Here is a 576,716-nt window from a genome sequence, read left to right on the forward strand (position 1 = left end):
GCTTAGGGCCAGGGTCTGCAAACCTGTCTGGGTGTGGTACCTGTGCTCAGTATGGCAGGCCAATCTAAATACCCAGTCCTTTTTTACCAAATCCAGTGAGAAAGTATTGAGCAAGCTAATTACTGCAGGTCTCATCAGCACTGGTAAGCCAATTAAAGCCCTTTTCCATTAGATCTCATTCCTCTTTTCATTCTGTAAAGTAACTAAAAGAGCTCAAGAAGAAGTTGTCTTTTCTTTTATCAGAAGTAAGCAGTCCTTTATAGACACCCCTGGTTCTAGAGCTCTCAGAATATTTGATACTGGCTACCAGCTGAGCTTAGGTAAGTCTCACGATTGACTGTGTTATCTTAAACCACCAAGGTACCTCTTGCACACTCACCTCTCAGCTTATAGCCAAGACTTGAACCAGAGGAAAGCTAAAATGTTAGGATATTTCTACTTTTGGAAATGCAGGGAACAGAATGCAACTTCAGGCAGTCAAAACAGTGTGGAAGATAAGAATTGTGTAACTGTGTTGTCATGGACAACCCTGCGTTGTGAAGGAATAAAACTGCTATACTTAACTTTTACCTTATGTAGAGCCAAAAGGAGTTAAGGTCCAGGCAGTGCTTTTTGTTGTGACTTGCTGCCTATTATTTTTGGAATGGCTGCCTGAACCTCAAGAAGACAGTATTGTAAACAAGGCTCTGCTTTTCCCTTCTCACTCTTCTTGTCCACATTTAGACATGGAGTGAACTATGGTGATAGTATGGGTTTGGTTTCTTTGTGCCTATGAAATTGTCATTTGCAATAAGGTGCTATTGTATTTTTGCTGTTATAAAATTAAAATTTTTGAGAGGTCACATTTCATTTGGGGTTTTCTACTGAGGCTTATTCTGGCTTAGGTATTTCTCAGACATCTATTACTGCTGTCATGGCTATAAAATAGAGACAAGGATAAGCAGGCTACAGGAGATATTTTTTTAACTCGATGGAATTAATATTTTTCCCCTATCAGGCTGGATCTCCTCTCTTGGTAACATACCCATAGTAATAAATCTGGTTCTATATATAGCCACAGACAGCAAGAGCTAACTAAATTGCATATAGACAGCACAGGCACCAGAATCCAGGATCCACTGTCTGAAAAGCCCCAGCTCTTGACCACTGTTCAAGAGGAGCAGCTGATGCTATTTTATCGACTCACAGTCCGTGCAGGGGAGACTGTGACAGGCACAGGGAGAGGCACAGCTCTGACTGAGCTATGCCACCCAGCAGATGTGCACATAAGCAGACATTTACATAACAGAAGGTGGTGGAACTTATGTAAACTTGGTGTCTTATCTCCAATACGCTCAAACATACTCTTGGGTGCCGCTCGCCGAAATTCAGATTTTCTGCTTCTAATTAAAAGAGCATCTGTTTTGAATATCCTAGAAAAATGATTCCAGGCTAAGAGACACATCCAAAAAATAGATGCTCCTCTAATTAGTACACTGAATGCTTATCTGTTTTTCTTCTTTCTTGTATTAAATGGTTTTATTGAATTTGATATTCACTTCCCTTGCAAGCTATCCAATAAATCAGAAGGAAGATATACCACATTAAAAAAAAAGAGTTTATGAATTAAAAATAAAACAATGCACTGTTTCATGGCATATAATGACATTTACATAAATGGCATAATGAGCGTAATGTGGGGTATGGCATTCCATACTGTGCTGTGACTTGCCATTTTGAAGTGTTCAAGATCTAGCAGATATATTCAATAAAGAAGATAATTTCTTTTACAGAGAAATGTTGGAACTAACCCACTGCAGTAGGATTTTATTTAATTTTAATGACCTTTGAAGGTCAACATGATTCCACAGCCATGTAAAGGAAGTAATTTTTAAAAATTTCAACACTCAGTCTTTCCAAGTAAAGATTGTTACCATGCAAGCAACAATGAATATTGCTAGTTAAAGCTAAAACTGGAGTATTCTTCTAGACATATGAAAACATATAAAAATCTGGTTTTATCACATCTGAACTTAGGAATGTTTTAAGAGAATTGTTTGGAGAAGACTGTTGATCCAGGGTATAAAAGGAGCAGTCAGGGAAGATAAAAGCCATTGCTGAAAAGCTAAATATACTGGCTGCATCACTATTCAGGGAAAAGGTGATCAAAGAAGTTCTTTCAGCTGTACTTTTTTTTTTTTTTTTAAACTAGGCGTTAATTGGAGAAATATTGAAGATACCATAAAAGAGGTGTTATTTACAGAAATCTTCCACTCTCTTAGTAAAGAGTGCCAGGATTTAAGATTATTTACCTTCATGTTCAAAAATAGGTTAAATAGAAATGATTCATGTAGGAATGTAGTATGTTACCTGTTCCTCAAAATGTTACCAGAGGCAGAGCCTGGGATGTCTCCCCCTTGGGACCAGGGATGACTGCAGGTTGACTGTAAGTCTGATTTGGATGCTAGGCAAATTAGTAGAATTGTGAAAAAGAATACAGTTAGTAGACACACAGGTAGCTGTAATATACTGGAGAAGAGGTGAGAGAAACTTTGTAAAAGGGGTGGTACAACCTCACACCTCTGTGTTTATTAACACTGTCAAAGGCTTCATGAGATACAAATGCAAAATCATTAGGGTTTTAGGAAAGCAGTAAAGAAGATTTTTCATGAGGTCTGTAAGGGCAGCTTGGTAACCCTGGCATGAGACGAATAGTCCAGTTCAGAATTAAGAATAAATTAACAGAAAACAAAGGAGTCAACTAGGTGCTTAGTTTTCCATCAGAAGGAGGCTACCAGTAGTCTATTCCTATGTTATCTGTAAAAGAGAGAAAAAGTGGCTTGACCAAAGTTCCTTTAAGATGGTCAAGATCAGGTCAAAAGCCAGCTACAGGGAGTTGTAAGAAGGCAAATGCAAAGCAATTTACAAAAAAAGAGAAATAGATGTGTGTGTAGCTGATGTGATTCATGGCTAGCCATTGAATTGTGCGTGTGTGTTCATGCACGTGTTGGTGTCTGCTCCCATCTCTGCTGTCCTGCAGACCCAGCAGCTCAAGTGGCCTTCCTGTCTCATGGATCCCCAGGGCTTCTTGCTCTTGTTTCAATGAGGAGCAGGTAACTGAGAACACTTTTCTAGGCCCTGCAGAAACACCTAATGGAAGACAGCAAGGCAGGTAAATGTGAATTTATACAGAATATATCCTGTAATGGTAACAAAACACTGAGCCCTTTGCAAAGTGAATCCAGCGAGCTTATGTATTGCTCTGTGTAATTAAAAGTGGCCAAGAAGATCCAACATGGGCAGCAAAATAAAAGAGCAGCTATCAAGCTAAATCCCCTGGGTGAGAAATATAATCATCAGTGTACAAAAATAATTGTTTGCATGCTTTATGTCAGCAGCCTTTTCAATTTGATAATGGCTTCAATTCTTTATCTGGTTACAACCTAAAAAAAAATAAATCTTTGTACAAGGCACATTGTCATTACACACTGCAGTGGTAATGCTGTGATTGTCTTTTTGATGATAGATTCTTTCCAAGGTAGCTGAAGTTTGGCCATAGTATTTTTTCTGGCTCAGCTCATTGAAAACATATCTTATTAAAAGAGACTGAGAAATAATAACAGGTTCTGCAGTTTTGTTGAGTTTTTCCTGTCTTTGGTTAATGGTACCTTTGGCATCTCCAGTTGACATCATTATAAATGATGCTCCATAGCTGCAAATAACCTGGGCTGAAGAACTGTACATTTTATCACTTCATTGTAATAACAAGCTTGCTGTCATCTTCATAGAAATAGAAGAAGCTGGATTTCCAGGGAAAAAAAAAAAAAAAAAAAAAAAAAGTTAAAATATTTCTCTCAGGATAACAAATGAAAAGTGTACAGAAAATTTAGCACAGAACTGGAGAAAATAACTAGCATGAAGACAGGAGGAATTTGCCACAGTCAGTGCTTTTCTCTGGCAGGGCTAAGTGAGAAATAATTCATGGTCAAGGGTTTGTCAGAGCAAGGAATAAAATTTACGTTAGGGGCATTTTTTTCTTCAACAGATCCCATACAGGTAGATTGCTCCTTGCATCTTCAAGACCCAGCCCACTGTCTGAAACAGGTGTGTTTACATCTACAGCCCTCAGATGGGAGTTTGGATGAGATCTCAAATGGAAATTTCCCTGTGAGTTTGTATAAATCTTTATTGCATGTTTTTAAAGAGGCTTTGCATTTCAGGAACCCCTTGTGGGGAGTGATTTTTAAGAATATTTTACCTTTTTTTTTACTCCAGGGTCTGCTACAAATCTTAAAAAATCATGCTCTTTTGTGTATAGCATTTGGTTACATGTAATATTTTGGGTATTCTTCCAGAGTAAGTGACCATAAAAAGAGGAGAAATTGCACTTTTGAAAAGCAAGTGGTGCTGAGAGGTAGGAAATTTTGGAATTCAGTGTCTTCATGTGAACAAACTCAAATTCCCAATCTTCATGTTCATAGAAAGCAAAAATAATGAGCCAAAACTTAAGCATCTTTACTTAAAACATATGACATTATTTATATACATGTGGAAAAGAGTCATCTGCTTCCCTTCCATACATGATACCAAATCAAAACAGATTTGAATCAAATTAACAGAAAACATATTTTTAAACATTGTGTAGGTTCAACTGGTGACTATATTATTACTTAGCATTTCAGTGATTAATCTTGATTTAGCTAAAACAGGCTTGTCACTGACCTTTACTAAATTGATTCACTATCCCAAAAGTGAGTGTGTGCAGAGATTTGCACTCAAATAATCATGTTCTGCACAGCTTTCATTAGATTGGTATAAATGCTTGCTGAGATTAGTTATTAGATGGGAGGGAAATGTCAATTCAAGCAGCAGAATGTGTGCATTTCAGATGTGACCCCATGGAACAAGCTGGCTGGGGACATCAGCAGAGACTCAGGCACTTGAATAAGGCTGAGCACTTGCTAGCAGCTGTTGATGTGGCAATGGAAAATACTGAGGGTTCCAGAGATTGCAGAGGTATAATTTGGCCTGCAGTGAAAGTAAGCAGAAATGCTCTCTGAAAAGAACTCCTGTTGTAATCAATGAGGTTTTGCCATTAGCTATAATGAGAAAAGCTAATAGGTATTTTTCTCTGTGTACATTTTTACTCAGTAAGTATTTTAACAAGAGATTTTTATGCATAGTAGTGTATGAGTTTTATATCATGACAGAATCGTATTTGGTAAGCTGCACTTCCCATTATGAGCTGTAGTTATATCCTCATTGTATTTAAAATGCATCAGAATATAATATCTATTAGAAACATAAAGAATAAATGTTCCAGAGTTTACAGTGTATTACAAATCTATTAGAATTTTGGAATGCTGCTAGGATTTTAAAATGTTGTTTTTCATTTTGAATTCATTTCACATTCAAAGATGCCATTGTTTTAGGGACCATTAACAAATCCTCTAATTCATTTCGTGCTATGCAGGAAAACATTATTCCCAGAAGGTGTGATCCTGCATTCTTTTGAAATCAAGAGAGGGCATTTTGTTGTGGTATTAGATACTACTACTGAAGGATCCAGAGAAATGGTAGTTAAGGTTTTTAAACTTTTCATCATAATTTTGAAGCTCTCTGCCAGGTCTACTGTCTATATGAGCACTATATAAACTTCATGGAGCAACACTAATTCTGCTTGGGTTTGTGGAGAAGGAGGGAGGGAGGAGGAGAGGGGTATTCCACCATTCAATAAAAGTTCATGTCTTTGCAGCCAAAATGACTTAGGGCAAAAAGTTAGATTCCTCCCATCCCTTGTTAATTAGCTACACTGTGAAGTAATACCTTTAATAAGTTTGCAGAACTTAGTCTGATGTGACCCAAACAGAACACTTCTTAAAATCCCCTCTCAGAAATGTGTAGCAGACTTGTAACAGCATAGCCTATGGTAACAATATGCTTGACAGGCAGGGAAACAAGTTCTATGCTAAATTTATGATGGTGTGTTCTTGCTTTACTCATTCTAGGTATTCTCCACAGGAGTTCATTCCTCCTTTGGCCCTTTTGAGTAAAATGTCAGTGTGACTTCCCTATGCCTACAAGTTTGCAAATGGTGTGGGTTTTCAGAAAAAAAAGAAGCCAGGAAGAACTTGTACTTTGGGGTCTTATTGTTTGTTTGAGGCAGATCAGCCAAAAGACCTGTCCAAAATCAAATAGAAATTGCTTATTTTGTGGTGACCTTTCCCAACAGACAAGCAATAATGAAAAACTATTTAGAATATATTTTTTCCTTATAAGATTTACTGCATCTTTAGTAATGGCAAAATAGCAATATATCCCCTACCCTCATGATCTTTTCTATGGGCTCATCTTTAAAGTATCTCAACTATGTATAATATTAATTTTCATTATTGCTGTCACTATGAGATAAAATGAATGTTATCATTCCTAACTTACAGATGAAGATCTGAGAAAAGCAGTTATTTATTCTAAAGCTGTTCCCTGGTTTTGAAAATCTATTGTCATACATACAGGAATAGGTTTTTTTCAGAGCACTTAATGCTGTGTAGCTTTTCATGGGTTAACAGAATAAATAAAATCTGAACTTTACACCACAATCTGTTAAATTCTAGATGAAAATAGCCCATATTTTTAAAGCAGTCCCTTGGACAGAAGGTCAATCAGCAGATGTAAAGGATTTAAAAAAGTCACTTAATGGAAATGCTCTAAGTGAGCTTTACAGAATTTCTAAGATCTAAAGGGAAAGAGTTTTATAGAGAAAAATCAGAAAAAGATGCAATGGAGAAATCATTTAAATGCCTATTTCCCCAGCTGGAGTGTAGCATCTTACTTTTGCATTTTCATCCCAGGATTATAACTGTCACACCACATTATGCTTTGCAAATGCCTTCAAGAACAGTTGCCACTTTGTAAAAGCACAAAATATTTAGAAAATACTAAACACAAAACTGGTTTTCTTCCCCTAACCCCAAGCAGTAACTGATTTAGTCCTTATTCTGCTTCTGACAATAAGAAGCATTTTGAAAACAGACCTTGCAATGACATTTTTACTGTGACACCCAAGTTATATCCTCTATTATAGAATGATGTTGAAATGGGTTCTTAGAGAAATAAAAAAAAAAAAATTAATATATATATAGTGATATTTAAGGTTTCTGAGGGATAATCATTGGAGAGAGACCCCAGCCAGTCCAAGAGAGTGTTTCCTTCTTGTTACAGTAACTATTTTCTTCTGCCTCTTCTTGCTAGGTATTTTCCTGCTGGTTTATGCTTAGCTCACAACCTTAATGCCACTATAGGATTTGGTCTCCTATGCCTGCAGCTGTTTTGATGCTCCACAATATATACACATTCTGCCCACCTTAACAGCTAAAGTTTGGAGTAAAGAAAGTTAAATTTTTTTGATAGTTACCATATCTTCCCATGCCAGGTAATTCCTCCAACCAGCTTGCATTGGATTCCATTAGTGAAGCAGAAGTATCTCTTGACAATCACAAAATATAGTGAACAACATAGCTTATTTTTTTCCTTAAAACTACCAGCTCTGAGTCTCCAGATAGAGGTTCTGCACCAGAAATATAATGATTTCACCTGCAGTGGCATCAGCAGCAAGCATCAAATGAAAAGAGATTGAAATAGAGAGCGAGTGCTTCTATTTCTCATTCTCTTCTGTGCTTGTCATCATGCTGCCATTTCAGATATTGAGATCACTCAACCTTGACATGAGCAAAACCTGCCTCTGAGGACAAGATGGCAAGTGAAAGAGCAGCTTTTAGACTAGAGTCTTTTGAAAACACATTATTGCAGGCAGTTGTGGGAATTCAGCATTTGGCTTCCCCAATTTCAACATTTTCCTTCTTACTTCTATCACATAAGTGTTACATTCTTCCACCTTGGAAAGGAGAAAGAAAAAAAATTGCCAAATTTTGCAGCTTTAATTCAGAATATTTGAATGATCCAGCCATCACAGTAGATAAGGTACTGAAGGTGGTAAAAGCACCTCAAACACAGTTTGATTTGTTTTAACATAACCAAACTTTATTGGCACTGAAAACCATCTTCATACAAATAAGGAGCTACATTCTTGTATATCAAGAAACTCTAAATGCATCTTAGGTTTTATTTCCCCTGCACTTTCACTGTTTCTATCAAGAATCACTCACAGCTGTTAAAAGGCATAGGAAAAAAGAAGAGGAAAGTGAGAAAAAACATTAAATGGAGTGAGGTTTCACATGTCAGATGAGAATTTGGGAGAGTGGAGCTCTTTTCTTCATTCAGACAGTTTTCCTGGAATCCTTGGTACAATGTTAAATCTCTCAGCTCTGCTACCCATCAATAAAATAGGGGAAATTGTACTTTCTTTGTTTCTCTGCAATGCATGGAGACAAGTACATATCAAATTTTAAGTTTCATGGATACTTCAGTAATAGGCAACACAGCAGTATGAAAGACAGCAGTTTCCTCAAGAAATATTAAATTTAATGAGTTTAGCAAGGCAAACTCTTAAGCAGTGAGTAGACAACAGTCTGACCTGTGTTGGTGGATAAACTCAAAGTGTACCAGCTTCCTAAATGATACTTTCAAGCAGGAGAACCCTTTAATTCCTTTAAGAGCTTCAGTAGGTGCCCTTCTGTCCTTTAAATCTTTATACTTTGACTGTTCTGCCATGAGGATCGTGCTCAAGGGCAGTTTTGCTCTTTCCCTCATCAGGACTGTGTGATGTGTAGCACCAGCAAAAACTCTAAACATTTCCTGTAGCTGCTGTTACCATCCTTCCCTACATCTGAGATGAGACAAGAGCAAGTTTTGAGATCACAGGTGTGCATTGCATGTCTGCCCTACTGCATAGAGATGATTCATTACATCTTAGGCTAACAGGTGGTAAAGGAGAAAGATCAAGCAAGGAAAGTGCAGGGAGACTCAGAGGATTTTTGTTTTGGTTTTTTTTTTTTAAACTCTACAGAAATGAGCTAGACCTTCTGAAGATCAGAAGGTTTTGAACATTTCTTTGAGACAGAACAGAAATGCCTTACTGGGACATTGAGTGATTTCTATCCAGACATGCTGCTTCTGTGTTAAGTTTCATCTATCAAGGTCCTTAACAGTGTTTTGAGGACATTAGCTATAATGAGATGAGTTGATGAGATCAAGGAAGGACAAAAGTTCTGAAAAAAAGTGCTACTGAAATTCTCACTGAGTTAGAGTAACTTTAGCCATTGACTACCCCTTTTTGTTCCTTTTAGATCACAGTTTTAAATGGAACAGCACCAGTAGGATTAAAAAAAATAGCAATTTTCCTGTCAAATTTGTTTGATTTCTTTTTGGTGTAATATGAGTTTTAATTGATTGTTTCCTTTGTCATTTTACTAGTAATTGCTGACTGAAGAAGGAACTGTATTTGTCCTTGTTAGGCTGGTGCCAAGCTGTCCAGAAAGTTGAACAAGAAATAAGATCTTTGTATGACATGGCAGGGCTGGGGTCTTGGGAAAACGCAATCAACGTTCTCTTGACATTTGTGTCCAGACTGAAATCACTGGTTGGTGAATTTGTCTTTTATCTATTTCAGTACCTTCTGTCTCCTGTTGAAATTAGGTTTGCATGCTGTGTTGCTAGAAATGTTTCAGCTACCTCTTTGAAATTTCATATATATATTCTTTGTGGTATTGGACAAAAACTACTGGTGGGATTAGGGAGCTGGGGCAGCTCTTAAAGGCTCAGCTCCCTCAGGGTCACACATATCTCTGCTCTCCCTTTCACTAGCTGCTAGATGAGCCTTGTGGTTAAAATAACAGGAGAAGAAAGGTTCTCAGACTTTGATTCCCAGTTTGAAGTTCATGGTTCTCAGTAAAGGTAAATGTGAGGCACTGATAGCAGCAGCAGCTCTCGAGGACAGGCTGTGTTCTGTGTTTCTGTTACTCAGATGGCAGCACTGTGAACACCCTGCTTCATGCCAGGCTCACCCTGCATAGAGAAGGCAGGGATTGCTGGTCTTCCAGTAAAAACAAAATGTGATGGGATGGAGTGTTTTCAAACTCTGTCAGCCTTTGAAGCAACTTATGGCTGCACAAGGACAAATAATCAAAATCTCTTGTTCAGTCTCTACTTAAAAATTACTAATGATTGCAAGGTTTTTGAGGTAGCTTCTTAGCCTGTCTAAAGACATTAATTACCAACATAAAATTTCACCCCATTTCAGCTGAATTTTTTTCGACTTCCCCTGCATTGCTTCTCAAGGCTGGGATCCTGATGGCCATGTGGAACTGTTCTTTTTATAACCATTTTATAACCATTCTTTTTATAACAACATTTAAGTTTTGAAAAATCACAATCATAAGTCCCTTCAGTCTCCTCCATTCTGCTCTGAATTCCTTCAGACTTTGTTAAGGGTCCACTTCCTCTAAGCTTATTATCCTGTTAGCTCTTTTAATGTGAGCTCACTGTAGCTTGTTACAGCTTTTTCTGTGCATTGCTTCTCGCTCCTGTTTAAGACTTTACCTCAGTCAGGGCTTCAACAGCACAAAGCAAGATGGAATACTTTAACATATAATGGATCTGGTCATTTCATGCATTTAAGATCATAAAATTCTGCTCACCTAGTCGCCTTATTTTTCTTCTGTTTTATTTTGGAGTTTGAAAATAAAACCTTTCTAAGCTCTGATTTATATTTCCACAGAGCTCGTGTTGCCAAGACAACTATTATAAATGTTCTCTTCTGGAAAAACCCTTGTAGACATAAGAAGCTTTCCCAGATATACTATTCAAGCTGAAATATAAAATAAATAGTGAATTCACTAACGTTTTTCCTTACACTGTCCATTTAATTGACATGATGGGGCTATTCCCCATTCTGTATTTGGAGTTTGTTGTTTTTCATCCTCATTTGAGTAGCATAAAGGAGAAAAATTGCAGTTTTGTCTTGATGTTTATTGAGTTAAAAAGGAGCAGGAAGTGTTTCTGGACAAATATTTTAGGTGAAGCATGTTCTCTGTGTTTCTCTGACATCAATTATCAGTATCTTCATGGAGAAAAAGCGGGGGAGGCTTAATTTCTGGCAGAAATATGCTAGCTGCTAAAGCAACTAAAGAAATTAGCAAGATTGTTGTTGGGGTTTTTTACTGATTTCTGGATTTTTTTTCATGATTTCATATTAACTTTCTCACTGCTGCATAGCCCAAGATGTCTAGGGGCAACAGTACTGACCCTGGACTGATTGTACAAATTTGGAAGCTGTATAAAAGAGAGATATAAGCTACTACCCTAATTTTACCAATGGAATCCATCAGAACTGTGCTTCAGTTCATTATTATTGTCATTGGTCTTTAGTGTTCCTACTTGTTTACAAAAGAACCAAAACCATATCACATGAATCCATGGCTGCATGTCACAGCATCCATACTGAACAATTTAACACTGCTTCTCAACTGTTATATGAACAATCATCAATTTACATTGTGGGTATTAATGAAAACCACAGGAAATAATCCATATAACATTGTGAATGAAAATAGTTCTGCTTCCATCTTGAGATGGTGCAGTGTGGTTATTGTACAGGTGGTTTTGGATAAATTAAATCTGCCTTTGCACAGCACAGTCTCCTCTTGAGAGGGAGCCTTGGACATTGCATAGGCATATATTGAGGAGTCACAGCTCATGGGGGAGGAAAGAAGTTGAAGAACACTGCAGGCAGTATGAAGCACTAGAGCAAGACTTTAGAAAGAAATAAAAATTAATAATAAAAGATATTGCATTTTCATACAAACCCAAACCAATCTGCATAAACTTAGCACTCTTGAAAAAATCCTGACCAGTTATGGACTAGTTACCATCTCCTGAGCAAAGTTGTTTGAAGTGAGATATTTTGGCTATTACTCTGTTTTCAATCAAGGTAGGGAACACAGGAACTATCTACAAAAGCAGATTCCAAAACATTCTATTTTTGCAAACGGGTTAAGATGCGACTGATAAATGCTCAAAGGGCTTTAGTTCTGCATTTATTTTTTCTTTTTCACAGCAGCTAGTTTCACAAAGCCATAAAGGAACTTTCAGAAGCAGAATGAGGAACAGCCATGAACACATGTAATCCCTCCCTCCCACCAGCCCTCCAGAGGATACAGAGTACTGAGAAGCTCATTTTGAAAAACTATCATTAGCCATGACTTTTCAGAAAGGCACAAGTCTTTACAGATATAGCTGTTCTTGTTCTAAACATGTTTCAGTCATCAGAATTTGGAAGATAAAGAGACATCAGAAAAGCTGTATAGCATAATGGCTGATTAAAGATTCTGCATCCCCAAGAGCATGTGAACGCAGCTAAGAGAGAATTTTCTTTCTTTTGTAAAAACACACACCAGCTCTGCATTTATATGAAGTAATCCTTTAAGGTGGGTAAAAAGAGGTTCTTGGCAACAGAGAGGTCTTTGTGGAGGAATATGTTACTTTCTGTAGAGTTCCACCAACATATTCAAATTTCCTTCCAAGAATCTTCCAAGAATTAGCATATTTTTTTATAACTCCTTCTCAGATACACTGTGTCACTTGCTCTCACAGTTCCCATTTATAACTGATATCACATGAGCGTCATTTAGACACGGAGCAGAGCCTGAGTTGTTATGACACAGAATCACATATATGGGCACAAACTTTCTTTGGCAAGTAGTTTAGAGATTTTTTTATTATTATTTTTAAGATAGTGTATCTATGCTAAATATAACTGCAGTCAAAACTGAAATAAATGGGGGTCCTGGGTCTCATCAAGGTTTAGCTCCATTCCAGATCATCTTGGCAGAGTGCTGTGGATGCAATTTCCCAGAAAATTATCAAACGCTTTCAAGAACAGGAACTGAGAAGCTAGACATCAAACTCGAATTTCTTTCACAGTAACCTGTACTCTCACTTGTAGGTAAGAACCTACTCTTTATTTCAAGCAATTTTCTTCAATCATGGTGGGGAGGGCCCAGATCAGGCTGCTAAGCTTTGTGGTAGGTTCCCACCTCCATCTCTGCACTATCACTAACTAGGGTCGTGCACAAATTTTCTTTATTAAGTTCTAGGTGTGGTTTCTCTTGAGCCCTCCTGCTCCCTTCCTGAGACACATTATGGTGAAGATATTCTCACTGTGGTGCTGTCCTGTGACCTGTGCCATAGCCAAGGGATAGATGTTGTGTGACTCTTCCTGCAGTAGATATCTCCTGCATGGTTACCTGAAACTGGGAGTGCTGGGGTGAGTCACACCCTCTTCCTCCTTCCTGTCCTGTCCTGTCTCCTGAGTGCATCACCAGCACTGCCATCACTGCATCACACACACAGAAGCAGCAGCCAGCTTTAAACTCCACCAGTGAAACACAGCCATCAGCAGAGCTGTGGCAGACTGGAGCTCACTCTGGGCTCACTGCCTGAATATTTATTTAGCTTCCTGGGCAAGTTTTCCAGCTGAATCTGTCTGCAGCAGCTACATGGCTAGAACTCAGCTGGGTGAATGTGTGCATTAACCTGCAGTACAAGATTAATGCTTGAAAATGAGCTGCAAGAAAGGTAGAACAAGATGACTAGCATGAGCACAAGAATATTGGGTGCTTTTAGCTAATCCCTTCCTTAAGGTGTTCTCTAGTAAGTGACTGTGTACCAGACTTACAAGTCAAAAGTTAAAGAATAACTTTCAACCAAAGTAAAGGGACAAAAGCAATATGATAGATTGGGGAATGATGCAACTTTGAATTTACTCTGATGATTCTATGGCTCAGCAAATCTGTATTTCTGTCATGTACAGGATAAAATTCACAGTTTATATCCCCAACAAAATGCTGAGAACATGAATCATACTAAATCTTTCAACTTCAGGCAAAGAAAGAACTCCCAAAGAGGCCATATTGCAAGAAATAAAGAAATATATAGCTGTTTACTACTATCACAAGTATTAAAATATATCATCTCTAATGAAAAAAGCCCTGTGCATCCAAACAAAAAGGGATAATCAACTTGTAGATGGTGGCAGACTCCATAAATCTTATGGTGTGGCAGCAGTACAGGGCTGAGTGGCTATTAAATATAGCGTGTTACAAATTACAGAATGCAAGACCTGATCCATGCAGCCATCTGAATACCAATGTCATGGGGAGGGGACAAGCAGCCCTTAGGGCCACTAGGATCTCCCAATGGGCTGCTAATGCAGTTGGAATCTTCCTCTTTCCTCCTCTGTGCTCTTATTTCTTCTCATTTTCCTTGAGCTCAGGTAATTAAAAAGTTCATGTAAGATGAGAGAGATTCCTTAGACATACCACACAATGTGTAACAAAGTTAGGGATTACAAAGTTCTGTATGGCTGTGACATATTACTGTCTTGCTGGAGACTTTTCTTCCAGATATTCCAATAGCAAATGTTTGCACAGTGCAAGAGATCAGAATGATTAAATAAATATACATTGTCCAACTGAATCTGGAAAATCTCAGCTGCTTTGCTAATGTGTGCATGTATATACATATACACACACACACATACATCAGCAGGAAGAGTGTGAAATGGAAGCCAGGGAGGTCAGTGTGAAACCAGCTGTACTGCTGTTCTTTAGCTGACTTCACTGAGTAAACTGCCTTTCTACAATCTTAGCAGTTTGCCATCTCCTTCTTGATCAATTAGAATTTTGAAAGGTGCTTTTGGTTCATGTAAATCTGTACCTGGTTGAATTTACCACCTTGTGTTCCCTGTAAGCAAATTGTGAATTCTTGAAAACTTAGGTAGAGTGCAAAATACTTCCCAGAAAAATGTAAAACAGCACTGTCTGTACAGTGAGTATGGATTCCAAGGAGCTTCAGGGAGTAGTAGGTTATGATTTGGACTGCAGGGTAAAGAAGGCCTTTTGGAACAGCATGTACATCTAGATGTCTTCTTATCAACTCTGCAGAGACCCAAGAGCTGCATGTATTGCACTAAGGGCATGGTTGAAAACCTTGTTAGGAGATGGCAGAGTGTGAAGAGCTGTAATGTGGTCTCTTTAGCTGGCAGAGCTACAGGATCTATCAGCAGGAACATTTGTCATACAGATTCTGCCACAGTATAGAAAATTGAAACTTTTATTTCAGTCTGAATAAGTATTATTCTCACAGTAAAGAACCAGAGTTAAAGAGTGTGTGACCTTTGGGCAAAGAGTGATTCCCTAGTCCAAAGAAGCTAAAGAAAAATATATTTCTAAAGAAGAAGAAAAAAGACATTTTGTTCAATAACAAATTTTGCATTTTCTTTTTCATCTGCACAGAAGTTTCTGAAGGACTGAAACAGTTGTTACACATGTGTAACAAGTATAAAGTGCTATCCAGATTTTGCTGGGCATTGCTGGCTTCCTGCCTGCCTTGGCCTCAGTATGAAAGGAAGAACAGAGGAAGCTGGTAACCAGGAACCATGTCAAGGTGGGGATTTTGAGTCTGGATACCCTTGTGTCCACTCATGGCTCCCTTACCTTGCTGCATTCAGAGCTGTGGAGGGGTAAGCTCACAGCTCTACCATTATGTTTCTTCTACTTCACTATTATGTGAGCCTTGGCTTCATCTCCAAACCACCCTCAGCTGCAAGGGTTGTGTGAAAGGGAAAGCTTTGCTAGACTCATGCCAGGCAGCAAAGAGCCCTCAAAGACAAAGAGAGAACTTCAGCTTTTCTGTGTTTGTTCCGAATAAGCTGATGCAGCACAATCTGCCGGCAGGTCTCCAGAGCTTTTTCCAGCAGAGTGAGCAAAGTGGAGCTCAGGCCAGGGCAAGGCTAATAGCCAGCAGTGCAGGAAGCTGTTTGGGCTGCTGCCTTACTTGTGTCTGCCTTTGAAGCAGCTTTCAGCCTTGCTACATATTCAGTTATATGTGTATGACTGGAACATACTGGTGTGACTGGGAAGGAAGTGGCAGAAGAAAGTTTCTTGAAAGTTTGTTTAACTTTTCACACATCAGAGACTTCTGGCAGCACTGAGGACTAATTATCCATCAGTCCCCTATGAATTAAATAGATTTGTACTACATGGTCTTAGAACTGCACGAGCAGACAGCTCATTTCTCATGCTAATAGCCCTTAATATTCTTCTGTCATGTTTCACAATCCAATTATTCATTTATTTAGCAAATAAAGCTGAAAGGGAGAGAAAAGGTGCTGTGTTATAGAGTATCTTAGCCACAGAAGTGGCCTTTATTTTAAATTGCTCCTTTCTTTTTTTCTTCTTCAACAGCTGGTGACAAGACTGGTATAAAGCTTAGGAGGGAAGGGTCTTACCCCAGTATGGCATCCTGCCATGAATTCCTGTGACCAGGCTGCTCAATCACATGCTTCCATAGCTTCTATTTGCAGACTCCCTCCTCTCTTTTTTCCACCATGCTGGCAACATTTGTGCAGGTATTTGAGCACTTTATTTCCTTAAGCCAGATTTGATTAAAGGGGCACATCAGAGACACTTCCTGCTGTAGTCCTGTCCTATATATTCACCTGTTTTAGGGCACTCCATCCTTTAGCTGGTCTTTTGTTATATGCATGAAGTCCCAAGAGTGAGTTTCTTATTACCAATGAAGTATTCCTCATTACCTTTCAGCTCATGTCTCCCCTTTAAAGAACACCATAGCTTTTTTTTTTTATTCAGCTTCACCACACTGATGTGTAAGCTTGGTCCTCTTTGATAACTGTTCCAGAATAAATCAGCATCTTTTCCTCTCTCTGGGAAAAGGGAAAGGGCAAAAATAGAAGAAAATTTTCTACACCGGAAAAAAGCATAGCAGATAAAATTTGAGGAACACCTTACAATGAAAACCTGAAGAAAAAGAACAAGGCAATCCTGTTATTTCCTTAAGGTGCAGCCTGCAAGCAAAAGGCCAGAGAAATATATCCCCAAAGTAAATAAAATCCCTTTTCTTCTCCCTGTTTTGTCTTAATTTTGTCACTAAAGAGAAAAAATTCTGAATAAGAAGACTTCTATTTCTTTGTTATATAATGATGCATGTGAAAAACAAAGGAGTAGAATGCAGAGAATAGGAAATAAAATATGAATTTTAGCTTTATAGGACTGAAGGCGAAAAACCTTACAGGCATTTTCAAAGCTTCTTGCTAATTACTGTTATTTCTAGCAGTTACTGAGTGCATCCAGAGTATGACCATTGCTTGAATTCTGCTTTTGAATTATTCATCACTTTTACTTTCATGTAAAATAACTATTTGCAGTCTTTAGGCCTTTTAATTTTTTTCCACTAAAACATGGAAATTCAGGGAGGATCTTGAGATTTACAGAGATGTTACTGTTAAAAATCTTGCCTAATCATAATGGAGTATGAGAGACAGCAAACAGGACTATGTCTGTATCTGAAGCATCATCATACTTCACAGGCAAAATGGTTGAGAAGGTTAAGGGGACAGAGAGCCAGAAAAAGTCCTGTTTGCTGAAGATCTTGCTACAGGAGAATGCCAAGGCCAGGAAGAGAACACAAGCCTATGGCCCTTGTAGCTCCATCCCTTACAGGTGTGTCCTCTTTCCTTCTGGCCACTGGATAGTTGTTCAACAATGAAATTACTTTTTCCCCCATATATTCAATTTAAAGCTGCTGCTGACAAGATGGAATGTCAGAACAATGAGAACTCATAAAACTCTTTACATGTATTTCAGGAAATGTTTCATTAGCCTTCAAAATTTCTTTCTTTCTTTTCATTTTCAGGCTCTACATGGAAGAGGTTGTTGGTGTCTCACAGCTTTCTGGTTTGAGTGAGGAGATTCTACTAATGCTCTGGCTGTAGGAGGGATTGCAGGATAAAGCTTTCCCACTCCTGGTACCCAAGGAGTATCCTATCTCCACCCTCCTCCTGTTATTCCCAGTAACTGCATTTGGATGGCTTACTAGGGACAAAGAAAAAACAAATGGTGGAAGTGCTTTTCACATGAGCTGTCACCATAAGGACTAGAAAACATTGCTGGATTCCATATATGTAGAAGTATGGAGGGGACAAAATTTTTCTCAAACCTTATTTTTTTTATTTGCATTAAACTTTTTTCAGTTATTTAGAACTGAAAATTTTTTGGCAGTTTTAAAGCTATTTTATTTATTTTTATTCATGCTTCTTTTCTATGAGGAGAAAGATTTAAATATATTTATTTATAAAATAAATGGTGAAAAGAAACAGGAAAAAACCCCAAAGTCAATGTTGTAGTTTCTGCCATTTCCATTGAAACATTCCCCTCAAAAAGTGTTCCAGCTATTCACAGAAAAACCTGTAGTCACATTATGGTCTGTTTCCTCTCATGGTTCAACCCATTTAATTTCAGGAGACTTGCTTGGTCAACCAGCTTCTTCCTGAAAAATTACTCTTATAAGGAAAGGCTAAAAATTTTTACTTTTCTTCCGAGAAATGAATTGGCAAACTCTCAGATAATTTGTCTTGGCTATAATGGTTTGTATTTCCAGTTTTTGGTTAAAATATTTGCCTTGTTTCAAATGGGATATATGGTAAAAGTCAGGATATTTTATTTTCTGCTCTGTAGCTAATGATCCAGCATCCCTAACATCTGAATTTTTTCTAGCAGAAATGAAATCTAAATCTGTCAGTTAATAATAGCTCTCTCAGGGATTTGAGGCTTTTCAATCCCTTTACAATTCTTCCCTCGTATTATTTTGTTCTCTTCTCTTGGCAGGTGTTCTGAGGCTGGGATTTCACTTTTAAGGTACTGAGAATAGTGTCTGTAGAATCTGAATGACTTTGCTTTGCTCATCTAAAAGGAAAGCTAAAGACAGTGAGGCATTCTGTTGTATTTGTTTACTATAAGAGATGTTTTTTAAGATGGATAAGATGTGACAGGGTGTCCATTAGGGCTACCCCTTTTTAGCCTTCTTTATTGAATGAAAATGTCTAATGATGTTAACTGCTGTTTCTGACAGGGGCCTAGAAATCAAATATTACATCTTGGACTACGCACAGAACCCTTTTCAAACATGTAAAATGAATAATCAAATGTGCTCAGGAAAGGGAGAATCATTTACTTTTATTTTCTAGAGGAAGAATGCACTCATACGTCCTTGTAAAGATTAAAGGAGAAACTTGTGGTTTTAAATTAGATCCATTACTTGAGGAGCAGATATCTCTGAGTTGGAAATTGCATTGTGCAAAGAGCCCAAACACACCACACAGAATACAACCCAAATGTACAAAATGACTGCGGGTGATGTTTGCAGCTCTATTTTTTGTGACACAAGAAACCCCATGAGAGAAAGTTTTTGTTTTGCCTTAGGGAGAGTGTGCAGGCTCAGGGGAGGAGGAGATTGCTAATCACATCTAACACTGTAATGACTCTTGCCACAAAGTAGCTGGCTCCACAGGGAAGTAGGATTACAGTTTTCCCTTCTGGAAGAGCAGGCAGTGCACCAGAGCTGAACTTCCCCTGCAAGCACACAGTAACAACTCAAAGCTGGGCACAGCCCCAGCACCCTGCTCCTGCTGCTGCAGCTGCAGAGGCAGCTTTATTGGCCCATCTCCTTCTCTGTGAAAATCAGGTTTTGTAGCTTTTTCAGAAAAGTGCAGTGCTGGCTGTTAAGACCCATCATCAGCTGTCCCCTTGCCTCTTGGACAGGGGGAAGAGTGAGGTGTGTAAGTGAGCAGGCTTTGTTTCTGCAGCAGATGGTCCAGGAGGTAAGCTCACATCCTTGACCTGAAGGGATTTGGTGATGGGATATAGAAATTGTCACTCTCAGTCATTGCCTCAACTCAGATCTAACTGCTATTTCTTAAGATTTGATATCACTGACTCAGTAATTTAAAGTCTGATGTCCTCTCTGGGATGATGTAGTGTTTAAAATTTATTCCCTAATGAAAGAAAAAAAACAAAACCTAGCCAACCAACAAACCAAAAACCATCCAACAAAAAGCCTCCAAACCAACATAAAAAATAAAACGCAAAACAAGAATCTTTGTTGCCTATCTCAAATAAGACTTTGGGTGGAAGGGTCTTAGAAGAGGACTCTTGCTTTTGTGGGGTATAGCCCACCAGGGCTTTCAGTACTGCATATTTTCAGTAGTTAAACAAAAGAGTTTAAGTACTACAGATATCAGAAAGTATGTTTAAATTTGTTGCAAGTCACTTGAGAAATTTCCTTGGAAACCTCTTTTCAGAAGGTTTTTTCTATACTGCAGTGATATTTAAAATAATAAGGAAGGCAGAAATCAAAATATTTATACCAGTAATAGTAGTAACTTCCACATTTTTCTTAAAAATCTGTATGGCTGGACAACATTACAACTACTGACATCAGATTACTTCAAGCTTGCAAGTTTGGGGTTTTGGTCTGTTAATGGAAAGTGTCCATCTGACTCTATGCACATTTTGCTTTGGTAACAACTGGTCCCTGATTGAAAATCTTATAATAGAATGGAGTTAACTGAGTCAGCCAATATGCTCCAGACTTCCTACAGCACATGGATTTGCTTTTCAATTCAGCACCATACTTTATCCTTTGCTGTTATATTTTATGCTGTGGTATGTCAAGTAACAGGAACCACACAGGCCAGACGTCACCACATTACTGAGATGTTTAAAGTGTGGAACTGTTGACATGTCTTTTGAGGAACAGGCCCCTTTGAAAAGCAGTACTTTCTATCTGCTATCTGGTCATATTGTGTCTTCTAGATACAGTAATGTTTTCCTTACACCAACTGAGAACATCTTTTTGGGATAATCAGTCAAGAAAATTAAGGAAACCAATACCACTTGTCTGCTTTGGATGCTAACATCGATTACAGAAGGAATGGAGGTAAGAGAGGACCAATTCCCAAATTCCTTTGAAGGAAGAGGGAAATGCTTTATATTTCCAATGGGGAACCATTCCTTGTAGGCAGCAATTAAGATAAATACTCTAATATTGTCTATATAGGCTGTCAGATAAAGTCCTTGGGAGCATATATTGAGCAATTGCTCTAAGTGGAGCATTTATCACTAAGCTGAGATGTGCTCTCTGGTTGGTGTGGCTTCTGTTGCAAACAGAAGACTGAGCCTAAACTGGGGACATTAATTTTCTGACACTCTCCTGTTTTGAAGCTATTGGGGTCGATAGCTGGGAGAAAGCCATGTGGCTGAAAGCTGTAATTGCCTGCCTGGCACAGAAATATTGTCTCTCCTTTGGTTAGAGGCAGGGAGGGGGAAGCACACTGCAAAGAGTCAGAGATAAAGTGGCCAGGGGCAAGATCTTTACCTGAGAGTTTGGGATGACTCTGGCCAGCTGGGACTGCCTTTATCTCATGTGGTTGAACCATTCACTGGTGCTACAGCTACAGTTTTTCCTAAATGTGACAGGTGAAGAGAGATTAAAGATGCCTGTGTGTGAGGAGGTCTGCTGTTCCCACCTGCTCATGAGGCAGAGGGATGCAAAAGTGGAGAGGGAAAGTCTGAGATTCTGTCTTGCAAACAGACCTTATGCCTTGTGTTACAGCCCATTGACCACCTACTGCTTAACACACAAGGATTAGCAGGGAAATCCCAAAACCTACATGGATTCATAAAAAAGCTGGTGTTCTCTTGACTGTGAAACTCCATGGGTTGGGTCAACAGTGAAGCCCACCTTATACCAAGTGGAGCAGTAGGCTGGCAAAATTTGAAAGCCAGGAAAATTCAGAATGGGATTTCCCATGCTATTAACCAATTAAACTAATCAATGTCTAAAGAACATTAAATCAATGGATCAAAGTCTGTCTAAAATAAGCAAAAGCATTTTTACATGTAAGCTGGTAAGACTGTCTTTATGCTTATTAGTACCAAATATAATTCAGTATGGCTGAAGCAGAGAGAGGATCTTGCCTGGAGGGAACATGCTGATGGCCCAATGCTTCAGGATATTCTTTCTAGTAGAAATGTATTGGCTGTTCTTTACTTGTATAGAAAATGCACAAATTAGTAATGAAAAAAGTCCAGAAATCTATCAATGAACAACAAATTGGGCTCCTTCTTATTTTGGGCATCTAGTATGAGACGCCTTGAACTGATTTCAGAGTTTACAGGAGTTGTCTATGACAGTGTCACAGGTTTTGCATCCTGAAGTGAAGGCATCACAAGTCACTCTGGGAAACCTTATGCTAATCAATAATGTTAGACCTCTGTCTCCATTTCAGATGGTATCCAAACCCAGCATGTGGTTTACCTTCAGAAACTGATATTTTTGGTGGCACATCTTACCTTCACTAAAAACATGGGTTGTGCAGGCTTTCCATCCAAGCAGGCACTTTCCCCCAGCTGTGTCTTGTTGAGTTAGTGTGCACTGTGTGCCCAATGCAGACCTGGAGAGACCAGAGGAACCCCACCCTGCAGCCATGTGTCATGCAAACCTCTTGGCATTTCTAAAAGAGCAGTTCCACATATCAAAGCATGCTTGTCTCAATTTGTGTTCAGATTTTCTCATCTGCTGTAACAGCTGTCCCTTAAGTAGCACAGCTCTGCTCTGCAGACAAATCCCACCATGGGAATTCTCCTCCAAGGGAAACCTTGCACTGTGGTAATTAACAGCTCACATGCTCAGAGTGATGCATGCCAGGCATATCAAGCTGGGGAGATGTTAAAGGAGCCCTGATAGGGAAACATGACTTGCTTCAGACTGGGATGTAGGACAGCACACTAACTCTTCTACATAACTCTTCTACATATGACAGTGCACAGGAGATACAAGGAAGATGTACAAACTGGGTATCTGAATGGAGCTGAGAATTGGTATTCTTAACTGCTTGGCTTCAATTTGTTCTGCTCCTTTGTGTAGGTTACCTGGCTGTCTCATTATTTTCCAACTGTGAGTAAGAGAATATTTCTCATACTTTTACTTTTCTACAGATGTTGGGGGTCACAGCAAGGCTTGGATTCATGAAATCTCTGTTAGAGCTTTACTGAAAGCTGTAGGACAGGGGGTCTAATTTCAGGATGACCTCAACTCCTGTGTCATACTTTTCTTCTGATAAGCAAGTGGTGAGGGCTTTTTTTTTTTTCTTTTTCTATTTTTGACTCTGTTCTGAAGCCATTGTCATAGCAACTTCCCCTTGAGTCATCTTTAGGTGGTTACTATTCAACCTCAGGGCTATCTATGTAACTGCTCTGATTTTACCTGAAAAATTAAATTACTCTTAACTTTAGGGAATAAACAAACATAATTTTAAAAAGTGTATTTTTATGCTCACACACTGCAAAAGACACTATTGCTTCTACTGTGGTATGATAAGTAACCAAGTAGGACAATCTCATTTAGAAAGATTAAATGGTACAAAGTTAATAATTTTCATTTTTGAATTTAAGCTTTTCAAGAAAGGGAGTATAATTGAAATATAGTTATATCTCAATAATAAAGTGCATAATACAAAAATCTAATAAAGGCCAAAAGCCTGAGCAATTCTCAAAATGGAACGAGCACTATCACCCTAAAACAGTTCAATGTCTCAGAGAACTTAAAACAGCTTTTAAAATTTAAGGGTTCTCCTCCTGTCTCTTCATCTATTGCTACTGCAGCTGCAGCTGTTCCTGCAAAAGTTTCCTTTTGCCGAAGTTAGTTTTAATACCACTTGGAAAAGGAGACTAAAATATTTTTGCTATGATCAGTCTAGATGAATTTCACACCTCTCTAACAGAACCAGCTAGGCCAACAGCAGCGAAGTCACACTTAATCCTTGTTTTGAGGGTTTAAGGGAAACATAAACCCTGTGCTGGTTCTCAGCTGAAGAATAAACGCAGGGCAAAATCTGACCCTTTCCTTTAGCTGCTGGGAAGACTTCCAGTAAATGGGAGGTAACAAAGGGGAATGCAGCACACAGCAATGCCCAGATCCTTGGGGCTGGCTCAGCAGGGGCTGTCAGTGCTGGCAGGAGTGTCCCTGCTGTGTGCTGAGCCCCCTCCTCTCTGCACAAGCGGTGCCTGGTCCTGCTGTGGGAGGAGGGGACAGGGACCAGCAGCACCCACAGCTCCCAGCCCAGCCCTGGGCTCGCCTCCTTGAGCTGGGCTCACAGCAAGGGCTTTGGCATGCCTCTTTAGGCTAATTGGCTTGACAGCTAATTAGAGCTCACGAGCCCAAAGCACAAAATAAACATGACATCTCTGCTCTGCCTTTTATAACTGCGGCATTTCGCTCGTTTTGGCGAAGCCTCTTCATGTCACATAGATTGGAATACCTCGTTGATCCTGTTACCCATCTGACTGCCCTGAGAACATGGTAATGCCTCCTCTAATGCCAGAAGCAGATGAATTACACAATTTAAGTCACTGCAGTGTTAACACGGGTCATCCCAATGGGAGCTCTCCCGTTTATTCAGAGATGTGGTTAAAGGATTGAACTAAAACAATTATTATTATTATTATTAAGTGGAAGGATACACATAGGAAAGATTGTTTGCTGAGCAACTGTTCTAGTGAAGTTTGGAACTGGATGCAATAAGTACTGAAAAGGGAATAGCTGCTAAAAATGATGACTTAAATGATGATGTTTTAATTCATAGAAAAATGAAAACACGAGTGGCTGATTCATGAGTTGTGGAAAGAATAACCCTAATACAGCTGAGCTGATTCTGCTGCACATTATAAAAAGAACTGCCAAGTTTTATTCTATATAGCTGAAAGATAACCATTGTCTTCACTGTTATTAGAAAACAAAATTACCAAAATTAAAATTAAAAACAAACTAAATCAACCCCCCACCCCCCAGAATTATCCATCAATTTATTAATAATTGAGCTGTACTTTTCCAGGTCTAAAGAGGATGCCTGAAAAAGAAAAGGCTGACCTGAGGTCTCCACATCCAGTTTTCATGCCAAAACACAGAAGATGCACTGCAGTGCTACAGTACATATTTGTTAGTTTGAACTGAGTGCCAGAAAGTTTTTGGGCAAGTGTGGCAGTCTGTTTCTTCTGTGGCTGATCTCCAGACTCTGAACACAATTACACAGGCATTGCAGACATTTTGTTTTGTTCCTGGGTTCAGTTTTGCCTTACAGGGAGGCTTCAGACGTGTAACATCTTCTCTTGTGCTGAGTCTGTGCAATAAGTATGGTTATTTTTTCTTATCCAATTAATTATTTAGAAGAATAGATGAAGAAAAACCAGCTTTTTAGGTGCAATTTTATTTCCACCAGTGAAAATGCTACCATGTCAGGTTCATTGCAAACTCACTGTTGGTGTATAAAAGCCCACAGACACTGTAGCCTGTACCTTAGCTGTTTATGAAAGATTCAGATACCACAATGAGAAACATCACAGAAAACATTACAGTTACAAACTCATAGGAGTTTTCTATGGCTAGAGAAAACAATACCATGAACTATTGTTTTTCAAAGTATCCAATTTCTTAGGTAAGCTTGTGAAAAGAAAAGGAGATACAGAATAGAGTTTTTTGGATGGATAATAGTTACACAGCACTTCAGTATCTGGTCCAATGAGATTGATCTTATTAGGACATCCAAGTCCTGTTACAGTACAAACAGATAACACATCTAGATACACTTTCTGTGTAGGTATCTTTAGTGCATCACTCCAATCAGGATCCTAGGAAGAAATACTTACCAAAGTCCTTATTTATCAGGGATGTAAAACTCAGGCAATAAAGGAAGAATTAAATCACTTTTTATGGAAAAAGGAAACCCCAAACTTCTTGTTTCAAAGGCAATTGCTACAATTAAGTATGAAACAGCACCTTTCATGCCAGCAATTCACTCTGCATGAGTTTTCTTGGCCGGAAAAGTGCAATTTGTTCTTAAAACTAGAGCTAGAAGAATGCAATGTTCAACCTGGGAAGATTTCAGCTATGTGTTGATAGGGTAAAGGATTGCTAAGGTTAATAGGAGCTTTTGACAGAAAGGGAAGAGAGGAGAGAAGTATCATTTTCTTGGGTAATTGTTTCATTCACAAAACCAGATAAGAAGCATGTGTAAGAACCCTGGGGATGAAGTGATCCAGAAAGCATTTAAAGTATTTTACAGGGAAAAAAATAACCCTAGCTTCCCTTGAATTAGTAAGCAGGGGTCCCCATGACCCTGGTTCATTCCACCACTGCAAGAAGTGGGGTAGATGATATTCAAAAGCCACTTCTTTCATATTGCATGACTCTTCCTCTTGGGGTGTTTCAACAGGATTTTCAGTTCACAGAGATAGGATCATCACAGAGACTGTTTGCCCCACATCCTTTTATACAGGATTCCATGGTTTTTAATGACATATCAGCTGCTATGCATTTAACCAGATCCTAAGGAAATGTTTTGTGTGTCTTTTTCTCATGTAATATAGTATATTATTGATTTTTACCTACTAAACCAAAACCATGATGTCTTTGGATTATATATGTAAAGAATGAGCAGGCCTGAAATTTAGGTTTTTAGTGAACATCTCTTACTAACAGTAGTAGATGTATATATCAATATTTTAGATGGCATTCTTAAATTACATTTTTTTTTAGACTGCTTTTCACAGTCTGTATGATTTTCCCATTATAATTTCATTGTCATGGAAAATGGTAAAATACTCATGATACAGACTCTTTTGAGCCTTTAAGTGGCTTTGTCTCTAGTTGAGGGAAAACAAAAATATGTTTTATATGTACAGGAGAATTCTGGGGATCTATTTCAGGGCCTGTCATCAACCTAGTAGCAATTATTATTATTATTATTATTATTGTTACTACTATTATTATTCCTCCAATGATTCTGCAGTGCTCAGTTCATAAGCAGAACCCTCAAAAGTTCATGCCAGAGACATTAAAGGAAGCAATCTCTACACATGCCTCATTAGGAGCTGCTCAGGAACATGTTGTTCTTCTCTACAGATTGCCCCTGTAAAGCTGCCAATGTCAGCAAGACCTTGGGTGCATCTGTCATGCTTGTGGCTGTAGACTTGATACATTTTCTTGTGTGCATTTGTTCATGAGTACAAAAAATGCTAACTTCTCTTCGTGAGTTCACTCCCTTTGCTTCTTGCATCACATAAAAACAAGCAGCTGGAATCAGAAGACAAAGTCTCTTTTCTCTCACCTACAGGATTTTTTCTGATAATTGAGTTAATATTGAAAGTAATTTTTTTGTTGTTGTTGTTGTCTGAGAATACAGATCTTAAATGTGTTGGATAAGCCAACAAATTAATTTCTTTGAATATATTAGCTAAACAAAATAAGGATTTTGGATCAGTACTTGGATGGATTTTCAGGACCTGTTATTTTACTATCTCAGTGTACAAATGTCTTTCAGGTACTTTTCTTGAAAGTTTCTTCATGGTAACAGTGCCTGTGGTACTGGTAGTTGCTTGCACTGAATCATTTCCTAGTTCACAAGGTGCTCAGTGACAGATTTCTTCTTACTGCTGCTCTGAATATCACTGCAGCAGGCTCAAATGCTCAATTTTGTGCAAGAGTGATTCCCTATTAAGAGTGTTGACTCTGTCCAACAGATCTTGTGATCCTTCCTTTACTGGCTGGTATTGTCTTTTGCCACCTCCTATTTGTTTTTAATCTGCTTAATGTATGCCTCATCCTGCAGTACTCCCAAAGCTAATAGTTTATGAGACATCTTAATGTAGTAGGGCTACATGACTTGCATAAATCTACTGAAATGGTGACCTATTGCATATGGCCTTCAAAATCTAATAAGCATTCAGCTTTTTTTTCTCAGCCAGCTGGCTGACCTTTGTGATATCATTCTGATTTTATGACGAAACACTGATGCAAAGCAGTGCTAACTAAAGCTGGCTAAACTGAGATAACAGAACTGAACCTAAGAATCAAAGGTGAAGCTAAGGTTTGTATAGAGGGATCCAAAAATCATAAAGAAAATTAGTGTGATGGAAGCCACAGCAATGCCACTTTGGGATCCCAACCTATTCTGCTGCCTTTGTGCTCAGGTTTGTTCTGGTATGTCCCAGAAAAAGACTGAGCATTGACATTGCTGAGCATTGAGCAATGTCAGTGTCCATGGGGGTAACTGGAGTTTGCATGAAAATGTTTCTAGTCAAGACATGGAAGTTGAAATCATGATCCCTGACTCCAAGGCCTCTGTTGGAGCTCTAGATGTAATCCTCCAAATGGAACACATTCCTCCCATGGAGGAGGGAAACAATCAAAATAGGCATGATCTGCAGAGCTTCAATTTTAAAATGTGTGAAAGGGAGGACTAGTTGACCTAACAGATATTTTTCCCTTCTGGCTTTTGGATTTAATGAAAAAATGATGAATAATATTTCCTAGCAATCCTATTTTTCAAATAGACATGCTACTGCAGGAAAGAACCACAGATTCTCTTCAAAAATAGAGAAGATGAGAGCTTTGTGACCAATGACATCCAGTAAGCAATGCCTGGAACATTAAGTCCTGTTTTCTCAAAAGGTAAGGGAAGAAAGCATAACAAAAATTTTTTTTAAAAAAGCCAAAAAAAAAAAAAAAAAAAAAAAAAGCCATGCCTTGCTCACAAACGTTAATTTGTCCAAAGGGGATATTTCAAACAGGCACACATGCATTTTAATCAGAGTTGAACAGTTAATCACAGAACTGGTTCTCAGATGTGAAAGGGTTCAACCCTGCACTCATCTCCTGCTGGGTGTGGAGGCTATGGCTTCTGAATCTGTCAACCATAAGACTTTCAGCCAGCCTAGTTCCCAGCCCCAGACTGCTCCAGCCAGGACTACAGTTAGGCTCAACCTTGCAGGTTTCACAGAGCAAGGTCTGCTACAGAATGTTGTCATTCACAGTGACATTTCCCTGACTCAGTAAAGGCAGGGAGGTAAGGTACTGTAATTTTGAATTTAGGTTTTCTGTGTTGTAAAAGTCATCAAACAACTCTTATTGGGCTAATAGCCTTTGTTGAGGAAATCGATGGAATTCATGTCAGACAGTATGATTGTGTTTTGTTGTGTAATGGGAAGGTGATTTTGGATTTGAGATTTGGTGAATGCAGTCTAAGTTTGGTTTACCAAACTGAATACTTCTACAGGCACCATCTTTTTGGACAGTGATACTATCTGCTTTGAGATGGAAAGTAGAGCATTCCAGATTTGCAATTTTTTAAAACATTGATCTGCAAGGTAATGTGGTCTAGAGCTGGGAAAAAGGAATTACAGTGATATTAAGGAGATAACAGCTCTTAATAAGATTGATTTAGTTCAACCCTTCTTAAAAACTCCTGGCAGTCAGACATACTCAAGGACAAGTCAATTTGTTTTAATGCACATGGAGTAGGGAGGAAACCAGTGTCTCTTTGGGAAGGAGCAAGTTATCTGAGAAAAAAGTGATATAATTAATTTTCAAATCCCCCTAAAAGACTGAACTGTTATACACCTGCTGAATTTTGTGCACCTCTCAGACTTAGCACTTTTCTTTCCTCTTTCCCCCTCACTCCATCTGTTCGTATAGCACCTGTACTCCTATGCCTCACTGACTCTCCATCTGTTTCCATAATTTGTATCTTTCTCCTCTGCTCATGGCCCTTGAAATTTATAATAGAAGTAGGGAGACATTAGGAATGAATGCCTCAACATGTTCATCTGACAAAGTCTTTACACTAATGCTTTCAGTTCCTGCCTGCTGCAGGAACTCAAGCCTGTTCCTGCCACTCCAGGGCAGCTTTAGACGATTTCTAATAGCCCACCATCTGGTTCCTATAAGAAGTTAAACCTCATTTTCACCCAGCTGCTGCTGCTGATGCAATTTGTACCTTTGTCCATGTTCATTCTTCATTAGACACTACGATCCAGCAGCAGGATTGCTGTAGACTACTGTGACCTGGTTTCTTGCTGCCAATGACTGACTGGCTTAGCTCATGCTATACTGACAAAGTAGGTTTCATTCCCAGCTGGATGGTACTAGCCTGGAGAAAAAAAGTATTTCTCTTTCTATGTTGATATTGGCCACTTATGAAGTTTACTCTCACCCCTCATTTTCTTTCACAACAGACAAATTAAAAAGGAATTAAAAGTGTGCCATTCAGTGTGAAACAGAATGTCAGAAATTGATCCTGTAGTATATTAAAGCTACAACACATTAAGTGAAGATATATTTGCATTCATGTCTTTAGTTACAAAACTCAAAAACTACACACACATAGGCATATTTCTGACAATGCCATTAAAGCAACCCACACAGTCATGCTCAACATTACAATACTTCAGAAGGAAAGAGAAGCTGCAGAAATGGATGGTGTTAAGCTCTTCAGAACTTCAGAACTCCAGCTGTATTTTAATCCATGTGATCTTAAACAAAGTCCAGCAATGGTTAATTGTAGGGTGGCACTGTAAGTTTGCTGTCCACATGAGAGTTAGTTTGTGTTCCTGTATCATGTATGATCTGGTATGATGAGTGTTTGGTTACAGCTGTTGAGGTACTGCTGGAAAATTGAGGGTTTGGCACTTTGAAAAAAAAATGATCATGGAAACTGACAGAGGTGCAGATTGTAACACCATTGGTGTTGGGGTGAAACCAAGTTGGATCACAAAGCAGCTGTTTTCCAAACTAAAAGTCATAGTCATTTCTCATTGTAACTCTGTCAATCAACTGATTATCAAAATGGAAAATCTTCAAGAGTTATTATTCCAAAGGTCTGAGCCTCTCTGCCATTTTTAGTTTATCATAATGCAATTCAATCTGTCAGTGAATGTCACTTTGCTCATGTACACTTTGCTTGTAATGCTTTCAGTGTAACAAAATATAGTCACTCCCACCATTTCTTAATCTTCTGCTGGTATTCAGGCCATTTTAAGAAGGTGACCTAGTATCATTCTCTCAGGCATTCAGTTAATCTGGTGCAAAAGAACTTTAAATAAGTAGCTGCTCTAGACTGTTTTATTGGAGAAGACATGCAGCTTTGCACAAATCCCTGTGCTGGATACCTGAGACATAACCTGGAAAGATTTGTGCTTATATATTATTAATAAGTCATACTTTGAGATTTTAAAGGACCTTTCACCTAATGCTCTGGAAGTGCTGCAGAGATATTAAACCTCCACAATCCCCTTTGCACAGAGGTAAACACAGGACTCATGGAATACAAGAAACTTGCTCAAGGTCACAGAGCTAAGGCTGCATGTGCATCTTGGCCTAGTGATTCTGCTCCAATAACTAAGTTACAATCCCAAACCCTCAGAAAACAAACAAAAAACACACATAGTCTTTTTCTGTGGTGTGGTAGGACTGGCTGGAAGTGAGGTATACTTCAGGCGACTGCAAAATAACCTCACTCAGGTGTGTAAGTTCAAAACTCATCTATTTTTATATGGAATTATAACAGTAATGAAATGAGATTGAACTCAAATGAATAATGAGTTCTAAATTGAGAAATGGTGTGTTAATGCTTTCCATGGTTCAATTAGTCAGCCATCTGTAGTACTTTCTACTAATAGTTACATTGCCTGGTTTAGAAGAGATTTAAACGCCTCTGTCTAGTTCTCGAGAACACGTATCCATGATACAAGAGATATTAGGCACCATGGGGAAAATATAACAGGAAATGGTGTGTGCATTGACCCACATCCAATGGATCTAAGTTTAATATGAAGACAGTCTCAATATTTAAAATTTTAACTGGAAAAATAATCTGACTGCATCTGAAACGACCATGCATTTCCTCTGTTACTTCAAAACCCTATCTCAGACTTGAATATCTTTTGCCTTCAGTGGCCATTTTCATCATGAAGCCCCTGTCTGGATGTTGGTAGTGTGCTCCCACTCAGTAGGGCTAAGGGTAGGACTGTCTTCTGTCACACTGTAGCAGCATTTTAAAACACTGATTCCTCACATACAGCTTTATCTCAGTAAGGAATATTTTTTATCGAATCATGAGCTTATAAGGATCTCATTCTTCATCAAGGAGAGTTTAAAAAGCTACAGGACTGGGATCTTTTTATTATTCTTAGACTAGGATGACAAGATAAGATGTTTCTGTGCTGCCGAATTATTGGTCCAAGGTGAGAACTGTTTAACAGGGTAGTTTTGAAGAAGCTGGAGCAAGTTGAAGAAGGTAAAGCAAATCTGTTCTGATTGTCCAGAGAAGAAACAGGTTCACCTTTAGTATTTCCTGAAACCTGGAATAAAATATTATTCCAGAAAACACTGGAGAGATGACATTCCATGTTTAAAGATGGCAAATACTGATTTTATTAGAGTTTGGGAGGCAGGAATTTTTTCTCAAAAGAGAAGGTGAAACACTGAGGAAGCTTGGCTGTATGTTTTAGTTTGTGTTAGAAAGCACTTACTGTACCATCCAGGAGAAAAGGAAGTAGAAACCCTCCTTTCAAGAAGAAACGTTGACATAATCTATGTCTTTACTGATAATGATAAACCCTGGGTAAATCTTCCTTTGTGATTCATGCAATGCAAACAGAAGTGTGTTGCATTGACACATCAATCAGGATTTAAACACAACCCAATTAGTTGCCAGTGCCTGTCACTGCCACTGAAAGGGCACTAACCTGATGCATAATGAACAAAGTACATTGTCTAAATATTGTCTATGAAAATATTATTTATTTATATTAATGTTACCCTGCCCTTGAAAAACTTTTCTTGTCCTATGGCTCTGTTGCAGTTAGTTAATAATTTACTCAAAATTACTTGCCTATAAGAAGCTGAATCTTTTATCAAACAGAATTTTATGAATGCTTTCTTTTTATATAAGCAGGGTGCATTTCCTTCTAGGAAATCAGTTTAGTAGTAAGCTGGTTTTGTCCATGGGACAAAAGTACCCCTGAAATTCTAACTTATTTTTTCTTGTTTTAACATGGAATGAATACTGTACTGCTAGAGCTCCTCCATGATCACACTTATATCACTGAAGCAGGGTTTATTCCATGTTATATAATTTTAATATGGCTGCAGGGTTCTCTAGTACTTAAAACAATGGGTTTTTTAAATTGCAAGAGATAAACACATTACACAGCTTTGCATTTCACCTGCCTTGATCCTAAGAGACAAAGAATGACTATAAAACTTCATCTCTTCACAGACCTTAAAAAGTTCTAGGCTACCCATTTCTTGATACAAAAGGGAAACACTAGAAATTTGACATTGTGGAAACTCAGAGAAAAAAAAAGTGTAAATTGAAAGTTTAGTAAAGTTGGTAATACCAAGTAACACTGTATAATACACATTTATACATATAATGCACATTATATATACTTTTAACAATAGGCAAAATTTATGAAAAAAAAACCAGATCAAGTTCAAGTACCATAAATCTGTGTAAACATTAGAAATATTCTAATCATTGCAGTTGTCAATGCATATATCAGTTTCCCACACACACTGAGGATAGGTGAGCAATAATGCATTCTCACATGTACAGCAGTGAACTTCCTTTTAGTAGAGGACATGCTGGGAAGACCTGTTGTGTGAGATAAAGTCATATAACATATAGGAGAGTATTATCAGAGACTTTGAAAGGGGCTTGAAAGACAGTGAATAGGTGGAAGGTTTGTGATTAATGTGCCTCACAGTTCAATACAATTCAGTATTCCATTGCTTAAACCTGCAGGTTAATTAATAATTTAAAATTTTCTGCAGAATATCCACCTGTGAACATTTATGAAAATACTTCATCATGCTTTTCTCCAAAGATATTGCTCCACTGATTGCAAATTACCCTCTATCTAACTATTGTTAGATATGCACATGGGAATTACTATTAGATATCCACATGTATTCTTCATTGATGCAGCAAAACTGCCCCCACTACATAAGACACAAACAACACATGCCTCTTCCCAAATAGCTTATCTTAGTTCTGACCATAAATTGAATAACAATTATCTTATGAGAGGAAACAGAAATTAACATCTGCCCATAGATCAAATTAAATTAAAGCTGTGGACATGAGTAGATGCAGCATATGACACTACTCAGTTAATAAAGCTCCATTCTACCATTATTATATTGCTCAGAGGCTGCAACCCAAGGTCAGAACCACACTTCCTTTATGTCAGTTGCCATCATACATCCCAACATTCCACTGAATTTAGCATAGGAAAAAAAGATATTTTTGCTGCTGGAAAATACTTGCTTTTCAAGGCAGCTTTCATTTCATCCTTGAATTCAACTATTTTGAATTCAGCCTGAGGGTATTTTGTTTGATAGCTTGCTGCAGGCTTAGTATTGCATGTAAGATTGCTGCATTAGCAGAGCTCTGACATTTGACACTTATCTGTGACTACTGGTACATATTTGATCCTTAGCAGCACCATTGACTTGTGAGAGGACATATCTGAATCTATCCATGAGAAAACAGAACATTATGTCTTTAGAATATTATTTCAGAGATTCATCTTTTATCAAAAAATAATGTCAGTTAATCACTGATCCTTCAAAAATTTTAGTTGGGTATTTTTTCATTATTTTGTTAATTGAAGAATATAGTTCCAAACAGAAAAGAAAATGTGAAGGCTGTATTAATTTTGGAATTAAAGGTCACCTTTTGCATGGTAGCAAATACAGCCCCAGTAAGATATACATGCTGATGAAGTCAGCAAGCAATTAAGGACATGACTCCTACACAACCTCTTCAGCTTACTAGTCACTTAATCATACAAGGTGCCGAGCCTTGTCACCCTGGACCTACAACACATGCTTAATTTTAAACATGTGACTCGCTCACAGAATTCTGTGAGATTACTTGTGCATAACATTAGACACCTGTTTGAATGCTTTGCTGGATCAAAGCAGGAATGCTCAGCATTTTGCAGGATTGCGTGTTAAATGTGTTTTATCTCATCCTCCTATTGGAAAAACTCTTTGGTGGGTATATGTTTATGTAGTGGGAAGAGAAAAAGTGTCTTTAGGTCTTCTGATTATGGTGAGATTCAGCTTTTCAAACCTTACTGTATGGGCTGATGGTTGATGATAAAAGATTTATTTTGTTTCTATTTATTTTCAGTTGCAAAATTGCCAGTTCTCAGCTATTTACCTCCAGACAAGTGTGAGAGACAAGAAAGCAAAGCAGGTCATTGCAAACACTGCTCTTCCTGAATTATGTTGAGGCTATTGTCAAAAATAAACACCAAGTTCCTAAATGTGAATATATCCGGGAGAGCAAAGTGTGAGTGTCATAATGAGTTGCAAAAAAATGGAGTGGCTGCTTGTAAACATATGGTCTGCCCTATATGGTTTTAGTATGATGTCTGATGTCTGATTTTTCAGTGTTAAGCAGATTTACACCTTGTGGACATGAAATTAGCTGGTGCTCAGAGGTGTTCTTCTCAGGGGCTGGTTTCAGAACACACACGCATCTTCACATTTTTCTTGGCTTTTACATTTAGCTGACTTTTATGAAAATTTCCCTTGGTTTAATTGGAGCAGAGCAGCAGTACTGTCCTGCTATTGCTTTGCTCCCCAGACAATTTAAATTGCACACAGCAGATTTTGGAGCCCTACAGTATGTTAAGGCTGGTGGCTGCTTTTGGGCATGGCTGGCAGAGTTTCCATTGTAGGGGCTCTGACGCTGACAGCAGTGACTCACTGCGGGTGCCACGTGGCAAAGTTGGCTGATGGACTTCAAAAAGAATCATCCAATGCAAAAAGGCATCTGTAGGTTTATATTTTACAGTGAAACTTATTTTTCCCCTCCACAGCCTTTTAGTTGTGCCTTGGAAGGATCTAGAGTCAAAGCCAAATGGCTCCTAGAAGCAAGCAAATAAAGCTACACAATGCCAGTATGCAAGATACCAAGTAAAATGAATGGAAAATACTAAAATACGAGGAAATGAATATTTAGTTCTCCAAATTAAATCCATTAGAAAAAATAGTATTAGTCTTTGTGATCATTATGGCAATACATGAGCAGTTCTGGAATGCTGTGTTTGCAGATAGTAGCTATGGCCACAGCATGAGCACTGCTGCTGGAAACTGGGGGACACTGACTGCTTTGTGTTTTCATAGTTACCTCACACACAGGAGATAGATTAGATATTGATATAGATAAAGATACATAGAGATCTAGAGATCTAGATATATAGATATAGATAGGTATAGATATAGATAGATATAGATAGATATACACACACACACACACATATATATACATTTGCTGTGTTATAACGGTTGCTATATTGGAAGATTAGAAGTTTCTGGACCTGTCTGGAATGACCAACGAGTGCCAATATTTATGCAAAGAGCTGGAGTGCTTCCACAAAAGCAGAACTGTACAGAAAGAAGTCCTGGCATTGCCCTGATACGTTTGCAGAGTGGTGTTGCTGGCCTGATTTGATACAACACAAAGTTCTACCCTGCTTCTTCTTCCTGCTCCCCTGCAGTAGTTCTTTGCACACCACTGCACTTCTCTGTTGTTCTGTCATCATCATTCAGTAGAGGGTTTCCTTCTTCCCTCTGGTCTGGCCATCAGGGCCCACTCAGAAAAAGTGGAACTAATGGTTTAAGAGAGTTATTTTAAAGTTCTTTTTATTTATGTGATTTGTTTTCCATTTTGTTGACTGCTATTTCTGTAGCTCCTTTGTTAGTCTATGTTTTAACAGTGACTGCTACTATTCTGATTTCAGAATATCCATATATCTTCCTACTTTCTTCTCTTCTGCCTGGAAGGAGACCTCGTTAGTACAAGTAGTAATAAACAGGCTCTGGCTTGCAGGAGTCAAGAGTGCTTTTAAGGGTGTAGATTCCTATTTATTAAATGCACTTGCAGACCTCAGACCTTCCAACATGGTTTAATTAATATTGCTTTTGAGGTCATCATTTTGCTGTCACATTTTTTCAGATTCAGATTTTTTTTAGATTCAGCCATGAATCTATGTTAATGCATAAACTACACTAATTTTCCAATAAGAAGTGATCCTATTGGCAAGAAATCTAATCAAAAGCTATGTGATTTGGGAAACCTGGTAAGAATGAGGAAGTGTGTATGGGTCTAAGTCTTAAACAAAATACGTGGATATGCAACAATTGCTTTATTAAAATGATTTTTTAAAAAAACCCAAAGAAAATACTCTATGTTTGCAATATTAATTTGTATTAAATTTCTATTCATACCATATGGATTAGCGTGAACAAGGGATTTTCTTTAATATTTTATTTGGCTGGATTGAGTGCAAGAGTTCCAGTACTCTGGAGATGATCACTCTGAATGACTGGGTGACCCATTAAAGCCTTCTGCTGAGGTATGTCTTTGTCCTGCCAGCTGGAGGATTTTGCCAGGGTTCAGTGCCAAAATAGATCTCAATACAAAAGTTTTAACTAATTCAAGGAAATTGTTACGTAACCTCACTGCCAAGAATAGTGTTCACGTATACTGTTACAGAGAGATGTGATGAGCTCCAATGTATTTGTATTTGCAAAGTACTTTGATAAGAAGCTGTTACAGTGTGCAATATATTATCATGCTAAATATGTACTTCAGTCTTTGAACAGGGATTGGGCAGATAGAAGGTAAGCTAAACAGAAATTTCAATTAATATGCGCAAAAATAGGTTGTCTAAATTCTACGAAAAAAAGAAATGCTAAAAATAATTTGCCATTTGCAAATATATAGTTATGTGCATATTAGTATAATCTCCTGCTAAAATTTCCTCTTTGAGTCTTTAAGACAAGGACAGTAGATCCAATCGTGTATGTTTTACATCAGCATCTCAGAGAGCAAACATTTTGCATTGCAACAAAAATCCCAGAATTATTTCATGATATGATTTTCTCCCAGTACCCATCTAATCACTACAAATACATTATTTTTCACTCTGTTCTTGGGACAAAGTAGGAATAGTAAGGAATAGTATTAAAGTGAAGATCAGAATTAATTATGCAAGACATCTGTGCTAATATTTGAAGTCTGGTTGATCCTGGGTCTCCACCATTTGAAGTCAAGACCAAGTGCCCCACTGACCTCAGAAACACAAACCTAGCCTCTTGACTTGAAGTACTTTTTATTATTATTTTATGCTATTTCTGTGTGTAAGTGCTTGCCCTGTTACAGCTACTGATGTTATTTAAAAGCCAACAGTGCATTCTATTGAAACAATAAAAACGTGAAGGAAGCTGTTGGACACAAACCATTGGAACTTTGGGGGTGCTTTTAACCTTGGAAAGTATTTGCCTTTACTAACCCTTAAGCTGCTACTTTACCATTTACTCTGTACCTTAAATCAAAGTTTAGGAAGGTTTTATATATTACCATTTAACAAAAACGTGGTAAACAAGTTTAGGGTATATGGGTACATAAAGGCTTTCAGTCTTTTAAAACATAATTTTCCTCAAGATAATAACATGCAGTTGTTTTCTATCATTTCCCTGAATTCAGTTAGACCATATATGCCTTTAGGATAAACTGGGGAGTAGACATTTATTCTCTCACATTTCCCTTCTTAAGGAAAAAAAAAAAAAAGTTCTCTGTATAATGTAGTAATCATTTAGAGAACATATAAATCTTAACACTGTTACTCCAGTCATATGTTTTTTTATTTCCAAACTGCCTTGCCAAATTAATCCCTGGTGCAATATTGTGTCACCAGTGAAGCTGTGCCACTTGCTTGGACTCTAACTTTAATTGAAAGATTTGTCATTCCAGAGTTTCTTTGTCTTCTGTACTTAGTACATGGATCCTTGGAAACCCTGACTGCTTTGCCATTACTGTCTCTTTTCTTTATATACTGTATCTCTTTCTTGGTTTTTTTAAATCCTGATTTTTCTTAACGGAACTTGTGGAAAGTTTTCTCATATAAGCAAAATAAACCCAATGCGATTTGTACTTGACTCATATAGGTACAGTTATGCAACTTTATTTAGCTTATTGTGTGTATTGCACTTAATTAAATAATTTGTTATTGATAATGTGTAATTAGGCAAGTGGTATTATGATAACATGCAATAGCTTGTTCTTCCTCACATATTTAATTGCTGAAACAAAGAATGCCAAGGGGTTTGGATAATTGATGAACAGAATTGGGAGTTTTAATTGCAAAGATCCAGGATCAATGAATATTTTAAATACTTCTGTGATACTGTACACAAAATATCCACAAGAGGGAACTGTTTTACATAAAGAGAAATCATTTCCTTGCTGCTAAAACATTGCTTTCTGGAACCAAATCCTCTAGAATTATGTTCAGTAGACATGATTGTGTCCTGGACTATGCTACATGGTGAGAACAGGAAAAACAAAGGTCAGCACAGGGTTTGTTAAGTTTGGTAAATAGTATTGTTAACCAAGTAAATTTTGAACTCTTGCATTGACATATTAAATAGACAATTAATCTGAAAACTAATCCATTGAAGTTTTCTGTTTGTTTGGAACAGATCTCTCCAGGATGCAGAGTTGGAAAATCTTGTTTAGTCTGAAGGCAACATGAAACGGAGTTGTTTTCTTAGTAAATGAAGCATACAGCCCCAGGAGGCTTTCTCAAACTCTGCTTTATAGAGCCTGCACTGGAAAGCAGGCCTTTCTTTATTCATAAAGGAGTAAGCTCAAATGGGACTTAATGGAAGGATATTCATTCAAGTATCACTTTTACCTCTGTGTATGAACAGGTGAACAAAGTTGCCTACTTTGCTTTGTCTTTTGCAGATATTTCCTAGTAAGGAAACCTTTAACTGGTAAGATAAGACTCACCAATTGGTATCAATATTTACTCTTCAGTGCGAGTTTGATGGTAAATATTTGTAGAACTGAGCCATATTTATGTAAATATAAGTTTTATTTACACAGATAAAACAAAAGGGTTTCCCCTGGATATATAATGTGACATTTATAAACTAGGAGTCCTACTGTATGTGTTGGTTGGTTAATAAACAGTTTTTGAAGATCAGAACTTAAAAGCAGCCTTTTACAAGTGATCACAATAAATCTCCTACCCCTGTCCAAATCTGGATGTAGAGTTTGGGTGAGCATGTTTGAATCAAATTATTTGAACATACAGACTGTATTTTGTGGTCACTTGCTTTGCTTTAGTCTTGAGTTTTTCTTTAGGATCATCTTTGGTATGTGTGGTTACAGTATTATGGGGATGATATTTTAGAGGTGCCTAATGATCCTGTTTGCATCTGAAGTGCTCTTGAAACCAGTGTCTGCACTGCTCAGCTGCAGCAGTATGGAGTAAAATAAGTACTTTTTAAGTTGTACCTTCTGAATATATAAAGCAAGAAAATGTATTTTCAGACTACAGTCTCTGTGTCAAATCTTCTGGGCCCTCCCAAACAAGAGCAAGAGAGGATGTATGTGACAGCCTTACCTTCAGAGACTCATTTCTCGTTATCTGCCAGACTAGAATAAGGAATAAATTCCACCATGCAAAAGCCTTCCCTGGGATGTGCTGTGCAGCTGCTCTTCATTGCCCTCGTCTTTCAAGGTGCACAGGGCTTGTAGCTTCCATTAGCTGTAAGAGTGCCTGTAAGTACCTGGCACTTGTGAAGATCACACATCAAATGCCTGTGTTACGATGCTCCTGCCCTTGTTCCACTCCTGGTGTTTGCTGATGGATAAAAGGATCCCCAGGTATGTGTGCAGCTGTGAAAAGGGTGTTCCTCAAACACCAACACAGGAATGCAGAGCAAATGACCACGAGGACCAGGCTCTGAGCCCAGGACCCAAGGTTGTGTGATCCTGTCATGGCAACACTTTGCAGTCCAGGTGGCTTTCTAGCTGTGGGAAATGAAAACACATGGGAGGGGGCAGCAGCTGTGGTAGTGCAGTCTGGGCTTGCATGTGGCAGCTGTGACACGCAGTTTCTTTTCAATCTGACTAGTTTTCTGCATCTAGAAATCCTCAGCTAAATTCCATTACAACAGCCTCCTGGGAATGGCCTTTTCAGGTCTGCTTTGTAACTGACTGCTTTTCTCCGGGGAGAAAGTAATGTAGCATTTTTCTTGCCTGTATACACTTCCATAACATTATCTAGTGCCTTCTGTGTTCAGAGACCCCTATTAAACCCTTCTTGAAAAAGCAAGCCTTCTCCCGAAGGAACAGACTGGAAAGAGACATCATGATAAACTCACAGAGTCAGACAAACAGTGGTGTTATTGAATGAAAAAAGTGGGGGTGAGAGAGCCCCATAAAAACCTCTGGGAACTCATAAAATCTCATTACCTTAAGTAGAAAACAAAAACAAACAAGCCTCTGGCAGATGCATAAACAGCAACTACTACTAGTAAAGGTTAAGAGATTACTATTTCATAATGGTGGTTCTCTGCTGGTATAGCAACTAGATAAGATGGGGGAATGTCACGCACACAAAGGCTGCTGTATTTTACCCTTGGAAAGATGTCAAGAGGATCTGCATAATACTTTGCACAGACAACCCAGCGAGCAGACCATGTGCCAAATGGAGATTTTTATTTATATATAAATGAATACACATATAGACATACAAATTTCTCTGCTTTTCAATGTGAATCTGGAAAAAAAGTAGACGACTAGCCAGATTTTCTTGCTGGCTTCCCTTTTCACCCCCATCCTCCCCAAGTGTGTCATTTTAAATTGTCATTTATATTCCTAAGGGTTAATTTCAGGAATGTTCTTGGGATGTGCGGCAATTTACGGTGCGTTTGCGGAGCGTTCGCAGCACTTCCCCGTGTCAATTAAAGACAAGCCACGAACGCCTTCAGCGGAAAAACCCACGCCGCGGTCGCGGCTGTTTATTTCACGCTCCCTTAGCGCGTTTCCATGCCAGCTCCCCCCTCCCGCGCCGAGCGCATCCCCGGGCACCTGCTGCTGCAGCTCAACCTCCTCCTGCGAGCCCCGAGCGCGCCCCGCTCCCTCCTCCCCCGCCGTGCCCCGGCCGCAGCCCCGGGCCCGCGGCGGCGGAGGGGCGCTCAGGCCGCGGGGCGGCTCTGCCCGCGGGCCGCGCTGCTCCGCGCCGGGCGAGGGCTGCGGGGGCCGGCGGGCCGCGGGGCCGGGGCCGTGGCGGCGCCGCGCGTTGGCCGCTGCGTCATGACATCCTCGAACCGGCCCCGCGCACGGCCGGCGCGGGGGGGCCGCTGCCGCTGCCCCCGCCCCACCGCGGCTGCGGAGAGCGCGGCGCGGCGGCGATGGACGCGCCAGGGCCGGCGGGACTTGTTGGACCGGCAGCTCCCCGGCGCGGCCGGGCACCGCCTCGCCGCCACCTGTGAAGCGCCCGCCCCGGCACACAGCCCCCCGCTCCCGCCTCGCCGTCCTGCGGAGCGGGCGCTCGGCGCTTGGGCGGCGCGGCGAGCGGGACCGAGCGGCCGCGGGGCGGGGAGCGCTGCCCATGGGGCGCCGGGAGCCCGCCTGAGCCGGCGCCCCCACCCCTGGCGGCAGCGGCAGCGCGGATCCCCGGCCCGGCCGGCACCCCCGCCCCGCGGGGCCTTGGATGCGCCCCCGGCTGCGGGGCCGTCGCGTCCCCCGGCGGCTCAGAGGGAGGGGCGGGAGCCGGCGGCGCCGCTGCGCGTGTGGGAGCAACAGCCTGAGCGACAGCCGGGCCCTGGAGGGAGCTCCCGAAGGATGGGCGAGGAGGCGGCGGCAGCGGCAGCGCACGCACAGATGGGCCAGCGGAGGATGAATTAGGAGCCACAGGAGGCTGCTGCCGGCACCGAGGGGGGAAGAAGAGAGGAAGGGGCTGGACTTGGAAGAGGAGGAGGAGGAGGAGGGTGCACGGGGAGGGTGACTGAGTATCGCTAATAACAAGTTAAAGACTAATAACAATAATAACAGACCACCTCCGGGAGGATCCGCGGCGGAGGCTGAGTGAGGGATCCCCGCTGAGGCCAGCGGGGTCGCAGCGCTGGGTATCTTGGAGAGACGCTCAGAGGCATCAGTTTGTGGTGGTGGTGGATGATTTTTCTTTGGGGTGGGCGGGGTAGGGGCTGTGTATGCGGGAGAAGGAAGGGGTGGGAATCTGAGGAGGAGACTATATTTTTATTATTATTTTTAATTTTTTAAAATACTATTTTCGCCGTACAAAGAGGACGCTCGGAATTCACCGGCCTGTCGGCTCCCGAGAGGGACCCGGGAATTGTGCGGTCGCTTTTCTTCACCTGCTCTTTTTTTTTTCGGTTGATCGGTTTGGTTTTTTTTTGTTTGTTTGTTTTGACTGGGGGCTTTTAAATTTTTCTTACTCTCCTTCTCCCTCCCCGCTGAGCAGCGGCGGCAGCAGCAATATGGCTGGTGATGGGTTTTTTGGGGGGCGCTGGCGGCGGGAGGAGCTCTCGGAAGCCCCTGCGCGCCCGGCTCGCTGTTAGCTATGGCAAATGGCAGCGGCGGCGGCTCCTACCCGGGCGGCAGCGGCAGCGGCATTAGAATGAGTAACAATATCAACGCCAACAATCTCAACACAGACTCGTCCTCCTCCCCCGTCAATGTGCCCAAGATGGATGCGCTCATCATCCCGGTGACCATGGAGGTGCCCTGCGATAGCCGCGGACAGCGCATGTGGTGGGCTTTCCTCGCCTCATCCATGGTTACTTTCTTTGGGGGACTGTTTATCATCCTGCTGTGGAGGACCCTCAAGTACCTGTGGACTGTCTGCTGCCACTGCGGGGTCAAAAACAAGGTAACTCCCGCTTCCCATCCCTTCCCTTCCCTCCTGCTGCCGGTGATGGTTTGGTGCGGTGGTGCTGTGATGAGGAGCAGTAGAGCCCAGCCTTGCAGAGCAGCACACCTGGGCTAGGTGAGGAGCAGTAGAGCCCAGCCTTGCAGAGCAGCACACCTGGGCTAGGTGAGAAGCAGTAGAGCCCAGCCTTGCAGAGCAGCACACCTGGGCTAGGTGAGGAGCAGTAGAGCCCAGCCTTGCAGAGCAGCACACCTGGTGAGGTGAGGAGCAGTAGAGCCCAGCCTTGCAGAGCAGCACACCTGGTGAGGTGAGGAGCAGTAGAGCCCAGCCTTGCAGAGCAGCACACCTGGTGAGGTGAGGAGCAGTAGAGCCCAGCCTTGCAGAGCAGCACACCTGGTGAGGTGAGGAGCAGTAGAGCCCAGCCTTGCAGAGAGCACACCTGGGCGAGGAGGTGGTGGAGCTGCTGGTGGCAGGTGCTGGCTGCCCTGGGCTCAGGGTTGCCGCGGGCTGGTGGGAGCTGCAGGTGGGCAGGGTAGAGGGCTGGGTGAGGTGTGGGAGCAGTCCCGAGGCGCCTCCACACTCCCGCTCTCTGTTCCACCCCACGCAGGGACTCACTCCGTCGTTCTGGTCGGGTGGCATGCAGGTGACACCCGGTGTGCGATGCTCACCCTGTCACACAGGCACATGCTGGTGTAGTGGGACAGCGCAGATCAGAAGTTTATACTCACCCTTGGGCCCGCACATGATGGGGTGGGAGCTTGCATGCGCTGACCTAAACTCTCAGTTGCCTTGTGGAATGAGAAACGTAGGCAAAATTGGAAGGGTCAATTTCTCACTCAAGTGAATCTTTATAAAGCTAGTTCCACTCCCTCAGAATCTTTGACATTTGTGTGCGTGTTAAATGTAGCTATCTAAAAGTATTCTGTACATTTGTAAGTATTCTCTTAACCTAAGTGTGAAGTCTTTGAGGCAGCCTTTCTGCCCCTTTGATTTTTGCCAGCTGGAGGAAAGCATAGTATGTGAAGTAAGTTCAGTTTCTGCTTTGAAGGATCTATTTTCAAACCAAAACTGAGAACTTGCTCAAGTCCAGACTTTCATTCTTGATTACGGAAAATGAGATAGAAAGCATTATGACTCTGTATTGTGAAAGTGGATTTTGACAGACCCCAAAATAGACCAGCAACTGGAGTTTCTCCCCTTGCCTTTTCACATTTTTTGAATTACAAATGGAATAATATCTGCTTCAGTTATTCCTGGCATACAGACACCCACAAAAACACACACACCTTTTAATATATGGTTGCTAGGTTGCTGGTTTGCTTTGACGTACAGTGAGCTGTCTTCCCCTTTCTCTGGTCCCTTCCCCCTGAACACACAGCACATACACCATACAAAGGGCCCAGACTGAGGGGAAAAAGAAACAAAGTTAGAGCTTGGAAAGTTATGGTACTTGTTTGTTGTGCAGTTTGGGTTGTCTAAATGAACCCCCACATTCCAGTTGGGAGTTAAACTATTACAGTGAATTTGGCCTGTCTATGGAATGAGTGATTGCTAAAGTTAAGGAATAAGAGCTTTTAAGTCAGCCTTAAGCATCAAGAATCCTATCAGGCAGCACTGCTTTTCTCTATGCTTTTTTTTTTTTTTTTTTAATTCAAAACCAAACTTGAACTTTCATAGAGAGGTGTTAGCCAGGTATAATGACGCAGCTCTAATGAATTTGTGATAAGATACTATTTCCTACAGCAGTAAAAGGCAATTTTCAAGGAAGGATGAGTAGTGAAGACTTAACCTATGATTTTGCTGTGTATTTAGCATTTCTGCCTCCACAGAATGAGACGGATCTACAAAGGCTGCCAGGGATCTTGACAAAAAAGAAGAATCTGAGTGTTATTTCCTCATGCTTCTTGCCTTGAGAAATTAAAAAGTTAGAGACTTGTAAACAGACTTCTTATGTGTGGCTTCTTGGTGGGTATTCTTGGTCAGATAGTCCATTACTGGGACACAGCCAGTCATTTCTTAACCAGTTTAGAAAGATATATACAAATTATCTTTAAAGCCTCTTGGGCTAAATGTGGCAATTTAGTAACAGGTTTTGTTGAGGGTTTCAAACACTTCCAGTCCGAACAGTTTGATGTACTGTGGCTGTGGCAGGTTCTAAGATGTCAGTTTGTTTCATCTTTGAGACTGTAGTAGTTCTGTGAGTGTCATTCCCTGGGGCAGGAGGATAAAGGGATCTGCAGGTAGGGGGAGATATATGTTTCCTTTTAGATCCTATTTGTTCCACTTGTGAGGATTTTCAAGACTCTGGCAAAGAAGAACTTTCAAGGGATGATCCTGCATTCCATTTGTGATAAAATGGGGAATTGAAGGGAATTCTGTGTATGCAAAGATGTTAGTTATAACTAGGTATTGAAAACCACTTTTCTAGTGTTTAGGACATAAAGGCTAACTGAAGTAACAACTGGAATTATCTGAGACTTTGCTGTTATCAAGCACATACTTTGCTGCTTGGTGAGTTGGGAAAAGCTGCTGAGGCTGCTGTGAGAAATGAGAATGTGTATATACGCTGTGTTGACTCTATTGGGCCTGCTACAAAAGCAGTTTTAGAAGAAGTAGCTCCTCCTACTGCAGGATTGAAGAAGTTTTCTGAGTGTAAGGAGCTTTCCTTTCCTGTGCTGCCTCTTCTGCTGCTCCACAGGTTGCAGGGGCATTGGGCTATCCAGCATCATCTCTCTGTCTACATGAAGAGCAGTCCCAGTGTGAGAGCTAAAAGAAATCTTCCTCATGTCTACTTTCTGTGGCCTCTTACTGAATAATTCACATATATAGGTGAATAATTCAGAGTCACTGTGCTAACACTCATGTCTATATCTGTTATTGCAAAGAACTGCAAAGTATTTCATTTTTTTCTCCCTGCTATATTTTAAGCGTGACATTGTATTCCATGGATTTGTTAATGACTGTCAACTTGGCTTCAGGATGTAAAACTTTTTAATGACTACGTGGAAGGATTTAGAGTGTGGTTTGTTTGGAGTGTCCCCCTCTTCATTCAATTTAAAGCTGGAATTGAAAACCATGATATAAACAGTTTAACACTTTGTGGTATGAAACATTTTTTTTTTCTCTTGGAGATAAGAAAGTCAAGATACTGTAAGTCAAGAATATGAAAACTGCTAACAGAATCATCAACATTGTCCCTTAAAATCCAATATCTAATTTATGTAATTGTATATGAATAGAACATCGCTCTTAATCACGTATTAAAAATGCATGTTAAAGTTTTAGAATTTTTTGTGGTTCATATTTGCTTTGTGAGTTGACATTTAAAAACAATCTTTAACTTTTTGTCAGTTTCATGTAGTGTGACAGTTATTACTATCAGAGCCCTTGTATTCCTTTATTCAATATGGTATATAATTTTAGATGCAATTTTTCAAAATTAGTTACAGTCTGTTTGCAACTAGCCTTGAAAAATGCTGATTTTCCTTTCAGTGTTTACATCTACATTTTTTGTGGTGCATAGGTATTGCTAAAGAACTTGCCTGGTCATTGCTTGTTCTTTCTCCTTTGACCAACTAATTTCTGTTTGTGTATGCAAAGTAGAATGTGAGATTAAACTTCATTGGGTTGGACTCTGGAATTAGTTGTTCTTGTTTGTGCTAACAACAGAAAAAGAAAATAAATATGTATGGTGATGTACACATAGGACCTAAATGCATATTATACAATCTATATTATATGGATCTGCCTCTGCATTTTCTATGCTCCTGGAGGGCATTTTCTGCTGACATTATCTGGTATCATATTTTGGCTTTGAACAAACTCTAAAACCATGAAGAAGGAGCAGTGGAATGAGAGGCTTGGGGCACATTCAGCTCCTGGAGCTGGTCAGTGCAGAATCAAATGGAATTTGTTTCCTTTTGAAGAATATGATACAAGACCCTTTATTGCTCTCCTTGGTTCCCCAGTGAAGGGTACCTCTACCTTATGTCAGGTGGAATACATCCTTATTGTGATGCTTTCAATGTTTTGGAAGAGCTTTTTCTCCCCACAACCCAGGAATTGTACACATATAAAATGAAATTATGACTATAGGTAGCAGTTATTAGCCTGAAATTATGAGCCCTAATAGTCTTCTTTGACCTTGGTCTACATATTTTTGAAATGTAGTAAGTTATGCAGTGCTAGATTTGGTCAATTGAAACCAAGCAACATTCCCATTTGTTTTGAATAGAAAAAAAAAACTGGTGTTGCTGGAAATACAAGATTTGTAGAAGTTGTCTTTGAAAAGTTAAGAATTTAAACCCAGAATTCTAAAGCTTGAGAAAATTTGTCAGTGGAAAAATTTGTCAGTAAAACAAACAGTGTTCATTCCAAGCTGGCTCTTGTGTGGGCGAGGTTTGTTGGTTTCTGAGCAATACCTGCAGAAACGTCCTCTCCAAATAAAGAAACAAATTTGAGGCACGATCTGTTGGGAAAAGTTTGAGTGTGCCTTGGAAGACACGTGTGGACACATAATGCAGGGGATCCCTCCATTTAAACCTGTACATGGAATCACCTTGAGTCTCTTGAAGATGTTCTGGGCAGCAGCGTACGATGAACAACTGGGGGCTCAAGGGATTAGCGGGAGCTGCAGTGCGTTCTGCCGCTCAGTCACATGCACAGCCTGGCTCAGGCAGGCCTGTCCCATGGCTGTCAGGTGGTCTGCACACATTGCTCCTCACCAGACAGGTTGCCAGTTGAGAGTGGCCATGGTGGAGGGGTCAAGGTCTGAAGGAAAAGGTGCTCGCAGCCCTCTGCAGGTGGTGTTCCTACCGGCAGGGAAAGGCGCTGGTGTGGAGAGGTGTGTGCTGCTGTTTCCCATGCTCTGGAAAGGAAGATACTCTGGAGCTTGTAAAAGATTTCACATTTTATAAAAACATGCTAAAATAGGTTATGCATGTAGAAAAGACAATGCATAGACAAGGATTTAACCTGTAAACCAAACATTCTCAACCAAAATGTTATTTTGGTACAGTATCATACTTATTCTCAGCTTTGCGACACATACACATTTTAGAAGAACATCTGCATTCAAAAAGAACTTAAAACTCTCACATTTGGAAATCTGTAAGTGCTGGTTGAAAGCCATTAGATTTCACCTTTTTTCCAGTTCAGCTCAATAGAAGAAATGCCTGTAATAGCAAACAAAAAGCTTTTAAGTAACAGTGATCCGTGTACTCAGTTTTGATGCGTTGGGAATTCTGAATGCGGAATGAGGGCAGTTTACAGCCCTAGAGACAGAAACACTGAACATTTAGAGAGCACTAGCCCTAAATATAATCTCTGCAGGGACAGGATCTAATGATGATAATTAAGACCAGCAATTATGATACTCGTATGTCCTGCAAAGTGGATTGTGAACCTTAGTCATTGAGTGTCCTTCCTGGGACAAATCCTGAAAAGAAGCTGTGATCTCTAGTCAAGCACAACACAGAGCAGCAGTCAAGTGTTCTTTCTGAGATTGGCTCTGCTATTCTGTGGAATCCAACTCAGAGTGACAAAAGTTCATATGAATTTCAGGGCTGGTGATAATTCCTCAGCAGGATCAGGCTGTAGTTCAGCAGCAGCAAGGCATCCTGGAGTGTGAAGTTGGGAGGGCAGCAGTCGCTGGGGAGGTGTAAACATGAAAATAACACCAGATGAAATTGGGGGACAGGGCGTCCCTTTGGTTCTGTTAAACATTCCTGGCCACATTGCATAAAACTGTATTTTACATGTGTGAAAATTACTGAATTATCAGTAGTCTGAGGAGGGCATAGTGAATGCAGCTTGTGGAGGTTTTCTAAGGGAAAGATTCCTGAAACATCATGTGTGGGTGTTAATGGTTAAAAAATATTTTTCTCCCGCACATATGAATTTAGTGGCAAAAGGAAAGGAACTATACTTTAAAGATGTATTTCTGTAATGAGTTTATATGCTGCTACAGGGCTGAAGGTTTAGAATCATAGAATAGCTTGAGTGGGGAGGAAGCTGTAAGGGTCCACTCCCTACTCCTTGCAGGAATACAGTGTCTGACTGGGGAGTGAGTGCAAAACTCTGCTAGATCACAAGACTACGCTGGCATTTATGTGAAATTACCCAGGGCTAAATACACTAGTTCCAAATTAGACCTCATGGTTTGTCAGTGTGGGCACTTTGTCCAGGACACACAGGTCACCTTGTGTGGAGAAAGCAGCAGAGTCTGAGTAGATGAGAAGGAATGATACCTATCTTCCATGCCTGTCAGAGTCATACTGGTCAGGCAGGGCCCATTTTGATTCCTGATGGTATTTATAGCCTGAGAATACATTGGGTTTGCATCTTTGAGAGGAACACTTCATTTCCATATATAGTATACATGGTTCTGTTTAAATGAATGTGCTGCCACTGAAATGTGTTGAGTTTGAGATGATCTATTGCATGTATTTGTCTGTTTGAGAGTTACAGAAATGAGAAAGTTATCCAAGGTCTGGTGAAATAGAGGGAAGCAGTCCTAATAACTTCAATGGCCTTGGACCCAGGCCTGGATGTTCACAGTGTCCTAGATGAAACTGATTTTTTTTTTAGAAATAATATTCTAATGTTAACATTTTAAGCTTTTAAAAGCTTTTTTCTTTTATTGCAGCGAGTTGTATTTACATGCTTTGTGGCCATTATGTCTGGGATTTCAACATCAGAAACATAATATTTAAAAGTCATACTGGGTGTGTTTCCATTCCAGTCAAGAATTATACCTTCTGCCAGGCTCCCCTTGGAAATCAAAACCTGACTGCTTGAATGGTTGATAATATCCTTTAAGGGCATCTCTCCTGCAAGCTGATGTGCAATGGTAAATATTGGCTCTTTTTCTAGAACTGCAGTAAGTGCACATTTAGTGGAACTGGTAGAGGTCCCTTGCCCCATGGATCACCTGCAAAACAGACACATGTGCAGCTGCAGCCCTGAGTCCTGGAAACCTTTTTGCATGTCCTGAGCTCCAGTACCAAAGTTAAGTATCAGAACTGTTAACACAGAGTGGAGAAAATACACTAATTTCATGATCACCAGGACACCAAAATGGGGAGGAGTACTGTAACCTTGTCAACAATTGCAGCATCACACAACAACTGACTAGTTTATCACTGTAGCTCTGAAATGCAGGTCTACTCTGTTGCTTTTTTATTGCTCTTCATATAAAAAAATTTATAATGCAGTTTTGCTTCCCCTTTGTCCAAGTAAATAATGACTAAATATTTTGGCATACTTGGTTATATTTAATTCATTTTTCATGGTATCTTACAGTTTTATCTAATGGCTTAGCTGTTCTTTTTTTTTTTTTTTTTTAACTAGTAAAATGGTGACTCACTTTTAATATGATCTTACTGTTATTATTAGTAGTAGTGATATTAACTTTAGCATTTCTGGTGGTGAATTAATTTTCTATTTTAAGTATAGGGAAAACATTGATACAGATATGTCTAAAAAACCCTCTTTGAAAATGATGACTTTAATATTGCAAAAATAAAGAGAAATGTATTAGAATGATTCTTTGTTTAAGCATCTTGTAAGTTTTCTAGTTTAAACTCTGTTCAACTTAGTTGTAATTATACACAGTTACTCTTCAGGACAGAAATTACTTGGAATGGGGTACTGGCCTCTGTGACCTATAGTGGTCCTAGTTGGTGTAGAGCACTTCAGGTGTTTCAGATATGATGAGTCCTTTGGCTAGAAGTGCTTTGACATCACTTTTTTTTGAAAGTGAGTTTGAAGATCAACAGGCAGAAGGTTTGTGATGTTCTTACATTTTCTAGGTTATCATACTAAAAGTATTGTTTCACAAAGAAGCTGACAAACTCCACTTGGGTTTTGAAGACTGAAGGCAGAAATCTTACTCCTTTTAGTCACAAGAATAGCTTAGGTAGGAAAAAAATATTGCAAAGTCTGTCTATATGTGGTGCAAACCTTTTTCCCCACGAGGGATTTTTAAAAATGCTTTGATTATACATTTTGATAGATTGGTTTTGTTATATGGGAAGTTTTTTTCACCATTTGGTGTTAGTTTTCTTATACAACACACACCTAAAGGCTTCTGATTCCTTCAGGATCAGAAACAGGGGACTACTGACTTTATGTTTGCATTATTTTCATATCACTTAAGAAGATTCTCAGCTATAAGGTTACTTCTTTTCTTTCACCCTTTATGGGTCTGGCTTCTGGTTTAAGGCCATACAAAATTTTACCTGACTAGATGCTGGTTTTCCTCCTTTGACACTGCCTTAGATGTGTAATTTCTGGTGTCTTTCTGTGAGTCAGAAGAGCTGAATTCACATTACAGATCTCTTGTTCTTGAAAGAAAACAACACAAAAAACTTCACAGTTTTGATATCTGCAAAAATAATTTTGGTTGCTTCGCTGGAATGTGTCCCTAGGATATAATAAAATTTTCATTTATGAAAGTGGAAAATGCTGTCCAACATGTGGAGCTTTGATTCTGCCTGTATGATGAAAGTGATAAAGTTTTAATGCTGACTTGGATGATGTGGATGATAGAAGACTATGATATCTTTGTGTTGCCAACTGAATGATTTTCTGTGATTCTAGGAATGAAAGAAAAAAGCATTTGCTTTTTCTTATTTCCAATTTGTGGCTTTATGTCTGTTATTAAGTTATGCATAATTTTAAAAGAAAATTTACATAGCAGTTATTTAGGTAAATTTGTGGAACTTGCATCACTTGCACAAAATAGCTCTTTAGATATCAAAATTTATATTTAAGATCTTAATAAGGTCTTAATCTGATTTTTTCCAGTCAATTTCAGTTCATTTCAGAAAGAGGTATTGTTCTTGAGAACTTTTTTAATTATTTAGATGTTTGTTCATGAACGTAACAGCTAAAACCCAGGTATCTTTTTTTATTTTTTTATTTAATATTGACCTTACATATCACATTCTGGACTCGAGTTGGGTTTACTTAATTCCCTGGCTCCTCTGTATATATAAATATATATACATATCTATATTTGTCTGTATATATATACACAGGGGAAGGTAGTCAAGTGTTTGTGAAGTTATGCACTGTTTTAAAGCTCTATAAAGCAATACTGTCTCTTGCATTAGCATCTGATAGTCTTAGTTTTAATTTTCTTTTAGCTAAGAGGTTGATACATGCCCAGCAGTAAAAATATATATATTTTGAGCTGATTGCACTTGGAAATAATGCAATAAAAATTTGGTAAAAATAATTTTTCATGCTCCCATTTTGAATATGTTATAATTTCTGTGGCTAAGTTGCTTTAATAAACCTGTGTACAAGCTTTTGTCTTTATTGGCTGTTCATGCAATGCTTTGGGTTTTGTGTTCTTTAAGCTTTTCTTTTTCCTTTTTTAAACAAAAAAAGCAGACACAGAATGTTATAGGCCCAGTCTGTTTGCTTTTTATACATAAAGAAATAGAATAACTACTTTTGAATTTCTGTCTGCAGCAGTTGAAAGGTGCTGCAGAAGGGACTCCAGACTTGCATCAGGTGCAGGAAGAAAGTAAAAAAGTTACTAATTGTTAAAATCCTTCATTAATGATCAGCCAGGGTGTGGCTGGGTCCTGCTGAGAGGAGGGTCACATCACAAAGTGAGTTGATTTAAGGAGTCTGGTGGGTGTGTTGGGGGTGACTGAGTGATGGACAGAGCTCCAGGCTGGCATCCAGCATTTAACTGTGCTGCTCTTAAATGTAGGGGAGTACCAGCTTGTTTTAGAGTATAGCTGCTTGCATGATTATTTCTATGAAGGTGTCCAAGATGCATTTTGCAGGGTTTGCAGCTACTTTATGATTTGGTATGAAGGTGATGTGAACCATACCTCATTTGATCTAATGCTTACTGAAATTAAGTTGCATCACTTGCAACTTTTTAAGCACAAATTGAATCATTTAGAGCAAGGGAAGTGACCTGTGCCAGCAGAATTTTTTATTTAGTCTTCTAAGACTGGGCTTATTATCTTGAGGTGCTGGTTTGACAGTGCTAATAAATCCAAACTTTAATAGTGTGAGACTTGCTATGAGGTACCTGAGCTGGGTTGACTGGTAGTAGTGGTGGCTTCAGATTCTAAACTTTTCTGTGGGTTTTAAGGCCTTTTTACTGGTTTAATAAGTAAAAATTGAACACTGAAAGCTTGAAAAAGAAAGTTTGTTCCATTATTGCCATGCTAAATGTTGATTTCATGGTGTCCTTTGGAGGATAGGGTTTTGTTGACTGGAGGATGTAGACTGCAACAACTTTTGAAAGCAAGCTCCAGGTTTCCCAGTGTTAGGTGGATTTCCTTCAGGTGTGTAGGAAGATGAGCTCCATCAGCACACCTGATCTGCTCCACCTGCTCATGGGCCTGAAGTCCCTGCAGCTGGGTTGAATTAGTCTTGAGGGTATTAATGCTAAAGTGCAGCAGTTGTGGAACTCCTTTGTTCTCTTATTTGTGTCTTGAGCCTCCTAAAGAGTCTCCTAGCTGTGCCTGTAAGGGAGAAGTCTGGACAAACTTTTTAAGTATGTGGCTTTATTTATTTATTTTAACCAAGGGTACAATGGCTGTACAGCTGCTCACAGTAGGTCTTTCAGAGAGCTGTTTTGTGTATTATGCCATAACTCTGACTTGAGGATGAGCCTTATGCACATGGACTTTGTGCTGGCCCTGGAAGGCTCCTGGGGATGGGCTGGTGAACTGGCTGGCAGAGGGGATGGGAAGGCTGGGACACTGCATGGCATCTTACTGCTCTAAAGTGCCACAGGTGCTGGGTGTGTCAGAACTGTTGATTAATTTCAGTATAACAATTCCAGAAGGACCTTTATTTTTTATTGATCTCCTGAGAACTTTGGCAAGTGTATCTGTATGGATAAACCTATTATTATTTGCTGTGGCAGAAGGGTGAAGAAAATGGTTTGGGACAGGTCAGTTAAAGCAGCTGCTGCCTCTTTTATCTGATCTAACAGGTGGTAGAGCTTAGTGCCCAGGCTGTTTTCAGGGTGTTTTTGCTATAGCTGAGAGTTTGAGTTTTATTTTCAAAATGTTTATTAGAAGAAGAGAGAAAGGTAACAACAGCTCAAGTGAAAGGTAGAAGTTCTAGAAAAGCTTCTGGCAATATAAACAGACTTCTTGGGGTTATGTCTCATGTGTATTTGTGTTCTCCCAGCTCAGTGAAAAATGCTTATGAACAAAAAGTAAAGGAATCATTTAAAGTTAAGACTGATTTTATAACGGTTTTTCAGGTTGAATTTTCTTTTCCTTGGGACAAATAATTTTGGTCCTAGCTATGGGTTTTTTTCACCATTAAGCACAAGGGTGTAATTTCCATTGATTTGTAAAATGATCTTTGGATTTTAAATAGTATGTAAGTGTAGATTATTGCTACAACTTCTATAGAAAATGCATACTGCCATGGGTTAAAGTTGATGGTTCTACAGGGTATAGATAAATGAGGATGTTCTCTGAGAGGTGATGAAAATGGTAGTTCAAATTCTGTGCCTTATGACCATAACAGTGTTTTGGTTCTTAACACCAGTGAAAGTATATGGGATTTTTCACCCCTATATTTATATTTATGTTGGATCCTGGATGCCTGGTTTTACATTGTCAGCTTATTTGGGTTGCTTTCTGATAATTTATAAGACTATCAAGTTAAAGTATTAACACACCAAGCTTGTGGGTTCAATCCCTATATGGGTCATTCACTAGAGAGTTGGACTTTATGATCCTTGTGGGTCCTTCCCAACTCAGAATATCTATGATTCATTATTTTCTTAGACAAGCCCAAACCTTTATAAATCAGTTATTTTAAATTAAAACAAACAAACATTTGGTGCAGATCTTGTGGCAAATGCTGCATTTATAGAAAAAAAAATATTGTAGTCTGCTGAATTTAATTATAGGTTGTTTCTGTTTGTCCTCTGGCATTTGATTAGGTTTTATAGTCTGGAGTTAATGCTCTGCATCTCACCAGACTTCTGAAGGTGAAAACCTAGGATTGTTGTTTAGTTGTGTGACATTTGGAGCTAAAACTTTGTGCAAATTCTTTAATATCAGGAGAGATGCAGTGGATCTGTTATGGAGACAGACCTTGGAGAATTGGCATCGCTTACCAGTGATGCAAGCTGGTTTGTGTTTTGTGGTGATACAATTTAAGTAAAACTAATTCCTGTGCTGTGTTTCAATGCTTCTGCATCTTTTAAGCTCTGTTCAGAGGGCTGAAAGGCTTATGTTTTTTGTAACATTTTTTTGCAAGTGGGAAGATTCATTACTGGAACTCTAGGATGTTGTTGTGAAATGTTCCACCCTACACAAGGAGCCTTGTGCCTTTAAAATTTAACTTAGCAATTTAGAAGATCTGAATGTTTTTCTATTGTAGTGTTCTGAGGCCACCTGGTTTTGCTGGCTTAGTTGTGCCAGATCCTCTTACCAGCTTTGCCAAAGGGACAAGCCTCTGCCCCATTCATCTTATGATGCAAAAGCAGATAATAAGGAGGAGGACAGTCAAAGAACTGATTTGTCCCAGTCCATGTAAAGCAACCTAGTGATTAAGATTATCAGATGATTTAATTAACATGCATCCACTCTCCCCTTTTGTTAAATTTATGAAGGGAGTGTAACTTATAAGTTCTTTAGAGCAGTTAGTATTTTAAAGAGCTACAAGCAGTAACAAGTTGCTGTGCCATTCCAAGTTCCTGTGAAGCCTTATTTTTTACATGAAGAGAGAATAAAAAGGAATTGTATAAAATTTTAATTTGGATAGGATGAAATTTCACCTGTAGTATGTGAAGGAATTTTTAAGTAGAGAAAAATAACTTGGTAGAGGGAATGAAGGCTGATGACAAGGAGGAGGGATTCTGTCTAGTTCAATGTGCAATGCATGGCATTCACTTTATATGCAGACACTTGGAATATGCTTCTTTCAATGCCATTAAAAAACCAAACAATTTCTGAGTTCTCATATCCACATTGGATTTAAAGAATAATCTTTTAGGATCTAGGAAGGTTCTCAGTTAAACATATGCTTGTTGGTTTACTATTTTTAGCTTCTTTGAGCAGCACGTGTTCTCCTGAGATATTTATTTATGAATGTTGTATTCTGTTCTTAAAAGGAAAATCTCTCTCTGTCTAGATTCTTTTTCTGTATCCAAGAAAGGAAAGGACCAGGGTTCTTCTCAGTGCTTTACTTCTTGGAAATCCTAGGAGACAGGGTAAATTAATTAAATCTAAAATGGATCCATCTGGTAGTGCTAGCAATGCCAGGAGAGAACAGGTGAAAGAATCTGAGCCAAACAAAACATATAGTGCATTATATAACATGTCAGGTTCTTTGTGACATATTGCTATCAGAAGGCTAAACTTGGTGTTGGGCTTTTTACTTTTTGTTTAATCTTGTTTTTAAATCAGAGGGTTAAGGGGGGTAGTTTGAAATGCTTGCTTCTGTTGCATTGCTAAAGGAAATACTTTTTGAAAAAATTATTAATAAAAGGCAAATGAATTTGGTCCAGTGTGTGAGAAACACAGCATTTCTGTTATGGGTTTGTTTGAAAATAGACGGGTTGACATAGTTTGAAACAAAAATGAAATGAAGTCAGTTTTGGAAAAATCATTCATCATTTAAATTTAGAAAGCTGTTAGGCAAAACAAAAATTGTGAAAGGTATGGTGCCAACTGAGTTCTGACCCCAAATTTGTATCAGAAGAATACAGAATCTCTACACAGGATTTTTGTTGCCAAAATTACCTTGTTTAAATTCTCAGCAAGATTTTCAAGGTAGTGATTGCATCAGTGGGAATAGGAATGTCAAAATGACTGTAAAAATTGAATTGTATTACCTGTTTTGGGAGGCATGAAAAGAAACAGTATAAATGCTGGGAGGAAGTGAATTAGGTTAGAGAAGATATGGCAATGAGGAGATGAAGATGTCTGTTTGCAGCACAGGGTTTGTTTGGCAGGGCTCCTCAGCACACATTCCCATTTTACTGTGGCTCCAGTTTGCCATGGTTTGTACCATGGGTGTGTCTGAGAGGAGGCTGCTCATGTGCAACCTCTGGGGAAATCTGTTCCATCAGGGCAGGTGCCTGGGCCTTTTGGCATGACTTTGAAACAAGTAGAGAAAGTAGGCCATAGAGCTTTTTGGGAACTTAGGAGCTTAGTAGCTAGATCTTTATCCAGCTTAAAAAAAAAAAATCCATCTCATTATCTACCTTTAAGTCAAATTCCATCCTTGTCTGTCATTTTTTTTCAGCATCCTCTGTTCTTTTATTTCATGCTGCTTAAGTTTCACTCTTTTTTTAATTAAAAAATCCCAACAAATCTGAGCAAGAACATTTCACATGGTCGTGGTTGGAAGGTTGGAAGGAGTAGGCCTACTTTGTCCCATTTGAATTTGTAACTTTGAAGTGGGATATTTTAGGTGATTTGTAAGATTAACATAAATGTTGGAAAGAACTGAATTCCATTTTTGATAAATAATTTTCAGGAAAATATATTTTTCCCCAAGTTGGAGTACTTTCAAAACACTAATACAGTTTCAATAACTAGGGAAAGGGCAAACATGATGCAGAAACTATTGTTTTTGTTTTGTTTTGTTTTTTGGTCAAGTAAGAAATATTTCATTTTTTAGTCTTATATTTTATGTTTTGTAATGTCCAAACCAAAGGCAGTTAGCAGCTTGATTAATGCTGCTTTGTCAGGAATCTTATTTTGACAAGTGTTTATAGCTTTCAGGAGTTGCTTCCATATTAGAAGTTAATTTGTTGATCTTAAAATTCTATGCAGTACTTCAGTTCTACTCTCTGCTGAGCTAGAGTGTCTGAATGTTTCCATTTCTAGGGTATGGCTATATAAATATTTGTGTAAAAAATATATATATTTATATATATGACCAAATCTGTTATGAAAAATTGCATCTAAGTTTAGCTGTTTTTATAATGTGCTGTTCTATTAGAGTGTATTATGTTCATTTTAATCCCTGTAATGTATTGTGGAAAGCATGCAAAAATAGGGGATTAAATTTGTTTCTCATTTGTAGAAATGTGATGAATTCTGCAAGCTCCCCTAAATTTGATTGCATGAGAAATGCTGTTGCTGCTAAATTACTGTAGAAGCTGTGGTTGGGTGTTGAATATGTTTCATTGGTTTTAGTAATTCTTCTGTTCTCCTGTGATTGTAGATTTGTTAGGAATGTTGTGTGGTTTATTTGTGGAAGCAGCTATTACAGCAGACACACGAGCACACTGGAACAGGCTCGTGTACTGAGTGATGAGCCCCTGGGAAATTTAGCACAGCTTTTGAGCATTGCAATCAAAGAAAGAAGTGGCAAGCTGAGAGCAATACAGATCACAACTGGTCTGTAAGAAGACAGTGAAAAGAAAATGTTGAGTATTATGTAATATTTTTAAAGTGCCTGGTGCATTCATGCCTTTCTAGGCCATTGCTGTGCTCTTCTTTTTCTATGTGTGCCTGTTGTGTTCTGGAGTTCCCTTAATCTTCAGTGCAGGGGTTTTGGACTTAGAATTTTAATGCAGTTTTCTTTTATTTCATCCAAAATATATCCTCTCAATGTGGAGTGGGGTATACATGGCCATAAATTACTTAGAGACTCTCATTCCATGTTTGAATTCTTTCTCTCTTCTGAAATGAACATTATGATTTGGAGGCCTGTTGCTATATTGACTGTAACTCATAGTTCCTGGTTAGTGGCCAGATTTTGACAAAACTGTTTAGCAGAAGGGAGAGAAGGTTTGATACAAGTTTCTGTATGTTTACATAAGAAATAGATTGATGATATCTCAGGTTATTCTGCTTGGCAGAGAGAGGTCTGAAATAGTCATTTGCAATGCAGCAGGCTGATGTTTTATATTACTGCTCCTCTGCAATGATGGCCAATTGAGTTGTAAAACATTACATCACAATATAAATTTGCAGTCTTATTTTGAAGATATGTGCCCCCAGGTTTTTTTCTCCACAAGAAGATTAGGTGTCTCACTTTCTTCCTGTGCTACCCTCCTTATAAGCCTAATGAGTACTTCCACAGCTGAGTCTAAATGAGACCAGGATTAGCCTTAGTCCAAAAGGAGGTTTCTAGGTGGGATCTGTTGATCAGTGTGGCAGAAATAACCAGTGCCCTGTGGATTACAGGAGCTCTGAAGTTGTGGGCTTCTGTGGATGATGAGCTGTCTGAAGTCTGGCTTCACTGGAGCTGCCAGTGCTCAGCCTTAGTGAGAAATTACATAGTAATTGCTGTTTAATTTATCCAGATGGCTTTCTGAGCACCTGGGTTCTGTAACAACGGAGCTCTTTTAACCTGTTTGGAGAAAGCTTATTTTACTACAGAACTTCAGTAGTAAACATTCATGGTATACATAATTAAAATACAGCTCACTGATGGGGTAATGTTCTAAACCAGAAGTTTTCTACTTTGTACTTTCCTAGTAAGAAATCAAGGTTGAACAAATTCCTGTAGACAGTGCTATTTAAAAACTAAACTTCTGGTAGGAATATCTGGAGTGGCTTTTATTTTTCAATAATTTTTTAGATATTAATCCACAAATCCTGGTGTTATCATAGCTGGGATCTTTCTGTGTGGCATTTATGCAATTGTACAGCCAAAACCATTTGGAGGACTTTATTTAGCACAGATTTAGTGTTTATTTTATTTTAAATTTGTTTTTATTCTTAATTACAGTACTGGGTTACATTGCATTAAGAGATGCCATGTACAAAGCTTTGCTGTATTGCTTTTGTTCACGACTTCATAGCAGGTTTTTGTTTTCTGTCTTAGTGGCTAAATGCTTCTAGGAGTGATTATCCAATGAAATACTTTATCATCATAGACTTAAAATACTTATTTTTGTGCAGCCAAACATGAGTTTGTTTACCCACAGCTTTCTTCACCCAGTGCTCTGTTTCTTTTGCAAAGAGCAGCTATTCCACAACTTTGTATAAATAGCTTATTTTAGTGTGTCGTGTCTCTAATTCTGGGTTCATGTCATGCAGGGTTGGTGCATTCTTCAAGTAGTTAATTATGATATGCAACTTAGTGTGCAAATCCCTGTGGTGTTCTAATGGTGTTTGGATGCTGGGGTAACTGATAAATTCCAGGTAATGTATGCATCATATGGAAAAAGTGAGATCTGCTTGCAGGACTGTGGGATGGTGGTTGTGGGGATCCATCTAATCTTGGGTGCATCTTCTTGGCAGTCTGTACATTACTTTGTCTGAGGAACTGTAGAGATTCTAATTTTTTATTCCTTTAATTAATATTCAGTAGGGAACCTTCCTGACACTTTGGTGTGAAATTTTATTATCATGCAGACTTATTTCAAGTCTCAATATTGCAGCAATTTCCCCAACAGCACCCAAGTGGAACTCTGTGGAGTCTCTTGATATTGGGCTCACCAGCTGTAGGTCTTTCCTGGAATTGGAAGTGAAGGAGTGTAATAGAGATATTTTCTCATTTCTGAAAAGAAGTAATGTTCTGTAGATTTACCAGGGTTCTCACTTTTTTTTTTTTTTTTTTTTCAAATGCATCTAGCAAGTATTCTCAGTCAAATCAAATCTGAGCTTGTACTTAAGTAAATTTTATCTGATCAGGACTGAAGCGCTTGTTCCATGATGTTCTGAGAACTCTCAGTTTGTATTGAGGGCACTGTCAGCTGAGGTTCTTAAAATGGTATGAAATTCTTAACTGCATATTTTATTACTGCTAGGGATACAAATGGGCCAGTGCCAAAGGCTGAATTTAGAACCCAGCCCAAGAATTCAATGTAAATGTAGCAAATGCTTGGCCAGAGCTGGTGGCTTTCCAGCACTCCAGGTCTGAGGCCATTCATTGTCATTGGTGACATCTCAGCATTTGAGAGGGTTTGCTGCTTGTTCTGTGAGTACTGAAAGCCTCCCTATAGCAGTCTAAGGAGCTTAATGATTTTAAAAAACTAAGATTGGAAGGGGTTTGTGATCTCCTGAGTAGACTTTTTCCAGAGATGAAAATTTTCTCTTCAGTTTAAAGAAAATCATGAACTAAGAGAAGTTTTCCACATATATTAAGAATTAATGAAGAAAAAAAACAATCCTCAAAGAATTCACAGCTAAAACTACTTTTATGCCTTACTGGGCTGCTATTCTCTAGTACCAGAAATATTATTTTATTTTTAGCTACATACAGATCCTGGAGGGTAAGGGAAAATTATGTGATGCTTATATGTTTATATTTTTTTAAAATTGTATATTGAGCTCTGATAATTTCCTGGGTTTGTGTACTTTCCTTTAAGGAATGTTTTTTGTTGAAACAAAAAATGTGTCCCACAAGTTTAGGATAGATGTCTCAGATTTTGAGTAGCTATACTTTAGCTCTTTTTTTTTTTTTTCTTTTTTTTTTTTTTCTCTTTTTCTTTTGGGGAGTCCCTGCTAAGAAACAGAACAACTAATTAAGTATTTACTAGGATCATTGTAAAATATAGGTCTAAACCAGCCACATGTAATGCAACCACAGTTGCTAGAATTTCAGTATGCTGCATAGTAAGTTAGAGCTGGGCACAGTGCATCTCAGAAAAAATGTATATGGGTGTGCAAAACATCAGTCATTAGTTAAGTGGAGTGTAGCAGTTGTGTATGAGCACATGGAAGCACTCCAGGAAAGAAAGAGGAACAAGAAATATTACTTAACCTAAATTTGGCTTCAGGTACTTAAAGGTGTTTACCCACCAGTGAAATTTGGCAGGAAGCTCAGAATTTAAAATAATCTCAAACATAAGTGCACACGTGTCATTACTGAGGGCTGTGAATGAACCTAGAAAATAAGCAAATTCTGCCTTTCATTGGAAAGTTGAGTTTTGAAGAGTATGAGGATGAAAAATGTCAGACCACGTCAGAGCCTACAGAACCCATTCATTTCTCCACCCCCATCTGTTCCTCATTCTTTTTGTATCCCTTAAGCTCTGCCTGTTCAGCTTCAGTGAAGGCCTCCTTTGTCTGTATTACTCAAGATGACATTTCTTCTTCACTCTTGTGTGCTCTTCTGAATATGTGTATTGTGCAACTTTGTTCAGGAGGAGAGGGAATGACAAAAACCTGCCTGCAAAAAACTGAGGTCCAGGAGTTGCATGTTAGCATCAGCTTATGAAAGTCACACAGGCAAGGATGTGCATATCCCACATCCCACTAGATGGAGGGATTCAGCAGCTGTGTGGAAGGCTGGAGAATGCTCTAGCCTTGGAAAGGGAAAGTAGAGTCCTGAATGGACACAAAGAATGGCCTGAAAATATTCTTCAGGCTTCAGTTAACTCAACAATATCAGAAATGATGCTAATCACAAGTCTGATTTATGGAAAGGTAAATTGCTATAGGCAGAGAAATTTGGCAGCTTTTGTTTTTGCTGCCTGCATAATGAAGAGATTGAAACTTCATCAGAAAAGGAGTGAAGAGTGGCAGCTATGAACCTTCATGGGGTTGAATGCTTTCATTCAAGGAGTTTGTTTTAAAAGATGAGGAGCAGAGAGGGGAAAATAAACCCAACATGTACCACATTGTTCAGGATGATTAATTGCAGTAAGGAGGGTGGGAGACTTGGACAGAACCTGAAAGTTGGAATTGAGAAGTTACTTGAAAAAAAGAACTCTTTTTACATTTGCTTGGTCAGTGTCCAGTGTCCCTCTTTTTATCCAGTGTAAATAGGAAAATGTTGTGGCACGTCACTATTGGTTTTCATTTGTTGTGCAAAAACTTATTTTGCTGACTTGAGTAGCAATTTTACATTCTATCCAAAGTTAAAATATTTCTCTCGGGTTTTAGAAAAACAGTTCCTTAAATAGATTGCCACTTAGGTTTCTTTGGAGCTTTTGAAGGCTAGTGGACTGCTGTGAAAGTTCCCCTTTTTTAAGACAGGCCTCAGATACTAAAGGAAACAAATATTTGTAGTAAAATGGGCATAATTCAAGTCCACAACAGGAACCAGAAGTTTACTTGGTAAAAATGGAAGCTGAAGTTACATAATTGTTGTATTTTTCTTGGAAACAGAGCTTTTTAAATGACAACTTTGAAAGGGCAGCATTACAAGGAGGATATTATTTTAGTTTGAGTTTGATGGAAGGGCTTCCTAAATACAAATGGTCTGTGTAAATTTCAAGCTAAAAGCATGAACAGAATTTCTTAGGTTTATTCAAGCTTTATGATAGAATGTAAGAATCCAGTATATCACAGAAAGAAGAGAAAGCTGTATGATGCCAGAGTGTGCTGATGGTCCTACTTGCAGCTCTCAGCTTTACTAGGTGGAGTTTTAATAGAAGCAGGTAAGCTTGGCACAGCTGTGATCCCACACTGTAATGCAAGCATCACAGTGTCTTCTTTCCTGTTAATCATAAATGTCAATGCCTTGCTTGCTTTTACTTCGAAGTAAGGTAATTGAGAAGTCTGGTATGTCTTTTGATTCAAATATCACATTTTCTGGCAACTGCTGAGTTGGAGAGCTATATAGCTGAAAGACTTTTCCATGTGAGATTTTCATCTACTTCTGTGATCTACAATCCATATCATTTACAAAAAATAAGCTCAAGATGAATGAAAATTGAGGTGACCCTTAGTTAGGTACAGGCTTTAAGTGTTTAAAATCCATAGTCCAAGAAGTGAAAGGTAGACTATATATTTAAAAAGAAAAATTATGCTGTCATGGACAAGAAGTAAAAAAGTATGGCAGTCATGAAACCTGCCTTGTAGCCTTACTGTGTGGAAATTCTTGGGCCACAGTGTGGAAGTAGACACCCAGGCTGTAGAGGGATGGGATTTACACCTGAAGGGTCTGAAGTGTGTTTGAGTGCATCCCAGATGGCAGAAGCTCTCCTGGCTCCAGATAAGGCTCTGAGCATGGGGTGAGCTTTAACTGTAGATCTGCAAATGTCTGAGCCTCCAGAAACCCATCCCCTCAGCATGCCTGTGCACCCAAAACAGCTGGCTAATATCAGCCTGTCCCCATTTCTCATTATATTTCTGGTGTGGTGGCATCTGGTGCTCTTCAGAGTCCAAAGATGAAATACTGGCATCTCTATCTGTAGCCCCATGTGACACAGTATTTGCTTCTATTGGAGAACATGAAAATGGGTGCTTTTATTTAGATCCTTCACAGCACAGTGTGCCTTCATGGATGAGTAGTTTTAGCTAGATATTTGGTTTAAGTGGGATTGGGGAATGTCGTATTTCATTTTATATTAATGTGTGAGATAGTAGCAACTACTAAATTCATAGTTATATCTAATTATGGGTTTATTTGTTGAGATATGCAAAAACCATACTCCATCTGAGGCAGGAACTGAGTTGTGGCACTCTGTAATTTCAGCTGTCTCTCCTCAGAAACTTCAAATGGGCATTTTTTCTTTCAGTCAGGCTGATGTCAGGATGGTAGTGCAGTGGGAAGCTGGAGCTGCTAGAGTGAGTGAGGATAAAATGCACCTCTTAGAAGAGATGGTAGTATTAAGTAGCTGGAAATCATGAAATTGAAAACTTGAGACATTTGGATAATACCTTTCCCTCTTCTGCCTTAATAAGAAGAGGCTCATCTAAATTAGAGTGAAGCCTTGAGACCACACACAGTTATATTGAGAAAATAAGAAATCTGAGTGTCTGGACTGGTGTTTATTTTGTTTAAAACACAACTACCTCAAACATGTATCAGATCCAAGGCTGTGTAAGCATCTTTTGACCACAGTCTACTGGTAAGCAACATTCATAGTTGCCAGGAACTTCCACTCCAGCAGGAATGTACTAACTGTAGAAAGACTGAAGGTAGAGGTAGGGTGTTTACTGTTCACCTCCTCTGGGAATGCAGTGCAGTGGGTTCTGCTGTAGGTTGTGTAGCTCAGGATTTGTCCTCTTGACACAACCTGGAGGAAGTGTGCTGTCCTCTACTGTCATGGTCCAGCTTGGACAAGAGGGAAACAGGCTGGACCTGTACCTGGGAAAATAGAGTCTCAGTGCTGAAGACTTCTCAGAATGTAGGTGCAGCTCTAATGAAGAAACTCCTGGATTATGTGATTTATTGCTCTGAAGGCTCTTAGGCAATATAAGACCTGGTCAAGGAATTTGATCACTTTGGGTCCACGTTTGATGATCACATTTTGAATTCTTTCTGGTTTTGAAACAGAATCCAAATACCTCTGACAATATCCTTGCTCTTATGTTTATTTGGTCTCCTGTCAGCTTTTAATTTAACTATTTTTCTAACTTCCTTAGAGTTTTTACTTTAAAATTTTTGGTGAAGTTCTACAAAATGAATTGAACGTTGTCATTATACTCTGGTAAATTTGTCTATGAAGGATAGCTTCTTTCTGACTTTCAAGGGACCAAGGTCTGTGGGATCTGCTCTCTTATTGGCATTGTTCAGTATTTATTTCTGTATTTTTAATGGCATCTTAACTGGGCTTTTTGCCAGCTTTATGTAGGAAGGTAACAATTTATGGCAGACTGAAGGCATTGTAGTAAATGAATTGTAATGTTATTCATATTACTTACCTTTTTATGGTACTGGAAACTCAGACTTAAGAGTTTACTGCAAAAATGTAGAAGGATTTTCCTTGGCTCTGTATCATGTGCACCTTGTGTATTCATCATAATTAACAGCAGGGATAAAGTCCAAGCCCTGAACGTGGAGAGGACACGTGGAAGGATGCAAGGCTGGCTTCTTTGTGATTTGCCATTTTGATGCAGTTAATACTTAGACTGTATTTTAAGTTCATGCCAATTCCATCATCAAACACTTTCAGCCTGAAGGCTCAAAAATCTCACTCTGCATGGAAGTCTTCTGAATGTCTAAATTCTGTATGAATATTCAACTTGTCTACCAAGTTTTCCTTCTTGAATATGATTTATTTAGGAGAAAGTGAAAACTTTCCAACTCTGCTTTACAGATTTTGTTGGCTATATTTTTCAAGTCTTAAAGCTGCCACTGTTAGCATGTAGTGAATTAACTGTACTTGGAAATCTATCCAGCATTGGAAGATGCCTTACAAAGTGTGTGTAAATAAGAAAGAAGAATGTAAACCATACAATTTTAGACAAATATTCAAGTAGACATAATTCTGTATGTTTTTCTTCAGGTTCTTAAAATTCTTGCAGGCAAAAGCATCGAGTGTGAATCTTTGTGTTTTGGAAGAGAATTCTTCATCTGTTTTTGCACTGGTAATGATCTTGTATATACCTACATCTAGGTGAAGATCTTAATACTGTAGGCACCAAAGCATGTCAGGCCATCCTTGAAAACTCTTGGGTGGGATGAAGCCCTGGTTTTGTTGGAGGTAGATTTTCTTGACTTCAGGGATGGAAATTTAATGATTTTTATCTTTGGTTTGGCTCCTCACTGCCCTGTTCCTGAGGCAGCTGTTGAAACTGCCAAAAAGCACTGAGTCAGAGGTTTGCACTGACTAGTCTGCTGTCGATACAATATCACATTTGCTTTGCAGAAGTGCCAGCTTACAGAGTGGCATTTCCTGTTGGAGTGATCAGAAGAATGGCAGGAGACAGAATTTACACAGCTGTCTAATGAATATGCTAAAACGTTTTGAGTTATTTTAAAATGTGGCTCTGAAATTCCTCATTTAGCTTATGCAGTTGTGAGGAAATAAATGTGACTGCCTCCAACGTGGTGAAACACTTCTGAAAGTTGCTTTTCCCAGCTGTGCTACTACAAGGTCACTTGCTGAGCTTCTGCCTAAGGGGAAGGAGTAATTGGTGTCTGTGCAAATGTTCATCTCACCCTCTTCTCTCTTTTAGTTATTCTGAGTTTCCTACTCTAAAATCCTTCCACCTTTATGAGTGGAATCCTTCCACCTTTTGCAAAATCCCATACTTGTAAAAGATGGCACCTTTGGTTCTATGTCTTGCCAGGTTATGTTGGATGCTTTTGCCAGTCCTTTGGTGACTCTGAGCTCTCCAGTAGCCAGGGGCAAATTCAGGGGAGAAGACCAATATGGAGACAGTATGTGGATATATAAATAAGGAGGGGTGTGGTCAAACTCAGGGTTCTGCAAGAGAAGACAGTTTTTAGGGGCCAGATTTGATGATGAAAGGCAGCTCAGGGGAAAGTGCAGCAGCTGGAACAAATAATATTAAGGGTGCAGATTCTAGTGCTGGTATTACTGTAGGGGAAAGTGCTGTAAGCCTGATTGTGAGGGAGCAAAAAAGTAAATGCTAGGTCCACGTCTAATATGGACCTTCAGTTTTGCCAGTGTAGCAGGACATGTATGAATGGATGTGGGCAAAAGGCAAACAGGGGTGTAATGCTCAGCAGGGAGGAGAGGGCTGAGTAATGGGGTGATTTTGCAGCTGTCATAACAGAAGATACACTGGGTAAAGCTAGGAAAACAAAGTTATTGGGTGATAGTGCTGCTTTTTGCAGTGTCTGTGTAGCCTAATTCTGCATGTACTGAGTGATAAATGCTTGTATGCTTCATGGACGTTCTTGTGTAATCCAGGCTGAGGAATTCTGACCCAAAAGTTTCTCCAGGCATAAAATGTGACTAGAAAGAAATGGAATAAAGCCAATTTGAGTATACTGGTTGTTTTATTCAGTGCAAGGGGCATTTAAAAAGTATATGAATACATTTTATGCTTTAGAATTAATTGTTCAAGCTTTTGCTACCATGTATTCCAGAAAAATTGTGTAGACCTTTGATTTATAAACAATAAAACACTAGTAAAACTATTTATCTGCATTTGCTTAATGCATGAAAATAGTGCTAGTTTATATTTTTTAAGTTTGTCGTTATTTGTGTCTCAAACTTTTATGAAATAAAATAAACAGAAATTTTATTTTAAAATGGTGGTTAAAATTTATCAGGCTTCATGCAGAAGTGTGGAAGTTGAGTTAATTGGATGGCAGGGAAGAAGTCCAAGTGGTCTTGGACTCTGCTTTGTGGGATATGCTTCTGTTACAATAGGTACTTGTCTGCTCTAAGGTTTTTTTTTTGTATGTTTTAATTCTGTAAAATATACCAGTATAACAGGCTGAGTTTTTTTCCTTTGTTTTCTGCATATAGAATATATACAGATATATACATATAGAATATATACATATATCTGTGTATATACATTATATGTAATACATACGTATGTGATACACATATATATATACACATACACACACAGAGAATATATGCTAGAATATATGCAGATGAAGCAAAGCAGTCCTTGTGCCAGCTAAAGAGAAATTTATAGTGTTCTGGAGATGTTCCTGTTTTTGTGCTGTGGTTTTGCATTTGATCACGTGCATGCTGCACACACCTAGGGCTCTCAGTGTAAGGTGGTTTGATGGGGCAGGGTTGCATTGTGGAGAGGATAACCTGCAGCATGGGAAGAGGCAGTGGCAGCAGGATTGAGGTGAGCTCTCAGTTTCCCATGGGTTATCAGTGCTCTGCTGTGTCAGGGGATTCCACTCACTTTCTCTGCCTCTGGACTGTTGCTGTGCCTGATGACTGCAGGAGGGGGAAAGGAGGCATCCCCACAGGCTTGGAGCTAAAGCCATGCTGCCTGCATCTCCATCTGCATTCAACTGTCACAAATATTTCCTGTATGAATGCAGCCTCTTTTTGGTCCTATTCCTTGAATCTAAATGTAAACAAAATATATTTTTATGGGATGGACTAACAGCATTGAGGATTTCCTTGTCTGCAGAGCTGGAAAACCATATCCATTCTGGCATGAGTTGGAGGAAGCCATGGGCTCATATCCTGATGAGGTTTGAGTAATTGGTTGGGAATTTATAGCCTCCTTCCTTATTACGCTTGAGGTGGGTGCTTGTTTTATTCATCCTCTTCCATTACATCCCAGCTTAGTCAGAGGGTATGCACAGAAATTCTGGCTGTGATTTGTTTTTTGGAGACAGTGGATTGTTGCAAGCTCTTGCTCAGTTTCCTATGGGATTATTTTTTTTGCATATTTTTCCAGTTGCAACCTATTATAGCTAGAGGGGCGTGTGAGGTGTGGGTTTTGATTTATTTAACTGTGGTCATAGTTCTGACAACTCTTCTGCTGCCTGCAGTCACTGACACACTGACTCTCCAAGGTGTAAGGGTTACTTCTAGTGGTTTGGACAGCCATAAAAGTGCTCTTTTGGCATATGCCTGTGCATTCTCCTGTTTCAAAGGGATAATGCAATGTGCAGCATAGAGCATGACCATGGTGCTATTCCTGTGCCTCTTTTTAATTTGTAGATCAGTAATTTTGAGTATGTAGGTGCAAACATAACGAGAAAATAAATTAACAGTAATAGGAAAGATGTGAGTTACTTAAAAATAAGTCATCTTTCCAAATGTCATGGAAGTAACAGATATGGGAATTTTTGCACAGAGCATGAGGTTTCTATCTGCTTTTGCAGGGTGGCCTACTTCTTGGAAAGAAATGTTTCTAAGAGTTTTGGCATTTCAGAGCAGTAGGGATCTTTTTATATATGTGTGTAGAAGTAATTGCTAATCTAAACTGTGAATGATTGGCAGATGATGGAAAAGAAACAGTGTTCTTAAGTTTAAATAGCATCAATTTCTCACTACAGTGCATAAGGAGGACCACAACCAAAGTAATGACATACGTTTTTTTCTTTTTTATTTTTATTAAGTCCATGCCTGGGCTGTAACTCTTCACCATTGACAGCAGCACAAAATGTGCTACCTGTTTAAATTTCTTGTCATGGCATAGATGAGCAAGGAATGAGGAGAGTGCTGATGGCTGTAAACTCAAGTGGAACAGGGTAATAGAGATTTGATCTATAGTCTCATTTCTATAGCTGAGAAGAAACATCATGTCGTAGATAATGTGTCATAAAAAATAAATAAAAAGTAGTTTTTTAAATTACTTAAATAGCTAATATCTGGATTTGACATTATTCTATATGAAAGCCATTTGGAAACACAAGGCAAATGCACAGCATGTGACAGGATACCACAGAGAAAAGTAACCTCTAATAATAATTTAGAGTTCTAAAAGTCATCTGAAACATCTTCTCTGTACATACTGCTAACTGTGACTGCAGGCCTATTTTTTTACTCCTTCCTGGAGCTTTCAGCACCTTTTATCTCTTCAACTGACTAGCTAAGATGTGAACAATCACAAGACTTGGATCTTGGGGGTGGAGAGTGGGGTAGTGAGGAACACCCCCCTTAACAGCATCAGTGTTGGTTACAAACTGTATAATTCTTGTCATATGGAAATGTGAATTTTGGATTTTAGTATTTTCAAGTCTTCTGCATGTGTGCTATATTTTGGCCTCTTCAGAGTTATTTTTGGGTTTCTTCCAGGCCAGAACATTTTAGGAGTTTGCTGTCTGTGGGGTATGTGTTTGGGATTTTTTTGTGCTTTTCTTTGGTGGATTGATTGCTTTTGTTTTTGTGGGTTTTTTGTCTATTTATTTTTAAATTCCTGACTTCTGCCTCAAGATTCCTTTCTGATTTTTTAATAATAGAGTTATTCCCTAATAGAAAGATCTGTTAGGGATAACTCTGTAACAAGCACAAAGTGTGCTACTGGACTTTTGGTTAGCATCTTAGCCATAGCTAAGAGATTCTTTTCCTGATGCTGGGGTTCAGCCTGAGGGGCTTTTTGCAAGTGGCTTCACAGTACTGTTAGTGTTCTGAAGTTCATTTTGTTACTTTTCTGTAGTTAATTCACCACAGTGTTCCAGTGAAACAATAGGGCAAGGCAAAGTGAGACTAGCAGTGGAAGTGCTCTGTTTTCACAGCTCACATGCTGTACAGTGGTGAGTACTATACACTCATACAAAAGTGGTGTGGAAGAACACTGAATTCCCTCAGGAAGCAGAAGTCACTGTGTAGTCATCTGGCAAACTGCTCAAGTTCAGATGACAGGCTGCTGGTTAATAAATCACCAACACCCCACCAAGGGACCAGGATGATGGGGAAGAAAGTGCCGTGGAGGTGAGTCACAGGGGCCCCACCACAAACACTCTTAGGTGGAAAATATGTATGTGGTGGTGAATCACCAACTCCACCAAAAGTCTGTGTGTGCCTGTGCTAATGTTTGTGGGATGACGAGTGCTGGTAATGAAAAACCTCAATAAGTAAAAATCAACACCTCTGTAGAGACACTGTAGGGTTTTGGGCCAGTATTTTCAACCTGAATTTGTTCTGTCTAGCTATAAGAAAAAACTACTTTTAAGAGACTGAGTTTTTTGCTCTTCAGTTGTTAAGAACCTTTTTTTTTTTTTTTTTTTAGGTATAATTTTTATCTGCCCAGGTTCTTGCCTGTAGAGGGCTTTTCTACAAGATGGATGACACTTGAAGTGTGTAAACTAATTTGGGATTTTTGGTGTCTAAGGTGCTGCAGATGATCTTGAAGAGGGTAGGATAAAACCCCTCAAGTTCTATGTTTTATCTCTTCATTCAGTGGAGTAAATACAATATCTTACCTGATTTCTTGCTTTATGAAATTTTAGCCTAAGATTGACAAAAACATTAAGCGTGGTGATAAATACAAAGGCTGATGTAATTCTCACATTAATCTGTATCAAAGTAAAACAGACTTGGTGCAAGAATTTCCTAAGTAATGTTGGAGCTGGCCAGCTAATAGTGTGCCTCCAACTTTCTCATTTCTCCTCTGTGCTTCATAGGGCACCTGTGTTCCTTCCACAGTATTGCTGCTTCACCTGTCCCTTTCGGTGGCCTCCTTCTAGTCCTAATACGGTGTGATCCATAAGAGGATTGCTTTGTGTCTGCAATCCTTCATGGTGCTTTGAAAATTTTTAATTTGCAATTGTATTGAACTTTTGATGGCAATACTGATGTTTGTTTCAGTTTTTAAGAGATCTTTCCTATAGTTAAATGGGGTGCTAATGGAAGTTAGATAAAAGAAACTAGGACTTAGTAAGGTACAAGGTCTTGGGCATGTGAAACATTAAATATTGTGTATTAATGATTGCTAAAATTGAGTAGACCTTACTAAGTAAAATTATATGATTAGAAATTACTAGGAAATGTGCAGTCTAGACAGCATTTGTCTTGGAGACAGTACTTGGAGAGTCTTGGAGCATTTGTATGAGGAGAAAGTGGAATTGCCCTTAAAATAAGGGATTTTGATAAGTAACAACTTTTCCAGTAAGAAATGAGTGCAGAGAAAGAAAGTGAAGTCTATATACCATACATGTCTATATACTGTTTACTAATGGAAAAGAAAACCAAGCAAAGAATAAAAGAGGAAAGGAACAGCTCAACCTGACTGGAATGAATCTTCTTTCAAGAGTAATGTGCTCATTATGAGAGGTGATTCCCCCCCCCCCCGATCTTAGGGACTGTTCTCACAGTACAGTGGAGAATGCAAGGACTTGAGGAATATCCAGAAATTTGTGATGGGAGGATGATGAAGACTTTGCAAAATGCTTTTTAAAACCAGTGACTCTGGTGGAGGACTCTGGTGCAGCGATAATTGCTTGTATGCTTTGTGGACATGAAGGGTTATCAGAAATCCTTACAGAAGGGGTTCTGATAATCTTAGGGACACTGTTAACATGGTGTTTGGGCTGTTAAAGGCCTGCCCTGTCCCAGGGGGAGTTCAGTGATGACCTTTGGGCTTGATCTTCTCAGTGGAGGCCGTCCTGTGTGCAGGCTGAGAAGATGCTCTCCTGAGGCGTGCTGTGCTTTGGCCAGACGTGTGGCATATGTTCCAAGCAATGTGAACTTAATATCTACATGACACTGGTGGTGACTGTCTTGTATGTGTGCAATGTGCCAGGAATGGCTTGGCATCACTGGGGTGGAAGCCTCTTTCATCTTGAGAATCACCTGTTTTGGGGACAGCTGGGGAGTGATTCCAGCTCTTTCAGCACCGGTGAGCTTGTGTAAGCTGATTCCTGTATGAAACACTCAGCCAAAATGATTAGTAGACAGTTCTGGCTTGTCTCATGTCTGGCAAGTGGGTTACACTTTAGAGCAAGTGGCAAAATGAGGATATGGGAGAGGAACAGAATTTCTTTACTATGCACTTCCTTGAAGTGGTGCTGCAATGCAGAACTTTGTTTCAGTTCCTCTTAATATTTGAGTAGTGACCTTTAAGTAGCTGCTTCTTTCAGGGAGGTGACATGAGCATAGCTCACACACACAGATATGCTTGCTTTATCTATGCTCCTGCTTACATGCTGATTTTATAACTTGCTCATATGCATCATATATCTATATCTGCTTTAATTACATAAAAAAGTAGTGTGTAGTGTATTCCTTTTTGTAATGGCAAGAGCTAATCCTATTTAGTGTGCTTAGCTTCTTCTGAAGTGAGGTTTTCTGATACCATGCTTACACATCTTTTAAATGCTTTTGAGGAGAGAAAAACATTATTTATATTTGCTTTTTAAAACACAGCTGTACAGCTGTGGATTTTTCTTTTTTTAAATGCCCCCAAAGTCACAGTTGCATCTTTCCCTCACATCCTGTTTTTCCATGATCACAACTCAACCTTTTTTTTAATTTTAAAGAAGTTGCTTAAAATGCCTGCTACCTGTTTGAATGACTGTGCAATGGATCTCCAGATCGATATATCAGAAGAAAATCATTGATTTTCTTTAAATGGAAATAAAAAAAGAAAATCTGTGTGAGATTTGACTTTATATCTCTATATACCTGTGTATATACAGTTGGAAAAGAAGTATTATTTCTAATAAAACCTTGTATGAAGCCTTTTTTTTCTTTGATTCTTTACCTTTTTAATGACAAAGTTAATTGTCATTTAGTGATTTGCCCCCACCTAGTCACTTAGCAGTGAGTTGGGATTGCAGCATAAAAGCCTTCAGCTGTGTTTCTGTGCACAGGTTAGCTGATAGGAAAGCCTTTTCTTAAGTTAGTGCAGGTGAAAACTCATAATGAATAACTGGTGAGTTCATGTTTACATTCTTTTTGCGTAAACTGTAGTTAAAGAAACCCAAACAAACTGTGACACACATTTTTAATATGTAGAGACATGTACATGCAGGTCAAAGGGAGAAATGAGCTTTTAAATAGCCTGACGTGTTGACATTTTATTAACATTTACAACTCTGAAATTAGTATCTATTTCTTTTGAAGAGAAGTGCTAGGGGTTGTTTGCTTCAGGAAAGAGGATTTTGCAATTCCGTGTTCTCATTTGTGCTCTAACACAGGTAAAAGTTGTGGAAGTACTGGAAGGCAAGAAGTATTGCCATTTAGGTGAAGCTTTTTTTTTTTTGTTTGTTTGGCATATTTCAATCTAGGATCACAGTAAAACTATCAATATATATAACAGGTTACTAAGTGACAGATGCCAGATAATGTTTCTCACTTATTGCTGCTGATTTGAACTGATAATTTAATTCTGTTCATATTTAAAAAGGGTCAGATCATGGTTTTCTAAAACATGTAGTGCATCTAGTACTTTTCCATTAGTGTTGTAGATCTAAGAGAATGAGTGGTGCAAGAGATGTGAAGGATTTTATGAATTCAAAAGAATGATTTTTATATAGCAGTTTCAGGTAAAATGTAGGATCCAATTCATTTGAATCTCATCTCAATTAGCAGTGTTCAGTTTTGTGCTTTTAACTCTAATGATTTAATTTAGTTTTATTCAAAAAGTTACTCCCCAATATCCTAATTCAGGATACTATAAATAGGATAGCTGCCAGTACAAGTGCCATCCCTGACTTCTCACTCTTATTTCACTGAGTATGCTGTTTTTCTCTGTACATCTTGGCACTGGAATTCATCATTCATTTACTGGAGCTTGAAATGCCTTTTTCTTTCTTGGCTGTAATGTAACCATAGTTACTAAAACTACCTTTAGCATGCTTTTGGAGATATCTGCAGGTTATTGGTGTTAGTCCAGCTAGCATTTCATCCTGAATGTAATGAAAACAGTGAAACAATAATGAAATCATGATTCAGAATGAGTAAACCCCTCATTGACCCAACAAAGAAAATGCAATATGAAGTTCATGGCCACACTGGCATGTGACTCTAGTTAAGGAGATGAAAATGACACAGTGTAATGGTGTCTCATGCTTATAATGTGTCCTTCTAACATTTAAAAAAATGATGAAGGTAAGATTGTTGGATTAAATGTATTCAAAGCAATATAAGCAGTTTGATGCAACAGTCTATATTCCTTTTGCCAAGAACACACTTTGTAGTAGACTCACGACACATTGAAGTACAAAAGGCATGGAAGATTTGTACTTGTGAGAGGCTTTGAAAAAACAGGTGTGAATGTGAGTAACCTGCGAAATGTAAGAAAAGAAAATGCATTCTTGTTTAAAAAAAAAAAAAAAAAAAAATTTATTAGGATTTCCTCACCTCAAAGTGGGTTGCCTGGACATTAATCAGAGAAAAGCAGGTTTCTGTTTTATGAAAAGTGAAGGGCTGTTCATTTGCTGGCTGTGCTGCCCAGGACTTGGTCTGGCTGTGGGTTTTGCTGTATGCTTGCAGCACTGGGCACTGTCAGCCTTGGAAGAGTGGTCTGTAACATGCTGGTTAATTTATTTAAAGCTTTGGAACAGATTCTGTTAATACTACTTGGCTGACTTTCTGCAGGTTGCCTTGTGAAGCAGAGTAGGGAAATGACTGACAGTTCCTCTAAAATGCCAAGTTCCAAAATACATTTTAGTTTTTTTGGCTCATGTTTTATGTGCTTAAGCCCTGCAGTTTTTTTGTGGGTTTTTTTTTTTCCCTGGAAGTAATAAAAGTTTTTTTGTTGCTGTTGTTAATTAAATCAGAAATTTCCATGTTGTCATGCCTTTAAAGATACTCAAGACTATTACCTGGATGTCACCAGTGCAGAAGGTGAGATGGTCAGACTGGATGGTCTGGATCATCAAGCTCCTTTAGGTTATAACATGCAACTTCAAAAAACAATTGAAGTGACAGTCTCTTCATTTATAGCTTTCTCCTATTATTGCAAAGATGTGTCAGGTCCACTGTCACTGATGGAGTGACTATGGAAGTGAAGTTTGTCTAGCGTGACTGAAGGAAAACATTTGTGCTGCCCTGGTTGCCTTCAGCTTGCTCTTGAGAACCCTTCATTAGATTGTGTGACTGATTGCCATGGAAGTGGATTACCTCTGGTCAGAAGACTGTACCTGAGCACTGACATGAGACATGCACTGAGCTCCTGAATTGTCACTCTGGGACATTTATACAGTGGTTGGTTTTATTGAGAATAGGACAGGTTATTTGTTTGAAGCTGGTCTCTTCCCTATAACTGTTGATAGCAAGCATATTTTGATGATGGATTTGGCCTAGTTCCTGCATTGAGTGGAAGATCAGGGTTCATTAAAGAGCAGGATTCCTAATTGTCTGTCAAGCACATCCCGTTTCATTGTGTTTTGAGAGTTAAAGTCTCCATCGCAGTAATTGCTGCTTGCTCAGAGCTCAGTTCCCTTGCATAGTTGTCTGCCAGTCAAAAACTGCCCTGACAGCTTTTGCTTTTTCCTGATCAGGCATGGTGGAGGGATTCAGCTGGCATTATCAGTCCCATATATAATGTATGCAGGACAGAAATTACAGGTAGTTGAAATTATATTTTTACAAAAATCTACTTTGTGAAGTATATTTGTGTTAGAATGCTATTCTGGTCTTGGTTTTATATACTAAAACATATACTAATACACTATTCTAATACACTGTAATGGGAGTGCTTGAAATAATAGCAACTTATCAAAAAATGTATCTACCTTTAGCAAAACTCTATCATAGCAGCAGTGGCAACCTTCCCAAGAGCCAACAACTAGCAGCAGCCTGTAGCATTAGAACACTTAAAGAAATGCTAATGCCTGAATAGCAGGAGACTATTAATGGAGTCAGAGGTGGCATTCTTTGAGATCACTTCCAGGGGCTGCTTACCATCTTACTGGGGGAAAAGGGAAAGGCTGATCTGGATCAAAAAAGGGAGATAATCTAGAAAACCAAAACTGCTGCTATTAAGAACATAGATTTAAAAACATCTCTACTAATATTGTCATTACATTTAAGCATAAATAAATATACACTTATGTGTGTGTGTATATATATATATATACTTGCATGTAATCTAATTGTAGCAGCATTTTTGTTTGATTTGTGAAATCATAGTCTAATTAGTACACAAAAACTTAATATTTAGTGTCTTCTCTGGGTGGTTTGCATGTCAATTGGAGTAGGCACATACCAAAAATGAAAAGATCAGCAGGAAGGACAGTGGGATGGCAGACAACTGGTGTGTTGTGGCCACTTTGAGTTTTGGAGTGGGCTTCTCTGAGAAAGAATAAGCTAAGGGGTAAACAAAAAAAAGGGGATAAAAATAAAATACCTGAGAGACCAGGCTGGGGAGATGAGACAGTACCTGCCACTGGTGCTGCGACTTGGGGCTTTTCTTGCTGTGCTGGGATGAAACACCAGAGCGCTGGACCAGCACTGGGTAGTTTGTGCTGGGGTGAAGATAGGAGAGGTGGAAAGGACAGATGAGAGTGGGCAGGGCTGGCAGAGAACAGGATGAAGCTGTGGCTCCTGCTCCGTGGCTCTAGGAATTGCTGCTGCCCTCTGTGTCCCAGCATGGTGGGCAGAGCCTGGCTCTGCAGGGCCCAGCAGTCAGTCATGGCTGTTTTCCTGCTCCCATGTCTTTGCTGTCCAGTGCAATTTGCCTGCTTTATGCCTGTCTAGAATTGACTCTGCTGCAGGAGGTTGCTGTCCAAATTAACTTAGAGTTGCCAGAGGCCTACTGGTAATAAAAGGTTGAGGTGTGTATTGAAAGAGAGCTTTGTTAGATTGTAAAAACAGTGAAAATTCTGTTTGCAAAAAATGACTGGAGCATGCAGTGTGGCAAATGTGTAGCTTCTGCTGCTGGAATTCAAGCATAGAGTGCTGATGATAGTGTGACTAAAAATACATGAATATTTTAAAAGTATTGAAAAGTGTTAGGAATGAGATTTGTAAGTGCAAATGTCTTGAAGTCAAAGTAGGAAGGCTTTTAAAAGGCAGAAATGGGATTGCTTAGATATCAAACTGGTTTTGATTGTATGCTACTTTGATACTTACAACAAACTAGAAAATTCTCTTGGGGCAAAGCTGGAACCTCCAGGCTTAGTGAATGAAAAGTAGTAATTTGGTTCTTGCCATCTTCAGACCTGCCTTGTGATATTGACTGTGACATAGTGAAGCTCAGCTGAGAACGTGGTGACTGTACCTCCTTCCACTTCAGTTTCTGGGAGATTCTGGATAAGAGGTTGTGTTACATTTTCTGTGCCTGGTTTCATTGGCTGCATGGTGCTCACCAGTGGAGGAAGAGATGTCCTTGACTAGCAAGGGAAGCACCCACATAGTATCAGCTAATCACTGCAGTTGGTTTGCTGCACATTCTAGTGCACATCCACCCCTAAATCTTTGGTGCCTTTTGCACAGGTCACCTGAAACAGGAATATTACCAGTCTGGCAGGAGCCCAGCAGAGGCAATAACATGCATCATCAAATACTTACATAATGCTGTCACTGGAATAGCTAATGTTTTTTTCTTGTTATCTGGACTAGCTCCTTGCATGACATATAGATTAGTTTTATCTGCACTGTGTGAAATTAGAAGTAACAAAACCTGAAATAAAAAGTAGCTTATCAGCTCCTGTTCTGCAGAAGCAGGAATAAAAACTGTGTAAATATTGGCTGTGTTTCAGCATCCTGTATTACAAAGCATGTCATGCAAATGTGTATGGGGAAAATGAATAGGGGATTGTACTTTTTAAACACAAAAAGGCTAAGGGAAGAGGCATGGCTCTGCATGAGTTCTGCTGAGAGATACATCCGTCTCTGCTAGGGCAGCACAGGGCACACTGTTCAACCTGTACTGTTTGTGCTGCACAGATTAAGTTTGGAGGTTCTCAACCCTGTAATGATCAGCAGGTCCAGCTCTATTTTCAGACAGAATTCCCCACTCACTTACTTTTTAAAAATATTAGCATCCCCCAGCGGTATTCTTTAGAGGGTGTGGCTGTTTGCCATAGTGGAGCTTGCTGGGAGGATTTGGGCTTATGCACTGCTGTTGGATCAAAGATAAAATTACCAGTCAATGAAATGGGAAGCCAGTGTTTTGGTGTCCTAGCCACTTATTTGGTTCTCCTAATAGATTTGGATTTTTTTAGTGTTGGGAATCGTGTTTGTGAGCAATACTAGTCACTGTCTGAATCTCTCTGGTTTATGCATTGCAATGGTACAGGAAGAGGTGCCTTTGAGCACATAGTTCTAATAGATTCCATTTGTGTCACTACATAATGGCCTGTAAAGTGTGTGCTAGTAATCTTTATCCTCAAGATTCTGTGTAAATATAGGGTGTTTCAAAATAAGGAAACCCTTTAAACCCTTTAATATCATGAACACCTCCAGAAAAGTGCCTTTTCTTTTTTCCCTTTAAGAATTTAAATAAAGTTTTTGAAGATGGGTAAAGTTGATCAATAACAGTAAAAGGGACCTAGAATTATGGGCCAGATAATAACCTGAAATGGATATTGCAGGTTACAAAAATAATTCTGGGCCTGATCAAGTAGTTTTCCTTAATGGAAGACAGGCAGCTAACATCTTCTGACCCTTGGGAATGAGCTGCCTTGCTCATTTCTGCTTTTGCAGAAAATGTCTCACAATTTCTAATTATTTTGTAAGTTAGTAAGATACTCAAGGATGAGTATGTCCTCCATTGTTTGGAAGCAATTTTGAGCTCAGATCTATGATCTAAAGTTAGACTGCTGCTCTTCAGTGTTGCAAATTGAAGTGAGGCAGTTTTGCTCCCTGCGATCTCATCATGCCAGACCACTTCTATTTATACATGCACACCATCTTTAGAAATTCAGTAGGGCGTTTGTAAGGAAATGCCTGCTGCTTTGGCAACTGGGTGGGGAGGAAAGGAGGTTACTGAACTGTGTTTTTCTGTAGACCCTGTGAGAATTGCTCCTCCTGGGAGATCTGTGTGTTCCGAATCATCGGCCTGCCTGCCTTTGCAGCAGTTCCAGGTGGGCCTGGAGCTAACAGGTGGGGACAGCCTTGCTAACTTTAGACAACCTGAGTAATTACAGCCATGTAGCTATGGCAGCATCGAGCTCTGCTTGGCCTAGGCACTTCTTTTAGGCAGGTTTTGGAGCCCAGGTGGACTCCAGGCTGTCATAGTTATTCTCCCATCAGTACTTCCTATAGATGATTATAAATTAGTGAGATACATATGCTCCAAAGGGAGAATATGGGACATCAACACCATTTGGGATCAGTCAGGCTTGCTGAAGGAGAGCTGTTCATGCTGGGGTCTTCAGTCAAGTCCTCAAGGTAGTAGAAATACTGATATGTCTATTTAGTGTTTACCATGTGTTTGTTAGGAGTTGTTGGGAAGGGTGTGTCTGACAAGAAGTCAGGCAATCTTTTTGTGCAGTGCAGTCTGGGTCAGATCAAACAGCCTCTTTGAGGGAAGGGAAGTCTCTTCTTCCTTAGAGCAATGAACTTGTTCAGGTGAATAAGCTTCAGGAGTACAAGGGGTAAGCAGGGACACAGCTGGAGAGATAGGAATTAGGGATGCTCACAGCAGGAAGACCAATCAAGATAAATTGTGGTGAAGAGGGACCCTGCCTTCCCTAAAGAAGCAGACTTAGAGAGCCAATTATAACACTTTAGTCAGAATGTGGAGGTTTGTTTCAACTTGAGAAACAACCAGGAGTGGATCAATTAGAAAATGAGGCTGGCAAATGGGTCGTGTCCTTTTCTTTTTCCCATCTGCTGCAGCAGATGTCGATCTTTTGCTTGTTTGTTTAGTTATATTGAAACATTGCTATAGTAGTTTTCATCCTTTTAGCAACTTCCAGCAAGTTCACTTTTGTAAATATAGCCCTGAAGTCGAATCCATGGAAGCAGCCCAATCTCAGTTCAGTTATATTTGCCTCAGCTGTCAAGGACTGTTGAAAGAAAGGACGAGAGTACTTAGATCCATGTTGGAAAGCTACTTGAAATTATTGGGAGCAGTGATGGGAAGCACAACTGCTTTGGTGCTGGTGAGGAATAGACCACTTGGTTGATCTTGTTTTGCTTTCAAAAAAGGGTGGTTGAGTTCTGTGTCAGAGGCTGGATTGATCCTGGATCTTGTCCTAATGATCTTCACTTAAATGCTTTCTTGTAGCAGTAATGTCATCTGCACATTTGTTCTGGTGTCACATGAGAAATACAAAGGTGCAGTAGTAGAGAAAATTACTTTCCACTATATGCACAAAAATAAGAAGTCCCCAGTTTATAACTATTTTCATTTTATTGCATCTTCTCAAGGGATACTTGCATATTTTGTTTTAGTTTTCCTACCCAACTGGGAAAAGAAACTCATTGCTTATTCAATTAAATTAGTTTCTATAAATTAATCAGGAATAATTGTGTTTATATGGGCCAAGACTTCCTCAAGGGGGCATTAAATGGGGAGTGATTTAAAATATATTTATTTAGAAATCAATTGCATGATTTGAAGCTACCAATTGAGTGTGGATAGCAGTTGTGCAGCAGCTTGTCAGATTTATTCGGACAGTTGCAATAAATCAAAGAAATGTTGTCAATTTACTTTAACACAGAATAAGCAAATAACAAGCACAGCAGGTTTGCTAAGCCACAATATTGAGTCTTGTTGAAACTGTTTAATGAACTACAGATCTGGTATTAGAACTAAGGGATATAGGTGGGTTTCATCCTTGTGCAATCCTGTATCCCAGGAGTCCAATTCCATGCTTTGAACTGGCTTCTGAGGCAGCTTCTAGCAGGGCGGCTGTCCTGTTAGGTGAGTGTGTGTGTGTGCAAATATAAAATATCTAAAGCATGCTTATGGAAGTCAAGCTGTGATACAGCAACAATTTGAGAAATTCAGCCTCCTGTCCTTTGTTCAGAGTCGAGTTGCATCTGGTACCTGCTGTTTTGCCTCTCCCTTGCACTGGACATGTAGCTCTTTTTCCATCTGGTCCTCATTCTTCTTTTCTACTCTTCCTACTATTTTTACTGTCTTTCAAATCCTCTCATTCTTCTGCCCTGATTCTTTTGGCTGATGGGATACTCCTCTAATAGTTGTTTTTTTTCTGGGTTTTTTTTTTTTCCTTTCTTTTGCTGTGTAGTAAGTAAAGCTAAAGTCAAATGAAGCAAATTTAATTGGTTTGTATTAGCTTCTATGCAATAAATGTACGGTTTAAATTATATCCAGCACAAACCAGAAAATATAAAAGAAAAAAAAAGTCAAAAGCCTGATTTCTGGGGTGGATACATTTTTTTATCCAAAATTTGTCTAGTCATTTGACTTTACCAGAGATAGTAAAAATTAATGAGTAGCTTTTCTTGTGTTGCATTTCTTTTGCCTAATCTTGTTTTACTATGTCTTATTACATATATGAGACAAAAATGGAGCAAATAATTTGATTATTACCAGTTCATTAGGCTTAAAACATGAATTGGAGCCAACTTCAGCTTAGAGATTCATTCACGTGGCTCTCACTGAGGTTGGTGAGAGGCACATGCATATTCACAAATCCAGAGTTTGGATCTGTGCCTGAGTTTTTAGCAGACCAGTGTTCAGTGAAAGCTCTGAGGTAGTAGATCATTTGTTATTTACAGCAGATAATGAAACATTACTCTGATTTTATTCAAAGCTTTGTTACACAAAGTCCTTAATTTGGTAGAGGAAAAGATACTCTTCCAATACATTAAAATATAAATAAGAAGAGTTGCTGTCTTATTTTGTAAATGAGTTAAGATCTTGTTTAGAGGTGTTTTTTTAAATGATAAAATGCTTTCTTGGACTTCAGATTTCCTGAGGGGTGTTGGTCTCCCTCCTGCCAGATGTTTTGAGTAACCATGAATAGGAGGCACAGTGCTTCACCATCCAGTACTGTGTCTGTGTTACCTACACTGGTGCTGCATCATGTATAATTACAGCCCAGATATCATTACCACAGCAACCACAGCAGCAAAATTGCACCATGATTTCACCATGTAAAATACAGCAAACTTGAGTGGGGTGTGATGGGCAGGTTTGTAAAGCAGCTGATTACCTTGAGCTCTTGTGCAGGCGACGGATTTAATTCTCAGGAAAATGCTACAGCCAGAGATGGATTCAATGCTGAATGGCTTTAGTCTTCTGTAGGGCTTCGTTTAAGGAATTTCCCCCTCCTTGTCTGCACACTGGATAGAACAATGCCCTAGAAATCAAAAATAGAAGTTAGTGTCCCAAAGGCAATGTCTGTCTGCCAGCAGTATGTATGACTTGTTTGGTGGCAAGTGTTTTAGAATTATGAGCATGAACTCATTTGGAAAAATGTAAAACCTGATCTCTTCTCCTAGATTTAATGCTGTCCCTCTTCCTTTATTTTTATACTTGTACTATGCCACATGAATTTTAATTATTTTAATTTACATCCTGTGGCAAGTGCATCTGTAGAGCTTCTTACCCAACAGTCAGGTTCTCTGCAGCAGATGTTTACAGGCTTAGCTGTTTGCCTCGTGGAGATGTGCATCCTGCTATGCATTTATATTACAATCCAAATCATCCCTTTAGGATACTATTCCCAGTGCAGCTTTAAATATCTGCAGGGTGTCTTGAGATCTGACAAGATTGGGAGATGCCTAATTCCCACGACCCCACCAGGATTTCCATTTAAAATGGAAACGTTCTTTCATAGGTTGAGTTTGAGAGAGACACTAGAGGTGACAGGGAAAGTGTGATTTTCTTCTAAGATACTTCTTTGGTGGGGGGGGAAAAAAACCCTTGTATGGATTGCTCCCTGAAGCCTATTTTAATTGAAAGTTTCCCCCATTTTTTTTTGTGTAAACACAGATGGTTTTTTTCACCATTAGTACAGGAATTGGCCTTTTTAAAAAAACCCACAGATTACTACTTTAATACAATCTGACACAACCTGGAGGAGAGGCTGTCATGCTGCCCTCCAAATATATGACATGCTCTGTGTCCCTCCTTAGATGAATGGCTGAGTGCACACCTCTGTAGGAAGTACAAAGAGAAGCAGTGTGAGAAGCAGTGCCAGGAGTTGGGAATGCTGGATCTTCAGTGTTCTTGCAGGGTACCAGGGTTCAGGTCTTAGCTGGAGTGGGAACTAAACCCAAGGAGCACCCATGGCAGAACTTGCACAGAAACAGCTGGTAATCTGTACCCATTTATATTTCCAAAGTCACAAACTGAGTAATGACAGGCTAGAATTATTTTTCGTGTAGGAGTGCTAGACCAGGGGGCAGATTTAGTTACATGAGAAGTCAGTTTTGTAAATCTAACAGGTATCTCACAGGCCATAAATCTCATGTAAACTTGTGTTCTGCCCTTTCATATTCTTTCTGTATTTTCTTTTAAAATTAAATTTGGTCATAGTACTATGATACAATTAAAAGTTGGAAATTATACCATGTTTCTACTCAGCTGGTTGCTTGAAATGTATTAAAATAGGTAAAAAATCTGCAAGCCAACTTTGTTTTCTTACCTAGCGAGCATAGCTAAAACAGAAAGCAAGAATCTCTCAAAAAAACCTGCTCTTCAATGGAAATGATTCACTGAAATTCTGAGTGAGTTTAAAATCCTGAAATGAACCTGTTTTTCAGATATTAAATTTACCATAGCACAGGATCTAACAAATAATTTAAATTCATAGGTTGATTTAATTTTGTCACTGCAGCTGAAACTTGTTTTTTTTTAATTAAAAATTTAAGATGAAGGCTTGTAAGACTGCTTCCCACCCCATCTCCTTTTCTTATCTCAAGGTAAACTGGAAAGATCAAGTGTCCATTACAATTCAGGCTATTACTATGTAACGCCTTGTGTGTACACACACATTCCATCTCCCAATGAAATCTTGTGTGGAAGAGATTTGTTGGTATGGGAGCTATAGGTGTACATCTTCATAGTCTTTGTTTTTAATAGTATACTTTTATGGATTCTTTCATCATTTTAATCATAAATAGAATACTGTCCTACTCCTTGTTATGTTTTCCTATAGACTCTATTAAAAAAAAAAAAATACGGTTCCTGCATGCCTGTCTGTAAATTCTGAGGTAATTGGAAAATGTTTCACTAGCCTGAATAGTTAATTAAAGCCAAGTATAATAGCTTCAGGGATGCCAGAGTTTAAAAACTAAGTATGCTGAAATGGTGCTTTAAAAGGAAACTTTCCAAATTTGCCTATGCAGTGGTAAATTAAATTTTCATGTAAATTTGAAGGCATAGAATTTTGCATACAGAAATCTTTTGTGTGTGAATTGTGTGTTTAATGAATATCTGTAAAGTTGAAAGGTTGTAAATAGATAACCTCCAGAGATTTAATAGTTTTGAGAATAAAACCTAAACTTTCTCACAAGATGCTATGTGTGGTTCTACATTTCATGGTGAACCTGCACGTTTCAAATGGAAGGCTGACCAAAATCTATTTTACACAGGATTTTTTCCAGGATTAATTGAAATCTGGGTTCACTACATGTGAAAAATGTTGGTTTGCAGGGGAATAAATGACAAACTGGAGTTTTGTTTTATTCATCTGAAATGTTTCCTTTGGGCAGAGCTGATTGAAAGAAAAGGAATGGCTTAGGCAAGAGATCTCAGCTACAGCTGACTGGCAAGCAGCCTGCACATTCAACCCCAGTTTATGGATTATTGATTGGAGAGGAGATGAAGTGCAGCTCCTATTCTCAAGGCAAGCAGACTGCCTTACACAGAGTGCAGCTTAACTTTCTTTCTTAATTAGTGTGGAATACATAATGTGTGTGGAAAAAAGGAGGTCTTGTTAACAGGTCAGAAGTTGCATTAGCCTGTATAATGCCTGTCCTGCTGAAAGCAAAGTCAGGAACATTAACCTGGATTTTTTTCCTCACTTAGTTTATGAACATAAGTTTTCCTTTGTATGTGTGTATGTTGTGTATATACACATTTTTCAGTTGAGTACCTCATCAGGTTTAAAAAATGAGGGGTTTATCACAGAAGTCTAAATTAATTTCAACAGAGAAATTGAAAGTGCTGAAATATTCTAAACAGAGGTGGCCCTACAAGGAGTGGATAGTGAAGCCTGATTAAACACTCCCCCTTCCCCCAAGAATTACCAACAAAGCAAAACACAAATTACTCTCACCTGCCCTGTTAGCAACAACTAACCAAGGTCTAAAAATTATGTTTTTGAATTTAATGTAAAACAGATTGTGAAAATGGCATCTTGGGCAATGTTTTGAAATCATAAACATTTAGGCTGTCTATGAACATAAATAGTTTTTACTAATAAAGGGAAAAAAAATGGTATCCCCTGAACACTCTAAACTTACTCTGTTATGCAGCAAGTGCTTTTCTGTAGTTATGACCTGAATATGCAATACTCTACATGCATTTTTCTTTTCTCCACAGTGGCCCATGGGATTTTGAGTTAAATTCAATTTTCATATCTAGTTGGCAGAGACTTTGTGCAGAAATCAAATTGGAGGGCTCTGCTGGCTTCTGCTGTGTCTGCTGTAGAACAAGGAGGTAGATGTAAGATGGATGATATGAAAAAGCAGGGTAGCCCTGATCTGGTAATGCCATCATAGTGAGGTGATCCTTAGAGGAAACTTTGGGTGGATTTTTAGTCATCTTGGGCAAGGATTTCGCAATCCTCCATTTTTGAAATTATTCAGCGTTGTTAAAAGGCCGATTTATTTGTGTCATTATGATTTCAGAACCCAGCAAGTATTAGCTTGTACAAATTAGTGATCTGTTATTTGTGCTGCTGTAAGGGAAATCCTTGAACATGAGAAATAAAACAGATGACTGAAGTGCCATGTGGTAGAGCAAGGTACATAGTACTTTGTAGTTCAGGGTTGAAAAATGTGAGAGCTTGTTTAGTCAAAGTGGGTATCAAAAAAAGAAAACCAGAAATCAGTATGAAACCTTATTTTTTGTCATATATGTTCATCAGGAGGGGAAGGATGAAGTCAACATAGTGCTGCAATGTAATCAGAATGGGAGATACTGCACAATAAAAAACATGTTTGAAGTTGTCTGTCCTAGGATAAAACCCTAGCTGACAAAGAAAAGACAGACTTGGTTGGAAATGTAAGAAAAGGTCACGGAGTCATCTGAAATGTATAGAAATCTTTAGAAAATGCAGTTGCATTATTTTGCAACAGCCTTTTAAAATTTGATTAATAATAATGATATGATTTCTGCAGGGCACTGCTGTGGGGGAGATTTTGTGGAGAGAAAAGCCTGGCAGGGAGGTTTATTTGGTCTTTGACAGACTTGACAAGGGCAGATACTGGGCTCTGGTATGAATCTAATTTTAGTGTAAAGTCAGGAATAATTTGTTTAAGTTTACTGACCTACAGGAACGGGGAAGTATGGTGATTTGTTATGTATGTTATATTAATTCTTTCCCTCAAAACAATTTCAGCTAAGCCTCAACAGAAAGAAACCCTGATTTTTGTGCTTGCAGTGTTCTCCTGGCAGCCTGAGTCCCCACAGGGGTTGTCTATGTGATGAGCAGCAAATGGAGCTCATGGGCTCCTCACAGGGCTGGTGACACCCTGGTCACCTCACAGGGGTGTGGGGGTGACTCCAGGAGGATGCTGCTGGTCCTCCTGTGCTGCAGTGTTTCTGTCAAGAGACTGGTGAGCATGGGGCTTTTCAGACCTCACTGCTTGCTAAGAGCAAGTTCTCTGAAGGGTTGGTATTTTAGTTTGAATGTTTTCCTTTCAGGAGCAATTTGAACGAATGGTGGCATAATGTGACAGTCACCCCAAGACATGGGAAGGCAATACTACATAGGAATATTGCATCAGGGCAGCTCTTTGCTCTGGTTTAGGGCAGAGGCCTTTTATTAGGATGTTACATGTACAAATATTTACTCAGTTGCCATCTTTTTAAATGGAGGGTTTCTTTTCCAGAGCAACCTTCTGATGTTTCTGTGTTGCACTGATTATATGGGCAGTGCTCGTACATATGCATGAAAAAACCCCAAATCCTTCTGTGAGCACCTTGTAGCATAATGAAACTCATGGATGCAATTCAGAGTAAGAGATCCTATGATACAATAATGAAAAAAAAATGCTGTTTTCCACACTGTGTGAGATACTTGTTGTTCATATTTAGAACACTGACACATTAAAAAAAAAATTGCAACCCATGATAACTGAGGATAGCAGTTCATAATAAGAGCAAGTATAAAATTATATACTAATGCAGATAGCACTTCCTAAATATACTTGGAGAAAAGTTCTAATGATAGTGCTAAGTGATAGAAGTATTGATTTGTTAATTAATATCATAATCTTTATGGATGATATGTGACCTGGAATGATTTAATTCGAGGTTCAGAGGTGAGTTTTGCCTATCCATTCTGTCTTGTTTTGGGTTTACCAACTGTCCCTCTGATCACAATATGTATATCTAGAGCTGTACTGCCTTTGCTTGATGAATGATGTGATAGTCAGCAGAATACATTGTTTTGAAATCTCTTTTTTAAGGTTAAACTTTATCACTGACAAAGATTGACAGCTGTTGAAACTACTATAATGAGGATTTTACTCTCACTGTCTGTGCAAATTTATCATTGAAGTTTTCTCATTTACCTGTGGAAGCATTTACCTCTGATGTTGTTCCCCTTGTTATCTACAGCTGTGTGCCTTTCCTTATCAAACAACGTTGGCTTGTGTACTTTGTGTTAATATAAAAAAATCAAGTTGGTGCAACAAAGAATGGTAGAAAGGTCAATGAGGTACTCCTTAAAAATAATCAAGATCCTGTTATTTGTTATGCAGTGTTTTCCATGGTTGCCCACGGCCTATGGAATGCAATTTGAAAAGAACTGGAGAGCTTTTTTTCCAGCATGTTATTCATGATTCAGCAGACCTTTTTCTTCTCACTGCCATACATGCGTAGGGAGCATCTCTAACTGGTATTGATGCATGGAGAGTTGTTCAGGTCTAAATCATTTGGTTGCTGCATGAACAGACCAACTTGCAGTACTTTGCTAGGAAACATTCCAGATGCTCTTGTCTGTGCTTCCAGCAGTATGAACATGAATTTACTCATTTGGAAGTAGTTTAGCATTATAAACTTCATGGAGCCTTTCAGAGACTGAGAGTACTGCCAAGGTGCAATTAACCACTTGAAGCACCTTGAAGGTCAGTGGTGGTTTTCTTGAGGTGGGAGGCTGTCATCCTGCATTTTGTCAGGTCCTGTTTGTTTCTGCTACCACATCCCCCTGACTACACAACAATATGCAAAGCCAGGATTCTTTTTCTCTTCATAGGGTTTGAGCTGTTTATTTTAATAAAGCAGTGACTACAACTGGTTTTTTTCCATGTATACTGCATATAAAGGTGTGACTTTATAGGACACAGAGCAGAAACCATAATGATGTATGCTGGATTCCAGAAAGGAGCAGATGAACACATTCACACAGTAGCAAAGCCTTATTTGGCACGTAGACTCATCCAGGTAAATGAGTCATAAGCAGGAAAGAAAAATAGGAATCATAATCAAAGGAAATTAGTTGTGGAAAGGGACACCCTAACCCACTTGCTGATTGGACTTGTCTTTGTTTTTTTAGCCTTGGCAACTTCTTAGTTTGTTTTACGTTGTACTTATGTCGTGAAGGAAATCTTATTTTTAGTTCCAGTTCTGAACCCCAGATAAAAAGGAAAAATACAGACAACTCACCCCTGCCCCCAAACAGTTAAGTGTGAAAGCTTGTTAATGGAAAACTATACAAGAAATGAACTTATAAAGAAAAGAGGATAATTTTTCTGAATCTCATAGCTCACTTCAAAAGCCCAGGGAGCTTTTATTTTATTATCCTGAGGTATAATAGTACACATGCTGTTTATATGTATTTTTTTTTCCCTCCTATGTATTCTTTAGTCTTTTTGGCCTACTGATAGAAAATTCCCTCAAACTGCTTATCATGCTTTCCTGTTCTGTTTCCAGTAGTGTGACAGCTTAGCTTTACTTATGTCAATTTAAGCTAGTTTACATTAATATATTTGCTATAAAGTATTCAAATGCCTACTGAAAATCCTTTAAGCTCTACCAAAATGGAGATGACCTGATCTGGAACATCTTTGATAAACCAGTGTGACTCATCCCTGCTATGACAGCTTCCCTCAGAAAAGCAGTGAGAGGAGATTTTTTTTTTCTCTTTTTTTTTTTTTTTTTTTTTTTTTTTTTTTTGATTAAATTATATGCTTTAGAGGTCTGTCTGTAGTGATATTTGGTGATTCTTTCAAGGCTTTTGGGTTTAGACTCGATTGATATTTGAATGGCAGACTGGTTGGAATGGAGATGCTGCTAGAAAAAAACATTCTGGCTTTTCAGGAGAAGATATTTTGTCTTAGGGGAATACTAAAACTTGAACATGATCTTGAATATGAATTACCTTTTTTTTTTATTGATAGGATGCATAATAGTTAGGGAATTAAGAATGTTAAACCATGTTTGTGTTAGGCACTAACATATTCCACTTCTGTAAGAATCCACAGCTGCTCCTTGGAAGAAGAATGGTTTTTTAAATGTGGTTAGTAACAGAAGTGATGCCTATAAACTAGTTGAAATAAAAAGGTCAACTGAATCAATAAAACTAAAATTGCAACTAAATGTACAGAATTTTATGTGTTTAGGGATTGATAAAATTACTTTGAGGTTTTGAATGGACAGTTTTGTGGATGTACTGTTTTTCACTTTGTGTATTTACTGTGTAAACGCCTGTATTGTCCATGTGTGAGCACAGAGACTTTTCTCTGACTATTCCAGTTAAATCCATGGTTGGATTTTTGCAGCCTGTGTGTAACTCTACCTTGTCCATATTTTCTTACCAGTTTGCAGAATACCAACAAACAACTTGTCAGGTCTGTAGTGAATAACAGGAATGGGTTATCGTGTGGTGGAGGTTTCTAGTGCACCTTCCATTTCATTCTTACAGTGGTCATTACTTTTTTCCTCTTGAAGTTGCACCACTTCCTAATAGCCAGTTTTACTGGAGCTCTTGCTTTCCTTGAGAAGAATAAAGCAACTTTTAGGACACTTGGAGCAGATTTGCAAATGTCACACAAAAATGCCTCAACTAAGAATCAGGAGTTTGTTTCATACTTTTCATGTCATTGAATGGTTCTTAAACTCTAGTTTAAGCACTCATTAAGTAAATCATAGTAAATGACACTGTTCAGGGATAAGATATTACTTAGTGTGGCTTAGTGTGGCCAGAGGTGATATAACCTAGTCCAAATGCCATCTTCCAGTTTGTGTCAGCTGAACAGTAATAAAAATGAAGTAGCTTAATTGGTACTTCTGGGATTTATTGAAAATATGCTACAGAGGCATGCATTGAGCTGTCTTCAAAACAGCAACAGAAATAGCTGTGCTGTCATATTTAAAATTTCCTATGGCTGAGGAACTTAGTTTTCCTTCCTTTTTCTCCCCCCTCTTCTTTCTGGCTTCTCCCTCTGAAGGAGTATTCGGGTTTCACTGGGAAGCATGTACTAATAATGGTAAATACTGTTCAGTGTGACTTTTTTTCAGGGAGATAATGTGCTTGGGAGTGTCTCCTTCCAGGCCCAATGACTCAGAAAGCTCTGAAAATACACCATGGTGTGGAAAACTTCAGAAGCATTGCAGGAGGAATTGCTGGTGACTAATTTAGTGACAGAACAGTGGGCATCAGGTGCATTTTGTGCTTGTGGCTGATTTATGCTTTAACTTATTACATCCTCACACTGTATCTGATGGACACCAGTGTCATTTGGAATAGCTGCTGTCCTTCTTACTATTGTTACCTCAAAGTATATATCTGATATGCTTACAATATTAATAATCAATCTTTAATAATCTCTTTTAATATCCTGTCTGCTGTATGCTTGCACAAATGACACTGAGAGTAGCTTTTGTCTTCTGTAAAATCTCTCTATTGTTCAAGATTAGAGATTATTTATGTTAATTTAAAAGTCAATAAAGAACCTGCTGATAAAAGTTCAAGATCTGATACTTAAAACAGAAGAGCAATATATCCTTATGCAGCACATCCCAGTTGAATATGAAAGAATATGAAGACCTGCAATTAATCATTTTATGTGATTTAAAAACCAGAGGAAAGTGGACAATCTGGTCCAGATAATGATACACTGATACAGTGTTGAGATAAGATCTTCTTGTCTAGTAAAGAAGGACCCTGCTCTTTTGAAATATAAAAGTTAAGCATCCATCTGTCTGGCCAAGTTAACCTTTTGGGGATTTGTGTGTATTGTAGGTACATTAACAAAGATGGTGATTCTAGCCTGTATGTCCTGATGGGGAAAAAAAAAAAATCTTGTGTAGTTGGGAGATGGCATTAGGGTGGGTTTCAGTTTATTTCAATGTTTCTGAGAAACTTAGATTTGAGTTGAATTTTCTTTGGTTACAGCTGTTTAACAGACTCTGGGAAATAAACATCCTGCAAACAATTGTAAGATAGAATAACTTGTGAAGAAAGGGGAATAATCATAATAATAGTGAATTTATTTATTGCAGTAAAGTCAGGGATGCAATTCTCGTAAGCACCAGTGAAATAATTTTGAGTTAGGTTTTGCAAATCTGTGTGCTAAGAAAAGGTCTAGAAACTATGAAATGAGTGTCCTTTATCATGGAATGAGAAACACTATGCTGAGACTATACCTGCCTTGAGTGGTTTTCAAGAAAACAGAATCTTGGCCTTAAGCAGTACCTCTTAACTTGTAGAGGTGGTAGGTGGAGGGTTACCAGAAATGCTGGAGTTTGGCAGAATCAAAGAAGAGCAAGGTTCTGAAAAAATATCCAAATAGATGGCTAACTGTTGACTACAATAATAGTAAAAAATTACTTCAGATACATAAAAGCACAGTGGGATTTACTTCACTCTTCCTGGGCTGTTTTAAGGGTTTTGACCAAGGTAGTCTGTGTAAGAACTGAATAATAAGACATATATTTTGTAGTGAGAACATCTGTCTTGGATAAATAAAGTTGTACAGATTCATGTCTGGAACAGGGAGTGATTTTTAAAATTTGATTGCAAAGCTTACGTATGTTGAGGTTTTAAAATCTGCTAGAACAATCTCCTGACCTTGGATAATACTTTCTCTGTTAGCTCTGTTAGCAGCAGTTATTAGTCATTTCTGCAAGAGGCCTGTGAGTCTGGAGAAGTTGCTATTTATTTTGTTTGACCAAGATAGTAATAAATTAAAAATTAAAAAAAAAAAAAATTCAGTGTTAGTCTAGTAGGTGATTTTAAAAGGACAGCACTCCCTTCACAATTCTGAATTTCACTGAGAGGAGCAACACTAGAACCTGTACAGTGAGTTAGCTCAGACATAGAGCTGCTCTTTGACTCTTGAATTGGCAACTAGTATGGTGTCCTGGTGTTGGCTGGGATGGAGTAAATTTTCTTCCTGATAGCTGCTATAGTGCTGTGTGTTGGACTTAGTATGATAATAATGTTGATACCACACTGATGTTTTAGTTCTTGCTCAGTGCTGCTTAATTTAAGTCAAGGACTTTCCAGTTTGCCCTGCTGTGCCAGCAAGGAGGTGCACAGGAGTTTGGGAGGGAACACAGCCAGGACAGCTGACCCAAAGTGACCAAAGGAGCATGCCTGCAGCATGGTGCTCAGTGAATAACTGAGGGGGTTGGCTGGGAGGTGTCAGTTCTGCTGGGGGCCAGGCTGGGCATTGGTCAGCATGTGCTGAGCAATGGTCAATTCATTACTCATCCTTGTTATTCTGTCTCATGTATCTCCCTTCTCTTTGTTACTGCCCCTCTCACTGCTATTATTATTATTATTATCATCATTATCTTTCACTGTAGTTCTTTGTTTTTCCAATTCTCCTCCCCAACCCACCATAGGGGAGAGCTATGTGAGCAAGTGTCTGCATGGTGCTTAGCTGCTGACTGGGGTTAAACCATAACATATGAAAATAAAATGGAAATTGAGGTTAAAAAAAATTAAGGACTGTTGTTACTACTAGTTCCTTTTTTTCAACTGCCCATCAGCAGTGGTGCCAGACAGACCAAACATTTAAGTATCTAATTAAAAATGAGTAAATGTCATCGAGGAAAAAAACTTGCAGGAGGCAAATAATGTCAACCGGAATAAAAATTTCTCATTCAGTTATAATTAAGGTGTTAGAACTGAAAATATGCACATAGTGGGAGCTAAAGAAAGAACATGCAGAAGATGATACCTTGGAGGTGCCCTGATATTAGTGTAGGTCTCACTGCTGCTGCAGTTAGAGGCCAAACCCTGCTGTAAATGTCCTTGGCCAGTCCTAGGAGCCCCCCTAGTGCTGGGGGGGTTCAGCCTCAGCTCATGGTGACTTTACATAACCCACTGCAAAACAATGAGGGTGCATGGCATATTCTTTGGTTTTCACTTCTAAGCTGCTTAGAAGATACTGGTGTATTGGGAAATGAGAAAGCCAGTGTAATAGAGGAGACTGAAAGTTACTGCCCTTCACAGTGTTCCCAGAACTGAAGCCAAGGGTTTTGGTAACTGCATGTCAGTACTTTTGGTGAAAAGAATCTGGCCTGCCTTGGTATTTGATCATGTGAGATTCTCATTTGGAAGTGTGTTGCAACTCCCAAACACTTGCTCTGTCATTACCAGAATTTCAGTAACCTCCTGAAAGAAGGAAGAAGCAGCAACATGTTGGGAGTATAGAGAACATTTTAAATACAAGATTAATTAGAAAAGAAAGGAAATTTAGTAAAAGAAATTTCCATGTTGACAATTCAATTCTATGGAATTGACCTAGTTTGGATTTTCTTGAATATAGAATACTGGTGAATAATACATACTGCTCTAGTAATACAGAGTGTTCATTAAGATATACCACACCTTTAAAGTATACCATACCTTTGTATTGGTGGGGTTTTTACCCCTGTTTAGAACTGTAATGGTAGTTTGCTTCTCTGTAAGAAGAGAATCAATTTCTGTAGTGAAGCAGGTTGGTTGTTCCCAGGAGTTGGTGCAGATGATGTTTTGATTCAGCAGAAGCATTTTGCATATTTATTGGCCTCAAAATATTTGACTGGTGGTTTAAATGCCATTTAAGGGCTTAGGAAAGGCTCCTAGGATGTATTAAAAAAAGCCTCATAAAACAGTATGAAGTTCATAGTGATGACAGCTGTTATTCAGCCTGTTGCATGTCATATTTGAGTTTTGGCTAGTGCCCATTAACCATATCTGTTTATTCCTGTGCATGCACACAAGTAAATGAGCCATAGGTTGCCTGAATAACAGAAGATAATTGAATTTCTAAATACATAGACTCATTAGCATAAAGCCATGTATGTCAGAATTTTGTTTTCTGTGCTAAAAGGTACAAGAAAATGTGTTAGTACATTTATTTTTAGATTTAATGAACCTTCGTTTCTCTTGCTATTATTCATGGAGTATTTCATTTTCGGTGTAGTGTAACTACAGTAGTAACTTTTGGTAGTTCAGGTTATATTAAATGCTGATAGAATTAGTTTATTTAAATCTCTTGAAGGTGAATTTATTACTTTGGCTGGGGATCAGTGCTGGCAGTCTTGGAGGCCTGACTCTCCAGGTCTGTTCAGATGTCACCTCCCCTCACACCTATACACGTCTTTATTATTTTTAAACTTCATACTCCAACATTTTGGACAATTCCTGTGGGTTTTTTGAGTTTATCTGAACATGGCATTAATAAAAATTTCCATCTGTGATTCCAGTTTCAATGCTATTTTCCTTATTCATTTAGGAAAAAAGTTAAAACTGATTTTAGACTGCTCTTTTATAGCTTGGTCTAGATTGTGCTGGTCAGTTTGATAGAGTGGACACTGAACTGTTTCTAAATCCCTGGGGTAAATTCCCTCCTTAGTGGTCAACCCTACCTGATGCTTCTCTTGGAACCCACAAGCCTGGGAGTTTTGAAATTTCTGTACTTTCTGACACTAACCCCCAAGAGAACACTGCTTTTGACTTAAGGCCTTGGAGAAAGCCTCCAAATTTGAATAATAAAGTTAAAGTCATAGGTAGGTAGTTAGAATAGAAGTCTGTAATTTCCCATGGTGAAGAGTTTTAAATTTTTAGAATATAGTAATAAGCATGGAACAAAATGGAGATTCTTAAGTATTGTCTCTTTCTGTCTTCTTGTTCCTTTTTCTTCATAATTTCAAGCAGTAGTTTTTAGTTAAATAGTTAGTACTGTACTGCAGGTCACAAAGGTTAAGTTATTGGTCAAAAAGATAAGTAATATAGATATTACCTCTTGATTAAACTGTTTAAAAGACCTTGTAACTAACTAGATTCGTCTCCATTTTGCTTGCTTTTTTGCAACACAAAAAGTGTTGCAGAGCTCTCTGTACTTTAAATACAATTTAATAAGCAACCAAATCTGAACACAAGAAGTTAGTCTCCTTCGTATATTTAGTCCCAATTCTAAGTAAAAACAAACAAAGCAAAATCAAAACAAACAAACCACTAATTAAGTAGTGCAACTAATCCATTACATTTCTCATTGATATCTTGTTTTCTGCGTGTCAGTTTTCACTTCTGATCTTGTTTTCCACTGTTGTCTTACAGCATTAGTGAAACTAGTGAGTACTAGCTAGCTGGAAAGTTACTAAGAAAGGTTTTGTGGACTTGGCAAACAGAGAGAACACAGCTGACCAGTAATGCCATCTGGGGAATAAAAAAGGTTTAGTCCTTTCAAATCTCCTGGTGACTTAGCACATCTCTTTATTAAATTGCAGGTTTGGCACAGAGAAATAAACTTTATGCCAGTCTGTCTGTTTCAGAAGTCTCTGTATGGCAACGGACTTCATTGGAATAAATGTTGAGGTACAGAAAAGATCTTTAAAATTTAGGTAATAAAGGAATTGTTGGGATCTCAGTAAACAGCACTTGAAGTGCCTGAGAGTCGGTGCCACAGAGAGTTCTGAATTTATCCTCTGCTGTATCTATCTCATGTAACACACACAAAAAATAACTAAATGCTGTTGGACTGAGTTGTAATTTTTGTAGCTTGTTGGTTGATATATCCAGGTGGTAGAGTTTGACCTAATTTTGTGTGCTAGATAAACACTGTAAAAAACTGGAAAAATAATTGTTTTGCACTGTAGGTCAATTCTGATGTCTTACATAAAGCTTGTTTGTCACAACTTGAATTTTGATTTTTTTTTTTTTTTTTTAAACAGCATCTCATTTATTTTTGGGTGCGTAGATTACCAGGGAAATAAGTCTTCTGCCACAATTTTATATGTTGTGTACTTTAAGTTATTTTGCAAATGCATGCATGAAATAGCATTTTATAGTCTCTTGCACTCCCTCTTTTTCTTTGTCCATACAGCTGCTAGACCAGCTATGAGTGGCAAGTTATGCAACTCTAGAAGTAAATTCTAAGTTATAGACTCAAATGTATTTTAGCTGAAAAGTGAAATACAGTGAAATTACAGTTAAGTTTCAAAAAATTATGCCATAATAGTTCAGACATTAAATTATAATAGTAAAGTGTACTCTTGCAGTTGGTAAGATGAGAAGGGGGAAGGGAAGAGAGTAAAAGTGAAGCTGCTGCAGTGGCCCATCAGAAGGTAAATTCCTGGAAGGGATGGGGGATGATGCAGAAAAGGAAAGAACAGGGTGTGGTAACAAGTGGGATGGAAGAAAAATTCTCAGCAAGCCAGAATACAGTGAATTAGGGGAATTTTTGCAGGACAGTCTTTTTTAATTGATGGGAAACCCCCAGAAAATGCAGTTCTTTGGCTTCCTGTGTGTATATAAAAGGCTGGGTAAAACACAGGGGAGGAACATTTCAGTGCAATATAATAACTCAAGCCTTTGTTCCTTCAGACCTCTTTTCTTCACCTTGGGCAGTATGACCGTTTGGAGAATTTTCTGCTCCTCTGAGTTGTGAAGAGCACAGTGAAGAGAAATCTATTCATAGCAAAGTTATTATTCATAGTTAAAAAAACTGTGTTTACAGAACTGCAGGATTGTTGGCTGAAAGAGGAAGTTTGACTTTTTAAGTTAATATGTGTATGATAGACCTGATCAGTTTTCAACAGTAGAAACAAGCATTGCACACTTTATCTGTGTGTATTCATAAAAGTTCAGAGTTTAATAATGAAAATAAAACTGATGAGAAGAAGGATGAAATCCTCATTAGCTTTGGAATTTGAAGAGTATTTATTTCTCTTTTAACCATGTATTATGTATCATTACCACACCATGGAGTTGCTTACGTTGTCCTGCCTATAGGCAGCAGCTCCATACTTTTTGTTTGCTGCTTTTTCTAAAGGAAGCCTCTTGCTTAGGCTGTACATGAGTTATATGCCTCACTTGTCAGTGTCTTGGTGAAAGAAAAGGCTTCTTAATGTAGTAAGCATCTGTTTTTAATGGCTTTTAGTTCATAATAAGTAAAATCCAAACTGGATTTGTACTGTGTGGTCACAGCTTTAGCTGATGGTTGATATTTTTTCTCCCTCTCCTATTCCTTTGAGAAAAGGAGATAGCCATGAAAGGTACTGCTGACAAGATGTGACATGTGTTTAATGTGTAAGAAAAGTGCCCTGTGAAAAGAAAAGGATTTAGGAAATGTTTAAAGATATTGAGGGACATGCCTGAGGGACAGCCCTCAGCATGGCAGGATACAGTATGTTGGTAGCTGGAAATCCAGCGTATAACCAGGCAGGCAGAGATTAGCTCAAAGTGAAAAAGGGAACAAGCCATAATTTTCCCTCTCCAAACTGAAATCTCTACTGAGTGTTCAGAACACTATGGAGAAATATTGTTTATAGATTTCAGAAGGGAGATAAAGCCAGTGTGATCTGGCAGAGCTGCCTGTGCAGAGGAGCTGCAGGGTCTGTGGCCAAAGGAGAACCAGTTCCTTGGTTTGGCTCTTCACTCCCTCTTTTCTTTCTCCCACCTCCTCCACTTACATGAACCATGAGAGAACAGTGCAGTTAACCTGGGCATCAAAAACAGTTGTGGTGTATTTAGGAAAGGAATCTTTTTAGCAATGTTTTTTATTAAGAAAAGGAGTCTTTAGCAAAGACAAACTATACAAACTATATCCTGATATCTGCTCTAATCTAGAGCTTTCCAAAGTGCTGATTCCACAGAAATCCTTGGTAACTTAAAGACTGTTTTCAGTCAGCACCAGATTTCACCTTAAATCTGTGAAAGGGACGGTGATTTTAGAGGGAGGCTCTACATCCCAAAAGTCAGATGTTGGCTTTTTGCTGGCTCTTGTGTTGAGTGAGTATAGTAATTTGCTGAAACGTTCAGTTCCTTGCTAATGCTTATTCTTTTGTTATTGTTATCGTTATCAACAGGAACTATTTGTCCAAACCCTAATAATTGACCAAGCCATCAGTCTTCTCTTGGATGATTCCATTGAATTGAATTGAAACAGGAAACTTCATGTCAAAATGTATATACAGCAAAGGCCAATTATGTATAAGTTACCATACAGTGGCTTATTCACATAAGTGAAAAACCAGGCTTTGGACTATAAAAGAAAAAAAAAAATCTTAGGTTAGGTTCATGTTAAACTTAAAATGCATTTCATTCCCTTCAGTGTAGGTGTGAGAATATTTTATTTTTCTTTATTATAGAGTGTACTGAAATCCCTTTAGAAAAAAATGGTAATACCTTTCCCCTTGGGGCAATTAAGAACGCCAATTATATCAGTTTTTCCTGTTGGCCCTTCTATTTCTCCTGTAAATACTATTGTGATTTTCTCTCCTGTGTAGTTAGTTGCCAGCAGTTGCAAAGAATCTTTCCCTGTCCCTTTGCATTAATACATTCCTTAAAGATTGTAAATAGGCTTTTCAGACGAGTTTCTTCCAGCTTAGAGACAAAGCATATCAGACATAACTATTTTTCTTCTGCAGTTCCTTGAGAGGGCTGCTTACTTCCAGTTAGAATAGCTGTAAAAGGATTCCTGGCAAGTTGGTTTATCATGCACTATTTCATCCATTTCTTTGAGAGAACTACTTTAAGATTCAAACCTCTCCACAGGGTATTTCACACGTCCAAATGAATGATGTGGACTGTTGGGCTGCATAACTGCCATCCTGCTCAGAGATGCAAATTGTACTCTGAATTTTTCCTTACTTGTTTAATCTTGTTCTGTCTTCACCAGTAACTTGAAGATTGAACTTGTATGAACCACTTATTTTTCTTAACACTCTGTCAGTTACAAATTGAGTGAACTGAGGCTGACAGGTTTTTTTGATGGTATCTTCTATTTTTCTGTTTTGTGTTTGTATTCCTTTTTGTGGCGCAACAAAATTCTTGTTAAGACACTGGTTAAGAATGTGCAAGACCCAGGATAGAAAGGCTGATTTGGATTTAAGAAGAGTGAAAAGTTCCTTTCCTCTTCTCTTGAAGAAGGGATTTTGCCCAGCCTTGTGCTATGAACAGTCACTAGTGACTGAGATACTTAATTTTTCATCCCTTTCCTTATTTAAAATAAATAAGAAGAACCTCAAATGCAAATATTTAGAAGTTTTATATCCCTAGTAAATACCATATTCTCTCCAAAGCCATTTGGTAGAGATTTTTCCAAGCATTTGTGCTGCTCAGGGAAGATCATGTGTAGAGCTGCTGTACACATCAGTTCCCACAGCTGATGGACTATTTCTGCCTCCAGCAGTGCTTTTGCTCTAAGGACAGCAGCATAATAGGTATTTCTCCCTCTAGGCCACAGAGCAGCAAAGAGCACAAAGAATAGCCAGCATGTCTAGTAATTTAGTAGGCACAGACCTTGCTTGAGGAGTTAGTAAAATATTTAGTAGAGGGAGAGAAATAAACAGGGAAAGAAATTTTATAAATGGTTTTGTTTTCCCAGCTCATATTGGAAAAAAACTAAATGGTGGAAGTTTTTTAGTTGCTGGCTTTTTGTTTTAACTGTCTCAAAATAACTTGGTATTTGCTCTGTGTGGCTGAGAATAGATGCAAATTACAAGCTGTCTGTGAGTTCTGCAGACAGTGGTCACGGACAGTAGCTTATGTTGTGAGCCTGCTTCAGCCATAAATAAATATCATTGTCTGGTTTGTATGGCACCATGGCAGAGATCTCTTGGTGTTGAGTTGCTGCCTCCCTATTCTCTCTTCCTCTTCTCACCCTTCTTTTTCCTGTATCAATTTGAGTCCTGGAGAACCAGCTGCTCAGGAGATACAGAAGGTGGGATACTCTGTGCTGGTGACTTCACCTTATTCAGGTTGTGGTTAAAGAGCCTGGGGAAAAAAAAAACAAACAAAAAACCCCCAAAAATGCATTTTTAGCTCACTTTTAAATTTCAGGCTTTATGATATGCATGAGCCATTTTTTGTGGTACACACTAGTTGGGAAAAAAGTTGGAGTTGCTCCCATTTTGATCCCACAATTTATCCTCTGTGTGTGGATAAATTGTCCCAAAGAGAAACTGTAGGATGAGGGAACATAGATAAAAATAATTGGTTTTTTATAACTTTGCTTTTAAAGTTTATTTTGTCTGTGGTTGCTGGCTTTCAAGAGAAAAGCAAGCATGGTACCCTGTTACTCCTTTAGGCTGTAGTAGCTGGTGTGCTGAGCTGCTGTTTGCATGTAGGAGGCAATATATTCTTTTACAAAATTGCAGTTGCCTGTGGTGCTTAGGTGGGTGCACACAGGCCAATCTGAATTAGGTTCAGATAATTAATTTATAATTTAAATGCTGTAATGTTGCCAATTCTGACATAAATACCATCTAATATTTGTCTGGTTTATAACATTTACAAAGTGGTAAATGTGAACACCCCTAATAAAGACCTTTTTTCAAAGATGGTTTTGTGCAAAGTCCTTTTGAATGTGCTTGTGTAGTTTTGTGCTGCTATATTTTTTTAGCTAAGAATATAGTGCTTAGTAACAGTGGCCAGTATTTCAGTTCATGCATTAATAAAAAGCTATTGAAGTGTAAAGTCAGGAAGTCTAGGAATATCCTGTTTTACCTTACTACTCAGTGTCAAACTTTTCAGAAAAGGGTAAATGGAAGAAAACTGTTAAGGTTTTTTTTAGCTGATCTGTGAGTATTTTTGTCTTTAATTTATACAATACAGTTTTAGTTGCATTGTTCTCAGATCATAAACTTTCAATAGATAATGACTGCTAGTGTCATAGGGTTGGGTTTTTTCCACTCTTTCTGATGTTGCCAAGATAATAAAAATATTTCCTCCTTGATATGTCTGTTTGCAGAGATGGTCCTTAAGCTGTTTAATTCTTATAAATACAAAAATGTTAGCATGTTTCATGATAATGAGCTGTTAAGTAGCTAGTACAAGATGTTAATTAAGACTAGCCTCAAGTCTGCTATGATTTTTTTTCTCTGAAGCTTAAAATATTTCATGATGAGGTAGAAAGAAGGTAAGGGTGAAGTAAGCTTTTCAGGTCTTTATATTTGTTATAAATGCTAAGATTTCTGAGAGTTCTAGAACTTTTCACATAAGCTTGGATTGCTGTTTCCACTCATCAAGCAACTGTTCAGAGCAAATTAGTGTTTCTTCTGTTCCATATTTGTGTGTGTATACATAGACATGCTATATTGTGTGTGTATGTGAATGTATCTACTCTATGTATGAAGTGAAATTCAGAATTCAGTCTCAGCTGATCATACTGAGTTCTGCAAACCAGCGCCCATTCCTGCTGAAGATCCCAGCCAGTGCCAGTCTGGGGAGGGAGACAGGTATGGTTGGAGGCTGATTTGTCCCTCTTGGAAGGAAAGCAAGAGGAAATACCTTTTCTCCTTGGAGGAACAGGTGTTATTTTTGTATTGTAGTGTAGCAGAACTGGCTTTACACTTCTACTAAATTTAACTTTTCCTGTGTGAATGTACCAGCCCTTTGATAGCTTTCAACATGGGTAAACATCTGTTCTACACACATGAAGGGAGGAGGAGGCACATAGCCATAGCAAAGTTTATCCTGAATTTTCTGAGAACATGAGGAAATTTGGCTGTGCTCTGAATAATGTATATTGGTATTGCAGAGAAGACTTGCAGGATGAGGTTTCTGTATGTAGGTCACATCTAGAGCAGAAATGCTGTAGCCTTCTCGGGTATTGGTGTGCTGCCCTGGCAAGGCAGCTGCAGTTGTGCTGCACAGCTGTGTTCTGTACTCACCACTGGCTGTGCTGCCCAGGCTCCTTTGCTGCTGCACAGCACATCCTTCCCTAGTTGTCTTAGGGACTCTGCTTTTTCATGGTTTTTAGTGGCTAGAGGTCTGTCATAAAGATATTGCTGTTGTCTCAGGACTGTGTTCTAGCCCCTTTTAACACTAAGCTAGTTAAGTACTTTGGAGGGTTTTTTTCTTGTTTCTGCCCTGTTTTGCCATTGTGTTAACAAAGTGCTTTGCACTGTGCTGTGCCATGGGAATATTTGTCCTGATTTCTGGTAAAGTAATTTCTAGCTGGCTAGGCTAGAGCTTCTGACTTCCTTTGGATGTGTAGGGCGTTAATCAGGAAAAGGAAGGAAGAACAGGATGTTTCCTATAATGGTGCTTGCCAAGAGACCAATAAATTGTTTCTTCAGCATAATATAAAAGTAACATCAGACTTCCAGGGGATTAAGCTTTTCAAAAGATGGAACTGTGTGCTAATGGTATCAAATACTTTCTGCTTCCATATTGTCAAATGGCTATTTTAAAGTGTTGAGTGTTAGGTATGCTGGAATATTTTATCCTGCCACTTTTAGAAAGCGAAACTTTTGATTCTATTTTTTCTGTAGTTATTTCCACGTTCCATTACAATACCACCTGCAGAAATAGTTACAAGGCTGAAAACCTCAAGTGTTACCAGGTGTGGCACATTATTAATTCACACTGTGCCCTTGATGTGTGCATAGAGTTCACCTGTCAATGAGAGCTGCTTTGCAGACTGAGGCAGGGGATAAGTGGCTTAATCTGCAGGTTTTTAGAAGTGCTGCAGTGTCAGCAGTGCACGGGGGATTTGGTGTGCAGAGGGCACAGAGCAGGTCTCCAGGCTGGGCAGAGGCAGGTGAGATGATGGTCTGTGGCAAGGCAGAGCTGGGCTGCTGAGGCTGCAGAAGGTGGGGGCTCTGCAGCCAGTGCATTTCCCTGCCTGCAGAATGACTAAAGATGAGCATGGAGAGATCTCTGCTGGCACCATCTGTGATTCACAGCCACTTCATGGCGTGCTCATTGCTCTGTGGGAGTAGACTCAAGCTGGCGATTCTGTGTAAGAGGGGCTGCAATGGGAGGGCAATGCAGAGCTTTGAGTCAGTTCAGCTGCATAACAACAAGTGGCAAACATAATTACTTGTATCAGCAGAGGGGGGCTTCTGCCTTATTCTCTGACTACATTCTATTAGATTATGCATCTTAAATATTTTTAATTGTTTAGAACAGAATAAATTAATTGCAGAATTTTCTTATTTTGGACTGTTGGTAAAGGATTTTTAACTGGATTTAACCCAGTTTCTTTCTGTATACTTTCTCTTCCAATTTATGAACATATGCTTTTGGCATTATGACAGACTTTAAGTGAGAAGCTCTTTGCAATCTTGTAGAACACTGTACTAGTGGTGGCCAGTCTGTGTCTGTGGTGTCATTTACCATCTTAAGTTTCCAGTGCTTGCCAAAATACCTGATCAGCAGATAGGTGATTCACTATTAGTAAGTCCTCTTTCAGCCTTATAAGTAAATTCCTCTTTTCAGAACATTGCTAATAATGTAGGTTCATGCCACAAAAATGGGCCAGCATAATTCAGAAAAGGCACATGTTTACTTTTTCCATTTCACATGGACATGAAATGAATCATAAGATGCAATATAGGTGGAATATTCCTGCTGCCGTTCTGTTAGTGTTTGTTAGTTTTATTTCTACATTTTCACTTTGATTTTTAATTTTAATTTTACCCTTGTATATTTGGTACTGACTTCTCTCTCAACATGTCCCCATTTGTGGGATGGTCTGGGAGATACTGGAAACTGTGAATGCTCTGCACTGCTGAGATCTTGTCAGTCTCTTTCCAGAAACCATCACACAACCTCTGACTTGCTTGTGCAGTTAGGCAGGACATGTTTGCCTTCTGAATTCTTAAAACCCTGCTTGGGTTGTTGATGCCCCAAGGTACTGCCCAACAAAACCCAACTTCCACTGTTTCATTGTCCCTGGGAAACACTGGTACTGTGCTTTGTATGCTCACTTCACTTAACCACTACTTCATCTTAGACATGCTAAAAGCTAAGTCTGCTGTAATAAATTTATTTGCAAAGTTCCATGCAAGATGTAGAAACTTTAAAATTTGGATTGCAATAAAGTGCAGCCTCATGCTGTGTTTCATCTCAGGGTTGTTTTCATAATTGCCTGTTAGAGTTCTTGGAAACTGGTAGAATGACAGCAAAATGCTACTTTGTGAAATAAATCTTAAAATCAGATCAGAAACATGTTTTCTTTTTCTTTAAAAATTTTAAAAGATGGTTAAAGTGGTTGAAGTAATATTTCTTTCATGTAGCTATAAATTGTACTTGCTATTCAACGTACAGTTACTGCATTATCTTGAATTATGCACAGACTGCATGAAATCTAAGCATTTAATTGAAAAAATTTGATTAAATCTAGCATTTGATTGAAAGTCCCAAGTTATTGCCATATGACATCACAGAATCCCCGCTGGACCATAACTCAACTCTCCAACAAACAAATACTGGGCTTAAGCCATGAGTGGGAGATCAGCAAAGGACTTCTGTGTTTCTGAGGTATGAGTAATGTACATGTGGTACAATATATGAAGGAGAATGGCTTATAACTTCTCTGTTGAATAGCTTAATGCCTGATAACAGCTATCAAAACTTACCAAGTAATATTTTTAAAACTACTATTTACAATTTTGGAGACTTCTACGGGATATATGCTTAAAATGAATATGAAAGGATTGAACTGATAAGCTACGAAATGTTTTTATCATTTTGTGTTGAGTATTTAAGAATAATTTCCTTTTTACTCAATATGAGATATGCTAGTACAAAAAAAAGTGATGAAGCTATACAACCCACATTGAAGCTGGATGATTTTGAATAAAGTATCTAGCAGAGATAATGGTCTTAACTTTAGTGGAGGGCTGCTTCCCCTAGATAGTAATTCAGACAGTTATTTTTGTCACAGCTAGCTGAATGGCAACATAATTTTCAGTGAAACTATTGTAATTCAAACAAGTCTGTGTATTGAAGGAGTCAAGATGAAAAATGCAGATCTTTTTTTGACTTAAGGTCAAATAAAAGTTGACAAAAGCATGAGGATAGAGGAATACTTCAGAAGATGTTAGATGTTATAGAAAATGTAATGAGCTGAGACGGGTTTAGTTTTTCCAGTTAATGTAAGCACCAACTACTGCATTAAAGAAAGTATTTAGTGCATTTTCCTAAAATCTGTAGCACATGTCTTTTCCAAGAATGTGTAGATCCATTTCTTTGCGATGAAAGTTCTATTCAAAAACTACTTTGAAAGTATTTTTCAGTCTTTTTTACTAAGAAGTAATTTGGTAAGAAGCTGTTAGTGTCCCTCTTTGGTACATTCCAATCAATTTAAACTCATTGTCTTCCTTAAAGAAGTATTTTGAGAAAATGGACTGAATTTAATGAAGGTATTGCTTGCCTTGTTGCTGTTTTTTCCATGGCATTTCTCTTCCTCAACACAGCACCTTTGGCTTTTGTGTTTTTTATTACCTTATTCAGGAGCAGTTCTCTCTTGTGAAGTTAATTCTCTTAGTGTGGTCTGTGTATTCCACAGAGAGTCAGGTCAGATTTTATTTCTATCCATCTTTCTGAACTAGTTCACTTATCCTTTATTGAATCAGTTTTATTGGCAGTGTTCTCTTCCCATCTACCCCAAATAAATTTGTGAACCCTTAATTGCCTGTTATCTAAGGTGTAGCAGCCCTTTGAGAAGTATGCTACATTAAATTATGCATGTTGTAAGCATATAGTGAAATTAAGAAGTGTTGGGGTTTTTGTTACCCCTGACTAAATCTCAGGGTCATGAGGAGCTGAGCCTTCTGGTTGATATAAATACCAGAAAACTAAGTGTGTGCATGAAATAACTCATGCAGTTCACCTGTGGGAATGTGAATATGACCTGACATTTTAGAGGTTCACCTTCCTCGAAGCAATGAACATTATGATGGTAAAGGAGAGGAGTTACCTGTAAGTATTGCTCTGTTTACCCATGAAGGCCTTGTAGGGCAGAGAAGAGGAGAGACTGGGCTTAGTAGGAGATCAGATTTTTAATTTAACTTAATGGCACCCTCCATTCAATTGGAGGAGCAGGTGTAGTTGGCATGAATAAAAACCCTTCAATATCACTATGATATTGCTATTACATATGCAATATCAAGGCCACTGACATCAGGCTTGTTTGTGTTTTTCAGACCTTGTAGAGCCCAGTTGGTAAGCCTGATATTTGTTGCTGTAGTGATTGGCACCTGTATTAGACTGGCAAAATAATTTTCCGTGTGGTTGAGTAACACAGAACATTGCTAATATTTTGCTTTATTTCTCTGGTGGTGGTAATGTAGGCACATTCTGTGCATAGTGAATTTTAAGCAGTGCCTGAATGTGAATTTTGGAGCTGAAGCAGTTGGGGACAGAAGCACACATTGCTGTTCCCTTGCAAGTGTTCTTGGAATAGATGTCAAGGACGAAGCACAGCTCCTTCTGGTGTCTGGCTTGTGGGGAAGATTTAATTCCAAGCGTTGGGTAGAATGCTGCTTTAGTGAACAGTTTGGATTTTTACTGATGGCATTATCATTTGCTATGCATAAGTAGGATGTTTTAAGTGGGATCACTGTTAAGTTCCCTTGCTGGCTCATGACCGGTTGTTGCTAAGAGATGTTCACACGTATTTGCTGTGTGAGGGAGTTCATCTCTGTTATGTAGATTTTGATAGCACGATCCAGAAAGTATGAATATGCTAATGATTGAGCAGTACAGAGTGGGGGAAGAGTATGAAGCTAAAAGCTCTAGATTTTTTTTTTTTTTCCAAAAATAGATTCTGTAATAATTTTGTGTTGTTATTACAGCCATTTTCTGAAATATTTCTCTGGTCTTCTGAAGCAGAGCTTTCTGAAGTGTGGCAAGGTCATGCAGCACAAACCAGGAATCATTACTGCATGGGAAGGTGGCATCCAGAAGGGCTGGTGGTGTGGACTGAGCCCTCACAGCAAATACTAGCTCCAGGAATGGTTGATATATTTGTGCTGTGGTAGAGATTCTTGAGGAGCTGCAGTGAGGGTGGGATATCAGGTAGAGTTTCTCTTACCTAGAGCACAATGTTTTTCCACTGTGAAGTGCATCTGAACCTGCCCTATTTCAGGAGTGTTGCCTATTGATTTCCATGTCTCTGTGCTTCTGATCAGTGGGTGGCATCAGATGGTGAAAAATGAAGCATTGCTGGAAGCATTTCTAAGCAGAGCTGACAAAGCGTGGCATTTTAATGGCGTTTGAAATTGGAAGTGAGCAAATAAGATGATGTCCTTCTTTCCACATTTTTTTTTCTCCTGAAAAAATAAAACCACAAAATTGTCATGTTGATGCTGTTTTTAGAAAGTAGAATTTGTTTACTTTTCTGCCTTTAGACCTCTAAATCATGCTGCTGACATCCATTTCCGTGGCCTTAAAATCAGGTATTTTCCTATGTTCCTCAATTTAAAGATGAGCTGAAATGGTTTATTTGAATTGGAACTACCCTTTTAAAGAAAATGTTTATTATGGCAATAATGATGATTTTTCATAGTAATAATTTTATCATAATGAATAATGATTTAGCTTCTGATTGTTTAGGTAGGTAAATATTGGTGTCCAGAGAAATAAAAATCAAGTCTCCCTGCACTGACCTTGTGTAATTTATGCATACCCTTTTTTAAAGCTTTTTTTTTTTCCTGAGTCATCAAAATACCATTTCACTGCTCCTTTTCACTTTGAAAAAGCTTTCTTGCTGTTTTTATAGATATAAATGTATTCAGTTCCAGCAGTCCAGCAAAGTAATAGATTTGGTTGGTGAGTTTCTGGTACAGGAAACAACTTTTCCATTGAAGAAGCAGATTTCAGTTTCAAGTTTGGAAGGAGTCACCTCAGACTGTACAGATACTGTTCTAATTAGGAAAAATTACTTTGGCTGTGTGTCCTTAATTGTTCTCCAAATGTCAGATAGTAATGACCAACTCAATACAGGCATAAAAATAACTGCATTTCACTGATTTGACTTTGAAATAATCCTGAAGTGCTTTGACTCTGGAAATACTAAAAGTAAAAAAAAAAAGATCACGGAAGGGCTAGTCAATGAACAGTATGCAATAACTGCAGAAGTAACAGGTAAAAGAAGATGATTTATTGAGCTGGGAAAACACTCCAGCATAATTGAGAAGTTGGGCAGTGTTTTTAAAAAGCAAATTAAACCATCTCATTCTGGGCTAATTGTTCTAAAATTTCCCAAAGTTTTAAACAAATTGTCTTCTTGTGAAATTATTTAGAACAGAATAGATTTTGGGTCACCACCACCACCTTTTGGGCTGAGTAGACTCATCAGCCCTGCATCCCTTTGAAGCTGCCTCCTAATGGGAATTGTCCAGTACCGTTTTGACTGTTCAGCTTAACTGTAACAGTGATACAGGAAAACACCTGAAGTGCTGATTTGGTTCTGTTGGTCTGGGAGACTTGAACGTGTTTTAGGTTTTACTGTGAAAGGTGAGTGTCCCCTGCAGCTGAGCTGTGTGGTGGGCAGTATACAGCTGCCATGGTCTTATGTCTGGCCTGGTACAGGTCATTTGGCTTTTACATGGTTATGGAATAACAAGCAAGCAAATCCTCACGAGCAGAGTTGGACCAGGGGAAGTGTGGAATTCAGCCCTGCAGTCCTTTGGAAAAATAACCACAGTATTATCTTTTAGTGATTGCAAGGTAAAAGTGCACTGGAAATAAAGGGAGAGTTTTATCCACTTTAGTCAACCACATTGTTTCTAATCTTGTGGAGGGTCTGCAGAGTGTCTTCTTTAGTTCTGGCTTAACATGAATTTCAAGGCATTTAAGAGCTCAGCACAACCTGAAGAGTTGTCTTTGTTCTTCCCCTGGTGTTTCAAGCTCCTGTTTTGTCCTGTGCTGGGTCATTTGTGTTTGTAAGTGCTTATATCAGCAAGTGTCCATCAGTTATTCAATTACAGTTACCAGAAATACTGGTTGCTTCAAATTTCATACCTGAGACATCATGTGATTTATTTGATACACAAAGTACAGAGAACTGGGATGGTTAAGCTCCGAAACCTTGTCAGTAGTGCAGGATAGGTGCTGAGTGGTAAACAGAGATCTGAGAGCAGTTAAATCTGATTTCAGAAGCTGTCAAAAGCCCTTCCATCTGGATTCCTAATAGAAAATTCTCAGCATTCATCTTGCTTAGTTAGTAAGTTTTGAATGATTGCTGGCACAGAATGCAGAGTCACGTTCTTATTTGGTAATGAAGCTCTGCTCAGGTCTAACAGTGCAATAGAATCTACCTGTAAAATAGTTAAAGATGGTATTTAAAAAGAGTAGGGGTGGTTGTTTCTTTTTCCGGGGACCAAGGAAAGACCTGTTTTGTAAAACCTTAACAGTATTTGGGCAGTATTTTAATTTTCAGTGTTTTCATAAGAGGGGAGAAATAAAATAGAGGCTATCAGTGCTTTTCTAATACACAGACTGTTCAATGCTAGCTGCTTTCCAGTAAATTCCTAAGGCCAGATCTTTTTATTGCTTTGAAGATTATAACTACAAGGTGTATTCCTAGTATTACGTCACCTCTTCAATATGCTAATATTATCTGACATTTTTTTTGCCAAGATTAACCATGTATATCTAGACATAAGATAAAACCACAACTGAGAATGTTACTGGTGGCAGGTAAAGATAATAATTCAAGGAAATGCCTGTGCTTGATGCCAAATGTATAGGCTCAGTGACATGGTAGAAGATCAGGTTTTGTCAGTGTGGAAAGGTCTTGCCCTGGAAGGTCCATGGGCAGACTTGTCCTTGTGTTTGTGCCTTGGGGTGCCTTGTTGCATGTACTTGTGCTTGCAGCCATTCTATTATTGTATTTGGCTTCCCATTCTGCTTCCCCTCACCTCTCTCTTTCCAGCTACACTGTTAGAAACATCTGTCCAAAGCTAGTCCAGAGCTGTAACCATTCATCCCCAAGAGGAAATGATGCACTTGATAATATCAGCTCCACCATCATATCTTCCTGAAAGCTAATCTTGAGTCTTCACATCTTTGCCCCCAAATATTACAAATGTCCTCCTTGAAAGTTTGTCATATTTGTATATGCCTCCTGAACTACTATTCCACCTTCTGTTTTCATTCAGAAATACTTTCTGTGTGTTTTTTTGATCCCCCTCTCCCTTTAAACAGATCGAAGGCATTGGATGGCATTAGATGCTTTTAAGCCACTTTAACACCTTAGATAATTTTGCATTTCCCTTACATCCCATAAAATAAAATGCTCCCTTGACCCCAAACCAAAAGCACCTTTCTGAAGTGAAAAACAAGGATGTCTGATAGTGGACAGATACACTAAGGCAAAACCCTTGCAGTGCTTTTTCAGTCTAGTATCCCTTCCCTGAAATGCATTTACTGTTGTCCTGTATTTAATTGGTCTGTGTTTTGTTGCTAACTTCAGATCTTCTGGAAATGTTCTGAGTTTCCTCATATTAGCAAATAAGTACCTTACTTAATTTAAGAAAAAGCTTAAGGCATTTTAAAGTAGCCTTCTCTTGCACAAAGTTGGTTTTAAAAGTAAAACAATTATTGCAATTGCAGTTCTGTGAAGGAGATCAACAATTATGCACACAGGAAAAATATTTTGTATTTGCTTGATATGTTATTAAGTGTACTCTGTCTTGTTTCTAAGGTAAAAAGGGCAACTTAAATTGAGGGAAATTTTGGCTTCAGGTCTTGGAGAATAATCATCGATTTGAATTTTGGCCAAATTTTACTTGTTTAACAGAGAACTGAATTATGTGGAGAGGACAGAATAAGGAAGGGCCCAAGGTACTGCTGAAATGACAGAAAAAGTTGAAATCATCTGAGATTTTAGGGAACAAGGGGAAGCTGTGCTAGAGAAGATTATTTAAAACTTCAGACTGTCCTAAGCTTTGCTACTTGAACAGTTATTACTGTGAGGCTGAATTTCAGCTGGGTGAGAAATGACTTTCCATTGAGGGCTGTACAAAACCTCTGAGAGTCTTCCATAGTTTTTGATGGCAGGTAAGAAATAGCAGGAATTATTTATAGTGTTCAGAGATCTGGAGATAATATTTAGGTCCTGCTGAGCTAAAGATAGAAATTCTACTAGGTCAAAATTGTGGCAGCAATTAATTTCATAGTATTGCACAAGGAGGAAGAAAGTAAAGGTATGTGAGGGAGCAAAGTAGAAACAGCTTTAATTTGCTTTTCATATCCTTGAGGCTATCCCAGAATAAAAACCTCATTGTGCATTGTGACTCTGAGTTTTACATTGTGTGAATATCCTTACCATGTTATTTCCCTGTTGTGTCATCTTGAGGACACATTATCCAGCCATTCTTGTCTTCAAAGCATTGTATAAATGGGAAATTTTTGTTTGCTCACCAATGATTTATTGTCTTCTAGTATAACAGGATTAATATGTTTTTTAAAAAAGCCTATAAAATTAGCAGGTAAACAAATAATGTCTTGACTACAAATATGCAGAATATTGTTAAAGAACATCATGCCAGGCTGAAGTGAAATTCAACAATTCTTGATGTGTAGTCATGTGTTTCTGTCTTTCCCTTCAACTGAGAAAATGATGTAAAAAAAAGTATTATTTATATTTTATTCTCCATGAATGAGAGGCTTTCCACATCTTTTTATAAATCTATCTTTAATAGAACCTAAACTGATCTGGAAAGTCATTAGGATTTAAATTATGTTCTTCCACGTGTGTCTTTCAGTCTAATTAAAAATTCCAAAACTAAGGTGAATTGCACATAGAATTTGTAATGAATTATCACTAGAATGTAATAGAAGAAGTATTTAAGTGCTGAAAAAGTAAAGTAGATTGCTTGAAACAAAATATAGTTCTAATTTTGTCTTGAATGCTAGTCAGCATTGCCAAGCCTTCAATTTTAGTGTTCTATTTTAGTGTTCATGCAAGATTTTGTTGTGTATCAATGAAGTCTATACAGGCTGCCACCTTCAAGTTTTTTATATTAATCCGGACAAAACTGCTTTCTTACAATACTGTACACAGTTGCAAAAACTTAGTGCTTTTAATCCCTGAGAAATCACTAAACTCTCAATAAGGGCTTGCATTTCTAGTAATTTCTAGCCTGTCTAGCAGTCACTTGAAGGCTCAGTAAGCTCCTCCTTCCATTATTCTTGATATGGGCAGTGCTATGGTTTCTGACCTTTTAAGTTCCAAATGTATAAATACCTTGATTTTGCACCCTGTCTTATGTCAGTCAACTGAGTCAAAGTGATCCACAGGAAAATGGCATTGAATTAGTTGTCTGATCCAAGCTGATACTAGACCAATTTCTAAGGAAGTGCTTACCAATTCATGTTTATGTTGATAGTAAGTCTCTGATCTTTTTACTATATTTGGATCCAAGAGAAATTTGGAGCTTTTGTCCGTCTTGTCTTTCCCTTAATATGGTTTTCTGTGCAATATCTATAGGGAAAACAGCTGTAATAATGCCTAATTTGTCTATTTCAAATGGTCTAAAAATGGATACCAGGCAACTAAGCAGTGGTATTAGAAACCTTTGCCTTTTATTTCTAATTGGGACAAGAACAGAACTGCTACCATAAATTACTAGATTCCTTGGCTGGTAGTTTACTTCATTTTTTACAGTAATTTTGGACCTGAGATTGTCTGCAGCTACATTTTCCAGTTCTGTGTGTTTTTGGCACTTCCAAGGAGTGCAGATGGATTTCTCTGGCACCTGTTGTTGTACATTCTGCCTCAGTAGCATCCAGAAGGACTGATGTAACCTACTTGAAAAAAAGTAATGATGGACTGTGTTTTTCATCACATCTTAGCTATCCTTTCATTGTGACCCAAATGTGACTTTAGGGAGCAGTGTGGTGGTGTCAGTGCAGGGAGTCAGTGCAGTATTTTCAGAGGAGGAGGAACTTCCACATGGTTATGCCAACACACTTCTTAGTATGTAATGGAAGATTTCAAGTTCATGCCAGGCCCAAATGTTGACTCGGTGAAAGGAGTGTTCTGTCACAACCCCACAAGGCTGCCTGTTACTTCTCTTTTAAGTATTTCAGGAAAGAATCTACTATTTAGTTGAGAGTGGTCTGAAGTTTTTTTCAGTTTTTTTCTGGATCAGAGGTAGGCTGCATTGTTGATGTCTGGTCACATCTTTTCAGGGCTGAATTTATCTGGTATCTTCAGAAATGTGTACCTCTTGCAGACCCAGTTTGATGCTGCATTATTGAAGAATTTTTAATTCTTACAATGGCTCAGACTGTAATGAATGACTCATTTAGTACTGTTTTAAGGATACCAACTACTACAGAGACTTTTCTGGTTTTCTCCCTTTTCCTCACTTTTTCCATAGCAATTACTTGGTGTCTGGCAACCTGCTCAGGAAACTGCTGACTTGAGAGCCTGTATGGTGGTCCTTCTTATCATTTTAACAACACTAGAACCAAAAGCAATTACAGATTTCTCTGTAAGATACCCTTTGGCTCCAGTTTCCTTACTCCCTGTCTCAATTCCAACTCAGATCCCACTCCTAGTGCATTTCCAGCCTGGTTAGATGTGTTTCATTCTCTGAGGCTAAATGTCCTGCAAATGTGGGCTTGCTTTAGGAAGAAAAAGAACAGTGGCTGTAAATAATTCTTTATATGTAAGTTGTTAGTGCGACTTCTGAGTTTATTCGAGCATTTTTGGGGTTGATCCTGACAGTAGCACTGGACAAAAAACCCATCCTAGAGAAGGAGTTTGTTGTCCTTCAACTGCCTTTTCTTCCAGAGACATCTGTCACATGCAGGACATTAAAAATAACCTAGCGGTTAATAGCCAGCTCAAAATAACAGCCCAGAAAGTATTTAGGAAAAAAAAAGGAAATGAGAACTAAAATTATATTTCTGAAAAGTGTCACTTAATTACTGATTTATTTTAACTTCTGGACTGATTTCTATTTGGCTGCTAATAGCTGTTTTAGCCCAAACCAGCATGTGTAAGCCTGTGGGTTTTTAGAGCTACATTGAGCTGTCGGCACAGAACCACAATCAAATCCTGCAATAGCTTGATCATGCTTTAATGTGCCACCAGGCACAATTTTTTTCTGTACATACCAAGATTTTAAATGCTATTTCAGATATTTTTATATACTACTGTCACATTTTCGTGATGATTGTGTTTCTGCCAATCATGGTAAACTTGAGTATTTAATATGAGGCAGCATTGTTCTCTGTAATTACAGACCTGCAAAAAACCAAAGTCTGGTTGAAAAATCCAATATCCAGATTTTGAACAATGTTGAGTTATGGCATGCATTTCTATTCAATGCAATTTTGCTTAAAAATGCTAGTAGAAAACCCACTATTTTAGAAATAATAAGGAAAGGTAGTTTGCCTGCATTTGAACAACCTTCCATAGAAAAAAAACCTGGTAAGGTTCAGTACCAATTTATTGCAGCACCTACACAAGCTGCAGTTCCTGGTGTATCTAAAGAGGTAACCATAGCTGTATTTTCATTTGTGACTTTTTTGGAGTGTTTCCTCTGCCTAGGGTGAGAGAGGTTAAACTGTATTTTGAGACAATACAGTGATCTGTTTATTCAGTCTGTAGCTAATTCTCTAGGGCTGTAGCATCTTGAGAAAACACATTGCATGAATTTCATTGAGAAGCAGAGGCAGAAAATGGATTTTGCATCTGCTTTTTTTCTTTTTCTTTTTCTAGTGGATTTAATGTAAGTGCTACTGGTACTTGTGTGTGAGAATATCCCATGTGTCAGTCACAGAGGACCAATGTGATAAGGTGCTAACTGGAAAATCCAGTCTTCCTGTACTTCTGCTCATAGGTGATGGTTTTCCAGTGTACTAAAGCTCAGGTAATGGTCATTTTTAAAGACTTTATTGGAGTCTGAAATTTAATCTGGTTTGGGGTCTTTTGTTTTTTTTTTTTTTTTAATATGCTCATTTAGGGACCATTATTCTATTATGGCAAACACAGAAGGATAGAAATTACCGGTCAGAAAAGTCATGTGGTGGTCACTATTGATGAACTTTGGTAACAGATCCTTTTGTTATTGCTGTGAGGGTTGAGGAGCTTTTTTTCTGAATCAAAAAGCTGAAGTTTTCAACAGTGTGATACTGTGATACTGTGATCCTTCTCTCACTTCTTTCACTTTGAGTAATTTCTGATATCCCAGTTACTTAGAGTGATTAAGAGGAAGGATGTTGATTGATGGTATCCATTTCTTGCTAAGTGCAAAGCACACAGCCTGCCTTGCTCCGTGTCCTGCCTTGTCTCTAGAAAATTAAACTGTGTTAGCAAAGGCTACTTACACCTAATGGATTAATGTCTGCTTGTTATCACATCCAAAGAAATAGATGTTAAATAGTGTTCCAAATGATAGAAAAGTTCCACTTTCATGGGAAGTATTTGAAAGTAAGATTTATTGTGATGGCATCTTATGAATACTCTATACCAGCCATTTACTTTGGAGCCTAATGGAATGTGGATATGGGAATTACAGTATTGCTTTCTGGTCTCATGATGGGTAATTTAGATGCTGAATGGGCAAGGTAAGACCAACAAGCCTCCCTAACAGGAAACCAAAGTTATGCATCATGTCCTACACTTCAGTCTTCAAATGTGCAGTTCTCATTTCAATGATCTATTTGCTGTGATTTAAATGTGCCTGACTTGGCATTAGTAGGAACAGCTTATGGTGAGCTACAAAATGGATATTGAAAAGGAAAGCACAACTTAACTTGTCCTTTGTGAGAAGAAGAAGCTGTACTGTGAAGGTACCTCCTGAGGCTCTGTGAAGATCCTACATTTCCTCATTCCTCTGCTTCTTGGGTTTTCCACAGAGGTTTTCATAAGTGCCTGTTGTTCTCTGGCCTGGAGTGATTAGATGCAGAGATTTATTAACTACCTCAAGCTACTGAATAGCTCAAAGTAATCATTAATGCTGATGACTGAAAGGTTAAAGTCTCCATCAGTTTATAGCATGTCCCCTCCAAATTACTCTTGTGCTCAGGAAGATACAGAAAAAATATGCTCTAAGCCTAAAACTAGTTAAATGCAGAGGTTTTCCTTTTCTCTTTACCTTCATTTATAATTCTAACCATTCTCTAAATCGGCTGTCTTTTTATGAGGCTCCTTGTGTATGCCCTGTCTTCCTATATTTGCAATGCATATTTATAATTTATAGATAAATATGCATATCTCAAGGATGCACACTGAGATTTTGGTCAAGTCACCTACTGGCTTTGAAAAATTCATCTTTTCCACTGTACAGGGAGTTTGCTCAGAGGAGAGGTTATAGTTCTTGTAAAACTAGAGCTATTTTCAAGAAGTAAAGGGTAGGTGACACCAGCTGAGACCTTCAAAATATATATTTACCTCAGTTGGATTTCCTGGTTTTTAATGCACTAGATTTCAGTATGCTTTAGTTTTAAGACCTGAGGATTAGTGTTGAGGTTCGGGAGTTTTGCCATATGGTAAGATTTCTGCTTTCTGAATTTACTTTATCTCAAGAAATAAAATTGATCTGTTTGTGTCTGTATAAACTAAAGGTTTAAGTTTAGTATTGATATGTGCAGACTAGTTAGGAAGTTTGTTCAATATCCCTAATACTTGTTTGATGTTTCTGTCTGTGGATTAAATAGAGGTAACTTAAGGAAAATTTCTTAAAGTTATATTGTCTGTTCAAAGCTGTCTGGGGTTTTTTGGGTTTTTTTGTTTCTTTTTTTGTTTTGTTTTGGTGTTCTGTTTTTATTTTATTAGTATTGTTTTGATGTTATTCAAAGCAACTTCTTCACTTTTAAACTAGATAATCTGCATGGGGAAAGTAATAGGTGACTTCCCTCTGCCTTGAAAATAAATCTTTTCAAAAGTTCATCATGGTATCAGTGACCATTAATACATGCTCTGATTTAAACAATTTAATCTGAAACAGAGTTATAGTAGGTTCACAAAGGCTGTGATGCTTCCTCTGCAAGCTTTTAATCTTCCATTGCTTTTGGGAAAAGTGAATTGAGAATTTTTATTGACTGTACATGTCGAGAACAGCACAGTGCATGACTTGGATGCAGTTCTTTCCCAGCAATATATCTGTTACTTATTTGTTGGTCAAAATACCCTGGCAGTGTTCAGAGCTTTCAGAACAGGGATAGCATGGTGTGGCCCAGATTCTCCCAGCCTAAATGCCATCTAATTCCACCTAAGTCCTTTTGTCTGATGTTTCCTACTGGCTGCATGCCTTTGGAAGCCTGGAGCCAACCAATGAGAACCAGCAGGCATGGGGCCTGTTGTGGAATTATATGGGATTAAAACTGTGTCAATCTGAGCCATTGCTATGCTCTTCTGTTTTTTTCCTGAGTGTGCAAACCACAGACTGTGCTGTCCCAGTGAAAATGCTGCTGAGTCTTAGAGAGTCATTGCAGCCACTGTTCCAAGCCTTAACTTCTCCATCAGCACCTGAGCATGTTTGTTAGTTCCTGCTCTGGGAGTGTGGAGAAAGATCTGCTGGACACTTCTAAGGAATGCAGGCAGTGTTAGGAAGGACATTGTTTACACATACACCTAGCTGTTGAAGTGGAAAATGTTCTGCATATAACAGATTGTGAGATTTTTTACCAGATATATTTAAAAAAAAAATTAGTAAAATCTATTTTACTTTATTTTGTGGTTCTGTTCTTGAGCCTCAGAAAAAAGCAGGTTGTATGTACTTTGAGATGCAAGATGTTTCCAGGAGTAGCTGAATTGTGGGTGGAGTCTTTTGTTTTCTTTTCCTTCTCTTGCTGCTTTTGGAATTGTTTTCAGTGTGGAAGTTGTTGTCTTTTGGGCTTTGTTATTTTTTAGGGACCTTGAGTTTGTGGTTTTTTGAGAAGACTATACAGAGACTACACTTTGAATCCCATTAACAGGATAAACCAGTGAAATACTATTTCTCTTACTATTAATTTTTGAAATGAGTACAGAAGTGCACAAACTAGAGACATAAGTGGATCCCCTTATCTCTGTGATAAACTGAGTCAGCATGAAAAAAACCAAGACTGTGTTAACTTCTTACTTCATAAAGCAGTTAAAATCTGCATATACCTCTGTATATTCTGATGAGAATATCTCAAGAGGCAGAGATGGAGAACCACTCAGGGCAGGAAGCAGTGTTTGAAGACCTGCTTGATCAAAGTCCAAAGCAGCCTGAATTTGAAACTTTGAATTCAGTGTTTTCTCTATTTTGAGCAGGAGTTTGGACAAGATGATACTTTGAGGTGCCTGCCAGCCTGGATGATTCTGTGAAAGATTTTGTGGGAGCTGGGATTTAAAAGTTGTTTCTGCTATATCATTAATACAATGGAAAATTTAAAAGAGAATAAAATGTAAATCTCTGCTGACTATGTGAATTAAAAAAACCACCCCAAAGTGCCTTTTGAGCACTTGGGCAAATTAATTAGATAAAAGCTGAATGGAGACTAGTTCTGGAAACTCATCAGAAAAAATCAGATACTTACCTCTGCTGCTTCTTCCTGATGCCAAATAAAACATCTCTTTTGGGAGTAGCTGCAACAAATACCTCATGCAAAAAAAAGTAATTTGAGTCAGAGGACTGTTTGGTTTTTATTTACTTTTGGTTGCCATCTCTCAATTCAGTTTTTTTCATACCATATTAAATTACCTGTAACAAATGGAAGCTGAGCTGGCTTTGTAGTAGAGATTTGGTTGATACCAGGGGGCAGGAACTCTAAGTTTGAGGGTAGTTGGTGTGATCATGGGTGTCTCAGGAGTAAAGACTGAGAATTTTTCATAAAATGTTCAGCTGAAACAGTCGAAAACAAAGGGTAGAAGCTCTTTTTGATGAAGAGAGTTCAGAAAAACCAAGATAGTTTTCCTAAATGCTCAGTCTTGATGGAATAAACCTTTCATACAAACATGTCTGTAGAAGTGGATTCTCATGATCTTCTGGTGCTATCTTTGGTGGCATTCTAGCTAAGAGAATAATTTTTTAATATCTGGAGTGATAGACTTTGAGGGATAGACTTGCATAATTAAATATGGATATACTCTCATGAAATTTTGTTCTCTGGTTACAATGTTTTGGTTCTAATAAGGATATAATGTGCTTGTTTACCACTTTGTGAGTATTCATGCTTCATTTCTGAAGCTTTGTGACTGTTCTGATATTCTCTGTTTTAAAGAAGCTCATGCTTGTCTTCTCCAGTTCCTAGGCTCTTCACTGTGTCTCACAGCATGGAAGTTTGGAAGACAAAGGAGAAGCAAGTGAAAGGCCTATTAGTTGAGATCGTTATGTTATGAAAATTTAACAATGGGTTATCAAAAATTTAATTCAGTCTGATGAATGAGCTGCACAAATCTCGAATGAATTCTTTGCTTTGATTAAATAAAATGGAGAGACTTAAGAATTCATTCCAATGCTGTAGGATAAAGTGCTTTTGGACTGTCATAATAAATGCAGAGCTCTGTCTTTCTAATGTAAGTTATTGAGGAAGTGCATGTTCTTCCTCTCTTTCTTGAATCAGATTGGTTTAAATTAGAGCTGGAATCTCTCAGTGGAAGTCATTGATACTATTCCTGTTTTCACTAGTAGTATTTGAAAAGCAATGTGGAAAAAAATGCATTGCATGGGGAGGGGCTATTACCTACAATTTTAAAATACATTCATTTTAAAATACTTTCGTTTTAGAATATGTGCCATCAAATTATTGAATGCTTTAAAATTCCAGAATTGATGCAATTATTTTGTATGCTGCTGTGTGTGTATTTATATTAGGTTAGCAGTCTGCTAATTGAGGTGGAGATAATTTCATTACAGTGGTGCACTAATAGCTGTATCAAGTGCATCGTGAATCCTTTAAAGTGTAACAGTTGCTGTGGAACAATAAAGCTGAGGATATGTAACCACCTTAACAGGGTTATTGCATTATAATATATTTAGACAGTTAAATATGGATATTTAGAAATATATTAATCTAATTATTTCATCATTAATTTAAATCTAATGCCTTCAAAAAATATATAATCAAACATGCGTTTCGGAATGACCTGTGTGGAATGGCTTGTTGCTGTTCCTTGAGTTCCATCTTAAAGCTGTCTGAGCCATAACTGTGGCTAGTGGAAATAACTTTCTCGGTCCTTCTATATGTATTTTTATAGGATAAGGTACGTTTGAAAACTGCTGAGAGTTACATCTAGTTCACCCACAGGCTAATTAGAAACCAGTTCTGTAAATAATGTGATAAAAGTGACTAAAAGTTAATGCCAGCTTTTTTGATACTGGCTTACATGGGACATGGTACTATCTTGTGTGACATGTTTCATCACTGTGAAAGTTGGTTACATCACAGAAGGGGAAAGCAGGGAGTGCCTGAGAGGCCAAGCTAAGGTAAAATGCCCAATTGCTTCAGGAGGAGATAATGGATGGTATTCAGATGCTCATGTTTTCAGAACAGGTTCTAGAGACTATTGGAAGTTTGGGCTTTTGAAGCAGCTTGGCTGCAGATTTTACTGTTGCCTGATCCAGTGGTGAATTTGTCACGTATGTCTAGTTAGCAATCCCATCCATTTAGAAGTTAGCTGAAAAAATGTTGTGGGATGTTTTCTTTGGACTTGCTTCATTTTTCATGAAGATCACAAAGAAACATAAAATAAAACCTTTTCAGCTCTATGGATGTTGTCATCTCTGTCTGGTTTGTTCTTCTTCAATAAAAATGAGGGTTTCTGAATGCCCACTGCTTCTAGTGAATAAAAAAGAAGGGAAAGAGTCTTGTAGCAGCACTATGTGGTCTTTCCATTCTGAACTTCAAAGCAGACTTTTGAATTTTTAGTGGCTTATGGCACTGGTCTCTGTTGGAGGATGATGTCTATTAATTGCCAATTAATTAAACAGTATGTTGCACTCCAGGTGATTCAACAGGTTCAGGATTCTAGATTATCTCATTTAGTCTTGCTCTCACCAGAACCCTATTTTGTTGTCTGTGGCAGCAAATGAGTTTCTCTCATTGCTGAAGGGAACTTTTCATAATAAAGTAACCATTGGATTATTAATAATATGCCAGATAAAAAATTAAGTTCATCAGTAAATCCCTGTAGATAACAATAGGGTAGAATTAAAATGTGTATCAGCACTTGGAGTGAGATTATGGTCAGGGCTTACAGAGGAAAAGATTGCTCCTTGGAAATAGCATCATCTGTGGAATGAAATGGGATCAGAAAGGTGAGTCAAGTGGCCTTCAGTATCTGGAAGCAAGGGTTTGGGATTAGGGAGCAGACAAGCATTGGAAATCTGATGAGAAAAAGCTCTTGCTGGATAAGAAATACTGACGACAATAGCTGAGTTTAAAATTGCCAGTGAAATTACTTCTCCTTGAGTTCATAATATACATTATTTTTTTAGCATATTGCTGAATCTCTTAAAGTGTAATTAAAGTAATTAATAAAAAAAATTAACTTCTACTTGTATGGGTTGCAGTAATTGGAGTATGTCTATAGCCTGCCAGCTCTGAGTGTCATAAATGAGCTTTTCTGCTGAGTGTTGTTGGCACTAAGCTCTTAGTGTACCTTCAGTACCTCTGATCTAGTTCCAAGAGATTTTTCTGTACAATACAAAGGGTACTTTTTCTTTAGGACTAACTTGATGAGCAATGTGCATGGCAGGAGAAGTGTTTTGTGTTTCCAACAGAAAATTTGCATTTAGAAAAAGCAAGTCCAAGCTATTGATTTCACAGTCTGACTTTGGGATGCCCATTGTTTGATCTTGATCTGCCACTCTAGAGAGCAGTTCTGCCACATTTGATGATGAAAATTGATAACACAGAAATTTTTGCATAGATTTTTTGTGGTTTTATGATTTTTTTTTCCTTCCTTCCTTGCCCCTCTCTAAAATTCTGTGAATTGTAGAGGTAGATCGCTGTGGAAGTTTCAGTCTTAATATGCTGGTTCTGGTTTTTTTGACATGTCATAGGATCTGCATAGGGAAATCAGAGTTGAGAGGCTCAAAATGTCTTCAGCAATATTTAAATATAGGAAAATTACAACCATGAGAACCTTGTAGATTTTACTATGTACTGGATTGCAATTATTTTTTAAAAGGACAGAAACAATAAGGATTTTATAAGTGCTATTTGTATGAGAAAACATATGAGAGAATTCCTACAAATCAAGTGTTATTTGACAACTCTTTCAGAAGTTTTTTGACTGACTTTGCAATCTACATGTGTCCACAGTTCTTTGAATTCTGATCTTAGCAGAATAATTCCCGTTATGTCCCTTGCAGGAGACAAATTACTCTGAGATGAGTTATTTTGCTTGACAGCAGCTCACTTCTACCCCATACCTAAAGACATAATTTGAGACTTCTGATCTAAATTGAATCCTTAATAGCTTGTCACACTTACTATAAATAAATCTCCTTAAAGGCCAGCTAATGTAATTATTTTAATTAGGAAATAGTTTTAGTATGATTGCACTCCCTTGTTCTATTAATTGCTCATCACTGGCAAAACTGACTCCATTTTTCCATAGTTCTTAATATTGTCACTGTTCCCCTTTTCTCTTTTTGTTCTGTCTATATCAGCTACCTTCTCAAAGTTACAGATATTGGAACTTCTGAACTTGTTGCTGTGTTGACTGCATAGAATTTAAAAACAATTCTTTTAGTCCTCAGGTCTTAGCAGTGGGTTTTCAGCTGCTGGTATCTTTCTTAACAGCTTCTTACTCTTTTATCATTCTCTTGTGTTGACAATTTTGGTTAGAAAAATAGACAAAAAAACCCCTTTTTCTCTGTGCCTCAGACACTTGTTACTGCTCCTCAGGTGCCTCTCGTGCTTCCCCTTTGTGATTCTTGGGCTGCTGTTCATCCTCTACTTCAAGAGCTGTGCCTAAACTCTAATGGATTATTATCTAAGGGATTAATATCTTTTGTTGTATTATATATATATATATATATATATATATATAACATGTAATATCATGATGTGCTGCTGCCTTGTGTACTGGCTAGCTTGGTCAAAGTTTATTAGTAAGGCAACTGGCAAGGAAGTAGTGAGTGTAGAGAGTAGTCAGCAATGTGGTTCCTGTCCTCAAAGTCCATAGAGGTTTGTTTGATATTTAAGAAGAAAGGGTTTAGTTTGTTTCCTGCTTGCTTCTGATCTCCTTGATCTTTCTAGAGGCAGTCCTCATATTGCTGGAATACTTTTCCTTAAGCTCTGCTTATTTGAATTTATTTTAAATTAAGGTAATTAATGCTAGTAAATTATGTATTGGGGAGGAGGAGGTGGGGGGCAGGGCATGAAGGTGACCCAATTCTGGGAAGGCAGAATCTGAAAATAACCTTAAGGCTTTAAGAAGGAAAAGTTTAATCAGTTTTTATAATTAATGAATGTTCATGCTCCAGCAATATTTCCCACAGGGTACTTAGAATTCAGATTTTAAAGCTCTGTTTGCATCTTGTATAAGAGTGATATGCTTGCTAAGTTTTTTGTTTAATGCCTATGGAAAAGAAATTTCAGCATCTAAGAAGATGTGAAAATCTTTGGAGTGTATATAAAAACAGGAGCACACACTAAAGGATGAAGGATGGAAAGCAGTTGGGTTCTGGGGTGTATTTGTGTATTATTGTTACTATTCCTCTTGTGCTGTGTAGGCTCTGCAGAGAAATGCTGAAGGAGCTCACTGCCTGACCTCTGTGCTCCAGAGATTTTCCCTCTAAGTGGAACATTGAATGAAATTAGTGCAGGAGAATGAAAGCTTGTTTTCTTGTTCTGGTACTAGGAAAAAACCCAAACAGCTAAAGATATGTGCATAGGGATTTTAAAGAGTGAAGACGGAAGGCTTACCTGTTCTATGAGAAGAAAACTAAATTTTCAGAACAGCTAACTCTTGGTTTAACTCAAAGTGGTGTTAGTAGTAAAGCAGACCATAAAGTCTGTAGTTACTGACTTTTAATTTTTAGTTGTACAAGACTCATTGAGAGCTACTTAAAAATCTTTGAAGGTCTGTACCAAAGGGGTAAAACTGAATGGAAGTCCAGGATGAGGAAGATAGATCATACTGAACAGCACTTTACTCACTGGGTCAGACTCACCAGTGCTTTTTCTGTGAACTTCCATGTCAAAATTTTCTTGAACTATGCAACTCAAATATTATTTGACTGAAATTTGATTACAATACTTTCTGCTTGTTTCATTTTCCAACTTATAGCACTTGAGAGAGAATTGTGTTTGAAATAGTCCCTGCTGTTTAATATCTCAGAAGAAATTATTTTTCCCTAATCATGCATCTCTTTTACTTACATAGTTTAAGTGGTTTTTCAGCTTTTAGTATTATTTAATTTTATTCTTGTAGAAAGCTAAACATGAGAGATGAGTAAGTGTAGTTGTTACAGTGTGGTATTGGACATGAGATGGTGGCTCCTTTGCAATTGAGGGATTCTGTGATCTTGCAGTTCTGTAAGGAAAAAGTGGTGAAGAGCTCTAGAGTCACATTGTAGCAGAGGCCTTCCTGATGGTCTCCAGAAATAGAATTTATCTGATATTTGGACAAGTAATTGATAATGGAAACACTGCTTCCAATTTGCTCCTGCAAATAGTTATCTGATAACAACTCCTTAGAACAAGTTAATTTGCATCTACAGTAGACTGCATGAATGGCATTTGTACAGGAGGGTTTTTATATCCCTGATATGAAATGTAAACTTGAATAAAGCCCTTCATCTCCTTTTAATAGTAGGCTGTCCTTTGGAAGTCTTTATGGAATGATTTTGCTAAGTTTGAAAGATGATGTCAGTTAACTACCAAGAGGCCTCTTGAGGAAGTTTTTATCTCCCTGGGTGTTTTTTTTTCTTTCTTTGGTGTAATTTAAATCACTGATAAGTTTTATCTGGGTTACTACATCATGATGCTTTATATTCCCATTCTCTGCTTGACTGGCAGCTAAAGATAAGATTGATGACCAAGATACTGAGTGGCTGGCAGTAGGGGTGCTGTGACTGCTGTGCTGGCAGAAGCCAGAACTAAAGAAGGAGCCCAATTCACTCACTCCTTCACTGTGGTCAAGTCTGGACACAGATAAACTCACTTAAAAGGAAGGGCGAGGATGTGAATTTTCTTTCTAATGAGCCTGAAAATAATGAAAACGTTGTTAATGATGCTCAGATCAAGGTTTGATATTTTTCTTGCATTTTTAAATTAATATGCTGTAATCAAGGAAAAGTATGATGGGTGGTTCAGAAATCCTCAAATGTAGAGAAGTTTCTGAAAGCTAGATCTATGCCAAGAGGGGATAAATATTGATCAGACTATATATGTTATTTTGTGGTTACTTGAATTTCATATACTACAGAAAGGAAAAAAAAATTCTAAGGCTTGGCCTAATTCTTGTTTATTGCCAGTAACCATTTCTTGCCTTTACTGAAATATGCAGTCTATGCTTCTGGCTTTTTATATTTCATAATCTGATTTTTCTGGTGGGGGGAGGGATGGTTTTCTGGGTTTTTTTTTTAACTGTTAGTGAATGATTTTAATGAAGTACTCCACAAAAGGACAAGTCCCATTTAAAAAATGACCTAATACCTGAATGGTTTCATAACAAACTGTTTTTTCTATCTCCCCTATGTGATTTGGGAAAACATTGCTTCACTAATGTGGTGTGAGGCTGGGCAGGAGCTGTGTTCCTGACAGTGGTGCTGGAGGCTGGCAGCAGCTGGCAGGGTGCCAGTGCCATTCCTGGACAGGGATTTCCAGGTGTTAGCAGGATGCAGCTGCTCCCCCCAGTCCTTCTGGGGACACTGCCAGGATATTTCTATTGCTCCTCTCTTTTTTCCTTATTTCATTTCCCTTTCTGATGTTTTTTTTTTTTTGTTTTTTTTTTTTTTTTTTCTGCCTGCCTCTGTTCTGTAATAATGACAGTGTGATAACCTTTGGGAAATGTGGGAAAATACTTGAGTCATGGCTATTTTTTTAAGTACTCCATATGAAGTAAAATAAAGCTTTGATTAAGTGGTTTGATTTTTTTTTCTTTTTTTTTCTGGTGGGAAGTTAAAGAAACTTCTGAAAAATGAGTCTAAAACAACTTCACTAAAAATCTTCTATGAAGTAAAAGCAAAGAATTATGATGCCTAAAGAATTGGTGTACTAAACTGAATTGTGGTTTGTGGTGATATTAGGAGACTAGAACTGATAATGAGAAGAAAGGAAGGCTGGGAAAATAAAGCTGATTCTTTGGGAGGGTTCTATCTCATTTTTGTCAGTACCCACATTAAAGTTACCAATAGCTCCCTCTTTCATACTGTGTTTAGCAAAGCTTGCTTCATCTGTGCTATCCCTTAGTTTCTAATCCAGTCACTCCATGGAGGGTGAGAGAAGAAAGCAAGAGACACAAAATTTATGGACACTGTACTTTGATTTGCTTAGACTGTCATGTCTTCTGTGAGGAGCAGCTTGTGTCCCACCCCAGGCTGGTCAGAACCCTTCCTGCTAGCTGGAGTTTCACAGCCTCCTTCACTGTAGCAACAGCTGGGTGCTTGGGCAAAAATAATGGGTTATGTTGCCTTTTTGTAAGTTTAATTGCAAAACTCCAAGTCAGTTTTGTCCTTGAGCTCAGTCTCCAGACATGGTTTTCACATAAAAATGTGTCTAATGGGACACTGGTGAGTAGGCAAGAGAAGCTGAACTTGGTGGTTTTAAGGTTGTCACTGTAAGGAATTCTCAATACTAACCTATCATCTTGGCATCTTTGATATACTAAGCTTTTGAAACATTATTTTCATATGGTTTTCACTTTGGCATACTGACAGTGATTTCTTAACTCTGAGAGTAGAGTTGGTCAGTGCCTTGTTTCCAATTTACTTTGTGTTAACTGATCTCCTGCAAGTCAAAATTGCTGTTTACTTGGACATGTTAAGCATCAGCAGTCTTTTAAGTGTTATTTCCTGAAAATGTTGACTATTGCTCGAGAACTCTTTAACCTTTTGCTGGCCCAGTATTAGGAAAAGATCTGAACATAGACATCAATAGAGGGACTTGGCCATTATGAAGTTACATAGCATTTCAATTCCTGCATGGAGATGTAATAAAATCAGTCTGATTTATATGCAAAATGACAGTTCTGTAGCAATGCAAATGACAATTTTGATTATAACAGTCCTTATTTACAGCAGAATTAATTTCAAGTATTGTTTCATTTGGCCTCTGAAGAGAGCTCATCCCATTTCTCTGGATAGTTTATTTTGTCATTCTAGTTTATAACTTCCATTGCTTCCCTTAATCCTCATAAAATCTAGACTGTTGTGTACATCCTCTGTGCTCAGTGACTTGAAAAGTAATTTTGAAAATCAATGTACAATTATTAATTTTTAAATTAGATGCAGCTAATCTGTGTAAGTAAATGATGCATATCATGCTAACACTGATAGGACATGACATAAAACCTGTTAAACCTACCAATGCTGAGAACTTAATGCCTGAATTTACTCCTTTCTGTAGTAATAAATTATCTCTACTACTGGTTGACCTGAGATTAGTGAATTGTTCTTAGTTCCATGTGAATTTTAATTGGAGTTAAGAAATCAAAATACCTCTTTCTTTGAACATAATCAGTTATCCCTATGTATAAAAAAAAAAAAACAAAAACAACAAAACAAACCTATAATGTAAAAGAAAAAATGCAAGGCTTTTATGATTCTGCAGGCAGCCATGGCACAGGCGAGTAGGTTTGACATTCCTGTGGGGTTATTTCACACATCACAAAGTGAGCAGTGATTCCCAGAATTCTGTATTGACCTACATGTGCTGGTAACACACACAAAAAAAATAAAGCAAGGGATAGCTCAAAGACATGTGATCCTGACCACTTTTCTAAGGCAACAGAAAGGTTTGGTCCTCACAACGAGCTTGACCATCTGTGTTTCTGTGGCTGGAGGCAAATTATTTTTCCTTTTTATTCTTCTTTAAAAAATAATTTTCTCATAATCTTATTATTTTCTATCATGTTGGCTCAACTAAATCAAACTTGTCCTAATGCTTCAATGGGGAACTTGCTGTTTTAACTGAAATTGAATGAATAAGATGCATTAAATGAAAAAGTCTGTGTATTTATTCAGTTGTATTATTGCTTCTCAATTTTCTGAAAAACATCTTTTACTAGAGCTCTGATTTGCAAGTGAAGCTACTTCTGTCTAGCAGACAGGTAGCATGTCACAGAAGCAATCCATCTGTGACTAAGAGTTACATAAAAATAGAATACAAGAGTTGCTGATGAACTGAGGAATACAAAAAACGTGGATAAATTTGTGGTATGTGTACATGGGTTGCTCAATGCAAAGGCAATATTCACATCTTGTTCCTGTGCAAGAATAATTTTGCAGGAATCTGTTTTCATGAAATTTCTTGATGAATTTAGGCTGAGGGGGCTTAGAGGAAGAGAACAGAGAAATAGTGAGTACTTGCCATTTGAGGTCTTACTTGAATATCTTAGTCTCTAAAAAGGCACATTTCTCTATTGTGAATCTTAATTTGTCTCTGCTGGATGTTTGCTGCTTTGGATGGCACTCTGGAGAGTGCCAGTCACATCACCTGGTGCCTCTAATTGGATTAGACTGTTCCACTCCTGGCCCTTTGCTAAGCAGGATTTATCCTGGCTGCCATTTCAGAATATAATTTCTAACTGTTTTTTAATTTAGATTGGATGAAAGCTGTGAGATACCTGCAAAATGGAAGGGGCTTTGATCCTGTCTGCCTTGAAATATTTATATGGAAGAAAAAATGTTTTTTAGAGCTTCTGAATCACAGGAGCCAAGAGCTCAGTTGGATGCCAATTAAATCTCTCCTGACTTGCTTTCCTGTTTGCCATTTGCCCTTGTTTATGTGGACAATGCTGATCCACATGCTGCTTGCTGAATGAGCACTGTTATTTCATTTATTGTGGCACGTACTGAAATTACTCTGTAGTTGGAAGTATTAGAGCAAGGTGAACAGAAATTAAGTTCCATGAAATTTGTATTGGTATTTTCTAACGTGAATATGTTTTTAATGCTGCTAATAATATTTTTTCCCTGTCTTTTAATATGTGAAACTAACCTATAATTCTGGGTTGATACCATTGCTTAGAAATTCAGCAGTGTTTCATTTATCACTTCATAAGCTTGTGTACTACTTCAAGATTTCAGAAATCTCAATTGCATTTCTAGCTATTTAGCTGCTATGGTGCACATTTATTCTGCATAAGTGTTTTAGAATTTTTCCTTTGGGCATAGCCTAGAATAATTTTTTTCATCTACATCATCCTTCAAAATGGTAGGAAGGGTTATTTCTGTGTTCTGTTTTGTAACAGAATTGCTAGGCTGGTTTTCAAAGACTAATTCTGCCTCAGTCATTAAGAGAACTGTTTCATCTTAGATCCCTCTATCACACTGTCATAGCATCTTAATTTTGCCTTGTGACTTTAGGAAATCTTTAGGTACTTGAGGCAAATAAACTGCAAACGTAGAGTTGTGATCTTTTCTTCTTACTAAGTAATTCTTTCAGCCAAGGGATGGTTTTGAACTTTTTTTTTCTGAAGGTCTTTTCTCTTTTACCCTAGACGGTGAAATAAATACTTGTAATTTAAAAATACAAAAGTGAAACAAATTAACTCTTTTTTTTTCTCTCCCAGAAGGTATATGCTTAGGTATTTCCATTTCTGGGAAAAAAATATCTAGACTACTTAAACCATTGCCAATTAAAACCTTGTAGCTTTAATATGTAACATTAATGATAATTGTTTCCATAACTTTAACTAATATTGTTTCTGTGGCAATAAAATAGTAGAACTCTGTGACTGGCCAAGTCTGTAATCTTGTAAACTTTCTGAAGTTCAGTTTTGTTATCTTCAAATTTTATCTGATAACAAGCTAAAAAACCCCAAAGTTTTTCATTCCTTTGGACAGACAAAGCAGTAATGATGGTGTCACACACTTGAGTGTGCTTCATCCAGCATTAATTCTGAGCTACTTTTGACTTAGATGCAGTCTCTGTGCTGTGTCAGTTTTACTTGGCAATAAAAGAACTCCACCTCTGAAGAAGGGTCTTCTAATTCTGCTACAAACAGCTGGGAAATGCCCTAGAGCTTGGAAACAAGGTCATTGTGTTACATCCATGAATGGTGACAGTTTTGAAACTGGAAAACTCCCTCAACACAGTTCTCTTGCGAGACAGTCATGACTTGTGTAAAATGATGTATTAACACACATGGAGTAAAATTCTAGTGAAGCTGGGGCAGTTGATAGGATTTATTTGTGTTAAAGGCTAAGATTATGTTTTATTTTTTCCTAGAAATTATTTCAAAAATTTAAAAAAAACCCAAATTTTTTGAGCGTCTTATGTTGATCACTAGAACTCCTGAAATAAGAATTTATTTTTCTTCCAGTGGAGAGCAAGCTTATGTTAGAAAAATAAGCAGGGGGAAAAATCCCCCTGAGCTCCCTAGGGTGATGAATGTCATGAATCTCATGAAAGGATTTTTACAATATTCCATTTCTATAATATTCTCCATTTTGTTCAAGACTTTTGATCCAAATTATAAAGCTTTTTTGTTAATTTGTTTGTGAAACAATAAGAAAAATATGCCATCTTGATCGTTTTGGGGAGGGCAATTGCCTAAAGCAAACTGTGTTCTAAATTGATTTAGTCTGTAAGAACACATGGTGGAAGCTGGGTGTGTGAAGTTAGGTGTGAGTGGGTTTTTTGGTAGGTTTTTATTTCTGGCCTGTCTGGCAGCAGCTCTGAACCATCCTTCAGAGAGCTTTGTTTAGAAATAATGGCAAAAGGTATTTCGTAAGCTACTAAATTTGAAAAGCCCTTAAGTTCTAGATGGAGTTTTTGTTTTGTGATGGATGGCCCATGTTACATTGTGTGGTTTGTCTTTAATCATGTTATTTATTTAAATATGAGCTAAATGTTTCTTAATGAAGTCTCATCAAAAAGTCTTATATGTTGCATTTCTGAATTGTGTGGTAATTTACATGTTTGAAGTATGAAAAACAATAATGAAAGTTTTAGTTTCTGCTGTGCTCTATAACTTAAGGTGCATTTACAGTGAAAGGGACAAAATAGTTTACATTGTTTTCATATCTAGGCATGTTTTTTGTCTACTTGAAATAAATGAGGATAATGGCATGAGCATGGGCAAAGCTAACTGTAGAGGATGATGCAATGCTCTAATTTCTCATCACAATAAAGTGGCTTTGAACTCTTTTTTTTTTTTTTATTTTTTAAATTTCCCTTAAATACTTAGGAAACAAATCCTAAACCACCAATAGACAGGTATTACTCATTATCAGCTTTCCTGGGGAAAGCTGTGGCTGAAGATGTGGCAGTTTACCCCTGCTGCTGCAATGTAGCTGCATGATTCTGAGAAAGGTACTCTAACCATCCTTTCCTTTTCTATTTTATTTTTATTAGGATATTTCTAGCAAGTAGAACTGTATATTTTTTATTGTTATCCAGAAACCTGCCTATTCTGTGAACCTCATCTTGCATCTCTTGGGCTTAAGTTGGCTTTTTCTTAAGCCAGTCATACAGAATAAAAAAAAAAAACAAAAACAAACTGCAGTTCCTGTTTATTCCTTGAAATAATATTTCTTTGGGTTGAAGCCACAAAAGAAAGAAAACTGAATGGATAGACAAAACCAGAATTACATGAATGAGATTACATGCCTGACCTAGTTTTCACAGACTGCACAGGCTCAAACACAGGCTTGAATGACTGCAGTAGCAGCTTTAGAAAAAGAATTTAAAATGTGTAGATACTATTTGTTTTTTTTAATTATGGTGGTTTTTAGATATTTCAACTGCAATAATAGTATGATGTTGTTTTGTTTATTCATTTTATGTTGAAGCTAATGATTTTTAATATAAATTTATAAAATATTCTTCTTGCTTAATTGAAACACACTGAGAGCCAGGTTTAAGAATTAGCCATGGCTACATCTACTGGTAAATTCTACAAGCAAGGACTGTACTCCTTAATGTTACCTTGAAGAATGAATTAGCATTTCATTGCCCAGCTAGACTGGGGTGGACAGTATCTCAAAGGGAAACACATGAGGAGTACTAAAAAGAAAAACCCAAACATCAAAAAAAATAATGCAGTTATTCCTTTTTACTGGTGGTGGTATTTTTTTTAAATTAAGCTAACTGAGACCAGGTTTATAGACCTGTTCAAACTTATTTTACCCACTTGACTTGTAAAGACTGCTTTCTATGCAAAACCAGAGCTACTGCTATATGTAGTTATTTTTTATTTATTTTAAAATTTTATTGTCATTACTCCTCATTTACACTGCTATTACCACTCACACAATAATGTTCTAGAAAATATATGTCATGACAGAAATCTAAGCTTGAATAAACTGAAAACTGGGACATATCTTTGGCAAATAATGATATGGTTTGAGGACATTTTATCTTTTTTGGATGATTGTTGGAAGAGCAGAGCTAATATAGGAGATAATAATTTGCAGTTATAATTCCCAGAGCTGCTGAAGTAAACCTTTATGTTAGGAGGTATTCCATAACCACATAACATCTGAGCAGGAAAAGAAGTTTTTTATATCATTAGACTTCTATGCCTCTGTGGGAAATGAAATTTCAAATGTTTTCAATACACATGTATATGCATCATATAAGTGGCACCTTTTAAAGATCTGAATTCTTTGGCTAAAAAAAGAGGGAAGTAAGTAGTGTAACTTAGTGGACTAATCAATAAGAAGTTCCAGCTTTCTATGATAATTTTGCTAATGTAGAGTACAGGAACAAAAGCTGGAGGAAGTAACATGCTAGTGAATGGAGAATGTTTGGGTGTGAATTACTTGTTAGTTGGGATAATTTTCTTCCTGGAAGGGATTTGCACTTTCTGAGGCTGTAGTTTCTTTGTGTGTTTTGTGTTTTTAAAACTCCTAAGTTTGTGAAGGAAAGGTATTATGTATAATTAGAATTTTAAATTGTGTCAGTTTTCAAAGCCCTCATTTTGCTTGGAGATCCCAAAAACAGTTGGTTCACATTACATTTGACAGTTTTGCAGTTTAGGAAAGAAACCAAATACTGCCCCCTGTGTAGTATGGGATATTTGTTTTGCCCATGCCAACTGAAATTTTACTTGGAATTTATTTGTCTATGTGTTCTTTGGCTTCTTGTTGTCATCTTTGAATTCTATTTCTCTGGTGTTTTTTTAATGGGTGATTTTTATAAGCATGAGGAATACATTATTTTAGGCCATCTACTAATTTTAGAGAATGTATTGTTCATATTTAGTTAAAAGCTTTGAGACTAGGACCAACCCGTCCTACTGGATGACAGAAAGAAATTTCTTAAGGATCATACTATACTCTTGTTTTTTGTTTTTCTATAGATCCATAGACTTTTTCTAAGGAATTATAACTTATTTGTTGAAATGCAACTGAAGGTGGTTTGTAGGCTTCAGCTGTGTTTTCCATCAAACTGCACTTTCCTGGAAAGGCCATAGAAAGAATTAGAATTCCAAAAAGAACAGCTGAGAAAAGCTACCTTACCTAAACATATTTCTGGGAAAACCTCTACAGAGAAAAGCAGCTTCCATAGTATTTAAATAAGCAAAGATTTGGAGTTGGTTAGTTGTTTCTTCGTTATGGTTACTTGGTGCATTAGACAACTCAGAAACTACTGCAGTTGCCTTTTGAATTATTTCCAAGCATACTGAAAGACAAGACAAGAATTAAGTCAAAATCTCTTGATTCTATTCTGTGCAATCTTCTAACCACTCCTATTTTTGAAATGTAGCATATCTTAGTGCAACTTAGGTATTTTCCCCTTTCCCCTCAGCACTGGAATTCACAGTTGCCCTAAAGTCATTGTCTTTGGGAAATGTTTGAACTCCCTTGTGTTCCTGTTTTCTTGTTCCTAAAACAGGAATAATATATGAGAGGAATCTCTGGCTTTTTATTTAGTTAGTTTTCACATCCTTACCTGAGGACTGTACAGAAGGCAGTGGGACACTGTGATTAAAGCACATTATTTGGTGGGAAGTAGTAAACTTCCCAGGAGATTGAATGCAAGTTTCTGTAGATTTCTTGATTCCATGTATTATTTGAATTGTAGGTAAAGACTGTATTTTTGGTTCATCTTTCTCTCAGGGATTTCCATCTTGTGCATTTTCAGATTATGTAATGTTAAGAGCTCTTGTTATTTTTCATCAGAGAATTGCCATAGAGACATCATTTTACCTTCCAGGGCTATGTAGATGCATCAGAATTTTGTCTTTGAATTAAAATTGATTCTGATTTTTCAGAAAGTAAACCATATAACATGATAAAAAGATATAAAAATTTAATGTGCAAGAAGGGAAGAGTGTTATCTTCATGATAGCCCAGACAGTTTGAATGTGCAAGATCAAGTCTTTTAATACCTCATCTTTCTTTATCTTCCTTATGTATATACAAGGATGGTATTTTCACACTGTATATCTAGCTTTTGTTTATTTGTAGACAGAAACAGGCTTTGAATTTGGGAAAGGAATATACCTGTTTTTTGCTAAACTCCCATCTCCTCCTCTATCATGTGTGTGTTACAATTCTTGTTGAGGAATTTCAGTTTTGGTTAACTTCATGGACAGAATCCCAGGATAATAGTATTCATTCATTTCTTCTGGTGAATTCTGTAATTAAAATGCAATACAGCAGTTTATAGTGTGCAGTAAAAGGCTTTTTTATGCTGAAGACTATACTGTTACGACTTAGCCCTTAAAATAGGAAGCAATTATGCTATGTATTATTAGGCAGTATTAACTGTATAGACCTCTTATGAGTGCATCATAACCTATAGAGAGTTCTGAAAATAAGAAATAAAAATTACAGAAAACCTTATTGATCTATGGAATGGGAAGAGTGTTTGCTGAAGTGTCCTTTTCTGTCACTCAGAATTTTCCTCCAGCTTGTGCTTTATGTAGTGAAATTGTCCTAACTTGACTTCTGTGCAGGAGCGATTTTTGGGTTTGGAAAGTTCAAATGGCAGAGTATTGGAGGGACGAATGGGAAGAGATGGGATTTAAGTGATTTCCCTCCCCCCCAAATCTCCATAAAGACAGCTGAAATGTTGAATTATTACAATTTGACATAAAAATAGCTCTGGTTGCTAGGCAATGATGATTTGTTCTATAGGAAACCAGATTTGTGTTGCCCAGGATCTAAAATTGTATTCCTGTCGTGTGTGTGTTTGTTTCTATATATATGAATGCATGTGTGTATATGTGTATATACATATAGATATGCTTGCTAGATTCACAAATTAGTATGAACTTGTAAGTTTGCATACACTAGTGGTTTTCTTAGTTTTTTTTTTTTACTTCTTGATTTCATATGTTGGTATAGCAAAGACGTATTTGTTTCAAGCCTTCTTGGAGTGCCTCAGTTCTCCTAATTTTTGTTTCTCATTTTGTATCTCCTGTTTACTCTAGCTATTAGATATGCTCCTTAATTATGCAGAAAGCTCTCCTCCTTAAAAATAAAACAATCTGAAAAAAACCCAAGGGAAAAAAGAATGGGAGGCATTTTCATTTAAAAAACACTGGAATGCAGAAGTTATGGATTCTTAGACAGCAAAAATGTTACAGGTAGTTCCTTGTATACAGGTGATGTAAGAACATAGAATCATCTTATAATAGAAATATTGTGGAGATATTTTAGCCAAGATAAATATGTATTTGAATTAAACCAGTAGGTTTTGTCTCCTTAGACTTGCTTTTTGGTTTAGTTTCATTTTTTCTTGATTTCACAACCGTTCATTTTTTTAATTATAATTTTTTCTGGTCCATTATTATGTAATTATCATGAATTTGATAGATTTCAATATATTTTGTCTCCTTCGACTTCCTTTAAAGGTAACAGTAGAAACATTGCTTTGACTTCCCTGTGTTCTAATAATAGGGGGACCAGCCAAAGCTTTAGTTTTCTCAGCCACCCTCTTACACTGTCCTGTAGAGCTGTGTCTTCATCTCAGGCAGTCCCTAGAGCCTGGAAGGTCTAAATTAATTGCAATAGCAATATTGCTATCCTAGAAGGAATCTGAACCTCAGCCTTAATTGGCAACTTCAGTCATGCACATGGAGCACTATGATTTCTCCAGTGCTTATTTCTCCAGCTGCAGAGAAATGTGCTGCTGTTCTTCCCTTGTGAGCCCCCACCTCAAGCTTAAATACAGACACAACAAATTATAAGAGGATTTCTGTAAACAGGAAAATTCAAATTCCTTTCGACATAATAATTAAGCCAAGAGCATACATAAATTGGGTTTGACAGTGGTGAGAAGAGCTAAAAGAGGGGCCTGTTTTGCATGTCATAAAAGGGAAGCATAACAATGGGTGAGGAGTGTGTCAAACATTGCAAAGGGGCGGGATACATATTTATCAGCCTCTTTGAACAGAGCACTTGAGCTTCAGTTTCATCTGCTGCTATAAAGAAGCAGTATCAGAGCGTGAAATTGGCAATCAAGTAATACATATGCCATAGCCAAAAGCAAAACAATTAGCTGCACGAATCCACAGTTTATCTACTGATTCTATTGCATTTTCAGCTCCAAACTTGATGGTTTTTAACTCACTGAGCAGCAGAGGCAGTAAACAAAACTCATTTGCTGAAAAAGTATTATTCTAGCCTGCAGCAGCAATTCAGCCTTGTAACTTTGGTGGGCAATATGGTGCATGTAGCATCTGTGGTGACGGGTGAACATGCTTCTGTATTGCAGACTGAAATGGATTAACTCCTGTTAAAATCAACTGGGACTTTGAACTCCAATATAGATCTTCATTTGTGGGTGTATTAGAGAGAACCATTGAGAAATTTAGTTCTGAGTTTAAGATCAAAGCTCATGAGCAGTACATATAGGTTAGGATTGGATTTTAGTGCCTTTAAGAGGTGGGAGCATGGTTTATGATAATTTACACTGTGAACTACAAATATGCTCTTATTTACATAGTGTTGCATTTTACAAAGTATCAATATATATTAAAAACTCCAGTTTGAGTCCATTATTATTTCTATGCCTCCTGATAAAGTTAAATCAACAGAAAATTGCAGTATGGGTAAAGAAAATGCCTTTTTAAAAAAATTGAAGAACCATTTATGGATGTGACATCTATAAATTATGGTGTGTGGCATAGAAATTGTCTAAGAAATCATTGTATTGCTCAGATGTTATATATCAAGTAAGGAAATCTTAAGGCTTTCAGCATGTTTCCAGGCAGTCATTTTGCTAGACTGTAATAAGGTGCACAGCATGCACTGGATCTCAAGTTAATAGCATTTATTTATAGTTTAAGGATGTTCCCTGTGGCCATGTTTTTGTGCTGTTTGTTTGCTCTTGTGGGCAGTTACCAAGTAGCATCCACTGTTCTGTGAGAACAGGCACATATGGAAGGCAAGTCTTAAGCTCTGCCTTCCAAATCCTTATGAATGGGGTTTTAATTCTGGGAGTTTAACCTATAATCAGTGGTAGCCACAAATTCCAGTGGAAAGGACCTCATTTGGCATATCATGGTATCAGCCAGCTGAATTAGAGAATTGCACTTTCTATTTCAGCCTTTTAAAACCAGAGCTAGAGAATGTTTCCCCTGATGTTTGTCTAAAGGCAATTTAAAAAAGGAACATGGGAAGCAAAAAAAAAAAAAAAAAAAAAAGGACCATCAGATTTAATGCACTTGTCATGTGGCTTTTTAAAGGAATCAGGTATAGGTATTTCCATTCTCTATCTTTTTCCCCAAGATGTTACAGTGAAGCAAATGTTGCAACAATCAAAACACAAAACTGTATGGGCTAGTTTTTTATTCATAGGCTTTAAGTTACCAGCTTCTGGTTTTTCTTCTTTCTTTAGCTCCTTTTCTCCTACCTTGTCATAGCCATGTGGGTAACTTGCAATTTCTGACACAAAGCTCTTATTTGTGTGTTGTGACAAGTGACTATAACCCTTTCAGCTCTACTGATTCGAAGTGTTGACTTTCTTTATGAGGGCTTATTTGCCCTGCTTCTTCTTTTGGAGTAGTTACACCAAGGCCAGACATTATTATCAATAATCTTAAGTAAATAATTCCCTTTTATGAATTAAGGATATAATAAACAGCTTTGTATCAAGGATATTTATAGCCAAGCGTTCTTTTGCAAATGGGTGCCTATAGAAGAATATTTAAGCAAGGCTGTCATATATAATTGTCCCTCCTTTTCCTTTCCAGACCTTTAGCTGTTTGCAGTGATTTTATGAGACCTGTATAGTTGCTCATGGCTGATTTCTCTTCCATAGCTTGTTCAGTGTCTTGCTGAACCCAAAGATATCCAGAGCACCAAATTCCAGTTTTTCTGAGTGAATGTAGTACAGTGACCAAAACCACTTAATTTTCATGACTAATGTAGTTTTAAAGGTTGATACAAGTCAGAAAATTATCCAAGATGAAGTTCAGGTCAAAGATAAGTGATATTAACATTTTTGAAAACAAAATTTAAACTTTCTGAATTTTAAGGGGCTTTTCAGAAAATTGTATTTTATGGGTGATTCATAGACACTTGCATTTCCATGTGTGAGAGGCAAAATTTTTGTTTTTCCGTTGTTCAGGCTAAAGGAATGCAGGAACTTTATCAGTGATATGCAACTGCTTGTGACTTTCAGATCAAAATTTTCTTTACTACACAAACCAAATCCTCAAGGGTTGCAATCAGACTGAGTAGGAAATTGCTTCTTTCCTGCACGTCTGCATTCAGTTATCATAGGAAATCTGTTATCTAAGGAAAGTAAAAGTGGATGGAAGACATGGTGTTGCTTAATCAATAAAATCCAGCTGTTCTAATCTTGAGTTTTTTGCTCATCCTACATGAAGGTCTTTAATAGTTTCCTTATGTAAGACTAAATAAGAATTATTTTTCTGATAGATGAGTATTTATGAATTTTCATATAACTGTACTGTAGGTTCACTATGCCATACTTCATTTTCACTTTTTTTTCCAGGTGAAGCTTCCTGTAACCTTTAATTTATGTTCCTATTGAAATAATTCTGATTACACTTTGTTAAGAGAGATTAGAATTGTTCTGGTAGATTTTTAAGCACTTAGTCAAATGATAGTTTAACAACTATAACTACACTGTACAATACAGTAATTTGTCACCGTTGTTGGGACAATTTGAAATGGTAACAAAAAATTTATATATACATATTTTGCCACAGAAATTTTCCTTGGTGTGGAAATATATTCAGAAAGAATTCAAGGTACAGCTAATTATACAAGAGGGAACTTTCAGGAATAGGTGCACTTGGCTGGGTTATTTTTGTTTGTTTGTTTCACAGTAGGTTGCTATATTCTCACCTGAGGGAAAATTAAGTAGAATAACTATCACTGTTGTATTTATTCAATAAGTCCCAAAATAGCATAATTTCTCTTTCCAGTATATGTAGATAAAAAAGGAATAAAGAAGGCTGAAGAATTAATACTCCTTCATTTTTATGATCTCTGAGATGTATGTTGTTGACTTTATGGTTAAAAAATACAGATGTAAAGTATAATTCCGAAGTGTATTTTGAAAAGGCCAGAAGAATATAAAACTAATCTGGGAGAGAATTCTGTATGTTGTGGAAATCCCTTGCGTCATTTTAAATAATGAAATTCAAACAATTTGTTTGAATGTCTAAAAAACCCATGTATTGAAATGTCTCCTCAGTGTTTTTATATATTATTTATCTTACAACAGAGTAGCTGTCATTATGTGGAACAGCAATGCAAGCTGCAAAGGAAAAGGAAATCAACAAAAACAACAGAAACCTCTCCCCCCAAATCCTTTTATTCATTAATTTTTAAAGTATTGAATGAGTATTATTTGAGTTCAGTGAACCAAATCTCAGCATCTGAATTCAGTCTGATATAGATATATTGTATTCTTAATTTAATCAGAAGCAAAACCTTCCCCCCCAAGAGGAAAAAAAACAAAACAACCAAACCCCCAAATAAGCAAAAAGCCAATCAAAAATCCCTGAAGCCCAAAAAAAATAAGCGAAATAAAAATAATAATAATAATAATGTTTGAATATAGTTTAAAAAAATGTAATGAGTCTTAACTGGCACAATAAGAATTAAAGACATATGTAGTTTGGTGTTCACAGAGCTGTTTCCCATGGTGTATTTATTAAAGAAATGTGAAAGTGCTCAGTAGAAGAGCTTCCAGGAACAGCCTTCTCATTTTTAGAAACATGCATTTCAAAAGTGATGCTGCTAAATATTAAATTAATTTCTATCAAAAGACTTGTAAAATTTCCATATAGCTTTTTATTTGTTGCTTTCAACTACGTATCTATTAAAGAACTTTTGAGTCTCTGAAGCATTGCAGTACTCTGTATTTAATTCTGAATTATTAGATTCTGCTTCCTAAACCTCTATATGCAAAACTAAAATTATGTTTGGAATGTAAAGTTTTCTTTCCATTATCCATAAGGCTGAATTTGTTTGCCTTACAGGCTGTAATATCAATTATTTGGATAGAAAAAGAATAAAGTGTAGTCCTTGGTATGGCAGGCAGGAATCCAGATTGATTTCAACTGCTATATGCACGAGTTTCTTAAACATCAGCTGTAGTAGCAGTTCCTTTTTTGACTGAGAATATTTCAGATACAGTAATGCTAAAAATGTTATTCAGGTGAAAATGGATCTTCTCAGAACAAGAACAGTGCTTTGTTGGGCTTAGAAGGCTGGGATGAGGGGATAAAACTACCTTCCTGGTTTATGCACTTCTGTATTTAGGAGCTGCCCATCTGCTCTTATTCTGTTAGATTCCAAGATTGAGTTGCTGGTAGCAGACCCAAGGAGTTAATCAAAGAATTAAATTGACAGTGTGCCTTCTAAATGGCAACTTTATTGCAAGAGATCTTATGATGAGACACAGTCTTAAAAAAGCACTGCCAAAACCTGGTTAGGAACTAGCTTGCATTTTAGGATGACCCTTTCCATTTAGTGAAAGGGACAAAAATGAGGACGTGCTAAATTTACCATCCTGAGAAGTACTATGTGTTTAGCCCAATGGAAACTAATTAGAATAAGAAATTGTCAAAGGATCCAGACTATAAGTAAGGAATTTTATGTATACACCAAGTAACATGAGGTAATTTTGAAAAATGACCTAAAGGACATGCAAAAGATTTCTCAGAATTAAGTTTAAGTTTGTGGAATAAAGTTTAAGTTTGTGCATGGTTTATTTAGCAAGGCAAAGGATTCTGCTTATATACACCACATGAGAGAGGAAGGCTATTCCTTGTTAGTGCTATAGCTTAAAACATATAATCTGGTTTCAAATAAATAATGATCACAGTATGAAAACTTTTCATTTTGAGGCCATGTAACTAATCAGTCTCAAGTGTGCAAATGAGTTAAGTTTGTCAGGCTGTCATCTTAAGCTCTAAAATTCTACTTCACTTTTAAGGAAGGAACTTTGTCCCTTGGCTTTTTACCTTTCTGGTTTCCAAATGTTCCTTGGTTGTAGAGTGGAATAGAGCTCCCAAATTGTGGTATTAATTGCTGTGTCAAAAACGAATTCCAATTTTACAGTTTTGAGAGAAGCAACTGAGTGAAAATGAGGGATTTTTGGTGTTCGGTTATTAGTAATTAGGTTAATGTAGGTTTTGTTTATTCACAAGATTAGTACAGTAATTTCAGTTTGAGGGGGAATGTTATAATACGTAGACACTTGTATGTTTATTACTTGTCTGATTGTCAGCATCCAGATCTGATTCTAGGACTGAACTCTTGTTAGTTTCAAGGTGTTTGCTACAGAGCAGCAAAAGTAAAAAACTTATTTTTTGAAATAGAGCTCATATATTACTATATTTTTGTTTTTCCTTTGCTCAATGTATACGAGGAAAAAAATCAATTTTATTTCTATTTATGCTATATTTTCAGTAGTGTGTTTTCCTTTACAATGTGATGTCATAATTTGGATTTTTGTGCAAGTCAGAGAAATATTTGTAGTATTATTTGTTCCTTGCTAAATACATATTTATTGACAAAGAAAATGAAATCAGGCTTCAGTGTATTTGTTTGTTGTATGTTTTGTTGGTTGTATTGTTATTTATACAAAAAATGTTGAAATTGTACTCTTATTTATCTTCAACAACCTATGATGAATTAGCAAATGACTATTTTAATTAGGTCTGAATGCAGCTTCCCAAATACAGAAAGCAGAACTTTAATTAAACATAATAGTATGTCTTTTAACTTGTTTTTCCTACAGATCACTGTTTTCTGTGTTCAGAAAAGTTAAATGAAATTAGCACATTTAAGGTTAGGCTGCTCAGATGAGAGCAACCTGTCCTAAGATGTTTGGCAAAGTATTCTGCATTGATTAGCACGTGTGTTTCTGGTTCCCAAGGCTGCTGTTCCTCCTGTTAATTCCTGTTAATAATGTTACAGAATCCTGGTTTTTCTCATCCATCTTGCTCAAAAGATTGCATTACTTGCTTAGGCAGATTGTAGTTAGTTTTTCTCTTTTCCAAGTGTCAGCTTTGTGGTGGCTGCTTACCCTGAGCATCAAATCCCAGTGCCCAAAGTGGTGCAGCATGGGCAGGGTGGTGTGGATGGTGACCCTTGGGCAGCACTTTCAGTGTCCATTGGTGCTGCCAGGGAAATGTGTCCTTATGCAGGCATGTTCTCAAAAAATGACTGCTTTCACTTATTCTAAAATCAAACAGAAGATCAGATTTATCACAGAAAACTCTCCAGTTGTTTGATTACCTGTCTAGCAGGGAAGGAAGTTATGTAAAGTACAGGGCTAACTTGGAAGACTGCTAAAAACAATGAAAAATCTTGATGATACATAGTAAAATTGGTTTTGAGTAGGAAAGAACATTTATTTCATTGCATCAATCATGCTAAAGTATTCTTTAATATAAATTCTCAAATATTTTCCTTTGTGTTTTGAACAACTAAATCCAAACCTCACTCAACTGACCGAATCAAAGTAATGTAACAGATTCTATTGATGCTAGATCACAATTAGTTGTTTTCTTAATTGGTTTCAATTAAGAAAGAAATAAAGCATCTCTAATTTAAAAATAAAAATTGTTTCTGAGCTATATTTGAGTATTTTTATGCATGTTAATTGGCTGTATGTAATTTAGCAGGTTTGTGCTTGTGTGTGTATTGCAATAGTATGTCTTACCAGTTCTGGGAGAATATTCAGCAAGAAGGAAATGAATAATGCTTTTAATTACAAATTGATGAACTTCTTCTTGATGGATAACTGTATTTTCTCCCTTTGACTCAGACATTAAAGTGTTAAGAATATGCTAATTCTTTTGCTTTGGTGCTGACTAGTTTAATGTAACAGAAGTCTTAAATTTTTAGCTATGTTGACTGTTGTATCATTTCACTTATGAAATAATTTTTTCAACAAATCATGGAGTGGTTTGAATTGGAAGAGACCTTAACCCAAAACCAATGTATATTCATGCTAGAAACAAATATAACTAGGCAAACCTACTTTTATTTTCTTAGTATTGCCATAAAAGAGAGAAAGTGATATTAAAACTAGTTTTCCTATTTGCAGCCTTGCTATAGTAAGCATAAACTTTTCAGTGAAACAAGTAAATCTTGTTAGTAGTAGAGAATTACTAATTAGAAGCCTATGGAATATGTTTTGGTTTTTAATTTTGAAGTTAAAATGCATGTGTCTATGTGGCTAAATCAGGTTTAAACCTTTGTATATGACATAATCATAAAGGCTGTCATGTGTAAGATTTTTCTTACTTAATTGAACACTTAACATTAATATTACATGTAAAAGATTTCTATAAGATCCTGGAGTGTGAATCAATACAGGTGATGCAATACATGAACCACAGCTTGTAGTTTTAGACTACCAGAAAATGGAGAAGGAGTCATGGCACAATAGTCAAGATAAGGGGAATTATTGAATTGACAGGGTAACAGACCCAAGCTAAAAAGAAAAAGTTTACCTTTATTTCTGCTAGAGAAAACCCTTAACTTTTTCCTTTAACCCCTAATCATGCAGATATTAATTAGTCAGTTCATTTGTGTCCAGAAAGCAGACTGTGCATCTTTTATTGCTGTCCATTGCTGGAAGGAAAAAACCCAAGCAACCAAAAATGGTAATAGAAAAAAGCAAAATCAAACACCAAAAAACCCTCCTCTAAGCCAACACTTCAGCAGAAAACCCCCACCACATGGAGTAATTTTTACAGCCATATGTTTTTACTGTCCCAGTGGCAATGTGTGCTTATAGTTTCTGGCCCAGATCCTTATTGATTCTTATGAATCAATACAACTTTATTGTTTTGGTCACTGACTTGGCATTTCTTTAAGTTAAAAAAACCCAAAAAACCCCCAAGCTAACCAGACAAAATCCTCCTGGTTTTGTTCTGCCAATACCTAGGTTGGTACCCTGTATATTCTAGTTATCAGGACTATAACTTTGATTAGACCGTCTGGGCCATTTGTTGATAATGCTCTACAAGCTATGTTTTGGTTGAAAAGACACATAGGAAGAAGAAGTAGTATTGGCTCTGTGTTCTAGAGATAAGTCTGCATGTGTTCATAGAAGTGAAAGCCCTTGTTTTTTCATCTTCAAGGATCTCTGCAGAGGTCCCTGAATTTATAGATTCAGAGGAGTTTGTGAAAGATTCAACGTTACCAGAGGTGAAATTTTTTTGGCTGTCTGAGCACATTTGGGTAAAATTACTGATAGCATGAACAAAATTGTTTTTGGGGATAGTTTTGTCACAACATGAATATTAATGTATGCTGGTAAGTGGAGAGGCCTTCAGCTCTTTTGTCTCTCAGGCAGCTCAGTTCTAGTATCAAGTGTGTCTACACTAGAATCTTGTCCTAAGCCTAGAGAGTATCCTGGAGGGAGAGTGTGTGTATGTAAGAGAGTGAGTTAATTGTAAAACAAATAAGAACCAAAAAAACCCCAACAAAACAAAACCCCAAACTCACACTGAGGGAATGAGGGAAGAATTTTATTACAGTGAGTTGGGATTTGCATTCAAGTATGTAATTCTATCATTACTTTTTCTCTGTTAAGTATTAAATTTGTTTTTATACTTTTCTACTGTTTTGCTGCAGCCATCTCATAAACAGCCTACCTAACAACAGTTTGAATCTGGCATCCAGCAGGGCTGACATTCTCATAATTGATTTGCCTGTGTTGATGAAAAATTTCCCCCACTTAGATTCCAGCAGAACACTCTGATTACAGGGAGTGCAGAGCACAGCAGAAAATCATACATTTTTAAAAATGTATTTTTTTAGATGATTGATGATCACTTTATTAAATATCACTGTTGCTAGGTCTCTGAGTAATGAAATAAAACACTCTTCTGAGCTCTGGGGTCTGGAGCACAGCAAGGCAGCAATGCCACCATCATTGGGATGCTGGGTGGCATGGGACAGGAGGAAACAAACTCTCAAAGCTGTATTCTAATAAACTAGAATTAATTGTCAACAACTCTGTATAATCTTGGCAAGACATTGGCCCTTTTCTTGATACAAGCCAATTGTCAGTGTGGCCTTTGCACTAATTTGGTTGCCAAGAACAAGATTTGTATTCATACCTCTTTTCCTCCAAGATGAAGTGACTCATGTAATGCAGTTAAGAATCCCACTTATGGTGAGAAACTTGCCCTACTTCAAGCCTGAATTTGTGGGGCTTGATTAATTCTGTTTTCCTCCAGTCTTCCTGCCATATTTGAGACTGTCTTTTGTTCCAGCAATTCCCATATGCTTGCTTTTACAGTTAAATGCTCAAAACAATGCACTTGTATCCATCCTCCTTCTGGAGCTTGACTACTCTATCTGGTAGCTTTTACTATTCCATTGTCCCAGTTACACTACAGCCACACACTACTGGATTTAGACCCAAACTAATGGTATTTTTTCATTGGAATAATGCTTTTATTTTATTGTAGCAAAAAATAACCTTTCTGGCACAGGGAAAGGCCTTGCAACCATTTTGGTGGTTTGTTGTGTTTACTCCTATGATGAATCATTTGGTTAAATAGTGCCTCAGTGGCCAGTGGACCATAGAATTATTTTGGCTGTTAGTACTGGGTTAGTATTGGCTCCTATGAGACATGAGAACTAACAAAAACATCTTGTGTCACCCTAGGAGGTTGGCAGGGTTTCACCCAGCGTGTACAGATGTTGATAATATTTTTGGTACTCGGTACCACCACTATTGATGATAATAGCAGAATGTGCTCTGAAAGAATTGGAGACTTTAAGCTGAACTTGCAGACATGAAATGACAAAGTGTCTGAAGGGAGTGGAAGGGAAGGAGATCTCAAGACCCTCATTCCTGAATCAAGCAAAAAGAAAGTAAAAAAAAAAATAAGAAGGCTGATACCTCCCAATCTCCTGAAAAAATAGCTTAGATGATAAATCTTTTCTCTCAACATATTCTTCTTTGTCACCAGACCCCTTCTAATGGACTAATTGTAAGCTCAGAAGCTCTTTACTCAATCCCTGCTGTGTTAGGATAAACATCCCTTTGACTGCCAGGACACACTGCTGTTCATATTCAACTTGTCTGCAACTCACACCCTGGCAGAGGAGGTGCTGCTTTATACTGCACTTACATAACTCTGGACAGAGTGCTGTCATTGTGAACTTAGTTTTATATGATGCTCCACAATCTTAACAATCCCTTTTTCTAGGTTATAATGCCTGTGAGATGGTACTATCCTGAGAAGTGGATAGTAAAATCGTAGAATCATGGTTTGGGTTGGAAGGGGCTTTAAAGATCATCTTATTCCAATTTCCCTGCAATGACAGGGACACTTTCCAATAGACCAGATTGTTCAAAGCTCTATCCAGCCTGGTCTTGAACACTTCCAAAGATGGGACAACCAGAATGTTTCTGGGCAACCTGTGCCAGTGCCTGACAGCCCTTGTAGTAAAATCCAAGCTCACTTTTTTTTCCTTTTCTGTCTGGTACTATGCTTTAAAAAAGTCCTTAGGGACTTTCACAAGGTTTGCTTTCTTATGCTGATGGCTACTGTGGCTGATTGTGATAGAAAACACACAGAACCTTTCTGGTGAGAGTAAGAGTATGAGGGCTCAGTGATTGTCTTTGTTTCAGTTATATCTTTTTTCATAAATTGGTTGAGAGATAAGGAGACTGCATTTACCACTACACCTGCAAAGGTGTTGCTGGAGATCCTAGAGCAGGAGAATTCATAAGGTGGTGTGTACTTAAATAGTAGCTCACAAAAATCACTTTGTGACCTGTAGAAGCAGTAGAGTTGTGTAGATATGTTGGTATGTGTGATGGATGAAGCAAATAGCTATATATAGGGGTTTTTTCCCCCCACCAGCCTTTGTTGTGTGTAAGTGCTTAGAACTTTGTGGAAACCATGCTTTACTTTATGAAATATTAGTAGAGATTGGTGTTTGCTTATAGTTTTCTATTACTCCTGTGGTTATCTGTATGAGAAGAAATCTGTGTAGGAAAATATTTCTGTGGATCTGAGGGATTCCAACTTAATTTTTTAAGTAATAGTGGTTGGTTTTTAGAGGAAGTTGAATGGTTTCATAATTTTTGAATCCCGTGAAAAGTGAATGAAGATAACAGTTTTCCATTTGAATTTTCACAGCTTTTTCTGTTGACCCAATCAATAACAAGGAGATTTTGTTTCCATGCAGAGCCCTTAAAAAATATTTGAAGTCAAGTTCTCCTTAAACACCGCAGTACAGAAATCTGAAATATGACATTCTTAAAGAAGCTTCCTTCACAGGAAGTTTGTTTTATTCAGCAGAAATGTTTTGCAAGCTGGGGTGAGGGCCAATAGATGCTTCTAGGCAATGGTGGTTGCCAGTGTGGCACATCACTTTTAGTTTATTTGGCACTTTGCAGGTGTTAATAATTGAAGCATTTGAATTATGCATGGTGCATCCCATGATACTGGTGAGGACTTAAAAAGTGACCAGGAAGAAAAACATCTACAACTCTAAGAAAAGCATCCTTGAATCCTTTTCTTAGAGTTGTACATCTGCAGGATGTACAGGATACACTAGACTTCTGCTTTTACAACCTGCAGATCCCATTTTCCTTGTTAAACTACTTTTAAACTACTGTTAAACATAGTTTTAAAGTCAAAGAAAGAGCTGATCCTACAGTTCATGTCTTCCCCCCCCCCCCCCCCCAATTTCCTTCAGCTGAATCTGAAATGCAGAGATATTATTTATTTCTCAAATGCATCCCCTAGTTACATGTATTACTTCAATGTCTTGTTGCTGAATAAACTAGAATCAGATATTTGGAAGATGTGAATTACTGATGTATGAAATGTATGAATCATTACTTTTTTTTTACTGGGGCTTAATTAAGCCCTTTCTTCTTTTAAGAAGTAGTTAAGGTGAAATTTTTAATGTCATGTGATACTTGCATAGGATTGTCAATGAATCTCATTCACAGACAAATTGAGGAGGGGGGGCACCTGCATCTTGAAAAGCTGTGTGAGGTAATTATGCAGCATGGTAAATGGAGAAAGTTTCTTAAGTTTCAAGCTGATGAGTAGGTTCAGTAAAACACATCTTGTGAGTGATATAAAGTGCTTTGATGAACTGTTCAGTCCTTATGCTGCTCCAAACTCTTCATCAAAATGATTAATATAATATTTAAAAGACAGAATTGGAATTCTAGGCCCTGTAATAACATTATCACATTACCACAGAATTGCAAGATATAAAGAAACAGCATTCAAGATTGAAATTTCTATAGTAGCCTTAATTTTATTACCTGTCATTGTCAACTTCTGTTCCAACAAAGGTTGAGCAAATTAAAGCTCAGTACTTTTGGATGATTTAACAATAGTTATACTTGTATTTCTCCTTATTCTTATTTAATCTTGCAAAAAGAGCTAGAAATTTAACTTGACCTATCATCTCACCTCTGTTCATTACCTTTTCTGCTCAGGTGACAATAACTGTCTGCTGTGTCATGCATAATTTAGAGGCAGAGCCAGTGTTCAGAGGTAACATATTTTTGTAACATATGCTGGATCTGCTGGTTCAATAAATTTTGAAACCAAAACTGCAAACTCATGAGACAGGACAATGACTGCCTTTAAGCACCTCACTGGCCTCTGCTGTTAATGCACCTCTGCCAGGGCTGCTTCTGAGCACTCAGGCCTCTGAGGAGCTTCAAAGATTTGCTGTTTTCATTTAGAAAATGACCTGTCAGAGTAGAAGCTTCACCTACAGGTTTTGGTACAGGCAGATTCAATCCTGCCTTTAACAGGATGCATTATGAGAGCCAAGAATGGACACCATGTATCTTCATTTTCCACTAGTGCAACTCCTGATTGCTTAAAAGGCAGTGTTCAATGTCAAAGTCATGCATCAGTTTCTAGCAGTGCACAGGAGCAGGGGATGATCTCTGTGCTGCTTTAAGTTGTTCCTGTTATTTAAGGTGATGAAGTTAAGAAAGTGAAAGAGAATTTACTGAGCTTGTTCTCATTCTATATAACATAAGTAACAATAAATGGAGATGTAATAAGCAAGTCAGACAGAAATTTATCAGTCCTCTTCTCTCCCTTACATTTCATCCGTATCTGTAAATTTGGAACAACTGTGTGTGTTTCCTGGTACCATAAATATATCAGGTATTTGTAGTCTTAGTGTTGATATTGGATAATTTGGATGCTGATAGTGTCTAGGAAGTGAACCAAAGTAATAGAAGCTACCTAAAAGAAAGTAGCTAAAAGAAATTTAACCCGAAGGCATAAAAATTCCTTGTAGATTAAAAACTTTTGTCTGCCGTTTATGCAAGGGAGTCATGAGATTCACATTACACAAAATTGTTTCCATAGCTGTGGGTAATAAACTCATATCTACTTGATTAAATAATAGCACTCACACATTTCTTACAATGTGATGTAAATGGTCTTTTAGAGGGAAATGCCAAGTCTAATTATTTCAAAGTAATCATTAAAACATTTGACAAATAAACTTGCATTTTCAGTATTTTGAGAAGTGCAGCTGTATAACTTTGCTTCAGATTCCTGCACATTTGTGTGCTCTCTGACTCCCCCCTGCACCAAGTCCTTGCAGTTTGAAAGATGCATGGCATTCTGTAATCTCTGAGTGAGAAGTGTTGTGTGCCAGTAAATAATTTTAATTACTTATTGGCTGACCTTCTGCTCTTCAAATTTTAATGTCCTGCATATTGAAACTTATTTTCCTGCATCAGGATTGGCTTAGATATGGCTTTATATCCTACAGAGAGCTGTCTTTAATTCATTGTGCTTTCCTTTATGATTTTGATACAATGAAAATAAATGTTATATACTACCCCTGAATCAAAAACACCTTAGAGATACTCTTCTATTGAATTTGGCAGATGACAGAATGCTTCTCTGGCATTCTTCAAATTATTGTTATACGTGTCTTTTATGTTATTACTAACCTGTTATATTTGTGAGTCTCTCAGTTTGATCCCACTGCCTTTCTCCTTCATCTTTATTCTGTAATCTTTAAAACCTTCTGAAAACCATAGATCTGTTTATAAAAATGCATATGCAAATAAACTCTACTTGAGGCTCAGCATTGAAGATTGCCAATAGTCCCCTAAAATATTGATAACTTGCTGTTTTACATATAAAGAAAACACAAATGTTTAAGTCCATTCCTTTCATGTGAAAAATTATTTGAGTCAAATGAAGTTCTCAAATTCCTGTCAACAAGTTTTTGAGGTGAAAACCTGTTCTTTCAGCTAAGAAAATGAGTGATTAATTCCTTTTATGTAAGGACCAAAATTCCTGTTAGGGAATAGCTATAGTGCCTTGTGCTTTGTCCTTTAAAATGGGCACTGCATTTCCTAATCCATGGATTCTTTGAGATTTTTGGGCAGTAGGAATGTGATTTTGAGCATAAATTTCAGTCACAGGTGCTAGCTGCCTTGCTATTCTATATTTCACAGAAGAGAGGAAGAATTTGCTTCTGCAATTCAGTCCAGATCTCCTCTTGGGTACCTCTGATAGCACATGCAAGAGAGGATTATGAAGTTAATGCAATTTGCTGTTTGCTAATAGGTACAAACCTCCCTTCTGTGATTGAGCAGGATGGAGAGAAGCACACAACTGAAAAGATACTGTGAAGCTTGACTGCACTGGCAAAGCAGTTTGATACTTATTTTGTAAATAGTGCTTAAGTTTATCTTTTAGTGAAATAAGTTTTCTGCATTTGAAACATTTTAATGACTAATTTAATTGACTATTCCTGCCAGTGAATAGTTATTTCATTAGTTTTCTTACTGCTGAATCTATCACTTAGTTCTTAGAAAACTACTCTTGTAATCTAGATCCTGTAGATCAGAAAAGATTTACTAGCAATACTTTTCATAAAATTGCAAAAAATTAAATGTGTTATTTTTCTATTTCATCCTTTCATGGTAGTAGGAAAAAAGTGCCAAGAGGTAATCATAGAAAATCTTGGAACTGTGTATTGCTTAATGTTAACAACAACAGTAAAATTACAAGCAATCAACTAGAGTACTTCCTGTAATCAAGATAAACAAGTTTGGTAATTTCCCCAATGTTTCTTACTTCTTTCTCATTTTTGAGACTGTTTTCTCCCATTTATGAAGCACTTTGAGACTTTTGGATAAATGTTGAAAGTGTTTTGTCATCTATGACAGATATTCCTCACTCAATAGGGTATAGGTAATTTGGCAGTTTTCATTTCATGAAAACTGTATCAATTTTATTCTCAATTGTATGCTTACTTTGATTTGCCTTCTGTTAAGTGGGAAGAAACAAAACAGGAGGACAACAAAACATGCATGCATCTCTCTGTCCTTCTCTGTGTTTTTCTATTAAGGAACCCTTTTGTATGCTTTCAGTATCTCAGTCCCATCTAAAATTGCTTCATATGTTTTCGCAAGTTTAGTTTCTGTTATATTTAAGGCTAATCTACTTAAAAGACTTTTAAAAATTTATTTTGAAAGGATGATCTCAATATAGGCTTAAACCACAGAAAATAAAGACTAATTAATGCCTTACAAGGTAATTGTCTGATTTGCTTAAAATACAAATTTCTGTAGTGCATAGGGACCAAAGAATAATGAAATGTGTCATTTCGTTTAAATGTAGTGCCCCCATTAATAAAGTGAAATGCTTATTTGCCCTCATCTGCTACTTTATAATTGAAAAGGCCTTCAGAGACTATTTTAATGTGATAATAATTTGGTCTTAGTAGAGGAAACTAATAAGAAATGCTCTGTTAACTGTAAAAAAGGAAAATAAATTTATGGGCTAGGTATTAGTTTGACATTTTGTGAAATATTTTCAATGAATGTTTTTAACCTGTACATCACTGACTTGTCCTAATTTTTTGTTTATTATATATTGCAGACAGTAAGTTCACTTGTTACATAATCTTATGAATAGTTCAGAAGTTATTTATTTCTAACAATGTAGTCTGATACACCATCAGAAGCTAGAAAACTTAATCTTATTTTCATCAATAAATTTACATGAAATTATTCACCCAAACTTGTTAACTTATACTGAAAGCTTACATAACTATTGATATAAACTCCTGCTAAATTGGACCAATCATGTTTTTGAAAAGTGCCATTTGTCTATTTGAACGTGTGTAAGATTGCAGTGACTTCAAGTTCTTTTTCATTTCCCTATGTTGGCTGGAGTTCTTCATTGCTTCTCTTTTGCAGATCTGTCTTAATGTCTTTAGTTGTCTTACATAACTAGTCTAACAATCTTTACCAGTAGGTTTTTAGTGTGTCTTACTTTATGATTTCACTTAGACTAGGCAAGTGTTTTCTATCTTTGTGTAATACAGAGATACTTAAATCCTACTTACATTTATCTTTATAAGATCCCTATGCAACAGAAACTGTTGTTGCTCTTGTTTTATAGCTGCAGGGTGAAGACATTAAGTGATTAGGCAAGGTGGATGAGGACTTTCAAAATTTGATGACAGAAGAGGGATGTCCAGCATGCCTCTCAATTCTTGGGCTGCTTTAGAAACTGCCAGATACTTTTTCAGTTATTTGGAAATGCTGTTTCACATAAATGAAAGTGTTACATTGTAACACTTCCATTAATGTATAGACATTTAAATCTTTGAAATTAATCCTTTGTACTTTCTTCAGATTTCAGATAACATAGGTGTCTGCTGTTTGATATTCTTAAGTGAGAACCATACCCAGGAACCCTTCATTTGGCAGACTGCTGTACTATTTGTGGAATCATGGGTGGAACACTATATTTTACTAGTCTAGTTTGTCTTGTCTCTCAGGTCAAGGTTTTAGAATTAATTCCTCTACTGCAGCAATTTTTGTCAGTCAAAAGCAGTGATGTGAAAAGGGAATTTTTTGCAAGTAACCTATATCAGTAATATGAAGGGCACAGAACATAAAGTCTGTGAGGGTTACTGAAGGTTTGCAAATGAAAAAGAGAAGTTGGTCACTGCAATAAGTGGAAAAAAGGTTTTCCTCTGGTCAGTACAGAAAGTAAGGCTCTGGTAGCAAGAACTGGTAAGATGCTTCTCAGAAATCCCTTGGGAATGAAGAAAGCAGAGTATAACATCTGTCTTAAACTAATGAGAAAACCTTTGTATTCTATTTTGGACTTCCTTTTCTTAATCTTTCAAATTTGCAAGCACCAAATTTATATGGCTTGTAAATATTTTATGAGAGCAAAATGCTGGGTTATCTCATCAGCCATGTTTTCCTTAGATCATTCTAGTTCTTTTATTCAGTGTAAGGAATAATGTTTGTCTGGGTATCAATAATTAATCATTTGAAACAAGTCAAACCATAGCTACAGTATCATAACTGACGTCAGGGTAACCTAATATGCAAAGAAGTGCTCTAGATAGGCCAGTTTAGAAGTACCTCTTACCTCACATTAAATTAATTTAGCCTTGGCTTTCACTTTCCTACAAGTCTGACTCTTACAGGAGGTTTGAAAGTCTCCATAAAGCTGTTTCTCACATTGCCATTTGTTTTGTTTATTAATATTTCAGAGAAAACTTGTGTTTTCTAAACTGCACTAGGACAGGTGAAGAGCTACAGGGTTTGTTTTGTTTTGTTTTGGTTTTTTTTTTTTTTTTTTGATTGTTTTTAGCACTGGATGAACTGGTATTTAGTAACTATGGATGGTAACTATATCTGACAGAAGGCATCTGTCATGGCAATGTATTCAGTAGGTACCTGAAGTTTTAACATTCACTGTACATTGCCTAATTTCAGAGAATGCAGCATACTATTGTGGTTTTATAAAAGTTTAAGGCCTCTATTTGGAGATGTCAGAGTGGTGAGTGAATGTATTGAAGGACATGGAATTAAATTATTGATAGAAGTCTAATAATTTTAAACAGTGTTTTAGACATTTGCCCAAGAGAAAAAAGAAATAGTCTCATATGCAAAATTACTCCTTTTCACAAAGCACCTTCTTTGGTGAATGCAAAGGAAAGGAACATAAATATATATTTATTTGTTAGTTACAGATATATTCCTAATTTCTAAGAATGGCCATTATCATAGTGTTGTTGATGAAACATTTCATAAAATGCCAGGCCCTAGAAATGCAATGCTGTTAATTGAAGGGCAGTTAATAGAGATAAAATTGCTATTTGCTGGCATCATTATCTAAAGCAGCCCTTTCCTAACTGCTCTAAACTATATTTTCTTACTGTATTACAACTGCATGCTTTAAACTAGGAGCAGCTGCTATTCTGACAGGCTCTTTATCATCTCATGTTATCTAGGGTGGAATTCAAAGGCCAGTACTGTGTTTGCCTCATTGCTGTTACTGTTTTTAAACATCTCCTGAAATTGAGCATACTATTTTCTCGAGTGATGTTGGCATGACTCAATGCTCTGTGTCTCATTATAGGTGATACTTTTGTGTGATATTCATCTAGTTACATGTTAGATACATGGGTCTATCAAATACTTTTCTTTGTTTCACCATTTTTTGACTCAGGTATTTTCCTTCACATTGACTGCCTCTTTCATATGTTTTATAACTTATTTTAACAAGATACCAAGTTTTTTCAGTACCATACATCAGCAAGTGCTTTCCAGGTTGTTGTTCATGGGGTTTTTAGGGCTTATAAGAAGACAAATTGTTCTTAGATGATGTTTTAAGTTTTCATAATATTTTTCTGATTTTGTGTTGTCCTCAGTTGGATGAGGTGTCCATGCAGTGGCTCTATGTTTGTACAGATATTTTAGAGGTGAAATGGAACAGGCATGACTACATTTTGAAAACCTGTAACTGTTCTTAAAATTTTGCTTTTTTGAGTTCTTCTTCCTTAAGGTGACTGTCTTCAAGATTCCCAGAACTTATATAATCTAAATCAATATTTACTGCTGAAATAGAAGACAAACCATTGAAGATTTTGGTCCAGGTCTGTGTCAAACCATTGGTAGAATACTGAGTACTGGTTACTGTACATGCCTTCTCATCATGCTCTTTTCCATTTTCCATTCATTAAGTTCAGGAAATATATATTTCACAATATTCTGCTTCTCACTTAATCTACCTCATGTTCCTGTCATCAAGTAATTAAAATAATGAAAACCAGTAAGCAGAGTGTGTAAAGATCCTTTACTTGTAGTACTGAACTTGTAAATAATTAAGCAACTATTGTCACTGTCAGGTTATTATTTTAAGCACCTTTTTCAGGTGTTGGTGTTGGTTACTCAGTGCTTTGAGATGAGGAAATAGCAATGAAATGAGACTATACACTTAATGACAGGACTGACTTTTGTGTTTAGTATAAAAAAAGAGCATCCTTTATAAACCCCCTTTAGTTATCTCTGCACAATTGCATAATGCCTTGGGGATCAACTTTTCCTAATACTTAACTGCCAATTAAGAAAGATAAAAAGCTAGCCATGTAGATGAAAAATATAAAATATCCCAACTGAATACAAATATTACATAACAGCAACTATTCTGCATATTAATTATAGCTACAATAATGGCAAGAGCTAGGCTGATCATGAGAATCTGTTCCAAATCATACTTGGCAGGGGATGATTGTTTTACTTAAATTTTAATTAAGAAATAACAGGGGTGGGAGATTTTAATGAAGGTGAAATAAGTAGCATAAATACAGAAACGTAGCCATTCAAATGTATTACAGACTTTAATGCCTTTAGAGAATCAAATACTGAATGGCTTTGTCATGTTTTACTGCTCTATTCTGTTGGCAACCAAAAGTCAATAGAGCAAAAGAACTGTAGGTTATGATAACCTTTTCAAAATATAAAAGCTACCTTTCTCCTTCAATTAAGTAAATTGCCTACTGTTTCATTGAGTGCTAGGAAATTTTAAATTATTTTTATATCTTACGAGCAATCACATCTATTGGCAAAAAGATTGGGGGTAAGGAACCATGTACACAATGAAAGAATTTTCTAGCCTTAATACTTAGGAGTTCACTAACATAAATTGACTTTTTCCTTCCGTTCTTTGCTTAGTGACCTGTAGTTCTGTGACTTTCTATAGCAAGATGTGCATCTGTGCACTTCTAAACAAGAGTTGCTGGGTGAAAAGATCAAAGAAGATGGTGGTTTCACTCTGACAGTGACTTCTCTAGTGGCTGAGATGGGCACCAAATCACCACCTCAGTTTCTTTCCTGAGAGGAAGAGATACTTATACCTCCTTTACTATGGAAACCACATTAATTCATTCAGTCTAAACTTGTACAGAGTATGAAAGCTCTCTGTGCAATGCAGAGGAGGACCATGGAGCAAAATCTGGTGTGTGAAGCTTACGGTTTTGAAAGACAAGCTCTTGCAGTTACAAAAGGCAGAGAAACTGGTGGGAAGAGGGAAAGAAATGGCATGTGTGGTGTTTTAAGCAGTCTGTATCTGCAAGGACTGTTGGGCTTCTGTGGGCCAGGGGCTGGGGAATGTGACCAGGCCCTGGCCCGGAGCTGCCTTGGGGCCATGGCCTGTGGGCTGGGCAGGGGAGCTGGCTGTGGGCTCACCAGGGCTGGGGGGACAGGGCTGTGGGAGCCCTGCATGGGGCTGCAATGGTGTCCTGGGCCACAGAGCGTGTCAGAGTCAGGGGACACCCTGGGCACAGCGACGAGGGACAGTGAGGCCTTGGAGGTGTGTCTAGGTTGCCGAAGGTTCAGCTGGAGTATAGAGCGTAGCTTTCTCTGCTGGTTGAACCCTGGTGGTGGTGAAGGTGTTTCTTTGGGGCTGATGCCCATGCCTGTGCGATGCTTTGGGTCACAGCTGGCTCCAGCCATGTGCTGCTGTGCTGGAAGTGCCTCGTTCCATGCTGTGCATGGCTGTCCTGGCACTGAGCTCATTCCTGTGGGTTGTGCTCTGTGCGTGTGCAGCGCAGGATGTGTTCAACGCCGAGCGCAAAACATCTGATTCACTGTGTCCAAATCTGTCCGTGAATGAGGTCCAGTTATGCAAATACAAAGTAATTTTAAACTTCTGTTGCGTTATTTGCTTGGGAAGTGTACTGAATTACTGTTGTAACGCTGAATAATTTGTTATTATCAATATAGTAACATCACACTGTGCTGTAATCACTAGTAAGAACACAGCCTGCTTTCTGGGAGGGAAACTAACAGAGAAAAAAGAATCTGATTAGCTAATTAAGTTGCAATGTTGAGCTTCTCTAAAAACAACCGTTGGTCTGTATACTGCGTTTTTAGCATTGTTCTACTGTTCTTTGCTGACAGATTCAATGAAATTGCTTTATTAGGTCAGTGCTCCTCTCAGGAAGTGCCTGTACCCTTATGTCCGGCTGTGTCCTCAAGGCCATCTCACAGCTATGGATTTTGACCATCACAGGATAGTATTTCTACTGTAGTAATAACCACATAACCAGCATCAGGCATCTTTGCTTGTGTAAAAGATATCCCAAAGGGGATTGATTAATGCCAATAGATTTCCTGCTTAGTGGCCTACAGGCTATGAACAAGTTCTGTGCAGAGTGCTCAGGACTCCCTTCAGCACTGAATTTTGCTGCCTCTCCTATTTTCGTTTAGCATCACTTGTCAGGTATTCAGGAAGTCGTTAGTATTTCACTGTCATCAAAGGCATGCTCATGGCACAGTCTGGTACTGTGCATGTGATATGATTTAAACACATACAATCCACACTGGCTTTTCCTGTCGTTCCCCTTGATGTTTGTGCAGCACCCATGACTGTAGCACACCACAGGCACTTAGCACAACTTCCTTGCTGCAGCATCCATGAGAGACTGATCTGAATTCCAGTGCATGTGACTCATCAGTGAGCTTGGTACAGCTGAGGCTCCTCTAATTTCTAGCTCTTCATTCTGTGAGAGCCACTTAGTGACAGAATAATTCCTGTGATATATTAAACACTTTCATTGAAACAGAGGTTCACTGATAGTGTGGCAGCTCCCTGCAGATTCTTTATGATGAATTTTGTTCCCCTCACACTTGATAATTGCTGTCTTGTTACATCATGCTTCTCAGTGGAGGTTTACTCAGATAATTAATTCTAGTGATAGGAAATTAAAATTGTACATAAATTATGTTCACACCTAGTATACATTATTTTAAACTGATACCTCAAAAGGTCTTTCAGTGTATGTTTGACAAATTCATTTGTATGTAGGTCTGTAATTGCATACAGAGCTGTTGTCAATTATGTTGCTTGTTATGAAGGAACATATTGTGTATTTGGTGCTAAGTATGTGTTTTGAAGATGCAATGTCAAGGAGAGTATTATTATCTTGTTAGTCTGGTACCTTATAGAACATTTCAATTTCTCTTATTTCTAAAGAGATGTGGGCAAGTAGGTTCTTAATTTTACCTAGCAGGGATCCAGGAAGACAGATTTTCTTTTTTATGGTAGTTCTTGGTCCTACCTGTGTGCTGGCTTTCACTGTCAAATTGCTAAACATTAACTAACCCAAATACTTACTTTGCAGGAGGCCCAGAAGATCAATGGTGGTGGAGATACACAGGCAGATGGAGCCTGCAAACCAACAGATGAAAAAGAGGAGAATGTGGCAGCAGAAGTGGGATGGATGACGTCTGTGAAGGATTGGGCAGGAGTCATGATATCTGCCCAGACATTAACTGGCAGAGTACTTGTAAGTTTCCCATTATTTTCTGTTTTTTCTATTTTAAAGAACATTTTTAAGAAGCACTGTGTCCCAGCATTAGGGGAGGATTTTTGGTTTGTTGCATCAGCACTGAGTCAATCCCAATTTTCTCTGTGAAACAGCAGACTGATTCCCACTGCAAGACAGAGGCAGAGACAGCAAGTAAGAAAAACTGACTGCCAGTCCACTCCCCAATGTATTTCACTCTGGCTCCATGATTTTGAACTACAAACAGTGAATTTATTAATTTCGTATTAAGTGTTAAAATTATAGACCTATTTTATCTGAAAGTAAAATTGTGCTTGGAAGAACGGAAGCAAACATGGACAATAAGTCCAGTGTTACAAATGTAGGGAGTGGTCAGAACTGTAAAGCAAATATTGAATTGGCTGTGCAATGAGATTTGTGATATATTCAATAGACTAATGATGATTTTATATTCTTTTCATGTTTTTGTTAATTATCATAGAAATCCTTCAAACCTGTGAACAGTTACGTGTCAAATGGAGACAGATGATATGTGGTTTAAAGGGAAAAAAACTTTAGTTTTTCACTTTATTTAAGCATAATTGCTTTAGAGCATTGTCAAATATTAAAATGTAAGTGTTTTTTTTGTGGAGTTCACTGCAGTAAAAAGTGTCTCCTATGTAATTTTGATTAGCTTGCTTTTTAGAATGCACTTACTTATTAACTAGAAGCTGAAGTGATTTAATTTCCATTCAGTGAAACCTTCTAACTAGTTTGGGTTAAGCTGGAAAAGGATTTGTATCTTTGACTCTTTGCTTTGGTTAGAAGATATTTTATGGTGAGACAGTTTTGGGCTATAGATAATTATTTAGATGGGGGAGGGAATGGAGGAAAAGAAAAGAGATTGCACTTCTTAATCAAGTCTTCTACAGCAAAAGATGGAGGTGACTTAATTGCCACTGTATTGTTTGGTGCTGCAAGAAGAGTATTTTGATTATTTTTCCTAAAAAATGCCATTCTTCACTTTTGTTTTTGTTAGTTGCTGGCTTTTATCAATAGCTGGAAAGCATATTCCCTTGCTGAACGTGTCTTCTGTGTGCTGCCGTATTGACAGTCTTTTAGTGATTGTCTTCTAAAAAATGGTATTTTGTATGTTCCCTGACATCTTTGGTGTTAAAAATGAAAAACCTTAAAGTCATGCTTCTAGTTCCAATTGAAGGATCAAGGCTAAAAACCCCCCAAACCCAGAGTCCTCTGCTCCCAACCCTGCAGTCAGAAATTACCCTGTGTTGATTTTACTGGGCTATATGAACACAGAAACCAATAATATCTAATATACATAATATAAAATACATTTTACTTCAGTATAGTGAGAGAACTTACTCAGCACTGTTTGATGACTTCATTTATTTAGTTGGGGTATTTTTTAGAGTTTACCATTGCATTTTATAAGGGACTGGCTGGCCAATGTCATTGGGTCAGGTTATTTCTGAGAGTATATTTATAGTCTTGTCAAGGTATAACTGCACATATTGTGCTCATTTGGGTTTATCAATATGCCTAACCATGTGAGAAATAAGTAGCCATGTCTGGAACCTTGTAGTTAATTTTGGTCAGTTTAGAAAATAAGATGCATTTATTTTAATATAGCACTTAGCAAATTCAGTATTTGAATTGACAGGATATAATTTATGGAGGATCATTTCCAGAATGGACCCTTTAGCTGTTCATTTAAATTTTACTTTCTGAGAATATTTACTAAAGGTTAACTGATTCAGTCAAAAATTTGTGTTAGAGGGTATTATGCTTGTTGTTTTTAGATACAAAATGTAGCAAAATCAAATAAATATTTATGTTGAAGTATATTGTTTCAAAATATTAGGACTTAATCATGGATTGCTACTAATTTAATGCAGCCTGTTCCTGCCAGGTACGATATTTCTGAATTGAAGTGCAGAATTTGTTTTTTTCCCTAAAAAAGAAAGAATTGGTCATGTCACAGTTCTCTGAAATCAAAATTGTATGAGATATCTGCAGCTAAAGAAATTATAATACACTTCTACACTGTGAGAGTTTAAATTAAAAATAATTATACATCCAAAGTTTACAAAAAAGGTTTAAAAAGCAATCCGATGAAGATGGACTTGGGAAAAGAGTTACAATTGAACTTCAGTTCAGTGTGATCACCTGAAGGTATTGTGGAACTGCTGCCTGGGTTTATTTGGGAGACAAGTTAGCACAGTGTGGAACACACATCAGTGTGAAGTAGAAGTTAATTTGTATTTTCTGCTCATGGGAAAAGTTCCCCTCATTATTCTTACCTGGACAGGCATTTTCTTCACAGTGAATCTTAGTGTGCTGTTTGTGAAATGTCAGATGCTGTCTGTGGAATCTAAAAGGGCTGTTTGTTGGAGCTCTCTCTTCTGGGTTCTCTCACTATATCTTTGACATGTCTGATCTAGCTTTTATTCCTTCTCTAGTAACTGTACAAAATAGCATTCTAATTTATCATTAATTTGTCCAGGTGCCTTGTGAATATTGAACCAAATACTTAAATACTGGGTTCTTCCATAATTACCTTATAAATTTTTAAACTTTTAGGCTGCCCATTGGTGAAGAAAATAAAGACCAACAGTATGGACAATAAAACATACATGTTTTAATGTTATAGCTTCATAGTGTGGTACAAGATTGGACTTTTACATTGACATTGGACCATTTGTACAATTCTCTAGTGAAATAAAATATCTCTATTTATACAACAGATACTGAGTTCAAGGCCTTAGGCAACAATGTAGCCATAGAACTACTTGAAAACTTTTAAGTCACAAAATACTTTTTTCCAACATAATTTACAAAATCATGTATTTTCATGCATCTGCTGGAAATTAAAGGATGTTACTTGTTGTTTATGGTTTGGGTCATTAGAGACAATTAATGAAATTATTTAATAATTTAATAATTTAATAATTAATAAACACTGAAGTCTTTGGTAGAGATGATTTCCCTCCATGTTACTTTTGTTAAAAATGTTTAATTCATTGATGGTTGAGAGGGAAGGAAGGGTTCTGTATCTCAAATGAATGTTGAAAAACCCAACCATATTTGTCATCTCCTCTCCTGCCATTCCATTCATTGAAGGGAAAGTTACATCTAAGGACTAAACAAAGAGGAGAAGTTAGAGCCCTGTCGTTGTTATAGGGAGAATCATGAGAAACAGGAACGGGAGACTTTAAATACTTAAACTATTGAATTTTCAAAGCATTTCACTGTCACTTGCTTATCATTATGTCAACTGAGTGTTTCCTAGCCTGTAATTCTTGTCTGTAGGAGATGTAAAAGTGTGCATGGGATTGTACTAATATTGAATTGTTTCAGTAGTTTATGTGAATATAATAAAGTACTGCAATAGAAATAGACATTCTTACTGCTTTAGCAGCTAAATTCTATTCCTGACATTTCATAAGTGGTTTAGGCACAAAGAAGTGCTCACACTACCCAGTTTCATTTACAGGGCAAGCCTTGTAGGAAGAAATTTGTATAAGGAGATGCAGAATGTCCTTCAGTTAGAAACTGTTTTTGTTTTCTGAAGTAGTGCATCTGGCTAAGCATGGTGCCTACAGCTGTGTGGCCCGAATATTCTTTTTTCCCCTCATACTTTGGCTTTGAGAAGCACAACTGGAGGATAATGTTTTTGGTGCCACAACCTTTGAAAATGTGACTTTTGCTCTTAAACAATGTAGATTGGAATTTGACATGTGATTTCAGAATGTGTCCACGTTAAATTGAATAAACAAATGATTTAAGAACACTCTAATTGAATCCATGCAGTTCTGTCTGCATTTGATGTTGAGTGGTATAAATATAAATAACAGTAAAAGGTAACAGTTTACTTAAAATCTGTTCAGGGAAATACTGATTTACTTTGAAGTGCTGTAAAATGCTGTAGATGATGGAAGGTGTGTTTCTCAAAGAAGAATCAAACACATTCGTAATTAATCTCAAGTTGCAGGAAATTAAACGTGTTTATGAACTGATTTTGCTTCCTGAAATTATATAATTTGAGTAAGAAGAAAAAGATTTTCTTAATTAGATGGAATGCTTGATATACAGAAGAAAGTCATACATATATTGTTGCATTTGACCCAGTTCAATCTATGGAAAGCTGCAGACCCTTGACTGGACTTCTGAAGAACTATTTAAAAATGGTAGAGAGCCTTACTACTCATTTGGGGAAAACCAGTGTATCTTTAATTATAGAGGTGTTTATATTAAATGATCCTGGGAAATACATGCAGGTATTTTATAAGCTTTTTTTGGTTTTGTTTGCTTGTATTTTACTTTTTTTCAGTATTTTTCACAACTAGATTTATTCTTCTGCTTTTTATTTACTTCTAATTTTTTTTCAGAACAAGAGAACCCCAATACTTTTAATGTTGGGTGGATAAAATCCCCACTACCTCTTGTGCTAAATAATAGTTATCCAGCTGCCAGAGTGAAATTTAACAGTATAGAAATTGTGGGGTTTCTCCCTGTTTCCAAAAACAATGACTCTTGTCTCATAACTTCAATGAGAATAGGAGCACAAAGGATAATTTAGTATTTGACTGATAAGAAATTGGAGAAGCAGGTGTGGTTGGTATACACATACATTTTTTTGACAGTGTTCTTGACAGTATCAGCTATTTCACTAAATTGTCAAAACAGGAAGAGAAACCTTGAGCAAACATGAGTATGCAACATCTCAGCATTTAAATATCAAGTTTATTAAGTTTTCTCAAGGATAAGCAAAGCTCTCATAAATGTTTACTTTCTTTTTCTTTCAATTTGGATGTCTCATACTGGAAATGTCCTGTAATCCATCTCCTTGTGAAATTAACATACTTTTTTTTTTCCTCCCCCGAGTGTGTGTAATATTCTTAGGATGCAGTTAATCTGAATAGGACTTAATTTAGAATAAAATATATTAATTGACTAGAGAATAGAAATTGAATGCATGCTTCAGTGATTTAGTCTTTCATACTTATAATATTCCAAGCCTTTTACAAGTCCAAATATAACATTAGTTTTTCAGCAGTGAAGCACATGCATTCTTTGATAAAAGAATTTGTTTTGCAGTCTGTTGGCTCTGACATTACAATTTTTCATAGGTAGTTAAGCAAAGTTTGGTGGGACTTAAAGAATCCCCTAGTCAAGCAAAAATAAATAGTGCCATATCTTCTCTGTAGCTGTGTTCTAGAATTCTGAACTTGGAAGAGGAAGGCAAAGTCTTTCTTAGCCTCTAGATCTGACTGTGCACAGGCAGGAAGCACAAAATATTCAAAATATTCCATGCCCCGAGTGGAATGGTTTGATGTTGCCCACCCCTCTTTTAGGTTCTTGAAGATTGTAAGAATTACATATGTATTTTAGATTATATACTATTATTACATTTGTATAAAGATTCCCTTTTCCTCATTGTGGTGAACAAGTAAGAGAAACGACACAAGGATGAAAGGGCAGAGTTAGGACATTTGTAACAAGACAGTGCCCAAGAGACATCTGCTGACAATGTACCTTTCAGTGTGTCAGTGTAACTGCACAGATCTGATCACTGCAGATGTTCAGAGATGTTAACCTGCTTGTCAGTGTTTGGTTCTTCACATACCTACTATTCATAGGGAATGGCTTAGATTCTGCTCATCTCTATTGAGAAATGAGCTTTGTTTATTTATTTTTAATCTTACATAGGCCTTGGTAGCATGTAAGTGAATCCAAGAGATGAGTTCTAGATTGCCTTAATCTGTGACAATGGTGTGGGCTATTTCCAGGGTTTCCATAGGAATAGGAACAATGTTCTCCATGGAAGTTCATGAGGTAATGATAATGGAATAGAGTAGGAAGTGTTGAGTAAGTCTTGTTCGTTTCTATGGTAACTGCAGCTAGTTTAAGTTCCATTTATGCATTTTCTGAATATTTATTTATTATTGACAGTAGCAAGGGGCTTTTTGCAGGCTTTTTTGTTCTGGATCAAAGGATGGGCTTCTGCCCAGAGTCTTGTGAGAAAGTTCTTCTATTGCACATAGGTCTTTAAAACTGCATTATTAAATTGTGTGTGCAGGTGCTACATGTAGCATTTCTGACTGTGTCTGTACTTTGTATTTTTGGGAAACTGCTGTAATTTCAGTGGTTCTTGTACTTAAAGAAATATTGTAGTGGTTAAATTAAAACAATAAAAATAAGAGCATACTAACTTCCACATATGCAGTGATATCTAGGACCCAGAAGGCAAATTTTTATCAGCTATGACATTGTAATATGGGAATAAAGGTGGCTGATGAAAATTCACCACAGCTTGCTTTTAGTATTCTTTTTCTTACTGTATTTTGGGCAATGCTTTTAGGTGCATGGTGATTCTTAATTAAAATTCATAGTTTTTATAGGCCTCCTTTTTGTAAGCCAGATCTCACTAGTTTACCCTATTTTTCAGTCAGGTTATATCTACTGCTATGGAAGTTACCCACTCTACAGTTACCTTCAGACTTTGGGCTCTGCTGCAGTGACTTTGGTGACCTCTAGATTGTTGACCATGCTTACAGAACCCATTCTAACATTATTTAAAAGCATGAAGCTTTTCCTGCAGTGGGAATAAATATCTTCTGCTAACATTTTTTGCAAATACCACTTCCTTTCTTGTCTAAATTAAGGTATCTGTGGCATTCTGTCATTAAAATCAAGAAAAGCAAACACATTTTAAAATAATGTGTCAAGTTTTGAATGGTGTGATTATTTGGAGATAGTCAAGAACATGGTTGCTATTCAGATGGCAAAGCTGGTTTAGGTAAACTTCTGTTACACAAATTTTCACTGTTGGAAAACTGTTGTAAGGCTTGATCACTATTAAAAACCTGTATTGTTGAGTGTGCATGTCAAACATAAATAAGGGAAGGTCTTTGCTACTTGTTTCTTGCATAAATCTAGAATGAAAGTGTGTAAATACAGAAGTGTGCTTTCTGGTAATTCTGTGCTGTTTCTCATGATAAGTGTGTGATACAGGGGCAATTTACCATCCACTTAAGGGCCACATAGCCAGGTATTGAATAAAAAATACAACAAACAAAATTTTGCATATTTACAAAGCTCACTAGAGGAGACAGATGGCTTCCCCTAAGGCATTTGTGTTGTTCCTATGTGAAGGGCTGCTCTGATGATGCAGTTGATAATATTGGGGTTTTAGTGGTTTTTTTTCTTCCCTTTGTGTTTAGTATATTTGGAAAAAATTTGCTTGTAATCAAAACACTGCTGTGATAATGAATATTTTTGAGGAAAATTCTGTATATGTTTTTGTGCAGATCTATCCCATCAGTGATTTGTTCTGAGGCGTGGGGTAAATGGAACAAATGGCTAAGTTTGTCGTAAAAAGAAAAGTCTCCATTTTGATGCTATGTAAAATATTGTCTATCAAAATCAGTTTCCCTTTCCTTCTTACATACTTTTTTTTTTCTTTTTGAAACTGTTTTTAGGTATTTAATTGAATATTCACAGGTTTCTTGTGGAATGTTCTCAGCATATCCCTCCTGGTGTCAGTAGTTATATGTGGCTCCTTAAATTTGTGTTGCTTTGGCACAGGAGATTCCTCTCTACTTTAATTAATGCTTTGTTTCAGCTTCAAATGCTGCAGCAGAGACAACTTCAAAGCTTACTACTAAAGCTGCAGAAAGTCCCACTTTTCCTGTGAAGTCTGATGTATATATTGGTAAGATTTGGAAGGCTTGGCTCAATTGAAGTAGTATTTGTCTTTCTGAAAAGGGAGTAGGTAATCTAATGGTGGAAACCAAAATGGAGAAGTTGTCAATTAGAGGTAAAAACCAGGGAATATTAACTGCCTGTTCCGTGTGTTTCACCTAGAAGCTGGAAGCTCTCAGAACCTTCCTTAAATCCAGAGCAAAATACCATGAGTTTAAGGGAGAAACCTCCTTGTCTGCTTCAATGATCCTGCCCCTCCTTCCTAGTTAGAGCCTTCATCTTGAAAATGCTTTCCTTTATCTTGGGAATAAAACTAGGAGAAATGTTTTGAATAGGAAAGATGGGTACAAAAGGGAAAGAGACTGAACTTTTCAGAAGTTTGAAACAGTCCTGGTGGCCCTTTCAGTCTCGTGAAGACTGCTTCTATTCATCAGAGCTATCTAGGATAGGTGGGTGAAAAGGCAATTTCTGCAATGTAATGCCATGCCTTCTTATGAGCTGTGAAATTGATAACTGTGACTGTGAAGAGGGGGGGTCACAAAACTGACTTTATTGAGGCAGGGTAAAAATAGAATGGAAAAGGAAATATATCTGATTTTTTGTCTATTTCTGGTCCAAACTTAAAAAAAAAAAATAATAATTTCAAACACAGTGTACATGTTACTGCTTAGAATGGGGATACTACTTGGGAGTTAGAAGTGAAGTGTGGAACCCAGTCCTGCCTGGTGTCAACTGCATGCAAACTAAGCCATCCAGTTCTGTCAGATGCCCACAGTCCCCTCATTGAAAAACATCTAACTCCTACAGACTGGTAAAAAAATCAGTTTGTGCCTGTCAGGGGTAAAATCTTGCAAAAATTACTTCAGTAGAGATGAGTAGATTTTAGTGAGCCATCTGATTGTTATGATATACAAAATGTGATACTGTCATGAGCCTGCTGCAGAATATGAAGCTCTTGGTTCTTGTCAGCCCTTATATTTAATCCTGTAATGTGTATTCTGAGGGTGCTGAATGTCCCTTGAGAAAGTATAGCTATGTATCTTGGTAACAATTACAAATATATTGTCAGCAGTTTAGTGACACTACAAAATGTTTGTAATTTCCCTGTCAGCAGCTTAATTTTATATATTTTTCCTTATTTTTTAATCTGTTCATTATGACAAGGGAGAAAGTCTAATCTTGAGATTTTGAATGCTTTGTTTTAGAATTTTAAATCTAGCCAACTCAAATGCTGTGAGGTTGAATTCAGCCTTAGACAGTGTGGCATTAGAGCAGTTGGTGCTTGGTTGTTGTGGGCTGGGAGTGTCATTGGATTGTCTGGACAGTGTTCCATGCTACCATTTCATTTCTGTGCTCTAGTTTAGCACCAATGGACCACTCAGTTCTATTGTTTCAGCTAAATCAGAGAATTCTGCATTCTACTCTAAGAAATTCAGCAGGATATTTCTTGAAAATTACAGTAGTTTGCTCAGATTTATTTTTTCAAGGCTGCAAGTTTGTGTTTTTAGTTCTCAGCCATGGCCAGAGCAAATTTTGTTATTGATGAATGAATGCGATCAAACTGCACTTTGTCAGACAAGGTTTGAAAGATGTTTTGGGCTATACTTAAGTGATTTTAAAAGAATATAAAAAATAATGGACTAGATGTGAATCCAAAGTTTTTCCCTATTCCAAAACAGGAACATAAATCAGCATGTAGAACATAAGAGGTTTGCATATCATGCTAACAGAAGAGTATTGGAGAAACCTGTAGGTATTTTTATATCAATCTGCAAAAAGTTGTTGTAAAAATTTCCCTACAGATTACATTTTTTGATTTTCCTTGTTTTCTCTCATGGTAATTATTACAAACTTATTTTGTGTAGGTTGGTGATTTTCAATTTGCTGTTATAGATGGCCATGAAAAGTAACTGAGAAAGTCAAGTCAACAGATGATAGGTTTACAGTTGACGTTCGCTTTTAGAAATGCAATAGAAAATTTTAAGTGTCTCAAGGCTGGAAAAGGTTATCAGCCACTGGCTTAAAGCTTTTGAAAGAGTTATTTGGGCAGAAAGCTCTTCTCTTATTGAAGTATCATCTATAGGATTTATGATAAATAGTATGGTCCATAACAGAAACTTTTAATTTCCTAAGCATTTCTTTGGAAATAAGAGGGGCAGTGTGAATTCAGTATATGACCTGAAGTTTGACATGTTTTCTGTTCTCAGGTATAACAGTAACTTGCATGACTTTCATCATGCAACTAAGCTTCATATTCCTCCTATCTTTCTGTGCAATCTAGGATTCAGATTAATTACCCATGCTTATAAAAAGCCTTGGAATCAGCTTTGAAAAAGTAATGAAGCAGGAATTTAATAGTTTAGTTTTGCCTTTTTTCTCTCCCAATACACATTTTCTCTGTATGTATTTGAAATGCATTTGTGTCCTATAAAGTTAAATCAATCTAGTATTATGAAATGCATATATCCTCTTTATATAATTTTTGTATACATATAATGAATGTTTTTTACTTCCACATTATGCATTTGAAGATTGTATACGCATGCATCAAAATATTTTTTACTATACAGTCTCTTAATGTTTTTGTTCTGTATTTCTGTTTTTTAAAAAATCTCTTTTGGGTCTGATAGGTGCAGATGGATAAACAATCCACATTTTTCCTTGCCATTCAGTCCATTAGACATATTACATATTCTCTTTTGGAAAAAGCCTTGGGCATCAACAGTAGTTGCTCATGGCTGATGGCTCTTGATATGAAAGACCAATTTTTTAGTGATGCAGTTCCATTGCATATCCAAACCCACTGTTTTATTTCTACAAATAAAAGCTTGCCTGTGTGTGATGTTTTTCACTGAAAGAATGCATCTTCTAGTGTAAAAAAACCCCCAAACTTAAATCTGGTTTTATGAAATTGAAATTATATAATTAGTTGAGTTATCATGAGTTAATTTGGTAATATGGAGTTACAGCATAAGATGAAGCCTGAAAACTTTTAGTTTGCCACAAAGTAAGCATTGGATTGACAGAGACTTGAGCCTTGTCTTACCCCTCCTGTAGCTAAAAATATTAACATCAGATGCTTGCACTTGTAATGAAATCTCTACTTATCTTGTTGATTATTCAAGGAATATGAATAGATGAAAAAGCTTGAAAACTATTAATTTTTGTTACACTTTTCACAAGAATGCTAATTGAAAATAGCTTTATTATCTGCTCTTAAGTCTCATTTACAGGTACAGTGATGAGTATGTACAAACTCTCCTGTTTTATTTTAAATAAGTTTTAATATTGCAAAAACTTCTGACTTGGCATGAGTATTGGGATTTTAGTGTTATTTAGGTGTTTATATACTAAGGTCCATTGTTTTTGTCAGTAATACAGAAAGTGTAAAAGAAACAGTTTTAAGTTTGGTTTGGTGCAGCTGGGTTTGTTCTTTTTTGTTTTGGATTTTGGTTTGTTTTTTTGTTATTAAGTGTTCTCTCTGCATTAAATTAGGCATCCCCATTTGATATGGTTGGATTCAATTTTCAGGACTCCCAACCTTCTGTCAGCAAATCATGGCAGCATGAGCTGTACAGGGAAATAATATGTAGTTGCCAGTAAAATACTCTAGAGAGAGAATTTTGCTCAGCATTCACTGAGCCCTGTGTTTACCTGATGGAAATTCAGGAGGGTGGAACTAATGATACCATATTTCTCTAGGTTTTGTACATTATTCTTAATGACTATTTCAACCAGTTCACTTGATACTAAGTTAAGGCATGCTCTTTTGTTCTTTTTGATGTGATAGTACCTGATGCAACTTGAGTACTGTAAGATGAACTACTAATTATCTTCTGGTTCATAATATCATTTATTGCAAGTGAGGAAATTAATGTTTTTTGTTATCAGCTGATTTATTCATAAATTTTTAAAATGCTCAGTCTTTGATCTTGGCCATATTTTCTTTTTGTACAAAATGCATCAGACTCTATCACATTGGGAGGTTTCCATGGTTGTTTGAAGGACTCTGCTTCAGATCAGGGATTGTTAGTCTGAAATTCAGTGTAGTCTCTCATGCTTTACCCTTAAGTTGAAACAAACAATTCAAAGTGTATTTTGAGAAACTGTGCCTTGCTCTCATCTCTCAGGCTAAAAGAAACCAGTGCACCTTTGCTTCTCACAGTTCCAGAGAGCTGTGTACATTCCTGTTATTTCCTAACATAATGCATTTTCTACACATTTATTCTTGTGAATGATGCAAAGTCCTTCAGTTTCTATGACAGAATATAGCATTATTTCAAGAATTCTGATTTTGACATTAAATGAATACAGTAAGTGCCTCCTGTATCTGTTTTCTGGTCTTTTATTCTGGTCGTTTTGGCATGGGAGATATAAAAAGGTGGCTTAATGTTATAAGAATGAATAGCTGACTATAAAGAATTTAGCTTCACCTGGGCAGCACTCATTAAATATGAATGCATAGAGTTAGTACTTCTACCTCTTGTACTAGCTACAAATATTATTGACTATTTGGTCTGTCTTTGGATGTTTTCCATTTTTTAGACTAGAGAAATGGTAAACCAGTTGAATTTTTAAGTCTCTATGCAGAAAAAGTTGACAGGAGTATGTCTGCTGTGATAAGCAGTTACACTTTTAAGAACTGTAAGAACAAAATACATGCCTTTATTTGCTAGCAATGCCAAAAATGTCTAAAAACCATAAATTAGCTGACAGAAGTGTCGACAAGTGTGTTATTTGAGTTACCTTCTCCTGCTTGCTGGTTTGTTTCAAAAATACTTAGTATGATTCTTCGTGAAAATGCTGAAAAGGAGTTCAGAGGAAAATGTAAGGAGCTGTAAGACTGAAAGCATATTGAAACACAAAGTTAAATTCATTTCTAGCTTCTGGGTCAAGTTTTGGTCTCATACTTAACTGTGTAGTTTAATTGAAGTTAACTCTGTCAATCCATATTTACACTGGTTTAATTGAGGACAGATGTAGATGGCTATATTCGAGGATGAAAATAACGTATTTGGAAGAGCATGTTCCTGTCAGAGAGCCAAATGAAACCTTATCAGAACTGCAGACACCTGTCTTCCTACAAGAAATTTAAAGAGAATACATGTGCAGGCCTATTGGTAATGTAAAGCTTTTTTTTTTTTTTTTTTTCTTAAAGGAAGATGAATAGGCTTTAGAATTAAAGCAGAAAAACTCTCCTGCCACAATCCTCTAGGGAATTTCTAGGGTCGAGGTCAGATGCTGTTGAATAGAAATTAAATTCTGTCAAAACTTCCTCTGTCAGGCCTTTCGGTTGGCAGGACCCAATATGAACATAAAATAAATATTTAATGATAGTGACAGTTAAAGTTTGAGGAAAAAAATGGGCTGAAGCAGATTCTTTTCAGTGTTGGGATACTGTGCTCTTACTTACAGTCTGAGTCTGTGAGCTTCAAGATGGAAAAAGGATGCTGGAAATTTTATTACAACTTTTAAACTTGTCAGTTAGGTCTTTTCTCATGTGTTTGACTTGAAAATTACATTTTCATTCCTAAGCCTGAATTGTATCCCCCTATTGAAGCCTTGCCATTTTTTCCTTAGTAAAATTCTATGAATTTAGCAATCTGGGGTTTTTTTCCCACATTTTTGCAGGAAGAGAATGTGAACCAATAAAGTTTCAGCAAAATATAATTTCTGATGCAGTCATGTAATAGTGCAGTTGCTGCTGAACTGAAGGTCTGTTAAGTTTACATCCCTGCTTACATGGAGATGCATCCATGTGATGGTTATTCCTGAGGAGTCAAGTATCTATACACATTGTACTTCAGTAAGGATGTTCTCTGAAGACAGCAAAGGAAACACAAGCTCCTGATTGTGTGTATCTTCTGCTGATTCCAGTGGGAGCAGGGATTAGCCATAATAAGTTGCTTAAAATGTGTGCATAGGTTTTAAAGTGTAAGGATTAGATTTAGTTAGTGGTTTTGTTAGTCTTTTGAAGCAGTACTTGCTCGTTTGCATTACAGTGAGGTAAAGATACCTGCTTTAAATGGAGAACTGGATAACTTGATTTATTTTTTGACTTTGTCCTAAGGAAATTTCTCTTTACTATCATCCTGATTTCCTTTAATGTGGCATAGATGTTTGAAATAAATAAAGGAGAATTTTATTGCAATTTAAATGACAAAAAAATTAGTAGATTTGACAGATTCACTGTTGTATGACAACTGGTAAAAAACATGAGTTTTATAAGAAATCATGCCTACTTTCCTACTACTGCATGACATTATCTATTGGTCTATAGATAAGATTTTTCCATAAAGTATTTTAATGTAGCTAAGTAAAGATCTTCACACTACTCTCTAATAAAGCAAGGTCAAGGGAAGTTATAATGCAAAGCTTAATGATTGGCTTTTTGTTTTTTTTTTCCTCAAAATATTTTTTTGTAGTTACAGAAAACCATGTTTTTAATGAGACCATTTCAGTAATAAAGTCTCATAGTATTTCACTGAATAGAGACTGCAGTTAGAAGTAAAAAGACTTTATTGCATGGGAGGCACATTTCAGCTTGGTTTATGGTAATTAGAAAAGGAAAGTTACAGAGTTTTTTCTTGTCCTACTGTGCTAGAGCCCCCCTTATTTAGCCAGGTTAAGGAAGTCTTGTGGAAAAGGTAATACATTTTATAAGGAAAGCATTGTACTAGTGTCAACATTTTCCTTTAAAATCAATAGATCTGGTAGTGTTTTAATTAACATAGTAAATTGCAAAGCATTTCTTTTGAAAAGTACTTTGTAGTAGCTACATGAAAAGACTATCAATCTAATGTTAATATTATGAAATGTCTTGACAACATAATGATTTCAATTAACTCTGGTTGGAAATTTAACTTGTACTCATTTAAAATGCCAGAAAAGAGAAGTTGCTTAACATAAATTCTGACAGGTATGTAGTAATGCTCATCTGAGTTATGTGGATGTAAGACATAACCTGGAAACTGCTTCTAGACCAGGCCAGTGGCCTTGGGCTTTTCCCAGTAACAAAATGGTTATATGTGTGGTTATATGCTACCATCTATGGAAGACAGTAATTCACTGTATTTTGTTCAGCTAAATGATGAGCACAGGATACTGAGGCTCCTCTTGAGAATCACTGACTTTACCTTTTTTTATATCAATTTTATTATTTTTTTTAATGTATTTTATTGTTTGAGTTCCTCAATCCCCTGTTACAGTACTCAAGATTATGATGGGTAAGATGTCTGTACTCACAGATGTCCTGCTACAGGTGCAGTTATTTTGACAGAAGTTGTCTTTCCAGAAGACTCTGTTTGTAAGAGTAAATCAGTTATCTAGCACCAATTTTTTTTAACCTGCAAGATATTCTGAGGTATGACTCATTCATTATGATAAGAATGTTTCATTACTTAACTTTTGAATGCTAACATGGAAAAAGTGATCCATTTCTCATGCTTCTTTCGGTTTTCACACAAACACTGGGGTTGGATTTTCATTTGAAGGAGTGTACTGTGTTCAACACTAGCAATAAAATCCTTTTTCTTTTTCCTGAAAGACAGAGGTAGTGTCAGAACCATGATATACAGGCTGAAATTTCATGTGAGGCAGAAATATCTGCCACCTGAAGAAAGAAAGGAGAAGCCCAAGAATAAAGATTTTCAATAAATTCATTTCTTCCCCTGTAAATCTTTCTTCTCATTTGTGCTTGGAATGTAGAGGCTATGCTTATTATTTATGTTTTTATATGTATTTATTTATTTTGTGACTGCTCATTTGTCATATCAGTCTTTCTTACAAAATGTTGAATGAGTTTGCTGTGCTAATATAACAGAAAGCTGTATTAGTAGCTCTTACTGTTTTACTAAGGCCCTGTGGGCAAAAAAAATCAATAAAAGAAACCTTGTCTAGGTTTTGGAAACAAATGCATAAAAACTGTAACATTTTCATCATGTCTCGTAAATCAGAGCTAACCTTTGCTAAGCACTGCACAGACACAAGAACATGAGCAAATGCTTTCTAGAGAGTTTTTAGTAGGATTAAGATGGCAAAGAGGGTATGAGAGCCAAACTCGAATTCTGTAATGAAGGTTTACCCAGGAAGTCGATATCCAAAATCTGAAGTAAGTATTGATTCAATACTCTGCCTGATTATGGAACAGTTTATTTCAGTCTTTTTATGATCTCACACTATGCCAGTTTCAGAAACTCATGATTGCAGTTAGTTATTTAATTGCTAAGACTATTTAGCCAAGTTACCCTATTTGCAAGAAATATCCCATTCTTTTGTGATTCTGGCTGTTTGTCTTGTAGTAATAAGGAGGAAGGATTTCTGAGAAGACCTAGCACTGAGAAATAATATCTGTGATACCCCTTTCCAGCCTTTCAAGGCAGAAGGATAACTGGGGCACATTTAGTATTGGCTTACTTTGCATCTCAGATGGCTTCTTTATGATTGTCTTTGCATGAAGTTGACTTGGATGAGGGGAATCCCCTGGCATCTGTTGCTCAGACAGGTTACTATAAAGGGCTTTTCCCTGACCTTTTCAGATGAGGTAACCTGTTTTCAAATAGTATTACCTTTAAATAGCATGCCTGACCAGTTCTATCAGATTGTATTAGGTAACTCTTGTTTTACCTCTGTTTGGAAAAGAAGAGTAATATTATTACATAACAGTTGCAGTAGTTGTGTGAGTGTGGGGGGAAAAAAGAAACAATAAGTTTAGCAAAAGATATTGTTAGTCTTACTGTGATTAATTTCTTAGGATTTGAAATGTTAAAAATATGTGTATCCTAAAATGTAAAAAGAAAAAAGTCCACCAAAAAAAAAAAAAAAAAAAACAAAACCAAAAAGCAGCTCCAAAATCTTGAACACCAAACCATAAAATTTTGGAACATGAGCCAGTACAAAAAACAATATAAATGTAGACTCTTTAACTTTCTCCATCATCCTGCTGAACACTTGAAGGAGAAAACTTGAAGTGAATTTTGTGCTGCTTGTAAATAACGTAGTAGTTAAGTAAGAGTTTTAAGCAATAGTCATTATGACCTTAAAGTGTAGAAATTCCAAGATTACCTGTCAGATTTTCAGACCTACCATTGCACAATTAGTTTTGTGCTGTGTTGTGGAAAGCCTGCTATAGGATGGATAGAGGCTCTGTACAGTGAGCGTGCAATGGTGGAAGACTGGATTTTTAAAATGCTTTGCATTTCTCTTGGATGTGTTCCCCTAGTTTTTATTTATCATGAAAGATCCCCTTTTTATCCTTCTATACAGTTTTTTTTAGCAGATTTTATTTTAATGCTGAATTTAGTATAGTGGAAGTAGAAATAGCTGTCACCTTCTCTGTACAATTTATGGGGATATGGAGACTGTGGACTTGACTCTGCACTTGCCTAGAATTCCAGAACACAAAACTTCTGTTTCTGGACTGGAGATTGCAATCTAGTTTTAATATGAAAACAATGTTGTTTTGTAGCATTATTCATCACCTGAAAAATACTTTACTCAATTACAATGCCTCTTTACTAGAAAGACTTACTGCAAGGTGTGTTTTGAAGGAGGTTGAAAACAATACCATTTGACTTCTGCTGACTAATTAAAAAGGAAAACTGAATCAAGGCTGATAAGTGATGGTTCTTCTCCTGACCCAGTAAAGAGAAGAGAGACTTTGAGACTTGATGCCTACTGTTTCCATTGCTGTTTAGCTGACATACTGGAATTGAAGATACTGACAGAAATGATAGTGGTCTAGTCCCCCTATTGAGTCACGTACCAACTTCAGTAAGAACTTGTAAATGTTCTCTGAAAACAAGAGTTTTTCAGATTAACTCTACATCTGAATTGAGATACTAATTAGCTTCTTATTTTTCAATATATAAAGTTTCACATGTATTTGTTTAGTCATCTGTAAATTAACAGTAATGGTGAAGCACTGGAACAGGTTTCTCAGTGGATGTCCAATCCCTGGATATTCAAGGCCAGGCTGGATGGGGCTCTGTGCAACCTGGTCTAGTGAAACATGTCCCTGCCCATAGCAGGGAAATTAGAATTTGATGATCTTTAAGGACCCTTCTAACCCAGGCCATTTCATGGAATATTTATTGTAGTGACCTGAAAGCTGCAGTTATAACATAATCATTCTCTTGGAAGAAATTCTGGCCTTCTCGGAAAAAGTTTTATGATAATTAAATTTTTTCGATCACTTTCTTACTTCTACAGAACAAGTCTTTTTCTACTGATAGCATCATTGAACAAAGCTATCTAGTTCTGCAGTCTAATGGTTACCATTGTGGCAGAGCTCTGGTATTCAGATGTTTAATTCTTCATTTGTCCCTTGAAAGGGTTTTGTCCTCATTCATGTTTCCCATTTGCTGGCATTTATTGCAAGAGAATTGTGTGAGGGTTTTTCCCTTCACAGGTAAAGATTTAAGATGAAGAGCTGCTAAATGATGGTTTTCTTCATAAAAAGGGATTGTAATGTCTGTCTTACTTTTGACACCCTCTGTTCAGATGGTACACCAGATTAGATATTAATATTGGACACATTTTGAATAGTACACCATGTAAAACAGCACAAAAACCAATCCTCACAAAGCAGAGATTGTTTAGGGCACTTAATTCACTCATTTGCCTCTTTGATTTAGACATATGGATAGCAATAATAGCATCACTCTGTGCTGTCTTACCTGCTTGTATGCTCTAGACTGATTAGACACTGTCTTATCTAATCCAGTTCAAGTCACCCAGATGATCAAACTTCTGTACTTCTTTAGGGAAATAATTCCGTGATTTAATAGCTGGCAGTAGAATCTGTAATCCTCAGACTCTGAATTTTATCTGCTGGCTAAGGAATTTATATATTACCTATACCTTGTTGCTAAGCAGATTCAGAGGTTTTACATCTTTTTATCTTTACGTTTTTTTCTGTCTTATTTAATACTGACATTGTGATTGCATCACAAATGGTATGTGTGCAAAAATATCCTAAAAGTCTTAAGGTTTTTGCAACTTTTTGAAATGCAGGTCACTTTCAATTTGTTCAAACTGTCAGCATAAGCAGATTTTAAAGGGAGTTTTTCTGTGGAGGACTTCTGTGGTGTTCATTACCTAACTTTAAAGTTTATTAACAGATGAAGCATGAATGCAGTGTTTAGAATGGTTTTTATTGTGTAGTCTGTGTGCACCACACTATCTATCTCCTGAACTCAGAGTCAATCTGGAAAAGATAATATGTGATTTTTAATCAAGTGGAACATTTTAATGCATAAGTGCAAAAGAAAAGTTAAGGATGCTAAAGCAATAATAGAATAGTAAATTTATGGAAGACTAGATTTGTGTGTTTGGTTTCAGTTTTCACCATGCTTAATGTTGAATTATTGTTTCAACAGTGGTTTTGTTCTCGTTCTGTGTGGCAGAATGATAATTTGAGCAATTGCAGAAATCTGTGACAGGGCAAGTAACAGGAATTAAGAAACCCCAAACTTGGCAACTTGACAGTTTTTCAGCAGCCTAATAAAATCTCTAAAGGATATCCCATATGTTCAGTTTCAGATATTTTACAAGGAGGGACCAGGACAAGGAGTTTTTTTAAATTTCCATGGCTAAAAATTGCAATGAAATATATTTCCAACTTATCCTTTTCTTGCAAATACTAAATGTCTTTAGCAACAAGGAATTTGAAAGAATAAATTTTACCTATGTCATTTGGATTGCAGTAATTAAATAATTTTAACAGTGCACTTAGTACAATGCATAATTAGAAAACCTGTCTGCCTACACTAAGATTTATTTTATTTGTATTCTGTTATTTTCAATTGTACAGAATTAATTTTGATTTGAAAAGCATTGAAATTTTAAAATTATTTTTCTAATAGGGCCTAGGTGTTTAAAAACTCATGTCCTTATATCTTTTCTCAGCATTTAATTTGGTCGTCTGTCTGTTCACCTGACCAAAAGTGGAAGAATCCCTTTTTTTATAAATGCTATGCTTTATATAAATGCTAGCTGGTACTATGGCAGTATTATTTGCTTATTTAGCCACATATGCAGTTATTTAATTGGAGGCAGAGAGTTAGGTTAGAATCTCTAAAATCAAAATTATCTTTTATTTTTTTGCTTTTATCAATTTGTGCTCTTTTTTTTTCCCTTTTTTTTTTTTTTTTTAACTGTCAGGTGAGTCCCTATCTTTTTCTGCTTTGGTCTTTAAGCTACATTATACAGTTTTGGTTCTGTTCCTCTTTTGTTCTTTATATTAAAAAAACCCAAAAAAACAAAAACAAGCCAACACTTTCTCTTTTTTAACTGCATATAGAAGCCTCTGGAATGAAATGCCTTAAAAAGTGCTGTGTGTGAAGCTGGATAACTTTCCTAGGCTGAAAAGGAAATTTGAAGGCTTTTAGACATTTGAAATACTGTTCTTTGCATCCAGTAGATATGAACATGGGGAGGATGTCAAGAGCAAAGGTGATTGATTGAACTTGATAGAGTGGCAATATTGGATGGCTTGGTAAAGACCAAGAAGTGATAGTTATGGGAGGAAAGTCTAAGTTTATTTCTCTAGGCTTGTTCATTCATTGTGCTCTGTTGGCAGGGCCACCACCCAGATCACTGAGCCCCATTGAGCCTCAGACCTTTGCAAGATTTGTGGCATTGCACACGAAAATTTGTGATATTTGACCCCTTTTGCTTTTTTAATCAGTCACATTCTTGGGTAGAGGAAAAGGGAATGATCCTTCTTACTGAAAAGAGTTTATTAAAAACTGCAAATGAAATTTCTTTCCTAATTCCATGGTGATTTTCCTGGACTGAATGGTAGATGATACTGTAAGCATGTAAAACCCTCATGCATTTCTTCCTGTTTGAACTAATTTACAGAATCCTGTGTAATTCTAGGGTTTGCTGCTTTATATCCTTTCCAGTTTGATTTCACATCTTCAGTGCAACTATTTAAACAGTGCAGCTTATTTATTTTCCAGTTTGTAAACAGCTTGAGCATCATATTGGTTCCAGCTCCTATGTTCCACCTTTTTCTAGCTTGAAAAATTAGTAAATATTATCAGCCTGGCATCCTTAATATTAGAGGAGGAAGGCAGAATTACAAGTAAGCTTGTATGAAGATTTTTTTAAATTAAAAGCTTATACTGTCACATTGTTTTCAATTCCTGATTAGCATTAAAATTTTATTATGTTTCTGAGTTGGTAGAAAGTGTTCCCATTATGCTGATTTCATTTGGGAACAAGTTAATCTTACTTTTTGCTGTGATGGAGTGGAATTTGGCTCTATTCTTTTGATTATCAATGCTGAAGTAATTGTTTTAAGGTGCAAATGCAAATAATAGGTACTGTACTGTGTGTGCATATGTACCTTTTTCTGTATATAAACATCTTAGAAGGATATCTGTATCTATATATTGCATATATAAAAACTACATCTGTGGCTTAAGACTGCAAACTGGGATGAACTCTGTCCTTTATGTGCTGTGCAACATCAAACACTGATCTTGCTTGTCCTCAGTTTTCCTTTGGTAAGTGGAAATTATGGCTGACATCCATGGCATTAGGCAGAAGTTGATATTTCATCATAGTCCCTTTGTTGGCTGGCAGAAATTTCTTGGATAGGAATAAAAAGTATCTCCGATGTGAAAGAAGATTTTAATGGCTGAAAGTCTATATTACTTAAAATCTCCTTGTTTGCACATTGAAACCAGACATTTCCCCCCTCCTTTTAAATAAGTTCAAATGAGAAGAATTTATTCTTGTCATCACGAACATAAAAATATGTCTAAAAGCTTTGGAGATATTGTCCCCTGAAGTGTAGACTCTTGTCAAAATCCATTTGCACCTTACTTTGTAGTCACGTCTAAACATATCCAGATATTCAGAAGAATCTCAAATTGTCTAAATTATAAATTATTTTAGATTTTTTTCCTGTGAATCAGGAGCATTGCCTAATTTCACTCCAAGCAAAATGTGAGATTCAATGATAAGAAGAGGATAGACATTAATATGTTATGATGTGCTAATAGCCCTCATTTTCTGTCTTCAATACATTATGTTCATGTTAAGCATTTTTACCAAGTTGAAGTGACTCCAACTAAGCTTTAGTTTAATTCAGTTAAACTATTTCAGAGGTGGTTGGCAAATGAAGAACCCCAAGAAATTTTCCTGTGCAATAAAAATCCTATTTTTGTCTAGTGTTTTTGAAAAGAATGTTATAAGGAAACTGCTATCCTTATATCCTTATAACTTTGTGAGACAAAACAAAGATGCATGGAGACGTATAACCAGCCATACAATTTATGTGGGATTTATACAAGAGTCCTACTAAATGCATTTTGACTGTAGTCTGATTAGCCTTGTTTATATCTCTAATGCTCACACCCCTCCTTTCCTTTTCACAAAATATTATGGATTATAATAAATGGAAATAAGTCTTAATTGTGTATATCTCTGAATCCAAGGAATTGATGTTGATTTAACTTACTTGCCATTTAGATTAATTTAATTATGGGAAGTCTCTGTTAACTAGCAGAGAGTGTACATGGTTGCCTCATTATCTTGCTGTGATAGTGTGTGGCTGTTGTGTTTGCTCTTTGTCTTGATGCTTGTTTTCTCAGGGCCCTCAGGAAAACCATATTAAATAATTCTGCAATAATTTTTCCAGAAACAACAACAAAATAATCTTAGTGTTTTCCTCTTTTCAAAACTGACAAAAACGAGTGAAATTTAGCTACTTTATAGTGTGGCTTCAACACAAATGGAATATATTAGTTTGGATTTGGAACCCCACCATAAGTTCTTATGAAACAAGGATTTCTAGAAATAACATATAGCTGAAAGTTGATATTTTCATATAATATCTAAACCAGCATTAGAACTTTTTTTGGCAGTCACTGAATCACAGTGCTTTAGTGGTCTGTGGGGAAGCTGCAGCAGTTTGCAGCAGCCACATGTGGGTGGCATGATGTGGGAACAGAAAGCTGTGGCTAATGAAGAAGTTGCTGCTGCATTAGTTCCTGCATGAGAAATGTGTGCCAGTGTATCTGCTAAGATGCTGTCAGCCCACTGCAAACGTTGTCAGTCTTGCAATTTCTGTTAGGTTGCAACACAAGGCAGAAACTTTCAACAATTGCTATGTGGTTGCTTGGTACTCCAAGGTGACTCATGAAATGATTAAACAGAGACATGGAGAGGGCTGTTCTACTGTTACAATACTTTGTGTTCCCAGTTATTGCACTTAAAATTTGTATCAATCTGTCATGAATTGAATGACATGAGTTACTTAATCTTCTGGTTTTCAAGCGAGTAGTATGACATGATTCTGGAGCAGTTAGAGGCACACAAAGATCAGCATTTGCTGCACACACATCTGTAACACATGGAGTATGTTTACTTAAGATGGATTTTTTAATTTCAAGAGCCATAAAGAGCCATAAATATAAATAGTAAAGCTCAATCTATACAACATATCTGAATAATAAGCTTGTGGCTTGAACTTGGTTATGAAATTTAGAAAGCCAAGCATGTTTAATAATTTGCTTCAGAGGAACTAAAACTTCTTACTGTCCTCATCAGAATGTCACCTGTGTTTCATTTGCTATTAGCCCCTTCTTGAATATATTCAAGTAGTCTTGATCTTTGGTAGGTGTCTTATACTGGGATGTGATTTAAAGGCAGACCAAGAAATTTCTATCAGAAATTAATTTTTAAATTCTAAGATATGTAACCCTAATTGCACTTGGTCAATAAAGGAGGGAATTGGAAGTGGGAGATAAAGCAATAAACATTGCAAATTAGTGTGAGAGATGGGAGCAGCCTTTCAAGCTGGTCACATCAAATCAGGATGTGGTTGTGGACTGTAGCACCGAATTAGTATTGCTCCTAATGATTTTTTGCTGTGGTTTATGGGGATTTTTTTGTTCTGAGCTGTAAAAGTAAGTATGCATTTGTCCTGCTATGGTTTACTGTGATTTTTCTGAGAAAACAGGGCAGGTTTTTTCATGTACATTCCCTGAGCATGAATTTCCATTTAGTATGGCACTGTTTTGCACACCCCCCCAAAAATGCCCCAAAACCCACACCCAAACTTTGAATCCAAACAAGTTCTCATTTTATGTTAGTGTTAGACATTAAAGTTTAAAATGACAGGAAATCCCAGATTTTGCCTGGATTCCTTCATGATTGCCTAAAATGTACACATGGACTCCATTCTAGATGAATACAGGTCAGCCTGATGATCACAGGATGCAGCTTTGTGGCTTTTTGTGGTCATTTAAGGCAATATATCCTGTCTGTTTCTGACAGCTGTGAGGTCAGAAAAAGAGTTTTGTAGTTATTTTGCTTTCAGCACCCTTGAATGATGTTTTCTCACACATCACTGTGCTATCACTTCCTATGGCAGGCGCAAAAATGCCTTTTGATAAGCAGTTTTCCTGATTTTTTTCAAATTAAACTTTATCACTGGCATAATGCATCATGCCAGTTAATGCTGTTTATTCTTAGACTGAGGACTCATTGAATCCACCCTTGGCTACCCCTTAAAGGACTACAAAGTAAAGTTCAGGGCAAGCAGCGCTCTGTTTCTCTTGGGCATGGTTTTTGTAGACCTTTATTCTCGTTGTATAACTTTTGTCTTGACATATCCAAGACCAGAATAACAAGAGAGAGCCTCCAACTGCAAGGGGTATTGTGGCAAATGTCTTATCTAAAATGGTGCTTTTTAAAAATCATGTTAGCTTTTCTATTGGGGTAAAAAGTAAAGATACTGTTAGGCTAAGAGGGAATTCGTCCCATATAGTTTAAACTATGACAACTTGACTAGATTTCATGAGGTGTGTCTTTCAGTAACTATAAAGAAAAGAAAGCCCACTAATTAAACTTTTAAAGCAACTGAAAACCACAATTAGCAATGTAAATCACTCCTGTTGTAGTGCCTCATGTTTTTGTTGCTGAAAGATTAAGTCAGTGTAAAACTTGTTTAGAGTGAGATAAAGCAGGAATAAAAGGGCATATGAAAGAAATCAACAAAAAAACATAGGCTGGGAGAACTAATCCAGATTACTTCTTGCTTGCAAACTATCTGAATAATAGGTATGATAATTTCTTACTGATTTTGTGATTAGTTGGCAGCTGAAATTACTACTGAAAAGAAGGATCTCCAAGGAGGGGAGGGTTTAAAGAGATCTTGCCATTTTCAAAAAGAATAGAAAGCATTTTTTGGGAACTGGCCAACAGTCTTCCAACTCTGTATTTTACCATGTTTTGTTTTTTAAACCAGGAAGTGCTTTATCCAGACAGTATCTAAATCCTAGGGTTAAGTATTAGGAATTGCTTGTTTGCAACTGATGCAAGTGTTCCTAACAGAATAGGAGCCATTTTGTTCTCACTTTCAGATTGCTTACAAAAGAAACAATTCCCTGTTTCTATGATTTCAGGGTTTTGTTTGGCTTATATAATAGACTGTTGACTACTCATTTTGATTTTATGATTTAAACCACCAGCTCTTTGCAGATCACTAAAATAAATCAATTGCTTCTATATGATCTAGAAACATCCCTCATTACTTTTTCATGTGAGATTGTCTTTTAACATTATCCTACCAGGAGCATGTTAGACATCTTATATTAGATACTGTAGAATGTGCTAAATAATGCATTAAAATGACAGCACAAACAGTAGCTGGAAGCAGTATTCACTATTTTAGAGCAAGTTCAGTTGGTATTGCTGTTTGTCATTGAGTGAGTGCCACAATTTGATCCCTTGGTTATTTGACCCCATCATTGGCTCTGCTGACCATGGTTTGGCTCAATGCAAAGAGGTTCAGCAGAACATTAGAGCATGTGGAAGTTCAGGAGGTACAATTTTATGAAATCTACATTCATGCTCTCTGAAAGTTAGCCACTTTTTCAGTATGTTACTCTCTGAATGTTTGTCTTCTTATTGTGATATTAAAAAGTAATTGTATTTCATCTAGCTTTATAACTGTATTAGGTCTGAGGGAGGAGTGTTCCACTCTTGACACACTGGTATACATGTGTAAATCATCAGATATCACTAGTTAACTTGGTCAAAGTTTGGCAATCTAATATTGCTGCTCTGTCTGAAGATCTCATGCAGGGAATGAAAGTTTTAATTGCTGGAAAGTCTTGTTAGGAGAGGATGCTTTAGGACTATGCTGAACAAGATGGAACGTACTTGTAAGACAAGATGCACCAACAACTCTGAGAATAAAGCAAGCTTCATCAAATATTCAATCTTCCACCTTTATTTCATCATTAGTTTGAAGCAAGAGTGTTCTTGCAGACAGCCAGATAAGTGAAATATCTTTGTTAAACTGCACACTAACAAATATCTTAGTACATGGAACATAGTAATGAATTATTATCTGCCTGCAGAACAGCATTTCCTTACCCCTGATATTAATTTTGGAGTCAATCAGGGCAATGTTCTAAGAGCTGGGAAGTGTAGATAATACCTCTTATGAAGTGTAAAAAAAAAGGTCAAAACCAGAAAATGAATAGTGACGCATTTTAGAACCACCCTTGATAAGAAAGCTTTTGTGTATAAAAGTTCTCAGAAACTGGGCTGGGTTTTGAACTCCTATCTCTAATCACAAAGATTAGGGCCTGTGGAGTGAGCAAACCTGCTTTGATTGATGTAACCTCTTCTGTACTGATTTCAATGTTGAAAGCATGAAACAGGTTTAAAATACCACTAAGAAAGGCCACCAAGAGGCCTTCAAACAAGCTTCTCTGTGTATAACATGAGAGCTTCTTCCAAAACTTGATTCAACTGTGCCAGACTGGATACTATAAATACTGGTGGTGTGCTCTCAGTATGCTATGAATAGTACTGATCACATCACCTATAAAAAAGATTTAGCAGTAATGTAAAGCATGTGGAAGCAAAATAAAAAAAAAAAAAAAAAACCAACACAGAAAACAACTGCCAGCTGCCTGAGGTAAAAAAGAAATATTCTTAATTATTCGGTATTCTTCTGTTATTTTAAAAATTCCTCCTGAAGGCATTGATATTCTCAGGCATGCGATAACTGGAGGAGATATGAAAGTGACCACTAAGCCAATCTGATTAATTACATGGTCCTTTCTTTCTTTAATAGAACTCTGTTTTTATGTGCTGGTTAAACTGATGTTACTGTGTATGTGGATTGAGTAATGCAAATGTAAAGTTACTGTAATTAAGTAACACTGAAACTGTCAGCAAAGAGTTAACTGTGGCAGTTCTCTATTGTAAATTGAAATGGACAAAATATTTCACTGAGTAGGAAGACAGACATTTTGATCAGAAGGTCATTGTCCTATTAATAAGGAACTAATAGGTTTTCCAAATGAATGACTTGTATTTTCAATTTGAGAAGAGGTGAGAGTACAAGGTGATAGAACTGAGGTTCAATTGAGAGTTTAATCTATGTATCAAGAACCTTTGTCACTGAAACGATGGTGAATAGATGAATTAATTTACAAAGTGTAATGAGTTCCTATTGAGAATTAATTATCTTGGAACTTAGTTCTGAAACTGGAAACATATTTGACCCTTGAAATCAATCTTTCTTTTTCTTCCCTCATAGCACCAGAAACTAGATAAAACTTCATCATGAAAGTTAGTATTTATATTTTAAAATCTTTTTTTTAACACATTGTAGTGCAAGCATGGACAATGTTCTTATTCTCTTGTTTAGTTTTAGAACATGTCTGAATTCTGACTGGAGTTCTTCCTGAATGTTCTTGATCTTTAATTAAGTAAATATTCTTGGTGGTTTGTACTTTGGAAGGATGGAAGGCATTGTTACACCCTAATGTGCATGAGCACCTGGAGACATAAAGAGAAAAGCCATGGATGGTCTTGGAATTTAAGGCAGAGAGTAACATTGAGAGGATAAAAGAAAATCATGGGAGGAACAGTGTCTGTCACAGAGTGAGACATTCAGAATAACATACTAAGTGGCAAGGGAGATGATTTTGTTATGTAAATTCTGAGGCTAACAACCTGAGCTGTTGCATCAAATTAGTATATTACTAGAAAGTAGTAGTATTTATAAAGTAGGAATTTTTGGGTTTGAGTGTTAATTTATTTTCTGTCAGTTCATGTCCTTGCTTCCTCTTTTTTCTCTTATGGCAGTACTGTATTGAAGGGGAGTTATAGCTGCAATTGCTGTAAATTCTTTATAATCTGTTAAGTGCTTTAAAATCGGTTAAATTTAAAATGACAACCATCTAAAATACAGATTTTCTCATTATTAAAGTAGTTTTCTAAATCTGCTGCATAGACTTTTTCAATATCTTCAGTTTTCCCTATAAATTGTGGCTGTGGTCACAGGAATTCAATCTAGATGACAGGAGAGACTGATTTTCAGTTTTGATTGCAGGCATTGTTTCTAATTGTAGGATAGAATACTCTTCAGTTCTTCAGTTTTTCTAAGATTCTGTAAAAAGTTGAATGACATTTTTATATTTTGCACGTGGCAACTTATGCAGTTTATTCTTGTTGATTTTTAAAGATTTAATATTGCAGAAATTATTAATTTTACTTTCTATGTAAGCATCCCAACTTCAGGGCCCTTCCAGAATATTCTCTGAAGGGATACCTTAGACTTCACAAGTGGTAAAAATGTCATTAATCCTATCTTTGCCAAATGCATGAGATGCATTTCCAGACATGTAGTAGATTTAGGAAACACGATTTTTTGATTTTTTCAAAGCAGGTTAAATTGCATGAATGAATAGTGAGCCAGCATAACCTAGGAAACTCACTGTGCCAGTCCTTCAGGTCCTGTTTGAGTCACCACCTCGTTATCACATCCTCTGTCCTGATAGCTCTGAAGTCCATATAGACTAAATCCAGTAGTTTCATTTCTTTCAGAGTTTGCATGTACATGTGAACAGCTTTGATCTAACTGGGAAGGAATAGGAAACTATGTGGTTGCCTGATGATGCTTTGTGCTAAGTGAGGCTGGTGATAATCTACTAAATTGCCCTACTAAAGCTTTCCCAGTTAAAAATGTATGTAAACACTATAGCTGCTTTCAAAGAGGAAGAAAAACCAAGCAAACAACCAATGTACAAAACCCCCCAACCCAAAAATCAAAAACCACAGCAAAAAAGGCCCTGATTACAGCTGGTAGTTCAAGAATAGAATAAAGATATCCTTTCACCCATTATGTCCGTGATTATTGATTAATTTCAGTTGGATTAATTTATGAGAAGTGTTCCAAAATAAGTCTGCTTTTCCTTGGTGATTGACATGACAGCTAAGCAACTGGCATGAAGTTGGTGTTTGAAGCAATAGATTCCAGCTGCCCTGGGGATTGTGTCCATTAAGGTGACCATGCCTTTCACTACTTTATCCTCATTGCTACTCCCTCAGTGCTCTGCCTAACCCTGCTGCACAGTATTTTGAAATCTGTCTTTGTCAGCCTAATAGAAAGTTTCCATTGGGAGGAGCAGAACCTGAAATCTAAGAGGATGAGCATTGGAGCAGTAAATCCTGTGCTGTTGTGTGCAGTTTTATAAGCATCTCTGGCACAGATCACCTTATTAAAGCAACATCTGCTACAGGCACAGTACTTGGATTAGGGATGACAGCCATTTGCAGCCAAATGAACTCTTAAAAATAGAAGATATTTAAATTTGACAAAGATTAATGCTTTATTAGCTTGCTAAATTCTTAAGGTTTACAGTAGCACTTTCTGTGGATGTTTTATATGGATGCTCTTTATATTTAGTCTAATGTAAGTGTGATCTGCATCACCAGTTTTCTCAGCTTGCCTTAAGAGATTGATTGGTCTTATATCTGTCTGTTCTCTGTCACGAAAAATCATGAGGGTTAGGGTATGACGGCAGTGTTTTTCCCATTAGGGAAGCACTTAAAAAATTCTGTCTGGGAGGTCTGGTCTCTTCAGACACTTGTAGCAGATCTACTGCCATTGGAACATCTATATCCAAACACAACAAGCATTTATTCAAGCCTTATCAGCGTCATTGCTATTTTTTTCCTGCTGCAGGATCCTTACAAACTTGCAATATGGATGGTTTGGTCATTTCCATACTTACTTCAATTAGCTTCTCATTCACACCATTTCAAGCTGTTAGGACATAGCAGCTGATTCCACTGGCAACATCTACCCATTGACTGGAGAAAGTTATTCATGGTTTTGTCTGGTTCAGCATCTACTCCTTTAGCTTTTTAAAATTTCCTTTGCCTAGTCAGAAAGTGTTGAGATTTGTTTCTCAAAGCTTCACTCATATAAGAAGACTTTTTAAGTGCTAGGGGAAACCTTTACCTAAGTGAAGGAAAAAAAATCACTGATAAGTGCATGTTAGGAAATACGAGCTGCCATGCATCCAGTACAGAACCTTATGGTTCATATTGCCCATTCATACTGATTCACATGCTGAAAAAAGATGTAATTTGAAGATCATGCCAAATTACTGGCATGTTTAAATGTGATGTGTTGCAGTTAACTCCTGCTTTGACAGTATGTTGCTGCTTAAAAGCCCCTGCTGAGACATGTTCTAGGTATAAAGGCCAGAAAATTGTAATAATAAGGAGCAATCTCTGCTTTGAAAAGCTTATATTTAAACAGACAATACAGTTGAAAATTTTCAAAGAAATCTTAATGCAGAAAGCTGAAGTGCCTTGCTGTTAAGCGAGTCTCACAGCAAGTACAGACAGAACAATAATTCAGTATTTTCTGACATTTTTCCTGAACCTATTGCAAGATATCCATGCTGAACTAGTAGGAGAGGCTTCCTCTTTTCACTGCTCCTCCATTTGCAACCAGCAAGGCACAGATCTTTCCTTTCTGATCCAATATCCATTCTTGCTCAAGGCACGTCTGACAAATACAATAAAAAAAAAAAAAAAAAATTGGTGGTCTTCTGAGTTAATGTATTATTAGCATGGGGCTTTGGACATATTTTTTCCTAATTCACTGCTTTTATGTCCTCATCTATTAAATGGCTGAACTTCAACCAAAGCCTCAGTTTCCTGAGAGTTTTTCTCCTTTTAATAATATTTTCTCACATATTTTGGTACCTGGAGTCAAAACTTTTTTTTGATTTTATTTTAATTGAAAGACAACTCTTAATGAAAAGATTGAGCGAAAGTTGTTTCTATCCTCAGTATTTGTTTACTGATCTTCCCTTTCCACTCAAAATACATACAATAGTATGAAATTTGTGAGACACACTTATTTTCTTCCTTTAGAGTGGGTTTTGTAAGTGATCTTGGGCAAGAAATTTAACCACTCTGTGTGTCTTCCCACCTCTCAATGTGTGTTATGGCATCTCTACCTTGTGGAACCTGCTATTTCACATAACTAGTGGTTAGATACTATGGTAACAGGGGCTATATAAAGTAAGTAGGATACTTAAATTTAATATGGAATGGCTCGTGCTAAGGCAAAGCTGTAGGACTGAAAGAAACATGTCAGGACTGTAGATGATTCCTTGGGTGCTCTCTCTCTCCCTTACCCAACAAATTTTTTCTACCTTGACAAATTTCTGTGGATTACTTACAATGTTCTCAAAGACTTAATTATTATTTCCCCATTAATCCAAGTCTAGAGTGCAATTTAGTATCTGTTCAGATGTACATATATTTTCCTGCTCTTTGAACTTTATGTTCTATTTTTTGTTTTTTGTACTTCCAGGTTGTTCAAATGCTGTCTATAAAATAATAATCTTAACAGTAGAAGAATCTTAAAAAACTAAAAACACTCATTTGTTTAAATTCCTGCTTAAATATGGACACTTCTTAGTCCCACCCCCCAGCATCACTGTGATACAGTGTTGTGTAAATGATGGTTTTCTCGTGTTTAGGTTTATAGTATTAATATTATAATTAATAATATTAATATTATCATATTATGCATCTAAAATAGTAAATATCCAGGCTACACAAAAATGAAGATGTTTCCTTAAGAGCTTTTGCCACCTCAGACCCCAGAGGAGTGATTCCTTCATAGCATATATGTTTTTGCATGATGACCTGATGCAATTTGGTTAATTGCTCTTACAGAGTAGAAGTGCTGCAGATGCTGTAGAGTCAAGGATATATTAGACCTCAGAATCTTTGAAACCAAGAAACACAAATGTTGTAACATTTTAGATTAATTTTACTTAAGTGTTTAAGGCATTCATTGTAGATGTGTCTCAATCCTGTAGTCTATAGTCACACTTTATAACTTAGCTATCTGTTCTTGAACAATGTACTGGAATGTGTAGTGGATGAAATTGGCATGGATTATCCTGATACTTTGGGATTCAGAGCATAAATACTTGCATAAAAGCTTTTGAATTAGGTACAAAAACTCTGCTTTAAATCTTTTGCAAACACAGTTCTATGGTAGTGTATAGACAAGGGCAATGAGAAGAGTGTATTTTCATTTTGAATATTTGCCTTTTGCAGTGGTTGAGACCTAGCCATTGGCTCCAGTTCTCTGGAAATTTCTCTATAAGGAATGTCTCAATTACCAAGATAATTTGATCAAATGCCTGCTGTGTGATTAAAGAACAAAAATAGTTTTCTCTCCTCATTTCAGAAAGAGAGAGTTAAATGCTATAGATCTGTAGAACTTCAATCCATCACATCTATTTTGTATCAATTTATTTTGGGGAAATTGTAATTTAGGACAACATTTATCATATCTCCCCCTCTTCCTGCCAGGTATGCTATGCTAACATATTGATACTTGATATAATAGTGAATGGCTCATGCATGAAATTATTGCATCAGTCATTATGTCAAGCAAGGCATTAATACTAAAACATTCCCAGTAATTTATCAGTTAAATAATGAAAAATGTCTAAGTCAACCTGCAGAATTTTTTTCAAATAAATTTACTTGTGTTAATAGACCTACCCTTATCTGGTGCCTCAAAGTATCAAAATATGTATATCTTACAGTAATACTTTATAAAATGTTACAGAATTCCCTGGATTCCTTGTTTATTGAGAACAGTCGTTTCTCAAGGCAAGTGTTATGCCTCACGCTTATGTAAGGCACAGGATTTTGGCTGTGAAAAGTTGATTAATAATGTATAGTTTTATGAGCAATATACATAAATGTTAATTCTGTCAAATGTCATAGGAACAACTGTCATACCTGGGGGAAGGATCATGCTTCCTGGATTTCTTCATTTGCCTTCACAAAATTTAGATGCCATACTGGGTTTACCTTAGCTTGTGAAATGTAACAGAGTTCTTTATAGATGTCAAATGGCAATGATGGGAAAACAAAAATGATAGACTTCTCTGACTTGCGGAATTTTGCTTCATTATGTACTTCAGTGATTGCCATTATTGAAAACCCTTGGGCAAATACATACTCGTGAAGAAATAGCTTGTGAGCTGTTCCACTGTTTGCAGATTTCAGTCCATTTAGTCTTCTATGTTGCATTCATAGCTCCTCTTTTAAATGAGTAGCTATTTCTGGAACATACACAACCATACATTTATTAAATAGTATGACTCTTATTATCTGAAAACAAATTTAGTTCACAATAATAACTTTTTCATGTGGCAAACATAAGCATGAAAAGCATGAAAACTACAAAAAAAATCAATTTTTTATACAGGTTGTTCTGGTGATCAGCCATAACAGGGAAAATTAATGAATGGCTTGTTATGGTGTGGTGTTGACAAAGGTACCAGCATTATTTATTTTAATCTGTATTAAGCCTTTCTTTATTTCATAAATTCTTTTCTGTTTCAAGGAGAACTAAGTCAGAGTCCCAAAATACTTTAGAAAACCAGAATGAAGCCTCAATAAGCATTGGATGTGCCGTTGAAGAATTAAATTAGCTGGCCTGTGAGCTACTGAGCCTCAGCCCTGCAATCCATGGAAGCACAAGTTAAGAGCTTCATGGCATCAGGACAAACTCTTGGTTGTCTAGTCAGACATTGAAATATTAATGAGGATTAACTTCAGAAGCTTCTATAGGATTCTGTTTTCTGAACCAGCTTCTTCTTTGAAGTACACTACTCAAAATGACAGATGAAATCAGATCTTAATTATTGTCATTGATGTAATGAGAATTCATTAGTAGTTAAATATATATAAATAATGTAATAGTTAGTAGTATCTAATTTTTTATGAAAACCTTAAGGCTTTTTTTTCAGAATTTAGTAACACACATGTTTATATATTTTTATTGTCTCTGAATTGGAGTCTCTGTTACCATTTTAGAATACTTTTTTCCTCTGGTTAATGTTTACTTCAGCTGTGCAGGAGTACAAGATTGTCTATGAAGTCAACACCATTATAGGTGACTAGAATTAGATAACGTGTAAGCTCATTGTGAATTATTTTGTTCCTTGGCTCTGAGATAACTTCTCTCAGCAATTTCTGGTAGTTTCATATTGCATTAACTCTGATTTGGAGCCTGCAGAGTGTGATTGAGTTATGTGATTACTTCAGCACATTGTTAGAACTGCAGAGGGCATGCAGCATTCTAAGAATCTGTTTTGAACTGGTGCTAGGAGACCTTGGGATACTGGAGTGCTGACCTTCAGTTGAATTGTTAAAAAATCATGCAATTAAATTGAAATTTAAGGATAGACAATCAAGTGAGGTTAAAAGTTCCAAAAAGAGCTTAGTAAAATTGTGTAGTCTTGGTTTTATCACCACAGATTAGTCTACCATATTTCTGAATGAAAGAAAAAAAAAATAAAGGAGGAAGATTAAGGAAACCTAAAAGAAATGTGGGGAAGAAGCCTGAAACAGAGGGCAGTTTGGCATTAGATTGAATGTTGTAACCTTGTAATTAGCCTTGTCCTCAACCTCAGAGGACCTTTCTGAAGAAGCACAGCCAGAATCTGTGACTTGCAGTGTAGGTTGGAGTAGTAGAAGGATGATTGGAAACAGAGATCAATGAGCCCTTTTGATGAATTGTTTCTCCCTGATAGTTTAGACCCAGTCCCTTGGTGTCTTATGCTTGCTAATAGCAAAATAATGGCTTGAATAATGAGTTGATCTAAATTACATGGAAGGGAAGCCCCAGAAGAGAATTTGGCTTAGCACCTTCCAAAATTGACAAGGGAACAGTATAGAATAAATAGCTTATGTAACAATAAGTCTTGTAATTATACACTTTTTTCAGCAGATGGATGTGCTATTTTGGGACTGAATAACAACTGAACATTAACTCTAGTAACTTGCTTTTTCAGTGATGGCAATCTGGACAAATGTGCTGCAACTCCAAGAAGCTGATGCAGCTGGTGGAGGCAGATCTCAGCGGGCTGGCAGCCTGCTGTGCTCCAAGCCTACACCTTTAGGGATGACTCATTTTTTGTTCCTGCTCATGTTGCAAACCCAAGGCAAAGCATTGATCTGATCATGTTGTAGGAGTGGACAGAGTAGGTTCTTTCTGTTTTATCTGTACATCTAAAATACCAGACCAATGATCAAATGTTAGAAAATCCACCCATGTGTAAGTGTTGGGTGGAAAACCCACACACTTAGGAATTTTTTATTGTATGATAAACCTAGCAGGAATGACTTTATCCAGTTCCACTCACATCATCACCCTATATATCTCTTAGTACGTCTCTGTAAGAGATCAAGTTTTTTTTTCCCTTAGTAGAGCTCAGTATGGGGAAATGATTGCAGATACTTAATCACTCACAATTTATCTTTCCTCAATTTTATACTGTAATTTCTTTCTTTGTGTAAACCCTATAAGAGTATGAGTATTTTCTCTGGTGGGTTTTTCTATGTTCTGTAATATTAGAAAGATTGTATCTCTTCATGTAAATTAAGGAATTTAGAATTGTACTGCTTTTTCTAGGTAACACAGTTAAATATAAACCTGGTTTAAATTTATGCTTCCCTTTCTGTTTAGGTTTTCAGAGACATTAAGCAAGCAGTCCTAAAAGATTTTTCTTTATTATAATCATCCTCTTCCTCATCATCATCTTCATGTCTGAATTTTAATTCTGGGATATATTTCAGATTTTTAAAAATACCTTATGGTCTCTCTTTTGTATTTAAAAATTTTTTAATTATATGCAACTCTTAAAAATGAGAATCCATTTATCATTATAAAATAATTTGTAAGTGTTACACAAGCAGATGCTTGAAATGTAGGCCTGTCTTCTGTAAAGTTACTTTTGTTCCTCCTTGATTTTCTTGATTTTTTTTTTTTATTTGTACACAAATTACTTATCTTTTGTTTCTTGGTTTGTTTGCATTGAAAAGTAGAGTTGATCTACAGAAACACAAAAAGGCTACACAAAAAGAAAACACATTTCACCCTTCTGTTTATTGAATATTATATGAGAAGAGCATTCAATATTTAATGTGTTAAATTGCTTTGACAGTATCTGCTTCTAGGATCTCCTTGCAGGTGTATTTTGCTTGTGTGCTTAACTGGCTCTGTAATTAGAGCGGTTTGAAGCTTGTTCCATATTCAGAGCTGCTTTTATTTGGGTAGGGAAGCCAAAACTGTCATAACATGTGGTTCATGATTACTTTCCATGTACCATCATAAAAGCACTTTGGAAAAAAGCCCTCAGAGTTCCTCAAGAGGCCATATTCTGTTCTTGGTACTCTCTTGGGAGAATAATGGCATAGCTTGAGATGTGGAAGAAGTGTGCAGGTGATTTTAGCTATTGAAATTGATTTTTTGGATTTTGGCAAAAACTTTTGTTATATTCTCTCTTCTGGGAAAAATGTCCAGCATATAGCTATCCAAGCCTGTAACACATTGAGTGGACAACTGGCTGGTGGGTTGGTCTGAGTGCTGCATAGGGCTGATAGCCAGTCACCAATGGGGCTCAATTGTTGTTTATAGATGATCTGGACACAAGAATTGAATTTGCATTGAGTTTGCCAATAGTACTGAAGTAGGAGGAGCTGTGGACTGCCTTGAAGGTGGAGAAGCCTTGCAGAGATCTGGATAGACTAAGAGCTGTAAGTTAAGCAGCTCTATAAACTCTCAGTTTAACAAGAGCAAGTGAGGGATTCTACCCCTGGGTTGGGGTAGTCCTTGTTTTACACAAAAGGCTGAGAGCCTGAAGAGCCACTCAGTGGAAGGAGATCTGGGAGTTTGGGTGTATAGAAAGTTGAATATGAGTCAAAACAGAGTGCCCTGGCAGCCATAGGGCCGACTGTCCTGGGGTACATCAGACACAGCATCACTGGCTGATTGAGGGAGGTGATTGTTCTGCTCCTCTGTGCTTGTGTGGCCTCACCTTCAGTGCAGTTTTGGGTGCCTCAGTATTAGAAGGGAATCTACAAGCACTGCAGCCAGAGGAAGAGTGGGACAAAGGTGGTGGAACGTCTTAAGGGTCAGATACACAAAGAGCAGCTGAAGTCACTTGGTTTCTTCAGCTTGGAGGAGAAAAGGCTGAGGGGTGACTTAATCCCACTCTATAACTTCCTCATTGGGGTGACAGAGGAGGGGTAAGTGCTGATCTTTTTTGTTTATCAGTGATAGGTCACAAGGAAATGGGATAAATCTGTGTCAGGGTAAGTTCAGACAGGACATTAGTTTTTGTTCCTCTGGTGAGAGGGTGGTCAGTCACTGGAGAATGCTGCACAGGGAAGTGGTCTTGCTCTTAGTCATATGATTTAGTTCTAAGTATTCCCATGAGGAGCAGTGTGTTGAACTCAATGATCCTTATGGGTCCCTCCCAACATGAGATATTCTGTGATTCTGTGATATCCTGGTAATTGCATATTTCCTATATTAGCATATTAAATGTACTAAAGATTTTTCTGAATAATGTATTCTGACAATGTCCATTTACAAAATGCAATTGTCAGAATCAAGCTGTATTCTTTGTCTTCAATATGTGGTTTTGGTACGAGAAAAATATTCTCACAGTCTTCCCAGAGAAATAAAGCATCTTTCTTTTCTGTAATAGGCTATTGGGTGATTTTCCAGTACTTAGGATGGTTTGGGACTTCAAATGCTTTTATACTCACTTTTCTTTCCCCAAACCTTTTAGCTCTTCAGTGGGCTTTAGTGAGGCTTCTATTCTACTGAATCCTAGTATCGGCTTAGTCTTTTCGTAATCTCAAAGTATGAAATTGTGCCTGTAATTGAAAATATACTTGGATGCATTAGCAAGCTCTGTCTATGGGTATTGATTAATATGAAGCCTCATCTTTGAACTAGCAACTAGTGTTGCTTAAGAAATTAAGCATAACTAAACTATCTGTAGTGAAGATTTCTAGGATTAATGACTCTAGGTGAGGTGCAGGATGAATATGTTTATCTTTATTTTTCAGCTTGGGAGTTTTATATTGACAGTTGTTTTCTTCAGACAAGAATAAGTTATTTGAGTATTAATTTCTAAATTCACTTATGGGTATTGGGATTGTGTTACATTTGTTGCATTGTGTTACATTTTGTGCCTCTGTTTCCATGATTGAACTACAGTACAGCTAATATGTAAGGAAATAAGAGATCTGACTGTAAGAGACCAATGACTACAGAATAGTAATTGTCCTTCTTAATGTGTCTAGGCCTGAAATTATTTTTCAGAAAACAACTCCCTTAATTTAATTAGTTTATTGGTCTGTAAAAACTAATAAGGCCTGGGATTCTAATACATTCAGCAAATGTTGCATACCACAAATAGGTATGACAAAAATATATGTTCATCAGAAAATTTCAAAACTTGTTTTAAGATAGCAAAGTACTAAAAATTTGTACAGCATTCTTTATTGTAAATTAATAACATGATATTCAATGAGATTGAGGATACAATTAAGTTGCTAACTCTTCTGGATCATTTTTTTTGTCTTTATTTTTTTCATGTGGCTGTGGAGCAGAGCCTTTATTTCCTTCCATTTCTTCTGGGTTTAGCTAAGGTAGCTTCAGGAATGGTTGTAAAATCATTTGTCAATACCAGTTTCACAGAAATCTTGATTTCCATACTGATTTCCCTTCCCTCTCAGATTAATTGAGCCAAAGTAAGCTGGCAAGTGAATTTTGAGAAGTCTAGAGATACACCACAAGCAACTTTCTGTGGTCAGAATGGGTTTGTTTCCTGTACTGTATATGTAGCATCTCTGGTGTAATGCATTTTATTCTGAGTGGCATGAGATCATCAAGCTTTTGATAAGAAGAAGAGTATGATATATATATAAATCTGCAGCTACATGTGAGGAGGACTAGTCAGTTGCTTGCTGATGTTGAGGTGGCAGAGACTCAGCCTTTTGGGTTTTAGTTTTTTTCCAATAAATAGGAATTAGTTCGTCTCAGTGCTGATTCTAATCATGAAACATACCACTGAGGCAATTGCAATGCTGTTCAGCTTCACTTTGATTTGATGGAAAGAAATTGTAGAGGAAATTTGTTTCGAATGACTGACAAATATTTGGTTTTGAAGCTGTAGTAAGCACATGGATTCTCCAAGTATGAACAACATGGAGAAAAATTTTCTGTGGAAGATGCAAATGAATTTGACAGGGCTCCCTTCACAGGGCAATCTTTGCTGCTGGGTTTGACAGCAATGTCCCCCAAAAGTCCCCAGGCTCCCACTGAGACTGCAAAACCTCCCAATATAGTAGGCCATGTCAATTTAAATATGGCATCAGGATGTTTTGCATCCTGTCACAGCATCCAGACACAGCAGCTGACATCATGCATTTCCATTATATAGGTCTGATGTTCATTGCATGATGTGCAAAGAGACACTTGGCATTCAAAACTCATGAATAAGTCTTGGCTGCTTGTTCTGTTCTGTGCATGGTTAGTATGGACATTTTGTTTCAATTTGTGACTAAGAGGAAATCTTTGCAGATGTTTACTTTGACTCAGTGTTGTATTGATAAAGATCTTTAGTGATGTATATAACTATGTACATACCTAATGAGTGGAAGCTAGATGCAGGCACCACACTACTTTGCATTCATGTTCTTCCTTGTTTAGTTAATGTAATTTTAGAGGAATGAAATGGACAACAAAGAAGACTGAAGGCCTTGTATCACAATACAGCATCATGAGCACTCTTAGTGGCTGCTTCCAACCATCTCTGGCTAATTTTCATGATTTGTGAGGATGCTTGCAAAAAGGTAGAACACAAATATTTATTCCAAGATTAGCTGCAGATGGGTACTATGCTCCACCAGAAAAGCTTCCTTTGACATCATTCATTTACTTCATTCCTTAAAACCAAGTGAAAATTTTGCAGCTGAAATACTAGGTGGCAATTTTCCAAATTCTGGGTTTTTTTTAACAAAAGTATTGAATTAACAATAGGGGCCAAAAACCTGTAACAGTATCCAGTGAATAAAATTATCAATTTAAACTTGTTATTTATGTCACCTAGCTTCCATAACTGGTCATTTGAAATAGTCATTAAAAATGACCAATCTCTTTAAACATTGGATCTATTCACTTTTTGGATTGATTGCGAGTTTCAAATCCTTGAATGCTTATTTTTCATTGTTTGCTTTGTCTTCCTCTCTCTCAGCTGCTCTGTCTTCCATTGTTTCTTGGATTTCTTTACACATGAGGATTGAGCCTGTCATGTTCTAGGAGTCTTTTAATTGCATCCCAGTCATTGATACTGGAAAAAACATATTACTATGACAGGAAACCTAAAACATCCAATTACCTGTATGGCACAGTGGCAGGCAGATGAATGGAGCAAGCTATGAAATGAACTATACTGGCTGGTATGAAGAGGCAAAAAGTTGGTGAAAATAAACTTTGTAGTTGGATATGTGGATTAATGACAAATTAGAAAATTAAGAGGTCTTGCATCCATTTAATGCAAGTAATTAGATTTAGCCATGGATAGCTCTTAAAGCCCCCACTAAGCCATTATTTGCATGTTGTAGTTTGTGATGCATGGAATCATGAGATGATTGAGCCAGCAACATAAAGTAAATTCCCCTTGATGCTTTAAAATAATGAAAGTGAAGGAACATTTCTGTTTGTGGTTCTTCCATTTTTTTCTCCTTCATTCCATTTATGTTGAGAAACTGGCAATAGATTTCTGGAATTCTTGCATCCCAATTATAGAAAAAAGACATGTCCAATGTAATAGTAATATTTGTACTCTGTTCCAAGGAGTAACACATTTCCTCAAGTGAAGGCAGTAATATGAGTTAGTGGATGAGATTGAGTGGATTCACTTTCTGGCCATGCTGTTTAAAAATCAAAGATTGCTTTCATCTATGAATAATGATTAGTGAAGAAGGTAGGGCTTGTACTAAATTTTTACTTACCACATACGGGTAGAGCAGGTGGTTGCTAGAGGCAATGAAGATTTTTTTTGGACATTTTATTGTGTGAATGATTTTTAGGCTGTGCTAGACAGACAGATTTTGGCTTGCCCTGAGCTTTAAAAATCCTTGAGCTGGCAACAGTGGCATTACCACTGTTGTCAAGACCAGCCTCATAAATATTAGAAGAACCAAGAAAACTTCCAAGTCTTTAAACATGAAAATACTAATTAGGGTGCCATTGCTTCTTGTATTATTTTTGTTTCAAACTTATCTAACTTATGTAAATAATGAAATTTTTTCCTGTCCAAGTATGTATGTGATTAGTATTTGCAACTCTAACTCAGTTTCTCTTTGGATTCTGCTAATGCTGTTTTCATGAAGAGATCACTTCATTAAGCTCTTTCTGTAGAACTTCTCTGGAAGTCAGTCTTGTTCCTTGTTTTTCCTGTAAATTTTTTCTGTGATGCACAGTATATGGTGGGAACAATATAATTATAAAAGCAATTTTCCTTTGCCTTAAAAAAGTCTACCAGCACACTGAATAACAATCTTCTATGCAACTTTTGGCACATCTGTTGAAAATAGATTGTCTTTAAATATTTATAGATTTATTGGTGGCAAAGTTGTTTATAAGCTAGTAGATGAATTTTTTTTGTTTATTTTTAGAAGTATCTCTCTTAGTTGTTAAATACTTCTGAAAAACTTAGTCCTTTTTTTACTGAAGTCAAATTTCATATGTACAGATGTATGTTTGTATGCTTTTTGTGTGTATAAATTTTTGTTTACCAAATTATCAGAATTAGATTTATAATTTCTACCCTTTACAGTTCAATAAATCTGTGCATTATCTAGTACTCTTGAAATGAAGGGATTTTTCAATCCTTTTTATAGCCTTAAAATTCAGGACAGCCTTTAAAAAGTTCCATTTTGAAACGTTCCCTGGTTTTCATTCAGGAAGTTAGCTATTTCTTTTGGATTCATTCTTCTGTATAACATGATGTGAAAACAGAAAGTAATGGTCTGAAGTATTCCCTCTTGCCACTGTGCTCCCACCTCACCTCATGATGTTATCCTTCAAATCAGACTCTTCAGGAGAACAGTGGAGATAATTTTTACTACTAAACCCACAAATTGTTAGCCTAACCTGTGGAGTGGAACATAACACAGGCACTGAGGAAGATACAGCATGTATCATTCAAGGTACTACATCTTCAGTACCATTAAGAGGAGGGTTTTAAATAGAAGCTGCTGGCAACTTGTTAGAATAAATTTAATTGCTTGGACTGAATTTGCTAACTGCATATTCAGTGTAGTAATTAGTAATGGAAAGGTTTGATTTAAAAGTGATTTTCCTGCATTGGTCACTATAGCAGCATTGCTCCACTGCATGGAGTCTGGCAGACAAAATTAAGTTGGAACTTACTAGTGCTAAATATAAAATGGAATCTAGACAAAATGATTTGTTTGCTTAGTTTAGAGAGGCCACAGGTCTGTGATCAGAATTCTTAGTAACTCTATATGTGCTTTCTAAAGATGCACATTGTTTAGTATAATAGTTTCCCAAAAATAAAACTCATTGTTACTGTGCTTACAAGATAAACCCCAGGCCAGTGTCATATGTGCAGGCACATGGGGTAATCTTTTCATTGTTTTCTGACTAAATTCTTTGCTGACTGATTTACTTTGCAGTGATGTCCAAGTATTCCTAAAAAAATTAAATATATTTTATTCCTTTTGTTTTAAAATAGCTTCCCTACTTCATTAACATACTGAATGCCCTGTGTAATTGCCATGCATTCACTCAAAAGAAGTATACAACAGGTTATGGCTGTTTTCTCTACTTTGTTGAGAAATCACAAGCTCCTCTTGTGTTGAATCACATACTTAATTCTATGAAATGCTGAAAGTATTGTAATAAGCAATAACTACCTTCAGTACTTGTCACCCCTAAGGGAAATAGAAACAAAATCTAAACCCCTTGGTATTATAGGATATTTTTGAAAGAACCAGTGAGCTCTCCTCTACCTCCTTACTCTTTTTTAGCTGGTAATATTTCCCACTCAGCACTAGCTTAGATAAGTGGATATAACGAACTTCCTAACACATTTCATGGTAGATAGTGAACCAGACAGAGGCACTGAGGGCACAAATGGTAAGTTAGTTGAATAGCATCTGCAGGAGACCAGATTTATTAGTTTTTTAAAGCCTGGAGCTGTTCTGTGCATCGCTTTCCCACAAAGCAGTGTTTCTCTGTGCACTCTCATGTTTCACTCTAACCTATATAGCAGGATTTATTTCTGGATCATGAAAAGAGCCTGGAAAGGCACAGTGCTGAGCTTACAGGGTTCCGAATGAAGGCAGATCCATCGTCTGTCTCACACGCAGTTTTAATTGCTTGTGATTTATTTAAACTTCCAGGATCACCAAGTTACTTTTTTTGTGGATTAGATTTTAGAAACTGTCATTTAAAGGCATTATATAATTTCTGTTTCCAGATAAAACATGTTTTAAAGGTACCTTTTTCCCTTAGGGTTGCATTCAATGTTCCCGAATTCTCTGAAGTACTTTGTTGCTATTACTTTGTTCTTGAGCACCCAGATAAATGGGGTGTGATAGGCGAAAAGAAAACATAAAGATAACATAAAGGATTTCCTTCTTTTATGCTTTACAGGAAAATACATCAAATTCAATAGAATTCATCCTTTTCTAAGCCATAATTTTCATATGAATTTAACTGTGTATTATAAAATTTGATAGTTATTAACTAGGATTTGAGAGATACTTGAAGTGGGTAAGGGATGTTTCAAACTGACCTGTTCTGTATTTGACATTCTTAATGGAGTTCAAAGCTGTTAATTTCCAAAACTAAGTTTCACATAAGGAGCCAAAAATGATCTCATTGGTGCTAGCTGAACTGAGATGTGGCACTCACTGGAATATACTGAAAAGTGAGTTTCTGTACTCTTGAATATTGTTGTTGGCTATCAGGTCTTGTTAATGTGACTATATAAAAAGTCAGTCCATTTTCCATGAATGCTTGAATGGCATCATAGTGAAATTGAAGTGACTGACAGAGAAAAAGCAAGAACAAGAAAACAATTTAATGACCTTTGTCAATTTAGGACCTGATCCAAAGCCAAATGACCTCAGTAGAAAGGTTTCTATTGAGCTAATTGGGTTTTTTAAAATTCAGATCTTGAAGTCTTGAATGTAAACAGTGTGTTAGCTAATTCAGGTGTGCAGGGTGCAAGGAAAAGCTTATGGAAAGTGTCCTTTGTGCTGTAATTTCAGGATTTTTAAAGTTTTTGCTGTCTTTTGAACACATTGCCTGACTACGTCAGAACTTCCAAGGCAGATCAGGAAGACGTAAAAGAAGGTGGTATATAGGCTGCATCAGTGAAAGAATTTTCAGTGCAAGTAAGACTTTCATGGAGCTGAGGTTATTTTGGTAAACATGGTGAGACAAATGAGAACTATTAAAAAAGGAAAGTATGATTCTGGCAACCACTTTCAGTAGTGCAAATTCTGGTTGTGTGGCAAACAAATGTGGACAGAGAAGGATTGTATGTCACTAGAGATTTTACCTTGCTTTTCCCTTTTGAAAATGAATAGGCACATATAGGGGTTGGTTGTAAAAAGGAGTGATAATTGCTGCTAACCATTAAGGAAAATCAAAATACTTCAAGCAATTTGTTTAAAATGGTATGTTTAAATAGTATGCTTATCATAAAGGACCCCTTTTAAAATATATTTTGGTTGAAGACTGTACTCTTAATTCTGTGTGGTTTTATATTGTTGGTGTATATGCAAAGTTACTCTATAATGGGGAATAGCTATATGCCTGAAGTAACTGCAACCCAACAGAGTTGCATTTTTAATAAATCCAGGCACATGTACCTGTTCACTGGAGCTTGCATGTAATGGATGTTCAGTTTAGTGCAAGAGATAGGGTATTTGAATTTTCTGCTGCTGTTTAATTTATAAGAATTCCCTTCTGAGGGAATGGTTTAAACCTTCTCCATTATGTTTTGCTCCTAAAATTTTTCCTCCATTGATTTTTCTCAAGTAAGAAAATATATCCTTGCACGCATATATCTCCATATGGATGGAACGATGTAACTTTTTAAAATATTTTGATTTATTTTTTTTTGCAATACAGTGTTGTCATTTAAAAGCAGCAATGGCTTTTACTTCCAGAAGCACAAAAAAATAACATATGATAATGCTCTCCAAGCCAATTTATAATAGCAGGTATGATTCAAAAGATGCCTGAGTCATAGTAGGCAACCTGTTCTTGTTTGCCTTGAGGAATCTCATTGAAATGTGACGGTAGGCACAATATCAAGACAGATTTCTGCAGCTATCCAAATTTTTTTTTTCAGTAAGATGACAAGCTAAAAAGTCCACAACTGTGTTATTCAATAATAATAAAGCTAAAAAAAAATACAGCTGACTGATGGCATACTCATTGTGGAGATTTCCATCATCATTTAAAAACACAGGCATAATTTCCAGGTTACTAGTGCCACTCAGGATCAACTGTTTGTTTTTTCTGCCACTGACACGATGGCCCCAGCTTCTTTTTTGTTTGCTTTGTTCATCTTTAAGGAGATGTAGTCTGAAATACCATTCATATATCTCTATACTTATAGTTTGTGAATAGCAAAGTTACATTTTCGTCATCTTAGGTTTCCCCTCAAAAAACGTAGTCATTAGCACTTATTTTTCTTTAGAAACAATTCTTAACTCTGTTCATCCATCCAATTGACCAACAGCTTTGAGACCTCAGTGTGTGACAGAATTACCAGCTTTTCAGAGTTGAGATGGCTCACAACATGGTGTGCGTATGTGCATCACTATCCCTCTAATAGATGCAGAATGCTTGGATGGCATTTTTGAAGGAAAGAGATAATGCAGCAATTGCCTCCAATTCTAAGAGAAATGTTTGTTGGGCAGATAAACTGTTCCTTGTAATACCATGATACTGGGGAGAGGATGAGAAAAACAGAAAAGTCACTAGCTCACATCAGTGGCCATTTAAGACCCTGATTTACATGTTCTGATTTTCCACCTGAGACATCTTAAGAGTATGAGTCTTAAAGAAATGGAAGTTTTTTAAAAATATTTTTAAAAAATTATTAGCTTTAACAAATGAGGTTCCAAATGAGGTCAAAGTTTTGATCATTTTAGTTAAAAGTGAGAACAGGATCAAACACCTTTTGGCCACAATCAATGTAGGGATATACTATCTTAGCAAAAGATAGAAATGTTTATCTTTGGTCTGTATATGATTTTGTAATTGTTTTTCCCCTCAGTTCAGAGCATTGAACTGAGCCAGTAACTTGAACATTGATTTTAGCCAGTAAGTCAGGTGATAAAAGAAAAAAAAATACTTGAATAAAATTAGTCCATGTTACAGATCATTGCCTCTTTTCATCAAAGTAGTGAGCAAGCCAGATGCTGCACTTTTCAGGAAAAATATAGCCTTTTGTGTAGAAGCAATCTGAAGGTCAATCTCTTGACAGTTCAGTAGCTCACTTAGCATAGGTTACTCCTATCAGATTATCGGTGACCTCTGCTAAGTATTAAAGTATGGCTTGTAAATTCTACTGTTGAATGACTTGCCTTCGTACCCTAATTTTTCCTTCACTTCTGCTTTTTTCCTGCATAATTCAGTGACTACATATACAGAGGGCAAATTTCCAAAAATAGTTGGCTTTCAGAGTTTAGTTAATTCCAGGAAATGCTAGAATGTAGGTGAGTAAAACTTGTTTTACTACTGTGGTATGCATGGTAAGGGCTGGTAGTCTGACAGGAGGAGAAACAACCTAGGAGAGAAGCAGTGAATTTGTTTGGTGAGTGTCTTATTTCATGGCAACATTTGAGCATGCTTCATTCCCTCTTGTATGCTTTTTTTTTTTTTGGTCTGAGTGAGTTTCTACTGAGAGGGACAAGCCAAATTTTGCCAATAAACCCCCTGAGCAGCTGTGTGAATTCTGGGTGGACACTTAAAAATGTTCTAGGCCAGTTCAAAGTATATGCTTGTTTACTTTGTTTTCATTTTGCTAAAGTTTGGCATGGTTTAGAACTATTTTTCTTTTACGAGTTCACAGATTTAGATAAATAGTACCATATTTCATACAGTTCTAATATGGTGTATTCTGTACCAGAAGAGTCTTCAGTGTTTTTTGTTTTTTTGTTGGTTTTTTTTGGTTGTTTTTTTTTCTTCTTTCTTGCTGTGACATTAGCCACTAGAAATTCTCATTACACTTTGCTCTCATTAATCAAGTTGGTGTCAGGGACCTTGCATCTGTTTTTTATACAGACATGTCACTGTGTTGACAAATCACCTTATGAATGTTATAGCAGAAGTGCTGAATGGATTGTAATGAGAAGAGATTCACTGGAGGGAGGCAAGTGTTAGCAATAGGAAAAATGAGTAGGATTTCATCACAAGTATGCAGTGCAGTGGAAGATACTTTGCCAGATGCCCAAACACCTTTTGAGGCTGGGAAGTTACAGGGAAAACATGCTCACTTCACTGAGAAATCTGACTGCCATTGTTTTTATGATGTAAAATACAGTAATACTTTACACTTCGCACATTTTGCAAATGACAATGTATAAACATACCATAAAAAATTGTCCTTTTTTTGCAGAGCTTATGATTTCTGATTGCAGCTGTCAGAACAGATTAGATGAATTAATCTTTTTCAGTCTAGATAGAGAAATTTTTAGAAGTCTTCTGGATACTTGTGAAATAATTGCATAGCTTTCAAGTACTTAGAATGACGTACTAAAAAAAATAAATTGGTTTTGTCCACACTTCATTTGTTTTTCCATAAACAAATGAATTATCTGTTCACAATGTTTTCCTTGAAATAATTTTTTACTGTCTTGGGATTTGTATGTTGGAAGCATATCACACTTTGGTTAACTGGTTGGATTTTTTGTTTTGATATATTTTATTTTCTAAGCCATGTCCTTGACCTCCATGTTTCTATGAATAGATATAATGAAGAAGTGCATATTACACAATTACACAATTACGCTGGGCTAATGAATTTCTAAGTTTTGTCTTGAAATAAAATAAGGTTATAATATGTACCCTTTAAAAATGAAGGACACATAGCCTCTTTTAAATAGTTTACTGTGGAAAAAATTAGAAAAATGTTGTCCTATGGGTTATGCTGACTGTTCATAAAAAAAAATTAAGGACTATTCAATTTCTGTTATTAATTAGTATTAAAGTAGCTGTTGTTTCTATCTCCTCTGTTGCCCCCAAAAATTCAAAGTGTCAGTTCATCCATCCTTATTGGCCTTTCATAATCTCCATATATTTTAGACTGTCCATGTCAACCTTAAAATATTTTTTTGTCAATATGAATAATGATATGCACCTTTCAAACCTGATCTTTTAGGATATATGAATGCTAGGTTGTTTTCATGACAGAATGCTTCATTAGAAAAAGGCTTTATTTAAATACATATTTGTGAAAAAGGTCATCCACAAATGTGTGACAAATATGACAGTTTTATCAAGTGTCTAAGAATATTGGCTTGTTTTTTCTTCTTAAATCTTAAAGATATATTAAAATATCTCAGGGCCAAGATTAAAAGCATGGTCTCTAGCTAATTCACACCAGGAGATGACTAAAAAGAACACTGAATTTGGGTCTAAAACAAAGTCTTTTAATAATTGATGCCTGACTCATATGCCTTGTACATTTGGGAAGGGGAGCCTGAAAATGCTCAGATTTGTTTGCCATACAGTACATTTGTAGAATTGATAACTTTTTTAATATTGTCCCTGTCACATGATCATGTAATAAAATCATAGATAACTTGTGAAATTTTAAAGATTGAAATATACTTTCAGTAGCTCAAAGGTAAGAAGAAATAGAAAGGGAACAGAGAAAAGGATATCTGTGCCCTAAGGGACATATCTGAGGAAAATTAATAATAGCTTTGTATTTTGTTAAAATTTTTAAAGCATCATTTTTTCTCTGTTAAGGATTTACTGTTAGTCTTGCTTAATTAATTTCAGTTTATGGCTGCCCAATAGCTGTTGTTTCTATATGCCCTCATGCAGAAGAGAACAAACTAGATTGTGGAGGCAGACTCAAGTCTTCACTCTGTAAATTACCTTTACAACATCCAGGAGCACATCACTGGCTGAAAGGCTTCCCAAATAGTGCTCAGTGTATGCACAAGTTTCACTTGCCTCCTGAATTAAGTTCTTAGAAATCCACCAGAAATCAGTCAAGTTTCTCAGCAGCTCAGAATCTTTGGTCTCTTTTGTTTGGTTTTTTCCTGCTCTGTGGTTCTGTTGCTTTTTCTGTTCAGTTGGTAGTCTCTGTTATTCAGTCAAGCTTATTCTTGGAATTGGGAACATGCAAAGTTTAGTTTCAGAAAATCTGCTTAAACCCCAATTGTTTGAAGGCACATGCATCATAACTCTTTGTGCTGAGTAAACTTGCTACTATTAATCAAAAGAAGTCTTCAGTGAGAGGCCTTAGAGACAGACAGTAACAGATACCTTCACACCCAAAATTTGCCTGATCAGTGAAGTTGAGAGCTGTGGATGAGACTCTAGAGTGTTTTGAGTTCCCTTTTCCATTTGAATCCTTTGCCCTCAGAGCTGGGCTGTGGATTATTAGGGGCAGGTCTGAATTATTATTTTTTTCCTGTAAGTGCCCATTAAGTGGAGAACCTCTATGTGCTGTTTTACCCATTTCACCTCAATAGCTGTGCCAGGGAGCAACAGGGCTGGCTGCCTTGTAGGCAAAGGAAGAGTGGCAGGTAGGGCCATGCCCTCAGCAATCAGGACATTATTCATCCATACCCCCCACCCCCAAATTAATTTTGTTATTTTAATGGAATCAGATTATAGAATTAGGCATTGCTTTTGGTTTTTTCTTTCAGGCCAATTATAGTGATGAGTGCTTTTTACTTAATTAATAATTTCCAAAGCAACCATCCTGCTGAGATTAATTCTATGAATTTTCTGTTTTTCTGAAGGCTAAGATTGTCTGAGTCTGCAAAAAACAGAGATAAAGGAGGTGTTTGTAATATGCAGCTGATCAGATAATAGTGTCATGTTGCTTTAAATCCCATTCCTGAAGCAAGTCTGAGAATCAACCACCATTTGTGATAAGTGCTTGAGAAAGTTCTCATACCAAGCTGCTTTTCAAACATTTTTTAAGTCTGTATGTGTTTTTTTTTAAACTTGAACCTGTTACAGTATTAAGCAAAATATTAGTTTTATATAATTTTAATATTATTACAGAAATACATGCATTATACTAATAATATATATTACTACTACTACTAATTCTCTGGTAATGTTCTAAACTCGGGCAATCTGCAGAAATCTTGTTGGGAGATCCACCTGACACACCCAGAAATGAATATGCCATTGGTGCTGATGCACATGTGTAATATATGGAGCACAGTATTGCTTAGAACACATTTACTGTGGTGTCCCTGTGGATAAATATGTACTCGAAACATTGCTTGCTATTTAATGGTAGAATATGCTGATAACTTACCAAAATATTGTTACAGCATTTAACTATGCAAGATTCCTAAATCTTTGGACTCTCTTGCCCAAAGTACTGTAGTGAAAGTAGGCACAGTAGAACTGGTGTTAGGGAAAATGCTCCTGCTTGTGCCAGCTTTGGGTTTTGCATATGTACACCCATTTAGCTGGCTGATTTACCACGACCATGGCATTGCAGTAAAAGCTTTAACAAGCCTATAAAGTTTCCTATAAAGGGGTATAAAGGTGTCTGCAGCTGGACAGAACTCAACTCAGGAAAAGACTATTGAATGATTATATGTTTTCATTTTTAGTTTTATGTAATTGTTGATGTGTCAAATATTTTCTATTATGTTATAATACACAAATAGCAACTCTGATATTGTACAAGGTGAGTTTCCTTGGTGACCCCTAATGTCTCTATTTCGGCTTATTTTACTGTGATATAGTGTCTTTCACCATAGTGTATGTAATGAGCATGATAGAAATGCATACAGGAAAATATTTTGAGACTAGACTTTCCGACTCTCAGCTCTGCTCATCATTCTGCTATTCCTCAGTTCTGGCAGTGCTATTCTTGATCTTCACTTAGAACGCAGAGGAAGAATTGGCAGTCACGTTCTATTACTCCACTTTCTGTCTCTGTGCTTGAGTGACCACATCATTTCATAAATATATAAATTTATTGCTTTAGATGATTCTTTCACCTCCTATCATCACTTCTCCATCTCCTTGATAGTCTCCTGCTGACCTGTAAGGCTAATACCAGAAGTTCAAACTAGTGTGAAATTACTGCCAAGTTTGAGTAGGATGAAACAGAGAACAAACAGTAAACAAAATGTTAGTGAACTTGGCTTCAGCATAATATGCATTACTGACTTCTCATTAAAAAAAAAAGACAAAAAAACCCATGCACAGAATCCTGTATTGGAATACAAGTGTTTAGAAGCTCCAAGATAGTTCTGACAATTCGTGTTTCTCTAAGCTGTTCTTTCCTTTTGTCTGCAATGTAAGGCAGATCATGCTATTCTAATTCATCTTTCCAGAGTAAATGTAATGATAATTAAAAACTTCAGAGTTCAGATTTTGGACTCTTGTTCAGAAACAAATTATGGTGCTGGCAAACCATGGAATGCTCAGGCCCTAGTTGTGTTGATAAATTTGCAAGAATTTTCAGTGCTGTGGCCTCATTAATATAAAGCAGAATAGCCTACAATGGAAAAAAAATTGCTCTCTATTTAAATTTACAATTTCTCAACAGCCTTATTTAAAAACAAACAAACAAAAGAAATAATTTTCAATGTGACTTCATAGTAGTAGTAACTTTTCTTTCTGTAATAGTCAGGGATCTGTAGCCTGGCTGAAGTCTGCAAATTTCACATAATTTTAGTCTCTCCTTCCATGTCCTCCCAGTTTTTCTTCATCTTTGCATGATAATTTATTTATCCCTCTGCCCTGTTTAATTTACTAGCCATCAAAGGGTTTATTTTTCTGCACCTATTCATGATAAATTAACTTGTTTAGAAACAAGGTGATTATGCTTCTTCTCTTCTGTGGCTGTTTCCAGTAGAAGACTGATGCTCTAAAATCATGCAGTTAATCCATGGCTTTTTTTTTCCCAATTCCATTTACCACAATACAAAAGACAACAAAGAGGTGGCAAAATATTAAATTTAGATGAACATTATTGTATTTAAATCTGTTTTATGATTTTTTTAGATCCAATCCTCCAACCTCTTAATAAAAAGCAAAGCTGGAAGATGAACCAAAAATCTGTTAGTGTGGAGAGAAGGTGATTGTTTACTTTTGTTTGGGTTTCATTTAGTGCTGCATTAAAGCATGAGGCCTATTGCAATTAATAATTTGAAAAGGAAGTGTTGAATAGGACTAATGAGTGTAATTAGGCTTCATTAGTAATGCCAGAAGTTACATATGTGTTAAAGGGAAAGTACAGTCCTGAGTGTTTGTCTAGCTTTCCATTCAGTGGAATGGAGCACTGCAAAGTTTCACAATACAGGTCTCTACTATATGTGGCACTTCCTGAAGGAAATCAAATATGCCAGTCCATATGTTTTAGAGAAAAGCTGGTTGAGAGAGTGCTGTTCTCCTTGTAGACACCTCTTCTAAATGAATGTGACATTTGTGTTAGACAAAGGTTTGGCATGTAACATCACTGCTTGTCTACTGTAATCCTCTGCAGGTAATGCATTAACTGCAACTCTTTAAGGTCTCGCTTAATCTCAGTTTATTTTGGTCCAGGTCTATTTATAAGAAATTTAATCGTGACCTTAGGGCCTCCAGCTGAAAAAGCTGGATAAAGATTATAGAAATGGATTTATGTTTGTGATCACTTTTAACTACCAAAACCATTGATTTTAAGGGAAAATTTCTGTGAGGAGCAACATCATGCACTTTGGACATAGCAAACTGCCCACATTGCTATAATGACCTTGGAAGGGATATACCAAAATACTTAAAAAAACCCCCTCTGGAATCTTAATTTTCAGCCATTGTATCCTTGTTTTATTTCATAGTTTATCTGAACTTATTCTTTTTTGTTGTGTTCTGGTCATCTCAGTTTCTGCTTCATCTTACTGACCAGTTTTCTCAGTCTTGAATTTCAAATTTATGTTAAATATCAGCTGACTTGGTTTATTTTTTCAAAGTAGTTACTTTATTTTTGGTTTTATAATTTTTTTTTTTAATTTTGCTTACAATCATTTTTAAGAGTATTTTGCAGTTACCTGAGTATACAGTTTAGTTTATCCTGTCTTTTTATTTGAGCATTTTGTACAATTCAGCCATGTCACAGTGCTGATGAACTTTATTTACACTTTAGGTTAACTTGGATAGTGGTTGCAGGCACGGAGTGTCCTGTTCAGGGCCAGGAGTTGGACTTGGTGATGCTGATGGGTCCTTTCCAACTCACCATATTTTATGATTTTGTGATTGTGAGCTGCTCATTCCCCTTCAGTTAGCAACTCCACAACGGATTTTTTTTTTAACATATAGCTGAGAGAACGTGGTAAAACCTTTGCAGAATGAATCCTTTCAGGTGTAAACTACCAAAGAGATGGTTTTATTTCAATGAGTCTTGAAAGCCTTCAAGGACAGGGATTCCACAATGTCTCCAGAAGAGTTGTTCCAGTGTTGCACTGACCTCTTATGGAAGACTTTTTCCTAAAGACTGGCAGTGGACATGTCAGGATGATACTCAGTTTTCCAGTGAAATTCTGCATTTCAAACAATATTTGAGTGTTTGAAAAGTAAGCACAAAGCAGTAAGGATGTGATCACTCCTGGGTCATTCTTCTTGTATGCATTCTGATTCTATTAATGCAAGTGTCTAAGAGCTACAGCAAAAAAAAAAACCAAAAAACAAAAAAACATAACATGATTAGATGGTAATTTCAATCCTGATTAATGCATGTTTATACCCTCAGTATATTTATGTACTAAGCAAAATTATCAAACTCTAGAAAGCTAGCACTCTCCATTATTCTCAAGTAGTTCTATTTTTTTTTCCTTCGTTTGTTTTTTTGTAATATGGATGAATGAGTTGTTGAATTTGGTTAAATGTTGTGAGTATGGAAATCTGACAGCGATTAATGGCTTAAAATTCCCTTGGCAGGAGATGAAGTGTGGGTTGGAAGTACAGCAAAAAAAGTCAGTCAAAAACATAGCAGGGTGAGTGGAAAAAGAAAGACACAGGAGATTTTGTAGAGTGAACAAAGGAAAGGAGATGCCAATTAAGGTAAACACAGAATCAACATCATATTGTCCATAGGGGCACACTTTTGAAACTTCTACCAGATTTCTACCACCCCTCTAAAAAGGGAAGAACACAAGCTTCACCTCATTTAAAGAAAGCAAGTTTTTAATTAGCAGAAGCTCAATAAAAAAATAAAGCAATAAAGGTGAAGAACAAAGACTAAGAAATTTAATCTGGTTTCACCATTCTGTAATAGTCTGCAAGAATTCATTTTTTCTTGAAATGCATGTACAAATGCATTTTTCTATATTTTTAGAATATATTTGAAATGTGTAGTATTTTTTGTATATTGTTGTTCTATAGCCCATAAATTGAAATTCCTTGAAACACCTGGAAGCTGAGCAACCTAACTTAGGATATGTGAATGTCCACTTCCCTGGATATACAAGAGAAAGGTTTCTCAGGAGACACAATCCTCGTATTTACCTTCTCAAAAGTTTTAGCAAAGGAAAAAGTAATATTTCTGGTGCAGGTAGAGAGGATGAGGGATGTGTGTTCATTAAGAATATTATGTTGACCAAGTCTTCTCCCATAGCCTTGTGTACTGTCAAACTTCATCTTGTAAGTGAAAGGCTATAAATCCCTTTGTAAATCTCATTAGCTAGATAATTTCTTAGTTAATCACAATTTGGTCTGATTCTGAGTATGTCCTTCTTTTCACTATGAAATATTTTTACAGTCTATTTTTAAATTGTTTTTTTAAAATGTCTTAATATAAGTATAAAATAATAAATTTTCATGGCATGCCATTGATATGAATATCTTAATGAACAGAACATTCTTTTAACGAGGTTAGATTAAAAATGGGGAAATAATAAAGGAAGGTGGGACTCACACAAACTGAATGCCACCAAATGTATTATCATTTCTAGAATGAAAATTATTCCCTTTGCTGCTCTGGAAGTCATTGCACCTCATTGAATCAGAATGTTCATGCCTCCTTCTAAAAGCAGGAAAATGAATTACCAAACCAGATGTAAATTGGAGTCAAAGTAATATGAATCAAGAAGCCCTGCAAATAAGTTTTTGAATTTCCATTCATGGATTAAAAAATCCCTTCAGTACAGAGAAATGCTAAAGACAAGTGTGTGACTAGAACTGGGATCTGGAAGACATATTCTTCATACAGTGATTAGAAGTATGGATGTATGTCATGGCATTCTAATCTTAAATACATAAGTACTAGCATCTTAATTTTTTTTTCTAAAATAATTTTATTTTTCAGTATCACAACAATATTGTCATAATGATTCCTTTCTTTAGTATATTTTGGTTGATAAAACTGTTCAACTTTGCAGTGAACATTCATGTAGGATATTCATGTAGGCTGAGTAGTTTTGTGTGAGCTTCTTGCATGTTTGCATTGAAAAAAGCAACATGCACACCTATCTATCCCCATTCCAGTTTCATACACTATTTTTGAAATGGTTCTGGTTCAATGAGAAATTTTATATGTGAAGTAGTATTTCATGACAGGCCTCAGCAGCTGAGTAATGCTTGTTGCCTTTAGTTTACTCAGTAAACCCCCACATTGCCATTACCCAGTTTGGAAAACACCAAGAGTGCTACTTGTACATCTCTGATACCCGTTTATTAACACAGCACAGATGTTATTTTCAAGGCAGAATGAATCAGCTTTGTTCTTTAAAGTATAATTGGTAGTATTGGGGTATCAAACCTAGTTCTGTGACAACCAAATGAGGTACTTCTGGCAATAAAGAAAGGGCAGATGGAGCTTACTATGCATTAGATGCCCGATTATGTATCTGGTTTCTTGGGAAGTTTGTGTGTTGTATGATGTTGCCATGGAGCTGCTGATCTTCATATAGCTTCACTATATGAAGTTGGCTTGGATAGTGTCTGGTTTATTGACATATGCTGAAAATCCTACTTAGATTGTTATTTGTACAAGACTGAATTCTGTATCTATCACCACATTTATTTGCCAGTGTTATATTTAAAAATTCAAGTGGCACTTTGCTGTTGGTCTAGATACAGTAGACATCAAAATCTTCCAGAGCAGGATGTTTACTGAAACTGGAAGAAAAAGTGTGGTTGATACCTAGCTGAAGTTAGTTAAAAAAAATATTTATTTTATAAGAATAAAATTATTTAGAGGGAAATTTTTTTTCTGAGCTATTTTGCTGGGTACCGCTGAATATTAGCACATACCAAGTGCCAGGCTTTATTAGTGATAATCTTTCCCCAGGGTTTTGTGAGAACTGAGAGCTTGTATGAATGCATATATCCATCTTAGAAGCAGTAGAGAACACGGTGAACAGATTGGTTAAAAATTAAAATACACTTTTCTTTTGTAAGTTTTAAACTAGTCTGGACTTCAATACCTTGCAAAACAAGTATCTGTCAAAGCCCACAGCATATTTTAACCTTTTTTAGTTAATGGAAATATAATCTCCTTTTTTTCTTTCTTTTTTTTTTTTTCATGTAAAGTTTGCTTTTTTATCTTGAGTATGTTCAATAAAATTATCCTTATGCTCCACTATTTGAATATTTGTGTAATGCCAAGGATTATGCAATATATATGCTATGTGTTCAGCCAGGCCTGCAGAGATTAAAGGCAGGACAAGCACATTTGCCAAGGAGCAGTTTTGGCCAGTTAACAGGCTGGGGGGGCAGGGGAGCCAGCTGGGAATCTCCACACTGGCAGAGTCAGACCTGCCCTTTGCCAGGCCAAGGGCAAACCTGTTCAGAGTGATCTATGTACATGGAGCACAAAACCTCCTTACCTAAAAGTCTAAAGAACAATTTTCAAGAAGAAAATATGTGTGAAAGAGTTGTATGTGAATGTAAGGCAGTGAAAGAAAGAGAATGGTCGCTGCTAATAAATGTACCAATAGAGAATAGGCTGCCCCTTCTTTCTAGTTTGTGGAATGCAATTTAACAGAGCAAAATAGTTGATAAAAGTTAATTATGTTGCTATGAGGTAAATTTCTGTACATGTCTTTGCTTTTTAAAGTTTCATAAAGGTTTGGAAGATATTTCATAGTGTATGCTGAAGTTAGATGCTACTTGGCAGGGACATTGCATTAGAGTAAAAATACAGTTGGGTGTTGAGTATAAATTCAAGTTGGCTCTATGAGAGGGTTTGTAACTTCAGTGTCACTCCAAAAATCATGAAATCAAACAAAATTAGTTTCTCTTTGCCCCTGTAGCAACTATGCAGAGTAGATAAAAAGGCATACAGTTCCAAGGCAGAAGAGATACGGTTTTGTTCACATAATGCAAAGTGATCCTTTTGCTACTGATGCTACTAATTATACATTAATTACCTTGTTATGCTGGGACACCATATTGGAGCTAAGAATAATGAGCCAAACCTGGTAATGTACTTTCTGTTTTGTTACTTATTCATAAGATACTTCGGAAGGTTTATTTATTTTTCTTCCCCCAACAGAACTTTCCACTGTTTGTGAGAACAAAGCATTAAACACTTAAACCTGTGAATTTTAATGAGTGCCTTTGCAAAGTGGAAACTCACCAAGGAAGTTAGTTGTTGTTAGTTAGTAAATCAGCAAGGCCCTTGAGAAGATGATGTATTTCCAGATGGGTAATATTTTAGCAGTAATAGTCAGCTTCACTTGGAAACAAAGTAGAGATAGTAAATGAATAATGAGACTGATGGAAATAGATGACAGGCAGGTTATTTTTCTGATGTCTGACAAGTTGGTACAATTAAAGTTGTATTTGATACTATTTTATTTTGCACAAAGCAGTAAATAATTTTCTTACTCATCAAGTAACATTTATCTATTAGAATACAAAAATTTCTGAAATAAAATTGCAAATGTCTTTTTGAAATGGTTTAAATAATGCATTGAGTTTCTTTTTTATTCCAAATAATACATAAAAATTCATATATGTTTACATAACTTTAGTTGTGGCAAATGTAGGTTTTAAAAGAAAAAAAATACTGGATGGAATAGTTTATCAAGTTGATAAATGCAAAGGGACAATACTTTCCTGTGCTGTAAAATTTAACTGAGGTTTAGATAAGCTTTCAGAACTGAATTATGCCATTAAGTTGTCTTTATTCCTAAATAAAAAAAAAGATAGCATACAAATAGAAATATTTTTCATTCATTTTTCAAGTGTTGCAAGTGTTACTACATGTCATTTTTTGCTCTATGTATACCAGTTAAGCCTAGTGTACCAGAACCTAATCTATTAAGACATCTGAGCAAGTGTCTTATTTTGACACTGATTTCCATCATAATTAGCATTCAAATTTAAAACATTGTCTGTACTGTTTTTATTTATTATTTTGTTATTCAGCTTTACAGGCCTCGCTAAATTATAAATGCCAGAAATCATACAAAACTCAATAAATCCATACAGTAATCAGTGAAAACATGCAACATCATGTAGCTGAAAAGAAGAAGCAATTTTATTAAGAAGCTTAATTTTGATTGATTGGTTATAAGTGGCAAGTTGCTTCCATATGGTGGAAAAAATCCAAACATAAACTACAGTCCATGAAATAGCAACTAAAGGAGCTCATGAGTTCATGGCTTATGCAACTTTATTGCAGTGACGTTAAAAGCTGACTAATGCATATTAGCTGTGATACTGTTGATCATTAAGGAGCTTGAAGTAGTCATTATATTGAAAAATAGGATAATGAAGACAGCTGAGTGTCAGTTGTTGGTTCAAATTGAGTTTGATTTGGTGCAGGAAGAAAGATAATTCAGGTTCTCTTAAGTTCATTACTTGAAGTACGGCTTGAGGTGAAATTTAGTCACACATACAATGAGCAGAACAATTCAAAATAAGTATGATGTTAATATTTTTTTAAAATGTTTTTATGTTTTCAAAACACCTTCAGTTTTCATGTGATCAAGCTTAATTGTGGTCTTCAATGAGAAGTTCAAACATACAGTTCTCAGATTCAAAACACATCTTCCTGCACAAGAGCTAGCAGAGAAAACCTGGCTCTTTAAACAACTTGGCCGAGCAATATTTGAAATATGCTATTCATGCCAAACTTGTATGGCCTACTTTTCAACTGTGTCAGTCCACATGGTGTGAAAGAAAGAGTGTGAAGAAAATGTGCATGCTATAAACAGATAAATGCAAGATGTGGGATTTTAGAGTTAAATAGACATTAATGTATATGCTGGGTGTATTCTTGCTTAGGTCTGCTGTGCTTTGCTTCCTGCCTTTTCCCAGACACAGCCTCCACAGAGCTCCCACCATCACTGCTGGGCTCAGCCTGAGCAGTGCTAAGCATGGGGAAATTTCCAGCAGCCCCCTGCCCCACCACCTCAATCTCCAAGCCCTAGGGAGTTTTATAGCAACCAAGATCCTAAACTGCCATGGGCAGTCTGAGCTTGGAGATACACAAAATCCCCTTAATTCTTGTGGTTTCCACTGCCATGTCAGAGCGTTCTTGAAAGTAATATTTCAATGTCTCCCTTGAGTTCTGCATCACAATGAAGCAGCTTCAGTAGCTTGAGTTGAAGGCAGGACCTTTTGTCCATTAAAATGTTTTTTACTGTAAAAAAGATGAAAGTATGGGCTTTTCATCAGTCTGCTAGAGACAGCATTTTGTGCATGTGAACAAATGCAGAATAAATGAAACTAAGATTGTAAAATCCTCATACTTTGTCTATGTCAACATGAGCAAATGCTATTCAATGTACTGAGAACACTGACATCACAGAGTAATTACAGCTTCACTTTTTTTTTTCTGTGAAAAAGGGATAGCAATGCATTTGTATAATGTACATTTTTAATTTCAGTTTGTGTATGCACCAAGAGACAACAGAGTGAACATCAAATATATGAACATTGATCTGGCCACAGAGTTTGAAAGCTTCTCAGCAAAAAGAGAACTATTTAATAACTGACTCATTGCTGTTAAATACTTGATTTTTAAAAATTGGTGAGATAATAACTTCACCAAGCATTTTTGAGTGTCAAGATTGTTGAAGTGGAAGATGATTAATGTGAAAATCTTGCTCCATTTTTAAAAAGCTTAAATTGACATAAACATCTGGCCTTATAGCACTAGAGAGAGAGTTTTATTCTTCTAATTTGCCTTTTTATTACTGCAGAATCACTAGCTGTAGCATATTATTTTAAGGTACTGTGTTGAGACAATTTTAATTGTTCATACATGCTTTAAAATACAGCTTATACTTCCCAGATAAAAATATTCATAATATTTTCATGAAATAAGTTAAAACCAATCCCAAATCTAATACAAAAACTGGAGTTCTATGTAAAATCTAACTCTACTGGAGGGCACATAAATTTGCTACAAACACTTTGGTATGCCTTTAATTTTTTTGGTCATTGAAGAATAACTGTTATGCAGGTGCTTTATTTATCATGTCAGTATTGGATTTCATTGCAATTTGTTGCAAAAAAAGTTTTGCTGCAAATAATGAAATATAATGAAACCAAGAAATCTAGATTAGAATACTAGAATTTCAAGTTGAACTGGACCCATGAGGATCAGCTCCTGTCAGCTCCCTGAGTTCAGCTCCTGTCCCTGCACAGGACACCCCAGGAGTCACACCCTGTGTCTGAGAGCATTGTCCAAGCACTGCCTGAGCTCTGTCAGGCTGCTGCTGCCACACTGCCCTGGGGAGCTGTTCCAGTCTCCTCTTGTCCAGGCTGGGCAGACCCAGTGACCTCAGACACCCCTCACACAGTTTCCCTTCCAGCCCTTCCCCATCTCTCTTACCCTCCTCTGGACTCTGACAGCTCAATGTCTTTTTTACATTGTGGCACCCAAACTGCCCCAGCACTGGGGGTGAGGCTGCCCCAGCCCAGAGCAGAGCAGGACAATCCCTGCCTTGCCTGGCTGTGCCTGGTGTGCCCAGGACAGGGATGTCCCTCCTGGCTCCAGGGCACTGCTGGCTCACATTCCACTGGCCACTGCCCAGGATCCCCAGGTCCCTTTCCATGGCACTGCCCTCCAGCCATTCCCCAGTCTACTGCACATCCAGATGCTACAGAAGCTGAAACAAACCCAGGGTGTTCAGTAGCTAACCAGATGCAGATAGAGAAAATGGAGTAAATTGTGGCATGTACTCCCACTTCTCTGTAAAAAGGTATACTCATTGCCCTCAAAGAAGAATCAAAAAACTTCCCCAAACCAATATAAGCTATTTAAAGTTATGATGATATTTGCTATTCAAAGTTATTATGATAAACACCCTGGTTTTATACCTTTTAATACCTTGGTTTCAGTGCATTTATCTTGCTACTTGGACAGATTTAGTAGCTAACTGATTCCATTTAAGCTTTTTTTCCAGTAAAGTGTTGTTTTTTTGTTTTTTGTTTTTGTGGGTTTTTTTGTTTTTTTTTTTTTTTTTGCTACTATGATTTTATAACTAACGGGAAATAATCAACTTTTATAATCAGAATCACAGAATGGCTTGAGTATGCTGGATCCTTTGAAGATCATTTAATTCTGTCCCTGCTACCATGGGCAGGGACATCTTTCATTAGACTAGTTTTTTGAAGAGCCTTCCATTCAAACCTTGAACGCCTCTGGATATAGGGCATCGAAAACTTCCCTGTGCAACCTTTCCCTTTGTCTCACCACCATCAAAGTAGGGAATTTTTTCCAATCTAAACCAGCCCTCTTCCAGTTTAAAGCCATTACCCCTTCATGACCCTTTGTCCTATCACAACAGGCCCCATTACTCTCTTTTCCCTCCCCCCCCTCCCGATTTATTTTTTTTTTCTTTCTTCCTTGCTGAAACTCTTCTGGATTGTCAGGAAATAAAGGATTATTTATTAGTGAAGGTATTATAATCGTCTATGAATTACAGTTTGTTACCTTTTAAACTGTAAACTCAGAGGATTTTTTTTTTATTTACTTAATAAATCTTTTTCAATGGAAGGAATATATCATAAAATAAAACTGTAAAGTAGCCACAAAAGTTCAAACTTGGTAACCACCTAAATAGTATAGTTTTAATGAATCTGCTTAGAATGGACAACTGCTTATCAAAGCTTTACATTGAAGGCATTAGACTCCTCAATTTGTTGCAGAATAAATTGATCTGGGCTTAAGCTGACTGTCTTTTCATGTGTAATAGATCACTGTTGGGTTTTTGGCAGTTTTGTTGCAATTTACTTTGTTGAAATGAAGTCCTACATAATCTGCTAGCCTCAGCACAATATCAGTGCTTATATTTTCTTTGGCAAAAATGAATAGGGCTCATTTCCAAAAACAGTTAAATGAATAGAGTTGGCATAAGAAATTTAAAAAAAAAAAAAAAAGGCAAACCAAACTGTTAGATAGTCCTGAAAACATAGAAGGTAAGAAACTAGAATCTCAGTAGTTAGGAGCTGACCAGTTCTGCAAAGCTTTGAGATAAACCATATTACTTGAAAACAATTATTCAAACTTAAAAGGAGATGGGAGCAGACTATATCACTTGATTATGGTAGATGTGGCATGTTCCCCTTTCCAAGAATGTTCAATTATTTACACAAAACAGAATATCTCAAATTTTAGGAGTTAGGGCCATAACAGTGAAGATTCTCATGTTCAAAGGCTGTGATTTAACACCTGAATCTAGTTTTAAACAGAAAGAAGTTTAAAAAAATCATGTGTCTACAGACCATTGTCTGTTCTGAAAAGGATGGAATTCCCATCTTTGATGAAACTGCTATATATGTAAGTTTCCACTGATGTATTGTTTAATTACTTGACTTTTTCTTAAAATATGGTAGCAAACATAACCATAGCTGTTTTGTCTGAAAAATTTCCACAAGGATAAGTTGATTTAGTCATCAAGTACAGTCATATGTAATAAGACATTCTGCATTTCTTGGTAAATGTTCTAGAAAATTATGTAATGCAGTCAGAGTTAACAAAATGCAAACAGGTGCTCTGTTTGTTCAGTACAGTCGTCATTTGCTTGGAATTCACTCAAGAACTGGTGCAAAAATAAGAAAGTTTGTTTGGTTACTGTGCAGCTTGTACCTGCACTGTTTGTAGCAGAGTGTCTGTGCACACTCTGTCACCTGTTCTAACGAAGTCTCTGCTCATCCACAGCAGCCTTTCCTCATGCCTTATGTGGTGGGATAGCCCTGCAGCATGGTCTTGTCTCTAGTGACATCCTACTCTAGTTCTTATAGTTAAGAGACAGCTGCAGCTTTAATTTCTTTTCTGTAAGCATATATGAATGTATGCTTGGTCTTCCTGGTGTCTAATATACCTGTAAGCACAATAAGAAACGAAACTATGGATTGAGAAGCTGTTTCAGCAAGATACCTCCCAGGACTGCATCAGTGCTGCTGGCAGTCATGTTAATGAATCAGTGCATGGACTTCCTTTCTGAGTCAGCAGCCTGCCTTGGCACATTTTGCACAGGTCTTTGTTGTAAGATTGATCAGAGAGGCATTCTGAGGGTTAGGCAATCAGCAAAAGGAATTTTAACTTTGTGTTTGAAATTATGAATGCTGAACACTCTGTCTTCCAGCTCTGCCTGAGAGTCAGAAAGGAAGCACGTCAGCCAAGCTGTTGAGAAAACAAATTATTTGTTAGTATTAGGACTTGATAGTTTTTGTTCTTGTGCAGTGTCATCACCACAGTATAAATATTTTCCATTTGCAGATTTGGTATAAACACTTTTCAAGTGTTATTGCCATTTTTCAAGTGTCACTGGACTACTTTTAATAATTTTCTTGTTTTTTCTCACTTTTTGGTCCTGTGCACAGAGCTGTAAGTTCAGTGAACTGGTGCAGAGGAGAGGGGAGGTCACTGGCAAAACCCAGGGGCTGGTGAGGTTTTGGTTTTATAGAAAGCCAAAACAGACCACTCACTCACCCTGATGGTCTTTCTCTTTTACCTGCCAGCTTTTCCTTTAGTGGACAAGAACAGTGTCTTTAGGGAGGCTGAACATCAGGGAAGGGAGGTTGTTGGAGGAATGCACTGCAGGCCTGCAGCTGGGAGAGAGAAACTTCTCATCCCAGGCTGAAGACTTAAACTCTTGTTATAGATAAAGACGTGTTAAAAAGGTAACTTCATTGACATCTGGTTTTCAAACTTTCTGTTTAAGAACAGATTCTAGAAAGGTGACCTATTTTAAAATAAAATGTTTTTTGAATAGAGCAACATAGGATTGAATCTCTGTAGGAGATCACAATAGCAAGTAGAGTTTCAGGAGGCAGGGGAGGAAAGCACATTAAAAGAAAAAAGAGAAGGGTTTACATTTCAGTGCCATAATTTAACTTACCAGAATCTCAACCAGATTCTGCAGTACTTATTCAGAGAAAACCACTTTGTCTTTCACAAGGTTTGCTCCTGGATGTTTTTTATAGTTCATGCAAAATATTTTTTTTTCTTATAATACTTAAAAAACCAACCTTCAACCCATTATGTACTTTCAACTTCTGCCCATTCTGTAATATTGTTAAAATGTGGACTAAAACTGCATACTAACATAAAGACATGGAGTAATATCTCTTATAAACCTCTTTCATCATAACAAATATGTGATTGCCTGGTAGTTTTTCCAATTTTTTTTTTTTTTTTTGTGATTTTCAGAAGTGCTTTAGAAGAGACTACAGCTAGACAGAAGCAAGCATGCAGAAAAGGGGGAAAATTGCATACCAGCTGACATTTGTGAGATAGAACATAAGCTGGAGTTGGGTGTTCCTTGTTCTCCACCCTCTTTTATGCCTTTAAATAATGAAACCATAATGAAATTTGGTGACCTTTCATTCTTAGACCTTTATAAGTAACCCTATAAAGCAGATAGGAAGGCAGGTAATTTCCTAGGTCTCTACCCTCAAGATGGTGTCTATATGAAAAATAAGGATGCTGATGAGAAATACTATAGGCTAGCAAAGCCAGGTAAAAATGCAAAGATACTGTGGACCCCAAGGAAAGGAGGATTTTCAGAAGGTCGTTTGTTTTATTTCTAATTAAACTCTTCATGTTATATAAAAAGACCAGCAAAAGCCATGACACCAGAGGGTGAAAGTTAAAGGACCTGACAATGCTGTACCTAGCAAGATAAAAGGTCTGCTGAGGTAAGAGTTGATTTCAAGGCCATATTTAGTGGTCATGGCTGCATTTTTTAAAAAGTAAGGGTACTATATAAGGCTGTTAGAGAGAATTACATTTGAAGTTGATTCTGCAAGCTTTTGGCCATGTGATTATATTATTTTATCTTCAAACCACCTAGAAAAAGGCTCACAATAAAGCTTTCAATTTCAGAATTATAAGTATGTAGCAAAACAGGAAAGCTCCTCTGCAGGGAGCAGGTTGGCTGAATAAATCAGTCTCTGCATCCTAACAGAGAAACTGGTCTTTTCATTCTACCACTGAGAAAAAATATTCAGTGCAAGAAAAGGTTTGTTGTGTAAAAATAGCTTTTACATTTGCTTGCTGCATCATTTGTTTTCTGCATTGGTCTCTAGTGATGCAAATCACTGATTTACTTTTGTACCCCATGTGAATTTCCTATAATTTGGTACATAATGTTGAATCATAATTCCATATTAGCAATATTCACAACATGCCATCACCTTGGCAATAACAGTATGGAAATCATCATAATTGATGGCATCAAAGGCTTCCTTGCCTTTCTCTGAAATATCAAGGTCTGCATATCAGTGGAGTCTTGCACCAAACTGTGAATCAAGATTTGACCTATAAGCATAATTAATAACCATAAGTATATAATTATGCTTTTGCAGGTATTACCTAAGATAAAAGGAAAATATATGTTCATGTTTTTTCAAGTTGCAGAAACCACTGTGTGAACATTTCTTCCATCTACATCCAAAGTCCACTGAAATTGGCCTTCTTACTCTGAGTGAATACATATCCATAAACCCAGATCACCACAACCCTGAATAATCTGCTTCAGGTTTAGCAACTCCAAAAAAGTTGCTAAACTTTATTTTCTAATTGTGTTGAGAATTCACATCTCATGATCAATGACTGTGTCAATTAATTGGCAAGCTTTTCAGTTCAAATTAGTCTAAAAACCAAAAGAGCTCACATTGTCTATTTTTTTGTTGCTGTGGGAAGCTGAGCGGTCTCATAAGAATTAGATTTTGACATACCCTCTGTAAAACTGAGGTTTATGCCTTTGTTTAGAACTATCAGACATCTTACATGACTAAAATGACTAAAACTTAGTGCTACAATTTACAATGCTGACTTGCTCTCTATCATGTTTTTTTGTACACTAATTAAAGGCAGCTTTCTTCATTCACAAATTCTCATGTATAGCTGGATGATTAAATGGTTTAGATTTATTCCTAGTGATAAAAAAGTCAATTTTTCCATCTTCAGAGCAGATTGGTATGAGAGAGATTTTCCTGTGGCTATCAGTCAAAGCTATCAATTTTGGCAAGATGACTGAAGGACAAACAATGGCAGAGAAAAAGGAGGAAAAAGATGCTTAGAAAGGTGACTTTCAAAAATACTGTGCTCTTTAGCTTTATCTCCAAGTTTCCCCCCAACATAGTTTCCTTTAGTTCATTTTGCTCAATGATGGTCCTGTGTTTGATATCTGTTAATTGTCACAGAAAGATTCTGATATAGTTGACATAAAGCTGTGCTAAATCACTGAGCAGACAACATGACTTGTGGAGCAGTGAGCTCCTGAAAATCCTCCTGTGAATGTCTGAATGTTTAGTGGTCCCTATTAGAAACCATGTTGATGGTTACCTCTCTTTAGAAGTCTATGAAATAGTTATGGATTTCTCTAGACTTACAGTAGAAGTTGAACAATGTATTTGCAAATATCAGAAATTGTTGTACTCTGGTCTGGAAATAGAAGTGCTAAATTATATCAATTACATTATATTACAAAAGATTTAAGGAAAAACCCATATTAGGTAATGGTACATGGAAAATGAGAGCTGTGATGTTACTGCTGCAGTAGCAAACTTTTTGCAGCCTGTCAGATGCATTTAGCAGTGAGTCTTTCCCCTTCTATGTCTTGTTTTCATAATGTTTTAAAGTACATTCTTTGACAAGCATTTGAATGCTCTGTTGTGTGCTGAATGATTTCAGCATTCTTGAATCAGTCTTTTTCTTGAATGAAATTTTACTAGGTTATACTGAAGCCAAGAGATTCCAAGTTTTCAAATATGTCCACAACTTTATCTACCTTTGCTGTATGTGTGTTTTGTGACTAAAAACCTAAACAGTTCAACTGGGAGGTATTTGTTTCTGTGTTGGTGGAGTTCTGCTATTGAAAATTTAGGAATAGTAGCAGGAAATCTGAGTAACACAAAATCTGAAAATTTACCAATTTATTCCATTATAAAACCTTAGAAAGGGGGAGTAACCTCTTTCTCTAATTCTTCTTTGAACATTTATTGGCATGACTGTCTGTTGTGTAGGTTGCATATCAGACTAATGTCAAAATAACTCAGGAATGTGAGGATTCCTTTTGTCTGCCATACAATCCAGTATTAATTTGTATCTATAAGGTAAATAATTTCATTGAATACAATCCTTAAAGTGATTCATTCACCAAGAAATCAATTTTTTTTAGTAATACCTTATGACATGGCAGTAAAGCTTGAGCTCCCTTTAATAGTACTGTTAATATGTATATTATTGTGCAAAAGCACCGTGAATGTTGGAGGCAGAAGCTTAAATTCTCAGAAGGTCCAAGTTTTTGACTACATTTTTTCTTGAGGACTCGTTTGAGTGATTTCCTTAGCCTCTAACCCTTTACTTCAGAAATATCTTTCTGAATTTAGCATTTTAAAGACACAGCATTTTGTTTACTGTATTATTGTTTTCTGGTATTTTTAACACCATTATTTATTTTCTGTCTTGCATTTTCTTAAATAAAATATTATTTAATATTTTAAAAAGCAATGCTAATTAAGAAATAGACAATTGCTTAATTCAGAAAGAGAGCATTTTCCAGGTTTGGTTTTTTTTATAACTTACTGATTTTTCAATTCTTTATTGTGGTATTTCAGATACAAGAGGGGGTTGGCAAATGAGTGTTTTGCAACAGTCAAAAATTCCATTTTCCCAAGATACTGCACCATCATGTAGTTAGATTATTTTATAAATTAATTATAAAGAATTTGACTGTGATTTTGGGGTAATATCTTGTATTTTATTCTTTCCAGGATTTAGTGCACATCTGTGTTTTCCAAGATGTTTCATGCACAGGTGGAGATCTTTTTTGTGTAGGCACTATACCAAAAAGTACATAAGTCTCTTCTTGCTTTTTTTCATCTCAACTTGATCACTTCATGTAGCCAGGGGTAGGCCAAAATACTGTTATAATACAATAAAAAATTCTTAAAGATGAGGTTACCTGGTTTCCAATTCTTCATGGAGGTAAATCCACTTTTGTCACGGGAATTTCAAGGTGGGACACAGTACTCAGAGGTTTTCTTGGGCTGGGCAATGGTCGTGAGGCTGTGAGTGATCAGTGAGTGTGACAGGGGGACCCTGCCCTGGGCATGGGGCTGTGAGTGATCAGTGCAGTGTGACAGGGGGACCCTGCCCTGGGCACGGGGCTGTGAGTGATCAGTGCAGTGTGACAGGGGGACCCTGCCCTGGGCACGGGGCTGTGAGTGATCAGTGCAGTGTGACGGGGGGACCCTGCCCTGGGCATGGGGCTGTGAGTGATCAGTGCAGTGTGATGGGGACCCTGCCCTGGGCACGGGGCTGTGAGTGATCAGTGCAGTGTGACAGGGGGACCCTGCCCTGGGCACGGGGCTGTGAGTGATCAGTGCAGTGTGATGGGGACCCTGCCCTGGGCATGGGGCTGTGAGTGATCAGTGCAGTGTGTGATGGGGACCCTGCCCTGGGCATGGGGCTGTGAGTGATCAGTGCAGTGTGATGGGGACCCTGCCCTGGGCATGGGGCTGTGAGTGATCAGTGCAGTGTGTGATGGGGACCCTGCCCTGTGCATGGGTTCTTTGGCCTTTGCACTGTTTTGCAGTGGAGCTGGTGGTTTTTAATTTTTTCTGGATCTGATTGTCAGTTAATCACTGGTTTCTCTGAAATAGCATTCCCTTATCTGCAGTGGGACAGTGAGGAACTTGGAAAGGAGAGCATTGATACCCACAGTTGGTGCGTGCTGGTCACCAGCAGAATGCTTTTGTTCTGCGTGGTTCTAGAGCCAGTCACTCATCCACTAGAAATCTGAAATCTGAGAGTTATACCAGTATACAAAGTGAATTTAACCTTAATTGAGGTGGCTGCTAGGTAATCAGGAGACAGAACCTTTTAGTTTGGAGATCAGAAAAGCCCCCTTAATGTTCATGCACAGATATTTACAGATATATAATGCCATCCACTTAGCATTAGACAATGACACATTTTGATAGAAAGTATTGCTATTTTTTGTGACTGATGGTATTGAATTGGAAAAGTTGCATGTATTTTAATTGGTCATACTGCCAGGCACTCTCCCAGCAAACCTAATTAACTTCAAGCTACAGAGCACCATTAACAGATGGGACTTTTTGTCTTGTGTTTTTTCGCTAATTAGATAATCTCAGTCTTTTCACATTTATGGATTAAACAGAAATTTTCATTTTATTGTCAATATGTCAGTAGCAAGTTGAGGGAAAAAACCACAATCTGTATCAAGAAAACAAAATAAAGCTGAAATATTAACATATATCGAAGCATGTACTGAACAGATCACAGCAAAAGTACTTCCTTTTAATATATTTTTCATCAAATGAGATTGGAAATGTGTGTGGAAAAGTACATAGAAGTACGTTTTTTTTGGGGGGGGGGGGGGCTGTCCTTTCTGGTTTGATTTTTTAATATTTCTGAGTCTGTCTACTCTAATAATTCCCTAATTTTGATTTCACAGCATTCCTTATAATAAGCAGTCTGCTCAAATGAGAGGTAGTCCGTTCAAGTCTATGTAAGAAAGCTGAATCTTTTATTGGAGAGAAAACACGGCTTGTGGCGGGCAGACTGAATTTGCTAATTCTCCTTAGTGTGGTTTCATTCAGAGATGTTCCATACTCTATTCTCAATGACTTATTATATAAATTACCTACTACAGTCATGAGTAGTTAGGCAAGCTCACAGTGATTCAGACCTTTACCATGACTTTTACTTGTACCTTTCAGATACACCCAAATTACTGCTCTGATGCATAAATCCAATATTTGGGAACTAAATATGTAGCTGATTTTTTTTTTTCCTTGTAACTCTGCTGTATCTGTTGTCTCTCCTAGAAATGTTGTTTCTGTATTTGTTATCAATGTTGTTAAAATCTTTAAAAAGAGATGCATTGAATATGAACTGTATTTTTAAAGATATATTTACCATAAAAATAGAATTTTAGTTTTAGTAATAAATTAAAATCTTATTACACTGGGTAGTAACTTAGTGGTACCAAAAAGATAGTTCAAAAAAAATTGGCAAAAAGCTTATCTTAGAGTTATTGACACCTTTCTACTTAAATAAAGCCTTCTGATGCACAAAGCCCCTTTGCTGTCACGGGCAGTGCTGCCTCTGTTGCCCTGTCCTGCCTGGGCTCTGGGTGATTCCAGTGGCCTCAGGTGAGCTCTCAGCTGCCCAAGATCCACTGCAAACCCCTGTAGTGAAGAGAGTGGCTTCCCTAAGGTGCTGACATGGACCATTCCTGCCAAATGGAAGCAAGAGGGAGAACTGGAAGCCTGGAGAGGTCAAGCAATGTGCTGAAGTCACCACAAGAATGGTTGGACTAGGGACAATAACCAAGTCTTCTGATTACTCATGGTCATCAGTCAGAACTCACACTGGCCTGCTTTGCTGCCTTTTGGTTTTGAAATTAAATCCTTGCTATGGATTTTATGACAGAAGTTCACTGAGAATTTACTGCCCACTGGTTATCAGATAGTCATTTCTCACTCCCCTTCACCTCCTCTTTGGGATAAACTCAGACTTTTCTTGGAAAATGTAAGTCTGTATGAGCTTTGCTGAAGGGGAAAATTTATATAGCAAAAAATCTCTTAAAGCTGCCAAAGTTGACAGTATTGTTTTTATTGTGTGCTGATGGCTAAATTAGTTGCCATAAAATTTATTAGCTAATTAACTTTTTAGTTAACTGCTTTCTGTGTAATAACAGTAAACAAAAAACAAAATCAGAAAATGTAACTGAAAGGAAATGACTTGCATGTAAACATTCTCAAGTCTGGGTTTCTGATAAGTTTTTAATGTGGCTATAAAAATTTCAAAGTTTGGATTCAATGTTTTAATTGCTTCAAGCTCAAACTAAGTGTTAGTAAAGTCTCTTTGGAGTTGAGTGATCTTGAAGCTTTTCTGACTTCCCTGTAAGTTGGGGTTGCTCATCATTTGGCTTGCAGGTGCTTTAGCTGCTTGTGGAATTGGCTGTTAAATCCTAGCTTTCATTCAAAAGTTGGAAAAAATAGTAGAAATGAAGATTAGTATTTTTTGTTATTTTTCCTTCACCACCTGCCTTTTCTGCATGCAAAGTGGTAGGATGACTTAAGTCACAGAGACAGATTTAATAGTTAGGACACTGTACCCTGTCCTCAAGAGCTGGCGCTGGCTGTAGAATTTGCACTTTGCCTGTATTTTTATGAGCATCAATGCATATGTCACTGCTGCCTGGTCATAGCATTATGTCCTGTCAAGCATGACTCTTACACAGGGAATATATTAACAGCAAAACCTGTTTCCCCTGCATTTTTTGAATAAAAGGTAAATGAAATTTTTTCTCAGTTTCTTAGTATCCTTGTTGGAGCTAGAAAACATTAAGAGAGCATTTCATCAATAAGAAATATGATTTAGCACACCCAAGTGAGATAGAATGGTTCTAGGCACCCCTTGGGAGTTCATGACCTTATGGAATGGATGGTGGATATTCTGAACTTCTGCCTTGGGCATTTTAGTTACTTATATGCTGGCCCACGAGAGCCCAGGAAAAGAAAAGGCAGAACAAGTGTAGGCAGGGCACAGTGTTCAAGCCCAGAGAAAAGTCAGTGTGCAACTTCATCTAGAGCATGGTCCTAGGTCCTGGTGATGGACTTGAGAGATCCTCTTCTGCTTTACTCCTGGTTTTCAGGCAGGGTATAGTGGGAAAAAAAGCCTCTAAACAGAAATTTACTACCAATTTCTATAAAAATCTGAACACGTTTATTTTTTTTGACTGGACAAATCACGAAATTCTGAGGGTGATTTTGTTGGATGAACTAACATAAATTCTGTAGTTTGACATCAAGCAGCTGCTTTGGTTCACTGGTTTATGTTCAAAAGTAATATACATAAAAACATCTCAAAGAAGTAAGTATTACAGTAAATAAAGGTAGAACCCTGATTTTTTTAGAGCAAGCATCTATATTGTTTTATAGTAAATAACAATTTGTATTTATATTAATCTGAGATATATTAATTGCCCAGTTTGTGTCAGCTGCATTGCATAATTTCTTACTGCTTATGATTTTGCTGTATGAAATGATTTCTGAATTTTGCTCTTTGCATATAGGGTGTCAGTGGGACAGCAATTTTAGGTAAGACATTCTGGATCTTCTGTGGTCAAGAAGGTCTTACTTTTGTTCAATTGCAATAATTGCACAGATATGGGTACATCTCCTAGAGTCTGCAATTCTATGCTAGAATTGCCAAGCTAGAAGTAATTCCTAAATTCTGAAATGTACCTTGAAGCAGGTGTGTCTAGATTTTTAAGATTCTCATTCCTAACAAATCTGGACAAGTAAATTCTGTCTGTCTATAAAAGAACTACAATTGATGCATTATTTTATGGTTAAAGGACATTTGGGATTTATATTTAAGGCATGAGAATTTTCATCTAAGCTGGATCAAAACATCAGGCTATTGGCATCTTAGCACTGCAAACTTTCATGTAACAGAAGTTTAATGGATCATTGAAGTTTTAGCTTTATGTACATATGAAATAATCTGTGTTCTACATAACTAATTATAAATATAAAAGCTAATGGAATTTTATTTTAAATCATAGTTGATAAAACAGTACTTTATTAGCAGAATTTACTGTGCAAATGTAGAAATGAAAACTAAGTGAATTTCACAAGTATTAACAACTAATAACCTAGTATAGTCTGAGCATTACAGTAGCCTTTGGGTTGACTAATTTAACCATAGAATAAGAGTTTGAAAGAAACATTTTTGAAGAACAGTACAGAACAGACTGTTGTGAGAAAAAATAAGAACTCCCTGATGCCCTGAGGTGTTAGGGGTTACAGTTTTTTTCTTTTCACTGCATGCTTCCTATTTTAATACTTAATTTTGGACAAAAATAAAAAGAGATGACTATTAGTTTTTGATTTTCTGCTTTGTCTCTTGAGTTCTATGCTATTTTGTATTAATTATGTTTGGATAATTTAATCTTGTATAAGCAAGAATTTGCCTTTGAAACTTCAAAGAGTTCTGTTTCAAGTTTCCCAGAATGTTCAAGTGTTACAGGGTATGAGAGACTGAAGTTCCTGATCTAGAGTCCCTTCATGGCTCTTCATTACTTATTGTAGCCCTCCTGTCCTGACCAGCCTGTTTGTTTTCCCTTTTTCCTCCAATAATGCTGTTATGGAATTGTAGGGGGAACAGTGCCACCCCTTGGATTTTCCCTTTGTTACATGGGCTGGGGCCTGGAGGGTGAGCTTAATTGGGAAAGTGTTTCTCAGAGTTGGTGCTTCCCTGCAATATTATGATGATGTTACACCCTTATCAAAACTCCCCTTTTTTTCTTTCTCTTTTTTCTTCTTGTATTTATTATGGATGCCTAAATTTTGACTGCAGTCAAAGCTTTTCTAGAACTTCTTGGAATCAGTCAAAACATTTTAAATTTTCCTTAAATTGGTTTTATCTGCAATTTCTCTGACCCTCACCTCAAAAAGGCATTCTACACTTTTGTTGAAATCCATGTCTGGATTTTCTCTGTTCCTTTTTTAAAGAAAGATATAGGGATATGCAGCAACTACGCTGTTTATTGCCCTCTCTTTCCTTTAATCAGATTGTTTGTTTTTAATTTGTTAGTAAGTGCTTAGTGCAGCTGTTAGCATGAGAGTTCACATTTCTCAATCGTATACAAACAGCAAGCTATTATAAATTAAAGGATTCTTTCCTTCTGTATAGAGAGGTTATAATAGATGTGTAGCAATTGCAATGTTTTGGCAAATACATTGAAATAATAAACAGAGCAAGCATGCTTCTTGCTATGTCCTAGTTAATGAAAAAAGGCAGTAATTCACATGCCTATGTGCTTTTCCTTCCCTCAGATTTTAGTTGCTGTGAATTTGGGATATGGGTCTGTGTTTGTCATACCCCTCAAGCAGAGTAAGGTCTCTAAAATAGACATTATCTCCCCTGGCAATCTGGGAAATACTAGAACAAACTCAGTAATTGCCATCCTGGGTCTGAATAACCAGGTTACACTCCACTTTATTTAGATGAGAATAGAGCAAAAAACTTGCATCTGGGACTTTATCATATAACATACAAGAGTTTGGGGTTTTGTTAAAATCTATTTCTTTTTTTTATTATTTATTTTTTTTTTTTCATATAACTTTAACCTGATTGGTTCAGGGTCTGCTTTTCCACACACTTGATGGTTTTAAGTTCAGTTCTATTCTTCTGTCACTTAGCAAACGAAAAATGCTAGCAGGAAAAAGAAAGGAGTTTTAGACTTCGTTCTCTTCTAATGCTCTTTCTGTGATTCTTTGAAGTGTTAGGAATCATGTTAGGTATGTGTTTCAAGGCAACAGAAGAGAAAATAAGTCTTGATTTAAAATCAGATAAATGTATTACAGAAGGGGAATGTTGTAGTCTTACATACATACATATGTCACTGTTTGACATAGCATGGGCATCTGCAGCTGCTTGCAAAATACAGGTATTTGTGTTTTAGTGGCAGCTACATGAACTGTCACAGAACACTTAAAAGCCTTAAGTGTTTTGGAAGGTCTCACCCAGAATCTCTGTAAGATTTAAGCAGCACAGTAATGATGCACAAAGGACTGGATATAACTGAAATGTAAGGCTGATGTAGTGTTATACTGGGTTTGCTCTACAAGGCCCCTTTGGATAGAAGGCAATGACTGAATGTTGCAACTCCTCTCTCCTCTCCCTCTCCTCTCTTTTGATTTTTATTGTTGTTTTCCTTTTCTTAAAAAGATACCTATATTTAATCATGCTTTTGAGGGTTAATATAGAAATGAATCCACGGAATGCAGGATCAAACATTACTACCAATGCTTGACTTTATTTAAAAGTGAATAGCAGTGTTTAAAACTGGTATGGGAAAAATCAATAATTTTTGCCAAAATTGTAAGCTGTGTGTTCCCAGAACACTCAGCACTTCTTAAAATTCTGTTTTTTAAAAAAATGAAGACTCTCCTTGAAATTGATTTATAATAAGTAATGGAGCAGATTAGATCCAGATGAAAACTGTGATTGTGTGTAGCTTGGAGTATTCCAACAGGTAGGGCAGAGTGTGCATAATAATTTGATTTCCACTCTCTTAATTCAGAGAAAAATGGACCTTGGCTTCACTGCTAATTGTAATTTGGGGTATATTTTCACATAACAATCATAACAATAAGTTTTATTTACCACTATAATCCCTTTTGATGGTGACACTCCTACCAGTTGATATGAATTTAATAGTTTATTTCACCTTGCAGTACCTGTACACAAGGAAAGAAGATTTAAACTCTAGATGTTAACATTATATTAGACTTAGGTAATAAAAATGGTATTCCAATGAATTTCATGCTTCAGTTCTTGAATTTGATGGACAGATCTCACTGTTTCAGGTGATAATGCATCAGATAAGACAACAGATACTTGTACTCAGGCAAAATACCCTTTTCCAGACATTCACAAAGTAAAAATGTTATGGTCAGCAAGATATAAAAGGAAAAATAATTTAAGCTTTCAGTGGAATAATTATTGTAACAAGTTGTAGTAATTATATAGTATTAATATATTAATGAATTTATTTTATTGGAATATTTTATTTATTTTTATGTACATGTTTGACATTGGACATGCAGAGCTTCAAAATTTGGTTATGTAATAATTATTATACCTTGCTTCAGATGATGCCTTTACAGCATGGAGGTGACAGTAGAGGAACCTCTACATTGTGTCAGAAAGTCTCTTTAGAATGAAAATGTTGTGTGACCCCTCCTTGCACTGTGTTCCTCAGTCAGGCTTGTTCATAATACAGCAGTTCAGAAAGGGATCTGAAACCTGTCTTTGAATCAAGATACTTTTATTCCTGTGCTCATTTGTGGCTTTAACAGTTAAGAGTGTCAACAAAAGTCATAATTCTCATGATGTGCTGCATAAAGTATTGCTTTAAACTGCTTGAAAATCCACTGTTCATTGGGCAGGAGTGCAGTCTTAGAGTTTCCTGTGTGTTTCACAGCTGTGTATATAAAATAGAAGCTCAATCTAATCTGTTGTCACTCTCGGTTTATGCCCCAGTAAGCAATCCTGGAGGATAAGTCTGGTAAATCCAGATTGTTTGTATCTTCTTCAATGCAGGAAAGCATTCTATGATAATATATAATGTTTGAAGTTCAAGTAGGAGTAATTTTCTGAAGAAAACCAGAGCTGAAATTAAACTTGCTTATGATTTTTGTCGTCTTTTTTATATAAAAAGAATAAATGGTTAATGTTGTTAAATAATTGCTCTTTTCTTTTCTTTTGTAGGTTGTCTTAGTCTTCGCTCTTAGTATTGGTGCTCTTGTAATATACTTCATAGATTCATCAAAGTGAGTATTCCAGTACATTTTCCTTTCTCTCCTTTCCTGCAGCAATTATACATCTCTAAATTTCTCCATTCATCTACTTCAAATCAGTGCTTGGTCTCATCGCCTGAGTGCAAAGAACTTTATAATAGCACAGGTTCTACAAAAATAACTCAAGAATGGGAAAAGAGATATTACATCAACTAAATTGAACACAGTCACATTGGGTATGTAGAATGGAGAGGAAAACTACTTCTGTGGACGGAGATTATACATACTATTGCAAAATTACAGTTTTTATATTCATTATGCATGTGTAGAATCTTTCAAAATCAAGACTTGATCAAAAGCATCTTGAGAGACTGACAAGAACACTTCTGAAAACCTCTGCATGAATTAGGCAGTATGAGCATTGTATCTTGCATCTCTGTATTTCCAGCTTCTGAGCGTGAGAGGTTTTACCAAGATAAGGTGAACCACTAATAGTCTGCAAAGCATCTCAGTATTCTTTGGGTTTACACTGACATTGCCATACAGTGCTGAGGTTTGGGCCAGGCAGTGGAAAGTTTCACTGGGCTATGTGGTGGTTTGATACAAACAAGGGTAACTCTGACCATATTCTGATATTGTTCATACTCCACCCTTGTGTTCACATCGAGCTGGACACTGTCAGTGTTGTAACAGGCAGACTTGGTAGCCTAACACAGAAGAAACAAATAAAAAGGAACTTCAAAAAATATTCTTCCTTGAATACAATTCTTTTGAGAGATTGATATTCTAAAGAATCTATAGCAATTTAAAGTTCTATGATGGCATGCTTACTGTTTTCCTCTGAATTAGTTTAAGGCTTTCCATTACTGCAGCAATTAAGACTATGTGCCAAAGTCAGTCCATGTGAGCCTGCCTGCTGTCTGTAATGGTAGCAGTTATGTTCTAAAACAGTCATTCAGTGACTCAAAATCAGGCATTCCACTGTTGACATCTGTACATCCTGGTATTTAGGAAGGTGGTGGCACCAGCAAAGCCATTCTTGGATACATGGATGCCAGCTCTGTATTGTGTGAGTTTGAAGCCATAGATGTGTCAAGTATAATTGAGATTATATTAGATAGAGATTTTATCTGTGGAGAGGAGCCAAGTGGCAGGAAAACTCAACTTCTGTCTTGAGCTCCCTTGAAGTGAGGACAATTAGTTTTCCTTCTTAACATTGCAATGAGTGTTTGTGTTAATTTTAGCAATTTTTTCCTTAATATAACACCACTGAAGTACGTAAAATGGTCCCTTCCTGAAGACCTCTGTAAAACATTTTGCAGCAAATCACAAAGTTTCTGGATGCCTGGTATTTCCAGGTCAAAAGTGTGGAATAGATTAAAACCTGTCTCTATTTATGTTTCAATTTCAGATCAAGTACTGTTATGTGTCAAAGTAATTGGGTTTTTTTTGTGAAACTAATGGAATATGTAATGAATTTTAGGCACTTCATTCTTGACTCTTTGATTGTTTTCCTCAAGGAGAGCAAAGCTAGCAACATGGGAGAGTCTCTGGGACACTTGAGCTTTCTTTGGGCCACCTAATCCATGTACTGCTACCATCTTATTGATTGCTTGATCAACAAGTGTTTTAACTGGGCATTTCTCTTGGTTTTCAGCCAGCATTTAACTTGTGCTGTGGTTTAAATTCAGGAACCTGAAGTTAGCATACTGTACTTGGCACACTCTTTTTTCCCTTTCTCCTCCTGTCTCCCCTCTTACCCTTGTTTAGTTCTACACACACATCTTGTTTTTCTTCTGTTTGTTTGTTTGTTTGTTTTGTAAATGCTTGGTAGATTAATTCATGTTAGAAACACCCCAGATATATCCCGGAATGGAAAAATTCTGATTTTATTCTGCTGACCTGATGCCCATTTCAGCAATGCAGAATCAAATGCAGTGTTATATTAGTCTATTTAAGATTCACAAGTTCATGCTTGGAAAAAATAATTTCTTTGAGAATTTGGTCAAACAGGAAATAATGCAGGTAGAGTGAGAGGAATGTTTGTGATATCCTCAGCAAAGCAGCTGGAACAACAGAGGTTACAGCTTGCTCAGGATCAGAGGACACAAATCAGCTCTAGTGCTCCCACCAGAGAGATGGTGATGTGCACCAGGGTGAGCTTCCCCTAACAGTGCATTCCAGAGCTGGTGTGTTCTGCTGGGCCATGGACTCTCACCTGTTACAGGCTCTTATGTTGAGAGTTACAAAAATTGTGTCTTCAATCCAAAGCTGAAGAGTGCTAGTGTGAGCAGTCTAATAATCTTGCCAGTGATCTGTTCATCCAAGACCCTTAATCTGTCTGTAGGTTTATAGATGCAATGATAGTATGTCCACAAAGGAATCCTGCACGACTTCATACCAAAGGGACATCAAGAAAGATGGGAAAAACAATGCTGTTTCAATAGATACTGAAAGGAAGAGTGAAAAGACCACAAAGTTTTTTCAAGCAAGCATGTGTCATGATTAATTGTAGTATGAAGCCCAAATTGAAGTATGAAGGTTGTCACAGCTGTGAGAGGAGGGTAAACTAAGAGCATTTTTATGCTGCTCAGTTCATCACTCTGAGTACCAGTTGAAATGGCACATCCAGTGCAATGCTCCTTGGAGAGATCTGAGCTCAGAAAATGGTGCACCTGCAACATCCTCCATAGCAGTTAGCCCTGCATCTCAGCAGAGACAAGTAGCTTTGTGTTGCTATGAGATATTTCTGTACTGATTCTGTTTCTGGTACAAACTTCAGATTCTTCACCATACTTCATCACAAAAATGGGCACAATTCTGATCATATACATCTCTTTTATGCTTTTCAAAAATATGTCTATTCTTAGTCAAAAGGGACTTTTCCTTAAAGCTGTATATGTTTCTAAAACTATCAGAAAATACCCTACATACCCTCCACATCTCTATATCCCTTTAATCAGTGCTATGACAGGAGAGAGAGCACAAATAAATACTTCTAGTCACTACAAACTATTGATCAAATCATTCTAGAAGAATGATGGAAACATCTTGAAGTGTTAAGCCACCTTGTCATGATTGAAACTTTATTGCTGACATTCTGACTACTGCATTATTATTCTTTCTTTGGTCCAACTTCTATTACATATATGTATAATATATATATATATATATAAAGACACATACTAATTGTATTTTTGTTTTATTCTGTATGTGGATGATGTTTGGAAAGGATTGTGATTCCCTCCAGGAAAACAGTTTTCTTGTGCATCTTCTGTCTCCTGTGGTACCTTTGAGTTCATTTTTTGGCTCTTGTCTTTATTATTTAGGGTGAAGCAAATCTTCTCCACCTCTGCTAACAGTTAGTCATTATGATTCCAACCTAGGTGATTCTGTCAACTTGTTTAGTAGCAATATAGCTAGAAACATGTCAGAGATACTATACTAGAACTTGCTTAACAAAACAATACAAAATGAAAAGTCTGGTTTCTTGTTTTGGAGAATTCATGCAGGTTTCTTGTCATTGCATGGGAATTAATTAGGAAGGAAGGAAGGATGCATTGGAAATCTATATATTCTGTTTGAGAAGTTTCCTGTGTGAAGCACAAGGAGAAAAGTGTCATTAGCAAGTTTTCTTGGAAGGTTTTAGTAGAAAAAACACCTTTTTTCCCTAAAAGCAGCACTTAGTTTCAAGTCCTTATGAAATCTCTTTTAATGTGGGAACATTTGAGGATAACTTGTGATAGTGTTTGGCTTTCCTGCTTGTTTGCTACTGCTTCTGTGTTTTGTCTTCTGAAAGATTTGATTTTACTCAGCAAAATGTTGTAGAAAAATACTGCAAGCCTGGTGAGGATGATTTGTTTAGATTTATTACAGATACAGTTTCACTGTCCAGGAGAATTCACATCTTTTCATTTGTGTAGTCTGTGTTACCTGTTTTCCAGACATGTGTGAGGTATGAAATTTATCTGAATAGTTCAGTAAGTCTATGTAAACATAAACACACTCAAGTGATTTTAGATACCAATCTCATTTTCATTACAAGTCATTTAGCTTTTCCATATTAAGTGGAATAATCTGCAGAACATTTTGACGATTCCTTCTTAGTTTCATGGCCCCTCAAGGAAACAACAATTTTCTTTAATTTGTAAATCCACAATACTGTATCTGAATTTTGAGTGGATCTCATTGGCTTGATGTATAGAAAAAATGAAGGTGCCTCTAGGATCAGAAATCAGTTCCCAGAAAAAGTTCAGTTTGAGCTTTGATTTTATTGTAGTTTTCAGATTACAGTTTGGTTTTCTGAATGTATTATTTCTTTTTAATTTGCAAGACATATAAAAGTAAAAGATTTTTTCTCAAGTAACTAGTTTTAGGGCTATGTTGTATCATTTTACTGGGTGTATCTGTGCAGTTCATGGTTCTGTACTCTGAAGTATGTATTTACCAGTATTTTGAGTGTGTACAGATTTTACATAGCCTTTCAGTCCTCATATTTAAGGACTTAAGTAGGACTTAAATTGTACTGAACTTTGTTTCAAGCCTTTCTGCTTATAGAAAAATTGGCCCATGCAAAAATATTTTAATTATGTTTATAAAGTTCTACTTTGTCTTAGTATACTCATTATAGCCACGCTAAGTGGCTACGAGAGCATTCCTTCATACCAAGTACCCAGCAGAGTTAATTTTTTATGATGCATGACTAAGAGATGTTGAAATTGACTTAAAATTCTGGGATCTGGTTCAAGGAAATGCTGTTAGATTGTTTACCATTGCTGAAATTGCTAAAATTACAATGGTCTGTGTCTTGGCAAGTGGATTAAAACAGTATTGTTCTGCATTCTTAGGAGGGAAGCCTCCCACAGCACCTTGCTGCTGGTGGCATTGTAACATTTTAATAGTTTTCTAATTTCAATTTTGTTAACACTGCATCAGTTTCTAGTCATTTCTGTGAGCTGATAAATTTTGTTTCATACTGAAGCAAATCCAGTTATATGTGTTCTCTGCACCTCTTTTTTACATAAAAAGGGAAAAAGAAACTTTTAATTTCCCTTAGTTTTATTAACTGCTCACTTGTCAAATGGAATGATAGGTGTAATTTTCTGATTCCAAGAAAATTTAGCTTAAATGCATTAATTTCTTCTGAGTGTTTATTTTGAAGTAACTTCATTTTTAGTATTGCTGCAAAATTGTAACTTCAGTTGTGGCTACTGCTGATTCTCAGCAAATCACAGAATCTGTGGTTCATAAAGCCTCAGTCAATACCCTTTAAAACTGATACATCATTAAGTAAGATTTTTGGTCATGAGTATTGCAATTTTATATTTTTAGTGCTTGTAGTCAGTACTAAGTGTACACCATTATTGCTTTAAGTGAAAAGTGATTTCCAGAAGAAAGCCTTATTTGTGACAATGGACTTTAATTTTCTTCATTGCCCTGCACATTTTCCTGTGGAAGTGTCCATAGCTGAGATTCATTGCTTTCATTAGCATGCTGCAGTTGAAGCCAGGTGGGTGTGCAGCTCAATGCATGGCCTCTGCAGGCAGCTGAATACCAGAATGATTGAAGGTCTTTGTTAGGCACAGATGGTGTTAATTATGAGTCAAATCCAGCAACAGCAGTGATATGATTATTATAAGGCAAAAACCTAAAGAAACAGGCCACAGTGGAGGGGAAAAACCACCTGGTAATGATTGTCCATGTGTCACTGTGCACTGGCTCTCTAGGACAAAGGGATTAGGTATGATTATGTCTCCTAGTTTTGTTGTTAGACATTGTCCCTAAACCACCAATCATTATAGGCATTATCTTGAATTATTAAAAAATCTGGATGCACTGAGGCATGATTTATGTACTATCCATCTCTTAGCTCAGTGTGGGCATTCATTCTCTGACATGCTCAGAGAGCTTGAGTTTGGCAAATTATATGCAGATAAAATTTGAAAAATGCTACCTGAACAATTTCTCCAGTCTATTTTGGAGATTGTTAATGAATAAAGGAATTCCTCTGTATATGTTTATCACATTATTTCACTAGTGGTACAGAATCTCTGGTTAGGCAATATGAAAATATTTTGAGTTCTCTAGACAAACCACTGTAATGAAGTTTCTGTTAATCAATGCCAGTAGTTTGTATTTGCTAAATAATGAAAATGAATTGTTGCAAATGAATTAAATGAGAATTTTAGATAAAATGGCAAATAAAAATGGATTTACTTCCATAATAGTTGACAAATCAAGCTCTAGGGAAATTTCTGGGTTTTATCCCTTGGTGTTCTACAGAAATTCTTAGTAATTGTGGTGCACAACCTTGATGATGTGATAAATTCCAACGGGGTTACTTTTCTGAAGTGTTGGGCCTTGTAAAAGATCTCAGTAACTTTCCTCTTGGCCTGTCACTGAGTATGACTGAGTAGAGTTTGATTGTGTTTTCTTAACACTGAAGGAGGTTCCAACAGGTATTTATTGGTGTTGGTAAGATTCCTTGAGCCTTTGTCAGACAAGAGTCTCTCAGCCCTCCTCATATGACAGGACTCCAGTCCCTTAACATCTTTGTGCCTTTCAGTGGTCTCACTCCCCTGTGTCTGTGTCTCCATGCTGGAGACACATTTCCTAATGCAGTCTGGAAAATGCTGCTGCTCTTCTTTACTGCAAGGGCCCATGGGTGGCTTATCATGAGTTTCTGGACTCGGGTCATTTTCTGCAGAGCTGCTTTCCAGCTGCAGCCAGTTGCATACTATGCTAAGGAATCACTGAAGTTCAAGTTTGTATAATCTTATTATTCCAAAAATAAGCCAGTAATCTGAAATAGCAAAACTTTGTACGTGCAGTGATATTTGCTGACTTTATTTGTATGAAAATGTTGCTAGATAGGCCTTTAAGTAAATATCTGTCACTTAAATTAATGTGTTTATACTGAACAAACCAGGCTTAAGAGTTCAATCATTGAATAGCTAAGTCCTCACTTTTTCCTGAGCCAATTCTTATATGGTTTAAATTCTGGTCATCTCTTAGACAAATGAGAGTACTGTATTTCAGGAATCAGATCCTTCTTTTTTATGGGTTAGGTGGAATGTACTTTTTTTTTTTTTTTTTTTAAACATTTGGCCATTAGTTTTTCCTTCTCTAGTTTCTAGTTCATTAACAGAAATCTGATTTCAGCATAGACAAAAATCTATTACTTGCATATTTTTAAGGCAGCATTTTCTAGGAGAGTAAGGCATGCTGCTCTCTCAAGTTTCTGTCTTTGAAGGATGAATGCAGGAAATTCATTGGAAATGGAGGTCTGACTTAGGTGTTGTCTAATTTGAGTAGCTTTGTTAGCTATATTTACATTACATGACTTTTTCAAAGAAGCAGGATTTTACACTGAGATGTTATCCTGTGATGTAAGGAGGGCAGATCTGGCACTGTTCCAGTAGGTAAGTGGCATGGTACTCACAGGTCATTCTCTATGGTGTTTGGAGAAATGATAAAAATCTATATAATTTACAAATTTGCAGATTTAGTTTGGAACTTCAGGAAAGTTTGATAGCTATGACAGCAGGGAAATATTGGAAAAGAGAATCATAGGATGATTGTGGAATTTCCTGCATCACTGGTACTTGGCTTGTACAAATTATACTTGTTGATATTTCAGTTGGTGGGATGTTGGAATATCTGGTTATTATGTCTTCTGCAATGTAAAGCTGACTGTGTGGCCTGGGAGGCTCTAAGGAAATTAAGATCACATTGTTGCTCTGAAGATCTAAGCCTGCAAGAGTGGCAAGCGTTTCTATACAATTTGAATCTTACAGGAATGGTTTTTTGCCTGAAAATACCACTGATAAAAAGTAAGCATTTAACACCTTCATCTTTTGGAACACAGTTTCTTATTGATTAGTGTTATAAACTCAGAGACTCTCAGCAGACTGAAATGGATCCAAGCCCAAGGAAGATTTGTGATCCTGGCTCAGGGTAAATTCTCTTTTCATAACATGTTGCTTTGCCGTTCAAAGCCACAATTACTTAGATAAGACTTTGGTCATTTATTGTGGCTGATGTGTTCTGGTTTTTTTTTTTTTGTTTTGTTTTGTTGTTTGTTTTTTTTTAATCTGGAGGCTGTATGTAGACATACAGGAATTCTTCTGAGAATTTTATGCTAGATGCTAGCATTTTATTTCTTGTCTGAAAATGACTAACAAATACAACAGATATGTAGTACCACGAGGTGGAAAATTCTTTTTACCTCTGCTGTGTTACAACTCTGTTCTGATACCTTATGACAAGTGGCATTTATGGCAAGTGAGTTCACTGTTTGCTCTGGAGCTGTTTGCAAGAAATGAATTTAAACATGTATGTATGGACATCGATGTTATAGTATATTTTTGAGTCCAATTCTTTTCTCTGCTGAGGGGTGTTTTGCTTTAGTGTGCTGTTATGCTTCATGTGGGATGCCTGAACTCCTTCAAGTGGTGGGGGCAAGGCAGTGGCTTGACAAGAGCTGGAGCAGATTGTTGCCTCACCTGGCAGGTTTTCTCCAAGCAAGTCCCTATTGTTAAAGGGCGTTTGAATAACACCGGTGCTCAACCCTCCCATGTGCCAAACTGCACCTTTCTTTTCCAGTGAATTGCTTCTGCTTTTGTGTGCTGAGAAATCCAAAGTCATCAGGTTAAACATTAGGCTGAAAAAGAACTGCAAATTGACAGCTGCTTCCAGTTGATTCGTGGCAGTATTCATTGATTTCTAGTTCTTCTTTTGGGAAGATTATTCCCATCTGCTCTAAATTCCACTAGGTTTTGTAGGGCGGGATCTCAAAGTTTGATCTGCCCAAGAGTCTTTGTCTTTCACCTGAAGGTTCACCTGAAGGCAGATGTCAGGCATAATCAGGCATGTTTAGAAAACTACACTTCTAAAAAATATTTTAAGTTCAGGAGTTTATCCTCTGCTGCCCTGCTTGCATAAATCTTGCATTAGTTTTGATGCCATATGCAATTCATATCTCTGCATGAACTCAGGTTTTTGAATCCAGTGAAAGCAGAGTGTTAAAAGTTATCTCTGTTATCTAAAAAGGCCCAGAAACAATGTCTTTTTTAAAATTCTACCCATGACTATGAATAAAAGAACAACTGTAATGGAACATCTCAGTTTCTCATTCCTGTGGTTTGCTAGTCTTTTAAATTTTTATTTATTTTGAAAATTATATTTGTGTTGCAGCACTACATATTATACAGCATCTGAAGCACAAGCTGACTTGCTGGCAGGAATTTACTAATTATTGTTGTTTCTGAATAAGAATTTACTGTCTATAGAGCATCAATAAAATAAGTTTAGTGACACCTTTATGCTTACATATAGATTTTGTGGATAATGACTTGGATCTGACTTTAGAAATATGGATTAAAAGTATTTAGATTAGCATTTATTTGCTTAGATTCTGGTAACTTTCACTGGAAACAAGTTCTCAGGAAACCTCCCCTCTGCTGGTTTTCACCACCTACACAATAATTTGAAGGTCAGTTTGTGTAATGAAACTGTGTAGATCACATTTATGGCCTTCTCAGTTTCACTTCTCTGTTTTCGTAAACTCATACCGTGTTGCTTGATGTGTTTACAGAATTGCTACAGGAACATATTCCTAAATTACAGCTGAAATTCTTTTGAAAACTCTGTCAGTGTATAATTGATATACAGGTTAGAACCTTTTTTTTTTTTTTCCCCTTTCCAAATGAGTGCCTGCATTTTTTGTTTCATCCCAAAGCATGACAGTGCATCTGGAATTATTTTGTCCAATGCTTTCTTTCCCTGTAGACATATTAGTTGTGCACACTGAGCCAGAAACATTCTTTCTTAGTACTGGACAAATTCCCAAATCTATAGAATATAAAAGAGGAGATAACTCAGCTGCGGTTTTTAAAATCCCAGTCCATACAGCTGTTATCAAAACATGGTCTGCCTAGGAGATTGCTTTTCAGAGTGGAGTTGTGTATAATCAGCCTTACCCCTCTGCTTTTTAAGCTACAGATACGAATGAAGAGGTGACCTCTTTCACTTTTTTCCCCCTCTCTTCTGACAGCTTGACAAATTGTAGCTTTTGGGACACCCCAGTAGTTGATGAGTCATTTCTGCTTAAAAATAGAATTCCTTGCAGCAAGGACACCCATTCCACTTTTGATGTGTGTGTCATTTCTGACAGAGTCACAGGGCCAACTGTGCCATGTTGATTAAGCAGCCAGGAGGAAAAGAGCTCTCTCTCTTCAGAAAATACCAGAGCTGCAATCCAACAATACTGAAAAAAAGAAAAGGGAAATCCCATACACATGAACATGAATACCTGCAGGCTTTCCTCCCTTCCTTGTACTGTGTGAGCATTTTGAGTCTTTTCTAGATCCTGGTGCAATGTAACAAATATCACTATCCTGCCTTTCTTCTGTGCCTTTCTTCTGTTGCAAACATTTTGTATAAAATTAAGGGAGTAGAATAAAAGCAAAAAGACTGAAGGCAGTTTCAGGATTACTTAGTTTACCTTAATTAAATTGCAACAGGGTACCAGGGATATTCTTTTAACTGTGAATGCTAAATGAAGGAAATATCAGTTGAAACGGGTTCTATTGGTTTTTTTAATTATATTATTTTGGAAATTTTATAAAGATGAAATAGAGCTAAAAGTTAAACTCCTCCTGAACCACTATTGGTGGTTACTTACCTATTTTAAAGCTAGGACATATTTCACTTTTTAAATTTAATTATTAGGTGCATATGGAGACAGTACAATATCTTAGTTTAAGGATTTCTTAAATAGTTTATTTTTTAAATTCCTGTGGTTGCAGATTGGGGAAAAGGCTAAGTGAGATTGTGAAATACCACTTCTGGTTCTGGAATTTAAGCCAAAGGGCCTATTCTGGTAATTTTGTCACATTTCTTAATATAACTGTTTATAGAGTATTTTGCTTTAAAAAGCAATCTTCTGATCAGAAAGATATTTAGACTTCATTTAAAAGATGTAATGTGATACAAAGTTTTTCATTTGTCTGGAGAACTACTTGCTGTGGTTAACTGATCTTCCTTTTAAAACTGTGTCATAGCCTTCAATCTAAATCTTTGTTTTTATCTTCCATTTACCTCTTGTCTTTTTTTTTTATATTGGTGATTTTTCCACTAATGTTTTGTAAAGATATTTCTAGACGTGTTAAAATCACATTTTAATACTCTATTTTTTTATACTAATTTAACAAGCTCATTTTCAGTTTTTTTTTAAATAGTACAAGGTTTTAGACTGAACCATCGTAGCAGGGACTTTTTTTGTTTGTTTTGTTTTTCTTTTCCTGAACTATTTGATAGTTTTATTTTATATCTGACATTTCAGTTCAAGTATTTTGTAATCCTTATTGGGTACAGGACATTAAATTTTCACTGATTCTTGCGTGCTTCATTTCAATGAATACCTGCATTTTCCTATTCTCCTCTGGCTATTTATGAAAAGCATGATAGTTATTTATGAAAGACAAAATTAATGTAGTACTCTCTGATTTTACTGCTGCCCATTTAGTCAATGCAAAAATAATACCAAGCTATTGGTCATGAAGAAAACTTTTCCTTCAGTTTGCATTGCAGAAGCTATGTGTTATTTGAACTGATGCCCAGAATTTAATTTCTTTCCAACTGGTAAAACCTGTCTTCAGTGATAGCTGTATTCATGCTCACGTATTATATGTGCTGCTTAGTGTATATTGCATAATTCTGTATTTTTGTGTGTCTGTATAGAAATAAACATTCTGAAAATGGGTTCTTAAAACTTGAATAGATCTGAATTGTCTGTGGACACAGATCAGCACTGTACTTTGCTGTAGTGGCTCATATATTCTCTTTGTTCTCCCACTTTGTCTCACAGCTCCTGTGATGCAAAGCTTATTAAGAAGAAGTGTTTGATGAATGGAACAAAAAATGTGTGTTTCTGTTTCTTCTGGATATTTTCACTGCAGTAACATTATTTTGTTACTTCTTCTAAAAAATAGTAAATAGAAAGGATAAAAGGATAAAATAAATCTGTATTTTGGAGTTGAGGTCTATTACAGAAATGAATATGACATCAGTTTTTCTAAATAATTAATTTTTTTAGTCTGTTTTGAAAAATATTTATTCCATCTGCATTTTATTAGTGTTTCAGTGCTACCATACCTACCTAAAAGTTGTATCACTGCATTAAAATAATTCTTCATCTCCATTTCAAAGCCTGCTAATCCTACAAGTCTTTGTTTAAAATATTAAGTTGACAGAAAGCAGATACGAGTACCTCCCTCCTGCTTAAGGCATTTAGTAGTTTAAATGGAATATATACTCATTGCCATTTATGTCCTGGAAAATATATCCTGTCACTGTTCACACAACCCTGTGTCTTAGCAACAGTGTTTGGGAAAAAAAAACCCAAGAGCCAAAAACCCACCCCCCAAAAACCAACCCACACAGCAGAAGCTTCCCAAACAATATGATTTATATTCACTGGTCTGCATATCAAATTATATTCGGTGATGACTTGGATGAAAGGGGAAAACCTCTTCACTCTTAATTTCTGTAATGCAGTGAGAGATTACAGTGGGACTTACTTATTTCTATCGTTTGGTGTTGCTGGATGAAGTACACAATATGGAAAAGGTATGCAGTAATTAGGAAATTAATCGATACAGAAATAATTGTGGTTTTGCATTTTTTTAATGTTTAGATTAAAAATGAGAATAACAATAAAAAAACTAGCACTGGAATATCTTGATGTGAGTCAGTGAAACCAAAGTTCCCTTCATCTGCTTACTCAGGCACTAGTAAGGCTGGGGCTTCCCAAGGAGCTGTAGGGAATCTGTTTTATATTTCTCCTCATGACACTGAATGCATATCAGGCATTGCTTCCTGGTTTTTGGGGTGAGAGGAGGGGGTTTAGAACTTTCCTTTAATTGTGTCACTAAGAAAATGAACTGCAAAGAAGTATTAAAGTATTTCAGATCTTGCTGTGAGTACTATGCAGTAACACAGCACCATCCATCCAGCACTAGTTATGGCCACATGAAATATTGCATTACAAAGAATCAGCACAGAATCTCAGACTATGCTGAGTTGGACTGGACCCACAAAGGTCGAGTCCAGCTCCTGGCCTTGGTCAGATCATCCCCAGGAGTCACACCCTGTGTCTGAGAGCATTGTCCAAGCACTGCCTGAGTTCTGTCAGGCTGCTGCTGTCACACTGCCCTGGGGAGCTGTTCCAGTGCCCAAACACCCTCTGGGTGAAAAACCTTATTCTGGTATCCTAAACCTCCCTGACCCAGCTTCAGGCCATTCCCTCAGTCATGTCCCTGTCCCCCCAGAGCAGAGATCAGTGCCTGCCCCTCCTCTCCCCCTCCCAGGAGCTGCACCTGCAGTCAGGTCTGCCCTCAGTCTCCTCTTGTCCAGGCTGGGCAGACCCAGTGACCTCAGACACTCCTCACACAGCTTCCCTTCATCTCCAGACCCTTCACCATCCTCGTGGTCTCCTTTGGACTCTATAGCTTAAAATTTTTCTTATATTGCAGTATATGATATGGTAGGAAGTGGGACAGAAAAAAGATTTTTCTGGTCTCTTGAAGAGCGGCCTGAGAGAAATGTCTGTGACCAACACGTTTCCTGAAAAACTCCTGTGTTTTTTGGTTCTGCCAGATGTTGCACTGTCTCCCCCATCTTCCCGTTTTCAGCCATTTGGTTGCACTTTGCATTTCTTTGTCAAAAATAGTAATTTGGACACGATTTTGACGGGATTTGCTTTCTGCTTCTGAGACTTTGTTACTTTTAATCATCCTCTACTCTGTGCCTCACACATACTTTAGAATTAGTCACATAAGTCTGTGACCTTGATTATCTGCAGCTTCTTGGTTTCTGAAAAATGAGCAATGATGGCTACTTTTTTTCTGTCAGATAGCAAGAGACTTAGGTTTTTCCAGGTCCAGCAATGCCAGGCATATTTCATCTGCAAAATTAATTAGGTAAAATCAAAATTCAAGTAAGTAATTTATGACAGATTGATTTTCTATAAAGGTGTCATTTACATGAGGTACATTGACAAGAGAAGTGAATAAGAGTCTCGTCTTACCTATCCCAAATATGACTATCACTTATGTATTTCTTTATAGCTTTTGGCTATAAAGATATAGGTGGATTTTAATTTTTCTTCTCTTTTCCAAGTGGAAAATATTTGCTCCTAAAGCAAGTAAAAAATACTTCCTCTAAAATGAGCAACTCAGCTTAATTGACTAAATGAAAATGAGCATGCCAAGCATGCCAGGGAATGTAAAGAAATGCAGGGAGTGATTTTTCCCACTATAAAATATCCACATTTGATTTTTGGTGGTATTACTGTATGAACTTCCTCCTCCTTTGGCAAAGGAAAAAATTATCTTGCCAAGTCTAAAAGGCCTGTTGGGATTTCAGAGCTTGCAGATGACTCAAAAAAAAAAAAAGAAAAAGGAAAAAAATAATCCATAGCAAAAGTAATTTTGGAATGTTGAAGATGGGAGGTAGAAGAGTAGTCTTAAGGCTGTGGGTTGTATGTAGTTGACTGGGCTTGTTTTTGTGTTCATGTCACTGCTCCTTAAGTTTATTGTGCTTATGTGGGAATAAATCTGTTAGTATAGTTTATAAACCCTATCACTTTAAAGAGGTATTTTTTTAAAAAAGTATATAATTATCTTTATACTGAATTTGTTTATGTGATTTTATTAGTAATTAGTGTCCCTATAGGAAAGTAGATATGCCTGGGAGAGAATGAAAAATAATAAATTGGAGCTAGTAATGAGACAGAATATAAACTGAAATGAAGGCCTGGTCTTTTTCTGTAAGCAAATGATTTCTTGATCAAAAATTAGCAGCCAGAATATCTAGTGGAATGATTATGCTGGACAAAATCTTGAAGTTTAAAAATTAAATTTTAGTGAGTTTGTCTAGTGATTTGTTTGCATGTATAGATACTTTTTGACAAGTAGATAACTACATTTAGTGTTTCATTAGAAAAATGAAATCAACGTCATTTATTGTCATTGTATGACTGGTAATTTCATACTGAAAAAGCCCACAGATTTAGTGTGCTTCATTTTCTTAACTGGATACATCTAATTATGTATATAAATAAAGCTTATATGTAAGATAAAATCAGCTACTTCCTGAAGTTGTAAAAAGTTTAGATGTTAGATGCAGATATCTAGTATCCATTTTCTTAGTTTAAAATTTTTCAGTCTTCGAGCATGCTGCATTTGTTTTATTTTTAAACAGTAGTTGGATTTTAAGTCATATTTATGGTTGACTGTCAAACTGGGTATATAGGGTTTATACTTCTAAGGATTTTATTGGGTTTTATTTAGCACAGCTTCATGACTTGAGTGTTTGGTTTTCTCTCAGTGTTAGTATTCAGATCTGTTCACACTGACACTTCCATATGGAGTGTTTAGAATTACCGTTGACCATCTGATAGAAGCAAAACATAATAGCTAAATCAGAGTTTACAGTGTTTTGTTTTTCATAATGTGTGTCCGAGCAGTTACAATTTCCTCTTAGTTCCCTTACAAACATAACAGAAAACCTGGAAAAAGTGTTGTTTGGGTTTTTTAAAATTTTTATTTCTGTATAGATGTTAAATGTTGTGTTTGCCTTTTTCAGTTTCTTGATATTATTGTGACTAAATCATTAAAGAATGTAGGATTAATTTTTCCCATTCACCATTTAAAATGAGCAAGTTTATTATCTCTGGTTAATATCTCTGAATATTAATATTTGTGTGTTCTTATCTTCAGAAATAATTCATTCTATTAAAATATTTTTCCTATGAAAAACCAGTAAATATTTTACTATACTGGAACATTTGTGTAAAATGGATGACCCCCAGTGGTCATGTTGTAGATTACCCTCTGTCCTTTACCACTTTTCCCAACAGGAATAGAAATGGAATTATTTTAAATGAGACATCTTTGATAAATGATTTTTGTACTAAAGAATTGCTTTCAATATGGAATTGCAGCAATCTGTCCTGAAATATGCATTTTAACATCTGAGGAGAACTGCTACATACAGACGAAAATGACAGGACAACTCTAGCTGGAAATTGTTCAGATCAGACCCACTAGGGCAAAAGCAGGATCTGCACTCAGTTATGTTTAGGCTTTTGCCAAATATATTTGTTTCTTCATGTTTTTAAAAGACATTAACCGAAGGTCCTTGTAAAGCAAAATGAAGTGTCATCAAGAGGACCTTGTAGTAATAGACAAGTAATTTTAATATCTGCTCAGCATAACTGTTAATTTTTTTGAATTACAAGATATTATTCCCTTGATTAGCTCTCTGTATTAATCACAGACACAGAACCAAAAATTCTATTTGCAAAACACCTTGCAGAAATACAAAAGTAATTTTGTGGTTCTGATTTTGTTCTAATCAATAGGATTTAAGGATTATTGGCACCTAAGAGCCAATGCTGTATGCTGCATAAACAGATCCTTGCTTAGTAGAGAATTTTTCCCCTTTACCAAGTTTATTTAATAAGTCTTTAGTATCTATGTTATTCCAAATAAAGTATCATTCTTTGAAATACAAAATATATATTAATTCTAGTTTTCTAGTATTCTAGTATTACATTTTTGATTCTATTTTTTTTTCCTTTGGGGTCTTAGTCTAAGACTTTCAGCATATAATGCGTACTCTCCTTTCTCTAGATTTGAGTATATGCATATGAATGTATGTGTTTAAAATCATGTGCATTCTGTAGGTAGTCATGGAACATGAGTAAAGCAAAGAAGGTTCACAGCTACTCAGCTCAAAATCAGACTTCAGTCAAGAAGAATGATGAGACTTCTTAGGGTGATAACTTGTCCTCCTTTTTCAGATATTAATGAGCCCCATTTATACTGAATTTCAATTCACAGCAGTACTGAAAGTAGCAAGAATAAAGAATTGCTGGTGAGAAATACAATTTTAAGCAGCAGATCAGATTCTTCAGCAAACCCAGGCTCAGTTTCTGATAAAAATGGAAGTGTCATTCATTGCTGCATTTTGCACACTGTCCTTAGGCTGCTTACTCCCACTCATGCCACCTGCCAGATCTTTTCCAACCCCCACTCAGTGTCTGATTTTTACATCAAATGCTAGTGGAATGAAATAAACTCTATCTGGACTTCAGTGTGATTCAGGATCCTGATATCTGTTAACACAAAGGGAGAGCCCCTGAACTTGTGGAGTCTGACACTGATCTTGAACAACACGGAAGGAATCATGATGTGTACATTACACGATCATTATGTAACTGCTAAGGGATTCTCTAACATAAATTCAGTCAGTTCAAAGATAGTAATGTACAAGCACATTATAGACAGAAATAAATTCTTCAAATCCATGTGTCTAAAAATAGATGGTTGAATGGAAAAGTCAACAGAAACATGGCAGAGGCAACAGAAACAAGCTAAGCCCTGCCATGTTCAGTATGAGAAATGCAAAGGTATCGGAGGCCCACATAAAGGAAGGGAGGAAGAGCAGAAGTTTAGGCCACTGTATTCAGACAAATACATAAATCCATAGTGTGGCCACAAAGTAGGAGAAGAAAAGGTATTTAATAGGGGATGGATGTGTATAATATTAATCACAGTTTAAGAGGATTATGTGGTGTATTGCCTGCTAATGTATGTGTTGTCAGTGTTTATGTCAGTTAATTTATGTACTGTCAGTGTGAGAAAGGAACCATTATACATCTTTGCACTACCCCAGAAAAGAATAGCAACCTGTGCTCACCAGTTCTTTGTTTGCAGGTTGAAACTTGTTATTATGGCAGGTTAGGAAATCAATGTAAGCTTGGCATGCTGCTACATAAAGTGAGTTCATTAGGTAAATTTAGTTGTACTCTTTTATGGAGAATATTTTCTGTCATACAATTTTAGTATTTATTGCACTTAACACAAATCTCTAGAGAAGCCTTTGACCTCAGACCTTAAAGACACTATTGATGTTACAGACAAACTCTACTTGTTCTGTACATGAAAATTACAGGGATTAAGTATGAATGCAACATTTTTGGATTCTTCCTAGCCAATTTACCACTGTATAAAGCAAGAAGTTGTGCTGCTTGTTTTCCTATGTGAATTTAAACTAAGCTGAAATTAATCAGTTTTTGATGCATAAAAAAATTAATCATTCTATTCTGTGCTATCTTCATCTTTACTAAACTGAATTTACAGTATAGCAAAACTACACAAAATTCATCTATGCTAGTACTAGCATCAGAAGACAAAAAAATCATGCCTGATCTACAACGTTTATACAAGCTTTGATAAGTGAGCTGTGGTAATTTTCATTTACTACCCATAGTTGTTACCATGTCTCTTGGGGCTACTTAGTGCACCACAGCATTCTGCTGCTGTTATAGAAATGCTGAATACTTATTTATAGAAGTGCAGTAATGATTTGTCATCTTCATACATCTCAATACATATGCTTGATGGATTTGTAGCATCCAGATCCAAAACTGTGTCTGTGCTAAAGTTATGGAAAGTGACATAAGGCAGGGTAGAGTTAATGGCAATCCAAAATAAAGGGATTGAGCTAGGAAAGGAGTGAAGAAAGTCTGATCTCCAGTCTTTATAAACTAGGAGTGCTCAGACACTAAGAATCGGTAGGTATTTTAGAGGAACGTTTTGTTCCAGGTCTAAAAAAAGGCACTTGTTTTTCCCAGGCAAAACAAAACCCCCAAAATGCAGATTATTGGGAATTTTAACCTTTATAGGTATAATACAAGAGGCTGCTTGTTATAAACTGTTTTGCTTAATTTTTTATCTAATTGGTTTATTTGATTTTTAACAAGTTCTTTGCACAGAATTTACAGGAGTACTTGATAGTTTCCTTAGCTGGTAATTTGCAGTAAGTATAAGGTTAGACATGATTTAGAAAATAATTAACTGATAGCTTGTGAGGAGAATGGACCACTATTAAAAAAAGTTGATTTAGTTTCGGTCTTATGTGACATTGACAGTACTTAACCTTTGATTTCCTTTGAGGTTTCTGGTCAAAAACCAATTGAATTTCATGGGAGGTTTTTTCCCCTAAGCTGTGACACAGCTACAAAAATTTGAAGAGATTTGCCAGTTCAGATTATTAAGTTGTGCTCTTAGATTTCAATCATCATAACTTTTCTTACCTGGAGAAGATCCTTTTTTTAACTCTACTTCTTTTCATTGGATGTGCCTTGTCACCCTCAAGAAAACATAATAAGTAATGCATAATTTTCTCTTCCTTCATTAGTACTACAAAAAAATTGACTGTTATATTGCAAGTGAGGGAGAAAAAGGGCTCGAGCAGAAATGCTCTACTTTGCCTTTGGGTTTTTCACTTTTCAGGGATATCCTGTTGTCTTGGCTACATCTTTTGCAACAGGAAAAAGGAAAGAAAAATGGGAAAAAGAGTTGAGGGATCAGATTAGATCCTTGTCTTTAAGGATCCACTTAATTTAGGGCACGTTACAGGAGAAGCAGGCTGTAGTGGCCAAGGTTGAATGTCAAATGGCCCAAATTGGCTCAGCACCTCCCAGTGTTTTCCAGTCAAGTGTTTTTATTGTCATTGTCTTTCCCAGATTGCCTCACTGATTTTATGTTCTGACATTTCTTTTGGTTTTCCCAGCTTTTCCTACTGTTCCCTAGCACTTCCCACATGAAGGAAAGTGATCCCACATCACGTCACTGTGATCCATTTCTCCCAGTTGAGTTTAATTTGAAGCTGTCTGGAGCTTTGTGGAGAAATTTTTGAAGCAGTCAAAAGATATTTAATTGGTGACTAGAACGCATACATGCATGAGTAATCAAATTAGTTCTGCTAAGCTTTTTTAATACAGAGGAATATTTACCATTTCAGTGTAAAAGAAAATTGGTTATAGACAAAAGCTTTGATGTGGTCACTTGCAAGAAGAATGGGAACCTTAAGTGAACCCTGGTGCATGTGTGAGACTCAGGCTTTAAAGCAATTCAGTAAAAACATGTAATCACTCTGGCAGATGCAATTTCAGTGCTGTCATGAGTAACAAGAATAGAAACTAAATTCTTCAGAGCTGTAAGACCTGAAAGTTCATGCTGATACTTTTTATTTCTCCCCTCCTAATATAAGCTGTATAACAATATAGTTGAGGATCAAATCTGCTGTACTTAGGAGCTTTTTACAAGAATTTTTATAGCAACTGTCAGCATAGGAAATTATATAGATATATATAGATATATTTTTAATGAGCAGATTCGTACTGAGAACATGGTACAGTAGATCTGCCTGCTGGCTAAAGTAATGATCTGGGTTCTATTTATTTTTTAATCTTATTTTACAGGCTGTATATTTTTGAGTTTTCCTCTACTTTTAATGACTTTTGTCCTTTCCAAAATGGTACCTGTCTAATTCTGAGCTAAATGGCCCTTTTTTCAAAAGCATTTGATAGCATTATTTTTTCATATAAAAGGGATATGTTTTATCCATTGAAGTAATTGAAGTGTAGGTTTCTGAAATCTCATCCAAAATGTAAAAAAAAAAAAAAAAAAAGAAGAAAAAACCACAAGAAAAAAAAAATAACAAGCAGAAACCACCAACAAAAAAACCTGCCCATGTTTTCTTCGATTCTTATTCTTGCTTTACTGCTTTAAGCAACTCTGATGGAAATAATCCCTCATACTGCACATTCCTGAATCAGTGTTTAACATGGCAGTTTCCTTAAGTCCTTTTCTTTATAGAGTGCCATGTAAAGTTTTCATTTCTATGTAAAGTTTATATAGTTTAAAATGAGATCAAAATCTATTTTTTAATAATTCATAATATTGATCAATCATTTTGAGACTGAAAATTCTTTATTTAGATAAGTACTTGTGAAAAAGCTACCTCTTTAAAATAAGTACTGTTTTTCAGTTTCTGTGAACTATTTGTTTGCTTTTGATAAATTATATCAGAAAATTGGCAAGTAATTAATTGTGTAGAACACTGTTAACTAGAAATTTATGAATTGTTTCTTTTGGCTGATGTAGCCTCTAAAAAATTTATTTTTTAATTGTATTGGAGAGTGGAATAATTCTGATGTGGGGGAATAGTGGATAATTTTGCTCTAATAAGAGTATATTTTTCATTATGTAACTAGAATACTGCAATATTTCTGAAAAGAGAGCTGACCATATCAATCAATCTGAATGCAGCTGACCAGATAGCTGACCAGATTTTCATAATAGGATTAGATAGCTTTTTTTTTTTTTTAAGGAAACAGAATTTTCATGCATTTGATATCTATTTGGGCAGGGCACACAGATTTTTCCATTCTGCAAATACCCACAATCTTGCAGTTCAGCATGTGTGGCCTGGAAACCATATTGGAACATTTTTTTTTACATGTGCAATTGCTATAGAGTAACACATAGGGGATTTCACAGTTTGAGCCTCGGTGCTTTAACATTCACACTATAGCTCAACTGCCAAGGAGTCTAGCCAGGGATACAAAGATCACCTTCTCCAGCTGCCAGAGAATTGTGATCTATTCATGGGCAGGGTGGAAGGAACAGTGGTCAATTTTAGGGGCTTTTTTTTCTTCTTTTTTATTTTCATTTTTCAATTAAACCTCTTTCCACAAGTAAGTGCCATCATTTTTTTAAAAAAAACTGAATGCTGAAGCAAACTTACAGAGCAACCAGTGCACTTCACAGTGTCTGAGTGGCTATAATGGGCCTGCCTGCATAATGTACATACTGTATATCTTTGGAAGGAAATGTATGAACAGAACAACACATGCATTGCCTCTTCTAGACAATTACATGTGATGGCATCTGTTGACAAAGTAATGTTAGCAGCAGAGATCAGAAGGACATGGCATGTGAAGTCAATTGTAGCTGCCAACAGCTGAGATTGTATTACATGGCAGGCCTGGAAATCTCTATTAGACTCTGCAGAGTGTCAAAATATAGGTAACTAGACAAGGCTGACTGAAAGGTTTGTGTGTAGAGTCAGAGGATTTTCAACTGCTGAATTAAGGGCAGATGTTTTACAGGGAGAACTTCAAAGCTTTGGATTTGTAGCAAAGCTGTTTACTGTAATAACAGTGATGTGAGTCCTTTTGTTCTTAGGGAAGCTTTCAGGTTTCCCATTAGCTCACTGGCTGGCACCAAGAACATGATTATAAAGAGAACTCAGTTATTCCCCTTACAGTACGCTGTCATTGTGATGTAATATCCCACCCCAAACTTCCATGCAATCCTAGCATATGAAATGGTAATAAGGGGAAAGGTAGACATAAAAGATGCCCCAAACATTGGCTAATCTCTTTGTAACTGATTTCTGATAACAGATGTTGATGATAATGTGTTTGACTCCAGAAGCAGGACTATGCTAGTAAAAATGGGTAGTTGAAAGTCAGACTTCCATTTGGGCTTAGAGCTGAAAGTGTTTCAGGAAAGATAGCGAAAGAGTTGGTCTCCACAGGTTTCATTCCAATGTTGCTATTTAGAGGTTAACCTACATAAGATTCTATCAAGTCTCACAAACTAAGATGCAGATTAAAAAAAAAAAGAAACAAAATATACAACTAAAAATCTGTACACTTTTCTGCAATTTTATGTTAAACTTGAATTTTTCTAAATTTGATGCTGGTATTTAAATCTATAGAATCAATGGTGATTGTTACAAAATAATTTTTATTTTCTGTGTAGCAAGCAAGCAGTGGACCTAGGATATTTTGTCAATATTCTCCCAAGAAAACCATGACAATTTCTGCAGCCTGGTAATCATTTCAGGATTTTTGTAAACTGAGTTCAGAATATTTTGTTCCTAAATACATTTGGGTTATTTTGCTCTATTATCAAAGTGCCATTTAAAACATTACCTTTACTTTCTTTCATATTATTGTTCTTTTAATTTTGGGATGCTCTTTCCTAATATTTGTACAGCTACATTTTGCAAAAATGCACTCATGTCTAAACTACAAGAGAATTACATTGCTGTAGTTATGAACTTCCTCTGGCATATAGAGCAAGGTAACTTTTTATTACAGGATGGATCAGGAAAGTGCAATCCCACTGTTCTATTCCTTGTTATGTATGGTAATGACAGGTGTGTGTTTGTCAGTGCCTTTGAAACACATAGGGAATGACATTATCTTTATATTGCACATTCTTGTAATTAATTTTTTCTTTAAAGGAAAATAACACTAGATAGTGATTAAAAAAATAAAATAACACAGATAAATGCTCATATTGAGTTTTTTCCACCTCGTTTATGTTCTTAATGTAAGAGCCATAATACTGTGTTTTTGTTGTCCTTTTTCTTCACTGCTTAAAGCCCTGTAAATTAATTTTTAGTGTGGGAGTCAATTCAGAGAGCACTTACTGTAGAGGAGAGATTAAGAAATCAATTTCACAAATAATACTTTGCAGCATTTGCTTAAAAGTAAATGCAGCAATTTTTAATCTTGCAGCTCCTGGCCAACTTTCTATACATAAGCCTATGACAATATTTCATAAAAAAAATCCATTTGCCTCTCAGCCATCAAAATTTTCCACAAGGTTAGATATTAGTTTGGCACATTTAGGCCTAGAAGGAATTTTGTTCTGGCACCCACAGGTGCTGCTGGCCCTGACAGGATGCCCAGAGCCCAGCCCAGCTTAGGGTGTGACCTCCTGGGTCCAGCCAGACCTGCCTCGCCTTTCCCTGGGGATCAGGGACCCTTCCTGGCACCTTGCACCAGTGGCCAGGCCATTGTGGTGGGGTGGCCAAGTCTGTGTTGTGTTCACAGCTGGTGCCTGCTGTTCCTTGTGCCCTTAGTGTTCCCAGCAGAGTCCTGCCAGGCCAGCAATGCCCTGACCTGGCACAGAACTGTGCTAGAGTTAATGACATTGGAAAGTCACTCCTCAAGGGTGGTGAAAAGAAATAAAATAAAACCTAGATTAAATCCCCTGAGAGCTTGGCAACAATTTTTAGTCATCTTAGCTGTGAGAGGTGGGGAAAAAAAATGAGCTTCTGTTTCAAAATCTGGTGATCAGTTCAAAACTGAACTTGTGAAGAGTCACCAGAACACTCTGAGATTTGTTAGAGAATCTGTGGAGCCTTGGTTGCAGAAATCAGTTAAAATGAATTTGGGGAATATTCACAAATCTAGAATATCTTAAAATAATTGCTTAGTTTGAAACGGTTAATCCAATCTTCACATTAAATGGTATAATCTATCTTCCTCTCCAGCTTGCTCTTAATTCTTTATTTAGGCATACCTTTAAGCTGTAGGTAAAACTTTTAAGTAAGGGCAATGCCTTTATGTGGGCTGCCAACCAGGCACAGAGTTGTGTTGTTTTTTTTTTATCCTTGCAAGTCTCCCTAGTATTTTTTACCACATTATTGCATACATGTGCTATTCTATATAATAATAATGTGGTTTCATGCAGGTGGAAAACCTGCTAATATATAATAATTTAGTCTTTCACCAAGATGTCATGTAATTACATTAGTTTTACAAATAAACTGTGGTCTACTTCAGTTTTATTCAGCACTAAGCATTTATAAGCTGAGATTTTGAATTTGGCAAACTGAGGACTGTACATCAAAAGAGAAAAGTTTCCATATAACCACAAAGTTTTCTAGGTAGTTCTGGGAGAATGCTAATAGTTTTTCTTCTGTTCTGTATTTATGTTACTCTAAATACTGTAAGTCCAAGCTTCTAGTTAATTATCTTTTGGGTAAATGGAGGGTATTATACAGAATATAATATGAGCTTAGAGTAAGATGAATAACAAATGGAAGGAAAACCCCCAGTGAACAACCCCAGACTGATAAACTCAATTTTAGAGCTGGAGGAAAGATGCACAGGCAGAATAGTTTGGGGAAAGGAGAACCCAATTTGCTTTTTAATAATTTGCCTTACCTACAGAATCAGTGCTCTATTTTTGGGTTTCATATGAGTGTATTCTTTTTTTTGTTTAGTACTAGGCAAGCTCAAGTGCATGATCCTGATGATTTTATCTGTCCTACAGCAAAGCTGCAGTTTTGGTTGAGTATTGTAGCTGAGCTATTTCTTTGTAGTTCAGATTTTGGTCATATGTCTGTAAGAAAAGTTTTTGAATTGCAAACATAGGAAATATAGTCTTCTATAAGATAATAGCAAAAACCAGCAGCAGTAGTGTGAGCTAGTTTTTCCTAGTGATGTTTAGAAAAGCAATCTCAGAGAAGACAGTAGATTTTCAATATCCATGCATTGTGTTAATCATACCAATAACAGTTGGTGTGATTACAGAATGTATTAAATGGATTTTAAGATTGTTGTTGTTACTGGTGAGCCTGAGGCCTGTGCATTTTAACCTTTAGAACCTTTGTAAGTTGTGCTACATAAAAAAGGAGACAGCAATCTCATGTCTACTAAACCCAGAAATAGAGTGAAACAATATACAAGTTTACAGAATAGAAAGAAAGACAAGCAGTAAAAAATTGAATGAAATAATATCTCTTCACTACTTCCCCAAGTGATGTGATTATGGGAACCATAATGAATAAATTAAGATCACTAAACATATTTATTTTGGTCAATATTCCACACAAATTTTGTCTTCATTAAGAGCTCTACATTAAGAGGTAATTGTCTTCCATGGAAGATCTCAAAACATTTTGACCTTCCATGATTTTCTGTCCTTTTCTTTTTTTTTTTTTTTTGGCAGCTGATTACAGTCTCTTGAACAGATGCTGTCAGCTCAGGAATTTCTAGCTGATTTTCCTGACATTACAGTTGCAGCTCCAGGTGGTAATTGTGGGTTGCAGGTCTCACCTGCCACCAAGTGAAGCTGTTGTTCTCAGGCTCTGTATTTCCTGACAGAAGCTCTATCGGTTTCTTTTTGTTGTTTTTTTTTTTTTTTTGTGCAGAAGGGAAAAGCAAATTGGATTTTGGCAAGAGGACAATTGGAGTTATCATTAGCAAAGGCAGAAGGCCCCATCAAACTGTAGTGTGGTATCACTAGTCACCTCTCCCCAAAATTGAACTAGTATTTGTTGGTAGAACTTCATATGTTCTTCTCTTTACTCTTTTCATTAACTTCTGAAAATGGGTGAGTTGGGAAAGACAAATGAACAAGGCAGAAAAAGATAGTATGCAGGACTTAAATTGACAAAAGCATAAATTTCAGTTTTACAATAAGAATTTTGCAAGCATGTTAATGAGGAATAACCTTTGATTTTCAAGGCTATCCTCTGGTGGTTCTTGTGCTCTGCATTTACTTTTGTTTCTGGTGGCAAACCTGACCTTTGCACTCAAATGAAAATTAACGTAAAGAAATTGAGATAATTACTTTAGATGATAACACATACAAATTCCTTGGCATTCGTAGTAAGTTTGTATGTGCAAGAAAAAAGGATTTAAAATATGTGATTTTCATTTGTCCATATGAGCCTAAGAGTCTTATTTCGAAGGTGAGCCCATTGTTTATCAATTCTTCAAAGACAATTTGACTATGAAGAAATGGTGCCAGCTGGGTACATCTGTGACTATGTGACTGATAATTTCAAAGACATCTACTTATAGCAATAACTGATGTGTAAAAATTCCTTTGGTAAAACTCTGATGGTAAAATGGGGATTATAAGTTCTGAATGGAGACAGGGTAGTTGTATGATGTCCAGTAACTTTGTATGCATTTTTTGTAAGCAGTTATTGCTAAAAAAAAAGTTTCCATTTGAAGTTTTAGAAGGTTAATGAATAATTAAGCAGGTTTCTGCTAGTTGATATGTGAGTAATGAAATCCTTTGTGCTCACACAAGTGAAATGTGAAGATTAAGTGTTTTAAGTGTCTGTTTTCTCTGTATACAACACTCTGTTTCTTCAAGATTTTGTCTTGGTAAGCAAATAGTAGGCAGAACTGAATCCCAGTGAGTTTGCAGTGTGACATTAGAAGTCTTGATTTTGCAAGAATCTGTAGTTTTTAGTCTGCTTTTGTGAGGCAATGCTTTTTCTATCTGTATTAAGCATTAGTCCTTTAATGTAGAAGTACTTGTAGCAGTCTGTAGTGCTTGGTTGCAATGAGAAGTTTGGTAATTTCTTCTCAAGTAGTTGAGATGTTTTATGTGTTTTATGCGAGCAAATTTGCAAAGCCATAAGTGATAAACGTGATGTTCTGGGAGTTGGCACAAGAACCATGATTTTTTCTGCCAACAGAGCACTATCTTGGTTGCTTAGTACTAATTTAAAACAATAATCTCCCAAAATTTTGGGAGGAGTAGAAGTCATGTTGTGAGGTGGAAATATTAACAAATTCGACAGCAGGTTGATCAAAAGTGTCTTTCTCCACATAGATGTGTTAACTCACAAAACTTTTAGTTGCTGCCATAAATGGCATTTCAATGTGTTTATACTCTATTTCAAAGAATTTTGTTTAACTTGGCTGAGCCCCTCTCAACACTTAAATGTTAGACCTGCCCTGTAGCTATTATGAAGGCTGCAAATTGCAAGAGAAGAGATTGCTTCAATTATAAGACTATTGTGTGTGATGCCTATATTGAATTCCAAATAAATGTATTCTGATCACACAGAGCATTAGATATGTTTACTCCCTTTCCCTCCCAATTTATGAAGCTGAATTTCACAAGAACTTTTAAAGAATCAGTAAATTTACCTATCTGTAAAATTGAGGACATGCCTACTGGATATAATATATTAACAAGGGTGCTTTCAGTGTATGTTCCTTGATTCTACTTGCTCTTGAAAAATTATCTCGGAAGTTGTGAGGAAGGAAGAGAAATTAATAAAACATCTTTTTTTTTCTTTGAGATTTTATGTATTTAATGGACTGGTTTTCTTTGCATATGCAGACACACAGAGTTATGTAGGCATATTTTTTATACTTTGCAGTCATTAGAATTTCTTCATTATTTTCTTGTTCAGAAAAAAGGCTCCCCTACACCTCCAACCCCCTCTCCTGGCCAAACCCCCTGGTTATACCTGTGCAATTTTGCACTCTGCATTAGTTAGTGGGATTAAACTGGTGGAGTTAATGTCTGCTGTCATCATGAAAATCAGACAAAATTCCCTTTTATTTATTTTGTAAAGCTGGTTGGAAACCATTACTGTCTATCCTTGTAAATCTTGTCTTTCTCAAATATTTGTTGAAAAGGAAGGGGACAGTTTACAAAACACAAAGCAAAGTCTGCACCAACTGCTATGAATTATTTTGTCTCATTGATGTTTGCTATTGAGAAGGACAAGCTCTATTAAAAGAATTATTGAAATGATTGTTCTTATTATTTATTCTTAGTTCTCATAATCAATGGAGCTGTCAGGCACAAAACACTTCACATTGTAGTCAAAGTCTGTACTTGTCAGCTAATAATCTGTCAGTAAATTGAAACCAAGAGGCTTTGAAACTGAGGGACAGGATGATGCCAGACAATGGTACAAGAGCAAACAGAATACTGACAGCCTTTTGGAAGTTTTGCATTGAAGCTCAATAATAGCTGATAGATGGTTGAGTTTGATTAATACACCAGAAAGGAGTTTTCTGACTCTTGTTGCTACATATATGAAGCTTGATTTTATAGAGAAAGAGAATTTTTGCATGTAAGTGACCAACATTGAAACATAAATTGGAATTCTTTTGTATTGATTAGGAGTGTCACTAACAGTTTGATTGGGTTTGGAGAGACAGGAATGAACCTGCCTGTGTAGATTAATAAGTGAAATAACCTCTCAGGCAGGAGGTAAATGAAAATAAATTACTTACCTTCATGAGATCTAAGGCTCTGGAGACTGCTGTAATATCATGTGTGCCTCACTCAGAGGCTGGTCCCTGATGTGCATTTGGAGCCTTCCTCTTTTCTGTGCACAAACAAAAAACACCCCTCACCCCCTGGAGTGAATGCCTAGAGGAAGAACAGAACAGAAAATGAAGTCCAAAATTTTAGTAAACAAGCAGACAGCTACAGGCTAGTGGTAAAATACCACAGAAATGGGAGGGAAGAAATGGAGTATATTTGGCAGAATGACAACATTTATTTAAAGGCAGATTTTTCATTCTCTGAGTTTCAGATCTAAAAATTGGCAGACATTGCACAGAAGATTGCTTTTTCTCAACAACTTGAAAAGCAGTCTTTGGAGTTACATACTTTTTGGCATGCTCAGAGGATAGCAAGTGGGTCATACAATATGAAGCAAAGTCTGTGAGGTACATACTAGTGCATATGTAGTACTTTAAAAAAACCTTTCATGAAGGAACAGTTGCTTAGAAACAAAATTATCCCAGGAAACATTTCCATGCAATTGAATGTGGTAGCACACAATGAAAATAGACCTTAGAATGACAGCAGGCCTGCTAACCAAATTAATATTCTGAGCATTGACTTCATGGCATGTGGCTGTAAGATTCCATGCAATCTTTTTTTTCTAATCCCAATAAAGTCTTGAAAAGATATTTTAGTAGAAAAGAAGATGGATTCAGTGGTGGTTTATTAAAATAAATAAAGATTTCTCTTTCAAGCTACTGATTTGGGTGAAGAATTAAAACTCATAACCAAAAGAAAAACAACAGGTGGGATCCTGGAGTTTGGAAATGCTAACTGCTGGTACCACCATCCTGATATGTTGATCAGGATATCAGTTTCACAAGACAAATGTTGAGAAGTGTAACCATAGCTCAAGCAGAGCTATTAATAGAGGCACATCCCCTCTCTGTACCTCTGCACTTCCTAGAGTTGTTGCTTTGCAGCAGGGAACAAGGACAATATTACCCTGCAGTAACACTACTACTGTGGAGAACATGGCACAGGCTCAGCAGGGTCTTGTGAGACAAAATAGAGAAAGGAATTGACTTCTTTTGCATTTAGAGAGAGGCATTAAACCAGTCTATACTCTATTCTCAACATTCCTTGACATTACTGTGGGGAGTAGGAAGGGGTCTCTGGTACTTCTCTTGTTTACTTGGGTTCATCTGCCTCCTCTGGCTCGATAGCTTATGCGCTCTCCAGAATTTTGGTTTGAGTGATGGGCAAAACAGTCTTTTCCTGAAGAGAGAGCAGAACTGGCTCATTTTCTCACTGTCTGCACTGCCATCTGAATACAGCTAGTAGTTCCATGAAGTTCATGTGCAGCTAGGTCCTTATTCCTAAGAGATAAAAGCAAGCTAGTAATTTGTCTGTTTGTTGGCTGAAACACAGATGAGATGGGAAGGAAACAAGGGTGTGGGGATTGTGGCAATGAATGTTCAGTAGGGTTTGGATATGTCCTCAGTCACTTCATTGTGAGCTCTTCTAAACCTTGTTCACTTTTATGTCTGTTCATAGAAAGTCATGTTAAATTTTGAGTCATCTAAGAAAAAGGTGCTTTTTGTTTGTTCCTCTACAGGACTTGGTCAGCCAGCATTATTTATTTGTAACTGACAGAGAAAATATCAGAGGAAAGAATTTAAGCTTCATAGGTAATGTTTAAACCATCTGTAAGGATGCTTCAAGTACATTTCCTTGTGCTATCACCAAAGACAATAGATTTTTTCAAAAAAAGCATCTTCAGTTCAGATATTGCAAGATTTAATGTTTATTTCAACAGTCTCTGGGGTTTTAGTATATTTAGAAAGGCTTTAAAGCTATCAGGACATTTTTGTACAGGCTAATTTTCCTTCCACTTTCCTGCCACTCATTTCCCCTTCAAAAAGTCACATAATCTAACTTAGAATGAAAAAAACCTTACTGTACTAAAATAAATTTGCTGTACGTGAATCACAGGAAAAATTGTGTCCCTTCAGTCCATAAAGGAATTCAAAGTGAAGAGACACATCCTAGACAAAAGTTCATTTTCAGATGTCATTGCATCTATAACAGATCAGGACGGTGGTGGAAGAATAAAGGAGGAGCATTAAGCTGTAATGAGAGCATTTTGTCTCAACAGAAAAAGTGACACAAAAGTCTCTTCATGATAAAAAACACATAAAAGTGTGTTTTATACATTTTATTTATATTTTAAGGGTTTTTAATACTACCCAAATGCAGGCAACCTCTTGATGAACTCTATCCTTGTCTGTTCCTTTGCATCATTAAGATGCCTTGGAGAAACAGAAGAGTAAATGTGGTTAATGGTGTTTCCATAATAATTTCTATACTAATGTCTTATTCATAAATGCAAAATGTAAATGAAAAGCAGATTTTCTTTTGGATATTAGATTTCCAAAAAGTTGGCAGCTGAGTAAAAGTTGAATTCAGCTTTCAGGTGCACAATTCATACTGAAGATCAGCCTTTCTCTAAGTTCTAGATTGAGACAGCATGAGGCTGGCAGCAAACTGCTGCCTTGTCCTGACAAACTTCAGTGATTGCCTTCTCAATTTCGATTTTTCCTTTCTGAAGTTCTGTTGACTACCATTTCCTAGAATCACTGTTGTCAAATCAGTTACCAGATACAAACCCAGTCAATCTGTCTTTAACAGATTGTTGCAACAATATAAATTTTAACCTTGTTGAGGAAGGAAGAATAACTTCATTACTATTTTCAAAGTTTTGAAAACACAATATCAGACATGATTTTCTTAGGATAATATAAGTGATTAAATGCCTTCCTAAATCTTTAAATCTTGATACCATCTGGGTATTATTTGCATTAAGCTCAGGTTTAATTCTTAATGAAAACACTATAGTTAGGCTTATGGAATCAAGAGCTAAAAGAGAATGAGTTCTGTTCTGCTATTGAAGTGCTAATCATACTCTTATAGATAACTTGTTTCTAAAGTGAATAGAATATTTTTCTGAAGTAAACAGAAAGTGCCCCATACATATAATGATGTAATTCACCCGTATTTTGGTAGAGAAAAGAACAGTTGATCTGAACTGTAGGTAACAAAAGAGAAAAGATAAGGCTTTTCCCCAGATCAAAAACCTGGTATTTTTACTTAGTTACATCATTACTGGCATAGAATGAGAAAATGCAGAGAACAGTAACAATCTTATTGGGCTCAACTTGTCTGTATTATAATGTAATTCAAATTTACTTCAATATGTATTTCAGATAAGCAAATGTCTATTTTAAATCATATGTAGAATTTGTACTTTACATGTCTCCTGAAACAAAGTATTTACTATTATTGCATTTCTCTTAATAAGTATTAATATCCATATGCTTATTGTCTTATTAACAAGTGAAAATTTCCATACAAATCAATCTAGCTAGTACACAAGAGTGTACTTGTGAGTAAAAACTGGATCGCAATATCCTGCCACCTTTCTGACACTGTCATCTATCTCCTCACAAGGAAAAGAGGCAGAAATGAGGAAAATTGAGTTGTAATGTGTACCTTCTGATCTACAGGTTTGAGCTTTGTCAAGTTGATTGGAAAAAATGAAAAGAAAAATCACTCACAGGGAAATCTCTGCTGCCCATGAAAATTGTCAATCTTGTAAATTACTAATCTCACAGTGTTACATTAACATAATATCCAGAAAGGTAGTCCATTAGTACCTGTTGTAAATGTCCTGTAGTTTCTTACACTAGGTTGGAAGGCAAGGCAGGACTTAGAGCAATGTATAGCAATCAGTTAGGGTGATGTGTTTTTGTAATTTATAGGAACATCATAGACTTGAACTGTAGTTAATGGGAAAAAATGGAGGCATTTTGAGTAGAGTAAGTGTTCCGCTCTTTTATTCTCCTCACAACTACATTGGCTTTAACTCTTTGATTTATCTTAAAGTTTTTATTTGTCCCTGTACACTCAAAATAAATGACTAGGCAGAAAAGGATTATACCTTCAAATAAATAGATCCTAATAACAGAGACCATTATACAGTCAAAAAAAGTACCAGAATTTATCTCTTATGAAGTGTTTCATCTTTGCTGTTCATCCGAAATGAAAGTAATCTTACACATTTGTAGGAAAACCCCAAAATATTTTGATTCTTAGTTACTGTACAATATACCCTTCATCATAACAGAATTATGCTGCTCATTATAACTGCTCATGTTATTTGTAAGAGAGAAAGACATAACCAATTATGGCATATGGCCAGTCTTTATCAAAGGAAAAACATTCCTTTCCACACTTTGCAGGTGCACAGATAATTTTGGCTGTGCTTGTATTTAATTATCTATGACAATTCAGTTATACATTTACATAGTATTAAATTGTTAAACATTTTTAACTGTATTGGTCCTTGATGCACATACAGAATGATAATGCTGGCATGAAAACTTGTCTCAGTTGTTCTCAGAAATTAAAGGTGGGAGTTTAAAATGCATATTTTTTTATTTTTTGTCCATAACCGTGTTAATAATAATGCCTTTTGGGAAAGGGAAGAAATATGCATACAAAACAAAACTACTATTTGAATAGAGTTTGAATAGTTTTTCAAAGTACTTGAGAATGCAAACTTTGATACTTCTGGAAGCACAGAGGTTGTTCCATACATATCTGTGGTTACTGAAGTAGCATCGTGATCAGTCAGGAACACTTCTTTCAACTTGTTTTTCATAAGGCCATAATTCACCATCAGACTTTGTGTGAAAGCATGTCTGACAGCGGAGTTGCAATAATGGATAACCTCCAGTATATTACTGCCATTGTGTAGTATAACCCATCTTAAAGCCTTGGCAAGCTGCTAGAAGAGATTGAACAAACTACAGAATATTTGGTCTAGCAGTCTGTGTTCATCTGAACAAGCAACATGAATAAAGAGAAGCCTGCCAAGAATTTCTAAGGCCAGTCAAGTTACTCTTGTTCAGTGTGCATCCAGATTTACAGTGCCCATGGGTTGATAGGTCTGTGGATAACAAAGTTTGGCCTGTCAGTTTGACAGCTTTGTTAAAAAATATCTTTGTGCAGTCCTATAAAGAAGATAGATCTACCTACACAGGTTTCCACAGAGGTGCTTGCTTTACATGCAGACCAGTATGTCTAGGACTTTGCCATAGTGGTAAGATGGTGAGGGTGCAGACATGCTCATCAATAATACTGTGCATAAGTTTGTCATACATGGTATGTAACTTGAGGTCTGTGATCCAATCTAACACTAGAAAGAATACTTAAGGTTCCAAATGTTCCATAAAGCACAATCTTGATGGATCTTCCATCATAACAGTTCATTTACTGCCTAATGATCACAGCAGTGACCTTCTGTAATAAGCAGTTATTAAATAGAAATATGTTCTTTACAGTCCTCATTAGAGATAGATTAGTAAGTCTGCATTTCAGTCCTTACTGCTTTATCTACACTTGCTTTTCCCAGAAGTCCTGGGATGCTGCTCTTCCTAGTTCTCCAGTGTATTTGCACAGTTTCTTCTTGTTTCTGTATAGATAAGCCCTTTGGGATTAAAGCTGTTTCGAGTATTTAGTAACACTCTCTATGGTATTTCCAGTGAGTGACATAGAATCCTACTAAACCATGTTCTAGTACAAGCTAAATGGGAATAAGTTATGGCTTACAATTCTTACCCGTTTTTCTGAGCTTCCCTAAGCCCTTAGCTAGACCCAGGTTAGAATGTCAAGCCATTGGATTTTGTTGTGTCCTTATTTTCTCTCTAGCATCTCAAAGCTGCCTGGTTATATCAGTGCTCTCCCCTTGCCAAGTGATTGTGTAGATATGGTTCTTCCAGAATGTGAAATGCTTTAACTTATTTTTTAAATTCTCTTTTGCAATGTTTGCTTTGTGAAGACTTTTCATCTTCTATTTTTTTTCCTGTAACATATTTCAAAAATTAAAAAATCAACACGTGCAGTGATCCCAAACACACATTCTGTAATGCCAGAGGTTTATGCCTGTGCTTTAACATAGCACAGGCTCGTGCTAATATTTATTGTGCTAATTCACTTACATGGAACTACTGCAAGTACAGAATCACATTAGAGAGAAAATCTTGGGCAGATGGACAAACTGTTGTGTGGTACTTAAATGGTGCTTATAAGAGTAATTAGAATGTTAGGGAGATAGTGGGATTTAGTTTTAGGGTTTTTTTGTTTTGTTTTTTGTTTGTTTTGTTGTTTTTGGGTTTTTTTTGTTGTTGTTTTGTTTGGTTTTTTGTTGTGTTTTGTTTTGTTTTTTTCTTTATGTGAGAGAAACTGGTTGGGAAGTGAGTGAATTCTGGAAAGGAAAAGTAAAGGGCTTGCTTGAGGTGGGGACAGAAGTGAAATAAACAGCTACAGCAATCAGGACAGGCTGGTGTTATTCTACCCTGGATGTGAAAGGATGGCTAAGTACATGCATTGTGGAATCTTTAGCATGATATCTCAAGGCTTGTCTCAAGGCACTCTTAGTCCGTGGAAAGGAAGCTTTTCCTCTAAACCAGCTCTCTGTCATAAACATGAATGTCTGATATGAGTTGAATAAGCTTTGCTGCCTAGGGTAAATGTGAAGCTTCAATATGTTTGGTTTTGTAGCTAAAATGCAGCAGCAATGCAATTGTTCAAATCACAACAGGTTAATGGATATTAATCCAGTCAGCCTGTTGTTCCAGAAACTTGCTTATGGCCATCTTCAGTCAAATAGTTGATAAGTCTTAAACTTATTAACTCGTTTACTTGGTTAAGTGAAACCAAGTCCTCAAAACAGAAAACTAGAACTAGGAATTGGATTCCCTGTTTTATCAAACTAAACTTTGCCAGTAGTTGGTTTATTAAAAAGAGTTTTATGTTCAGGGGTTGGAAGGAATTAGCTCCAGGGCTAAATATCCCAGAAATGTAGTTAAATATGATAGTTCTGGTCATTTATTTTAAATAGTACAGTATCCTTCATAATGATTAACTTTTATTTGCAACTGATTTGTATGAGCTATGTAAATTTTGTTATGGCTTTTGGCTACACCAAAAGAGAGAAACTCCTGCTATTTTAGATTGCTAGGAAATAAATGAGTTGGATAGCTTCTCTCCATCTGAAGCAGGGAAAATTTTCTAACATGAGGTTGGTTCCTAGCAACAATCTGAAACAGATGACAATCTCTTCTCAAACCTAGTAGTTTGAATCGCTAAAGACTGGTTCATTTTATAGCAAAAAAATCACCATTTGCAGGATGAAGAACTGTTGAGTAAATCTGTAGTGGAATCTGATCATTGGAGATCCTTACATTTGTAGCTTCTGTCATGCTCTGCTGCATTAGTAGCAGATATCAAGGATATGATTCTTCTCCTGTGTTTACATTGTTATGGTCATATTCAGAGTGATGTGATTATAGAACTCAGACCAGCTTTGTGCTCTATGTGAAACTTAAGGACTTCTCTATCATAACTCAATGAAAGTTTACTGGTGTATTGATTTTATTAAAAATAAATTTAAAGTATGCATTTCATCTTTTGCTGAGTCAAAGATAAGAAAGATTCTTCTATTTCCACAACAATGGGAAAGTGTGCATATACAATATGTGTCATTTGTGCTGTGATACATACATATATGTTGTAGTACATACTGTGTATGCCAGAATTTCTGTTACTGACTGTACAGTAACTATTTGAATGGTAGACTTTGGAAGTGTGAGTTCCTAAATTTTTGGGCTCCTCTGCTTGCCTTAAACAATTTACTAGGTATCTGGCTTTGTCAGCAGTGCTTTAATCGCTCTTGACTCGGTAACCTTCTTCTCAGGTGATAACATTTGCATGCTCTGTGCAGCACTTAGTAAGTGCATACTTGTACACCCAAGAAAATATTCAAGTGTTTAATATGCAATTAATGGAAGATTCTACTAGCCTTGTTAAATAGCACACAGGGGCCAAAAGTGGTACGAGTTTTGACTGCAAGTTCAGTTCCTGTGAAAAGAAGTGTTTGTCTGGAAAAAGAATGTGAATTTCACTATGTAAGAGTAGTACAGCTGGAGGTTTTATATCTGAAGTGAACAGTTTAGAATTTTTTTACCTGACAACTTCAAAATACGTTGATCAGTTTCTCTGCAAATATTGTAAGACATTTCAAGAAGCCAGAAAGTTACTTCTAATGTCCATTATTTGATTTTATTTTGATTTAAATTTCTGTGGCAAATTACTAACTATAAAGAATAATATTTCACAAAGCTGCTAGTGTATAAAAGCAACAATAACAAAAGTAAATGTTCTGCAAATGGAACAGTAGATTCTATTAAAATCCTTATACAGTAAATGAAATGTAGTTTTCTTGTTAAAGCTGTTTTTTGGTGTTGTGTGAATTGCTACCCTGCATAACTATGTTATATGTTTGAGAACTGTGCTAAAAATAGTGATAATATTTATGTAAGGCAATTAAGAAAAGTTGCTTGAAAACAATGTATCTATTGATAAATGTGGAACAAATACTTTTGTAATGGAACATACATTGTTCCATATGTTACAAATGGTACTTTTATCATCACAGGGTAGCACCTTGAGTGGATGCTGCAATAAAATAAATTAAATTTCCTGCTCAGTTACATCTTTGGGATCAGGCTATGCAGTACTATGCCTAATGCACATGATTTAGGGCAGGCTAGGTGGTCACTCTATAATTCCAGGTCACATTTTTATGTTTTAGTTCAGTGCTACTGTGAAGGTGAGTAAGGTAAAGGCAATTCAACACAAGCTCTGAAAAAACCCTGCTTTGTTCAGCAGAGATGTCTTTCACTAGAAAAGCAGCAAAAGGTGATCAAATAAATCACTCATATCAATGCATCCCTTATACTGTCCATATTCATTTAGTTTGGTTGATTATGCATTCAAATCAGTGAAATTTGTGTTTTTTGGATCTTGTGCACTGCATTGAAAAATTCACCTCTGCATATCTGTGTGTTTATGATCTTTAGTTATTCATCAACTACTGAACACGTTGGACATTTTGAAATTGCTCTGTATCTCATTATTTCATCTTTTTTTTTCTTCAAAAAAAATTTTCTTCTGAAAATTCAGGTTTGCTTTGAAAGCTCAATTAAAATACTTTGAATGAAATAACAAAATGCTTATTTAAAAGAAACGATTGGATTTCAGACTGGTTACTGTAATTTATAATTCTTACTCCCTCTTCTTCCTCATCTTTTTTCGTCCTCCTTTCCAAGCATCTTCTCCCCCATTCCTGAGTAATACTGGTGCTATGTACAGTATTTTGTTTACAGTAGTATAAACATTCTCAGCCTGTGACTTCATTGCTGAAATAACTCACCTCTTTCATATCAACTCTTACCTAGGAGCCGTACAGCAGACTCATTGATGTAGGTTTTTTTCTGCATGGCAGTCCAGGCCAAGCTGGTTTCATTGCATGATGCAACTTCACCTTTTTTGGTTGTCTATGGGATTAATTATAATCTATTCTTGTATTGCCTGTGCATGCCAATGTGCTTACCATAATGATGTATACACTGAATGCAGTCTAGAGCATTAAGTGCATGAAATGGAATTAAAAACAAAGACAAAACCATAACATTATAAGGTTTGAGCGAATGTAAATTGTGCTTATCACTAACTTTAGTTAAGCAGTTATAGAATGAATAGGACATAATATGTATCAGGTCTATGTATTTAAAATTTGCAGCATATTACAGTAGTTTATTGACTAGATGCACAATTTTGGTGTGGTCAAGATGTGAGGAATAAAGGATGTGCTAACTACCCTGTTGTGACAAGGACAGAGTAGTGCCAGTAGTATCAGAAAGATAGACTTCTCCCTGCTGTCAACTTCAGCAGCAGGTGACAGTGAAAAGAGGTAAGATTGTAAATAATTATTTATTGAAGTTCAGAATTTGGGAAGCATTTTAACTGTAAGAGATTTTTGGGTTTTTAAATTATAAGCAACCTGTAAAATAATTTAAAATGTATTGATTTACAAAACACATGGTGAAATTCTGTATGAAGAATTGTAACCCTGCTTGAACTTTCCTTTATGAATGACATTATGACCATTCTAAGCAACCTCTTATTCACATGTTCTTAAATGTATTCAAATGAATTTTCATCAGCATGGTATAAGATGCGATTGAATTCTAAACCTATTTTTTCCTGATGATGAAACAGCAGCCTGGGAAGTGACTTGAAGCATTGTGTCTGAACACAATTATCTAGTGCTGTTGATCAGTGCAAGCGTTTAGTGTATGCTCAGAAGTTACACTTTGTGCACTCTTTGGTATCTGAATTAACACACAGATTTCAAATTAAAATTCATCTTGATGAGTAGGTACTATTGATTCAACTTTGACGACCTATAATATAGAATGTTATGATATTTGAATAATGGTCATAGAAAATGGGTATATGTAAAGTGAAAATATGCTCTTAGTGTGTATACTTTTAAGCAGCTAACTTAATGAAAACATACAATATAGCAGTACAAAAGGGAAGTAATTTCTACAACTGTTGTCATGCCACCCACTGATAATGTGGTTCCCTAAGAATGTGTGTTGTTCAGATATACTTAGGATTTTATTTTTTTATGTTATTCTTAGCATCCATATTATGACAATTGCTTTTGCCCCACTTACAATGAAGGAAATTTCTTTTAGAATTCTATACCATGTCAGAAATGTATCAATATAGTAACATGAAGTTCTTCCTGCTCTTAGTACAAATGGTGTTATTATACCAGTCCTTTTGACCTCCAGTGGCTCAGTGTGTAAGCTTAGCTACACACCCATTCTCATGTGCACAGCAGCCAGGATAAAGAGGTGATGAATGTTACAGTGCAAACCATTTTGAGAGGTGTTAGGAAAAAAAAGACCACTATATATTAATTTTTAACACTGCTATAATCCTCTTCTTATATTCTTTTATAAGTACTTTTATATCCGGCTTCTGATAATTGATTTCAGCAACTGCTACAGCTGTAGGCAATTTCTTATTCCATTTGTTAATGGAGATAAAGCTACTGCTGAAAAAGAAAGGCATAGTGTCATTAATCTACCTAAAAAGGGCTTGCCTTTCTCCTTTACAAAAACCATTGGGTGAGACTGTCACTCAGGCTTCAGGCTACTTTTTTTTTTTTTTTAAAGTTTAAGTATTTTCTTAATTTCTTCTTTGTTTAAACGTCTCCTATTATTTTGCTAAGTAAATGTGGCTATTCAGTGAGTCTTTCCTAGAGTCAGCATTTTTCCTCAAGAATATGATAATTGCACTTAAGACAGTGTTGGTAAATAATCAGGTCCCACAGCTGCAACAGCTGTGACACAAGCTTTTCTAAAAAGGAAAATTTACTAGATTGCAGTTATATAGATGTGGAAATTAAACCATGGTAGAGGAGCTGTGTAATGTGTTTCACTAGAAAAAGGTGCATGCAATAAGACTCTTTAGGAGTCTAGGTTAAAAAGAAAAGGGGAACTGGTAGAAGTGTTAATGTATGCTAGGAGTGAACCTGGCCTTGATTATGCCTGGAGTTGGTTTAAGGCAGAGGAGTTTAAACAGCTGTACGGTGATGCTCAGGGTATAATCAAAGATCTTAAATGGTTGCTTTTGGTAGGTGAAAGGTTTTTTCCTTCAAATTACCTGTTCAGTATTGCTAGTAAAGTGTAACAAGTATACAAATACAGGCTCCCCTGTGACATGTTCCAAGGATACATACAGGTTGCACCGTTTGGAAGGGGAGCAGCTGACCTGGGTAGCCTAAATGTACCTTAGGTATTAATTGACCAAGGTGCTTTCAAGAGCCCTTATACAGATGGGGTAGGTAAAACTAAGAGGTCCTCATGAGCAGCAGCAGGAAGAGTGTGAAATTAGGATTTTTTTTTTTTTTTTGTTTTCTGGAAAATAGAAATATGTGCTAGTTTTGTGTAGATTTGAGGAAGGAATTGATATGATTCATGTTATGCCTTCATTTGAAATAGGAAAAAATATATCCTGCCTGGTGTAGCTGTGTATTGGGACTGCTTTAGAATTACTATTAGCACAATGTGAATAGGTTTTTCTAGGGTTACTAACAGATTTGGATCATGCTGTTAGATAGCCTGACCAAAGAAGCTGATCCAGTAACGTAATGTCAATTTTCTACTGCTTTGCAATACGTCTGACTTCCATTGCTCATTGACACTATTCACTGTTGTTAAAGTCAAATTAATATACCTTAGGCTGAAGTTTATTTCTACTCAGTAAAACTAGAGAATAGCCAGGTATTTTTCATCCTAGTATCAGAGGAGGGAATTCTAGAAAGACAGACAGATGATTGAACTCTTTTCCTCCAGTTTTATCTGGTACTCTTCTTTTTTTTCAGTTAGAATGGTGAAATTAGACTCAATTTCATAGGGCGACATTATTTTTTAAAATTGCAGTATGTAAGCTGACAAGAGATGTATGGACAGTACATTCAAAATTGTCTGTAGGAATCAGTTTTGCATATCCAACAGAAAATTACAGCTCAGTTCTTTGCCGATATACAAAAGAAAAAAATTAATTTAGAACCGAAGAAGATAGATGGAGAACATTCTAATTTTTGTTCATTGTATATATTTTTTCAAATAATTCAGTCAGATGAGGGAGAATTTTAAAAGTGGATGACAGTATTAACAGAAGAGACTAATGAAAGGCACTGAGATGGAGGAGTGGTTGGAGCTGGAAATGCATGATGATGGTAGGCTATTGAAAAGTGTGTATTAAATGAGAGAAGCACTGTTGTAATTTTAAGAGATGGCAGCTGCTCAGGAGCAGAGAGTCCAGAATTTACTCTTTGTTTTGCTGCAAGGTAAGAAAAGTTACAGATAAATTTATTCAAACAGACATTTATCTAAGTGTTTAATGGTTTGTAGGCTCTCTCCTATGGAAGGAGGAAATTTTAGAAGTATCTCATGTATAGATCACCTTGTTGATTCATCCAAATATGAGGACTGTAAGTGGTCCATGTAAGCCAGGCTGAAAAATCAGGTTTTAAAAATCTGAGATTCACCATCTCCCCAAAGAATCTATTCCAGTGTTTATCTATATGTTATAATTGGCAAAGTTTTATGCTGATGATATACTTCTCACTAACTTTGTTCATTTACATTTGTCAATCCAATGTTAACATGGAAAAGGGAGCAGTATTCTTTTGACTTGCTAGCATTTTCATGTCACCAATTTTTTTCTCTTTTCTGGGTTAAGTGGCTACAACAACTTATTACTCCTAGATAGACTTTGATAAAACTATTAGACAAGAAGAACTATTGGACAAGAAGTAATAGAAAGATTTCATTGTGAAGAAGAGACATTATCAACATTAGTAAATGAGGTATGCAATTCAACCAAATCCTTTCATAATGCAGTCAGTATAAGAGATAAACCTGAAATGGCTGACTAAAATTTGTCTGAAAAGGTAAGGTTAATTGAAACAGTAAACTCCTATTTTTTTCTCTTTAGAATGCTAGTATTCTCACACAAAATTCTTTTATTAAAATTAAATCCTTTTAATTTAATTAAAAATGTGATTCCAGGCATTGTTGTGCTGTCATTTTCCTAGAATTGATCTGTCATCAGGGAGATTGTTTTGTGAAGGTAATGTCATGCTATTTTTAGTTGCCAGTATTCTTAGCTCATGATGAACAATTTAGGAATGTAACACAAAATTAAATAATAAGCTCATTTTCCTTATCTATGTGGTTCTCAGCAAACTTTTTTCATATTAAATTATCTTAGGATGAAAATCTTACTGGTGTGTTTAGCAGGAAAGTGCCTGCTCTGACTAAAAGAAGTTGGAAGTTATGGAGAAGGATTCTGGGCCATTCACTAATGCCTGTTTTAACACTGAGTTCCTGGGTGTTTAGCTGCTCTTCAGGGATCTTCCTTTGACTTCTGTTTGAAAGATTAAGAAAGACACATGCTGCAGACAGTAGTGAATATACACACATCCTGAGGAAATTGCTATGTTGTTTTTAGAGTGAGCAATTTTAATGCAGATTTTTTCTGTATATCCCAATAATTCAATATAAAATAATAAGCAAAAGTTTTTTGTTATCGTATATAATTTTGTTTGAGCTGAGGAAATTAGCTCAGTCCAATTAGATTTTTCTTGAGTGCTTATGTTTTATTAAGGAGTCTGTCAAGAAGCATGATTTGCTTCAAATTAATGGAAGACTAGAGAAAGGGAGATGAAAACTAATGACATGATAGGGAACTTTACAAAGTTTTATTAGTTCATTTAGGTGAAATAATTATTAGCAGTGTTACTTGGCTGTCACTTGGTGAGTTGCCAGTTGCAGATAGCTCTGTAAATTTGGTAGTGTTAGATGGGCATCAGGAAAGCAGACCTTTGTTCCACAGGTGTAACAACTACATTTGCCTTCTAATTTTGTATGTTAACAGGAGTTAAAATTAGAAGCTTCTCTTCCTTTCACACTGGAAATCCATCTCTATCTTAGTTTCCAAACTGAATTCATTTTGCATTAAATTTGCCAAGTCACAGCATTTAAATATATTTTTAAATTTTAAATAAATTTCAGTCAAAATAAGAACAACAAAGTTTTAAGCCCTATTCTTTATGAAATGATGCAGAGAAGTGAAAGAATGAAAAGCAAAAAAAAAAAAAAATCTCTGATTCTGAGAAAAGTGTTTGCTAAAGGACACAGTTGTACCAATTTAATACTGATTGATCTGGTTTTTTTGGGTTTTTTTTGTTTTGTTTTTTTTTTTTCTTCTGATACTGGATTTCTTTTTTTTTTTTGAGGGAGGAAGAGGAAACCTGTTCATTTTACCACAGATCAGTCTGACAGCTTGTCAGGGCTCCCCAGTGTGATAGGGAGATTGCATAGAAGGACTTAGTTGTAGAAAGCATTTGCAGAAGAGATGAGTCATGATGCATTTGTTTAATTAGGTTAGAAATAGAAGGGTAATATTCTAATGCCAGCTTGTGGTCTGTCAGATTTTAAAGAATAATAGATGATATTGTAACAGAAATTAGGAAAGAGAAGTAAGGTCAGACATTTAAAGTGTCCTTGTTCTTTTTTTTTCCTGAAAAGCACTGTACTTCCAAATTATTAGGTGTAGGTTAAACACAGTGTGAGGAATCTTGGAAGATAGCTTTATTTCACATTATTTGACAGTTTTATTTTGATCAGATTTATATTTTATTTATGTTAAAATTGGATAAAGAGGATCCTTTGTGCAATTTTAAAATAAGTGAAATTGTTGATGTAATTCTCAAAGACAGCTTAGTATTTATGAGCTTAAGCTCATCAAAGTATTTTCAGAAGGAATGTGAGAGGTGTATATCAAAGTAAAGAGGGGGGATCTCTACTTGTAGACTGCAGGAGTTCTGTTTGTGTATAGGAGAAACAGCTAAGAATTTAGAGTCGGGGGCTGAATGGTCAAATAGCATTTAAATGTAAATAATATCAGAAGATACAAGCAATGACCACAACATCATCCTCACCTATCAAGCTATAACTATCTACAGAATTCAGTGAGGAAGGGATTGTTCCTCCTTCACTATCTAGCTCCAGGTGCACAAAACCTCAGAAAACTGTCTCTAAGTAGTGATGCCATGATCCCATGCAGTTTCATGGACCCAGGTCTTCAGGCACTTCTCCTATGAGCAAAGTGGGTTTTCACCTTCCTTTGGCAGTGCCTTGCTCTGGTGATCCAGCTGGCTGTCCTTCCTCCTTGGGAAGGAAACCAACTTAACTCTGCCTGCATTTTCTGCAGCACTCACTGAAAGTGCTGGCAGCAGAAGTTCCCCAATGGTGCCCCACATCGTATCAAGGGAGAGTGAAGTAATTTAGAAGATATTTGCCATCAAAAGCTTCATTGGTGCTGTGACTCAAAGAAAGGCTTTCTAGACTGAGATGCGTTTAACAAGCATCTTGCATTTAGAAGATGAATACAGATACTGTAAGAAAATGTTTTTTTCTTACTGTAGGACTCACTGGGTTAATGAATGTAAGCTGAAGTAAGCAGAAGTATGTTATACTCTGTCCCTTTTAAGACATTTGACATCTTTGATTCTAATTTAGTCTTGGTCTTTTTTTTTAATTAAGATATTTGTTCCCTGAGGTATATATTTGATAGGCATCTGCATTATTTTGCTATATGTTCATGCCTGTTTTAGTAAAGGAGATTTTAACTGCTTATTACCTTCTGGGCTCTGTGACTAAACTGTAAAGGAGCAAACTCTTGGTTGAATGAAAATTGCTTTTACAAAATGATGCATGTGGCTTTTCTATCGTTTTACTTTAGTACTACATCAGTGAAACAGAGTTAAAAAGCCTAACCATAACCATTAATTTTCTTTTTTGCTGTACTGTTCAAAACATGTGTTAGAGGAGTATAAACAGACACTGCTATATCAAATTTGTGCCAAATTTCTTCTTTTACTCTAGACTTCATAAAATTTGGTTTGCTGTAGAAGTAAATTCAAGGGAATTCAGTATTAAAGAGGAGCTTCCAGTAAAACAAAATAATTTGAAGAGACCACATTAAGCAGTTTTATGAACAAAGAAAATTTAATGCCCAAATTGATACATATTAATTGCATTAGTTGAAATACAGTTTGCAGGTCCAGTGAGTGGAATATCTTCAAATGATGCAATACTAATGCACTTCTAAATATTGAGTGGTTTCTCTTAACTATTTATGTTATTTATGTTTTAGCAGCATCAAGTGGTATTTCTGTACATAGCTATAATTTCATTTTAACATCAATGGACATTTCTTCTGATGGGAAGTGCACATTTTACTGTGTTTTCTTATAATGTACAGTTGTGCAGTCTAAAAACTATCAAGAAATAAAATCTTCCTGATTTTTCTTATGATCTATTTTTTAAGTTTTATATTTTATTTTATTGGTACTAGGAATTAAAATATATTTTTAGCTTGTTTCTGTAATGGATTTGGCTTTTCCTCCACCATTCAGAAAGCAGATTTGCAAAACATTAAAATTGCAAATTAGGAAAATTCTCTGAATTTCTAAAATTGTCAATAGTTTCTTAAAGTTCTGAAGTTCTATCAGCTGTAGTAAGATATTAGCATCAGTACTTTCTTGAAATCTCATTAGAAGTAAATTTCTTCTGTGGTGACTTAAGAAAGTTTTGCATACATATCTTCGAAACACTTGACAAAATTGAGCTAGATTAATATGTCTTAAAATTAATGTTTTCCCTTTTTAAAAAAGCAATTATAGAAAGGTAAGAATTGTCATCTATCTTAGTCTTTGCCTTGTCATTAAAAAGAAAGAGAGGAAAAAAAAGGCAAAAACTTTTAGGAGCAGGCTGACACAATGTGCCAAAAAATACAAGAGTGCACTTCCTACCTAGGAAGAATGACAACTGTAAATTGCATATTGTATAGTTATTTCAAATGCTGAATTGGGTGTACAAAAGCTTTCCCATTATTGTGGGGAACATTTTATGTGAAGTCATCCAGATATCTGTCACTGTGATTGCAAAGCTGGTCCAAAGTCTGAATGAAGGTAGAACTACAGCTCCTTGCTTCAGTGTGGTCACAATGGCAGTGACTGCACTGTGACAGATTTAGTTCATACTAAGGCTTTGATCTGGGGTTTGCAATGGGCTTTACAGCCCCTATCAACAGGTGAAATGATACAGTAAAAAACACTGAAGTTATTTTCAGCTCTGTTGCAATTTCAAAAATCCTGGAAATATATGAAGGCTTTTGTGGGAACTTTCATGTTAATATATTCACAGGAACAATTTAGAAAACATTAAAAAGCATCTTTTGCTCTCTCCCATTCATTTTACAACTATTCAAGGAATAATTCCAGTTCAAACATTTTGATGTATTAGAAACATTTTAAGCCAACCAGAAATAAGCAAGAATAATAAATACATACATGATGTAAACTGGTGACAAAAATAGTTCTTTAAACAGCAGTAAATTCTTTTGAAGTGACAAGTGGTACAACCTGTGGTAAAAGTGTCATGCACACTGTTGGCTTCGGTGCTGATTGCAACAAAGCTTTAGGGATGCTGGAATATCTTGTCAAAATTTTGCCCCATATATGTAAGATTAAGTGGAATTATTTTTTTACCACTTATAGTCACTCCTGCTCATTGAAGTAGTTTATTATAACTGTACAACTGGGCTTTATAACTAATAGTTTTGCTGTAAAAATTGTATACATAATTACAGATGCTCTTTCAAAGTACTTATAAGCATTAGAGAATCATAGAATCATCTATTTTAGAAATGACCTTTCAGGTCTCCACTAAACCATGTCTCTAAGTGCCACAACTATACATCTTTTAAATACCTCCAGGCGTGGCAACTCAACCACTTCCCTGGGCAGCCTCTTTCAACATGTGACAATGTTTCAATGAAAAATTATTTCCTAATATCCAATCTAACCTTGCCCTGGCACAACTTGAAACCATTTCCTCTTGTTCTGTCCCTTATATTTGTGAGCAGAGGTCGGCCTCCATCTTGCTACAGCCTGCCCTTGGAGACTGATGAGGTCCTTCCTGAGCCTGCTTTTCTCCAGGCTGAAGAGCCCAGCACTCTCAGCCCCTTTGCACTCCAAACCTTCCCCAGCTGTTGCCCTCCTGTGGTTTTGCCTCAGCCCCTCGCTGTGTGCCAGGCCCAGAGCTGGACACAGCCCTCGAGGGGTGGCCTCAGCAGTGCCAAGGACACTGGCCTGGTCCCTTCCCTGCTCCTGCTGCCCACACTATGGCTGTTACAAGCCCAGACACTCTTGCCCCCCTTGGCCACTTTGGCTCGTGCTAGCTCACAGTGAGCTGGCTGCTGATCAGCAGCTTCAGGTCCTTTTCCAATGAGCAGCTTTACAGCTCTTCTGCAAGTCTTTAGTGCTGCATGGGGTTGTTGTGACCCAAGTGCTGGACAAGGCATTACCCTTGAACTTCATATAATCCCCCCTGCCCATGGACAGCCTGTTCAGATCCCTCTGCAGAGCCTTCCTACCCTCTACCAGATCCACACTCCCATTCAACTTGGTGTCATCCGTGAGCTTACTGAGGACTCACTCAATTCCCTTGACGTGATCATAGATCAAGATATTAAACAGCACTGTCTCCAAGGCTGAGACCTGGGGAATATCATAAGTGACCAGACACCAGGTGGATTTGACCGTTTTTGCTAAAGTCCTTGGGCTCAGCCATCCAACCTTTTACCCAGCTAGTCCAAGCTATGAACAGCCAGTTTCTCCAGTAAAACGCTGTGGGAAATAGTGTTAAAAGCTTGACTAAAGTCTAGATAGCCTCCACAGCCTTTCCCTCATCCACCAAGCAAGGCACCTTGTCACAGAAGGAGATCAGATTGGTTGAGCAGTGTCACTGTCTGCCCGGGTCTCCTGATTCTGAGATCCTCACAGCAGGACTTGTTGGTGGCTTAAAGTCTGTGTTTGCCCCAGCACCGAGGAAAATGTAGGAGGCTGTTCTTTGAGGTTTTTCAAGGCTGTTTATTGTTTCTTATCTAAGAAATTCTTTCTCTAGCTGACAGCAGTCTGTTCAGCACGTGGATCAAGGGCACACTCCGTCTGCCAGAGGCCACGTCCAAAATCCTCCATGTTAGTCATGAGCCCCTAATATAAGCATTCCTAGAAATCCACTTTTTCTACCTTCTAACAGTCTAATTTATACTCTACCTTATTTCTGTGGCTTGTATTTCTTCCCACAATGTTGGCAGATTTCTCCAGGGACATAAGTCCAGCCCCCAAGACCACTGGGTACCTTGCCAGGACCTCTGAGACCCCTGCCAGGAGGAGTTTAGAGGCATTCAGGGAAGCCAGGGGAGCACCCAGGACTCCCACAGAGCAGCACTGCCTTGCATAAACTGAAATGTGCTGGACCTGATCCCATGGTGTTCTGCATGTGCTCTGTGCTGGCACTCAAGATGTTCTTCCCCATGACCTTCCCCAACACCAAGATCAGCCTGACAGTCTTGTAGTTGCATGAATCCTCTTTCTGATCCTTCCTGTGGATGGGTGCATATTGCCTAACTTCCAGTGAGGTGGGACCTCTCCAGTTAATCAGGTGCTGATAAATTATGGAATTGGCTTGGTGGGCACTTCCACCAGTTCCCTCAGGATCTCTGGGTGGATTCCACACAACTCTCTCCATTTATTGTCTAAATGGTGTAGTATTTTACTGACCATTTCCCCTTGGATTGTGGGAGCTTCATTCTGCTCCCCATCTGTCTTCCAGCTCAGGGCACTGGGTACCCAGAGAACAACTGGTCTTGCTATTTAAAGATCGAGTCAAAGCAGGTATTAAGTACCCCAGACTTCTCATTCTTTGTCCCTATGTCGCCCATCCAATAAAAGATGGAGATTCTTCTTAGCAATGTCATGAACAGACCAAAGCCTGCCCTTTGGGAGTCCAACCTAGCAGTTCTGCTGGCCTCCCTCGTTATTTCTCCAGGAACCAGAATCTATCTTTTTTGTGATTGCTGTGCCCAAGACAACCTCCAGTTGCCACATCATCCACCAATCTTTCTCTTTTCAGCAAAACATCTCTGATGGGGTGCCCTCCCTAGCTGGCTCATTTACCAGGTGTGCGTGTCAGTTGGAGTGGCTCCTGCCACTTTTTTAGGGGGAGGCTTCCATTGCATTTAGAGTTCCATCATTACTGTAGTTTTCATCCAGTTATATTAAATCTTTCCTCTCATTGCTAGTATGCTATTTCATTGATTTTATCATAATTTCTCCTGACTTTTTGTGGTATAAGTGTGTGAAACCATGCTTACATGGAAGGCGAATAAAAATGTTTCTAATAGTCTGTTGCCTTCTTCAAAAGTGAAACCTTTGCTGCCCCAATGGAGTGAAATCCCATATGACATGCCATGTGATTTTAATATAAACCAGGGAGTTTTATTAGTATTATTACTGGTCCTGGAGACCCCAGTACACTACTAAGAAATATAGCACTTCTGGGTTTGGGAAACTTGATGTAAAGACGAGTTTAGAATTGGCTTCCTTTCTGCAGCAGGTTCTATTGTGCAGTCATAAATATTAGTGACTGTATTTTTATGCCAGCTCAAATGTCAGCTACTGATGAACACAAAAATAAAAACCCAAACTGAAAATTTAATTTCAAATGTTTAAAATCTTTTATAATCCATCTGTGAAAAAATTAATAATTTCTTCGGTGTCATGCCCTTCTGACAAAATCATGATTTGAAATGCAAGAGAAAAGATGCTGTGTTTGTCTTTGAAATGGATAGCTTAAACATTGAAAAAGAGGGATGATCTCTGTAATGAAGGAGGTTTAAAGGATATGACCAGCAGAAACAGCAGTTTTGGTATTAGGTGAACAAAAGTCACAAATCAGAATTGTCATCCATTGTGCTAAGTGTTTTGCAAAAAAATTGAAGACCTATTATGCATTAGGCCATTTATCAGATCTTGTATGTTTTTGTAAAGGACAGTGATACAAAAGTAGAGCTGTTAGCTGCAACCTTAACTGACCTTAACTAAAAATTGCTCTCTATCATGGTTATAAGCCTCTGTAATTCCATTAGCTTCAATGGATTTCTTCAGCTTTTGCAGGACCTAATCTGGAGTTAAGGGTTGGTGCAGGGCTGTTGATTCTGTTCCTCTGTTCTTCCTGTTGGTAGGGTGCATTGTGACTCAGTGTGTGGCCTACCTTATTTTGACAAAATCCTTTATTCTCATTAGTGCCATACAGAAAATGATCCAGTTGGGTTCTCAGATTACATCCACTGTTTTTTGTAGCTAAAATTGTGTTTGTGAAGTATGAGGTATTGTCTGCTCTCCTGTATGTTAACATTTGGCTTCTCTTCCCTTTGCCTGCTCTTGTAAATCAGTTTTATTTGCACTATAACAAAGTGTCTCATAACATCAATGTCTTTTTAAATAGCCTTTGAAAACCAATTTTAATAAAATTTCCTGTAGCACTGAAGCTTCTTAAAATATAAAGCTACTGTACATCAAGGATGATTTTACTGTATACATTCATGCATCTAGAGACAGGAGAGAGCATGCTGTAATTAACTTGTTTGACCTGAAATGTATACAAGGAATGGAAAATTTGGCTGCATGTGTAATGACCTGGTAGCCCAGGTAATTTTCTTTATGCCTTAAGTTAGGTAACATACATTCATAGCGCACAGAATCTTGCTTGTTGAGCAGTCTAGCATTATATTTGCAGAACTACTGCTATACTAACTGGTATTTACATTCATGTTCAGTGATTTATTTGATCTAGAAAGCCAACAAATTTCTGCTTTTCTAAAAGGATGTTTTCCAGGGCTCCAAATGTTCAAATGATCTACGTTCTAGTTTCCCTCTATTACAGTTTGATGAACACATGATCATTTGCAATATATGTGTGTATATATATGTATATATGGTGGGACATTATGTATATATAGTATATACATCAACATATATTGGGACATGATTTTCACTTTGGTTTATGACTACAGCATTGGACTATGGCTTCAACAACCTGTTTTAGAAACCTCACAAATAAATCACTGATGATACTTACAGAAGTTACCACCTTCCTTAGATAAAAGTATACTTATAAAGTACCAGTTTGTATAGAGTAAGCTTTGGATCTGTCCCACTGTCAAATAGAGCATAAAATAATAAGCTAAAACTTGCAATGGCTGCCTGATACATACAAGGGTATTTAAATTAACCTGCATGCAGAAATTAACCCTTAGAGTACTGCTTCAAATTCTTCAATTTATTTTGTTATTTAATTTTACCAGTGGGCTATGCTGCTTTTCTACTCAGTTGATAACACTGTACATAAAGTACATTAAATAGACATACAAAAAAAAAAAAAAAAGTGAGAAAAAGAAAAAAAAAATCCAATCAACTACTTTTAAACAAGGGATTCTACAAGACTAAGTACACCAGGTTGCTAATGGGTAATGTATTCCTAAGCAACTATTTTTTGTAAAGGTTTTATATTATGACATGAATTAAAAGCATGTAATATTTCACTGTACCTGTGTGCTTGTTAGGTTTTTTCCTAAAGTATCATAGGTGTGTCTCCTTTAGAAAGAAGTCAGTTCTTTAAGGGTTAATGTGGGGTTAAGCAATCCTGAGGTATTCTCCTGCTTGTCCTCTCCTAAAGGTATCTGCATGTTAATTCTCAAATATTACCTGAACAGGTAAATATAAACACTGTATGAATGACTAACTGAATGAATAAAATAATTCCTTTGAAATGCTTGCTTGTATCTTGTAAACGACTGGAAAACAGAAACATGATTTCTGGATCAAGGTCTTTAATGAAATGCATACAATTCTCAGCAGAGTAGAAACTCATATATTGACAATTTATTCTGATTTCTTTGTTTTCCAAATAGCCCAATAGAATCCTGCCAGAATTTCTACAAAGATTTCACATTACAGATCGACATGGCTTTCAATGTGTTCTTCCTCCTCTACTTCGGCTTGCGTGTAAGTAGCGCGTTGTTGGGAGCAAGAGGCAGGGAGGGAATGCAGCTGTTGTATATGGTGATTGAAACAGAGACTCTACTTTCTTTGAAAGAAACACAGTATCTTCTTTAATACAAAAAATATGAGCATTGTTTTGAAATGTGTAAGAGTTTTAAGACTCAAGTCTGTTTAAGTCTCTTTAGTTAGACCTTTCACTTTAATCTCAGTGTGATTATCAAGAAATGCACAATACAGACTTCTTTCCAGTGAGACATATTTTGTTTGGACTGACCTAAAGCATCAGTTACTACACTAACTTTTGAGTTTAATATTTTAGAAGAAATACCTGCAATCAGCATGAGAATAATCTGATTCTTTCATCTCTTCCCCTCTCTTTTTTTCTTTCCAGTTTATAGCAGCCAATGACAAGCTATGGTTTTGGCTAGAAGTTAATTCAGTGGTAGATTTCTTCACGGTCCCTCCAGTGTTTGTGTCAGTATATTTAAACAGAAGTTGGCTTGGTAAGTACAATGGTTTTACCTTTAAAATGCTTGTTATAAAATTACTGAAACTTTGCACATTTTGGTGGAGAATTTCTTCATCATTGTGCAAATAGAAGAATGTTACCAAAGCTGTGTTTGAAGTGAATTTTAAGCAGAAAGGTGGATTTTGTCAGAAAAAACCACTTACTAAATCTGTTTTGTTTTCAATTCATTATTATAATTTCCTACTTGAAGTGGTGGAGAACTCCATTTTGGAAGTACTGTGTAACATAAGCCTGCCTTTATTAAATGGTGAATTTGATTTGCCTCAGCTTGCAACCTGAACAGGTGATCTAGATCATTCATTCACTGAACTGGTTTGCCATGGATCATTGTCAGTGAAATCAATATATTCTGCATTTTTTGAGCCAGTGTGGCTAAATTTTAAGTCCACTGAAGCGACTGATTCAGAACATACATTTAGAGAATTAATATTTTTGTTGGACTGCTAGAAATGCATTAGAAAAAGTATGCCCCATGTAAAAGGGAATACAAAGTAAAATAGAGAGGACATTCAATTAAAAAACATCCATAATGTGCCAAATGGATTTTCTTGTACAAGTGTTATATGTTCTTTCATTAGGAAAAATGAAGGTTGAATGTTGTGATTTTTTTATTTAGAAAAAACTTCCTAAAAATAAGATAATTTGTGAATGGCATGTCCTTAGACAACGTATGAAACCTCACAGTTTGGAAATTCATTACTCCAGAAACACAGACATTCATTGTCCCTGAAAATTGAAGAGAGTAGTTATCTTAAATGTTTATATGAAAAAGAAAATAAACCAAAGGGTCTTTAATAGTCTTATAGTGTTTTCATCTTAATATGAAAGTGCAAAGATACAAAAATCATTGATGAACTTTTGTTTTATGGGAAGAGATCAATAAACTTATAACCACAGTAAAGGTTGTATAACTATATCAGTGGTTATTAGTATGCCATGGAAGAAAGCAATAAAACATCCAGAAAAGATCACTACACATCCTCATATGAGTACTCTCTTTATCACATATCACTTCTGTCATACATGGAAAACTAAGTAAGGTTTTTTGAAAGAGAAAATGTCATACAGTTCCATATTATGAGAAGAAATAAAATTTAAAAAGAAGGTATGTAAGTAAAAAATGTTCTTATACTTGAAAGAAAATTGCTGAATTCTAGGTAGAACTTATTCTCAGATTCCTTGCTTTATGTGAATTAAAGGAATGCATTTTCACTTTCATACATGTCAGAGTTTCCCGAAACTTTGAGATTGAAATCCTTGGAGATGAAGGCTGTGTGAGAGAAAAAATAGAATCACAGCATCCATTGAAAAGGAATATGAAATGTGAAAGTAGCAAGACCACAAACTCTGGGAAATGAGGCAGAGATAATTATTTGGAATGAATACCCTTCATGAAAGTGACTACGTAATTGACTGACTCATGGTGACACAGCAATCCAACTAACAGTACTGACAGGGATAATGAGAGCATTTGCACATTTAGCAGTTTCTGCTGCATAGATTTTATAAGTTTTATGTCAGTTTTCAGGAGGAGTTAAGCACTCATAGGGTTGAAATTATTTCCATATCTCTTAATTACACCAACCATACTTTATCTTGATTTCTTGTTTATAGCTGCACTTTACCTGTTTCCTCATGAAATTCCCCTGAGACATTTATCACCTGCTGAGCAAAAAAATTGATGTTTTTTAATGTAGTCATCTTAGGAGTAACACATTTACAATGTTTTAGCTTTGCACCTGGTTCCAGAGGGGCTTTCATTTTAGATAAATCATCCTTAGTGAAATCATTCACTAATTCAAAAATGTGGATTGTTTGGATTCCTAACATAGCTTTAATTTAGACCAGCAAGGTATTTTGAGGAGCTGTGGTGAAAGAATTTTTACATAAGTATATTGAAGTGTATTAATGAAGACTGTGTATTCTCTTAGAACTTTGAAAGAGATGGCCAAATTTACTGTCTGTAGAACTCAAATACTTTGATCATACTTGTAGGTAATACAGTGGTAGGACTGAGTGTGTGAGCTGGGGGGAAGGGAGGGTGTTTAGACCATATGATTTAGTTTCAAGTTAGATGCCTACTTTGCCTTTTTCTTTTATATGAATATTGTAATTGAGAAAGATATACTTCTGTTTAGGGGGATTCAGAACATGAGTCATGGGTTTTGCAAAAGCTGTCCCCATGTGTATATAGGATTAGCAGGGAGGTTTGCCCTTGAGTGAGGCAAGTAAATAGAGAGTACGTAAGGTTAGGCAATGTGAAAATGATTCAACATTGGCACATTTGAAGAATTTCTTAATTATTTAGCAGCTTTCCTTTGTATGCTTTAGATTTCAAGATCATTTAGGAGCCAAAATAAAATGTACCATCTGGAATGTATTGTGCATCAGGGTCTTTCCAGTTTATTTCATTATTGATTCACGTCAGTCAGCTGTAATGAGTTCATTGAAGTAGTTGGCAGAATCAGAGTCCCCAGTGTCACTCTCTGAATGCCCAATTCTACAAGACCTGTCCTGGTTTAGCTAACTGATTAGTATAAGTATAGATCCACAGTTTGAACAGTATTTCAAAGAAACCAAACTATTCTAAATAAATAGTAAACTTTGCTTTTGGAGCAGTAAGTGCTTACAGAAAGGTGTGATGCATAGCAGAGGATGTGCTCTGAATGTACATTTGTTTATGTAATGTAGTGCAAAGCCAGTGGATTTTTTCTGTTCTTGTGCTAATTCAGAAATGCCATTGTTCACCTGTGTAACCATGTAACTCCTAGTATGTGAAGCCTTCTCCTTTCCCTGATACTATTTTGTATTCATCTGTTCATAACATACATTTTTGCATTTTGAGATGTTGTATATGAATTAAATTTTCTATCAATATTCATAAAGGATGTTTCAAATCTAGTCTTCCACCTAGATTCCAGTTTGCAGACAACCTTTGGTATTGAAAGATCATATTATGCTTTTTCAAAAGGTTTCTAGGAATGTCATTATGGTCAATGTCTAAAGTAAAGCTGAAGGCAAAACAGCACTTTAAACCAAATTTTTAGATTTGGTAAATCCTTCAGGAGGGGTTTCTATGGTATAATTTTTGCTTGGACAGGACACCATAAGAAAAGGAAGCACCTGAAAAGAATGCATTTGGCACATGGTAAAAGCTACATATTATTTAAAGATTGGGGGAAGTACAGATAGGAAAGAGATTTTTAATAAATCTGTAATAATTCAGTGATATGAACTGCATTATCATGCTGTGTAAAAAATTATGTTCTGACTTGAAAACTGCACAGATATGAACATCGGTGTGTTTTTGGGCGCTTATTTTCATCTAGATCCCCATGACGTTTTTCCAGCACTGTTTTGCAGATATTAGCATTTGTAGATACTTGCTCATAAACTACAGCTCAGCTTTATATCATCATATGTATTGCTTGCACAACTCTATGCAAGAAACTTTCTGATAGTGGTAGGACAGTCCTCCAGGTGCAGCATTCTACAGAGCAGAGAGAATCTTCCCAAGGGAAGAATGATTTACAGATAATTTTGATAGTGAATTTAAAAAAAATTATTTCAGTGCAGAGTTTGTATATTTTAAGTCTACATGAAGGTAGGCTAAAAGGGTTGTTGGACAGAAAAGAATTTGCAATGGGAGAAATAATGACGTGATAATTTTTTTGCTACAGAGTTTTCACAATCTGAGTATCCTATCTAAGCTTCAGATTCAGAACTTTTTTCTTTTGGATGGCTTGCAGTCTAAACAAATTGCAGAGTCCTTCAACAAGTGAATGTCTTCTAGTTTTATTTAGTAAAGACTTAACACCACTTTACACATCACTTAAAACTGTTATTCTATCTTGTGTGATAGCATAATATTTGGCAATTCAAATAACTGAATTGCCTTTTGTCATGCACTTGTATGCTTACGAAAAAGGAAATATTGATTTTTATGAGCTGACTGTATCAGACCAAATTGCCTTGATTGTATTGTTAGAGGGGGATTTAAAATAAGAAATATAATCTTGGCTTCACTTTTTGCAAGAATATGCGAATAAAGAACAATCAGCCTTAGATTGTGATATTAATACAAAGATGTTAATACAACAGAATATAGGAATTTGATAGTGTCTCGTTACTGAATCACAGAAATTAAAGATAAAAATAATTTTTAAACAATCTTAATTCATTTTCCTGATCGTATGCTTCATCTGTTGCACTGTACAGAACATAAAGTGATAGAAACTCTGTGATTCCTAGTAAATTCTATTATCAGGAACATTTTTTCTTTGTCCTTATTCCCTGACACCCATTTTAGTCTAGGTTGCTGATGATACTGTACTTTTTTTTTCACAAAATAATTTGAGATAGTGGGCAGAAGAAGACAGACAACAGATGTGAATATAGACACATGCAAAGTATAGAAAACAAATCTTTTCAGGTGGTGATTAGCACAGTTTGGGAAGAGGAATTTTTTTTTCCAGTGTTTGCTCAAATTCTGTCCAGGTCCTGTTACAGACATGTCAATTAATTTTGGGTGAGACCTGTGGTTTCAGCATCAATGCCTGGTCTGAGAAGAGCGCTTCCAACATCTCTGGTGGAAATTCAGCTTTCTTGGTGAATCTGAGAATGAAATTGATTTCCCACCATGCACATAGATGACTTTGGATAAAAAGTGGATGTGTCTTACTAAGGTAGTTAAGGAGATGGTGTGAAGCCTTCTACCTGTCCAGCAAGTGTTCTTCAAGAAGAAGCTTTAGTTAAAAATCTGCATATAGAAACAACATTTATTTTAATAGCCTGGAGACTTTCTTGCCATAATCTCCACAGAACAGCTCAGCCTGAAAACATATTTGAATCTGTAGAACACTTAATTCCTTTTGGAAAACTTAGATAGTTTAATGAAATTTAGTTACACTGATACAAAGATGACTGGGTTGTAGAAATACCACTTTGACTTTGCAATCATTTACTGGATTTTGATGCATCTACAAGTGGCAAAGCTCCTTTCACAGCACCTTAAATTTGCAGTCATTTGCAATGACTTTATTGGTAAGTGTTGTGCATTTCTGCCATCTATTGGTGGAATCTTTGAATGCACCTCCAAATTTTACAATATTTCTTACAAAACTAATGTCTTTCATACAACTTTGATGTATTTTTTTGGTCACTTTACTAACATTATGCATTATTTTGTATATAATGTAAACCAATTCTCTAAAACTTCCTGGAAGAATTTTATGTATATGTTCATGTGTACTGCTTTTATATATGGTAACATTTCTTTCTACATTTCAAATGCTTTCAAAAAGGTATCAATGAATTTAATTAAAGGGATTTTGAATTCTCAGTGTCCTTGGTGATTTGTCAGTAATCTGTCATGGTATTGACTGTATCATATTTGCATTGTATTGAAGACAATGTTTTTGCTTTTTTCTGGGCTCCTTAATCAGTTCAGTTTTACAGAGAATGTGTGTTTTGGTAAGGCCCCAGTTAAAGTCTTACTTCCCAGCAGGTAATTGAGTTGCTACAATATTGTTACCAGAAGGTAACCTTTTGACAAGTATATATTTGTTAAATCAATGCAGATTTTTATAGGTATTGTTGCATTCATTTGTGAGGATACACTTCTCCTGTGCCCTCCACTGATGAGAAGTCAAACAAGTATCCAAAATGCACTGGAGCAGAGCAGAAATACAGGGACAGCACTAGTTTTGAGTGTCATTAGTGTCTGTCATCTGACATGCATAAAAACTGTGTTCTTGCTTCCCAACCTCTGTGAACTCAAAGCAAACAGGATCATTTAAATCAACTGTTCCCAGTCTGTCTGTGACTGACCCTAAAACATTCTGATTTCTGTTCCGCTCTGATGCGGAGGGGCAATAGGCATGGAGGTATCTTGATTTTTTCATATGTGAATGAGTGGCTGGCTTAGCCCAAAAGGAGTCCTAATTTCTGAATTTTGAGAAGCTGTTGAAAGTTAATGTCATAGATGACAGCAGTTATATAGCTTTAAAAATTGCTTCCTAATGTATTTGCCAGGCTGAATAGACTAATTTGGCCTCTTTCATCTATAACCTGACTGAGCAAGAATGTATCTTTAGTGGAAGAAAATAAATCACCCAGTCCTAAATTTATAGTTAAATACAAGCAAATGTTACCCATATACAAATGCATATAGTTTGTTGCCATCCTGCTTGACAAGATTCCAAGCCTTGCTTGTCACTAGCTTACTTTCTTCATTATCAAGCATTTCATCCTCTGGTATCATTGCTTAATATTATTAGGCTGAATATTAATAGAAATATTAAATAACTTAAGGTCAAGAACACATTCATGAAAAGACTCCCAGGGAGGACATGCCAGATACATTTTAAGACTCCCTGGGGTTTAGTCCATTTAATGAGCACCATGGCAATGCTGAGTAAATTACACCAGTATTTATAGCTCTGTCACTCAAACATATCATTTAATGGAAAAGAAAAAGGCATATGATGCTCTTCTAAATGTATTCTTAAATATAATTACTTATCCTCAATACTTAATTACTTTGTATTAGAATTCTTCATTTTGTCCAAGGTTAATTAATAGGCTCATGGTTATTTCTTTGAAGCTTATGCAAGTAACATGAACTTTTTTCTGAAACTTTTATAAACTGTATGTGCCAGACTTACCTAAAAACCAACAGGAATCAGCCCACAGAGATTTAATAACTACTGGATGTAAGTTACCCAGATATGATGACTTAGAAATGTCTGCCTTAACAGATGTGTTTATTTGCATTCTTCTTAATCTCCTTAGTCACATTAGGAAGGCAGGTGTGTAATTATTACATGATTGACTTTTTCTAAGTTATGAAATAAAATCTGTATAGGAAACTTCTGCTTTTTCTCTGTCATTATGGAAATGGCCACCATTTTCCAGTCATGCAATTCTACAATTAAAATGTCTTTGCAATGCAGGAAGTCTGTGGTTTGTTAACATATTTCATAATTGGTTTATTCTTTTTGAATTCTGCTGTTTTTAAACTAAAAAAAAAACTATTTTGGATTGACCTTTTTTATTTTATTAATAAAAATTTTATTATCATATAAACAACCCTCCCTTCAGTGAAACACTCCTAGTATTCTTTCAGGGTTATAATATTTAGAACCTCTAAAGGTATATTAATGTTTTCAGCATATATTTTTCAGATACCATGCTGTAAGCCTAACTGTTTTTATGTATATTTCATTCAAAGGAACATAAGCAGCTAGACTTTACATTAGCTGATGAAGCCAGATTATCTGTTGTCATCATTGGTTGGTGTTCTATGTCATGTTTTTTCTGGACAACTGTCCATAAATGTTGAAGACTGTAGTCTGCCAAATTTATTGATTGAGAAACACAGAATGTTATTTTGATGTAGGTTGATTTCTAAATTCTAAGTAGTTTAAAATAACCAATTATAACTTCGCTCATATTTAATTCAGTCATACTCCCCTCTAGAATAATAACAGGATAGTAATAGCAAGTATAAAGGATTTATGTTGAAAAATGAATCACTACAATTTCCTTTAATGGCCAAACATTTTGCATTTTTAAAAGACATTACATAATTTTCTTCTCTCCATATCCTTTTCTGTCCAGTTAAAATATGTTCTCAATAACTGGATGTTATGTGAAAATACAGACTATTTTCTTCTCATCCTGCTTTTTATTATCAGTTTAATTACTTTATGATTGCCCTTGGATTCTCTAATGTTTTCAGTCGTCTTTCTGAATGTAATTTAGTTCTTCTACTTAAATGAGGGCTACCAAGACTGTTGAGTTTTGTCTTTAATAGGATGAGGAATATTACTGTAAAAGGAGAGAACCCATTCCCTCGAACTGCTGAGGGAACCCATAATTATTTATTCTGTCTTCTGGAATTTTTGTTTACTTGAATAATGGGCAGTTAAAAATGCTTCTTTTAGTGTCACATTATCATCAGTCAGATGATTACCGAATTTTCTTGAGCTATCTACAGCATGTACCTAACCTGCATACTTTCTTTAATGGTAATATGAGAGATCTTAATGGTAATCTGAGGGATTACACTGATTTTTTTTTTTTTTTTAATTTGACTTTGTCTTATTTTATGTCAACTGAAAGACCAGTTGAAAATAAAATTTCATTTCTTGTGTACCAGATGGTTTGTTAATATGTATAGTTCCCTGTAGGCATTCAGTCTAGTCTTTCTAAATTATCCAGTAGTTAATCCCCTGATAGTATCTGTCATTGATTTTTCACTGGTTTTTTGAACATTTTGAATCTGAGTAAGTTTGTTGCTGAGTAGGGTTTTCTCAACTTTGAATTTTGGATGCTTGTTGTCTGCAAGCAACTTTATAATTAATATAATTGGTATCTGCATAAATCCAAAACTAGAATTCCTTATACCTAGAACATGACAGTTTATATTTTGGCATTTTTAACCTGAGTTCTATTTTTCCTGGTGACCGTTTTTGATCTTTAGCACACTTTGTGTTTCTAATTTCTATAATGCTGCTCAAAGGAACTAATTTTTCTTCTCAGTCCTGGGCCAAATGTGCTGTGATGTCCATGCAGTTCTCATTAATTCAGCACCAGTTGTCTAGTGTGCTCTGTGGTGCATGAGTCTGGGTTTCTGTGGAATTAAGAAGAGATGTATTATTCAGTTTCAGTAATTAAAACCCCCAAACTGCATATCTGAGTTCCTCCTGACTTTTTTGCAAGACTGTATTAATCAAAAGCAAATCCTGTTGAGACTGGAATGGATATAAACTGATGCAAAGATAGTTGGGCTTTCACTAGAAAGATTAGTAGTTAAGAATTCCATATGAGACTTGAGAAAGTTCTTTTCTGTCTGTTTTTTCTGAATATTAAAGGACTCTGATGAAACTCATATACTCACTTGAGACTGGAGGTTTGTTTCAACTGGATAACTTGTATCCTTCCAGTAATCTTTTGGCAATTCTTTTGCTCCACTTTGTATATATGAAACTAAGAAAAGTCAAGAGAGAATTTGATAAAGATTTTTCACTCTTGTTATAATTCCACACTCAAAAGGGGAAACTTTGTTAATACAGTTAATTGCATGTACTGCTTGACCATCACCTGAGAGATCCAAGCCCCATTGGGATTAGGTAAAATGACTTGTGTTTCAGTGCTCCAGGTATCAATATGAGAAAAGCAGCTGGTCAAAGCCTGCTGCTGGTAACACCAAGGTTGAGGGTTCGTTGTGTCCTGTTTTTAAGGACAGGTATCTGCCAATAAAGGCAGAAGCTTCTCTTTGAAATGGAGAATGTAAACCCCCTTCCTCCAAATTATTATAATTTTGAAATTTAGGGGCTCTCAGGCAAAGATATGGGAATTAGGAATTACAGTTCTGTACTAGGAAAATTAAAATAGAAATGCAGTATTAAAAAGAGCAATCCCGACCCTGACAGAGTCAGAATACAACCTGACACCCCTGTCAGTCAGTCAGGGTGTTGGTAGCAGTCCCATTCAATGGTGGCTGCATCCTCCTGCAGTGGCAGATGTGGTTCAGCTGGAGCAGTGCTCCTGTAGAAGGTGCAGTTTTCCTCTGAAGGTCCAGGGATGATGTGGAAAGGTCTGGCTTTCCTCTGGAATCCAGTGGAAAGAAGGTACCTTGGTGTCCAAAATCTCAGTTTTCATCTAGGTAGGAAATGCTTGGCTCCTCCCCTGGCTGGAGCATCTCCCAGTGGGATGATGTAATTTTATCAGTCACACAGTGGGACTTAATGGCCTGCTAACAGCAGATGATATCCTCCTGGAGGGAGGATGGGTTGTGGAAAAGATAAAGATGATTGCCCCAGCTGGTTTAAAGATGGTCCATTAGCAGATAATATGTGCCACAGAGATAAGGATCACTGCCCCACCCAGCTTCAACAGATGGTGACAGAATACACATTTCTGGCTACATCAACCCAACACAGTCATATACCTTAGAGTTTCACCTGATCCCTGTGGGTCCTTCCATCTCAGAATATTCTGTGACTCTGTTAAGTTTTGACCTTGCTGCTTATATGACATTTCAAAATTAATGGTTGGATGGCTGAAAATCTGTTTATTTATCCACTATTCTGTTTTTACAGTTGCATTATTTTGTTATACAAAGTCAGACAGCATATAGAAAAGGAAAATTTGGGAAGTCTTCTTACATCTGAAATATTTATTTAAGACTTTTTCTGAGGTTTTGAATTGAAAGATATTTAGACAATCTGGCAGTATCATGCAATATTGACTTAAGTCAAGGGAACAGTATCCTTCATAGTTTGTCACATTTTGCCACTTGTTTCACTAAAGTATTTGAGTTCTTAAAGTTCTCTAGAACTTCTGTATTTATATTCTTACTTTATGCAAAGCTTGCACTTGATTCACTGCTGGCTCACAAACATTTAATCCTCATTAACCTTGTTATCACCTTAAGCAGTATATAGTATCGTACTATCTCAAATTCTAAATGAAAATAAAATCACAGCAGAGCAATCCATAAAATGAAGGACATATTTCTACACCACAGAAGAGTCTCTGAACTTATTGAGTCCTCCATAGCTCCTTGCACTGCAGTGGTTCAACTAATGGATTGCCAGAAAGTTTGCCAATAAAGCTAATGATGCTAAGAGGGCAGGAATTACATGTTCTTCAGATCTGCACGCTTTGGGGAGGTTTTTGTTCCTTTTTTTAGTTTCTCCTGTTCAGAGAACTTTTTAATTTTGGGCAATGTTAAAGAAGCTGCTGCTAAACTTAGAAATGCGTTTTGGTTTCATTCGGGCATTTAGTTTTTAGTTGTTTTTGAAAAAGTTGGTGCATTGTGTTTATAAGTTTTATTTAGTTATTAAAGATTTTTCTTTATATTTATCTAGGGTTCTTCTCTGCTTTCTTATGTATAAAGGGATACAAAGTGAAAAAAATTACGTTAGCTGAAACCTAAAATACCAAGCAATCTAAGCTTGTCTTCAAAATTGCACAGGCATTTTCCAGAAGCAGGTTTTCCTATGGTACGTCCCCATAGACAACTTTGATTCAAAAGCTGAATGTTGGAAAAACAGCTTATTTAACTTAATAATTTCATTTGTTTGTTGCTAGTAAATATATAACAGGTGGCAGATATAAAAACAGAATAATGCATCTTTTAATGTAAAAATAGTGTTACAACTTAGAAAAATGAGGGCTTCGACTTAAACTGCTATAAAACTTTCTATTTAATTCCTTTTTCTTGTTGCAGTTAGGGGTGATCTCTACAGGAAAATTATTTTGCCATCTTTTAAAATCATTTTTATAAAGTAAGGCAGATGGAACTGTGCCACATAGACAGGTTTAGTACCCAGCATTTTGTTAAGCATTATCCTTCAAGGAGTGCTGGTTTTATTCAAACCAGTGATATTGTAGCATCACTGTGGATGTTTAGCTGAAATGTATCAGCTGTATATTATCTTAAGTGTGAAGTTTTATTTGAAGAGGTCTTGCATGAGTCTGGATATCTAGCGACCATAATCTTCATAATCTAGTGTAAATTGTTGTAGTCCCTTACAAGCACAGATGACTGAGACCAAAATGCTTTTTGAGATTTCTGAGGTACTTAAAACTCTCCAGTTGTTCTCCATTATCACCTAGTTACTCTGCTTCTCAGTATAAATTACCTGTCACTTTATTGTCTTCCTGATTGCTGATTATGTTTTTCTTTGTTCAGCCCCACACCGTGTGGAATATTTTCCTGCACAACTGAAGGGATTTTTGTGTATGGTGAGCTCCTGGTGCACTACAGAGCTAGACTGGTGCCTTTCCCAGCACTGTGCACCCAGCAGTTAGTGGCAATCTCATCCACACTGCAGCCCCTTGGCCATCCAATGTGTCATTTGCTTGAGGACAGGGAGTAATTCCAGCCAACACTAGACTTTGGGGTTGTGGGTCATACCTGTGGAACCCAGCAGGTCTTTTTTTTTGCTGAGAGCTAGTTGGAAAATTAGAGCCACATAGAACACTATGACTTCATGCTGAATGTAAAGTTAGGATTATTTTCACATTTTAACAGTTTGTTCAGTTTTACTTAATTCTGTTCTGGGATGCTTTTCTCCAAAGTTAGTCAAGGGAACCAGTGAATTTCAGGCACGTATTGATTGCTGTGTTGAGACAGCAGACAGAAAAAATCATAGGAGGGATACATATGAAATTCTAATACGGTTTGAATACTTTCCACAACCTTCATATTTATTCCTTTTTTTTTTTCCCCCACAATGCAGCCTTTGCAAATCTTTCCTATTCATCAATGTTCGATTTTTAATTACAAACAGAATGATTAGTTAATTATGTAAGTAAACAAATTCAGATTTTATTAGTAATATTAAAATCCGTATTGTAGATTTATAATTTGTATATATTTTAATTCAATTTTATTATTTGAAATTTAGGTATTTATTAAAGCATAGTTAAGGAAGTGTTTCTTAATGGTTAATACATGGTTGGGGCAATGCTAACTGAAGAAAAAGTTATTTTCATATTAGCTAGTGTGCAGTTAATAGATACCATGGTAGTGTGGCAGTCAATAAACATCTGAGTTTCTAGATGTAAAATATTGTGAATATGCATTCCAATGAGACAGGATGCTTTGTAAAGTTAATGGTATAATTTGAGCTTTTATTGTCTATTCAATTCCATATTTTATTTTTTCTGTGTTGTTTCTCTTTCGTTCCTTTTGTGGGCCAAGTGTAGATATCAGCACTGTAAAGGCAGAGATATCTGGAAATATCTCCTGAGTTCTTTCATGACCACTTTTACCTGGGAAATTAATCTAGATAAAATGATATATCATTGCATATGGGGCAGATCCTGTAAGAAATATGCTGACTTCAGTGGAAAATAGCCAGTAATACATAGATTTGAGGAACAGAGTCTTCTAGGAAAATTTCAGACCCCTACTTAATTAGGCACTTGCTCTAATCTACTCTGATAGTGCATAGAAATTTCACTATCTTCTCTTACTGGTTGAGTATCATCAGCCTTTAAGGAAAGGCATTTCTGTGCACCTGAATATCCAAGAATTTCTTCTCACTAGGCAGATCACAGATTTTCTGTCTGATGTGACTTAGAAGAGTTGTAAATGCTACTTTCTTTACTGGCTTTACTCTCGACTCAGTGATGAATTGACACTTGCAGGTCTCAGACTTTGCATTTAAACATGATGCACTACTGAGGAGGTGAAGACTTTTTTTAGTACTGCTTTGGGGTGAAATAAGGGATGCTGAAACATGGTGTATGGATCTGTACAACAGCTGTGTTTGCAAAAAGCAGTTAAAACACCATAATCTTTGATTTCTGTGGAATTTTATGACTAAATTCTTAATCCTATTTCATCTGGTCTGAAATACTCTGTTTATTGTTGGTACAATATAAGTTTATGTAATGTGCAAGGTATCATTCTGAACACTGAGTAAAAGGCTATTGTTTCACTAGGACAAGCATACATATTTTTTGAATATTTGTCATCCATCTGGTCAGAAAATGGAATTAATGTTTTTTACGCCAGGATTGTAATCACATAATCAAATTTTGTGATGTATCATTTTTATAACTGGTTTCTCATAATTACTTTATCTGTATTTGTGTGCTCATATCCATTCTTTAGCTGTTTTTTTTGTGCAACTGGAGGGCTAAAGAGGCTCACTGAATAGGATGCATTATATCATAGCAGTTGATTAGAAGTGAAATACTTGACTCCTTTTCAAGCCTTATTTCATAGTATGCTCATTGTTTCTTGGCAGTTGTGGCCTGTGCCTTGTGACTCACGGGAGCAAAGACAGGCAGAATTGCAAGTCTTTTTTTAAATCAACCTCCTGCAGCATGAGTCAGGCTTTAGATCTGGCCTTTGCCCTTCCTTTGCCTTTGTTCTTATCATTTGTTCTGCCCTATGGTTACAGCCTCTCAGAATAGCATATTCCTGATTTTAGAGCAATTTGTTCCTGATGAATGCCAGGGAAAATTATATAAGATGCTAACTTGCCATTTTTCAGGAAGGGAAGCCTCTTTATATAGAGTTGTAATGGTCTCTTTAGAAAGCAAACTCCAAATTTCCAACCTTCTGTGCAAGCCTCTTTGCAAGATTAGCTTGCTGAGGTGTAACCTCTTATTACAAGGGTTGTTTTGGTTTTAGTAGCAGCATTAGTAAAGTGTACGATTAATAATTTTCTCCCCAAATCAAAGAATTAAAAAAGGCATATTTTCCATCTATTTTGAGTATGGACTCGCAGTATCCAGAAAGGATTACACAAATGTAGTATTAAAGAAATAGAAAAATGAGAGCTGAATAAATTCTTTGCCTTCTTAACTCTGTTTTACCCACTAGGTAGATGTGAATGGTGCTTACTCTTCCCTTCATGGTTTCAGCCTTTTGTTAAAAATGGCACCAACATCACTTTGATGGGATAATATTTCATTTGTAATATAAAATGTTTACAAGTTAATACTCTCTGGTTTAATGTAAAGATCTGTTCTTCATTTACTACTATGCCTATATTTGTGCTTGGTTTATGGACTATGACATAATTGTTGCCTCAAGTGGTGTAAAGTAGAAAAGTTAATGTTTACATTCTGAGTGACTGGTTTTGTTCTTGCTTTCTGAAAATGGTTTAATAGCTTAAGACTTTGAGACTAGGAGATAAGAAAATAAATGATGCAATTATATATGTTTTCTCAGGAAATCAAATTTTAAATTTTAGATTTACCTTCTAAATAATTTAGCGAGATTAATGAGTGGTGAATTCTTGGCAGAATGAGCATTATTCTGGTTTTGTCATAATTCATAGACATTGCTACAAAGCTGTACTAAAAATTAACTGTTGACCAACCTGTGGAGTTTTTATATTCAGGCACAGAAGGTTATTTTTTCTTTTCTATGAATAATACTTTTTACCATTTTTGAAATAGCAGCAATGAAAAGTTTATGAGCCATTTTGTGTACAGCAAATGGCTTTTACATTGTCATTTCAGAAGTTGCAATTTAAAAGAGAGGAAAGGTAATATGTGGTAAATTCTGTATTCACTTACTGTAAATTAAATTAAAAATTAATTTTCTGGTAGAGAATAGTCACAGGATATAATAGTTATTTTTCTTTACAGCAGGTTCCTCCTTGGCAGGTTTCCTTGTGTTTTGTGGTTTTTTCGGTTTTTACAGATTGTGCTTTTGAACACAACTGTAAGCAAATAGCATCCTACAAAAGCACAGCAAATCCATCACCCATGTCTAACCTGTGTTTCAAAGGATAATAATTTGATTCCGACTTCTACCCACTACATTGGTTTGCCAAGGCAGGATCTAATCTTCCCTTGCTCTCCTGCAAGACGATGCAGCAAGTCCCTGTCCCTGCATAGCCAGATGTAAAGCATAGCTTGGCTGCTGACAAGTCTTGCTTTCATCTGCTGCATTTTTAAGTTTAATAGCTTCATATTTGGATGGACTTTGAAAGCAAGTTGTCATTTAATTATAACACTACTTCCATGAATATATAAATCTATTTTTAGGACAAGTTCAAGGAGGGCCATGGAGTGATTGTCCTTCAAGGGATTGCTTCTGTAGAAAATAGGAAAAACTTCACTTGTTTGTTCAGCTTGGATTAATTGAAGGCAAAATAGGTTGTTAAAAGTCCCTCTAGAGCTCTTTATAACAGAATGTTTGTTGATTAGTTTGGATGGAATACTTCACACCAGACTGCAGGCATTTCAGATGCTGCTGATAATGCAGGGTTTAGGAGTTGTAGGTCTACCTCAGACCAGGAGGCCAAGGGCCTTCACAGGAGCAGGAAACAGTGATATTCTACTGATGGCACCACCTTCATGTGCTTAATTGGACTCCAGAATTTCACAGATGCTCATCTGAGCTAGAACACCTAAAAGGTATTTTTCTGGATAACTGAAAAATAAAAGTTAGTCTACAGAGAACAATTTTCTGCAATCTAATTTTACATCTAATATTAAAAAAATGGGCAAGTAATAGATCAATATTATAGATGATAGCAACTGGTAATGCCACTGAAAGCAAGAAGCTGTCTTGGGTAATTGGGTTGTAGAACAAAATACTAAAAAAATATTCATTTGGAAAGCAGAAATGTCTGCACAGGAAAGTAATACCAGCAGCTTTGTGTGACTGGCTGTGATACTGAAGAATGCTTCTCAGCATAATATGCCATCATCCTGCTGCTGCTCAAATTTATATACATGTTTTTTTATATTTTTTAAACTTCTGGAGCGGGTTTATTTGAGATTTAATCCTAGTTCGTGTCATTTAATTTATGTTTTCAAATTGTGTTGTATGCAACAGATTAAGCAATGCACTGACTGAAAAGAAAGAAAATTGATAAAAATCTGGCTATGCCAGGAAGCTTAGAAGTTAAAAGAATACTGTCAAATTGTTAAAACCAAAATAATAGGTTATGTAAACTAAACAGCCTGGCTCTTGCTATTTATTACTTTGGTCCTGTTTTCCTTTAGAGACGTTCCAGGCTTTTGAGGTAAATGGATTCTACACCCAAACATTTGCTGTACTAAGTATGAAGTACACTAATGATAGGTTTAAAATTGGATAATAACAAGATTATAATACTAGTCAAGAGGAAATACAGAAAGAAAGGAAAATAATGTGCCTTATATGGCAAAAAGTAAGTAGGACGAGCATTCAGTTTAAGCTGTACAAGATGTGATTAGTAGCACGGATAAGTATTACCCTGCTCAGATCTTTCCAGTTTGAGAGGAATGCTTCAGTGCTCACAGATATATCATGGATGTTTGTCAGCATGAGGACATAAGGCTCATCCCTATAGACTCAGTGAAATTTGACTATTGTGACCAGTGGGAACATAACCAGATTGTTTGTAAGAATGTAGCATTAAAGGTTGCAATGCAAAGAACTCACAGAAGTAGTTTACTTCACTATGTGCATTTTACTTATAATTTGAAATTTGTGTGTGCTACAATCCCCTTTATATTTGGCAGTCCACCCATTAATAACATTTCCAAAATGCTCTGAAATCCTGTGTGTTTCCTATAAGCACATGGTGCAGCCTATTTTTGTGTCTGCTTTGCATTGCACTCCAGATGGCATTGGTATATTTGTGGGTCTTCTGAGGCCAAAAAAACAAGGGGAAAAAAAAACCAAAACAACCCAGGAACAATAAGCATATTCCTCAAAATGAAGATAGCTTTTCACAATGAAGTTTGTTTATTATGCTCAATGCAGGAAAATTCATGAAGAAAATCTATCATATGTAATGGAAGGTCATGATTACTTTTAATTTGAAGAGCTTTATCCAATTGAATGAGGTTGTAGTTGGCTGAAAAAGCTCCAGTTTTGTGAATATTTATAGGGCAAGTCAGCTTGAGAGAGCTATGGACTCTATTCTTCATTCTAAATTGTTTTGTTTTGAATTCTTTTTCCTTCAGTAATACAGCTGTCATTAACTGGGGCTGGGTGAAAGGTTGTTGTGTTGTGTTTGTTTGAGGTTTTTTTAATTTCATCTGGGATAAATCTGTAGGAGTTGGCTGATTATGTGACTTTTGCCTTCTGCATACTAGCTTTAACTGGAAATCAGACATGTGGACTTGCCAAAGAAACACGATACACAATTCCCTTTATGCACATGAATTATAAGAACTATATTCTTTGTGAGTGTACCTGTTCATTCCAAGTGAACAGCATCATGTTTGTGGGTTTTGAATCAATGGGTGTGGTTCTTTCATGTGTCTGAAAGAAGCTTATGTGGTAATATCCGGATAGAAGATGGCTTTTAAGCTCTAATACATCATGGATCAGAGGAGCATCTGCACTGCCTGCTTGCTTCTGTGATTTGTTTTGTCCATCCAGTTTGTGATATTCTTAGTCCGTTTTCTCAAGCTGAGTTTTGTATTTGAATTCATTCTGTTTGTTTCAAGCTATCGGAAATGGACTAGATTGTACTGAATTATCTTTTGATAAATCTGGTAAAGGGGAACTTTATCCTGTGTCCAGTTGAACAAATCTGCTCCCTAAGAGAAGTTTGTTAAAGAAGGAAGTCTGAGCTGTCTCTGATACTGAATTAGCAAAAGGAAGGGTAAATGTATGAGCATCTTCAGTGTTAGTGACTGCTGTGACTGAAGACTGGACCACAGTTCTTCCTGCAGTGCTCCTGGAGCTGAAGATAGACAGTCATGATTCCCAGCAAGATTTTGGTCTACCACAACCCTTCTGGGGGAACGCGTACAGAAACGTACAAAAGTACTAGAAGGCGTAAAAAGTCTCATGGAGAGTTGTTCAAAAATGGATATCGTGTCAAACCTGGGCATAATATCCCTGAAAAGGAAGAGCAGCGCACTTTGCGAAACTCCTTAGTGTCCTGTTACCGGGTCGGCTCCTACTGGGGTAAGGTCCAGCTCTGAACCTTTCTTCAGAGCTGTAGTTTGTTATACTGTCTCTGGTGCTAGTATTACTGTATCTTCTAAAAAGATATTCTTTTGTGGTTTTCAACTTTAAAAAATAAAAAGCTGCAGTATTTCAGTTGCTTTGTAGGAAGAATTTTTCCCCCAAATTACTCACTATAATGTACTCCTGTCTCCCCAGCAAAGGGATGTATTGTTCACCTAGAATCAATCCAGTCTGTATTGAGGGATGGAATATAATACTCTGCAGAGTTGGTGTTACCAAGAAGTTTTGTTTGAAGCTGCTGTAGTTATTTAAACGGTGTGATAGCAAGTTGAAGGAATGTGCAGCAGAGAGATTTATTAATGAATCTTTGACACAGCATTGTTTGAAAGCAATTTATGTAAGTTGTAAATTTGATTTTAGTTTTACTCTCCTGGTCATAGGGCATTGATTTTTTTCATGCTGCAGGCTCTTCTCCCCACTTATGCTGTTGCATAACAGAGGTGGGGAAATGTATAAAAAATATTCTGTCTGGGTTGATTGTAAGGAATATCAGATCCTTTTCCTCCTATTCTATTTCTTCTTGTCATTTTTCTTTTCAAGCCTATCTACAGGGAACATGATTTCAGATAACTCTGCTGCACTCTGTGAAGATGTTCAAAATGGGATTATTTTGCATCTTAAAATTTTCCCCTCCATCCTGTGTCTCAAAAAAGTTTCCTAAATGCTGATTCTGGGGTTTTTTTCAGACTCCACCAAGCCATCTGGTGTTAATGAAATCTAGGGTAGAAGTAGTGATTGATAGGTTTGATGAAGAGGAATAGAAGTGGTAAACAATCTGTGTGCAGTGAACCCTTTAACCAATATTTTAGATACACTATTGTATATTAAAAAAAAAAAAAGCAGCCTAAGGCAGTAAAATGGGGATTACATATCTCATTGTTGAGAAACAATGTAATGCTTGGTGCTGTTCTTGTCAATTGACTTCTCATGTTGAATGAAGAAATATCAAAATTCCTCTTTCTATTTATTAGAATTGCATTAAAATAATATAAGTACATTTGTCATGATTTCCTTGCCTTTCCCTTTAAAGATTTAAAATTGTACATTTCTTTTTTTGGGGGGTATGGGGGAGTTTGGGGTTTGCAACGTATAACTAATCCTGATTGCTTCTGTATAGTAATCTAGTGGAAAGGATCAGTTCAGCAGAGAGTGCAAAACTGTATGACAGACAGGAAAATACCCTATTGCCTGTAAAGTCAAATAAAGCTCTAAATAATACCATTTACTTTGCAGTAAATTTGATAGATAAAATAATTTTCGACTGTAATTGTATTGCTACTGGCACATAGTTTATTAGCCATGTCAGGATCACTATTCTGTTTTAAAGGATCCATCCATTTTGCTGGGTCATTAGTAAAGAGTCAGGAAAAAAGTATTCCTGCTATATTCTAGAGCAGCCTGGTAGTTCAGTGTGGTATAATTGCTTCCTATTGAATAGATAATCGATTTCTCTTAAACTGATTTCAGGGATTTTTTGGCAATATGTGGCCTCTTCTAGTGACCATCTTTTACAGAGTTTTTAAAGATTTCAGGTTGAACACCATGATATAAAACAATATTACACACATATTTTGCATTTTCAGTGTATTTTGAAAGCTGTCTCTTTGCTGCACAGATAACACAGTAGCTAAGCAAATATTTTTGCAGTAAGAAAATAATCCTGTGGTAGAGTTTAAGGTTTATTTGAATCATCATACGTACAACTCAGATTATTGTACTAGAGGCAGAAACTATTGACTAAAACACTTTGTGTCATATTGTTTAAGGAATCTTAAAATCAAAGAAGTTTTTTTTCTGGTCTTGGTATCTATGAATATCTTAGCTTTGTCCTGCATATTACAGCTGAAAAAAACTCTCAATTCCTAAGCATATTTTAGTCATCCATTTAGAAGCAGAAGATTAGAAGTCAAGAGGTCCTTCTTTTATTTTATCTGTGTATTTTTGCTCTTATAAGAGAGAACTTCTGGGTAAATTAAATGTTTTGGTATTTGTTTTTTTGGTATAATTTGTAACATAACAGATTATATCTTATTCTAGTCTGATCCCATAAGAAAATGCCAATGTAAAACTCTTTGCCAAGAAAAAGATGAGTTACATGATGGAGAGAAAGTAGCAAGCGTTTCTGAGCATTCTGTTTAGCAGTTTACAATTAACTTTAACATACAGGGTCCATGAAATATGCAAAATTAGAATGAACTTCACTGTAATACAAAAGAAACTTGCCCTATCTCAACTCTTGATTATATCATTTAAATGTAAAACTGTTTTGTAGGTATTTCATTAGAAAATAAGTTCTTCTTCTCCACTTGTATAAAACACATTCCCAAATATTGCAAAGGAAAGAGATCTGTATGCATTTCTGTATGACTTGAAACAGTTTTGGGAAAGGGGCATTTTTGTTATAGCATCTATTAGTGAATTTTGCTTTCTATTTTTGATGCATAAGGAAGCATCAGTGGTTTCTGTTCTTGGTGAGGTGGTAGACCTGAAAGAGGTGACATCATCTCAGTTGTCACACGGTGGTGTGGCAGACACCAAGCTGAGCAGTGCAGTTGGCATGGCTGGGGAACAGGATGCCATCCAGAAGGACCTGGACAAGTTGGAGAAGTGGGTCTGTGGGAACCTCCTCAGGCTCAGCAAGACCAAGTGCAGGGTCCTATACCTGGGTTGAGGCCACCCCCAGTGTCATCACAGGCTGGGGGTGAGAAAGGGATTGAGAGCAGCCCCTGCAGAGGGTTTGGGGGTGCTTAGAGATGAGAAGCTGAACATGAGCCAGCAATGGGAATTTGCATCCTAGAGAGCCAGTTGTGTCCTGGGCTGCATCCAAAGCAGCAGGGCAAGGGAGGAAATTCTCCCCTCTTCTCCATTCTGATCCCACCTGCAGCTCTGTCCAGCTCTGGGGCCCTCAGCACAATGAAGGGGATCCAGGACCTCTCTGTGAGGAAAGGCTGAGGGAGTTGGAGTTGCTCAGCCTGGAGGAAAGAGGGGTTTGGAGACACCTTATTGTGGCCTTTCAGTACCTGGAGGGAGCAGACTTTTTAACACAACCTGCTGCAGTAGAAGAAAGAGTAATGGTTTCAATACAGTAAGAGGTTGTTTAGAATACAAATAAGGAATTTTTTTTTACAATGAGCATGGTGAAACATTGGAACAGGTTGCCCAGAGAGGAGGTAGATACCCCAACCTTGGAAACATTCAAGGTCAGAGCAGACAGGCTCTGAGCAACCTGATCTAGCTGCTCCTTGCAAGGAGAGCTGGACAACATGACCTTGAAAATTCTTCCCTACTCAAACTACTCTATGATTCTGCAAAAACCATGTAAAATGAAATTCATGTAGGAATATAATAGCAGATGTTTGTGCCTAGTAAACTACAGGATACTGGAAAGAATTAATTGGTTTTTATAATTGAAAACCAGTTCTATTTTGTGGTTAAACTGTCCAAGCAAACTCTCTAGTGCTATTTTTTTTCCCCTTTTTTCTTTCTAATCCTACTCTCTGAATGAAACTTCTTTAAATTATGTTAGCTGCAGCAAATGCAGATCATAATACAATGGTATTTTTTCTTCCACAAAAAATGCATTGAACCCATAGTATTTTCTTCTATCATTTGATGTCTCAGCAATTAAAATGTAACATAAGCCTTATAATGGTTTGGAGATAGAGGTTTTATTGCTAACTTAGATGTTTCTCAGGTTTCTTTTTGAAATATAGCAATAGTTAACTTGGTCTTAACATTAACTTCAGGTGCAGTGCAAAATATTTGAGAGGCAGGGTCTTTCTCACCCCAGCTATTTTTCATAAAAGTTCATAGGGAGTGAGGAAAGCAGCTGGTTGTAAAAGAACTGGAAAGTTTATGATTGCTAGTAAGGATCCTTTCCTTCCCTGTATAACCACATCTCTTTGGATAGGAGGAGCAACTCCAAAGCAGTTCCAGTGGGAACTACTGGAAGTGGAACAGAGGGATATGTCTCTCATTTTCAGCAATATGATCCAAAGTTATCATTCTCTAATTGCAAGTGGATCTGACATTTAGCATTATTAAGCTTTGTTTTATTGTTTTTCATTTAGGTCCCTGAATCCATTTAGCAAGTTGTGATTAATTTTCATAGTTCCCCACAGTTAGTAATTAAAAATAAACTTTACATCCATATAATAGACAGGAGTGTACTTTAACACTACTTAGGAGTCTTAACAAGGCAAAAAACAAGAGCAACTATTTTATTTAACAACTTGCTGAGAATACTGCAGGAAAACCTTCTTGATTTAAACACATCTTGCCACATGCACCTTTGTGCTTGAAGGAACATCTTATTCTGGTGAGATGATGAAAGCTGTGACCAGGTTTATATATTTGCCAGGATCAGTATTTCTTTAAGTTTCTAGAAATAAAGAGTGGTTTCTTGCACTGGAGTTGTGTAAAATAGATGTCAATAAAGAGAATGTATGAGGAGAAGTTGCTCTGGACCTTCCTGTAATAGATACAATGCCAAGTTACACAACTTTTATGCAACTCCTGGCTGTACTCTCCAATAAAAATTATCCTTCAAGCTTGCTTTAATTTTATAAGCTGTGCATATGTACAGTACAGAGTGTACTTTTATTCATATGCCAAAGATCTGTGGCCAAATCATTTACTATCAGCATAAGGCTATTTTAATAATTTAAGCCCTTAATCTTCTCGATTAGTTTCTCTTGCACACACTCTCTGTCTCACTGACTTTGTAGTTGTCTGGGAATTGCTATACACGCAATCTGATTGCAGCATAAAAATACTTCTTAAAAAAAATACTTGATGTGTAATATATCCTATAGTGATAAACTGATGTAAAGAATTTTAGTAAATTTGCCATTTTTAAGAGAAAAAGTGTAATTTCTCTGTTTTCCTGCTTGGCTTTTTTTTTTTTTTTCTTTTTTTTTTTTTAATTAGAGTGTAGATAGGGAGCATTATTACTATGAAAGATTTTACGTCATTAAGATTTACCAAATTTAATCAGGCATATACAGTCTACTTCATCTAGGTTATCAGATCTCTTGCCCATGATCTGCTATTTTTCACTAAGCAGCGTGGGAGCTTGAAGGACTGAGATGTTTCAGACCTGCCTGTGTCTTTGACAGCCTGAAAGAGAAGGACATGTGCACTGCAACTAGAAACAGAAACCTCAGTGAGGTTTTTCCCCCTTAGCTTTCAGCCTGTGTTTCTCCTCCCATTACTTCTTACATAAACTAAGGCTTTCTGGTAGGATAAATCTGTTATTAGGGAAATAAAGCAATTTGAAAAATACCTGCTAAGGATCCTTGAAACATTAAATATGGAAGAGCATTTCAAAGGTATTTGACATTTTGTATGTTACCTATGTTGATTTAATTGATCACTGTCATTGTGATATGCTGTTACAATTTGAATTATTCTTTATTATAACTTTGTTTTTTTTTACTGCAGGTTTAAGATTTTTAAGAGCCCTTAGACTGATACAATTCTCAGAAATCTTGCAATTTCTGAATATACTTAAAACAAGGTAAGACTTTTTCTTACATGCTTATTTAGTTGTATTGGTGACAGAATGTAAAAGGCTTAGATTTGAGACCCTAGTAATATGTGATTTTCTTTTCTGTAAAAACCCCCTACTGTTTATCTGTGCTTTAAACCCTTTTCTGCTGATGATTTGTCAGTGACAGCATCTTTTGCTGTGTGATCATTTTAACTGATGTGTTCTTATATTTGAAATATTGAGCAAGGTTATGTGTTGATAAATTAAAAGCAGAATTAATTACATAGCTTTGAAGTGATTAAACATTGCTTCTTTCCATATAATCAGTCCACAGTTTTCAAGTCCCTTATGCTGTCTTGAAAAAACTGAAATCAGAATTCTTTCAAAAAAATGAAGTTAAAAAGTATTTTGAGAAATACACATTGTGGCTGTTCCAGTTCTTTTGAACTGAGTGTCATTTTTCACATCAAAAACCTATTAAAAATTGCACTGAGCTATCTTTATATTGTGTTCATTATCCCTAGTTTTTCTTCCATATAATAATTAAAATACTCCAATTAACCTTCTGGCTTACTGGTTCTTTGGCCTATTAATACATGAAAGATGTGCAGGAAAAGCACAATTTTGGACATCAGATCATTTTAAAGGAAATAAAGGAAAACCACCCTGTTCCTTGCAGTTGAAGACATACTGTTTTTCATCATTTTCTAAAATACTTCAGGAAAAGTACTGAACCCAGCTTCCAAGAATTACTATAAAATCAGTTCCATTTTGAAAACCTCTCTTCTCTGCACCAGTTGCTATAGCTGTGTGAGGGCTTTATATACCTGTAAATCCATTTTTTGCTGTCATAATTTGTACCAGTGGGAAAATAGGTACTGAAATTTGTACACACTCACAGTAAGCAGCTGTTTCTTCAATCCTTAACCTTGAAACTATTCTCTGTTCTATAAAACTCTCACACTTTCTGTCTTTAGCTGTGTTACTGGAAGGAAGCCAGTTCTGGTCAAGCAAAGACATCAAAGAATGTAAGATGAAGTCCCATAGCTCAGAACGCTCAGTATGGGAAAAGAGAATAAGATTTAACATGCAGATCAACCCTGCCATAAGAAATGGCAGTCAGTGGAGAAGCCCCATAATCTCAAAGGATTTTGGATAAAAGCTAATAGCCCCTTCAGTAGTGGGGGATTTGTGAAATTCCAGATCTGTAAATGTGCATTAATCACATTCAAGGTACTCAGAGCTGGTTTATGTAAGATTGACCTGTTCATTAAGAGTCTTTCTCTGGTGCAGAATTTACTCTTATATTAGATATCATCATCTCTATAATTATTTATATGACTGCCAAAATATCTGTAAACCTCAAATGTTGATTAGTGAAAGCCTGAAAAGCAAAACTTTCTTATATGAGTGTTTCAGTTTAGTCAGTTCATTCATCCTTAGCAGTTCATAACTAACATCATTTATTTGACTGAAAAATTGTTGCTGCCTCAAAACAGTTTTTATTTCTCTCCCTGTTCCTGGTAATGCAACAGAAAGTCACGTCTGCTCTCTTTTTTTGTCTTGCTTAATAACCTGAAATAAACTAAATAATTTGGAATGTCAGCAAAGTTCACAAAACATTGATTTTTTTAATGGATGTGTCAAATTAAAACAAATTAACAGAATGCAATTTGTTTTAGAAGAGTTTGTAGTTGCACCTGACATAAATTGAATTGTGTGAGTGCTTGGGGTGTATTTTAATGTCTATCATGAATTCAGCTTTTAGAAAGCAACAAGCTAGAAAATTCATTTATTACTATTATTGTTGCCTTCAATGAGAAATTTTCATGTTTTCAATATGTTCTGAAGTACCATCAGAACTGCAGTTTGTGTGCTACACAAACATTTTCTATTAGAGTACCAGAATACTCTTTAATTGAGATCTTCTTGTTCTGAATTATTTATCTTCCTAAAAAATAACAGCGTGCTGAGCCCTTGTGATCAACGGAGAATATTTAAAAATTTTGTACAAGTTAGAGCAGTTAAACTAGTAGTCTCAAAAAATCTATTATTATTTATATAAAGTTTACTTCCCTAAATGCAGTCAGTGATTTCAATTACATACTGTAATTGAAGGCCTTAAACCTTTATTATTACTTTAAAGCCTTATATGGCCCACTAGTGCAACATTATTTTGCTCAGGGACAGTTAAAAATCTTCTAGAATTAAGAGATTTTAGCATTTTTTGCAGTCCACTTTTAAAATTTTATTGAAATTTTCCAGATTTTAGGATTTTTGTTAGCATAAAGATGAAGAATCAATGACAGAACTTGAATTTTTGTATTGGGATAACAAATTCAGTATATCATTACTAGCTCTGAAATTATATTAGGGAAAAAAAAATCACTTTTTATTATTTAAAGATTCAGCAAAAGAAAAGAGTTCTTCATTTGAGGTGATATGACCTGGGCATTTCAGTGCATTTGTCATTAATAACACCTAACAACTGAGAAGATGAGAAACTGATAGGGTATGTTGGGCACTGCTGTGTTTTCAGTGTTTTGTGCAATTGCAGAGAAATTTTCTCCTCCTTTTCTCTTTCCTCTAGTAAAGAAAAACATTTACCGTAACCTATAAATTAAAATTACTCCTGGAATTATTGACTGAGATATGAGGATTAAAGGAACATATGTTATGTGAGCAGAAGGGCCATTCCAAAAAGTGGAATCCAGTGAAAGAAGCTGCACAATTCAAAACCAGAGAAAATACGGAGACTGGCAAAATGTTAGGTGATTATTAGGATATCTGAAAAAAAAAAGGCAAAATGTATTTGAAAGCAAAATTTTACAGTGACACTTTCAAAAATTGCACTCTGTCAAGGACCCGTTTGCTTCCCTAATTTGAAATTAAATATATATTTTACTCATAATTTTTTGTTCCCATGTTCTATGAAATGGAATTCTACAGTTTTCAGTAGAAATTTTTTTCTTCTTCATTGTTTTCTAATATTAAAAAAAAAAAACTGCAGGGGCTTAGGCAAGGCTCACAGTAAGGGATTTTGCACAGATGTTGGAAAGAGCTTAAAGAGGAGGAAAATGTTTATGACTAATCCTTCAACTATATTTAGACTCTGGCAGAAACATAGGGAGTATTTCATAGAGGACAGACAAGGTACAGTGTTTAATAAATCTTCAAAAATAAAATGTACCAAACAAGTAATGTAAATATAGTTACTATTAATGGGTATTACAGTAATATGAAGAGACCAACAGACACACATTTTTTAATCGGAAACATCTCGTGTTCTAAGTTCAAGTGAAGAATGATATTCAGCCTTTCATAATGGAGCTTTGCATCAGCATCACTCCTACAATTTGTTTAATCTAGGAAGTCACTGATTAGGTCCTGTGCTATAAATGAATGTTACTACTATGAAAATAAGGACTGTAAACAGCCATAGTTTAAGAAAGATAGAAAAAGGGAATGTATGTTGATGTTGGTGAACACTCATGACAAGACTGCTTATATATTATTTTATTTTTGAGTATGATATTAATTTCATCTTCTGTCATATTACCCAGTCATATTATATTCCTTGTATCCCCATATGTTCTCTAGCTGTAAGTTTAAAAAATATTTTAAAAGGAGCTGTGCTGGTTGATTTTGCAGGTTCTTTTCCCAATTTTGTTCAGAAAAGAATGCATTTTTATTGTCCTTAAAGTTCATAACTATAAACAGAAGCATTGATTAATTCTACTGTAAAACTACTACTGCTAACTCTGAAAGTCACTTTTCCTCAGTTTTTATAGTTTTTAGTATATTGCTTTAAGGATAATTGTGGGGCTTTTTTCTGAGGTGTTATACCTTTTTATATTTTCAAAACCATGAATGGGTATGATTGTTTAAACACAGTCATACATGGGCTGCAGTTCATCCTGTTTCTGTTGAATATCCTTCCTAGGACAGTGACTTTTGTGAGAAGAGAGGGAGCAGGTTTTATTTGTATTTTTTCCAGAAGATTTTAAGTATAGTATTTCCCTGATGAACTGAGTGAGGTCCTTGTTTCAAAGCCACTTCTGACTACAATAGGGAAAATACTATTCAGTGTGACTAAAAAGTATTTGCAGAATTTTTGGTAGGTTTAAATTATTCTTTTTTTTTTTCTTTGTTTTTAGAGAAAATGTGAATTAGAGTATGAAGTACTCTAATTGAATGTGAATTTTCCATAAAGAGGTCCATAGGAGTTCATGCAAGCAGAAAAATATGAAAAATACTTAGGACTTTACACAGAAACTGTAAAATACCTTAGTTCTTTAATTTAGGAATCATAATTTTCTCATGTATTTTTTATGTATTTACATGTTCACACTCAATTCTGAGTGTTTAGCAGTGAAAACTGAAGAGGTGAGTGTACTGAGAAGCAGCCAAATTATCTGTGAAAAAGCATTATTTATTTCTATTAGTTTGTTTCTGGCTACTGATGTAGCTAAGGTTTCTGTTTGTCTTTCTGCTCTCATACATTGAGACTTTCTTTTTCAAGCTATCTAAATTATGAAAATGTGAAGTCTGCAAAGGAAAGATAATATGTATTATACATAAAATTTTGAGTAAGTTCTTTAGGGAGTCTATTTCTTTTGGAAAATGATCACCAGGTTCTAGAGTCCAAAGTATGCGGATGTATACAAGTACCTATAAAAAAAACCTGTGACAAATTCTAGTCTAAGTTCCTATTTGCTTTGTTTCTTTCCAGTAATTCCATCAAGCTAGTGAATCTGTGCTCTATATTTATCAGCACGTGGCTGACAGCAGCTGGGTTCATACATTTGGTGAGTGCATTTGCAAACCCCTGATGGACTTTGATGGACCACGGGCTCTCTGAGCTGCTTTACTGCTGACCCCACACTGCTCTTGGTAGTGCTGTACTCCAAAGATAGAGTGCCATGAAGAGGCATCCCCCAAGTTTAGGCTTGTTCTGTCTCTAAGAGAGGTGGGAGCAGTGAGTTTGGGCACCCCAAATGTCTCGAGTCCCTCAGTGGGATGTGAGCAGCAGGTGGCGGTGTTCGCCAGGGAACTCCCTTAACATCCCCATGGCCGTCCGGAGCAGCTTCCCTGGCTCTGCTTTGGAGCTGCATCCAGATGGGCAGGATTAAATTCAAATTCCTTCTTTGCTTGCTGAATCAGTCATTTAATGCTTGCCCTTATAAAGATGCACAGAGATTTTGAATGCTTTAATTTATGTTATATTTCTTATTCACGTAGAACCATATTTTTATGCTCCTCTGGGCAAATGTAACATTTCTATCTAGAAACAATCCTTTTTCTGGTTTTGAACAAACAGAGCACACCACCCCTTAAATATTATATCAAGACCAAGGGAATGTTGTTTTCTAGGATTTGGGTTTTTTTCCTTTGTTTTTCAGCAAAAGTTTTTCTATTCTACTGTAGGAAACACTCCAAGTTTTACTGTGAAACAGATTTTAGATGGCACACTCCTTTCCCACTGACAAATTTATAATTTTGTCTCAAGAGTGGCTGACTTTTTTAAAAATTAGTAGCATACCACTAAAGGTGTCAGTAATGCCTTCAATAGCTACATAATCTTTTAAAACAAAAAACATTGAGGAGTATAATTGTAAAGTAAAATTCAAAGTAAGATTTACTCTGAAAATACTGTGAACACATTTTTATTAAATTAACTTACCTAACTACATGAGTAAGTTACATTATTTAGTGGTGCCTGGAAAAGATACTTCCCATAAATTATCTGAGTAGCAAGGCTGTATATATTGGCAAAAGAGCTGCAGTTCTCTGGCACATGGTCAGGTTCTGTATTTGATCAAAATAAATCACAGGAAAGGATTCAGAGTTCATATTATATGCCAAATTATATCTCTATACACACACACAGAGACACATGCATATATGGGTAGAGTTAATTCAGAGTTAGAGTTAACTGTAATTAATACATTTCATTCTATGTTTTCCTGTACGTTGCAGGTGGAGAACTCAGGGGATCCATGGGAAAATTTCCAAAATAATCAACCGCTAACATATTGGGAATGTGTTTATTTGCTGATGGTTACGATGTCCACCGTTGGCTATGGAGATGTTTATGCAAAAACAACCCTTGGTCGCCTTTTCATGGTCTTCTTCATCCTTGGGGGATTGGTAAAAATTCTTCTTTATATTCTTCTTAATACTCCAGTTACCTTAAGACTTGATCCTGTATATCTCAATGTTGTAATTAAGGAAACAATATCTGGATTAGTAAACTAAAATTAATTATAAAACATTAAATATGTTTAATGTGCATTTTTTTCCTGTAGATATGTATTTTAGCAGAGCTTGTCAAATTAGTCCAGAATTAGAATTTTTCTAATCCATTTAAATGAGTAATGCATGTGTCTACATAAAGTGCCTTAATATTTCAACATATAATGTTATTTGTAGTCTTCTACTTCCTAGTGACTGTCTGTAGAGCATTTTTGGAGGTTGCTATTGATATTTAAAGGCACTTTGCGGTTTCAGAAGTCCTACCCACCCTTCTGTGTTCCTTCCCAGAATTCCAACAAACACTGTGGCTTTGGACTGCCTTAAAGAGCAGCTTGCCTGATCTAGATGATGGCAAACCACATTCTCTTTAATTTCAAACATCCCTTCATGTCATGTAGTACAGTTTTAGCTCACAATTTATCACACAACCATAACCAGTATCCTTTTATATCAGCAATTTCTTGTGTTTTTTGTCCTGTATTAAACAGCACCCAAGTTCCTATTTGTCTTGTCAATTTTTCCATTATTGATCAGTGCTAGTAATATTGTTACACTTGTTGCAATGTTGTCTAAATCAGCAAAGTTTATTTCAGTACTTGCACTGTGCAAGGTAAATGCTTTGCGGATGACTCGTAATATACATCGTGCCCATACACACATGTGTATATTGCTATTTTACCCTCCTCCACTGATTTCACATATGCATGCATCTCACAGAGGTGATATGTATATAACCAATGTTATGAATGCTATATATGAGACACACACAGATACTCATGAGCATTACATATATGCATTCCCATCTCTGTTTATTGATATGGCAGTAGCTCTTCGAAGTATCCAGCCACAACAAAGCTGTTTGTTGGACAAAACATGGCAGAACAATTTTTATTTTCTCCTCAAAACCTTTTCTCTATCACGTGTTCTTCCAATCCTTCTAAACCCAAGAACTTTTGGAAGAGTTTTTTTTTTGGGGGGCGGGAGGGGTGATTTTTTTGTTTCTTGATGGGGAAATAATCCCTGATTTCATCTTGTTTTTGTCTTCTTTTTAATTCTTGCAATGGAGGGAAGAGTCTGTGTTTTAAAAGAGAAATGTAACAACAATGATAATACTTGGATTTGTTTTTCTTGCAGTGGGGCTTGGATAGGTTTTTTTCCCCCTCCCCTCTTCAGGAAGAAAGAGGCATAACTGTTTTTTGTGATTTCATACCAGTTTGAAGTAATTTTGTTCTTGTTTTGTTTTATGTGTCCATTTTTCCTCTTTTGACTGTTTTCTTTATTTATAAGGTGTGTACCTTCTCCAAGACCAACTTTTGTATTGAGCCCTCTTGTTTTGTTTGATAAGAACATTTTCATTTTTAAAAAAGTTTTCTTTTTAAATGAACTGCATAAATCTTACTCTTTTTGCATTTTCAGATCTTAAAAATATATACCTTCTGAAAATATTCACCATCCCCCTTTCTTTGGCCTCTCTTTTTAGTCTTTTCTTCTGTCTCCTATCTTCTTCTTAGGCCATGTTTGCCAGCTACGTCCCTGAAATCATAGAGTTAATAGGAAACCGCAAGAAATATGGTGGTTCCTATAGTGCGGTTAGTGGAAGAAAGTAAGTATCCCAAGAGGCTCTGCTGCCTCTGCTGCAGTAGAACACTCTCTGCATGCCATTTTCTTTTTTTTTTTTTTTTTTGTGTTCTTGTTTCATGCATGTAGGCAATGTTTGCTCGCTACGTGCCAGAAATTGCTGCTCTCATCCTTAATCGGAAGAAATACGGCGGAACTTTTAACTCAACCCGAGGCAGAAAGTAAGTCCAAAAAGACCAGGTGTGGTTGTGGGACTCTAAAGAGCCCCTGAAGGTGGTAATAGCTGACTCACAGCTTACAAGGCTGTATTCTTTGACATCAGATGTTACCACTGAGAGTTGTCACACTAGAATTGGAGATCTGGGCTGTGCTATGGTACAAGTCACAACATTTTGTCCCTATTCAAGAGAACCTGGATACCACCCAGACTATACTGACATATCTTGTAAAAAGTGCTGCTCTTACATGTACAGTTAACTTCTGCAGCAAGGGTGAGTTGTCACTTCACCATTTTGGGCATCAGAATATTGCGTGGTTTATCTCTTAACTAAGTGACAATCATAACTCATATGATTTGCAAACAACTCAGTTCTTCAGAAAACTTTGTTTTACTGGATGCGAAATAGGAGATATACATTGACCAGTTTGTTCTGTTGGACTGACTATATAAGAAGTCTAATAGTCCTGTTTCTGAATGCTCAACCAGCAGATTCAGATCTCATAAAGCTTTTTTTGACTTTCCATGAATGTTGCAAACTCCTATAATTTTAGAATCTGTGACCAGGGATTTTAAAGCAATTCTCTTCCCTGTACTACATTAAACATATCCAAAGAAGAGCAGGCAGTAGCCATAATATCAAAATGGTAAAAATGGTAAAAAACCAAACCTGCTATTTTTACCTGGTGGCAAAGGTTAAATTGTATTGGACCACATTACCTCATTACATTTGTATTGAAAGGCTGCTTGTTTTCTTTACCAGGTTAAAACCAGTTTTTTTCTTGCATTCCCAGCTCCTGGGTGTGCTGGGCTAGATGTCCTTGGTGATATAGTGCAATACAGCACAATATCACCTTCAGTGTTGCCATCTTCATTTCATTACATATCATCATGGCATCCACTGGTACAGCATATTTGCCCTGAAAGTCTATTCACACAGAGACTGCTTTTCATATGATATAAATAAGATACTGCAAGAAATTTATCTAATAAATTGTCCCTCTTCTTACTTTAAGATGATAATTTTTACTTCATTCCTTTCAAATCACCATACAACATTTTGTTGAACTAGATTATGGTTTTATCAAGTTATTTCTCCTCTCTGTGTAGCAGAAAGACTGCAAATGTCCCACAGAGCTAATTCTAGAGTACTGTTTTATATCTCTGTGCAGATAAATCAAAGTTTTAAAGTTAGCTATAACTTGTAGTATTTTCTGTTCAATAATACTCAAGCAATTAGAAAACTTCAATACATGCATTTATTGAGTTACCCTCAAATGTCTAAGGTAAACTGTAAACACTGATGTTGGAAACTTGCATCACTTACCTAGACAAACTGAATGCTTTGATTTATTTCTGGGAATGAATAGTATTGTTGATTTCCCAAAAATTTTATTTGTGAAGAGGCCAAGACTCAGTTTCATATTTATATTCGTACTTTTTTTATCAAAGAGAAGTTTTTCAAACTCAAAACATATCCCTCTGTTTTCAAAGCTCCAGAGGAGTTATAGCAGAGGGGAATGTCTTTAAAACCTGTTGTACACAGTTTGTCCCTCCCCTTCTACATTGTCACTAGTACCCAGCATTGCTCAGATGTCTCTAAATTTGGACCTGATCTTCAGTCAGAATCCCACATCCTGAAAAGCTCAACTTCAGATTACAGGCTTCTGCTAGCTTTGGGGCGTGCTTAATTTTATTTTTTCACTTTTTGTTTTTTGTCTTTCTTCATATGCACTATCTGTTTGGTTTTTATCTCATTCTGTCATAAGTGCTTTTTCTGCTGATCTCTACTGCTCATATAATTTGTTGCTTGAATCTCAGCTCTGTCATCAGCATACAAACTGTTCCATTTACTTTATGCATTGTTTTCTGGTTCAATTATTAATTACTAAGTAGTTTAAAGATGTCCTTTGCTCATGTGGGTCTTTCATCAGAGAGTCTAAGCTTGGGAACTGCACAGTAAAAAGCCATTAGCACTCCTTGTTTGATGTTGCTTTTGCAGTCAGTAGAACATGATTGATGAAATGTTATGTTTGGCCAAAATTGAAGTTTTCATTTGGAATTCAGTGTTGAGAGAATGGATTGTCAGAACCAATAAGTTTTCCTTTGCTTGGGATATGGGCATGTGGTAGTAATTAGCAGTATAAGGTCTTTAGTTGAGCAACCAAGCATAGATTCTGGCAGCAAAAAAAAAGGGGAAACTACAGTTGTTCTATTTCTAACGTCAGAAAGTTTCCAGATAAAATTAAATACATTTCCAATAGGAAAACAGCTGAATTTTGATGTAAGATAGTTTCAGCCCTTTAGATGGCAAATGTGTGTGCTTTTAAACTCTGTACAAAATAGATAAATGCATGGAATCTTCTTTGTAGCATCTACATACAGGTATACATTGTCGTGGCTTAACCCCAGCTAGCAACCAAGTCAGGAAACAGCACAACATGTTGCCTCCTAACTCTGTGTGTGTAATAACATGATTATTAAGCATTTAGGTCAGAAATTAAAACCAGTGTATGATTATGTATGTTTTGAGTTTTGCACTAAGTGACTTTAATACTGTGGAGAGCCTTGCTGCAGAATTTTGACTGTGAAGGAGCTAGAATGGATGTATAAGAATTATTGATACAAACTTCACTAACTAAAGAAGAGAAATAACCAACACACCAAGTTTGCTCTCACATTTTTCTTTTCAGCCAATAAAGTCCTGAAAGGATCATACACTGTGTAGGATTCATTTTACATAATACAGAACCTTATTTTTGTCTTAGATGAGACCTATGCATACAAACTTCAGAAACAAAAATAGTTTGTAAACAGTATGCAGTTGTCACTGGTTAAACTTTCTAGATAATAGGTTAATTTAGTTGTGAAAGTCCACAGGGAATTTTTTGGGATTTTAAATTGAATTATAATTCCTGCTCTGTAGTATTATTGTAAGTGAGATTTCTAAGTAACAGGAATTTCTTTATAGTCTTCAGTTCTTTTCTGTTTAAAGCTTTTAATTTGACTTTGTTTATGCTTTTTCTCTGAATTATTTGTAGAATTAATGAGTTAATATTCAAGGGATCATTTTAAAGTGATGTTTCTAAAGTGAAGTATCATAAAAGGATGAAAAGGTATCTGCCACTCTGTCCCCACAGTTAGTTCTAGAATAGAGCATGAAACCTGCAGTTTCGTTCATGCATTCATACCTCTGGAAGGGTCATTGATCACTTTGGATGAATTTCTAAAGTGCTGTAATTACCTGTAATCTTCAGTCTTTAAATCTGTTAAAATAAGGCCTTTTCTTTTCAAGAAAATCTTGGGTTTGGATAAGTAGATTTATGTTATAGCACTATTTATCTGATGTTTCAGAAATTACGTGTTTGGTTCCGGCCAAAATAGGACTTACAAGATCATCTGAGTTATTCTTAGAAAAAACTCCCTAAGTTTATTTTGCTTACTTTTTAAAAATATTCATATTACTGAGGTGTCATATGTGATGTGGTTAAAAATCCAGATATGTTTTACCTCTACTAATACATAATTAAATTTTTTTCTGCATTTACTTTTGAATCAAGATTGTTCTTGGACCATTGCTGTATTCATGTGTGCACACGATCAGACTGGATTTTAATTCTGTTAAATATTTTCCAGTTGAAGATGTTAACTTACTGTAAATCGGTGTGCACAAAGCTCTAAAAAAGCATATGGAAAGAACATTTGTAAACTGATGAACTCAGCCTGAATAACTTACTGATTTTTTTCAGTCTTTACATTGAATTGATGACTTCTAATTCCATAGACTAAATTATATTGTCTTTTTTTATATAAAACTGTCACCAGATCCCATGCAAAGTGTTTATGAGGGCAGAAAGTAGATCACAGCTTTCCATGAAGAGGTATGTCAGAGAGAGCAATGACCTGGCTGAGCAGGGAGGTTGGTCCAGAAGAGCCACTGTGGTCTCTTCCCACCTGACCCATTCTGTGATTCCAGGCATGTCTATATAAACTGCTTATTGTGTCACCAGAGTACAGATTTATGCTAGACTATGTAAAAATAAATTATCCACAGACATTATTGTAGTTAATATGTAAGATTAAAAATGCATTTTAATGAAAACACAGTCCTTTACTGTGCAAGGTATTAGAACCTCCTGTTTCTCTTCTCTCATGATCTGCTCTGCTTCCCAGAGATTTCTTCAGATTTCTTAAATTTACAAGCCATAAATTATCAAATCATCAACATATCAACAGGAATAATCATCTGTTAGAAATTCCTTCCAGAAGGAAACATGGGATTCAATAACTAAACTTCACAGAGGAAAATAAAAACTGTAGACAGATAGATATGGTAAACAGAAAGACAAACAGATAATTTAAGTTGACAGGCCATATTGTACTCATTAGACATTTGAATTTCATTACAAATTAGGAAAAAAAAGTAAAAGTTAAGGCTTAACCAAAGAAAAGGTCCATTTGCTGCAGTAATGAGAGGCATAGCTCCAAAGAAAGTGACATTAAATTCTTATATTAAATAATTTGATGCAATATGTAAGATATTATTTTTTCAGTGAGATGAGAATGTAATAAGAGAATGTGACATGGATTACATTATGATCCCAGGGGTATCTCTATTTCCCATCTGCTAGTCATTCTTCTAATCCCAGTTTTTCAAATGAAATTTCATTTAGTGATAAAGAAAATCTGATGAGTGTTAAATAGACTGACAGAAGAAATAGACAAACTTTTTTTTTTTCCAATTTTGTGTGCATATTAAAATATAACCATTCTTTTGAAAGTAAGAAAGGAAATCTGGGAAGTGACATGTAAGAACATCATGACTTTAAAATGTGTATTTTAGGTCTCATATCATGTTCCATTCCTACAATAATAGTCCTTATTTTATATTTCTAGTTGGAGTTGTAGAAGTTCCTTTTCTCTGCTTAAACTTTAAAAGAAAACCCCTTCTGTATTTGGCATCAAACAGCAGTAGTTGCAGTTCAAATTTTGACTCAAGAAATCTGGTTTATATATCTGCTGATCTACCATATTCTACAAACTGCACAGACCATGGCATTCCAGGCTGTGTAATGTGAGATGGCAGAAGTGATTAATTGATCAGCAAGTTTTAGAGACTTCTTGCCTTCACGCAGGTTCTATTGCAGAAAATTAGTCATGATATTTTGGGATGATTTCTATGGAAAAAAATGCATTGGCTCTGCTCATGGATAAAATGCTCAAAAATCTGAAGATCCTTTCCTAACTCAGGGATAGCTTAAAAAGGATTTAATTATTTTTAGACTCATTGAGCACTTAAAAAACATGCAAGGTGATTTGAAAATGAGTTATAATGAGAGAATGCAATGTATTTCAACTGCAATGCAGTTGATTTCAAAAGTAAAAACAGGATGGTTGTGTGTGTGCTATCTGCCACACAAAATGGTGCAAAAATGAATCTGGGGTTTGGAGGAATTAGAACAATAGATTAAGGTCTATTTGAAAGTGAGATGCTAATGTGGAGGTGCAGATTGCCCCTGCATTTTACTGTTAACTTTCCAGTATGGGCTCCTTGTGCATTCAGCAGTTTTTACTTCTGTTTATAGTAAATTATAGACTTTTGTCTTCTGGTAATAGATGTGTGTTGTGCCTAAATATTGTGATATTTTTCATAAAAGCAGAAATACTCTAAAAAATATTGCCATTCAGACTGAACGAAAGGATGACTATTCATGCCTTAAACTATAGCAGGAGCCTCTTAACTAATCCAGACCCTGGAAGAAGCAAATCACTGTGCTTTCATTTTATTATGGCTGGTTTGGAGGTGTGCATCAAACAAAGAGTATTAACAATTTTTAACTTGGTTTGTAGAGAAACACTGCAAAATTCCTTAGATCATGATCATATAAATGCAAGATAAATTAATTTAGCTGTAGCTGAGCAAAGTTGAAATAAACAAAGCAGCCCAGAGTGAGTCATGTAGAATAGCATGCCATTGCAAACAGACTTGGATTAAAACCGAAATATGAAGTTAGGCAAAGTGTGCTACTTATCCTGGATTAAAGGAGCTGAAACACACTCTTTTATTGGTCACAAAGTGACTTAATATTTGCATCAGAGGAAATTTCAAATATCTGACATTCCCAATTCATGTTAATCTGATGTAAGATCCAGTAGGGTTCCACTGATCTGTACTGTGCACCATATACTGAATGGAGCTTTTTGGTTGCTTCCTGGTATTGCCTAATCCCTTTTTCTTTATTCATAATTTAAAAGAGAATCCAAAGGCATGGAACCTGGTGGAAAGAACAGATATTTTCTGTCAGAATTAAGCACAGCAGCTGCGAAAGTACACTCTACACTCTGGTTCCTAAATAGCTGACAGTTGAAGCTATTAGGTCCAATTTACAGAAATTTGAAGTACCTGAGATATGTTTTCACATACTGCAATTACATATCCTCTGGCCATATGCTTGTATATTTTTAGTGCTGAAACCTATTTTAGTGTCTGCAACACTTGTTAGTAACTGCAACACTTTTGAGATTTTTCAGGAATAAAGAGAATAATAAAAATCTACTTTTGAACAGTTGTAGGAGAAAAAAAATGTTAAACTTGCTTGACAGACAATTTGCTGTATCCTTTAATATTTTCTGCTTGCCTCCTTTTTACTAGAAGATTTATAGAGCTTGATGGGAGAATCAGATTGAGAAATTAGCTTATAGTTTAATTATTTTTTTACTGTACACATGGTTACATAAGACATCCTTAGAGGACCATCATCCTTGGGCTCAGGTCTTCTGTGGAAAAGAAGGGAAAACACTTCAAATTGTGGCTGCACAGCACTTACTGCTCTAATGGAGTTAGTCTAAAAGGGAAGTTTATATTGAAATAAGAGAAAGACACTGAAGCACACACATGAAGTTTTGAGCTGAATTATCAGAATCCTGAATAATGTTTGGTAGATCATGAAAAGCAGAAACATCTAGAAATGTACTGTAAACTGGTATGTTTAAGAATGCATATCAGTAATAGATAAACAAGCAGTTTTAAATATGCAGTCTCTGCTGACATTTATTGACTTTTTTCAATAAGAAAATATGACTGGCATCCATCATTTCTTTGAGCTAAACCTGTTAGACTTTAAATGTCTGCTTCAACCACAGCAGCCTGCTGCTGGTATATAAAGAGTTTATAGATGGTCAGTAGATGAAGGAATGATCAGAATTCTAAGCAGAAATACCACAAAAAGATCTGAGCATATGTATTTGATATAAATACCGTAATTTTATAGAGCCATCTAGATCAATATGCAGCACACTTCCTTTAGTTTCTTGACAAGTGAACAGCAAGTATTCAACTGAGTACTGAACAGAATTTCATATTTATTATTTTTGATTTATTAGGACAGACTAGTTGGAGTGACTTTTTTCAGGTTCTTTATACTCGCTCCAATAAAATGGATATTTCTTGCAAAATAAATAGGCAAAAGATTTGCCTTTTGTATTGTGTTCTGTGAAGGAAGAGCTCTGCAAGGATTCTTTTAAAAGAATCCCATTCACAGAGGATCTGTTTTCGTTTACAGTCCTATTTACATGGTTTAAGTGTATGTTCTCAATTATCTTATACCAGAAACCTAGATGTTTTAATTTTTGCTAATTTCATTGTTTTCCTAACTGAAACAGTTTCACTCTATAGTAGCTTTGGATTTTTTTATCACCATTTTTGTTTACTTTATAAGAAGCTGGAGTATTTTCATTAAATGGATCATTATGTCAATGCTAGAGTGAGAAAAAAGGTAGAGAATTTAAATTATGTAGAATCACAGTTGAAATCAACTGTGTACACCTGTGACAATTCTTCATATTTAAAATATTTTCATACTGTTTCGTATTTCTTAAATTCATTTTGAGAATGCTAAATAAATATGGGAGAGGATGGATTAGCCCATCTTTGTTGATAGAATATGACTCCTGATAAGCATTTGATTCTTTGTAAAAGATTTCTTTGGAGCATCACAATTATGTGATATGGATTCCCACTGATATGTTAAACCAGATTCACATGTGATATGTTTACCAATGACAACAACTACTTGACAAATACCTTAGTCCTCCTAAATACCTATCAGTAAAAAAAAAGTCAATATTCTTAATTCATGTTTTTCAGTATGGCAAGGGACTTTATACCCACTCTTTTGCAGAAAACAAAAGATATACACTATGTTGGCTTTACTTTCTCAGTGCATGGAAAAAAAGGGTCTTAAAAAATTTAATAGTGAATACAAAGGTTACTGAAACCAAGAGAGGAAGTTATAAATCTTCAAATCGTATACTGGACAGATTGCAATATTATAAGCTCTTCAAGTTTTCTTAAATAATATACCTAATAATTCTCTATGGACAAGTAGGAAGTCTGTTTTCAATTTCTTTTACTGTAAGCAAAAATATAACTTACATTAAAGGAGGGTTTTTTTGTGTGAGTTTTCAACCAAAAATGAATGCAAGCATCTTATCAGAAAATATTCTTTGAATGAATTGGTTTTTTTGCATCTGCTTTTAGCAGGAGCTTTTTGTGGCAAAGAACCTCTGAAGGTATCTGAGAGCATGAATTACCTTGTAGTCTTTTGATACTCTGATAATTTCTTCTGCAATACAATATTTTGGGTTGAACAGATATACTTTTAAAATGTGGGCTTTAAGTAATGGTAGGAAAGAACCCATATTAAGTGAAATCAGCCAGGGAGGTAATCAGTTTTCTCCATAGGAATGTAGGAGTGTATCAGAAGAGCATTCAGGAAGAGACACAGCTAAAACTAACAGCACTGCAGAATCTGCAGAAAGGAATTCCCTTACACTCAAGAACTATTTTTGCTATCAAAAGCAATGTATAAGCTATCCAGATGGAAAGTTCAGTTTTTTTAATTAGTAAGAGATGCAGACATTTGAAGAAAATAATACCCATAGTTTAAAATCGGCCAACTTGGAAAATGTGCACAGACAGTATAAGGAATGTAAATTATTATTTTTAGCTGCTATTTATAATTTCCTTGGCATTTGGTGGGTTTTTCATGCTAGATGGGTTTACAGTCAGAAAAATGTTGAATACCACCAGACAGAAAGAATTTCCCTATATGTTAGTGTAATGTAGTGTACCAAACAGTCTGTTCAAAATTAACATCAAATAAACTAGTAAGATTTTAAATATCTCTTCAGAATGTGAAGCTTCCTGAGGTTTTCCATTGCTGCTTTATGTATAACCATGCAGTGAGTCACACATGCACTCCTCTGGCAGCTCAGGGGAAACAGGAGAGTCCTTCTGGTGGGGACAGTGCAGGTTCTCCTCAGTGCCCAGCATGCTTCAAACTCTGCCAGGTTGCAAAGCTCCCAAAAGAAACCTCCAGAGGGTCCCTTGCCCCGAGGAAAAAGGCTGACCTGATGTATTTAACATCTTGTTTTCTGATACTGTGTTTGCCATCTCATAAAAGAGAAAATTTTAGCTCATATTTTTGTGTTTTTAAGTGTTTGCAGTTCAAGGACATTTATTGCACCTAAAACTTGTACTATTAAAAAGGGGAAAAAAAAGACAAAGCAGAAACTATGAATAGCAGTTTTAGCAATCAACATTCAGATATCAAGTCCTATGTTAAATACAAACCAGCATGGCCAGAGTCTCTTAAGAACTTCTATTTCTTGCCTGTAAAATAAAATGAAGCAATTGAAATTTTAGATTGTTGCTATTTCTAAAATTGCATTTGAGTCCTGGTGATGTCATTAAGTACTGATATAAAAGGAGTTATCGTATTTCAAAATAAATGTTTAACGCACTGTGCTCTGCCAGAAAAGTGGTAATAGTAAACAATGACTTATTTGTTGTAAAGTACTCTATTTCTAGGATTTATGACAAGAAAAAGAATTTTTTCTTGTTGCTTATGGCCTGTAATTGGCAAGGTTTGCACTACCTTCCTTGGCATAAAAGTCTGCTTCAATACAAAAATATTGAATCATTTTAGGGAGATTTGCTGTCATAACCCAAAAGTTTAAACAGTAAATCTCATTAGAGGAGTTAAAGATATCGAGAAAGATGTTTAAAGAGAACAAATATGACTTTCAAAGGGACTGGTTAATATAGTGCACTAACATATGTATATAACTGATCCTACTTACTGCTAAATGTGTAATACAACATGGGCAAGTGGCTTTACAGGTAAGAGCGTGTATATATATATACATTTGCAGTTGCAAAAAAACCTTTTGGAGTTGATAGTTTTTTTCTCTGACTTCATGGAATAGGATCTAGAGAAACATCAAGAAGAAAATAATGCTCTTGTTTCTCAAGTGATCATTTTCATCTCTGCTTGCTTGCTTGCTTGTTTTAACTTTGTAAGATTTACTCTGATTTTTCTATAACAGGCACATAGTTGTCTGTGGTCACATAACACTTGAAAGTGTGTCGAACTTCCTGAAGGACTTCCTGCACAAGGATAGGGATGATGTCAATGTAGAAATCGTCTTTCTGCATAAGTGAGTAATCTTTGTAATATTTGTAATGTTTGTTTCAAGCAAAGAGACTTCAGACCCAGTTGTGTTGTTTGTGATGTAGACAGCTCAAGGTATAGTTGAAGTGGGCATTGGGTTATGGAATGAAAAATACTGAAATGCAAATATATATATCAGAGATGCTTTTTCGTGGTAAATATTCATGGGTAAACTACCAAAATTAGTAACATCAGTAAAAACTAATGAAAAACACTGTATGGTGTACAAACTCATGTCATTTAGAAATACTTTTTCACCCTCGATTTCTCTAGGAAGAACACTTACTTCCACTTGCAGAGTATTTTTAAAATGAAAAATGTGGGTGCAGATTCAATTTTTATATAACAGATACTTTGCAAATGTTTTGATGCTAGAAATGAAATTCTTGTCATGGTGATAACCATTACTGCTCTTTATTACATTATATTCACATAGCTACACCCACATAGGAATTGGTACATACATATATATCTTGCCTTTTTTTGATGTGGAATTTGGAAAGAAGTCTTAATGAGGTTGGTGTTTCCTACAGGCTCTACATGATGTGCAAGTTAATAATAATTTAATAAGTAATACAATGCCAAATAGCCATGCCAACAGGAGGAACTGCTAGAAAAAGGCCATGTGATAGGAAACAGTATCCTCTCTGTTCTGTAATGACATCTTTTTAAAAGAGTTGCAAGTTACAAATAAGTATTATTTTTGCATTTAGCATTGAATTCTGTAATTTTATAAAAGAAAATTATTGAGAAATTAAGGAATAATTTGTGAAGACTCAACAGTGGAAGCTGAAAACTAAAAATCAGCAGCAGTCCTTTCAATTTGAGCAAGTGATGATATACTCAAGTAACTACATCATATTTTTGCATTCCCTCTCTATGTAATAACAAATGACTGTGAGAGGAATATGGAGATCAGGATTTCCACAGTGAAAGTATGTGGTGATAGGAATCAGGAAACTGCACATTCACATGGAAAGGGTTTAGCACCTTGCTACTTGTTTGTGCCTGTAGCTATTAAATCCTTTCTAATCTAATGAATGGCACCAGAAAAGATATTTACAGTGTTGGTGCCATGTTATGTAATTGACTGTAATCCATTTAATTTTTCCTTTTGTTCCTGGCAAAATGAAATGAGACAGAAAGTCACAGCATTGTTGTTTGTTTTAATTGTAGCTCATACAGGCCACAGGGTCTCTGTCTGATTTCTTTTTCTGGTTTTTTAGTGATCTTGCACTGAGCTGTTTTATTCAACACAGCCATTGTGGGAATGGTGGGGAATGCAGAGGATTGTGTTGGTACTGAGTAATTTTTGGGTAGAATGCTGGGAGAGGATCTTTTCAAATGTTTCACCCATACTTCTGGATTCACATCCCTTGGAAATATGCACACGATGAATGTGGGGAGTAGCACAAGGGGGGCCAGAAGCACTGCAGACAAAAGTAAGGCAGTGAAAACAATGCAGTGTTTATCTTTTAAGTAAGGCATGCTGTTTCCACACCATAGAAAAAGCATCAGCAGAAGTCTGAATATCTAAAATAAATAAGTGGGTGGGTTTGTAAATGCAGGAATGGAGCAGTTGTGGAAACCAACTTCTCATTTCTCTTGTGTTTTCTTCCTCTTTCCAATGCAGTATCTCCCCTAACCTTGAGCTGGAAGCTCTTTTTAAACGACACTTCACTCAGGTGGAATTTTATCAGGGTTCAGTCCTTAATCCCCATGACCTGGCGAGAGTGAAGGTAACAGCTCTGTTGTTCTGTTCTCCTGCTAACTGACCTCTTTCTAAGTACTCCTTGCATTATTTGGAAAAAAAAACCACTAAAGCCCTTCATATAATGGAATGTTCTTCCATCTCTATTATCTTAAGTTGTAAATGATATCTGTCCTGATAAACTTTTTGCCCCCACATCTTTAGATCATCAATGCTACAGCAACAGTGACTTAAGATACATTGTCTGCCATTCCATTGAACTCTTTATGAATTTTTCATTGATGTTTGTAATTCAAAAGTGTATTTTACATTAATGTTTGATATAGCAAGATACTGTCTTACAGTAGTTTCTCAAATTTAATTTATCAGAACAATTAAAAAACATTTTCTCATCCTTGAAACCCTTTTCCTGTTGTCTAGAATCCTGAAAGAAAAATACAAGATTTTTGGTAGATAAAATTAGATGGTGTTACTTATTTAGATATTTATTTTCTAGAATTTCAAAATGGTAAATTATTTTGTTCTCCTAAAGCGTGAAGCTTAAAAAAAAAAAAAAATTAAAGAAAAGTCAAGTTGTCACATACATTGTTAATTTTTTGTTTCTCTTTCTCCCCAGTGGAATTTAAACTGGCTGCTTAAGCCAAGAATATTTTAGTACAGTGTTATTAACACTTTCTGGAGTACTAATCATGTCTTTTTTCCATTTTGACTGCAGAAATTGCTTAAGCTTTATGTAGTCCAGTGCACACTGTTTTAGTTCATCAGAGCATGTTCTGATTATGACCATAAAATAGTGTGTTCTTATTTTGTGTTTTGTATTCCACCCTTCTTTGTGTTGATATTTGGTTGTATACACTGGAAAATACTTTTGTTATCTGCTGTAAAGCTCAGGTTTGTGTGAATCTAGAGGTCCTGTGGATAGATCAGTTGTCATCCTCTTGCTTTCTAAATCTGGTGCTCAGATTTTAAATCAGTTCAGCCACCTCTTCCTGTCTTGAATAGGAAGGTACTTACACTCCCAAACAAAGCTGCAGGACTTGTGGGAGCACTGTACTGATGTAACAGGAACTTCCCGTGGATTTGGAAGTCTAAATTCAGGAATCCGGTACAAAAAAATTAACATTTCCAACCTTGTGGCTCAGCTGATACAAAGTAAGAGTAATCAATTGAACTGCTCACCTGCTCTGATGATCATAAGCAAGTTTCAAGAAATTCTCTGTGTACATCAGAGTGATCATAATCACTATCATGAACTCATCGTGTCAGCCTAGAAATGTTTTTGATTAGCAGTATTGAGAACTGACACACTCATGCAGGCAATGCTGGATTCCCTGATAGTTTTTGAGGAAAGAAGAGCTGGAAAGAGACATTGTTTTTCATGTTTCCTTTGTCTTTGGTGTCTCAGATAGAGTCAGCAGATGCGTGCCTAATCCTTGCCAATAAATACTGCGCTGACCCAGATGCTGAAGATGCCTCCAATATTATGAGGTAAACTCTGTAGTTTTTAATAGCTTTTTGGTTCTTAACTCTGATTAGCTAATTTTATATCTGATCAGTTGCACTTAAAGAACACACTAGGATTTCTTTTTTAGAGGACAATTTAGAAGATCCTCACAGAAGTGTCCAGAGGTGAGAATACCCTAAATTCCTACCTCAGCTGTTTCATCTGTCTGCTTTAGTGTGTCAGGATAGACATTTGGAGCACAGCCTTTGGCACTCTGAGCCGTTTTGCAGTAGCTATGGTTTGAGTATTCCTAGCAGAATGCAGAGAGGAAAGGGAATGTACTTGGGTTGGTGCAACAATTCCTGGCATGAGCACATGCACTGCTTCAGCCGTGGGACAGAGGCACCTACGGCATTTCATTCCCTGCTGCTCTTGCTGGTTCTGCTACTACACATAATGCACTGCTCAGGGGTAGCAAACTGTACAAGGGAGCTGTCTCCTGTCTCCATTGTGCTTTTTCTACACTGAAGACCCTTCACTGCTTGTTCTGGTTGACAAGGCATTTATGACATGATATGGCAGATCTCCTCTTGCTTTCCTCTTTGTAGTCTCTGAAGGGAGGAGATGAAACAGTCACTCAGTAGATGGCAGCTAGAGTTACAACAAACCTAAGCCATTCCATTCTTTGTTTTGTTTACGCAATCTTAGTTTTAATGAGACCAGTCTCCTTTTTAAAATTAAAATCTCAGCGATAGATCTAAAGTTCTCTAGCATTGGATTGGCCAGTGTTATAAACTGATTTTACTGGCTTTTCAGATGTTTCCATGCTGTGTATTGAAGGAAGGGGAGGGATAAAAAAATGCTACTAAAATTGCTCTTCTGGAAAACTACCACTGTGTACAAGTAGCTATCTGAGAAAGACATAAGGCTAAAATATTCCTAGTTTCATTTTACAAACATGGTTTGAGTTGAAATGCAAGAATCTTTATTTTGATATTGATTGCATAAATGCATAAAAAATATTCCAGTGGCAGATTGATTCTAAGTAGATTTAATAAATTTAATGTAATAAAATGCAAAAAAATGTAATGTGAGAGTGAAATTCTCTTGTGTTTTCTCACCATTTAATTTTTAAAAATCGAATGTTTAAATAAAAAAAATCTGCAAGAAGTGGAAAATAAGAAGAAAGACTTGTTAAAATAGTGCAATTTTAAAATGTTTCCTGTTCTAATTTGATATGCTTAAAAGCACAAGCCAGGCCAGTGCAAGATACATTCTACAAAACACCAATGTGAACACTTATGGCATTAAGTCTTATAAGACTGATGACTCCTTAATAAGTTAGATTTTTTTCATTGTTTTATTTTCTTTTTCTACCTTCAGTTTTTAAATACAAGACTTTTTCATTTTTTCAGCTGTTCATCTCTTTAATTTTGCTCAATTCTTTTTTATAGTACGTTACCAATTCATGCATTTCTCAAACATTTTTATTTCCAGCCACTTAAAATCTGTATACAGTTGAATATATCTTGGATTCATCTAGTAATTTAGAATGCAGAAAATGTGCAGATTATGAAAGTAGCCCTATGTTTTATAAATTCATCATTCAGCTATCAGTTTTTATATTGATCTTTAGATTATTCCATCAAATTTAAGATGAATTTGCATTTGTAACACAAAATCATTATTCAAGGTGTTTAGATATGATGAATGTCTAGCAGCTATAAATAAATAATATGCAATGGGGCAGAAAGAAATTAATTTTTTCAGGAATTTATCACTGGGAAATTTGATCAAGTATGTTGATTCGAAAACACGAAGATAATCACTGAGGATGATGTAACAATTCCAACTGCATTATTTTCCTAAGAGAATGAGTATCTGAACAGAGCTGCTAAAACAAATCTCTTTTTCTGTGAACTGCACAAGAGCAAACCATTCTACTGAAAATTTCCTGAGGTTTATTGGTCTCAGGTACTAGCCACTAATTCTTACCTCAGTTTGATTAGGTGCAAATATTTCAAAGGTCTGACAACTGCTTTACAGTTTTAATAGTGGGACTTGACAACACAGTAAAATAGAGGTATTTGGATGCATTACCCAAATACCCTATCAGTTAAAAGTTTTCTTAATAGGTTTTTCCTTTTCTTTTTAGAGTTATTTCCATAAAGAATTATCACCCGAAGATAAGAATTATCACTCAGATGTTGCAGTACCACAATAAGGTAATGTGATGGCCAATGTTTCTTCTGAGTTTTTTGCTACATTGCATTCACTCGTACATAATTTTTCTAGTTCCAGTCACATGGAACAAGCATTTTTCTTTCCAAACTAAAATGTCTTAATAAACCTTGTCATGTAATCTAATTACAAAATAGTTTAGATTTATTTGTGTGTGCAAGGGACTATCAAAATCTTGACATTTATTAATTGCCTAGGATTTAATTCTCAAAGCTACAGTGTCCATAGTTGTTACTGATTCCAGATGACCTTTCACCACTTCAGTTCTGTAAGTTCTGCTCTTACTGCCCTATTGGAGGTTATTGTGATTTTTCGATTCTGGCACAACCATGTAGACATGAAATTGCCAAGCAGTAGGTACAAAATAAATACATTTATGTGTTTTTTAATATAAAACACAGCTCAGTTGTGGGATTTGGTACTAAGAATATTTGAAGTTCAAAATTATTAATCCACTTTGGAAAGGAATTTGAAAAATTTTTTGACAGTAAAATTGTGGCCCTTAAACACAATGAAGTCAATTTATTCAAATCCTGAGATGAGGAAGTCCATAAACTGCTGACTAACAGGGTTAGGAAGTGTATATCAGATAACACAGTACTCACATGTGGCTTATTTTATTAGCTCTGGAAGAATCAACCACTGCCCAGCATTTGGGAAAAGGCTTGACTGGGTAAACCTTCATTTGATGAAATGCACAATAAATCTGGTACTAGGAACCAGATATAACAATTATACAACTCCTTATAGTTGCTAGGGCAAGGACAACTACCTTTGCTTTTTATGTCCTCTTCCCATATGTTATGGAAGAAGCCTTTTTATAGAATAAAAGCAAGGTGTTTCTCTGCCTTAAACAGCAGAGGGGAAGTTTTTTAAATACTGCAGTTTGTTTGCTATTTCAATGGTTATGTCTTCAAGAATGGCTTTAACAAAGTGCTGAACTGTAGAATTAACTTTAGGAAGGGAAACAAGAAGGAAACACTCTGTGCTTCCTAGTATCTGTGCAAACATAAAAGTTACATGCCAGAGAAAATCCAAGATTTATGCCAATTACTGAACAGTATTTATACTTATCTAAGGGATCAGTTTCAGTACTGCAAGTGTGTCTTGCTCAGTTATTTTCTTCATTCTGTCCTTATAAATAACATTATTAGAAAAAAAGTTCGGATTTTCACTGTCAAGTAATGTTTGTCAGGGTGGAAGAAATGAAATAGAAAAGAGAGAAGATGTTGTATATGTTTTAAAATTATAGTATTCTTTGAACGTTGCAGCTTCATATAAATTGTAATCTAAGTTGTATTAGCTTCCTGTATTCTGTGTGTGGTTCTTATCAGTCAGACAGTAGTTCAAAGTGCTGTAAAAGGAAAATGCAGAAGGGAAGGAAAGCTTTGCAATATTCTGCTTGTCCAGGTATGAGGATGGACCTGACAAAGTGCCACAGCCAGCATGTCTTGAGAAATGTAAGATTTTATCTCTAGTAGGTAAGAGTGGAGCACTTAGTATAAAATTTAACTCAGAGTGCTTCTGCCTATACAGAAAAAGTCAAGGCATTAGCAGAGAAAATCATTCACTGCTGTCTTCTATTTCTGATTCTTCACCTGTGGAATATTCTGTTTGTTTGTTTTCCAGGCCCATCTACTAAATATCCCGAGCTGGAACTGGAAGGAAGGGGATGATGCAATCTGTCTTGCAGAGCTGAAGCTGGGTTTCATAGCCCAGAGCTGCCTGGCACCAGGCCTTTCAACAATGTTAGCCAACCTCTTCTCTATGAGGTCATTCATAAAGGTAATGCCTTGTCTCATTAGAACATATTAGTCTGCAATTCAGCCTGTCAGAGACTGGAGTAGAGAACATGACTCAAATGTGAAACAGATAGAAAGACATTAACAGATTTTGTAAGACTAAAAAAATCCAGCATTCACTTCCATGCAAAATTTTTTTGCTGAAAATTGGGCAATAATCCAGGTTTAGCAACTTGTGGGGTTTTTTTAAAAATTTTATTCAGCATGTATATGACTTTAAAATATTTTCCAAATCATCATCCATTTCCAGAGAGATATTTCTGGCATTTTGTGCTTTTGCTTGATTTTAGACAAACCACATGTTAGTCTATGAGAAAAGTTGCTGCTGCTGCTGCTAAAAAAAAAAAAAATTATCTAAGTCCTGTGTAGCAGTAAGGTGCCAAGAAAAAGGGACTGGTCATTCTGGTCTTTCATATCAAGAGACTAGTGGACCTCTGACTGTGAGTAAATAAGGAATATGTGTTAGAACTGAGACCCAAACTTCCCACAACATCATTCATGTATTTGTTTCTCCTTAAAGCTCTTTTGGACTTAGATTGCAAAATTTTAATCCAGTTAGACTTCTCCTGGGTGTTATTAATGGGATGGGAAACACTGGAGTTAAAGTTAGACCATGGTCCACTTCAAGTCCATTGTGAATGTAAGCTAAAGATAAAAATACCCTCATGTCCTCAGATGACAAAGCCTGGACTGTTCTCTTAGAGGTGCTCATGTTGGTGAAGAACAGTGAGTCTTTATTCACTTCTTATGAAGTCCTGATGTTATTATGAAGGTATCCTTAGAAGACAGCAGGCTCCCAGGTGTCAAAAATCTTTCATACTGTTGCATTTAATCAAAAAACCAGTCTTCAATATGGAAGCAGGTCTGGGGTCTGTACTTTACTGCCTGCAGTTACAATATCTTAATTTTTATTCATCATTATTCATGTTCTGAAAAAAAAACTAACAAACCAACTGCAAGAAACAAAAAAAAGAAAGTTGTTTTGCTTCAGCAAACCTGGAATCTGTCTGTGACTCCTCAGCATATGGCCAGTTGGATATTAATCCTTTCTGCCTATATCCCAGAAGAAAACTGTAACTCTTGTGAACATCATTCTCCTTGCCAGTCATTTGAGTCTCTCTAACTCTTGCCTGTGGTAACCTAAGACCCTCAGGAGTCTCAAACATTTGTAACAGTCCCACTAATGTATGCAAATTACTGAGGCAGTCTGTTGGATGAACTCAGTCTTGGCATTAGAGTACAGGTGAAAATTTTGCTCACCTATTTTCCAAAATCAGAAGAGCTTTCTCCTAAGGAGATCAAAATATATCAGAAGCCTCAGTCTTAATTCAAGCTGTTCTAATACTGATATTAAACTGATGTTAATGCTGATGTTAAACAGTGATAAAGTAGAGAGATTCACAAAATGATAAAGCGTACGAATGTCTGACTGTGGGAGAACTGTACTAGAAAGGCACACACTTATGGCCTGGATTTTTATCTAAAAACTTATAAAGAAGTCAAAACCTGGAAATTTACAGGTACCATGTTTCCAGAAGATACCTCTAACCACTTCTGCCATTATCTTAGCCACCTATATGTTATAATTTTATAATGCAGTTTTGTAGTAGTTGCAGATTGGATCTCATTAATGAAGTTTTAAGCTGAAGGCTCAGCTTTGCAAGGTATTAACTCAAATTGTATTTGAGTATTTCTCTGTACACAGAATAAGCATAACAATAGCAGTGAATTTGATTTGGGGGAAGCTGTCATTGTCAGTTTTGCTCTTGTGTCTGATTATATACTGTTATAAGCAGAGTGTGTGTGTAGACACACCTTAACTTGTGTGACTTCAGATGTCACCTTCACATGGCACTGGGAGGAAAAAACGCCATTAGTGCATTGAGATTGCAATTCTCTGTTAATACTGGTTAAAAATATACTTGACACATAATTAAGAGGGAATTTTCTAGGTAAGTAAAATGCACATCTTCACTTCCAAAGATCTCTGACTAATTCAAAATCTGAAGCCTAGTAAATGTACAAGAATTGACACATTTCTTTGCGTGACTCTAACTCTATTGGTGATAACAAAAGTTTTGTTTATTTAGCTGAAAGGTTGTTTTTTCTCATGCCTGTCTCACTAAAATTTTGAAAGAGAAAACTTACTGAATAGTGGCTATGAATCATTAGTGCTTTGTAGGAGAGCAGCTACATTGATTAGAAATGCTAAAGAGGACTCTATTGAAGAGAAAGATGTCCATGAAGGAACTTTCACCCCTTTTCATTAAGAACATTCAATTTAAGTACTGTCAGACCTTCCTAAATTCCTTGGGTAAACATTGTTAGTAGAGTCTCTCACCAGTCAGGAGATTGCCAGGAAAATGTAGGGAAACTTCAGTATTCTTTAATGAAAGCTTGAAATGTGTGTTTGTTCCGCTTCCATGGCGTGATTAGAAAGTGATTTAGTGTGCCATAAATGTTTGGTCAGTCAAACACAAATGAACATGATGGATGGTGACATTGCACACATTTAACTCATTATGCATTACTCTACAGCAAAATTATTTGTGTAAACAGTCTGCTCAGTGTTAGAAGTAAAACAAACTAAGAAACCTCAAAATATTATATTTGTTCGTGATATTTTCCTTTTGGTTTTAGTAATGTAATATCATATGGAATCTTTTATATTCTTTTTGGCACCAAACGGAACAAAAAGGAAATCAGCTCAAAAAGATTAATGTTCTGTAAACACTCTAAGACAGATAGATTGCACCAAACTATATGCTAAGGGAAAAAAAAACCCACAAAACTTTTCACCTGTAAACTGTATTTTAATAATCCAGTCTACTTATAACATAGACTGTTACTATTGTATTAAAAAAAGGAATTTGAACTCTTTTTTAACTTGCACAGTCTCAGAAAAAAACCTGTACTGTACTGCAATTTCTGTATTGTTTGAATTAGCAAGTGCATACCAGAAGTCTGTTTATATTAAAAACATTGCAAAAAGCAGATATGTGGAATGATAGGCAGAGGTGGTCAAATTTTGTCCCTGTATACAATCCTACAAGCCAAGTTAGTATTGTTGTGTAAATGAATAAAATGTGGAACGTGGCACCCAAGTGTAACAGAGGTCCATGACCAAATTAATTTGTACACCTCATTCCAGATCTGAAAATTATCCAGAGCTGTCTCTATTACCCTCTAAGCTGTTTTGAGAGCAGGAGTGTTTTGTAGGCTCTTTGAGCAGCTTTTGCTCACACCTACACATATACAATGCCCACTTTGCATTCCTTCCTCGTCCAGGCTGAAACACAATAAAGCCACACAGTTTTACGTCAGTTGGGTGCTTACCTACACTGATGGAACACATCAACTTGTTTGCTATTTATTTTTGACCACCTAGGCAGCCTTGGGCTGTTTTGAAGTGTGAAACTAGATATGAATAGGGAATTGCTTGATGTATAGGAGGGCTTTAAAAGGGAAGTGAGAAGGAGATGCAATGTCTTGATTTATTGTGAGGTTCTTCAGGAGGCGGCGTAATAAACTGATTACATGATCTTCCTCACAGGAGGGACCTAAACCAAATATTAAATGTAGCCTGTTGCCAAATACATTTCTCTTCAAAGATCATGTAAAGCTCTTAGTGGCTGTAGTGTTTCTAAACCATTGATTCTAGGAATTTAAACCTGTTGAGGTTTAAAACTGTTTGCTGTATATACATACTATGAGTCCTTGTGATAAGAGTGTACTTGTCTTGGGCTAAAGTCTACCATGGCACTATGTTTTCAGTCAGTCATTTGAGCAGATCAACACCAATCTATTCTTCACCTCATGATTAGATAGAAATCTTGCCCTGTTTTGTATATATGAAACTATTAGAAGTAGAGCCTGTATGCCTTTCCATTCAAATCCATCAAAGTTAGAATCCAAAAAAGAATTAGTTATCATTATATTTCGAGGATACTCTCTCTACCTTGATACACTACAAAATCCTACATTACTATTAATGAGGAAAAGTGCATAAATTCATTTGAGATTAGAACTAATCTGAATTAACGTATTTGATGTTTTATAAAATATACTCTTTTTATACAAATTTTAAAAATCACCCTTGCATACAGAAAGCTGTGGAAATAGTTGACTAAGACTGTAAAGTCTTCATAGTACTAAGAGTATTTGTTAGCTTTGATTTCAGCAGGCAATGGAACTGAGTAAAGAGGAAGCTGATAATTTTTAGTAATTAAGGAAATGCAATTCAAAGACTAAATCTAAGAAGCCTCACTCCATGATATGACCCTAAGAACTGCTTTCAGCCAATTAATTTTCTGTCAGATTTAGATATCCATATGCAAAGGCATAACAAAACTAGACATTCACTCAAGCATTTTGGGTGGGCTGAAGTGGGAGGAATTTGGTAGGTGAACGGGAGGAAATATTTAAACTATACTGCTTCCAATGCACACTTCCTTTTCAATTGCCAATCAAGAATATTCAAGGGATATTAGGAATTAGGACAAGGGGTTATGGCTTTACACTGGCAGAAGGCAGGATTTGATTTGATATTGGGATGGAACTGTGAGGGTGATGAGGCACTGGAACAGGGACCAGAGAAGCTGTGGTTGCCTCATGCCTGGGAGGGTCCAAGGCCAGCTGGATGGGGCTCTGAGCACCCTACTCCAGTGGAAGGAGGGGGGAATGAGGTGGTCTCCAAGGTCCCTTCCAAACCAAACCATTCTATAATTCTGTGGGTACTTTCTTTTTGTTCTCATCTGTTGTTTGACACAGAGAATTTTAACATCCTCAAAGGCTTTGGCCTGTTTTGCTCTTTCCATGGTGGTGATGAGCTGATCTTATTCAATGCCATGGAGCAGACTTTGCATCTGCTTTCACTGTGCTATAAAGAAATTGTATACCCACAATCCTTTCCCTTGCAAAATGCAATGAAAAATCCTAGGTCACAATGCAACTCAAGCATTTGTTCTCTGTCTTGATAGTGATATTTAGATCTTGGCAGAAGAGATTACATGGCATGATCAGGTTCAGATACACTCAATCTCTTTCATGTAACTATTTGTGTCATTACACTGAAAAGCAAATGCTATAAGCAAGATAGATCTTTTGGAGCTACAGAGCTCCTGATAATTACACTGCTGGGTGTAGGGCTGGGCGTGTTAAAGTTTTTCATTTTCTTCTGACAATTCTAATGGTTGTGCTTGCAAGAGCTACATAATTTTTCATATCTCTGTCTCCATGTCTCACTAGGAATTGATTGTATTATGTTAATATATTTGCTGATAACAATATTGTATCTATATATAAAATAGAGGAGAACAGAGGAATATTGTGACTTAAAAAAAGATTCAGATGAAAATTGCATTTCTTCTCTTGGATTGCACTATGTAATTTTCTAGCTATTCTTCATATAGGCTATTGAAACAGTGGATAATTTTTTTCATTACTATCAGGAGACAGCATTGTAGTGTGACTTAGGGAGAAATAACCATGTGTTTGCTGTACCAGAGAGGAATCAGGAAGACACAGACTGAAGTTGTTGTGTTTGGTACCAGGCAGGTGACCATTTATCTCTTTGAAATCACTTCAGGTGGAGAAAAACCAGAAAGATCATCTTTAGTTGACTTATAATTATCTTATAATAATAATAATTGTAATAATATTTTAATAATATTTTATAGCATCCCAAATATCAGCAATTCTTTAAATTATATGATCAACATTTCATGGTATCCTAACAGATCATATCTTAAACGCTCCAATCACTTAATGAAGTTTAATTTACCACTAGCTGGTATCTATGGAGCTTGATCATTGCTTTGTGAATGTTTGGTTTTTTCCATTCCTTTCTTGGTCCTTGACTAAGGGTGAGTATTTAACTATAGGTCTGATCCTAGAGTTCCTTTCCCCAAATAAAAACCATCTGCCTAAAGAAAAGAAAGCATGGGAAGAAAGTAGAAAGGGAGATATGTAATATATTTGTATATTTTTTTCCAACCCCAGGTGGTGTCAATCTAAGAAAAAGCCACAAAACAGACCAAAAGTTACAAACATGCCTTGCTATCATTACTGTTGATTTTTTTACCAAGCCTGCACTTTATCTCTCTTCTGTATATAGAGCTGCTGATCAGCAACATTTGCAAGCTTCCTATAAATAAAAGGGTTATAAAAAATGTGATATGGCTTCTCTGTGTGTGGTGGGGAATAACACAATGCAAATCTCTTTTACTGTCCCATATGGCCTCTGAATGGTGAAACAATTTCTATGGAAGAAATTTCTCCTGATTGTTTGCAGCCCACTTGTCAGGCTGTATATGCCTTGGAACATCTCCATATTGCAATTTATTCTTGCAGTCATTTATATCTCCAGAACTAGAATAACTGATTACTTGGCAGCCTGTCAACAGGAGGAGGGAATAAAACAACAAAAAAAAATCAACCAAAATCAACCAAACAAAAAAGGGCAAAAACAGAACAAATAAAAATACCTAAACCCCCAAACAAGCCCTAAAGAAAACAAAGAAAAAGAGGAAAAAAATCATTGTAACTGACATTTCACCAGATTTCCTAGAAAGTTTCCATCCTCCTTTTCTTTAGAGCATTTTTTGAGAGTGCCTTTTGGCTAGTTTAACATGAGAAGATTGATGAATCCCAAATTAATACTCAGCTTGTGGGATAAAAATTGCAAACTTATCTAAAATACTGTATTAAGTCCTGTCAAAATAGCTCTGGAGTACTGAAATCTGAAAACCTGAAATTTTTTTGGAACAGGTTGCCCAGGAATGTTGTGGATGTCCCAGTTCAGGCAGTGTTCATGGCCAGGTTGGATAAGACCTTGAGCAGCCTGGTCTAGTAAGAGCTGTCCTTCCCATGGCAGGAAGGGTTGGGACTAGGTGATCTTTAAGGTCCTTTCCAACCCTTAATATTCTGTACTTCTACTATTTTTTAAAAAGAGAAAATTGGGAAACTTTTCCTCATCCTCTCCACAACTTTATTTCACCCCATGCTCAATGTGCCTGACAAGAATTCAGTATATTATTTTTGCATATGATACTTGGTTTACAGACTGCAGGGACTCTGTTTTGGATTTTTTCAGCATTCGAGAAAATCCCTTAAAAATAAGCAATGTTAGTTGCCATAACAGTGTACTGACTTTGTGTTAAAATCTGATTCATGTTTAAACAATTGTTTGTAAATTTCAAAGAGAGCTGTGATTTTTACTCAGAACTCTACATGTTTCTTTGGTTTTAGATTGAGGAGGATACGTGGCAGAAATACTACCTGGAAGGAGTTGCAAATGAAATGTATACAGAATATCTGTCTAGTGCCTTTGTGGGTTTGTCCTTCCCTGCAGTTTGTGAGTAAGTAGAAATACATTTAATATGCAGAAGTATTTCCTTTATTGCAAGAGAAATCTAATTATTTTGCATGAGAAGTTTTCACTGTACTGAAGTCCTAATGTTGCTACATCAGATGATGTTTAATAAAATAAACATTAAAGTGATCACTGCATGGTGTATCTATATTGTAATGCCTGGTTTCAGGGCAGATTTCTAATTAAGGGATTGTAAATGAGAGCATAAATGTTTTTGGTATTGAACAAACTCATCAGCAATCTTTTTAAATTGAGTTATTTACTCACAAGCATTATCCTATTATTTTTCTAATGATTCCCATTCTTTGAATAGTGATGGTCAGGATGTCCATCGTGGCTTGTGTTCAATTCATTAATTTAAACAGATGTCATGGAGTCATATAAGCAGTGTGGCACCCAGAGCTCTGTGGAAGTGGTTGCAAACCACTTGAAACAAGTGAAATGTCAGAGAAAATAAGTCTATTCAGTTATGAGAAAGAAGCATGTAATACATAACTGCAGCATAAGCCATGTGACAACTTCATTTCTGGAGACTGAAAAATGCTTATATTTATCCTAGAATGAGTCTGTGGATGAGACATTTGTATGCATAAGGTTTGTATAATAAATACTCTCTCCACACAATCAGGTTAGTTTAGCACACTCGTATTTCCTCTTCAGTTGGTATTGCTCTTCATTCCAGCCTTTCAGAAAGGTCACCACAAGGGCTGTGGACAGGAAAATAGATGAAGAAGTAAAATACCATCTCTGATGTAAAGGAGGATGAGTATTGTTCTACTACTCTAATTCCCCACCTTTCCAGTTTCTACAGGAGCAAAAACATGGCATAAGAATGAGGGGGAAACAACTGTTAGACAAATATTATCCATTTAGAAATTGTCTGGGATGTAGCTATGGTAGAGCCCAGTCTTCAATTTGCTGGTAAAGTTAAGGGGTTTTCAATCCATCCTCCTACAATGTCAGCCAACCTGTGTTGAGTTTACTGAGGGGAACAGTTTTTTACTGTGGGTACAAAAGTTTGTGTGGATTTCTTGAAACAGGAAATCTCATAACATAATTCAGAAATATGTATTGTATTCAAAATGAACAGTAGTTTGTCCTGTTAACACTAGCTACAGTAATGAAATTTAAATCTCCACACGAGACCATTTTCAAATGTGTCAAATTTCTACATAAGTTTGTAGGAGGATGTGACTGAGACTGTATTTTATATAAAACTGACATTTATTTATCTGTGCTGGTAGAATGGAGGTAAAATAATCAATAAAAAGAGGTGCTTATTGAGATTTAGAAACCTATCTAAACTTTGGAACTCGTCTCAAGAGTTGGATTATCTGAAACATTAGAAAGGTTTCATTCATTTCATTAGAAATGTTAGCTAGTTTAAGTAAAACAAAAAGATTTATATCAAATTTTCCAACACACTGATAACTCTGTTAAAAGCACATTGAAAATTAAAATTTAGTGTTATTTATTGAGTTTAGTGCATAGATATTTTCATTAGTGTAAGAATTGACTGCTCAATTTCTAGAAAAACCAAAGGACAAGGACAGCAAAATGTCCATTGCATTGATTTGTAAAGGGGAAATTGAATCAGTGGATAGGCTTAGTGTGTTCAGCTACTTGTGAAATACACAGGCTTTGAGAACAGGTTTTGTAGTGTAGCTTTTAAAATTGATGCAGCCAATGACATTTCAAAAGTCTGAAATTAAATTAAATGTTCTGCTTCCTCAGGTTATTTGTCATAAATGCAAGTCCAGGAATGTGATCCTTTTGTAAATAGGCTGCCCTACAGTCTGGATAACAAAGAACGTGCAGAGACAGTGAGATTGAGACACTCAGTATTGCTGAAGAATTTCAAGTTTTTGTTGTCAACATTAGGGTGAAGAATTGGATGGAAACAGAAGTTAATATTGGTTTGCAAGTTCTGTTTATAGCTCCGTGCGTGTATTGTGTGAACATATTCCAACCAATATATTTTTAATATGTGAATGTAGTTCCTGGCATTCTGTGCCCCTGGATATTGCTGGACCAGGTGTGGATGATGTTGATTGAAGATAAACTAACCAGTCTGTTTCCCACTAGTGCAGAGCCTTCTAATATTTAGTAATGTAAGGCTAACCATCACCCAGGTTTTAGGCCTACCATCCTCTATCCAGAAATTCATCCAGAATTTTCCCAACGAGCCAGCATGTCTCTGGATTGACACTGGACCTAGTGGTGGGAGCAGCTGCCTGTGGGTATGGGATGTGTGCTGCTGGCTGTGAGCAGGGTCTGACTCCTGCACTCTTCTCTCGCTGCAGGCTGGTGTTTGCCAAGCTGAAGCTCCTAATGATAGCCATAGAGTACAAGTCGGAAAAGCGCGAAAGCAGGTACGTCCCGCGCCGCCAGATGGGGAGCTTCTCAAATGCACTGGCAAGAACTTTGACTGCTTTTTTTTTTTTTTTTTTTTTTGTCCAGAATGAACATAGCTATTCTTTGAAACATTTCAGAATGTAATTAGCATGCCATTGCATTGCAGCATTTCACGTAGGACTGGAAGGGACGTTTTTCTGCCCTCCCTAAAATTAACCCAAGTCAGAATGTTTACTAGAAAGGGCAATAGTACATATATCTTGTGTCTAGGAGTGATTTTACTTATGGAAAAGCTTACAATTTTTGTGTTTATAGCATATCACTTTTAATCAGAGAACTGAAAACAGAAAAGTGGAAAACAGATGTGATACCAAAATTAATTTTGGCTATATGTATTCTCAAAATACATATTTCATTTAAATTAGTTTGGAAGAACCAGCTTAGATATGATACATGATAAACAAATATAGGGTAAACATAATATTTAAATGGTATCTGTTCTGACAAAACTTACATGAATAAAATAATGAAACTGGAAAAGATTAGTTTAGCCTTGAAATTACCAATCAACTGGCTAATTCTGTCAACCAAAAAGAAAAGAAAAATTATTATTTTTAGTACAGAGTCACAGATGGGAAGTGTTTCTCACAATTTTTTTTTGTGCAATGGTTCATAGAAACCTGATTGAACATCAGAGTCAATCTTCCATCAACTTGTCCATCACTTCTTTAAACAACATTCATTTTTGTGCACCAAAATGTTATAAATGTTCTCTGCAACTTGTGGAGGGTCATATAATAAAAATATCGCAGTTTGAGGAATTTGATTTTCCCTGTTCAAACTTATGTTTTGTACTACTATAGTAAACCCAAAGTGATACATACTAGTTCATCTTCTTTTTGGCCATCAATTGTCTTTTAGTGGCCAAAGGGCACTTTAGAGGACAATTGCTTCTTCTCACACAAGAATCAATTCTATCAATTGAACTTATTCTACAGTTTCGGAGGTTTTTAAAGTTTAAAACTTAATACTAAGTTTCCTAATTTTTCTTTATTGGAAGAATCTTTAAAAGCTGTCTTAGACATTGGGCATGGAAAAGGCAGTGTTGCAACTATTTATGAGTATTGCCATGCCCTACAGTTGATTTTGCTGGATTCTCCCATATGTTATAAAATGAAATGTAAAGTGGTGTATGTATATCATTTTTTTTCACACTACACTGATTAAGAAATCCTTTTTTTTTTACTATCGGATTTTTTTAATGCTGTATATGGGTCCTTAGGACTCTTAAAATACTTTTCCATTGAAAGACCTCATTCTGCATTGGCTAGTGTAAAGCAAACAATCTATTCTTCTGTCTATGAACAGTTTATTTCTTGCTAGAAAAAGGAAAATGAGATAGTAACAGCAGTGGAACAATTTACTGGATTTTGTGTCTTCAGTATTAAGAAATATTTGGTTTCTGTTTTTCTCCTGACAATTATTGGCCAGCTTTATATTGCCATTACTTCAGTTGTCATTTACTTACATAAATGCTTATACTGCAGTCTCTTGCAATAATAACAGATTGTTCTTGGCTTCCATATCATTCTTTGCGTTAACTTCAGTGGGAGTTGGATTGAGTTTTTAATCAAAAGGTGATGCAGAGGATTCCACAAAAAGTAACAGTGTGATACAATAGTATATTTCTTACTTAAAGCCACACAGGTAACAGTTTACAATAATAATCATAGTAGGTCAAAAAGAGCCTAAAATTGCTGGGAGCAATACTAAAAAAGGGGTATTAACAGATGGATTTCTTGAATATGTATGTAACCAGGAGGGCATTTAAGGTAGTTAGTCAGATTTTCTTATAACCCGGATCCACAGTAATACCTGCTGATTTTATTAACCAGTGATAATTTCCTAGTCATTGTTTGATCAATCACAGAGCTACTTGCAGGATATCTTTACTGTTCTACTTGTTCCTGTGCTCTTCAACTCAAATACATTAACTAAATATTTGTTGGTTTCTGATCCTTTAGTCAGATCAGAAAGGTAATACAACAAAACTTCAGTTTCTCACCTCCAAAGTAAACTTGTATTTCCATGCATCTTATTAAATGAAAAGGTAGGGAATTAAAAGTTAGAATAACATCATTTAGAAGCATGAGCTCTTTTTGAACAATGTAAATTTGTCAGTAATATTTGTTGATGCTGAGATTAGAAATACTTTATTCTGCTCATATCCAAATTTCTTCCTGGTAATTCTTCATAAAGGTGAAATGGGAACAGACTATTGATATTCTTTGAAGCTTTCAGTCTTTATGAGTGTGACAAAAAGTAGATACATGATGATACTATTTTATAATTATATTTTGCATTCATATTTTATAAAACTATTACAGAGGAAATTTTATATAATTTAAAATTTAGAGAAACAATGTTAAATATAAATAAAAATTTAGAACATGATGTGGATGGCACCCTTTCATTAGGAGCTAATACTTCCTGCCATAGCTGAGACAGGTCTCAAATCAGTGTTTTCAGAAGCAGAGGAAATTTTCAAAGCATTCCTCCTACTTAAAGAATAAGAAGATCTTACTTCCAACTGTTTAATTTTTGTCACTAGTCATAATAAAGTGTCTCTATAATTAAATTTTATACCAGATTTTTTTCTTACACAGGGAGTTTCCTGTTAAGATCAGTTTCATTTGCCTTCATGACTTTGCACATGGAGCTCAAGCAATGACTAAGATTCAGACTAAGTAATAATGTGACGGTATTCTAAGTTTCCTGATCCCCTCTTTAAATTTGCAGTTCAGTCTTAAGGACTGAGGCAGACTTTTATTTGACTGTTAATATCTTTGTTAGGTGTAGAATGGCATAAATACTAATTTATCTCTACATGTTTGTTTTTTTGTCGAGGCAGTCACCTAGATTCTAGTTTTCTAAACCTTTCTGATTTACAGTCAAATTCTGTTAACTCCAATGTAGGGTATTTGAAATCAATAGTAATTGAAAATTATCAGAACTCTATCCAAGCTAATATTGCTGTACGTGTCATTGGCAACTGAGCTTCCTGCCTGCAGGTGTTTATTTTCTTCTTTTTTGTCTGACTATTAATAAAGCTACACAAAACAGAAAGCATACCTTGATAACAAGTTTTGTTAGTATAGGTAGGTAATTAATGACAATTATGATTTTACAGGATTGCTTAAAAGCAGATATTCAAGCCTAATATAAATATGATATATGCATATTGGTATTCATATATAATGGATAGAGTATCTAGAGTGTATTTAGCTTTTTAGGCAACTGCTTCTCATCATGTTATCTTAAAGATTAGTTAAAAAAAAACCCAAGATTAAATTTTTTAAACCTTTGCATTTATAAACTTGATAATGTTTAAATTATTTCTCAGCTAAAGAAATTTCTGAGTTTATAAAACTCAGAGTGTTTCCGACCAGCTGCTAAAGTTTGCACTCTGGTAACTCCAGCTGACACTATGAGTTAACCATTCCTTTATCTCTAATTGGTTTCTGGGAGTGTTATAACCCATAATTAAGAACAGGAAGCACTTAAATGATTTCTTGTCTCCCTGATGCAAGCCAAATACTATTGCTTAAAAAATGCTCTTAGCTCATTTGGAGAGGCTTTGCTTTTTTGTAGAAATATGCAAAGGAAACATGGAGAACATGAACCTGAAAATATTGCAATATTAAATATATAGCAAAAAAATAACAGTTCAAAATTCAGACATTCAAACTTATCATCTGAAATCCCTTTTAGAGAGATTTCTGCCTTCCTTTTCCCCCTGTGTTTTTATTCTTTATAACTAAGCAAGAAGGAAAGCCTAACCAGAATTCTTCCCTCCTGCTCCCCATTTATACTCCTCCTGTAAAATTTTCTCTTTGTCTATCCATATATTTGTTCTCATTCTCAGCAGAAAAACCTTTAAGCCTTGAAGACTTTTAAATGAAGGGTTTTTTTGCTTTTGCTTTGGTGTCAGTTGATTTCTTATCCAAGTGTTTGATTTGCAATTTTTTTCTTGTCGTTTGCAGAAGCCGAAAGCGGTATGCCCTCTTCGTTACCTTTCCTTCCAACCTCAATCCTACCTTCACTCCTTCTAACTTCAGGACTAATTCCTTGCCAAGAACACAGGAAGATAACATCTTTGTCTATCTTTCTCTGTATATACACACACATATATACCTATATATATTAATTTATCTATGTGTGTGTGTGTATATATATATCTGTGTGTATATTTATATATAAGCCCCCTAATCTCAAAGAGGAGAGAGAGAACAGCATTTTGTCTCTCTAGTGTTTCTTGTGTCTCATGCACTAACTTCTTTGCAGGAAGTAAAAAATAAAGCAGGATTAGTTTTTTAGGCTTTTTTCCCCCCTTTGTGGAGTCATTGGTGTACCAGATTGTTGCATTTGAAAAGCAGATTTTACTGTTTCTCCTGTCCTCATTTTGACTGTATCATGACGATGTATATTTCGTCTTTACCAGCCCTTGTGCTGCCATATTGTTTTCATTTTCACACCTCCATTTATGTCCTTCTTTCCCCAGAGTCTTCCTTCAAAACACGTCTTTCTTACAATATAGTAGTTCATGTTCTCTTGCAGTGTCATCTTCCATTAACAACCACCAAGTATTTGTTTCTTTGCATTTCTGCTCCTGTTTTGAGTCCAGTTACTCATAATACAGTACTCATTACAGCTATTGTACTGTTCCAGTGTAAGTGCCATGGGTAGTTGGTATTATATGTCCCATTCATTTAATGACATTTATTAATTCATTTATGAAGATGTTACTAATGTATTTTTTCTCAGCTTTGGGGTTTTTTTTGAGATGACATGTTTTGCATTTTCTTTGGTGTACCATGCTGTGAGTCCCTCTCTCGTCTACATTCTACCATGCTGTTATTGGTTTGAATGAAGTAAATAAGGAATGCTCTTCCTTGCTCTTCTTCTCCTTGTCTCTCTTCCCCCAACAGCTTTTTTTTTTTTTTCCTAATTGCTTATAGCGCTCTGTCTGACTATCAATGATGGTCTTTGGAGACCTTCTCTCATTGTCCAGACATTTCAATTTCCTTCTTCATTGTACTCTTCAAACTCTATTTTCCATGTCTATTCTGTTGTGTATGTTGTATGTGTTATATGTATTTAAGTTTTAGTCTTCTTATAGTTTCTGAGTAGATGTGTGATAAGAGAGGTGGCTTCCTGTCAGTTTGGCATTATTGATATGATCCAACTGCAGAGAAGTTACTGCAACACTTAGCATCTCCAAGGATCTGCAGCTGTTGCACCTCTACTTTGCTTCTTGCTTTTGAGTGTATCTTATTTTGTGGTGAAGGCATGTTAATGCTGGCATGATGAGCAATATGAAGAAGTGTTGTACCAAGTGAAGTTGCTTGCTCCCAGAATAAAGTATATTGTTCTGCCTCATTGTACTGATAATTAATCACTTCTGGAAGCAGAAGGAATAATTTAATTGTTTTGAAGTGTAATGAGTTCACCATCACCATTGAACTAGTTTGGACTATGCCCAAATAAAATACCTCACGCATATCCTGTACACCATGACTTTAGTAGGTGCTGTTGTAAAACACTTAACTCCTGGGAGCAACCTTGTATATGCTTGTAGTAATTAAGCTTTAATATACTGTAGCATGAAATGTGCACTGTGTCTTTTGCCTTGTATTCTCTTTAGTGTTTTACTCGATTTTGGTGTATAGAACAATAAGGAGCATTATGAATTAATGTCAGTGATAGAACACAGAAGAAAAAGCAATACTTATGAGTTACAATTAGTGTGAGAACTGGTATGTGCACAACTCCCACTGTAAGATTTGTGCACCTACACTCACACTTCTCTTCAAAACACACTCTGAAACAAAAAAAAATATTATCTTCAACTATTTCTGTAGTTGGATGGATGACATAGTATGTTTTAAAAGTCCATTATGCTAATAGTGGTACTTTTTATCTGGGCATAGCATGAAACAATCAAGAGTAATAGCTGGTCTTGTTTCAAAGTGTGGTTGCTATAGTAAGTAATACCACATAATTTTGTTTTAGATAATGTAATCATAGTACTTAAAAAATATTATATCTTCCTGATTACTAGATGATATTGCTGCTGTTTGAGTTGCATGGGGAATGGTACAGTACATCTACCACAAGGTTTAAAGCAGAATTGTTACAGCTTTTGTCATTCGTTTAGTCAAAATGTTGATGTTTGTGCTTCATTTAATTCAATGATTGGTCTTTTTCTTTAGAATAGGGCAATGGCAGTCACACAAGTAGCCATACAGCTGAAAAAAAACAAACAAAAAAAGCAGTAGAGTTACGAAATCAGACAAGTTACCTTGATACAGGGATAAACTGTTGAATTGGTCTCTGATAATGGATTTCATCACACCTGATTTTATCGATCAAAATGTTAAATGTCTAATCTCCTGTTAGTTATCCAGACTTAGTCTATAATCACAAGGGAAGAGAGAGACAGTTCTTAAATGCATTAGAATTCAATCCTAAAATAGATTAGATGAATTCCATCTTTAGTGCTGTATGAAATGTAAAGTTGAAAGTAAGACCAATCAGAAACAGTACATAACTGAGGCATGGATAAGGAAAATCCTTAAAAGACATCTCCTGGTCCATGTCTCCATTGGGCTGACCTTATCTGTGCTTTCAGTTTTTAGTCTTCATGTAGTGTTGCTAAAATGTTGTTACTCTTACATACCTGCTGGGCTGTACTTGCTGGGCATCTCCACATGCCTTTGTCAGCTCAGTTTGAAGACCTTCACCACATCTGTTCCCTATTAATAAGAACCCTCTTTTGTTTTCTCAGAGAAGGCTGACAGCTATGCACATCTGAGCTACTGTACTACTATGTCTAGGTTAAGAGTTCAAAGTTCCAACCATTCACAACTTCAGCAGTAGTGGAAGCCTGCTCATTTTCAAGCTATGCAAAGCAAATTGTGGAGCGCTGCACTTAGCAAGTGACCTCCCAGTAAATGCATACTGCATAATGATGGTTCAGACTCTGACACTGGTTATTTTTTCCATGTAGTTCACCTAGAAGATAGCTGAATTTTCTGGATAACTACAGGAAACATTTGTCATCTACTGAAATTTTATGTAATCTGATAAATTATTAGACATAATGTTTTCAATATTCTTGTGATATAAAAAGCTATCAGCTTTCTATAACTTTGTAATAGTATTTTAGACCAAGAAACATAATTTGAGTGAAATAATTTTGATATTTGAAAGCAGGAGACAAAAATCACGTTGCAGCAGCAATGAGTAAAAAAAAATAGCAGGAGGCGATTAGTCCTGCCTCAAAGTGTCAGTTCACAAATTGTCTTACAGTTCAAGTCTCCAGTTATTAGGCTCTCCATCAAATATGCTTAAGTTCAAATAAACATAGAAGATACACAATTAGTAATGGAAACCTTAGCTTACTTTTAGTTCCTTAGAGGAAAATGCAATATGGTATGCTTTAGTTAGGTCAGAATATTTTGGTCTTATGCAGCCACCCATGCACTACAAAAAAATTGAGCAGCACTCATATTCTGGAGTAGTTTCAGGTAGATAAGAATGGATGAACAGATATTTTTGTATATCTGTATTTTATTAAGATAGCATGTATACTTAAAACATCAAAAAAGATACAATCCAATAAGTAAGTTGATCGGAATTAACACACATGAACAGATATCTATTCTGCACTGTCATATGAAAAAGTCAACATGTCCTTTCTGAAATAGTCATTGAACAATCTATGTTAAAAAAACCACAAACATTTGTCTAGAATTTCTGTGACCTCATTTCAATTTTTCTTTTTTTTTTTTTTCTTTGTTTTGTTTTGAAACTGTGAACTCAAATGCTCACTGGTTTCCATTTGCTTCACCTGCATATACTTCTGTCAGTCTAGAAACTCATTTCCAGCTGTATAGATAATATTCATGATTCTTTCCTATGCTATAAGTGTTCAGTGTCAGATTGGATGGGGCTTTGAACAATCTGTTTTAGTGAAAAGTATCCCTGACCATGACATGAGAGTTGTAATTAGATGATTTTTAAAGGTCTCTTTGAACATTCTGTGATTCAGTCTGTGATTCCTAAGAGTCCGACTGAATTCGAGGGTGATTTCCACATTTTCCGTGTAGGACACTTTCATTGCTCTTACATGCAAGATCCTGCATCTGGCCACCAAGTGAATCTTCTTTAGCAAATGGAGTAACTTTTGCAGATAAGTGTAAAACACAGGGTGAACATTCCAGGGTGAACATTCTATTCCACAAGTGGCTTCCTAATTGTAATGTTATCAAAAAGTAATGAAACAGACTTCTCCTAAGATGATGGTGGTGAAGTACATTAAATTCCTGTTGAATACATTAAATCATATTTATTATACGTGGCTTTAATTGCCATGTGACCTAAACATTCATGTGTGAAGGAGCAAGCAGTCATGAGAGCCCTGTCATGAAAGGTTTTGTCCTGTGGAATGTGTTTCTGGAACTGGAATCATTAAAGAAATTATGACAGTGGTTTTGACCTTGCTATTACTTGGAATTTCTGAGGAAACCTAAACTAGGAATGTTATAAAATTACAAAGTTTGATCAAGATCTTACAAGCTTCTAAAGTACTTGGCCTTCCTTGCTTGAATTCATGAGCTGATTTAGGAGATAAAAAAGTCAAATTAATTTATGATAAAAATATTTCTTTGGAAAAATCAGTGTCATTTTCAGTAATATTTTTTCTGATGTATGGCACAGAATGCATATGGATTAGCTATATATATTGCTATTAAACCTCTCCAGTTTCTGTCCTTTTATCCCTTTTCCTTTGCAGCCTTGAAGATACATAAAAATGAGACATTAGCTGAAGCTGTCTCTCTTAGAACTCCTATTTAGTTTGCCATGTACTTATATTCTCAACTATGGGGATATATATATATATGCATATTTTTATATTAAAAAACACATGCATCTCTAAATAACTGATGAATGCATTTTTCTTGGAATCCCCAGAAGACTGTTTTGTTTTTCTCTGTGCTGTTTGTTCCCTATGTTCTATTTTAATTTAAAACACTTCCCTTGCTGTATATTAGAGTGGGTGCTTATCAAAGCATAACTTCAGCTAATGACACTACAGGTGTCATAAGATATAATTCAGTTGCAGCTTTAATAAGCAGTATATTTAATATATCCATACAGCTCAGTAGAAATTGCTCATGATTTTGCTCTGGTTATTTATCACTGTGTATATAAGCCCAAAGCTTTATGAGCTTTTGCAGTAACTCTTAGCCAGTAGCAGTGATGGGGCAAATTAATTTTGATTTCCAGCAGAAGATTTTGATGCTGAGGTCATACTGCATTAACTGTGATCACATCTATATTTTGTGGTTATAAATACACTGTATTTGTGAAAAGAGGTATATGTGAATGAAGTATAAGAATTGACAAAAATAAAATCTGTACCCTGAGCCATGTGAATTGATTTAATGTGTCTCAGAAAATCTTGAGATACAAAATTGTGCTCACAATACATTGCATCCTAAATGAAGCCAGTTGCTTCTAATTTAAGGCTATGTTCCATGCATCTCAAAAGAACTGCTTCATTTGCTTATTACTTCATCAAATTTTAAATTTCATTATGAAAAGTGAAAACTTATAAATCTGGTGGTTACCTCAGTTTGTGGAGTTTGGGTTACTGAGGTTTGGGTAGGATTTTTTACTCTTTGGTGTGGTTTATCTATATGCAAAAATTGTATTGAGAAAAAAAACTAACCTGGGTCTATGTAAATAAATGTGTTCATCTGTTTTCACTGAAAAGCTGTAACAATTATATGATTTAAAAATCAAGGAAATAAGAAGAATTTCAAATAGAGCAGTACCCATTTGAGCCTAAGAAAAGCAGCCAACCCAAACTATACTACAAGACCTTACATAATTTATAAGGAACAGTATAATAAATACATGAGATTAACCTCTATAGAAGTTTTTTTTTGTGTTTAGCAGCTAAATTCTCAGTGTAATAGCAGGTTACTACACACTAGCAGGTAGGGAGGAGGAAAGGTGGAGACTAAAATGGCCAGTACAGTACTCTGCAAGTGCTAGTAAGTACTTTGTGGGTTAAAAAAGCTTGTGCAGGAAAACTAAATTTTCCAACCTGAAAATATTTGACCTGAGTAACTGGTTTCATATAAAGAAATTCTTATGTTGTTGTTTTTGGTTTTTTTTTCTTTCCTATCTATTTTAGTCCATCTTAAACCTGTGAAAATGCATTTTAAACCTGCATTGGGAAGAAGTTTTTGTTGCAATGCAGCCATTAGACCAAATTCACTGACAAAAATATATTAGATATGACCATTAGGGGATACTAGGTGGTGATGAATGTGGTTTAGTTGTGTAACTTTATTTTGTCCCATTTATCAGTGTGTGTAATACAAGTGTTACTTATACCATCACATTTCATTTTTTGCAAGTGTTAGTAAATTGTGCTCTTGAGATGAACCTGCTTTCTGTGATGATACCTTCCTCTCCTTTTTATTTGTTGCAAAGCTTGAATCTGTGAAAGAAAGGGAAGGATATCTGGGTAGATGCTTTCTTTTAGATGTAATTTCTGTTCCAGCCTCTGACACAGGCTGTCTGTGTGAGAAAGAGATAATTTAAACCAAACCTTCTACAGCTGACCCCTGATTGTATATAGTCATTATTTTGGGAATCAGAGACTGGGCTTTTAGAAATGCTGAGCACTCTCACAGCAAAAGTTTCTAGAAAGTGTATATGGAGCTATGCAATGCTAAATACTTAGAAAAAGTTGGACTATAGGCATCCTAAATTAATAAGTACTATATCTCATAGTAACCTGCACTCTCCTCTGTAAAATGAGGTAATAATATATCTTCATTCTTCCTTTCAAAGAAATCACTTGTTTGTGAATCTTTTGCATGCTGTAGTGATGATCATTGCAGAAAAACACACAAGAAAAATACAATGTTGATTGCAAAGAGAGAAGAATTACACAAAAGCATGCCTGAAGTAATGGCAGTAAAACACCACTGAATGAAGTTTCAGATTATGAGAAGGAAGGAGTTTGTGGGTATTAAATTAAGAACTGTATCCTAAGATCTACATAATGGGGACTGAAATATGACTTCATGACCAACCTTTCACTTCTGAACTCATGAGCACTTTATTTTGTGGCCTGCATGTTCTTGTCATAGGGCCTTGCAGACATGTGGAATTACACAAAACAATGTGCACGTTATTAATCTTTCAGATATATTATGTTATCATACTAATTTATTCTTAATGTGTAGAGAATAAATAATAATATTGAATAAGAGATGTTCTGAGATCCATTTTCCCTCCTAACAATAGCACAAAAGACTTTGGACCTTCAAATTTTAGTAATGTATGTCTGTTCAGCATTGTGCTTTATTTAGTTTGGTGTATATGTACTTCCACAAAATTGATTTTGGTTAGATGGACAAGTGTTTAAATTCTTGGTAGTCTTTATTTACTCTAAATTGTACATACATACCATTAATACATTTTGAGTTAGAAAAGCTAAACTTTAATAAAAGACAAAAAAGAGAAAATTTTCAAAAAGCTATATTAAGATTCATAGAGTTAAAAGCTAAGATATGTTACACACTAATAAAACTCATTTGAGAATATATTTATCTCTATCTGTATATTCATATTTAGCTTGGTACTTTGCAAAAGCCTTACATAAAATCTAGAGTTAAATTATTATGAAAATAAAGAAGATATTTCATAGACATGGACTACCTCACTTGTTGATACCAGTTCCTTTGTCAAAGTTAGCTGAGGCTCTTCTGTCATGGTGGTTGGGTTATTTTTGTTCTCTCATGACTGCTTAGCAGTGTTTTAAAAATTTTCTATTCATTTTATGTTTTTTCAGCTGTCGTGACTGGTTGTCTTGTACCATTCCCCTTGAGTGTATGTGTGCATTTATTATTTTAAACAGTAACATTATATGTCCAGATAGGGGTCCCATTAACTTTCTATTCCACTAGAAATTGGCAAAAATTTGCATCAAAGGCTTTAGTTTCATAAGTGATGTTTTTTGTTGTTATTGAGTGGTGGTTGATGGTTCTTTCCAACCTATTGTGAATTTCTCACCACTTTGCATGACAGAGCAAGCAAACAGCAATGCTCAGCTTCACACTTCACGTTTCTGAGAGGATTTTGTGTAGTATTTAAAGCAAAAAAGATAAGGAACCACATGCAAACACTTAGATGATGTGATTATAGGCAGAGGCACCTGACTGTCTCAAACTAATGTTTTTGTAAAAGCATGTGAAACTCTTATTTGATTGGAAATATCAAGGAAGAATGGCTTAAAATTTCCTTGCAGCCTTTCCTAACTAGTGGGTCCCCTATAACAGAATCAAATAAAGCTAATTTGGAATACTCAGTCAAAATTAATATGAACTGATTGTTTTGTTGGTTTTGTTCTTGTTTCACTGAGCAGTATATTAATCAATCCTGGAAACCATGTCAAGATTCAAGAAGGTACCTTAGGATTCTTCATTGCAAGTGATGCCAAAGAAGTAAAAAGGTAATTAATGTGCTTTTATCTTTGAATATAAACAAATACATTTAATTTCAGGTTTTTTTCTTTACATGTAAATGCATTCGTTATTATCTGCTTAAAAACTCTGAGAGGGAGTTGAGTTGTTACTCTTAAAACGCCTATGTGCATTTAGTTTTCCTAATTACTGTCCTAAATATCAAAGAAATTAAATTTGCAGCAGATGTGAAAAGAAATAAAGAGGCTGGGTTTGAGTCCTCCTCGAAAATGTGTAATATTTTCATTTGTTTTCTCTATACTTATTGTGTCTCAGAGGAATTACTATTAGAGAGGAAGACAGGGGTTACAGTTCTGTGAGTTTTGGGTTTAGAGGAATTCTTATCTAAACAGACTTTAGCAAATTCTTGGTGCAAGTTAGCTACTGTGTTCATGCTGTAGTTGCATTAGCAAAATAATATTTATGTTCTTGTCATTTTTATTTAATGGAACTAAAAACTCTATGGCCTCATACTAATAAATCAAACTACAAAAGTGCTTTGTATCCTAACCATTGCAGACAACTTCACAGGCTCAATGTACCTGGCTGTACTAGATTTGGGATTAATGGAGTTTTATGATATTGTGTTGAGGACCAAATGTGTATACTCTTGTTTGTTAGGATTATAGTATGGTTGGAAGGAACAAAAGAGCAATCTGATAAAAGAATTTTTAAAAGGAAAATATTAAATGTCCCTATGATTTAAAAAAGATTCCCAAACAAACAAACTAGTATTTTCAGCTGAGTGCTTCTTCATAATTTGTGAATACTTAAAGGAAGTCAAAACACCAAAACAGTGAAATTAGACAACTTGAATTCTATTTTCCTTGAAAGAGCTAAGATAGTTTTGGCTAGGTGAAAAACACAGAACAGGGCAGCGGTGCTCCTGTGCTGTCACATCTCTAGCACCATCTCTGGAGCATGTGCATCCTGCTCTGCCTCAGGGACTCTGCCTTGCAGCATACACTTCCTTTCCTCTCTGCTGCTCTCCTCCAGTTGAATATACACAACTGTCTTCACACTGTTTTACTGAACTGCTAGTTTTCTTTTTCTCAGACTGTAAGTAAAATGGCATAGTGTTTTTAACTTTTTTAACGTATTTTTAATACTGTATTTTTAAGGTTAGAGAGAAGTTGGCTGTTATTAAGGAGTTTAGATACATTTTTCACATCATTCATCTACCACATTTTATTTGATAGTGAGAATGAAATAAGATTTCCAATTCTGTCTGGCTTTTTGCAGAAGGCTTTGTTTAGAAATATCCTGCCTCCCTTGCCACATTTCTTAGCTGCTCCATGCAAAGCAAATGGTTATCAGATGTGTTTCAACTAACAAAGCCAATTATGAAAAGTGTTAATTTCACCCTTTGAGCTATGAATCAGAGTCAAAAATATGTTCTAAAATTGAGGTATTTTGAAGGGGAAAAATGATTTTTAATAAGGCGTAATTAAACTTGTTTTATACCTGAAGTGCAACTTAAATAATTCTGGCTTTGTTAATGAAGACATTTCAGCTCCTTTAAGCTAAAGTTATTCAGATTTATATATCCCACAATGAAATATACGCAGTTCAATTACTCTTTCTGTTAGAATCACTTTTGCATTTTAGAAGAATAGCTTCCCATAAGAAGCAATTATACTTGCAAACAATTATGCCTAGGTAAATAGCTTCACATAAAATGTTGGCTGTTTAAATATAAGCTACATTAATTACATCTTCATTATTCTTTATTCATTTACATGCAAGCACTAGTGTCAGAAGTCCACATTCTTCAAATCCACTTAATTTACCCCAATTATTTAGAGTAATCTTATTACAGCAATCAGTTCAGGTATTTATTCTTTACTTTCACATAGGATTGAAGGTACCCTTTAGGACAATTGTCCTGCAGTGAACTTCAGAAACATGATCTCTAGAAATGACCAATATATCCATTTCATGTTCTGAAGTTTTTGTGAGGGACTATTTGTGGTAGTTGATTCTTTTTTAAATTGTACTGAGAAATACGCAGTAAGAAGGGATGGAGAAGATAGGCAGGGAGCTGGCCTATCCTGAGTGTGGACAAGTGCAGGGAAAATTCTTCAGGTTAAGAAGTATGTTTCATTTGCTATGTCTGCAAGAATCCTGGTAAACTGTAACTGTCCTGCTGGAGCCCAGCTGGTTGATCCTCATGAAATGTGTCATGGCAGCCTTACATGACATTTGACTTGGCAGTCATGATTGACTTCTCCCGTGGACAGTCTGATGCATATTTATTAAACCAGAAACTTTAGAAAATCTTATATAAAGTAAAAGGTTTATCCTTCCTTACTTCTCCATCTGCTGGCATGGGGCATCCACAACTTTCCTGGGCACCCTGGTCCAGTGTCTCACCACCCTTATAGACAAGATCTTTTTCTTAATATTTGATCTATACATACCCTCTTTCAATGTAAACCCATCCCCCTTGTCCTGTTTCTGTCCTTGTAAATAGTCTTCTTCCATCTTACCTGTAAGTTCCCTTCAGGTACTAAAAGGCCACACTTGGGTCACCCAGAAGCCTCCTCTTTCCCAGGCTGAACAATCCCAGTTCTCTCAGCCCTTCCTTGTAGGAGAGATGCTCCATCTCTCTAACCATCTTGGGGGCCTCCTCTGTCTCACAGAGGTCCATGTCCTTCCTGTGCTGGGGACCCCCAACACTGCAGGTGAGTCTCACCAGGGGGAGCAGAGGGGCAGAGTCCCCTCCCTTGTCCTGCTGCACACAGAGCTTGGGATGCAGCCCAGGGCATGTTTGGCTTTCTGGGCTATGAGTGAACATTTCTGGCTCATGTGCAGCCTCTCATCCACCAGCACCTCCAGGTCCTCCTCAGCAGGGCTGCTCTGGATCTGTTCATCCCCCTGGATTGACACTGGGGCTGCCCTGACCCTGCACTTCGTCTTCTCAAACCACATGAGTTTCCCAAGGGACCAGTTTTTGAGCTTCTCCAGGTCCTTCTGGATGATATCCTGTCTTTCAGGTGTGCCAAAAGCACTCAGCTTGGTGTCACCTGAAAATTTGCAGAGGGTGCAGCTGATGCCTCTGTCTGTGTCATTAAGAAAGGTATTGAATAACACTGGTCCCAGTATAGATCTTTGAGGGACATCATTTGTGCCTGGTGGGACTCTGAGCTGTTGATCCATCCAACCAATTCCTAATCCACCCATGGAATCCATCACTCCAGTTTGGAGAAGGATGTTTTGGGGGACAATATTAAAGGCTCTACAGAGGGCTGGATAAATTACATCTGTAGTACTTCCTTGTTCAGTGATGTAGTCACTCCATCACAGAAACCCCCTGGTTGTTCAGGCAGGATTTTCCCTTGGTGAAAGCATTCTGGCTGTCTTGAATGATCTCCCTGTCCTCCATGTGCCTCAGCACAGCTTCTGGGAGGATGTGTTCCATGATCTTTCCAGACACAGAGGTGAGGCTGACACATTGCCAGTTCCCAGGGTCATAATTTCTACCCCTATTAAAGACCAATATATAATGTTGATCATACAGTAATGATCAACCTGAAAAACTTTTTAAAAAAATCAACTTGGTATAGCTGATAAAAACAAAATTTGGTTTTTTGGAGACAAAGTTCATTGGATGCTCTTTTTTCTAAGATGGAAAACAAATGAACTAATACACTGTGGCATAATTATCCTACATTTATCCAAGTACTTTTAAAATAGAAGTATATTAAAATAAATACTTCCTTGGAGCTTTATGTTTGAAATTGTCTTTCAGCAAAATATTTCTTGCTTTAAATGTCTGAACCTTTTCAAAGATTAAAGGAAATTAGCATTGGTGCATTGCATTAATTGGTCACTGCAATAAGAGGAAATATGGGACTAATTTCATTTATATGGATTAAGAAATGTGTCCATTTTTCCATTCTGTGTCTCCAGGGCATATTTTTACTGCAAGGCCTGTCATGATGACATCACAGATCCCAAAAGGATAAAAAAATGTGGCTGCAAACGGCGTAAGTAATATTTCTATCCCTCCCTTCCTCTCCTTTCCATGAACTGTTCGGCCCTGAAGAATACCTGTACATGCATTCACATGTTGTACACAGTGGTTCAGAAAAGCTAAGAAATAAATGCAGGGCAGCGTAGCAAGTGCTATTTGGGTTTCTGAAGTCCACATGTTTTTATTACATTTCACACCACTCACACCTGTGTCTTGACTAAAATGTAAAAGTCCAAAGCTAGCAAAAACTGAATAATTAAGTCAAGCTAGATCTAACTGTGGAAGTTGCTGAGTTAAGAGTTAGCCAGCAGTGAAGTTTTTCTCTCATTCATAACAACAGAAACTCAGTCATTTCAATAGTTTTCTGTAAAATAAATAACTTCTCTCTGTTGAACCTGATTCTGCAAAAGAAGAAACTTAGAATTATATCTTATAGATATTGAAATAATTTTTTGATGAAAAAATTACTTGAGGAAAGGTTTGTCTGAAGAAATTAAATATTAACACCTTTTACATATATTCTTTTAGCTGTAATGATAATGTTAGGTTTAGTTAAGTTCTTAAACTCTTTCGACAGTTTTTCATGAAGAAATAATTGAGTTTTTGAATGGAGATGAGACTTTGCATCTGAATTTTTATAAATACGTAGCAATCAGCACATTACCCATATATACTTTGGAAGATCCTTTTTCAGGAACTGTCACAACCCCACTTTGACCAAAGATGTGTTTGACCCATGCATATTTGTAATACCGATAGCAAAATTATTTAGGAATCAATTTCTCATTGAATATATAAATAATTATGTGCTTCCATGGTATTCTGCCATGAGAAAGAGCATCCATTTCAAAAGTACTGATTAAGTAAATTAAAAGATCTCAGAAGAGTTTGATCATGCCTATTTTACCATTACTTTTAAAAGGGAAAGAGCTCTCTTGTTTATAGCCTGAGTCTGTGTTATCAGTGCACTATTATAGAGAATGGAAGAAAGCCTAAGCTGAACATTCTCTGACTTTTGGAGTACCTGAAATGGATGAACTCTTGAGGATTATTTTAAAAAGAAAAAAATTATCGCTGGAGATTTTAAAAAAAATTTCCTCTCCTCTCCTCCAAAACACCTTGAGTGTGGAACAAAAGTATGATAGGGAGAAAGCAGCTGGAACTGACAGAAAATGGTATTTATCTTCCCAGTAGCCACAAGGAGAGCAAAGCACATGGAAAGCATGCCTGATGTGGAAGGAATGTATTCATTGCCTAACATATTGGAAAAAAATTGTTCAAGAACAGTTTATCCATGTGAGAATGTGACCTTTGAACTTCTGCCAAAGCCAATGAGTCTGCTGAGTAAGTTCTGGTAAAGCCAGTTACAGATGCCTCAGGGTGCCTGTAACTCTCAAATAAAATCTTTTTTCCAAATTAGTCAACAGTTAAAGAGAAATATGTTACCTGCTTAATTTTATCTGGTTCCATCAGAAAAAAAAAATCAAAAACAAACAAAGCAAAAAAAAAAACCCCAAACAAACAACCTATTTTATTTCTTTTCTTCTCTACTCCTCCTTCACATGGTGTATGCTTTTTAAACATGTCCTGCTTAAAAAAAAAAAAAATCCCAAAGATATATAGTGTGATGTGAGAAGTACACTTTTCATTGTCATGTGTTAGAAGATAGGAATCAGGAACTCACATTATAAAGGGTAAGAGCCCTTTATATTATACATAAATGAGAATCAAGGTAACCTTCTCAGTGTTTTGAAACCTGTGAGGAAACGGTGTGACCCACACAGCACAATGGATATTACCAGCAGTAAGGCCATGGAGAGGCAGGAATAACAACTCCTGTAAGCAACAGTCAGGAGGGTTACAAATGGCATGGTCACACATATCAGTCCAATAAATGAAAGGGTGTTGGGCAGATGAGCCAACAAAATGATTGAGTCAGTGAGGCAGAAGAAGGAGGTGGCTGTCACAGCTGGTACAGTGATCACTGAACACAAGGAGGGAATCCTCTGAGTTAGGTGAAGAATAATGGTCAGTGAGAATAAAATCTTAATTTTCCCTTTCATCATCTCCCCTCTCCTCAGCCTGCCCCCTCTCCTCTTGTGCCTTAGACACACAAGGGGTCACAGATACCGTGATAGCAGGCAGCCCATAGTAGAGCTGAGAACAGCTTTCTGTGAGGAGCATGTTCACAAGTATTAAAAATAAGGCAATTACTTTGCTTTTAAAGAGTTGTCAGACAGCAGAAAAACTGAAACAGAAAATTTCAATAGTAATTAGTGATTTTTGTTTTTTGAATTTTGTTGACAATTTTGAAATCCCTTTTATGGGACCTGCGTTTTGGGTCTGAGTTTGTTTTTAAGGTAAGTCTTTAGTGCAGTCTGTTATTCACATAAAATGATTTAGCTTTCAAATCACTAATCACTTTTGAAAAGACTTAGATATGTTATTGATCTGTAAATGATGCAAATCATTGGTCCTAAAAATGCAGTTCTAACCAAAGCAAAGCATAAATTGAGAAAACTTTTTCCTTATTGAGTGAGGAAACTGTCAGCTGCTCTGTCAGCATGTAATACGTCACTATGCCCATTTGATTTTCAACACTGCATACACATGCATCTGTATAATTCTATATGACAAATACATGCTTTAATGAGCAAGTAGCATAGTAATTAGAGGCAGTTGAATGTGGAAAATATGTAAGATGAAAGGAAAGGTTGTATATAAAAATACTGACACATTCAGGTGAATTAAATGTGAAAGAATATCTTTACATGGACAACTGAATTATGGTGGGTCTAATTAATGCAACTTCCCATAATGCTTAAAACCCACGTTCTTTGGTAAGGCATCAATGTTGCAGTTCAATTTAGATCCTTTCTGAACATTAGCTTGGGGTATTGTTGGGGTCTAAACGTGAGTCTGACCTACATAGCCATTTGTCCAAACTTGTTAGGCCTAATATTAATAATTCAGGGCAGATCAGTACATTTCTTCAAGGCCAAGGATAATTCATGTAATCCTGATTTCCTTTTGCAGTTTATTTGCCATCCCTTTCTCCTTATCCATCCCACTCCCTGAATAACATATAAATGCTGATGACCTATTGTCCAAAGAAAGACTTGTGTGGAAATTTTATTTGCAGATTGCTAATTTTTTTAAAATGTTTTAAATCTCTTTCCTATTATGTTTGACTTTAGTTTTTGCAGCAAGAGGCCAAATATATGTATATATTTATATAAAATGCAACCACGTTGGGATGAAATCTCTAAACTGGATGACCTATTCCTCCTGTTTCTTTTATTTTGTGCAACAGCTATGGTCTAATTCTCTATATATTTTTTCCAGTGACAGTGCTTGCTGTGAACGGTGGGGGTTGAACCCCAGAGGGGACAAATCATGTGTACATTGATGTGTTTTAAGGAATTTCTTGTAATCAATGACCATTGACAAACTTTTGATTTATTTTTCCTCTTGCTGCCTTGGAACACGGCCCCTACTATATTTTAACTGCACACTGATAGTGATCTATTGTGAGTAAAAATGGGTTCCCTGTAGCCCAGAGTGCGGTCCAACCTGTCTTTCTCTAGCAGAGAGTATTTTTGTTCAGTATTTTGGTTCTTTTCTTTATTTATGTTGCATGTAGCAGTGACGTCATACCCACAAGTTTCTCATCGTTTACACCAATGGAGATTAGGGTGACGTTGAAGAAAATACAGCAGTTTCCCCTTCTTCCACCTATTTGCCCCTTTTTTTCCACAAGCTTTTTTTTATCCCTAAATGAAAATCAGCTCTTGGCAATAGTATTTCCTTGAAATTCTTCTAGAGGTATCTCATGAATTTTTAAGGATATTGGTTAGGCTGGGGTAATTGACACTATAGCACTCTTTGCCTGGTTAAATACAATTCAGTTGTCAGGTCCCTGTTTAGGATTTTGGTACTTTATGCTTTCCATTGCACAGGAGACAGAAAGAGTAGCACAACAGTCTTTTACTGTCTTTATCAAGCTTTTTTATCCCCAATGACAGAAAAAAAAAAAAAAAAGAGTTATGGGGAAAAGTCAGCGAATCAATTGAAAGTGTGTTTTTTTAATGTATAAACCCAGAGATATCTTCAACAGGAAACAAGGTGCAGTGATTATTTTCCTGATCTTTCTGTTTTGGACATTACTTACATAAGTAGACACATACTGACTTCTCAGGACTTTAGCTGTAAATTTTTATAATATAGAAAATGAGCTTTATGGACCACTTCATGTCAATCTAGGTCATACCACTTAAAAGTGTACAGAATCTATGAAGGCTCTCATCAGCCACTTTGTGTGTACACTCTTGGTGAATACAGCATTTGGGACATGGAAAGAATTTGCTGCAAGTGCAAGAAATACAAGTGCTGCAAAGAAATGTACTGGTTATAGGGCAGTGTTGGGATTATATGGGCTTGTTCTTACAAAGAGCAAGGGGGATTGAGTATCTCAGAGCTGCAGTGCAGCATTGCTGTGCCAGATTGAGCTGTAACTTGACTGTGTAACTGCAGCTATTCTAAGTAAAGGAGGCCATGAAACTTCAGCATTTTACCAGATATTCTGAATTTATTGTGTTAAAACACTTCAGGTCTTAATCAGGATTGAGATATTTTTCCCCTCTCAGTTGTACACACTGTAGGATCTTGTAAAGAATCAAGGAATAATTTATGTTCTTGATAAAGTTCTGGCCTTCTTGAAATTATGGTGGCCTGCAATTTTGATTATCGTTATTCACTATCTATTTTATTGTGGTGCCTGCAAACTACACTAAAGGATTGAGACCCTGTTGTGGAAGAAAATATTCAAGGAGAGAACAGAAATTTCTCCAAACATCTATTTTTAGCCAGTAGAATGAAAGAGTAGAAAGATGAAGCATCAGGAAAAAGCAGATTGTAAAACAGGTCAGCATGATAGGAATCAACAATAAAACAAATTAATTAATTTCTCTGGATGAAATAGTGAATCCTATTGACTTTGAGGCAAAATACTGAAAGTAGTCTGGATTTATTGAAACAATGTATTTATTTAAAATATGTTCTTATGTTGAGACCTTTCTGAACTAAAGAAATTCGTTTAAATGGTAATAAATAAACAAGTAAAGGGATTCTTCATGCTGCAGAAGAACTAGAAAAGAAAAGGTCATGTAGTTTTGGTTTTTTTCCATTTCCCCAATAGCTTAAGTTTATTTAGAAATGCAGCTTGCTTTGAGAGTACACTGGCTGAGAGTCTTCTGTAAGGTAATGAAGGAAAGGTCATGATCAGATTCGAAAATTAAAATGAATTGGTCTATAAATGTGCCATTACATCAAAACCTGCGAGTCATTCTTATATCCACTAAAATAGGGCAAGTTGTCCACTCAGATCTCCTCTTTTTACAGTTTTGCCATAGAACAGAACTATGTGAATTGGAGCAAACAGTTCTCTTTGATGGCAAAAATTGCAAGAGAGTGAGCAAGCTCACTTGCTAGTCTTGAAGTCATGTAAAAAATAATGGAGAGATAGCTTTTCCTGTTGTGTTAAGGTTAATAAATTCTCACAGAGAGTTTAAGGTACGCTGCTGTATTTTTCAGGCAAGTGAAACTGTGCTGGGGGAAGTCCTGTCTGTGTTTCAGTCTCATGGTGCCAGCCAGCATTGCAGACAGGCGATCACCCCGCTCTGGTCGCCCTCTAATGCTGATTTTTCACTCATAGTTTGAATCATGAGAACCTGATGAATTGAAATAACGTTGTGCATTTCAATTCTGAAGTGTTTGGGGACCTTTTTATAGCGTGCGGTGGTGAGGAGAGCTCCGTTCTTGCTCTTGAGCAGCTGCTGCCTGGGAGAGATCCACTAGATGTCCTCGGAGCTCTTTGGCTCCTCTGAGCCCAGGGAAAAGTGACGGAGCAGTACCAGGATGGGGTGCAGCCTATGGTTTACAAAAAGTCAGGAAAGAAGAAGGAATACTTTGTTCTGCTTTCTTTAAAAAAAAAGAAAAAAAAAAAAAAAAAGAAAAAAAAAAGGAGCTGTTCCTTGACATTTTGGGTAGAGAATAATCTGCAGTTTCCTTTGCTTATTTTTGCAGCTGGAAATATTTCCCATTACTGTTTGTGAACTCTAAAAACCACTTCAGATCCAGACAATCTACACATTTTAACCGTGCTTTTTGACTTTTAGAGATCAGAAAGTAAGGTATTGTGAGAAGGCATAGACATCTGGGGAACTATTCTTTCTTTTATAGAATGGAAGGCTACTGTCTTCTCAGAAAAATTGCATCTAAAAGTTTCTAGAAGTATTTATTTACTTTATAAGTAATTGAAAGAAACTTTGCTCTCCTTTCGCTCTTAATGAGTAGTTCATATGTGCCTTGTTTTGTAAATTGTTTAAGCAGTCTTAATATCCATTAAAACTTCCCCTGATATTTTTACTGATTAGTTTTACAAATGTTGTATGATTGTCATCATATTAAGTAATGGATCTGTTATTTTATTTTTTTCCTATTTATTTTTCAATTGAAAATAGGGAAGTAGTTTTCTTTATTTCCCAACTTTTGTTTTCACCAGTATCAAATTACAGTTCTATTCAACATTTATAACACTTTTGGGAATAGAAATGAGTTGATTCTTATGTAGGTTCTGCAGGTGTCAAATAAATTTAACACACCCAGAGGCTGTTCTTAAGGTCCCCCTGTCTCTCTGATGATTCCCATTTTATGTTAATGTTTATGGAAGTTTTATAGAAAATGGTATGTGTGTGGCTGAACCATTTAAAATCATTTCTGTCCTGTGTTTGATCTTGTCACTTGTCATCCCTACTAATAATTTGTGTTTTGTTTTATTTAAAATAAGTATTGTATTTGGTGTGAATGTAACTGACTGTATAAAAGGAATGAAGAATAACAGCATGCTTTCTTTCCAAAAGTTATTGCTTTGATATGCAGTTGCTTATATACTGGTTTAAATCCTTATGGCAAGTCCTTTCTGCTACTTGTATTTCCAGGTCCAAGCCTGTTTCCTGCATGTTAATGATGTGAAATATTCAAATGATGCATGATCTCCAGAACAACTGACAATAATAGTTAAAAACAGTCCCTGAGGGGCATTGCTTTTGAGAAACGCCATCATGTCCTTCCCCTATTGAAGAAAAGGCCTTAAATTTCCAACTTTATTGGTTTAAGTATGATGAAAATTATACAAAAAGTTCTCCTTCCCAGCCTTCTTTGTCCTTAAGGATTATTTCTTTTTAATTTCCATAAATGTGTCCTATCCTATTATTGACTGTTGACAAGATACGGCCAGAAGTAAATGAAAACCAGGGACTGTTACTAACCAATGACATAGCAGTTGACAATTTCTGAGCAGTGTGTTTTGCTACAGTGTTTGATTAGAAAAAGTCCTTCAAAACAGCTATAATTACAGCAAAATGGGCCTGCTTTTTTTACCTCACCTGCTGTTAATGTGTCTCACAAATGCCCTTTATTTTTCTTTCATTTCCTTAAAAAATAAGGAAGTAGGCATACTGGAAAGACTGTCACACTTTTGGTAACTTATTTCACTTTTTTTTTGCTGTCCAACTTTTCAACTTTTAAGAATGTGTTGGGAAGAGTTAGACAGAGGGAAAACATGGGAAAATGCTGTTTTGAATTTTCTGTGTAGTTTGAATGTGTATGCCAAAGCTGCAGTGGAAACCTTCTCACTAAAAGCCAAGCTCTGAGGAATGATGTACTATGCAATGAACAAGCCTGATGCTGCATGATGAATTTCTGAACAGCTGTAAGATAACTCTACTAGGATGCTAAAAGAACGTGGCATTAGTCATGTGAGCAAAGTTTTAGAGGAATGGAGTCGCTGCTGAAGAGATCACTCATTCATCTCCCTCAATGCCTGTTTTCCACAATCATAATGTTGCCCTTGCTTGACAAGTATACTGTATGGCAAGCCATCAAGGCCTTAGAACAGGACTTGACCCATTTGAGTGATTTCAATCCCTCTTTCCTGGTGACTGTGGGATTAAGAAACTGGAAAAAAAAATTCTTTAAAATTTAATATCATTGCCATAATGCAAAAAAGACATCCTAAACTGAAGGTACAGGCCAGAGAAACATTACCTTTTTTCTGCATTTACTTTTAAGGTTTTGTTTTTGCCTGTCAATGTTGTTTTGTTTTTAGTATAATTGAGTCAGTTCAATCTAAACCATTACCAAAAGTTGGTTCAGTCCAACATGTGAAACAATCTAAATGGCCTTTGGATTTCTTGAGACATAAACTTACCTGATTCAGATGAAATATAAAATTCCAGAATGGTAATTATACATGCATTTATAAAATAGGATGTTCTATATATCTAGAAATACATAACAAGGACATTCAGATGACTGAAAGATAAAAATGTTCTGTCTAACCTGGCATGTGTTTTGGAGCTAACACCTACTTCTACATTCAGTTATTTTATACTTGACTGACTTTTGAATCCAGAGCAGAAACCATGCCAATGATTGGTTCAGCATGTTTCAGTGGACCAATGCTCTGTGTGCTTTTGGTGATGCCTTATTTGTGAACTGATCTTGATGTTGGGCATATTTACCCTTTTTAGTTTTATCTCTTGTATGGGCAAATTTTGGTATTCTGTCAAGAGTTAATTTGAATTCCTGAAGATACAATGTAAGCAAAATTAATTTTAAAAAAATTATTAATGTCTTGTAACTCTTTCATAATGTGTGATTAATTGCAGTAAAGGAGTTCCTTGGCACAGTTTAATACAGATAAATTATTATAATATGTTTAAGATAAATATATATAATAAATAAATATATTTATATATATGTATATATATGTGTGTGTATGTATAATGAATGTGTGTGTATGAGTGTGTGTATGTAAGAATATATGTGTATGTGTGTTTCTGTGTGTGTATGCATACATATATATATTTATATATAAAGAAATCTCTGATTTTTACAGGAAACAGGATAGGCCAAAAATATCTAATGGACTAGCAACTTTTGTTTTCATTTTAACCCAGTGGTATTAATTGTGCCAAGGGAAAGGCATATTCTTAGTATTCTGTGCTTTTACTGTGTTCTATTTTGATCCAAACACTTGACTGTAAAGAGTAATTTTTCCCCATGACTGCGGTCACCCTCTAAGACTGAACAGAAATAAAGAGCAATTAATCTTTTGCCCTACTTTTAATGTACAGCCAAAGTGTTATCAATAATCTCATTGCATTTTTTTTTCCTGGGTCAAGACTGTTAACATTAACTAAGGCCTGTATTAAATCCCTTAAATTACCTTCCAGCTGCCTTGTTATATATATAACCTTGCCATTAACCTGCTGCTCTTCCTCTCCTCCCATCCAACACATGGTTATAGCCAAGATGTCCATCTACAAGAGAATGAGACTGGCATGTTGTTTTGATTGCGGACGCTCTGAGCGTGACTGCTCTTGCATGTCAGGCAGTGTACATAGTAACATGGACACCCTTGAGAGAGCCTTCCCACTTTCTTCTGTCTCTGTTAATGATTGCTCCACCAGTTTACGTGCCTGTAAGTTTTAACACCAACACATGCTGTTCCATGTCTGTGGTGTCTGTGGTATCATCCCTGTCTTGTGTCGTGCACTGTAGTTCTGTGAGTTTTACTGGGCTGATGCTTTTTTTAAAAAAATCAACCCCAAATTTGATTAGAGCTGTGTATTTATATTTCTGTTTTTATTTTTAATGCAAAAGAAATGTAAATCATTATTTTGCTTTGTGTGCTCTTTATGAATCATCCTCTTGCAATAGCCTATTGGACCTTAGTAGTGTAGTGTGGTGACATCTTTTCTATTTAATTCATACAATACAAATTGTCATTAATTAAATCATAAGTGCTTCAGTGGAGGACCAGACCTGTGTCAAAATCTGCGACTGGTGCCAAGTGGGTAGCTTTAATAATGCTGGCTCTAGAGCACCATACAATGGGCAATGAATAAATATACAGGATTCAATGTAGTAGCTGAACTGTAGTAGCTGGAATTCTATTCTGTGCTGCTACTTTTATTTTAATTCTGTTTGTAACTCTTCATTCTCAGTAAGGCATGATCTTCCATCCAATACTGAAGCCACAGAAATGTTCAGGGTTTTTATACAAAATGGCTGTACTTTTTATAGTGCCATTTTAGAAAAACTAGGCTGGTGCAAATCCCTGGTACAAATATTTTGAACTTAAATGTAGAATCTGTTCCATAGGATACGTTCCAGATATACTATGTTCCATAATAACATTCCAGAACATGCCCTGAAAGCTCTTTTGAAAGATGAGAATTGAGAGTGAGAAGACAGAGAACCTAGAACAATTCTCCATGGCCATTAATTCTTTGGACAAACTCCAGGGATTCCAAAGCTTGGATTATCAGTGTGATGTCAACAACTGAGGAAGATTGTTAGATGGCTTGTTTGTTTGTTTGTTTGTTTCATTTTCTTGTCTTCTTTAGTCATTCTTAACAGGCAAAACTATGTCTTGGGACAGGAGCTGTTTTCCTTTCCCTTTCCAAAAGGCAAAGAAAAGGTATAAAATTATTCAGATACAACTAAGAGAATAGATTGGAATTGTGATCAGGAAGCATGTCCATTTCCCAAGGCAAGTCATTATGGATGAAGGTGCCTTCTGCTATGAAGACTATAATGTAGTTTTAGATTATGTACATGGTTTGTATTTTGGTACCACATGTATTGCAGTACATAGTCCAAGTGGTGAATGATTTTTCTTTAACTATTTTAACTTTTGAACTATTTTTCCAGTCACAACCATTCCTATAATTGTTACATTTCTTTTGTCTGAAGAACATATTAACTAAAAGTATTCTAATATTTTTTCTTGGAGATTTTACCAAAAATCATCTCTCTCTCTCTGTGTATAAGCACTCTGAACATCCTAGCTATCTACTTGCTTGCAACTCATGTATCACCATAAGGTGGATAGTTCCTAGTTTTAAGTCCTGTTCTAAATCACAGGAGGTTTTGTCCTTTAATGAGACTTTTATCAGGGTAAAATGTAGCATAACGTATTTTTTTAAGAAAAGTGAACAAGAAACCTTCCTGTATTGAGAGCTGCTGCAGGCAGCTTTTTGTCCAGTGTAACAGCCTCAGTAACACTGTGCCTGGTAGAGTTTCTACAGACTGGTACAGAGAGTATGTGGCTGGGTCCTGGCATGGTGTTAACAGCAACCAGATTAGGATAAATTAATATGTCCCCTGCAAGTGGGTAAAATTTCTGCCATTAGCACTCTTTGGCAAGGAAAGAAAAACTAATTTGTAGGTTTACCATAGCTTTCAAGTCCACTTAAGACTCCACAGAGGCAGATAAAGTAAACATTTTTGATTGTGTTGCCTGCTGAGCCAAAACCCTCCACAATAATGGCATTATTTCCAACAAAAGCCTGTGCTTTTTGGGAAACATGTTAGAGCTGTATTATATTTTGAAGGGTAAGTGATATTGACAGCTTTGAGGATTTTTAGCATCCTATCCTTCAAGGGCCTTTTCCCCCCTTCATCACTCCATCAAATCAAAAGAGATCTCAGTCTTCCCCTTGTGAGACTAGTCACCTTTGGCTGTTAATAATAAGTAGGAAAATCAATACCAATTCTCACTCTTTGCAAAGCAGCGTAAGCCTTTCTTTTCCAATTAATATATATATATGCACACAACGTTGCACTGGCAGGGCTTCAATAGAAATCAGTGTGTTTTCTTTGCAGTGCACGGGGGTCGGGCGCTGCCCATCGTGACAGAGCTAGTTAGCTCAAAGAATGGTGGGGAGAGTCAGCTTTTCATTAAGTATGAGCAGATGTGAAATGTAGAGTGTTTGACAATTAGAAATGGCAGCAGCAGGGCCCCAGAATCAAAGTGAGGTCAGATTGGTGGATCAGATTACCTCTCTTACATTCTTTAGTTGTTCTGAAAATCATTTTAAATTAGTGTCAGTGGAGCCATGATGGGTTTTGCCCTTTGTCTTTTATGCTACGACTGTATTGTTTCCCCAGACACTCATTAAAGGTCATTATACTATTACAGGGCTTGCTTTGGTCGTGGTGCCCCGGTTGAGTTGGTTTGCTTCTACAAATGCTTAATGTACTTCTTTCTTTCTTTCCCCCTTTTTTTTTTTTAAACTTCTGATTATAAAAGTGGGGGTTTTTTCCAAGGTAAATAAAATCACAGACCATTGTATGAAGCCTCTTGAAACAATGAGTAGTTTTTGTAAGAATTAGTGTTGTTTCTAAAAATCTGATGTCGTGTAGAAGATATCAATTTACATATTCAGTGGTGTACACAGGATTTAATCTTCTAATTGTATAATCTGCAGAGAAAGTTAACACTTGCAATATATTTTCCACTGTGAATGAGTCTCTGTTATTATATTGTTTCTACTTTCAGCAAAGGAAAATCGTATTTTGATTAAGTATAATTACATTAAAAGAGCTTTTGAGTTTATAGACTGTTTTCTCAAAAAAATATGTAAAATTTTTCTAAATGCACGGAAATATAGTTTTAAATCTTTTGTGTATACTTTTTTTCAGGTTTAGCTGCATTTGGTAGATTGCTACATGAGTAGCAAACGGTCCAAGTATTTTTTCCATTGGAGACTCAAGTCAGAGTGAAGAGAGGCACTTAGCCACTGAAAAACCTGGGGTGGTCTATACAATGAAATTATGTTATTAACAAGTGTGATGTTTCTGCTTCGGTCTGTGCCAAGTCTTGGGGGGTGCCATTCAAATGATTAATTGATTCTGACAGAATCTTAACCTGAACCATTTAATTTCTGTGTTTCTCCATCACCATATGGCTGTGCTTCTCAGGAACATGAAACGTTCATGTTCCTAAAGGAAACCTTTATTAAAGTTCTCATTGCACCCACTGCCATGGGAATCTAATTTTTCAAGGATATTCTTGATATTAGGCCCAGACATATCTAATTCAGTTTGTAAGAAAACATGCTTTGATATGCTTTGGTAGTTCTGAGAAGCTTTATGGGAAGACTTTTGCTTTGGTGGATATTGAGGTGGATATTAGGGATCTCTGGAGACAAAAAATAATTACTACTATATTTTGAATTCAGGGTCTCTTTGATATCTTGCATGGAAAGACCATGCTAACACTAGTTGGAAAAAGCTTAATTTTTGAAAGAAGCAAAGCATGTATCTACCTGTGTGCCAGACCCAGTTTAAAGCCATATATTCCATATAGTCTTCTAGTGTCAGCACAGACAAGTTAGCTGCTGAATCTTTCTCAAACGACCTAAAATCACATTCTGCAAGGTTAGGTGAGCATTATGGTGCTTGGTGAACTGTTGCAAGGTTAGTAAACTTGCTGAAACTATAACTGGTGATGTGACTTTAGCTAGTTAGGCCAAGAAAAGCTTCAGCTTCTTCATTGACCTGACTCTGCCTGTGTGTCTTTACAACTGAAAAAGCCAAATTCTATACTGAGAGTTGAAATTATGGATCTCCAGGGAGATGGATTTATAACATATGGAGACATTGGCCAATGTATCTAAAACTCAGCAGTTGTATAATTGTGCTTGGGCTTTCTAAATGAGTTGACAATTATTAAGTCCCAGGTTCCAGAAATATTGGCTGAAAAGCCAGCATATCTATTTCTCCTAGAATGCAAGAGAGCATCCTCTGCTTTCTACAGAGGATGTATCCTCTGCTTTTCTAACCTACTGCTTCTCTAGTCCTGCTGTAGTAGACCGTCATGCATGAGCTGAGGTGCAGAAGGACAAATATGTGACCTGTCAGGAGACCACTTCCAGTGCTAGAATTTTCTTTTACCCTTTAGCAACAGTGGGTTTCCTTTCACAGGATGTGCATACCACCTTGTGGTAGCTAGACACTTTGAGATGCTCAGTCCACTTTTGAATATCATCACATTTACATTGTATTTATAATGCTCTGATAATGACAAGGTGGGGTAATACTACTGTTCATTCCCTCTGCACACCTTTTCTCAGCTGTGAGACTTCTGCAGTGTTCACAGGAGGGAAATAGACCTGTTTGCTTTGAAAATCCTACTTTTGCATATGCTGCATAAATCCTTCCTTTTATATAACCCACTGACCTCTCTGTGATCACACTGTCTCATCTTTGTCCCTAAAAGCCAATAGTATGCTTTTAATGTTTTGAGGAAGAAGAAGAGATAGAATTGGGTCTTGGAAATGCAAAAACCATTGGGAAATGAAAGACAGATGTTCTGCTTTCTAAATGGCATAAGGTCCTAAACAAGTGATTATGATCACATTGTTGTTTTTTGCAGCTCAGTTCTATGGAATGACCCTACCTCTGTATACTGGCTAATGGGAGAGCACCATGTTCTATAGTCAAACTTTTTTTTTTTCCTAAATGAGATGGATGAAAATGGAGTATTAGAATGAGATACAGTGCCAAATAAATTCTTGGTAATTCAAGGGCACAGAGAATATAAATAATAAGCCCATGAAAGGAATTGTGTGCAAAATACTGATTTATGTAAAACTGGTTCCAGATATTGTCCTTTTAGGGTGACAGATTTTTACTTCAGTTACGTCAGTTTCCATGCATTCAGTGTTGTATTCCTGAGAACTGACACAATTATGATGTTTCTTCTAAATACCTCCACAAGACTATGTTTCTCCTTCCAAATACTGAAAATGTCAAAATGGTTACCTGTGTTTATTTTAGTTTCCATTTTTTAGGAAAGAATACTATTTTTGATAACTTAGTTAAGATACAAGTCCAGTACAACTGAAAAAGAAATCAAGCAGTGATCAGAATGGGGTGGTATATGCCCTCATGAGACTCAAAGTATCTGTTGCAGCACTTTCTTCATGTATATGAGTGCACCATTACTTTTTTATTTACTTTTCAAACACTGAAGACACAACATTAATTACAAAGTGTAAGAAAATTACAAGAGACAATAGGTATTTTGCAGTAGGTAACTTCAACTATGTAGTTAGGCTCTAAGACAAAAAATTGAATCCCTTTTATTGTTCTATACTTTAACAGAACCTGATGCTGCTCAATCATTTAAGCTTCTTTTGGGCATAGTAGGAACATATAGCTGAATACTGAAATGTAGAAATGCAGTAGTAGGAAAAAACTCAGAATGAGCCCTCCAGACTAAGCTGTTTTCAGAAGGTAGAATGGTAAAAATGAGACAGCCTGGCTCATTGCTGGATAATAGAAATAATGCACTTTTTCAGGTGAGTTTTGTGATGCAACATATAGCTCTATGCTGATGTGAGTGAGCTCTGCCCACTTTGTGATGTCTGTAACAAGGAGATGAACTCTCACATCATCATGGAGTGTAGACACTGCTAAGTTTAGCAGTGAAACCTTTGAAGAATTGGGATAGTGGAGGAAGGAAAGATCAAGAAGTCTGCATTTAGTTCCTTTAGGCCTTTATGGTGAGTAGTGATTCTTGCCAGGGTCACAGGAAGGGACTAGTGAGTTGCTTGCTTTTATGGGTACAAGCTAGGAAAGATGCTGTCTGCATCCTGTGGAGTGAATTTAGCAGAGGGTCTTATGCAAGGTGACATGGAAATTATGTTTGCATTTTTAGTTCCTGAGTGTGGCTGGTTGTCATGAAACTCACCATGACAGTTTCTTACCACCAGGCAGCAGATTCTTCCTGTTACCTCCTTGGTGTGGGACAGATGCTGGCCGGTTAGGTCTCCTCCTCTGCTGCTTCCGAGCTATTTCAAGCGACAGATGCCAGAGCTGGCTCGGTTTCAGCTTGAGCATTTCTGTCATAGCCCTGCCTTGAGCCCAAATTCTGACCTTTACTATATGAAGTAAAGTATTTATGAACAAGCAGTGGCTTGATCCAGAGCAGGCTTAGAGCAAATGTCAAGTGTCAAGTCAGTCTCCTGCCTCCTTATACCACCTGCATTAGGAACCTGGATTAGACCCTAGACTACAGCATTGTCTGCCTTAGGCTTTATGGGTCTGGAGAGACATAACTTATTAACAAAGAGTTATTAAATTTTTATCAGTTTTATAACGCAATGTAAATGCCTTCTATGAATCTACATTGTATTCATTATCATTTAAAACGTTAATTAAGTCGAAGTTGCATTTAATTTAGTTCTAAATGTGCCTTTGGGAGGAAGCTTTTTAAAACAGCTGCAGGATTGAGAACCTCATTGATGCTGGGAAGTTGTTAGTACCATTTTTCAGGATGGGTCCCCCAAATTGATTGCCATTTTGACTCTTAGCTCATTTTTGTGGATGTTATTGGGCAAGGTCTCAGTATTGAAACAACAGCAGAAAACTATCAGTTCATGCTAATAACAGAGACTCTTTGATGTTCTTTTTTTTTAATGTTCTTTTCTAATTACTTCAAAACCAAAAATTTTCACATGTAAATCCTATACATACCACACTCTTGTTATAATTTATTTTCTTTCATAACTTTGTTCTTTGTCTCCTTTTATAATTCAAGGAAATACATGGTTACTGACTTGGAATATTTCCCTTCAGATTGAGAGAAAAAGAAATCTTCTGGCTTACATTTTACACATTTCATATAATCTGAAGGTATTGTAGTATATAGAAGGATCTGTTCATTGAAGTATATAGCAGACCACGATATAGTTTCAACATATAAAATAGAATGCAGTTTAGTATGAAAGCCCTTGCTCTATGTATGGCAGTGTTTTCACTTTTGATGCATTTTGATGCATCAAAACAGGAGAAATATGAAAAAAATCAAACACAGTGTATCCATCATCTGATTATTCCATAAGACCCCCTAGCATATTTAATATATGCATACCTTTAATTAGGTTTGTAGTGACATTAGTAGTCACTAATATAAATACTTCGTGGCTGGTACTTCTAGAACTGGAAGCAGGGCCAGCCAACCTATTTCTTACCTAGGATAGGAAAATCTACTGAATTAGAACAAGAGATCTTCAGATTTTATCAAAGTCAGTGTAGGTCCAGCAGAGTGCATCAGCCTCCAGTCTGGAAGTCAGAAGCAACTTACAAGACAATTTTTCTGGGTCTTTGTATTTTCTGCTGAGTATCTAGAACCTTCTGAGGTACTTGTGTATGCCAGGAAACTCAACTTTGTGAATTATTTATGTTCTTCATGAAAAGAGGAGATTGTTGTCGTATAACTCCATATGTGGCTCTTGAAGTGCCACGATGCTGTATTGTTGCTTTGGTTGGGGTTATAGTAGACAGAAGGGGTTGAACAGGACACATGAGGAAATTTTTAAATTTATTTTTAAGAAATCATAAATATATTTATTTCAGTGTGTAAGTTCTTAACTGTGTTGATAATATACATCAAAGCAGGTTAAAGTTCAGTCATCCTTTCACTGTTTGAGGCTTCTTTTAGCATTTTTAAAATAATACAATGATATATCTTTCCTTATGATACTTTACTTAATATTAAGTGCTGTAATTCTGTGATTCACTTGTTATCAAAGATTCTAGGAAGCATAATGTGTGCTGCCTCACACAGACATGCTTCACTGATACTGATCAGATCTTGTTAGCACAGTACAATTATTCTCAAAAGGAAGGGTGGAGAAAGCATTATTACTGTGTAAGATGTGTCCAGTGTTATCTGGTCAAACACTCCTGTGTGCATCTTAGTATGACTGGAAATTTTACCTAGGCAAATGGGAAACAAAGTGCCACAAGGCAAAGATCCCAATCTTGGCTGTGCCACTGACTGACTACGTGACTATAGTCCTTCTTCCCCTAAGAAAAGGAAAATACTGTATTCTCAATCTATTATACTATATTACATTTTGTGCTAGGAAGTGCTTTGAGATTTTTACATTTTGAAGTCCTAAATATGAGCCTGAATGTCCTTTTGACATAGTTATTCCCATTCAGATGCCAATTTCCAGATTTTCTGATCTCTGCTTAAGAATGTAGATGCACAGCAAGAACAAGAGGAGAATGAAATGGGGTACAAGACAGATATGAGGTATGAAGAAATTACCATAAACTGCCTTGCTGCTAATTTGGAGAGGTTTAGAAAGGATATACTGTATGAGTAGGCAGGAGTAAGTTGAGTTTATCTGCATCTGCAGAGAGGTATTTCTGCTGCCATATTTTTAAAATAATCTAAAGTTTTTAGCTGCTTCTAAACTTTAATTGGAGTGCAGACCTTGTTTACTATGAAGAACTGCTGAAGGAAATCCAAAAATTCATTATAGCATCTTTGATCTCTGTCATGCAATTTCCTTTGTTCGCTCTTGCATAAAAGATTTTGCTTGCACTACACATGTGCCTTTCTCCATTTTCATGTTCCTGACACTATCTTCACTCTCACACTCCATGCTGCTGTATGTTCTCTGACACAGCATGTCTGACAATAAGAAGTTTTACATCACCCTGTGCTATGGAGAAGCCTGACAACAGGAAGGGGAGGCTCTGTGTTTGAGCTAACTCTTGCCATAACAAACCAGCAGGTGTGCCATCTAACAGTGGATGGAGTTTAGTCTAAAATCAGCCCTGCTTCTGTCATACTTAGATGATCCCTTATGGGATTGGTTATTAAGCAAAAATAGCAGCTTGACACATGGACAGTAATTTATAAATCGAGATAAATATTTGCCTAGCTGGTAAAGTTTTATGAGCTGATAGGACAAAGATTCTTCTTGAAGTGAATAAAAACACTCTCTTGAAGAGAATAAAAGCATCTAACATAGAGATGGTGCTTATTCCTGTTCTATGAGCAATATGTGGTAGATCCATAGGTGCAAACTGATAGCATTAGCAGACATTTGTTCAAATATTATTTTTTTTCTTTTATTCAAGCTTTACCTCTATTCGAATTTTTCCTGATCTACCAGAAGATGCAAGGGCTGCCAGGTTCTCTGTGATCAGTCAATCGCAAGATGGGAGGCAGCAAGGAAGTGATACAGTATTTATTTAGAATTGCAGGGTATGAAAATGGGTATCATTCACAGGATGAGACAGCAGAAGGATGAGAAGAAGGGAGATGAACTGCTGAATAGAACAGGATGTACTTTCCTGGCTTCCACTACATACTGTCCTTCCCAACATAAGGGACATTCCTAAATATTATATTATGTATTATATTCCCAGATGTTATATTCCCAAATATTCAGATGGTATACTAATATTTCTCATCAATAATGGGCTCCTAACTATTCTTGTGTCTTGTCTTGTTTTTGACAAGAAACACTGTTTTTTACTTGGTTCTGAACAACGCCAGTAAGCTTTTCGATGAGTAATATATAGTTTGCAAACTCTTGGATGCTAATAACTGCTTCTGGTGTTCCACAGAAAAAAGTGGAACCTGTTACCCTGTTGTGAGGTTGTACATTTTAAGAGTTCTACTGATGATCAATTTTAATATTTGACAAATGATGTTTTGTGTAAATTGAGACATGAAAGTGTAATTTTTATTTCATTTTGTCAGCAAAATTCTGCAGAGAATAAAATCAATTTTCATTTGCGAAACATCTAAATTTTTCAACAGTTCTTAAAAGATGTATTTTTTTGAATAAAACTTGTATTCCATAGAAACATTATTCAAGGAAAAAGAAATAAATAGATAAATACATATATTAAGAATTTTAAAATATATATTTTGATTATTTCTATTCAAGTGTCTCCCTGCCCTGAGTAACAGGGATGATGTCTTTATTCAGACAAAGGAGAAAAGATGAGAAGAGAGTAGGGCTGGGGCAGATACTAGTCTCAGCAGAGATTCTATAACAATAATCATGGTGCAAAGATGGCAGAGCCTGGAGTCAGTAATGTGATCCTCACTATTTGACAGGATCCTTCCATACAAGGAGTCCAACGTGCAGGCATCTTCCACTTTGGAGAGTTACATGACTCAGCAGAAGCCCTTGGTTATGTTTGGAAGAGGAGTAGATGAACAAACAATTTGCAGTGCCAGGGAAGACTCAAGCCAAGAATCCAATCACATAGTCTGGACTTGACTCATCTTCCATCAGTGTGAAATTCTGTAAGAGCAGGGATTGACATTCTTCTAACCCGCTGACACCAGATCCTTCTGCATGTTGATTTATGAAGTATGAATTCTGTGTGCTATCTGCATTGCAATATGCTATTTTCATGTGGCTATGGTGTTCTTACAACCACCTGAGCCTGAATTTGTCTCTTTCAAGCATAAGATTCTTTAAATTTTTATTTCAGATCTCCCCTGTTAGGACTACCACATGTAGATTTTTATGGGAGCATGATTTATGGAAAACTTTGTCTTTCTTTTTTTTTCCAAATAATCCTTGAAAAGGCTATCTCTTACTTTAATGAAAGTGCCTACTCTGTTTCTGGATTTAGGATCTCTAGTGTTAGCATGTCTAGTGGCTGATCAAACTTTAAAAGTCTTTTTGATTGGCTGATTAAGTGTTTGAAAGCTGCAGCTCATTCATTCACAGTTTTACTGGCATTTCCACTGCTAAATAGCAAACTTCTTGTTTTGCATTTAAAATTGTAGCTTGAGGACATGCCAGAATCATATCTTTAGGTCCCTATATTCAACCTCAATATTCAAGCCCCAAATAGTCCTCAGGAAGCATCCTGAAATTATCCCTTGGGTCCCAGTGATTTCCTCAGCAGTATCCTTGAGTTCTGCCATGAGGAGTATAAAATATGTCAAAATATGCATTTGGTTTTAATCTGCCTTTAGCATATGAGTCTTTTGTGCACCCTCTTCTTTCTCCTCAAACAAGACAAATTAAAACCCTCACAGGTAGAGCTCCAAGCAATTTGATTTTGTGAGATGACTTTCTTGACAGTTGTAGTGTCACCTGAGCGTAGGATTTCTGGATGCTTTCAGTATCTGACTCTCAAAACATCTGGCAGCAACAGTATTTCCAAATATATTGGCATGCTGTGGCATTTGTGTTTGATATAGGCTCTTTTAGGGTAGTAACTGACCTGGAAATATTAGGAAATTTTATACAATGTTTTCTTTGTTGGAGAATTCTTCCAGTCCAGGTGAAGTTGGTGTGGTGATACAATGGAAATCCTGGCAGTTCAGTGTCTCCTGCAGAATCTTCTGTCCTTTTTTAAATTTATTTTTAAAAATTTTATCAATCTTCTCTCTTCCTTATCATTCTACCTGCCTTTGAAGAGGGGCATCACCTGAATTTAATTTTATACTCAGAGTGTGTAAATTATTTTTGTGCTGAGCACACCAAGTGTTCTGTAGGACACAACTAAGTAACCTGCTAATTCAACACCTTGACAGTCCTCTCTAAAATTCTCCATTGCCTTTTTTGCTCTCCTCTTGATTCATTGCACTGTGTGAGCATAGTGAGGGTGCTGTGTTGGGCTCCCTTTTCATTCTTTGGCAATGCCCACATTTTCATCAAGGTTTGGTTAGTGAATCCAGAACCAAACACAATGCAGTTGGATTTGATGAAATTTTCTTTCTAAAGCTGTTCATCATCATGGGTTGTGATCTATCTGATCCTTGTCATGAACTAAGCAAGGTTGGCAACTCCCTGTAGCTTTACTATCCAAGTGAAAACTAAAAGGACAAAATATATGTAACTTTATTTTTTAATGGATATCAGATTAGTTGGGTAGATTCAGTATTTGCTTTTTTTCTCTGTTGCTAGCCTGTGTAATTTTAGGCCATTGTAGTTGGCCCTACATGAAGTGAATGTGAGATGGCATGCTTTCCTCTCTCACAAGATTTCAGAAGTGTTGAACCCTAGTTGCTGCAGAAATTTCAGTCTTATCAGTAAGGCAGACTTTTTTAATAATAGGGAAATTATCAAAGAGAATTAATTACAGAATTTTTTCTATTTTGTATGGAAGTATTTTGAACCTATTCAAGTTGTGTTTAAAACATATGGTCCTATATACCTTCATACTTCTGAGTATTGCTTGTATTAGAAGTCAAAACGATGATGCAAGTAACACAGTTATTAGTTGTCACCACTGGATTTCTTAGCTTATTCTTTATTTTCCACCCTTATGGGGTGGATTGCCAGCCCTTGCTTCCCATAGCAATCAACTTCAACCAGTCTACTGTCAGCTTTTTGCAGAGATATGAGTTTTGAGGGTTTTTGTTATTATTCTCCTGTTTTGCTTCCTCTTACTTTTGCCAGTTTTCACCTTAGAAATTATGTACTATACTTCCCTAAATTTCCATAGCAATTGATTGTATTCCATCTCCGTTTCTGCTATCACTATTTTTGCTATTGTTATATAGATTTAATCTTAGTTATTTATATCTTAGTTGTTTTTATACTAATAGATTTAACAGGTGGTATTGTTTTTTTAGATACATTTGTTCAGAGCAAGAAAAAAGCTTCACAATAATGGAGTACATAGTGGAATACACTAAAGTAGGGATCACTTAGAAAAAAAAAATACTAATTTCTTAGTGTTATGAAGAGTATTTAACTGTGTAAGTAATAAAACCTGCATATGTGACAATAGCCTTTTAATACAACAGGTTCACTCTGATTAATTTTAATGTTTACCCTGTGACTTACAGTACTTTGCATAAAATAATTTGTTTTTAAGATTCCCTGTTTTTATGAAAGCCATAGTTCAGCTAATAGAGTATTGTTAAAGTGCTGCTAAAAATCTTTTCTGGTAACAACATTTCTATGTATAAAAACAGCTAAGAAATACTGCACTCTATTTATGCATGGATTTGAAGACAGGAAACAGCACTGGGTCTTGAAACTCCCTGTAACCAGCAGGTGGTGGTGCTGGCTTAGAAATCAGTAGTGGCTGAGAAGCCTGCAAGAACTTGATTATGTATTGCTTTGCTGAGGAAACAATTTTATATTAAAAAAAAAAAAATTAGATGGCTCTTTTAAACTGTATACAGTTTTTTTCCATAAGGGTGTATACAGTGTAAGCACTTATCCCTAGAATCAGTGTCTTTGTAAATAGGCACAGCATTTTATACTTTACATATGAAATGATATGATGGCCACACAAGTAACAGTAGTGTGAAGACATCCATCCCAGAGGAATATTACAGCTAAGTCTGAAAGAGTATTGTGGATCACTGAGCCTGATCCTATGAAAATTGAATGGAAGTTTTCTTCCATTTTCTTCCCTTCTTCCATTCCACTAGTAAATGGAAGTTTTTACATTGATGTGGGTGAAAACTGAGTAAGACTAATTATAAGAAAGCCAGAGTTAAATGTTAATATTTCGGTCCTTCTTGTTCAGAGACTCAAACATTTCTACACACTTTTTTTTTCAAGGATAAACACAAGCCAAAAGAAATTCAATGGTATCACATTTTATGAAGTAAAAAAAGTATGAAGAAAACCCCAATTTATTTGTCACATATTAACCACCTAGTTAAAAAAAGAAACAGCCTCAGATAAATCCTCTCAATTGTGTTTTCAAAAGTAAAGCAAGTCATGGGGAAGCAGAGGAAGAAATTTAAAAAAAATAAATGCATAAAATCTTAGAAATTAGAAGTACAATTCCCTTGATTTATGAGAAGTGTAGGAAATTCTTTACTTCACTGTGGTATTGGCAGGGACCTAGTCTGTCTTCTTTTATTAAGCAAGGTAGATGAAATTTTATTTCGGTTGAAAAATTCAGGACATGCAGTTTGGAATTACACTAGAAATATGTATTTTTAAGATGTTAAGATAAATTGACACTTCTAAATGCAAAAAAAAAGGGAATAATTCTAATTAGATTTCAGCAGGATGAAATCTACACTTCCCAATGTTCCCAATGTGGATGGAAGCAGTTGCAGCAAGAGTGAGCTGAAATTTGTGGAGTCCTGCTCCAAAGGCATGGAAATATCACTTTCTGTGCGCTGAAATACTATTCCTGACAAACACAATCTATGCTGTAAATACAAGATTTCTAATCCCAAGGAGCAAAGCAATCACCAAGGGCTCCTGGTCTTACTTTTACTCTTAGTTACTTCAAGACATTGTATATTTTTCTCTGAATTTAATGGAGCTGGGGGAGCATAAACAAAAAGTGATCATAGGCTCAATGATGAGTGGCCTTTCAAATTTAGATTCTTTTTTTTTAATAGTATCTTATTTTTTGTCCACAAATAGAACTTCACTGTTTTCTGCAGTGATTGATCAGATTGTGTGTTTAGTCACAAAGGGGAAACTTAACTTTGTAAAAACAAGAGAGATTGCTCCTGCAATTCAGCAGAACTGCATAACTACAATGTGCCCTTGCTAGTGTTGCAACTTCTTCCTCTGTGTCCCTTACAGTTGGTGTCAAAATTCTCTTTGAGGCAATAGGACAAAGGACAATACACTTTGGGTTGCTATACATTGAAACAAGAATAGTCTATGACAGTGCACAGAATATTATCATTTGCTGTGTGTTGCTACTGCTAAAGAATCTTGCAAAATGTGCCTTTTGGCTTTACGTGTCATGCCTTGGGGAACTGTCAAAGGGCCACTCATAAGGAAAGCATTGTCCTTTAATTGACACTATTTTTTTTTAACAAAGGAAAATAGAAACACAGAAATAAATAGGATGTTACAGTTATTCAGTGTTAGAGGCACACTCTCATGTCTAATAAAGAAAAACCAAACCACCAAACACTGTAATAACAATATACTGATATCACATATATAGTATATTTTTATGGAATGTATTCCAAATGTACTTTTCAAAAAGCAGCCTTGCAATCTTACACCTGCTAGGTCTGAGAAAATTAGAAATTAATAGCCACAATTGCAGATCATTTGGTCACTTGAATTCTAGCAAGATCTGTAAGACAGAATTTAAAACAGAATTGACTGCAAGTGAGCCACCCAAGGCTGTGTAACCCAAGATCAGTGGTAAAACTAAATCCCAGTCAGGAGATTCCCAGTCCTCTGCTTGTAGCCATGGGATCATCAGGTCATCTGTTAAAATGTTAACATGTGGCTTTGAGCAGTCTTCTTGTTCCTGGCTCTGCTAGAGACAGCAGCTGGGGCTTGAAAATCATAGTTCATAGCTGCTTGTGACTTGGTAGGAAACATGGTCTGAACAGCTCTTTTCTGACACATGGGGTAACATTTTCGGTAGCTCCTCCTCCATGTTCAGAGTAGAACAGCTTGTTATAAAGAGGTAACATAACTTAGAATTAAACTCAGCATATTTACACTTGCCATACCAATGAGGCACTTTGACTTTCCTTATTCTCCACAGTGCACTCTCAAAAGACAAAGTTAGTTCCCTTCACTTTGACGTCTGGAAAACAGACCCCTTTGAAAACAGACCACTTTCTGTTTTAAGTCCTAGAGTTTAGGCACATCTCCATTTCTTCACCCTTTTCCAAAACAAACTTTACTTTATCCAAGTAGTGTTCTGTATGGATATGTCATGTGGAGAAGTCAGTCGGACAATTAAATGGACCAGGGGGGAGGGAAGGGAAGTCGCTTTGCTTTTTTTTTAATTTTTCATTTGACAGTTTTCCAATAACAGTATAATGACTTGAATAAACAATTACACAATGAATCATAATTTGAAAAGGCAGTGGAGAATGAAGACTAAAAAACCAAGAAAAATGTATGAGGGAATACTAAAATTTGATATAGAAAATATGTTCAAGGTTCAGTGGACCTATGACTTAGTCTAAATATAAATTAAAATTTGATTAGGAATTGAAGTAGCTTTTTTTCTACTGTGCAAGCTTGGCAAGGGAAAGAGAAGATGTTTGTTATGTACAAATAGTGTCCTATTGTCTATGTACCTCTGTATTGAAACAAGAAACCAGATCCATGAAATCAGAAGCCTTTTTTTCTCAAAATTACACATGCCAGTGTGTGTAAAATTCTGTATATAGGGGAAAGGCTTGCTTCTCATTTATAAAAACACATACATGAGGTATGAACAGCTCCTGATCTAAAGTCCACTGAAGTCAGTGTTAAGTGTTTTCTCTGACTTTAGTGGACTTTGGATCAAGCACAGTTCGGACAGCCTTAAGCCACTTTTTGCTTGCTGAAGTCATAGCAACAGAGAAGTGATAATAATTGATACAGCATTCATAATAGTTATGTTCTTGAATTAAACTGGAGGAGCAAAGAAACAAATATATTTCTGTGGTAACCTTATGCAGTTGTTCTATCCTTAAAAATAAGTACAAATGGTTTAAATCCATGCGCCAGACCTGTTTCACCAAAAGATTCGAGTTGTAAGTTTTCAAGGTTTCCAAACTCCTATGTAATCTATTTTTAATTCTATATAAAAGTTACTGTAAAAGATCAGGAACTTAAAGTTTATATTGATTTCACTGAATATTAGAGCAGCCATCTTAAATTAATAACAGGATCCAGCATGGCAAGATTTTAACTTTTTTTTACGGCATTCAAGGAAAAGCAAAGATGAGGAATATATCTGTGGCTGAGTTTCAGTTCTTTATGTGTGAGTGGAATTAGGACTGAAAGACCATGTATTATTAATACAAAATTTAAGTATTGGATGCTAATAGAAAGAAAAAGGGGAAAAAAGGAAAGAAAGTAGACACAATGCATTTGTTTTGAAATTTTATGTACCTTTAGCCAAGAGGTACAAACCTGGGACGAAAAGAGGGGAGCAAAGAAAAGCAAAGAAATATTTCTTGATCTGCAGTTTCAAAGAGAATGTCTCATGTAAGCACCATTCAATATTTGCAAAATGTTCTGATGATGCATTCTTGACATTCTTGGATCTTGATGTTTTATCTGCTTCAAGTGGCACACACTGCAGCTAAAAGCCAGCCTCACCTGCTTTTCTAATGGTGCTAGTGTGTAGATACACGGTGTATCTTTTTGTGTAAGAATCAGAATGAAATGCATTTCCCTGAGTTTGTAATGCACAAAGAAACAAAAGCAGCAGTCCTGTTTATTTGAATTACCATTTCAGACACCAAGCGAACGCTGCTCCGCAGTTTCTAAAATTAATATTCTTGTATCTCATCAAGCAACGTTATATTGTAGTTTCTAGTCAGTGATTTCATTATATCTGTTACCACCAAAAATATCAAGTAAATTTGTAAAATAAATAGTTCATTGGCATAAAATGATATTTAGAGGATGAATAATATGGGGTGGTTTTTTTTCCCCAACAAATATCAAATGTTTTGATTAAATCATATTTCAATACTATGCTAAATTCCGACCCCAACTGATTTGGCACATTTCCTTTTTTGAAACTACCTTTGATAAGAAATGCATTACAAACTCATCAGTTTAGCTTCCTGTTAACAAAGAGACAGCAGCCGTCTGGATTATTCTAGATCCGCAGTGAAACTGCCACACTATGTATGCTCAAACTAAAGCTGTGCAAGTTTGACAAGGGGCAGATGAATCCAGGAGTTATTGTGCAGGGGTTTAAGTCTATGCGGCAGCTGACGGTTGAAATAATCATCTATACATCGCTCTGAGCTAGCTGGGGAAAGGTTGAAGCTGTATATTTTCAACATATCTAGCCTAATGGTTAATCTGTTGTCTTGTACAGGGGGTGCTGGGTGGAATCACAGCAATAGCTGACAGTTTGGAGGAATTGCTGTGGGTATTTTCAGTTGCCTGATTCACAAAGTGGTAGGTAGCAAAAAGTCTAAACAGGCTTGTCATTGAATGAGGCAAGTCATGCTCACTGTCACTCCCATCAAAAGAACTCTGGTAGCCAAAAGCTCAATCAACATATTGATTATTTGCATTTAGTGATACAGGGCTGCCTCTTCACCCCCCACCCCATGAAAGCTGAGCCAGATTGCAGAACAGTGACTGCTCCTTTGGAGGTCAGCTCAGAAGATATTCAGGAGAAAGACATCAGTTAAGTTGGGGAAGAAATGAATTATTTCTTCAAACCAAGATAGTTTAACTGTTAGAAACGCTCTCTGTATTTCTAGTGCTGGATCTGACATATCTTTACAGTGACATGGCATTACTCACTACAGAGATTAAGGGGGTGCAGTATGAATTAGACTGAAACAAAAATGAAGTATCTGCAAGTGACAGCTCTGGCTGATGGCTGACTATGAAGGAAAACACTGTGCTAGTGTCTGGTGAAAAACAGTGCTGAAAGCCTAGCAGTGATAGAGATGGGGGAGGAAAGGAGCACTGGATATCAGTGGTGGTTGTTTAGAATGTCTGGTTTTGGTCAGGATATTTTTTCTTCTTTAAAACACATTTTCATCTTCCCTTCCAGGCAAATCGTGCTGAAGCCAGTTTCAGCCATTTTGTTGAAAGCACTGTACTGGTATTCTGCCTTGTTACATTTAAATTAAAGCTCAGCACAGTTTTAAGTTATGGCAAGTGTATGCTCACAAAGAATAAATAGAGATTGCCACAGGCATTAGTTTAACTACATTTGTTGTTTTAAAAATGTTCAGGGAGTTGCAGATTGCAATTCAAATTATCTTCATTATAATAAATAAAATGTATAGAAATAGAAACTGGCATGATTCCCTAATGCAGTCTGTAGACAAGTGTGTATTCATTGAGCTTGAAAGGGAGTTCCTGGGGGTGGGGGTAAGGAATAGGAATAGATGCAACTTCAAAATACCTTTGCAATTGCATTTTAATATATCACATTTTATATATATTATTTTTTATCTTGCTAATGTTGACAGGCTTCTTGGGCAAATTCTATACAGCATTTATTAAAAGTAGGTAGTGTTCACCCAGGGTGCAATTAGAAAATATTACAGAAAATGGAATTTCTTACCCTTGCTCTATTTTTTATCCTGTTCCTTACTGTTTGCCATTCTCAAAAAGTAGTTCAAAATTTGCTCTCAAAATGGCTCTCAAAATATTCTTAGGCAATAACAATGCCTTACGGAGGCATGACGATGTACTGAACAGTTCTGAGGAGCTTTGGCAGCATAAACAATGCAGGCCTGTGACTGTTTGCATTGGAAATAAAGTCATATGTTGTGCTACATAAAAAGAAATAATCTGACTATGACTAGAAAAATAGTCCTATTTTAGTAGACTTGGTGGTGCTAAACTCATCCCATGCTTGGAAGAGGACCCTGGTGGATTTGGAGGTTGTGATTTGGTGTTGCACAGTGATACGACAAATTACCCCAATCCAGACAGTTTGATTGCCAAACCTAGTGAGGCAGTGACAATATGTAAGGATGTATTTAGTTCCATATAATTAACAGCAGTCTTAGTTTCCCAAATACGTTTTCTATGGAAATCAGCCCACATAATAGTGAATCAACTCTGTTGATTGATCAACTTTAAATCTGTCTTTGCTGAACAGGAGGATGCTCCATAAGTGGTTTAGGTTCTGCACACTATAGTTTGTGTCTGCTGAAGTTGACCTGTGTTTCTCACCCTTTTGTACAGTACTGCTCAATCCAAAAGCTCCATGCTTGCTCATGTAGTTCAAGGTGTATCCTGACAGCCCCTTGTGTGTGGCACAGCATGCACCTACCACTTGGCAGGCTGTTTACACTAAGAACAACTAGTTTTGTTCTTCTGTGGTAAAAAATACATATGTAATTTTAAGAGGAATGGAGAAAGAAATCTCTATCAAAGATAGATCATTCAGATATTATTCTGTAATCCTTGCTTTCGAAGATTGAGTAAAAAGACATGGGTCATAAACTGTTGGAGTAAGAAAGAAAATTGTCCTGTGTACAAAGAATTTCATCACTCATCCACTGTGGAGCTTCTTCCACTTTGATCTGAGCTCTTGTTAGAGGCAGGAGGCTAGAAGTCACGAGATGAAACCAGTAGTTAGAGCTTTTAAATCTAGAATAATAATTTGACCAAAAAACCCTGTCAACTTGTTGTGCCCATGCTCAGTAATAGTACCTGTCCACACTGTTGGAAGTAAGGGGAAGTAACTTAGTTTTTAAGCAGCTCAGTCTGCCTTCCTGCTGAACAAGATCATGTGGTGCTATTAAATACAATGCCAAGCTCCAGATAAGAAGCCATACCAAAAGACAAGTATTTTTGTTCTGACACATGCTGTGCCACTGCAAGCACAAAATCTTGGGAAAGCTTGAATTTTTCTACGTGGAATATGCTATAAGGCATATACTGCTATGGAAGGTTATTGCTTAATAGTCAGGTCTGATATCTGAAGCCATCACTTATTGAACTCCAGGAGACTGTAAAAAGATTATGGTGTTTCTTAAACAACTTGATTAGAGAGTTGATAAGCTTAATAGGTTCTGGTCTTCTTCCATTGCATGTGAAGATACTTTGATAGAGGATGTGAATTTTAAAAGATTATTTCCAGTTTTACTATCTGCACTTTAAAAATAGAACTGACTTGATGCATATCAAGGCCTTCAAAGGCTTGACCATGTGTAGGGAAATAGATCTCTGCAGATATATTGTATCGTCTGAAAATTATTTCATTTGGAGGAATATCAGAAGTAGAAGTACAGAATTTCATAAAAAACCCAGTAACTCTGAGGTAAAATTAATAATTTTCAAGTAGTGTATTCAATATTTTATACAGTGTATTTTATTTTTGTGGCAGTATTGCTAATCAAAGATAGATGCTCTCCTCTGATGATTTAAAGTATGTGTGAACTCTGGTGAGTATGCAGCATTATTATTATTATTATATTTCAAATGTTCTATTAGTAAAAATCAGAATAACATTGTAAATTAGACTTGAGTTCTTTTCTTGCTAATTTTTCATTCTACTTCAGTCAGAATAGTAGTAAGCCATCAAAAGGTCACAGAACTGGAATGGGTGCTTTGTCACCAACCAGTTCAACCTTGTTAAAAAGTACCTTCAAATGACTTTTGTAATTTCTATATACTCAACTGTTCCATGAGAGAGACAGATTTTGTGCTTGAAGAAAAATGGCAAGCATGGGAATGCTATTTTCTTATCTTTCCTCTTACCAGATGGTGTTTCTAGCTGGTGGTAAACAAAACAAAGATCCAAAAAAAAAAAAAAAAAAAAGCTGACCTTCTCAAATACTTTGCCTCTACTCTCTGTTTGATGTTCTCCATAGAATCTTTAAGGCCATTGAAACACATGGAAATAAAGCTGCAAGTTTATCAGTCCACCAACTACTCCCTACCTAAACTTCTTACTTCATTATGCATAACCAAATGTAAGATGTTAGCAGCTCAGTTATGTACCTTCTTCTCTATACCATACTCATCCTGAATGAAACAAGCATAAGGAAAGATTCTTTATTGCATATTTTTACCAGAAAAACATTGTTTTTACTGGGGGTGCCATTTGTTAGAGATAATAGTAGTGGGGGTAGTGTTTAAATAGCCTTGATATATTATCAATGGAAGACAAAGAATCACAGTTTTAAGCTAAATCCATATTTAGGAAATTGAATTTCTTAACTTTCTTTTCAGAGGTACAATGTATGACCTGCTGAATTTTACAGTATGCAGCACTGTTGAATAGTCAACAACTTTTATGTGGGTTCCTTAAAATCAGTTTAATTCCATAAGTATGCTTGCTCAATTTTGAAGTGGTGACCTTATGTTTTCTATGATTCCTTATTTATTTTAATAGCAGCAGAGTGCTTTACCTCCCCTGTCATTTTCAGTAGTTTCAAAGAAATAAACATCCTCCACAGATAGTAAATCTCAAAGCCTTTATCAACATGAGGGAATAAATATTACCTCAGACATACTTACCCTAGGATGGGATTATTGCTTAAAGGTGATAATATGGTTGAATAATCCTTTTATAAGTATTCTTTTATAAAGAGTCATTTTTAGAGGGGAAAAAACCAACATAAGAAAGCTGCAGGTATAAACCTTTATTTCTGCTGTTGGAACTGATACCTTAAGCTTTAATGTCTGTATTTCCACATAATATCAAAATTTATTCATGCCTGTGGTTTGAAATATTTTTTAATACAAAGAAATTAATTTAAATTTTTTCTTATTATTTAGAAGTAAAGAATGCAGCTAGATCAAGTTACCCAAAATGTTCATATCAATTCAAGAACACAACTACTAATGCATTGGTTGATGCCAAGTCCACTGAAGGAATCCCGGAACCTGTTCCACTTGTTAATAACCGTAAAGGGAGCCTCTTCCTACCCAACAGCCCCTCGCTGCTGCACCTTAACTCACTGAGTTCTGTTGAACAAGGAAAATCTACCTACTGTAGATTGCAAAGGGCACTCAGCTTGCCTGTAAAATACCGCTACCATTCCCAAAAGCCGGGGTTGAACCAAGATCTCCGTAGGTAGCCCAGTAGTTGGATGCATAAGGCAATTCAGAATGGTTTGTGCATGGTTTTGCAGCCTGTTTTCAATGTGACTATGACATTACTAATGCTCTGTTAAGTGCTTACAGATGTGGATTTCTCCAGATGCGGTGATTAATAAGTTAATTGAGATATCTAGTCAACTAATGTGTCTGGGTGGTTTGTGCTTTACCTTTCAAAGGGTTTAATTGCTTCAAAGCATTTACGTGCTAGGCACAGTGAACTTACCAGGTATCCCAGTTCATGTGATGTTCAGCTGAACTAGTTTAGCTTGTGACCTGGGAGAGGCAGTCAAGGAGATAGTGTTGTTTTTAAAATAGTTAGAAAATAACAAAGAAAAAAGCTATGAACATGTCCACTGTTTTGAAAGACTTTCCCTTTGTTTTGCTTTAAAAATGAAATGAGGATAAAAGTCAAGTAATATGTTGTTACAGATGTTCAACTCCACATTAAGGCTGTTAAAATTACCAGCACATCTTAAACCAATTCATGGAACATTGTCTGGCGGTTATGTCATTGAAATAATGAACACTCTTTACTGAAGAATAAGCAAACATGTTAAAGTATCAGTGTAACTTTAAATTAAACTCTAGCATAAAACTGAGCATCTGAAGCCTCATTAGACTCGCCTGACATTTTTTTAGCATTGAGTCTTCCTGAACTGCAAAACTGTTATTAGACAAGTGAGCTCGGGGTTGTTACAACAATACAATAAGTGTTACACTTAGGGATGTGCAAACAAGCTCTTGGATGTTATTAGAACTCAGAGGCTGAATTGAGTTCCAGATCTATAAAATTCAGTGTCCATTTCTTGAACTTATTTCCAATTTTCATGAAAGTGGTAAAAAAAAAGTCTGCATAACATAATATGGCTGTAGTTGATACAAATCCTATAGTATAAAGATTAAAAACTGGAGACTCATTAACAAAAGCAAACATCCAGTATCAGAATTGAGTTGTCATGTATCACAGCCCCATTATTCAAATAGGTATGTCTTGCACAAGAACAAACGAATTTAAGACTCCTTTTTAAATTAATGCAGACACAGAAACCATGAAACTAAAATATTTAACAACCTCACTAAAATTTTTGCTATATCCACTTCTTTAAATAGGCAGGAAATTGATAGGAGTATCTGAAGGATAATAATTAAATATGTTTTATATCCTCTTTACTACTAAGAAACCACTTGTGAGTTATCACTGCGACATTTTTGGGAACCAAGCCATAGGTAATAGTGTCCATTAGATACTATTCACATATTTCAACTTCATGTGTTCCCTTCCCCCATTCCTATGGAGCTCTGTTGCTAAACTGCAGATGGCCTGTAAACTCGGTGCAGAGATTTAAGTGAAAAATAAAACTTGATTTTCTGTCATATAATTAATATAGATCTCCTTTCATTGCTACAATGAGAATAAATGTCTTTCTTGGTTAAGCAACAAATTGAGATCACTCAGAAGGCTTTGCTAACAGGTATTAACTAGTGAGCCACGTCAAGCTTGGACTTTCCAGGCAACTGGTGACAGTAACAAAGTTTGAATATGACAAGCACATATTCCAAAAAGGAAGCTTATTTACTGCACATGCAGTACCCATAATAAGTGCAGACTGCTAGAAATGTACTTCTAGAAGCTGTTAATTTGGATCATTACTAGTAAGACTTTGATTTTAATAGGGCAGCAGGTTAGCATCACCTGGCAGCACTGGAGAACACAAGTGTTGGACCATATAGTACAAAAACATTCTTGTTGTATTAACTTTCAGAAATTGAAAGTATTAGACAGGAGTATTACTAGCTAGCTGAAAACTTGGAAAAATATTATTTTTAATATTTTCTCTTGTTCAGAGAAATGTTTCTGGTTATAATATTATCTACAGTTGACTTGTGTTACTGTAAGTTTTTTGCCTGTGGTCCTGATGGCTGTGTATCTTCCTTGAACAGCTAAAATTGTGTAACAATACAATTGTTACACATATGCCATACTGCATCTCTGGATGAACATTCTGAAACCCCATGGTAACAGAATATTTTGAGTGAAATTTAGAATTTTTACTCCCAAGATAACAAAAGAGATAACTTGTTTTATTCTCAAAGGAACACTTTGCATGGTTCTTTTTGGTTTGATCTTTCAGGTGGTGGAACTGAATATTTATATCCAATAGAGAATGAGGGAACACAAGTGGACATCTTGAAACGTATTGTCTGTGCAGAATAGCAAGCAAATCACTTTTTGATAGAGAAGTTTAAAACAAGACTAGGCCATTTTCAAGAGAACAGTTTGAAGAGGGTGTCCTGAAAAGCACAAAGACTTGCACTATTTTGCAATCAGAACTGCAAAGATAGTCCCAGAAAACAATTCTGTGCATGTTCATAGTACACATAGCTAAATACTGAAGTGATCTAGTTTAATATGTGCAACTGTCACAAAAAGAAAACTCCAATTTGTGTATTTTTGAGAATTTTCTGTGGGCTTATTTGTCTCTCAGCCAAAGAATGGCATTTGACTAACCATCAATATGAATTTACACTATAGGTCTTTGATTTGGAAAAATAAAGGAAAGCCAAATGAGAAGAAAATTCCTTTGCCCTTAATGATGCTGCCCAAGAAGAGAAGAAACTTAGTGAATAAATCATTATTAGACAGTCATTGTTCTGATCCAAGTACTACCTTTCACACCACTCTGGCACATTTATTTTGGGATTAGCTTTTTTTGCTTTTGTTTGTTTGGGGTTTTTTTCTTTGCAGTGCTTTCTTTGGTTGTGAATCCCTTGTGAGGTGATGCCAGGTCATCCAAAAAGAGAGCAAAATCTGTCTTTTCAGATCCCTGTCCTTTGTTCCTGACCAAGGCAAAATGAAGTTCCATATCAGGCTTGGGCAAACAGACGAAGGTGGCAGGCTGGAATGCAGTCTGTAATAAAATAGTGTCAGAAGAGGGTTATAGCAAAAGGCTGTTGCTTCATTTCTTCACTGATAAGTCTAGGGCAGGGGACATATATCCTGGTTTTGTTGTTTTTCCTATGTATCTCGTTGCAAGTATTACTTTTTTCTCAACCTCTGCTTGTGCACTGCTAATGTGTACTAAGATCTTCAAATGCAGCAGCTACTACTATTACTAATGTCTTTCCTTTTAGCTTTAAAGTAAAAGCTTTCTAGGCATCAGTTATATTATCTTATAATTAATTTTTCAGTTAGCAGTAGGAAGGGAAAAAAGTTTATTTTTTCTTCTTTATATCAGAATAAATTAGCATTAGTATGAACCTGAGAAAGCAGGCATGAGTTAATTCCTTTGATAGCACATGTAAAGGTGCAGATTATTAAGTGCAGTTACAATCTCAAAACAGTAAAGATGATGCTTAATACTTATAGATGAGTTCTTAGGAAGCTGCACTTGTTTAAGCAATACATATTGTGACATAAGTTATCCAAGAGTAGTTTATGACCGGCAAAACTGTTAAGTGATTTTATATCTGGAAATTGATCTGTCCTTGAAAATGCACCTCATCCTCATTAAAAGATTGCATAACACATGCATCCTCTGTTATACAGGTATTGTCTCCCCACTTCCATTCAACCTCATTCTGTTCACTCCTGTTAAAACTCCGCTTTGGGAGGAGAGTAGAGCGATGAGCTCTGACTTGTGCTGGAGATCCGTGCACAATGGCAGGCTGCATTCACATTCCCAACTAACTGAATCATTGAACATCAAGGCATTGAATATTTTACATCTCTTCATGAAGACTCTGTTGTTTGGCATGTGAGGAGCGAGAACCAACTGGTGTCTAGTTCATTAGCAAAAGCAGGCTGGCAGCTGTTATGTTGATATTGCAAATAGTACTTTATCTGTCTGGGAATACAGCAGAGCACTAATTCTATTTTTCTGTAGCGCAGATTAACTGATAATAACTCTAAGAATAACCCGAATGTGGTCCCCCCGCCTTTGTTTTTGAAGTATGAAACCAATTTGAACACCTATGTTCAAAACCCTGGTATTCTTCTCTGCTTCTCCTTCAAACCAATCTCTTCGACTAACATGTATTTGATTTTTATTATTGTTGGGCCTATGTTACCAATGAAGTATCAGTGCGTGAATGGACATAGAGTGTGTGTTCTTTGCTACTTCACTTGTATTTCATATTGCACTCAGAGCAGTGCTTAATCTCATGAGTTCCTTATATTTCCAGTTGAAGATGAGCAGCCGTCGACACTATCACCCAAAAAAAAGCAGCGAAATGGAGGCATGCGGAATTCACCCAACTCCTCACCCAAACTGATGAGGTAAGACTGTAAGAAACTCATATCTTCATCTCCTTTCTTTCTTCCTTCCCCCTCTCCTCCCCCCACATCAAAAATAAGGGGAGGGGGTGAAAAAAGAAGATTGTTAGATGGTTTCTGAAAGGCTGAAGTATTTATTCTGTCAGCTTGTCAGCAGTTAATGATAGAGCTGAAAAAAATTTCTGTCATGAAAAACAGTTTGAAAAGCTGTTTGAAAAATACATAGGCTTTAAAGTCTTAGCTGTCACCCTGTCCTGTCCATGTGTAGTTCTTAAACAGCAGTGGCACTAATGATAGCACTAACCAATCAGGGGAACTCATGTGGTTAGTTTGCCTCAGGCAATTCTCTTTTTGTTGGATTCCCTCTGAGTACTGTTTTCTGTACTTAAGGCCATATGTGAGATGTATCATCACAATCAAAAATGAACCTGAATATTACCTTCCTTTTATCCTGTCGATTGAAATCAAATTTCTGTTAATTGATTTAGACTGATGAAAAAGTCTAATAATATATGTACTTGCCAAAGCAAAGTTCAAAACCAGCACTGTTTTAGTCAAGCTAAAAGCACATTAATTATGAAATACAGAGATTTTTAAGAGGGTAGTATATACTCTAAAAGTGGGCAATGAAAACAGCATCTTGTTAGTGATATTTCCCCCTGTTGCTATGTGTACATTATTTTACACTAGTACTCCTTTGTATAACTATGTACTTTCCTTTCATAGGACAAATTACCTCTAAGAGATTTGTTAAAGCCGGAACTGCAAAAAGAAATTGTAATCTGTTAAAATATTATGTTATTTGCATTGTGCTTTGCCTTTTACCTGCTCAAGTCAGTCAAAATGGGATCCTATAGTAGACAGAGTTTTCAAGGAGGCTGTTCCTTTTGCATATCCTATATGACCAGGCTGGATCCTCAGTCCATAATTGTATAAATACCATAACAGAGATTTTCCACTCTGTGTGTATATATATGTACACACACACAGAGAAAAATGTAAACTTATTTACATATATAAACAGACACATTTGTGCAATTTGGGGTTTATGTGTGTGTAACTCTGCCTGCCCAGAGAGGTTAAGTGAAAAAAAATTGATACAAATATATGGTTATTCCCATAAACAAAATCTCTTATGATTTTTATTATTGATAATTATTTTGTTCCTGTAAGGATTCTGGATACAGGTAGGTTATATTTCTCTTTGTATTTTAGTCACTAGACTGGAATTATCTTTGGGCAGTTAGAGAAGCATCCATATTTGTTTATTGTTTCTGCAATATAGGGCATATTCAAGGACATAACTTCCACAAATCGTCTTCATCTCTGTTTAGACTACAGAACCAAAAGTGAGATTGATTCACAGAAGGAAAATGCACCCAGCTGTGGCTTTTTTTTTTCCTGTTGACCATCTATTTCTGTTAAATGTATCATTAAAACTTCTTTGCCTTCCTGTTAGCTCAACCTTGCCGATATGACACTGATTTACATGCTTGTTTACAGTTTATGAGGAGGAATAAAATGAGAATACTGGCAAACTTCTCATTTTTATAGTGCCAGTTGTCATGCTAGCATAGTTTTCAATTTACTTACCTTTGGACATTCCTCTTATCTGGTGCTAATTGTTTTAACTGCTCAAAATTTAAACATGTGAAGATTCCCCCCCTCACCTTCTCCCAGATTCTAATTTTGGGGAAGTAGAAGTAAAAAGAAAGAGAAGGAGAGAGAGAAAAAGAGCTGAAACATTTGGAGCTGAACACACTGTCCCTGTTTGCTATGTAAAGTATGCCTCATTTCTTTGATCTTGAGTAATAATAATTCTGGGGAGTTATACTGTTTTCATATGCTTCAAAGCTGTGTCAAAGTTTTGCTGCTTAAGGGTACTTCTTTATTCTATTGGCTCTTGGGTACTGAGATGACAGGTCCTCTGTACTAGGTGCAGGCTTTTTCAAGTCATAGCCTTCAGCAAAACATCAAATTACCAAATACAGGGTAACATACTTCTACACAAATGCCTTTCCTGTAGATATATTATACCATATATATTAAATACTTTAGTGTTACACGGTACATTTTATGTGCAATAGAAAGTGATGGTTTGAGGTAGCCTTAGGGGTACTTTTTTCCACAAGCAGAAAAAGCTAGTGTATACCGTATCAAGTATGGTTTTTACAGGACTTTCTGCCCGAAGGCCTTTGTAAATAAGTAATGATCAACAGATTGGCTGTGGGTTTTTGAAAAGCATGCCTGTGTCAGTTTGCATGATGGGGGAAGATTTTCAAAGTACAGCCTGCTTTCATTGCCTGCTGAAGAGGGACTGAGGGAGAGTAGTCGTCCTGAGCCTGAGCTGTCTGCTCAGTAGCACATCAGAATTGCTAAACACAGGTTGAGCAGTGAGTGGAGAACTTGCCAGGCTTCCAAATCCAGACATTGTTTTCTTTCTCTTCTTTCTTGCTGCTAAATTTATTCTTCAGCCCAGTGTTCGCACCCTCAGCTTCTCCCCAGACCCAACCATCTCTTCCTTTTACTCTTTATCTACACTGACTTAACTTTGGTCCAAAGTGCTAAAAAAGACAAAGTGGATTGAATCAGAAGAGAGCTCTGTTAAGCTTTGTTTGTAATGGTCAAACTCTTTTCTCCTCTCTGAAACAAAGGTGGACTGTATAATCTGCTATTTCGTATCCTTGTAATTTACAGAAAGTGACAGGTACTTGCTTTCCTGCCCAGAAATCTTTAGTGTATGTCAGCTAGAGGTACCCAAGAGGTAAATCAGCTAAAGCACTGTCATGTCTGTAGCTGGTATTTATCTTTGGAAGTTTTTTTCCCTAAATTTACTTTAGAAACTCATTTTTCAAGCCAGCTTTGCCCCTGTCCCACCTGCCCAGAAATAGCTGGCTACTGTGCAAACTTTTTCTCAGCTGTGGTTTTTAGATCCAGTGGATCTAGAAGAAGTCTGGGAGACAAGAAATCTGGAGTATGAAAATAACAAATATGTGAAGAATTCGTTTATAAATTGAAATCTAAATTGTGACTTTTGAACCATTCTGAGCAGCCCTACAGTTAAAATAGTGTTGGAAATGCTGCACAGGTTTTAAATTCCTACAGTGGTGGAGGCATCAGGGAAGAGGGTATTACATTATGAAATAAAGCTTTATGATTTCTTGTATTGCTGGATTAGAGCAGAGGATAGAAATGATATCACAGGGATTGACTAGGACCTCATAACAGGTGATCTGACCTGGTCAGAGAGTGGGAATTTCTGAGATTTACTGACACATAAGTAGAAATCTGCATTACCAAATGTGATCCAGATAGATAGATTTGAGACATCTTTTTAATGACATCTTTTTGATGACTCTAAATAACAATAAATTACCAACTGATATAAATAAATGATTGACATACAAATGTTTTCTGTGTACATCACAGGTGATCTAGACTCACATTTAGGAAGTCACTGTTCTAACTGAATGGTGCATCACATCAAATGGCATGATCAGAATCACACTGATGCAATACTAGAAGAGTCTAATCAATCAGAAACAAATCTTTCAAATTCCAACAATACCTACAAATACAAATTAACCAGAAAAATAATCAGCATTGTCATGACTGTTTTTACCTGTAGTCTGTCCCATTAAACCCACAAGAGTGTGGGAATTTTTTTAAATAACTGAAACTCCAATAGGAAAAAATATATACTCCTCCTGTTAAGATGTGAACACAAGGACATCCTATTACAGTAAAAAGTAAAATTTAAATAGGAAATGGAAGGAAAAGGAAGGAAGGCTGTGACTGGGAGAATATTCACATATCAGGTGTCCTTCATGATGCAGAGAAGAAAAGTAGAACTGATCAATGCCTCTGGTATCATGCAGCAGCATCAGTCCCTGTTCACCATCTCAGTTGCAGGTTCTGATGTGTGTTATTGATGAGAGCCACGTTAGCCATGAGGAGGCTATGTCGCCTCAACAGCAAATTGCAAAGCTAGTTTTTAAAAAAATGTGTCATTTTGGATTCAGAATGACCAGTAAAAATGTGAAAAGCCCTGGCTATGAATCAAAAAAGCCACTTAAATGATTGTTGCTGAGCCTCAAGTCTATACTTAATGCTTTGGTAGCTGCTACTGCATGAGTGGAATACACTGACTTGAAGGAAATGTCAGCCCAGCCTAGTCAAACTACCTCTTAATGCAAGAACAAATAGCATATGACAGGGCCCAAGGGGCCTGAAGAGCAAACAAATAGTTTGTCCCTGTCCACTCTGGATGTAGTGGTGTAGTTGACATAGGCCTCTAGACAAGTAGCATACTCAGCAAAGGGTCATTATCATTAGTGTCCCTGATCACATAAGAATCAGAGGCATCAGAGGACACTGGGTTTTCAGTGTGTTGCCAAGGAGAATTTCATAAGCCTGAGGATTTTTTCTGATCAAAGATCTAAAATAATTCCCAACCAAACAATAAAACTTGCTCAGAAACTGTCAAGACACAGTTAAATGACACAAAAAAATGTGAGCTCTTTGGCATATGTTTCCAGAAGCCTAATGAGATTATTTATCTGAAGTTGAGGAGGAAACCTCCTGTCTTTTTTCCTGAAGTTGTATATAATATTTTAAGTATATGAACAATGGCTGTGCACATTTATCTCCTCATCCACCCACTAAGCCACATACACTTAAATGTACATACACATTTCTGCTAGTGCCACTCAGCATGAATTTGCATTGCCTCTGCCATTGTAGTACTGCCCTTCCATGAACTGAAACTGTGAGCTTTCTGATAGAAACAAAAAAAAAGTGATGGCAGATCTAGGGAAGCATTTCTTAAGCCAAAACTGGTAAAATTAGTTGACTGATTATTTTTCATGACTCTCTTAAATATGAAGGTAAGGTTTGGAAAGGTGAAAGCCTACTGATTAACCATAATAATGGTATATATTTATAACCCTCAGCCTTGGAACTTTCCATTTTGTACTCTTAAATTTATATCCAGACTTTATGCAGTGCTAATATGCAATGATAACCAAGCTGTAACCCAGCAGGTATATAATAGCACAGTTCACTTCTTGATTGTTTTATGAGTTCACTATGACCAACATAAACAACAGGAGTAATTCAGTGATTACCATGTTGCCTTACACCAGTTTTTAACAATATTATAGAATTAAATTATTTAAATGACAGGTGGTAGTATCTGTTAAGCCACCTGATTCTTCATGCCATTGGTAGACCAGGGACTAGTAACTTGGGTTTCCTGTTTAATTTGTCTCCTTTCCATTTCTTTGTTGATGGACTGGCTTCTTAATCTGAAGAATGGTACCCAGATTTCAAAAGGACTGTAGTGGGTTGATGCTGGCTGATGCCAGACACCCTCAAAAGCTGCTCTCTCACTGCCCTCCCCAGCTGGACAGGGGAGAGAAAATACAAGAAAGGGTTCATGGGTTGAGATAATGACAGAGATCACTCACAAAACAGACTCATATTAGAGATATTAATTGAATTCATTGCTAACAAAATTGGAACAGGATAATAACAAGTATAAACTGACCTTAAAACATCTTCCCCCTACCTCTTCCTCCTTCTCAGCTCTACCTCCTCCTCCCAGAGGTCAGGCAGATGAGGAGTGGGGTTTATGGTCAGTGATCACATGTCATTTCTCCCCCTACTCAGGGAGAGGAGTCCTTCCCTGTCTTCATTGTGGGGTCCATCCCATGGGAGAGTGAGTCATTCCACAGGCAGCAGTTCCCTGCAAACTGCTGCAATCTGGGTCACTGTTCCACTGAGTGCAGTCCTTCAAGGACTGGCTGCTCCAGCGTGGGTCCTTCACAGGGTCACAGGTTCTACCAGGAAACCTACTCCAGTGTGGGCTCCTCTCTCCATGGATCTGCAGGTCCCTGCAGGTGGCTGCTCCAGCACAGGCTCCTCTGGGGTCCCAGCCTCCTCTCAGGCACCCACATTTTCCAGCGTGAGTCTCTTCCATGGGCTGCAGGGGGTTTCTGCATCCCCATGGACCTTCATGGGCTGCAGGAGCACATCCTGCCCACTGTGATCTTCACCATGGGCTGCAGGGAAACCTCAGCTCAGGTGCCTGGAGCACCTCCTGCCCCTTCTTCTCTGACCATGGTGTCTGCAGAGCTCTTCCTCTCACATGTTCTCACCCCACTCTTCTCTGCACAATATTTATGACATCTGCACAATAACTTTTTTTCCATTGTTCTTAAATCTGTTACAACTGAGGTGTTACTGTCATTCGTAATTGGCCCAGCCTTGGCCAGCAGCACATCCATCCTGGAGCCGACTGACACTGGATCCTCTGGGCATGGAGAAAGCTTCTGGCAGCTTCTCACAGCAGCCATACCTGTAGCCCCCTGGCTACCAAAACCTGCCCATGCAAACCCAATACAGAAGTTTTGTCATAAGCCATGGGAATAAGAATAGCATCTGATTTTTTTTTTTTTTTTTTTTTTTTTTTTTTTTTTTTTTTTTTTTTTTTTTTTTTTGAGGTTGCTTGAAATCTTGCTTAAGACTTTTTTGGGATGAGAGAGCAGGAAAGGAAAGGAGAATTTTCCAGCAGAAGAAAATACTATTTTTATGAAGTTCAGGTTAAGGGAAGATCTACTCAGATCAAGGCAATAGAAATAAAAAGCTCTTTAGCTATAAACTGTGTTTAAATAAAAAAATATATTTTTATAAACATTGACTGGCAACAGTGGTAGCTTTTATCATAAGGTCATACGCTTCATTTAAATGACAAAAGCACTCCTATATTTTATGATGCCACTTAACTGTGCATTTATTTTTTACAAATGAGAAATTACTTTTTCAGGTACATTCTCCTACCTCTCAAAGATTGCTAGTTCTTCAGCTTCAGTAGATCTAAATGGGAAATATTTAAAGCAAAAGACACTGATGGTGTACTTTGTCTCCTTCTCTTTAAATTTTTGCTTATGCGAAAGTCTTGAAGTTAACTATTTTGTTACTTTTTTATGTGAGAGGCTTCATACTTCAGAAGCATTTTCTGATCATGTCCTTAGATATCAAGATATTTTAAAAAACAAGATTCTTACAGTGTAAAGCTTTGTATCTGTGTTCTTAGTAGTCATAAATTAATGGGAAATCTTCAGTAAGGCTTCTGAGAATAATAAAACCAGCAACATCTGGGCAGAGCAAGAGGGAAGAAAGGAGAATTAACACCGTAGTTCAGCCCATAAACTGTACAAGGCACTAGGTACCAACCGCTGTATTAGATGCAGTCTTAGATTTAGGAAAAAAGACAGTATGAGATTACAGTAATATAAGAATAGCTTCTGAATATGACAATGAAAGCATTTAGAAGTAAAACACAGGTTTTCTTTCTCTTGTCACACTGGGTTTTCTTCTGTAAAGCCTGGTGCATCTGGGCAATGAATCCTTACAAATTTCTTTTCTGATTAACCTGCGAAAGGAAAGATCAGTGAGAGAGTGTCATTAGTGTAACACACAGAGGCAACAAATTCTCATTACAACTTAATGCCATCCACACAGACTGCGGGGTCACAGGGAAGGGCTAATGGCAGCCGACAAATGTTGGGTGTATTAGTCACAAAACATTTGCTGAATTCCATCAGAATGTCGTGACAACCTTCATAGCTAGTCCCAGCGAGCTGCTGGAGTCAGTGGAGTTTTCCTGTGACAAGCCGTCACTCTATCTTGGTTGAGCTTTATAGAACCAGTCAAAGCAGTCAGGGAAGATTGAAGTGACAGAGGCCCACTGAGTAAATAGTGAAACATGCAGCACATCATGAAATATTCAGCCAGGGTGTAAAAGCTCTAAATGCTTTTTCAATTATTAGCACCTGCACTGCCTGCATACATCTAACACTAACAGCATGTTAATTGCCACAATTTGTTAGGGTAGTTGTAGGAGAAATTTCGAAGGCACAAGACGTTCTTTAGTGCTAAAGAACTTCAATTCCTCTCTAATCTTCAGCAAACTCACTCCCTCCTAAAGTTAAACATCTGTGTGCATACACTTGCTAAGACATACCCATAAACCCATAAGTCAGGTAGGAAAACTCAAAATTCCTGAACCACAGGCAGGATGGCTGTAAAGACCCTGAGTCTTGAGCAGGAGACTGCTAAACATCTTTTTGTGCATAAAATCCAGATATGTCTACCTGAGAAAGGCACAGACTCTAACAGACACAGGTTAAGGAGGAATAGTGTTTTCCTCAGGTGTCTTTTGCATTGACTTTATATAAGGAGAATTTTATTGGAGGACAGAATAAAAACTAGCCCAGACTTTGTCTTACTAATGTATAAAGACTAAGAGATTGCAGTTTATTTTCATGCAACCCCTGGGTCTTCCCTGCTGGTCACACAGTATTCTTGTTCCCAGTGCTCAGCACACAGAGTAGTTCCACTGCAGATCAGGGAGGGTATATTGCTCTAGTTCTCAATTGCATATGAAAAATAGCAAGAGGCTAAGACAAGGGTGACACAATACAAGGGTATGTTTAACAGTAGTCATTTAATGAGGCAGCCATCTAGTCCTGAATCTTCTCTTCAGTTCTTTCCATCCCCAGTCAGTATCCAAAAGTTTCATACTCAAAAACTCAGATTTTACAGTGGTTGGAAATGTATGCTAGGGAAACAGTGCTCTTTAAAATGTAATGTTGACTTCCTTGCAGTAGGTTTGCTGTAAGTGGGATTTGTGGTTTTGCTTTAGGCTGTTGTCTTCCAGGCAGGCTTTTTTGGGTTTGCAGCTGTAGCATGGCATTTAGCATCATTTTCAAGTTTAATTGCACATAAGTGGCATTATATGCTCTTCAAAACCTTGAAAAGATGGTATTTTGCTCTTCATTTTAAGTCATGCGTATGTAATATCTGCCATAAGAACCAGAGAAGCTATTTTTAAACTAGGGCTATGGATGAGGGAAATTTAACTTTTGTTCCATTCCTTCCATACAGGCTTTACATGTCTTTTCCTAGCCAGAAGGACCAAATGCTTTGGTCACTGCAAGTCATAAAAACCAACATCTCAATTAAAACAAACACTAAAGGTTTAATTGACAGAAAATGCTTTTCTTCCTATGTCTTAAATTCTTGAATCAGAGAACTTTGCAGCCCCAGAGAACATAATGACTGCAGCATGAATATAAGCATTTCTGCAGTGACCTGCCAGTGTGACTCAAGCACAGCTTGACAAGGCCATCTTCAAGGATGAGGAGGCAGAGAGGCTCTAGAAACAATCAGTCCATGGTTTGGCTGTAAGGGCAACAACTGCAATGCTTTGTGTAATATAAATTTTAATGGGAAGAGGGTGTCCAAATGCCTTAGGCAGATTTGACAGCTTTGGCCTCTCTATGTGTCTGTCTTAATTAATTTTTAGTATTTGAAAAACAGGTTTGGATCATCAGATTAATTAGGATGTGTATGTCCAAAGTAGCAATGCTATTTTATAACTGTTCTGATCAATTCAGTTTTTAAATACATAAGTCAATATATCTTCTGATACACTCAGTAATATCTGAGGACAAAGTTGGACCTAAGTAGCAAAGAGTTTCCAATGTCCAGAGACATTGCCAGGGATCACTTTACTGAGAATGAAAGAATATTGATTAAAGAGAGATTAAAATAATATCTTAGCCCAGAAGATTTAAATTTAATGAACACACATGAATAACCCCACATATTGGGAAACAGAATGTAGCTAGTCATATCACAGAGTCCTTCTCAGGCAATAATCCATTATCCTGGAGTAGAAATAGTAGAATAATATCTCTTTGCATGCTTTCATGTTGTGTGTCCCATCCTGTTTGCTTCCTTTAAGGTTCCCACTTGCTATACTCCAAGTGGTAAAGCAGAGACTAAACAGTTTATGATAGTGCAAATAAATGCATGTATTGATATAAAACAAACAAAAACCAAAAAGCTCCCAAAAATCTAAGGTTTTGGGTTTTTTTTAAATCATAATTTGTTACCTAAAACTTCAACAGGGAGTTATATCTGATGATTCGTATGCTTTATTCTTCCCTCAGCCTACTTAGGCTTAAGCCTAAAATATTTGAATAAACCTTTGGCAGAAGCTATTTTGAATGTCCCCTGTTAGGATACAAAACCTAAAAGAACTGTGCTAGGCTTTAAGCACTCACACTCTAAAAATTGCCTCAAACCTCAAGCCAGTTGACCATAATTGGATGTCAGATATCTGACACCACCTACTTTGTCACAACATTCCTTTCAATTTGTATAATTTTTGTGTCTGGGATTAGACTATTGGTAAATACTCACTTGTGTGAAAGCTTCAGATCATCTTAATTTAATAATTTAATTTTAAATCTCAGAGCAGAAAGGAAACACTGGTTACAAAACTAGAATGTGACATTTTTTAAAAACTGATTTATTATAGTTCCTCTGATGAACAATAGGGGGAAAAAAATTCCTTCTTATATGTGCTTGATTTCTGAAAGGAAAAGAAGGTGATTTAACTGGTGGACTTTGCTTTAGAAAAGTGAACTTTTCAATGCTCCTCTAGAAAAACTCATGAAGAAATCTTTTGTTGAAACACTGGGTGACTAAACTCTATGTCTATTGAGAGAATTAAAAACTTTGCAAACGTTTGTTTCTTTTTTCCAGATGAGTCTGACTTACATCTTTGCCATGCAGGGCATTGATTGTCTTAAAGCATCAGAACATTCTGGTTTAAATGGAACATTGTATTAATAGTTTCTCAACTTTTTTGGAGCCACTTTCTTTGGAGTTGACTCTGTTAGAGTGAAATGTATAAACATTTTCCACTGATTCCAATGGATCTGTAATCAGTGGCTGTGAAATTACACTGAGTGATCACCCTGACTGAATTTGAGATGGTTTTTCACTGGAATGCAAGTGTTGTTTGTGTGGGTATTTAGCATACCATGTTCAAGGTAAATTAACCTGTATCACACACTGTGTTCACAGTCTGCTTTAGCAGTCCATGCAGAAGACAATCTCACCAGAGTGTGCCGGTTCAAATGTTTAAAAAGCAGGAAACTTTCCTGTTTTAAGAGCTCAGACAATATGGGCATTTCTTTAACAGGCTTCAAAGGGCAAACTGCTTTATACACTAGATACCTATTTCAGAGTACTTAGCATATTCCTACGTTGAAAATAGTTTCCTCTTTGAAGTGGTACAATTCTATTTCAAGGTATTTCAAGCATTCATGACAAAAACCCGAGGTAAAGACTGTAGCTTTCCAGACAAAGCACTATTAAGTCATGCTAAATACAAGATTTTAGGGTCACTTTAGTCTGTACCTTGAGAATATGATTCTGCTAATGCTATTGTATAATGCAGTCACTTATGGGTCTTCACCAGCATATGAGAGTGTTGGAGTCACTTAGTACTTAGCTTAATGTTTGATTTTAGCATATAAATTAAAGAACTCTATGTGTCTGTGCTTAGATGTTACTATATAGCTGGAGAGCAAGTTCATAAAAATGTCTTTCATGTGCTTCTCCTTTGAGAAACCTTGTGCTTTAAAATGTTGCAGCAGAAACACTTAGAAGGTTATCACAGGTAGAGTTGTCAGAGAAAATGGACATTGTTGTTTGGTATTAAAATCATGTATTCCAGATGTGGGCATTTGTTAGTCAGTCGGCTCTAAAATGACATACTGTTGAATCTTTAAAGGGCTTCAGTTTGGGAAAGCAAAATATGATTGGGCAAATTGCTAAAATATTTAAAGTGCAGCCTGTTAAAGCTTTTACTGTGAAGAGCATCACGTCAGAAGTTGTATGTGGTAAAAGCAAGTAATTGGCTTTCCATACTTATGCCAGTCAGTCAGCATGGGGCTCTGTTCCTATCCCTTCTACTTCATTGCAGATGCCTATAGGAACTTCCATATGTATTTCAGATGGGTGGGACTGGAAAGAAAAAAACTTACATGGTTGTGATGGTGTCAGAAAACCCTATTAAAATTAAATGCTTATTGGTATAGAAGGGGATAGAAAGTTGTTGAAACTGCACCCAACATTTAAAAATTAATTTCTTTTTGTATGCAGCTTTTATTTAAAAATGTCCTTATTGAAAGCATGTTTAAGTGTAAATACATTTCATTTTTTTACTTTTATCCCTCTTTGTACACACCTCTTGGGATATCTTTCCATCCATAATTCATAGTATTTTCCATTTATGTTGTCCTCACCTTGTTTTTCCCCAGGCATGACCCCTTGTTAATTCCTGGCAACGAGCAGATTGACAATATGGATGCCAACGTGAAAAAATATGACTCTACAGGGATGTTTCACTGGTGTCCAGCCAAAGACATCGAAAAGGTCATTTTGGTAGGTATTGATGATAAGTTGTGTTTGAAAAAAGGTTATTTAAACCATAGAACTGATGTCTAATGGATCAATAAGTTAGTCTCTACTGTCACAAAACCCAGTGTATTGAAATTAGGAGCAAGAGAGATGAAACTGAAGCTAGAATGTTGGTTAAGGAATTGTGATTACATAAATGCTAATGCCCAATGCAATAAAAATTCATCCAGTATAGGGAATTTCTTTTTCATAAACTGAAATCTGCGTGTTTGGCTTAAATCTTTGGAGAACTAAGATTAGAAATACTTAAATGCTTCCATACCCCACTTTTCTTTTTAAACAAGGCAGTAATGATTCTAACATGGGCAAGTGTTGTTTTGACTTACCTCTTATTTATTGATGCTTTATTAATGATTGTTAATTGATTTTTTTTAATTAATTTTGTTCTCTTAGAACTTCTCTCTCAATTCCCAGTATTTCAAGCTGCCCAAGTAGGCCAAAGCAAGTAGGGCTCCTCCTCTGACTCTGGCATGTTGCAGTGAGCCCTGTCTCTGTTTGTTTCATTTCTTTAACGGGGAAAACCATCAAGCTGACTCAAGTCATTAAAAATAATTAGGAGACCTATCACAGTCTATTTTGAAAGTTTATGCCACTTGTGCTCATGTACTCATACCTAAGAGTAGCAAGTAACTAACCCCAGATCTGGTAAGCAAAACTGATGATATTTGAAGTGAGCTCCCCGGTGGATCTTCACTTTGTCGCACTTCATAAAGCTTTTCTGAGCCTGCTCTCTTAGATTTTCCTGCACTGTGCCATGGTGTAGCCAACGATGGTGACAGCCCCAGTTATTCTAGCAATCAGGGGTTAAAAGCTTGTCTCCAGTTCTCCTCAGGGGTTTCTGTAATAACTCTGGCATTGCCTGGAATTGCAGTATCAGTGTTTAAATAGTCAAGCAAGTAAATTCCAAATTTTAGAGTTGGAGCTTGAAGTTTTAAAGCCTGAACAGCTTTAAATAGTATCATTTATTTGTAATCAGCAAGCAAGAAGGGGTAGCCCTACTGTACAATACTTTGTAATAGACAGAGATAGAAATCTGCCTTTGTGCTGTAAACACATTTTATGTGACAAACTACATGTTGACCTACTTTGAAAAGCGTTCCTTACAAATGGTGCTGAGGAGTGACTCAATCATCATCTTTGGTTATGCCATGTTAGTTTTTTCCGGTACCAGCCTTTGAATCTGCAAGTCTGCCCAGGTTTTTTTCTGCTTCATGCATCATCACCAATAAAGACACTGCCAGCAAAATGCTTCCCTACACCTCTTCAAACTCACAGTCCACAATTTATGTCTACAGTCATATCTATGCAAATTTAATGCTGTCCTTAGAGACCACACAAGTACAAATTAGTGCATAATTTGAAGATGATGGGATTTCCCAGGGTGTCTTCTAATTGATACTTGATGATGTCCCAGTCAGAAAAGAATTAATTTTTCTGCCCAAGGTCTGTTTTATCTCTGTGACATTCCAGCAGTATCACGTAGTAAGAAGGAATTTTTGCCATACAATGCTGCATACAGATTTAGGGCTGGTTTATGGAGTGACATTTTTTACATACCTGCTTTCAAGACTTGGTCTGTATCTTGTAAAATCTGAGTGTTCCAGACACCTGGGTAGAGGCATGGGACAACTTAGATGCTTCACTTGAGAATTCTCTCATGTTTTCTGCTGTTTGAAGGGCCAAGGCAACTCTCTTGGTCAAGCAGGATGAAAATCAATGTATTTGCCTGGAGAAACTGAAAGCTCATGCATTTTTAAACTGATGAGAAAACTTCTAATCAGAGTTACCATTCTTCTGACATAGTGAGCATTTCTGCTGCATATTTCAATCTTAATTGCACACCACTATGCTTCTGTAATTAGAAAAATTACATATACTGTGGATAAGTGAGAGGAAGATTTTGGAGATCACCACTGTTTTAGTTTTGTTCATTAGCCAAACTTCTGTGTAAGGGTATAGAGTGTACCATTTCTTGGAATATGGTGTCATGGTTCTCCAGCTACTTGATGGAGCACAACAGTGCCAAGACTGGCTCCAGAAATTGAGGTCATTTTTTCCATGTGGCTTTATTTAATCATCTTGATGTTTGAGCTGCATGCTCAAGTGACCTAAACAATGCTGAAATTAGTTCAAAAATTTATTATTTCACTGAGACAAAAATATAAATCTCCATGAGACCTTTTTCCTCATTAAGTCAAATTGGCCTGAAAATTTAGTATTAGTCACAAACTTGCATTTTGATTTTGTCACTGAGAGAAGCTCTGTGGCATATAGTGGGCATCCATTGTAAAGCAGAGCGGTGTAGACCATTTGTGGATTGCTTCTCAGGGAAAGAGTAGCTTGTCCTTAGAAAGAGCTTTGACTCTAAGAGACAATGGCCCTCAACTCACAAGATCTGAGTAGTGTCACAAAGCCCTCCTGGGAACACTGAACACTCACCATCTTCCTTTTCAATTTGGTCCCAAAAGAAGAACCCAGCTAGTGATTTGTCAACTAAGGCATAATTTTGGGTCTCTTCTGTAATCCTTGCCTAAACACAGTCCACATGTATAGAAATTTATACAGGACCAGAATTTAGTCCAATACAATGTCTTCCCAAATGCTAAAGGACTTGCAAACAAGAACATTTTTTTTTTCTGCTGATCACATTTAATGAAATATAAACAAGGGTAAAATTAATAGGTGTTATCAAACTGCTTCTTTGTGCATGAACAATATTGACAGTTGTATATTTCCTGGTTTTTAAACTCAATATATGATTTAAGATTCTCTTTGTTTCATTTTTCCCTTGTCTTTTTGTTTTGTTTTGTTTGTTTCTTTTAGACTCGAAGTGAAGCAGCGATGACAGTTTTAAGTGGGCATGTAGTCGTTTGCATATTTGGGGATGTTAAATCTGCTTTGATTGGATTAAGAAATTTAGTGATGCCATTACGAGCCAGCAACTTTCACTACCATGAACTCAAGCACATTGTGTTTGTGGGTTCACTTGAATACCTGAGAAGAGAATGGGAGACACTGCATAACTTCCCCAAGGTTTCAATCTTGCCTGTAAGTTCAAAAGCCATATTATTGATACTTTGTTATTTAGGACACCAACTGGACAGATTCGTATTGACTTTGATCTTAGGCTTTTTTACTTTTGTCTGCTTATAGGCCTGAGGACTTAGATTTTCCCTTTACTGTGTCTATGAAAACAGAGCCCTATGAGACCTTATTAGAAGATATTTGCTGCAGTGTTTGGTTCCTCATCATCCTCATCGGATGAATTTCAGCTGCTATCAGATGTATTAGCTGTGTTATGTATTGAACATTCACTGTAGTGCCCTGCATGGAGCTGGTTCTGATGCTGTGATTTCCCTGACAGAATGACAGGAGTTTTTTATGATATTATTTATGGTTTCATACCCACAAAACCTTTTGAAAAATTATTGTTACTCTGTCTACATAGTATTTATATGTATTCCCAAAGACTTCCTGTGGACTGGCCTGCTTTATAAGGAACACTGCCCTGGTATTTCAGTTCAGAGTCCTGTGTGGAAGTACAGCAAAACCCTGACCCTTTTTAAATCAAGGAAAAGCTCCTATCGATCTTAGTAGGCACAGCCACTAAAACTGCAAAGGTTCTTTTTCTCCTATATATCGTTATGATTCACTCATATGACCAAAATGTGGAATCAACACCTTCAGGACTAACAAATTAAGCTGTCCAAGCAGGTGATCTTAGGTGACCATAGCTATAAAGGACAGGTGGGAGCCCATGGTATAAGTGTGAAAGAAAATGCTCAGCATGTTATATGGTAAAGTTAGTTTAAGTGTTCTTTTAAGAATAAAAAATTGCGAGTTTACTAGTTCTTAATAATTTCATTTCAGCAGTTAAAAATAAATAAGTCGATGATGGATATAACCTTAACTGGATAATTGGGAAAATAGCTATAGAATGAAAGGACTGACTTTGCTTTTTGATTAATTCAGACTGTAGGTCTTTGTTACTGTAAATGCAGTTTTAGTGTTAGCCCTTGGCATTTTTCTGTAACCTGATCCAACAGATGGTGTCACAAGATTCTCTGCTGTCACAAAAATGGTGTCAATATCAGATTTGGTCAGTTAATATCCTCCTCTTTCTGCCAATTCCTTTTAATTCCAGTCACTGTGAAGGCTAACGACTAGGGAATCAGAATTAAATTGATAATGCTGTTGAACTATCAAGCAGAATAGAATCCTGCTACTGCTTCCAGTATATAATGTGTATCCATTATTATAATGTGTTTCTGAAAAGTTTTGATTCTGAATTCTGAAGATGCATAAAGAAAGCTTTGCTTTGCTTTCCCCAGTTTACACCAAAATTCAGAACAGCTTTAGATTAATTTTGATTTGAACAGCTTAAATAGTTAATTGATGCAGCTTTAAAAATACAGAATTTTATAAAGAAATTGTATCTGTATCATAGTAATTTAGGGTGCTGAAGGCCACACAGATTGCATTGCTACTTCTTCAATTTTTTCTCCCAGCCTATCTGGTTCTAAATGTCAATACAAAGTAAAAAATAGCAGCAATTTTCTAATCTAATTATACTAATTTAAAAATATACTTAAATTTCTGAGATTATACTTGTAGGAACCTGTTAAAGGGAGGCTACTTTCATACTTCTCTGTGCTTTGGTTCACGAGGTAAAACTTGCTGCTGCTATCTGATTGAAATGTGGTTACAGCTGAATAGAAAAACAATTTTTCTGGTTAAAAAAAAAAAAAGAAGTGGAATTTAAAGTCTGTATTAAAAGAGGCCTTTAAGCTGCTAAGTAAACTCTTAAAAAGTAGGCAAATGCCAGTTTTAAATATCCTCAGGCAGCCTTAATTCTGTCCCTTTGCATAAAATCATTAGGAGTGAGCCTTTAATTAATTACATGATTGCATATTATTTTTCCCCACAGGAATCCTGCTTCACTTGGTGCACAGTACAGGCACAAAGGGCAGGATTAAGGTGGCTGGAATTATAATTTTCTAACTTTGGAGCAGTTTATAATGAAATCATATCTATTTGATACATACTGTTCTTCACAAGGTTTCATGCCTCAAATTATTGAAAGTTACATGGAATAATTAAGCTGGCAAACACTGAATTAGAATTGAGCTTTTCCTTCACTGTGTGCATTTTAAATTCACTTTTGCATTGAGTACTCTCAGTGGAGTTCAAGATACTCACCATAAATGATCAGGAGATGGAAGATTAGAGTCTTGACTTGATTTTATGAAAGTCACTGTATGACACTGGGACAGTTATGTCTCCTGATCACTGAGGTCTTTGGGTACCAAGCCATGTGAGACAGCAGAGTAGAACCTAGTTTCCATTAAAAAGAAAAAGAGTTGTATTTCCTTGCTCTCACAGCCCCAGTGATGTAGACTTGATATTCCCTAACTACTGTTGTGGACTGTTGAATGTTAAAGGCAAGTATAATTTTAAACAAAAAAAAATAAATATCATGTTAAGTGTCATATCTTAGCTTTGTTAGCTATGAAAAAAATCCACATGCTACCACAGCATTTCACTTTAATGATTCTGTTCTCTGATTGAGGATTTCGGAACAGGGAACCTTGCACAAGTTGTGCCCATTAGGATAAAGTCCTGTTTCTGTTTCAAAGGGTTTAATCACGCAGCTTTGAAGCTCAGTGTGTTTTCCTTCTAGAAGCACCAAATGCGTGCTTTGAAAAGGATTAACCTTTTCTGTGTATTGCTTTAGGTAGAAAAAATAGCTTTGCCCTGATTGCATTTCAAATGTGCAGGACACGTAATGCTTTCCTGTTTAAATTGCTGTTCTTTTGCCCAAGACCACTGTGACTTGGTAGTAGATAAATAGACATTTAAAACACCCCCCTTGTTATATTCAGAGAGCCAGAGGTTGCCACATGATAGCAGCTTAAATCAAGACAATTTCAAGTCACCGATGAGATGTAGAATGCTGGCATTATTCCTGTTTCTTGTTTGTTAGTAATAGCTTGAGTGAGTATTGAGACTGAACCTAAAATGCTGCCATCAGCACCAACTACCCTTTAGATTAGCACACATCTCCTATTCCCTGGCACATAGTTAGACCAGCTTAATGTCAGAGCATAAAAAAGATACTTGTTAAATAATTTCCCAAAGCTCCTTCTCAATCTTTAATTTGTTTTTCTTTTTTCTCCCTCTCCTGCACCCCCCTTTTCTCCCCCCGTGCCGAAGGGTACGCCATTAAGTCGGGCTGATTTAAGGGCTGTCAACATCAACCTCTGCGACATGTGCGTTATCCTGTCAGCCAATCAGAATAATATTGATGATGCTTCGCTGCAGGACAAGGAATGCATCTTGGCGTCACTCAACATCAAATCTATGCAGTTTGATGACAGCATTGGGGTCTTGCAGGCTAATTCCCAAGGTAAGGACTGCCCTATAATACTTCTCTGCAGTGCCTACAGGGGACAGGACCTGGCAGGAAGAATATCCCTCACTCAGTAATTCAAAGAGCCCTACATCAGCTTGCCTGACAGTTAAACCTGCTGATTGGGATGATGGCTTTTAAAGGGACAGCCACGTAGTTTCTCTGCTGCATCACAAAGCACATCTTCTAGAGGAAAAATGAATGAACATGAAACTGGCATTTTTTTCTCATTTTAAAATTTTCCTAGATAATATATAAAAATGTCATTTTCTCACTGTGGCTTCCTTTACAGGGTGAGTTGCTGTTATATAACCAGTGAAAACTTGTAGTAATCCTTTGGAATACCTGAAGTTTCTGTCTAACAAAATTTCTTTTTATGTGAAACACATTTAAACTACAGAGAAAATGCACGTTTGAGTAACACAAGCCAAAAAGTAAAACAAAAAGAACAAGAACTTGAAATTTTCTTTACAGCTTCTTGCTCAAGAAGCCACTGAAAATTAACTCAAAGCTGATTTCATCCCATGGTTTGACACCTACTCATCCCATTTAAGGACCTTGAACAAAATCTTTCAATCTTTCCTGAGAGTAGGGGACTGATTCATAGGTAGCCAAAGGCTATTTTACACCATCTGTGCCTGTGCAAAGCAGCTGCAAAGCAGTCATAAGCACCCTGGCAAAGACCATCAGTGTAAAAACAATCATCTTCCCATCCCTGAAGGGTCTTGCAGCTTATGCAGCTGAAGTCCTACCTTTGATAAACCTATTAACTGCAGCAGTAAATATTCCCTCTGGATCTAGTTCTGCTGTAAATGTAGGTGGAAAGGATTGTGCTTTGGTCTGCAGTTTCCCTGTGAGCCTGATCTAGAGACAGTTTTCCCTCAAGGACTGTGAGAACTAAGATTAAGTTCAGGTTTTCCTCTTTACACTCTAATCAGGAAATAGGAATTATGTGCCAACCATCAGAGGCTGCGGTGTAAATTCTTGAATATAGAAACTGGAACATAGTATATTATTTCTTAGAATCAGCAATAAAACAGTGGAATTTTATACTGAAATTAAATTGCAACAGGAAGCTAAAAATTTGACATTTTCTAAGTCAAATTTGACAGTTTTCTGGATAAAAAGTAGATTTAGAGAAGAAAAGGAAGAAACTGATTGTTTTCAATCCCATGAGTGTTGAAAGTTTCAAATCTGTGGTCAGGAAATAACACAACAATATTTTAGAGTTCTTTCCTCATAAATTTGTGAGACCGACTCACTCACACTCTCATAGCTTATAGTCATGATCAGGAAACTCATTGCAGAAATGGAAGGCAGGCATGGAGGTTCCTTCTTTTGCTTTAGGTTTAGACTTGGGATTTGAAATTTGTATCTCAAAACTAAATCTGTACTTTCACTACCAGGCCAATGGCTACTCTTTGATGAATCTCTCAGTCTCCTATCATACACATAAATAAAATAGTCAATGATCTCTTCTGTGGCACGAAGAGTCTTATAGAATTTTCTATCTTTTCTCAGAAGTTAGAGACATTTCCAGCACTTGCCTGTTGTATTTTACCTCTGGGAGTACACAGGGTCAGACCATCTCTCCGTAAGGACAGAGAAACCTGTCAATATCCAGTATTGTGCACCACACGAGCACCTGTCATTTTTTTCTCTCCATGCTTGGAGGTATTCAAGACCTGACTGCATACAGCTCAAAGAAGCTGATCTGACCTCATAGTTGACCCTGCTTAGAGCAGGAACTACACCCAGAGATCCTCTGATGTTCCTTCCAGACTGAATTGTTCTGTGGTTGTCTCGTACCCAGGTTGCTGGTACAGCAACAGTCCCTGTAGGTCAGGAAGTGTACACTGGCCATAGTCCAGATCCCTTTAGCCCTTTTAAATGTTGCTAAAGCAGAGAAGCAGGGGAACAATAGGTGAGCACATTCTTAGAAATTTGTGACATTTCTTTAGGCAAATACTCAACTGCGTGTTAAAAGATGACTCTTTCCATAGCTGTGCTGGGGAAACAGGGCATAACATAAAGCAGGTAACCAGCAGCCTGTTTTAATTGGGAGCACTGAATAAGGAGGGGGTCCTGCAATCCCAGTAGCTTCAGAAAATAATTATCTTCACAGTAAATTCTCTATATATGAAATCCACAACTCCTGACTTGGTTGTGTTCCTTTCAACGCAGTAAATTTTCATGAAAGACCTTGAATAAAATGATTAGACTGTCAGAAGCAGTTAGATCAGAAGATAGCACAAACTTTACTGGAAGTTATATGCAATGTGACATTTTTGCCAGTGAAATGCAGCTTTAACATACGGTGGACACAACTATCATGACAATTACATAAACTGGGTGATTCAACTTTTGCTGGTCAACACACAGCCTATTAGAACAAACTCACAAATTCTTACTGGCAATTAAGTACCTTTATTTGCAGAGCAAGTTGTCATTTTGCATTTGTGTACTGCTTGACATACTTACCCTTAAAACATTGGCTGGTGCAAACTTTCAGTATTGCCAGTCTGAGATTTTTCTAGATCTTAATGTGTGATTTTGCATTAAGACATCCTCATCAACATCATACTTTGGATCTTCTGTGTTCTTTTATGTTACTTCTTTTAGTGATCATCAGAAACACTGGCATTAGAAAATCTGGAGGTGGGGGAGAAGGTCAGTTGACCTGTGTCAGGGCGTTGAACAGAGAAGAAATTAAACAAAATATATGAGCAGTCTAAGAAATGTATGGGCTGAGCTGCAAGATTTTTGGTGAAGGATTTAGCAGTGTGACCTTACCCTTGCTATTCTGAGCAAATAAATAGTATTATATATGTATGGTTTTGTAGTCACTAAGCAGTGAAATCTCATATGAAAAGCTGGTATATGATACAGGTTTACATTTCTGGAAAAAAAATGCAGTAATTTAATTGATAGGTTATTGAATATACAAAGATCTTTGTAGTTTGTATCTCTGATAATTTCATTTCAGCTTTAGGCAAAAGATGACACCAGTACCAAAAGGGTGCCATAAAACCGGGATGCAAATTTATTTAATCATCAGATAAGCCATAATCATTGGCAAGTGTTGAAGTACAGGGCTGTATCTATAAATCCTTTGCTTTAAGTTGGTAGCAGGAAAAGAATCCACAGGTTTCAGGATTTCATTCCCTTTTTCCTAGAGCTTCATCCTCACCACCTGCTTTAACACCAAAGTCACTCTCAGTCCTAGGCATATAGAGAGCACTGTGTATCCATCCAAACATGCCCATTCCAGCCAGGAACATAGCTTTGAAATGGAGTCCAGGTGCAATCCAGAGGAAAGATCTTGTCCAAGGAACAGGTGGGTGGACACATGACAGCAAACTTTGGTAAAAAGCAAAGTTCTATAACAATAGGGCTAGCAATTCCATGGATTAAGTTAACTGGTGAAAAATCAGCTCTGAATTAATCTGGTTCGCAACAACAAAGGATTTTGTCATTACTAGTTCAAAATGAACTTAAAACACATACAGCCATTCTCATACAGAATAGTATGGATAGTACCTCCTTATGTGTTAAAATATCCCCAAGTTTTTGAACTGGTTAACAGTAATTATCTGGACCTTACATAAGTAGTGCAGCAACATTCTTGTCCTCTGGCTTCCCCATCTTGGATCGTAACTCATCCTGCCAGAATTGTATCTCATCCAAGCACAGTGCTCTGCCTTGACCTTCCACAGAAGAAAAATCCAACTCAAAGTTCCAAGACACAGAAAAAAAAAAATAATCTGGATCAGAGCTACAAATGACCTGGCGTATCCAGAGGGGATAGCAGTAAACTATCTAAGTTGTCAAATCTATGTTCATCATCAGCTGTCTGGAAACATACAACCAAACGCATGGCTACACAGAACTCTGTGTGGAAACAAGCTGTCTTCCTTGGGAAGAAAAGCTTACTAAGAGTTCTGAAAGGATTTTCTGGTCTCCTTTACATAATATGTGTACTTCTACTCAAAAAGAACAAGAAGGTCTTTCAAATTAAAGCTGTGCTGTTTGAAGTTCCCACGTTGCAAGTGTTCTCGGGGCTGTCTGCGTTGATCGTTTCAAAGCTGACTGGGCAGCTCCCTAGGCTTGCTAGAGGTCAGGGCTGTGGACTCTACTGTCCTGAAAATGAGCTTCTGGAAATCACCAGGGCAGCTCATTGCCTTTGGGAGACCTAGAACCTACATTCCAAGGACAGAAGGGCCAAAGTGTGTCCCACTGAAGCTGCAGCAAACTATTGCTTCATTAAGATACCTCAGATTTTGAAGTTCAAAATGCTATAAAGTGGGAGCTTGGCCCACCTCTTCACAAAATTATTTACAAACTCAGCCAAGTGTTTTATTTATGACAACGAAGGCCTGTGTTTATCCTGGTTTCCTCTTATAGATCTTGACTGATTGTCTTCCTAGAAAGATCTGTAAAGAGGTGTGTGTTTTTGTTGGAGAGGAAGGTCACCCCCGGGTACTGGAGATTGGTTTTTATTGTCCTTTCTGTTTCTCATTCTGTTCCCTAAAACAGAAATTGAGATAATTTCATCAAGAAGTATTTTGGAGAGCAGACCAGAGAATATTAGACCCATAGTCATAACATGTGGTCTTCAGCCATAACATTTTTCCAAAGCACCCAGGAGGACTGAGTATGTGATGGGTTCTGCCCTGGCTGTTAAGTTGGGAGAATTCCAGTAATTTTCCTTTCCTTTATTTTGTTGACATTTCCATCTTTTCTTCTTCAACTATCGTCTATTGACAATTCCCCTTTAGTTTTTCATGTTTCTTTTATTTTTTTCTTAGAGTCCTACTTTGTGGGAATTTTGCTTGTTATTTTATCCACCAGATGAGCATGGCCCAACACAAAATATTTATCTTCAGTTGTAACTAAAGCTGCTATTTGGCTTTCTTCCCAAAACCCAGAAAGACAATTATACCTAACTGTTTAGAGATTTATAAATACTGTACCAGAGTAGCCTCTGGGTAGTAACTTTAGATATCCAACTCAATAATTTTCTTTTATTGGATAGTGATTTAGAGCTTATTTTGAGTCCTATATAATAAGAGCAGTACATTTCATTAAAAAACACTTACTAAACAATAAAGAAAAGTGATCTTATAGCTCCAAGCAGGTCTAAAGTACAGAAAGGGGAGGCTGTATGGTAACATTTTGTCCATAGACATTCTAAGACAGATCACAGTACAGCAGTGTAGATGTATTTCAGCAAAGTAACAATTGCAGCTGTTTTCTGAATGACTTCAACTTATGAGAATTTTCCCTAGGAACACTATTTCAACACATGAGTGATCTTTTTAGGGCCTTCATTTACAGTTCTCATAATAGATCCTCCAACATGAAAGAATAAAGAGAAAAACATGAAGATTGGATGAACTCCTGGGTAATACATTTCATACATCCTGGCAGGATTCTTCTGGGGAAATCTTATAAAATCAAGTAAACATACTCAGAATTTTACACACCAACTTTCAAGTGTAACAGATTGCACAAGGTAAAATAACCCTGTACAAGTTTAATTTAATTTGATTCAGTTCCTTCAAAAATCAGTTATGACTTCATTGTCACCTTTTGTTGGAGCTGTCCTAAACTTTGAAAGGACAGAAACAACCAGAGATTCATAAGATTTATTTCACATTCTGATCATTAATTCTTATATCATTGCAAAGTTTTATGAACTTAGTCTCACAATTTGCTGCAAGAAATTTCTAACTAAAATGAATTTGAGATCTGCTTTCCATTGTGCTTGAAGATAATATATCCTTTCTCCACCTCTACTCACCAATAAGTCTTGATTCTTTATTTCTGAAAAGTTAGCAAAAGGCAGAACAACTATATTATTGGGATTGAAAATGAGAGAAAAGTCTTAAATAAAGGGAGAGGATAAATACTGTCTGAAATGCTTTGTTAGCAAAGGTTTTGTGCCATTTTGAGAGATAACTGTATTTTAGTGCTGTTAGAGAAAACTTTGTATAAATTCCAAGCAATAGCTTTATTCCTGAAGGACAGGAGTTCAGTGAATGTTGAATCTTATTTCTCTTATTTTATAGTAATAAGGTTTAAAGTTGATATTTCAGAATACAGGTTTGGATAATCACAGATGAAGTTAATTTTTGGGCTTTTATGGAATTCAATATTCTGTGGCATCTCCAGCACTGTTTCCTATGTTTAGTGTAGGAGTTAACACCTGATTAAGAATGTTTTTGTACTGGGTTCTGAACGTTCCTTGCATTTTTGTTAGCATCAGTTGTTGCAAAAAAATGATATCCAATTAACAAAATTTTCTACTTTTTTTAGTGATTATTTTTTTAGCTAACTGAATTTTAAAGTATTTTTTGTAGTTTGGTTTCATTAACCCTTTTCAAAACAAAGGCTGACCATCCTAAGTAATGAAGGTCATAAATGAAAAATGAGATGAGGGCCAGACATGTCCCATATCACTATTTACACACAAAAAATAGTCCAATTTTTGAAGATCAGGTCACTGTGATAAATAAGTCAGTATTACCTTTTTGCAACATGCACATAATTTCTTATCCTGCTGAACTAGATGGACCAGCTGATAGCTGTTATTTATTTTATGGTAGCACACTGGAGCTCTAGATGGAATTAAGAGCTTGTTGTCATAGTCTTGATATATACAAGAATAAAATATGGCCTTTGCCCTGGCAAGTTTACAATCTGATGCCTTGCTTGTTCCAAAACTTATGTGCTCAATGTTATACAGGTTAATAAATCTCTCTGACTTCAATGAAACTGTCCACCTGTGTAAAGTTAGATTATGTGCAGGTCTTTGCAAGATTTGGACTTAAATAAGCTAAAGAGACTGGGTAGGAGAAACACTTTTCACTTAACTCTTTTCCTGTGCTGTAGAAACCAGCTCTGGGGTAGGACCTTGCTGGGCTTCCAGTCTTCACATAAAACTCTTGACAGGAAGGATCCCATGCAGCATCCTTCATATTTTTGGTACCTCTCCTTGCACCTGGACACCAATGTTGCCTGCTGGAATTGCACATACAAAGTAGTTTTCCACCTCTCTCAAAGTTTTCCTGGAATGAGAGAAAAACTATTAAGAAAAGAGGGTTTTAATTGGGTTGCTTATAAAACACTAAAAATGAATGGCTGGAGACACACATTCCTTTGACACAATTTCTCTGAATTTGAGAAATGCTGTAAGGTCCTAGCCCAATTACCCTTAAGTTTTTCAATTGCTTCTTCCTCTTCTGCTTTAAGATCTTCTGCTTCAGGCAGAGAAAAATAAAACAGGATGAAGGAGGTAGATAATACAGTACATCAAATAGGCAATCTCACACTTAGACTATATTTAAGCATCCCAAAACTGTTATAAATTTATGGTTACTCAATTTTATTATTATTTGCTGTTCAACATCTCAAAAGCAAACCCCCTATTATGAAGGTGTACTATTTTGTGCATTTCTGATGCTGAGGAGTAAAAAAAAATGCACTCTTTTTATGAGCATTAATTATACACCAGGCAAGGAAGCAATTGCCTCTATGTTATGAAATATTAAATCAAAATGCTTCCTGTTCCCAGATGTCCCAGAGATAAATACAGCAGTATTTTGAAGCCCCACTTGGAGCTGTTTTCCCTGCAAATTTATAGTTTTGTCTCCATTTTCAGAAAACCCTGTTTTATGTGAAGTATAGCACTCTTGGTAGTTCTTAAGGAGCAAGCTCCTCTGGAGTTGCCTATGTAGGCAACAACTCTTATGTAGATTGCACACAAGGGATCTGAAGTTGAAAGGCTCCTTTAAGATGACAAATGGGTTGAAAGTGTTATTGTCTTTGATTGCATGCCTTACATCATCTGTATGTAGGAATAAGAGAGCTATACTTTATCTTTAGCCATTTTATAAATATTTAAGTCTTTAGAGTTGCCTAAAGATATTAAAGCATATTTTACAGTAGTTGGAATATAAATATTATATATAGCACAAGATACCAAAGTAGTTTAATGAATTCATAATTTTCTGTTCACTTTTATTGGAATATGTTTTATGTTCCAAAAATTCCACTTAAAGAATAAGAGACCATTCTGCTCCCTGACAAGATGTGAGCTGATATTGAATGTTATCAAGGTTCCTTAAATAGTCATATGAGGCTGCAATTAGCAAGATGAAAGGAACATGAGTATTAGAATGTACTGCACCAGCCTCTGTTTTCAATTCTAAAAAAAAGTGATTTTTAAGAAACCGTATGTAAGTCTTTAAGAAACCATAAGATGTTTTACATCTCCCTCTGTGTATTTTCTAAAAGTTCTTAATTGCATAAGGAGATGTGTATCTAGGTCCAATTATACTAAGGAAAAAATTTAAACTGAAAGTTTGAAGTCAATTTTCAAAAATAACCAAGCATAAAAATCTTAAGACATTAACTGTGTAAAAGGTCTGTGTTTCATGGCTTTGAGGTTATAATTCTAAATCTTTCAAATTCCTATCAAATATAAAAAATTCTTTTTAATATTTCACAGTTTAACTATTTCCCAGTAGGAGTCCTTGCTGGGTAATGCTTGCTAATTACCCACAACAAAAGTAGACACACAATGCTGGTAAATTACCTGACCCTTTGCATTTTAATGAGACAACAAGGATTTCATGAAGTGATGTTGTTTCAGTGGTTAATGGTGTCAGCAATGTTGTAATTGTAGGCTGAGGCACATTAGCTGCACAACCACATGTAAGAAGGGTTTCTCTCAACAGGCCCTTTGGAGAATAGAACAGGGTATTATCATTAAGCCTATGTCATTTGCATGCTGCTAATCACTTACTTTATTATCTTGTGTATCCATTGTCTTTCTTTAATTGCTCTTTAAATGAAAATTAAAAATAGTTCCAGTGCCCACGATACTTGTGATAGCATCTTGATTATGAAGATAACTTCAAGAAAATGGAACATATAGATAATATATTGCAGGAGTACAAGATAGTTTGAAAGTAATGTACCACAGCAGGCAGCCTCATGAGCACAATTCTGGTGTCTTTCTTTGCTTCACTACGTATTGTTTGCTTAATAAATGGTTATTTACATTCATAAAGGTGATAGGGTATTTCCAGAGATCAGTGTCACTGGTTTTGCTTTACTGTGGATACAAAGCATCAGTATCTAGCTGACTTTACCAGTCTGATAGCATTACAGGAGAAAGCTACATTTTTGTTCTTTCCAGTTAAATCCTAGTCTATGATCTCCAAAGCAGAAAAGCAGAATCTATCACCTGCTAGTGGCTTGCAGAACTTTGACAGCTTTAGATAAAAGGTATAAAATTCTTGGCATTCTCTTTTCAAGACAGACTTGTTAATTTAAGATGGCCTTGATTACTAGAAACAAAAGTCCACATTGCAACTTGAATATTTATTCTTAGAATCCTGTCAAATAATTCAAAATGCCTAATTGAAAGATTTTTCCACTGATATTGGTAGTAATGAAATTAAAACAAGGAAGAGAACATTTTATTTTTTATCAACCCATTTAACTCTACTAACCAATAATGGATAGAAAAATTAATGTGTTAAGTGTTTGTAGAGATTAAAGGAGTTTTTAGATGCATGGATGATAATAAGTAGTCAATACCAAAAACCAAAAAAAACCCACAACAAAACAAATCGAAACAAACAAAACCCCACAAAAAACTGCTGGAACTTCTGAGGATGTCTGTACTGTGACTGGATACTGTAGTATACATTGTATTATTGCCATTTAATTTTCACTACTTAAAAGAATAACACATTACATTTACTGTTATCACTGTCTTTAGCAGCTTGTTTGCTAGTGTAATGGGTTTTGGGTCCCATATAAATTAAATAAATAAGGAGCTGGTGTAGAGACATTTCTGCTGATACTTCTTTAAATATAAAAAGACATTTGAGCTGTCAGAGGTAAGCAAAACTCTCACAGATTTTAGAAAAAACTCTGATAATATAATGAGTTATTCTGTCATGATAAGAAATTCATTTTCTTTTTAAGATTAATATTTATGGGAGGGGAAAGACAGTGAGCCAAAACAGTGCAGACTTAGCAATGGAATTTTTGTTTTAAGAGCAGACTTTACTTCATTGGTTTCCTGGATACCTTTTCTTTTTTCTTGATATATTTGAGCAAAATACCTCTTTATTTACACTGCTGCCTGTATGCTCTCTGAATTCTTGATTCTGACTGAAGCAGGAGTTCCCACACTTTGCAGATTGGGTGAACCCAGTGATACCAGTGGTATCACTGCTGGTCTTCAGGCAATTGAGCTGACACAGGTATTATCAGTAGCTAAGATATTGATACTGGTACATTATTCAAGAATACTCAATTGGTGAGCTACTTTGGGTTCCTCCTGAGTCCACAACTGTGCAGTTTGTATTTAGGGTTTTAAATGGTGGAGAAAAAAAAAAAAAAAAAAAAAAAAAAGAGTAGAAAGAAAAGGTTGTGAGATTTATTGTGCTTTCTAAGAGAAAGTTGGTTGAGTTAGAGTTATACAGACTTGTATATTAAAAATCAACCTGATACTCATTTCAACACATGATATGTACAAAGATGTCTTTAACAGACATGCTGCTCTAAATTTGTGTGCTACAAAAGGCAGTATTTGAATGACAAAAAGCATGACTGTTTTGAGGTTTTTTTCCTTTATTTATGATGTTCAGTTTGGAGTCCTGTTAAAAAGTTTTGACTTGCAGAAAACCTTTGTAGTGGCACAGTGAAAGCTTGAGTGCCAGAATTAAATTCCATATTAAAGCCTCTTTTAAGGAAAATATATTCACACATGAATTCACACAGGATCCATGTTCCTTTACTATGAGTATTTAATAAAGCCCTGAAATTTTAAAAATACTTCTATTATTTTTAATCACCTGCCTACTGGCACTTGACTATGTGCTATGTAAGACAACCTGTCCACTAAAAGCTTCTCTAGGATTTGGTAAAATCTGGCAGAACATGTGCATAATGTGCTCTCTAGTCATCAGGCTTTGAGGAGTTGCTTTTTACAATATAGAGTAATATAGGAGAGGAGTTTTTGTATACTTGCAAATAGATTAGACTGCAGGAAATATGCAGGAGGGCTATGAAGCATACCTGCCAGATAAATTAGAGGTGGTCTTAATCTGAATCCAACCTGTCTCAAAGCTCAGCTCTGGGAATTTAGTTCAGATTTCTTTGATAAAATGGGGCTTTAGCCTTCCCAGTTCAATCTTTGATCCCCAAGACAGCCTTGAATGTGGGATTTTAGTTTTGACCCAGCCTGTAGAGAAATTAATGACATTTTACCTTAGGTTTCCAGCTCAGTTCCAGCTTGAGTAATTTGCAAGTCTGCTGGCACTATTTAGCCCACACAGACCATGAAGTCGACCGTAAGTAAGTCCAAGTTGATGGAAAAACAATATTGCTAGAACAGAGTGACAGATGTTGATTATCATGAAATGTCTGTTTAAGCATTTTGTATGTATCCATTTCCTCACTGCAAACACCTGAATTTTTTGTAGAAGTTACAAAGTAATTGTACTTAAAGATGTGGACTCGTCTGCTAAAGAAATTGTGAGAATACATATTCCAAGAAATGACTGCTGTCGTTATTACTGCTGCTGCTCAGGGGAGCTATTCAGATGCCTCATTTATTGGAGCTTAATAGATTAGAAGTCCAAATTGAGTCTCATGATATAAACCTAATCAAATTCTAATCTGCATAATTTTCCCATAAGCAGCAATGGGAAATTTGTTTAATTTATGTTTCAGTAGTTGCCAATCAGATGTTGGACAACACTGTTACTTTTCTTTTTCAAATATTCTAATTGATTACTTGCTGTGATATCTGGCTTTTCTCTTCCTTTTACACTAAGGAAAAAATTGTCTTTTTTTAAATATAATGACATAATGTAGAAGTTCATCTAGCATGCAGATATATCATTTTTAGTGGTGAGTTTTCCATTTTGTTTCTAGTTATTGAATACCTGTCTCTCTAAACTAGGTAATAGAACTTAATTTATTTGATAATTTTTATTCAGCATATTTATTTTTGCCTGAGGTCTAAATATGCAGGCTTGATTAATGATAAAACTGAAAGGAGTTTGGCATTGTTACATACTAAATCATTTTAGCTGCAAATGTGTGCTACAGTTAGATGCTACCAACTTTGTGCCCTAGAAGCACCTAGTGTAGAAAACTAATAAATGGCAAATGGAGAGATGGAACAATTAAAAAATAAAGTTTGTAAAGAAAGTAGCTAAAAAAGGGAAAATTAATTTTGGTTACTATATAGAGAAATAGAGTTTCCATGCAGGCAAACTTGAGGGAAGTGCTACACTAATAACTACATATTATCTTACTTAAAATGAGAAAAATAGCAAGGAATGAACATTAAGGCTGTGCTCTGCAAAGCATTAGTAAAGAAAGTCCATTTGTTTTGGTAGTTTTGGGTTGTGTAAACCTGTGGTGAATCTTGGCAGAGTTAGGGTTTGGGTAATTACCACATAATATTTTGTGAAGGGAAAGAATTCCTTCAAAGTCAACAACAAAAAACCTAGGCAGTTTCAGGTGGACTTCATTTTTTTGGTAGTAAAACTCAAAATGGCACTTAAACTGGGAAGATTTATTTAAGAACCTGTGAACAAACTCCTCTAAGTTATACATGATTCTGCCCTGGGCTTAAAATATTATGCTTTTCTAATATATTATACTGTTCACAATTGAAATGGAATCAATGTGGTGTGATTCAATGCTAGACCTCAAGATGATGAAACTCCAATCCTTCTCTTGATCTTTGTTTTTACAGCTTAATCCTGCCTTGTTAGAGCAGCCCAAGAACCAGCAGACCTATAAATCATTTACACTTTCAGCACATGGGGCCACTAACTCATCCAGGGATGGATCTCACACTTTGGGGAGCAGGAACTAGCATTGATCCCACTGCCCTGTGCTTCCAGTAGAGCTTTGGTCTGGAGATTTTTGCTGCAGGTTTCTGTAATTCAGCAGAAAGTGAATGAAGGGATGTTAGAGAAGAGCACTTTCTTGTCAGGAAGGTGGCAGCTGGGTCTCTGTGACATTTTCTCTCAGAGTTCAAAGCTCCAGGTGTTGCTCCAGTACCCAAGCATTGGAGGGTTGCTAGAATTGAGAAAGACATCCTTCTTCAGCCTCCACTTTGGCCTGTGTTTGGGCCTGGAGCATCTTTGGAGATGCTGTTTCTTTCTGAGAGAGCTGAGAGCTTATGTAGTCATATCTGGCCTCCCACATTCCTCTCCTTTTCTAGACCTTTAGTGATAATCTCCAAGATATTATTAGATCTTCGGCACAAATCGCAGTAAAAGTCAGAACTGAAGCCAGAATTTAGGATTTCCAGGTTCTCAGGCCATACTATAGCTCTCTGTCTCAGACCCCATGGGACACTGAAGCTAGAATTGTTTCTAAATTGAATGGCTGTAACAGATTCCCATGAATGTCAGCAGCTCTTTAGCTGCATGACTGCTGCTGAACTTTCCAGGTATACCCAAGGGCTCTACTTCAGAGAATAACAGGTATAGTCTATCATTCAATTGAATTCACAGGAATATTAATGACATTGTCAGCAAACAGTAGCAAAGGGATACAACTGTGAGGTCCTTCTTGAGCATTATTTCTTTTTTGGCTGGCTCTACTTAATGAAAATACTTGTCCCATATTTCTGCATGATGACTTATTGGGGGTGTGTTTGGCAGTTCACCACTTATGTGTTATTCATATATGCTCAAAATATTATTGTTGTCTCATATTCCTTAGGTGAACCAGAGGTAGCTGAATGTGTATATGCTTTTTAAATTATATTTGAGGAGTTTGGTGCATACATCACCCAGTGAATGCTATGACATCTTTCCCTAAAATAGCATTATTTAAAGGGCACTATCAATTTACAAGGTGCTTGATAACAAGGCCACAACCTTTAGGTCTGCCAAGTAGGTTTTTAGTTTGGAATAGTGCCTTCAGCATATACAGAGTTCCAGTTTAGTAAAATGCCTTTGAAAATATCTTTGAAAAGGAAGAGACGCAAAGAAGAAAGGGACAGAGAAAAAGAGGAAGAGAATCATAAAGGATCCATTATGGTCCTTAAGAACAGAAGATATCTTATAAATGTAGCATAAAAATCCATTTTTGCGAATATGCCCATCTGGGTCTTGGTGTAGTCAGTGGAACAGAAGCAGTGCACATCCACAAGACAAATTTCCTTCTACGCTAAAACCCCAGTGAACCTTTATTGGTCCCCTCAATAAACTTTAAGAATATATTTACTGCTATGAAGAGCAAACTTTCCTGCATTCTGTGAGACATTACTCAGTCAGGTGACCTGCAAAGAAAAAAAATTAGTGGTTTATGGCCAGCACAATCAGCAGATCATTTGGCTGTCAGGCCAGTTGCTCACACATAAGCAGAGCAAAACTGGTGTTGCTTTCAGTGGAAAAAAGGCATGTTTAGCCATGCCTGCATTGCTTGATTTTGGACCTCTTTTCAGTGCCACTATGGATCTCAGAACACCTGCCTGTTAGAGCTGAGACACGGTCAGTGCCTCCCTGGGAGCAGCATGGCTCAGCCTGGCTCAGCACAGAGCTCAGGAGCCAGTGCTGCTCATCCCTTTGGAGGTGATGTTTGCTAAGGGACAGTGAGGTTTTGTAGCCACCTGGCCATGCTGAGCTCAGAGCAGGGGAGCAACTGCATCCCCTGCTTAAAAGAGTTTGTCTCCTCTTAGGGAGGAAGTTTCCCCTGTGTTCTCTTTCCACAAAGATGAGAACATCTTTAAGACTTTGATTTTTGCCTCTGATGCAACTGATTGTTTTTCACCTACTCCTGTGAGCAATAGTATCTTAGAGGGAGCTGAGAAATGATCTTTGCTCAGAATTGCGACACTGAACAATCATCAGCTTTCTGCAGAGAGCTGCAGGAGGCTCATACTCCTTCAGGGCAGGAGTCAGGACATGGGAGGCCCTGCCTCTCAGGGAGGGAGGCTGCTGCCAGGACAGAAGCAGTGACTGCTGACTGCCAGGCCTCCTGATGTGGAGCATGTCAGGAGCCCAAAACCTCTGCTCCTCTCAGAGCCATGATATTCTTAATCCACTGCTTGGCAGCAAGTTATTTCAGGGACACACAGGAGTGGGCTGCCTCCTATTGAAGTTTCCTTCTTTAGGTAAAGGAGACCTTACTGCTCTCTCCAGCTACCTGAAAGGAGGTTGTAGTGAGCTGGGTGTCCCAGGGCTCTTCTCCATGGTAGTCAGTGAAAGGACAAAAGGAAATGGCTCAAGGTGTGCCCGGGGAGGTTTGGATTGGATATTTGCAAAAAATTTCTTCGCTCTGAGGGTCATCAAGCCTTGGAACAGGGTACCCAGGGAAGTGTTACAGTCACCATTACCCTGGAGGTATTTAGGAGACATTTAAATGTGACACTTAGTGACATGGTTTGGTGGTAGACGTGGTTAGTGCTGGGTTAGTGGCTGCCCTTGATGATTTTAAAGGTCACTTTGAACCTAAATGATTCTATAGCTCTATGTTATAGTGATTATCACTATAGCCAATGGTGGTGGGTTGACTGTGACTGACAAGTAAGTCCAACAGTGAGAAAAAAGCTCATGGCCTGAGGTAAATCCAGTTTAATAAGTGAGGAAAACAAAAACAAGCCACAAAAAACCAAAATTCAAGTGATACAAAGTCAACCACTCACCCAGTACAGCAGTTTAGTACTGGATTCAGTGACTGCTGGAACTGATATTATTTTGCTTCACCCCTAATTGTTGGCAAAGAGAATTCCCTTCTCCAGAAGTCCCCCCACTGTCACTGCATTTCCTTGCACAGGCACATGAGTTTTACTGTAGAGGTTGCTCTGTAGCCAGAGCTCCCTCAGTTGTTTGCAGAACAAGGAGATGCTGTGTTTGTAAGATCACAACTATCAGCCCTGTTTTACGATTTTTATGAGCATTAATGGAACAAGGTTTGGGGACTGAAGGAGAAAATGGAATATGAAAAGGAAAATGAAAAGAGGCTGTGAGGAGAGCATGTCATTTCTAAATGAATGCTCTGTGCAGAGGAATTGAATCTTTTCACAGCTGAAAATGGATCTTAAATCTGATGCCTTAGCTTGTTTCAGCTTCTGTAATGAAATAGAGTTTTCCTAATACCCTGTGACCTGAATTTCTCCCTGCTTTATGGGTGCTATTCCTTGACGTACAAACCTGTATTTTCTCAAGTCAGCATTTGATGATGGATGTCAAAATACAGGTCATGTATTATGCATATAGCATTACCGATTTAAGGTGTTTACTTGTCAAGTTGAAGAAATTCAAAAATGTCACATTCACTGAATCTGCACAGCTGTCACTTGTAGTTTTTCATGCCTTTAAATGAAAGTTCTGATAAAGCAGGTTAGTTTCCTGAACCTTTTTTTTTTTGGTTTGTTTTCTCTTCTGGAGGAAAAAATAGCCTGTGCATGGAAATTAGTTTGTGACTTGGGAGCAGGAATGTGTCTTGAAGGTGTTCGATGGCTTGTGACTCCAAGTATAAGCACACAAAATCCCCAAATACTCCAGTTTTTCTTTCCCTGAAAATACTCCAAGATTTTTATATTTCCTAAAAGTAAATTTCTAGAAGTGTCTGAATTAAGTATGAGCAAGGAAATTAAATTATCAGATACTCTTCACATCTTTCAAGACAGTAGGATGAAAAATATTAAGGCACGAGTCTATTTTTCATTCAAGGAGAAAACACAATCCCTTTAACATGCTTCCTGCATTTCAGACTGAATGCACTATGTGTGCAGTGTGCAATTACAGAGCTTCTGACAGTCTGTGTCTAACAAAAATGCCACATTTGCTTCAATCTTCTGACACCATCCCAGGAAGACAAATATTCTAAGGGTTAGAGAGGTGGCTACAAATGGCCTTTGATGGAGAGTGTGGTGTCTCTGTGTGTGTGCACATTGCAGTGAAGGGGAGGCAAGAAAAGCTTGCACATTTAGATGAGTTACACTAACTTACTTCAGTTTGCTTTTTTTTGTAGGGAAATGCTGCTGTGCTCCTACCACCTGAGGGGCCTGGTTCACTAGGAGGTGGTTTGGGTGGTGCATCCTGAGATGGGGAAGAAAGGCTTCAGGAAAAAGGAGAAGCAGAGCCTCTAGGGGTACTAGGGATAATACAATCCCTTGAGTGCATGAGAACAATATTAGTTTTATTTACTTGTAGACAAGTGAGCATGAAAAGTCTTGCTGTTGCCAGTTTGACTTGTCATTCAGCAGGGGACCCAACTGGGCCTGCCAAGTTTACTGCCATCTTTACTGCTTGAGGAGTCTGCAGCTCCCTGAGCTTTTTCTGCTGTGACAAAGGCTGTATCTTTCATCTCCTAAAGAATTCATTCCATAATGGAATAAAAGACTTGAAACACTGGATCCTGCTGCAGAAGGAGGTGTCACACTAGCACCCACCTGTCCTCACATGGCATTTCCTCCCCATGGAGCCCCTCTTTAATTTTTTTGCTGTTGTGAGAGTGTCAGTGTTACCTGTGACTCATGAGGTGGTGACTGAAGGAGCTCTGTCAGACTCAGCTGGTGAGCCTGAGGAGTCTCAGCTGCTGCCATGAAGAGGTAAACATTCAAAGTGCCAAAACAGCTCTCAGTCACAGTGCCAGGTACAAGGAAACATCTGCAAGCCCAAACTGGCTGGGACTGCAGCTCTGTCACCAAGCTGGTGGTGTTGAGTTCAGCACAACAGGTGCTGTTACATGACTGACTGTTAACATTTCTGATTCCCTCTAAGAAATTCACTTTCTAAAGGTTTTCTATCCTCTGGTAATATTATATAGAACTTCTTTAATGACTTAGGTTTCTCTATGACAATGATTTTGTCTTGCAAGCCTGTTGAAGATATCATATGCATTTCTTTTCTCCTGAGGAATCTCTTTGTAGAGTTTTCACTCTCTTTTTAAAGTGTTGCATCTAGTTTTCTTTGATAGTCAGAATAAAATTCATACCAGTACCTTCTGCAAAACTAAGAAAGTCTCTTCCCTGTGATTCTAGTTTTATTGCCTGTATATTATATAAGTGATACAGACAAAACATAGGGACAGATGAATGGAAAGAGAAAACTAAATCCCATTAAATCAAGGAGCCCAGATATAGTGATCTTTGTAGTTTAGGAGCAGTTTAAAAGTCCTTTAGACAATATAAAACCAGGATGATATGCTAACAACTACAATTTAGTTTAGAGATTTCCTGGTTGGTAAATTGGTCCCCAAATTGAAGAAAGGTAAGGTAGATAATATCATATCATCTTCCTCTGAGTTCAGCAACAGGTGAATGTATCAATGAATTTAATGGAGCGAAACAGTTTCCACACTGTAGGAAGATATTGATTGTAAGTTGGGAATTAATTTGGCTATGATTAGTTGAGAATAAGTGTATGGAGAATTCAGAACTAGTGACAAAGGACAAAAAAATCTGTTCCTAGCTATCAGATGTGAAGTCAAAGAACTTGGTGATAATATGGCAAATTTTTTTTTTTTTTTTTTTTTTTTTTGGTGTAGTTTTAAGTAAGCTTGGCTCAATTTTATTCCTAGCAGACAAATATTTGTCTAAAAGTGCTGCCTTGATATTGGTCTATAGGAAATCAGAAAGTTACTTCTTAGCTTCACCATCACTTCTGCAATGACATTAAATAAGCATTCCTATGTTTTCTGTAGCTTTGCTGGGCAAGAGAGATGGAATGCATTAGTCTCAGTAGTGAATTTCCAGTCCTGCTATTGCATTGGCTTTAGTATAACTACTTATTTTTCAGTATTTACAATCAGACTCCAAAAGATTTTGCCTGGGTATATTTGTTTAAAGAAAAAAGATAAACACTCAATGTCAAGAGCTCCATTTCAAACTGCAGAGAATCTGGTTGTAGACAGTCTTTTTTAAAGGTGAATGTTGTTGGTCTCCAGATTCTCTTTTCTGTGACTGCCTTCCAACATGTTTCTTCTCCCACCTTTGTTTCTTTCAAGTTGTCACTCTTTTCAGTTCTTTTCAAGCAATCCTCTCAAATACCATTTGAAAACCTGTGTCTTTTTCCTTTCTTCCTAGCTTTTTTGTCTTTTAGAATGGACACGTCCATCCAGTATTCCTACAATTGTAATCCTCATAGAAATGGTACACATGAAAATTACAAAAACCCTACCATGTCTGGGTGGTAGTGCTCTGGGAAAACAGCTAGATAATCTTAAATCTTGATTTCTGATCAAACTTAAAACTGGCTAAGGGAAGCAGTTTGTACCTCATACTTGTACAACCATTTACAAACACTACTCTTACTGCTGTTAAAGGAAAGGTGTTTCCTCAAGGTTTTTTCTTTTTTTGGTGTAGTTTTTACTCTGTAAACTTTCTCTTTTTTCTCTCTTCTTTTCTTTTATTTCCTTTTAGGCTTTACACCCCCTGGGATGGATAGGACATCTCCAGACAACAGTCCAGTCCATGGCCTTTTACGTCAACCCTCCATTACAACAGGAGCCAACATCCCTATTATAACAGAGCTAGGTAAGGAAAGCTAACATTTATCCTTTTACATTCCCATGTCTTTTTCCCACTTTCCTTGTTACTCTTATACTGTTATGTTTTCTCTTTTGATAACTGTTTTGAATTACTCTCTCTAAAGAAAGTTTAGTAACAGTTGGTTCACTTTATTTGAATAACTGAAATATATTTCCCTCCTTTGGGTTTTCTCCATTTTCTTAAATAAATATTCTATCAGACAAGATGCTTTTTGCATAGTGTAACAAACAAGCAGGGGTCTTTGGGCTAAGGTTAGAAAAGGAAAAAGGCTAGAGTAAGTATAAGCAGATATTTCCTGTGCGTTTAATCAATTGTAAGAGGCCATTTGTTTATTTCTTCATGGTCCAAAACTGTTTAATCATGTGTAACCAAACTCTGTGTAATAGTATGAGATATTTCACTCCTGAGAATACAATGATGGTAGGTAACTAGATTCTGATTTCCACTCTAGCTGTGGGTATTTATGTTGTCAAGTGGTGTGATGTGAAGTGCAGAAGCTGTTCTGTTTTTTTCATGGCAAATACAAACTTGATTTGTGGTCCTTTGTCCTTCTGTTTTCTTTTTCAGTTTTATTTTTTAGAGCCTTACCTGTCTTTTTCCCTTACTTTATTCTCTTTCTGTACTTTCTTTCCCCCCTAAATACTTTACTTACTAGCTAAGCCTGGCAAACTTCTGCCTTTGGTTTCAATCAGTCAGGAAAAAAACAGTGGAACCCACATTCTAATGATAACTGAACTGGGTAAGAAGTGCCTTTTTCCTTCACATCACTGTCTTATTTTCTGTTGTTGTTGTTCTTACTGTCATCAGCTTTTCCTTTATTTATCTGGCTGTATCAGAGGGGCTACCCTCATGGCACTGCTTTGAATGTGTTTTATTTGTGGTTCTGGTTGAAATTGACTGTCTTGTTCTGGTCTTTCTTAATGATTTTTTTTTCACGCAGCATCAGTAAACCTTTGATCACACTCGTCTGACCTGCCGGCTGTTTTCATAGCACCTCCTCACCAATTCATTTTTTTTGGCCTGAGTCCCCACCTCCCTGGCCCTCACTCTCCTACACCAATTTTTCTCTCCTTTTCTCTCTTCTTTCTCTTTTTTGTTACTTCAGCCTGTTGTCAATTTGTTGGACATGCCTTAGCAGCTTTTCACAGGAAGTCCAAGAAGAAGTAAAAGATACCAGAACAAAACCCCAAGCATCATACCTTCCCTCGAGCTGTCTTTTTGTTTATTTTGTAGAGTAGGCTTTTTCTCAGAAGCTCAGGTTTTGAAGCTGTAGAGAAGCAGCCAAGCTTCTGCGTGGTTCCCTCTCAACACAGAGTGCTCTCACCAGCCTTTGGAGCAGCGTTTGATGAGCCTTTCCCTGTGGCACAGCACCACCCGTCCAAACCCAGCTCTCCTGGCCCACAAATCCCACTGTGCAAACTGGCATCAGGAAGATAAACCTACTGAGGATAAACACACACCTGCAGAATTCACAATAGATTTGTAGTAGCTCAGGAATTGACCCCATGCATGGCTAGCACAGTGTCTAAGTCAGGTGTTCGTCTTCCAGATGGAAGTGGAAAAATAATGCTACTGCAAATAGTGCTGCTCTCAGCTAGAAATTAAACTGAGGTACAAGCTGTTCAAAAAGTACATTTTGAAATGATACAGCAGGCTTTCAGATCCTATATTGCTTAAGAATCTGGAGGTTAATTTGATAGGTATTGTACTAAAGAAAGAAGTGTTGTAGATCCTGGTGTTTCTTTGGGTGAAAGTCTTCTGATTCCCAGGGCAGAACATTTCTCTTATTACAGTACTAAAGTGTTATGTTTTACCAATTGCATAAGGGAGTGCAAAGGCAAGAATTTTAATTTTTGTCCTCATCTCATTTAGACAGCTATCATGAGGCTTTATCTGCAGTACTTCATGTTTTGTAAGCTAAACTTAGCAAGCACAGTAGTATAGAGAGTTTGGAAAAGGAGTGGATGTACAAGAAAACTATATGAGAAGGATTGAAAGTGTATGAGAAGGAAGATCAGAATGGCAGGCAGAGGATTTTCTTACTTAAGAAGTCCAGAGCTGAAATCTGATCAAGTTAACAGCAGTTCTCATGTTATTTTCAAAGTTTGTTGGGTTGGCTAAAGAGATGTATTCGCATGGGGAATAGGGATATAGTCAGTGTGTGCAGTTTCAAATGCTCAAGAAGTTTTTCATTTCCCTTTCTTGCATGGGAACTGAAATTAATTTGTCATTTAGTAAGTTGAAGGGTATTTCAGTGGCATAGCTAAGCAGTCTGTGCTTTCATGCCTGAGGGAGACTAATATGGAAATGAAATATTTCATGAAATATGATCCACTTGATACACTGATCTCAAGGAAACAACTATTTTTAGTTGGAATGAGTTGGAGGCAGAGAGCTTAACTGTGACAATGAAATGCCAGACAAAGTCAAAATGACAAATACCACTTTATTTGGGCTTTTCTCTAAAACAGCCCCATGTAGGTTCTTTTTCACACTGGCTAATGTAGAATTTGTGGCTGAGAAAGTGAAGTTATAGAGACAAATATTTGAACAAAAGGCAGTGCTGCAAGAGAATAACTGCTCATTCATTCAGATAGATGCATGTTAAAGGGACAGTTTATCCTCTTTTGAGCTGCAAGTGCATTAACACCACTCCAGCAAGAATCACAGCATTACATCTAACAGATGCCTGTGGGCTATATCAGGGTTTTATTGACAGCCTTTATTTTACAACAGGGTTCTAACTTTGTATCTTGTGATAACAGTTTACTATGCACGCATACAGCCTCAGCCACTGTACCCCACCAACACACCAAGATTGTCTCAATATACGAGAGCATAATGTATCTCATTTTGAGCACAGGCAATGGTGCCACGAAGCTGCTTTGCAGGAAAGGGATAGGAACCTGTCAAGAACAAGTGTCACCTCTTGCGAGCAAGACAATGAGCAACAGATTTTTAAATGCACATTTTCACATCCATCCTGATTTCATTTTCAGTGACGTCAAAGACACAAGTCTGTGTTTCCAGACACGTGCCGTTTCTTTTTCTTTGGCTGTGTGATGTGTAAGGTCACGTGCTGGTGACCCAGAAACACCTTTCGATTTTATTCTTAACCTTATTATTGTTATTTGCAGTAAATGATTCAAATGTTCAGTTCTTGGACCAAGATGATGACGATGATCCTGACACAGAGCTGTACCTCACGCAGCCCTTTGCATGTGGAACCGCGTTTGCCGTCAGCGTGCTGGACTCTCTCATGAGCGCAGTAAGCAGCTAATCTTCATTCCCCTCTGGCACACTTGCTGTGAAAGAGTGTGACAGTGTAGAATCTTTGCCACAGGTAGGCAGGAGAAGATGCTTTTGTCTTAGCTGTCAAGAGAATTTTGGAACCTAAGCTCAGTTATTTTCTTAGTTGGACACAGAGACTATAACTGAGATGTGTAGGACTTCCATGAGTCCACAGTTTTATAAGGAAACAGTCTCATGTCAGGTTTTAAGGATCGTGCTTTCCAAAAAAAGTTGTCCATTCTGCCTTAAATCCCAAATGCAGTGTGTCAGTCCCTGTGCTCACCATTCTTGTCAGACAGCACCAACTGTGTTCTGAGCTTTTAATTTCCTGTAGCTGTGAGCAATGCTCTGAGTATGAGTGCTGGGGGACACTGAGAGAACTCCATGAAAGCCATTGTACACATCTCATCTGTGTGAAGAGAGGTTATCCTCTCTTTTTCATATGAATTTTCTGGTGAATCAAAACTTCATTGCATGCCAGAAACTGCAGATGGTGGCCTTTGGTTATGTCTACATTGGGGCTTTTGTTTTGCAGCAGTTCTGAAGCAAACCCCTCGGTCATGCTCCTTTTCATCCTCCTCATATTGGCTAAGTTTTCAGACCAGTCTTGCTCTTTGTGAGCTACACTTCTTTCAGAGGGACCTTAAACTCTGCTAGATGCAGCAAGGAAATAGACTTTCTAAAATCTGAGCGTGGGCTTTCTGAGCTGATGGAATAAAGTCCCATAGAGCTGGGACAGATCTTTTGTAGACCCCAAATAACACTTACATGAGCAGGTGAGTTTCTCTAAAGGAGCCAGGTCTGACCTTCACCTGAATTCAGAATGAAACTTTTCTCTTTTAAGGAGAATTCATAGTGATCTTTATGATTTATTATTTTATTTGGATTTCATATTTATGTACCTATATTTTGTAATTTTCCCTGCTGTATTTTTCATATGTTCCATCCACAGATAAATGAGTCTACACATATAAAATTTTATTCTAATGCCCTAGGAGTTTTTAATAATCTCAGAAAATGCTTTTCTTGATAGCTATTCACAGTATTTTGTAGGTGTGACATTCAAAAAACCTAAGCAAGGGCTCCTAAAGACTGTACCTTCTCTAATTAAAATATCTTTAATTTTTTTAACATATTAATTGTATAAATAGGAATAATTTAACATGAGAGTCCCATTATTATCTAAGTCAATGTCTCTGAATGTATTGGTCAGTAGGGCACTTCAAAATCAAGAAAAAAGTAGGGTTAATTCTTCTGGTTGCCACTGGCATTGCCACAGAAAGAGAGTGAGATACTGGTATTTTCTTATTTTCTCTATTTGTACATTTCTTCCTTATCCAAAGGTGTCTCAAGTAAATAATGTCATAAAAATAGGTACAGCATGCCTCTTCAGAAATTTTAGTGGTTTTAGTTATTGCTAGCTTTTAGTAACTTAGTTTTGGACACCACGCCCTTCTGTTTTTGCAGTTCTGGTCTGTAACAATCCTTTTTCTAAACATTTTCACATCTAAGTGGTCATGTTATGTGTCAGGGACAGTGCAGCCTGAAGCCAGAGAAATGTGATAACAAGAGTAGAAAATTCTCTACTTAAAAAAATACTAATCAAGAAGACAAGCCAAGGATTCAGTCAGTTAGAATTGTTCACTACCCTGTCTTTTCTTTCACAAGTTTTCTCATCAGTGGCAGGGTTATTTTCTCTTTATTCCTCAAAGGCCCAGCAAGGAGTTGGAAAAGTACAATTCTTCCTGACCCTTCAGAAACTGTAAAATGTGTGAGATGTTTTCCCTTAACTATCCATATTCTCATGAGGAAGGTGTGTTCTCCTTTCACTTCTTCTCCAAGGAGAAGAGTGTTTCTCAAACCAAGTAATTTATTTTCACTTTGTTATCTCTTACCTTTATTTTCTTTTTTTCCTATAGTACACTTGCCTTTGCAAACATCTTCTGTTTAATGTGTCTAACTTTGTACTTGCCAGTATGGGCAAACTGAACCCCAAATCCTAGTTAAATATGAGATCTTCAGTCCTATTAATTGCACAGGAATTCTGTAAGAAGTATACAATGTGCACTGTCCTATGCCAGCTCACTTGGAGACAAGTATATAATTCATTATTCTATCTACTTAGTGATTTAGTGGGTTTAACTGCTGGTTTTTGATAGGAAAATTCCAATTTATGGTATCTGTTGATATCTGTAGTAATGAAAATTCCTTATATAGTGTACAAGGCATACATGAACTGCTCCTTTAAGCATGAATCTCTTCCCACAATAGTGGGGTTTTGTAGTAAAACAAGTGCAAGAAAGATTAGAAAGCCGTGCATACACTATTATTTCTGACCTGTGGGTAATTTGAAACATGCACATAGATTTGAGTATAGGGAAAAGAGCTACAAATACATTTAAAATAATTTGCTTATGTATTCAGTTATTGGATAATAATGATAATTCTACAGTATTAATCAGTGTTAAGTTATTATTCTATTTTTTATAGTTTTATTACTATTGAAGTAGTGCATTAATCCCAACTCATGAATCACAGATTAGAAAATGTGGTAACTTTCTAATTCAAGTCTGAATGTTGAAGATCTTTACATTCTGCTAGTTTAGCATGATTTCCTATAAGATGACAGTACTGGACATTTTAAATTTGAAATTGTCTGTTATTTCCTTATTTCAGATTTAAAAGTCTTAACGTAGATTAGTTTTCAAAGTGCTATGTCATGGTCATCTACACAGGTTGGCTTTGCAGCAGAGGCAAGGATTCACAGTGCAGTAGCTCAAGCACCATTGCTCAGAGGACAATAACAAATTTAAAAGCTGCACTGTGTTTTTGGTGAATTGGTAGCAGTGGTCTCTCCAGGTTTGGTCCAAGAGCCTTGCTGTGCTATGTGGGAAGGCTCTGGGCTTGGTTCATGTTTTAACTGTGGCAGAGGCTGTTGTTAAAATGCTACAGCTAATCATTATTATTATGTCTTTGAAGAGATATCTACTGCCATCAGGTACCTAAATGATTTATTAATACTTATTTTGTTGTAGCATATGCAAAACCAGGGAAATAAGACACATTGTCTGTCAGTCTCAAGGCAGCACCCCTTCTGGAAAGCAGAGCATGCTTTCATCACCAAGTAAAATGCAACTATAAAGTGTGGGAGTGGATGCATCTTTTAGATAATGTAACTGTTTTTTTAAAATGTTATCTTCAGCTATAGAAAAGTTATATGGCATAAGATAGTCAAAGGACCAAATATTTGAGCAGAAGTACTTCTTTCTGGGTCTTGTTGAGATAGCTGTTCCATAAAATCATGTAGATTCAAGGAAGCAGTTTTATCAACACACAGTACCTTCAAAAGTTTGAGCAGTTGGCCTGAAAGCTCTGTTACTCCTTTTGGCACTGCAGACAGGAGAAGGGCAGAAGTTGTGGCAGGCTGGCATCCCTCCCACACCTACCAGTGCCACAGACCCCAGGTGCTGTTGAGGCAAGGATCTCCAGCACCAGGTGATAGCATTTAACATTTGCTACCCTGCAATTCGCTTGTGCTAGAACTTTAGGTCTTGATTGTTTTCTGTATTACCAAATCCTACTTTTTCTTCATATAAACAAAAGTACAGAATGGAAGGAAATAATTAAAAATAACTTTTCATTATATCCCATACTCAGAAGTGCTCCGTAGGGAATCCTCACAATCTTAGTTATGCAGAAAAGAAACTGTTCTAATATGATATGAACACAAGACAATTTTTCATGCAAGTCTGTTCAGAGAATTAGTAACCAGCATCTTGTAACTTAAAATGTCCCAAACCTCTTGAAAGTTTGGACAATAGTTTAAGAATTAAGAGATTTTCAAATGGTGAAATGCCATTTATTTTCTGCTGTTGGTTTTGTCTCAAAGGTCCATTTGTTATTGGTATGAATTACTGATGTTAGCTCAGTCGTTCCTCAGGTCTGGATATATATTATTCCTCCAACTGAAATAGAAAAGCAAGTTTAAATATTTGTTTGAAAGTGAGGTTAAAAACCACTTGTAGTGGAGTGGGAGGAGTCTTCTTAAAAGAAATTAATTTTAAAACCCACTAGCAAACACAAAAAAGGCAGATATAACTTGAAAAATGAACAATTTTAGTATAATTATAAATGAAAGACAAAGTGCTATTAAAGTTAAAGCAATATTATTAAAAGATGTGCTAATTTTCAGTTAAATCTTCTGTAGAAGACCAATTCATTTAAAAGACATGACAGTATTAACTGCAAAACATAAGCACTCTGGTAATTATACTTTAAAAAATGATTGAACAAATGGGAAAGCATCCTGGAAACATCTGAAAGAGCTGCACTACAATTCCAAAGCAAGGGCTAGGTGGCACTGCTAGCTCAGATATGTGTCATGATTTCCTTGCTATTTGCCCAGTTTCAGTGTGTATGATGCATTTTTTTTTTTCTGTGTTTAGAATACATCTATTTAATATTCTCATTCTGGATGCTGATTGAAGTGATATCACACACGTGTCCAATGGGGTTTGGTTAATGACAAGAGCAAAAAAGTATTTCTTCAGTTTTGATGTCACACTTAACAAAAGAGATTCTTTTCCATCACTGGAAAGTGCCTTGTTACTTTAAGTACCACAGCACCTTTCCAAAGACATTCTGTAGATCAGTTTCTTATAAGTACTGGCATATCCAGGCCACGTACCCTCCCACAGAGCAAGTAGAAGATCACTCTCAAATTAATTTTGGTGTATTATTATTCCAAAGGAAATGGATATCAGCTAGTTCAGCTTTTCAGTGTTCCCCTAGTTCCAAACTGGCAAGATGTAATGAGGAGTCTGGCTTTTGAGACAATCAAAAGCATGGGCAGACAGAAGGAAGCATACCCTATTCAGCAGAAGGTGACAAGTTACAGCTTCCTATTCACCCATCTTTCCTTGCTTATGGTTGGGCATTTTCTGACCAGATGCAATTGGGCAGCAGTTTGTCCTGAAACTTGGGATCTTTTCTCCTATTGATTGCAAAAAAAACCCCATGAAACATCTTTTGGCTGCACTCATCCATCTGATTAAATGGTGCCATCCACATCAGTCATGGTGTGGAACCCAAATTAAGCCACTGTTCCACAATAAATGCTGCCTCCTTTGCTAATAAGGGCCTCTTAGCTTTGCCTTAGAGGTATAGCACAGTGGGAAGAGTTGCCAAAGAGGGCGATTCTGATTTCATCTCAGGGACATCAAAGAAGAAGTAATTGAAAAATAAACAATCATGCCTGAATGTCTTCTCTCTCTCACAGTGGCAATTCCTATTAAACATCATGTAATCGCTCCAGACTTACATTCCTGCAAGGGGTCACATTGATTTTTCTATATGTTAAGAGAGGTTTGAGTATTACACTTGAATTGTTACCCAGTGCATCCACATAAGTAAGAGCTGATTTGAGATTAGCTGTTGTTTTAGGCTCTCTGAATCTTCCTGAACCTCTGCTTATGGCAGACTGCTCTTTACAGTACACTTTGTAGTAAGAATATGCAGTGCCTTACTCAGGTTAACTTAAATAACTGGAGTTGATGAGATGCAAATATTTGCCTTAGGGCATGTATAGCAATAAGAATATGTTCCTCTCATTTTAATTTAGTCAACAGGTGAATGGCATATATGCCTATGTAAATAAGCAGAGAAGCTTGAAGTTAGGAAATTTCAATGTAAAGTGAAAAACATTGCTGTGTAGAACTCATTTTCTTCTGTTTTATCTGTCATCTCCAGCAAACAATGAAACTGAAGTTTCATTATACAAAGAAAGAATATCAAAGTAACATGGATAGGAAGCCAGTTCTGCTTTTTGATCTCAGGATAAAATATTTCAACCTCTACCTCAGTTTACCCATGTATTAAATACAGCTACATTATATGGATAGAGTAGTGAATTTCATTGAAAAGTATTTTTTTTAATGTCTTATCTTTAGACAAGAAGCACTGTTTAAGAATTCACCACTCATTTTTACTTGGTTGGATTACAGACATTTGTTCTAAGTCCCAAATTCAACAAAATCCATAAATCCAGTAATGTCAATCCTGTGTACTCTACAGTGAGCTCATTTTTTCCTTTTATGTTCCTTGCACTTGCAAAGCTTCTGAAAACTCAGACATTGGTGATGTTTAAAAGTGACAGTCTTTCCTTTTATTTTTTCAACATTTTTTTTGCCCAGTACAATGCATTGCAGATGTTTAACTGAGTATGTCTGAGCTATACCAGTACACTTTTAAGTGAACTTGAAAGTCATTCATCTGGATTTAAATTAATATTTTAAATACCCTTTGTTTGCCTGACAGACGAGCAATGCTACAGATGCTGGCAAAATGTCAGTGCGGAGTAAATCTTCCCTAATAAACCACACTTACCCTATACCCTAGAGTTTTTTAAAAGGACCACCAGGATCCCCAACTCATCATACATTTATCTGGAATGAACTCAAGATGTTTAATTGATACATGCTTATGTCTGAACACTGTCAAGTCTCGTAATAAGATGTTTAGTACAATACATCGCTTAGACTGCTAGAGTCCAGCCACAGTAATAAGTAATGACATTTGCAGCACAAAGGCAGCTCCCCAACGAATTGGTGACAAGAGTAAAAAGGCAATCTAGCCTGTGCAAGCTTTAAATGTGGTCTGAATTTTACAATTCCATGTTCTAAAGCCCATTATTAGACATGAGGGCGATGAGAAGGAAAGCAGTCATTGCATCACTACTAACACCAATTATAGGAAACATAAATCATTCAAATTTTTGTACTTTAATAAAAATCAGCCTGAATTGGTGTTTAAAAGAATGGATCTAGTATAGGAGCCTAATGGGATAGAAGAAAATAGAGTAATTGGAGGCTGCTGTCTTTTCACTTTCTATATAAAATTATTTGAAGAGACAGGCAAGAACTTTAAACAGCAGAAACCCGGAAAAGTTGTAATTTGGATGTCTTCAGTTGTGACTTTAATGGTGTTTGCTTAAAGAGCTTTCTTTTATCTCTGCAGACATACTTCAATGACAATATCCTCACACTGATACGGACATTGGTAACAGGAGGAGCCACACCAGAGCTGGAAGCACTGATTGCTGAGGAAAATGCATTGAGAGGAGGTTACAGCACGCCCCAGACACTTGCAAACAGGGACAGGTGTCGAGTTGCTCAGTTGGCTTTGTATGATGGGCCATTTGCAGACCTAGGGGTAAGATCATGAGGGAAATGCAGGACCAAGACTGGTCTGTGCTCTATTAGCTTCCTCTCAGACTGAGTGAAAAATCTGTCTTAATAAGCACATAATTTCTGTTATTGAATTTAATACAGCTTTTGGATTCCTTAAAAAATTATAGCACAGAGTGCCAAGTTTGATCTTTACCTTTTTAAGAAGCTGTATGGCTTTCCTGCATATTTCATACATAAAATCCTGTAGCTCTTCTTCATTGTCAGCTGAAGAGATGGATGAACTGATTTGGATGATACAACCATTATAGCAATAATGAATTCTAAATATATTCAATATGTATAGATACACCTTTTTTGGGTTTTGATAAGCTGATTTAGTGTTTTCACAGAGCTTCCAGATCTTAAAATCTGCTTATTAGCTTGAAAACAAAGTTGTAAGGTTTGTTTCCTGCTGGTTTCTGATGAACGAAAATTCTTGTGAAATCCTAATTTTCTGGTTATTTGACTGCACTGTTCTAAGGGTGAAGTCAAAAAACAAGCAAGCAAAAAAAAATTAAAACCCCAAATCAAATAGATAAATGATCTTTTAAAAAGAGTGCATTATATAAAAATAGATAAAGAAGTGTTTAGAAATGTTTTCTGGATCACAGTTTGAAATCTTGAGTCTGCCTTGACGATGATGTAGGTTTTGATGTTTCCCAAATTAACCTTGAGTTCACCAACTCTGTCCAGAAAAAATGGAATGTCCTTCTTCACAGAAATGACAGGGAATCCCAGTTGAAGGATTAGAGCAGTAAGAGTACACAGATAGAAGCCTGCAGCCTTTCAGTTGATGTAGCAGTCCAGTTGTAGCTGAGACTAGCTGCTCATCAAAACACTTTGGCATGCAGCTAAACATTTCCACAAATAAAATAAGCAGCACCAGTCTTTCAAATGCTGTTTCACCAGAGCCTCAGTTGCACTACATCTGTGAAGGCAGAATGCATTAACTCTCATGATTACTTAAGAGTCACTATTTTAGATAGAAAATGAGCAAATCTAAACTTATTTTTGCTAATCGTACTTTTAGTCATTATTTGCAGCAGCAGATATTTAATTATCCTTTTAAACTCTTCAAATTCTAATTTCTGTTGTGCTCCTGGTGATTTTTTTTTTTTTTTTTTTTTTTCTGGATGACAGTGTGGCTGCTGCCAAGAAAGGGTCAAAGATACTAATAAGTTTAATACCACAGTTAAATGTAATTTGTATAATATGCATTGTCTGGTACCAAAATTTGTATTTCCAGCTTAAAGCAAATCACTCACTCTTTCCAATTTGCCATTGTTTCATGGACCAAAGCCTTCCAAAACAACAGTCATCACTTTACATAGTTACTTACTTGAAATAAAAACTTCAGATTATCCATTTCCTTGGGTAAAAAGCTCTCATTTGAGATAAACAAAAGACTGTCTATACATTGTGCCTTTTTTTATAAGTTCATACTGAATAACCTGTTCCCTGACATTGTCTTAACAGAGCAAAGAAAGAAAAAAATGCACTGTTCTCTTTTTTGTTTGTTTGTTTTATCTCCTGTCTTTCCTCTAGGATGGAGGTTGTTATGGAGATCTATTTTGTAAAGCACTGAAAACATACAATATGCTTTGCTTTGGAATTTATCGATTAAGGGATGCACATCTAAGTACTCCCAGCCAATGCACTAAACGGTGAGTCTGCTCTTCTAGAACATCTCTGCTTCACTGGTCTTCAGTCTTCTCAGCAAGGAAGAGCCCAGTTCCTGCAATAAACATAAAAAAGAACTTGCACCATTTTTGTGCAATCATCTTTGAGGATTTCATGATGATTCTTTTCTGACTTCAAATCGTAAGCTGGATTTCACAGCATAAGTTGTCATCTAATGTTATTAAAAAAATTTAAATTAAATTTTCAGAATGTACCTTTATCTTGTTTGCTTTATGATGATCCTCTGTTTGGATCCAAGGAAAAGATTTCAGTTTCCTTATATCAATCAACTCTAAGTTGTGGGATAATAATTTAAATTACAGTAGCTAGTCTTTATTCTGAATACTCAAAAAATACTTCTGTGGGCTTCCCATTAGTACCATCTGTGTGTAATCATAATTTCTTCCACTAAATGGAAACCCTTCTCTTGGTAGACTACACTTTTACTTCAGTAGCACCAAGCCTGACCTTGGTGCTTTAAATAGAGCAGACACATTTCCATCTTTGCAAACTGAAGGCCATTTAGCAGCTTGCTTGAAATGTGTCTTAATTAACTGCTTCCTAGAAATACACACACAGACCCATACCAGAAGTATCACAAATCTACCATCTGTTACTGTTTCGTGCTCTACAAAAAGCATCTTTATTGGGTGAACATGGCAATAAACAACACTGCAGCCCACCAAAGGCCTTGTTCTGTAGGAATTTGAACAAATTGGGTAGAAAAATTGATATGCAGTTTAGATTTACACTGTAGTTGCTGTGCTTGGGATTATTTGTCGGATTAGTAAGGGACTTCTCTCCCTGAAGCAGCTAAGCAGATTTCTTGTCAGCAATGAATTAATTTGCAAAGAAGTCATGAGCTTCATTTTCAATTTTTACTCATTTCTTGCTGGGACAGAAAATGCCAATTTCCTTGCTCAAGTCTGTTTTTCACATTCGTGAAAATATTTAGCAGCTGCTCCATAAGCCCTTCATGCCCTGAAAGGCCATTAGGTGAAGGTGGGGATTCTTGAAATGGAGCAAGTTTTTATTTCAGGCCTGGGATTCCTAGTAAGCAATGTTGGATTCTCAGATGTGCAGATTTCTCTTTGTAAATGCTTTTGAGGCAATGAATGTACATGTGGAGTGAGTGAACAAAATTAACCTCACTACAAAGTTACTGATGTATTTTTCTTAACTTGTTTTGGCTACTGTCGCAATCCAAACCAATAATTATAACCCTTCTTCTATTGATAGTATTTAAATATTCAATAACTATGTAAATATGTATTTAAATGCAATATGTATTTAAATATGGATTAAATATATATTTAAATAAGATGCATATAAAATTACAATCTCTCTGCTTTTCAGCCATTCTTTTAAATACTGTTTGTGGTGGGTATGTTTCTGGGTTTTGTCAATATATAAATATATTTGCTAGAGTCATTGCATTATGGTGCAGCCAGAGAAAGGAGTATGATTTGTATGGTGGCTTCTCTGAAAAATCATTATGTGATTCACTTGAAGAACATCATTCTCAGACATTATGTCTGTCTGACAGAAAACATGAAAAAATGACAGCTGACTTAAAAAGGTCCTAAACCATAAACAGAATTATGTGAGCTAAAATTAGGTACAAACAGAAATGCAAAAATTTGGCTAAATGTTCCTGAGCTAACAACTTTAGAAGAAATTTTGTAGTATAAATCTGAGCCTGTTTTCTTTTTATCTTTTGTTTTCTGTCTTCCTTTCTTCCCAGTTATGTTATCACAAACCCACCCTATGAATTTGAGCTTGTGCCGACGGACTTGATCTTCTGTTTGATGCAATTTGACCACAACGCTGGCCAGTCCCGAGCCAGCCTTTCTCATTCCTCCCACTCCTCCTATTCTTCCAGCAAGAAGAGTTCATCAGTTCACTCTATCCCATCGACAGCAAACCGACCGAACCGCACCAAGACCAGGGATTCCCGGGACAAACAGAAGTATGTGCAGGAGGATAGACTTTGATATGTGTATCTGCTCCCACTGTGTGTGAAACTTGCATTCACCACCCATTCTCCCCGATTAATGTCTCCAGCAGTAACGTTCCCTGTTTTCCCATGGAGTTCTCCCCTTTTGTACACATATTTTGCATATGTATGACAGTGTGCATGTGATTGTCATTTTTATTTTCACCACCATAAAACCCTTAAGCACAACAGCAACAAAGCAGACGGACCAAAAGTTATTTATGATGCTAGGGGAGAATAAAAAAAGAATTCCAAACCCATAGGCACACTGAAAACATAAATAACTCACTGCAGTTACTCTACATATCCGAAAATAGAGTATATTTAACGTGAACACTTGCTCTTGGTGTCAGAGTTACACAAAGAAAGTCATTTAGTGCAGAAGTGCTGATGTATGTTGCAGTAGGTTTTTTTTAATACTCATATTTACAGGAGCTGATACATTTATTTGAAGCTTATAAAACTCTCCTATTGAAAAAAAAAAAACAAACAAAAATCCTGCAAAAAAAAAAAAATCCCTGCTGATTTTTTACTCTCAGAGCTTATATTATATAGAGCTTACACTCTTTGTATAGATAATTGCTACACATCTGCTTTATACCAAAGCAATATCAGGGACTTTTCTGCTTGTTTAAGAACTTTCTCTAAAATACTAGTCTTTTGGAGATGGTGTATTTTCCCTTTAACACTGAAATTGTCTGGGCATGAAGTTGTAAAACTCCAATGGTTTAATTTAAGTTTCAAAAGAGACTAATTGCATATTAAATTATTATTCTGTCTATTTATATTGCCACATGAATAGCTATATTTTCTTTCACTTTTGACATTTGGGATAAAAAGCCATATGTATCATAAATATTGGATGTAAGTCATTCAAACTGCCTTCTTGGGACTTTTACGTCTTTAAAAGGTGAATTAGTCACCTTATGTACAGAATAAATAATGTTCAGAAAAGAGCAAGCATTTTTCTGTGCTTACATATCAGATCTCAAGGGACTTTGTTCCTTTCCCCAGATGGTAGTTTAAGTTTTCCAAGTTAGTGTTGGCATAAATTCTTCCAACAAGAGTCCTAATATGTGAAGAAACTCCAGAAACCTTGCTACATGATCTACCTGTTGCATGCCAGTATGCAGGAATACAGGGAAGACAACTGAGTGCCTTTAGTCTCTCCCCTCTGGGGAGAAAAGGTGCTGTGCCCCAGACAGTTAATGAGGAGAACAAGAGGGCTGGGTTGGAAACATTCAGGGTGCTGAGGCGTCAGTTCCATGCACTTGCCAGAATTTAGTTATTGCAAATTGTCACCAATGACGTGTAGCCAAAAAACGCTGTGGCACGGAGCTAAATAAAGTAGTGGAAAGGAGCTTGCCCCAGACAGCCATAGAAATGATACTTCAGCCTTGCTTTTACTTTTTTTCTTTTCTTGTTTTAAACTTCAAAAGCCAATGTATATTTTGAAGTATACAGCTAGCTCTAAGTTTATGGAGGGTTTCTGAGGGTAGGGAGGGCAGACACATGCACCTTCTTCCCTGGCTATCCAGCAAGAGAGCATGCAGACAGAAAAAATATTTAGATTTGGAATGATTAGCATCATAACTGCCAACCCAATCAAGGTGCTTTTATGGTTAGTTTTGTCTTCTACCTTCCCCTTCCCCAAGCATGATAATTTTGAAGATTTGCTTGCTGTGTGAATTGACAATAAAGCCAAGCACTTTTACTGACAAAACCTGGAACCATGTAAGTGGGCTACAGAGAATACCACTGTGCAGTGCTGAGCATAACGATTGGAATACAGTATATATGTGTGAGTATGCATTCAAAAGCAGCTCTAAGTCTGATCACTGAAATACATTGCAAATTATGGTTGCACCCCTACAAATGAGACTATTACAGTTGCTCTTCATCATAAAGAAAAATTAATGCGTTCCTTTTTGCAAAGAAAGTTATCATGTTTTGCCCTGAGAATATTTATTGCTACAAGGATGTGCCAGTTAAAGTGCTCAACCAGAAATATGACAGTTTAAAAGCATTGTAAAACTTACATAGCTTACTTCTTTTTCTAAAGTGCAACAAGGATGAATAGAATGGGCCAAGGTATGAAAATTAATGGTTCTGCATGACCTAGCAACTGCTGTGGGTTTCCCTCTATAACTTTGTCCTTGTGAAAACTTGTGAAATTAAAAGAAAAATAGTTACAAACTTTATTCAGTTATTGGTTTGTTTGTTTGGTTGATTGTTTTGTTGGTTTTCTTTTGCCTTTTTTTCCCACCAAACCAGAAGTAAAACTGGCTGCTGCTGCTGCTGCTGCTGCTGCTGTTTCTCAACCCTGTTTTGTTATTTTATCCTCTCATCTGCTTGCCTTTCTAATTGCACGTGTCCTTTATAAAACACCCAGGTTCCTGCTCAGTGAAGATGCCTATCGTGGTGCAGACATTACTTTAATTTCCCAACCCTCATTCCAATTTCTTTCCTCCCTCCCCTCCTTACTCTTCTATCCCCATGTATGTACATGAGCATCTTTTTATGTCGGCAGTATTGATTGAAGATAGTTGAGAGCAGTTACACATTTTGGAAGAATGTTTGTGGCTTTGACACCAAAATGCTTTTCCATTAATGTTTTATCTGTTTTCCATTTAGCAGAGAAAGGAAGGGTGTTAATAGGAAGCCACTTTTCACATCCTACATAATGATTTTTATAAAAAAAAAAAATAGTATTTGTATAACAGTGTAGCTCAAATAGAAAAAAATATAAACAGCATACATTAGAGAAGTCACTTGCCTGCTTTGTGAGCAGCAGAAGAGGAGTATCTAAATGGGTGCAAATCTGAATTCTTCAAATTACATTGAAGTCTACTCCACCTCTGTTCTCTATCCTGAAGTTGGAATTCTAAAACTTTTGACTTTTAGTAATATTGTGTACAGTTTCTACTGCTGACTATAATCAGATATATCAAATCATTTATTATAGTGATGAAGGTTTTGTGATATGGATGTACTAATGGAGGTTGGTCATTATAAGTAGAGAAATGCTTAAATCAACTTTATGCTGGTTTTTATATTGAAAAGTAAGAGGAAATCTCCTGTTCTATCCCAGGTCAGACCCACACAGTAGAATGGTTAGTTTTGAAAGTGAAGAAGTATCATCAGTGTCAGGAGGTGATACCAGCAAACCTTCAGGTTCCTGGCATGGGTTCCTATTGACCTAAGCAGGAACAGCCAGGCCTTTTCCAGTGAAATTCCCTTTGTCAAAACTGAGAATTTTGGTAGTTTAAAAAATAAAAAATTAAGAACGAGTCCAGAACATTATCTTTGTCACAAAACTTTAGTTTCCCTGGAGTAAAGTTCTTCATAGCAAAAATAGTTTATTCTCTCTTTCACTGCAAATTTCTTACTGCCTGCTACATGCAAAATATTTATCTGCAAAACAAAGAATTGCTGAGCAGGTGGATGGAGAAACTTTCATTATTTTTTTTTCTTATGCAGGAACAAATTACATGGGGGAATTTTCAGCTTAGTTATAAACAAGATGTAGGGAGGAGACACAAAATCACATACATGACACAAACACATATATGCAAAATACAAACTAATTTGAAACTGCGTCATAGAAGAGAAAAAAAAAATCACATTTTCAACAGTTGAAAGGTAACCTGGGATTATGGTGAGAATACAAATTTAGTAAAATCTTTGTGTTACTTTTGGGTAGTATTTTCTTTGCCTCTGCTTAGAAGAGAGGGTGTTTCACAGTGAGATTTGTTCTAAGTTGCTACTCAGTCCAGAATTAATTACATAAATTTTAAAGCACCAGTACAATAGATCTGTTAGAGAGAATTGCTGGAGTCTTACACAAGTTGAAGAAGTTGATCTTTTTACTTTGATTATTTATTTTTTTTTTTTTTATGCTGTGGGGGAGAGTGTTACACAAAAATGTTAATTTTTATTTATTTATAATATGAACATTATGCCTTTTGAACCCTCATGGATGCACTGATACTGATAGCCCATTACAAACACAGATGTTTGAGAGGAAAGTAAATGTTTTCTGCTTTCTGATACATTCAGTTACTTAGCTGTTCCAACATCTCTCAGGTGATGCTGTCAAAAAGAAGCCTGTCAAATAGTGTAGGAATATCAGGGACTTTTTTCAGCAGCTTCTGAAGAAATAAGATAAAAAACTATGCCTATTGTCACTATAATGTAGAAACTCTTCTGGTAAGGATCAATATTCATATTCCAAAAGGGAGAGAAACAGACTGAATGTGTCACAGAACTTAAAAATGCTTGGTGAATATGGCATAATAGAAAGGCTTTTAAAAGAGAGTTTCTGAACTGATCCAAAGGAAAGAGTAAATATTAAAGATAAAAATCTGTGCTGAGACTCTGGAAGACATACCAAAATCAGGCTGCAAGCATAACATAACAGACTGAAAAGTGTGCAGGGGCTTCAAGATGGGCATTTAGTAACTGGGAGCAGAATATCACAGTGGCCAGGAGTAAAGATCAGGAGTGTTAAGTTCACATTGCAAAGGTAAGTGGAGAGGTCAGTGCTTGCATAGGAGATTAATTGTTATGTGGTCAAAGAGAATTTTAACAGGAGAAAGAAACAGGAAAGGTATAAAGCTGGATCTAAACATTGCATACTGGAGATGATAATGTTTGATCAAGGTTGCAACACTGGCAAAAAAATCTAAACAGCAAAAGAAATTAGAATCTACCAGCTTCTGCTGGAATTTATTAGTGTTCTGTATTTATTGCTTGCCAGGTAAAGGCAAAAAGAGACTGGGCAGTTTCTTTTTAAAGAACAGCTCCCTATACAGGAGTTTTATTGTAAATTTAACACAGGAATATGTAGCTTATTTTGAAAATTTTAGGGAAAGCAGGGTATTTTGAGTGCTTTACACTGGCTGCTGAGGAACACAACACAGTTCTGATTCTTAGCACTCCTGCAAGTCTCCCCTTACTTGCTACAACATTGAATTAACTTGCACTAAGTTCTGTTTGTAAGGAAAGTTTTTGCACCCTGTGTTAAAAAAAGAAGGTAGCAATGAAAGTTCATGGTGCTTAACTTGCCTCAAAATCATTTTAAACACAAACCATTAGAAAACTGTTAGTTTGAAATTGTTTATGTGATCTCACAAGGCTTTTAAAACATGATAACCATCACACTTTACACCTCTCTGAAAGGTTAGTTTAATCGTAGATCACATAAAATTGGTTTCCACAAATGCATAATGGTTCATGTGTCACACTTGAACTAAATGGTTTTTTAAATGGAGCTGAAATTATTTTGATGTGTACACATTCCCAGACTTCTTTTTCCTACAACCTTTCTTAAACCGGCCCCCATCAGGAATCATTCCCTTAAAGTGTCATTAATAATTCAGATGTTCTGATTACTTTAAAAGATCTATGGAATTGAGGCTTTTTTTTTTTTTTTTTTAACTGCTTGACAAAAAGATAAATGAATGTAGAAAGAAACGGTAGGAGTCTGGCAAGCTGTAGATCATCTCTGAACAGATTGTAACTTTATCATTCTGTCAGGAAGAATAATTTAAAGCACTTAATCAGTTAGCTTCAGTGTGCAGGATGTAACATTATGAATTCCTATCGTCCAATCTGTTCAAATCAAAGGGAACTTAATTATAATAGGTGAGAGAGAGGGAGATGGGAGATTGAACATCATCCAGACTCAGGCAACTTTAAGGGGGCAGGGAGGTATTTAGTCTGGTCACAAATGAGTAGGATATTTTTAAACAGAAGTGAAAAGCATTTAAGAAAATGATAAAAAAACAACAATACAGTAGTTCTGTTTCCCTTGAGTAATAAGCCACTAATAAGTAATATAATTTTGGGGTTGATTTAATTTATAAAAATGTGTGAGAACTGGTAAAAAAGGTTTTAATGGAGAGTGGAGATCTACCATGTAAATTCTAAAAATCTATATAAAGTGGAAGTGTTTTAATTTTTTATTCATGAAAGTGACTGAAAAGTCCAGTAATTCTGAAGATTAAGCTTCTTCCTGAGAGACTGTAACTCCAAAGCTCTTTGTTTATTTTTGTGCACTTCAGTCCATGTATTTGTCCTCTATTCTCAGTCTTCCAATTTCTTTTCTCGCCTTTACCTCCTGGGCTTTTGTGCTCAATCCTTGGGTTTCTTAGGTGAATTTTGCCTCACTAATTTTGAATAATTTATTTATTAAAAAATGAGCATTTCTTCCACTCCTGTCCTTATTCCAGACATCGCAGCATTTAAGTGGTTAGCAAAAGTAGCCATTTATGTTCTGTAGGAGAGGCACTAAAGGTTCTGCAGCACTTTGGATTCCCCATTGGAATGAGTAGTGTATACAACAAGAGTGGCTTTGAACCTTGCATGTAATAATGAAATGCCCAAAACCATAAGTGTCCACTGCTCTGCCCACCCACCTCTGGAATTTGGGGAAGGGGGACAAAAATGGAGACAGAGCCTTGTTCTGTAATGCTTGTCAAGGCACAAGTGCACTTAATGGTCATTAGCCATTCTAGAGCAGGAGTTCCCAAGTCTTGGAATAAAGTTATCTTGTAAAGTTGCATACCTGTCATTGAGAAATTACAGCATAAATTTCCCTATGAAGGATTTAATTTTTTTTTTTCTTTTGTGCATTTTAAGAAGCTTTTGTTCATACTGCAGTGGAGCAGTGCAACACATTGGTACAATGATGAACAGCTGGGAAAGGGCTGCAATGCTGCAGCCTCTCAGCATCCTCCCACTTTGCTCCCAGCCTGTCTTAAAGCTGCACCATAAAATTCCTCCTGTGTGCATGGAAGCAGATTGCTCAAGGATAGAAAAGAAAGAGCTTCCTCTCTGATTTTCCTTTAAGTCCTTACTTGCTTTGCCTTGCTGTAACCTATCAAGACCAATCCATTCAGGAGTAGCTGGAGCCCCAGCCACAGTCATCTTGCAGTGTCTGGTGTGTTCCCCACCCCATTTCAAACCCTGGAGTTCAGCAGTGCCCAGCACCTGTGCTTCAGGCAGGATATAATGCCCACCCTGTGCAGCAAGGCTGAAGTCTGGCCGCAGGAATACAAGTCCTCCTTATTCTAGCACCAGCTGCAGAAAGTCCTTTATGTTCTCCTGCATGATTTCTGGGCCAGCAGCAGCCACCAACCACGGCTGAAGTGATTCAGAGAAGTCTCTGACTCTTCGGGTGCTCCTCTGTGTGCAGACTCACATGCTCTTTTCTCCATCACCCTTATCCCAGCTGCTCTCCTTGGCTTCTTAGTTTAGACTTTGATTTGTATCACCTTTTTTTTCAATAAATGAATCACCTGAGCATGGGCACAAGAAAAGAGCTCTCTTACTCCCAGGAAGCAAACGAGCACATTGGCAGTTTTCTTTAGCTTCTATTATCAAATCTGCAAGCTCCATCCTCCTTTCACAACAGTATTTTCAGAGGTATTAATCTAATGCACTGTACTGCTAGTAATTAGTCAAAGTCACCTTCTATTGATCTCTTTTTTCCATAAACTTTACTGACTGCTCCCTTTTTCTTTCTTTTTTCTTTTTTTTTTTTTTTTTTTTAACGTTTCTGTGTATGTTGCGCTTCACTAATTAAAACTTTCATTTTTCCCCTCCTTATTCTGTCTCTACCCGTTTTGCTCCTTAGCAGAAAAGAAATGGTTTACAGATGAGCCGGATAATGCCTATCCCAGAAACATTCAAATCAAGCCCATGAGCACTCACATGGCCAATCAGATCAATCAATATAAATCGACAAGCAGCTTGATACCACCAATACGAGAAGTTGAAGATGAATGTTGACTCCTTCGAAGCCAGAACTATTTTTTTAAAGCCTGATAAACTTCATGAATGGTGATGTGACATTTATTCCTCTTACTTGCTGAACCACTGATGGAGAAGTTAAGAAGGGCACGCTTAATGGGAAAATAAAGTAGACAGATCTTTGTTTGTCTGCCTTTAATATTGCTTCCACGTATTTTGGAAACTCTTTCATTTATAAATGAACATAATCAAAACAAGTCATGTATAGCCTCTAGCATTTTAAATTATTTTTATTTATTAGAAAAAAATATATTTTTCTTTTTCTTTTTTCATTGTTACGTATTTTCCCTTAAAAAAACGGCATATGTGGCCAGACTCCTAAGAATTTAAAAAAAAATAAACAAACCAATAAACCCTCAATCTTTGGCATAAAGGAGAATGATGGTCACAGTTATAAGGATATGTAATTAAGGGAGACAAATGATATATTTGCAAAAAGGAAAAAAAGGTCCAATGTGTATTTTAGTAAATCAAAAAAAAAAAAAGAAAAAAAATAAGAAAAAAATCTACACTTCACCAAAATGTTTCTTTATCAGAAGATGTGTATTTTGTTCAGCATTGACACCAGCTCTTAATAAATTAAAGTTATTTATTTTCAGAGTTGAAAGTCATATTTTTGTACATGTAACATTCTTCTGAAACATCCTTTGTTTTATTGACATATTCAGATCATTGACTGCCAGTTCTGTGGAGGTGCAGCAGCCCCCAGTGCCCCCTGCCCTTCCCACGGTCCCACACAGAAACCCTTGGGAGCACTCTGTGACACAGCCCAGGGAATGTCACCACCCCAGCCCAGGGACATGGACACGAGGGGCACTTGCTGGAAATGGCAAATCTGGCACTTGCACTTCACTTCCCATTAGCCATCAGCATTTGCTAATTTCAGGAAGGAAAGCTTGGCAATTCTTCTTTTGCCATGCATTACACTGCTTTAATCCAGAGTGCATAAAGAGTGCATGGAAGCATAAATTATAAACCATCTCATCTACCACAGTTTGTTACTTCCTCACCTCAGAAGTGCTGATGGCCTTTTGTTGGTCTGGGATGGTACAAATTCTTCCTGTTATGTGTAGAGATTTAGCTCCAGATCCTTGCACTTTGGTGAAAGCTCATACCCTGGCCTAGGGCACACTGAATCTCCTTTTGGTGAATTCAGATCAAGATAAAAACTGGTTTAGTCTCAGCTCTACCATGTCAAAACATGCTGTCCTCAGTTAGTTCCTGCAATAAGCAACATCTTATTTTAGCAGTTGTTTTTCTGGTTGGGATTTGTTTTGTTTGCTTTTTTCCTTTTATTTATTTTTACTTTGCTGGGACACCACACACATAAGTCCAGTAATAACCAAATCAAAATAATAAAAGTGATGAATGTATTTATTGTGATAACATGCAAAAGGCCTTTGATAGGTGCCTTTTGTGTCAGCAGTTTCACAAAGTTGCCAACAAGCTTTATAGCCATCAGACAAAAATGTGATGTTTCATATCTGTGCTGCAGTATCTACCCACCCAAGCATTTATGTTCTAAATGATTTAGTAACTCTATCTCAAAGAAGCAACATCTGACACAATTGTGTGAAAAAAAAAAAAAAAAAGGAAAGGCTGTGCTAATATGGAAACAAAAACCAAAACCACAAAACCAGAGTCATCAGGAAAATCAGCAGATTTTCATTGTGCAAGCTAACTTTAGGCTTTGTAATTTTGCAGAATTGTTAAACACCACAATTAAACATACCGTGGTATTTTTATCATTAGAGAAATATCAGTGAATCAAACAAATACAAAGCAGATGATGAATTTATTGTGAAAACAATGATGTCCACTATATAATCCAACATTTAAGCCAAACTATCTCAGCTTTAATGTTTGTCCACTGGCTGCAGTACAAGTATAACCATACTAACACCTAATAGGCTTTATTCTGGAGTGACTTCTTGGACTGTGACTATTTTGTTGTTACATTTTGTAGAATAGCTGTTCAAAGACAATAACGAGAATTGTTAATACAGTATCTGTAAAATTGGACTTTTAAAATATTTCACTCTCTTACAGAGTAACAAAACAATACAAGCAGTTTTTCATTATTATTATTATTATTATTTAGATTCATGTTTAATGCATTTCACAGTCCCCAAAAGAGAAGATAATTCCAGTGAGTTCTTCCAACATATGCTGCTTCAGCTAGTGACACGTTATAATTTACATCCAGTTCTGCATTGGGTCATGTTAAGCCTTTTCTTGGAAGTCAGTGCTCCTTTTTCATTTATGAACTGCAGTTGTATTACAACCAGAATGAAAAGAGCTGGTCCTGACTAGAGGAGAATTGGAGAAACTTGTGCCACACCTCACAAAATACATATGAATTTTAATTTTTTTTTTCCTTCAGAAAATTGGTATTTCCTATAGGGGCATAGAACATTATATCTTATACCTTATCATATTCACCCCTACACAGCTAAGGTTTGTTTGTGTCTCTGTCCAGTTTAGCTGTCACACCTCAAACCTCCATGCTACTATCTGTGTGTAAATAAAGGACAAGATCTGAACACACTGACAAGCTCTTCTGGCACAGATGGCTCCATGTGCAACATTTGGTAGAACAACACCCACAGAGAGCAAACAGGACAGAGAGAAACAGGTAGAGTTATGGATCTGTTTCCCACTTATAGAAAAGCCAAAATCAATATTATTACTTACTCCTGTTTTTGATAATCAGAGATGCAGGACTGATTTTGGAAATTAGGTGGAGGAACAGATAGAAAACATCTTGGGAATCTTCATTATCCAGCCACTGAAAATTATAATAAGGCCAGCACCAATAAATGGATATATGAAATTACATCAAAGCTGGTAAAAGGCTGGGAAAGGGACATGAGTGACAGCTGACAGACCACATGATGACTGTAATAGAAATAAATTCTTGGTCTTTATCAGTAACTCTTACTCCTTCCTCAGAAGGCAAAAAGAAAAAAAAATGGGATGGGGTGGATTTCTAGCTTTTTTTTTTTTTTTTTAATTGATTGCATGCAATGCTGATACAGGCTATAGAATGTTTTTTGGTAACTCATGTGTTGGATAAATAGTGTGTCTGTGTGTGTCTGTTTGCATGTATGCATGTCCACACATGCACACACATATGTGTGTGGGTGCACACATACACACAACTGTATTTTTGGGTACATACACATATGTATGGGGTATGCATGTATTTGATAGAGTCATCACAAGGTGGTGTCATCATTTTTATTTTCCATGAACTGGGGTAAAGAAAGACACAAAAAAGAAGAAAGTGACTTACAGGGTAGTGCATGGAAGAGTTGTTTCTGCTGTTTCCACCAGGTTTGACCAAAGCCCAGCCATCCTGGTTAGTTTTATGAGAGATGCACTGATACTTGACCTTCTGACATGGCCAGAATGTCTGCTGGCTCTCTCTTTTCATGGCTACTATTTTAATTTGTCTCCTGAAGCCCATGAGCACTAATAGAAAAGGATAAAACTGTCCTCTGATAGGTTTGGTGGCAAATGCCAAGCACAGCAGAAGTAAAGATGCAAAGAAAAAAAGGTACTCATAGTCTAATTGCAAATTTTAACACCTCCATGTGATTGTCTAGTTTCTTCTAAAATAAAAAGTATATGATGTATTTGTTAATAGGGAGAAAACAAGATGAAAACATTTTTTTTAAAGCATTATAAACCTATCACTGGCATTTTAACACCTTGCCTTTCAAATCAGCTTCAATGGCCCAAGAGCAGGGAATACATAGGACAGAAGGTACAAACCCCTTGATCTGGGCCAGGAATGGTCAGCTGGATGTGAAAATATCTAAATGGCCTCAGCCAAAGGTGGGAAAGGGCAAATGTAGTTTGCAAGCACAGTACAGGAGACAGTGCAAAAGCATCAGCCTTTTATTTTACATTGTTGGGTGCTGGAGGATGAGGTTGTCTATTTTTGGCCAGTGAAAAAAAGATTTTGCATTTCTTGAACTCTCCACGTAGCAGAAGGAGAAAGTACAATAGTATGTTCTCATTCAGGTTTTGCTGGGGGTGTGTGTCTAAACTACAGCTGACAACTACTGCAATAATTGGCTGCATAAACTGATGCATCAACATACATGACCAAAAAAAAGCAATAATTTTCAAATGGCCAATAATTTGTGTTTTCACTGTTTGACCACTCACTGGACAATCCATAAAAATGTTAGCAACTGTCCTGGACTAGCTGACTCACATGGGCTCAAACTGAAACACAGAGCAGGTGCTTAGATGGTTTTAGGGAGTGGATTCCTATGGGCTTCTGGATGCCAATGAATTTGAAATGCACACATATTGAGGTCAATGTGTGTGTGTGTGTGTGTGTGTGTGTGTGTGTGTGTGTGTGTGTGCTTTGTTTTTACAGCTGTTATCATTGTGAATTTCTTTAGCACCAAAAGAAGTGTGTGTCTCACCTTTCATTTCTAGTTTTGAATGTGCTTAAACAAAATAACCAAGTGTGTGAAAGGTGATGAACAGGACAAAGTGAAAACAGAAATCTGTTCCCAATGTTACAGTGGATTAGCCTGGGAATATCTGTCAAAGTCAATGGCAAAGGCACAAAAAAAAATCAGAGAAAGGAGAACTCTTTATAATCCTTGTGTTTTTTTCCTTTATACAAATTCTGAACCACTGAAATCCCCAACATACAAGCAAGCACCTTTTAAATTTTAATTAATTTTTTTTAAATTTTAAAGCTTCTTGAATAATCACTGGCTTAAAGGAAATAGTTTTTTTAAAAGTCATTATATTCCATATACTATTTATAGTATTTTCATGCTGAGCAATAGTAATGGGTGTGAGTTACAGCCCCATCTGAAGCAATGAAAGGAATGTAGCAGCTCTTCTGCTGTAGTCACTGGCCAGGATGGTCTGTGAGCCTACAGTATTGATAATTCTGTGCCAGTATTACCAGAGCTGTATTCCTGTCAGTAATGTGTCCATTCTGCACAGGTTCTCTCTGCTCTAGAGCTGCATGCAGTCTGTGTGACCAGGTAAATCCCACTGGAATAGCCAGGACTGGTGCTCTGAGGTGTCTGCTCTGTACAGTGGTGTGTTATTGGCAACTGCCAAAAGGAGGAGGGGAGGGAAAATGAGGAAAATATAAAATATAAGGCTTTTATTTTATTACTTTCAGTCTAATTTAGAGCAATATATAACTTAGGAAGCTGCAAAGTAACGCTGCATCTAATTAGAACCTTTATGATGTTGAGACAAGGCTTCAGTCAATCAATGCATTTTAGAGGAGATCTCTATAAAGTAAAAAAAGCAAACAACCCAGAACACAGCATATAGACAGTTGAATACATGTAATAAAACCCATAGATTTTCAGAAACAAAAAATGTGGCATATGAGCGTTTTGTTCACTGGGTGATAACTAGTAGGAACCAAATAAAAATGTCAGCAGAAGTTATCTCAAGCAGTTAAAAAAATTCTGCTTCTGCCATGGTCCTATAGCTTGGGACACACATGCTTAGGCAATGCAAATACTCTAACTTCTGGAAAAAAAAAAAGAAAAAGAAAAAAAAGAAAAAAAAAAGAAAAAATCTATTACTTTAACTTTCACATATCTATAGATTCAAGACTGATGAAACCATTTTCTTCCTTCAGAAAAATCCACATACACACAAATACATATATACAATATATTTTGATTGTTTCACATGTCTACATTCATTACAATTTGGAAGTGGAAAGGGTGAGGGGGTGCACTGAGAACCAGCTAGCATCTTAACTTAAAAGTTCATCAAGAAAAAGGAGTACTACTTCATCACTTTACTTTTAACATCATGGGTTGGTGAGAGAGAACAAATGCTGGTGCTCAGAAATGATCTACCTGACTTTGTCATATGTAATATCCAGTGAAAAATATATCGTCCTGTAAAAAGGGTTTGTACATAACTTGTACATGGTTTCATTTTGTATTTTTCTCAGATTAAAATTTATGTATTTGTGTTCTAAAAGAAGGAGATATTGCTGTGTTTTCTTTTTTCTCTTCTAGAAAAATTTGTAACTTGTATCACCAAGTCATGAAGCCAATGCTGTTAATACTTTGAAGACTAACCCAACAGCCTTTCTCTCTTGCTTACACTCCAGAAACATCTCCTTGCTAATAATAATAATTAATATCAGCTGCCATGGAGGATGCTGTGGGCACTATGAATGAGTGATTCTGCACCAGCAACAAGTGGCACCTAACACCAGCTGTGTAGTCAAATGTAGATAAAGTCAGGTTTAATTCAGCTACTTTACATGGATGAACAGAGCATTTCACCTTTAGCTCAGATGGGTCAGGTTAAGATGGATTGATAATTTTACTAAACACCCCAAGATTTTCTATTTTCTCCTGATGAGTACATTTAAAAATTATCTGCAAACTTTGAACTGTGTTTGCATTGAATGGAATTAGGTAACATCCTACTTGCAACTGTATGGTTTTGGGCTTAAGAAAAACCAGACTCCTTTTGGAGTCTGTAACACTGTGTGCATGTGGCTGGAATTCTGCTATAAAATAACCTTGTTATTAAGGTTGACTTCATTAATCTTCTGTGCAGCAGTATCACCACAGTGATTTGTAATCAATCACTGTTTGATAAACCTTGCTTGATTCTGAATAATGGAGAGGGAAGAAGAGGAGCACAACTCTGGAAAAGACTCAGTGAAGCATCTGAGGAGCCCCCAAAAGTACAAATAGTCAATTGGTCCTAACACAAAGAACCTGATCTAAAATGGGAGTGCTGTGTTAGCAAGTAAGAATGGTTTTGGGGAGGAGGAGAATCAGTGCATGGCAGCATCTGAGCAGGACTGTGAAGGGCTGTGTAGGAAACTGTCTCTGCACCAATGTCAGTAAAACCAAAGCCAACTGGTCCAGCCCTCCCTGAGTTCACTTGTCCAGACCATTCTTAGCCTCTCTCTCTGGGGAAGGAGTCCATGTGATTCTGCCACCAACAGCTCAATGAAAGCACTGCTCTGTGTCAGTACATCTGTAGCTGATGCCTATTTTAGATCTTATTTCTTGGCCTTATCCCTTCTTGGTGCCAGGCACTAATTAGCAAGCTTGACTTTTATTTACTGAAGGAGGATGTGACAGGAAGTGATGGACAGTCATACAAGGCACCATGAGCAGGTGCCCATTTTAAAAGGGAATTGATAACTCTTCATCAGGGTTTGATCATGTATCTGCACCCTGCACAAGGTTCCATATCACAAAAGAGACATTTATCCATACACATATGGATATATGTGTGTGCATTTGGATATGAATATTTATATCTATACATAAATGTCATCACCTACTAATATTTTTAGGGTCTTAGCTCTTGGATGGCACCACTTGCTGTCAAAAACACTTAAATCAAACCTGGCCATAGAGTAACTAAGGCATGAAGCAGTTTTGTTATGCATCTACAGCCCTGATACTCATCAGCACAAAGACTAAATTGAGCAGAACCCTATGCAGTTCCCCCCAAAATCATGTTGTTAGTTAGCAAGTACCTGCAGTGAATGAACAGCTGCTCACACATTTTCTGGACCATGAGGCAGTCCTGCTACTCTTTCAAAACACTTCAGTTGTATTATGGCAATTTATGCTGATTTCTTAAAGAATTAATTTTAATTGAAAATATGTAGTTTGAGCTAGGGAGGTGATTTTACAAATGTAGCTTTGTGCATTGGAGAAATGTCACAGAGGGACAAGCGAGCTGTGAGACAAACTTTTTCCTCACAGCTCATAGGCAAGGTCAAGTATTTGCCATAATCTTCTTCAGCTCTGCAAAAACACCACAAAAACAAACAAACAAAAAAATCATAAAAACACACAACAAAACAAACAACCAAAAAAACCCAACCACACAACAGAAAACCTCTCCCCTCAAAAAAAGCCATAAAACTCCCCCCTGCAAAAATAACAACAACCCCCCCAAAAAGCCCCAAAACCCAAAAAATAACCCCAAAACAAAGAAAAAAAACAAAAAACAAAAAACAAAACACCCTCCAAAACCACCGCCAAATTAGTCTCTTTCCAGTTCTTCTTTATTTACCACAAATCCACCCTTTGCCACCTGCAGCCTTTAGGGGAAAAAAAAAAAAAAATTTTAAACAAATCTGTAAATTTTCTCTTACTTCAAAGACTGAGGACATTCAGGCCTATTTCCAAGTGAGGACAATTGGTGACCCTAAGCTTGATTTCTGGCTGTATGTACTTGACTGTCCTCTTCAAAAAGCACTCCCCCTCCCCCAGGCCCCTGATCTTAAAACACAGATTTATTATTACAGTTTTTTTAAAAACATTATTCATGCTAAATTTTTCACCTGCCCCTGGGTCTAGTTTGCCAGGTTTTACATTCCCTTTTTTTTAACCAATGAGACACGAGTGTCCAGTAACCAAACACTTTCTGTCAAAAAAAAATAATCTTACTGTCAGTGGGAGAGTGAGTTCAAAGTATCCCAGTGGAAATGCTGGAGAGAGATGAACACTCCAGAGCACTTCTTATTTTTTTACAACTTTATTCAATTTCCACTTTTTTTTCCTGCTTGGAGGAAGAAACTCCTCTTTCCAACATCCTTGTCTGCTTGGGCTCTCCCCAGAGACTTGGAAATCAAACCACATTAACAACTTGCAAAATATTTTATTGTATTTGAAACTTCTGACTCTTGAGAAGCTTTAAACATATCTGTTCATTTTTTCAGTTCATTCATTCAATTGTTATCCAGTGAACTCTTCAGTTAGACATCAGATACAATAAAATACATGTATTGAAAAGCATTTATTGCAAGATACACTGCAAAACAGATCAACAAATGTTGGTTTTATCATGAATCAAAGATTTGACATATAGGATGTATAATCCATGTGTGCAGGCTGAATTAGGTAGCCCTCCATTCCATGTGCACTTGAATACAAAGCTTTTTTAATATGATTGTTGTTTAATGTTTGGAATTAATGAAAGCAGAGCTGCTCCCTTTACTTAAAAGGAGCTGGGGAGGTTTACTGAGGGGCTAAGGACACAGACAGAAATTAGTGTAACCCAGTCATTTGCATGGATGGCAAGTACGGCAAAGAAATTCCTTTTACATTTACCAGTGGTTCCAGAATTCCTCTTTCCCTGCAGTGTTGGATCAGTTTCTGCAAGGACACATTACAGGTTTTGCAGGCTTTTCTCATACTTGGACTCTGTCCAAAGAATTTTCAGGGAAGATCAGGGTGCCAGGCAATGAAACTCCTTGCAGCCATTTGATTCAATTAGTTGTAGCTGGACTTTTGAGAAACAGTTCTGTTAATGTGTGCTTAAACATCTGCAGGGTGTTTTTTGGGGAAATCAGCAGTCTGGTCTTTGTAACATTGCTTTGATGTGTCCAATCTCACTGAAAACTTTGCTCTGGCCAGAATGAAACCAACTGCTTTCCAGCAGCAAGAGAAGTTCCAAGTAAAGGATTATTACCCTTTCTAATGCACATTCTTTCTAAAAGTCAGATATTACCCTCATGGCCTTTGCTTGCAACTAGGAAATCACAACTGTCTCTATAAACAACAGAAAAATCTATACTTGTAATAAATTATGTTTTTGATCCACTTTTGTTAAAAATACTCAGGATATGCCTGAAAATTCCTTTCAGAATGAAAAGAGGCAGTATGTGACACACCCAACATGCCAAATATGCTTTTCTACTGCAAATGGTGTCTGGGACCAGCCACAGAACATGCTTGGCTTTATCCCCTTTCACATATAGCTTTGCAGTATGTGGTATTATTATTATTATTACTATTATTATTATTATTATTATTGCTACTTCCTACCACTAGGACACACATCAAGAATAGTGATCAGAGAAGCTCTCTCAAAGCAGTACCTTTTCCACTTCTGCTGGCACAGGATATGAGCCCTGGAAGGTACTGGTGTAAATTTGATTCCTGTACCTTTCAGACATCATGGTGTGCTGCACAGTGACCACTGGGGAATTTGTCTGGGGCTGGGCTTTGGCACAGCCCCTCCAAGAACAAACAGCAGTGCTTGCAGTTGTGGTACCAGCTGTATCTGCAGGATGATTGGTGTAGTTATTAGCTGGAAATTATTTTCTGTAGAGTCCCTTGTAGTCAATTCAGTGCTGTTGGAGGCTGCAGGATCAGCTCATCATCCTCCAGCTGTTCTCTCATTAATACCCCTCTGACCTGGAGGCCTGTTCTGAGTGGGACAGAGACTCAGTTAAATCACCTGTCTCTTGGCTATGCTGTGAACATATAATTATAAGGATTAGACTGAGATCATTAATTTAGAGTAAAAATAATAATGTCTGTAAGACTTTGAAGATTTAACTTCCCCAGACTCAGCAGCACAGCCCTGGCAAATCTCAGGTTGTTGGGCAGTGACCTGTTGCTGTGTCCAGGTCTCACAGACAATATTTATTTCACAACACCTTTAGCATGCTTAGCAAGCACATGGAACATGTTCCTTCCAGCAAACAGCAGCTCTTTAACATAAAATGCCTCCTGAAGATGATTGTGAGTCTTGATTATCTGTGAAGGGAGATTAATGTAGCTGGGTAACCAAGACACTTCAGTTTAGGTAGAATTAATCTATGGCAGGTATTCTGTGACCCCTTTATGGAAGAGCAGTTCTGATACACTGTGATGAAAGATATTTTGATAAGGTGGATGGCTTAAGGCCACCTTCTTTTATAGCTCACCTATCCAGGGAAATATAATAACTGAAGCACAGAATATGAGCTTGTGTTTAAACAAAGTTATTCTTCAGTTTAGAAATAGGAATCTCCTAAACCTATGACACATCTAATTTTCCATGACTCTGCTCCTCAGACTTGTCCTCTAGAGTGATTTGCCTAGATTCCTATCATGTGAAAAGGAAGTTCTCTAGCAACATAATTGTTTTCTTGATATATCTACACTGTAGTTTTGGGGTTTTGTTGCTAGTCAGGTAAAAAATCTAAATATAAAATCCTTTAATGTCATCCTGTTACCCTATATACTTAAAGATGTGGTTTCATTTACCTTTTCTTTTGTCCATAAAGTTTATTTGAAGGTTTGCTACTAGCCCTGCAATATGAATGCACTTTAGAACTCATAGCTGAAGGAGCAATCTTCATTCCATGTTTAGAGTTAACCTGAAATTTAATTACACGGAATCTGCTATTATCCGTTTGGAGAATTTAGATTTCATATGCTCTGCTGATTAAAAAAAGTTCTGAAGCCCCTGTTTTATGAGACCAACAAAGAAATAGACATTATTCAAAATGGTTAAGGAAGAGGGTAAGAGAAAAAAAGGGGTTTGTTTAGCACATCATGAAGAAAGGATGTGTTGGAGGAAGTATAGTGGAGGAGAGAGCAAATGGGCAAACACTAAAACAGAAAAGCACAAGCTGAGGAAAGGAAACCAAGTGAAAACATGAGGATGGAGGGGAAGCAATGCAAAGGAGCTGATGATTGGTGCAGAATGATCAGGCCAAAGCTGATGAGGTTTTTGTCACTCTCTGAAAACCCTGGATCTACCTCGAGCTCCAGGCAGCTGTGGTTCCCTCCCATAGCAAGGCAGATGACTCTTTATCAGATGTGTCACTTGGTGAAATAATTGCCAGCAATAATGGTGCAATAGCAGCATACTCAGAGCACAATTTATCCATGTCTGTTCTATCTTTCAACTTCAAAGCTTCTACTGCCTCACAGATCACATCAAAATGACACCTCTGCTGTTAATGACAGTGGTCTAATGCAACACAGAGAAGTCAAATCACTTCTCCAGATAGGCAGAATGCTCTCACACAGAAACTAGGCATGTGCACGGGTCCTGACATCCATATTCAGATTTGTGTTTGTGGGGAAGAGGGTGGGCTTGACATACAGATTTATTCATAGCTGAAGCAGCCTGTTTCATAAAGCACAAAATCCACTAAAATTAGAAAGGAGTGGGGACAAGAGTAGCATGAAGAGCTTAACTTATGCAAAGTGGATGCCTGATGTAGGAAATTTCCCTTTGCACACCCCACAGCACGTGTTACCAGAGTCACAGGTCAGACATGTGAGTTGTCTCTAAAGAAAGAAGGAAACAAATGAGTCAAATAAAGAAAAATGTACTTAAAATGCACACTGTCCTTGTAGGCAAATGCACATGTTTTTCTGGATCTAGGAACAAAAAAAACTGCTGTGAAGCCCCTCCTGGTGGTCATTACTCAGGTAAAGAAGAAAGCTGGCAAGCTGCATTCATTATAAAGAAAGAATTGTCTGTTTATTTTCCAGTGCTGTTTGAAAATTACCATAGAACAGTAAATCTCTAAATATGAAAAATATTTATTCTTCTTACATGGTATACATAAACAGACATGCAGCCAACATAGTGGCAGGGACACCATTTGTTTAAGTTTCATTAAGATGTGTAGTTAAAAGCCTTATTAAAAGAGTCCATTTCTCACTTCAGTGAGTTCAGTGGAATTTATTGCCTGAGGGTTAAGTAATGCTTCAGAGGAAAAATGAGATTTAGGAATATTTTCATATGTTACCATCTTTTCCAACAGAAACATTTCCTGTAATGGCTGCTTGGATGGAGGGTTTAGACTTCACTATAGTGTATGTTTTCACAGTGCTTTGTGTATCAAAATAGACAATCAAACAAAACAACCAGCTCTCAGCTTCAAGGAAAAAAAAAAAAGGAAAAAATCTTTATGTGTAAAGGAAGGACAATTTTTTAACATGTATTATTCTCAGTTATTATTGCTATTTCACAAACATGGTAAGGAAGACTTAATTAAAGAGACAAATAAAGAAAGGGAAAGAAGTGGAAAAGGAGAATGTTCTCTAACCCATGTTTTAAAGTGTTGGGATGGTGAAAAGGGGATGTTCCAATGCTGCCACTTGAACAGTGTCTATAGTGTAGATTACTGACTGCATGCTTGTGTGCTCTGTTTTGTGTGCTGGTGTTATTCATTGATTGTAGGCATTCTGGAACAGCCCAACTTGAAAATCACTCCTGTGAATCAGATTTGGTCCAGACCATGGTTATGGGAAAGGAGACTTCTTCCATGAAACTGAAAATCCTCATGGGTGGGGAAGTTCACAGAGGCATGAAGAGACTGTGTACATCTAAATACAAAACTACGGTGGTTATTCAGTGTGTTGTTGCTTTTTTTTTGGTTGTTGGTTTGGGGTTGTTTTAAATTATTTTTCTAAAGCTATAGATGGGAGACTGCAGAGAGATTGACACTGCTCAGTTGCTGCTGCTCTCTTCATCAAGGCAACAAATTTCAAGCAACATTTATTTCTTGTTTTTTAAATATTCAATGGCAGCTCACTCATAAGGCCTTGCTTTGGAATAAGGAGGAGGAAATAGTGGTTTGACTTTTTCTGAAGAAATTGGAATGTTTTATAATACTCTTACTTTCAAGCCAGCTTATTTTTAAATAATTTTAATGAAGTCCTAATTTTGCATTCTTCCAGTGTTGAATAATTTTTGTGTTAATTTATGTTTATGACCACAGACCCTTTCCTCCCCCTCCCAAATGTCAAATTTCACTCATGTTACTGTGTAAAAATTGAAATCAGTTCTCTTTCTGTGCATAGACTCTCCTCTTTCAGAAATAGATAAAATAGAAAAATATATATATAAAAAATAGGAAAAAGCTCCCAGTTGTGCCCTGACAGAGGGGCAGAACATGTTTCTCCAAGGTTGTCATGACCATTACTTTGTTGTCAGTCAGCAATTTTTGGTGTTGGTTTCTTCTTAAACTGACCCACAGATTTAAATTGATTTCAATGTGATTTATTACTTTATTTCCTTCATTTTTTTGCCTCACTTGGCTTTCCTTATTTCCTATTTTTTTCATAATGTTCCATCAGGAAGAAATACAAAAGCAGGAAGTTGGAGCTGCAACAGAGCAATTCCAGAAACCATAAGATGGATGGGAAGGGTTTTTCTCACAGGGAATCCAGCTGTTGTCATGCAAACCCTTCCTTTTGGATATCTGTCATCATATTGCTGAGAATTAACCCAAATATTGCCATATAGGCCTTCTGGGAAACACCCCTGAAAACTCTGACTCCAAGGAACAGCAAAATTCCTTGGAATTCTCCTGGCTAATTGTCCAAGAGCATACTGAGAATGAAATAAGAGGCCATGGACTAAGGAAATATATTAAATTATTTTATCTACATTTTATTTTGTGTAGACAACCCTGATAACCCAATCCCTTTGCTTTCTCATAGGTCAGGAATGCACATGAGGAATTATTGGAAGTTTCTCCTATTTGTTCTGCCAACATGGTTTATCTCTTATCCATACTGAATGTGGTCCAAGGCCACAGAAATAACTTGAGCTTGGTGTTTATACTCTAGAACTCTTAATTTAACCTTCATACACTCCTCACACCAACATCACTGTAATGCTTATTCAGCTCCAGTTGAACTGTGCTGCCCAGCAGTTTTCAGCATGGGTTTCCCCAGTGTTTGTGGAACTGTGGTGGTTTTCCATCCATCCCAAGCAATCTGTGCAAGTTCTGAGTAGTCAGCTTAAAGGGAAAAATCTTTATCTTTCTACATCCATGCCTTGCACCTATCATAAACCTATTTTTCCATGTGTTTATACATATAAATGATAAATATTTCCATTTTTTAATCCAGAAAATATTTGAATTTTATAGAAAATTACTAAAATCCAGCTGAGGCATTTCTCTAAATTTTTGACATTAAGTTCTCCAGGTGATGATTCTCCCAAAATTCCCTCCTGTTTTAATGCACAAAAATTTATTTCTCAAGAAAAGATTAAATCAACAGGAATTCTGTTTTTCCCTCATTAAAATTTACAACATTCTGACTAAACCTGTATAACAAATGCAAAATCTCTTAAAACACATTGTAAAAATGTTTAAAAGCATTTGGAGTTTTGTTCACAAAAATTAACATTTGGTACTTTCAACACTCCATTTAAGCACCTTCAAATACAGAAATTGAGGGATTAGACCTTGATCTGAACCTTTGGGAAGGTCAGAAAGGATCCATCCTGTGGGCAGACTGCAGGCTATTGCTGGACTCCCTAGGCAGAGTCTCTGGGATTTTTGGTATGAGCATTTCACTGGACTTCAATTTCTGTTCTGTTATATTTATGCATGCAAAGACTAATCCTTGTATAATAAAATCAAGATTTAGTCACCTATCATCCTTTCAACTGTAAGCTGTAAGCTGTAAGTTTCCCTCTTGGTCAGAAAATTCTGTACAAGCTGCACATCAGAGGTGGCTTAAATGAGAGATGTGTTCACCCTTATTTATGCCTTCTACTGTTTCCTCAAGCAAAAAATGTTGCATTTTGTCCAAAGGAGTGACCACCACAGGTTCTGCATTACATATATACTAATATTACTGTGAAGAAAAAGAAAAGAAAAAAACACTAGATGTGAGTTTGTCATAGTACTAAGCTTAGAAATGTTTTTCTCCCCACAGTGGCTTTGTAAAAAGAAATACTCCTAAAACCTCTGCCCTGCAATCAGCCAAGGACCCCAACTAAAAAGTACTTTTAGAAAGTGCAAAGATATAATAGTCCCAAGATGAATCTGCCCCACAGTTCCATTTTCTGCCACACAAACGTTTGGGAGCTTATCGTTGAAGCCACATTAGTCTTGATTTAAGGTCTTGTGACACATTATTACAGCACACTGCCATCACTTCACACCTGCCATTCTGTCAGTCAGGGCAGAGGGAGGGGAAACAATTTTGGTGTCAATCAGCAAATCCTTCGGGAGGTGTAACCTGTTAAGACATATTACCCTTTGCCCACTGCGATTTATGGGCTTGGAATTTAAAGGACATATGCCAGAAATAATTAAAGACTAATCTTTATTGTACTCACTTACGAATGAAGGCATTTAGCACCACCAGCACATTTATATTGTCCAGAAGAAGAAAGAGATAGAGAGCAGAGTGTGGGACTACAACTACTCTTTCCATTTCTATTAATCAATTGTTCTACCTGGATGTTAAAATCCTCTGTCCTCATGGAGCAAATGTTTAGCAATATTACACTTACTTACACTTGTATTGAAGTCCCAGCAATGTACAGATGAGTCCAGTAGGATGCAAGATCTGTAACACTGTTTCTGAATCAAAACAGTATTTTAAAAAATGGGAAAAAATGCCAGGGAATTATTGAAAAAATAATCTAGTGAAATAGAAAAAAAAACCAAAATCAAAACAAAACAACTAATCCTGTCATCCACGTTTTAGTGGCTACAAAATTCAATCTCAGCCTGGAGAACTACAACTTCCATAGGCATGGCTTTGGATCACCTTGTAACTACTCTGTTGTAATTACTAGGAGGCATCAAAGGAATGATGTCAACCTCAAAATCTGAATTTAGGATCTAAATCCTGAGTTGAAGGAGGCTAATTTTTTTCTCCCTAGCTAGGTTTTCAAAATGACACAGAAGAAAGAAGCATTTGCACAGCTTACTTGTTACTGTTCACAACTCATCTCTGGAAGGAACATCTTGTCCTTAGACTGACCTTAGAGCTACAATCTAAAGGAAATAACTGCAAAACAAGAATAGCTATGGAGTAAATAAAATAACAGGCAGGGACTATATAGTCCAGAGAGAACCAGAATAAAAAAAAATTAATTATATTGTAAATTTTTTTACACTGCTGCACTCTATTACTATACATACAGCTTGTTTGGGCTAGAAATTGGATGGAATTGTGGAAGCTCTGACTTGTAGATGCCACCACGTGCTATCAGAGCCCTGCTGGGAGGGTGGTTTTGCAGTTTTGCTATAGGTAATTTGAAACAAACTGTGGGCTCACTGTCCAACAGGTAAACCCTGGATCATTAACTTCTCATCATAGAACTTCTTCCTGCCTCTTCTTCCAGTTGTACCTCCCTCATTTCCATGCAGACCTGTTGCATTTTGGCTACAGGAGCAGTGGAAAGGATAATGCAATGTAGTTCTTTGTGTAATGGAGAGGCAGAAGAGAGAGCTTTAAATAAAGATACACTACAGATATATATAGGGTAGTTCGTGAAAAACAGAATAGAAAAGACTCACTGGCCCAAGAAGGCAACTCCTCTTTGAAAACATGCTTTCTGCAAAGCATCACATAGCACACATCTCCAGCAGGTGTTTAATCACTGTTAGAGCTCCTTGTCCTTAGCAGCCTGGGAAAGGGCTGCTTTCTTGGCTCCCAGCAGCATCCAAAGGACACAGACCCACCCACACACACAAACACAGGGGGAGACAAGGGGAGGCAGGAACAAGAAGGCAACTGCCTCTGCTGTGCCACAGACCTTTAATGACTAACCCATCACTCTGCTGGAAAAGCATATGGAGAGTGGCATGCTCTGCTGATAGATGGAGTGTCAGTGTCACACAGGTGGTCTGGAGACACACAGTGCCCTCAATCTGTACTCACTAATGGTTTTCACAAAAAAAGGCAGAGATTCACACACAGCCAAAAGCATTGTGCTCACATTTGCTTATTAATTTTACCTGAGGGAATGGAAGGGCTAAATTGGCTTTAGCTGGTAATAGTGGCAGAAGTGCACACTTACAGTAACAGTTCATTTTCCATTTCCTAAAATATGGAATCAATCTCACATGTGAAAGACTACAGCATCTCAGCTCTCACAATTTAAAGAGGTGCTTTGAAGGAGTGGGAAGTTAAAAGACAGGAGGTCATAATAAGAGGTGGATTTCCATTTACCATTTTACACAGAGCTAGGAAGAAAACAGATGATTCCTCATCATCCTTCTGATTAGATACTCTTGCCTCTTTTCACATTTTCATTACACTTTCCCCACCTGTACTGCTTTGTGCACTCTCTGGAGGTGCCTCAGACATGACCATGCCAGCCAGACCTTTTGCCTCAAATTCATATTTCTGGGGCATTAATTATTTCAGTTGCTGTGGCAACTTAAAATACATTAGCAGCTGTCCCTTGACCATAAGCTATAATGGAAGAAAAAACAGTACTCCAATTTTTACACAGGAAGGCAAGACTTCCTAGGACAGGCCAGAATTGCTGATTTCAGGGAAAATCAGCACTCACAGCCACAAAGCAAAACCCAAATAACCATACCTAATACAGGAGCAAAGGATTATAAACAGTGTCTTGTCAGGTGCTCTGTGGTAACTGCAACATAAAGAAGCTCTGTGTTACCTGCTGGCAGCTGATGGCTGATCCTGCTTTTACAGAGGGCAGCACTCCTGAAGCAGTGGAGTAAAGCTGGTAGAAAATGTGATTTGAATGAGGCTCTTAGTTTGAAGCTGGTCAGAATAGACCCTTGTCAGGCTGGAAGACTGTTGAATATGCTGTGACATTTAATCAACTGCTTGACTACAGGCTCACCTTTAGTGTCTGTGGTGAAGTGAACATGATTCCCCTCACCTTGCTTCACATCACACATCACTTTTCAGTGCACTGCTGTAGAGAGCTGGGTTATAGCCTTTTTTTTTTCCCCTAAGAGGAACACAGTAACAGAGGTCAGCTACAGTCATGAATTTTATGAAAGGTTTGCTGGGAAACCACATTAAATGGCAACATCAGTCCATACATCAGCCCTGTAGTGCTTTTATTCCAAGACTCTGCAGCTGAGTGATTTGCAATGTACTTGCATTTCATGGCCATCATTTTTAAGCAATGTCATTTGCCTTGGTATCCGACACTTCAGCTGCACCAGAATCCACCCAGCTATTCATGATAAATTTCCTCCAAGAAAAAAATCTCCACGAGAAACACTCCCAGGATCCCCAAACTCCAATCTTCAGAAGCCTTGGATATAAAACCAGGCATGGACACTTCAAAATGCAGTAGCAACTGAAGAGAAGAAGCTGAGAATAAAATTACTGTCCCAGAATTCACAAAAGTAAAAAATTTTGATTAAAAAGTGAGGTCAACAGGATGCTATTAAAGCATAAGACAGGTCTATATCATTAATATGGCAAATAGAATGCTTTCTCTTTTAAGTTTTTGAAAGAAAACCAACACTAATTACTTTTTTTTCTTCAGAGAATATTTTTTTTTCCCAGCAATGATATTAACTCTATTCCAATCACAATACTGAGTATTTTTTTGTGTTTAGTATTGTAAAATATTCAGTTGCAGAAGTTATATCATGTCCATCACATCACAGATCCATTCAATTGCCAATGTGAAATTGTATTAAAACAATGGGTCTCTTAATCCCTTCTGAAGAAGGAGTCGCTTAAAAGCAGCACAAACAGTAAACACAAAAATTTGCAAGCAGTGTTGATATTTGAACATCATGGAAAGACTCTCATAATAAGCAAACTTTAACGCAAGTCTAATGAAAGTCATACTCCTACTGGAATATCTCAAAGTGCTAGATATTAGCTGTAATCTTGATGGAGATATTTCCTGCATTTTGGAAACTGTCCATATTTAAGAGGGTTCACAACTGAGGAAGTCTAAAGTTTTAAATATCAGGTGTCTTGTGACAACAATAACTACACATGGATGCACAGTATTCCTAATTGCACTCAGGGATTCTTAGGTCTGTGTCTGCAAATCAAAGGAAAGAAAGCACAAAGTAGCAGGTGTGACATCAGCACAGCATCTGGCCCAGTATTTAGGAAAGAGAAAAAGAGGAAAATGGTACCCACCAGCTATGGACCCTTAACAGCTGGAGGAAGCAGCTGTAAGGCATTCCTTGGTCCCCCTGCTTTGACAGACTTAATTTCTGTTGCAGAATTTCCAATAATCACTGTAAATGCCTGCAACACCACATACCCAGTATTCTAAATCAAGGCTACTTTACCAGAAGGACTTAAGCAGTCCATTATCTCCACCTGTGAGGAAGGCAATCTGTATCCATGACAGGGAGAAACTGCATGACTGGACTCAACTCTTGTTAGCACTCATGAAACTCTATTTGTTGCAGACCCATTGCAGCATGGCAGTGACTCTCCTTGGTTTTGCTCCTGTCTCCACTTCAGCTCAATGGCTTTGCAGGATGCATTCTTCCACCCTAGGACCAGGGAGACTCAGTGGTTGAGCACTGGCCATTGGCTCAGTATTCAGAAAGTGACATTGTAAACAGAATTACAGTTGTAGATAACATAGCAAGAGTAGTCAGTTACATACTTAAAATAAACACCTTTTTATTTAAACAGAAACCTCACCTATTAGTTCCAAGTGAAATATCCCTCCTCCAGCAGTAGGAGTTCAACATGCCACCCAAGGAAAATGAGGGAGTTTAATGAAGTGTTGGTAAGATGGGATCAGAAATCACAGTAGATCTCCTTTCCATTTATGCCCTAAAAGTTTTATATAAAGAGTAACTGAATTCCTCAAATTTTCTGTGTATTTATCCATGAGTCAAGAAATATTAATAAAGAATTGGCTGACCTCCTGATTGTGGTAAAAATTAGAAGCAAATGTTTGCATGAGAAGATCGAATCCAATTACATTATTTAAGCCAAAATCAGAGGGTCTTGTAAATGAAGTTTCAGTTCATTATAGCATTTCTCAGATGTTAAACCATAATTCTGAATCCTTTCCAGGTCACACTAACATCAGTGGTTGTGTGATGATGCCTGACAGGCACACAAAAAAAGAGTTCTTAGTGTCATTTCAATGCCTAAATTAGAAGACTCCTCATTAGAAAATGGACACCACAGAAAATACTACCTGTGGTACTTGGTAGTGGTTACCACACAGCAAGAAAAAGCCAAAGCCAAAAGAAACAGGCTTTGGAAGGAAGGCAGAGTTCTCTTTTTACCCATTCTCAGCTCTGTGCTTGACAAAGAGGACAAACTGATAGGGCACCTACAAAAAAATCAACTGAAAAAGTGTCTTGCTTCTCTTTATGTTATAGCAGTTCACCAGAGTTAGAGAAATGCAGTCTCCAGCTCTGCCAGTGTGATGTTCCTCACAAAAGAAAAAGGAAATGTGCACATCCGTAAATTTCAGCAGTAGGAGAAGTTTAAGAGTGCTGTCACCTTCTCCATTGTATATATAGCTGGGTAAATAAGGGGGAGAGAGTGCTCTTGGCAAAACCATTCTGTGCTCAGCCTGCCCTCCTGAAATAAAATACAATGCTAAGTTTTTCACACTGGTTGTTTGATGTATGGCTCTGTTCTACCTCATCATTCTAGTATGATTCAACAAACATTAGAGAGAAATTCTTCTGTTTAAATCCTTTACTGCAACAGAAGCAAATATCTTACTTTTAGAAAACACATTTCTTAAAGATAAAATACAATTCTACAATACTCTTTCAGATAGATTTGCCATAAGTCAGATACCCTTGTTCAAATAATGGACTATGAACCTAATTTATCTTGTGCCTTCAAGAAGTACAGAACTTGCTCTTATTAAGGTGCTCCATTATGAGAGCCTGTGACTGATACAATGAATTGTTTTTCAGCTCTGCTGTGGTTACCATTGTAAGTCTTCTGGTTGAATGAAAAGGCAATTAAGGGGGAAAGTATTTAACAAGAGACCAAACCAAAATGATACAGTTTTAAGGGCACATCATGATTACAATGACATTTAAACTGTCATTCAGCTAAAATAAAATAATAATATAGACCTGCACAAGACTCTCACAAGGGTGACAGGAACAAACCTATTAACTTAGGAGAAAAAAAAGCCACTGCATGCTGTTATAATACCTTTAAATCAAGAACATTTGTTTTCCACTTCCTTTTCACTCCTCACTAAATTACAAGAGTATGCAGGAGCAAATATAAGTTTCTTATTGAAATGACCTTATGAAATCTGTACCTGGGTAACTGACATACCTAGATGCAATTTTCTAATGTTCTGTTTTTAAAAGACAAACTTCCTTTTAAATTCCGAGATTTAAAATGTATAACTCAAATTTTGGGGACACTACAGTGCATAATAAATCCAGAAAAACCCTCCAAGTTCTTGAATTGCTTAAAGGATGCAAGTCAGTTCTGTGTGAGGAAACAGCCCTTGTGCCATGCAAAAATACAAATATGACTGTGCTCTCTGCTCTGAAATAAGAAAGCAGATGGAAAGAAAAGCAAAGCTGTGAAATGCTTTAATAATGACTGAGATTTTATTTAGGTTTTGCTTAAAGAGTCATCAAATCATATTCCATTTTTGGTCCTCAACACATTGTTTCAGCAAGGTACTTCTAAGAGCTGGTGTATCTGATGCTACCTGTAGTAGGTAAGATGCCAGTTTTGTGCATTATTCTGTTTGCCTGTTGACTCTTATTTGACATTTACACAGTCTGCTCATTTAATTCTCTGTTAGTGCCAGAAATTGGACTAAACTAGGTTTTCAGTAGGTCAAAAATTCTGTTTTTTATAAAGTTGTGTCTGGGTGGAACTTGCATTTGTCTCTGTATTAGTTTGTGCTGTCTATAATGACATTACTTCATCTCCTTCCCAGAGTCCTACAGGAGGGCTTGATGGAAGAAACAGCAAACTCAGAGCTTCTGATTATTGCTTCTAATTAAAGTGAAGGCAATAAATACCAGTTCAATAGGGTGGGGTCTGAAACTTTCCTTCCTCCCCTTAGCAGCAGCATTGCTGTGAAAGGCAGCTACACAATACCTGTAAAAGTCCCTTTTTCTTCAAAAAAACAACAGAAATGGTAATTAATGAATGAATCCCATGACCTGCCCTCATAGCAGGCATGTCTTTATTTTGAACAGTTTTTTCTGGAGTTCAATGCAAAGCCAAGGAAAGTTCCCTGTGGCCTTTCCATCCTGTCCCAGCCCAGTCCCACTCCAGCTGTGGAGCTGGTCTGTGCACACTGAGTAGGGTCATGTAGGACAGCTGATAATCACTAACAGCCTTTTCAGGCTTATCAATATGTGCATGCTCCCTTTAAAAACCATCTTGCAGAAAGTTTAACCCACAACACCTCTGACAAGAGTTTATCTCCATAGATCTTTTACTTGAATTGCTACAGAGCAAGTGAAGGGGAAATTAATTGTGATTGCAGAAGTGCCATGGGACCAATTCACATCTGACATGAATTAACTTTCACTGCAAGTGTGAGAATATCTCTATGAACACTGGTATGATATTTCACAAGGAGCAGAAAGAGCTTTTAGAATTATTTTCTTACATCAGATGAATAATTTCAAACCTGGGAGATAGTATAAAAAGGAGACACATAGCTTTAGTCAGTAAAAAATGCCTTTTATTGTTGTTTTTGTTGCTGTTTAAGAAACTACAGATCCAAAAAGGTGAGGGACAAGCAGAATTTTTTTACCCATATTAACAAAAGGATACATTTAAAATGAGATTTCTAATTATGTGGGGAAATAATACACTGATGTAGTGGTTGCTAAATCTCAGAAATTAAAAAGCAAGCCTGAACTGCAACCTAGAGTTTTTAGAGCAGTCTCAGAGCTTGGAGAATTCATAAACCAAGTAAACCTTCTGACATAACTATAAAATGTGGTATAAACCCTAGGAAAAAATAGCCATCTTGAAAGGGTAACAGCACTTTTATGAGAATTTCAACTGCACCATGGCAACATCAACCCGTCAAAGCAAATGAAGGGCAGTAAAAGTAAAATTAAAAATGATGAAGGGGACACCAGCTTGCTAACAGCTTTCCAAGCTGTAAAGCTTTCAAATATTATCTCTTCATTGGTTTGTTCAATCACACATGCTGGTTACCAAGCTTTATCATATCATGCATCTTTTCCATCACTGCAGACTGCCAGGTTTTGATGGACCCACAGTGAAGAAATAAAAGAAATCTTTTCCCTCTTGGTGCACACCCCTCCCTTCCCCTTATTGGTTCTTCTGTACTGGTTCATGCTGTATGTATGGTGACACATCTTCATACAAACTAAGGACACTGAAAGTGTAAGAGAGTTCAAAAGACTCCTGGCTGCTCATCTTCCCATTCCTGTCCTTGCTGCACCCTCATATCTGCCCTGGTAAAGAACTAAAAGCTCAGTCTCTCTGATCCCTTTAATAGCACCTCACAATAAATATTCTACATTAAAGAGCCACAGTTTTCTGACTGGGCCCTTGCTCCTGTGATTCCTCTCATTTTTTATTAGCTGCAACATGATTCATGTTTTAATAACTTTCTCATTTAAAAATGGCATTAAATCAGATCATAAACATTGTATATATGTTTCATTGTCATTAAAAAGACCTTATACTGCAAAAAAGGTGTGTTTAAAAAGAACATTAATAAAGTTATAAGTAGAAGAGGCTTTTTAAATTAAAATCAGTCATTAAAGGACCTCTATCTTTCAAGGCAGAAAATTATCAAAATGTAACATCACAGTTTCTTCTGGGCAGAAACTGCTTGGACTCTTTCATATTTAAGCTGCCATTAATAGAAAGGACAAAGGACAATGCACGCATGCACAGTCTATTTTAAGCCCAAAATAAAATGAGCTCTGAAGATATAATTCCTAAATATGAAAAATATTCATATTGGAGAAAAAAATTGGAGAGAAAATTTTTGGTGTTTTCTCCACCCAGTCAGGTCAGTAGTATGACCTCCATGGCAGTGTATGGGTGAACTACAAAAAGAAACACTGCAGGTTGTTACAACTTCATCAAGCCCAATGGGGCATAAATGGTCTGTTTTTTCTTTTTGGTCCTACAAGGTCATAACCCGGGAGCCACAAGGTATAGTAATTCTAGCCATGTAAGAAAATAATGCAATGTAGGATAAAAAGTTTAGAGCAGCGTTTCTACCCCAGGCCAAACCTTGCCATATTGAAATTTATTATTTTCCTCAGGAAAACAATTGCTTTTTTTTTTCCTGGTGCAAATTAGAAAAATAAAGCAAGTCATCATCTTGACAGCACTTGATACCTTATGCCTATGAAAGCTGACTGTTGATTATCAGTGTCCTGGATCTGGCATTGCTGAGCTAAAGGAAACGCCCAGGTGCACCAGGATTTGCTCCTTCTGGATAATTCTGCCCCAGCAAAACCTGAGAGCTCCCTGTCTCTCTATACCTGCTGCACTCCTGCCCTGAGTAATCCCTGTCTAAACAAGTCTCTGCAAGTCCAAACAAGCCTCCATAAAATTTAGCAATGAAGCAGAACTGCAGAATGACCCCAGAGATCTGAAAAGAAACATTGCTTAACAGGTTACTGAAGTTAATAGAAGTTTGTTTGTGTTAATGTATGTGGATCAGAAAATGAAAAGCTAATGAAAATCTATTGTATTATCTGTAATCTATCTAGAGATAAAATTGCACTCACATAGTCAGCATAGTACCTCTTGATGGAAACTAATATTCCAGCAAGAGTATTTAATGAATGCTAATGAATGTTTAATAATTCAAGGAATGTTTGCAACTCCTGCAAAATATGTTCAGGAAAGTGTTTCTGGCTTTCCATTGATGCCAAATTAGATAAAATTCAACCACCTTTTTTACAGAAGGTTTTTGGAAACTTGTCCAAAGCTACAAGCATTAGTATTTTACAACATGTTTCAAGAAAAAAACCCAAAATTAATAGCTTTGAGATTAAATTGTCTAGATGAGGGAAAGCAAGTAAATTTATTCATTACCTTTTGTAACAGAGATTTGCTCTTTTGCAAGTGCCTCTAATATACACAGAGGTGAAATTTATTTTCAAGTTTGGAGAAATCAAACTTATTTTTAGGCTTTTCTGTATGTATGTTTGCTTTACCTTGCTTCCCAAAAGAATGCACTTCTTGCACAGACCAGCAGCTTCTTTTTCTGGACTCTCAGCTGGCATAAGCACTGTTTGCCTGGATAGTTGCCTATTTCCTAAATCTACTGAATAGTTTCTAGCATTGAACTGTGCTGCTGAGAAACAATTCACACAAAGGAGGTAATTAATTTTGGGCTGATCAGTTTGATGGAGCTCCTCAATGGTGAAGATTTTACAGATGTCTTTTTTTTGCCTGGCAACCTCTCTAGGCAGTGTCTGGGTTCATACAAGTAAAGATGACTGGAGGTAAAAGATTGTTTCAGCAAACATGGAAGAAATATCAATGAGTGGGGAATATCAGGAAAAGTATATTTATGAAAAGCTTTATTGAGCTCATTGTTATTCATTGGCCCTCATATTTGACATAGACATCACACTGAGCATTAAAATGAGGATGGGCAGTGGAATGTGTCATTAGAGAAGACATTTTTTATATTTAAGCATTTTCTATATCTTCACCTCACCTATCTTCCAAGAGGAGTGCCTACTCTGACACTTTGAGAGGGTAGAAAAGGGATTTCCATCATGCAGCTGGATGCAGGATGGGAATCCCAGTATCAATAGAAAGGAACCTGAGACAGGGAAAGCAGGAAAAGACCAGAACTGGTTTGTGGCTTGGTATAATCATAGTAGAGCCACCTGCATGAATCTGAAACACAAAGACAGATGTTGGCATATCAAAAAAGGAGAGATAATATCCAAAGCATCAGAGATTATGTCAGCTAATCTCTTCTACTTTTCCTCAAATTTAAGTAATTTTTCTGTAATCCTTGAAAATAAGCTTTTGTACTAGAAGATGGTAAGCACACTCCAAATGAGTTTCAATTTAGTGTTTTAGGCATCATATTCTGTGCCTGCCAGAACAAATCTGGAATCAGCAAGAAAAGAAATCATCTTCAGAATGTTACTACTGCACATCTGAAACAGGTTTTAAACTTTTATGTTAGACCTCAAGAGATTAAGGTTTTGGTTTTTTCATTATGCTTTTAGGAAAAAGGATCAATGATTTTCCTTCAATCAAACCCACAGCTCCGTTTGATTTCATTTTCTTATGTTTTTACTGTGAGGTGCCTTGAGATGCTTGTTTGATAAAGTGCCCCATAAATGGGGATTTTTACTGTTATTGTCATTGCACTTCTTAGGTCCAAACTATACATTGTTGTCACACTAATGTTTTAGACTGTCTGATTTTTCATTGCTGAGGAGGATTGATCAGTCTTGTTACTCTTGCTGGTGAGACCAATATATTTTGTAATTAATAGAGCAGCCTTTTGCAGATTCTGTGTGGGACTGGATGCCTAAGCAGAACATTGTTCCTCTTTACACACACCTCTGTATTAACCAACAATTCTATAATGTCAGTAAGCAACAAAAATACAAACCCATGATAGTTCTGTTTCTTTGCTATTTATTCAGCAAGCAGTCCATCTCATCCAAAAAATAATGGCTGAGGTCTGAGAAAAAAAAAAAAAATATTTTTCAAATAATCTAATCAATAAGAGCCACCATATTAAATAAATATTACATTCTGCTTTCTAGTATAAGCAGAGGATATGACAGATGAGCTTCTAAAGACACTATTTGATGCCTCTTTAAAATGAAACAGATTTCCAAGTCTTTTAATCTTATTACCTATCCTGCCATCTTCACCTTATCTTCTTTAGATCTTGCTACCCTTTAAATTCTGTCCAAATTCTTAATTTATGTGTCTAAATCACACAAAACTGCTGGAGTACAGAGCCCAAAGGAAGTTGAAGAGGCCTACTTGAGTCAAATTTATTAAAATACAGCATTGACTAAAAGGCTACATATGGTAAATGCTGGTTTTGGTAAAAACATGTCAGAAAGCAAATAATATTGATGAGCTTATCAAGTGTTGGTTGGAAAAAAAAGACACATAGATGATCAAGTAGTGGAATTTAGATCATCATTCACATCAAGCTGAGTTTTACTTCACTGTACTGAATGTGATCTCAGTTACACTGGCAATGTCCACAGAAATTCAGTTTAAATCAGTGGAGTAATAAATGACTTAAGCTAAAGTAACAGATCAGGATTTGCTTATCTTACACAAAATTTGTATCTCAAATTTTGTATCCAGAATTTGATCTGCTCACCTGTTATAAATATATTTAAACACTTTTTATTATTGTAGCTCAACTAGGTGTGAAACACTGTAGTGACTGAAGCACAGTCCTTTTTACTTTACATACAGTGCTTACTATTTTGAAATATGTTCTCTTTTAGGCCTTGGACTAAAGAATTGCTTCAACTTAGCTATAGAAATTTCTGCCAATTCTCAACTTTTACTTCCAGATTCAAAATACAGATCCAAATAGAAACTGTTTGTCCAGTTTCCAAGTCAAGATTGGAGAACTGGCTTTTAAAATAAATATAGTTTACTTTGCCTGCAACTGAGCACAACTGATACAGCAAACTAATAAATATGAAGCCCCAAAAGGCATATAATGAAGACACATTCAAAGTTGTGCTACATATGCAGTAAGAGTGTAGGAGAGCTATAATAGAAAGTGTTTTTACTGCTGATGGACTAGGAGAAAACAGTCCATGTTTAAGTATGGATTAAAATTATGGAAGTTTTCCAATGATTTACTGAAGTGTCTTTTTTAAATAGGAACTCTAAGCAAGCCAACAAAGGGAACATATATCTCATGTACTAAATACAATAAGAAATTTGTGATTTTCTACCCTTGCTTCCTTTGGCAAGAGCAGAAGGAGCTGTTCCCATTTTTCATGCCCTTTGATCCCTTGTGCACAAGCTGTCATCATGCTAATAATTTTTCTGTACCTGCAATTCAACTCCTAGCACTTCTGAGGTTTTTTTTATTCAATCTTGGTTAATGTAGCTCTTCCATACTCTGGAAGTTGCTGAAATGGTAGATGTGCCCAGAGCTTTCTTTTATAGGAGGGAAGTCAACTTCTCATGCCAGGGAGCTCCAACAGGTCAGGAGTCTTGCAGACTGCCAGCATGCACAGCCCACAGTGGGGTACCAGGGTTCCAACAAAAATACACTTTGTTATGCTCAATAAAACCACACTGCCCCATCACACACATTATTCTGTCTTTTCTAGTCACCTCCTTACATGTTTCCTGATCAAAAGTATGAAAAAAGTCCATAATGCATCAACAATTTGATGGGGAAGGGAAGATGGATAGCTCTGCATATTGCTCTGTGTTGAGTTGTCCCATTTCATCCTGACAGGCACTGGAGCACAGCCAGCAAGGCAGCCACGAGGGGCAGAAGGAGTCTCTGGAGAGAACTTGCAATTCAGATTTTCAGAAGCAGATACTATTAACCAGGTGCTTGCAGGTAACAACTTCTCTCAATAACCTAATGATTTGATCTCTCTGTCTATTAAAATATTTTTTCTACCACATAGAAGTTGCAATTTTGATTACATTTTCAGCTGCAGCATTTTCTATTTGGTATCAGTTTAACATGGGCCTGTTGTGGTTTGACACTGGCCAAATGCCAGGCACATAGGAAAGTCACTCACTCACCTTCTTCTGCCACAGGTGGGCAGAGGAGAGAAAAATTAAATAAAGGGTTCATGACTTGAGATAAGGGCTGGGAAAAATCACTCCAAGGGCAAAACAGGCTCAACTTAGAAGTACAAAGTGAGTTTATTGCTGACAAAATCAGAGGAGGATAATGAGAAGTAAATAAGCCCTTTAAACACCTTTTCTTCCCCCAGTCCCTCCCTCTGTCTCACCAACAGAGCAGGGAGACAGGGTGTGGGGTTTGGTCAGCTTGTCACTGAGGTTTTCTGGTGCTGTAGAGAGGAGTCCTTCCCCTGCTGCACCATGGGGTCCCTTCCACAGGAGAGAGCTCTCCAGGACCCTCTCCACCACGGCTCCAGGCCCAGGAGCAGCAGTCCTCCCAACACTGCTGCAATGTGAGTCCCCCTGTGGGCACACAGTCCTCCCAAAACTGCTGAGATAGGGGTCACTCATCCACAGGACGCAGCCCAACAAGGACAGGCTGCTCCAGCCTGGAAGCAGGACCCCTTTCCATGGCTCTCCCACTGGATCCCAGCCTCCTCCAGGCATCACCTGCTCTGGCATGGGCACCATTCCCACAGGCTGGGGTGGATTTCTGCATCCCCATGGATTCCCCTCTCTGCAGCTGGGCTGTACCATGCATGCCAGAAAAGCACTTGCTGCTTTGCAAGTGACCAATTGAGTCCTTAACCATTAACATTTTAGTCTTTCACATTTCTCCCTGCAAAAGGAGAGAAGCTGAAGCTCTGAGCTTGCTGTGAATCCCCTACACTGTTTGATAAGAGACATCTCACCACAGAATCCTACAATAAATGGGATGATGGATGAGAGGATTTCAGCTGGGGTTAGGCAGAGATAGATCAGGCCCAGTGCAACCCAAGTGAAAAATTAGTTTCTGCACAATCACATGAGCCCTCACTGAACTTCTATTTTGACTGCATTTCCAAGAGTGGGACACTTGTTTAATACACAAGTCTCTGAAAGGTTTTGCATCCAAACTAGTAACTAAGCAATTACCTTGTAATCAGAGACAGTGTTGACAATGCAATCAGGTGGCAGCGTGTAATTACACAACAAAACATCACACACAGTATTTTGCTCTACACCTTGCAAAAACTAAGTGCTGCCATATTTTTTTTTCTCAAGCTGAATAAGACTCTGGAGATTCTAAACAACCAGCAAACATGATTCTCACAGCTTTTTTGTTGACATAAGTGAAATGCCTAGACAGGACAATAAAATAAAAAAAAAGAAAAAAAAAAAAGAAAAAAAGAAGAAGAAGAAGAAGGTAGAATATACCTTCTCCACTCTCTTTTATTTAGGGTAGTATGAAGTGTCTTAAAGGAAAGATTTGGAGACCAAATCATATATCTGTATCTTTCCCCTGGGGCAGATTCTCCAACCACTGCCAGCTGGAAGACCCACTCCCTACACAGGCAAAATTTAACAATTCATCATGTCAAAGAATAAGGAGAGCTTCTCTGACTCTGGGGATCGATCTTAACACCCAAGGGGCACGAGGGCAGGATATAAAGTCTCTGAGTTACTGTTAATGTTGCCTTCTGGTAATAAAGGCCATCCATTCCGTCCATTGTTGTTAAAATTCCAAACCTATTGTTTTTTTCCAATGAGAAAGTACCTGCACTTTTGGGATGTCCGAAAAGTGACCCAATGCATAGGAGTAAAATAAAGGTAAAAAAAGTAAGAAAACCACCACCAGCACCAAATCTTACAGGCTGTCATTTAAAAGACAAACAAACAAACAAACAAACAAAAAACCCCAGAAACAAACAACATGAAACCCAAACAACTTCTCAATAATTTTAGAATAAATGTTGCACTTCTAATTTCTAGAGTTCTCCAGACAGACAGTTTAAATTGATGGCTTGTTAGTGAGGACTAGCCCCTTTGTGAGATGTTTTCAGAATGATTGATTTACAATAAAGTGGCTCCTGGTGGGTGCACGCAGGTGGAACTGATTCAGATCGATTCCACAGAAGCTGACTAATCAGCTGTTTAAACTGGCAGAGTGCTCAATGACAGAAACAGTGCAGCTATCATTTTCTATCTAAGATTACAAATTAACTTGTTCTGTTTATCCTGTATGCCATCAATATGGAGAAAAGCAGCTGGGAGGGAGGTGGGATTCCAGACTGATGGTGTAAAGCCTTTCCTGCAGATATGCTCTCTAACATTGACAATAAAGGCACAAAGGGAAATTTCATTACATATTAATGAAACCAGTGGAGAGCAACATCAAAAGAGGATGACTTCTTCAATTAATTAACTAGGATGGGAAGTCAACAATATTTTCAAAATGTGACCACAAAAGGATAAATCAATGCCAAAATGGCCAGGAGTAAACATGTACTGTCCCACATAGTATCAGTCTGCTCCTCTCCTTGCATATTATATACACCCCAGAGGACTAGCATCTTTAGAGACTGGTATTTCCAGAAATGATTAATGCTAGGTAATCAACATTTCAGCCTCTACAGCCATATCCCTGAAAGTGTCATTTTTACAACAAGATGAAAAACTCCATGGGGAGCACAATGTATGTGGGTAAGTGAAAGGTGTCAGAGAGAATGTGGGTAAGTGAAAGGAGAATAGATATTCCCTGCCTCCAAGCTGATAAAATGAGCAGGGGTAAAAGAGGCAGGGGGGCTGAGCAAAATAATTTTAACTATCACTCATTCATAATGCTTCCCTCATGCAATATTTCCAGCATTTGAAAAGTTTTGGATTTCTTTATTTATCCCTCTTTCCCATCCCACAGTGAAATACTCCATCTCTTATTTCAATTTAAAGTTGCAGAAAAATACCAAGTATGCCCCAGTTCAAAGGGTAGTTATCCTAATTTTCCCAGCAGGAGACAGAGATAGTGGTGCTAAAATAGGAAGTTCAATTAGCCTACTAGAAAAACTCCCCTTCACCCCCTGTTAAGGCTCAGATGAAAAAAGAAGGAATTCAGAAAATAAATATGACTCTCTGAAATTGTCCAGTCTGTCCCTCTGCAGAGCATGACCAATTCAATAACTGTTCACAGTTTTAAGGGCCTTTTTCCTATACCTATTTATGGTCTGAGAGCACCTCATGACTCCTGGGGTTAAAATACAAACAAATCCAATCCATCTGGATTGATGATCATCAAAACCTTACAAACTGATCCAAACTAAAAGGAATAATTGAAAAGTGCTGCACTAAGACCAATGCTTATCTCATAGAAACTTAGATTTGGTTACATCAGTAACTCAGATACATCAGTGCTTTAGGCATTAAGATGGCTGCCAATCTGATTTAGAATTTGCACACATTTAAGGATCGACCCCAAATCAAAACTATTATTTTATTGTAACTTTTGAGCTGGATAATACATGGTCTTACTGACATCTACATTCCTCTGGCATTGATAACAGAAATTAAAATTCTAAGCAGATACTGACATTAAATTTGGTGGCCTAGGAGGTAAATATTTTGACAGATGTACTGATAAAGCTACTTTTTATTGCTACAGAAAGGAAAGTAAAACTTGATTGTCAGTAATAAAGGAAAACAGTATGTTGTATTACTACATGAATGCTAAATGTCAAAAATAGTCAAGTATGTTTTTGACATGAAATGTGTCTATGAAGGGCAATATATTTGTGTCTAAAAAGTAAAAGTAAGACAAAACTCTTGATTTCTTCGATGTCTTAGGATAATCAGAAAATAAATGCTACTATTTTCCAAGAAAGGAAAAGACTCTAATTTAGGAGAAAACACTTACTAGGTAGGATAATTAGGAAGGCGCATGCAACATTTGGATGTGTCACATTAATTTCTGTGATCATCTGCTTTTGAGAAAATCAGCCTCTTGACCTTCACTGTCTTAGCCTTGAAAAGTCGAGTGCCCAGCACACTGAAGTAAAATTTAGCTGCCTCCTTGCTGACTTCCTCATGAGTCTTCAACCCTGACCTGGAGGGATCTGTTCTGACTCTCCATCTCCAGAGAGGAGAAATAATTCAGTGCTGGTGCCCATGCAGGCCCAGCTCTCTCCTGAGCTGCCAAAGCCAGCTGAGTTATGTGGGCTCCCATTGTGATGTTGGCTTCTCACAACAAATTGATCTGATTGTGCTGGAGTCATTTCATTTCAGACCTTGAGGTTGATGTGCAGTCTCAGAGGTGAGATAAGCCAGGCTCTGAGCTGAAGAAGACATGTTTCTTCATGATAAGATTGCCAATTCAAAACCAGACACTGCTTGGACAGCCCAGCACTGGCACTGAGCATGATCCATCACAGAGAGTTTTGTTCACCCATGTGTAGCACAGGAACAGAGACACACTCAAACTTCTGATGACCAGGAAAATAAATACAACAATGTATTGTAAACAAAATCTAGTGGAAAACCCAAGGAAACCATTGATCAACTCTTCAAGTAATGTGGGATGATGGGATCATGAGAAGGGAAGAAGAATCCCAAAGCACAATGAGTTCATTCTGGGTGTAGTAGTTCCAGACTGAGCCAGTGTACACTGCTGGATTCTGTTTCCTTTCACCTTCTCACCTTCTGAACACTGCTAATGTCACCCAATTCCCACTCTGACTGCAGACCCTTCTCTGAGGCTTCCCTAAACTAATTTTTGATTGATCTAGAGCATTTGGAAAAAGATTTAAGTTTTTAACTATAAAAATTCAATTGCAGTCTGAGTAAGTGCTATTAAATTTAAAGAAAAATATTAAATAATATGTGTTTTCTGGATGTCATTCAGAAGAAACCTAGAGTTTGAGAAGATGTCAGCATTAATAACTCTTTTCTATTAGTAGTGATAACCTTATAATCAAGTAAATAAACTGTTAAAAACAGGCAGAGTCAGTTATATAACCAACTTAAACCTTTAGGCTGAAGCCTTGCTCTTACAGTGCATCCAAAATAATTCTGAATTGTTATTTTCAGTGGTTCACTTTTCTTTGGTACACATACCTCTTTCAAGGTCCTGGACTGAATAGAGTTCATAACCATACTCTGTGAGATTCATTTGTGTAAGAATAATTGGAGGAAAAAGAGAGAGTAAAAACAGAGGTAATGAAGACTTGAAGAAATGTTTTACTCTAGGGAAAGGTCTGGAAAATCCAGAAATTTTTAATATTATATTGATATCAAGAAATTAAAAGAATCATTGGTATAATTAAAACAAACATTAACATTTTCACTGGTACATAGGTTCTTAAACAAGAACTGATAATTTATCAAAAATAATTTCTCAATAAAGAAAATATGAAAATATCTTCTCCCCAAGTTAGGAAGAGAAGGAGGTAATTCTTGAAACAAAACTGTATGTCAAAGATATTTGTTAAGATGTGCATATAACTGTTGAACAGTCAATCATGACTGGGTTTTCAGTGTTGCTTTTAATCTTGAAATAGCATATGTACAGCTTAATTGCCCATGGGCAAGTGCTGAGGGAGTTGTTATTTAAAAAAAAAAATATTTAATGAAAGACCAGATGTCTTCTGTATTCAAAACCTTTTGGTCAAGCCAAACCTTTCAGTTAATAATTCTCACTGTGATTTGTGTACAAAAGGCAGAAGAAAAGAGACATTAAAAATGGGATTTTTATTAAAGATTTGCACTCTGGGGAACCAATGTTAGATCTAAATCTAGTCAAGAATTCAACAGGGGTTTCTTCCCAGGTGGGGAAAAGGGTAATTAACATAATGCAGGAAAAGAAATTAATTGTAATATATTAGAATATTTTATATCAAATACAAATTTCCCATTGATTTTTGCACTTGAGTTCTAAGAGCCATAATATATTGAAGATAGGGAAGAATAATAATAATGATGACATTAATAGCACTCTAGTGTAAAGAATTATTAAGACTTAAATGTGATACTTTTCAATAATGGTAGATGAACTGAATTTGAGACATATTCAAGGAAAGCTTCAAGCATTGATTTAATTTAGTTTTATACTCAGTAAATTGGACTAATGTCACGCCACTATCCTTAGGCTTGAAAAGTAAGAAAATTGAAGGTTTCCCCTGCCACCACTTTCCCCAGCTTTTCTAGTTAAACCCTTTCTGGGCAGTAATATATATTTGGGGCTATGTTTTCTCCGAGCAGCATCCAAACAGAGCATTTAAGGTACATTTTTTAGCAGCAGAAATGGAAATATACCTGTTTCCTCACAGCTGCCCAGGATGGATTATGAACTGGAGCTTAAAAAGCGGAGTCTGGGCAGAGCAAGCCACATCACACCCTCATATGCAAGAGCTGCAAAAAAGACATTTGTCTATTTGTGTTAGTAAAAGAGACTGGTCTGACTGGAAAGACCCTTTTGTGTTTTGCCAAAGAGGATTAAAAATGTTAACCATAAGGACAAAGTCTTATGAGGCTGTATGTGTGACATGGCATGTTACAGGTCTTCATCAGAAGATATTTATCTTACAAAAAGATTAAAATAATAGAATCTTTTTAATAATAATAATAATAATAATAATAGCAATAGACAATGTTTTCAAAGCCTTTCAATTTTTTTTTTTGTTTGTTTTCACATTTCTGCATGATTCTTTAAAGAGGAGTCTCTTTCTGTAATGAGGGAAAAAAAAAAAAAAGAAAAAAAGGTCAAGTTTAGAAACATGGCCATTAAGCCCTGGAAAATGAAAATTAACAGGGAGGCTATATTGCGCAGGAGGAGCAAAACACCATCTACCAGTCACTGTTTTCATAGAATTTGAGTTATACCATGAGTTTCATGACTAGCAAGCAAACACAAATTTATCTCAAGACTGGTGCAAAGTGTCTTTTCTGACATGGGTCACCAAGGCTGGAATGTTGCCCCAGTTGCTACAAAGCATGAAAATGAACTGCCCAGATTTGCTGCTCTGTTTTATCTCAAAGAAGGAGTTTAGTTTATTTTGGTCTGGAAAATAAACTATGCTTGTCTTAGGTTTTCAGGCCCAACATCAGCAATGGAAGGATGGAAAAAAGCTTGTCTCTCCACTAGTATTATGCCAATAGTAGACTCCAATGTAGAAAAGCAGAATAAAACCTTGAGATCTACAGCAAACCTCCCAGGTGGAAATTGTATGACTGCATCATTATTTTGCATTTTGCTAAGATCCACACGATTCCCTAATGTCAAATTCATGCAATTTACTATCACAACATATAGGCATTATTTCCCTGGTAAAATATTAAGAATTATTTATTTAAGTGGTTCTTGAGACACTGATTTTTGTAAACTTTCAACTGTGGCTAAACTTGTTTTGCACAAAATAATAGGTCTAGGGTTTCCATTAAGTTCCTTATAGAGGAAATGAGACTTCTGTATATTTTGTATCACTGACTGGGCTGGCCAGAGCAGCCAAGGACTCCAAAAGGGGAGCTGAATTCTGCTGGTGGAAGAGGTAACAAGAGATAAATGGAGAAAATATCCATGCTCTGTTGTTAAGGCACCTGTGGGTGCCAAAATGGGCTGAGGAGGTGGCTCACATCCTTCCACCTCACTCTGCTTCTGGAAGGAGCTGCCCAGCTCCTCCTGAATGTGTTGGTCTTCCTGGAGTAATGAAGTCACACATGCACATAATTTTCCCTGTGCTAAGTGTGATTTTGAGAAGGTGACAGGCACATTAAGTATTCAGCTCAGGCAGAGTACTGAAATTACTATTAGATGAATTTCAGGTGACATCTGAGTTCCCTCTCTCACTGAGGGCCATTAGAGCCATGAGTGCTCAAAGATTGCTGTCTCTGTAGTGATAGGAAGAAATCTTTTTTGTACCAAGGCAGAATGTGCAGCATTTTGAGACACCTTGCAGGGGAAAACACTCCTCTATTCCAGATGAAAAATTAACTGAATGAAGAAATTAAAATAGCAAGCTGGAGTTTAATAGAACTGAGCAAGGGATGAACATTCTTAAAATGCAAGCATTTGATATTTAGAACAATGCTGGATGCTATGGGAACTCAAACTTGGGAGGGCAGTTACCTGGGAAGATGTCCCCACTGCAGCTTCCAGTGTTCCTGCTTTAAATAACAGGCTCACATTAGTAAGGGAGTAGGGAGTAAGAATAATAATTTGAGGTTCTGAAAAATATATTTCAAAATCAGTCTTAACTAATACTGTGGAACATCTTTCTGGGAAAGTACTGACCAGGGTTTGAAGCCTGTAATTTAACAAAGTGGAGAGGAGTTGGGGAAGAAATCGCTCAACTAATTTGTAAAAATATGCTATGCAGAATAAATAATGTATAACTAACACCATTTTGAAATAGAAAGCTTGTAATCTTTCCTCTCACACAGTAGAAAAGAAGACCTATACATTGTTTCACAGTATACATGTCTGGCTCTATGTAAATAACAAACCTTGAAATATAATAACACTTATTAATGAATGCTTATATTAAATACTACCTTATGATACCAATCCAAAAAATTGTATTACTAAACATGTAAAAAGATGAATCATATAATCAAAGGGTGGACTGATTCAAAGAAGTTGGCCAGAGAATTAAGATGAGTAGCTTTTCAAGCTATTGTTCAAGCTATCATATGAATATGAAATAAATGTAAAAAAAAGGAAAAATCTCAGCTGTTATTAACTTAAATTACCTCCAACCAAATACTGAATATGCAAGAAATATAGGTGAAAATTAATCTCACTAAATATAAGCCATTTAAAATTAGCCAGCTACTCTAAGGTAGTTGTCAAGTCTTTCTCCAAAACTTTGGCATCATGAATCTCCCAATCTTCCATCTGCCAGCTTTGGTCAGACTTCATTATCAAAAGCACCACAATTCTTTATGACAATTACTTAACTTTTTAAATTCTTCATTACCAATGAACAATATTGAAATTTTAACTTACTCTCAGTCTGAGAGTCAGATTTTTACCTCAGTTTTAAAAGTCCTTCATAAAGTCAAGCTTTTGTTTAGAACATCTTGTAGATAGAATATGATTAGGATATTCAAAGAGAGGATTGGATTTCTAATTATAAAACTTTATGGTTTGAAATACCGTGCTGAAAATAGTCACTGTTCAGTCTGATAATCATTTATTCCACAAACTGTAATGAATTATGAACACAGAGGAAATATGACAATATTATTTATTTGGAATTTAAAAGTTTACCATCAAATGCATCAAATCAGCAGCACCTTTAAATAACATACTCATTGGTAAATTCTCATGAGAAGTCATTCACAATGAGCAAATGAGGTAACTTCATCAATACTAACAGAACACAGTCCTTAATAAGCAAAGTGTCTGAACACCATGTTAATGGAATGATCCAGCTTTAGCTGTGGAATTGCAAAAAATACTTCCATTATTCATAATCTTTTCTAAGGCATATTTTTTCAGGTATAGAGTATGTTTTATTACATGCAACTTCATCCCACAGGGGTTTTTTTCACATCCATTGAAGGTTAAAACAAATCTCCTGCAGATTTTTACTTCCAAGGTGGCACAATATCATTCTTAGTGGGGCTTCAATTGCCTAAATTTGCTACATGCCTGTCAAAATCATTAAGAACTGAATTTAATGTGTATTTCAGGATCTCTCTGGCAAATGCTTTTAATTTTATACGTGTCATGTAAATCCATAAAACAGTATGATCTAAAACTCCTAACAAACTTATTAATGAATATTTAAATATGCATGTGTTGTGTAGTTTTCAGTTAATTATATAGCAATATTGCCTCATATACACCTTAATTAAATTAATTATTGATTAGTGCACTTTCCACTGATATTCCATTAACACACAATAACTGTCTCTTTCTATCTGGGTGAAGTTTTAATTAATTAAAATGTGGCTGGAAGTGCAAAGTTAAGGAAACCAATTCAACAGCAGAATCATTTAAATTCAAGTAAGTGAGTAAGAGTAAAAATGTTAATTACATTAAAAAAAGAAGAATTAGCCATGAAACTACTTTGGCAGTTTGAAGTAATTGATTTAATAAAGGATTTCTAAAAGATTACAGTTTTAACAGCTGTAAGAATAAATCTGTGTATGTGGCAATATAGGAGAATTCTTGAAGTATTATTGTTGTATTTATAAGTTTATATCCTTGCTTTATTTCAGACAGACTCTCTCATATTTTAAGCAGCATCATAGGTTTCTAAATACTTCATTATGACTGTTTATTTTCAAACTGATGATCTATAAGCTATTTCAATAGGGTGATGCTGTAATTCTCATATGATCTGGCAAATAATTCACAGTGCTTTTATGTTGTCATTAACTGTCACATTTCTTGAGTTAAATATGAGTCCTGTCAATTGAAAGTCAAGAAGCTGCTTCTAAATTTCTCTATTTCATTAGCAATTGATTCAAATCACTTCCATAAAAGAGTCTGGATTGACATATGAATTGCAGTGGTTCCATAGTTTAGTGATTAATTAAGCAGGCTATAAGACTCACATTCAGCTATTTATTAATCTTAAAATTATTGCTTCCTTATACAAGGCTTTCTAATTATTACACGTAAATACTGTATTTATCTTTTATGAATTTTGAAAGAAGTTAATTGCTGAGAAAAAAATAAAAACTCTTTTTAACTGATAAATCTCTTCTATCAGTAACAATTTTCTATAGGCAGACCTGAAGCAGTGTTAGAACTCTTTGACATAGTGAACTATAAAAGGAAGTTAACATAAAATAAAAATACCACACCTATTTTAAAAATAAAAAGTGATGTCAGTGTGTGATGGTTAAGCCATTTTTGGTGCAACCGTGCAGTTTATACATTGAACCGTGTGCTTTGTGCTTGTCTGTGTATCCTTCACATGATATCATGTGTAATTTTAATTCAAATAAACTTAAACCAAATCCCTTCTGTTCACCTAGTCAGTAAAGAAAATTGACTTATGTTCAACCAGACAAAAGCCATAAATGCAATATACATGAGAGTAATATACATGAGAGTTTGCTAGCAACTCACATACTTAAATAAAGTTTTAAGTTTGAATAATACGGTATTTTGGGGGGGCTTTTTTGAGGAAGGAATCAATAAATGTAGTTATTCGCCCAAATAATTCCAACTTGCCTTTTCTTGAAAGTAAAACAGTGGCTCACCCAAATGTTGACAAATTAGTTTGCTTGGTGTCCACTGTTTTAAAAAAATTATCTACAAAAAGAGGTTACAGAATTCCCCTTTGCTAATGTTCAGTTCCAGCAAGCTTCTCCTAATAATGATGAAAGGCAAGTTGATTTTTGTTTGACCTGTTTCACTCAGATGCTGCAATCAAAGCCCAGGTCCATGCTACATTCAGCATAAAGCTATTCTAAGATACAGTGTTCACTTTATAAAATGTGGTCTCTTCAAAGAAAGACTGAGGGCACTCCATGGCCTGGTGTAACTCCAGAGGTCCATGGAAATGCCTGCCTGGAAAGGCTAATAGAGGATGAGAGCTGCAGGAGCTCTGACACTGCAGGTCCTCAACAGCAGGTCATGGCTGTATCAGCAGAACCTAAGTCCCAGAGCAGTTCAGAGTACTATCTGCTGAAATTAGATTTTTTTAATCAACTGCCAGAGGCACGTAAGATTGCAAATCCCATACACTTTTAGTGTCAGTTATGCTACTAAATGCCTTAAGCACCTCTGAAAATCCCACCATGGCCCATTCTGTCCACTGGCTGTACTAAAAAGCACCATATGTGGTTTAATAACTATAAGCAACCTGAATTTCAGCTTTTCATCTCAAGATGTCTTCTTGAGAGAACAAATTGATTTTGTGGATTATCAGTTTTAAGCTCATGAAGAGCAGAGGTAGGGGTTCCTGGCAGGTTGGGGGGCTGCACAGTTAAGTAAGGCTGTGCTGAACAGGCTAACCTGTCCAGGACTGGGGTCGTGTGGCAGCACTGATTTATTTCTGTGCCTGTTTTGGAGCAGGGCTGGCAAGGTGCAGTGAACTGAGTGTCTCAGCATTTGTGCTCACTTTACTCTTGTAGTGGCATGGCTGACACAGCTTTACACATCTCTGGGATTTCACAGCCAGAGTCATATTCACAGAGGAAAAGTTCTCCCCATCCTGCACAACTGCAGCAACTTCACTAAAAACTTTAAAGGCTTACTGTTTTCAAGACATTAACATTATTGGAATGCAGATACCAGATCAACCTGTCTTCACAGTCAGAAACTTTCACTTGCACTCTTCTACCTCCTAAATGAATCCAACATTAATCAGGCTCACTGCACTTGCAATTTAACATTGTATTGTATTTTACAGCCTCAGGGAGTACAAAGAAATAAATTCAGGCACTCGTAATTTAGAATTACAATAATTAAGTTGGCTTGGAAACAAAAGGTATAAATTAATAGGATTCAAAACACCACAAATAGCTACATGTGGTTAGCTTCAGGTGTCATTACACAGTGCCATTGCCCACAAGACTGTTGCTTCCACCGGATACATCCCATGAGAACTAATACAGCAGGTTCATTTAATTGGTCTATATGCATTATTCATGTGACTCTGTGATAATTCTGGATTCATTAGAGGGGAAGGGGCAGCAGGTTTCCTCACTACAGAGCACACAATGCTGAACCTAAGTTGCAGCACAATTCTAAACATGAGAGATTACAAGAGTTGTGAAAAAGAAAGATATGGCAAACATTTTAGAGAAGAATAATAAAGAATAATTTGATTTTGTATGACAGAAACAAACTTTGGAAGGTAATGAAAACATAATATCAAGTTTTAGTACGGCCTCCAAAGGCTCATGTTACATTTATTAGATGCTTGTCCTCTGAAAGATATACTCAGACATGAGTATGGTGATTCCATCACAGGGCATCCTCTTTCTCCCTGCATCACTTTTCACCACAGAGATCTTCAGATTCTGGTAGGACATCATAACACCACTGGCTACACCTATTGCCAGAGAGACTTCCATCCACTGTAAGAAATATGCAGTTATCCAGACTCTTGAGTTCTCTACAAAGGTATCAGAGAAAGAGACCAGTAAATGCCTTGTAAGTCATACTAACTCTACTTGATTTTGAAAACAAATCCTAGCCTGGTATAGAGTCCATCTAGGCCAAAAGACACATTTTTAAATTTATTCAAAGTACAGAAGAAACAAGATTGAGGATAGAGAACAACTTGTCGGCCCTTATGTGTAAAAAATCTTCAAGAAGTCTGTGAGCCTGAGTATTGTTTAAGCAAATTGCATTGGGTTTTTCACATTTGAGAAATCACATTCATGAGCTGTTACTCCAACTACTTCAAAGTAAATGCTGTTTTCCTTTTGATTAAAATACAATATTGCACAGTCCTTTACACAAACTTGCCATGAATATTTTAGTATATGATTTTACAGCTATCATGGACACGTGATCGACTGAGGAAAGTGCAAGATTAATGCACACCTGCATGCCTTACTCAGAAACATTTCAAACGAGCCTGCAACTTGCACACCATGATCAAACACCTGCAGGAATTAGAACACACTCTGGCTGTCATAAAGTAAACTGATTGTCATCAAAATGAGATTTGGATTTATAAGATGGCATTAATAATTAAATACTTTCTGCATTCCAATATAAACAGATATTTAGATCACAGATGGTAATCACCTTAACTGTTACAGTCAATTGAGTGAATAATGCAATCTATAACAGGGTTCACAGATGAAATGGAATTTGTAGTTGTTAATTTTTACTAAGAAGTCATAGAAGACTTGCATGTCGAAAAAATATGCAATAAAAACAACGTCTCCTATTTCCTCTCTGTTTTAATTCATGTCCACATAATAAAATAGAAAACCACGTTTGGTTTATACAGGGAAAGGAGACACTGAGAAGTGATTTGAAGTCAGATTGTGCATTAAGAGTTATGAGATGTACACATTCTCATCTGCAATGTATAACAGACTTAGCTCTATTTACTCTCACTGTCAGCACAATCAATAAATAACATTTTCCATGACACAACGTGGTGAACTGCAAGACAGTATCAGCAAAGGCTCTTTTCCTTTCCTTGCTGACAGGCATGTCTACTCTTTGCTCTGTGGTAGAACACACAGAAAAATTTTAAAGACTGATATATCCCAACAGAAAATGAAACAAGACCATCATAAAATTCTAAGGAAATGTCTCTTCTCTAAATTGTGTGGTTCATAGATTTAGCCAAAAAATCACCAAACATGGTCTCTCACCACAAAAAACTCAAAGTGCTACCCAAATTTGCTAGTGTGACTGAGAATTTGCTAGTTAATCTGAGAAGCTTTTCTCTTTATAAGTTTGGAATATTAAAAGATATTGAAAATATTCTTAAATGAAGAGTTTCAAAGAGCACAGAAAAAACCCCAGATGATTCAATAGAAAACAGAAACAGAGTGGAGATGTTGCAAAAGAAACTGACCAATGTAGTAACAAGATATTTAAATTAATAAATCAAACTCCAGACTTGATCTTCAGTTTGGTGTGCCTGTTAGTTGTTCACATTGACCAAGAGAGGAAAGTCAAGCCAGGAATGCTACCAAGAAAATTATGCTTATTCTTGCTTTAAAAAGTAGCTACATCATATCCTTGACAACCTGGAAGATTGTTCTGTCAGGAATATCTTGAGACTTCCTGCTTGAAGAACAAAAGTTGTGTATGTATATATGTACACAAACATACATATGTAGAGGTAAAGAAGAATGTGATTCCCTCCTCTATAGCCACAGCTGTGGACATTCTGCTAAATTTTAAACACACTGCCCCTGCCCCCCTCACCCAGGGCTCTGAGCTGTGTCACACCTCCCATGAGTGCTGGAAAGTAGCAGAACACAGCTGTGTTCCTGTGCCCACTCCTGCTCACTTTCAGGACACCTGTTCGTATGGTCAGAACTTAGGTTTACACAACCAAATGCAGCAAAAGACTAAAGAGTTCATAAGGTGTCCTGCTGAATGGAAAACAACAGCGGACTCCCTCAATAACAAATGAAAAGTAGCTTGATGCATAAGTTTTCATGAGTAAATAACAGCTTGTGCTGCCCCTTTACATAACGGGAAAATGTACCTAAAGGAAAATATAAATTGTAATGTAAGAATAAAAAAACTCGGGGAACAAGAAAGAGCAAAGAGCCAAAATTGAAGTTCTATATAGCAACAATTTTTTATTGCTATGAATTATTATGCCATGATAATATATGATTCTGAATGGCACAGGGAGAGCTAGATCCATCCCCTATGGTTTCCTAAAATTATTTCCCACTGCAATGTTAATTGTGGCAGATCAGGTAGAGCCACGAACTATAAATTATTTATATCCTCATCTTAAAAGCCAACCAACAATACCAAACCCCAGTGCACTGTCCAGCTACCCTTAGTTAGGATAGAAAAGTTTTTCATTTTTAATGAAAAATTCAGAGGAATAATGTTTATATTCTTACTCTCCAAGATCTTCACCTAACAGCTAACAGATTTGTATTTTTCCAACTGACTTTAACAGAAATTTCTTTGAGAAAGTCTTATTTTCTGTGACTACTATGTGAAGCACAATTAATATAGAATAACAATAATAACACCCTAAAAAAATATTTGGATAAGCTGAGACTTCTTTGTGCTGCACAATAGGATGCCCTCATGTGAAGTATTCTAATGTTTTTTCCCTCATGAGAAGTACAATAGAACAGAATTGAAGAGATCCAAAAAAGGGGAATAGAGAGAAGCATGATGGGACATACATCTATTGAAAACTGGGAAAATTTCATAGCTATTCAGTTTGAAAAAGCTGGATAGCTACAGGATACTCGAAAACTAACAAAATAGCAAACAGCAAAAATGAAAAATGATCAGATTTCAGTTTGAGGATATTTAGTGCCCTGCTAAGAGAAACAAGAGGAAACATTATAAAAGATAATTCAAAACCAATTATGTGAGATACTTTATGCACAAGACACATCTGGCATATCTTTGTATTTCATATGTGGTGAAATACTAATAAAATTTTTAATCTTGGCTTAAAAGAATCTTTTAATGCTACCAGACAAGCAATGGGAAATTCTGATTGAAAATGTGTTTGTACTGGTTTCAGCAAGCAAGTATATTCCTGCCAGGAGAGACAGCAAATTGCAGTCTCACCTGAAAAAAAATTGTTACAGGAGTTGGCCAGCAGAAAGAAGCTCTTCAAATTGTAACCATTCATTCCAGTTAATGCAAGTCTGGGCAACCACAAGAGGGATTTATTTTTGCAAAATCTCTTCGTCCTTTCTGTGTTGAATATTCTGGCCCTGTGAAACTACATATTGCAAACAAAAAATAATAATCTTAAATAACTAAAATAAAAATAATTCATAACTGAAATTATGATAAGTTGCCCACTGCCATGCCAGCAGAAACTTACTCATTATTTTACAAATTCCTTGTCCAATTTGGTTTTAGTTGCATGAACCCAACCTCCAAGAGTCTATGAAACCAAGAGATAAGGTCTAATATGTCTCATCTCAAAGAGAAATGCCTTAGTATCTAGTGGCCTACTTTTCATTCTCACCATTTTTATAATGGCACAAAACCTGGCACCTCTTATGCCTGATCATGCTTCAAAAGGGTCCCAAGGGAGATGGAACTGCCCCATGAATACATGGCACAACAGTTGCCTAAGACTATTTTAAGATAGAGCTGAGATATGGCAAGCTGAGCCATGAAAAGCAAAATACATAATTAATACAAAAGCTGATGTCTCAAAAAGAATTGACTTTTTGAACCCACTTTTTGAACTCGGGGGAGGGTTTGTGTGTGTGTGTGTGTGGTGTAAGACTTGCAATTCATGTTCAGTGAAGATACCCCCTGGTGAAAAACTCTTTTCTGGTATCCTAAACCTCCCTGACCCAGCTTCAGGATGTTTTCTCAAGTCCTTTCACTGATCACCAGAGAGGAAGGATCAGTGCCCACCCTTCAGCTTCCCCTCATGAGGATGTTGCAGATCACAGTGAGGTTCTCCCTCAGTCTCCTCCAGACTGAGCACACCCAGAGACCTGAGCCACTCTTTATGTGGCTTCATTTCAAGCCCCTTCAGCATCCTCATTGAATGCTGCTGGCTCAATACTTTTTCTATATTGTGGTGACCAAAACTGCACGCAATATCCAAAGAATAAGTGTGAACCAACTCTCTAAGAAGAGGCCCAATGAGTAAAGCAAGAGAACTCAGTGACCAGTGTGTTAAACTGGGTTTAGATTATGAATCCCTTTAATACACTAGAGCAGAACCATGCCAGCTAGTCCTAGGTCAGCCTGTCACACAGCTCTGCTGACTGGTTTACTTTTCTCTCTCTTCTGAACATCAAGCTCATACGAGGATCACCACTAAAGCTAACCAGGAAAAGGTTGAGACAGGCTTTAAGGATAAATAATGCATTTTCATTTATTTTCAGATCTGGAATTTAAAATTTTTTGCTCTAAATTAAACTATTTTGCATAAATAACCAACAACTGTGTATTGTTCATAGAGGAATAAAAAAACAGAATAAAGAGGAATCCTTGAAAAGGATAAAGATTTTATTAAAAGGACAAATGACCAACATTCTGGGGAAAAAATGTCACATGAAAGTCTTCACTTTTGGCCTGTAAAACCCAAGGACTTGATTTAATTGTGGGGGAGCCTTCTAGGATGATATGGAAGCTTAGCACTGGGACAGCAATTCTGAAAATACTTCATCAAATAGATTAACAAAGGTCCATTAGGTCTTGCATATTTATTAAAGTGAGGAACAAACACACCAGGTAGTTAAATGGAGAAGGCCTCAAAAATTACATTATTTTTAAGGTCCCACAAAGTTGTCATTCAGGAAAACTTCTTCCAAGTATAAAAACACCCACTTCAATTTTTGAACAAGACCAAGGCTACTTTTAGTAGATCGGCAATAAGAAATAAAATAAAATTAAGCCTAAATATTCTATTTTAGCCTAGAGGGTCTCATTCAAAGCTATGTGTTGAAAAAAAAATTTAAAAAGGTGATTACACTCCTAATTTCAGTGCCATTAAGGGCCACTTTGGCAGCAAGCTGAATCCCTCTAGGCTAAATCAACATTCTGATGCCATATAGGTGTTGTGCAATATGCTGAGCTTTCACTTCTAAGTACATTTCAATTCAAACTAATACAATAATCCCACATTTCCTCAGTCTTTAATTTGAATTGCAGGTAAAGTAATATGGTATAGCAGCAAACATACTGTCTACTGCAGCTTTACAGTGAATGTTTTCTGGAGTCTGGAATTTTAGTATTATTTAACTGAGTTCCTCATAATTCTCCTTCAAACTTTTACTTACACATAGTACATACTCTTGTCTTTTTCTATCTGATTCCTTTGTGTAGGAACACATTTTATTTAATACATGAAATATGTATATAGCTCACACAGAAATATTTTCTGAATGTATAAGATTAACACCTAATTTTTTAAAAATTGGCAATACTACTAGTTATATTTATTTATTCCTGGCTATTTAATGTTGACAACCTAAGGCTGTATTTTCATTAAGCTAGAAAGCATCTGCAGCACAAGAGAATGGCAGGTTTTTTTGGAACAGGGAAGGAGAATTCCTGGCTCAGTTTTCTCTCCTGTGTAACAAGCAACTGCCTATGTATAGCAGAAGATAAAGAACTGTTTTTTTTGTCTCAATCAAGTGGTTTCTTCTATGTAATAGAACCAAGTATACCTCTGCACCTTTGAAAGTCAAAAAGTGAAGGCATTGCTTCCTTACCATATCAGATCTTGACTAATTCCAGGGCTTAATTGCTGTATTTGATAATCTATGTTAAATTACAGCTATCCATAATTTTCATTGTCACAACAGAGGACTAGGAAGTTTCAATCAAACAAATAATAAAAAAAACCCCTCAGAATGTGAACTGACAAATATTTTCTAAGCCAGAATTCTTTATATAAACTTGGTCTGGCTCAAGTAAAGAGCATATTCTAAATCAGCAGATTTTCTTAATAGGAAGTGAACATTTCCCATGTTAGGAATGACCCCAGAGACCAACAAGAAATAACTATAAATGCAAATACAGGAGCACATATTCTGCCTCTCAGGAGTACCTTTTCTGAAAAGAATTAGAACATTCTATATTTGTGAAGTGTTTATTGCTCTCCATTGAAAGGGAAAGGTAATCATAACCATAAAAATCTCTGACCATAGTATAGCATGTGAAATTGTTAATCAGTGGGAAAAATCTTAGATGGTTGCATTTTTTGTTCTAGGTGATGTTACTGGAAAACCTTCCCAGTTTGTGTTCTGAGATATAAATCTTTCAAAGACTGTGATTTTTGCACATCTTTGTCGGAGGCAAATGCCACAAAGAGCATTCTGTAGCCTGTACTGTGAAGGAAGTGCTAAGACACTCTGGCAATACCTCAGATAACTTAGAATCAAAGAAGAAATTTTAATGACTCTGTAATCAGATAAAAACTGATTGCAGTGTGCAGGGAAATGGGGAAATATTACTCAGTACTTCCTCAAGTACCGTGAAAGGCATTTCATTATTTATTAGGTTAAACAAGAAAGTCAATAAGACACTTCTGTCAATATCCTGAACTATTAGCTGATGATTGGATGATTGTGCATTGGATTGAGTGGAGAGAAATGGCAAACTACTGCAGCTAAGCACTGATTTCAACATCTCCTTCAGTCAGATTTCTTATGATATAATACATCCTAGGCCTGGGTAGTCTTGCAGCACTTAAGATGAAGAGTGAAGAGTAAAACTGAAATAATTCTTAATTTTCAAATAAACCCCCCTTTTCGTAAAGTGCTTCTTCTACAGCACCATTCTTTCATTTGCTGCCCATGGCCCCTAGATAAGAGCTCGGCCTGTATTGACATGTTTTCAAACAGTATTTCCCAGTTACTAAGCTGTGTATGAAAGATGATTCTTCACGTAAAAAACTTTGAAGATTTTTCCTTTCTTCTCATCAAAAATCAATGTACAGGAAATTGCTCAAATTTTTCAGAATAACCACTTCTGTTGCAGCTTAATCATTAGACCTAGCCTGCAAGACAGCCTGCTATACTAACTACCTCTTCCAAGGAAACAGCTGTCGTGTCTCCTAACCAGTTAAAATTTTTTCTTTCATTTCAGTGGCTCTTTTTCACTTCGGTTTTTTTTTTTTTTTTTTGCCTAAACCACTGCTGGAACCACGCTTGTCTCAACCAAATGTGGTGTACTAAGAAACTAATTTCTAGAGACAGTAAAGATCACACACTCAATATACCAAACACGAAAAGGAAATGGCTGAGAAAAATATGCTTGCACTGAACAAGTGAGAATTTAGAATCGTGAGCTGTGAGATATGTCTTCCACTTTTCATTACCCTAAAGCTACAAGGAAAGAGGGAAAAAATATTAGTTACAGGCTGCTACACTTTCAACATGATTAAGAAAATGTTCCATATATCACCTAACCCTTCTCTCTCCAAAATACTGTTTTTCCTTATGGATATATATGTCTCAAGTATAAGAGTTTTTTTTTTCCCCCCAATTTTGGTTTTCTTGTTTCTTTCTTCAACCAGAATCATGCTAAATTTCTTGCAAGCAACCTAACTCACAGAGCAAAAATTAGAAAAGCAAACAAACAAAATAAACAGTGGCACTTTCTTCCCTTGAAGTAAAGAAGCTACCTGGGCCATAAAATATCAAATCAAGGCAGGAAAGTGCCCTAAGCAGCCACAGCCCTTCTGTTGCTGCTGGCCAAGCTACACAGAACTACCTGTAAATTCTGTAAGTCTGATGAATCATCAGTGATTAATATTATTGAGGTGGAATGTACCTCATTGAAATATTCAGGGTCTCATATCAGTGTCACACACCAGAGCATTAATGGGATCAAGATGCAACAATAATAGTTTCCATGACAATGCAGCACATGCTTTCAGCAGCACCTCCCTGGGTAAACAGTAATCCTTCAGAAAAACAAGAAGGTCATTACAGCAACTTGTCAAATCAATGCAGAGAGTGTCTGAGCCGATTAAGGCATCTTCTCTCAGCTCTGACATGGTGTCAATAGTACTGGGCCACTAGTGCTCAGTCAGATGACTGAAGTGAAATGCCCATCAGTCAGGGAGCTGAGGTGGACTAATGATTCCCTGTGCTGCCTATTAGAACTACATGACAACTCAATCCTGTTTGCTTAAAAAAAAAAAAAAAAAAAAAAAAAAAAAAAAGGAAAAAAAAAAGAAGTGACCTTGTTGCTTTGTTTGAAGCTGAATTAAATTGACAACAGCAGCTAATCTTTACCTAGGGCGATTAACAGAATTAAAGTACAACAACAAAGGCACACAAGGTTTTATGCTTTATATTCTTAGTTTGATAAAGCTTGCAGTCTACTAGGGTCCTTACAATCAAGTACATTGTAAACATGTATTCCAAGCCAAGCTATATTTGAATGGATTTGTATTAACCTGTTTGTAAGAGGACATTATTTTGAGTGAGTAAATGTGCAGGGACAAGGTGTAGTCTAAATACAGTAATAATCAGCCAGTGCTTTTAGGAAAAAAAAAAAAAAGGAAAACACAACTGAAAGAAATTTTCAAAGGAAATGTTTAAGGGAAAAAAAACTACATGTGGGTGCTACACCAGGTAAGGAAAGAATATAGTCAAGAAGAACATTACTTGAAAAATGCTTTAGAGCTGTAGCTTTTAGTCTGAATTCCCTGTATCACAGTATGTTCTCCAAAATGCAGGACTACAGTATGAACCTTATAGTTTATACAGCTATCATGAAAATATTTAACAAATATTCAGTATAAAGCAAACATGGGCAAGCATGTAGGTATACATGTTTTTCACCTGAGGCCATTCTGAAATGATAAGCCTGATGAAAGTCCTCATGTCTGCATCATGTTTCTCAGCAGTTTATCAGTTTACATTACTGACCTACTCAATCAAGAGGAAAACAGAAGTGATGAGGAGGAACGAAGAATTCTGGCCAGAATGTTTTATCTATGTTAAAGAGAAAATCTGAGTTGTTAGTAAAACTGAGAGATTATCCTTCTTTATTTCTTCCATTCACATATTTCCTTAAAGATGCACTTTTTACCCACAGCATCAGTAACAATGTTGATTTGACTTCAACGCATGAGGTTTCTGAAAAATATGTACCAAAGCATTGAGCTTGAGCTTCAGATTGCACCCAGGAAGAGGACAAAAAAATGTGCAGCTGCCCAAATTCTTTTCACTGAAGTCTCAAAACCCAGCAAATCCACAGCTAATTGATGTTCCTGGACTTTGAAACAAAACCTCATTTCAAGAGCATGCATCAGATGATGTGAATAGGGTTCAAATTTACAGAAAATCTACAGTGAAAAAATGATACAAAGCCTGTAGAAAACCTGCTGCAGAGCAACAAGCATGATGAGGACAAAGGGGATTTATGTTTACCAAGACATAAGTCATTGGAAGGACTAAATAGCTCAAGGGACTGGTACTGAGTTTGAAAGCTTTTCACCTCTTAGTATCAAACTCAAATCTAGCCCCAAGCTGTAGCTATTGAAGGTCATTATCATCCAGTGGCTGTTCAATACTGTGAAAACAGCCCAATTCTCACTGGACAGGGAGTCACATTTCAAAGACAGCAGCATTTCTGAGGTTCATTAGAACCCATAATTTTGGTTTCAGCATAGAGCACTTTATCAGCTGCTGAGCACCATGCCTTCCAGAGGCTGACAGATCAGACAGGGAAAGTTTGCAGTGCTGCCACTGTGATAGCCGTGCTGCATGCAGCAGAGACTTTTATCACTGTGTCTCAAATCTAGCAGGCTTTGAACTGTAACTGCACAAGTTAGAAAATACAGAATACATTTAAATATTTCAGTGCTTGATTCTGGTTTTATTCAGAAGACAGGGACAATTTTAAAACAGTGGCTTGCTCACACAATCTCAAATAGCAAAAGACAAGCTTTTAAGGGTGAATTTCCACCAGCATTTGCAGTGAAAGCAAACCTTTGGAAATACACAAGCTTAGACTTCCTCTTGAAGTTGTCATTCTGGGCTCTGAACAATTTATTACTGTATCATATGTAGTCATGTGTGCAATGCTTACTTTAGTTCTCTCAATATTAATTTTTATATTGTGTATTTCTCCACACCAGTTGACAATTGCTCTCTTATCTTGGTTAGTTTATGTTGCACAACAGGTTCACATCAGAGTTCAGTTTTACATAATTGGGTAAAGCACATACATCAATAAGTCTCTGCAGTTTGCTTTCTGGCAAAGTAAAAATCTGCTATTCCAGAAGCAATTTAACTTTGTAGCATGGAAATTCCAGTGATATAGATAACCATATATTATTATTTTGATGCTTTGTGTAGAAGATTGTCTGGATAGACTCACAGGAGTTTGGAATGCCCTGCCTGTGGTGTCCCAGCACTCTCTGCTGGAGTTTGACAAAGTACAGCTAACACCATCCCCTTGGGGTACTGGATCTGCACAACCCAATAGCAAGAATTAAAATGTATTAAGGTCTTCCACAGGGGAATGATTTAATTGTCGGCTGTTAATCAAGCTGACCATGTTTCACCAATCTTGCATTAATTGCAATCTGACAGTACATGCACACATGAGAAAGAACATTGGAGAAAGGATTTTATATTTTAGTTCTCAAATGTGACTAAGAGCTCTCTCATTTTATACGATGATTGAAACTCCATTTCAAGTTAGCCAAAAAATAATGAGGTAAAATGATCTATTTCTACATGCAAATTAAATTTGATGGGATGGTAGATCATTCTAAAAAAGAAAATTGCAACAACTGAAAAAAGAAATCTGATTTTCTTAAAATTGTCATATTTTCCCATCAGAAATGAGCTTCTAGAAGACAGAAACTTTTATTTGTGGTATTGTATGGATCTTGAAACACAATTAGCAAGAGGCATTTCTTTCAGGTTTCTAACAACCATAGATAACATCAAAATTGAGTCATTTCCTGATTGTTAGGCAGGTAGTTCATAATCATCAGTGATGACAATTACTGTCTCTGTCATGAGACAATATTTAATTTTAATTTTAATTTAAATGTTGCCATCACCAACTAGAAGAATTAGTGAGAAAAGATATATAGATTTTCTGACATTTGTGTATAAAGGTTGTTATTATTGCTAAACTATCCCCTCATATATCAAACAAACTAAAAACAGGCAGTTCTAAAGAATGTTTGTTGGAGAAGAGTTTTGTGAACAGCGTATCTCTTGTCATGATGCTTTACATATGTCTATTCAAAGTTCTTTCTGAAGCATTGCTGCTCTTTAAAACATTAAAATTAATTTTTAAAAAAATCTGTAGTACATAATTCCTTCAAAGCCACAACTGATACTCTAATAGTGATATCTTAACAAAAACAAATGCATTGGAGACTGAAACCTCAGACCTTGTTGGGTAAAACTAGAATTATTTGTTCAGTGTAAAGAAAACATACTTTAATTTGAAGGCAGAATTTGAGGATATTTGTATATGCCTTCTTTAAAATCTTGAATTTACTTTGTAGGTTTAAGTATTCTTAGTAATAATAATAGGATCACGGAAGGGGCTGGGGTGGAAGGGACCCCAGGGGGTGAGTCTGGTCCCACCTCCCTGCTCAGGCAGGGCCATCCCAGTGCACACGGGTCCCTTGAGCTCTTGGCAATGTTCTCCACATCCCCAGGACACCCTTGGCCTCCTTGGCCACCAGGACACACTGCTGGATCGTGGACAGCTTGTTGTCCACTAGAACCCCAAGGTCCTTGTCCACAGAGCTGCTTCCCAGCAAATCAGCCCCCAATGATCTTCAGACTGTTATAGGCACTGAAGAATGAAGATCTTTTCAAAGGGAGACTCAAATTTCTGTCAATCTCCAAGAGTTCTGCTTCTGTTTTACAGATTTGTACTTACAGGAATTGTATTGTATCTGTCATGTGTGCATACTAGGGGCATACATCTAATGTTAAAAAAGATAAAAATGAACTCATTAAGGTCATAAGCACTTCCTGAATATGTCAGCTTAAGATGCTGTTATACAAGTTCTTTTCTCCCTAATAAATGCTCTCAGGGTCCCATAGGGTGTGATGTAATGGACAATAGTGTTCATGCCCATGAAATCATGCAGCCCAATGGGAATCATAGCAGAGAACATGTAAGCATGGGCAAGGTTTTGAAGGACTGTAATTAAGTAACCCAGTTCTCCTCTGGTGTTCCACCATGACAGCTGGGGTCAGCTGCAGCACTCCAGTCCCTAAACATAAATGTCAGGGGATGTTGACAGGAAATTCTTAGCAAAAGCCCTTCACCTTTGGAATTTACTTCTCTTATTACAGCTTTGATAGAGCCCAGGTCAGTTGACAACCAAGATGTAGAGCAAGACCTTTTCATTCATACTTCCCAAAAGAATCATAAAGATGCCTTTTAATATGCTATTGTGACTAATTAGTTAATCACACTAAATTAAACAGGAAATCATATTCTGAATTCCCATGTTTTTAGATATGACATGCGTGGCTAGAAACATTTTTTTTTTCTTTTTTTTTCCAAATCCATCAAAAATCTCTGAGAGAAGCTGTATATTAAGAAGTTGAATAGAAGGATGACTGAAAACATAACAGACACACAATGTTTACATCTGTAATGAGAAAAGCAAAGAAAATGTACAGTAATGAGGGGTAATTTAGAGAATAATCAAAGTAATATTGTAATGACTACAACCAGCATATCATGCCTGAAGGGAAATATCCTGAAGGGATATCTTGCCTAAAGGGATATGGTCTATACCACAAAAGCTTGGAGCCATTGAAACCCCTAGAGAAAGATGATAATGGCTGTACATAAAGTATAATTTATTTACAATTTGAGGAAGGCTTCCATCAAGTCCCTAATGACAGGCTCACTAGTTACATTAAAAGCTGTGCTGATTCTGATAAAGGCAAGAAGTCAATAAAGTAGGCAAAAGGAATCTGCAGTACAAAGAGAAAATGGATGTTGCTTACTAGGCAAGAATAGAAATAGAAACCTGGATAGCAACATAGACTTCAAAAATACATATTAAAAGAACTCACAATACATGATCTCATGACAGCAGACAGATTGTAGTGACTGCTAATATGAAGCATGATCTAACAGCTCTATTATCTGGGAAATACTGAAAGACCATTACAGAAATCCATTTGTATATTGTTCTAGTATTTTATTCTCTCTCATTCTTTTCTTATGCTTTTAACTGTTTGTGGGAAAGGGAAATTGAAGGGTCTTTTAGGTGCAGAAGTCTTCTAGCTATTTTTTCAGTGCCTCTGGATCAATGAGACATCTGTAGATAAATACATTTGTAAGGATAAAAGAAGGAAAAATTTTAAAATTACTGAAAAGGACAATGTACCACATGGAATAAACAGAAATAACAGGAAAGTGAAAAATAGCATGTGAACAGCTGGCAGCCAATGTGGCTTGCATGGTGCCAATGGGGACCAAGTGATCAGCAGTAAGAGGTACAAGAAAGTTTATTTCTTGTTCTCATTATCGTCTTTTAATTGTTAGTAAATTTTTCTTTATACTTTTTAAAGTTTTGAGCCTGTTCTGCCCTTAAAGTGGTTTTTTTTTTCTAATCCTTACCTTACCCCTTGACTTTTCTTTCCCCCTCCTCTGCTTAACAGCAGAGAATGAGTGAATGATTTTTTTTCATGGGTGCACTGGTGTTTGGCAAGTGTCAAACCCACTACACACATTACTGCAACTGTTCAGACTTGAAAATCCCACCAATGCTGTCCTGCACTCAGTTCTGCATGGTGCCCCAAATGACTCTGCATAAGTACTGACATTTTAAACTCATGCCCTACTCTCATAGTGACCCTATTTCTTTGTCATTATTATCACTAATATTTGTTTAAAAGTCTATCAGGAGAAGTTTAAAGATGCCATTAAAAGTTATGATATATTTTTAGATGGACAAAACATCAAATATTGTGTACATGGTATTTTTTCAGTTTACCATGATTTTATAAATGTAAATATTTGCAAACTACCACCATTGCAGCTACAGCCAAATTATCTGAACTTATGGAGTATTTAAGATCCAAAATCTGATTGCTGGATTGCTCTGCAGATCTTAGCCTCCAAAGAGGATCTCCTTGAGATAAAAAATGCTTTTTTAACACTCTTTGGTTGCATTAAAATTTCTACAGTTTGTGGAATAATTCAACAAATTAATTAATTAGAAGAAAACCATCAAGTTTTTTATCCATTATTTTGGTTTATTTTTTTATAACCCAATACTTTTCATAAACATCAGCACAGAAAACTTTTCCTTGCTCACTCTACAGAATATTGCCTACAGAGCTCTGGAACCAAAACCTTACATCTTCTGCCTTATGCGACCACTAAATGTCAGGACTGAAGTGACATTTTCACTGAGTCCACTAACTGATCTCTAATTCTTTTTTGCAAAATGGGTGGTACATCCTTGAGGCCAGGAAGGTACCTCCAGGCTAGAAATTCCTAAACAGGACTAAGGATTGGAAGATCCTGATAGGGAACCAATGAACTCAGTGCAGCTGGAAACAGTGAGTTTGAAGCTCTATCTTCCCCTTTGGGATGCATATAATTTTAAAGGCATGTGCTTACTTTACAACCTAGAAAGGGTTTAAGACTACACTCCTTATAGAGATACAGGTATCTTTATGAAGGTTTGTATGCTCCTAATGGAGGTGCATATCTCCATATAAGTCAGGCATTCCTCTCTGCATTTCATATACCCTTGTGTTCCCACTCTGGGATAGCTGCTATAGGTGCCATAATGAGATTCTTAACAAATCTCAGACATTCAATATAGAATTCAGAGACCTCACTTAAGGCTCTCACTACTGGTTTAAGAAGGAGGCCTCTAAGGATTAATAAATAACCAAAACACACAGCCTATACCTATCAGCGATTTTGTCTAGTACCTCAAATATAAGCAGGACCCGAAAACCTAAGATGCTCAAATGACTACATCTTGACCTTTTTTTCCCTTAAACAATCAGTAAACTTGAGGCAGAATAATGTCAAAGGATGGGCTAAAGAGCAGGAAATGTGTGCAGCATGAGCTGTAGCAATCAGTCTTTATGAGGAAAGTAGCATTTTTCCAATAAGATTTTAGTCACAAAACAAAACAGAAGCTTCAATTTAGAATTATAATCAACTTTGAAAGGAAAAGCAACAGGACACGATAAAGAGAAGTGTGTTCACAGGTAAAAGAACAAGCTGGAAGAACCCACCCTGATTCTAAAATTCAGAAAATGGAGAGCATGTAGGAGATGGGGATTTCAGAGGAAAGAAATGTAAATGAAATATTGACTTCTCATGGTAGTAGAAAAAGACATTACACAGTCTAGTTATCACATGTCTAGGACTTCTTCACTTGTGAATGCATTCTTTGGGAGCAGTAAGACAGCAGGAAACAAGGGAGATATTTATTTGAAGCTGTAAAAATTGGGAATAAGAAATACTGTAATCTTTAACATCCATCAGAGCATAATTGCTGTTTTCCATTTAGTGGCAAAGTATGACTTCCCAAGGACTGCTGGAAGTACCAACATTTCACAAGGACAGCTCTGATGAGGAGTGATGGTCCTGGTGTCCTAGTGAGAAGCTTTAACACCTTTTTTTCTTGCCTTGCTTCATCTCTTGCAATGCCATGCTGCCAGTTATAAAAGCCTGGTGTAATCCCCAGGGTTTATAGAGAAAGTGCATTAGGTGTAAGGAGGGTAAGGCAGACATTGGCTTTGGCAGTTTGTGTGAACTGATGAAAAGCAGCAGCTAACTCCCACAATGGAGAAAGAGAAATGCACTCCCCTTTTGGATCACTATTCAGACAGTACCAGAACAACTAATCTGAGACAGAATTTCACCATGTTTGTATATGTTCACTTAGCTATCACAGACTTCCACTAGAAAATAAATATTTTCTTTTTTTTTCCTGGGTTTGCATTAATTCTGCACCTCTCTCTACAAAGTCAATTATGGTTTCAAAACCTGAGTCTAAGAAAAGAAAATTGAATTTTCTATGATGAAACTGTACACAAAGTGAGAGGTAGTGAATTTAAGCATTTGGGATTCTGACTTTGACACACTTCCAGAACTAAAATCTCATCATGAAAGGAGAAGACAAAACCAATTTCTTTTGTGTTGGTTCATCCACATTAAATACAAGTTGCATACAGCAGAAGAGTCTTAGCCTAGATTAGCAATTCCATTTTTTACAATGTGCAAGGAGAATAAAGGGCATACAATTAAAAATGGTGCAAGCAAGCACAATCACTTAGCTCTGAAAAAAAAAAAAAAAACCCAACCAAAAAACCACAAAACCAAACAAAAACCTCACCACATTTTAGACAGTAAAATAAAACTGCAAGTGATTTAACATTCACTTGAAGAATTTTCATCCTTCTGATAACACAGCTTCTTCTTACAGCACTACTATGAATTCCTCTTCTGCTCTCTTGAACATAAGCCAAGATGTACCTAAAAGCTAATAAGATCTACAGTGGAGTTTTTGCTATATTCATTACAGTTTGCTGTCAAGTGGTCAAGTCCACATAATTATTTTCTACCAATATCTTTGTGTGCATTCCCACTGACTGCATACCACAGCTAGTGGATGTATGGTATATTTAAAGGCCCTCAGCAAGTCATTAAATAATTACTGTAAATAAAATGTCTTTTTGAAGCAAAGTGAAATACAACAAAATCAAGTGTTTTAAAAAAAATCCTTCTGATTAAGAGGGGTTTGAGACAACAGAAACAAGCCCATTTTGATGATATTCACAAACTAGTATTGACAATGTTGTTATTTAGCTGCAAAATAAGATCTTCACTGAACTATGAAAACAGACTGACAACCCATAATTCAATCTACAAGAATTATTCCTTCACCATCCCCATTTGCATCAAGGAAATTACTTGAATGTGATTCTCAGAAGCTTTTTGTCATGCCATGAAGATATGTCTCCTTTTATTTTTTTCCCCTCAGAATCCTTAGTCACAATGTCTCAGAGGTTGCTTTCAAGGATGCTGTACATATAAACACAGGAGTCTTTCACTTCTTTCATTTGAGAAACAACAGTATCTTGAGACACTAATTATGGACCATGCAAACAAACAGTAGTGTGCACCCTAAAGTCCTTACCTAGCTTTACAATAAATCTCAAAAATGTGGACAGCTTCCACATGTATTTTTCTTTACCATTGGCTGCAGGTATGGAGACCCATTGGCTAAATAAACCCTAAGGAAAAACAAGAATCTTTAGTGTGTAAACTGCTGCTTGTTAATGGGCTTGAATGGTTCACAAAGCCAACAGAATTGTCTGCCTGTGACCTTAAGACAGTCTTAAGTCAATTTAGTCTGACAGTACTCAGCTCTTGCTGAACAGTGACCCAGAGACAGATTCTAGCTCTCTGGAGATGAGCCAGACCAGCTTGTCTGGTGCTGTATTCAACAGTAGCTCCAGTGCTTTTCTTCTGCTGGGAATCTCAGCACAAACATTCCAGCACATTTAACACATGCACTGTGTGTGTGCAGCACTTCCACAAGTGCACAGACACTTCTAGTGCTTTCAGTGATTTAAGAGTTCAATGTTATACCAACAATATATCAGTTATTCATTAATAACTTAATAGATGAGAATATTTACTTGAAAACAGAAAACAAGTTCATTACCTTTTAGATGCTGGCTTCTCCCCTGCATGCCTCTTTTGACATGTGTCCCTGCACACTGGTGCAAACACCCAGTGTGGTTGTGTTGGGTTGATGTAGCCAGAAATGTGTATTCTATCACCATCTGTTGAAGCTGGGTAGGGCAGTGATTCCTTATCTCCTGACACATACTATCTGCTAATGGGCCATCTTTAAAACCAGGTGGGGCAATCATCTTTATCTTTTCCACAACCCATCCTCCCTCCTGGAGGATATCATCTGCTATTAATAGGCCATTAAGTCCCACTGCATGACTGATAAAATTACATCATCCCACTGGGAGATGCTCCACCCAGGGGGAGGAGCCAAGCCTTTCCTACATAGTTAAAAAAAATTGAGATTTTGGACAGCAAGTTATCCATTTTTTTCCCACTGGATTCCAGAGGAAAACTGGACTTTTCCACATCATCCCTGGACTTCTGGAGGGAGGCTGCACCCTTCTACAGGAGCACTGCTCCAGCTGAACCACATCTGCCACTGCAGGAGGATGCAGCCATTTAATGGGACTGCTGCCAACAGCCTGACTGACTGACAGGGTGTCAGGTTGTATTCTGACTCTGTCAAAGTTGGGATTGTTGGAGTTTTTTTTGTTTTTTGGCAATACTGTATTTCCCTTTTCCCAGTAAAGAACTGTTATTCCTAATTCCCATGTCTTTGCCTGAGGGGCCCTTAATTTCAAATTTATAATAATTTGGAGGGAGGGGGTTTACATTCTCCATTTCAGAGAGAAGCTTCTGCCTTTATTGGCAGACACCTGTCCTTAAAGACAAGACATTGGTGAGAACTCTGAAGGACAGAGTAACTGCAGTGTGAATCACTTTATCACTCCTCACACGTTATGACCAGTTTGTAGTTTCCTCCATCGTACAAAAGACCTAAACCTCTGCAGTGCTAATCTGACACAGCAAAACTAGTAAGGGAATATAACAAAGAAAGATTTTAGGGATGTTTCTAGTACACTGTGTTGATGGATGCCCCAGTTTCCATGGTAAGAGCTGCCCCTGCTTCTTTGCAAAGCAGACATTGCAAATGACCAGCTGGATTTTCATCTAGGTCATTGCTAAAACACTTCCAATAGATTCTCCTACTCCGATGTTGTCTGTTTTCAGCACCACAGTAGCTTCTTAACAAAGGTGTTTTTTTCTAATGGCAAAGCAACCTGCAAAACCACAAGACTTCTGAAGGAGAGGTTTTATTTACTGACCAGTGGAGAGCATTCTGCATTGCTACAGTGCTGTCATGGCTCATACCGATGAGTCAGCTAACATGTGATTGCAGTGACTGGAACTAGAGAAGAAAAGCAGTTTTGAGAAGTGTTACATTGCCTCGCTCCATTTAAATTAGCTAAAATAAGGATTTAAAATACCCACAGCTCTCTGCCCCATGTGGGCAGTCTGGGGCTAAATGGTGACTGTATAGGAGAAGAAGAAACAGTGGAATAAACAGTGATTCCACAAAGTAAACATGAAATTGAGTGACAGAAAAAAACCCCAAAACTAAAACTTAGACAATATAAAGAGAGAGAATATTTGGTGTGCATGAGCTGCACAAAGAAATTGAGGAGCACATGCGTATAAGAAAGTCTAAGGACACTTTTGAATGATGGAAGCAGTGAAGTTCACTCTGCAGACACAGTTACCATTTGATTTATCCAAGTTATAGAGGTGTGTACACAGATATAAAAGCTACAGCAGCTGTGAAAGCACTTAAATACAATACTTAAAAGCACTGGGATGTACCATGTGGTACAGAAATAGGCAACCAGTATTTACAGCAGAGAGTTGATCAAAACCAAGAAGGCTGGAGACAGAAATGAGTGCTATTTATGAGAAGTCTATGATCATATTCACCACAGGAACCAAATGGCTGGTGGCAGCCTGTGCCATTCATCTTGAGGTGCCTATAATAAGTGATAATGATGAATGTAATCCACACAGCCAACAGCTTTGCTAGCAAGGTAAATCATATTTAGCATTCTCCATTTTTGAAGTATGTGCCCTAAATATTAATTTACAATCTTCCATAGCTCTTATCTTTTAGGCCAATATTTTTCATCAACTAATTTTCAGCCTTTATATTTTCATATTATTCTTATGGATACTTTTAAGCAGTGTGGAGCCCACTGAAGCTTTTTAGATGTTGTTAAGCATTTTCTGTGCAATGAATTCATATATGCAGTAAGCTAGACTTGGGCCTCAAACAACAAAACATTTCCCAAAGAACCACTTAACTATCTGAAATAAAAGATGGAGCCATCTCCTAAAAGGGGAAAACAAGACAAAACAAGAGGACTTAATTACAGATATCTTTTCATAATGTCTGAAACTAATTTTTAGATGTGCTCTACCAGTTCTCACAAAATACTGCACAGAACATAAACATCTTCCCATTACACTCACACAACCTCCAACAGATCCTTGATCTAGAGTCATCATCTTTGGATGTCATAGAATTTAGAGACCTTTTATTTCTTGCTATCAGGTAATTTTTAAAAACCACATCTATACAGCATAAGCAGTCAAAATGCCCTGTCACAAAGTAGTTTAACAGCCTAGATTTTCTTTGTGAATAGAAATACTTTTTGTTTACATTGTATTACTTGATGCAGTTTTAGTTTAAGATTGGTAGGGACAGAGAATAATTACTCTTCTTTCTATATCTGGAACAACCTGACAAAGTTTTTTTACATCCTTCTCTCTGCACATCTTTTAATTTCTCATTACAGATTAAAAATTGCCACTTTGATAATTCTTCGCTTACATGGAAATGATTTCATCCCTTATGTCATCCATGTTGACTATGATTCCTTTATTTTTTTTGCAGTTTCCCTAATTCCTACTTCATCCTGTTTTAAATTTAAAAAATTGGTGCTGCATCCAGTGCTAAGGATGCAGGTATAAGTGAGATTTGTACAGAAGCATTGTAATTTCTCAGCTTGTTTTCTAGTCTTTCTCTAGTAAATCCTAATAGGTTATTCTTTTGGGTGATTTACTGAGAACTGAACTACCTTTTTCATTCAAACTTCTATAAAACCCAGCATCTTGATTTTAATTATTAAAGTATGTTGTAATCAATCTAACCCTTAGGAAATATTCTTAAAGAATGATCAAGCTATTATCTTCCATATCTAACCAAAAAGAACCCCCAGTGATCCCTTTCCTTGCTAAGAAATATATTTTACCTTGACATGCAAATTGAACACAGTAATAATTTTGGGATTTTGCCTTTGTTTACATAGACATTCTAATATATAATACAGACAACTGAATCTACTGAAGATGTCAACTTGGAATTTGCAAGATTTTTTCCTTTAAATAAACTTCTATATGGTTTATTCCTAAACAAATCTGTCACATTTTTTTTCACAAAATGCACAAGGAGTGCACATCTTGCCATATTTTTCCCCTCTTTTGCACTTTTTCTGCATTCATTACTGTTACTGTGGACTGTAATTTCTACTCCAGTGTTTAAATGGACACCCCATATGAGAAGGATGCTAGCTTTAGTCTCTTGCTTATTTTGCATAGGTTCTGGATTTCTTTTTTTTTTCTTAATTCACAATTTGGTAAGACATTTCTTAATCCTTTTTCATTCTTCAAGATCCAGAGTTTCACCTATCTATTCTTACCATTTTGAGAAGAATAGCATGCCTAACTTCCTTGGAAAAAGCAATCCAGCAGTTCTTTTCACCAAATTCTGCCTCTTGAGATCTCACGGAGTCATTGAGTATACATTTCAGTTAGGCCACTACAATTTTAAGGAACAGTGACTCTTGATCACAGCACATCTAGACAGCATCTGAAAGACTGAAGTGTTTCATCACCACGTTTTGGACACCTTGGTTCACACTGGAGGCATAGATCACGATTTGGAACAAGCACCCCTGAGCCCACGTTGCATTTGGAATGGCTGCAGAGCAGAAGTGGTTAGAAAGGGAACCTTTGCAGGACTGGGAACTCCTCCTGTTCCTGCCAGTACAATCATATACAGAGGAGCTCCAGCAGGATATTACTGGTGATTAAATGAATTCTTAAAGCAAGGGCCATGCATCAGTGTCATAGCAAAACCCAGTTGTATAGCTATGCAATAAGACAAAATAACGCAGTTCCTTAATCTTATGTCCAATAACAGTATGATTCAGTGTAAGATAATGTATCAAATAGTGTGTCCTACTCTTTTTGGACATTAATCTTGACAGAAAAATCTTTAGCTTTGTATGGATTAGTCAATGCAAATTCATTAACTACTTGTCATGCTTCTAATACAATCTGCCCTGACCTCAAAGACTTGACAGTGTAGTGTTAATCAAATCTACAGAAGCTCCCATACAGACAAAACAATCTGTTTCAGGTTAGATAGATTATTTTTCCCTAAAAAAAGAAAAAAAAAAGGTTGGAATAAAGTACGTGAGAAAAATATTTTAAAGTATAACTCATATCACTTCATTTTTTTCAAAATCCTTTAATATTAATAACATTATTCACAGATTTCTGTATTGAAAAGGAAAATAAAATCAAGGACATTCTTTGGTTGTTTTGAAGTCACGTTCAGAAAACATTCACTTTTTTAAGGCAGCAAACTACCCTAGAATTAAACAAAAACTTATTTTAGTTTCAATGAACATAGTTTTTTACCCACAAAAATACTTGAGGAAAATGGATGTAAATTCACCCTACACAGCTATTTGCTATGTAATGCTTTGATCTTACTAGAAAAAATAATGGTCACCGAACCCAAAGGTACATAAAGGAAGGGTAGAAGGGGTGCACAACATCTGTCTGCCTTGAACTCATAAACCCAAAAGATGAGATACTCAGTTGCAACTGGATTAATGAATAGCATATCTTAGCTCAATTTTGTCTCTCAGAATTGCAGTCCAAAACAGAACATATTACCCCTTTTAATTCTGTATCTCATGCTTGCAAGCTGTAGTGTTGGCAGTCTTTAACAAATATAGCTTACAAACTATTGTAGACCAAACTCAATATTAAGTTTTAACTTGTACCTTTAAAAAAAAAAATTCAACAGTTATCAATAGGATTTTTCTAATCATTTTTCTCAGATATACCCAAAAAGAAAAGTAAGTAATAACCTAATTATCAAAATAATTCCACTCTATACAAAAATATATTTTTTTTCCACTTTGGTCTTGCAGCAAATTTAAGTCAGAATTGTACACAACAGCTTTCCCTTCAGGCTTTCATGTCCAGTTGCTGGTGCCAGGAATTCTGTTTTATCTATCTGACCACCACTTGATATATAAAATCTTCCTAGTTCAATTGATTTAATTAATTAAAGACTTAATTAATGAAATCTTACTCTTCCCTAACCCAAACCTTACTCTTCTCAAGTGATACATTTTAAAACTGAACACTCTCAGACTTGCTATCAACAGCTGAATGTGCTCAGTTCCATAGAAGTTCTCTGTTCCAGATGCAGTTAATCACCAAGGAAATATGTCATCAGTACACCACTACAGGTTTGGTGCCCTTTATTCAATTGTAGCTAGAACTGTTTAGACAAACCAAATATGATAGAGAAGTGAACTTCAGAACATACTTCAGTGTACAGTCAACAGAAATCTACATAATAATGTAACATACATTAATAATAATATATAGCAATTTATAATATTATTATTATTATTATAAACTTCCTTTGTAAGGAAGCAAATAATATTTTTCTTACTGTTCCTGGAAATGAAAGGAATATGAAAAGGATTTCAGTGCAGAATTATTTTTATAATGTTTATAATCCCTATTATTTTTAGAGGCAAATATAATGGAAATTATACTTCTCATATGTGAAATCGAGCACTCAAAAATATATATGTGAATATCTTAATTGTCATGCAGAGCATTCTGCAGTCAGTAATGGTATCAAAAATTGAAGCTCTGCATTGCTAGTGAAACAATATTCAGTATTAACTCTCATGATACTGGTAGCCCCAGAAATTATTTGATTAAGGTGATATGGTATTTCTTCTGCCAGCTATTAAAGGAAGCTATAAATACTGAGACAAACAAAATATTGGTCCCTAAGCTATGTATAAAGCCTTGTAGACAAGGATAAAATGAAGACCTGAGAATATTATTAGACATTTTAACTGCCAATAGTTAAAATTCCATAATTAAGATTCCATAATCTTGTGTGATTGCACACCAGAGACACCTGATAGCAAAACCAAGCATAATTTTAAAAGGTATGAATAATACAAATCAAACAGGCCAATTTCCTCATTTTACCTCCAGTCCTTGCTTGTGGTAGCACTGGCATTCCACTTTGCCCATGTCCTGGATCTGGGAAAGCAAGACCAACAGTTAAGGCTGTAACTTGCAATACAGACTAAGAAAACTGTTTACACCTGAGACCATTTAAGTGAAAAGAACATGTAAAGGAAGAATAAAATAGACAGTCTATGATATCAAAGCTGTCATAGATTTGTTTGCTTAAAAAATGCTACGATGTAGTACAAAGAATGACATCTCAGGATGGGGGAGATTCATTAGCAGAGAAATGTAAGGTAATGAAATAGTGGCAGATACATTGGAGCTGTAGAGACACAGAAGGTACAGAAAGTTGGTTCTGAAATACCAGTAAAGATAAACTAGTAAGAAGAAATTCTTGTCTATAGCTTCTATTCCTCTTGAACTTCATACAATTCCCTTTCATGATGTGCAGATCCACTTCTTATCCAAGTTCTAAGCTTTTGTCATAGGGACAGAAAACTTTACAATATAAGAAAGGTATTGCAAAATCTGAAACAAGTGTTCAGTTTAAGACAAACTGGTTTCACCAGAAAATCAAAACGCCATTTTAAAACAATTGCATAGTAAAAAGATTGAAGGACCTGCTTGCAGGCTACTTTCAAATAGCAAAAGAATGATTGCAGCAAAGTATTGCTTTACTACCTACCAAATTATTTTAGTTTTAACTAACTGGTTATAATTTGACTTCGATGCATTTGGCTACTATGTAATTTAGCTTTCTCTTCGGGTTTTCGTCTGTTTATTGACTTTACTTTTTTATTTCCTTTTACAAAAATATTTAATTTCTTCTATTTGCTCATAGGGCTGTTTATGGATTTATCTTCACATTCAAAGGTCGTAATCCTCAAGTAATTTCATTATTTTCTGGCTAATTTAGGAGGGTTCCCCCCCTCATCCCCCTTTTATGCTAGCTCCTTAATACTTTTTTTTTTTTTTTTTTTTTTTTTTTTTTAATATTCTGCTAGTTGTATTAGCTATCTTAAGACAGTTTCCTCTGACTATAATTCATCGAGAGATTTACCCAGAAGGGATTAAAGGTATAAATCTCAAGTTATCACCTAATTTCATGGTTTGTTTTACCTTCAAAAAGAAATGTCTTTAAGCCCATGAAAGTAATTTCTTGCATAGTCATTAGATCTGCAGTTAATCTCATGCATGGTTTTGAAGGTTCTCTACCAGATTTTCTTCACTGCTGAGAGATAACTCTGACAGTGGGGTGATGCCACAGCTAACATGAAGCATTTGGGGATTTCTCTCCTCAGCATTTCAAAGGTCTGTGTCACACCCACCAGACAGATGATGGGGATGGGACTGCTGATGGATGTCGAAGGTGTTCACCACACTTCACATTTACATCAGCCAGGTGTTAAGAAGTGAAAGACCAGTGACAGATAAGACTATCAAATTGCTATATAGAACATTCAACATCTTAATACACGGTGCTTTAGAAGTAGTACAGTCGCACAAGTTTTTTCTGAAGTATTTAGGTTATCCTTAGGTTACTCTGTATCCAGTGTTTAGGTTACTTTGTGCTCAGTCACGTAAGCTCTTTTGAAAACTTGCCCGGAATAATTTAGGAAAAGGCTTTAATAAACAAAAGCAAATAAATTTTAAAAATCACCTTTTTAAACTAAACTGAAGCAAGCAGACACCTTTGTTCCAGTTACTTACCCAAACAGCTTAATTAATTTATTTGAGAACCACTAATGATCCCCCTTGTCTTTTACCCAGACACTCACTCTGAACTCTCATAAAGAACATACCAGGACAGGGAAATTTCTGTCTCCCCTTTGCTACACACACTCATTCTTGATAAAAAACCTGGGATTCAGTCTTGCACATACAGAAAAGGTTCTTGGTCCCTATGCACAGAAGATCAGCAAACTGATACCAATAAACCACTTCTAACTTGGAGTGTGCTTAATTGTTAATAAATTAATTTGCTGCTCTAGAAAATGATTTTACATGCCTGGTGTTTCCTTTGCTTTTTTATTACCTCAGACATGTTATATCTGATTTTTAAATTTCTTTTTCCTGCTGTGATATCACTGACCACAACAGGGTATTCCTAAATAGAGTAAGTTTGATGAAAGAGGGTGAAGTCATCACGATGTAGATAGGAATGTAAACCAGAACCAAGGAATTTCTTTGTGAAACCAGTGACTGAAAAGTCTCTTTCTACATTTAAATGCATTAAAAGTATCAAACTTTAAGAAGATATTCTTCTGTCAACATCCGTCATGCCACAATCATGCTCCTACTCTTCTTCCTCAAAGAAACAAAAAAGTTCTGGCCAAAAATAATTAAAAAAAAAAATTATAATGCGTTTTGATATCAGAAGTAGGTATAAACACTATAGAGATGTTTCCAGGTTTAGTTTTGTGGAAGAAAAGAAACACATCCCTGCTCACTCTCTGTAATGTATATAGATGCACTTTTTTTTTATATTTTTAATATTTATTAAAATATATGCAAAATAGATTAATTTGCTAGCAAGCAATAGGCATTCTTATATTTTCTATGAAGTCAGTAGAGATAATATTCATATATACAAATAAAATATACAAATTTAACATATAAATTTTCAAACAATAGAGTTTAACATATAAAATGCTTCCAAAAATTAATTTTCTACTGAATTCTGTGTTCTCATACCAGTCACCAGTGCTCAAAGCAAATATCTTAAGTGTTTTTCTTCTTATTTTAGAAAATATTTTTACTCCATTTGTAACATATTATTTTGGTTAAAAACAAAACAAATTGTTACTTCAATATAAGTACCAGTGTTTTGAAACCACAATGACTCTGCAATGCCACTGTTAAGAAGCTGTCCATCTCCATAGTGAAAATACAATTACAACAATTCTACAAGGAATTTAAAGATAACGTGGGGAAAGCAGTTGTGGAGTGGAAAATTATTAAAGAAAAATAGAGCCATTTACAACAGCAAAGCATTTCATATTGCATCAATGGAACTGATTGCTCCAGAAGAGCAGGTACCTCACATGGGTCTGGCATTTGCCTTCCCCCTGTGGGCACTCGCACTGCTTTTGGTATGGCCTCTATCTGCTGCAATGTAAAAGCTTTATTTTGATAGCTGCTCCCTCAAAAAAAAAAAAAAAAAAAAAAAAAAAAGATTCTGTTCCTGGAGAAAAGTTATAATAGAGAAACTGTATCCAGTTCTAGTTAAATGTGCTTATGCAGGATCATAGTGTGCAGATGAATAAATTGTCACCAGTATTGTCATCCAGCAAAGCAGGATGGGCCTCCAGCCATGCAGTCATTAAATTTGCCCAATTAGGAGAAATAAAGATCTAGTTGCCCATGAGAGTTACCCTTGTCCTATATTGAAAAAAGTCCTGACAGAAGAGTTGTCCTTTAACTCTTTCACCCTGGAGATTTCAAGATGCTCTTGTTCATCTGTCTTGCCACATACTCTTAAGGAAGTTATCTCTGATTGAAAAAAAATTCCTCCTTTTGGGCTTACGAGCATGTGAAATCTCCTTTGCAACTGTGGAAAAGCTGGAGGAAACCTTCAGTCTTAGACATCTCAGAAAAAATAAACGAGTCATGGAAATGGGCATATCTGTGCTTTGTTCAAAAACTGAATATGACCCATTCATGAGTAGCACTTGCATTCTGACAGGCTGGGCATTAGGAAAAGAGGCATAATTTAGTCCAGCCCAGATACTGCCTGCTAAATTTAACAAAAAGCTGTCAAATGCACAGATAATTTACTGCCATATGATGATGAGATCCATACATAGGTAAACTAAAGTTGGGACCATATATCCCAACTAGTGATGGGGTTATTTAATGGTTAATAAGGGACATTGAGTTAAAAATTAACAGAGAAAATAGCTTCTACAATTATTAACTGAAGACTAGATAATGAATGCAAGGTAAAAAAATAACTAAACTAGTGAATATTACTAAGGGAATTAGCTAGTAATTAACCCAGAAAAGAAATTAATTTGTGTAGGTTACCGTTAAAGCGGCTAATGTGTAAATCTGGTTATGGGTGGTTAACATGCCTTGATTTGCCAAAGTGATCAATGAATGGAAAAGTTAATGATTGATGGGAAAATACCAATTAACCCAGGTTAATAATTAAGGAGTCATTAATTAGTTAAACCTGATAGCTTGGGGAAAAACTGCAACTTCTTAACTGAACAAGTATGCATTTTTTAATGTTATCATAGCTTGAATGACTCTTGGATTTATATTAGTTCAGCCAATTTTAAGTAAACATTTTAAGTTTTGAAGTGCTGAGACACATAAAGACTTTATTTGTTTATACACATCACAGCTCATTGTTCACTCTTGGGAATGTGGATTTGATAAACGAAAACAAAATTATTTTGAAATACATGTTGCTATTTTCCCCAACCAAATTAGAAACATCCTGCCCTTATGTTCAACAAACACAGCAGGGTGTTCATATTTAGAGATTTCTACTTGCATATGTGCAACTTGTCAGGTAGTTTATGAATATTTACATATTAATTGGCCTGACATCTGTCATAATTGCATATTAATTATTTTTGTTTTAATCAGATAATTGATTTATTATACTGCTGTCTGCAGTTCTAGGGGAATGTCCCTGAGGGCCAATGCATGCAGCATACACACAGATTTGGTCTTCTGCCTACAGCACTCTTCTACTGGTGATCTGAAAAAGTTTTGCTGTTGTTTGGGGGTTTTTTTAGTAGAAAGATGCATTTTAGAATTTGATTCAGTGCTTGTCAGGAGTTAGCTGAAAGACATCCATTGACTTCAGTGAGCTTCAACCCAGGCCTGTAGTCAATGTAACAAAGCATTTCTGAAAAAGCAGAATGACAAAAATCAATGGGCTTTTTGATTCTGGATCAATGGAGAATTAAAATTTCAGTATATAAATTATACAGGAAGAGGAGGCTAAGCTACAGATGTGGGAGAGTAGCAGACTGCATCAGAAAGGGGCACTGATTCTGCCTAGAGATGGCAAACTGCAAATGAACAGAAATAGCATTCAGGTTTTTAATTCACTGAAAATCAACACTTAAATTACCTAAATATATGAGCTTCACTAAACTGTATGTTGTGCATTTTCAAAAAAAGAGGTCAAGCACATATATCACTGTAGTGAAGCAATGGAAAATTATATATAGGAAATACATCCAGGAAAAATCTTGAACTAGGCAAGGAAATGCTAGAGACTGCTTAAACCCAGCCAGCTCAGGAAAATCTGAGAGCTTGTTAGAGCAGAACTCTAACAGGGCAGGTTGCCATGAGAGCAGTGACATGCTGACCACTTGTCAGAAATATAAACATTTTCAAAAGAAGGTTCTCCCACCCAAATCTGACTGATTTCAGACAAATAAAGCCTGAAGTTTTAGCACCTTTCCATCTCTGAAGGAGTGGGAAGAAGTAAGTGCTTGGATTACTGGCACAAGAAAAACAGTCCACTGCTCCCATAAAAAGCCTGATCATGATATTCATGTGACATGAGTCAGCTTGGAGCACCCATTTCAGTAGAGTATTCTCTTTGTGCTGAGAGGAGGAGAAGAAACAACTCCAGAGGTGATCCCAGGCATGGCAGAGGAGACTGGGGGTGAAAAGAAAATTGCTTCAGAGGGGCCATTTTCATGTTCAAAGCAATGAGCATCCAACAATGTGCCAGCTATAGCTCATCTGATGCCTGAATCTCCCCCAAAAAGGTTCATTTTATCCAACATCACCCTTGTAAACATAGAGCTGAAATTTCAGCCATTTGAAATCCAGATGCTCAAGTAACTGCTTATCTGCATCTCTGCCACAATATGAAAGGCAGGAAAGAGAAAAGCCTCAGCAATATTCTGTCATTACCTCATGGCAATTAGACTACTATGTATATTTCACTTGACATTTCATTGATAAAGCCACTTCCAGTAAGTTGTGCTACATCTTTGAACTGACCTATCCTAGCATGGATTTGGATTGGCACCAATATCACTTCAAACCCTGCCTGGTCCCTCAGCCATTCCATTTGTAACTTTCACATCATTTCTCATTCACAGTTTAGAACTGGAGCAGAAAGGAACTGCATGGCAGCCTGCCAAAAGAAGTGTTTATTGTTTATAAATTATGAACAACGTGTGTATTTCTGCAATTGGCAGTTTCTATCTTAACCAAAGCAAGCTTTATTTATAGCAAATCAGAACATCTTGTTTTGTCCTATGTTATAGCAGATTGTCTTAGAAGAAACAAAACACACGCATAAGCCACATTAAAAACCTAAGCTTAGTTTGTCCAGACCCAAAGGGTGTATTCTAGTTCTTGAATTATTAAAAGTCATTACCACTAATTAGTACACAGAAGTAATATTTTATACATATCTAGTGGGAACTTGGTTACTTTTCATGACATCTGCAATTTTTCTAAATAAGCCTTAATGTTGCAAACAACATTAGTGCAAATCCAGAAATGGAAAATGGCATATCAGATACTAAACCTGAATGCTGAAAATATTACTGAAAAAAAAATTCAAAATGTTTCTGCTGCAATTCATGAAATACCATTATTTGTCAACAACTTTATTTGTCTAAAAGTGAAATCAGAAATCCACATACACAAAAAAAAGTTCACTTCTTTCTTGATTTTCTTTCTAAAACTCGTCTATTGTTCTGTTTCTTATAAAGAGACTCTAAAGTATCACAAGAGAGGGCTGTTATGAAAATACCTACTGTAGTGATAGAAATACTGAGTAGCTCTGAAGTATTCATTTCCAAAAAAAAAGCTTGAAAGAGTGATTTTGGTTCCTGAGAGTAAAGTCTAGCAATATTTTAAAATAATGAGAAACAATTACTTGCTGCATTGATAAATATCTTGGGAATATAGCCAAAGAGTATTGTGATTTTTTCAAGAACAGGAACAATATGGTTTCTTTGCAAAGCTAACTTATATCTAAAGTATATCTTGAGCACGTAATACAAGTTTAAAGCAATCACCTACACAAGGAGCTGGAATGGAAGTGGGAAACAAATGGAACAGAAGAAAAGGGAGGGGAGAATAGGAGGAAAAGACAGAGAGAAAACAAAATAGTATCTTAAGCCACTCTCACCCTGTCTTTCTGCAAGTTGTAAAGGACAGATGATCAGGAGAGAAATGGCAGAAAGCAGGACTGGTTTGGAAGCTTGTGTATTGCAGCATGAAACAGCCAGGAGTGGGAGTCCTCAGAGAGTTTGGGAAGGAGGCTGCTGAGACAGGCAGAGCATTCCCTTCCTGCCCCTCCTCTGCATCTCAGGGCCACCACCCTCATTGCATCTTCAAACTGGCTGGCTACACAAAACAGCTTCAGCTGCTTTTTGGGTTTTGTTTTGGATTTTTTTTTGTTTGGCATCAAGGAGACCGTGAGGGCAATGGTGAGTGTGGGAATCACCTGTATGATAGTAGAGGGGAATCCATGATTATAAAGAAAATATCCCCCCATTCTCAGAGGTGAATGTGACTCAGACTGGGAGTTGATCCTGTTACCTGCCCAGACAAAATACAGTTCTGGGGCAAGGAGAGCACCAACAAGCTGTGCACAGACCCCTCTGCAAAAGGCTCCTGGAGCTACAGGCTGGCATGTTCCCACAGATCCCAGAGAAAGGCCAGGAGCACCCTGGCTCTGCAGGGCAGGAATGGAGGCTGTGTAGAATGGTGGAGCATGGAACCCATCTTGCATCAGCTGCAAAACTGCTAACAAAAATGGAGGAATTAGGAGTCACCAGAACGAGGGAGAAGGTGGGAAAGCAAGATCTGCAGGGACATGTACACCATGCCACAACACCTTTTGTACCTGTATTATATTTTGTTCTCATATAGAAAGGTAGGTCACAGCCCATCCCTTGTATTAGAAAAATAAATCTGGGAATAATACCTCCTCTCTCTTCTCTAAAAGCTTGACAGGCTTCATTTTAACACTATTTTCATCTCCACCTTCCTGGAAAGTGAACTCAGAAGGTAGCTGCACCAGAACCTCCTTCCCAAGATCAAACCAAGAGAGAGATATGTACAAGTAAAATAAATTAATGTGACCTATAGAAAGTGTCACTTTCACAAATATATCAGCATAACACAAGTCTGACTTTGCAGGATTTCCAGCCATACATTGAATTCACTATTTTGTCCTTCTAGTCTCTGAAAAACACAATTTTAAGGAGCTTGAACACCAGAAGTTTTAACACCTTTTAGTTTCTATGTGTACCAGCTGTGGTAGAAATTTTTCTGTTACTGAGCACACCTGGACATTGTGAGAGAGCACGCAGCGCTGAGACAGTGGTGTTCTGCCTGTGACATAGCAAGACTATGAAAATATCTAATTGAAAGTTAAAGAAAAATACTACAGCGTAGCCTTCGTACATGCCCCAGAATATCTTAATATCCCTGTTGGTGTTTCAAAGTGGCAACTGTTTTAATTCTGACAGTATATTTATAGCCCTTATATCTCTGACTCCCTGTGTGTCACATTCTCCACCAGAGAGGCATACACTGAACATATCTACACTTTGGTCTTATTTTGGCCCCGTTTGATTCATTCGATCTCTCGGTAGCCAGTAATTATAGCTATATATATAACCTTTAGCTTTCCAGTGATATGTATGGTTACATCTCTCCTCTCTTCTGTAAAATCCTTTAGCTGAGTGCTCTGAATTCATTCCTCTTTCGGGGATAATGCATGTCTCAGTGTTTCTGCAAGGGTACAGATCAGGGGCTATGGTGCTAATTTAGCATCAGCATCACTACTGGAGAAACAGTTATACTCTGTATTGACTAATTTTTCTCCTGTGACTGTATTGAACCTGCTCCTCAACCTTTTCTTCACAGAATGCCATCACCATCTGAGTAATACATCATCAGTGCAGTTCACTCTGATGATGTATTATACTAACATATCATTAGTGCAACAGCAGAGCAAGGCGCTTTGATGATGTATTAATGCAATACATCATCGGAATGAGTCACTCCGGTGATGTATAACTCAAAAGATGGTACTATCCAGGGAAACATGGACATTCAATAAATCAGGGACAACATTAAAGAATAAAATCTAGGACATCTTCTAGGGAAAAACAAAGCTCCAGAAAGCTTTGAATGAATAGAGCATGAGTTTTTCCTTAAAACAAAAACAAACAAACAAAAATAGGAAGAGATAGAATACAAATTGTCATGTTAATTTTATCAGGAATGTAGATTTCTGTAGAGTGCAATTACCATCATGCTCAAATTTGAATTCTCTTCTGCAATGACACATGATATATGCAGGGCATTTTAAGTTAGTGAAAATGATGTGATACAATTGGTAATATACCCACTTGAGACTTATCATATTCTACCTGGAAGCAGAGAAAAAGAGATACAAATGCAAAAAACCCCATCTCTTCCCTGAAAAAAAATAATAAAAAAAAAAGGCTGAAACTCTTTTGAACTGCTAAACACTTAATTTTAATTAAGTGTTAAGATTTACTACACACTTTACATAAATCCAACAAATCAGTCTATTGACAGTAGTGCAAGTATAACTGGTAAACTTTTAATAAGTATGGCACTGAGAATTAAAAGGCACTTAGCTATAAATATTTATATAGATATACTAGTTCTGTAGATATAGCTCATAGGAAAAGAAAAAAAACCAACAAAACAACACATATCCATGGATTTACACAACTGATTTCAGCTTACCAAATGTCAAATGCTAAATAGAGCAACAACTCCTGAGAAAGCTACTAAATGCAATTCTGAGTTAGTTGCAAAATTTATGAGAAAGTTGAGTTGGCAAATTTTAAAAACAGGTAAATCTAAATTCCAACATCCTGAGCAAACCTAATATGAAACAACAATGCTTCACTGGACAGAGAAAATACGTATTTTGGGAAAAAAGAAAAGACAGAGTTTTTGCCTCACTCATTCTGCAGGCTTTATGGCAGGGCCAGAAAATAACCACTGTATGAAATATCAGATAGCATTCTGCTTAAACAGTGAAAGACTTCTCTAATGTTACATGTTTATTTTTGGGTTTCTTACTCAAGCAAACACCCATCTTTTGCTCACACTTGCACATGCAGACACTGCATACCTTACCATGTTTAAAAGGGGAACTTCAGAGCAAGTCCCTTATACCCTGAGACCTATTGTTCAGCAACAGCTCTGCAAATCCCCCTGCCATGAGAACAGACAGATTTCTGTTGATGTTGTTTTGTTTTGTTTTAAATTGGCCTCAGCTGCACTTGATTGCTCCAAGCTTGTGGAGATTTTCCAGCTGAGGCCCTGAAATCCCCATTAGGATTTAACTCCTCAGTCTCACTTTCCCCAGCTCCCCAAATCCCAGCTCTGCTGATACAAATAATGAATGTACTCATATGTGTGTGTAGGAACGATGGAGAGAAAATCTCAGAGTTTAAGTGGTAACCCTGAGCCTTTGTGTTCAGAGTGGAGCCTGGTGCTCTGTGCAGGCAGCAATTGCAGGGCTTGCTGAGCCCTCTCCATGGCCAAGCACAGTCCCAGCAGACCTCGCTGGCTGTCATCACTCTGAGCAAAACTCTGGCATTTCAAGTCATCTCAGTCGCTTTATGAAAGAAATCACTTTTCTTGAGGCATTTTAATTAATTGCCGTCTGTAGAAGGAAAATATATTTAAACATATTGGAAAGACCCCTGAAGATGGAATAGAACTGGTAAATATCGATGAGAGAGAGGAAATGGGGCTGCTCTGCAGAGGTTTGTCCCTAAATATCAGCTCACTTCAGCCTGGAGCCTCCTCCTGGGGATCTGCACACAGAGCCCAGGGTGGAAGGGCTCTGGCTCTGGAGAACTTGCCCACGCAGCCCTGGGCAGATGGATCCATGAGAGGCAGGGCTGCCTCTGGGGCACGCTGCACAGAGTCACAGCAAGAGCAGACCCTCCCTCCCTGCCGTGCCCTCTCTGGCTTGTGATGTAATGGTTTGAAAGCAAAACCAGTGAGAGAAGTCAGAATACAATTTAATACGGAAAAAAAATACATGTAATAGTACAAAAGAAAACCACTGACAGAGTCAGAATACAGCCTGACACCCCACCAGTTAGCACAGTGGTATCAGTCCAGATGACGTGGTCCTGTTGAAGCAGTGCTCCTGTAGAAAGGTCTGGCAGCCCTTGTCCTCTTGGTGTTCAAACTCTCAGTTTTTATCTAGGTAGGAAAGCCTTGGCTCCTCCCCCTGGCTGGAGCATCTCCCAGTGGGATGATGTAATTTTATCAGTCATGCAGTGGGACTGAATGGCCCATTGACAGGAGATATCTCCCTGGAGGAAGGATGGGTTATGGGAAAGATAAAGAACACTGTCCCAATGGTTTTAAGAGATGGCCCATTAGCAAAGGATATCTCCCACAGAGATAAGAATCACTGCCCTACCTGGTTTCAGCAGATGGTGATAGAATACACACTTTTGGGCACAGATGACAATAACCTGAGCAGAAACGCTCCCTGTCACAGTATACCTTACATAATATCTAGCCTCTTGTAATATGCAGGAAAGTCAAATGTAGACAAAAAGAAAAAAAAGACTGAAGTAAAAAACAGTATCAACTATGAAGTCATATCAGTAAGCCTCCTCAAGTACCACTTCTTTTGCAGATGTTGCTTTTTTATTTTTTTTTTTTAGCACATGGTTCTGTAAATTTCAAGTAGAAAAAAGCCTTTTTCATTTGGTTTAATTCTTAATTGAAACCATCCTACATGACAACACAGACACAGACGAACGTAGATGAAAATCCTAATGCCAAAATCCTTGTCAAATTTAAGTGCAAATATATTAGGAGTATTAACTACATCATGTGTGAGTCAAGAGCTAGTTATTTCGGCTAAAGAGGACTTGATTAATGAGACTGTGTTTTCATATTTATACAACAGAAACACCTCTACTTCCTCATTCTGCAGGGCATGAGCACTCAAAATGAACATATTTTAAGTAATTACTCAAACTCAATCTCCTCATGACATAGGTCTGAAAATTGCTCAGTCCTTTCCTTCTTAATTTTTAAAAAAGTATTCCATTTTAACATCTATCTCCCATTTTATATGCATTTTGTATGTAATCAGTGAACCTGAAATCATGTCAAAGGACAGTTTTAAATGTACAGTGAGGAAAATAATCCATAAACTGAATCCTAATAATTTGATTTCTACTCCAAACTAACAACTTTCTTAAACACTATGCTCTTGGGTTTGCAGTTCTCTGAGCAGTCTTTTAACATTTTATTATTTTTTCTTCCAATTTAATCTATTATACTTTAATGTTGAGAGGTTACCATTTTATTGAGACTTTTTCCCAAATACTCTTCTGAAATCTGGCAAATAACATCTGCAGGGTAAAATGTAACATTCTCTCTTATTTGGCAACACTGCATTTCCAAATAAACACACTATATAGGTCTAGACTCTGTAGGCAGAGAAAATTTACTTGGCATTAATGAAGAGAATCCTGAACATATCTGAATCCCTCTGAAAAAAAATATTTGGGCATTCAAATGGGATGTTAAACACTGAGTCATTCAAGGATTTTAGTTCAGAATCATATTTGTTAGAATGAAAGTGTCTTTATGTAAATCAGAAGTAGTCTCAAAGTCATATTCTTTCTCTGGGCACTTTTATTTCAAAATTCAAATTAAGTTACTTATTTATGTAATCCAAACAGAAAATACTAGGGACTCTACCCGAAGAAGGCTGTAATCCTCAGAGAATTATAGATGCTATGGCAAGTGTTTACACTTCTCCAGCTATTTGTCACACTGTAGTTTATTCATATTTTTCATGTGTCATGGCATCCCTTGGGATGACTCTCCACCCAAACTGAACCATGAAATGGGTCTGCTGATGAAAATTGTGCCTTGAAAAACTGGCTTCAATAAAAAAGAGGAAACTTGAAGGTTAGAAGAGCAAAAAGGATCTCCTAATTCCACTTACCATGAATTTCATTACAAAGGAACTCTGGTGATTTAACGTAACAAATTTTGCACAAATGGACAAGCACATATTTGATTCAGTTCTGATTATGCCAACCATTAAATAAAGTGCTTCTGTGGGAACACCTGCAAAGATCAACATGCTCAAGGACGATCCCACTTTCACAGCAACAGGTAAACAGTAAGCTTCTGGTTATTTGTGAGTAAGCTACAGGCAACAGCAAAATGCACATCTAACCCTGCTAAACTTTTGTAATGCCATCTTAAACTCAGCTATAATAAATAAAAACCTCTCTCTAATTTTTTTTCCTAGCCATTTTACAAGATGGAAGTGCAAGTACTAATAAAATATATGATTTAATTAACTAAACTTATGCTGCAGTGTACATTAAAAGTGGATGATTTACAGAGTGTTATCCTCTTCAGGACAGAATAATGCAAACAGCATAATTAAAAGTTGATGAGAAGTGTATTTATTGAGTACACAGGAAGAATAGACACTCAGATTTATGATACACAAAGTGTACCTTTCATTTGCAATATTAACATTTTAAAGTCCAAAGCATCAGCATAATGCATCCAAAGTGTTCTATGCAGCATCCATATAATTCAACCCTGTTAAACCTCACACTGCTGATGGTAAATTATGTGACCCAAACATATACAAGTGTAACATGATATATTGTGATATCATGATTATGTTCATTGAGATGTCTGTGGATGCAATATATCACATTTCCCTGTCTGTAAGTACATGTGAAATAGTTGAAGGACCATTCATTTCTTTGTGACATGAATTTCAGAGCCATCAGTCATAGACCCATCAATGTGAAAGAAGTCACCGTTTAATTTTAATGAAAGTGCTTTTAGAAAATTCCAGCTAGTATTCATGCAGATCAGGGCCTTTTGAGCCTTGGGTATTTGATATATTATTTTGGGAGTACAGAGAGAACATAGCCATTCTAGAAGATAAAATGCATATTAATACCCTGGGAATTTTCAGACCCGTAAGCTAGGTAAACCTCACCAGACAATTACTTTTATTTCTGTCCTTATATTAAACCCAGTCCAGCACCCTGCTCTTTGGAAAAAATCAATTTTTTGAGGTGCAGAGGCAGAACAACACGTATTATAAAAACATCAACACTACTGAATTTTTTAGAGACACACATAGATATCATGTACTAAGTAAGGCTTTTTGTCAATATCTAAATTATCAGGCAAATAGACTCCCAACCAACTGAACCAACATGTTTCAGTTATGAAATGAATTTGTCTTCCTTGCAAATATATTATATTTTGAACAGTTTGATGCACAAAGAAACTTACAATGGGGGTTTGAAGATCCATATTAAAAAAATAATTGTGGTTATAGTTATGAAACCAGATTTGGAGAGAGAGGACAATTTGTGGGAAAAGAAAAATAAGTTTCTTTATATTGTACCATCTTAACATATACATTCTTTTCACAAAATACCTTTTTGGAAAGGTGAAACTAGATGAAAAACATCTGCTGGTCACTTATAATTAGGAGTTTAATTCTTTCTGAAAAGTTCCTTTAACTCCTCTCCCAATTTAAAATGTATTTACAGCAAAATGTTTGGGGTCATTCTATGAAGTCAGCAGAAGTGGCAAACAGGTTTGCTAGTAGAGATGAAAATAGTTATTTAGCAGGTTTTCCATAAATAGCATTATTTTTATGAAAAGACAAAAGATGCTGTGCCCTCTAATTAGAACTTTCTTATTGGATAAACACAAGGGAGCAAATTTACAAGAAAAATGGATGGCTCAATTTAAAGCACCAGAATTTGCTTCTCCCATTACCAGTGCTCAGCTGTGAACCTGGGTTCCCAGCTATGTGATGAGGGGCACATAAGTTTGGATTGATCCACTACCAGCTACTTCTGTGGTGTCAAATTTGTGCACACAACCTTCCCCACCTGTGCTCTGGCCTCTGACCCCAGCCCTGCCACCTGCATGCTTACAGCTAAATAGTGTTTTAAAGCTTTTCATAGAGGTGGTTCAGTAATCACCATGCCCCAAACTCCACTCAGCATATTGTCCTTCCTTTCAATAGAAATATGAATGGCTAAAATTACACCCTGGATTTTAACTGAAGACAATCACTTTTAAATTGATACAGTCTAATTATAAAGTAGTTACTGCGTACTAATTACTAAGGATCTTACTTTCCTTCTCTGCTTATAGCTTGTTGGGGAAATTTCCTCAGAAGTTTAAAAAAAGCTCAGAATGTTCATTTGTGCATGATTATTTCAACTTAGATGTGGAAATAATATGTGGAGATATAGATATGTGGAGGTTTTTTCATTGTGAGGTGTGTTTGTAATTGCATAAGACTAACAATAATTAGGCCAGGAAGAAAAATGTACCACAGGTATCAGGCTATGTATTTCCCAGATAAGAAAACTGGAATTCCCCTTTTACCATATCTTCATTTTTTCATTATAGTTTGTGGCTAATATAAAGAATAATTTGTGGTTCTGGCATGGATTTGCTGTGAAACCTTGGGAAGACCTCTTGAGCTCTTTGTATTTTAGTTTCTTAAATTGTAAAAACCAGATGATTTCAAATAATTTCTTTTTAGAACTTCAAATTAATCAATAAGCAAAAAATCTCTGTGCCTTTTAATATTATTATTAAGAAAAACATAAATCTTCTTATTGTAATGGTATTTTAATTATTATTTTCAGCCACAGTTCCTATTAGACACAAAATAAAATAAATTAAGAAGTCACCAGACTAGTCAAAAGCCTCAGCTAAATTAAGTATAATGAAAGTACTATGCATTCTTTTTCACAGCCTGATTTCTTACCCTTTTTTGCACTTATTCAGATTTGGTTCAATTATTTTTATACTGTTTATACTGTTTATACTTATACAAGGATGGGGATGCTAAAGTTCAGATTACCAATCAATATTGAAACTTTAAAATTAATTTGTTGACTTTTACTGGGAATGGTCGACACCAGACACAACATATATGAGCTAAACTCACTTTTGCTTAATGGGAAATGTCTTCTCAAGGGCAAGTCAGGATATAGCAAAGGACAGAATAAATTATGTTTAGTGATGGTCCCTTTGGGATAAGGCTAATTTTTCCTAAAGTTATCTGTGAGATGCATGTATATTAATGCAGCAACTACCTCTACATTTCTCAGGATAATACATTTTCTCTTGGAAGTTGTGTCCACACAGCCATTTTAGTGGAATAATATGACCATGTCTTTTTGTGAGGTTCTGACATTTTTCACAAAATAGATCCTTAATTAAACAAAGATGCCAAAATTTAGAAATTTACTATTACTCATTCTGCTTTCATGAAGTTTGGCATAAGGAGGCTGGTTTATAGAAATCTTTTACACTTAATTTTCTTATGTTAAGGGCACTTTCCATATTGGCTTTAAATAAATGGTACTTTGGCAGTGACAGAAACAGTGGGATTTCTATGCTTTCTCTTCTATTCCATAGGATACCAGTCCTGAGACTCAAGTAAGGGATAAAATATCCTGATTGAGATTTTTTTTTTATGATGTCAGAGGGTTACTGTATTATAAATTATGTTATCACTTTAATCCAGTTGGGGATAAAATTTAAACAAAATAGCTGGAAGTAACATGAGTTCAGCTGGTGGGCAATATTTTATTTTTATTTTGGTCAAAAGAGAGAAATGGTCAAAGAGATCACAAAAAAGATTGAGGCACCTAGTATTTTCTGACCAAGGTGTGTCTCAAATCTGACCTCAGATATAAATCTGAACATCATGACTGGTCCTTGCCTGCTTTCCAGACTGAAAAGAAGAATGCTTTTACTCTTTGAAAAGTCTTCTTCACACTCTTTTCTGACAAAAAATGAATTACAGATATGAAATCAAGCCCCTGTTTGTCCTCTTATTTCACCCTCATATATCTGGATTATATTTGTTGGATTAGTGATTTTTTGTGATTCCACAACAAACACAGCCACTACTGTGTGTTACATTCTTCCTATCACTCTGTAACAGGTGCTGAGCACACCTCCTGTGCGATCGCACAGAAAGCAAACACCAGGCTGTGCTTCTACTCCCTATATTTCTCCTTATTCTGGTGTCACAGCACACCCTTTTGGGAAAGGACAAGGATTCTCAGCAAGAGCCTACTGGGATTTTTGGAAGCAGCAACCTTATGTGATCCATGCTGTCTATCCTTCTTGTAGCGGGGTCACAAACCTGTCCAGGGTCCCCAGGCTGACAATCCATTACAAGTGCATTCAGCTAGAGAGGTGAGCTCAACACGAGATGGACTTCACTCCACTGATCCAGCAGCACCTTTGTTTTTATCAAAAAATTTCAGAAAGGGAAAAGAAAAAGATTGTGTGAAAACTTGTGAAGTGCAAGTGTTTTAAACTACATGGCTAAGAGAAACCTTCCTTGCAACAAACTCAATAAGAAATTAATTCTAATTGTATAAAATTAGACTTTACAAAAGTCTAGAAGATTTGAGAATCAGAGCACTTCTGAATGAAGCTGAATGAAATATGAAAGTATCATAGGGTGGAAGATAGAGCTAAATGTGTCTTTTCTTCACAATTTATGAACCTAATTTCCCTCAGGCCATTGTGTGGTTATGGTGACCCTAACCAGTAGTAAAACTGAAAGAAAAGCAGAAGAAAACAAAATTAAATGAAAGAGTACTGTGGAAATAAAACAAGCAGGTCCAGCATTGGTGAGTTGCTGGAAATCTGATTGTTATCTTTTGCCTACCACCAGAGAGCTCCCAATGGCCAGTCAGTGGGAGAGCAGGATAAGAAAAGAGTTCATCCACTTCACAGCTTGCCAAACAGCCCTACCACCTTGAGTAACAGTGCTCTTACTCAGGCTCCCTGCAGTTTGTGTACATCAAGCTTTTCACTTTCAGGTGTTCCCCTCACCAGTCTCTGCAAAGACCACTCCATCCCACTCCCAAATTTCAGACCTAGGGAACTGCTGTGGAAAGCAGAGAGCACATTTCCTTTTGTTGTGGGTTTCCCCCTACAGGCTCAGCCAGCCTAGCAGATGGTAGTACACCAGACTTTTTCTTTTTTTTTTCTTCCCCTTCTGATGCTAAGCATGATTTACAGGCTTGAGTTATTATTTATCATTATTCATTTTCTGTCACCAGTGCATTGAAGGTTAATAGAAATGCCAGCATGCTCACTGATTTACTTAGTAAAATATTTGTTCCAAGGTTTAGGTCAGATGATTGGTGTCTGAGCGAGCTTGAGGTTTATGCATTATGAAAAGCAAGCTGACTTGACCTTGAGCCACTAGCACCAGCACTATATATTACTTTAGTGGAGTGACCTTCAGAGCCCCAAGACACCCTAGATGTATTCAGCACATGTTTTCTTCTCCCATACTACTGACATTGTATACATTCCAGCTGAACTTATGTAATGTAAGATGATACTCACTTTTCATCTAATGAATTTGAGTAGGATGACACATTCAACTAAAACCCCCCACCTCGAAGGTAACAAACTACCTTTGAATCCCAGATGGACTGAGGCTCAACAAGTACTTCAGGCTAATTGACACACTTTGTCACACGGAGCATCTGGTCCACAAACACACACAGGATGCAGGGGGCCTGATTCTGAGATTAACCACCTTGGTACTAGTCAGGAGCATCTCCAATGACCACAGTATTAAGTGAGAAAAGTATAAAGCCCATGCGTGAAAATTCACAAATTGGCAGGATTTATGCCTGGATTATACTACTTAATACTTGAGTTAATAATCCAGCCCTGCATGCCACCTCTTTTTTTTCTGTGTAAATGGACCCCTAAGTGTGGTGTGGTGTTGTCAGACAAGAATAAACATATGCAAACAATGGCTACAGCAACTATTTTCTTATCCTTCATTTTCACATTGGCCCAGTCTTCTTTCTATTCTCACTTGTGCAGCATATATAAGTATCTTCAGATGATTTCTTTTTGTTCTATTTGTTCAAACAAACAATGGCCACTATAGCCAAAATGAAAAATCTTAACAACGCTGAGATTTAATATTATTAATTTGAAAGGCTCTCAGTTTGCTGTCAGCTACACTGGGACAAAGCCAGACTAATTCCAGACTCTTTAGTGGATCTACTCCAGATTTACATCAGCAAAAATAAGAGCAGTTATTTGGCACATTACATGTATGTATTTTTTTTCCAGCTTCTCTTTAATTCTTCCCAGGTATCAACCAGAAAAACGTCATTCCTAAGAAGAATTAAAAGCAGAACCTTTTTCCTCCATACCCTATTAAGACAGAAACACCTTCTTAATTTTTCACTTCCCCCATACATGACATTTTGAGATAGCTGAGATTTATATAGGCAGATTTGGCAGCCTTTTCATATTTACTTACACTCAGAGATAAATCAAACCCAGGGCACTCTCTCCAAGAACAAGTTATTTGTTATCTGACTAAGTAAGTGTTAGTGGATCAGACATAGGAAAGGTATTTCTATTATAACTGTGTTGTTTGGCTATGATTTACTTTGGTAGATGATAATAATTTTTATTCTTGATTATACAGTGTATTCTCTTATTGTCTTATGTATTTCAGCATAGTTAGTTACTGGGAAGAGTAAAAGGAGAGGGAGGTGGATTGGTGTTTGACACATTAACCAAAGGAAGGAAACTGAACCCCATCAGAAGAAGGAGAGAAAACTTAATCCTGCTGTTAAATCAGAAACAATTAAACTCATGTGGGGCCTGCCAAAAAACAAAAGGCACTTCTTGAGGAAATATGGGTGAAATTTAATTTTTTCACTTGATATCTCATTAATCCCACAACAGTCCCCGAAAGGAAAATGTTTAAATACTCTGGGTAGTAATTTAACACTCTTCTCCTTCCACTCTGAAGAAGAAAAACTGAATAAGAATAACATTATGTTCTCAGGATGCCCTAATTATTTTCTTACACTTCTTTCTTACCTAAGAGTAACAGATTCCTTTTCCATAAGCAAACTTAAAATTTCCCCAAGATTACATCTTTTTCATCTTATGTTCAAGCTGATGTTGTTTCTCAAACAGAAATGTAGGATTGCTGATTCCACAAATTCAAATAGTGGTGAGTTACTCATAGTTTAAAACAAAACAATTAAATTTATGACTTCAGTAGCAACATTAGAAGCAATCTTGTGGTGGGGCATGGGACTGGTTGAATTTGAAACTTTCCTTCAACAACCAAGAAAAACAAAGCTATTATAAATCTAATATTAAGTCCAAGAGCAGAATTTTGGTGAGGACACATAATCTCATGGTAAGATTATTTTAGATGCACATCTTAGTCAAGAATTGTGTAAAATTAAACAAATTTTGGCATATGGTATTACAGATCCTCTAGCTTTCCATGGAGCCTGCACCCTCAGCATCAACTGAGGTGTTCCTGTCACACCTCATAACTTGTCTGGTATTTTGGAAGACCACAGACCCAATGTGCTGCAGTAGACAGCACTTTACTCACATGCCTCAAATTTGTCATTCTTTTTCTTCAGCAAGATTTATTTACCTCTTCAGCCAAAGAAAGATTCATTACCCTGCTCACATTATGGTACATACCAGGTTTTGCCATTATAAATAACTAGCATGCTCTCAATTGACTTTTTCTTGTGTTGTCTTTCCCTTGGTCACCTTCCTGCCATTTCCAGAACTGATCTAGAAAGACAGAGAAAAGTAAATATGTACCAGGAGCCAAAAGTTTTTTTAAGCACACCTATCTACCAAAGCCATAAAGTATGATAGATGCTTTAAAACATAATGAATGTTAGTCATGCCTTATTATTTACTGTTTCTATTAAGGCCATTCAGAAAAATCCCTTTAGAATCAATGCTATATGAACTCATGAATATCACTGCCCTCAAAGCTCATGCTCCAAAGAATAATATCAGTTCCTCAGTTCCAGGCTAACTACCTAATGAAGGCCAGGTTTTCAAACCCCTGATGTCCATGATATGTACAGTCAAAGATTTAGATTTGCTGACATAATAAGACTTTTTTTTCATCTATCCTCCCCTCAAACCCTTCTCTTTCCTCCTCTGCCAACCATCAGCCTGGCTTCTTAATTAACTGCATGGTAGAGAAATGAGCTTCAGAAAAATCTGTCATTGTTTGGACATGCTGGCAAGCTAGACCTAAGAAATGGAAAGAGTGATATAGCAAAAGAGAATGTTAGGGGAAAGACAGAGGAAATCCAACTCCAGTATGAATGGCAACTTAGTAGACCTAAAGGAAAGAGGAGGAGTATATGTACAAATTTATGTGCTTATGTAAATCAGTCAGCCAGTTATAAAAAAAGGCAACTGGAAAAAAAATAAATTATATGGCTGTCTGTGAAACACTTTCATCTATGTATTGAAGCCAAATTATTGCCTCTTCCCCACCTTCCCATTCCTCTGCCTTACTCCACTATGACCACTCCTGGGTTTGTGATTCATTAAAATATACCTAATAAAACGGATTATTTAAAATCATTTAGGAATCAAATAACAACGCCTGTGGTTTTTTTAGAAGTACAAGCCGTGATACAAGACATCTTAGGCAACATTAATTGCTCCAAGACAACACATCTCCTTGGTGAACTGAAAATCTGTTTTGTTTCAAGCATAGTAGTTGCTCACTTAGCCACAAGTTTCCTATAGTAACATCAATCATATGGGCAGTTGGAGTAGAAAACATAAGTTTTTGCAGTGGCATTGCAAATGACATTGTGTAAATTAAGTTCATTTAATTTGACATTTCATGTTAAATCTCTTTTCTTTTTTATGAGGTCCACTTATGCAGGGAACAGATTTTCCCCAAAATGGAGATCAGTAAGAGTTCTGCAGACCAAATAATGATTGCTAGAGATTAAATTTAACTGATTTTATCTTTTTGCTTGAAATCATTCTTATGAATACATGGAAAACACTGTATTGAAGAGAAGTGGTGCACTGAATGATCTGAGGCATGAGGGCAGTGAAGTGCTTTCCCTGGAAATGCAGAAGCATAGAAAAGAAAATTATGATAACAAGGCTGCTGAATGGCTACAGAGTTGACCTGCAAAGATTCTGACAAAATCTTACCTTTAGAAGAACTTCTGTGAGCAGAAAAAGTGGGTCATTTGGAGAAAAACTGAGTTCAATTTATATACACTGTAGTTTAACTGAGGAAGTATTGTTTAAACATAGCTCCTTGTTTTCAGGCCTTGCTGGGCCACAGAGCAGAAACAGGATATAGTTCTTAATGAGATGTGAAACAGATGGTGTCTTCCCTCAATAGTACTGAATTTCCATCACCCTTCCTTACAGACCGTCTCCAAGTGCTTAAAAAGACCTTAAAAAGGCATTAAGGTGGACAGCAGCCTCGCAGGGTGAGCGCTCCTGTCCCCTGGCTGGAGCTGTGGTGACAGACACGATGTTCCCTGGCAGTCACTCAGCACCATCCCTGCAGCTGGGCTTGGCAGGGAGCACTGCTCTCTCTCTCTGCACCCTGCACCCAGATCACCCTCCTCCTGCTAAAACACTGAGCTGCATACCCAGAATCCAAAAGCCTTTGTTCCTTGAAAGCATGGTTGAACTAATTATGGGTCTATTGTCATGGTCTGAAACAATATACAGACACAACAGACAGCGTTTCTGGTTTTAAGTATGGTAAATGTCAGTGTTTATGTTTTTGTTAGCTGTCCTAATTATCGTGTGTCCTCTAAAACTCTCTGTTGTAATTACCACTCACCATACTGACACCTACTGCTAAGGGGAGAGCTGATCAGCTGCAGGATTTCTTTATTCCTGGACCCAGCCAACAAACTGCATGTGACACCAACAGATGTTTCTGGTTTTAAAACAGTGGGAACTTCATGAACTATTTTCCCCAACCTCCCAGGAGTAAATGCCACCATAGTTGAAAAGTTGGAAACATTTGTCAGGCGCTGAACAAAGCTGTGAACGAATGCTACAGTAATTTACTACTTCTATGGTCCATTTTTTTTTTAAAAGAGAGGACGAGACTACAGAAAGACCATTAGCAAAAGCAGTGCTGTGGGGGTTTTGCCAGGACAGGCTTTGTGCTATCCACATCTGTATTACAGCACATGGAGAAACAGCTAAGGAGAATATCACTCTAGAGAGTGTTTGTAACTTGGTGTCTTTTGTAAGGGAATGCCCATTAACTCACAGGGCTGTTCTGAATTGTGTTTGCAGCTTGGCTCAGATTCCATAGCTGTAACTGTACAGAGAGAAGGGAGGAAAAAAAATCAATAAGTTCAGTGTAAGCAAGTCAGAGCAACCTTTAAAATAATAAGACAAATCAATTTATTTCACAAATGTCTTTATTTCCAAATGCCATTGTTTGGTACTTTCTGCTGTCATTGCCCATGACATTTGAGAAAACTTGGCTCTTAGTCATTTAGGTGCAGCAGAAATTATCGTGTAACAGCCATGTGAAAAGATTATACATTCACCTCAGTGCAGATTTGCTGTAACAGCCCTGTCCTATGGGGTAAAGAGTGTTTAGGAGGCGGGGGAAGGCAAAAAAGACAAGTTTTAAATATGGACAGGAAAGCCCTACTTTATTGCTATATACAATGAAAAGTAATTACAGAGAAAAATGAAAGCTGCTTCTTGCTGTTAGCAGGAAGAATAAGGGAATTCTGTTCCTTTTTAAAGCTTGGAGTCCATTTTGATATAATTGGTTCCAGAATTATTTATGACATTAATTGCTGCATTATCGACTGCCTGTCAGCTCTTCTGGCAGTTAGTCCATCTTTCTTACCACAGAAAGCCAGCTCAGCCCAAACTAGACTGACAAGCTAATTATACCCATCTTCCCCTTCAATGACAAATGCTGCTCATCGGAAACCTTTCTAGAAATAAGCTTTCATTCTTTCCCCTTTTTCCTGAGCCAGACACAACCAATATCTCAAGGTACAGATCACAGCTGAAACTCTGCTCACAGGGCTATTAGCTCTGAACATCTCACTTGAGCCAAAAAACCTAAGCATCTTATGTTATCAAACTGTATGTCATTCCCTGATGCTAGTTTTCAGTGGATGTGCACTGGGCCATAGCTGTCACTCAAAGCCGTGGCAGATGGAGCAAACCTGACTGCATTAGCTGGGCCCTTCTTGGCAGCTGAGGCAGGACTCTGACAGCCATTCCAAGGCTCAGCAGAAAGACTTTGTGCTTCCCCCATGTAAACTTCCAGAATCAATAATTTACTGCTTTTATTTCCCTTTATTCTGCAAATGAAGGCTGACATCGCCCAGAAAAAATACTCCTCTGAAACAAGGGAAAAAGGAGTGTGAGGGGAAAGAAATCTTGGATATGAGGGGAAATGCCAGAGGAAAAGAAAGGACCTGGTTCAACTGTCTCCTCCATCAGAGCACAGGATGATGTTGAAGCATCCTGGTGCCCTGAATGCTCACCTGTTCAGGGACCTGGTGCCATTCAGGCATAATGTGAGCTGGTGCAAACTCTTCTGCACCACATAACCCAAAGTCAGTTCCTCTTTCCATTTTAAAATATTGCATATATATAAATACATACTATATATTTTTCAATATTTTCTTTGCAACCATAAGGAATTTAGGCATCTCTGGGTTTGTTTGTTTTTTTCCCAAGATTAGACTCTAGAACACCTACACTGTGACAATTTTTGCCAGATTTTGGCATAGAGGCCAGGGTAGTAAACATTAGGATGATCACAGTACCAGCCTTAGCATGCACTCTTCAGTATTTATTGATTTGCTCTCCAGCTCCTTTGTTGAGGAATTCAAAATGGATGTGTTGGCTGGTAAGAGGGCAAGGAGTCAACATTTCTTCTGAATGGAAACAACCACACATACACCATATATACTCTGTGTAGAGATGATACACAGTGCACTCAGTCTAGCTTTTTCAGAACAAGCTTCAGCATTACAACTCATACTAGTAGTCCCTCCCTCACAAGCAGTTTCCAAATAAAACCCAAATACTGGATTATACCTCTGCCTAGATGAAACTCTAAGATTACTAATTTTACCACTACCTAAACCTGCAACCCAATGCACTCAATCTGACAGCTACCAGCAGCAATAAATTTACTGAAACTGTATTATGAATTTCAGCTAAATAAAACTGAGGTCTGTATTTCAGCAGACCTATAGTCAAAAATGGTCAAGGACATTGCAATTGCTGTGTTAACTCCTCCTTTCATGCAACAGCACAGTAAGAACTAAGCACAGACCTGGAAAAAATGGTAAGAATGCCAATTAAAATCACCACAGTGCTGCCTTGATTTACATTCTGTCCTTTTATGTCCTTATTTCAGAACACCTGCAGTCTGTTGCTTGGACTGAACAGGCTCCTGGTAAGGATTTTTTCTTTGTGAACACCAAATAGACAAGAAAAGTGGGGGTTGTACTTAAGAGTCTTGTGAATTTTTCACTTTTTCTAGGTAAATTCCATGGGAAAAGAAGATAAATTGAGTCTGAAGCTTTACAAATTGGTTACTTAAACCACTCCACACCTATAAATTGTGTAGTGCTGTAGGTCATCTTTCTTCAGACACTCATGACAACAAACCTGAAGGAGAGAATTGCAACCTGATAAACAGATGAACTGTATGCTAAAATGTTGTGGAGCAAGTAGGAAGAAAGAAGATATGCAAACCATCTGCTCAGTAGATGATGCAGCAATATTTGAGTCAGTGCTTTGTGGTTTTCTGTAACACAATACACACTTTTAAATAGAAAGCTACTGTATTCATGGGATTCCCAAAATTTCTAACAGATATGAAATGTGTCCCTGGCATTTTGATAAAACTAGACACAAGAAACTATAGGCTAGTCAGTCTTGCTTGGCAAGATCATGGAGCAGATCCTCCTGGAAACTATGCTGAGGCACACAGGAAATCAGGATGTGACTGGAGATAGCCCATAGGGCCCCACCAAGGACAAATTGTGCCTGACAGTGTTGATGTGTGAGGGGAGAGCAAAAGACATCATCCCCCTGGATCTGTGCACATTTGACTACCCTGCACAACATCTGAGTTTGGAGAGACTTGGATTGGATGGATGGATGGATGGATGGATGGATGGATGGATGGATGGATGGATGGATGGATGGATGGATGGATGGAGAACTTTTTTTTCTATTCATTTTACTGATCATAATTCAGAGTAGCTGATAGAAAACTACCTACTTTTTTATGTTCCCATGTTGCAGTGGTCTTTATAATGTTTATTCACATTAAGCACTAAACATGTTCACAGAACACTAAATACTCCAAAAGAGAAAAATACGTTTTTCCTGTAAAACCATCAGTAAATATATAAAGTAATACTCAGCATGTCAGCATTTCTGCCCAATAACATAATGAGGTGATAAGTTACTTCAAGAGCCCTAAGAATAATAGCCTACTGGATTTTAATTTGTTGAGGTTAAATGAATAGCCTTATGCTTTAAAAGGATACCTTCCAGCACCAAAAGCAGTGCATGCTTTAAGGAGTTCTTGACAGCTGAAATAAAGTTCCTAGGGCTTGTATACTGCTGACCTTGATAGCTTTTTAGTTTAAAACGTTTTAAAGGTACATGTACAACAACACTGGCGAGGGAGAAAAAAAGGAAACAAATGCCAGGAGATCTAACAGAAGCAAGATGCATTTGGTTTTGACTTCTAATTAATCAAGATAACATCTCTTTCAGCCATTAGACAGTAAAATCAATAACCTGGGCAGTCTGACTGCCAGTTAGACTTATACACCAACACCTATTATTGGCAAAACTGTGATGTATTTAACTATTTCATCCTTTATTATATTAAGAAAGGTAACCAGCCTCTGTGAGAGAGTACAGGAAAAAGTCCATCACCACTGTAAGTTGCTACCCATCCATTGGCAAATTTTCCACTAGTGCCCCTCCAGATGCTCCTTACTGAAACCCTTCTCTAACTGCTCCTTTCTCTTACCAGAGTGAATGACTGTTATAGAAATAAATGATAGAAAAGCACCCCAAGCCTCAGATGAATCACTACTAGATCTTCAGGGAAACTGAAAATTTTATCTTTGAGAATCAGTGATATTCTGACCTAAGCAGAAAATACAAGTGATGCTGCTATAATATTGCTGCAGGAAAAGAAAATTGGTACCAGACCAGAACAAGAGGCAGATCTCAGAAATCATTAGAGTGGTTTCACTTCAGAGACAAATTAATTATTTTGCATGAACAGACTGTGGTGAGGTCCTGCAACTTCTTTCCCTGGTAACTAATCCTATTAAGTCTGTGACACTGCTACAGAAGTGCCAAATCCTGAAATAATTTTTTATTAATTAGGTAATTTCCCAAAAAATCTCATTGAATTTAGACTCTTTTAAATAAAGCAGACAAAGAAAGCTTAATTCCAAAAGGAAGAAAAATATCTGGACCATTTAATCTGATTTTAGGAAGTCTTTCAAGCTTTGACCCATCTTAATATATAAAATGTGAATATGGAAGGATTTTTCTAAGGCTGACATTTTGAAGGTCACAAGAACTTTGTGACTCTATTTCTTTTCACTAGTCAGACAACCAGAGGTGGTACCAAGTTCTCAGCTGATGACTAAAATTAGTTATCTCTGCTCAGGACCTGCAGTTAAGGTTGCTCCATTAACAAAGAGAATCTGTCCAACAATGTTGGGATTTACTGCCCCACAGAACAAGATTGCTGTCCTTCCTCTCCCTAGCAAAGAGTATTTTCTGACTGAATTTACCACTGGAAGCTTTGACCTTGCAGATTACATATATAAAGTCAATAAAAAATTTTACTAGAAAACACAAGTCCAGGTGGACATGGCAGAGTGGCCCAAAACTATTACAAAGGTTTGATTGTTTTCATTCCTTCCTTCCCACACATTGATGATAAAAAAATTCCTAGAAAAGATTAAGCCTTTCTAATCAGCATAGGATAAGCAGAGTGCAACACAGCTGAAGACATGAAATCGAATTATTTAGTGGATGCATATTTAACAAGGACAATACAAATGGACCAGTAATTATGATATTAGAGTGTTTTCATGCTATCTTTGCCTTTTTCTATTCTTTGTGGTGATCAGATGTACAGTTAATTACACTTAATAATGATAATTATGGCTTTATTTTACAATGCAGGAAATTAGCTCAATCAGGCTTTTCATAATGCATAGGATGCTATGGAAGTTATTACAGCAGAAGGGAAATATTTAAAATCAACATTGCACTCTAGGGGTCTTTTGACTTATTTTCCATCACTGTGCCACTAATCTATTGTACAGTGTGGGGTAACTCCCATTTAGGCAAATGGAAAATCTCAGGCTTACATAAATCCTCTGAAGCTATCTGGCAGAAAACTGAGATTCATTTGCAGAGGGAAATTATGAATTTACATCACTGACAAGCACACAAACATGTTCTGCAATGACACAAAAATGAGGGGATGGAATCCAACATGATAATTTGAAAGAAGAATCTCTCTTCTGCACTTGACTCTAGTTTCTTTGAGATGATAGCTCATGTATGAGAAAGGACAAGAATAACCACATCCTGTCTTCAACAGGAAGATGATGCACAGTGAAGAAACAAACTCAGGAATGTTTTTTTTTTTCCACAATCTTAATTATACCCTGTGCAAAACCCTTACTTCCAAAGATCATTAAACCCATACAAGATTTATGAAGATTTCTAACTATAGCCATTTATATATTATAAAAACGATTTTGAAAAAATTAAATTTTTTAAATTTAAATTTTTAATGGCTTCATCACTGTCATTGCTGTAAAAGAACCAGACATTGCCCGTGCCTTTTCCCCTCTATACTTTTCTCCTTACTAATTTTCTGATCCTTATGTATAATTTATTTCACTGTTTGTGAAGGAACATAATACATACAAAGCTTTTGTTGCAGGAGGTAGATGTATGGCCACATCTTGACAGAAGGACTTTATAGTGTCCCAAAAAGAGCAAAGAATCTACCATCTCAGCTTACACATTCCATTCCATTCCATCTTCCCTTCCAAGTCTTTTGTGCATCAATCTTCACAACACAGGAAGGGCCCACAGCCTCAGCAAAACAATTTTGAGTGTCATGCTCTGCCAGCAACAGAACCACCTTGTGCCACTGTAAATGGGAACAGAGGGATATGGTTTGCCTCTCAAGATGCAACCTGACATGCCAGAGAACAGTATTGATTTACATTTCTGCTGTTAGTTAGACAAGGCTTATTTCCTCTGTGAGGTACCATTAAGAATGATATGGATTTTTCTCTGCTATCCCTACAGGTCTCAACTGCAGATTTTTCAGAAGAATTTTGAGGGTGAGTTCACGTACCATGGAAGCTCCAGTTTATCTGTTGCATGCAGAAAGGGCAAACCTTCCAGCCAAGCTGTCTCCCTTGACTGGTGGCACTGGGGGACTCTCACCTGGCACAGTCTCTGTGGGCAAAGCCAGCACTGCTTCTCAGCCTCTCAGCAGCTCCAGCCCCTTCATGTGCTGTGAGCTTCACCATCCTCCAGTGCAGACACACAGGGAGGGGTTCACTCATGAACATAGCCAAGGCATAAGAAATCATATGAAATGCAGATGTCCAATTGTGAGCATCTTTTCTTCCAGTGGCAACCATGCCAACAACATTTGAATATCAGTATTTTCAAAGGGAGAGCCTTGACACAGTCAGAATCTGTCAGGTCTCACTACACTAACTTGATTTCTTCCAAACCTGTGTTTTTAGACTAGAGAAAAAAAGGAATTAGTCTTTTTGGATATTTTTAAAAATAATTTCTAACCTAATTAGAACTATACCAATACATGGGGGTTTTAACAGTGTTTTCAAGCTTTTGGGTCTGCAGTTGGTATAAAGATAAAAAGTGAAAACACTGTTTAAAAAATATTTTTGAACTTCAGACAACAAAACAATACAATATTCCTTCCCAAAAATGTGATGGCTAAATGGGCAGTAAGAATATACTCAAATATACTCAAATAAAACTGTATAAAACTGTATAAAAATGTTTATTTTAACCACATTCCATCATTGAATCTTCTCTTCCACCACCATAACCTCGTGGAAGTTTTGAGTCTTTCTTAACATACAGAAGGAAGGACTATTAAAACCCTGCTTGATTTATCACCATGCCCAGGTAGCCAAAAGATTTAAGTAGAAACCAGTCCAATAGCCTGTAGGTACCACTGACTTTTTAATACAAAAGATTTTTATTTTTTTTCAACTTCAACTTGCCAGGGGATTCACATTATCAGAGGCTGATTGTATTTGGAAAATGCTTAAATTGAATCTTCTCTATTCACCTCCCAGGCTGCTAAATGAAAAAGTATCCCCTATGTTAAACTGGAAGTTAGATGAGGAGCAGGCACTCATCCACTGCAATCAATGACAGACTAATGGGACTGCTGACTATAAATTCTCTGGAAACCTAGAAGTGAAGCTCTTGATTCAAGTGATCTGTGCTGCAGACCCTGAGTCACTGCAGACAATCAATTTTATGTACACAAACTTTTTTTGGCCAGCATTAAAAGACACACTGTTTGAAAGAAGATGCCAACATGGTAACTCCAAAAGAATGTTATTTTATGCTGCCTGCACCTCAACTTTACAAGGATGTAAAATATCCAGAGGTGGTATGATCAATAAATTATTGGCTCCTTGGAACAATAATCACCAACACTGGCTTGATCCTAAGCTAGTGTGAATAAATAACATGGGTCATGCATGACAAGTTGCTTCATCAGTGGCTGAAGCCTTTTTGCCTTTATATGTTTTGATTATTAAGGAGTATCTTTGGCAAGTCAGTGCTATTTCTGAATAAACAGTTCATGTATTTGGGTCACCCTTAGAGAAAGCTTGAAAGGCTTATCCTTCTGACTTGGGGGAAAATTGCAGAAAAAAGGGTGCTGACCTCCTGTCTGTCTACTTGGTGGCTGGTAAATGTTAGCACAGCTTGATAATATCAATTAGACTGGGAAGCTTTATTTTAAGTTTTTTGAACTATTACTACTGCCTGTGTCCATTTGTCTTTTTTATTCTCGAGATGTGCTATGACAAGGATTAAATGCGACACACACCAAACTTTGAATGTCCTGCAGCCAGTTCCAATGGCTTGGATGCTGTCATTTCGAGCTACATCAGGAACAGTGGCTCAATGGCTGCATCTGTGACACATGTCAGAAACTTTTAAATGTCTGCTCTTTTTTTCATCAGGATGCTTCTGTATCTTAGCTAGGGAAGAGATGACATTTTGTGTTTGGGTGGAACTTGTTGTGGTTCCCTCTTCCTGCCTCCTCTAACTGTCAGCCCGAGTTTCCCCTAAACATATCAAAATACAGACAAATAAAGCTTGTCATTTAGAAATATATTCAGTAGTAACCGTGCTTGAAAACAATGTTTTAGGAGGAACTTGGGCACATTTTCTCATAGAATGATGAGCTACACAAAACACAGCACTAGGCTATTTCTGACCTTTGTTATGTGCTGCCTTAGAAGATTGATGTGCAAAACTCAGATACACACGAATTCCTCAACATTTCTGTTCTTTTGCCATTAAAGTGGAATAATTTGGCATATAAAATACACAGTGTACTGGGGTGGTTTTTTGCAATGCTTGGAAGAATTAACATTTTGATAAGAATACATAGTTCAAGGGTAGAAAATGGATCTGCTAATGGACACCAAGGAGTCTCAGGGCAGGACTCCAGGAGTTGAAAACACAGCCCCAAGAAGAGAGCAGTCTTGTGTCATTATCATTCATTTAAAATAAATAAATGTCATTCTTAAGATCAGATTGGGATTTCTTTGTCTTTCAAAATCAAACCAAAAAATGGCTTAAAAGTCTAGACTCTGATTATGACATTTGCCATTTGGGTTTAATTGATATAACAAACAATAATTTTTTCTACTTTTCCCTGAGCAGCTTGAGTTCTTCAGATTCTCCTACAGTTATTGGTGGCTGTGTATGGGCAGCCAGACATGTTTCACACAACTAGACACTGTGTAATTTTACTCTGGGTCTCTCTTTGCCAGTTTCAACTGGCCATGTTTCAGCTGGATTCGACTCCAGTGGGACTTAAAAATTTTATTTTCTTAAAATAATTATTTGGGCTTTTTGTTCAAAACAAGAGAAATGCAATGACAGCACATGAGCTTGCATGTATGTGCAAACATGCAGTTTAATCTCATGTTTTGAAAATACATCATATTTTCCATACTAGGTCTATAGGGATCCTAGAGGGGTTAACTCCTTTACAGGAGAGGTATTCTACCTGCTTGCATCTGATTGTGGAGAAAGTTTGGATCAGATGGGAGGTGCTCATTTAGCAGAGGATAACCTGAGACACTGCAGGGAGCATTGCCAAAACTCCAAGGAAAATGCAGCCACTCTCTCTCTGGTTGGATGCATATTCCAGTCCTCAGTGCTGTGCTCAGCCTTTGCTGGGTACTCAACACACTGTGAATTCAATCCTGACATTTGTGGCCTTCTGACAATAAGGTTTTTGGTTTTGGTTTTCCTCTGAGGCACTGTTTCCCCACTTATTCATTGCTAGATAACAGAACATAGTTCCAAATATAAAAATTCATTAACTTCAATTAAACTCCAGCATCCAATTTAAAAGTGAATGCTTTTGCAGTCATCTTTTTTCTTGGCTGTACTGAAGGCTAAATAAAAAAGTAAATACCAAACAAATCATAGAAACATCTAAACATAACTATTACTGCACAGTCAAGAATTCATGTTAGCATTCCATATAATTAGGAAATTAGTTTGAATAACAGGAAGAAAGATGGAAAGGGGCAGAATATATTTCATATTACCAATTACATAAGAATGGCTACTTAAGGACAAGAATCCCAAATCCTTTATGATTCTGCTTTTCCTCTCTGGGGGCTTGAGAAGAGGTGGCCTACAGCCTGGTGATGAGACCTAGCAAAAGGAAGCATTCTGCAACCTAGCCAGGAAGTACTACAAATTATGCAAGTATGATATAGCCATTGTTAAACAAGAAAAGAGTCACAGCCTTTTTTTTTTTGCTGCAAGATAAGCAGCAATGATACAAAAGAATAACTTTCAGAAATTACATCATATTGTGGCCTCAAATTCAAACTGCTCCAAAAAAAGACAACTGCTATCATTGCTATTTATGTCAGAAAGCCCTAAAGGAAAAATTTTAACAATGGCATTAACAGTGACATTTAGGATTTAGTTTTACTAAAAATAGAAAAGAGAAAAATATTTGAAATATGGCATTTTGTATAAAGTAAAAACAGAATAAGAAAATTTCTTTTGGTATATTATTTCAATAGAGCTGGGAACATTTTAGTAACTTAAATCTCAGCATTCTCTCAGGTAAGGTTATATTGGTTATATTATTACAGTAAGAAAACTAGGACACATATTTTTACTTTAGTAAGTTTTAAAGTAAACTACTAGAATTGGCACAAGCTGAAACCACCTATACGGTCTTACAGTCCTGAAACTCACTTTCCTATTTTCTGTAAAACATTAATTAGCACAGTCTGCAGGTCCAGTGTTTGTTCACATCTCAAAAATTTCAGTGAAGCTGGCCCTTGAGTTAGGCACTATATGAACTTACTAATCCTTAAAACCCAATCAGAAAATGTAGCAGGATGCCTTGTGGCCTAAATCCTTCAAGTTTTGATTTGAAAAAAAAAACCACAAACCAAACCAACCAGACCTCACTAAAGGCTTATGTGTAATTAAAAAAAAATTTTGGAATAGATTAAAAATTAATAAAATAATACTAATTTATATTTTGATATATAAAAGAATGTTTTCACTGCATAAAATTCCAGAAATTTATCATTCAGCACCTGCTTCAAAACTAATAAATCTGGGCTTCCTTCTTAGTATGGGTGATAAACGCTCATTCTTTATATCACATCTTTTGATTCCTTATGTCAAATGTCCTGCTTTAATATCTGTTTTGATGATCCATAAGAAAATGCCAACTGTTCCAGCATGAACCTGAGCCTCACATTTGCTTCTCCAAATACTTCAGGGTGCAAAAGTCCATGTGTAAATGGAGTAAGACATTCAACTGCACAGACTCTTACCCCTGGCTTTGTTAGTTTAAGACAGACTCTATTTTTTCCTTTTAAACTGAGTGTGCATTACTATATTTTGTGATATTTGCTCCTACTGCCACTGATGTCGAAAGCTTTGCCACTGACATGAATGGAAAGAGGATAAGACTCAGAATGTGCTTATGATATAAACTTGTGATTAACATTAACAGCTGGTAGGGGTTTTTTTTTATACTAAGCCTCATAAATACAGCTGAAAAAGCATTTATCTGAAAGTGGAAAATGAGGGCTTAGCTAGAGCTGTGCAATCTTCTTGTAATGAAACCCAGAACTAGCCTGATTTGGGAGAGCTGCTAGAGGTCTGACATTCAGGCCAGTTTTGCTAAACCCTCAGTGAACACAGTGGATTTACAGTTTCAGATGAAAACCACATACAGCTCAGCAGAGATTTTGGCTGGATGATGCTTTCGGCTTTTGCTCAAACTTGAAACTTATTGGGTGTGAACACAAAAACCCTGAAGTTATAAAAGAAAAAAATAAAAAATAATAATAAAAAAAAAGGAAAATAAACTGGCATGATTACCACATAGACAGAAACCAGGCAAGACTCTCAGAAATCCTGGCAGGACAAGCAGCAGTTTGGGGGAAGATGTGTTGGGCATTACAGATGCAGAGTTCTCAAAGCTCTCCCACCATCTGAAGTACTGGACAGAGGGCTGTAATCAGTGGAGCTCCAGTCAAACCAAATCAGGCACCACATGACAACTGCAGTTTATCCAGATCCTTTCCCAGAGCACTCACATTAACACTGCCTTTTATAATATCTGCATTGTATAGTAGGTGGTGATTTGGTGGTTTGGGAAGTAGCCAGGGAAAGAGACTCAAAGTATAGTGAACTTCCTTCCAAAATTAATGTTGAAATTTGGCTACCTGAAACACATTACAAGTCATGGCTAAATCAGTAGGGTATTAAAAAGGAAATGACTCTTGAGCAGAGAAGTTTTGCTTTTCCCCTCTCTTGCATTGTAATTCTCTGTCCAGCCCTAAAGTGACTAGCAACCTAAAGGAAATTAAAGAAAAGATGAATAGAAAAAAATCTCGAGCTGGGTCAAATTTATCCCCAGTGTAACTTAGCTCAAGTAGAGTTAAATCAATGGAGTTCCACCAGGGATGAATTTGGCTTATTGTCAAAAGGAAATGAAGCAACTGTGCCCTCATTTACAGCTATCAACTTAAACAGAAATTTCATTATAAGGGAATTTCTGAAAACAATTCCTAGGTAAAAGAAAATTGCTAAGGTTGAACAGCATGTGTGTTTGAAAAGTCCCTGAAGTCCACAACTGTCTGCTTACTTGGTAGATACACAATGCCAGCTAATTGAGCACTCACATTGTTCCAAAGGTCTTAAAAAATCAGAGAGGCCTATAAAATGAATAAGTAGATTTTCTAATGAAATCTTCTTTCTTTGTTTTTTCTATAGTGAATCTTAAACTCAACTGCAAAAACTGTGTTAAATTAAAAGAAGAGCAATTGAAGATTAAAAAAACCTCAGTAATATAATTTTTGGTTACCTTCTCATTCTTTATTTTACTTTCCCAATTTAGTTGTAAAAGTAAGGTAGAATCTCTTTAGCTGCACACTTCTGCCATTTATGTTCTCCAGAGTATGATCTGAAGAAATCCTGTGAAGCTCCTCTTTATATCCAAAGAAAATACTGAATTAAATCTTACACTTAATACTGACATTTCCAAACAGATTCCTTCCAATATATTTTATTATAAAGCTATAATACCATTAAGATGTATTTCTGTTCTAAGAGAAATTGTGGATGAGAGTTCAATGATCTGTTATAAAAGTTCTAGATTAAGATAAAACTAGGTTCAACTCCTCCCAGTCTTGGCTTTACAATTTTTGTCTTGAATTGACAGCAAAAGTTTCAATCAGAATGCAAAATATTTGCAAGAGATTTTTACACTTGTTTTGAAGGATGTTTTGAACACATTTAGAAACTTGCTCTCACAGCCTAAAAATTGCATGTAATATGATAAGGAAGAATATATTTTACTTTAAAACTTTTGAACACCACGGAGCTAGAACCGAACACATTTTCCAAGTTGCTGTTTTCCTTAAAATGCTGAGGATTCTGAGATGATGATGATATTTTGTGAATGTGCCATGACCACGACTTAGCTTGTCCTTAAAAATATCTGCTCCTTGAAGGCTTGTGAAAATCCTGATCTGAAACCTTAATCTAATTGTCAGCAACTCTGAGCAGGGGTCAGCTCCAGGTTGACACCACCACCAGAGGCAAGTCCATCAGAGTCACCTAACCTAAAAGGTAACTTTTAGAAAGATCCAGCTGCTTTAGAAGTGCATACGGAAAATGTATTAATTCAGCCAGTTCTGATGAAGTAGGAGTGCTGAGTATATCCTGAATGTTCTCACATAGCAAATGCCAAAGAAAATACCCTTAAGACTTCTTAAGAGCAGGTTATAAATCACTGGAAGAAGCCATTTTTTTTTTCTCAGGCCTAGCTCTCATACAATCCAAAGCCTTGGTAAGGTATTTGGATAATATTACAATAAAATGAGCATTAACTCATTTTAGGCAAGACAACTTTCTAACCAACTAATGCAGCAAGAGTGGCATAAGAAAATCAAAGGCTCTATCAGTTTTTAACATTCACAGGCTAACTCTAAATCTTCAAATCAGGATCTTGGTCCATCAATCCAAGATATATTTGTGAATGCAATGCTCACCTGTCACACAAAGTTATTAACATAGGCATGGTCCCATAGTAAGATTTTTTAATGCTTGTTTTCTCATAATCATACTTGTTTTCTCACAATTATATGCTGTTTGTTTTGTTTTATTCACATTACTAGGAGTAGAAAAGACTGGGGAAAACAGATTTTAACTAAATAGCAGAAGAAAACTAGCCAGTGAGATGTAACAGTTAACGTGTGTCCATATAAAACCACTGGAAAAAGCAAACTGTGCATTCCAATTGTTACACTAGGAGCAGAGAAGCAGAAATTTCACTTTAAAAACAAAAGGGGAGCATTTACCTATTTTGTGCCATCATTGCTTGCAGTGCAATTGAAGCAGACAAGGACACAGCTAGAGATCTTCAGGAACAGAGGACAACAGCTAGCAGGCCATGCAGGAGCCCTGCCTTCTCATCCCTGATTTATTGTCAGATTCTGCAGACTGAACCTGCAAACAGATACTTAGAGGTCCATGTCAAACATAGAGTCAAATTGCCTACACGGTTACACATCTGGAAAGCTGAGTTTCATCTCTTTCTTTCACATATGCCAACCATTTAACAAAGCAAAGAGACAGACAGATCTACAGAATAAAGACAATAAACTTTCCCAAAGTGGGCAAGCAGAGATTCATGTGCCAACTATCACACCACATTAAGAAGAAATATGTGGTAAGACTCAATGTGAGTCAGTATAAAATGGGCTGATTCAGAACTTCACCACAAAGCTGCATCCAGCAAAGTTCTGGGGGCAAACATTTCTCAACATACTCATACTGTTGGCAGGAATAAAAAATATTAGTACATCCACTTGCAGTAAATGAATGCTGTAATTTACAGAAAGCATTTTCAAAAGCTCAGACAGGTTTGTTTCTTTCCTCTGTCTCAAATGGGAGCAATGGTGCACTAGCACACAGTGATTTTTCATCTGTAAAAATGTGGGAATTGAACACTCAGCAATCAAGTAATGCTCTGCTCAAGGAGCAAATGTATTAAAAAGGGCTGCCTATCAGCTTTCCAAAACTTAGTAACTCTAATTCTCATGTCTAACTTCAAAGAGACTCACAGCTTGAGTAAGGCAAATACTAGAGTAAATACTGTGAGACTCTGCCCTAAGAAAGGAGAAGAAAGTGGCTTCAGTGATGACATACTTTCAGCAATCCCATAAATCATTTATGCATGCAACAGATTCAATTAGAGCCAATGTGCTCTAAAGTTAGGTTTGTGTATCCATAACAGCAGGGTTTTCACTGAAGGTCATTTATCTTTGAAACATTGAAGTGAATTTCTAGTTTGGATCTTTTCCTTGTTTTTAATTTTAAGGCTAGGGATTAACATTTTTGATACATAAAGTTACAAATGAAGTAAGCATAGCTTCTATAGGCATCTTGTGCCTAGTAAAAAAAATTTGTTTCCTAGTCTTCATTTGTGAAGAAATGTGATATCTGACAAAAGGCAAAGGTCATTTCAAGACTGCAGCTAAGACTGAAATTTTAACAATATTTTTAGTTTGTAACATTTGAAGATTACTTACTCAAGCATACCTCAGATCTCTGATGTTCTTAATTGCCAAGAAACATGGTTGGCCAATTTTTTCTTGTTTCAAGACAAAGAACTAAGACTGGAGTGGTAGCTTTGAAATATACATATTTTAAAATATTTTTATCTTTGTATACAAATCTTTTAATTTTAATAGCCTAGTTAATCTTGAGAGGCAAAAATGTGTCACATGTGGAGAATGGGAAAGCAAAGGAAAGAGAGCGGAATCTCTTCCTAGATTACTGTAACTTCCATCCTAAATGATAGTTCATTTAAGAAATTCAGGCACAGTTCCCACTTAGCAAAGAACCCCAGGTGTGAAAATTCTACCATGTGTTGAAACAGAATTTCAGCAGAACACATCTGAAAATAAAATGATCTGCCTATTTAAAAAGAAAAAAATGTTTGCATAAACAACAATACACATTCATGCATGTTTTAAAATAATATCCTAATATATGTTAGTAATATAAAATAATTGTTCACAGATTTTCTTTTGGATTTTTCAGAATCAGAGGCATTTAGTGTGAATTCACTTCAAGCAGATTTTAATTAGGACTTTACCATATTTAATTCTAGGTATATTATCCCCTAAGTGAAAACAAAATCCAAAGTGGAAGAGAATTTGTTCAAATTTCATTCCAAAAATATTTTTGCCTCCAAAGCTTTGCTAGGAACAAAACATTCCTGAAAATGATACAAATGGTTTTGACATTAGCAAAAGTAAACAAGCAAAATAAAGATGGAAAAATCATGCGGTCAGTTTGCAAGTGCTGTTTATTGTTTGAGGCAGGGTTAAAGCCTTTTACAAAGACAAGAACATATATGCAAACAGACTGAGAGTGACATTAGGTTATTCTAAACACCCCTATTCCAAGCTCTGCTGCCTGTAACATTGCCATAGCCAAAATGTGTGGAGGCTTCAAAACAAACATCCTGATAGGAACAAACTAAGAGTGCTGTTATTTTGGTAACCAAAACAGATGACAAGTGCCCTAAATATTTCTATTATTATTTTTGATTAAAGAAAAAGGCATGTAGTTTTCATTTATCTGGTATCTCCTCAGACTTGTAATGTGAATTGGCATTTCATTTGTAGTCATGACATTAGAGGAGGCATGACAAGTGTCTAAAACACCAATCAAACAGTTCAGAGCTCCATTTGAACTGCAAGTGGTGTGAACTAGATCGTTCTATGCTCATCAGTGATTTTGAGTATCTGTTAAAGATTTATTATACACTTTCAGAGAGAGCACAGGCTTCCGTTTACTGAGTGAGGCCTAAAATGCTGAGCAGCAGCAAAGTTCTCCTCTGGCACCCAGCCAGATGTGACTATTCCATCCTTCACATCTGCTTCCACGGCTGCCTCCCATGTCCACTTCACTTCCACCTGTAATGCCAGCTGATAAAAGACCCCAAGGCAGACAGTTTCTAAAAGCTGCTATTTTTTTAACCAGGGCCAAGTAATTTCAAACAAACCAAGAACAGCTAGGCACTGATAGGTCTCAACTGGGATCAATATGAATGGGTTTGGAACAGCCTAGAGATCAGAATTTTTGCATAGTTCTTGGCCAATCCCATTGTATCAAGTAGCAGTATATAGATGAAGTATGGGATTTTTTTATTTCCACAGCAGCAAGTTCATGATTCTAAATATGTCCAAGCTCTTTATCAGAAAAGCAGGAAATTTGCCATGCCTTTTTAGTTTTTTGACTCAAAATTTGACAATAGCCTTTTTTACATAGATATCAAAAGGGATTATTCATAACTTGTCTCTCTAATACATTAGTAAAGCTGCTAATTATGTTAATTCCACCAGTTACTTTTGTTGACTTTTCTCCTCTCTGAATAATCACACACATCTGGTGGCAGATTTATATCACTCTTTTAAGCACTTTTTCCCATCAATTTAAGCATTTAATTCCAAATGTAATCCCTACAAGTTAAAAACAGCTTGTGCAATAAACCAGGAATAATACACACTGTCAATATCACCAACAAGGACTTCTTCCAAGTGTAAACAGTCTAGCTATGACATTATTTTACAGCACAAAGAAATGTTCACTTTTCTGAAGGAAGGAGCTAGTAAATGATGAGATGTGATCCAGGAATTAGAAAAATTTGTTTGTTTGGGAAATTGCTTAAATCCTTTTCCTTTGCATATAAACATGCACACAAATTGACAGTGCTTTGCATAGCCAAAATGTTTTCAGGATATATATTGCAAGGAACTTTCAGGGAACTGCTGAAAGAAAAAATAATCCATCTCGGCTCATTTGGGGGTGGGTGTGAAAGGACCTGTGTAAGCATGTATGAGATGATAGAAACACAAGCACTTAATTCACAGGGAGAAAAATAACAGATAAGGGCTTTTTCATCTGAAATTACAGCCTCCCTCTTTGATAAAGGCTGTGCTATCGCATCCCCTCGCGCGCACAGATAAAGGCGGCGCTCTGCGGGGGCACCGCGGACGGAGCAGGCTCAGCCCAGCCCCAGGTGTGACCCCTGCTCTCCTGCTGCAGCTCTAGGACCAGGCAATCCATCACAGAGCTCCTCCTGTCAGGCTGGGTGCTCGGCTGCAGCTGTCTGTCACACTGGTGGATGGGACCTGCTTAAAGGCAATCATGTCAATCTCTATGTGACTACTCAGAGTAAGGTAGAAGGATGATCTTGACAGGCTTGGCAAAGTCAGCAGAAGGCACTAGAGGACTTTAGTTACATGCTTAAAATGCAGATGTGATTTGTGCTTCTTATGTGGAGGGATTGAAGAGGCATGAAACAGCACTGTGTTTTACAGCTGGTCATCTCGGATGAATCTGTTGCCCTCGGAATGCTTTCCGTAGTAAATGTAGCGACATTTCCCCAAAATGCCTACAATAAAAAGGAAATTAATTACAGTTAGGATTGAAGAATAATACCCAATAAAGTACATAACTTGGGAATTTTGAGGGAGGGCAAGGAGCAGTCTTCTCTTATCCTGCAAAAAGAAAGTTTGTGCATTTAAAATATTCAGCATTGCTGTTTCAATCAGCATTTTGAGCTCACTGAAAAAATGTGTTCAAATACCTACATGACCTGTTTTGTTAAACATACATCCACAAGTGCCTTCAAAACTAGAACTACATAACACTGAAACATCATACAGTGGGTTTTAAATCATACTACCTCTCTCTTGCTTATTAAAAACCAAAAAGTCTGCGTTGAAGTTATATTTTGTGCTTTCTGCTATCTCCCTGCTATGTGTTCAAAAGATTTTCCTTGATAAATGAAACCAAAAAGGTAAAAAAAGTAAAAAACATCAGCAAATAATTACAGTTTAATGTAAATCCTGGAAAAGCCTGTCAAACTTTCCCAAAGTCATACTGCAAGCACCTAAACCACCCTTGTTTTCAGCAACAGGGAACTGAATTGAGTGAAGTGAGTGGCTGAAATCTATATGGGAAGCCATTGACAGACATGGGTTTGCCTCCCCAAACTCCAGCATTTTCATACCTATAAATAAATATTTAATAAAAACATTTCCAAAGTATCTCTCCAAAACATTGCAACGTCCCATGAGCAAGATACAATTTAATTATGCTAAATACTGGCACATGGAGGATATTTCCAATAATTAGCCATAATACTGATTTTGGGAAGCAAGGCACATCATTTACAGTGAGTACAGGCAGAAAGAGGCCTGAGGAAGCCTTAACTGCTGTGGGTGAGACACACATACCTGCAAATCTCACTACCTTATTCAAAAGCATCCCCTCTGGTGGTACTAAGTGGTATGTGAAAGAGTAAGTTCACAGTCACATCCCACCTGTGAACATCCTCAAAGATGCTGAATTTTACTAGCAGAGTTGTTCTTTGAGCCCTCTGACATGTATAGTCAAATTAAAGTCATCTCCCATGAACAAAAAGAAGGTGAAAGGTCTCCTCTGCCTTGGGAGTGTCTTAGCAGAGCAGTTCCTGAAGTATCCAGCTGACCACTGTAAGGGCAAACATAACCGAGCCCAAAGGAGACAAGACCTGCCTTACATGAAGGGTAAAGAAGGGGGAGGAGCAGATCCTCAATTCTTTCTTGCTTTAGATTTCCAGAACTCACACAGCCATTACTGTGCCCACCTGCAGTGTGAATTAACTATGCAAGCTTTTATATTCTGGTCCACTGTTTTCCAGTGTACAGTCTGGATATAGTTAAGATATACAAGATAAGCTGCTAAAGCTTTGGAAGGCATGGACATGAGAGATTAATGTTAAGCCATGCTTTTCTAAGACATCATGATGGTAACACATTCTTATGAGGGTTTTGGGGGGGAAATTGATAGGTCAATCTTTCTTTTGTGAAAAACTCTCTTCTTCAGGATAATACAAATGGGTACTATACAGTGCAGTGCCTGATCATCTTTCCCTCCTGCACAGAGCTTTCTTCAATAATTTCAATTTCAATAATTTCACTAGTGAAGCAGTTTCTACATGCAAAAAATGATAACAGCATTCCTAAACAAGAGTCTAATGAAGACCAAGTTTTTCTTTCCCTAAACAGATTTTCCATGTTGGTAACAAGGCCATTTAGAGCTCTAAATGCAAAGGATATGAGCAGTTTATTGGACTCCTTTTCCACTGGCATTGATAAAAGTCTTTTTTGAGGTCTGCTGCATTTCTTAAGGACTGGAAGCAAGACTGTTTATAGAGATACTGGTGAGAGAGTGCTGTTTGATGAATGCTGGAGACTATAGCTAGGTGTCAGTGCTTAGAAAATGAGGCAAGGACATGAGGTATTAATATTGTCAATGATCTCCTGACAGGAAAACAGATACTGTATTCACCGTCAGATTTAAATAGACATCAAGTGCATTAATGACAAAAGGGCAGACTTCAAACAAAGGGGGCTGTATGGTGCTGTGCTGAGCCAGTCTCCAAGTTGGCAATAACCTGATCTGAAAAGACACTGTCAGGGCTACAGACAGGCCCGGGATTGTGTGCGGTGACAGAAAACAGAGATGCTGACAGAGATACCGGTGCCATATTATGCCAAGTATATTCTAACACTGTCTCCACTCCTAACTAAATCTGACATCATTTCCTATCGCTTATAGTATCCTCCACTGCTCTGGCAGAATATTTCTCCCCAGACATCATTACAAACTCCACTGTAGTTTTAAAGTTACTGGCAGGCCTGTGCTGTCGTGGAGGCTGGGTCTAGAGGCCTAAGGATAACCTCAGTCAATCTAAATTTGGACTTTGCTGGAGAAGTGCTCTCATTTTCACTGATATCTCAGCTACTTGAGGTGATCTGAACGCTAAAGTGTGAGGAGCTGTCACCTTGAATAAAATCCTTAAAGTAAAGACGCTCTGTTCCCGGGATGTTCAGCAAAGATGTCGGACAGTCTGGCAGCAGGAAATGAAATCCAGCTGCTGCTGCTCGCCTGGGGATAAAGGTGCTTGGGCTAGTGACAGTTAAAGTCAGCTGAAATTTTTGAAATCCTGCAGCCTACAATTGTTTAAATTAAGGAAGTGTTGTCTCCGCAGAGATTCCCTACCCAGGCACACAGCTGTGATTCGATTGCCAGGCATATTACACATGCTGCTCAGAGAGCCTTGATAAAAGCACAGTTGAAAATGTTGCCACGAGACCTTGTTTATCACGAAGGTTATTTGTAAAACAATAATCTTGCTCATAAATTAAATGCGGTGACTGGCTTGGTTATTTGTTTTGCTTTGTTTTTCCTCTCTATGTCCCACCTCCCTTTGGCAACTACAGAAAGCTCAGAGAACTGCAAAATGTTTGTGTGCCTCAATGAGAATTTTGATGCTAAGATATGTCACATGTGAATTCTGGAAAGCTACTGCTTTTTTTCTGCCTATCTGCTATGGTATTTTTCCTGCAGGGCTGGGAGTACACTTGTTCTTTTGCACACAGACAAGGGAAAGAATGAGGGGAAAACAATACATCTGTGGCTGTTCTTGTGTTTTTAATTAAAATATCCAGCATTGGCCATAATAAGCTAAGTATACCCCCTATACATCAAAACAACACACAGCATCCAGAATGAGGTTTCTGCTCGAGGTTTGTAAGAAATGACAACACAAGGTCTCTTGAGGGATCATCTTCCCTGAATGAGGCTTCTAATTTTTCTTAAGTAGCTGATTCTACCATCACCACAAGCTGTTAAAACTATAATTATGAAAAAAATGCATTGGGAAGAATAATTTTTAAATTCACTCTTTATCTTTTAAATGTTTCCATCCTTCGGAATGGATGTTCTAATTATGCTGGGTAAGTAATGACCTTGCAGTTGCTTGTGTGTGTTGTGGTATCAGTCTTTCTTCAAAAACACATTGTAATGTCAGCAGCACCAGCCTTTCCTTAGCTGAGGGAAAACCCAATTATCCAAATAAATAAATAAATGCATACATGCATACTAAAGCATGAAAAAGTTCAAGTCATGTTAGCTCCTTTTAAATTTGGCATATTTTGCAGAGAGCTGTGGTGCTTTTAGACCTCTTATACACTTTGCTAGAGCAAAAAAAGGTTTGCAGATGTATTATATCAGAAGTAGCAAAACCAAATTGCAATGAGAAGTGTTAGACCTATGGATCATACAGCTTTAGTCAGCTACAGGTCAAAATTCATCTCAAGCTGACAGTGATCTAAGGGAATTGTTGTTGGGTAGCATCTTGTTGCCTTTTTCCTACCTCTTTTTTCTAGTATGTTAGTACTCCACACTTAGAAAAACCCACCTCTCAGTCATCACAACTTGGGCAGGTTCCAGCAACACAGCTTCCTCCAGTAGCATTCCGTTTTCTTTATAAAGTAATTACTAAAACTAAGTAGTCAAGGCAAAAATTTTGCCACCCCCATCAAAACCTATTGCCACATCTGCCCAACATCCCCACCAGGCACCAATTTTAACACCAAATGCTTTTAATAAGCCCCTCTGCAAGTGAAAGCAGCAAAGTACCCACAATTAAATTTGTTTGTCAAACACTGGTCTGCAGTATCCATCAGGGAGCACATTTCAGTTCACAGCCTTCTGCCTGTCTTGCACATGGACTAACCACAGGGCCTGGTACTAGGAGCTGTGGTCAGATAAAGTGCAGCACTCCCTGCACAGACTCAATATTCTAGTGGAATTCCACTTCACCTAACTTTAATTAGAGTACAGCACCTAAATCCTCCACTGCCAATTTGTATTTGATCCATATTCATCTCTTTTTGCACAACCTGCTGTTGCATAGTTTTGCTATGGGCTATTAAACAGCTGCCATGTTCCACCAAGAAGCTGGGTGCATTTCAGTCTGGTTATACTACCAGTCTGCAAATTGTTTTGAGACTCTTCAGGATGAAATATCAATACCATTATCATTTTTTTCATAGGCACTTGGGCATATTCTACAATTAATGAACAGAAGCTGTGAAATTCCCTTAAATATTAATATAAACTTCCTATAAAGGAAAGTAATTCCCTACTGGCAACATTGAGAGAAGAATAAATACCTACCTATGAACAATTTAAAGTCTACAATGCTACTGATTTAGGCAAAACACCTCCACGAGTCAAGTTAATTTAAAACTCTTAAAAATCTTTTCATCTAAGGGATATGCAAGACTGTGTTAAAAAAAAAAAAAAAAAAAAAGAAAAAAAAAAAAAGCAAAAAAAAAAGAAAAAACAATCCAAAAGCAAACCCTTTTGTACAGGAGTTTAGTAATTATTCACTTTGTATTTGTCTACCTGGAAATTCGAACAGCATTAACTAGTTGTGTAGTTGGCAACTTCTTGTCAGTTCCTTTTGGTGAAAGAGAATAATTATTTCTATTGAATATGATCCAGCCTATGAATTCTTTGGCATGGGAATCTGAGAAGGTCCCTTGGAAGACAAGAAGAGATGTAAAGGATCATCTGGGTCATCAAGTGCTCCCCAAAGCAGCCAAGTGTGTAATCCAGAGAGATCCACTCAGACTTGCTCTCTGCCCCAGCAAACAAAGCACTGCCATCGTGGGGAGGACTGAGCTCACAAGCTGCAATGGACTCAGGAGCAGAACAGAAGAGCTGCAGATATGCAGATACAACAGATACAAACACCTTTGGTTGTGCCCCAGCTAAAGGCTGTAGAAAAGAATCTTCAAAAGACCCGAAATATCACATCAAAAAACAAAACCCAGACAAATTCCCTAAAATATTATCATAAAATACTCACAAGTGCTCACATAACAAATGCACAAATATTAACTTTACTTAGGTTTTACACTACTTAATTTATTTTTAAGAGGAGAGAAACACTAAATGCAAGCAAAAATTATGTACAGTTTCTCAAAAAGTAGCTATCAAGGGGTGAGGCTGTGCTTGAGCAGGCTGGGGACAGAGCTAGCTGTGGCTAAAAAAAAAATTCCTTCACTATGGCCACAGTGAAGTGGTCCCCAAACACTCCCCAAGAGGTGCCTGTGAATTAGGGATTGTGGTCCATTGCAGGTTTCCTGGAGAAGGAAGACATACCTTCAGTAAAACACTGTTGATCCTGACTCCCCCCTCCCTCTGAGGGTAACAACATTCAGGTAAGGTAACCTTCCCATTCAGAGGAGATGAATTACCACTTTGCTCAGCTCCCTGCACATGGATGCTGAGAAATGTCAACATTTTCCTCTGGACACCCTACAGCATGGGGCACAAAATGATCTCTCAGACTGAAAGAAATTACTGAAAGGCACAAAATCAGTCTATAGCAATGGTGTTAGAATTATACACCTAAGCTAGAGCTGAGAGGAATCACAGAAGGCAAACTAACACGCTGAATTATTGCAAGTATCCTGCACAGACAAGTACTGTGACATGTCAAGTCTCACTGGCCTGTTTGTAGGAAAGGGGAAAAAGGGGGGAGTGTGTAGGGAAGTGAGACTAAGGGAGGGGGGAGCAAAGCAGTCAACAGGGAGGGGATGTTGGAAAAATTTGCAATGAAGGTGATAGGAATACAAAGATGTGAAGTTTGCATCCTGGGCCAAGGAAGCTGCATAAATGTTCAGTGTAAACTAGCAGTCAAGCTGATGTGTGATAAAGTGCAGCCTGCTGTAAATACACTTCAGGGCTCCCACTGCAACTAGGGAAGAAACTTGTAATTTGGAAAGGAGGAGGAAAAGAAAAAGAAAAAAAAATGCACTGCAAGCTTTTTCTCACATAATCTGTTACTGGAAAATTGAGAAGCTTGTCCAAGTCCGTGGGAATAAGCTGATGAGCTGATACTTAATAATAAACCATATTGTGTCATGGTGCAGAGTCAT

At 36.7% G+C, this 576,716-nt stretch overlaps 2 protein-coding genes across 15 annotated transcripts in view; one reads left to right on the forward strand and one right to left on the reverse strand.

The window, feature by feature from the left end:
* Positions 1 to 42,503: 42,503 nt before the first annotated feature.
* KCNMA1 (potassium calcium-activated channel subfamily M alpha 1) lies at positions 42,504 to 463,621 on the forward strand. 14 transcript variants are annotated; one of them, XM_079312583.1, is made up of 32 exons: positions 42,504 to 42,633; positions 43,183 to 43,397; positions 160,520 to 160,684; positions 237,544 to 237,605; positions 275,653 to 275,676; positions 289,664 to 289,757; positions 290,146 to 290,257; positions 314,186 to 314,261; positions 318,967 to 319,042; positions 320,214 to 320,384; positions 322,001 to 322,092; positions 332,674 to 332,784; positions 334,432 to 334,537; positions 335,915 to 335,997; positions 338,109 to 338,178; positions 339,824 to 339,979; positions 347,245 to 347,354; positions 349,672 to 349,740; positions 362,235 to 362,321; positions 366,244 to 366,320; positions 367,499 to 367,651; positions 398,116 to 398,409; positions 402,622 to 402,715; positions 414,895 to 415,018; positions 417,878 to 418,102; positions 421,268 to 421,460; positions 440,887 to 441,000; positions 444,153 to 444,283; positions 451,321 to 451,515; positions 453,078 to 453,196; positions 454,957 to 455,181; positions 457,271 to 458,508. In XM_079312583.1, exons 2-32 carry the CDS (start codon positions 43,215 to 43,217, stop codon positions 457,323 to 457,325), a joined length of 3,846 nt encoding a protein of 1,281 aa, XP_079168709.1. In that variant the 5' UTR covers positions 42,504 to 42,633; positions 43,183 to 43,214; the 3' UTR covers positions 457,326 to 458,508. The 14 variants fall into 14 exon arrangements, with proteins under 14 accessions (XP_079168709.1, XP_079168708.1, XP_079168706.1 ...); XM_079312582.1 differs by having other exon boundaries at positions 42,535 to 42,669; XM_079312580.1 differs by lacking the exons at positions 42,504 to 42,633; positions 457,271 to 458,508 and adding an exon at positions 462,848 to 463,621 and having other exon boundaries at positions 42,709 to 43,397.
* A 104,591-nt stretch (positions 463,622 to 568,212) lies between these two features.
* Positions 568,213 to 576,716, reverse strand: part of LRMDA (leucine rich melanocyte differentiation associated) — a 605,660-nt gene continuing 597,156 nt past the window's right edge. The window contains 1 exon segment of the mRNA XM_079312590.1: positions 568,213 to 570,325. Within this exon segment, the coding sequence (XP_079168716.1) occupies positions 570,246 to 570,325 (80 nt within the window). The 3' untranslated portion in view covers positions 568,213 to 570,245.

The sequence above is a fragment of the Erithacus rubecula genome, assembly GCF_903797595.1.
Source record: "Erithacus rubecula genome assembly, chromosome: 9".
NCBI lineage: Eukaryota > Metazoa > Chordata > Aves > Passeriformes > Muscicapidae > Erithacus > Erithacus rubecula.

Excerpts from the sequence above, each read along its gene's own strand:
- KCNMA1 (XM_079312573.1), top strand. The coding sequence starts at position 43,089 with ATGGCAAATGGCAGCGGCGGCGGCTCCTACCCGGGCGGCAGCGGCAGC. Across the intron at positions 319,043-320,213 it reads CAGCTGGGTTCATACATTTG|GTGGAGAACTCAGGGGATCC; the intron begins GTGAGTGCATTT and ends TGTACGTTGCAG. Across the intron at positions 322,093-332,673 it reads AGTGCGGTTAGTGGAAGAAA|GCACATAGTTGTCTGTGGTC; the intron begins GTAAGTATCCCA and ends TTTCTATAACAG.